The sequence below is a fragment of the Lynx canadensis genome, chromosome D3 (genome assembly GCF_007474595.2).
Source record: "Lynx canadensis isolate LIC74 chromosome D3, mLynCan4.pri.v2, whole genome shotgun sequence".
NCBI lineage: Eukaryota > Metazoa > Chordata > Mammalia > Carnivora > Felidae > Lynx > Lynx canadensis.
Genome location: NC_044314.2, coordinates 12,251,293 through 12,828,008, shown reverse-complemented (window position 1 = coordinate 12,828,008; position 576,716 = coordinate 12,251,293). Strand labels below are relative to the sequence as shown.

The 576,716-nt window shown below is 38.4% G+C and overlaps 1 pseudogene; it reads right to left on the bottom strand.

Annotated features, from left to right (window-relative positions):
* Positions 1-314,326: 314,326 nt before the first annotated feature.
* On the bottom strand, positions 314,327-318,210 carry LOC115527992 (annotated as a pseudogene).
* Positions 318,211-576,716: the final 258,506 nt, after the last annotated feature.

The window sequence follows — 576,716 nt, the reverse complement described above, 5'->3', positions numbered from 1 at the left end:
GTGGGTTAGATTTGGCCCCTTGGCTATAGTTTGTGACTCCTGGTCTAGAGCATGAGGCTCTTTACAGAGAAGCAGGCCTGGAGGGAGAACAGAATTTTCTGGAAGGTGAGACACTGTCGAGAAGGATACCATCACCTGGGGGATGGGGCATGAAGGATAAATCCCTGATTTGTTTAGAGAAAATAAAAGTGCATGAGAGAAAGCATATATTTTAAAGGAAAGATGTGCTGGTTATAGTCATTTGCATATTAACATTACATTCTGTTTCCCCAGTTGTCATATATAGGCTAGAGTTAACAAAAACTAAATAAAATGAAACATTATATTTATTAAAAAAAATCTTTTTAGTGTTTATTTTTGAGAGAGAGAGAGATAGTGAGAGTGGGAAGGGACAGAGAGAGAGGGAGACACAAGGTCTGAAGCAGGCTCCAGGCTCTGAGCTGTCAGCACAGAGCCCGATGTGGGGCTCGAACTCACGAACCACGAGATCATGACCTGAGCTGAAGTCAGACACTTAACCAACTGAGCCGCCCAGGCACCCCTGTATTTATTCATTTTTTAAAGTTTATTTATTTATTTATTTATTTACTTATTTATTTAGAGACAGAGATACAGAGAGAACAAGCAGGGCAGGGGCAGAGAGAGAAGGAGAGAGAGAATCCCAAGCAGCCTCTGCACTGAAAGAGCAGAGCCTGACCCAGAGCCTGAACCCATTAACCATGATATCGTGACCTGAGTTGGATGCTTAACTGACTGAGCCGCCCAGGCACCACTGGAACATTATAGTTAAAAATAAAAAATGAAGTCAATCCTGCCATTCTCAACAACATGGATGAACCTGGAGGACATTATGCTGAGTGAAATAAGTCAGTCATGGAAGGACAAATACTGCCTGATTCCACTTATGTGAGGTATCTAAAATAGTCAAACTCGTAGACGCAGGTAACACAATAGTGGTTGCCGGGGGGCAGGGGGAAATGGGGAGTTGTTCAACTGGTATAAAGTTTCAGTTACGCAAGATGATTAGTTCTAGAAATGTGCTGCACAACACAGTGCCTACAGTTAACGACACAGCATGGTGTACTTCAAAGTTTGTTAAGGGGCTGAATCTCATGGTGTGTTCTTACCACAAAAAATAACAACTAAAAACCAAAGAGGCACAAAGAAGCTTTGAGAGGGGTTGGCTTTGTTTATTACCTTGGTTGTGGTGACATTATCATAGGTATTTGCATATCTCCATCCTCATCAAACTGTATGTATTAAATAATTGCATTTATTTGTATGTCAATTATACCTCAATAAAACTGTTAACAGATTTTAAAATAAAATTATGGCTTCAGATTTTAAATCAGGTACCTATACCTGTTTTGTCCTGTATAAGTTTCGAGGAGTAAAAAAAAAAAAGAGCAAAGTGAATAAAAATGGAGAATACATAAAAAATTAGAGAAACATAAAAATATTGCCTAAAGCATAGTTTGGGTTTTGAAATGTAATGTCCAGAAGAGAAAGTACCAAGTAGTTACTAAAGTTATCTGTTATTAGGTCGAGGAAGTACAGAGCAAAGGCTGTCCCTATGGTTTAGACTTAAATATTATAAAATTGAACAGGTTTTTAAAAAGTTTCCTATCAAGGAGGAAGGAGTCAACCTGGCTGAGAAGTAAGAGGACCTGAAGTTCCCTCGTCCTCAAATCCAGCAGTATTGACGCCAGAAGACTTGGAATTCCAGGAATCCAGGCTCCAGACAGAAACATCTCCAGAGGCTCACAGGGACAGCTTGTCTAGCCGTAGGTGTGTGATTGCGAATTGGGAGAGATAAAGTGAGCAGCATAGGCATGGAGGGGAGGGATCCCCTTCTGTGGTGAGACAAAAGGAAGAGAAAGGCTGTGGAGTGTAGGACTGAATCTGGACAAGAGAAAAAACAAGGAAAAAGGAACGGAAAAAAATGGAGAAAGAACTAATTTCTAACTGCGGGGCTTTCTCTGAACTGGGACCGGGTGTCCTGTTTGCAGGGTCCAGCCCGGGGCTCAGTAGCGAGCTCAGAGGTGCAGTTGGAGAGGGCAATCCCCTCTCTTGAGTGTGAGGGAAGAAGTTATATAGCTGCTCCAAGGACAAAAGACCCTACAGGTATCAGCCAGCCAGAGGCCCTTGTTGGCTGATTGGAGGAGTGGCACTACCCTGGAACTGGGGCACATGGAGTGGGATCTTTTAAGTCATCAGTTTTTGAATCCCAGCTGAGCACCTGGGAGGCATGAGAGACTGTGGAGTGGAATAGACTAGCCTGTTAGTACCCGCATGGCACTGTGAGGATGGCCTGAACAGAGTGGTTTGGGACACCTGGTCTGGGGAGGAAAGACTGGGGTGTCACCGTTTTTCTTCCCATCATCAACAAGGTGGGGCTTCAGGGAATGGACAATGGGCCCACAATGGAGACAGGACCTGTCTACACCAAACCATGCCCCTCTGCACCTGGTAACTGCCTATCTAACAGAGCAAGGTTGACACTGACCGAACCAGACAGCCTCTCCTCCAGACCAGCACAGCCACCGGTTCCAAAGCACTATCAATATAAGTCCAGATAATAGTTATAAGATTATTAAAACAATAGTCATAAGATGAATAGCTGGGCTTGAAAAAACCATAGAAGACAGCAGAGAATCTGTTGCTGCAGAGATCAAGGAAGTAAGAAATAGTCACGACAAATTAATGTTGTAAATGAGGTGCAAAATAAACTAGATACAGTGGCAGCAAGGATGGAGGAAGCAGAGGGGAGAATAAGTGAAATGGAAGATAAAATTATGGAAAATGATGAGGCCGAGAAAAAGAGAGATAAGAAAATACTAGACCATGAGGGGAGAATTAGAGAACTAAGTGATTCAATAAAACGTAATAATATCTGTATCATAGAAGTTCCAGAAGAAGAAGAGAGAGAAAGAGGCAGAAGGTTTACTTGAACAAATTATAGCTGAGAACTTCCCTAATTTGGGGAAGGAAGCAGACATCCAAATCCAGGTGGCACAGAGAACTCCCTTCAGATTTAACAAGAATAGGTCTTCTCCACAGCATATTATAGTGAAACTGGTAAAATACAAAGATAAAGAGAGAATTCTGAAAGCAGCTAGGAACAAATGGGCCTTAATCTACAAGGGTAGACACATAAGGGTAGTAGCAGACCTGTCCACTGAAACTTGGCAGGCCAGAAGGGAGTGACAGGAAATATTCAATGTGCTGATTAGGAAAAATATGCAGCCAAGAATCCTTTATCCAGCAAAGCTGTCATTCAGAATAGAAGGAAAGATAAAGGCTTTCCCAGACAAACAAAAACTGAAGGAGCTCATGCCCACTAAACCAGCCCTGAAAGAGATCCTAAGGGAGACTCTGTGAGTGGAACACTGAAAAGACTACAAAGGACCAGAGACATCACAACAATCATGACACCCACAGATAACACAATGACACCAAATCCATATCCTTCAATAATAACTCTGAATGTAAATGGACTAAATGCTCCAATCAAAAGACATAGGGTATCTGAATGGATAAAAAACAAGGTCCATCTATATCTAATCTACAAGAGACTCATTTTAGACATGAAGACTCCTTCAGATTGAAAGTGAGGGAATGGAGAACCATCTATCATGCTACTGGAAGTCCAAAGAAAGCTGGAGTAGCCATACTTATATCAGACAAACTATATTTTAAACTAAAAGTTGTAACAAGAGAAGAAGAAGGGCATTATATCATAATTATGGGGTCTATCCTTCAAGAAGAGCTAACAATTATAAATGTTTATGCCCCCAACATGAAACACCCAAATATATAAATCAATTAATCACAAACATAAGCAATGTTATTGGTAAGAATACGGCACTTGCAGGAGACTTTAATACTCCACTTACAACAATGGACAGATCATCTAGGCAGAAAAATCAATAAAGAAACAATGGCCTTGAATGATACACTGGACCAGGTGTACTTAACAGATATATTCAGAACTTTTCATCCAAAAGCAGCAGAATACACATCCTTCTTGAGTGCACATTCTCTGAGATAGATCACATACTGGGTTACAAAACAGCCCTCAATAAATATAAAAGAATTAAGATCATACCATGAATATTTTCAGATCACAATGTTATGAAACTTGAAATCAACCACAAGAAAGATTTGGGAAAGCCTCCAAATGCATGGAGGTTAAAGAATATCCTACTAAAGAGTGAATGGATCAACCAAGCAATTATAGAAGAAATTTAAAAATATATGGAAGCAAATGAAAATGAAACATGACATTCCAAACCCTTTGGGATGCAGAAAAAGCAGTCCTAAGGGGAAAATACATTACAATCCAGGCCTATCTCAAGAAATAAGAAAAATTCTAAATACAAAACCTAACTGCACACCCGAAGAACTAGAAGAAGAACATCATAGAAGTCCCAAAGCCAGCAGAAGAGAAATGATAAAGATTAGAGCAGAAATAAACAATATAGAATCAAAACAACACCAACACCAACAAAAAACAAACAGGAAAACAGGTCAATGAATCTAAAAGCTGTTTTTTTAAAAGAGTAAACAAAACTGATACCCGCTCCCCCCAGCCAGACTTCTCAAAAAGAAAAGAGAGAGAACACAAGTAGATAAAAATCAAGAATGAGAGAGGAGAGATTACAACAAACACCAGAGAAATACAAACAATTTTTAGAGAATACTATGAAAAATTATATGCCAACAACCCGCACAACCTGGAAGAAATGTTCAAATTCCTAGACACCCACACGCTACCAAAACTCAAACGGGAAGAGATAGAAATATTTGAACAGACCCATAGCCAGTGAAGAAATTGGATCAGTTATCCAAAAATCTCCCAACAAATAAGAGTCCTGGGTCAGATGGCTTCCCAGTGGAATTCTATCAGGCATTTAAAGCAGAATTAATACCCATCCTTCTCAAGCTGTTCCAAAAAAAATAGAAATGGAAGGAGAGCATCCATACTTATGTTATGAAGCCAGCATTACCCTGACTCCCAAACCAGAGACCCCACTAAAAAGGAGAATTACAAGCCAACACCCCGATGAACACGGATGCAAAAATTCTCAAGAAGATACTAGCAAATCTAATTCAACAGTATATTGAAATAATTATTCACCATGATCAAGTGGGATTCATTCCTGGGCTGCAGGTATGGTTCAATATTCACAAATCAATCAATGTGATGCATCACATTAATAGAAGAAAGGATAAGAACCATATGATCTTGTCAATAGATGGAGAAAAAGCATTTGACAAAAGACAGCATCCTTTCTTAATAAAAACACTCAAGAAAGTCAGAATAGAAGGAACATACCTTAGCATCATAAAAGCCATATATGAAAAACCCACAGCTAATATCGTCCTCAATGGGGAAAAACTGAGAGCTTTCCCCCTGAGATCAGGAGCATGGCAGGGATGTCCACTCTCACCACTGTTGTTTAACATAGTGCTGGAAGTTCTAGCATCAGCAATCAGGCAACAAAATGAAATAAAAGGCATCAAAATTGGCATAGAAGAAGTCAAACTTTCACTTTTCACAGATGACATGATGGTCTACGTGGAAAACCCAAAGGCCTCCACCAAAAAGCTGCTAGAACCGATTCATTAATTCAGCAAATTCGCAGGATACAAAATCAATGTACAGAAATTGGTTGCATTTCTATACACCGATAATGAAGCAACAGAAAGAGAAATCAAGAAATTGATCCCATTTACAATTGCACCAAGAACCATAAAATACCTAGAAATAAACCTAACCAAAGATGTAAAAGATCTGTATGCTGAAAACTATAGAAAGCTTATGAAGGAAATTGAAGAAGACACAAAGAAATTGAAAAACATTCCGTGCTCATAGATTGGAAGAACACATATTGGTAAAATGTCAATATTACCCAAAGCAATTGACACATTCAATGCAATCCCAATCAAAATTGCACCGGCATTCTTCTCAAACCTAGAACAAACAATCCTAAAATTTGTATGGAACCACTAAAGACCCTGACTAGCCAAAGTAATGTTGAAAAAGAAACGAAAGTGGGAGGCATCACAATCCCAGACTTTAGCCTCTACCACAAAGCTGTAATCATCAAGACAGCAAGGTATTGGCACAAAAACAGACACATAGACCAATGGAATAGAATAGAGAATCCAGAATTAGACCCACAGATGTATGGCCAACTAATCTTTGACAAAGCAGGAAAGAGTATCCAATGGAAAAAGACAGTCTCCTTAGCAAATGGTGCTGTGAGAACTGGACAGCGACATGCAGACGAATAAAACTGTACCACTTTCTTACACCATACACAAAAATAACCTCAAAATGGATTAAAGTCCTAAATGTGAGGCAGGAAACCATCAAAACCCTAGAGGAGAAACCAGGCAACAACCTCTTTGACCTTAGCCGCAGCAACTTCTTGCTCAACACAGCTCTGAAGGCAAGGGAAATAAAAGCAAAAATGAACTATTGGGACCTCATCAACATAAAAAGCTTCTGCACAGTGAAGGAAACAATCAGCAAAACTAAAAGGCAACCATCAGGATGGGAGAAGATATTTGCAAATGACATATTGGATAAAATGTTAGTATCCAAAATCTATAAAGAACTTACCCAACTCCACACCTGAAAAACAAATAATTCAGTGAAGAAATGGGCAGAAGGCATGAATAGACTGTTTTCCAAAGAAGACATCCAGATGGCCAACTGACACATGAAAAGATGCTCAACGACACTCATCATCAGGGAAATACAAATCAAAGCCACACTGATATACCACCTCACACTAGTCAGAGTGGCTAAAATTAACAACTCAGGGAACAACAGACGTTGGCGAGGATGTGGAGAAAAGGAAACCCTCTTGCGCTGTTGGTGGAAATGCAAACTGGTGCAGCCGTTCTGGAAAACAGTGTGGAGGTTCCTCAAAAAATTAAAAATAGATCTACCCTATGACCCAGCAATAATAGCACTGCTAGGAATTGACCCAAGGGATACAGTAGTGCTGATGCATAGGGGCACTTGTACCCCAATGTTTATAGCAGCACTTTCAACAATAGCCAAATTATGGAAAGGGCCTAAATGTCCATCAACTGATGAATGGATAAAGAAGATGTGGTTTATATATACAACGGAGTACTACTTGGTAATGAGAAAGAATGAAATCCTGCCATTTGCAACAATGTGGATGGAACCGGAGGGTGTCAAATAAGTGAAAAAATTGAGTCAGAGAGAGATAGATATCATATGTTTTCACTCATATGTGGATCTTGAGAAACTTAACAGAAGACCATGGGGGAAGGGAAGGAGAAAAAAATAGTTTCAAAAAGAGAGGGAGGCAAGCCCGAAGAAACTCTTAAATACAGAGAACAAAATGAGGGTTGATGGGGGTGGAGGAGAGGGGAAAATGGGTGTTGGGCATTGAGGAGGGTGCTGGTTGGAATGAGCACTGAGTGTTGTATGTAAGTGATGAATCATGGGAATCTACCCCCAAAACCAAGAGCACACTGTATGTTAGCTAACTTGACAGATTGTATTTTGAAAAAAGTGTTTCTGTTGAAAGAGTGTGGACTGTCTTTTATTTAGAAGACTTCAGTCAGTGTATGAGTCTTAATTTCTTCATTCCATGCCTGGTGACCCTTGGGTCAGTCACTTAAGTGGAGATAATGATAATATCTACCTCAGGGGAGTTGTGAAGAGCCCGAGACCTTATTTAAATCAAGATGGTTTGTAGATGGTAAAAAAACAAACTCCTAAAATATGAGTTGTTAAAATATGATCACTCTTTTGGGTGTACTGGCACTGGCATCTTCGGAAGAGTTCTATTCTATTCTAAGATTCGTTTATTTTTCAGAAGTGCATTTTTTTTAAACACTTGAGTATGATACTCACGCACATGAAACAATGTGCTGAGCATTATCTGTATACTTAAAATGGGAATATTCTCACTCCATGATTAATGTTAGGGTGAGAAGCTAGCTCAAAATATTTATGGCATGTTTAAGGCTGATTAATCTTATGATCTCACAAACCTGATTTGTTTCACAGTTTCTAGGCTAAAATAGGATGTATGTTATTGAGCTATAAAGGTCTTGGAATGAAATTTTCTCATAGCTTCATATTTGTATATGAACAAGCATAAGAAATGGCAGTTTTCTGGCTGAGCTGCAGCTCAGACTTTGCTGTCTGTGAGCACAGGAGGGTGCGGAGTTGGGGTGTGTATGTGTGTGTAGGGGGACGGGTGGTTCAACATTTTCCCCAACAATTTGGGGCTTTAGTTCTGTAATTGGCAGGAGAGAAGGTAGTTTGCTTTGGTATCGAGGCTATGTTGGGGGAAGGATAGATGGATTCAGTCCAGTTGGGACCATGGCGTCTCCTTCCAGTCTGGCCCTTGGGTTCAGGCTGATCATGGGAGTGAGGGTCCAAGGCTGTTGGAATTGTATTTGCCAGAGGATTGTGAGCCTCCTGCACAATCAAGTGACACAGTGATACAAAGTTGAGGAGACTGTTATTCTCATCACTTCCGAATGGAGCCCTACTGTTTGAGGAATCTCTGGATACCAGCAAGTGTAAGCTAGAACATTGATCACAGGGAGCCCTGCGTACCACTACTAAAAGCCTATCCCGGACTGGCTCTGATGGGAGAAGCATAAGTAACAGCGCCTAGTGAAAGAAAGATCGCGTGGTATACTTAATCCCCACCCCTCACCCCTTGTATACAATGAGAAAAACCTATGCTAGTGTCAGAGACATGGAAAGCAACATAGTGTTCGAAAGCAGGAGAAGGAATGAGTGCAATGCGATGGATACGCGCTACGGAATATCGCAAAGTAGGTGGAGGTAAGTGACGACATGTGCATACTGCAATATGGATGGATTTTAAAACTATAGTGTCAAATAGGACAAAATCAGAAACGGAATAAAATCCATAGTTATCATTTCCAGAAATAAAAACATTACATATTTTTTAAAGGATCAAACACACCCACAGAAATATACCAAGCAAAATGAGCATCATGAGAAGGGGAAGGAAGTAGGAATTGAAACGGTGAGAACTGGCCTCGCTATAAAAACTTCTGGAAAAACTGGAGGGAAAAGAATGTATCTGGCCTTGGATTAGGTGGCTATAATAGAGCTATGTCCTTTTTTTAAAAAATGATCTACTTGTTTCTTTATCTGTATGGTTCCCTCTATTTGCTTACCAAATCTGGATACATTTTAAAAGGTAGCAAAAGGAAGATCAGTAGGATAAGAATATTAATAAGTACCTATTGATGTTTAATTTGGCAGCTTGGATTCCATGATACAGTAATTAGAAGATGACTCAGTACCTGAGAAATATCGATGGCATATATACACACATATATATTTAAGATATTAATTAAGGTATTAAGAAGATGGAGGTAAGGTCCCTGATGAGCTGAATTTAAGATAGGAAGATTATCCTGGACTCACTGGGAGAATCCAATATAATCACAAAGGAAGATGGAGACAGAGTTCAGAATCAGAGGCAGATGTATCTATAGAAGAATGGTCATGGAGGAACAATGATGGCAGCTTTTGAAGATGGAAAATGGGAGGGGAGAGGAGGGCTCATGAGCCAAGGAATTCAGGCAGCCTCTAGAAACTGGAAAAGGTACAGAAATGAACTCTCCTCTACAGCCTCCAGGAAAGAATATGGTCCTGCTGAAATCTGGATTTCTGCCCAGGCAGAACATATCAAATATCTAATTTATTGAACTGTAAGACAATAAAAGTGCGTTACTCTAAGCCACTAAATCTCAGGCAATTTATTGCAGCAACAACAGAAAATTAATGTACTTTCTGTGTGTTTGTTGCTATATAGGCATAATCATATGCTTGTACAATGATATGCCCTCAATTCTGCTTGTACCTGCTGAGAATACCATTTCTCTTTTTGTAGGGTCCACTTGCTTCTAAAAGCCATTAATTTTTGAACTCAAAAGGTAGGTTTCAGACTAAACTATTTGAAAAATATAGAGTACTTATTAGTCATTCCAAAATGAGGAAAAAAAGTCAATGGAAAATATTAATATTTCATGGAAAGAACAAACCTCAGGCTATTCTTGATAATTAGGGAGAAAAGTTTTAAAAGAGAATTAACTTTTTATTTTAAGTTAATATTACAAAGTTTTAGTCAGCACTGAATTAATTTTGTCCGAAATTATACACCAACCAAAATCAATGATGTTTTTGATCTTGGTTAAGAAAGTTTGGGAATTGGTATTATTAGACAAATTTGTCAATAATAGCAGAGATTGGTTATAAAGAAAGCTATTTTTTTAACACAGAATGTCCAAAGATGATAATGTGAATTTCCCAAGAAATGGCTCCCATTATGATTTTTTCTCTAATTTAACATTTTTTAAATTTAATTGGACTGTGTATGTGTGTGAACATATAATGAAACCTTATGTCCAGTGACTGTGGCTGTAGGAAGCATCTTAAGTGACCGGTATCCCTTCAAGGTTGAATACTGAGAGACTGTTCAACAAAATGACGCAGATGTGAGGGGTCTGGACTGCCCACATTGTGCCTGGTAATCATCCTGAAGAGAAGTGCCATGACGTTAATGGTGCGCATCAATGAACACGCCTGAACAGACCCAACAGGCGAGGCTTCAGTGGCAAAGATTTGGGTTTACCCTTCTTAAGTTGCTCTTTAAATAGCCATGCATGGACACACAGCTAGAAAACATTAAGATGGCTAAATCTTTCGAGAGACTCAAAAATAGAATGTCCTATTTGAGCAGAGTCATGCTTTAACACATGCTCTGGGATGGGGGGAGAGAGCAATAGAAGTGCAAAGAATTTCTTTGGTGGTCTTGGGCCTATTTTGAGGAGAGGCTTCAGGATGTGTGTGTTTATTGTATCGAACCACTACTAAATTAATGATTAGTGAACCTCCTGTTGAAACCTAAAGGAGATACTTTTAGTCCAGCTTCACATATTAGCAGGCCCATTTGTATGTTTTTCAGATGTTTTTAAAGGTAATTATTTTATTACACTGTTTCCCCCAGTTTTTTCTTCTTCGGAAAGTACACATACCACTTGCATAATGGAAGGCTGTGTGGTGAGTAAAGGAACTTACTTGGGGTTCAATAATTTTGAATATTGCTCAACACCACATGCAAATTCTTTGGAATATTACAATGGTTTACATGAGACCTAGGGATTCAGCATCATTCAGTCCCTTCATAAGGTGAAAACTCATGGATACCTTCGAGCTAACTGGGTACCCTATAAAGGATTATACTTGATGGGTACGGTGGTATTATATGGCAATAGAAGAATTCTAGCCGTTGAACCGTTATGTTTCTACAGCGGTGTTAAAGGTGAATAAAGGCTATTGAATGAGTTTATGTGAGTTGAAGCATTGAGGAAATTTACATGTATTTGCATATATGTATCATTTTCCTCCAAGTAACTCCACAGAGCCCTGTTCTGTTTGCTGTTTTTAACGCTGCAAGAAATTGGACTTGGAATTTACTGATTTGTGCAAATGATGTACAAATATGTAACCTCATCTTTTGTAACAAATCTCATTCTTGTTTTCAACCTCTATTCTTGCTGAACATGTTTGACCTTGTCCATTGAAGGAGTCATGGTTTCTCTTCATTTTGAAATTTAGTCACTTGGAATTCATTACTCAGAACTTTAGGTGTTATCCCCTGTTTCCACTCTTCCCACACTGCATCTGAATGCAAAAGGAAATATATGTAATGAGATGATATGGAGGAAGGATGACCACGATGTGGGGGAGGCTGCATAAGCACCCAGAGCTGTTATCATTCCTAGTTGGTTTTATCACCTCTGTCAAGGCCCAGCTCTCTTGTACTAGTTCCCCTGCATCCATCTCAGGTTCGTGCACTTGGGCTCCACTGTCAGCTGCCTCCACTTGGCTGACAAAGTACCGCCATGTTGAATGCTGCACTGTGCCTCCTGGGAGGCAAGGGATCTTCCAGGAGACAAGCTTCCTACCTAGGATCTGCATCCACCCCTAAATGATCCCTGGGGACCTCTACTAAGATTCAATTTAGAGAGGAGAGCAGAGCTCAGCTTGTGCCTCCCTTTTATGCTCTAGCGCCAAAACCTACAGTGGCCAGAAGGCATTTCTTCCATTGAGGTGAAAACTTGCCTTATCTCTTCCTTATCTGATGTTCTCTTGTCTTTTCACTAGGACGAACCGTAGACTCATGCTCAGATTTGTAAGCTTTGCTCTTAATATGAAAAAGGTTTTTTTTGTTGTTGTTGGTTTTTTTGGGTTTTTTTTTCTTTTGGCTCTTTATATAATCTTCCCACATGCCATCAACCAAGCCAGGCTTTCAACTCAACTGTCTTATAAAGGAACATAAGGATGTTTAGGGAGGACCCCAAAGCCAAGCCAGGTTCTCTTTGTTCTAGGCTGTCTCCAAAGAGGTGGGGAGCCAAGGTGGGGAGGTCCAAATTTATGCTCCTTCTAAAGAGTTGGAGGGAAAAATTCCTCATCCATCTGGGCATATTCTACTTCTTAGAGTCGGACTTGAGGTTTTTCACATAGAGAGACCACACTGTGGCTGTTGGTTCGTGTGTTTTATTTTCTTTACTTTCAATAATGTAGCAAAGAAGAGGGAGAGTGATTTTGCAGCTACCTTGTGAAGGGCAGATGGGTTTCTCTATGGCTGTAATTCTCCACACCAAGATCTCAGCTAGTTTCAGGATTCCCGGGGACTGGCTTGAACACAGGGCAGGTTGATGATGCTTGTAGTGTGCCATAATGTAGGCATCCCTGGGAGAAGCTCAGTCCTACAGAAAGGACATCGAGGGAGAAGCTGCTGGCAGGTTGATGGAGGCGGAGGGCATAGGGGTCAGAGCTGTGTCATTCCCAGAGCAAACTCACAAGTAGAGTGGGCAGGCTTTGGATGGTTGTTTGCTGAGGGGTGGGAATGTTTGAGAACAGGAAGCTACTTCAGCTTATAAAATAAATTAGTCATATTCGCTGTCATGGCCACTGGAAGGAGGGATCCATGGGTCAAGGACCTTGTAAAATGTTTCCACCATCTCTTGGGAAGTGGAGGAAATGAATTTCTCACGAGTGGAGGGGAGGAGTACTAAAGACACCACCTGTAAATAAAGGAGCACCACGCTCGCCCTTTACAGCAGGGAGCGTTTAACCGGCGGGCTTTGAACCTGCAGGGAACCCATCCGTGGCAACCAGGGATAAGTTCAGCCCAGACCTTGCGTGCAGACTTGGGTGCATGCACCGTTGTGCGTTTTTGTCTCGAGAGATTCTAGCACTTCCGGCAGATTCTCAACAGAGTCCCTGACTCCAAAACATCAGGGTCACACGTTAAAGGAAATGTTACACAAACAAGTAATGTATAACTTTTTACATTAAAATCTTTTCCCTTCTCCAGAAAGCCCAGTGAAAGTAAGCGATGCCACCGATCATGGGGTTCGTTTTCCATTTTCATGAATTACTTTTGTGATAATGCTCACGCAAAAAAATGTCCAGTTAAAAGAGAACAACGAAAACAACACCAAAAGGGAACACAAGCCTGCCTTTGGCCTCCTGTGAACACTCTCCGAGGATCCTTGAGATAAATAATTCAAGAATTAAGAATACCTTTAAGTTCATTGGGATTTCTTATAAGGATCCAGCTTTGGAAAATCCATCTGTGAGCTGAGAAGCATGTGTTAGGATGAGCAGTAGCATATGATAAATACCTTACTGTAAAGGGCAAGTTTCTGGGAGGAATTAACGATTCGTCCTCAGGAGGCCTTTATTTACCATAAAAACCCGAGTGCCTTTTGCTGTTATCAGGCTGAGAATTACAGGGAAATTGATTCTCCACACGGACTTTCCCGATGGTCCCAATAAACCATCAGGCCCTCCTGGCCTTACCTTCCTTGTTGCAGTAGCTGCTCTGCTGTGGTCAGCACCGTCCTCTCGGAAGCAATTAGTGGTAATAAGTAGGAGCTCACACAATTGATGGTGTAATTCGTCTGGACAGTGTGCAAGCAGCAGTTATGAAATGCTTCACAAAGCAGAGTGCTTGTACGTGGCCCCTCCCTCCCATCAATTTTCCAGGTAGCAGAGCCTAATGAAGGCACAAGGCAAGTGGTACGGGGACCGTAGGAACTCAGATGCAGAGCTTTCTGTCCTGGTCAAAAGGTCCAGACTTTGCTTAGTATGAGTGTTCTGAATTCCTCCTTCCACCTCCCTGATTGATGCTTCTCCTCGATTAACCCGGAAGGTTTTGATAAAAAGGGGGCTTGAGGGGTGGTGGGGAGAGCATACACGATCTTTTCTTACATCTCTCTTTCTATAACAGTGTTATTGATCTCTAACATTTCTGTTTTGCTTCTTAGAATTTCCACCTCTCTTCTTACAGCCCATCTCTTTCTGAACGTTGTCTAGTTTTTCTTTAAAAAAAAATTTTTTTTTTAACGTTTATTTATTATTGAGCGACAGAGAGACACAGAGCATGAGCAGGGGAGGGGCAGAGAGAGAGGGAGACACAGAATCCGAAGCCAGCTCCAGGCTCCGAGCTGTCAGCACAGAGCCCGACGCGGGGCTCAAACTCACAAACTGCGAGATCATGACCTGAGCCAAAGTTGGTCGCTTAACCAACTGAGCCACAACGCAGTTGCTTTAAATTTCTCATCCGATAATTTCATATCTGAGACAGGTTCTGATGCTCGTTCAGTCCCTTCAAACCGTGTTTTTGTCTGTTAGTGTGACTTGTAATTTTTTTTGTTGAATGCCAGACATGATGCACTGGGTGAAAGGAACACTAGTGTGTAAGACTTTAGCAATGTGATGAGGCATCGAGGAGTGGATGTGTTTGTTCTCTGGCCCTATGATTAGGGCTCAGTCTTTCGGTGAGCCTGTGCCTCTGGGTTGTGAAGGTCATGAGTTCTCTCTCTCTTCTCCCTTCTCCTTACATGGGACAGACAGACTTGGGGAAGGGGGCTAGAATTGGTTATTTTCCTTCCCCCATGTCATTTAGGCTTTGCTAATACCCCAATAGTTGAGAATCTGGTAAAAGAGTGTCTCCTGAGGACAGGCCTTGTTAAGAAGAACGAAATACTCTGGCACATTTCAAAATTGTTACTTTTCCCCTTCTCTTTCCAGAAGCAAGAGGGGAGTTTTCTTTGATCTTTATTGTGGAAATCTGGCTGAGCTTCTGGAGCAAGTATGCCCTGTGACGCTCTGGAGTTTTCCTCTCTCAGACAAGTCCACCCAGAACCTCCAGCAATTTGTCAGCTGCCGTTTAGACTTGGTTCTTACAGAGGTTTCTGCTCCAGTGAGTTGTGATTCTCTTATCGGCCTGACTCTCCAGTTTTGGAGTCTGTAGCTTTCCCTGTGACTTCTCTTCTTTTACACATCTGAGACTTGCTGATTTTTCAGTTGGGCTTTCTTACCCATCGTTACAACGGAGCGGGAACTTCCAAGCTCCTTGCATGCTTGACTGAAAACCTGAGGTCTATCTCTGTCTTCCGAGGGAAAAGTTTTAACACATTCATTACATTTTATAAAATGATTTTGGAAATCTTCTCTGCTATAAAATGATGCACTTCAGATGCAATTCAGTAATAACTAACCTCATGGTTTAATTATTCAGTGTATGCGGACGGTTCTTAAGGTTACGTCTCTGACTCTGCTTTGTCTATTATGCTTTAGATTTCCTTGCCTGTATTCAGGCTAGATTTATATATTTGAATAAGCACACGTCCAAAACCACAGCCAGTGTCCCCTTGCTGCGATCCTGGGATTGTTACTTGCCACCTGCATTTCCAGCAATATCTATGGTCTCAATTCGCAGCACATTTACCCAGTTCAGCTCTGGCCTCATGGACCTTGACCAGAAACATTGCATTGGTTTCTTACCACCTCCCTTCCTCCCTGCCTTCATTTCTCTTATTCTGTGCCCTTTGTATCCCACATTTAGGTAATGCCAGCCAGCTTGTGGTTTTCTGTACATATCAAACTGTGCTTTGAGAACATGTCTAGGGTTATTCTCTTCTATCTGCTTGTAATGCTTTCTCCATATTTCTTCCTTGTGCAGCGTATTTTCTCTTCTATGAAGCCTTTTTACATGTCTGGGGAGAGACAGTCCTGGTGTGAACTCCATGGTGCATGCAAATCATCTGTTTAAACGCCCATCTTTCTTTGTAGGCTAAACCTTTCAAGAGTAAGGACTATGTCTTATTCATCTTTATAGTGTCAATGCCAACCAAGCACATGTTAAATGTTCACTAAACGTCACTTGAACAAAGAGAGGGAGAGAGACCGGAAGTAGACTCTATTAAGTACAAGATACTTTGTCGGTGTTTTGCATGAGTGAGAAGAAAAGAGGACATTTAAATAATAGGGAGTGAATTGTGTCTTATTTTCCTTTCATGTTTGAGAAGGTATTGGTTTTCCTGTTGCTAAAGGGATGCAATTAATCTATTGACTCTGCTGTACCGTTGGGCAGGGGGGAAGGAATGGAGTAAGTATGTGTTGGTCAGATCACTCTGCGGTACTAGTAAAGAATACTACCACTATCAGAAAATCTATCAGATTTTTCTCTTCTGATCAGCCCTTCCTACCTTTCCTCCCATCTGCCTTCCCATCCTTTCCTCCTCATGGTTGGAGTGCATCTAAGATTTCTTGCTCTGCTCTATCTCATAGGCTGAGGGGAGCAGAAAGAATTCCTCCAGCTTTCCGATTTCCATTTCCCAACATCTCCCCATGTTGCATAGGATAGGAACAGTGTAAGACTGAATAAAAAATAAGGTACGAAGTTCTTCCGAGTATTGTTAGAAGTTATCGTTGATTAGAATTTGAGAACATTACTTGTAAAAGATTGTCTATGGAGAAAAGGCCCAGAATATGAATTCATAAATAAATAAAATGAATAATCCCATTTCCCATGAGAGACAGATAAAAAATTGATTTTTCTTCTTAAAATAAGTTAGATTGCAAGGAAGGAGAATAGGACCAATTATGAATTTAAATGATGCCCAAATATTGTAATTATAACTACATTTCTTATAAAGAGTGAAATATTTCTTTAGTATTACAGATTGAATTTAATTTCAAACCTCTGTAAGGGTAATTTACTAAGTAGAAGGTGCCATTTTAAATGGAATTTCTTCTGTGCATAGATTTTTTTTTTCCCTCTTTGGGTTCTCAAATCACACCAGCTGATTCCGGATTGAACTTCAAAAAAGTTTCTCTAAATGCATACACGTTTTAAAAACCATGTGGTAAAAATATTTTTTGGAAGATTGAGCCAGCAAAGTAGATATTGTCACTTACCAAATGTTGGCTTTATTAACTGTAAGATTCTCAAATGTGAGAAAACATTTATAAACCAGCTCAGACTTAAAATCACCAACTCTTAACATCCAGTGTGGATGGGGCTAGCTGTCTTCCAGAATGTATAGTTCTTAGCATGTTTACCCTCCATAAGTGTTCAAAAATACGTTTTGAAAGAACTGAATCCTATTTAAATAGTATGAAGTGAAATAATCAGCAAAGTGTTGGTGCCTGCACGTTACCTTAAAGAACAAATCGTCCATAATCTATCTTCCTCCGGAGCCATTTTCCTATCTGGAAGTTTGAAGAAAGTGTTCTGTACTTCATTTTGCCAGAAGTTTGCATATGAGTAATTACATCTGTCAAAATATGTGCCTATTATTTCTGTAAGAAAACCTTATCTTTCTGGGATTGACAGCAAAGATACTCCAGCATGGATGAAACTGAACATGATCCCCTGTGAACTTCCTCACACCTAGACTGCCTCCTGAACCGCTCTCAAATATCCAAGATTGGCGCGCAGAGAAGTATTTTCTAAATTTAAGGGAATTCTGGGGGCGCCTGGGTGGCTTAGTAGGTTGAGTATCTGACTCTTGATATTGGCTCAGGTCATGATGTCGCGGTCATGATTTCTCTGTCATGGGATCGAGCCCCAGTGCTCTGCGCTGAGCGTAGAGCCTGCTTGGGATTCTCTCCCTCTCTCTCTGCCCCTCTCCCCTCCTTGGACACTTGCACTCTCTCTCTCTCAAAGTGGATAAGTAAACATTTAAAAATAATGTTAAATTTAAGGGAATGCTGAGGTAGTGCCCTTGTACCCCGGGATATTTTCAAAATTCCTTCTTTTGGAGAGTCTTGGGGAAGCAGGGATGCTATAGCTAAAGGTCATATTTTAAATACTCATTCGAAAGTAGTCTGTACTTACTGAAGGAACATTGGGGATGGGAGCTTTGAGAAAGTTGTGGGGAAGCAGGATGGTATGGGGTATTAACAATTCTTACTTGTAACCTTAATAAATCATAGGTCTCTTTTTAGTGGCTAATTCTATGTGAACCATGTTGAGCCAAGTTGGAGAAATTTACAAGGAAATTCTGTTTTTGTGTCTGCTCTGAGTTTTTGTTACTATCAGATTATGACCTTATAGGCAAAGAGACATTCATGAAAGGTGTCTTGAAATTTCCACGAATTACCTTGTGACTTTGGATTTGTTACTCGTTATTTTATTAAATCCTCCCTAAACACTTTGAGTTATATTTGATTGGTTTCCAGTAAAGGGGGAAAGTGAGCCTAAGAATGAACATGTGAAATCAAGCTCAGTGGCTAAATGGGGGCTCAGCCTCCTACCTAGAACACTTAGTGCTCCCCATAGGCAGTGCATGCCCTGTGTTTATGACCTCTTCCAACTCCTTTGCATTCTGTGAAAACTTCTGTCCTCAGAGCCCTGGTTCTGCTGATTGGTAGCCACTAACCTTATTACTGAATCCATGCTAGTATACTAGTGAGTGCTAATCAGGTCACCTGCTATTTTTCTGATGATATAACTGTACTTTAATAGAGATATTCTTCAGATAACTTATTAATATGAAAGAATGGGTCTGATGTTGACATTAGAGTCAACACCTGGTCAATAGGTGGGTTAACAGGTGGGGCAGATATATTTGAGACATGGGTATGTTAGTGTCCTTCAAATTGAAGTATACAGCAGGCAATTCAAGAGAGTTGGCTTTAATAAACAGTCTTTGCCCTTTTGCATGGATATTATCTAGAAGATATATGTGTGACCATATATATGTGAACACTAGTCTCTTCTAGTATAATATTAATTTTGTTCCTATTCACAGGAATTTATGTTCTTACTAGTTGTGCTGTGTATTTGGACACCTAATCAAAATGACCCCATGCAATTCACACAGTGCTCCTGTTCTGTGGCCTCACTACTTTCTAATAGCCTTCCCTGGCTGCTTGGTGGCCACTTATGGTGCTTGGTGACCCAGAACAAGTCATCTCAATTGTCTCATTTGTAGGCTAAAATGGCGGCACTCAATGGTCTTTAAGGTTCCTTTCAGTTCTAACAATCAGTGTTTCGGTGTTTCTCCCATGCTAACTGGCTTGTAATCAACCCACAAACTTCCTGCATTTCTGGGCTGCACAATGTGATGAGCAATCTTTGTGTACAGAATCGAGGTGGAGAAAATCTGATCCCAGGAACTAGAAGCTCTTGGTCGCAGTGACCACAGCTCATCTCTCACCTTGATAAGCCATTCTTTGGCTGTCTGGGAATTCATTCCTCGAAAGAGATTTGCTGTGGCCCTACTTCCTTAGACTTTGGAAGAAATAAAGTTCTCCTACCTCACTGCCAATCTTCCTTTCATGGTAGCACCAGAATTCTTGATTTCATTGACTCATCTGTGAGGGACCTTCCCATCTCCCAATACTCAATCGCTTCGGGGTCTGATGGATGAAGAATCAAGGTCATGTGCCTTTTGCTCTCCCAAAGATAATAAATGTAGCTCACTGTGTCCACATGCCAGGGATATAGATGCCAGCAGAACAGAGGGGGAAGCGGAACATTACAGTACAGAGAGTTCACTCACTCTTTTTCATGATAATGTGTTTTTGACTGCCTGCGGTGATCTTACCTTCTCTTTCATTGGATTCTCTTCTCTCCCCCAACTCCCTATCCTATATTTTAAACTGCTATATATTCGTATAAATCCTTGATATTTCTTTTTTGAGTTTAGTGCACTGAACATTTCTACTCATGCATAAAAGATGCACTGAAAATTCCCATCACGGCTGCATAAGTGTTTATTTATTTTTTACTTTTTGAGAATCAGGCTCTGAGGTAGTGCCTTCAAGAGACAAGCATTTATAGTTTTGCTATATGATTTGGTTCAGTTCTTTTCTTCCATCTTGTTTGTTTATCAGGAGTAAAGGGGGAATTTAAGATATTACAGAAAAAGAGTTTCCCTTGGTGGTTAATTTTAGGTATTTGTGAATAGATGGAGTATATGGGATTTTAAAAAGAAATAAAGCTAGGGGAAATAAAATGTATTATATATAGATCAGATGTGATATGAAAACTCATTGCAAAGTTAATCTGAATAATGTTGAATCACTAATTTTAAATTCAATTCAATCTAGATATGAAACAGGTAATTTAATCATAAAATTTCTATATTTTGATTTGGGATTCTGGTATAATCCTTAGAGTAAAAGTGGATCATTTTTAATTATTTTGGTAAATTGCCTGGATCATATATAAATGAGGCACATAAAAGAAACACTTTTGTATCAGTTTAGAGCTTTACAAGCAATTTTTTTCCTCTATAGCTCATATGTTCTGACTTCAAAAGATAAGGTGAAGAAATGAAGGTGTTTTATATTAGCATGCTGAATTTTAAAATGTCTTTTGTTCAGAATATAAGCAACTCAAAAACTATGTATTTATTTCTTTTCTTTTCTTTCTGTTTTTTTTCCCCCATTAAGTAGGCTCTGTGCCCAGCATGGAGCCCAACGCAGGGCTTGAACTCATGACTCTGAGATCAAGACCTAAGCTTGAGATCAAAAGTCAGATGCTTAACCGACTGAGCCACCCAGGCACCCCTTTGTTTCTTTATAATGAATAATACTTTTTGAGTTACTCTTAAAGTGGGCAGTATTGCCTCCTTATGGCCTCCTCTGAAGGATACACTTAAGGACCAGACTGGAAATTTCCCTTACAGAATTTTTTATGGATGAGAACCAAAATCCTATTGTTTCCAATTACAACTATGAAAATACATATGGGCTGTATATGCACACCTAGTAATCAGATGAGCATAGAAGTGCAGTGCTGGGATTTCATGAAAGGTGATGGGAAATGCCCACTGAAACCTTGGGCTGATGCTGACTGGCTCATGTGTAGTTTGTCTGGATGAAACACCTCCTCTAGAGTTGACTTAAGATAGTTCGGCCAGGTAGTTCACATCTATAACCCCAGAGTCTGCCAACAGCTAGGTCACGTAAGATCTCATTGCCAGAAGAATGCAATCTCCCTATTCTATCCCAAAATTGTCTCAAAAGGAAATGTTTTTCCGTAGGACACTGGTCTATAAGAATTAATATCCTAGTCTGCCAAGAATGACAAACTATGGCCATATTCTTTCCCTCCTTCCCTCTTCACTTATTAGAAAGGCAATGTTCTAGCTATATTATTACAGAGAGAATAAAATGCTTGAGATAGTACAAAAATTCTGTTTGACATCTGAAGATTATCTAGATTAACTGAAAATCGTCCAAATTAGCTGCATTACTTTTTAGAAATCTTTGTTATAAATATTTAAAAATACCTATATTGCCTTTTAAATTGGACCAAGGTACTATATGTAATGATGTTTACATTTATGTCCCACACTGATATTTCTTTTTTTTCCACATTGACATTTCTGATGCATTTTTTGCATGTGAGTATGGAAAAAAAATCAAGAATTGTCTTTGGCAGAAGCATGGTGAACCTTAGATTAGACTTCCAATGGCTTGGAAGAAACACCATCATAGAGTTAACATCATTCTGTCTATATAAATCTAATATTGATCAGACATGCTATATTTTCTAGACACTGACAGCTTATAACAAAGCAATTCCATCAATTAATTTACCCGTAATCACATGGACACTGACAGCAAGGATTTCCAATAATCTACAGATGTGGATTGAATGTCACTATATATCCTACTGGGGGAAAATATACATGAGCTGAAAGAGTCTTTCAGGCAAATGATGATTCTCTGTCTGATGGAAGGATTTGTATGATCAACGCTGTATTTTCTGTAGTGAAGTGTTACTCTCAATGTGTCTTCCATAGCTTGAGACACACTTTAGCTCATTCTTTCCCCATACTTTGGAAAAGAAGCAGCTACAATAGCGGTTAATCATGATCGAGCCATAGCCTTAAAAAAAGAAAAGAAAAGAAAAAGAAAAGGCCTCTCCTGATACAATTTGCCCACAAAGCTTTCAAAGGAGGCAGCCGGGAGTTGCCTGGAGTGAAAGAGATCAGAATTTGATGCAATGTAGATGTAATAATTCTCTATTTCAGCATACCTATCCACCAGGTTAATATAGCTATCATTTGTCACAAAAGGCTTTTGGGCAACTAAATGCAGGGTTCTCCCTTAAGCTAGAAACTTACTTGGCTAGAAGGAAAATTGCTGGGGAGGATGAAGAATAACTAATCTCCAGTCTTCAGAAATGTGCTCACCCTATATTCTCTTGCATTAAAATAGAAGAAAAGACAGTACTGACTCTTCAGGTGATCTACCCTGTCCTTGGGGTTTGGAATCCTATTAGAGAAGCCTTTATGGTTTTGTGTAACTGCAACCTTTTTTTTTTGCAAGCTCTCCAGAGATTTCCTCCTGACCACTGCTCCCCTTCATCTGTATTCCCCACAGCACAATCCATAAATGATTTTTTCGATGGTCCTTAAATCTCTCAGTCCTCATTGGTAAAGCATCGATGAAAGTATTTTTGAAGAATTAATGGGATACTGTATTCCTGGGAGAAAATAACCTAGTCAATTAAAATGGTAAAATTGAAAACTTGTTAAAGAGGTCTGGTATGCTCTTCTGAATTAAGAGCCGAACTTGGCAATGTTACAGCACGTCTCAACATCTGTGTGTAATTTCTTGCCCCTCTTCCTCTTTCCTCTACTGGAATGTAAAAGTTCCACTAGGCAAGGAATGGTTTTGTCCTTTTCATTCCTGTATCCCCAGATTGCACAGAGGATTAGTTTACACTTACATATTTGTTAATGTAATTGGAATAACAAGTAAACCCAAGAAATGGACATGTAGGGAAAATTCTCTAAGAGTATGGATGTACAATTCTCTCCTTAATGTTTAGGATTCTTGGAATTTGACCAACCAAATGTGAAGTAGGGAAAACTCTGTGCTCAAATTAGGGGTCACTTCCTTCCCTGAGCCAGGCCTAATTGTAAGTTATTTTTAAATAGGCAATCATGAAGAAATTGCAGCAGAACACAAGATTTGAAGGAAAGTCAAAGGTTATTTTACTGCCACCTTCATCGCCACTTAGGGCAATATTGCAAAATGTGCACAGTGCCCTATGGGAGCCTCAGTCTTCTGTTTATATAGTGTCAAGCCTTTACCTTATGAAATGAAAGTTGTTGGGAATCCTTACCTCACCTCATTTATCCTTTTGGAGGATGGATATGGGACATTAAAAAAAATTAGACATGTATTTCGAATTTCAACCCACTTACTCTGGAGTCTTTGGGTTGAAAAGATTGGCTTGAGGACATCAAATCATAACCTTCTCACTTGACTTCTGCTAAGTGTATAGGCCCTTCCTTGTTAACTGTAACATTAAACTACAAGTTCAGGCAAATATTTTGATCAGATTTTTTTGAGAGGAACTTCCCAAACATTAGATGTTCAGTTTGACGTAATGATGTAAAATTTGTTATTTTGCAGAGTTTCACACACATTGCCATGTGACTTACTTGGGAACACCAGTTATTTTCATTTGTTTCCCCAAAAGAAAGGGAGAAATAATCAAATATATGGTAGAGAGAGGGTACTTCATGTCTATAAAAACTCCACGCTGTCCTGGAATACCACATCGGTGTCACAAAAAGGATGCCTTTCCATCTCTGACATTTGGTGAAATTGCTGCTGGGAAAGTCATTGCTGGGGATCCACTGACAGTGGCTCTATGGTTCCCACTGAAATGAGAGCAGTGTGCCTCTAGTTGGTGGTGTGGTTCCTGAAAACCCCCGTGACACTGTGATTTGAAGGAGTGAGGGCAGGCAGAGAGAGGGTGAGAAATGGGTACAGGGCCTGCCATCATGTCAGGCAATGTGCCAGGCTTGGGGCACAACAGAGTAGAGTAAGGCCAACTATGGCTGAGAGGCAACCACAGACCAGTGAGAAGGGAAAGACCTACATATTAGTTGATTTTTATATAAAGCAGTGATTTTCCAGCTTTGGAAACTCATGCTCCTTTTGAAAACTCCACTCTCCTCAATTCAACTCAGCTTTCGTAACACAAACCTCTCACAACATAGCACCCCTGGGTTTCTAGTACAGAACGTGAGGGGCATGTGATCTCGCTCCTGCTGGAGAACCACACGTTGATATTAACTGGCGATTGCAATACAGTTGGCACACACTCTAACTGACGCATGAGCAGAGGGCTGTGGGGATGCCCAGGAGCGACACTGGCTACCGTGACAGAGATCACATTTGAACACTGCTGGGTTCGTTCCTCAACACTAAGCTCTGTTCTGTTTGAGCTGGAGAAACAAGGTTGAATAAATCAAAACGTACCAAGGAGTGGGCATGGCCGTACCCACTACCGAGCAAAGTACTATGATACAAGCTAAAATGAGGTAACCCCTACGCTGTAAGCTTCATGACCATAACCCCAACCGTACCCCCACTGGGTGGTCAGCTTCAGGAGGGCAGCACCCTCGTCTGCTTTTGCTGAGTTTTGCAGCCCGGCCCCTAGCACAGTGCCAGGTACTCTGTAAACACTTAATATTTGCTGAATGCATGAATAGATGAAGGTCCCATGGAAATGCATAAAGAACCACTGGGTTATGCTGAAGTGGCTTTATTTCTGGTCAAAGTCAGTATCAACCTACAATAAAAAATACAGGATTCACTTAAGATTTTTGTTTTACTCTGTAGGGAAGAATATTCCTGATTTCCCTCTGGTATGCTCTTCTTGCAGCTTAAAACATTACGTTCATGACCAATGGAAAAAAATAAATACAGTAAAACCTTGGATTGTGACTAACTTGTTCTGTGAGTATTCCACAAGACGAGCAAACATTTCTCATAAATTTTAACTTGAGAAACAAGCGATGTCTTGCAACACAAGTAGTACATGATGCCGAATGTCACATGATCACAACTGAGCCAATGGCTCTTGAAATTTACTTTGATATACAAGCGCTTTGGATTACAGGCATGTTTCCAGAAAGAAATATGCTCACAAACCAAGGTTTTACTGAATACCGAAATAATATGAGCGTTGTGTAAGAGATAATCAGAATTTTCTCTGTGAAGTTATTTAGCTGTGATTTGTTCTTCTAAAGAAATTTTATACTTAACATGTGATTGGTGGCTAGATGTAAATTCAAATCATTTTACATTCCCAAAATGTTTTCAGTTTATCCCCTTAGTAATAATGAGAGTTCAATGGCTGTGTAAGCCTAATCACTCAATTCAGACTATTCCTTTGGGGGAACTCTAATTAGATTTTAATAAGAATGGTGAATTAAATGTGATATTAAGAGACCCTTTATATTGTATATTAATATATGTCAAGATAATAAGGCACGTTTTAGGTATTTCAAATATAGATAACAATAGAGAGGGGATGTAGTTTCACTGGGCTGTTACCAATATTGATAAATTTCTATTTACTGGTGTGAAATACATTTTTTTCATTGCTTACACACTTCATAATTATCAGCAGATGTGCCTTAATAAGAATGGATTATTTCAACCAAAGTGAATAATTCATTAAGTTATAAATGAAATGCGTATTTGGCAAGCCAAAGTGAAAGCATTAACTCATCTGGGTTCCCCCTCCCCCAGCTGCTTACAAATTGCCTCAACATTCAAATCTATAAACCACTTAGCACCCGACAACTCCTGCTGAGGCAACGCTTTACCCGTGCCAAGTTAAGAGTAATAGATTGTTCAGCGACACAGGAAAATGCATCAGAGTTAAGGAAAGAAGGATGGCCTTAGTGGCCTTAGAAAAACACTCCCTCTTCCCCTGCTTTGGTCTGTAGCCTTTGATACAGAATACTGTAAAGTCTTCCTCTTCTGCCCCAGGGAAGGGCCCGGCCCGCCTTGAGGAATTATGTCTGCGCTCTACCAGGGTTATTGAGTTAGAAAATTAACGAAGGATGGAGAAATATTTGAGAATAAGAGCACCTCCTTCTTCGAGGTAAAATAATTCTGGTACTTCTTTGATATTGCAGTAGCTTTGGCTTCATTTTTGATTCATGACACTTTAAATTTTAAACCTGGGCTTTGCAAATCTGATGTTTTGTGGGATGTTGCAAGCGATACTTTGGATTTTGAACGAAACTGTGTATTTCTTTCAGCCAGTTTTATACTTGGATTAGGATGGGACGTTTCTAGATTGGGTAGACATTCTTATTAATTCTGCTTAAAATGTACCAACTCCTGTCTGGCATGAAATGAGAAAGTGATACTGCAAGTAAATAATTACATTAATCATATACATTTCAACACGGGGTACACCATGTTCTAGCAGAGATAACGAAGCTGATTTAATGGTCAGTGAAGTTGGCGTGAACCAAGTAGAAGCTGACTAATGAGTTGGTGTGGGCTATAAAGGTAGCCTCCGTGTTAGAATGTAACCTTAGCTCTCTGAGTCCGTGTCCATATCTGTGTCTGTAAAGAATATTGAACACAGCGAGCTTGCTTTTCATTCACGTTCAAATGCTTAAAAATTCACGAGTGGATAACGAGAGGAGTGCAGTAAACGATGGGAACACAATGGCCCACTGGTGTCCATCTTTATCCGATGAAGCAGGGGAGTGCCTATAATTGGGCTATCGCTCATTCCTTTCCCATCATCTATCTCTTTCGAATGTGTTTTGCCTGTTACGATCCAGGAAGTTATTAGTTATTCTTGCTTTGGCGTTGTGTGGGAAGCAATTGCACTTAACACACGTTTCAGCTGCTTCCGTGAAAAATAGAAACACGAAGAAATGAACAGACCCAACCTGTTCTGTGTCTCTCACCATGATAACCATGTCCATGTTTATAAGTTATTTCTGTGCCTTTTTTTTTTAACGTTTATTCATTTTTTGAGAGACAGAGACAGAGTGTGAGTGGGGGAGGGGCAGAGAGAGAGAGAGGGAGACGGAAACACAGAGACGAAGCAGGCTCCAGGCTCCTAGCTGTCAGCACAGAGCCCGACGCGGGGCTCGAACTCACGAACCCTGAGATCGTGCCGAAGTCAGACGCTTGACCGACTGAGCCACTCAGGCGCCCCTCTGTGGCTTTTTAAAAAATGTTGCAATTGCAACTATTATGTCATTTAATGTAAGGCCTCTCTGGTCTATCACAGGCAATGCAATATCTTGGTTAATCAAATAGCAGGGGTGACCTCAAATCGGTAATTCTCTTTAATATCTCATTGTTGAGTGTTCTTCTAGCAGTGCTATCATGTCTTTGACTATTACAGACTCCTCAGGGCTCTCCTGCTCCCAGTCCCGAGTCCTTCCCCATCTAGCATCCTCAGAACAGTGACTTTTAAATGCAAGTCAGGTCACATCAGGCCTCTGCTCAGAACCCTCCAGTTATTTTCATTGTACACAAAAGTCTATACATTTCTTGGGATGCCTGGGTGGCTCAGTTGGCTGGGCGACCAACTTCAGCTCTGGTCACGATCTCATGGTTCATGGGTTCGAGCCCCGTGTCGGGCTCCGTGCTGACAGCTCAGAGCCTGGAGCTTGTTTCAGATTCTGTGTCTCCCTCTCTCTCTGCCCTTTCCCTGCTTGTGCTCTCTCTCTGTCTCTCTGTCTCTCTCTCAAAAATAAACATTTAAAAAATTGTTAAAAAAAACCCCATACATTTCTTTCCAAAGACTCCATAGCGCTTTTAAGCCCAGCTCCTAAGCTTTCCCACTACTGTGTTTCAGACTCTGCCCTCCACTCATTCCTGCAGCCACAGGGTCTCTGAATATTGCTTCAACGTGCTGGTCTCTTCATCGTTCCTCATTTGTGTGACGTGACAACACTGCTTTCTTTCTAGTAGCTTCTTTCACATGAACGCAGAGTTACCCTCACCGCAAAATCCACCAGGTTATAGGGAGAGGTTACTTCTTTTAACTTTAAGGAACATATCAGGCCGTTCCAAAAGTGTCATTTTGTCATAAAACCATTGGGAGTTTTATGTCTTTGGGCATTCAAAACTTTATAATAGGGACATTATTTGAATTCTTAAATTCTTTGCCGTTTATATCGTCTCCTCTATGGCTACCTCCAAAAGGCTTGGGATTAGCTTTTGGAAATGAAGTCCATTAAAATTTCTGAAACGTACTAAATTAAGAACCTTGGTCTTGTCTTTAATCAGCAGCTCTACGTTTGTCAGCATGGAACTGTGGTCTCCTACCTCTTTGTCTGTTTCTCTCTTTATATCTATCTATCTATCATCTATCAATCATCTCTATTATCTATCATCTATCATCATCATCTACTATCTACTTTTAGTATCAAATAAATAACAATAATTGTCAAGTTTTCAGAACACCAAGTACACATTTAGGAGAAAACAATCTTTTGGACTGTGTCCCCACCAGTAAACTTGAATAAGCCACTGTGTATGCTTTCGTTTTCCACACTGATCTGAAGGAAGCTGATGTTTGCCAGAACCCAATCTCTTAGGAAGATCAGGCAATTCATTTGATAGCATCTGTGAAATGTTCTGAGCACCTCAGCACAGGATGTTCTACAAACACGATGTATTATTATAATCATCGTCTCTATCTCTCCTGAACCTAGTGGAGTATACTATCTGCCATCCATCTCACACTGATGTTGTAGGGATTAATGAGATAATATCTATAAGGTACTTAAAGCTCCTTGGAATCAGGGGGTTATGTAAGTACAAGGGAATCTGATTATTATTAACCCAATACATTATGTTGCCACCTCACTGTCCCTTTTCATCAAGAGTAGATGTAAATGATTTATCAAATTCACACTGAGAGAAACAGCAATATAACATCAAGTTGCTTTGGAAACTGGAGTGTGTGTGTGTGTGTGTGTGTATTTGAAATGTCATTTGAATCCAATCTCTTAGGCAAACACATTTCCATTCTGAACTATTTTGGTTACACTTAACATAAAGAGATGTGATTAGAAGTTTCAGATCTTGTTTTATGAAGCTAAATGTTTTGAGTCATATACTCCATTAGGAAGAAAAAGTAATAAAGTGAGATATAAAGTCATTTTAGTAGCCTTGTGACAAGGCTAGATTTAACTATTTTCAGTCAAGATTTTACTAAATCTACAGACATGTGAGCCTTAAAAGCCTGGATTGACGTTTCATAAACCTTATAAATATTTCCCTCTTCCCTTCAATGATATTTTCTTTTTTCAAGGAATTTAGTATTCTGCAAATTAAAAACTGAGTTTTGAATCAGAGACAGGGTGTGGGGGTACTAGCATCAATCAGAAACAAATCAAATTACGTATAATGCAGCACCTTTGGTGCTGTATTTTGAGAACCATGTAGAAAGGGTTTTGTGTAACAGACAGGAGAACTCCCTCACATGCTAGGGCAACCAGTGCACTTTGCTATCAACCTCTGTCTCTGTCTCTCTCTTTTGAGCCCTCTGTTCTTTTCTCCATCCGTCCCTCTTCATATTTCGGTCCATCCATCTATCCATCTATTTATTCTTCTCTTTTTCATCTCTCTATTGTGTGTCACAGTTAATAAGTTAAGCCGTGTGTGTATCTTCAGTCAAGATCTACATCTGAGTCCCCGACACTGCCAGTTCTATGCCTTGTCCCGGGTGTTTTAAGGGCATTGCGAACTGAACAAGTCTGAAACGTAAGCCTCCTCACCACTTGCCCCAGACTGCCCTGACTCGACCCCGCTCTCCCCTAAGGTCCTACTTATCAGTAAATGCGCTCCAGAGTTCCCAACAGAGACCTAGGAGATGCCTGCCCCCAACCCCGTCATCCCCGATTTTCAACCATGAACTATGTACAGTTACAGGTGTTCTGTTTCCCTCTACCAATCTTATCAATTACCATTGCGCAGAATTAAATGACTTCTCTTTAGTTCTCTGACTTGTAAATCGAAAGCTTCACTGTTCTACTTGTTTACTTTTCCTCCTCTGTAGGGAGCCATCAAAGCCTTCGAATCAGGTGATCGTTAATCCAAGAGGCCTCCAGGGTGTCCACAATGGATTTGGGATATATTTAATGGTTATAATCTTCTCCCTGGTTCACCACCGCCAAGTAATTAAGTGTACACGTAAATTATTTTTTTCCAGGCAGAGTTTGTTATGTGTGTTGTAACATGAAAAATTAAAGTCTTTGGCTAAATATCTTCTACGGTAATTAACATTTTGATAGTAAGTTACCCTTTTCTGCTTTCTTAAACTACTCTGAACATGACAACGTAATATTTTCTTGAGGAGTCAGAACTGACATTTTGGGACACCTGAGTGGCACAGCCAGTTAAGTGTCTTCCTTCCACTCAGGTCAAGATCTCGTGGTCCGTGAGTTTGAGCCCAGTGTGTTGGGCTCTGTGCTGACAGCTCAGAGCCTGGAGCCTACTTCAGGTTCTGTCTGTCTGTCGGTCTCTCTCTCTGTGCCGCTCCCCCGCTCTCTCTCTTTCTCTCTCTCAAAAAAGAATACACATTACAATTTTTTTAAATAAAAAAATTTAAAAAAAGATTGGACGTTTTGGACATCAGCTATTTTATTGCTGTGTAAAATATGCTGATGCCTTCTACTGAAGGTGTGTAGGTCCTGTTGTCTGTTCCCTAAGTGGCCTGAGGCACCTGTACTGTTAAGGTTGGGGCTTCTCTTACTGTCACGTGCAGATTTGCTTCAGTCAGTGTGTCTGTGTAAAATTACATGCTCCTCAAGGCAAGGGGTGGACCTGTAAAGTTTTATTCACACAGCTCTTAGCACAGAGCTTACACAAAGAGTTGCAGATTTCTTTCGATGGTGAAATGGTTTTAAGAAGTGAAGTTCATTTGTAATTTCATTTTTCGAGCAACAGGGAAATGCTAATAAAGTTAATACGAGTTAATAATTTCATATTAGCCTTTCCTTGTATGTGGATGGGTCTTTGGGGGCATGTTTTAATCCGCAGTACACACTGGAGCCAACGGAATAATGCTCTCCCGGATAGTTGCACCGACTGTGAATAGTTTGAATAATCCTCTGCTGCTGCTGAGACAGCCCGTTTTACGGGAGGCTTAAATGTATTTGGGTGCTGACACCCCTCCCCCTCCCCCCTGTCACCCTTGTCTATGCTGTCTGTCACACTGGTCATGGAGAAATGGTTGGGTGTCAAAGAGCCCCATTCACACCGGGCCGCCATACGTTTTGGTCCAGGGGAAAACAGGAGAAAAGAAACGTTTGTCGTGTCTGGACACGGGATGTCTTTCCGGGTATCACAGCCTTTCCGCCCATCGTTTCCCTTGATTTCCCTGAAGGAAAGTGTGCCCGTGTGCGTCTGGGATGGCTTCGTATCACCAGTGGGGATCTAACATACCCTTCCTTCTTCCTCATGGCCTTCCGCATCAAGCGGCACGTGAATTGGAGGTGGTGGGAATGGTCGGGAATGGTCCCGCCCCAAACTTCACGAGGGTGAATTTCTTCAAGATGCAGTGACTCCAAATGCATCAGAGGGGTGCTGTGGCATGCAACTCCATATTTCCTGAGGCATAAACAGCCCTTACAGAAAGGGCAGCAGGTTCTCTGAGAAGATATTAGCATGGAAATCAAATTTCCCCAACCAACGCCACCGACCACCCAGTATAGACCCTGCCAGCTCACAGTGCGTTGCTCACCCAGAGATCCAACCCCAAAGCTTCCATAGGCCAAGACTGACAGAGCCACGAGCCAACACACCGCAGTCCACGTGAGCAGTAGGGGCAAGTTTTGACAGACTGAAGAAAAGTGCAAGGCACATTGTGTCAAGCTCTTTTCACTCCTGCCATCCTTTCCCTTCTTCCTTATTCCCACCAAACCCATTTTATCTTCTTACTTTCCATTTTTAAAATATGGTTATGACAGCAGTGGTTTCAAGCAGAAATAACAGGGATTTGAGCAAAGAAAACTGACAAAGAGTACCCTGGGACAAGTTTGCCTGAAATATAAATTGTTTTTATGGGCACACACCAGTTTTCTTGCCGGTCTCGAGCTGTCACTTTGGGTTATTTTCACTGTAGTCACTGAGGAGGTTAGCTGAAAAGCAAACAGCTGAGAATGAATGAAGCAGAGAATGAGTGTGGCAGGAGAGTCCCTGGAAGGCCCAGCCCCGCATGCTGGGAGGTATTTCCCTAGATCCCTGCACACACACGCACACACACACACACACACACACAGCACACTTGCTCAAAATTCTCATTTTCTTTCCTTGATTATAGAAAATGAGGATACAAAGACAGAAAGTCTCCATGAGTTCTCAGCTGTGAGCCAGGAGAAATCAAAATAGTTTTCTCTCTAGTTTTCAAGTCTGAGTTAAAAGAGCTGGATGAATGGATGATTTCCAGTTCTTCACCTGCATGTCACCAACTCTCCCCTTCCCTGCTGGCTCTCTCTACCTATTGGTCATCATCAGCGTGCCTTACCTGTGACCGCAGGGCCAACCTACTGCGGTGGTGCTAAACCTCCTCCATTCACCAAGGAGCAGATGGAGAATAAAGGCCCACGGAACTGAAAAACTGGAATCCTTTCTTTCTACCCCCCGAGATTCATGTGCATCACCTAGAGGCTAAGCTTATTGAGAGATGATCGCATACTAATAAGCTTTATGAATGGTGGCTCTTCCTCTGTGTGTGTATGTGTGTGTGTGTGTTTGGGCTTGTGTGTTCAGAAAACTGAGCAGAGTATTGAATCTATACTTTCCAAAGTACTTTTGAAAACATCTCAAGCGGGGTGCCAGTTAAGCGTCTGACTTCGGCTCAGGTCATGATCTCAGGGTTCATGGGTTCGAGCCCCACATTGGGCTCTGTGCTGACAGCTCGGAGCCTGGAGCCTGCTTCGGATTCTGTGTCTCCCTCTCTCTCTGCCCCTCCTCTGTTTGTGCTCTGTCTTCTCTCTGTCTCTCAAAAATGAGTAAACATTAAAAAATAATAAAAGAAAATTCTTTTAAAAAAGTCAAAGAAAATATCTTAAACCTAAGCTTTGCTTAACACACCAGTGGCTTCTAATACCAGGGCTTAGTGAACATTTTTTATCCCCTTGTGTATTCTTCATGCTAACTCAGGGTCTGAACTGGAGTGCCTTCTTAATATTTATGGACACTCACAATGTGATAAGGACCAAACGGGGCTGATAGGAATAAATATTCAAGGATGGTTTCATTCTGTTTAATTCCTAGGAAGCAGCAGTAGAATCTGTGCCTCTCTGGTTCGGAACTGACCTCATGCAGGTATTATTCCATAAAAACAGTCGACCTAGTTTTCCAGAGAAACAGAACCAATAGGGTGTGTGTGTGTGTGTGTGTGTGTGTTTATCTGTTTGTTTGTTTTAGGGAATTGGCTCATGCAATTATGGACAGGACATTGGCAAGTCCAAATCTGTAGGGTAGGCTGGTAGGCTGAAGACCCAGAAAGGAGGCCATGTCGTAATTCAAGTTTGAGTCTTCTGCAGAATTCCCTCTTGCTTGTGGGAAAGTCAGTCTTTTGTGCTAGTCAGGCCTTCGACTGTTTCAACTGCCAATATGGAGGGCAGTCTGCTTTGCTCAAGGTCCACCAGTTGAAACATTAATCTCACCCAAACACAGACTCATGGACACATCCATAACAGCTGACCCCATGGCAGAGCCAAGGTGACACTTTAAGATTAACCATCCCGCTTACTCGGACCAAAGGCTGATAGGATGGTGATGGGATCCACCAAAGTCAGGTATCCCTCTTTCCTTTTAAATTCATATTTAGACTGTGTAACCACACCTGGGGCAAGACATGGTGAATATTCATCCCCTCATAAAGCTCTCTCGTGCCCTTCTCCAGTCAATCTCTCCCACCCCAAACCTCACCACTTTCTGACTTCCATCTTTATGAACTAGTTTTGTTGATTCATGAACTTCATAGAAATAGAATTGTTTAGCATTTACTTGTCTCTACTTCCTTTCACTTGACATGCTTTTGGATTTATCCATGGGGTTGTCATAACTTAGATCTTTCAATAACAACAAAAAATCAGAATATGGGGATTTCTTTGTCCTGGTGTCCGTGAGTTCCACTTTTGTTTCTTACTCTGTTTCTGGTACAATACGCTGATTCTTTTCACTCTCTACACTATTCTATGCCCCCACATCCTTTTGTGTTCTACTCTTTATTTCTTTACTGCTAATTGCAGAAGAGGCTTCCATTTCACGGTCTGCAAGTGCTTCATATCAAGGGCGGAGCTTTCACCCTTGTTGCGTGAACTTGAAATGCTAAAGCTTCCCCTCTGTTCCCCCTACCAGCTTTTAATGTCCTCTTTCTTTGTGCCCCCTTGCCCTGAGGTCTCTCTGTTGTACAGAACAAGAGCAGGTAGTATTATAGGGGTCACCACTGCGTTCACCTGGGGGAAATGGCTTCCAGGTTGAGTGCTACCTAAAAAGCATCTCTACTCCTGCTCAGATGTCATTTTTAAAACTTATCCTCACTCAACGCACTAAAATCCAACATCCTTCCCATCAGTTTTGACCTTTGATGTTGCTGTCAGGCCCATTCTAGGGGGTAACACATGCTCGGATGGCTCTGCAATCTTTTGGATAAGCTACAGCTTTGCTGGAGTAGCAGTGCCGTAACTACGTGTCTTTGGTGCGTGATCTGGCACTTTGCCATTCGTGTCAAGGTTGATCAGATTTTGGGTTCACACCCACATGCCTCTGTGCAGAAATACAATTGTGCACTGACTCTGAAAAGTCACACTGACTGGCGTTCCCCGGGGAACGCCCTGATCTGCCTTATGAGTATCATGTAAACCTGTTCTCAGGCCTTTGGAATCATCCTGAATTCCAGCACCATGCACTAAAGAAGGGTGCCTTAAGGCCCATGAGCTCATATCTCATTGTGTATCACTGCTCTGGTGTCCAGTCAAGTAGCAAAATCTAAAGTAATGCCTGCAGAGGGCTCAGAATGATAGTCAAGGCTCATGTTTATTCAGATGCTCAGGGCCTGCCCTGGCAATGTTATCTGGTATTTTCTCGACTTTATGAGTATTTCCATATACGCTCTTGTTTATGCTATCGGAAGTTACCCTGGGCTGAACTGTCAAAACCAATTCAGCAGAAAGACCGGTATTATATCTTTAGCATCAAGAAGGAACAATTTTTTAAGCTTGAAAGATAAAGAATTTAACGTGCTAAGAGAAAGCACAGGTGATGACGTTGGCGGCACAAACTCGTGTAAACACAGCCTTCCGATCCCACCTCTTGGAATAAACTGACAGTACACATGTATTGTATACATCGTAACATGTTCAAAAGCCTTTCAAGAAATACAGAGTGTGATTCCCCAACTGTGGCAAATTCTTCTCTCTAAATACAGTCTCTGATTTTTTTTTTTTTTTGGTCTTTCCTTCCTTCCCTCTCTTCTTCCCTCCCTCTCTCCTCTTCCCTTTCTCTCTGGCTCTCACATCCTCTCTCCTCCTTCTCTGTAAGTATTTGGGTGGACCTGGTGTATACCAAGTATCCTTCTAGCCCTTGGCAACAATTGTAGCAAATCAGATCAAGACCCAGCCCTCATGCAACCTGGTTTTTTCCCTCCTCCTCCTCCGCCTCCTCCGCCTTCTCTCCTTCTGATCGTGTTCGTGCCACACCATTGGGTGAACCCTCGCACTAAAGTGGTGGCACTCAATTTCAGCTGGCTACCCCAGGAAACCCTTGTCAAAGAAATGGTGCTGCTTCCACAGGCCTCTCTGCTGAAAGTGCGGAACGAAAGGGGTATGCAGGTCCCTTGTTTCCGACTGCATTTATTAGTGACAAGGCTTGATGCAAGCTGTTCTGCCCCTCCGCCAGGTCCCCCATCTGTCATCAAGACCCTTGCTAGCCGTTGATTAGACTTCTTGGATGTCAGTGATTGTGCCGCTCATGCAACAGTGATGCCTCAGGCCGGTGGTAGCAATCACTGTTTCCAAGCATGTCGGCTTAGAAGAGTAATCACGTTGGCAGTTCTGAGACACCAAAGATGCCTGGCTCGCTTTCAGATATCTTTTATGGCTTCTGATTATTTTATATCCTCATCTGCTTCCTAGAGATCACGAAACCCTAATTCAACCTCACTGCATTTTAGTTACTCTGAACTGTAGACCTTTCAGTACCGGGCCTTCCTGCACCGTGAATACCCGGCTGTTGAACTCAACTCCTTTGTCACCAGGCAGATGGGAGGATTGTTAAGGGCTGGAGGGAGGTACTGGGAAAATACTGAAGGATACTGAGGGGTGAGTAGTCCATCCACGTCAGCTAATTGGCATTTATTGGCTTTTATTGGCTAGCATTAGGCTTTTCCCCTCCCACAGAGGCTGGGAGACAGGGGTGCTATTTTTCTTGATGATTACCTTTCAAAGCAATGCCTCCCAGGTCCTTGAGAAAGAAATTCCTGGGTTGCAAAATTGGCAACACGCCATAAGATTTATCAGCATTTTAAAGGAACAGAAAAAATGTTTGCAGTTACAAGTTTTCTAAAGTAACTGTTTTTTTAAATTACTTTTGATTTTTTATTAAAAATTTGTTAATGTTTATTTTATTTTTGAGAGAGAGAGAGACAGAGTTTGAGCAGGGTAGGCGCAGAGAGAAAGGGAGACACAGAATCTGAAGCAGGCTCCAGGCTCTGAGCTGTCAGCACAGAGCCTGACGTGGGAGTTGAACTCATGAGCCATGAGGTCAAGACCCGAGCCCAAGTCGGTCACTTAACCAACTAAGCCACCCAGGCGCCCCAATTTTAATTTCTTTAAAGTTTAATGATTTTGAGAGAGAGAGACAGAGACAGTGGGCAGGGGAGAGACAGAGAGACAGGGAGAGAAGGAATCCCAAGCAGGCTCTGCACGGTCAGCACAAAGCCTGACACGGGGCTCGAACCCACGAAGATCAGGACCTGAGCTGAAATCAAGAGACAGATGCTTAACCAACTGAGCCACCCAGGTGCCCCTCTAAAGTAAATGATCTAAGAGAAGGAAGGTCAGGGGCCTAGAGTCAGGATGAAGCCTGTCTCGAGTTTCCACAAGCTGAAAGGAACATTAAGGCCATCTTGGTAAAGCCCATTCACCCACTTTGAGCTTTTGGTGTCCTTCACCAAATACTTGTTGTTTTTCTGAGGAAGGAATACAACTGTCATCTCTCCTGTCCCTAGGAGTGGTCAGAGTCTCTCTGCTCACCACCCTCTGCTTTCTTGCTCAGCGTACTTTCCATCTCCCTGGGGACTCTCTTCACAGTCTTCCAGGCCCCTCTCAAATGGTGCCTGTATTTATGAACTCATACCTCACTCTCCTCCTAAAAGAGTGGAAAGAGGCTCAATCTCATTACCTCTAGCCTTTATAGTCTGAATTTAGCTTCTGGGTTCCTGGAGGACAAAGACTGTGTCATGATCGAATTCTGATTTATACACATCAATGGGCCAGTAAGCATTGCTTTGCCCCTAGCAAAGAAGAGCTCATTCGGTGACTCAGGGACTAAGGCAGTTGACACTGAAAATCAAAGAAAAAGTGGAGTTCGTGCCTGTCTAAACAATAGAAGGCAGAGGAGTCTGCTTCCTGGCATTCTTTGAAGTCGGAATATTCTCTGTGTACATATGTTAAATGTCAAGCATAATTCACTCAAAATTGCAGCTCCAAAGAAAGTCGGAAAGCAAGCATGGGTATCTGCAGGAAGCAGTGAGGGAGGCAGCCTGCAACAGTGAGGAAACACTGGATGATTTGAAGCACAAGGAAAGCAAAAGTGTCAAATGTGTAAACAAAGACAAGGGAAGTTCAAATCAACATAAAGCAAACTGAGAAGAATGTGTAAAGAACCTGATACAAAAGGATCTCAAATGGTGAGGGAATAAAGCCTGTGTAGATACAAAGCTCAGTCAACTTTGCAGGACCCCGTGTGTCCTGTGACCCTCCTTACAGAGGAAGCGAGAAGTCTGCATCACTTTGCAGGGCTGAGGGACAGTCACTTGCCTAATTGTGAGGATAAAAGAAGGAAACATAATTGACAGAAGCTCATGAAGAACACCTCCTACTCAAAGATTTACGGAGTACTCAGGAGAGGAGAGCAGAAAACAATTGCTCACAGCAGTAAACCCTGTTGACCTTATTTAGCAGGAGCCCTGAGTCCCCAGGTAGGAGTTCAATGGCTGGGTTAACAGGAGGAAAAACACGTTGATTTATGCTTTGCAAAATTTGGTGCTTTGCAAAAATAGAGAGAACAGCTGTTGACCTCTTGTGTTCATCATTTGGGCTGCTTTAACAAAACACCGTAGGGTATATACCATGGCTCAAACAATAGATGTTTATTTAGATTGCAATAATGTAATATTAGAACCAGAGAAGTCTGATATCAGGCAGCCAGCATGGTTTCATGGTTTCTTGGTAGCGGTTCCCTTCCTTACTTGCACATGGCCACCATCTTGCTCACATAGTGAAGAGAAAGAAATCATCTCTTTAGTGTCTCTTCTCACAAGAACACTGATCCCATTCACAATGGCTCCACCTTCAGGACCTGATTAGTTCCCAAAGGTCCCACCTTCAAATATCATCATGCTGGGGATTAGGGCTTCTGCATATAAACTTGGGGGGGCACCCAAATTTTCAGTCCATAGCATCTCTTAAAGTAAAGACAATGAGCTATTCTCTCAAAGTACACATTAGGTACACATTTTGTGTGCAGGGCCAAGAAGAGACATTATCTTACTATCAGTAATAAGTAATAATAGAAAGAGTTGCTCTTTAATGGAGGCTTCATTCTTGTCCACCACTGGGGTTGCTCAGTTCAGCTCATCACATCTGCTCAGACATGAATCACCACGGATACTAGATGACCCAAACCTTCAAGGGCGTCATGTGATTAGATCCTCATGCAACTGTCTCATTTCATCAAAGACGGAACAGGGGCCAGAAAGGGTAAGAGACTCTCCTAGGTCAGTTAGTAAGTAACTGCAGTGGCTCAGAACTTTTGATGCTGACTCCCAATGCTTTGTTTTTGTTAAGTCCCCAGTGAAGTTTGGGATCTGTCACCAGATCCCTCTATATTTACCTCTAATGACTTTATTTGTAGCAGTCAAAGATTTAGTAAATTCCTCACCGTACCCTCTCTATGGAACATTTTTATTTTTTTCTGAATATGGGCTTCACTATGTTGAAAACTCTTTTGACCTGCAGTAGTGTTCTTCTCAGAGATCCCTGCTAGTTTCTTGACTGGTTAGTCACTTGATAGTCTATTTTGACTATGACCATTTATTTAGCTCTATCCGTTTAAGACTTCAGACTTCAAGATCTCATCCTATCCCTGAGGAGGCCACCCTTGCAATTCCAGCTACAAGCTGTTGGAAGGTAGTGATGTGGAATTCTCTGCTTTCCCACAGTCCTCTGGTTGCAAGGAGGAGGCAAAAGAGAGAAAGCATTTATTTGTGCCTTCATAGAGTGAGTTGTGCGTTCTAGGTTGGTACAATTGCTCGACCTTTTTGTGATCACCACCCACATCATGACTGATGAGGTTGTCTTGCCCTCTCTCTCACAGAGGTTACCTTTCTAACACGGAAAGCCATGTCACAGGCTTTTGTTCCTGAAGGCTCTATCGGGAGCCACTGTCAAGGTAGTAAAGCCCTACCGCCTGTTTTAGGTGGCCTTAGCCTAAGATGAACACTTCCTTAGCAGTGGTTTATTCAACTGTCTAATTCCTCAAATACCTTTCTTCACTCTCTGAAGCTTCCAGTTTGGGGCACGGATTCCGCTGGTTCCCTGGCTCACAATTTTCAGGCAAGAGAAAAATCACTCCTGTGGAATGGTTTGGGCACCTCCCCTCTTGCAGAAAGGGGGTAACATCCTTATCTTGAGCTCCACAAATTCCATTCACACAGAAGACAGTCTCTTCTCATTATCCTAAGATGTTTTTCTATTTTTCTTGTATTGCCCAGAGGTGGGAGTGCAGGCAGATACATCAGCAAGACTGTAGTGCCTCTTTTGCTAAAAGCGCACTTTTCAGAATCTGTTGTGGCGAATTTGGAATATAGAATATTTAGCAACCACACCTTTTATTTATTTTTTTTTCAACATTTATTTATTTTTGGGACAGAGAGAGACAGAGCATGAATGGGGGAGGGGCAGAGAGAGAGGGAGACACAGAATCAGAAACAGGCTCCAGGCTCTGAGCCATCAGCCCAGAGCCTGACACGGGGCTCGAACTCACGGACTGCGAGATCGTGACCTGGCTGAAGTCGGACGCTTAACCGACTGCGCCACCCAGGCACCCCCCACACCTTTTATTTTTAACTGTGGTGTTCTGTTGACAATTATTGGAAATGCATTACATATATAAATTATGTATATCATATATATATCATTATGATATATATCATATATATTTATATGCATATATAAATTATATATCATATATATAAATTATATATATTTATATAAATTATATAAATTATACAAATTATCATATATATTTATATGCATATATAAATTATATATATAACATATATATAAATTATGTATATCATATATATCATACGATATATCATATATATTTATATGCATATATAAATTATATATATAACATATATATAAATTACGTATATCATATATATAGCATATGATATATATATGATATACATAATTTATATATATGTTATGCATTTCCAATAATGCATATATGATATATATAAATATAATATATTGCTCCTACCTATATTAACTTGCTATATTCACAAAATTTAGCTTTTTCTACTTTGATGACAGTCTATGTTTTCATGATTATAACTCTGATAGGTGTCAGGGCTAGAGCGTAATAATTTTGTATTGATAGAAGCATCATCGCTGTAAACACATAACTTACTTTTAGTTTTTGCCAGCTTAAAACATTATTTTCTGCACACACCGTGATGTATTTTTGACAACCTGGATGAATTTCAAAGTGAACTTGGAGGACTATAGATGGGAACATTTCATGTTTTTCTGCATGCGATTGATTGACTGCTCCTAAAAATAGAATGCCAGGGAGAGAAAATGTCAGAAGTCATCTAGACTAGTCCCCTGCTTCCAAGGACTTAAATTTAGACCAGTTACAGCCTAAATTAAACTTGTTCTTCTTATTTTTGTCCCTGTATAATGGAGACCCCACAACCTGCTTTGGTGCCAGTTCACTCAAACACTTCTTCTAATACCTAATGCAAATCCCCCCTTCTGTGATGTGCGCTCATGTTTTGTAGTCTTATCCTACAGCTTGTGTTGCTGTGACTTTCTGACTCTTCTCCTACATTTAGGTTCAGTGGTGGATAAAGGTAATCATCTGAATTCCCCTCAGACCTAATATCATGCCCAGAAGCCTCAGGCAAAATGGATCTTTTCCAGTCAGCTCCTCAACCCTATGGAAAGTAAGGGAGAATGACAGAGGGCTGATAGGGGCTGACAGCTCCCTGCTCCCTCCAGACCCACAGAAGAAAAAGAAAGAAACTGAGGGTGTCAGGAACCTATGAAGCTGGCCCGCTGGCAGCCAAGGCCATCGTTTCCCACCCTACGTTGTGCAGAAAATGGTGTTGGGTGTACAGCCTGGAACTTCACCAGCACCATACTGCCCAGCCCCCTTCAGATGCTACAGTGATATTCCCTGAGCATCTTTTCCCAAAGGTGAGAAAGGAGATATGCAGTTGTGGGCAGCCGATTCACAAGCCTTTTTCACTCTCAGTAAGTATGGGCTGTGCATGCCTAATGTGCAACTGAAGGGGGCAAATGAAAAGTCCAGAGCACAACAGTCCTGGGGCCAACTGGGCCTTGCAGTGAAGAGGCAGGCTGGAGGTGTAAGGAGGGTGTATGAGCAGAATTTGTAAAATAGGGGCTCAAAGAGGAACATCTTTGATATGGGATCATGAATGAGATGAACTTATAAACTTGTGTACCTAATTTTTTGGTAGCTTTACCTAGTTTGGGTAATTTTTAAAAGGGTCATTGATGCTCTTATGTTGAGTTAATAGGAAGTTTTAGCATATTTTTAATACCTTAATACAATAACCTACACTCTCCTTGGCAAGCTAGAAAACATTTATGTCAGCCTAACACGGAAAGTGATTGTATTTGTTTTTCAAATATTCACGTTTCCTCTCTCTCTCCTTTCTTTCCTCCCTCCCTCCCTTCCTTCCTTCTTCCTTCCCTCCTTCCTTTGCTTTCCTTCCTTTCCTTCCTCTTTCTTTCTTTCTTTCTTTCTTTCTTTCTTTCTTTCTTTCTTTTTCTCCTTCCTTTCTCCATCCCCCATGCACATGTGGCTTTCATCCAGCCAACATTATTACCTTGATAGAAAGGAATCTGTGTGTTAAGAATGAATGGGAATTTCTTCAGCATTTAATAGTTCAGAATCATGTATGTCTAACAAAAGAACTAATCTGTATTACTCTCCCCAAAGTTGTAACTTTGTCCCCAAAGTAGTTCCTTTTTTTGTTTTAAAGGTAAAGGAAGCTGGAGTAAGGAACCTTTAGTGTGTTAAATTTTTATTATTTCCAAATGAGGCAAAATTACAACTCTTACTTCTACTGCACTGGGGAGAATTTAAGACCCTCTATACCTACATTTTTTTTTTTTTAATTTTTTTTTCAACGTTTATTTATTTTTGGGACAGAGAGAGACAGAGCATGAATGGGGGAGGGGCAGAGAGAGAGGGAGACACAGAATCGGAAACAGGCTCCAGGCTCTGAGCCATCAGCCCAGAGCCTGACGCAGGGCTCGAACTCCCGGACCGCGAGATCGTGACCTGGCTGAAGTCGGACGCTTAACCGACTGCGACACCCAGGCGCCCCAATATACCTACATTTTTAAAAGGTTAGGAGGAACTATACACAGCTGACATTTCAGTGTATGATCAAAGTGTTCCTCAATCTTAAATATATACTTTAAATGTGTCAGATACACCATCACCTGCTCACTGTAGCATATAAACTTCCCCACATACCACCTGACATTACCTGACCAAGTGATTTTGTTGCTCAGTGTGCCCTACTTTCTGCTTGTCAAGCCATCCATTTAGCATCATGTCTGCTAAGGAGGATCTATTTCATACCGGTAACAGATTGTGTCTCTGCTTCGCTTTCAAATGCCCCTATTGTCTTTAGATATTTTAAGTGATTGTCATCACCCTTTCTTTGGTGGCCAAAAAGGACAGCAGGAATTCAAAATTTGCAACGTTTTGTGTCATATTGTGCCTGATTTGATTCTGTATTTGCAAATTCTGAGAAGTCACTGGGATGTTCAAATCACTAGCATTGTGTTTTCGTTCCAAAGTTAAGTTGTCAAAATCAACAAGGAGTTTCTGGAAGACAAGACAGAATGCTATAAGGAAAAATATCTCAAAGTCGTGTTGCTTTAAAAAAAATCTACTTAGCTCTGCCCCTTTTCGGTAAATGCACTAATCCCTCTGGATTTCAGGTCGCACAAGATGGGTTAAGTTTGCCTGAGACCCGGATGCACAGCAAGTCGACAATCATTCGGAGCATCCTTTTATGCATGGACTTTCTTCCTTTGGTGAAATGATGTTTTTTCAAAACAAAAAAAAAGGTTGTGGTGAGAAAAATTCATGCTCAACTGTCTAGGGTATTGCTTCCTTTTCAGGGTGGAGTTATTTTGCTTAAATTGCACATGCATTGTTGAACATCGTTTCAAAGGCTTCTATTCTACTTCATTGTAAACCAAATGATACCCTTCTTTACAGGTGACAGATGAGCCACACCACTGAGGAAGTACCATTAAAGAAAGCACACTGTTCGTTGGAAAGAGTCACTGAGGGACTGAGTGGAAAATCAAGAACCCTAGAGAGGAATGTCAAAACAACTCAGTGCCCATGTGTCACGTGCAGGCACTACTGAGCTGTGAAAAGCCTAGCTTCTCTTTGCCTTCTTTCTTCCCCCTCATGTGGAAGCCCACTGTTCAATTAGAAAGATGTTCAGTTTAATAAAATGGATATTCAGTTCAACACACATTCGCTATAGAGCCACCATGTAAAAGCGTGGCCATGATCACTACGAGGAAAACTGAAAATTTACTTTCAGTTACTAAACTGAAAGTTTACTAATATCTGTAGATATTATCTATAGAGCTTAATATCTAGGCTGTTCATTCTATTTTACATGTGCATGTGCAAACATGTGCTCATGAGATATACCCACAACCATATAAATATACTAAAGCATTTGTCCTAGTTTGGGCTATTCTATCCGAAAACCACAGGCTGGATGGGTTATATGGATCAGAAACTTATTTCTCTCTGTTCTGAAGGCTGAGGGTTTGAGTGGAGGATGACAGCATGGTCGGGTTCTGGTGACAGCCCTCTTCCAGGTTGTGGGCAGCCACTCTTTCATTGTAGAGAAAGAAGAGAGGAGCAGAGAGGAGACATCTCTCTGGGGTCTCTAGTATCAGGGTCCCAATTCCATTTATGAAGAGTCCATCTTCATGACCTAATAACCTCTCAAGGGCCCTACCTCTGAACACCAATGCAATGGGTGGTAAGGGTTTCAACACATAAATTCGGGGAGAACAAACATGCAGCCCATGACGGTGTAAATCAGATTTTAAAAAGGAAAAGAGCACATTCGTTTCAGCTTGGAAAGAGATCCTAGGCTCATCCTGATTCCTGTTCACTGTTTTTAGCAGGGAGCCCACTCCTAACTCTTCCCTTGTTTCTGTTCTCTTGATTCTACCTTCTGAGGGATACAGAGCCAGTATGATAGCTTTTCGTTCCATGTGTTCTGTGTCATGAAGGGCAGCAAGCCAACCCCTAAGGTTGTCAGCCCCTGAACAGAAACAGAAGAGGGAATTCTAGGGGCGCCTGGGTGGCTCAGTGGGTTAAGTGTCCGACTTCAGCTCAGGTCATGATCTCGCGGTGAGTTCACGGGGCACGTGCCCAGTGTCACCCCTTCGACATAAAGAGGGTGTCTTAGTATTTGGATGTATTATGCAGGATCTGGTAAAAATAAATCAGGTAGTTTGGGAGCCCGGTGCAGAGGCATTGCAGACAGGGATGAAAAATCCTAGCCAGAATATGTATCAATCCTAGTAAGAGTACATCAGCATTCCCTCCAAGCTGAAAGGGGCTGTTGCAATCAACTTGCTACCAAGGTACTGATTGGTCTCCTCCAGAGATGAGACCATATTGAGGACTCAAGAGGTTATCTCAGCTGACAGGTCCAATATTCTTCGTCACCGGAAATTTTGGAGAGTGACAGTTCATCTTGATTGAGTCTTGTTTTTACTCCATCCCTGTCTCAATGACTGCTTCGTCCCTGGGCCTTTGCATAGGCCCTGGAGTGGTGGGGACAGAAACTGTCTGATCTCACTGGATGGGTAATTTTGTGTGTCTGGTGTACTATGTTCATCTGTGGCAAATGCTCTAGCAGACATTGATAGGACACATGAAGACCCATGTTCTTGGTGTCCAATAATTCCATAGGTCCATCCAAGGGCCTCTTGCTCAGACGTCCTTGACTTTGCTCTTAGGATATTACACCTTCAACGCCTGTCGCCTTCCAAGACATTTGCTTTTGGCCAGGAATTTGCATATATCTCGGCCTCAGAGCATATCTTCCTTACCCAAGGCTGATGACTAGGAGAATTCCTCAAAGCTGTAACTTTCTGGACACTTTCCCCACCCTCATGATTTCTGGGGCTTCCTAGAGAGGACTTGTACTTTCTCAACTGTCCTTTTTCAGTCCACACAAATATTTGAAGCTGACCCATTCATGAAAAAGGATCAGATTATTTTTTTCTTCTATTCTATTGACAAACTCCAGGGTAGGGAATCTACCCCACTCTCCCCACCTCACCTATTAGGCCATAAAGGAAAGCTGAAGAAGTGATGTCAGTTCAAGAGGTAGGTGAGGGGTGCCTGGGTGGCTCAATCGGTTAAGCATCTGACTTCAGCCCAGGTCATGATCTCATGGTCCGTGACTTCAAGCCCTGTGTTGGGCTCTGTGCTGACAGCTCAGAGCCTGCCTGCTTCGAATTCTGTGTCTCCCTCTCTCTCTACCCCTCCTCCACTCTCTCTCTCTCTCTCTCAAAAATAAACAAACATTAAAAAAGAGGTAGGCAACATAGGATCTGGGACACTAGTTTAATATTTTGGTGCTCTGTGGACCAGCTTGGCCTGAAAGCAGAATTGTCTATTATCTATGACATACTGGTGCACCTGCTCCACCTTGTGACTCAGTGGATGTGACATTTCCTACTCCTGATAAGCCTCTCCCCTTGGATGGTCACTTGATGTGCCACATTCCCACCTCAGTCTATTAGAGCCCGGCAATGTGCTAAAGAGAAGCTTTGTGAATGGCGAAGTCTTGTCTGCCGGAGAAGGCATGGTCTTGCTGGGACTCAGATCTCTCAGGAAGATGCTGCTGGGCTAGTGCTGGTATCTCTGAGGTTGGTTTCTAGAGGATAATCTGGGGGATAATCTGTAAAGAAGCCAACTGTGCCTCCAGGACAGATCTTTGCTATGGTGATGCTGTTAAAACAGTGAGCAGTATGGAAGGAGTGTGTCTCTTTCTTCTCCGGCCTTCTGGCTCCCTTCCTGTCTCATACAGGGCACCACAGGCAAATGAGAAATGGGTTTTACAGAGTCCCAACACCAGCATCAAGAGCGAAGTTCAGAAGGGAGAGTTGAGAATGACAGGCAGTAGCTTAACAACCTACACATCTGATAAAATCGTAAACAAAAGATAAGGCCAAATAAATCCAAGTCTTTCCAATTCTCATGAACCTGAGATTCAAACCCCTTGGTGCTTTATCAACTGGATTTGTATAAATGCTTCCCGGCTTCAGAATAGGTGAGTGCCCCAATTGTTTAACTGGTTCGTTCGTTCATTCATTCATTCATTCATTCATTTTCTGTCATTCATTCATTCATTCATTCTCTGTCATTCATTCATTCATTCATTCATTCATTCTAAACCAGGTATTACACATCTGCTATATGCCGCATTCTGTGGCTGCTGCATTGTCCTTAAGAATCTTGGGGGCAACTGGGTGGCTCAGTCAGTCAAGTGTCTGACTCTTGATTTCAGCTCAGGTCATGATCTCATGGCTTGTGAGTTCAAGCTCCAAGTCTGCACTGCACTGTCAGACAAAAAAAAAAAAAAAAAAAAAAGGACACACATACTCCCTGCAGTCAAACCAGACCAGCCTGAGGTAGAAGGAGATTGGGCAAAGAAAACAATTATGTGCACCAAGAAGAAAGTTTCAATAAGAATGTTCAGCAATTTCAAGGGCTGACGAGAGCCATAAATAGATGAATCAAATGAGTAGAACCATAATCTTTAAAATTAAATGTTTGCTTCCAGTTAGAGAGGACAATTTGCTATTATCAAGGTTATAAGACATTTTGGATGCATTCTTAGTTGATAGTTTCTCAGAGAAGAAAGAAAATAACTTTTTTAAAAAACAAATATAGTCTGCATCAGAAATAAGAATGCTATGTGAAGAAGAAATCAGAGACATTCTAATGGGGAACATTCTACGTTCAACAGGCTGCTTATCACTGAAGAAAAAAATGTCAGATAGCATGTAAATACAGTGGAAAAGCAAATGCCTCCAGTTAACTATTAATTGCATCATTCTGGGACTCTGACGAAGCATTACTGTGCCTATACAATGTTTTGTTTCCTGTGCTTTGTTTGACTTACTGTTAATTTTTGATATATTTTTTAATTATCTTAATTAAAACATCTTTTATTCACCCCCAGGATCAAGACAGAGTGTAATTTGTAAAAAAAAAAACAAACACAAACACTTAAGCCTGTGTACCATCCTGGGGACCGAGGTCATGGGGAGAAGCAGGATGGTTTCTACTGATGTGGAAAGAGTGGCCCGGAGGAGGCTGGAGGGGGTGATTCGGAGTGAAGCCAGAGCCCCCAGGAAAGCCTCTTGCTGAACAAGGCCCTGGAGAGTGGCTTTTATTGTAGATGGCAGCCACACTCTGTGGCTTCTCCATCATTGACTGCTCCTTGGGGCCTCTGTGCAGTGACCAATCCTTGCTACAATACCTCCTCCAGGACAGGTGAGGCGCCCTCCCGGACAGTAACGCCTTCACTTAGCAGACGTGAAACAGGTGTCCAGAGAAGCCATTCTCAGACTGGATCTTCATCACTGCGGCTACTTTTCACTGCTTATTTTTATGTAATTGGTCATTTATGTCCTAAAATGATACAGACCATTCTGAAGCTGAATTGTAACCTACAGTAAGCAGAAGAAGGCAATGATAGTTATGATGCTTTATCTTAAGAAGGGGTTTACTGTAAAGTTTTCTTATTTCCTTAGGTTGATCTAAACACCAGGCGTTTCCTTCAGTGCACTGCATTATTTTTTTAATGCTGCCAAAAGAAATGTCAAGTTCAACATCACACGGTAGTGAATTCTTTGCTTATAGTGATAGCTTATAATAGGAACCATGTACCAAAGTATAATATCTTTGATGTTGACATGCATTTTAATAGCAGTAGATAATTGTTTTAAGGCCATTAAGGAATGAATATGGGGGAAAGCCAATTTTCTTGGTAGTAGTTTTAGAGATAGGCAGTTTTTAAAGTGGATTTCATAACAAAGGATGTTTGTAACTCTAACTTCAATCATAACATCTAAGTGTAGAAAAACCTGGAGGACAAAATAGATACAAGCCAAATCTTTCAAGAATCACTCGCTCTGTTCTTCAATGCGTACCACAATTGTGCAACTTGAAGGCTGGAATTTTAGACAGCACTCCAAGGAGTGTTAAGCCTGTCCCCATATTGTGACCATGTTAGTTAATTTTACTGAGAAAGCACTGCTCCCTGAAATCCAGACCCAGCCTCCCCTCCAGCAGCACTCGAGGACTCTGAGGTCAGAGATCTAAGTCAAGTTGCCTGAGGATCAAGGCCCTTGTTTATATCAGCCCAAGTCACCTCCAGAACTTCCACAAATTCTGGAGGAGCTACTTTGTGAGGATCATTTCTGTCACTGCATCCTGAGACCGCATCCACGATCTGTGCCCAGGAGTGACGCTCAGCTTCACCACTGTTTGCATACACGTGCAAGGGCTCACATTCTCCCCAGGATTAGTGATGTCACAAGGGATTACGCCATGTACTTTCTCCTCTTTTCTCTCTTCCATTCCCATCTTCACCCCCTTCTCTGTCTTTGTGTGTCTTTCCAAAGGATTAAAAAAAAAAAAAAAAGAAATTCCCATTTTACACAAGATCAGCTGAGTCCTTCTCCAAAGACCCGGTTCATCTCAGTGGCTCTGTCCAGGGCTTCCCTCCACTGAGGTTTTTCTCACAGCAGACGTCTCTACCTGTTGTGGAGAAAGCACAGCTTTCTCCATGTCTTTATATCTCAAAAGAATCTACAAATAACGATTTCTTTAGTCCTCATAGTACCACCTTCAATGGTCAGAAGCAGTGGGAGTCTTGATATTTGAGAGGAGAAATACTGGCCCAGAGAGGGGAGACTCATACTTCCTGCCCATAAGGAAAGAGGAGAGCCAAGGATATTAAATCACTGTCCATTTTTTCCCCCAGTTACATCTGGGAATGTTTAAACAACATGTTAATGACCTCGGTGAAGAAACCTCTCATTTTTATCATAGACAGATCTGGACACACTCGTTCCCGTTAAACCAGGTCTTCCACTGACTGAAGAGAAAACGCCATCATCTCGGCAGATATAGATCTGAGGACTTCACACTGAGTGCAAGTATTAAGCTCCTTTTCTCTGAAACACCCCAGCAGCTACTGGGTGGGGAGGGGAGGAAACATGGTGCTCTCAGCCACTCCTTCACTAGCAACACATTGTGGGCCAGGATCAACACAAAGGGATCTCAGGGGGGCAGTGCAGTTGTGCTTCTGATGCTAAGTAGTTTTTCATGATGTTGTCATTTAATTTATATTCTGGACTCTGCTCCTGGTCACTAGAGATCTAACTCCAGATGGAGTCCTTCTTTTCCACTCCGCCAAAATACAGGACTTCTTGCCATTCACTCTGCTATCTATGGATAAAGACTGTGGTTATGTCTACGTATTATACGTGTAAATGGCTAAGTGTTTTCGTACTCTGTACTAACCTGGAGCAGAGCTTTCCATATAATCAGGATTTCTAGTACCTAAATTATCCATTGCTAAATTACCTAGAAAATCTCCAAATGAGGCATTCACATCTTCACTCTATTCTTGCAAAAAAACAAACTGTCCACCAACAAATGATACTGTATCTTCTGACTCCTCAGATTGCTAGCTGGGAGAATCTCAGATCAAACCTTTCAGTCACCTTATGAAAATAATTTATAAAAAAAAAATATATATATATATACACACACACATATATATAATATATACTAAATTATATTATACTATAATATACTATATATTATATACAGTATGTATAATATAGATAGTATATATATATATGCATCTCCAAGAAAAATTTGGTTGAAATAATTTCTTTCAAAATATTTGCAAAGTATGACCAATATAAACTATCACTGTAGAAAATGCTAGTGAAATGGGCTAGGACAGTATTATACAACCTAGTAAGTTCATCATTCAGAACCACGGTTAACCCCTCGTTGAGTAGCCACATTACTCATCTTTAACAAAACTACTGTACAACAGAAATTTTGTGAATTCAGACTATTTTTCCTGGCCCTTGAATTGTAAATAGTTTTTAATTTTGGTAAAATTATCTATTTGTATTTGTTTGTAAAACAAACAACTCATAGAAAAAGACTCATTGCACTGTAAACATTAAGATATTTGGTATAAGGAAGTTTAGGGCCACTGTATTACAGTCCAACAAAAATTTGTTGAAAGCTCATTTTGTGATAAGCACTGGGGAATTGGGAATAATAAAGCAAAGTTCTGATAAACTAATGAATAGACAGACTTTGTAATCATTTATATGACGTGTTGTAACAAAGCCATGTTATAATGACAGCTGGCATTTCATGGGCACTTATGATGTCTTAGGCATTGTTTCTAAATTCTTCACCTGTTTTTTGTAGCTAATTTAAGCCCCAGGAGGATCTAATGAGGTATATCTTATTATTATCCCCATTTTATAGATAAAGAAACTGAGGGGCCAAAATTATCCACAATCACATAGCTAGCAAGTGGCAGAAATGGCACTTGAACCCAAAGAGTTGTAAGTAACATCATGCTCTGTAGAAACAATGGGCAATGATTGATTCTGACCAGTAGCATGGGAAGTGGGGGGAGAATTCACAAGTAAGGAGTATTAGATCTATGCTTTGAAGAATGAGTACAATCTTATCCAATGATAAAGGGAGAAGAACATTCTCAGGTTATGTAGACTAGCATCAGCAAAAACACGATGTGTAGAAATGCTCGATGTATTCGAGGGATGGTGTAGATCTCAAAAGTTTCGTGGTTGGAGATAGAAGAAAGGGGGAAACTTGGGCCATTTCAAAAGTTTTTTTCCCCCCAGGCCTACAATGGCATGATTTTCAAAGCCTTTGGATCCTTTCAAGTCTAAGGCATTGAATTTTTTTTGCATTTTCATCATAAATATTCCTGTTTAGTAGCATCAAATCATATGCAACATACACAACTTTCCCGAATGTTGCCATTCCGTGATGTGAAATGAATGAGTGCACGTGTGTAAATAGATACAGTTAGGTGGTGTACATGATCAGTTTTGCTAAATAAAGTATTATTTTTCTCTAGATGCATATGAGTAAGTTGAAAATACTAGCTTAGATAATGAGCAAACAGGCTAATGTACAATGAGATAATTTTCATCCTGGGTAAGCCCAGCTTCTTCACTTCATTAGTTTTTAATTAAACCTCTGTCTGATTAAGTTCTCCGTCTCTTTTCCACAACCTTTGCTTGTAAGATTTCCTTCGTTTGGTCCTTTAGCAGACTCCAGGCAGGGTGAAAAGCAATATTGTCTAATTACTGTCTGGAGCCTTCCTCATGCACATCATTTATTATTTTCGCTTAGAATGTAAACGTAAGATATGAATGTAAAAAATTATCAGAAAAGCAATTCAGTAGGAGAAGAATAGAATGTATGAAATATATAGAACATATAGAAACTGTGATGGGCCAGGACCCAGCAGAAAGCATGGACCTTTCCAGGGTACCCCGTTCTTCAACACATGCCCTGACAATGGATGAGAAGCTTTCCTGGGCTTCTGAACCTGATTCTGGGGTTTCTTAAGTTCAACCAAAGGGATGTCTCAGTTTCCTCCACCAACGACAGCAGAAGATGGTGACGACTGATCAGTCCTACAGCCAGGGGCTCCATGGGGCCCCTGCCCTGCGCTGGGCATATGGGGGCCCTCACTGGCTTACTCCCTGCTGCACCCCCTTGTAGGACAAGGGACATGCTCTCCAGAACCTACTCCCTTCTCCCCGTTTAGATTGTGTTCCAGACCTCTGAATTCTGGCCCCAAAGTTCCCAAGCTGCCTTTCATAACCTCTTCTCTGCTTGTCCTTCAGAAGGTGGATTCAGCTGCTGTTTGCCCACCCCCTGGCCAGAGAGGTAGCATGCGGGCAGTGGTCGTGTTTGTGTGTGTGTGTGTGTGTGTGTGTGTGTGTGTGTAAGGAACACGCACCGTGTGGTCCCTACCTGGTGCAAGCCCAAGCTGGCCATGAGAAGAGAAAACAGAAGATCCGCTGGTCTGAGGCTTTTGTCTGCACCCTCGTCCCAGCCTTGGCAACTGTTAGAGGTGGGTTATTACCAAGCACCCAAAGCTTGGGTCACCCAGTGGCTCAACTGGTTAAGGGTTCAACTCTTGATTTCAGCTCAGGTCATGATCCCGCAATTCAGGAGTTCAAGCTCCGTCTTGGGCTCTGCACTGACAGGATGGAGTCAGTTTGGGATTCTTGCTCTCCTTCTGTGTCTGCCCCTCCCCCATTCATGCTGTATCTCTCTCTCTCTTTCTCTCTCTAAATAATAATAAATAAATAAATAACTTAAAACAAGAAATGGTACCCAAAGCTTGATCACAACACCTGTCCGTGGGGCACAGCCCCCTCCCCCATACTTCCTCTAGAAGTTGAATTTAACCTTTCATTCACTCACTGTCTTCCTTCATTTCTTATTTATGGAGCAAATTTATTCAGCGGCACTATGAGCTTCTGCAGTCTGGAATGGAGGGACAATGCCCAGAAATACAGGAGCAACGCCGGGAAGATGTGGGCTCCTGGAGACCAGGGAAAGATGGATTTTCCGAAGAAGGAAATAGCCGGCGGGGACATTGTCACAGAGTCTCATGATGTGAAGACTGAAGGGTGCTCTCAGGGGCTGTGTGGGACGAGGGCCAATGGGTCTTTCCCGAGAGGGTTCCAGTGAAACAAATGGCAGAAGGAGAAATGAAGTCAGAGGCTGCTGAAAACTGAGCAGGGAAGGAGGCTTTGCAAATGGTAGGTAAAGGTTACTTCGAGGATTGTTTTCTGAGAAGGGTTATGGGACGATAGTGCAGTGATGGTGGGGGTGGATGTGGGATTAAGGCAGACAGGTTTCCAAATGGGAGAGATCCATGTTCCAAAGAAACCGAGATCCTAGGCCCAACGATGCGCGGCATACAGCCCTTGCCTTTGTATGGGGCTCAAGCCTTGTACAACACGTTTTATTTCAGCAACACAATGTCTGGCTTCAGGTTTAGCAGCAGGGCCATTTTTAGACAGCTAATCAATACGACCACACCACCCCCCCCACCTTCTGATTATGTAACTATCCACAGGGCTATTCCAAGAACAACTGGGTTGAGCTCCGCTCTCCCCACATTTAGCTTGGTGGCGTTCTATTCCCTAAGGAGACTTCTCTTGCTCCCTAAATTTTAATTTATTAACTGTTTCACCTGAAAGCAATCACCCTTGCAGTCAATTCCCCAAATAAAACATCTGCCTTTTCAATTCAGACAGCTATACATGAAGAAATACACCAGGGGAGCAGAATTATGTTCTCTTTTAGAAAGTAGAGATGTTTACAAAGACATGCCTCTGACACCAGCTGCCTGGTCTGCATGGCGAATGAGCCGGCGTTGGCGCAGGAGAGGAGGCGAGTGCATTAGCGGCTGTTCCTCCGGCTCACCTGTGCAGATGGGGGGCCGCTCTTGGCCATGACCCTCCCTCCTGTATTAATTGACCTTTTACAGAGGCTACTTGAGACCTGCAAGCTCTGAGGTCCTTCGTTCTCACAGAGCTCTGTTTTCCTGCAACATCTATTTGCATGACATTTGTGCCTTTACTATGCTTTCAAATCATGCATCTCCTGAGGCCTTAAGATGCCATTCTGCCAGTCTGTTAAGAAGGCTGCAGAAGGGGGTGATAGTCATGCTAACTTTTCCTCAAGCCTTGTTCTAAGTACAGAAGTCTGGGGGCCAATGTGGCTGAACATCTTACACCAGGTGATACTTTTATCCTTCGTAAGAGGTGTGCATGAGGCTGACACTGAGGAAAATATACTCTTTATACACAGCCTTTAGCTCTTCTTTTTTCCTCGGTATTTGAGCCCTTTGGAGGTTTGGATTTTAGCCATTGCTTGCAAGCAAAGCTGGCGGAGACCCTGGGTAACGGAAACAACAGAGTTCCATGGGTTTTGTCTGTTTCCAAACGGGGCCGTCTATAATTACTAGCCCTGTTTTCACAGGAGAAAGTGCAGACCCGGGTCCCGGGGCTCCCAGGAACTGCTTTCTGTCTGCCACATGTGTACCTGTACTTCTCTCACCAGACACGTGAGCAGGGGACAGACAAGCCTCTGAAGTGGTGTCTCTTTTTTTTTTTTTTTGTAAAAGAAAAAAAAAAAAGATTATTGTAGTGATTCACCACCCAAATAGCCTACGCAATAATCGACAAGGCAAAGAAAGAATGGAAAATTTTGGGGAGCAGAGGTGTCTCAGGGAATGTTGGGCAGGAGAGACTAGAGAAAACCATCTGTGCCAAAAAGGGTCTAGATGAGGCCCACCTATCTGAAGCTTCACATTATGTCATCATGCCTTGTAAAATCATCACAGGACTCGGCAAGGTACAAATCCACAGGTTCACAGGACTCTTTGCAGGGAATAAAGGCACTGGTTTCGAAGCAAAACTCTACCTGACCCATTGCGGAGGGAAACCAGAAAAGCATGCTGTCATCTTATATAACAGAAGCAACATGGGGTTTATGTGGTAGGTGAAACAAAGGAGCTAGTTCTAGGTGTGATAGGAAAAAAAGAGGGGGAGGAGGGGAAACACACGACTTTGGCTGTTGGTTCAGTCGGTAACTGCTTAACAACAGGTGCGGTTGAAAAACATCACCACCTCCCAGGGTAGACATGTTTTACAGCTGTAAGTCATCCGAAGTTTCACAGTTTCCCTACGTGTGTTCTACTTTAATAATTTCTTAAAGTTTCATAACATTTCAAATGTATCCAAAGATGTGTCTTAGGGGCGCCTGGGGGCTCAGTTGGTTAAGCATCTGACTCTGGGATTTGGCTCAGGTCATGATCCTGTGGTTTCGTGAGTTCAATCTCCGCATCAGGCTCTGCACTGGCAGCGAGAAGCTTGCTTGGGATTCTCTCTCCCTCTCTCTGCTCCTGCCCCACTCATGCTCTCTCTGTCTCTCTCAAAATATATAAATAAACTTTAAAAAAAATTAAAAAAAAAACCCATGTTTCTTAAAGAGTTATTTTTCAGATAGGAAAGAGAAGTGCCATAGTCAACAAATCTGAAACAAAGGGACTTACCTCCTTCCAATGAATTCGGAAAGCTCAACTGAGAGGTTCTATAACTTCTGATAAATGACAGAACACCCTCAGACTTCATCTCGCTTGTTATCTTTGCCTCAAATTGATTAGTCAGAGAATAGGCAATTTGTTTAGTGCCGTGGGTCATAGATACTCTACCTGCCTCGGCTTTCTCATCAGCGCAGGGAAGGCAATTTACAAAGCATTACCTGAATAAATCAAGTATTTTGGACCCAAGTGACTCCTTCATCATTTCTGTGCTAGACTGAATATTTGCGTCCCCTAATTTCTTATGTTGAAACCTCATCGCCAATGTGATGGCACGTGGAGGTGGGGCCGTTGGGAGGTGATCAGGTCATGGAGGTAGAGCCCCATGAATGAGATTAGTGCTCTCATCAAAGGGACCCCAGAGAGTTCTCTCATTCCTTCCATCGTGTGAGGGCACAGTGAGGACACCTGTCTATGAACCAGGAAGTGGGCTCTCATCAAACACTGAGTCTGCAGGCACTCAGGGATTTTTCAGCTTCCAGAACTGTGAGAAATAAATTTCTTTTGTTTATAAGCTGCCTGGTCTATGGTAATTTTTTTATAGCAGCCTGAACTAAGACGGCTTTCCTTTAATTAAAGATAATTTTCTTTTCAAAGGAGACTTATGCTTCCGATTTCATATTTTCTGTCTCAGAGAGGTGGCTTGCACTATTTATATTCCCGAATAAACCAATGATGGCTTATGTTGTGTCCCCTCCAGAGCCCAGGGGCTGCTTCTTTGGGCGACAGTCTGGAATGCAGCCCTAGACCCTTGTCTTTCACTATCACTTCACATTAAGAAATGGGCATTGAGAGGTGCCTGGGTGGCTCAGTCTGTTAAGCGTCCGACTTTGGCTCAGGTCATGATCTCATGGTTCATGAGTTTGAGCCCCATGTTGGGCTCTGTGCTGACGGCTCAGAGCCTGGAGCCTGCTTTCGATTCTGTGTTTCCCTCTCTCTCTGCCCTTCCCCCACTTGCACTCTCTCTCTCTCTCTCTCTCTCAAAAATAAACATGAAAAAAAAGAAGAAATGGTACCCTGAGATAGCCATTCATGGGAGAAGGAATTGGTTTACCTCTGTGAAGGAACGTTGGGGTACAAACTCAAGGCAAGTTACAGGTAGAGAATATAGGAATTTTGGAGTAACTTTCTTGAGAAATCTGTTACTTTTCTACTTCCAATTTTATTTTTCCTCCAAACAAGTCAGATTCCTTCTGTGCTAGTCCCATCCGCACTGAATCCATAGCATTAAGGGAAAAGTGCACGTTTAATCTTGACCTCTACTAGATTCCAAGTTCCGTGAAGGCAGAGGATGATTTTGTTCTTGTTTATTTTGTTATTCTCAGATAATATATCCAGCACATTTTAAAGTGCTCAATAAATCACTTGCTGAATTAGGGCACCTGGGTGGCTCAGTTGGTTAAGCGTCTGACTCTTGACGTAGACTCAGGTCATGATCTCACAGTTCATGAGTTCAAGCCGTATATCGGGCTCCGCACTAATGGCACAGAACCTGCCTGAGATTCTGTCTCCCTCTGCCCCTCCCCTGCTTGCTCGTTGTCCCTCAAATCAAATAAAAATAATCTGAAAAAAATAATTTGCTGAATCTCAATGAAGCAAGCACTTTTTTTCTTAGAATATTGGACCTTGGACATTAAAAAAAAAAAAAAAACTACTCGTTCATCTGTTTTAAGCTCTGTGTATGCTAATTCCAACATCTCTATCCTGTCTGGTTTGTTTCTATTGACTGTTCCTCCCTCCCCAATTTATGGATCATATCGTTTTGCTTCCTTGCTTGTTTGTGATTTTTGATTGTGTGTTCGACTCTGGAGCCTAGGCTGGATTTTGTTCTCTTCTTCTAAATAATGTTGAGTTTTGTTCTGTCAGACAATTAATTTCCTGCAGATCAGCTCAATTCTTTCAGGGCTTGTTGTTGAAGCTCTAAAATGAATCTAGGAGAGGCTGATCATCAGTTTATGTGGTGGTGTTCCTTTATGCCTGCCTCACTTCTTGGTCAAATTATTTCACTACTACGACCTTTGGTTTCTTTATCTCAAAATGGGGTTAATAATGTAGTAGACAGAATAATGCATCTCCTAAAGATGTCCACAACCAAATCCCCTGAACCTGTGAATATGTTACTATGATAGGGTTGAATTAAAAATCTTGACATGGGGAGATTATCCTGGGTTATCTGAGTGGGCCCCATTGTAACACGAGGCCCTTTAAAAGGAAAGGGAGGGGCGCCTGGGTGGCTCAGTCGGTTAACATCCGACTTTGGCTCAGGTCACGATCTCATGGTTCGTGGGTTCAAGCCCCGTGTCGGGCTCTGTGCTGACAGCTCAGAGCCTGGAGCCCGCTTCGGATTCTGTGTCTCCCTCTGTCTCTCTGCTCTGTCCCTCTCGTGCTCTGTTTCTCTCTGTCTCTCAAAAATAAACATTAAATTTTTTTTTTAAAGGGAAAGGGAAGGAAATGTGTTGAGGGAGGCATAGGTCCATAAGGATGCAAGGGAACAGGCCACGAGTCAAGGAATGCGGGTGACCTCTAGGAACCAGAAAAGGCTTCTCCCAAAGCCTGCAGAACAGAGGGTAGCCCTGTTAACATTGTGATTTCAGGAGTCCTGACCTCCATGGATCTGGGATAATAAATTTGTATTGTTTTAAGCCACTGAAGTTGTGATGAAGCCACTGAGCTTGTGACAATTTGTTGCAGCAGCAATAGGAAAGAAATACAAATGCAGAAAAGGTTAGAGATGGTGCATGTTACGCATTGGTGGATGATTGTGCTTCTGAGCCCGGGGGTAGAGCGCCATGGCCTGAAAGCTTTGGCCGTATTTACAAAAGTAATAAAGGCATGGATATATACATAGCATTTTATCGTTTCCAAAGCTACTCAGTGAACACTATTGAATTTCAACCTCAGAAGGGAATCAGCGTAAGCCAGAAATATAAGTAAGTATAGAGCTTAAAATTGTAGACATAACTAAAAAATCCCCAATTTTACACATGAAGGAACCACGGTTTCTGGAGATTTTGACCTCCTTCCACAGTTGCAAGAGGAATAAGAATGAAATCTGAAATTGCATGTCTGGATTCTGAATTCAGGATCTTCTACTCACTTCTATGCTTCCGCTGTTCCTGTTTGTGATGAAAGCCTGGTCGGTAGCTTCCTTTTCGTTTGCACCTCTTCTTTTTTGGGGAAGGTAAAATTCAAAGACAAAGGCCACAGCCTCTGTCTCCCTTTCTTCTCTCTATCCCAACCCTAAGTCCTAACAAAAGTTCTCTTAGTGGGTTTTTTTTTTTTTAATTTTTTCTTCCAGGTTTCTTTTTCCCCCCTTGGAAACCTTTCTAACACTTAAACAGTAACCTTCCTTCTTTAATGCTATTCCTTCATGATTAAGTATGGCAGAGTGGCAGAATACAAAATAGCCAGTCTGGCTTCTGTTCTGTTGCTTCCTTGCTACATTTGTGGAACAATTCATTCAACCTTACTCAGCGTCAGCCTCCCCCTCTGAAAGTCCAATGGCATTAGCTATGTTACTCTGAAATGTTATTTTCAGAATAACAGCTTCAAATGGTCAGAAAGCTTTTAAAACATTCTGCTTCCATTTAAATGCATGTTTCAAACCAGGCTTCCAAATGTCCAGTGATTCAAAAACACCTTTAGGTAATATCCTCAAAGTAAATTCCAGCCACTGATTGACAGAAATGAACTCCTAGGGTGTTGAAATATACATCTACTCTTTATTGCCACATCCACTCAAGCCCTTCACAATGTGGAGTCAAATCTGTTAGAATAGCCCTTTGGACATGTTTGTCTTGTTGGATTCAGGATGTATTCATTTCTGGCTGCCAAGGGTGTACTTTGCTTCCCTTTAGGGTGCTGAGTTTGAACTGACATCTGTTACAGATACTGCCTGACTAACGAAGCCTTTTTATTTTCTTAAAGCATGATGTGACCCAGAGAAGCTCGCGGATGAAAAAAAAAGGAAGAGAAATAAAATAAGAAAGACCAAGATTTCGCACCCAAATACATTTTTAAAGGGATGCCTGATGCATATTTTTCATTATAGTTTGAGAACGTGAAGCCCAGACCCAACGTCCTGTTCACCCTGACGTCAGGATTTCTGCAGGGGCCGCCTCCCGTCGCCCCGCTGGGATCCTTGACTGTGACTTACCTGCTCTGTCCACTGTTAACAGGGAAGATCAGAGGCTTGAGATCTTTTATGAGTTTCCCCTGAGGGAGAGCGTGGCTAGTTATGCAGAGTAAATTAAACAGCCTGAGATATACAAAAAGGCTATCACCGTTGTGATGAGTCCATTTAGGGTGGCAAATCTGATTTCAGAAGCAGCGCAGTGTTGTGAAGTCAGAGGTTAATCTTCCCCTGAGTAACACTCCCTTCACGTGAACACCAAGGTGAGTAATGATTGGCTGAGGTGGTAAGGAGCAACAGGAAAACAGCTTCTCTCTAAGGCCTCACCTCTGGACTCTATTTTTTAGACTCATTTCAAATATTTAGGGTCCAGGTAGACCACTTCATCCCAGATAGAAAAGACTAGTGAATGTCTGGAGACAAAAAAGGTGATCGCGATAGTTGTCATGGACTGTGGCCCACACTAGTCTATTCTTTTTAATTGTATCACACGTGTTCACGTGTCATCCCCAGAAATGACATCTTGAGGTGATGGAGAAACCCTTGTTGTAAAGATGAGGAAACTGAGGGCTAGAAGTGTTAAGGAACTTGGCTGAAATTTCCAAGACAATCAATGGGAGGGTCTTAAAAGTATTTGAACTCTGAATCTTCTGCCATACTTGCTGCAAAATAATATCATCACCATAAAACGCTTGAAAAAAAACTTTTTATGGACCTCTGCAAGATCACTCGATAGAAAGCGCAATATAATATCAACTTTATCCTTTTATAGTCAATGCGTTTTCCTTACCGACATACCACAGGTCAGGTGGAACTGAAAAATATGTCAAGATATAATGGTATCATCCAGGCATTAGCGTAGTATTTCTTTTATATCCAAGTTGATTTCTAAGGTGTCCGTTTAAATCCCTGAAGGTGCGGACTCAGCCTGGTTTGCATTGTGTTGCTGACTTAATAATAAGTGAACGGGACAGTCACAGGTTCTAACCACACCGTAGGAGTGATGATTCACTTGGCCATCTATAAATGCTTAACACACAGCATTTAACTTTTCAAGGAAACACCGCATTGGAATAAATGCTACTTTGACGGAGCAAATAACAGAATCCAGATTGGCAGATGAGGCAGTGTTTGTATGTCTCATCTAAGGGATTCTCTCTCAGCAACCTGGGCTCCCTGGCACGCACTGGAGGAGAGAACAGACTCGACTGGTCACCCAACTAGCCTTCGCTTTGGAAACTCAAGGAGGCAAAGAATGAGGACCAATGCAGCGAATGTCACCGGGAGGCTTTTCAGAGGTCCAACACTAAGACGGCACGGGCCCTGGGAAGCAACTATGAGAGCAAACTGAAATCCCAGGCAGCAGCCACAGGATGGGGTAACGGTACAGATTTGGGCAAGCGTGCAGATTCTGGAAAAGTAAAAGGAAGGGGAAGGAAGCTTTGGTCACATGACAAAGAATCATCTGTCTATGTGAAATTTCATTCATCCATACATATAGACAGTAATTGCTCTCGGCACCCCCACTTTGAATGCAGAGAACCCAAAGCACAAGGTTATGGAGGTGCTGGACAGAGTGGGAGAATAAAATATTGCCTCTAGCCTCACTTTGCTAGAGGAGGCTAACATGCAAAGGGGCGACTGTAGCGTGACTTTATTGCTATTATTAACGGAGGGGGAAACAGTGATGCTCACGTCCAGAACAGCAACAATGTACTCTGATTGCTGAGTTCAAACGGTTGGATTAACAAAATCACCTTTGACCTGGATTTTGAGGAAGAACGTTATTTTGATTGACACAAGAGAAACAGAGACAAGAAAATAAAGATCATTCCAGAGAGAAAGTGGGACATGGGAAAACATGAGAGTGATGACAAGAAACAGAGTGTTTATCCCTTCTGAGAATCTTATTGAAAAAATAGAAACACTCCCCGCCCCCAATGCGCATATATATGCCCACCCAAAGTATACTGCATCATTTTAGGGGCATTATTGTCTTTTCTTAAACTAGATTTACCATTTCTGTCAAGATGACACTTTGCAGGATGAATCAGCCCTTCAGATGCTAGCACTGACTACCATCTGAGGTGGGCACGGTTAGTTTGCTCCTGAAGCCCACGCCAATGCATTTATGTTGACCGCACGGCAGCTTTAGATGGAGAGAGCACCTCCTAGACAGAAATCATTTTTCAAATTCAGTGTAATATTTCTTCCCATGAGGGAATTTTATGTCTTTTTTTTGTTTTGTTTTTTGTTTCTTTAATTCCTCTCTGTTCACTTTGGGGATAACTGTTTGCAATTGTAATATGTGCAAACCCAACGTCTGCCTCCAAGTGAGCTCCTGTGTTCACTAGTCAATGAAGCAATGAAGCATTTGAAATGCGAGAACATTTCTCAAAACGTTGTTGCTTGTTAATAATTCTTCATGCTCGGAATGTCGCATCTCTTGCACCGTGAGCCTATTAATCTTGAAAATAACACAAGTTACAACGGTTCTCATTATGCGCCGTGAAGGAATACAATAGAAAAGTGGAGTGAGAAGGGAATTCAGTCAACGGTCTCTTGTTGGAATCCTTCAGGCAAATATTTCGGGGAGTGGATCTCACTCAAGGAATGAAGGATTTTATTAAAATAATATTTTATTTATTGGATTAAAAACTTAGACTGCCAGTCTCTGGAAGAAAGCTTATTCTGAAAAATCAATAAGATAAAGTATTAATCTAGTAGAAAAATGAAGTTGGCCCATCACCACACGAGAAGATATTCATCGTCGCCAGTAATTGAAAATAGTTTAAAAAAACCCACAAAAAAACAAAAAAAGGAAATGCCCTTTTCTTTACCTAAATTCCAAGCCTGAAAAATGAAGGGCAATAATACCTAGCACTTTGTTAGGGAGGGTAAAACAAAGAGTACAAGTTGGTATAAGTTTTCTGGAGGGCAATTTGGTATATTATGCCAAAATGTAAAGAAAAAGAAATCATGTATCGGTTTAGCAACTCCTCTTTCTAAAATTTATCTCCAGGAAGTATTATATATTTGTAAATACAGTTGTACAGAAATGGTCACTGTGAAAATGTGAAACCTATTGAAAAATTGAAAACTAACTAAATTTCCTAAAACAGGATTGATCTACGTATGTTACATGGGTCTGTGTAGAAGCTGCCATCCTTAAATATGATATATTGACATATTTGTATATCACATATTCATATACATGTAGTATTGTCATAGAAAGAAGCTTATAACATTCAGTGGGAAAATTGTCAATTGAAGAATATTTGTGACCAAAATTATGAGTATGAGCTGTTAAAAATTATATTTATATATATTTTACAGAGAAAGGTTTGGGAGGCATATGCAACAGAAACCCAACAGTTGTTACCTCTGGATAGTAGGATTTTAAGTAACTTGTTTCTATTTGCTTATCTGCTTTTTCTCAGCTTTTTCAATTAACACGTGTTATTGCTATAATACAAAATATGGACATATATAGCATGACAACAAAAAGAAAAGCGGAGCTCATTTAATGTTTTATTGCATAACCTGGATATAGATGCAATTTTAAGTGTGAATGTTTTTAAGCTCGTTTTTCTTCATCCTTCACTCAACATTCACTCCCCCTCCCTCTGCCCCTGTGTGTAAGGGAAACACTCTACTAGATGAAGTAAACTAGATGAGCAGATGTGGATGAAAAGTCCATGAAAAATTCCATGTGCAGAAGCTATGGACCAAATCTACAATGGCATATTGGCCAATTCAAGACTCAATTAACAGAAAATTTGCAATCTGGTCAAAATAAATGTTCAAATAAAATGGTAATATGCCTTATACTGCCTCATAACAAAAAATGAAATTTCATAAAAGAGATGAATAGAAGGAATTATTTTAAAATTTCAACTTTTCCTCCGACTCTCAGTGGGGCCCGAGAATAATTGTAATGATAGCACACAGGTGTAATTTCATACATAAATCAAATCATGGGGCTCCTGGGTGGCTCAGTCAGTTAGGCGTCTAACTTCAGCTCAGGTCGTGATCTCACAGTCTGTGCGTTCAAGCCCTGCATCAGGCTCTGTGCTGACAGCTCAGAGCTTGGAACCTGTTTCAGATTCTGTGTCTCCCTCTCTCTCTGCCCCTCCTCCTCTCACACTCCATCTCTCTCTCTCTCTCAAAAATAAATAAACATTAAAAAAATGAAAAATAAATAAATCAAATCATGCCCCACCCGTGTCACAGAAGGAAGCAGTGCCTCTGTGGCCCTGGGTCTAGCGAACTAATGGCAATCAGGCTTCAGTCCCTTCACTGTGTCATTCACCAGGCATGTATGAAATGCCTCTGAGCGGTAACAGTACAGTTTTAGACCCTGGAGGAGGATTAACATCATGGTCATGGTCATTGTCATCATGGAGTTTGGAAACTGGAACTAAGACTTATTCGTGGAACGGTTAAGTAGCAATGAAGAGGTGTATGTTCTTACACATCTAGACCACTCATGCAGTGACTTAGCTAATAGCTAGGGAAGCACATGGAAGAGGTTTTTCTGATGTTACTGCGTTTTAGGATGTAGAACAGAGGGGAGAAAGGCCAGTCCAAAAAGAACGAACGTGGTCATGTGAAAAGTGTGACATTTCCTGTTTAAAGTATTTCTTAGTTTAGTTTTGCGGGAATGCATGTGTGCAAAGCTCCAAATTTAATGTCGGCAAAGCTTACTCTTCTCTCGGACTTTGGAATTGAAAGGTAGAAAACTGGCATGCAGGGATAAAAGGGAATGTAAACAGTTGACTTTAAGATGGAGTATTTACTCTTGTCATGTTTTATTTATTCATTAAACACATTATCAATGACTGCCATGTCCCAGGAAGTACTCAGTGCACTGGCACTACATGGGAAACAGAACAGACACAGTTTTCCCCTCCTGTAAAATCATTAAGAATACAGTTATGATATAACTTTTATGACGAATTGATCTTTCACTCTGTATACATACAAAGGCAGCTTATTAGTACCCACATCCATTAAAATGAGGTTAAAAAATAATGAAAAATAGGGGCACCTGGGTGGCTCAGTCTGTTAAGCGTCCAACTCTTGATTTCCGCTCAGGTCACGATCTCACGGTTCAGGAGTTCGAGCACCGTAGAGGGCTCTGCGCTGACAATGTGGAGACTGCTTGGGATTCTTTCTCTCTCTCACTCTCTCTCTATCCCTACCCTGTTCGCACTCTCTCTCTCAAAATACACAAACTTAAAAGAAACAATTAGAACTACAATCTACATTGTAATGTCTCTCGAGTGAGTCCATGATAGAAACAATAAATATTAATGTAGATTTTTAAGATTTATATAGATTCTTCACAGGAATCTTTCCATTAGTCAGATACAGTGGGGTGACTGGTTTCAACTTTTTCTTAATGGACCCAAAGTAAGAAATATGTTTTATATCAAGTCTTGGTATACACAGACAAACAGGAAACAAAAGTTTCCCAAGGAAAGTAAAATAAATAAAGAAGTGAAATTACCAAGTGTGTAGAAAAGATGAACTATGTAATAGATGGTATTGGGACAACTGTGTGGTACATATAGAAAAGAATAAATCTGTCCTTCCTTCACACTATACATAGAAATCAACCGTAATAATATTAGAGAGCTAATTGAAAAATGAAAAATTTGACGTTCTAATTTAGAGGAAAATATATGAGCTAACCTTGAGCTGTGAAAGATGTCTTACACAATATAGGAAGACACACACCCTAAGGCAGAGAATAAATAGTTAAAGTGAAAGTGAGCAAACCTCCATCTATCAAATGGTCAAATGGAAAAAGAAAGCCAAACGTTTTCATTTCATATAAGTGGCAAGAGCTAAAAAGCCTACTGTGTTAAGAGTTCTTCAAATTAAACAACAACAACAGCAACACATTCAATGAGGAAATGACGAAGGAATATGAGCAGGAGATTAACATAAAAAAAATTCTCAACATCCGATAAATACCTTAAAAAGATGCTCCCCGGGGCGCCTGGGTGGCTCAGTCGGTTAAGCGCCCGACTTCGGCTCAGGTCACGATCTCAGTTCATGAGTTCAAGCCCCACGTTGAGCTCTGTGCTGACAGCTCAGAGCCTGGAGCCTGCTTTGGATTCTGTCGCCCTGTCTCTCTCTCTGCTCCATCCCCGCTCACACTCTGTCTCTTTCTCTCAAAAATGAATAAAAACATTAAAAAATTAAAAAAAAAATAAAATAAAAAGATGCTCCCCTTCACTACTGGCCAAACGCAGTGAAATGCCATTTCACAACCGTCAGGCTGATAAAGTGAATTTCATAGTCCAGATATTGGTTAGAATGTGGCATCTGTGAGTTCTCATATACTGTTGCTGGACATGGAAATCATACAATCCATTTGGGGAACAATTTGGCAAAATATAATGCTAGAGGTGGTCTTGCATATATGTTTAAGTAGACCTATAAAAAAATGCTTTTTTGTACCATCGCAAAAGCAAACTGTGAGAAAAAAATCTAAATGTCTATCAACAGAAGAATGAATAATTAAATTATGGCATACTGAGCAAAGGAACACTAAGCAGAAGTTACAATCAACGAACTAAAGACACTTGCCTCATTGTAGGTAAATCTCACAAAATAATCCTGGGTGATCAAAGCAGATTACGTAAGAATCGTAAAGAGTAAGATGTGCATATTTCAAATATGCCCTGTTGTACTGTATTTACATGAGTAGGAACTTTTTTTTAATTTTTAATTTTTAATTTTTTAATTTTTATTTTTTAATTTTTTTTAAGTTTATTTATTTTTGAGACAGAGAGAGACACAGCATGAACGGGGGAGGGTCAGAGAGAGAGGGAGACACAGAATCGGAAGCAGGCTCCAGGCTCTGAGCCATCAGCCCAGAGACCGACGCAGGGCTCAAACTCACGGACCGCGAGATCGTGACCTGAGCTGAAGTCGGACGCTTAACCGACTGAGCCACCCAGGTGCCCCGGAACTTTTTTTTTTAAATAAATGCATGATAATGATAAGCCCAAATTCAGGCCAGAAGTCGCTGCTTGTGTTGGGGGACCTCAAAACCGCCCTTGGACTTGATGACTTCACAGAATGACTCAGATCACAGAAACGTTTTTATACTCACGGTTATGGTTTATTACACAGAGGAAGGGGACAGATTAAAATCAGCAAAGGGGCAAGCTGCGTGGGGAGAAGTCTAGGAGAATCCAGGTGCAAGCTTCACCATGTCTTCTCCTAGGGGGACCACACATATGGAGCAATGCCCAACAGAAAAGTTCACCTGAGTCTTGTCAGGTGCCTGAGACTCTAGCCCTCGGCTGCTCAGACTGAAGCCCCCAGAGCAAAAACAGGCCCTACTGATCAAACTGGTGCCACTCGATGAAAGATCTCAGCAACATAAAGGCTCTCTTATCAGGTAGACTCTTCCAAGGGCTCCGAGCTCATCTCCCGGGAGTTAGCCGAGGGCCAATCCCGAAGACGGGCTTTCCTTGAGAATGTGCAGATTTGGAGCAACCCCACTTCCGTGGGTTGACCCCTTCTCGTACACTTCTGGGGAGGTAGGCTGCGGCCAAGATCCGCAAAAAGTACACAAGGAGCTTCAAGGTGAAATGTAATTCATTTCTTAAGCTGAGGGTAGGTGTGTTTATGGGTGTCAATTATATCATTCTCTAGATATTTTTATACTTAAAATTTTTTTTTAATGTTTATTTATTTGTGAGAGAGAGAGACACAGAATGTGAGTAGGGGAGGGGCAGAGAGACAGAATCCAAAGCAGACTCCAGGCTTGGAGCTGTCAGCACAGAGCCTGACGTGGGGCCCAAACTCATGAACTCGTGAGATCATGACCTGAGCTGAAGTCGGATGCTTAACTGACTGAGCCACCCAGGCGCTTCTAGACATTTTTATGCTTAACTGCATAAAATTACAAAAAGAAAGTCAACGTACTAGGAGAGTATCACTTTATCTAAGTTTGTCTAAAAGTAGTTAAGATAAATGCTTTCAGAATCATAAATTATAATAGAGTTTTTACAAAAGATAAAGTCATAAAATATGTTTGGTTTTGGGCTGGGAGTCGTCCACCCTATCAAAGACTACATCGTATTAATGAAAATAATGTCAGAACTTTTCTCTCGATGTGCATGCTTTTTCATTTTGTTTTCTTTTTCTTTTTTTTTTTTTTTTCAACGTTTATTTATTTTTGGGACAGAGAGAGACAGAGCATGAACGAGGGAGAGGCAGAGAGAGAGGGAGACACAGAATCGGAAACAGGCTCCAGGCTCTGAGCCATCAGCCCAGAGCCTGACGCGGGCTCGAACTCACGGACCGCGAGATCATGACCTGGCTGAAGTCGGACGCTTAACCAACTGCGCCACCCAGGCGCCCCTTCATTTTGTTTTCAAGATAGGGAAAAAAATCACAACACTATTTTCAATATCTAGGTGGCAATCTTTGTCAGGTTCTCCCGATTTTATACAAATCCAAATTATGACATATTTTCCAAATATATCATAATGATTTTTGCCCTTGTCTTTTGTGTACTACTGCTTTGATTGTCTTCCTTCGATGGTCCTCCTTTACTCCACACTACGACTCCTGCTTCGCCGTTAAGACTCCGCATGGCCATGGCCGTCTCTGTGAGCAGTTCCATTACCACTACTCCACCAGGAACTGCGAGTGTCCACTGAGTGCTTCACAAGCACTGAACACTTCAATCCTCACAACACCCAGTGAGGCACATGGTGTCATTTCCATTTCATCAGTGAAGGAAACTTAGCCAAGGTCGCACAATTCCTAACTGGAGTGTGGGGACTGGGACCAGGCTGTTTGATGCAAACTCAGCCTGTGTAGCCAGGAAGCTCTGCTGTGGTCCATGGCCTCCCTCTTCTCCAGCATTTTTATGCTTCTGAGCCTTGTATACAACTTTATTGTTGCATTTGTCACATTATGGAATGGTTTGTGGCTGTCTCCCTTACCCAGAGATATGTTCCTTGAGGTCTTATGGAATCCTTACACCCCAGTGAAGTGCCTCATATACAGTAGGCATTAAAGACATTTATTTAACCCATGAGTTATAAGATTATAGATTTTACTATTTCATTGGGATATATAATTAAGTCTCTAAAGAAACCAGCGTGTATAGGAAATTTTAGTATAGAAATGCCAGGGAAGGGCAGGGGATAAACTTTTAAATACCTTCATCTTATCTGTATTTTAATGAGAACACCAAATGATTCAGTCAAAATGTATACGCTACTCTATTTGGGCAGTCACCAGACAATTTTCATGGAAACATATTAGTTCAACTTGGAAGTGGCTGCTATAAATTAAAAATCCAGAATTAGGTTTTTATTACATTTTGCTTAACCTAATGAATAAATATTCAATAATATTTTGATTACAATCATCTATAAAACACATTAAAGACTCACATGCACATACTTATTTCTGTTTATTTTATAAATGCATACATACAAACTTCTTTCTTCCTTTTCTTTCTTTCTTTCTTTCTTTCTTTCTTTCTTTCTTTCTTTCTTTCTCTCCTTTCTTTTCCATTTGTAAAGCCATTTTCACATTCTCTAAGAAAATGTCTACTATAGATCACTGGAGAAAGAAAACATGACTTTTACCTAGTTAGTTCCTGTTTTAAATTATTGAGTTGTACTGAATCAAAGAGGAAGATGTATCTGGGATACTGTCCAAGGCAGACCTATTCACCATTTAACTTATCACCTTTTTAGGGGTTGCCAAAAGGATGCTGGCTTTGGACAAAATAGCCTTCTTCCTTATTTCTTACACTCAATCTCTACAAAAAATTATTGCCTCAATTCTCCCTTGTTTTTCTTTCATTTTAAATATTTTACCTGCTTATATTCTTCAGTTTGACTTCTATGGCAAAGAAAATGACCCTTTCTTACATTAAATCTTGGCGTTGGCACTGTAAGTTAACAAATGCATTTCCAAGCACATCAAGAGGGCTACATGAATCACAACAATAAACATTTGAGCCTGAACCACTGACTCTTCTTTTTCTTGTTTTTAGATTCAGCACTGTTATGGAAAATAAAAACCCAAGCCTTGGTATCAAAATTAGTGTTAGAAGGAATTCAGTGTAAGAAATGTGCCCTTGTGAGTAGGTACACGGGGTTAGTCCAGTACTGTTCCAAACGGAAATCTTGCTTTGCATTCTGGCAAACACAAAAAAGCCCCACAAAGGAGGCAGACATCATCTTCTATCATCCCACCCTAAATGAAAGAAAGAAAGCAAGCTGAAAATTGGTAGAAGAGTTGATTTCACTACATGTTTATGTTAATAGGGTATTTGACTTTTGAATGCTTCATAAACCTTGTTATGCTCTGTGCTATTTGAGGGAGTAAAACAGCTGGAATACTGCCAGAAGCCTTAATTGGAATCAGCTTAGCAGGGGCTGACAAGGTTTCCTAGTGTTTAGTTTCAAACTTATTATAAAAATGCAAAATTATGTGCCATTTATTTTCTATTCCTCTTTGGTTTATGCCTGTAAAGGTAAGACTTAGCTGCATTAGGAAATAAACTCATTTTTCCCTTGTCTGCCCCTGGCTAGTGCTCTAAATCCAGCAACGCGGATATTGTCTTTTCTAATTAGCTATGGTCTCACTTCTGATGCAACAGAGAATGTCACAGAGATCCTTTCCCCATGCATTTTGATTATTGGCTAAATGATCACTCAACTGGCCAACCCATGGTCGAGTTACTGAGCTGTGTGGTCAATCTGTCAACAATGTGGTGAGCAAGGCCACGGAAATATGGTCAAAAGTGGCTCTGGGGGGCTCTTACGTTTCTCCTACCAAAGGGTCACATTTGCTGTTGGTCAAATATCATAAGCAGGCTTTCAGTTTTATCTTCAGCCATGAGAAATAAATGAGTTTTACGCTTTCTGCCAAATTTTAGGGTATTAAATGCTTTTTATTTTGTTTTCAAGTTGGGCTTTTCAGCTTCAAGTGGCTCTAGTGTTTCAACCTGTCTATATTTCTTATTATACTGTTGCCTGGCATTGAAAAAAAGAATTCAGTCCTTAAAAAAATTAAGTGCTTACTATATGCCTGGCAATGTGTTGGGGGCTAATGACACCAACATATGTATAAAACGTAATTCCTGTTTTGAGATGATTAATCTGGGATGAAACCACAATGTGAACAAATAATTTAGAATTAATGATGACTAAATTCTGATTCAAAATGCTGTCTGGTTAGCTGACCCAGAGGTGACCTGCCCCAGCTTTTTACTAAAATATCTGTGAGGGCAGATGAAGGGACTAAAAACTCAACCTAGGTGTTTTCTGGTTCCACACTGGAAGTCACAACTCCATTCTAACAACAAATTAAAAGCCAAAAAGACTAAAAAGTCAGCAACTACTTTTATTTTTTATTTTTATTTTTTAATTTTTTTAACGTTTATTTATTTTTGAGACAGAGAGAGAGAGACAGAGCATGAATGGGGGAGGGTCAGAGAGAGACAGAGGGAGGCACAGAATCTGAAACAGGCTCCAGGCTCTGAGCGGTCAGCACAGAGCCCAATGCGGGGCTCGAACTCACGAACCACGAGATCATGACCTGAGCCGAAGTCGGATGCTCAACCAACTGAGCCACCCAGGCGCCCCCAGCAACTACTTTTAGATCCATAAAAGGGAGGGGCAGACTCAGGGCAATCCACTGCCCCTAAGATTGGAGAGACAAAAAGGTGACTATGGGGGGTGGGTCATGGCTTACCTGGAACAGAGACTCACAAGCAGAAGCCACCTTGGAGACCAGCGCTTGGGTAGGAAAACCTGAACAGTACTTGGTGAATTGCTAGAGGCTCCGCGTAGATACCTCTGAGAGGTAGAAACTCCAGGGGGACCCCGTCACAGGTGGGCCCCCCCAATACTGTGAGATTTACCTTCAGGAACTCAACCGGGTTCCCACAGTAAATATTCGGGAAAAATCTTCTGCTTCCAGCAGAGGAAGGGTAAAAGGGATTTTGAAATACAGCAGAGCACTCTGTTCTTCTTAACAAGACCCGCCTGCGGGGAAGACTGGTTAGCCAGAGCCTAGCCTGCTGGGGTGTTATTAGAGCCTGACTGATCTGGGGAAGGGAAGTGCCCAGCTCTGGCTCACTCTCACCAGCCTGTCCCTGCCTAAGGGAAAAACACTGCAGTTCACAGTCCAGAGGCACAGGCTCCCTAGAAGACCTTTCATACTACCAGGGAACTCTTACCCTCCCCCACACCTCACTACCACATTACTAAAGGACTATTTAAAGCAGTTCCCTTGACCCAGCACATCGTCTCCGGTTATCCAGAAAAAAAAAAATCGCAAGGCTATGAAGGCAAATAGGAAAATGAGAAGGAACAAAGCAAACATCAGAACCAGAGGTGATACCGATGATGGGATTTATCAGACTCAGAACTTAAAACAGCTGATTGATAGGCCAAGGGCAATAATGGGTAAAGTAGACGGTGCCTACGAACGGAGGGGCAAGGTAAAGAAAGAGAAAAGAATCTTAAGAAAGAAGCAAAGAGAAATGCTGGAGATAAGTAACAGTGTGACAGAAATGAAGTACACCTCTTATGAGGAGAGTGGGCATAGCTTGATCACATTCTAGTCAGGTTTTTGCACACCAACCCACAACACAAGGGAACATGGCTTCTGCGTTGCTAAGTCCAATGAACTTTTCTTGGCTTTCATTTTTTAAAGTTTATTTTTTGAGAGAGAGAGAGAGAGAGAGAGAGAGAGAGAGCATGCACATGACTGGGGGAGGGGCAGAGAGAGAGGGAGAGACAGAATCCCAAGAAGGCTCTGCATCCTTTTTTTTTTTCTGGCTCCTACAACTTTTTCCTCTCTCCTACTGTTGGTATGCCCCACTGGCCTTTCTCTCCACTATCTACAGTTATTATCCCTAACTTGATCCAGTTTTGTGGCTCAGGATACCATCTATGTTATGATATGGCTCCAAAGTCTACACTCCAACCAAATATCTCACTGCACTCCAGTCTCCTCGATCCAATTTAGGTCGATGGTGGAAGGGATGACATGGGACATTGCATTCCACATAGTTGTGCAAAGACACAGGCTGATGGAAGTTCCACCGTCTGCAAATGAGGCAGCCAGAGGGTCACGGGCCACAGCTTATGTTTCATCCCAGAAGTGACATGCATCATAGGAATAATCATATGGCCTCACATAACTGCAAGAGGTTTGGGAATATCTATAGGAGAATCCATGATTATTTGGTGAGTATATGATATATGCCACATCAGAGAATAGGCGATACTCTGTTTAGAAGAAAGTGTATGTGTATATATATATATATATATATATAAATAATATCCATGTATATCTCTCCATGTAATATCTGTATATTTATAGATATCATATATGGGTAATAAAATTATATTTTAATTTCTGATTTGTCTTTTTCTGAATTTTCCATTTTTCATAATGAACATTTACTGCCTTTGCAATAATGAAAATGTTAATTTTGATTCTATAACTAAAAGCAAATGTTGGGGTCAGAGTGTGACAGTTCTCTGTGTAACATCAGGCCTTAATGAAAGGGACAAGGAAAAGGAGGGCATGGGGATTGAAAGATAACAGACACAGGAGTGGAGGAGATTTACCAGGGAGGGAAATATGGAAGACATTTGTGAAGAAAATTATGAGATAAAGGAACTAATTTGCAGAAGAATGTCTAAGTTGCCTGGGGAGGAAACCGGGAGGCAGATTTGGGGCTGTTGCAACAGCTCAGCCAGGGGTGGCTTGGCTCCTGGGAGAGGTGGACAACGGTAAATGTGAAGCAGTTCATAGGAATGAAGAAACAGAGATAAAGAGAAAATGGTGGCCATACAAATGGGGCTGCAGAGATGGACAGAGAATATATTTTTTGTGCAGAAGGTAAAGTGTACTGAGCTGTTATCCTAAGGAAATAAGCCTATGAAGGAAGCTGTCTGGGATGGAATCTCAGCATCGTTAAGGAACGAATACAGGCATCACCCATGTTGCTAGCCCAGGAAATAAAACGTGCAATCCTATAAAGTGCTGTATACTTAAAGGAAAAGCTACATAAGGGATATGGAAGACCGACTGGTTTCAGGATGGTGCTATCTGGATATGACAGAGGGTGATGTAAATGCCATTTGAATTTATACGGCAGATTTGAAACGGGTTTGTTACTTGGTGGCAGGAGGAGTGGCTCTCTCCATCACACCCAAAGTAGAAGCTGTGTGCTGATATTGGCAGTCTGAAGTGGAAGTGAAGGCCATGTCTCGATGCAAAGAAGATGGATCCCGTTGTCCAATTCAGGGCAAAGTTTGCTCGATTCTAAAATTGGCCTCAATTGACTCTTGAATAAATCTATTCACATTACTTGCATTTATGAATATCTGAGTATTGTTTTCATAATCCAAGAGACCTTGAGCAATTACTAAGTGGGGGGGGGCACACAATGATCAAGAACAAGGCCTTTGCATTTGGCAATTTCAGGACAATTGGTCACTGTCTCCAGAAGAGTCTCAAAGGATTAATTCAATGGAAGCCACTGAGATGGGCTGGCTGAGGCATAATAAGAGGAGAGGATATAGAAAAAACTAATGTGCTCTTTTAAGAGGCTTACCTTCAAAGGGATTAAGGGAGATCTGTTCATTACAGGAATGGGCCAGTGTGTGTACTGTATACATACACAGAAAGAGTTAAAAGGCTTCCATACCAGGGATGTATTTCTTACCTGTCCTCCAAATATTTTTTTAATTGAACAATTGCTCCTATTGGCCCTTGTAGACTTTTTTGATGTAGAAAATATAGATTTGTCTTTAATCGGCAGAAGCTAACCTAAGGTGACAAGGGTCTTGGAAACTAAAGGAAGACCAAGCAAGCTGCTGGTGGGACAATAATTGGTTCTCTTTAGACTTATATCCATTCTTTAAGTATTTTTCAACATGTCATTTATAAAGAGATCTAACACAGTCGCAGGGGGTGAGGAGGATCTGGAAAAGGGGTCTACTGGTAACAGAACTTTATTTCATAACGAGTTTGTTTCTGGCCTGCCATTTTGCACTTGGGCCAAGAGAGGCAGAGCTGCAGCTAACCCCACATACCTTCTTTTCTAACTCTCAAAGGTTATAACTTGAGCATGTGTCTCGAGGATGCCACCTGCACCCCAAGTGCCTACCAAAACATTCCTTCCAACAACAGGGTCATGTCCCTTAGAGACTTCCTGGCAAATACATTTTCTCCATCTCATTACACTACCCGTGAATTGTAGTTCCCCCTATCAATTAGCCTTCTGGATATCTGACCAGCTCCTGCCCTGCCCGACACCGCACCCCCAATGCAGTTTGGCTTATAATCTCCAGCCTTATGATTAACTCTTTGTTAAGCACACACTCCTTTATTCACGTCTCCCTGTTATCGCACCCTCTGGTTTCCTATTTTGTAGGAAGTTCTAAGATGAGACGATAAACTGACTGAGCGTGAAGCAAGGTTAGGCAGTCGTAAAATGCAAGATCTACTGATTTCAGCCACTTTGCTTACAGTACTTACAACCGGGCTATAGATGAATGATTAAGCTACACCACCAGTACATGGAAAAACTCTATGGCAAACAGGAGGAATAATTCAACTGTCAAACACCAATAATAAGCAGGGGGAGAGACACCTCCAAATTATTCTCACCATGAAAATCAAGGGAAGGAAACAAAACTGAGGATCCAAAAAGGATAAACATCCAAAAAAGGATGTGGAAATTATTTTCCTTCTCCTCTGAAAAACTATATTGTTGTTTTTGCCCTTTTAAAGAGTACAAGCTAAAGGCCTCCTTACTAAGACCTTTGCCTGACATTGCCATTAAAGAAATGGATTATAAAAGAGCAGAAAACGCCAGCCCTGGAGGTTCTGTGAAAATACTGGTCATGGGGAATAGGAATTGGAAAGCAAAGACCGTTCGTGCTGGATTTATCTTCTCTGGTGCAAAGGCTTTTTGCTTCCTCTCCCCCTCAAGCCCATGGGTGGAAGCAATGAAATTCACTGACATAACTGGGCCAGTTGCTTTTTATTTCAAGTATGCTGTGAGGAATACTTGAAAGCAATCATCTGTGCTCAGTAATTGGCTGATAAAGCTCAATATCCTCAGCAATTACAGTCACTGTTCATTCAGGAAATCCTCCATACATCATTTGAAAGCAGGGCAAAATTGTAAATTATTCTAACACCAACCTGTGTAACACTAGTGGAACATACTGTTATAGTGTGGGGAACAGATTTAGATGCCAAATGGAAATTCTAGTCAGAGAAAACACAGGTCACTGCAGTTTCAAGGGGAACTGAGAAGGACAGGGGCCTGGAGTCAGATGTGGTGAACCTGGGTTATTCCCAAAGCCACGTTGCCTGCAGGAAAAGTCACCCAAGGATGGGATTTTGAGGGCCACGATGAGATTTACAAAAAGAACAAACCACAATAGATACCCTACCTGAGATTAAGACTCCAGAAGTGGTGAACTGGATAGGCCTGTAAAGAACAGGACTGGGGGCGGTGGGGAACAGAGAATTTCTAGAGAGTGACACGAAGAAAACACTAAGTCATTAGGGGCCTTCTAAGAAGGGGCAACTGAGCGTGTGGGTACAGAGCACAAGAACGAGAAGCACAGACACATATAGTGCAGAATATTTAGAGCTGGGTCGCGTCAAGTTAAACTCTGATTTTTCAATTTACAAGTCAAGTGTCTAAGGCATGAGAAGCTAAGTGGCTTGTCCAAGGTAATAGCACTAGCGGATGGCAGAGCTGAGATGAAGGCTTAGGTCTCTTGACTTGAAATTCAGTCATCTTTTCAGTATGAGGTGTGGCCTTCCTTCTCATTGTTTTCCCTATGTATTAGTTCATATTATTATTTGGTGACTATTAATCTGGTTTATGGTCACCAGACCTGTTTTATAGATCTACATTTTAGTAGGTTCCTCGTCCACCTCATTTCTAGGACTATGTAGTCAGTTAGATAGTCCACCAAAGATCCCTGCTTGTTAAAATATCACAAAAATGATTTTGTCCCTGCTGTACCATCTTGTCTTTGGATAGCACCGCCATTTGCTCTCTGCCATCCAGGGAGTTGATCTCACCAGTGAAATTACTCTGAGTCTAACCCCCACCATCATACATAGTCTTCAGAGGGTAGACACATGGAGCTTTGTGGAGATGCTTATGTTTCCTCATTGCATTATATATTTCTCAATGCATTAATAAAGGGAATGTTCTTTGGGCCCTTTAAGAATTGTGTGTGTGTGTGTGTGTGTGTGTGTGTGTGTGTGTGTGTAGAGATGATTTGGCATGATCTATCCACTCCTTTATTTTTATCTCCCTAAAGCTTTGGGCTTCCTCCTCTATCTACATTATACCAAAGAGATCTGGCATCTCAACCTCATTAAATTTAACCCACTGTTAAGTCCAAGTTTTGGTCAACCAACCAAAAGAAGTTTTACAACCAGCCATACAGACCAACAGCTTAAATCCAGAGCCTCTAGCAAGTGCTCACATATCAATAAATTTGATGAATAAATATTCTGTCCTCCTAGGTCTAATTCCCTTAGAATCCATTCCCACACATATTTCCTGGGTTTATGCCAATAATAACTAATAAAATAAATAAATGGTAGTAGTTAACGAAAGTTTGCAATTCTCTTGGTGCGTAAACTATATCTCCCCATGTTAGTCTTTGAGTTTCTCACCCCGAAGCATATGGATATCTGATCCTAGCTGTGAGTCTGTGGGAAAACAGGGTGATTGTGGTGAGTCTTGAGAAGAGGAAGCATCCACTGGAAGACAACAGATCTGAGACGGGTTGTAATGTTGTCTTCAAGTAAGAGGATGCTGGTGTTTGTAAGACTCAGGAGGGCAGGATTCTTTCACTGCCAAGGGATGAACAAACCAAAGGTTCCATATTCTCAGCTTACTTTCAGTCCATATGTCAATTTTCAGAGTATAAGGTCATTGTGAGGATTGAGTAGGTGTGTTTTTTATGTGTGTATATATCTTCCCCACCAGATTAAGCTTTTTGAGTGCTAGGGTTATATATAATTCAGCTGTGAATCAGTGTCTGGCAGATAGAAGACACTAAATAAATGTTAATTGAATAATGACACTGAAGAGGTCTATTGACTTCTAAGTGCTTTGGCAAATATCCACTGTTTATTATTGTGGAAATGTATAAATTCCTCTTTTACACAGTCTGCTATGGCTCTCACTAATCTTTCTTTCTCTCTATCTCCTTGCCTCTCTCTTTTTCTTTCTTACATGGGTCACTGATCTGCAGTGTGGTACGGAGACATTTATAGTCTACTCTATGACTAGAAGGAAATAACTTTCAGAATGAGTGTCAATTTGGGGAAAAAGATGTCCCCAAATGGGAAGATGTAACTGACTATTTTCTGTTTTGGAGCATGAGGCCATCCACTGACTTCGGCAAAACAAGCCTTGCTCCTTGGGTGCTCCTGTTTGCTACAGTGCCTCAGGCCCATGGCCAGCCAGAATGGATGATGGCTATATCTGAATTCCTTTTGGAGTTCAAAGGCCTCCTTTTCACAATCCCACTAGAAATCTCCATTAGTAGCACGTATTGCATACTCCAGGAATTTAATTTTGTTGAGCTCCTCTAAGCCTTCTGTGAGATGTCTGTGAGGAGAACCTGGGGGCCGAGTGCCCTTGGTAGGTCGGGTAAAGTCCCACTGACAGGGCGTTCTGGAATCTGTCAAACAGGGAAGAAACTTAGCAAATGAATTCTGAGACACTCTTCATGAAGGAGTCCTGGAAGGAAATCACTCAGGTCAAATATAAGAAATAAGGCAAGAATGAGAAAAAGAAACGAATGCCAAACCCAGACACCATTCCCAATCCCATTCTGTCTTGCTCATCTGTCAGTATGAAACTGGGGACATCTCCCTGGATCAGGAGGGGTCTTGAGATGGTTTCTGCTGAAGAAATGTAAATGGATCTTTTAGGGAAGTTTCTAGAAAATATTTATTTTCTACCCGACCAAAAGGAGAATTCTCTGATCTTTGACTCTCTGGCCAACCTCTTTCCCCATCCCTTTCTCCATTTCCTGTCTTCAGATGTGGTCATGGTGCTTGGAGCTACAGTAGCCATTGTTGGGTCATGAGGTAACAAGTTCAAGGGAAAAACGAAATACTAAAGATGACAAACAGGAGGATGTGAAGAATCTAGACCATTAACTTCAGTAACAGTAGCTTAATTCTGACAATCATTTATCTACACCTAAATAAAGTCCTTTTTTTTTTTTTAATCTAAAAACAGATCAGTCAGTATGGTCACAACATGCTCTACCTGCAGGATCTTAGCAAAACATTCAACTTCCCTGGACCTCAGCTTCTTGAACTATAAAATGGAAATAATGCCTTTTCACAAATATAAATCAAGTAATACATGCAGGCAAAAAATATTAGATGAATATAAATGATCTTCCCATGTACTCCAATGTACTTCATTGGATAATTCAATGTACTCCACATAAACATACAGATTTGGGAACATAAGATTTTTTTTTAAATGAGAAAATGACATTCACATTTAGAAAGAAGGAACTCATGAGACATTAATTATATCCATTCTTTTCAAAGATTCACTTTGGAAGCTTTAGTAAATTATTTAACCTCTCCGACCCCTGCTTCCTCATGGGTCAGATGAGAAATGTAATCCTTTTCCTACCTGAGTAATGGGGTTGTTCTAAAGATTGAAGATGGTAAAATACTTGAAAACATAAAGGAAAATACTGTGATATGTAAATGTATAATGTTAATATATCATTAATATAATATGCATTTATATATGAGACTAGAATGTCCCCCCTTACCCCTAACATGTTATTCAAATACCGAATAACCAACAACTTGTCCATTCAAATGATTAATTAACAACTTGTCCCTTCAAAAGAAACTGTTTACTAGGGATTTATTTTTATTTATGTATTTTCAAATTATTCTCCGGCAGATGAGGGGGTCTGATTATTTTAAATTTCATGATATTCTATCATTTAATTTTTTAAAGAATTATTGTTTATTATTGTGTTTATTAAAAAGTAATAATGATATCTATTATTTTAAAATTACTACCTAGTGGCACAGACAGTCCTTAGGAAAATGTGAAAGAATATATGAATACAAAAAACTAGGGAGATACTTAACAGAATAAAACATAACAGCAATTTTTTTATTTATTCACTTATTTATTTACTTATTTAGTTATAGACAGTGCAAGTGGGAGAGGGGCAGAGAGAAGGAGAGACAGAATCCCAAGCAGGCTCCACACCATAGGTGTGGAACCCGACACGGGGCTCGAACTCACGAACCGCTGGATCATGACCTGAGCCAAGATCGAGAATTGGATGCTTACCTGACTGCACCGGGCGCCCCTTGCAAATTTGAAAAAAAAAAAAGAAATTAGATTTATTTGTCTTGAAAAAATATATATTTTATAGATGTATTAAGAATTGCCTAAAGTGTTATTTTATGTTGGGAAGTTATTAGTTATCTCTATTTTCCTGAGGCTAGAAGAAGTGGAGATATATGGATGCATACATGACAAATGGAGACATACACAGATAGATATGTATTTCTTCATACATTGCTATATATAGATCGAAGCATTCTGGTCTTTATAAGTAAGATTCTGTTGCTGAAGTATGAAGAGATTGTTAGGGTGTCAATTACATAATTAGATTTCCAAATGTTTGGTTGGTTTGGAAGTTCAGGTAACCTTCTCAAGTTTGCTTGACCATTAGAGCATTATTGCAGGTACACTATTTGCACAACGTGAGTAAAAATCCTGGATGATGTTACATCCATGTACAAGGGGCTGTAATCCTTTAACATAATTAGTGCTATTTTCGGTATGGGCTGACAACGTTCTAAAGAGAACTGAAGTTCCATCTCTCTCTCATCTTCCCCCAAGCACTGTCCTTTCCAGATAGAGATGTCTTTCCAGATTTAGCGCTGCCCTTTCTTCTAACAGAGCTGACAGCCGTTGCTCTGACCATAATGTTATTTTTAAACCTTCCTTTGCTTACTGTTACAAGTTTTGATAAGGTCTTGACCACTAGGACAATTACTGGATGCTGCCACCTGTCTGTATTCTTATCAGACTGTTTCTAGTAAAGTTTCTACTTTTCTTATTACCTTCCTGCCTGCCTTGCACTCAGGAAGCTCTGTCATTGTTAGAGCAAGAACTTAGGTTAGGTAGAAAACCGTATCCTCTCCAAAATCAAATCAAATTCAATCCCTAAAATATGATTATTACCACTGTTATAAGGACCACCAGAAAATGACTAAACCTTACAAATTAGAATTCAAACTTTCCATTCGATACCAGTTAGCTCATGGTACTGGCCTGTTGTCTACCTTTGGGGAAAAAACAAACAGGGAAAAGCATCTGACCCCATGTGATCCAGGTCATTAGGTCAGAACGCTATCATTCATTCTTCTTAAAAGTCTTGTTAGTTTGGATGACTGTACTCAGCTCCCCTCTCTGGTTTTCCATTCCGATTCCATTCCATCCCCTAAATAGACCAATTCAGGGCCCGAACACAGGCGCAGTTAGAAGTTATCGAGCACTCTTAAAACTCCCGCAGAAAGTGTCCTTCCTTAGTTCTGACCTTTGAGCCTCCCCCGAAAAGGGCAGGTAGAGCTCAAGTAGTGAGAATAACTTGCTGTTCTGTTTGAAGCCCTACTTTCTTTCAACTGGGAAATGGTGCTTTGGAACTCAATTCTTGTACATTTTCCAACCTCTCATACTTTTATTTATCCTACGGATGCACTTCAGTCACAAGATCTCTTGACTGAAAACAGAAGAAGCTGATGAACTGGGAGGAGTATTGCAGACCAAATGCCGATGTACATTTTTAGAGTCTGGCCTGTTTAAAAGTCTATTGCTCTCACTGCCGGTGCGGGGGATTATCCGGGGCAACTCCCATAAATGCTAAGGGGAATTATGCATGTATAGCCCATCAATGTTAATGGGCAAATAAACCTTACAGTTTGTTAAGTAATGTAAAATCTATTAGAGAAGGGTGAATTGGCTAATGTGTGTGTTAGGTTCTGCATTTACCTGAATCAAACCTCTTAATGGACTACTTATTTTATGCTTTGTGCCAATGAATAATTAAATCTCAGTGTACGCACCCTTAAGCAAAGCAAATGACTTATTAGTGGTGTTTGGGAATTGGCATCAAATATTCTGTCCAACCTCACAAGTTTCTCTGTGGTCATCTTCCAAACAATCTCAAACAGGAATGATAGAATCCTCTTCATTAATGGAACTGAGAAGTAAACTTGGAAAAAAGCCAAGTTTAGATGTGCAATATTAATTTTACAACTGAAGACAGTTTGTATAAGAAGCAACAATGAGGCCACATATTAGTGATTATTGCTGCTAATTTTGTGGTTTATGGAGCTTAGTTTTAATTTTTATATCCTATCCGATGAAGCATATTAGATATTCATATAAGTTACTTTGCATGAGACTTATTACAAGGCAGACATAATTTCCTTAGGAATAAACTACTTGGGTCCACGAAGAAAATTATGTTCGAGATTTCTAAACTCTAAGGAAAAAAAATCTTTTTTCTCATCTCCATCAGTGGCAACAGGAGGCAAATTTCTATAACGCACGTGCGAGTTAATTTCCCATTTCAGTGCTATTGTGACACAATTATACTATCCCTAGTTGGAATAGCACTGGCCATTTTTCCATGTCAAGTTGTAAAAGAATATAACATTATTGAGACAACTTTCCTGTGAGGTAATTAGCTTCTGACTAAAACGTGGTGCTATCATCTTTAACACACGCTTTCTTACGAGCCCTGGATATTAATAGCTGAGATTAAAACTGATTCCTTATAAAAGGAATTTGTTCCAGAGTTGATATAATTTTCTCATAAAGTGGGAGAGTATCTTCAACAAGTCATACAGAAAACAAATGTATCCTTTCTTTCTGTTTGGTGAATGAATATTGGTTTAGCACTGCTTCTATTAGCCAAAAGGTCCCTAAAGAGAGGAGTGTGATTCTTGGCTTCTTCCTTCTTCTCCTAAAACTCACCCGGGAATCGTAAACAGAATAAGAAGCTGAAACAAAGATTCCATGTTCTATGAACCTGGGAGACATCTGTAACCCCAACTCACAGCATGTGAGGGCAGAGAATTGATGATGATGAAACAGTAAATGACCGAGGGAGATGTAGGAAGGCAAACCTAAATGTCTACAGAGGGAGATACTGATGGGCAGCAAGTCGATTTACCCTACAGAATGCCAAAAGGCCTCTGGAATCAGAGGTGCCGGACCCCACAGCATGCAGGGGAAGACAGAGTATAATCAAGGGAATTGTTTCAATGTTGGTCTAAGAGCCTTTGGTTCCCTGGAATCCCCCTCCCACTGCCTCCTCCGTACACCTCAGTAAATGTTCTTTTTGAATTATAGGAGTCTTGGAAAGACAATAGAGAAAACAGGGGAAATGAAAACTTTAAACACACAATACAAACAAATTCCTTGGAACTGATGGATATTCATTTTCTGGTAGGAAGTTCTCTCTAAATGCCAATAAAATCAATGAAAATAGAAATGCACCAATGTTCATCATGAAATTTAAGACTGTGGAGAGAAACAATGATCCTCAAAAACCAATAACAGTAAAAGCAAACACACAAAGAAGCAAATAAAACCTTTGCACTACAAAAGCACTGTAAGCCCGGTCAAAAGGTAATGGACAAACTGGAAAACACTATTTGCAGTTCATACCACAAAGAACTAATATTCTTAATATGTAAAGAACTCTTAGAAGTCAAAAAGAGAAAGCTCAACTATATAATACAAAAATGATCAGTGTCTAAATAGATGACAGAAAAGGGAAATGAAAATATTATTTAAAATATGAAAAAAGGCTCAACTTCACTCATAATGAGAGATGCAAATTAATATTAAAATGAGATAATTTTTTTAATCTAGGAGGTGAGCAAATAGAAAAACTTGACAACTCAGCTTGGATAAACTGTGGAGGAAAAAGTCCTCTTATATAACTTTGATTGGCATATAGTCAGTGCAACCTTCATAGAGGGACAACTGTATCAAAATTACATATGAATATACATGGTGACCCAGTACTCATTGCTTCAATGGCAATTTATACTTGCATACTGGTTCAAATTTGGAACCATAAAAGATGACCAAAAAATTATAATGTAAGGTATGACTAAACAAATACATTATTTCCAACAGGTGGAATACTATACAGCCACAAAAAGAACGTGTACTGATACAGAAAGATCTTCAAGATAAGATTATTCACTGAATAATGCAAGACACAGATACCTGTGCAGTGTGTTCTCTTTTGTATTAAAAAAGGAGAGAAAAGATAAAATTATTGCATTTACATAAAGAAACTACAAAAATATATAAAGAGCTATTAAAAGTGACTAGCTTTCTGAGTCAGTGGGAGTTTTGTTGTTTGTAAGTGTTTTTCTATCCTTTGATCATTTAAATTATTTGAAAGTACTTTTGGAATACGGTAAAACAAAATTTAAAAGTTAGGGTTTTATTTTGTGTTTGCAGCATTTAGTTTTTACCTGATTACAAAAGCAACCCATTTGTTCAACATTTTTTAAAATTATAAATAACTCTATGCTGCCTATCACCTGCCTCTGACAACCACCAGTCTGTTCTCTGTATCTGTGAGCTTTTTTGGGGAGTGGGGATTCCATCTATAAAAGAGATCAAGAGTATTTGTCTGTCTCTGTCTGACTTATTTCACTTAGCATAACGCTCTTGGGGTCCACTCATGTTGTTGCAAATGACAAGATTTAATTCTTTTTCATGGCCAAATAATATTCCAAATTTTATTTTATATATATACACACACACATGGATCATATTTTTTATCAAATTTTATCCAATTTTATTTATATATATATAAATTTTATTATCAAATTTTATCAAATTTTATTTATGTGTATATATATATATATATATATACACACACATATACATGTATCATATTTTTTTATCCAATCATCCACCAATGGACTTTCAGGTTGTTTTCATATCTTGGCTATTATAAGTAATGTTGCAATGAACATAGGGGTCCATATATCTTTTTGAGTTAGGGTTTTCATTTTCTTCAGATAAATATTCAAGATTGGAATTACTGGATCATTGCCAATAGATCTATGTTTAATATTTTGAGAAACCTCCATACTGTTTTCCAGAGTGGCTACGCCAATTTGCATTCCCACCAACAGTGCACAAGGGTTCCCTTTTCTCCACATCCTTGCCAACACTTGTTATTTCTGGTCTTCTTGATAATAGCCATTCTGACAGAGGTGAGATGAATATGTCATCGTGGTTTTGATTTGCATTTCTCTGATGGTTAGGGATACTGAGCATCTTTTCACGTACCTGTTGTCCATCTGAATGTCTTCTTTCGAAAAGCGTCTATTTAATAGATCTTTTGCCTATTTTTTTAGTTTTTAAAAAAAATTGTTTTGTTTTTGCTACCGAGTTGCATGAGATCTTTATATAGTTTGGATACTAGTCCCTTGTGCGAGATATGATTTGCAAATATTTTCTCCTATTCACCTGGCTGCCATTTCATTTTGTTAATGGTTTCTCTTGCTGTGCAGAGGCTGTGTAGTATGATACAGTCCCATTTATTTATTTTTGCTTTTGTTGTGTTTTTGCTTTTGGTGTCAAATTCAAAAAATCATCACTATGACCTATGCCAAGGATCTTCCCTTCCGTGTTTTCTTCTAGGGGCTTTGTGGTTTCAGGTCTAACATTCAAGTCTGTAATTCATTTTGAGTTAAATTTTGTGTGTGGTATAGAATCGTGTTCGAATTTCATTTATTTGCATGTGGCTGTCCAGTTTTTCCAATAGCATTTATTGAAGAGACCACCCTTTCCCCATTGCATCTTCTTGGCTCCTTTGTCATAAATTAATTGATTATATATGTGTGGGCTCTCTACACTATTTTATTTCTGGGGTATCTATGTTGATTTATTGATCTATATAGATTTTTTATGCCAATACCATAGTGTTTTAATATAGCTTTGTAGGGGCGCCTGGGTGGCGCAGTCGGTTAAGCGTCCGACTTCAGCCAGGTCACGATCTCGCGGTCCGTGAGTTCGAGCCCCGCATCAGGCTCTGGGCTGATGGCTCACAGCCTGGACCCTGTTTCCGATTCTGTGTCTCCCTCTCTCTCTGCCCCTCCCCCGTTCATGCTCTGTCTCTCTCTGTCCCAAAAATAAATAAAAACGTTGAAAAAAAATTAAAAAAAAATATAGCTTTGTAATACAGCTTGACTAAGTGAGAGTCATACCTGTAGCTTTATTCATTTTTCTCAAGATTGGCTATTCAGGTTGTTTTATGGTTCCATACAAATTTTAGGATTATTTGTTCTATTTCTTTGAAAAAAGAGCATTGGAGTTTTGATAGGGATTGTACTGAATCTGTAAATTGCTTTGGACATTTTAAGTTGACATTTTAACATCAGAGAATCTTCCAATTCATGAACATGGAGCATCTTTCCATTTATCGGTGTCTTCTAAAATTTCTTTCATTAATGTCAAAAGTTTGTGTTTATTCTCAGGGTATAGTTATTCGGACCTGATCTACTTTTGGCATCTATTCAAATGTACTGATACGTATACAGACCTTTTACTTTGAGGAAAAAGTAGGGATTGGATTGGGGGAATTGGCATGACATCTGTAGGTTGTCACTTCCATTGGCTGGGGTTGAGTTTGATGGAGACAGGGTTGGAAAAATACAATGCTTTTAATAAACCAAACAGCTCATGCTCTTACAGGAGAGTCCAATCAGCCTCCCTATTAAAATATGCCTCCAGGGGCACCGGGTGGCTTAGTCAGTTAAAGCGTCCGACTTCGGCTCAGGTCATGATCTCGCGGTTCGTGAGTTCGAGCCCCGTTGTCGGGCTCTGTGATGACAGCTTGGAGCCTGGAGCCTGCTTCGAATTCTATATCTCCCTCTCTCTCTGCCCCTCCCCCGCTCATGCTCTGTCTCACTCTGTCTCTCAGAAATGAATAAACGTTAAAAAACATTAAAAAATTATGCCTCCAGCTGGGAATCACTACATTTTCTTTGTAGCTAATAATCGAAACTTTTTCTAGCTTTACTCCCTCTGGCACATCTGAAGAAAATGATAGGTAATTCATGTTAATTCCCAAATACAAAATCAAACTGTAATACTGAATATGATTTTCAACGTGCACACACACCTCTCCTCCCAACCACCCCAATTCTGAAATGACCTGTCCTCCATGTGTGAATAGTCCACTCTCCCTCTCCCTCTACCTCAGCTTGAGAATAACTGAGTCAGGCAAAAACCAAAAGAATCCTGTCCATAGTTCACTTTAGGATACTTTGGACCCGAGAATTACAAGTAGGGCATCTTCATTTCAACAGTTGTGTAGTGTTTTCACTCCAGCATGGCACGGGGATCACTCTGGCAACTTGAGGACCATCTGATGGCCTTGAGAGCGCAAACAATTGGCGCCCTTGCAATGCACGAGGGTGTTCTGAGCATGGCCACCATCCGCAGTGGGGATGGTGGGCTTCCTCACTGGGGAGGATCACTTCTGAGGGGAGGAACTTCACAAGTCAGCACTAGAGCATGGAGAGGGATGCTGACAACACTGTCACAAGAGGGACTAGCTGCTGAGAAAGCACATGAGACACCACTTATATTCACACGGGATGAGGAAGTTGATTTCTGCGAGCAGGTGACTCCGCATAAACAGATAATTGCAGAGAAAATGTAAATTAATGTAATCCTCCCCATTCCTCATTTGCATGTTCAAATTGGTGATATTGAAGACAGTATGTGTGTACAAGAATGGCAAAAGTAGAGAAAACATGAATGACCCACGCTAGAGAATTGGTTAAGTACATTATGTATCCACGATGTAACTTATGCAGCCTCAAGTGTGTTCTGTTGGGATTCTTTTATTATGTAGAATATTCTTTTTTAAAAAAATTTTTAATGTTTATTTATTTTTGAGAGATAGAGAGAGAGAGTGCACGAGCAGGGGAGGGGCAGACAGAGAGAGAGGGAGAGACAGAATATGAAGCAGGCTCCAGGCTCTGAGCTGTCAGCACAGAGCTCAACACGGGGCTCGAACTCACAAACTGTGAGATCATGAAATGAGCCAAAGTCAGATGCTTAATCAACTGAACCACCCAGGTGCCCCTATAGAATATTCTTAATATAAATCTCTGTCATTTATGGTTCTCTGGTTACAGCAACACCAGTAACAATACAAAAAAATAGAATAAAGATTCTGAAAAAACTTAAGGAAAAAAGGAAATTTATTGGTAACATACAGAGAAGCTTACATAATTCAAGGAAATCCCTAAAGGGGAGCAGAAAGCAGGGAGGCTGAGGGGATCTCAAGAGGAGAAACCAGTGAACTTCTTTTTAGGCTGTTACTGTCAGAAGAGATCACTCAACCCCTTTAAATCCTCATTTGTTCCAGGAAGAAGTCTTTCTTTCCTTAATTTGCATCCTAGTCCAACTCTTAGCTAGAGAATCCTAGATCTAGAAGATCTGAGCAGGATCTTCTAAAGCCTCACACAAGAGGAAGGATAGAAGAGTAGATTCTCAAAAGAAAATTGGGGTATTGATCACAGAAGGAAGTGTGTTCATGCATGTTTATCAGTTTTCCTGGCTAAAATCCCATTTCTGTTGTGGCTTAGCTATGTGACCTTGGCAATGTATTAGCCAGAGAAACTGTGTGTGTGTGTGTGTGTGTGTGTGTGTGTATGGTGTATAAAGGGACCAGCTCCAGAAATTATGGGGATCTAACATCTGCAGTGGGCTAACAGACTGAACACCCAGGAAGGAGCCAATGTTGCTGTTCAAATCACAAGGCCATTTGCTGGCAGAATTCCTCCTTGCTTAGGAGAGGTCAGTCTATTGTTTTACCAATTGGATGATAAGGCCCATACATATTATTCAGGGCAATCTGCTTTATTCAAAGTTCACCAGTTTAAATGTTAATCACATCCAAAAGCACCCTCACAGAAACATACGGGATGATGTTTCACCACGCATCTGGGCACCATGACTCAGCCAGGTTGACACATAAAATTAACAATTGCAGGCAAATTACTTAAACCCTTCACGTCTTCCCTCTCTCACCTGTAAAATTGTGATCATAATAGCACTAATCTCACAAGGCTGTTAGCACTACCGAATGAAATATTAAATATAGAACCCTTGGAATAGGGACTTGATAGCTCAATAAACGTTTGGAGTTTTGAGTAGCTATTGCAATGAAGAGTACCTTCTGCAATCAGAAAATAGATGCCTTTGGGGCAGTGTTGGGACTTTCTTCAATGCTCATGGCTCCTCAAATTTAGGTAGACAACCCAGCTGGCAGTGATCTGCACCAAGAGAAACTTGGGAACAAATGGTACACTACCAAAAATAGGCACATTTAATAAAAGCCTATGGAAGTCATGAAAATCGTCTCTCTCGCTGCAATATTTCAAGTTCCTCCTCTGGCATAAGCTGTAAGCAGTCCAAGAGCCAAGCAGTTTCCTGACAACAGGAGGACTTAGGGCAGGTGTCAGAAGCACCACTGCAAACTTTGTCCCTAATTCAAATACTTTTGTATTCACGAGAACCTTCTTTACGAACTATCGGCATTAAATTTTTTTTAAGTTTATTTATTTGAGAGAGAGAGAGAGAGAGAGAGAGAGAGAGAGGAAGGGGGGGGTCAGAGAGAGAGAGAGAGGGAGGCAGAGAATCAATCCCAAGCAGACCCCACATTGTCAGCATGGAGTCCAATGCAGGGCTCCAACTCATGAACAGTGAGGTCATGACCTGAACTGAAACCAAGAGTTGGAGGCTTAACCCACAAAGCCTCCCAGGTGCCCCAGCTATTGGCATTTTTGAAGGATGCCATTTACCCAAGGCTACTGATCTAAATACCTGTTGCATTAAGGAATGGTTCCTTACAACCAATATTAATAGAACAAACAAAGGCTATGATTACATAGATCCTACAATCAAATTGGGTAATAAAGGTAAAACATTCTAAAATGTTAGGCTATTCCTGAGTGGTTTTCCTTACTCAATAGGGACAGGCAAATGGGGGGATGCATGTAATATTGCTCATACTTGGACAGTCAAGGTGGGTGAATAGTCAACAGGGAAGTTTCCATGTCAGGTTCCATCTATGAAATCAGTAGCTCGAGAATACATTTCTCAATTGAAACTGATTATTACCCTCTCTCAAGCTTTCCCCAAATTTATTTTTAAAATGAAGCCTCTGGTTTCAGGTCTTTCTACTCTTTCTTCTCTGGAGGAACAGTTGACTGTACTTGCCTTCCTGGCCTTTCTCACTCTTTCTCACTCCTTTTCTCTGCTCTAAGCTTTCCAGTCAGACGTTCACAACCCTGCACCATTGAAACCACTCTTTTCAAGGTCAGAAATCATACTCAGCTTTTGAGCAGCATTTTTTTTAACACATCTCCCATTTGAAATGTTTGCCTCCCAGTACTGTGATATACTCCCTTTATCTCCCTGGATGCTCTTTCTGCATCATATTTTTTGGCTCTATCTCACCCAATGGTCCATGATGGGGAACCTGGACTCAGCCTCTACCCTTCTTCTGCCCTGCTGCACGCTCTTTCCAATCTCATCTAGTCTCATGGCTGTTGGATTCAAACTCTACACTACTGAGTCTCAAATTTTATCTCGTTCTCCTCCTTTTCTCTGAAGCTTGAACCATACGGCTAAGCACCCATGGACGTCTCCACTGGGTGTCCTTGTGAGCCTGACAGCAGAGATGGCATGAGGCCAATCATGCTGCAATGGTTCTGTATTGATCTCCCTCCTTCTCTTTGTTCCCCTAAATCCATTTCCACACTGCAGCCAGATCATCCTCGAGTGAGTTGGTCTCCCCTTCTTAAACATTTCTGGGCCATCCCATTGCAATCAATACAGATTCCAAACTCTTTCCTGTGATATCAGTGACCTGGCCCCAATGTCCTCTTTGAGCCCATCTCCATCCACATCCACTTGCCGCACATACAGCAAACTGACCCTCCATCTGATTCACAGATGCACTAAACTCATCAAAAAGACAACTGCGTTCCTTGTACTACTCACAACGCTTCTCACACCAGATGTGGGAGTTTTCTATGCCAAGCAATCTGCCACAAACTACCTGGAGTGTGTGCAGACCTCATAGGTTAAGGCTCAGTACCATAAGGCTGTCCCCAGTTCAGATTCCAATAGCAAGTCAAGCTCTCCTGGACTTCTGACTGATGGGCTGTTAATCAGGAGTTCCCACAATGCCTTCTTCAAGATGGATAATTTGCTAAAATGTCTCACTGAACTCAGGAAAACACTTTACTATTACTGGTTTATTATAAAGGATACAACTCAGGAACGGCCAAATGGAAAAGATGCGTAGGGCAATGCATGTGGGAAGGGGCACAGAGCTCCCACAGCCTCTCTGGGTACGGCACCCTCTCAGCACCATGATGGGTCACCAACCTGGAAGTTCTCTGAGCCCTTTCGCTTTGGGTTTTTATGGAGATTGCGTGATGTAGGCATAACTGGTGAATTCATTGGCCACTAGTGATTGAATTCAATTTATAGTCCCTAAATCCCCTCCCTGGAGCTCAGGGCTGAAAGTTGCAACCCTGTTATCATACAGTTGGTTCCTCTGGCAACCAGATGCCATCCTCAAGCAGTCACATCTGTAACATAAATTCAAGTATGGTCAAAAGGGAATTATTCTGAAGAATAACAGATGCCCCTCTGACCCCATCACTGAAGAAATTCTAAGGCTTTTAAGAGCTCTGTGTCAGGAATTGGGGACAAAGATCAGGTATAGATTTATTACTATATCACAATTCCACACTCTCTTTCCTCTTCCCCTGTAAAGTCCCTGGGACTCTGAATTTGTTCCTTCTTTTGGAAACTCTCCCCTCTGGTTGTTGTGTGCCTGACTGGTCAGAAACGCCAGCCCTGGAAAACCCATCAAACCAGTCAAGTCCCCTCTTGGATACTGCTCTCCTTTATTTATTCAAAACATTATATTATTATATATAATATGTTATTATATTATATATTATTATATATAATATGTTATTATATTATATGTTATTACCACGGACAAAATACAAGCTCTACGAGATCACAGAATGTATCAGTTTCCTCGTGCCGGAGTAACAAAGCATCACAAACCGAGGGGCTTAAAACAACAGAAATTCATTCTTTCCTAGTTAGGGAGATTAGAAGTCTGAAATCAAGCTGTCAACAAGGCCATGTTCTCTCTGAGGGCTCCAGGGAAGAATCCTTCCTTGTCCCTCCCACTTCTGCTGGTGGCTGGTGAGCCTTGCAACTAGCTTCCCTACTCTGGTTTCTGCTTGTCTTCCCACAACCACCTTCCCTCTCTCTCCTTAGAAGCACACCAGTCATTGGATTTATGTCTCACCCCAATCCAGTCTGACCTCATCTCAACTTGACTACAGCTACAAAGACTCTACTTCCAAACAAGGTCCCATTCACAGGTTCTCAGGGTTAAGATCTAGACATATTTTTGGGAAAGACGTAATTCAACCCACGCACTGCTGTGTGTTAAGCACTATGTCAGGTGCCTAGACCCTAAGAATTGCTCAATAAATATTGCTGACTGGCAGACCGATGGGCTGTCTAGAATACTTTCTCTCAATCTGTCCACCTATGTGAGTGCTTGTGTATAACCAGTAGAGCTTGAGGAAATTCAGAGATCTTAACTATGTGTAGTTGAGATGCTCTGAATGCATAAATCTACACCAAGCAACGTGGCTTAAAACACTCTACATTGTTTCCAGTGGCTGTTACTCTTAGTTTTGGTCATGGACCCTTCTCTGCTGGGTTATTTTTCTTCCTGCTACTCCACATTTTTCCTGCTCTTTAGGCCCCCAGTTTAGATTCTGTCTGGATCTCAATGATACACAGCTAGATTCCTGATTAAAACAAACACCAAGCTAAATTACTGTTAATGAAGTCACTTCCCTTATCATCCCGAATCTTGCTTGTTTTCCTCATTTCTGCTCTAAGACTCTCTTTTCTTCCACTATTTTACACAGGTGTCATTTCAAATTGTGTCCTCTGCTTTATTGGTTTTCTTCTTAGTGTTTTCCCCCCTCAGTCTTCTCAGCATTACCTAGGCTCTAGTTGCAGCTTGTTTTGCTGATGCAGACACACAGATTCCTACTCCCCTGCACCCTCTCAGGAATTCAGAGTGCACGCTTGGATGTTAAATTGACCCATCAGCTTGGATTGCAGCATTTAAAAAGTATCTTAGTGGATATTGGGGAAAAAATCTAAACGAAAAAGCATTACCATGTTGACAGTTTGTATTTTAAAAGTGAGATCGTGGTTGATTTCAACACTTTCTTTCACAATTCATTTAAAACATTTGGTTCTCCAAGGACATTCTTATAGTAATTACAGGTCTACCATCTGGTTGCACCTGCATAACGTCTGGCCTCTGAGCAGCCACATCAACGTACCTGCTTTGACCACGTTACATCAATGATGACAACTTACGAGAACTACCCCTGTCCCGTCCAGTGTGTTAGGTGACTTGATGGTGTTTAATGTGATCTGTCAATACTCTGATGTTGCACTATTATCCCCATTTAGCAGAATATGGAAGGAAATTTTGAAACATTATGTAATTTTAACAAATGTCACACATCTAGGAAATGGTGGAGCCAGGATGTGGACCAAGCTCTGTCAGTCCCCAAAGTCCATTTATTTCCACCTGCTATCCCCTCTTTGTTCAGAAGTAAGCTTTAAGGAAGTGCGGTATTTACAGTGACTCTAAATAATGTGCATATATGTGTCCAGTGAATATTGAACAGATGGATGTAATTGTATTCACTCTGCTATAAAGAGATGATAAATGTCCTGAAGTCACCAGATCACTCCTCATTCCTCTGTTCCATAGTTCATCGATGCTTTCTGCCACAAGGGGTTCGAACCTGTCATTTTGCCTTGTCTTCTGGTCTTCTGTATGTGAACTTCCAGGCTGAGCCAAACTGCAGTCTCCACTGCTCCCATGGTCACTTCACACACTGCCCCTTCGCTACTCCGCTGCCCCTTACTAAATGCTCCTGCCCCAAGACTTAGCAAATTCCTAATTTTGTGTCACTCTGACAAGAATTAGGACTTTAAAGCTCTGCTTTTTAACTTACCTGAGCCTCCACGGATACCTCCTCTCACATCTCTGAAATCCCGCCACATTTTCTGTGTGATCTGCCTATCTGGGACTTAAAAAGTGGCTTTTCATTTTGATATTCATTCCTTTTAAAATATAGGAGGATGTTACTCTTAATAATAGTGGGAATGTCATTAATTTGTTGGTATCTCAGGGGCCTAACACTTAAAGGATGCTAAATAAGAATTTAGGACCTTGGACAGCGGTGAGCATGTGTAGCAGGAGGAGCAGGCCAGCAAAGCTGTCCTTCCTTCCTTCCTTCCTTCCTTCCTTCCTTCCTTCCTTCCTTCCTTCCTCTTTCTCTCTCCTTCTTCTCTTCTTTCTTCTTTCTTCTTTCTTTCTTTCTTTCTTTCTTTCTTCTTTCTTTTTCTTTCTTTCTTTCTTTCCTCTTTCTTTTTCTTTCTCTTCTCCCTTCTTCCTTCCTTCTCTCTCCTTTTTCTTTTCTTCCTTCCTTCTTCCCTCCTCCCTCCCCTCCTCTTTTCTTCTTTCTTTCTTTTTTCTTCTTTCTTTCCTTCCTTCCTTTTCTTTCTGTCCTTCTTTATTTCCTTCTTCCCTCAGCCCAGACAGACTATCCCATCTTTGTGTCTTCAATGTCCCAGCATGTTGCCTAGAAAATAGCAAGTGGTCAATAATCTTCATTGAATTTAACTCCATTAAGGATACTTTTGTGCAAAAGGTGAATTTCCAGAGCTGTCTGAATAATACAAAATATTTGATAGACTCCTAGAGAAAGAAAGACATTCTGAGCACATTACTCCTTTCTAGTGTGTTTTAAAGAGGAATGAAAAGGGCGGGCAGAGGGTGGGAGAACAAGGTAGAAGTAAGTGCCTGGATGCAAAACCAAGTAACATAAATTTTAAATTGCCATTTGGAGAATTATGGAAACTCCCCTTTTCTGCAATAATTCAGTCACATCATTTAAATTTTGCCTTTAGAACAATTTTGCTGGATGCTTAAATTTATGTTTTCATCTTAAGGGAATTTCAGGTGGAAATATTGTATCTGATGAACTAAGGGATAAAATACAAGAATACATCTCTAAGAGAATGTATTGTTTTATTCACATAAGTAGAAATCACAGTTCTTTAGATAGCATATATCTTACAATATAAGAATGCAGAAAAAAAATCACACGAGGTTTTTAGTTTTATACCTATTTCTTTAAAACAAAAACCAGCCTGATAATTGCTCTGCTAGGTTATGTAGTAAAGGAGAAAAGCAATTATTTTCAAAGGGCATTTGTTTTTCAAAGAAGTCACCAGGAAACAAACACTAGTACAGGTATAATTTTATCGGGATTGGAAATATAGTCAGAATATAGCTGCTCAAATGCAGGTTAAGGAAGTTTGAATAGGAATAGCAAGCAAAAACAAGATCAGGCAAAAACATTAAAAATTATTTGCCTGGAACATCAAATTTGGAAAATAAATACATGAACACTGTACATTATACCAGAATTACAGGATGTTAGGATTGTGAAGGACCCCAGAGAGAAGGACCCAGACGCATTTGTGAAAACAACTTGCCAGGGTCAAAACCAGCCCCCATTCTGCCAAAAAACAAAACAAACAAACAAACAAACAAACAAAAAAAACCCAAAACAAACCAACCAACCAAACAAAACCAAACGAAAGGAGCTCAGAATATTTGTAGTTGGAGTTCAAAACCACAGATTTAAGTTTTTGTAATGCCTAAAAATGAATGCAGAAAGATGATAATCTACTTGCTTTATGGTTTTCTTCCCTCTCCTCTGCAAAATAAGCAGATTAAGCCAAACTATCTCTATGATAGTGTGAACTTCTTGATGTCAGAGGCTGCATAATATCTCTTTCTCCACCTTCAGTCCCTGACATAAGGTTCAAGGCACATCAAGGCTAGGTGATCACTGATCTAGTAATCACTGACTGCTTGCCATGCTAATTACCTTGAAGACCTGGTACATATATCAGCAAACTATTACTGTGATGGGTTAGATTGGGTCTCCCAAAAAGATATGCTTAAGTTCTAACCCTCAGTACTTCAGAATATGAGTTTATTTGAAAATAGAGTTGGTGCAGCTATAATTAGCTAAGATGAGGTCCCACTGGAGTAAAGTGGGCCCTCAATTCTATATGTCTAGTGTCTTTATAAGAAGAGAGCCGCAGAAGGAAGATGGCCCCGTGAAAACAGACACATGGGGAGAATGCTATGCAGAAATGGAGACAAAGATTAATGATGCGTCTATAAGCCAAGGAATGTCTTGGGCCTCTGAAGCTAAGAGAGGTAAGAAAGGATTCTCCTCTATAGGCTTTGGAGGCAGCATAGCCTTACTGACCTCTTGATTTCAGATTTCCAGCCTTCAAAACCACGAGAGACAAATCTCTGTTGTTTTAAGCTCCCTAATTTGTAGTACTTTTTACAGCAGCCTTAGGAGACTAACACACAAACTTAATCCTCACTACAACCTACATGGAGTAGGGGACTCTCATTTTATCATCTAACTGATAAGGAAGCTGAGTCCCCAAGGCAAAAGGTAGCATGCTCAGGGTCACAGCAGTAAAGCCACAGTGGCAGGTCATAGGCAGTCTGGCTCCAGAACCCATGAATGTTAAAAAATGTTTGCTGGCTAAGTGAATTAGTGCCTGGATGTGTAGTATTGTTCTATAGTGCATGGGCCAAATCATTTCTTCTCAATATATTGTGCTAAATCATATTTGACATAAAACAATGGGGGTGCCTGGGTGGCTTAGTTGGTTAAGCATCTGACTTTCATTCAGGTCATAATCTCCTGGTTCCTAGGTCCAAGCCCCACATAGGGCTCTGTGCTGACAGTTCAGAGCCTGGATCCTGCCTTAGATTCTATGTTTCCCTCTCTCTCTACCCCTCCCCCACTCATACTCTCTCTCTCTCTCTCTCTCTCTCTCTCTCAAAAATAAATAAAAACATTTTAACAAAAGAAACAAAATTAAAAATAAATAAATAAAACAAAACCTTTTTCAATGGGTTTTATGACCAGGGTGCCCTGCCCTCCACTTCCTACCAATTAATTGCTAATCAGATGATTAGTTCTCCTTCAATTCTTCAACGTTTATTTATTTTTGGGACAGAGAGAGACAGAGCATGAACAGGGGAGGGGCAGAGAGAGAGGGAGACACAGAATCGGACGCAGGCTCCAGGCTCTGAGCCATCAGCCCAGAGCCCGATGCGGGGCTCGAACTCACGGACCGCGAGATCGTGACCTGGCTGAAGTCGGACGCCCAACCGACTGCGCCACCCAGGCGCCCCAGTTCTCCTTCAATTCTAATAGGATGTCTTGAATCTAATTATTTTTCAAACCTTTATATGTGGAAACCAAGAAAATGGTAATTCCAGAGCTTTGAGAAGCTGTGCACCTCTAAAAGAAGCGATTTCTTTTTTTTCCCCCAAAATACCCAACTTGTTGCAATTGAGTGGCTAAGTTTCCTTTTTGAAAACAGGGGCGCCTGGGTGGCTCAGTTGGTTGAACGTTTGACTCTTGATTTTGGCTCAGGTGATGATCTATCTGGCTGTTTGCGAGTTCCAGCCCTGCACTGGGCTCAGTGCTGACAGTGTAGAGCCTGCTTAGGATTCTCTCTCTCCTTCTCTCTCTCTGTTCCTCCGCTACCCCTGCTATCGCTGTCTCTCTCAAAATAAATAAACTTACAAAAAAAAAAAGGAAAGAAAAGAATAAATATGTCAGTGAGTGTTAGCAGATCTCTATCTTTGGTCAAAGTGTTTGTTCGTGAGCATCCCGGTTTAGGAAACCGTGACAACTTTACCAGGAATCCTTAAGACCTGCCTCAGACTCTAAATCAGAATTTGCCAGTATTTTTGAAATTACAGGGCTTTTTCTGTCCTAGCACTCCCCGTAGACCCAGGGAAATGGTCGGCGTTGTGGGAGAACCACTTTCCAAGTGGTGACCTCAGGTTAAGGCGGAAGGGAAGAAAGCAGCAATGAAATAACTCCTACAGGTAGAGTGGCCCCCTGTCTTTCCCCGGGTGGCGGAGAGATATTCTGATGAGCTGGCCTAGGGTTCCACGAGCTGGGAGCAAGACCAGGACGACTTCTGGTGTCCTTTTAAAACGTCAAGTGACTAGCTATTGCAGTAGCAGTTAGTCTCTATTGCTCATATCCAAACATTTTAAAACCTACCTACTGTTGAGGCCATAGGAGTCTTAAGCCTTCAAATGAATAATTTTTCCCTGCGCAGAGGAAAGGCCTCTTAGAGAAAGGTTGAAAGAGAAAGTTAAGCTCCATTTTACAAAGGTCAAGCCACTTAAATCTTTGTCATGTGCAGATGGGTTCTGGACGTCACTTTCGGGGGCCTAGCGGGGATGATGTCTTCCGGGGAGAGTGAAGTCATGGGTTTTATGCAAGGGGAAGCTGGTCTGCTCCTCCCTGGGGGCATGAAGACTGCTGACAATGGCTTATGTGTAAATACAGACAGTGAGGTCAGCAGATGGGGTTTATTAGAGAAAGTATCGGCTGAAGCAGAGATCAACACCGTTCTGCAGATATTCAATGACAATGCTATTATTCCACACGGTGTGGCAGCGTCGTTTTAAAATGTGGTGGCTAGCTGGGGACCTTTGGCAACTCTATTGACTTCACTGGGGCCTCTTTTTCTCATCATATGTGAAGAAGTGGTACTTTTCGATTCCTGACCTCTTTGATTGTGTGAAACTGTCACAGAATTGAAGGCCACACCACAGAGAGGGAGAAGCTACTAGAGCCAACAGAACCGTCATGAAATTTCAACTCACTGGTGAACTGAGCGATGTTGAAAACGTTATTGAAACTCTGACCTCTGCTGTCCTCAGTGTTAACAGAAAGATATTTATATTGACCTGTGGATCTGTACAAAAATTAACAGAAATAAATAATGAGCATAAAGCAATCAACTTCTACCTGTTGATAAATGGTAACATTTATTACATTTCCCTTCGTCTGACTAATCATTTCCTTTAGACCCAAGGAAATGATCCACATTGCAGAAGAACTGGTTTCTGACTTATGGCAGAAAATTTTAGATTTTTTGAAGCATAGTTTTGACCAGCTTCTAGTATAATGCCTTCTGACTCCTAATTTCCAAAAACAAGTGGCTGTTGAATGAATCCCCATGTAAGGGAATGAATGAATGAATGAATGAATGCTAACTGTGCACAATGCCCTTCAGACACCCAGCTCTGTCTGTGGCTGATCATTCACACAACCTTCCCAGTAGCCACCGTGCTCTAATAACATGAATATTCAGTAACTGAATTATTCAATAAAATATCTTGCAAAAAATTAAGTTGTTCTTTCAACAAGGAACATTTTATATTCAGATATTTGACTAACATATTCCATCTAATGTATTCCTCATAAGAAGCCTATAATATAAAATATTATTATCCCATTATACAGCTGAGCCAAGTGAGACTTAGGGTAATTGAGAACTTTTTTCTTTTTTTTTTTTTTTTTAATTTTTTTTTCAACGTTTTTTATTTATTTTTGGGACAGAGAGAGACAGAGCATGAACGGGGGAGGGGCAGAGAGAGAGGGAGACACAGAATCGGAAACAGGCTCCAGGCTCCGAGCCGTCAGCCCAGAGCCTGACGCGGGGCTCGAACTCACGGAGCGCGAGATCGTGACCTGGCTGAAGTCGGACGCTTAACCGACTGCGCCACCCAGGCGCCCCGAGAACTTTTTTCTAAAGCCATTCAGATAAGAGCCAGGAAAACCAGGATTTAAACCTTGAGATGCCTGAAGACTCCAAAGCTACTAGTATTGATCACTAAATTATATCACCTAAAGTTGAATCTCAAGGTGCTCACATACTAGTATGAGAATAAAGACATGTACACACATAACTTTACATAAGAAGAAAAACAACCTAAGGACCATGAGAGTGCGGAGGACAGATAGTTCCACCAGGTACCGCGTGGATTGTTTTATATATTTGCTGATCTTTGGGCTTGCCTGGAGGGACAGGCAGATTTTTGTCAGGGGAAAAAGAGAAGAGGAGAGGATTTGGGGCAAATGAGATGTAAGAAATGACATGAATAATGTTGTGTGTTCACAAAATATCCACTAACTGGTTTTAGTTGGAGCACAGGGTATGATATGGGGGTAGCTGTTGAGAGGCTGGAGAGGGAAATTTTTGAGTCTTAAATACCAGTTCAAGGAGTTTCAATTTAATTGGAAATATACGAAAGCCACTGGGGGTATTCGATCCGGTGAGTGATGTGCTCAGAACTTGCTCAAGAGGACTGCTCTGTCTAGGATGCAAAGGACGGAAGGAGACAATGGCAATGAGGGGCCAAGTTAAGGAGCAGTTTCAGTAATTCTAATGAGAGAAAAGAGAAAATAAAACAAAATGTTTGTTACGCACCTGTTAGGGAAAGGAACTGCATTAGACATTTTACTCACATCTCATTTTGAGTTCTAATAATAACCTAATGAGGTTATATTGCCTCAGTGTTATGGATGAAGGCACTGAATCTCGGGGATGGAGTGGTCAGGTGGTCAAGAACAAAGGCAGTGTTAGAATCTTTGGCTCTGTGACTCTAAAGTCCATTTGGTTAAGTAAGACTCTTGGTGGCCAGGAAGGACTGGGCCTCAGTGGAGCATTTGGGACCTGTGGAACCAATGCTTGGAGACTACAAGGTTGTTTGCGCCTCTCTCTACACACTGGAGTCATTTCCACCCATAAAGATCCACTTTCTCAGATACCTACAACACCCAAATTCTACATCTTACTTTGTGTCCCACTAGATACATACTTGCCAGATAACATCGCTCCAAAAATCTTGTGGGGGAAAAAATAATTACCCAACTTAGGTGAACTATTCATCTCTAAACCAAGGAACTCGAGGCAAAAGAGCATGGTCTGATAGGAGCAGAAGAGCATGGTCTGATAGGAGCAGGCTCACCTCCATGGTTGGAGGGCATGGTCACACCGAATTAATATGGAATCCGCCTCAATAAATATGTGGATGGAAAGAAAACCTGTTTCTATTTTTAAAAACAAAAAAAAAAGAGTGGATACCAGATCATCTCATTGGTAACCACCGTATGCATTGTCTTTCCATTAAGAAATCGTTTAGGACTGAACTCTGATGGCTTGAATCATAGGAGTACCAGTGAATCGAAATGAAGAAGGCTGATGCTGTGGTAACAGTCTGTATCACTGACCTACCAGAAACATCTCTTAAGGCCCTGTCTTTATAAGAGGGCTTGTCCAGATAAGCCCTACTGATGCTAAAATGGGTATCCTCACTTTCTTTATATGTCATAATGTCATCTTATATAAGCAACAGATCTAAAACCAGCAAATTTTTTTAATATGATGATGACTGACTATCCATAAGAAAATAATGGCGACACTGCATCTTTTCTATTCCAGATAAGAATTCTTCCAGATGCTTTCACGGAAAGCAATATACTCTTCTCTTCTGTTCCCAAGTAGAGTAGTTCTCTTTATCCATGAGGGATATGTTCCAAGACCCCCAATGGATGCCCGACACTGCAGATAGCAACAAACCTGACATTGTTTTTTCCCCTATACTTATAAATTAAGCACAGTAAGAAATTAACAAAAATAATAAAATAGAACAATTATAATGATATACTATAATAAAAGTTATGTGAATATGGCCTCTCTTTGAAATATCTTATTGTGCTGTACTCACCCTTCTTCATGTGATGATGTGAGATAATAAAATGTTGTGTGATGAGCTGAAGAGAGGTGAATGACATAGGCATGGTGACATAGTGATAGGCTGCTACTGACCTTCTGACCATAAGTCAGGAGGGTCATCTCCTTTACAACCATGGTTAACTGCAGGTAGCTGAGATTATGGAAAATAAAACCATGGAGGGGATGGGGGGTGGGGGGGCTACTGGATATGTTATTCTTTGAGGAGAAGTTTATAAGGGATGGTAAAATCAAAATACCAAAACCTATTTATCAGGATAAAATGTGTTACCCAGGCAACCTAGGAATACATTCAAGATCCATTTTGTGGGGAAGTTAAAACATTTAATTTTCAGAGTATTTAAAGATGGTTCCGTCCTATCTAGTGAGACCTTCATAATTATCTAATATGTTTACTGAGTTTTACAGTGTTGTATTTTCACATATATCATCCTTTCTCAGATTCACAGCAACTTTTTAAAAAAAGTTTATGTATTTTCAGAGAGAGAGAGAGAGAGAGAGCAAGCAGGGGAAGGGCAGAGAGAAAGGGAGACAGAATCCCAAGCAGACTCCTTACTGTCAGTGCACAGCCCCAACGTGGGGCTCAAACTCACGAACCATGAGATCATGACCTGAGCTCAAGTCAAGAGTTGGTCGCTCAACTGACCGAGCCACCCGAATGCCCCTCGCAGCAACATTTTGATGCAGCTAGAGAGGACATTGCTGTTCTCATCTTGGAGATGATGAAACTGAGGATCAGATGAACTGATTTTCCGACTCTCAGAGAGCATCAAGCTTGATGCTTGCAAAAATCAGAACTCCTTTTCACAATTAGGAAAGAAAGGAATGTGTTAAAGGATACTTAGTACTTCATGGAATCTCTGAAGGGGATAAAGACCCAGTCTTGATGGCTAGGTAGCCAAAACATTACCCAAATTACACCACAGAACCTCTCCAGTGACAATGATGGCACGGTCATTACTTCAGGACATAAACAGCACCTCTCATGCCCGTGACATGGATCGGACCCCTGCGGGCCTCATCAGTGTTGGGATGCTGAGTACCTTCAACATCATCTGCACCAGAATAGATTTCTGGGTTTGCAATGCACTGAATGTTCATGTTACTCTCAAATTCATATGCTGAAGATCAAATCCCTAAGGTGGTGGTATTAGGAGGTGGGGCTTTTGGGAGGTGGCTAGATCAAGACAGTGGAGCCCCCATGGATGAGATTGGTGTCCTATAAACAGACTCCAGAGAGGTCCCTCACCTTTTAAGCCACATGAGGATACAGTGAGAAGATAGACTGCATCTATGAACCAGAGAGTGGGCTCTCACAGGGCACTAATTGTTGGCACCCTGGCCTTGGACTTCCAGAACTGTGAGAAATAAATTTCTTTTGTTTACAAGCCACCTAGTTGATGGCATTCTGTGAGAGCAGCCTGAATAGATTAAGACAGTGCCTCACCTACTTCTGCAAATCAGACCCCCTCTGAATCAGTGTCCTATATGGATGTTTGAATAATAGAAACCAGTCACTCTGCTCCTAGGGTGACCAACTGTCCCAGTTTGCTCAGGACTGTACTAATTCTAGGACTGAAAGCTTTGCATTCTGGGAAGCTCCTTAGTTCACGGCAAACTGAGATGATTGGCTTCCTTACTGTACCTTAGCTACCAGGGAGGCTGAGAAAGCAAGTTTACTACCCCTACAGCAAATAATTCCTTAAAATATATCAGGAGTACTCAATCTTAGCAGGCCACCAAGAAACAATAAAAAATGCCATTATCCAGCTATGATGAAATCCTAATTCTAAATTACTAATAGGAGCTTAAGGTATTAGAAAAAATCATTATATATTTAGTGGGCATCTATCTTCGCTCTGGTCAATATAGATACTATCCACCTAATCTCATTGATCGGTTCATGGAAGGTCACAAGTCTCAAGCCAGGGTGATCAGTCTGTGTTCTCCGTGATTGGACTGGTTACACAGAGCGGGCTATCTGGGTCTCTCTCTTTGCCTCCAACAAGGAGGAGAGCAGGAACTTCTTAACATGGGAACTGAACGAACTCATTCTACGGAGAGGAACAGAGTCAAGGGCCGAGAGAAAGCAAGTGATTGAGACAAGAGAGCAGGAGAGAGAGGGAGAGCAGAGAATGTTCTGTGAGTCCCTGAGAGCACTTTACCTCCTGGCATATCATGCCGAGAGCTCTACTAAAGTCTCTTTTTGTTTAAATCCATGTGGCTTCACTTTAGGATTTTTATCCTTCTAAGGTTTAATGCTTATACAGGGGGTAAGGCTAGTTGCAGACACAGGTTGCCTAAATGTGTGGCTTTGGGAAAATAATTAGAATTACTATAGTTCTGGTTGTCTAAGAGGCAGGTTCACAGCACACAAAATTATCACTTGCTTTAAAATGTGCATGTGTGTGGGTTTATTACTCCTAGTTTAATTTATTCCTAATTAAATTGTCTTATCACCAGCCTGTTACATATTCCATTTTCTAAACACCTACATTTGTTTGCTTCTCTGTTTCTCATAAACTACCAGGTTCTATTCTTAATTGCCTGCATCATGTATTCCGGCACTTGCATTAGTATTTTCTGAACAGGGATAACTTCTTTTTTCTTTCAGTTTTATTTATTTAAGTAATCTCTGCAACCCACGTGGGGCTCGAACTCAGGACCACGAGATCAAGAGTTGCACGCTCTTCTGACTAAGCCAGCCAGGCGCTCCTGAACAGGGATAACTTCTATGATTAACGTTTGTTTCTTACCTTGGGTCCAAAATGCCACTGATCTAATTAATGTCTCTTTCTCTGTTCAAATCTCCAAGCCTCTGTCGTTGGGGTCTTTCTTTTTTTGGACTTGCATGTAAGATAAAAGAAATATGCTTTTCCTGAGCTGACATAGTGCTTGGATCTTAAGCAATGGGAAGTGAAAACAAGAAAATACGGTAAATTGTGTTAAACAAACACCTGTGACCTCTATATTGCTTGATTAGTCTAGAAGTCTTACAGTAGGATTTCTACGCATAATCTGCAGGGTACATAAAGCACTGGCAGATAGTCAAGCGTGGATTTTGTGAGGAATAACAATCCTGTTCAAGGATCTAGTCCAGGACATGAAGCTTATCACCACTGTTCAGTTGCAAATGCTCTGAACCCCAAATGACCAACAGTGAGCCAATGGTGAGCTAAGGTGTTCCTCCTGGTCCATCAGTCCAGCATCGAGGCAAATCCCTTTCCTAACCTCGGTCTCAAGCCCTCTAAATGTTGGCTACTCTTGATTCAAGCCACTGATTATCAGACAAAAAGAGGAGGAGTCAGGTGATGAGGAACTCAAGACTTGGTTGTCTCCCCTGGAAAGCAAAGGGGTCCTCTTCTCAGCTTGTGCACTATTCCTACGATTTGCAGATAGAGTTTAAGGTCACTACATAGCTGTCATGACTGTAAAGCACTTACAGTATATTAAAACCCCAGGATTAGCAGCACACTTTTCCGTTTTAGGAGGCTTATGTGAACACGAATTTGAGAAATAATATATTATGTCAGTGCTCTAACCAACAATCCTTTTTATTTTGTAAAAAATACATTTGAATCTTTAGAGTGGTTTCAGGGTGATAGCAAAATTGAGCAGAAGGTATAGAGATTTCCCATATATCCTGTTCCCCCACATACGCATAGCCTGCTCCATTACCTCCACTGACCACCTGAGAAGTACATCTCTTACATTTGATGAACCTGCATTGATGCATCATTATCACCCAGTGTCTACAGTTTACATTAGTGTTCACTCTCAGTGTTTTATGTCCTATGGGTTGGACAAATGTATAATGACACATATCCATCATGATAGTATCATACAGAGTAGTTTCACTGCCCTAAAATCCTTCTGTGCTTCACGTATTCATCCCCTCCCTTCCTCTTAACTCTTGGCAACACTGATCTTTTTATTATTTCCATAGTTTTACCCTTTTCAGAATGGCATAGAATTGGGATCATGCAGAGGGTAGCCTTTTCAAATTGGCTTCTTTCACTTAGCGATATGCATTTAAGTGCCTTTCATGGCTGGGGAGCTCATTCCTTTTTAGCGCTAAATAATATTCCATTGCCTGGATGTACCACAGTCTTTCCATTTACCAACTGAGGACATCTTGGTTGTTTCCAAGTATTGGCAGTTATGAATAAAGCTGCTATAAATGTCTGCGTTCAGGTTTCTGTGTGGACATAAGTATCAACTCTTTTGGGTAAATACCAAGGAGCATAATATCTGGATTGTATGGTAAGAATATGTTTAGCTTTGTTAGATGCCACCAGACTGTTTTTCAAAGTGGCTGTGCCATTTTGCATTTCCACTAGCAATGAATGATTTATATATTTTTTATATTTAATTTGTATATCCCACTGGGTCTTTGTTAAGTCCAAAAACTTGATATCTTATCTTGTTTCCATCCAATATGAACTGAAAATCAAACCTATCTATGTTTCATGTCTTCTTATCACTGCCAAATTGCTTTAAAGAAAAACCTGTATGTGCTTTCTGCCTCCCCACTTATTAGCTTGAAAATTACACTGTTATCTGGAAATTTCTTTCTCTTCCAAAGAAAAATAAATAAAGCAATAATATTGAAGGTACCAATTATAATGGATAATTCGTTCTCACTTTTTAAACATTTCCCTCCTACATTGGACATTATTGGGTACCCTCTTGTGGAAAGTCCTTTTATTTTTGCCTTGAGGACATTGTTTTCCAGATTCCCCTTTGTAACTGTTGATCTCCACCCTTCTTCCAACCTGTAAAACATAATTCCCTAGCAATAGCTTTTTCCTTTGTTTTCATTCCTTTCTTCATTTTCAACATTATTTATGTTACCATAGGTGTCAGTTATTGCAAATCTATGAACTCTGAAATATTGATTTCCAGACTTGAGCATCCACTAAACTCCAGTTTTACTTCTCCAAGGAAACACTCAAAGAACCCCCGGATATAAGGCTTGGTGTTCAATAGTGGACTGACACTCCCCCCGCTCCCCTTAAATCACTCCTACTATGAGTCTTTTATTTCTATCTAGGCCACCACCATTGCTGCCTCCACCCACGTTAACCCTCTATGCATTTGGGCACAAAACTTCAATACTTCAAAAACTTTTTTCTCTTTGATCCCACACACTGAATAAGTTGCCAAGTTATGTCAGATATGCTGCCAGATACTTTTTTTTTACTCTCCTCCTGTTTAAAGCTTCTAGTTAGTTTTTTCTCACCTGGAGTTCTGCAAACACCCTCCCATTTAGTGATTTGCAAGTGTGAATTTTGGCAGAAATGTGGGGTGGGGGACAGAGCACGTCCTGTAGGAAGTCCTGTCAAGATATTGGCTGGCAAAGGAGATGTTCGCAGTGTGCAGACAAGATGCTTTACGAGACGTGGACGTGAACGTGCATCATGTGGTGTTCTCCTTCTTCTGTGTCTAGGAATTCATACACCCAAAGGGGACACAAAATATGATGCACACATGGATGAGGAAAATTTTAGACCTTCTATTTTCTTTTTGTAAGACTTTATTTTTTTAAATGCTTTTATTATTTATTTCTGAGAGAGAGAGAGAGAGACTGCATGAACGGGGGAGAGGTAGAGAGAGAGGGAGACACAGAGTCCAAAGCAGGCTCCAGGCTCCGAGCTGTCAGCATAGAACCCGGTGCAGGGTCGAACTCACTGACCCTGAGGTCATGACCTGAGCCAAAGTCAGACACTTAACCGACTGGATCACCCAAGTGCCCCGGATCTTCTATTTTCTATTTACTCTTACTCTGTTTTCAAAACCAAAATAGAAAAAGAAGACAGGCATTACTAGTACATAATGTATGTCACTACATTGGCCCTCTCCTTTCCTATATGGGGGAGCTCACCTGCTACCTGGCTTAAACAAATGGAGGGAGTTCCTCTGTAGGGGTGCAGTCGGTGCCCTCACTCCTTTTGGACGACGAATGCCTTGTGTCTCAGTTAGGTATATGCTGATAATAGATTTACAGATTATTTTATCTAGCTTTAGCAAAAGAAGCCCTCACAAAAGAAAATGCTTAAAAATGCCAGGAGAATTACAACCACAAGTGAGTAATTAAGTACAAACAAACCAAGAAACAATGGTAGAACCAATGCTTCTCCTATTCTTTGTATAAGCTCTTTGTCACTCACACTGCAATGTAACATAATGATAATCTAAACAGACAAGAAAGAGGCCTCAAACTTTCTAACTTAACAAAGAGATTATTTGGTATTTGGCTATAGTTCCACTTCAGTTGGGGATGAAGCCTGCCTAAATGTTTATTGTGCTTTGAGGTATTAGCTAAAGATAACACGTAGCAGTCATGATTAGTAAGATACAAAACAACCAGGCCTAAACAACACGTTTAATTATATAAATGTGTGTGTGTGTGTCGTAGTGAAAGCAAAAGGGTTCATTATGCCATCAAAAATGTTGTAAATACATATTTAAAATACTGTTCAACTTTCTTAATTTTTATATTTGAAAAATGGTACAGTATATATTAAATAAATTTAATAAAAATAGACTTTACACTTTCTACTGAAAGTATGCATGAAGAAAATGTCTGGAGACAAATGTCCTTCAGCAACCAAGACAGAAAAACTTGCCCCCTATAAGCAAATTCATCATTCAGATTAGTATACATGATTAAAGTTTGTATTATGTTTTATTTTGAATGAAGTATTTTTTTCTTAAGCCATATCTTTTGCTTGCTCTTTGGTCAAAACAAACAAATTATTTTAAAAATTCTAATAAAAGAAAAATAGGGGGACTGACAGTTCACAGCCTGGAGCATGCTTCAGATTCTGTGTCTCCCTCTCTCTCTGTCCCTCCCCTGCTCATGCTCTGCCCCTCTCTCTCAAAACTAGATAATAAAACATTTTAAAAAATTAAAAAAAGAAAAATAGGGGGGCACCTGGGTGGCTCAGTCAGTTAAGCATCCAACTCTTGGTTTGGGCTCAGGACACCATCTCACAATTCATGGGTTCAAGCCCCACATTGGGCTCTGAGCTGATGCGTGGAGCCTGCTTGGGATTCTCTCTCTCTCTCTCTCTCTCTCTCTCTGCTCCTTCCCTGCTCTCTCTCTCTCTCTCTCAAAATAAATAAATAAAGCCAAAACAAAAAAGAAATAGGAAAATATTCTCCTTCCCAAACTAGGGCCTGGGATAAAAAACTGAGAAACATTTAGGAAACAGTATTCTCAATGATTTTTTTTTGTCCGTACTCTTCCTCCTTTATTTTCTTTTCTGTGTATTTGCATGTGATTGGGTTTTGTGAAATTTAAAACATATATAAGTAACCAAGAGTTTTAGCATTACAGAAAATGCAATACACACACACACACACACACACACACACAATCAAAGAAGCTAAGTAAAAACTCTGAATTCTCAATTTGAATTGAAACTATCAGTATGAACTCATGATAGATTTTCTCTTTTAAAAATATTTGTTTTCCAACTTGACCCACTGAAAAGGCCCAGAAACAGTGACAAATCCATGAACAGACTATTTCTCCAAAGAAGACATCCACATGGCCAACAGATACATGAAAAGATGCTCAACATCACTGATTATCAGGGAAATGTTAGTCAAGCCTATAATGAGATGTCATCTCACACCTGTCAGAATGGCTAAAGTCAACAACACAAAAAGCAAATGCTGATGAATTTGTGGAGAAAAAGGAACCCTGGTGCACTATTGGTGGGAATGTAAATTGGTGCAGCCACTATGGAAAATAGTATGAAGATTCCTCAAAAAGTTAAAAATAGAACCACCCTACTATCCAGCAATTGCACTACTGGGTATGCACCAAAAAAAAATATACAAAGACACTAATTCGAAGGGATACATGCACCTCTATGTTTATAGCAGCATATTTGCAATAACCAAAATTTTAGAAGCAGCCCAAGTGTCCACTGATGGATGAATGGATAAAGAAGATTTTATATATATATATATTTATATTGGAACATTATCCAGCCATAAAAAAGAATGAAATCTTGCCATTTGCCACAACATGGATGGAGCTAAAGAGTATAATGCTAAGTGAAATAAGTCAGAGAAAGACAAATATCATATGGTTTCACTCGTGTGTGGAATTTAAGAAACAAAAGAGCAAAAGAAAAAAGAGACAGAAACCAGGAAACAGACTCTTAACTAGAGAGAACAAACAGATGATTGCCAGAGGGGAGATGGGGGATGGGTGGAATAGGAGAAAAGCAAAAAGGAACAGTGACAAGTCCAGAAGCAGTGAGCATCCCTATTACTTAGACGGTAGTCTCTATATTCTCTGGGAAAGTTACAGATTTTAGACATCATGAAGGAAAAGGGTCAGATGAGCCTAGAACATCTTGTTGTGCCACGAAGTAAGAAAGTTATCAAAGACAAAATCAAAATGATTCCACTGTCAGTGAATTAAAACATCAACAATGTTACTATCACACACTCAAATAGGATAGATGACATGTCAAAATAACCCCTTTGGCAACCTACGGAGGATCCTAGAACACCAACTTATTATTTTGAAAACTGGTAAATAAAGGGAAGTGCTCAAGAAATAATTTGACCTTACCGTATGTACTGTGTGTCAGAGTAGTGTAAAGCCATTGATGGAAAAGTTGCTTTTTTTTTTTTTAATAGAAAGGCCAGCTCTTGGAATATTACTGGAAAAGTGGAATCTAGAAATGATCAACAAGCTACAAATCCAATGGAGATTTTTATAATGCATAAAGCAAGCTGACAACTCCTAAATCAATTGATTGATCTTAACGAATGACAGTCAGACACTATGCACCTCTTGATGTGGTTCAATAGAAAATATATACCACCACCTGTGGAATGTTCTTTCTGAAACAAACAAGCTAACCTTAAACAACATCAGTCAAATGCAATCAGTAAAATCTAGAATGTTAGAAACTCTGAAGGACAAATATCCCACTTTCTTCAACAAACAAATTTCCAGAAAAAAAAAGAGCAGAAACCACAGATTAAAAACTTGAGAGCCCTATCAATCAAATGCATTCTGGCATGATCAAACAAACTCCAAGCAAACACAAAACCAAACAAAATTATGGGATATTTGGGGAGTTTTGACCCCAATTTGATAATACTAAGAAATAATTGTTATTTTTTTGTGTTTTTTTAAAAAAAATTTTTTTACCGTTTATTTATTTTTGAGACAGAGAGAGACAGAGCATGAACAGGGGAGGGGCAGAGAGAGAGGGAGACACAGAATCAGAGACAGGCTCCAGGCTCTGAGCCATCAGCCCAGAGCCCGACGCGGGGCTCGAACTCATGTACCGAGAGATCATGACCTGAGCCGAAGTCGGACGCTTAACCGACCGAGCCACCCAGGCCCCCTTTTTTGTGTTTTATAATAGTAATGTTGACAGTTCAAAAGTCTTAACCTTCTAGATATACACACCGAAGCATTCCTGGAATAAAAGCAAAGAGTGAGATTTGCCTCAGAATAATCTAGGATGGAAGAGAATGAGTGGAACTTCAGGAGAACCAAGGTTTACTATGCATTGATTATTGTTGAAACTTGGTAATGGCCTTATGGGGGTTTATTCATCTATTCTGTCTATTTTTAATGTTTAGAATTTTCTGTAATTACAGAACTCAGGCATCTGAGCAGGTAGGAATAATAATTGAATGATCAGCTGTCTACATATCACATAACAACTGAGTTTACAAATATCAGTGAAGATCTCATGGTGTGCAATCATATACGTAAGGTTTAGGATTCTTAGTTCTGTTTCTTATTGTCTCCTTCTATTGGTAGATAGATTTTCTTGGTTAGTCTGCTTCTTCACTGAAAGATTAGACTTTAGCTCTTCAGGCTTTCCATACAAGTGTGTAAGTCACCAGCCTGCAAGGGTTGCAAGGCCTCATCCTGGCCTCTGAACACCCTTGAGGGGTAAATGGATGCTGATTCAATTTTATCTATTTTTAGACCCTGTAGATTTCCCTTACTTTCTTGCAAGCTGGATATTTGAGAGAAAACTTGTTATATTTCATTCAACATGTTTAGATATTTTGCAAAAGAAAAGTTTGCAGATAATCTAGTATGCAATATTTCTAGAAACAGAAAGCAGTTTCATATTTCATACAGCTTCCAGATGAATCTGCTTGGAACACAGGCCCATATGAAGTTATGTCTTTATTAACCATCAACTTGTTTCTAATTTGCTATCAAATAAAAGCCTAAAAAATAATTTAGCCTCACTTTCACATTCTTCCAGGATATAATTTCCACATTTGTCAAAGATTTTATTTTCCACCCATTTTTGCAAATTTTGTTCATTTCTCACAAGTGCTATTTTTCCATGCTTAGGCTCATCCTTCCACTTGGGGTGTCTCTCTCTTCATCTCTGCGTGCTCTGATCTCACTTCCTTCAAAGGTTATCACCTCTCCTGCAAAACTATCTCCAAATCTTCCAGATGATAAAATATTTTGCTCTTCAGAACTTTCTCCTCAGGAATTTATCTCTTTTTTTTTTTATGGCAGCAGATTTTTATCTGCATTTTATCTAATCTTATATTTCTTATTGCCTAACCTTCTCAGTGTTAGGACTTATAATTCATCTTGGCTTTCCCTACGTTACAGACAATGATTTTCATGTAACAAAACCTAATAATTTTGAGGGTATGAATAAATATGTTACAAAAAAGAATGTCTATTACTTTAACAGTTGTATCTTTGCAAACCAAAAGATACCTGTGAACTGAGATCACCTGTGTTAATGTAATGTAGATGAGACTGTAGAACATCTAGATAAATATAATTTTGTTGTTTGCTTCAGGAATATTTTCCTGGGACAGAGGAGACCATGAACCAGTAAATATTTTCAGTGTTTGCTTCAGGAAATGCTTACAGATCAATTTTTTGGAGACAATGTTATTCACTGGGGCAAATGGTTTCCTTGGTCTTGTGTCCACCAATACTAAATTATATCAGAAATTGTGGCCACTCCCAATTAATTTCCTGTGTTGAAAGATCTGCCTTAAAATAACCTGAGACCAGAACCCAAGGTTCAGTAACTATCCCACTTCTGAATCCTCTCTTCTGAGACAGTCCTAAGAGGACTGATGGTGTTTTCCTCACTCCTCAATTAAGGCTGTCTGGTGATATTTGGGGAGTTAGTTCCACATATTCTATAAACGTTTCAATCTATGTTATATGTTATTGCAAAATCAAATAACAACATACACTAAATTTCTCACAATCCAGGATGACATTTTTAAGTTGACATTCATGACGCTGATCTCAGTGCTTGGAAAATAGCAAAAAAAAAAAAATGTTTTTTTGAAAACATACTTTCAATATGATAACACTGAATATAGGATTGCCATTTGCAAAAAGAAAATCTTTCACACAAATTTCAGCTTTTTTGTACTGATGGAAAGCACCAATCTTTTTCCTTCCTCACTTCACTCGTTGGAGAACAGTTGATCTGATGGTTGTTTCTAGTTCACAGAATTTCTGTTAAGTTAGAGTATTTATTTTTGTCCATTTCAAGTCTATTTGCATTGGAAATCTGATTGAAGCAATCTTGTAATTTTAAACTTCTTATGAAATATAAAACAATGACCACTCTACTCAAGTTACAAAAGCAACAAAGCAAGGGCATCACATCTATTAGCTTGTGATGCTTGGTATTCTCTAGGTATGAAAAGGTTTTTGTAAATTCGTAAAGCACTCTCTGAATGTAGTTTTCCTAATTCAGAATGGAGCATGGTGACTGATGCTTGGGAGGAATGCAATAATGTTTATTGACAGAATGACATCTTTTCGTCTATAATTACAGGGCTTTAGAAATGCCTCTGAGTAATTTGGCATCAGCTTATATTTTCACTGTAGTAAAATTCTAATACCAGATCCTTCCTCAAGAACAGATGGTGTCATAAGTCAAGGAAAGAGAGGAAAGGGATGTGGGATATATGTGACCCCATTTGTGGAAAAGGGGACACTGGGCTGGCAGGACTCCCATAGACTGTGGTGTACCCCTTTTAGTCTATGTGAATGGTGCCCCAAGGTTGGTCAGTGACTCATGTCACAGAAGCTAACTCTTGCATTTCAGGAATGGGCTGGTGACTGCCCTGTCACTGTGGAGTGAGTAGCCAAGAAATCTCATTCCAAGCCTGGGTCTGCTCCAACATTTGCAGGGTTCTGGGGTAACTATGGATGAGCAAATCTACTCACTGCACTCGTTCCTACCTGGCATGTATGACCCTAGAGTGCAGAGTCCTAAGTGGCTGAACTCTGGGTTCACTGTACTGAAGAGGCCAATGGAAAAAAAAAAAAAAGGCCATCCACACAGATTCTGGTCAGGGACGTGAGGCAACAGAGAGACAACAGTCCACAAGGGAACTACAGCCAGAGCAGAGTAACTGTGAAAGAGAGAAAGATCTGGTTTACATGTTAATGACTTCAATTATGAAAAACAAAAAAGAGAAATAGAAAGTGTTGTTTATTGTAATATTTTTTTTTCTCCCAAACGGAACATTTTTTTTTCTGGATATCTCTTATCCTTATTTCTTAAGCTCTTTGTAAAGAGATAATTATATGTGCAATCTTAGCTATGTATGAATGTGCAAAGAGATTACACACACACACACACACACACACCCTCAACACCATCTTGCAGCACAATATTGTTGCATACCATCACACCATAGAGATGATGGGGAGGCAGGTGAAATAGCTTCAATTCTTTGCATAAGAAGAATAAAGGGAGTGCCTAAGGAAAATATTTCTTTTTTGGCTTGAAGAGGGAAACAGACTGCTAAAAGTACGTCTTCATATTAGCAGATTAATGTGCCGCAAGGTGTGGGTGGTGCAGGTGGGTGGAAGTCTCAGCAAAGGAGTTGGTTCCCTTGGGCTCTCCAGAGAACGTCACCAAACTCCTCACTGCTTATTTGTAGAGGCAGGAGGAGGAGTCCTTTACCAGCAGAAATATTCATCTCCTCTAAAACTAAGGGGGCATCATCTTGTTGCATCTGAGGGACGAATTCCTTATCATACAGGTGACGAGCTCTGGGAGGGCCCAGCTACCTCTCACTGACAGAGTTAAACAGAATAGAATACCATAGAAATACGAAACTGTTTGAGACATACTTTATTTTCCCCTACAATGTTTCCTCTTGCTTTCCATTCCTGCTGAACATAATCACAACTATCCTTGGATTATAATTAATTTGGAGAGACCTTCAGCAGAACATGGTAATCTGCAAAAATTTCCATGCTCTAGGGTGCATAGGACTTTATGTGAGTGCAGTTGAAAGCAGTGAGCATTAATTATCTGAACATTCTTTGCTGTATCTCATAGCTTAAATGGACTTTCAAAGTCAAATTAACCTACTGGGCCTTTTTGTTTTCTTCACTCCCTCAGAAAGCCACCGAGTGTTATACAAAACAGCACGTGGCTGAGAAAAAGGGAAGCACAGAGTTCCCGATGCAAGCAGTGATCCGAAGAAGGGGGGTCATTCTGGACACACGGGGTGAGCGAGTGAGATGGCAGGAGGCATAAAGAATGTTTCATTTTGATCTTTTAGGAGACTGGTTTTTCACGTTCCATGGGAAGAATCAGAAAGAAAAGAAAAGAAAGAAAATCATGAAAGAATCATGAACTTCGAAGGTCTCATCACAATAATTAATACTTGTGGGATCTATCACGCATTGGACAAAGTTCTTATAATAAGCCTTTCAGTCCTTTGGGGAGAGAGTTAGAGCTGCTCTTATGCTCATTTGACAGATGAAGAAACAGAGGTGCAAACAGCCTAAATATCTCTTCCAACATCACACAGCTACTGAGTAACAGAATCAGGATATGGATCCCGGAATCTGGCTCCAAGGGCTGGGCTCTTCTCTACACACCGCGCTGCTCAAATTTTGGCAACCGGGAGAGGGGGTTCCTGATCTGTTCTAGTTGGGTGAACCCTCACCTTCAAGAGCACCTGTGATCTGAATGATGCCAATCGCTGGCCCTGAGTTAGTACATGGAATTTTCACATGACTTGAATAAACGCTCATCTACTAACTACCCGCGCATCTACGTGTTCCTGTCAGCCTCCTGTACTCAGATGAAGACCCACACAGGGTGGCTCCATTTTCCTCCCCTCTGTTCCCCCTGCCGGGTGAGGACTCTGTAAATACCTGCTGAGTGAAAGAAGGGCATGGATCCCCCTTGCTGATGGTTTGACGTCCTCAGTGAAGGGTTTCGTATCCTAAATGTCTTAAAGAAGAACCTAATTTTGGAGCTATGCTATAACCAGACTCTTCTGAAGTTTCTTATTGAAAGGGACCTCTGCCTCCAGGTCGTGTTTGGCAGAGAGGATACAAAGAGGAAAAGCCTGAAGACGAAAAGCCCAGCTCCACATTTGACTGACATTCCTGCTAAAAATGCTAATAAGCCGGTGTGGTGACTCCACTGCTTCAGTTCCCGAATTGGTTTGAAAAGGAGTGGACTGACCCTTGTAAATGAGTTTAACTTGCCTTTTCACATGGATAGAAACTGTCAGTTTTCTGTCATCGAAGCTGCCCCGAGTAGCTCTTCCTGTTCTCTGTCGGGTGACACAGTTGTTGTGTTTTTTTTCTGATTTCATGCAACCTCAGGAAGGACCTTTCCCTTTCCTTAGAAGGACGCCACTGTGATAGACATCAAACCAGGCTCCTTCTTCCCCTCTTTGCCTTTAGCTCACTGCCAAGGTCCTTGTCTTCTCCTTGTGTTGTTTAAAATGTCTTTAATTTCCTCAAGAAATGGGAAAGCTGAGCCTGTTTCCCGTCTACATTTGTCACTGTTCAGAGTGTGACCATACTCAGAGTTCTCAGGACAGGTCATCTGGATTGGGGGGGACAATAACATACTCGTATCTGTTGGAAGTCAGGACACCTCTATGAAGGCAAGCCATCAGCTGAAGTGGGTTACGACTCCAAGGTTGTGGACTGACAGAAAGGGGGAGGGGTGCTTCTGTCTTCTGCCGTCCCTTCCCTTGTCCCAGCCTGCAGCCACGTGACAGACAGTTTCTTCTCCCTGAGGCTCAGGCTGACACAGCATATGGTGAAAGCATTTTCTTTTAAGGCTGCTATAAGAAAGGGCTGATTTCCTCAGTCTTTCTTTGTCCCCCCTCCCCACTTTTAAGAGGAATATTATCTGATTACTAACAAAGGGCTCCTTTCTTTAATGCATCCTACAAGTCTCACATGTAGAGAGATCATACAATTTCAGGCAAGAAAAAGAGAATTGATGTTTTCAAGCACAAGGGCCAATAATTACTGTAATTTTCTATTCCTTGGATCTGTGATTGCCAATATCTTCAGATGGCTTCAAATGTCATTTTACGGCTTCAGATATGGCTTCACTGATGCTTTTGAACAGTCCAGTAAGTATTGAAAATTTGTCTTTGAATGGATGGCAGTGTCGTAGTCTTACTCAAATAGGAGAAAACAAGAACTCTTTTACCCTGGCTTAATGGCAAGCGATGAATATTCCAGGCAAACAGATGTGGTTCTGGGGAAATGTGCTCCTATCCACTGTGAATCAAGTGCAAACAGCGCTGGTCCCTTGGAGGGACTCCTGCATAAAGGTACAAAGGCAATTATACAATGTGGGTATGTATCCTCTTTACAAACTTAGTGAAAAATGAGAGAAGGCATCGCTGTTAAGGAAAATGCTAGAGAAAAGCAAAGCGACTCCACATGCTATATGCTGCCCTCAATCTCTTCAAGAACTTCTCTGTGACCTCCAATGGAGATTGAGGGCACCTGCAGGTTTACAATTCGGAAACCCACTTCTTTGGTTGACCTTATCCCATTCACCGGCCAATCAAGCTCCCCAAATGGTTTCCTCTTGAGCTTCTCTGGTTGGTTGGCCTGGTTAGTAGAGTGAAGAAACACTTGCCTTCTCTACTTTCACTCGTGGAGGGTGCAGCTCTAAGCCTATATAAATGCAGTGCAATTATTTTATGATCAGATGTTGCCTGACCTTGGCAATGACTTTTCCATATAATACTGTTAAATGACAGTGACAATTTTGATGCTAATGCTGACATTTTGTGTGTGTGCGAATTATTTGGGGGATCGGGATTGGAACTGCTATCATTTTTATGATTAGTCTCCATTTCTTTATTTTTTTCTCTACATCTTTCACTTTAAATATTTAGAGTCCCCTGAATCCAAAGCAACTCAATCTTTCCCTACTGATGTATGGAGTTTTTTATTTTAACCCCAGACTTGTGATTTCATGGCAAAATGATTTCTTGCTAGTAAATGCTAACAATTTTCTAGTTTGGAAATGCTTAGCAATCGTATTTTGATTTTTTCCCCCTGTTTTTCCTCCCCTTCCCACCTGTGACAGTTCTTTTTGTTATTTAGGTGCATTTACATGATACCAGAATCTTTATTTATTAAGAGTTCACCTGCTCCCGCTGCTTATTCTCTACCCTGAAGTTCTAATCCTCTGTTTGTGACAACATAATCATTTCCACAGCAACCAATTGTGAAGTTGCAAAGCAAGGATTAGACTTCAGGTGGGGAATAAGCAACCAGGGGCTGATGAACTCTGAAGAAATAAAAAGAGTGCCATTTATATGCAAATCTTAAAGGTGGTGAAGGGGAGTTGAGAGGCAAAGGGCAGAAAGGAATGAATAATAAAGAAATAGCATTGTTTTAAATAGACTTGAAAAGACGATTTTTTTTTCCTCCTGGGAATTGAGTGGGCCTTCTGCTGCAGCTACCTTTTGATTTGCTTTGCTTTGTTTTATTTATATAGGCATTAATTTTCAGCGTCAGAGGACCGGACTTGCAGCCCCAAATATGGCTGTTAAAAGAAGGATGTGTCTGACACAGAATCTGCTTAGCAAATGTTCCTGTTTTTAAAGTAACCTCCAAGAAGAGTTTTCTAACCTTTGTCCTGAATGCGGGGACAGAGCACTATAGTAAGCATCTGGGCCTCCCTGTTTCAACGTAGGGTAGCAAGACATAAATGGAACCATGAGATTTATCCACAGAGATGGCAAGGAAAGACTAGCATGGATTTAGAGGCCTCTGGCAATTTCAGAAGCGAAAGAGGGGAGGAGAATATCACTGTGATTCTCTGGTCACTTTAAGATCTCTTCACTTGTTACCATTTTCTTTCTTTTTTTTAATAAGCAAAACTAATTTACCATCTTTATTCCCAGGTTTTTCTGAATCCAGAACGCAGACCTATTACTGATTTCTCATGTTTGCAGAACGTTAGAACGGCAAAAAGAAACATGCCAATAATTTAATCCAGGAGTTGTGTCAAAGAAAAATTGCACTGGACAGTTACACAGGCAAGGCAGACTTTATTCAAGAGACTGTGAGCTCAACTGGTTTAAAAGAAAAGGTGGGAGGGCTTCTTGGTGCTGGGTGAGCTAGTGGAAATGTACTGGAGGACAGTGGGGTGGAGTGAGTCAATGGATTACACTATCTGTGTTTCCTAATTGGCATTTATTGAAGTTAGATTTCTACCTTACCAGACCCTGGGAGACAGGGGTAATGTCTCCTTCAATAATTACATTTCAAAGGGATGACTCCAGCTCCTTGAGAAAGACATCCCTGGGTTGCAAAGCTGGGTAAAAAAGCTGGGAGAAGACCTGTCTACACTTTACTTTTTACTTTTTTTAATGTTTATTTCTTTCTTTTGAGACAGAGAGAGAGAGAGAGAGAGAGAGCACAAGCGGGAGCGGGACAGAGAGAGAGGGAGAGAGAGAATCTCAAGCAGGCTCCACACTGTCAGTGCAGAGCCTGAAGTCGGGCTCGATCCCATGAACCCTGAGATGATGATCTGAGCCAAAACCAAGAGTTGGACGTTTAACCAACTGAGCCACCTAGGTGGGTCGGGACAGGTCCGATCTCTCTATACTTTAAAAAGGCAGAGCAAAAATACACAATTATGTTTTCTTAAGTAAATGCTCTAAGAAAAGGGAGGTCAAGCCTTAGAGTCAGGAGGAAGCCTGTTTTAAGTTAAATCAAGCTAACTGACCAAGTTCTAGGCTCCTTATAGGGACCCAGGGTGCAGGAACACATTATATGGTGTGCCAGCTGGAGAGGCCCTCCCCTCCCTCTTCCATCAGAGCAGAGAATTTCCAATTTAATCTGTTTTGCATATAGGATTTCCAGGTGAACTTTATTTTAAAAAGAGTATTCTGGGGCTCTTCCATGGCTCAGTTGGTTAAGTGGCCAACTTTGGCTCTGGTCACGATGTCACGGTTTGTGTGGTTTCTGTGGTTCTTGAGTTCGAGCCCCTCATCAGGCTCTCTGCTGTCAGCACAGAGCTTGCTTCCAATCCTCTGTCCCCCGTCTCCCTGACTCTCTCCTGCTCACACTCTCTGTTTCTCAAAACTAAATAAACACAAAGAAAAAAAAAAGAGTTTCCTCACCAAAGGAAGTTAGTAAGCTACCAATCAGGTGCACTTTCTGTTTTGCGGGTGGATAAGCTAAAGCTGAGAAAAATAGAGTGAGGACAATATTGGACTTTATTTGACAGCTGTGATCCTGGAAAACAATGAAGATTTGTGTCCAGGAATCCCTTGGTGTTCAGGAGCTGGCTTAATGCAAGAAACCACCCTTAAACCTATGATTTAGATAAGACCCATGGATGCCACCTTGGTTCCTCTATGACAAGGTCAAACACAAACCCTCCAGATCCTTACTTTTTGCCTCCCAAATGATTGGCAGAAATGTTTTGTCCCCACGACCAAATTGAACAAAATGCTTGTTAAGCAAACATTGATTGAGCTTCTCTCCTTCCCCAGGTCCCTGAACTTTACCCACTCTGAGCCTGAGCTGCTTACAGACCCTCCTTAAAGGTCCATCCAGGAATAGGCCGACCTCAGGGTAAAACACTTCCTATCTGTTGGCTGACTGTCCTGCACATCACACTTTCCCACACTGGTTGTTTCTGGCCTTGTTTACTTCTTATAAAAGGAAAGCTCTTTTCTGCCTGATCTTACAGACACTTGCAGATCTCCGGGTCAGAGCATTCTCCCCCTGGCAACAGGCCCCCCACCCAGAGTAATCCTCTAGGGTAATAGCTCCCTCCCCCTGCCATGTCTTTTATTTGACAGAGGCATGACAAGTTCAAATAGATTGTTAGGAGATTTCTTCTTGAGTCAGCTTTAGTAGTTTCTGACTCCTTAGGAATTTGTCCTTTCCTGTAGTTTATATCTAATTTGTTGGTGTACAATTGTGCAAAGGATTACCTTGTAATCCTTTTAATTTCTGTAAGGTCACTAGTAATGTTTCAGGTATCATTTTGGATGTTAGTAATTTGAGCCTTTTCTCTCAATCTTTCTACCAGTCTAGCTCAAGTTTTGTCAAATTTGCTAATCTTCTCAAAGTTTTGGCTTTTGGATTTGTTGCTTTTTCTCTATTGTTTTTCCATTCTCTATTTCATTAATTTCAACTATAATCTTCATTATTTACTTCCCTCTGCTTATTTTTATTTTTTGTACTTAGCTTGCTCTTCTTATTCTTGTTTCTTAGGGTAGAAGGTTAGGTTATTGATTTGAGAGCTTTCTTCTTTAAATTGGTATTTATAGCTACAAATTTCTCTTTAAGCATGGCTTTCCCCAAATTCTGTAAGTTTTGGTATGTTGTGTTACTATTTTCATGCATCTTAAAGTAGTTTCTAATTTACCTTGTGATTTCTCTCTTTGCTCTTTTAGTTATGTAAGAATCTGTCATTCAATTTCTACATACTCGGTATTTTCCTGAATTTCCTTTCATTGTTGATTACTAAGTTTATTCTAAGGTGGTCAGAGAATACGCCTTGTATAATTTCTATCATTTGAACTGCACTGGGGATTGTTTTATTGCCCTAATATGTGGTCTTTCCTGGAGAATGTTTCAGGTCTACTTGAGAGGAATGTGTCCTCAGCTGGAGTGTTTTGTAGGTGTCTGTGAGTCTAGTTGGCGTGATGAAGTTTTGGGGTGATGGTGGCGGGGGTCGGAGCTGACGGCCAAGAAAGAATTCTTGAAGATGTCTTTGTTGCAAGAAAGTGACTTTATTAAAGCACAAGGACAGGACACATGGGCAGGAAGAGCTGCACTGGGGTTGTGATGGGTAACTGATTATATACCCTCAGGTCGGAAGGAGGTTAAGAATAGAGTAAGTCTAAGGAATTTTGGAAGCAAGGTTTTCAGGACCTTGAGAGGTTAGGTGCTGTTAGGAAAATGCCATTTATTACCATTTAGTAAAACCTCAGTCATGAGACCCTTAAGATGTATATCAAGGGTCCATAAACTTGGAGTATGATTGCCAGCATGTATCTTGGGGGATGAGATAAAGAAAATCTCCAAAGGAATTTTTATATGTTAAAGTAGACTGACAGGATCCTGGCAGGGATTGGGGGGGGGGGGGGGGGCAGGATAATGTGAAGCCAAGATTCTCTTTTGCCCCTCACAAAGTGTCATCATTGAGGCAGCTGAGCTCCTAGAGGGAGGTTACTCTGCCTGTTTCAAGGACTGGTCAAAGGGCTGTAGGCAGTAAGGGAATTTTTCATTTGTTTTAGTTTCCCACATCACCATGGCAAGCACTGAAACCCCTTTCCATCTTGATGAGGGTGATATTAGGGTTCCAGGAAATGGAGTCTATAGGTTTCTGGAGATGAGGCTATGGATAAGCTTGCCTTTTTCTTGGAGTTTACTAAGTTATCCATAAACTGAAGAAGGCCCGTGTCCTGAATGACTGTGATCTGTCAACCATCTGCTTTCTTTCCTTTCCCCTGTTCTTGGGCAGCCAGGAGTGTCTGAGGAATATCACACACATCCCGTCTGGGGTGGGGGGTGGTGCTGTTAGCCTGTACTTTGCCCTAGGCTTGCTCCACGCTCCCTCATCAGGCAGCTGGAATTTTTCAGGCCTTCTGTGTACTTGTGGATGTGTGGGTGCGGGAATGGACCACTGACAGTAAATGCCAGAGAAGGCAGCAATGTGAAGTGAGAATATGGAGACAGGTTGGTGCAATAATCTCTTTCCTTTTCTGTGGATAGCAGTTGAATGATTTTTGACAAAGCAGCCCGTCAGAGTCATTATTTTCCTTATTTCCATGTCTGCGGATGAAGAGACATCAGCATATTAAGATATTAAGATACCTGAGGAGCCCTTATGAAATTCTCAAACTGATGCTGATTCCCTTATTTGAAAGTATTACCAAACTAAGGTAAATCAGAAGACACCTCTGCTATTTTCTAGCTTTATGATCCTGGGAACTGTACTTGAACTTTCTGAACCCAATCTTCCTCATTTGTAAGATAAACGATAATTTAGATGGTGCTTTAGATTCCTTTCCGTGGAGACTACATGACAAAATGTACTCAAAACCTTTGACATATGGCAGGTAAATACATTTTTTTTCTCTTTTTACACATTCATTAGTCAGCAAAGAGGGAACTATTATTTTAATACTATTTTTTAATGCTCTCATATCAATTCTTTCTTACTCAACCTGTTTATCAACGAGAAAGCACGGCGGTGAAATTTAGTGTTGCCACGAATCTGAGGTTTAATGTCCTTGGTTTCAGAATCCTGACTTGAAAACATACTGATAGCATGAAACAATGGGCTAAATCTCGTAAAAAGAAATTTAACAAAGATACAGATCAGATATTGGACTTGGGCTAACTGCAATTACACATGTATGTGGTGGGGATGCTAGCTCACCAGAAGTTTCTGTGAAAAAAGATTATAGCACTTCAGATGTTCCTACAATCTTAGAAGGAATCTACTAGGAGGAGGGTTGATTAAAAAAAAAGGAAGCCACTTGGGCATCATAAACAGAATAAAAGCATCCAGCAGGGGGGTAGCTGCCCAACTGTGTACACGCTCTCAGACCACATTCACATTTAAAATTTTTTTTTTTCAACGTTTATTTATTTTTGGGACAGAGAGAGACAGAGCATGAACGGGGGAGGGGCAGAGAGAGAGGGAGACACAGAATCGGAAACAGGCTCCAGGCTCCGAGCCATCAGCCCAGAGCCTGACGCGGGGCTCGAACTCACGGACCGCGAGATCGTGACCTGGCTGAAGTCGGACGCCCAACCGACTGCGCCACCCAGGCGCCCCCACATTCACATTTTAAAAGGGGAGTTGAAAGAATGAATTATATTCGGAAAGGAATTGAATCTCGTGGCAGTAACAGTTTTGGAACCATCTCATGAAAAATATTTGAAGGACCTCTACACTCAAAGGACAAGAACTTGGTCAAGAGAGCAAGTTTCACGGTGTTACATTTTTCTCATGAAAATGATTTACATGTGTATGTGATTTCACTCGTATGTGGAATCTAAAACAAATAAACAAACAAATGAATAGACAAACAGAAAGCAGAATCAGACCTGTAAATTCAGAGAACAAAGTGATGACAGCCAGAGGGAAGGGAGGGGGGTGAACAACATGAGGGATGGGGAAAGACATATACAGGTTTCCTGTTATCCAATGTGTAAGTCACAGTAATAAAGAGCACAGCATAGGGAATCTAGTCAGTGACACTGTAATAGTGTCGTATGGTGACAGATGGTAGCTATCTTTGTGGTGAGCATAGCAGAACACATAGAAATGTTGAATCACTATGTTTTACACCCAAAACTAATGTAATATTGTGTACTCAATACTATACTCAAGTAAAAAAAAAAAAAAAAAAAAAAAAAAAGGAAAGGAAAAGGATTTGCATGTGAAAAAGGGAAAGTTAATTTTGCATCCTTCAGTACCTGGACATATACTCTAACTAATAATTATAGACACACAGATTTCAGCACAAATATGAGAGATAACTTTCTCGTAATTAGATATGGTAGATGACGGAGGTTTCCTTGAGGGTTAGTGAATCTTTCATAACCAGGAAAGGCCGGATGCCCACTTGTCTGCCTGTGTTAAGATACACCCCCTTTATGGGGTGTGACATGTGGCAGGGGAGAAGGGTAGGACAGTAAGGAGATGGTCTCTATGATCCCTTTCTAATGGGTCATATATGGTGGGGCTGCTAGTTATCTATCAAAATCCCTTTTCCTTAAAGTAAGAGTCTTGGCTGAGCATATGGTCTTACACAAAAGACTACATTCCCGAAACAACTCGCATGTTAGGAAAAGATAGGATAAAATAGGCAGAGAGGGAAAGGTTAGGACCTGAGCTTCCTGGGTGGAGAAAAACACGTATTTTGGAACAATGCTGGGAGTGTCTGACCACAGCAAACCCCCTCGGGCATAAGGTTCCTCTTAAGAACGTAACAGATGCCACCTATTCCCCCTGAGGTTTCCCTCAGGAATTTGACAAAAGAGCTGACTAAACATAAGTAGACCACAAAATGTACGACCCCTAAGGAACAGTATGGCCACAGACCACCCCTCATACAACGGAAAGGACCCAATCAGGAACGGACAACCCAGCACCTAGAGCTGTCAAGCCAATGAGGGTAGAACCTGAGAAGGAACAGCGTGGGGGGTGGGGATGGGGGGCAACCAGAACCTTATACAAGAAACAAAGGCCCCTGCCTACAGTTACGGGCGTTCACTTTCGAATGTCCCCTCTCTGTAAAGAGAGCTCTCCTACTCTTCTTACTTTCTGATCCTACACTCTAATACGCTGCTCATTTTGTGTCCGCATCTTCATTCTTGGAAATGGTCACATCACGAACCCCAGGTTTTGAGGTAAAAAAAAATCCTGGAACATTTCGAGACATTTCTTGACAATGGCATGAGATTACAACTAACCTATGCTACTTCAGGGTTCTGCCCTTAAGCCACCAAATGTGCTTCCTTCCCTTCTCTCAGCGTGAGACAGAATGTAATGGGCACAGCCCTGACCAAGCCAAGGAACACCTGGCCCTCAGGGACGCCCAGAGACTCAGGATGGGGGAGGGAGGAGTCTTTGAGACAGAAAAAAAAAAAAAAAAGATTGCAAAATGACAAATACAGAATTAGATTAGAAGTACTGAATTAGCGCGAGAAGCCACAAATTAAAATAACAACAAATCTGAGTATGACAAACGTCATTAAGCCAGCACTATATTTTTCTTATCTTTCCACCTGAAACTCACGAAACTTTGTTTTCTATCTATCTTTGCAGCCGAGTTCGGTTTGTGGCTTCCTAAGACATTGCTCTTCTAGTATCACTTTCTAAAGAGAGAACAGAAATATAGTTAGGTACTTTTTCTAGAATAGTTTATTTTTTAATTTTAGTTTTTAATGGTTTGAAAAGCTATTTTCGTTTCACAACTCCTTATTGGTGTTATCACGTAAAATTTTAAGATTGGTACTGATGAAGTTTTGAGGTGATGGTGGGGTGGTCCGGAGCCGATGACCAAGAAAGAATTCTTGAAGACGTTTTTGTTGCAAGAAGGTGATTTTATTAAAGCAGGGGGACAGGACCCGTGGGCAGGAAAAGCTGCGCTGGGGTTGTGATGGGTAGCTGATTATATATCCTCAGGTTGGGTGGGGGTTAGGGCTAGAATAAGTCTCTAAGGTATTTTGGAAGCAAGGTTTCCAGGACCTTGAGAAGTTAGGTTTTGTTAGGAAAATGCCATTTATTACCGTTTAGTACAACCTGAGTCATGAGACCCTTCAGATGTGTATCAAGGGTCCATAAGCTTGGAGTATGATTGCAAGCACATATCTTGGGGGGGGGGAGGGGGCTGAGATAAAGGAAGTTTCCAAAGGAATTTTTATATGTTAAAGTAGACTGACAGGATCCTGGGGGGTCAGGTAATGTGAGGCCAAGATTCCCTTTTGCCCCTAACAAAGTGTCATCATTGAGGCAGCTGAGCTCCTAGAGGGAGGTTACTCTGCCTGTTTCAAGGACTGGTCAAAGGGCTGTAGGCAGTAAGGGAATTTAATTTTTCATTTGCCCTAGTTTCCCACATCGCCATGGCGAGCACTTAAACCCCCTTCCTTTGTTCTTGGGTGGCCAGGAGTGTCTGGGGAATATGACACATGTCCCACCTGGGGGAGGTAGGGCGGGGGGGGGGGGGGTTGCTGTCAGCCTGTACTTTGCCCTCAGCTTGCCCCACACTCCCTGATCGCTATCACATTTAGGGAGACAGGTATCATGTTTCTTCCATGTATAAGCTGTATGAATTCAGGCAGGCAGTCCAAGTTTTCTCATTCAGGGATGGAATTTAAATCCTGGTTGAAACAACGAACCTCAGACACATCCCCACTGTGGGGCTCTTACGAGTTCCGTTGTGGCTGCCTGTACCTTATATGATGTCAGAAGTGCCTGCACAGGTAACTGTATTTGGGGAAGTTCTTCCTACACTCCAGAGCAGCTAGCAATCACGTAACTATGTGCCAAAGTAGCCACAAAACTTATAAAAATGCTGCATAAGTGGAAAAGGTCCAGAACTCAACATTCCCTTAGTAGATTCCAAAAATTCCTGTGGCTTTTATGAGTTTACCAAGAGGCAGGGAAGTGTGACAGAAAGGAGGGGATGACTTTTGCAAAGCTTACCCAAATTACCTGTGAATCTGTCACTCAGGCTCGCCCTAGTGGGCCACGTTCATTCGTTAATTGGAAATCTACTCCTACCTTTATCCCCTGACTAAAGTGATCCACACATTCTGATCTTGACTGTCCCAGTATTGTCCATTTCTGAATAAATTTAAAGCATTTAATACTTTGTCCTACTTCCCCAACCCCCTGCCATTTATAGATTCTTGCCTTTGCTCCCTCACTGAGGCACATCTCCTAAATATGAAGGTAGAATAACTTAACTCTTGGCTTCAAACTATAACTAACTGTGAATGTAGACAAGTTACCAATAATTTTTTAAGGGCAAGAACTTTTTCTTAAAGCAGCTGGCACACAGTAGGCAGTCAGTACATGAGACAAATACGTAGCGAGCACCTACTAATATTCTTTGCGGTGGGAAATGCAGCACAAAACAAGATAGTGGCCTTATCCTCATATAATTTGCATTACAGTGGAGGAGACAGAAAATAGTTAAGATGATTTAATATGTGCTAAAATAATTACTACATTTTGAATAATTATAGTTATAAGCATTACAAAGGAAAAGCAAACAGGGAAAAGTGGTGGAGACTGAAGGAAGAAGACAGACCGGAAGGTTGGTTTATTGAAACAAACTCAACTCTGGGTCTTAGGGGTTCAGTTATATAATGGAATGTTCAGCCTCCTGAACCCAAAGGTCCTTTCTTGCTATATCACTTTCTGATTCCATGATGTGGTGGGGGAAAGAGAGTTTGTACTTTTGAGAGCTTTTCATTCATTTTTAATCACTGCATTCAGCCAAAAGGGTGTTATATGACCTTGGAAATATTCTTAATTTTCATGAGTTGGAAGGAAGGCGAAGACAATGCTAGCAAATACAGGTTGGTGATTTTATTCTAATCGTCTTCTCTCTGCCCCTGTCTACTTCTCTTAAAACAATAAATAGCAGACACAGTGAAGAGGAACAGGAAAAATAGGACAAAATGTACTATTTTTGTTGCCACTCCCAATAGTGGCAATTTTCCCAAGGGCAAGACAACAGCAGAAGAGCCTCAGAGTGGAATTAGTATTCAGAGCGTATCAAGACATCCTAAAAATCGATATTTAAAAAGACCTATAGCAAAATGGACAAAAGATATGAAAGGAAATTTGAATAAACTAATAGGAAGGCTGAATATCATTAATAATCAGAGAATTGGTAATTGCAAATATAATGAGCTGTCAGATCATAAACATAAAATTGAAAAAAAAACCCAGAAAAACTGGACTATCAGGCTTGTGGTTGAGGAAGCAGAGAAATCAAAGACTGTCGAGACTGGGAGAAATTCACACAACTTCTCTCAAGAATTCCCTAGTTCTTGGAAACTGTAGTTGTGCATAATGTATGGTAGAAATTTCCTTTCTAGGAATAATAATATAACCCAGAGAGAACCTCACATGCCGCACCCATGGAGACGTGAACAAAAAGTTCACTGTGGTGTTGTTAGTATAACAGAAATCTGAAGTTACTGAATCCCCAGTAACACAAGAATGGGCATACGGATTCTGGTGTTTTCATACCATAAAATACCAAATAGCCCTTAAAATAAGCTATGTGGGTAAGTCTAAACGTACATAATGCTAAGAATTTAAAAGCCCTCAAGTTAAAATCATACCTTTAGAATTATACAATTTACATATAAAACATACAAATAATTTTATATATATATCTGTGGTATATATATCTGTGTGTGTATTTATATATGCATGTGTGTGTGTGTGCATATATATATACATATACATATGTGTGTGTATGTGTGTGTGTATATATATATATATATATATATATATATATATATCCGTATTGCACACACAGGAAACATGGAAGCTAAAACACTCACCAAATTCAGGAACCAGATCATAGGAGGTGAAGGGAAAAGAACGGGATCTGGTAAATGCACACAAAGGGCCGCGTCTATATCCAACATGGCTTTTTCCTTGAAGAACAAAAGAAAATATGGGACAATGGTAAGATTGGATAAAGCTGGACTGTATGCATTGGGTACTTCTCTTATTTGTGTATATATTTTCCGTACGCTTGAAATGTCTCACAGTGAAAAAGAAAAGGAGAGAAGAATACCTTTCTCTTTATCTGGTGCCCACTGGGCTGGGAGAGTCTTTCTGAGATGTCAGCGGAACATTTGGAGAGTGGCGTGAGGTACGCCCAGTTCAGAGCAAGAACATTTCATGGTTGGGAGTAGAGCCACATACTTATCTCTCCTTGAAATGTATCATTATTTTGTGGTAAAGCAACTGGAAGGCTTTTTTTTTTTCTTAATCCTACAAAATTCTTCTGGATTCCATGCACAGCTAACCTAGTTGAAGGTAAAACATCTTTAGGCTAAAGACTGGATCCAAGGGCAAGGAAGGAATTGGAGATTACACTTCTAAGAAATTCAGTAATGAAATGAAGTCAAGGGAGTAATAGCCTGAGTCGGCAACAAGAACATTTTGCTTTGAGAGAAGACTTGATATTATTTGTAGGCAAAAATAACATTAATTACAAGAAAAGCTCCATCTGTCAGAAGCATATTCATTAATGGATTAACAAGAAAATTGCCTGGAAAATTTTCTTGCCAATAAAAATTTAAATTAGAATATTTACAGAGGAATAAGTGAGAACATTTGTTATCTTTGAAGGAGACTGAGAGACATCTATAAGAAAAATAAGTAATTTGGTCACCCTACTTTTCATTCTAATAAATATTGAATTATATAAGTAAATTCCAGTAAAAATAACATAAATCCAAACCTAACATTGTCATTGAAATTAATTTGAAGCAAATATCTGCTTGGACAGCTGGCATATAACAGAATAAACATTTACTTCAAAGTGTCACAAACACATTGGGTTTTATTTAGTTAACTCCTTGATGAGTGATTCAGAAATAAAGGTCCCTTGTGTAAGCCAGCATGGAAATGCTATGACACCACAGAGGCTGCTGAGGGCACTCTGGGCAGTAGTTAAGGAAATAAAGGCAATTGCAGATGACAAGATGCAGATATAAAACTCAGTCCACGTTTTTACTGAAATTAGATCTCTTAGAAGAAAATAGTATTTTTGCTTTTATTATTTTAGCGTCCTACTGAAGATGCGTATGTGTAATCATAGGTCAAGGATAACCACGTGAATGTCATGGCAGTGGCTTCCACATAATAATGTGCAAATGGCTGGAGAAGGAAATGGTCAGGGTGACCATTGGGCTTTTTCCTACCCAAACAATGACATATCACTGATATATTTTGTTAAAATTTTAATTAGTAAAGTATTTTTCTAAATGGGTATATTACTTTTGCACGATATATACAACTACTGGAACCCCTCCTAAGCTTGGTGGGTCAAGGAAGCAATCTTTATCTTATACTCAATAAGTGTCAGGAAAAGAGCAATTTGCTTTATAGGTCGTGTCATATTGATGCTTTATGACAATTATATATGATGGATATTACTTTCCCGATTTAAAAGTTGGAAACGGAGCACCTGGTTAGCTCAGTCGGTTAAGCATCCAACTCGACTTCAGCTCAGGTCATGATCTCCTGGTTTGTGGGTTTGGGCCCTGCACCAGGCTCTCCATAGACAGTGTGGAGCCGGCTTGGGATTCTTGCCCATCCCCGCTCTCCCTCCCTCCCCCCCCCCCCCCCCCCCGGCCTACCGCCCCTACCCTGCTCATGCTCTCTCTCTTAAAATAAATAAATAAACTTAAAACAATGAATAAAAGTTGAAAAAAAATGTAGTGATTCTCCGTATGTCTTTAACATCACACAAGTGGTAAATGATGGAGCTGAGTACAAGTCAAGACCGTGCACATGGTCCATGCTCTTTTCTCTTTCAGTTTTTGTTTTTGTTTTGTACAATGTTAGAAAGCAGGTATCTTTTTCTTTTTAACCTTTGGCCATAACTGATAATTGCAGAATGTAGTTTTTGAATTGTCATTACTTAGTTTTTTTTTTTAATTTTTTTTTTCAACTTTTTTTTTTATTTATTTTTGGGACAGAGAGAGACAGAGCATGAATGGGGGAGGGGCAGAGAGAGAGGGAGACACAGAATCAGAAATAGGCTCCAGGCTCCGAGCCATCAGCCCAGAGCCTGACGCGGGGCTCGAACTCACGGACCGCGAGATCGTGACCTGGCTGAAGTCGGACGCCTAACCGACTGCGCCACCCAGGCGCCCCTGTCATTACTTAGTTTTAACAAAACGCTATTGTTTACTTTTTATAGAGACCATTGGCCATACTCTTAGCCAAAAATGGGTTTTACTTTATTTAACTGTGGTGGCATCCAGAGTAGGCACTCAACCTAGCAGAGAAGGCTTCTCGAGGAAGTAATTTAGGAGAGGTTGAAGAACAAGTTTGAGTTAGCTGGGTGAAAGAAGGAAAAACTAGCAAGATTTTCTAGGCACAAAAAGTGGTGTGAGCAAAGACGAGGGCCACGAGACAGCATGTCGCACAGTAGGAAGTAAAGATAACTGATACGATAAATGATTAGTAAAGTATGAAACATGGAAGAAAGTAATTTCAATTTTCTGGTTTCTTCTGTCCTTGTAATGATCATGAGGGGAAAAAAAAAAAAGAAAAAAAAGGAGTTGAAATGGTTCCATGGGTAACAGGGGGAAAACAATATAATCTAGTCTAATGCAATATATAATTTAATAATAACTCCCCCTTCTCCTTTCTCTAAGGGATGTCCTAATGCTGTCCACCTGCATTGGCTCTTAGCCTTCTTCTGGCTCTCAGCCTTATTATCTACAGGGGCAACCAGTGGGTTGAGAACCGTTGGAAGGAGAAACAAAGATCCAGAAAGACTTGACAGAGGAGCAAAGTGGGTGGGTGCTTTGGGGAGAATGACAGGAGGGATTTAAAAGTGAGAAGAGTTTTGGAGAATCACAACCATCCATTTGAGGAGGAAGTAATGGGGTTGGTGTTTTTTAATCACATCTTACTGTACAATATTCATGTTCCCCCTGACCACCCACTGATTACCATTTTTCTGTAAGATTGTAGAAAAGCCATTCAGGGTTTTTCTCCTGGCCTGTTTTTGTTACCAGGAATAAAACTCTTTCACGTATTTCCACATATATATTTTTATATGTATTTTAAACTATCAGGAGTGGTTGTTTACAAATAGATTTCCGATGTTTTTCCCAAGGAATCCCATGATTCTCTATTATTATGACGATGTCCATTAGAAAGTCAAGTTCTTTATCAGGAGTGGTTAAAAAAAAGCTGCCAATAATTTGAACAAATATTTCTGGTTTGCTTTATCTTCAAAGCTGATGGCAAGGAATGCATCTAAGTAGTCAAACTACTTTGTACATTAAAACCTGAAAGAGAAGGGAAGACACTCCCCTGCCTATAGATACAAATACCAATCCGAGCATTTGAGCTCCATTCTGCTTCAATGAACTGAAAATTGCAGATACTATGTCGAATTGCATGCAAAGCTTTGAATCATTTTCTCAACATCAATACATCTTCAAAGAGACTGGCATGGGAAAAAGCAGACATGAGAAAGTCATTGAATTTCAATCAGCGACTCGTTACACAAATTTCAAACGTGGCGGCAATCACCTCTAAGTTTTCTTGGAACTGAACTTTATCAGAGAAATACAAATGATTATAAACAGTCTTGAGCCATCTTACGGCCTTGAAAGAAACCCACCTCCTGCCGGAGGTGTTCACATTTAGTTAGGACTGCTACTCCATCTGTGGGCTTTCGAAGGGAAGTATCCCTCTTTGTCTACTTTGCACCTTAGTATTTTACAGAGAAGGCGTGACTCATCAGCTACACACATTTTTATTTATTTTTATTTTTTTAACGTTTAATTATTTATTTTTGAGAGAGAGAGGGAGAGAGAGAGAGAGGGAGGGAGAGAATCCCAAAAAGACTCTGCACCATCAGCACACAGCCTGATGCAGGGCTCAAACTCATAAACCCTGAGATCGTGACCTTGGCCAATATCAAGAGTCGGACGCTTAACCAACTGAGCCCCACAGGAGCCCCATTAAACGCATTTTTAAGCACATTCCGATGACATTCCTGCGAAATCCAGTAACTACCTTTATTCAAACCATTTGCTCACACTGTTTTTACAGATTCTGAAAGGAATTACTAAAAAAGTTGTGGAATCTGAGCTGGAAACGGATAGCATTAGTTTCAGGTTAAGAACCTATACTTCCATGACCATATGCAAAATTTTGTTCCTAAATTTTGAGAGCAACTGCATGACTTTGAAATAACCTCTGGCAGAATAATCACGTGGAAGTGGAAAATAGAGAGAAAAGGATGGGTGCCATGCGCTTTAAGTGTCACACGGAGGCAGAGGCTACCTGGGATTGCTTACACCTCTTAGCCTGTTGTTTGTTCTTGACAAAAAGCCCCAGACTTAATGCAGCTAAACATTGACTTGTAGAATTTTCTCAAGTGGAGATACAAGTAACTTGTCTGCGATGGAACAGATCAGCCCAACGGTTTATGATCCTGTGGGACATGGACCAGTTTTGAATCCAATCTGGGAATCTTACCATCCCATACAAACCCCAGCTTCTCAAATGTTGTCTGAATCAGACATAACATTGCACTGGTTTCCTATTAATTAATGAAGTTAAGTAAAATCTCCTGCGTGTGATCATTTTGCATTTGTGTAAGACACAGGATTTTCCCCTTTTTAAAAACTATGCTTTCACTCTCTCTAGAACAATCAGGATCAATGATAAAGATAAGATAAAGATAATGACCCCAATATGATTGTCTACAGAAAGGGTGATTTAAGATTGGGTGGAAATCAAGGGGGAACAAAAGGCTCACTTCCTGAACAGGTGGGATATTAATTATGGAAGCAAGAGAATTCTATCTGAACTGAACTTTACCACTAATGAAATTTTTAAGTTTCCATCAGTCATTTAATGATTCCAAAATGTCCCATTTCTTTAAAAAGGGGGGTATCTAATACATGTAGCTCTGCAATTCAAGGAAATGGGGAGAATGAAATCACCTTGGTCATAATAGAGCCATATGCAGGGCAGGATTAAGCAAAACGGAAGTGGGATTGAGTGAGCCATACTTAAAATGCTAAAACATAAAGGAGCCGCATTATGTTTCGAAGCTACTGCCAGTTTGTGGGGTGCTTCTTTAAGAGTCTAAAGATGCGGGGCGCCTGGGTGGCTCAGTCGGTTAAGTGGCCGACTTCGGCTCAGGTCATGATCTCGTGGCCCGTGAGTTCGAGCCCCGCGTCGGGCTCTGTGCTGACAGCTCAGAGTCTGGAGCCTGCTTCGGATTCTGTGTCTCCCTCTCTCTCTGACCCTCCCCTGTTCATGCTCTGTCTCTCTCTGTCTCAAAAATAAATAAAAACATTAAAAAAAAAATTAAAAAAAAAAGTCTAAAGATGCAAAAATGAAACTCAAAAGAACACACAGTAAAAACAACTTGTGAGGACTACCTCTAATTTTTAAAGAAATGTATTTAACTTTCAAACAAGAAACCTTTTCCAAAAAATAATTTGGCCATTTTTTTTCTTTTTTAAAAATGTTTATTTTTAAGAGAGAGACAGAGCATGAGCAGGAGACGGGCAGAGAGAGAGGGAGACACAGAATCCAAAGCAGGCTCCAGGCTCTGAGCTGTCAACACAGAGCCTGATGTGGGGCGCGAACTCACGGACTGCTAGATCGTGACCTGAGCCGAAGTTGGACACTTAACTGACTGAGCCATCCAGACACCCGCAAAAATAATTTGGCTTTTTAATAAAAATTTTATATTTCACCAATAAGTCTAAGAAGAGGCTTTTGTAGAGGACAGAAAATTAAGTTTATCCCCTATATGTTTTTGGTAAGAGGCCAAATATCTCATTATTTATGGGCACTATGTGATTATATTTTTTTACATATGATAATAGGCACACTGAGGAATGTAGGCGGCCGACTCAGCAATGCGAAAGTAGGTTTCAGTGGAGAATGTGAGTCCCTGTGAAGCGTGGGTAGTGTGAGGCACATGTGATTGATGGATCTTTTTTTTAAAACACTAAGGATAGTTGAGGTGCCTGGGTGGCTCGGTGAGTTAACGTCTGACTCTTGATCTCAGCTCAGGTCATGCTCTCACAGTTCGTGAGTTTGCGCCCCACTGTCAGTGTAGAGCCTGCTTGGGATTCCCTCTCTCTCTCTCTCTCTCTCTCTCTCTCCCCCACTTGCATATTCTCTCTCTCTCTCTCTCAGAATAAATAAATAAACTTAAAAAAACCACTAATAACACTAAAACAGTAAAAACATATAAATAAAATTAAAAAGTACAGTGGTCATTTGTATATTCTTATATATACTAATATCCTCATACATTTGTGTAAAGAAAGTTATGTTTTAAGAAAGATGTTCATTCTATACTTGAGTGTCTGAAGTGGCCTCCATACATGAAAAACCATCTGGCTGTGTGCAGTGTCCTTTACCTCTACATTGAACACGTGACATGATGGCCTGCTGACGTTAATGTTATAATGGAGAACAACAAATATTTTGCAAACAGGTAGACTTTTCCTGTGGCGGCACTTTTTTTTTTTTTAATTTTTTTTTTCAACGTTTATTTATTTTTGGGACAGAGAGAGACAGAGCATGAACGGGGGAGGGGCAGAGAGAGAGGGAGACACAGAATCGGAAACAGGCTCCAGGCTCTGAGCCATCAGCCCAGAGCCCGACGCGGGGCTCGAACTCACGGACCGCGAGATCATGACCTGGCTGAAGTCGGATGCTTAACCGACTGCGCCACCCAGGCGCCCCACTAGCTTTTGATCTAGTTGTGGCAGACTTAGAATCCAGGAGACTTTGGGGAAATGATGACTTAAAAAAAAAAAGATGTCATCTGTTGAATAAAACAATTACACTAAATGGTCACTATGGTACATTCTAGTTCTCAAACTTTACATCTTATGACCATGGTTTAAACAGCTCCATGATGCATTGTACATAGTAGCTATTAAGTACATGTTTAGTGAATAATGAATGGATATTGAACAGAAATTCTTCCTTGAGAAGACCAACATTTTGCATGCCCACTCTGAATGCATGGTGAATTTTGATCCTTCAAAATTATGCAATAATGTACTGATGTTCCAAAACGAGCCAATGTACTTCAATGTATGAAAAATACTTTCAGAAAATTCTTACTAATAATCGGGAAACTTAATTTTTTTGGTAAGATTAAGAAAAGATAAAGCCCAAAACACTGGTGTTTTCTTCTCCCTCCAATTTACTGTATGCTGGAACAGGAGTTATTATCAGTCAAGATAAGCCCTGATTCTGCCACTTCCCAGTAAAACTACTGAACTTCTTTGAAGCTCTGTTGCTTCCTGTATGATGCAGACAAAACAAAACCTACTTCTGATTAATTACACTTGGGTGACTATAAAGAAGGATCTGGCATATACCAGGATATAAGGGGTGCTTAATACGTTACAAGTTCCGTGAGAATTAAGGCAAGCATTCTCGTAACATCGAAGAGAGCAGCAAATGGAGACTGTGGGTGGTTTTGAGATTTGGGTGGTTTTGAGATTTTCAAAAGAAATGTTAGGATATAAAACCCCAAAGATGATTGGATCATATGCTTCCCGACTCTGAGAACTTCCATGCTTGATTTTCCACCATGTGTCCAGAGGTTACTGTTGGATATACACTTGCATTTTTAACCTTTATTTGTTCAAATGTGTCAGGACATCACGAGAGGGATTTTGACTATCAAATCGAAGTGAAAGTTCAATATTTTTATTATTATAATTGCACTTTATTCTGGATAGTGCAAAACATCCTTATAAAAATAGAATAATCACATATTTGTTTGTACTCATAAAAAGCAAGGTCAAAGCAGAATATTAAGTACTTTGAGTCAAATATTAACAATATATCAAAAACTGTAATAAAAAAGAATAAAGCAGCAAATAATGTAGAAACTTTTTTCATAGGTATAACTTCTATGTTAAACTAAAGCGGATGGCATAGATTTTAGATGTTCAATAAAAAGTAAGCATATGTGTAAATATTTTAAAGCTTATGAACTTTGAAAATCAAGAAGGAACTTAGGTTTCATCTGAAAAATAAATAATACACATATCAAAAAGAAACAAAGTGGAAAACATACACAAATGGCCCAAGGCACTTTGTCTAACAGTAAAACTTTATTTTTAGAAATATAAAAATACATCATTTTTTCCTTCTGGTTTCCTGAACTTTTTATGCATACTTTGTTATAAGTCACAAAGTTACCCTAAACATAATAAAGATGATGATGATGACAGTAATAATGGTAATAACCCTAGATGAAAATCAGAGTCTATACTGCAAGATTTTATACAGATGCATCTCCAATGTATTTCACTGGGGAGGTAGATACAAGTTTATATCGCCTGTATGCTAACCCAGAAGAGCAATAAGCTGGCTGAAGTGGGGAGGCAAATCTGCCTTCAACATCACAAATAAAACAGGGACAGAAGGGGGTCTCAGAGCCATTTAAAGGACTCCATGCACTTTGGAAACCGTTCTTTGAGGACTGTGGTATTTTGTCTCCCGAATACCGTGAAGCCATTTTTTAAATACTGATGATTTCAAAAATGTTTTAGCAACAAAACATTTAAAAAATTTGTTATTTCAGGGAGTAGCGACAGAAAGATTTTTCTTAAAAGTGTCCATAAATGGTTGGAACCCATTGCCAATTAGGGGTAAAGAGAATGCCAGCACTTTACTGTGTCTACTGACATGGCTGACATAGGGATGGGTTTGCAAGGGATTGATTTCTATCACTTTGCAGAGACCGTATGCTAAAACTGTGTGAAATCTGTCACATGGACACAGTGTGGAGGGTAAAAATAATGTTACAAGCCAAGGAGTATTAAGAGCCAGTAGATGCAGGTTCAAATCACCCCGACTGTGTACTTCCCATGTAACCTTCAATAGGGTTTAGCTTACCTGAAAAGGCAACACATCACAGGGTCTCCTGAAGTGCCTTTGCTGCTCTGCTCTGCTCCGCTCTGTGATTCTACCTTTTTACTTCAATGTGCCTAGGCTGAAGGACTAGAAATTTCCTACTTTTTAAGACAGGGAAAAATCTGCTGTACATTTTCCCTTGTTTTGTTCCTGAGTTACCTTTAGTATCTTTTCCTCTGTTTTGTCCTTGAGTTATCTTTAGTATCTGGGAACAGCCAAGTTTAATGTGTTTCATGTGTGGAAGGTAGACTTCCTTACCACCTTTTTAGTTCCCAGAGAATTTCTAAGGACCTAGATCCTGGAAGAGAGAAACTCATGTGGAAAGCTCCTTGGCACCTCGTGGGCATTCTTACTTCCAATGTGAGTTTATGATAGGCCAGTCTGAAATCTACAAACAGAGAAGCTGAAATAAGCTTTACAGATGGATTCTACCAAGAAAACTGAGGCTGCCATTAGAAAGCAAAAGATACTCAAGGGGCACCTGGGTGGCTCAGTTGGTTGAGTGACTGACTTCGGCTCAGGTCACGATCTCATGGTTTGTGAATTCGAGCCCCACGTTGGGCTCTGTGTGGACAGCTCAGAGCCTGGAGCCTACTTTAGATTCTGTGTCTCCCGCTTTCCCTGCCCTTGCCTGCTCGTGCTCTGTCTTCTCTCCTCTCTCTCTCAAAAATAAATGTTAAAAAAGACTAAAAAAAAATCAAAAGATAGTCAAGAGGCAAACTGGATCGTCCGTAAGTTAGATGGAAACCAGCTCTTCTTCAGTCTTGTAAAGAACATGCAGTGTGAGAGCTCTGACTTATAGATGATTGGGTTTGTAAACAAAATGTAAGATTTTTGTCCTTCTAGATATAAAGTTATTAATTACACAGGTGTAAATCACTGGTAAGTGTTTTCCTTAAACTATGTAAACATGAGACTTTTGAAAAAAATTGGAAGTGACAAAGATAACTCTAAGTTCCTTATATAATGAGACCAAAGAATCTCTGAGCTAGAAGAGAAGTTGTAAGTCAAAGCATTCGGCGGTAGAAGCTGACAAGTTTTCAAGCTTGTTCGTGTTACGATATTCATCTTATTTCAAAATATTCTTCCAGACTTTTGCCTAATACCAACCTTCCTTAGCAAGATAGGTTTCCTGCTCCTGGGCCCCAAATCTTCATGACCCAGTATGATGTTTCCTTGGCTGTTTGTTTAAGAGACTTGAAGAAGAGATAGTTGACATGTTCTATAGAAGAAACCTTTCTAAGTCTGAAGACTATATGAAGACACTGTGCCTTGATGCATTCTTTACACCCAAATGCACACATTTCCCCACTACCTAGATAGTTCTTAAAGAAAGAAATCATGCAGAAAAAATGATGACTTTTGAGAATCAGATGGAATTTTTTGGTTATCAGCTGTTGTAAATGGAGCAAAGGGTGAGAGAAAAATAATAGCTTTGCAGGTTGACTCATATAAAAATGCAACTATTGCTTATCATAGAGAAATATTAGAAAATCAAAGCCATGTGTTGTCTGGGAAATGTAGGAGGGATTGAATCATATCATCCAAATATATTAAAGTTAAGTGAAATTGACTGAAGGCTCAGCATACCTTATTGATTAAGAATTGAGCTCTGATGTTGGGCTGTTTGGGTTTAAATCTTGGCTCCACTAATTACTAATTGTGATAACTTTGGCAAAATAATACAAATTTTAAGCTTCAGTTTCCTTCTGTGTATAATGGAGATGATAATATTTACCTAATAAATGAGATAATGTGTGTAAATTGCTTAATGCAATGCTTGGTATATCATAAAAGCTCAATAAATATTTACATAGTCAAGAACATCCTAAGTGCATTACCTCAGGTAGTTCTCAAAATAGTACATTGAAGTAGGTGTTACTGTCATCCTCCCCACATTGTCTGTGAGAAAACTGGACCAGAGAGAGGTTAAGAATTTGCTCAAGGTCACAGAAATAGCACTCAGAAGGGTAAAGATTCCAAGCCAGAATTCTCTACATACTTTTAACTATAATATAATGCTAAAAGCTACCATGATAAAAGTCACAGACACAAATGCCTGCACGGGCCAGTAGGATAAGCCTTCATATGAGCTGTGAGTTGACATGTCAGAATGAAAAAGACCTTTTCTGAATAGCAAACAGGTTGCAGGGCTGGGCCTTCTTGCTAATAAAAGTCTTTATATTGAGGTGATTACATAATTATGTTTCATGAGACTGGTTTTCATTGCCAGACACCATCTGGCAGCAATGTGAGAATCGGGTTTGTTGCTATGAATTACCTTTTACATAGAAGGCTACTGATACTTATCAAAGATTCTGACCACCCAATTGGGTTAGGTCAGTTTCAGACCGTGGCAAAGTCAAATAAAGTATCTGTAGAATTTGGAGTTGCCTATGATCACTTGAGATTAAAACAAAAGGAAATAGAGGCTAGATGTTTCCTTGGATAGATAAATAAGATAAATGGTTACCAGTGGTAACAATAGTAAAAAAGATTAAGAAAGATACGGAATTAAGGAATGTGTGTACGTAACCTCTCCTTGATCTCTTCTTATCAGAACACAGTGATACTAAATTAAATTATTGGGATAGATTTGACTGGGCTGAAATAGAAAGAGATTCATGGTCTCCCATTGTATCCTTCATTATTCTTTTTTTTTTTTTTTTTTTTAATTTTTTTTTTTTAACGTTTATTTATTTTTGGGACAGAGAGAGACAGAGCATGAACGGGGGAGGGGCAGAGAGAGAGGGAGACACAGAATCGGAAAGAGGCTCCAGGCTCTGAGCCATCAGCCCAGAGCCCGACGCGGGGCTCGAACTCACGGACCGCGAGATCGTGACCTGGCTGAAGTCGGACGCTTAACCGACTGCGCCACCCAGGCGCCCCATCCTTCATTATTCTTGATGAATTGAAATGATATCGTTTTTGTAAAGTTCAGTTCTCAATCCGTTGCTTTATAGCCAGGAGAAAAATGTGCAAAAATGCCTGCCCTGGTGAATCTTCTATTCTAGAGGCATTGAAGGCAGAAAATAGGCACAAAGACACATAATATGTTACATAATGTCAAGTGCTACAGAGAAAACACAGTAGGGAAGGTGGTAGGAAGAAGCACTGGGGAGGAGTAGATGCACATAGTTTTCAATAGGCCAGAGAAGACACACCTGCTCCACTGATATTTGAGTAAAGATCTCAAGGTGGCAAGAGAACAAGTCTTGTGAATGAGAGGGTCCCACGCAGAGGAAATGGCCCATGTGAAATGAAGGCACTGAGGGAGAATATACAGTGAAAAAAGTCCAGTGTAGGTGGATGGAGTGGAATGAATGAGGGCAAGGCAACAGGAGATTAGGTTGGAATGGGGTACCAAACTGTGTGGGACTTTGTAGACTTTTTTAATGCCTTTGGGTTTTATTTTGCACGAAGAAGGAACCTACTGGAGTATTTTGAACAGAAAAGTGAGATAATTCAGCTCATATTTAACAAGATCATTCCTGTGGTTGGTTTGAGAATAGGGGAGAAAGGGAAGAAGCGGGAAGACCAGTTTAGGAGACTACATTAATTCACATGGGAAATCATGGTAGCACAGACCAAGGTAGTAGTGACGTAGGACGTGAGAAGTGGTTGGACTCTAGCTACACGGAGAAGACGGAGTTGTCAGGATTGGTTGACGACAAAATGTGGTCTGTGCGAGAAAGGAATAAAAGACGAATCCAAAGGTTTTTATGCTTGAGCATCTGGAAGGTTGGAATTGCTGTGAATGTAAATGGGGACGAGACCTTAGGAGAAGCATAAGTGGGGGATAGATAAGGAGCTTAGTTTCACATATTAAGTTTGATGTGACGATTACACCTATAAATGGATGCACCAAGTAGACAACTGAGTATACATATCTGGAAATCAGGAGAGGTCTGGGCTAAAAAGATGTATTTTGATCACCAGCACTTAGATGACATTTAAGACATTTAAGATGTCAGGAAACTGTGTGTGATCATCATAAATGTAAGTTGGAAAAGGAAGAGACCCCAAAACTGAGCCTTGGACCACTCCCAAAGTAAAAGACCAAGAGAGGTAAGGAGAAAAACCAGGGAGGGGTAGAGTGGAAGGTTATGTTTCCAGGAAGAAGGCATTAGAAATTCTACACTGGTGGCTCATGTCTTTTCTCTTTACCTTTAAAAGTGAGGGTGCTCAATTAAAAACATCTTTTGGACACTGAGATTATTACAGGAAATACTTTGAATATTTGTAACACAAGCCTTTTTGTTGGGTAAGCTGGATGGGAGAAGGGGTTCCATATTTATAAAAATGTATTTGTGGGAGCATGACCACCCGAAGAACTAAAATATTGGTCTTCTTAGATCCGGTTAGTTTTTTATGGAAGGTAGATTTCTATAATATTTTTGTGAGGTCAGCTGTAGAGTTCTCTATGCCCTCAGTCAGAGAGCCCTGGAAATTACAGTTTGCTGAACACCTGGGATGTGGAGCTGACAGCTATCAAGAAGTGACAAGAAGCTCTCCAATATTAAGTGTTTTTTCACACATACCACCTGAGGGCTGAACGCATGCTTCTCTATTGATGAAAATGCATTTGTTTCAAATCAAATGCTGCTGTTTCTAAAATGTTCATTACTAGCTATTTTAAGGAAAGAATTTCAACATTTTGCTCAAAAATGGGATAGAAACCAGGAAAGGTCAAGTGAGAGACTTTCTTATTACTATGTACTTATTTTTTTTTTTTGTTATTTTATTAGGAAAATGTTCAAGTACACAGAAAACTTGAAAGAATTTTACAGTGCACAGCTTTATATCCACCACCTGGATTTTGCCAATAAATTTTTACTATAATTATTTTATCACATATTTATACACCCTTGTCTCCATATATATTTTTTTAAATGTTTGTTTGTTTGTTTATAGCACACGAACTGGGGGAGGGCAGAGAGAGAGAGGGAGAGAGAGAATTCCAAGCAAGCTCTGCACTATCAGAGTGGATCCTCATGCGGGGCTCATGAACCGGGACATCACGACCTGACCTGAAAGAATCACAGGTTTAACCAACTGAGCCACTCAGGCACCCTTCCATCCTTTTTCTTTTTGATGCATTTCAAAGTAAGTTGCCAATATTAGTTTCTTGCTAAACACTTTACCATGTATACCACTAACTACAGTTGGATTTTTTACGACATTATGCAACGAAATCTCAAATGCGCATTGACTGAATTTTGCAGCCCAAACCCTACCAAGATGCAGACATTACGGTCATCTCTGAAAGTTCCCCTGTGCTCTTTTCCATTCGTTCTCCACCCCACCTCAAAGCCACTGCAGTTCTGATATTTTCCATCGCAAGTTAGTTTAAGTTGTTTTAGAATTTTGTATAAATGGAATGCACTATCTTCTCATTTGTGTAAAGTTCCTTTCCTGAAACATGTCGCAAAATATCTTATTTGAAGACAGAGGAGCTTTCAAAAGAAAGAAAAATGATTACTATAGACCCAGTCAAATGAATAGTTACATGCATGGCAGTGGAATGATACAGATTCTTTTGTCTGTGTTTTCAGAGTAACATTCATGCGTGTGTGTGTGTGTGTGTGTGTGTGTGTGTGTGTGTGCGTGTGTGTGTTTGTGGGTAAAATCATCTTGGAACCCAAATATGGATTCTGCATAAGAGAAGCAGGTGAGCAAGAGAGAGCTGATATTCACAGACCGCCTAATGTGCAACCAGAATTTTGATGTATATTCTCTCACTTAAATCTCATACTCCGCGTGAGGTATTACCTCCATGTTACAGATGAGCCATGTACCCCCTGCCACAAGCTGCTGTCTCCCAGACCGTCCTCCTACCCTGCAGGTGGTGGGATAATCAGGGCTCCTCGACAGGGAGCTGCCATTCCCAGCCAGCCTCCTTTTGCCTTCTTCTCCTTGCTGTTTTCCAGTTACTTCGTTTTCTTGAGTTTTGCTTCAGATTATGTGACAAGTAGTCAATCTGTTAAACTGTCATGACTTAATGTCCTGTGAATGTTAATGTCCTAATACACACTTCCCCATGCAACATAATACATTTATTTTGCAACAAGTCCTCTGGAGACAGGGTATCTTTGTCTAAAGGAGAAACTCTACAGTGAGAATTTCAGAAAGGGCTCCTTCATTTGGATGGATTGAGAATATATTTCAAGAGGCAGGTCTTTGTACATCTCTAATGTGTATATTCACGAACCTTACAACAGTTTCCAGACTGTTGCTTGTCCTTTCTATACACATGATTTTTCCATCTCTCTCTCTGGGAACTCAGGTATTACAGACCTGGATGGAGACTGTAACTGAGAATTCCAGAACCTTCAGACCCATTTGGGTTGCCTGAAGGAGGGATACTTATTATCTACATGAATGATATATCTGGGAATCTGGCTTCTTCATTCCTTGACCTCCTTACTTGCAGTAAATCATTTTTCTACTCTGCCTCCCTCTGCTGTGGTCACATCCTTGTTCATCACGATAAATTCATTACTAGAATTCTAGACTTTGATTTCAAGAATCCCACTCTGACCACCACCTTCTACCCATACAGCTCGAATTTACTCATTCCAAAAGACGATTGGTTTATTGCTCTTCAACATGTTTTTATAGTCGTGTGTTACCCCTGTGGCCATGGTCCATACTTCTAATCACTCCTCAACCTCTCTCCTGTAATTGTCTGGACGAAGCTCAATCCTGGTAAAAATGCAGCTACCAACTCCTTTCCTACCACCTTATCTCCAGCACCCAGAAAATGTTCTGGCAGTGTCTAGGGGCTCTGCAAATATTTGATCATGGAAGAATGATGGGTGGTTGATGGGTGGGATTATGCAGTTATATAAGGTTTATCTTGAATCTTTCATTTCCTCCAGGATGTCCACAGTTACTGGGGATAATATAAGAGAGATTTCATAGTACCAGTTAGCACCCTCTGGCTCTGGTGTTCTGTGTAGCTTTTCAACTGTGGCTGTAGTCTGCAAGTGCTCCTGCCAATGGCTCCGAAGTGAAATGTACTGGAAGCTTTCAGAGACTCCTCCCTTGGCAGCTATCGCAGCCCAGGGGGATCCTCTCAGCAGTTTCTCTCACTTCTATTGGCAGCAACTTCCTGGAATATCTTGGGCTGATAATGGCGACTGTTCCAAGAAATTCCTACTTGAAACGTATGGTGTTTCTGGTGTCCATCCAGGATTATGTCCCTCCTCATAAAGCGTGTGGCTACTTTCAGTCCGCACAGTTCAGTGTTCCTTGAGGGAAGCTCTGGCTCTTCCAAAAGGAAGTGATTTGTTTTCAACATTTTGCCTTTCAAGAAAATTCTTTAAGTTCCCCAAAGCGTTATAGGGGAAGCAAAGAGTGTTACAGCACAACACACAGCCACATTCCAATCTCCATCTCTGTCCAGTGTGGGTGGAGGGGACCTCTCACGCTCTCCGTGGGAGCTCTCTACAGACCATATTATGGGGAGCCCACTCCTCCCTCCTGTCTAAACTCACATCAAGAGAAGCTCCCATTGCGTTTCCCTGTCTCTGCCTGCAGAGCTCAGGAACTTGAGTTTCAGCAATCATCCTGGATATATCACTCCTCTTCCTGCAATCTCCTCCCCACAAAGTAAAAAATGAAAACGGTATACCTGTTAGCTCCGTATTAGTTAAAGATATGTATACAATACAGTCAAAATTACCCATCACAGGCAACAAGTTTGAACAGCACTTCCTCCTTTAGACTAGGGCAGTTTCACAAATTTGCTGATTAAAGGATCACCAACAATTCGGGGCACCTGGGTGGCTCAGTCGGTTCATTTGAGCCCCACATTGGGCTCTGCGTTGACAGTGCCGAGCCTGCTTTGGATCCTCTGTCTTCCTCTCTCTCTGCCCCTCCCAGCTCGCTCGCTCTCTCAAAAATAAACATTAAAAAAAAAGAATCACCTAGGATACTTGTTAAAAATGTTAACAAGCTTAAACTCAACACATAAGTTCGTGCTGATCCCCTGGAGGTTATGTTAGGTTATTTTTGAGCAGGAGGGGGACTGGGGTTAGCTGCCCAAAGGATGATCACAGATGATTCAAATGAGACAAGTTTGAGAAGTTCTGGATCAGAAAATAGGAAGGCTGTCATTTTGATCACTCATTTCTCATCCCCCCCCCCCCCCCACCACCGACTGTAGACTAGAAAAGCTCTCCCTTTTTTCTTCCTTCATTTTTCAGTTTTGGGATATTGAATGGGTTGAAAAATATGAAAAGTGAATGAACATAGGGCAAAAAAGAGATAGTCAAATGGTTAAAATATTTCTGAAACTCAGCGTCAAACTATAGAAATGTGAACTCATTTTTTAGTCCATTTGCGCTGCTGTAACAAAAAGGCTGTAGATTGGGTGGCTTATAAACAGCATTTATTTCTCATGGTTCTGGGAAGTCCAACAACAAGGCTCTAGCAGATTTGGTATCTGGTGAGAACCTGCTTCCTGGTGCCTAAATGGCTGCCTTTGCTGTGTGTCCTTACATGGCGAAGGGGCAGGGGAGCTCTGTGGGGACCTTTTATAAAAGAATCAATCCCATTCACAGTGGTTCCACTCTTATGACCCAATCACCTCCCAAAGGCCCCACCTCCTAATGTCATTACATTGGGCACTGGGATTTCCAAAAGTGAATTCTGGGGGAACACAAATGAGACCATAGCCCTCTTTACTTTGTTTCTTCATTAGATATATGAACACTTGCATAAATGATCTCAAACCTTGTGAATGAAAAACAGAGAAGTGCAAGTCGTCCTAGAATAGGATCAACACTTACTACCAGCATGCACAGTCACTGAGGGAATGTGAGAGAGAACTCTTAAACTATAAAGGAAAGAACGCAAAGCCTCCATAGACTCTCCTTTCTGCTAGTCTAAGTGCTGACTGATCATTTAAACAGATACCAAAACTGGACTTCAAGTTATGGTTGGGTCTTGCCCAACAGAGATTTCAGAGGGTACTAGAACTTGGATCATATCAAAGTGGGAAAGGGTGAAAACCATTCGGGGCCTATGAGGTTAGCGCAAGCCTTGCAAAGAGCCTGCTCTTCCTTTGGACTGGCGCTAATGAGTGGTGAAGAGAACAGTAACACGCGGTGGAGAATCAGCAAGGGTCTGGACAAGACCCAATCTCTGCTGGCTCCTAGACTTTTTCATTTTCTTCACTCACCAATTCCTACTTAGAAACAGGTCGTCCATCAGAGGGACAGTAACATGCCAGGTCGCGATTGTTACATGTGAACGGGTTTGGTTCTGTTGTAGGTGTTTTCTAATGTGTGATAGGGGTTAAGTAATCTATGTATGCATACGTTCAATGGATATTGATAGAACAGGTGTGTATCATGTGTGTACATATATACACACATATTCACACATTGTAGATACTATCAAAACGATAATTGTTTCAGTGTGTTGTTTTCAAAGAGCTTTCTTTATATATAATTTTATTTATTTAACCCTCGTAAGACCCTTCTGACTTAGGAATTATGATTATGTTCATTTTCAGAAGTGGAGGCTGAGGCTCAGAGATGCCAAGCGGTCTGTCCAAAGACAGCACCATCCAGTAAGTGACTGTATTGGTAATATGCTGCTTATTTTTTATTATCTAGCATTGTCTTCAGGTCAGTCACCAAGAAACTTTGAGCAGGAATAAGGTTTCCTACCACTTGTTACAGTTTTGAGCCTGTTTTCTTTTACAGGAAACCCTACATGTTCCTGGTAACTTTGTCTTCATTCGTTTCTAATTTTTACAAGAAAAGGTGTGAATATATACATACTGAAAGTGGGGGTACAATTATTGTAAGTAGTATTTTCATTTTAATTGGAGACAATGTCTTAGCAAAAAGGAGAGTATGTGTGTGTTTGTGCATGTTTAGATGGATGGAGGGACACACAGAACCTTGCATGTACATTTGAATCCACTAGTTCCATTTGTAGGACCAGCTTTGAGGCGATACGTTGGTTTCACTTTTGAAAAACAAGGATAAGTACAAGTTCTAAGTCAGATAGAAATAAGGAATGTTATTTAAAAACAATGAAGTCTGCTTTATATAAGACAGCACAGAAACCAGCAACAATATGGTAAAATTCTCCATTTCACACATACATTGGGAGGTGTCAGTGTTTTCAGACCACAATTTAAGGGCATGTGTGATTAACAAAGAATGTATAATCTTTACTTTGCTTAGCAAAGGGAGTTACATAACTGGGGTTATTATTAGCTTTCTGCACATGAACAAGTAAATTGAAAGATTAAATTATGTAAACTAATTTAGATTCTTCTCTTAACCCTTATACATATTTAAGGATGTCAGTGTTTACTGATTAATAAATTAGATAGAAGTTAGTTTAAATCAAGCAAATTGCTCACATATTCATTTAATTTTAAATCCTTAACTACCTCCCTATTTTTAAGGCAGCTATTTAAAGAAAAAGTTATAGAATAAATAAAATGAGGATTAGAAGAATAGACAAAGAAAAAAGGGGATAGTATATAGAGAAAATTCCTTGAAATCCATATTTTATTTATATATATTTGATGTTTGCTATATATATTATATATACTTATATGTACATGGGTATATGTTTGACATATATACATATATATATATATATATATTTGATGTTTGCTAGTTCTGATTTTCCTAAAAAAATAATTTTTAAGAAATTATTTAATTCTATTGCTTTTATATTTCCGTTACCAACTAAAATATCCCATTAGGTTGACTTAATTCAATCTCAATTTAGTATTACAAGGTTGGCTTCTCAATAAAAGATGGCACACATGAAACACCATCAAAGACACATTCTTGCTTTTGTGGGCCCTTGGCACTTCACAGATATGGGCACCTTCCTTCAAAAAAATATTTAAAATTATATTTTATGACTCTTATTTTAAAGACAAATGTGTTAAAATTATATATTAAAACATTTTCATTGACCTAAAGGTTTGCTTTTTTTATTCTGGAAAAAGGGAGGCCTCTTAATATAAGAAGATACATAAATATCACCAGGACACATCATGAACTTCCCAGGTTCTTTCTATAATTTAAAAATAAAAATATTACTGGGACGCCTGGGTGGCTCAGTCAGTTACGTGTCCAACTTGGTTTCAGGTCATGATCTCGTGGTCCGTGAGTTCGAGCCCCGCATCAGGCTCTGTTCTGACAGCTCAGAGCCTGGAGCCTGCTTCCCATTCTGTGTCTCCCTCTTTCTCTGCCCTCCCCTGTTTGTGCTCTGTCTCTCTGTCTCTCTCAAAAATAAATAAACATTAAAAAAAATTAAAAAATATATATTATTACATTGTTATTAAGACAATTATGTTAAAATATACATTTAAAATTTTCATAGATCTAAAAGTTCTTTCAGTTTCTTCTGATTTTCAAAGAAATTAGGTCATTTTGTAGATCTCTAAAAGTATCATGGACCCTTGGCTATTGGTTCTGAGCCTGATGGGTAAGTTGGCTTTGAGCACTCTAACTCTTAAAACTGCATACAATATGATTTCTTCTCGGTCTCTCAAACATTCACTGTTCTTTCGCTAACCTGTTTTTTGTGCCTTTAAAGCCTGCTCCATTCTTTGTAGGTGGCAAATCCCTACTCAACCATGGATACTCGCTTCAAATTTTATCTCCGTCTTAAAGTTTTTCCTGCTTGCATCCCCGGGTGAAATTAGTTACACTGATCTTCCCTTGGCACTTTGTATATAACTTTATAGAATTAAAGAGAAAACCTGGAAACCTTATCATTGTAAATACCTTACACTAACACATTTATTTTTTGATAAGCTCGTGGCTATGTATCTACATTAAGGATAGGTTTCCTCATTGAGCATAGAGTCCTGTACCAAATTGAACGTGCCTGTATCTCCTTAGCATGTAGAACAATGCCTGAAAAGTACCAGGAATCTGCTAACATATTTTTTTCACAGCACACTGTTTTCTTATCTCCCTTTCTAGCCAAATGGTCCCTTATGAATTGAGCCTATCTTGTTCATTTGTTTCTCTATTCCCTCTGCACTAAGCCCATTTCTCGGTATAAAGAAATGCTAAATAAAGGTTTGGAAATTCATGTGAAATGAATCATTGACTCTTTTTTCTTTTTGTAGGCATTTCCAGGAGCCTGCCATGTTTAATGTGTTCACACAAAGAAAGTAATCGGCAAGTCACAGACCCTTTTACTTAAGCTGATAAATGGTTATTCTTTGTGGTAAGTACAAATGAAACTCAAATTAATGCTTCTTCCTGTTTATGGACATTAGCCCAACTTGATCTTTATATATCCTAGACTTACTGAAGCTGTTATTGAAGCCCTCACTCTCAATGGTGCCCTCAGGGTCAGTACTGGGATTTCTTATTCATTAATATTAATTCTTTCACTAGCAGACACTGAGTGTCCTAGCAATTTATGGCATTGGGGAACTAATACAGTAGATAAAGAGAAAAGTGATCCCCAAAGACTCCAAATTAGACAACTGATAGAGATAATAAATAGAGTTGCCAAAGGGAACAAGGTGCAACCTAAAGGTCTTTGGGGGGGGGGATATTTACATAAATTGTGAAACGTTCATATAATGGGCTATTAAACAGTCATTACAATTTTTGCTTCAAATGAAATGCTAATGGTTTAAGTTTTTGCTTGTTTAACATATGTTATATTTACAGGAAAAATGCCAACATAGACATGTAAACATAGAACATAAAGAGTACCCTAATTCCAACCATTCTTTTTCCTTGTTTGTATGGATAATATCTAAGAGACAGACCGACAGCGTAAGAACAGAGGGTCAGACAAAACGTATTTACCGGTCTTCGATAAAATTAGATTATTTCATACACATTTTGTGGTATTCCATGTTTTGTGGAATTCACATTTTTCGGTTGTGTGATCATTTGAGCCCCTTCCTTGAGCTTTCCTCAGAATAACTTGATCTCCAGGTTTTGTTCTCAGGTCACGGTGGTCCGTTTTGACCCTTTTTCTTGAGATTATTATTATTATGCTAAATGCCTTTCAGCCATGCATACAACTGAGTTCTTGGGAAAATGGCTCTCTAGTCTTCACGCTATGCCCAGACATCCATGGATATTGGGATGCCCCGTAAGATTACTTTATGACTCATTTTAACATTCTATTATGATTTATTGTTTATGTGTCTTTCTGTTTTGCTGCTGTATAAGGTCCTTGAAGGCAGGGAATCATTTCTGCATCTATCCCAGTGTCTATATCATGCTTTGCACAAAGAGCTGAATAAGACATTTTCTGAATGAATACAACTGGGCCATTTTTTAACAGAACTTTTTCTCCCTAATGCCATCGTCAGTGAAAGGGCTGACTTCATTACTGGAAGAGCTGGATCAAGCACAAATAAAGCACACAACAAGTGTGGGTAGGTAGCAGATTCTGGAACTCTATCAAAATGTTTCAGGATGTTTATTCAAATCTGCCATTTTCTCCACGCACACACAGGCACGCTTAGAGCTGATATGCCCTGGGAGAACTGGCATTCATCACGGTTTCTAAGCCATTACTCTTCCTATGGACCCTGGCTGATGCCTCCTTCAAAAAATGTGAAAGGCCTGCTAATTTCTTCCATTGAAAGAGCAATAGAGGCACAAAAGTTGAAACCTGAAAGGCCATTCAACAGAACATATGGGAAAGGGTGGTGCCCCCAAATCAAAAAAATAAAAACGAATTCACCAATCTTCAATGTTCTATTAACAATCCTTAATAAAGATGGATGTTGGGCTTCCACTGAAATTTAAAAATTTATCATTTGTGTCTTTTAAATTATTAAAATCTTTATACATTTTCCTTCCTTTTTCAAAATATTACTCCTAAAAAATAATGGCAATATGGTTTATGGCAAAATTTTTTTTAAGTTTATTTATTTATTTTGAGAGAGAGTGAGCACATGAGCAAGGAGCAGGGAATGGGCCGCACGAGAGAGAGACAGAGTAAGAGAGAGAAAGAATTCCCAAGCAGGCTCCATGTCTGTGCAGATGTCAGCACAGAGCCTGAAGCAGGGTTTGATTCCACGAACTGTAAGATCATGACCTGAGCCGAAATCAAAAATCGAATGCTTAACTGACTGAGCCACCCAGGAGTCCCTATGGCAAATACTTTTTATATCATGATTGAATCTTCCAAAGACACTGAGGAACTGAGAAGGTCCTAGAGGCCAGAAGTTCAAAATCAAGGTGTTGTCGAGGCCATGCTCCTTCCGAAGCCTGTCATATGGACGGATCCTTTCTTCCACCAGCTGTGGCTCCCAGCAGTGCTTGCCAGTCCTTGGCTTGGAGACTCATCACCCCAACTCCAGGTGGAGGATGGGGGTCTCCATTTTCACATGGCCTTCTTCCTTCTGTGTGTCTTCTTTCCTTGTAAGGACACTAGTCATTGGATTCAGGGTTTACTGTAATCCAGTATGATCTCATCTGTATCTTTAGCTAATTATATCTGCCAGGACTTTATTTCCAAATAAGGTTGCATTCTGATGTTCGGGTTAGATATGAATTAAAAAAAAATTTTTCAATGTTTATTTATTTCTGAGAGACAAAGAGAGAGAGAACATGAGTCGGGGAGGGGCAGATAGAGAAGGAGACACAGAATCTGAAGCAGGCTCTGGGCTCTGAGCTGTCAGCACGGAGCCCGATGTGAGGTTTGAACCCACGAACATTGAGATCATGACCTAAGCTGAAGTTGGACACTTAACTGACTGAGCCACCCAGGGGCTCCTAGATACGAATTTTTGGGAGACCCCATTGATGCTAGCTTAGGGTACTATGGCCAGAACTGTGATCTAGAATCCAGCCACAGCACTAGGCAAACAAGCATTTCAATAAACCCAGAGCCCACATCATTACTGGTTGCAAACATGTCCCTAGTAGCCCAAAGGGCTTCTTGGTGAGAAAGCCACTTTTCCTTTACAACACAGTACTGCTATCTGCAGGAAAGTGTATAAATCCAGGATGACCAGACCCAAGAATGGCTTCCCTGGAGGTGAGTAGTCGACATTCTTTGCAACCACAGGCAGCATCTGTAGCCTCAAGATATTCAGTTACTTCTCAGGACCCCTCCCTGGGAATCCATGGCAACATTTAGGTAGTGAAAATGTGCAGAAGCCTGAAATTCACGCAAAGGGGTACAGAACATCCATATGGGAAGGGAGCTGCAGACCACATGACCATGTTTATACACATCAACTGTTTAAGACATGAAGTGAAACACTTGAGGTATGTTTTTTTTTTTTCTGAGAAATGAACCTTTTATCTGAACAATTCCAAGAAAGTTCAAAGCAATCACGTTTCGTAACTAATTTACATGGACAATTTAGACAGAGGTAGGGGGTATCCGAATTGTTGAGGAAATAGCCTTATTTCTCTTTTTAGCCTTTGTGACCAGGAACTTTTTTACCTCTTTGATCCTGGAAGTCCCTCCATTTCTGTGTGTGTGGGGTTTTTTTTTTTTTTTTTTTTTTAATCCAACTGCTCCAGGAAGACTGAGAGAGGCTCAGGAAGCAGGTGGTTTGGAGGTAAAAATGTTACATGTTTTGTTTGTTCTAATTATTTGCTTGCAGCATATGGAGAGAGAGAGAGTCAATTAGGCAGCTAGGATACCGACCACCAAGATCTTTATAGATTCAGACTTGTACTTGCATCCTGATGGGACACAAACAGGAAGCTATTTGTTTACGGGATCCTAACACTTTAACTGCCACCAAATCTAGCCCCTTCCAGAATGAAAGGCAAGAGCTATTTAATTGCCCTCAGCATCTCTAAACAACAATTAAGAACAGGAAGTGAAAAGCACGGAGTCCAATTCCAACTGCAAAGGCAATAATTAATGAGAAGTAAGAGGCATTGCCTATTGTAGTTTCTCTTGGTTCTGATGACGGTCGTCAGTTGGATTTTCCCTGTGAGTTTCGTAATTTATTCCAACATACAGCTCTGACACACTAAATGAGTGATATAAGCCTTGTTTGTAAAATTGTATGCAGCAGAAAATACTACGGAATGATTGGTTTGGGGAAAAAACTCGTAATTATTGGATGAGCAATGGGATACTGGCTGAGAATTTGGGGGGACTCTTCATCACTGATACTGAAGTGTTGGATTGCATCGGAAGGTTGTACTTGGATTTGCACGTTAGACTGCACGGCTGTGTCCAAGGGTGTATTAGCACTGTCCACCATGGGCACTTATATATGAATCCAGACTGTCAGGTCCAAGCAGAGACCAAGATGTTTTGGTCTGGCTGTGATAACCTGTTTGCTTGTGTAGACTTGGCCAGGGATCTGCTACCAGAAAATTTATCTATAGTAGCCAGTACCAACACCATTAAAGTTACTGCAAGCATACATTAAACACTTGCCTTCCTGGGGTGCCTGGGTGGCTCAGTTGGTTGAGCGTCCAACTCTTGATTTTGGCTCAGGTCATGATCTCATGGCTCCTTCATGGGATCTAACCCTGTGTGGGGCTCCGTGCTGACAGCATGGAGCCTGCTTGGGATTCTCTCTCTCTCTCTCTCTGTCTCTCTCTCTCCCTTTCTCTCTCTTTCTGCCCCTCCCCTAGTTGTGCTCTCTCTTTCTCTCTCTCAAAATAAATAAATATACACGAAAACAAATTGAAAAAAAATTGCCATCCATCTCATGTAACTAGGGGTATGAGTCTACTTTGTGGATTAGCTAGGGAATTTTTCAAAATCACAAACAACTTCAGGCACCTGGGTGGCTCAGTTGGTTGAGCGTCTGACTTCCACTCAGGTCATGATCTCAGGGTTTGTGAATTCGAGCCCCAAATTGGGCTCTCTGCCGTCAGCGTGGAGCCCGCTTCTGATCCTCTGTTCCCCTCTCTCTGTCCCTCCCCGGCTTGCACCCTCTCTTTCTCAAAAATATATAAACATTAAAAAAAAGTCACAAACAACTTCCTGCCACTTACTAGGCTTCTGTGCTATGGACCCAGCTACCACTCAGGGCATGCTTAGGAGATACAAACCAATATGGATTTTAACCCAAGGTGTTAGGGACAATTGGATGATAAATGCTTTTTGAATGTATGTATACATTGGTGTTGTAGTTGACACAGATGTTGTAGGGGTGCCTGGGTGGCTCAGTCGGTTAAGCTCTGACTTCAGCTCAGGTCATGATCTCACGGCTTGTGGGTTCGAACCCCATGTCGGGCTCTGTGCTGACAGTTCAGAGCCTGGAGCCTGCTTTGGATTCTGTATCTCCCTCTCTCTCTGCCTCTCTTGGGCTCCTAGCTTCCAGTGCCCCTGCTTGAGGTTTTGCTATGGTGTCAGAGCCTGCTCTGCCTGTGCGTCTAGGAAGCCAACACGCTAGGAGATGGATTTCTCGCTCCACCCCAGCAGCTCCTAATCCTTGACACAAGGAGCTGGGAGACTGAACCTGGCAATCCTGCCCCTGGGGACAACTCTGGGGGCATGTCCTCACCAGTTTTCTGAGCTCTCTGGTGGGATTAAGCCTCAGTTGCCCCCAGTGGCAACTTAGTTGATGATACACACTTTGTTACCCCTTTTCCTTCTCCTTTTCCAGAAATTCTTGGAATTATCTTCTAAATACAAGACTCACCCTTGAATGCCGTCTCAGGCTGTGCTCTGGAGCGCCCCGATCTATGACAGCGGTCACCTTCCACTTTCTATTTCCTGGCCATAGTCAGAAAGCCCGGTGAGCATGTGTGGCTGTTGTGTTTGGGAGCCTGCTGTGTGCTCCAACCGTGTTCAGAGCTGTGCACACAGTTATGTGCTGTATGCATGAGTGCACGCAGTCGATCCTTGAACATCATGGCTTTGAATTGCACGGGTCCACGTGGATATGGATTTTTTTTTTTTTTTTTTTTTTTCAGTACAGTATTATAAATGTATATTCTCCTCCTTATGATTTTCTTAACATTTTTTCTCTGGCTGACTTTATTGTGCGAATACAGTATACAAAACGTGTGAATCGGCTGCTGATGTTATCGGTAAGGCTTCCAACCAACAGCAGGCTATTAAGTTTTGGGGGAGTCAAAAGTCATACGTGGATTTTTTTACTGTGCGTGGGGTCAGCGTCCCCAACCCCCATGTTGTTCCAGGATTGACGGGCTACCTAGTGCTTCTGATTCTCATAGTCCTCCGCAATGGAACTCGGTGAGCAAATCAAGTTCTCAACTCAAATCCTAACCCCATCTCCTGGCATTTCACCCTCCCGGGTTAAATATTTATATGAGGAGCATTCTGAGACACAACTGACAACTCAAAGGCACCACTTCGCAGGACTTCCTCCTCTGTCATCAAAGTCTGTGCCTGAGCAGAATTGGGGCTGCTGGCTTGAGGCTCACTAGGGGCCCCAAGTCATTCGCTAAAGAGGCAGTTAGGAATCAGAGAGCGCAGGAAACCTCAGGCAAGGCTGCTTCATTAGTGCCTCTGCTGATTAATCAGGACCTGGCTGCCACTTTGTTAATTGCCTCGAGGTGGAGTTGGAGGCAATCAGCCCCGTGGAAACTGCTTGATTGCTTCTCAAAGTGGCAGTTCGCCTTTGGACACTGTTCTTGTTCCTGTCAGATCTGTATTGTGACCTTCAGAAAGGACAATGACCCTGCCTCCGAATGTGAGTCTCCGAGCAGGCTATCCGGAGCCTGCTGTACAAAGACGGTTACACGTGAAGAACCAGCCGCAAAATCCCCAAATGCAATTATATTTTGGTTTCATAAATGCAGCTCAATTATTGCATTTGTCTTCCCTTTGTATTTAGCTTGGAACAGGCACTCCCACTAAATGTGCCAAACGCTTTGTTTTTGTCTCCATTTTTAGAGTGTACATCAGGAAAATGAAGTACTCTCTCCCTCCCTCCCACAGTAAACAGCCACATAACTGTAATAAGAAGCTTTCTGAATAATTTATAATTTGCAAACAAAAATTCATCTGATTATGCTGAAATGACAGACACCCTGCATAACAATGTGTATTATCAAAGAGGGCTTTTTTCTTTTTTCCATTCTGGTTACTGATTATTTACACAAACTGAAGAGAAATAACTATGTACACTATTACCTTTAAATTATTTTTTTAATCTACCTTTTAATCTTTCAAGACTATGCAGGAACAATATAATTATTCTCTGCCAATCACTGAAGATGCTGCATTCAAAAGCATTTTCCTATGTGGATGAACAAAACAGACGTTCGTGATAATATGCAGTTCAATGCTGCTTTTTCCTAGGTAATGGGAGTTTCAGGGTTATATATCATCAGCGACTCATGACTATTTTATGCTCAATTTTCCTTTGTTACTGGAAAAAAGCATATAATACGTACATTTTGCTCCACAGTCACTCCACCCCTTCTTGTCTCCTCTTGGCTTGGTGTCATATGTGACAATGATGGAACTCTTATTTGTTTCAAGGCAAAAGTCTTTGATTAAAATTGATGGTTTGGCTGGAGCCACTTTGGGAACTAATCAGAAGACATAGGAAGCAGAGGGAGTAATACCCCTCTCCAGTAATGCTGGAGGAAAATGGTCCAATCTGGAAGGATGTTCAAAGTTTGGCTTAAAATCATGAGAGTACTGATGAAGGTCCTGTGGGGTCCTCCACTTATGTTTAAATGACAAAAACGCGTATTTTGTGATTGCTCTGGAGTCTATAGCTGGGCCATAACCTATTGTTCTCTTCTGTTTTCAGAAGACTGATTATTTTTCTGAAGTGAATTAATTTGTTTCCTCAGTTTATCCAGAATTGCAACCTGCTTTTCCCCATATGACTATTCCCTCATTTCATCTCATGTTGGTTTTGGTATATTTCACCAGAATTTTTTAAAACTTGATTACTGGGTTGAATAAATGTGTATAGCACGGATTCATGTGTCCCAGACCACTGTACCAAATGCCAAGAGGGTTCAAGAGTGTTTCAAAATGTACAATATTGTATCTCTGCCTTCTAGAACTTGAGCATTCACTGGGAAGCAACCCCAAATTACTTTCCACAGATTTTTCACAGATCCCTACCATTTGCGAAGAGAGAACTTACCTCAGTATCATCAGTTGGATATTTTTGCGTAGAGATGGGAGTTCGAGCGGCGGCTGCATGGCTCATCAGGTCGAAACCCACGAAAACTATGGGGACCTGACCACAGAGATCTGCATGGTTTATAATCATCTATAACCAGACTTTTTAGGGGGAATCTGGCAAAACCTTTGGAATCAAATAACGATCTAGAAATAATTGGTGGACCCAGAGATTCTGAGGTCTTTGTCGTGTGCCTTCGTTGGATATCCACCCGAGTCACACCAGAGGTTCACTGGAAAAGCTGCCTCCACACTGGCACCCACTTCTGCTTTCTCCTCATTTCAAGTCAATTATACGTTTGGTTAGAGAAGAAGCATGGCCTGGCTGCAGGGTCACTACCCCTTCCTTACGACCCAGCAGCGTGCTGGAAAGGGAGGACGTTGGTATTTACCAGTGCTTCCAGTGTGCTGGGTCTGGGATGAAATAATCAGCTTTCTGGTAGTACTGTGAGTAGAACTGGGGTCTTGTTTGATTGACAGCACTTGGAGACTCCCATTATTTCATCATCAGGGACCTGCACTCTTGGCCTGGAACCATTTTGCACCAACATTGTCTTTAGAAATTCCATTAGGCTGACATTTCTCTGTATATATTTTCACTAATATTTTACTTGGAAAGCAGCCACTAGCTCTTTTTAAACTCCTTAACAGTTGTCAGATGACAGAACTTTTCATTCCATAATAACCTGGGGTGGATTTAAATCGTGCCATATTTCCTACCTTCCAATTCGTCCCATCTCCCCCCGGATTGCACATTTCTTGATGGTTAGGAGTAGGCAGACAGCCCAGTAAGAACTCTCTGAATGACAATGTCAAGAAAGAAGACACTTCTACCTTTAGCAATGGCTAGTGAATCTCCTTTAGTTTGAGGAATTTGATTTCATAATAAGGAAAGAACTCTCCTGCATTGGTGAAAATGGTTTAAATACCAAATTGGTACATTATATTTGTCTGGGGTTTCAATTTCTATGGAAAGGAATATTTTTCCAGCCCGACCTTATGGAATGAAACATATGAAGAGATTCTGAATTATCCCAGGTATAAGGAAAATACGAAAGCAGCTCAGACTCGGGGCCAGCAGACTGTTCCTTGCCCCTGTGTCAGGCTTGCTGGGGCATCTGTGAATCAGTCCCCAACAGGAGTCGAGGTCTGATCTCAATTCACTACAACAGGTGCTCCTTGAGAGAAAGATGTGTTTGTGATTTTGATCCCCATATTATGATTTAGTTGCATTTTTGGTATGAACATAATTGTCCTTATGGAGTCTAACAGTAAACAGGATGGGACTGAGCCAGGTACTGTTATAGTAGTAAGAGCTTTAGAGGATGAGGGAGCATAACACAAACTGACACCCTGCAAACACTGTGTCGCCCCCCACTGCCCCCACCAGGTGGGATATATGTGACATTCTCAGGCACTCTTGGCTGGCCAAGAACAAAGGAAAGGGGAAAACAAATGGTCAACTGATAGAGACCACAGTCATGCAAGATAAGAGTCTCCATCAGTTTACATATATCTTACTAAATTACAAGCAGAGGATGATCTTATCAATAACCTAATTTCCAGAAACCTATAGACTCAGTTTCCTGGAGCCCCAACATCACCCTCACCTCCACAGCGATGTGGGGCACAAGGGCAAGGAGGATATGGCAGGTAAAATTAAATTTCCTTATAACCTGCAGCCCATTGACAAATACTTGAAGCAAATACAGAGTACAACATTTCTCCAGGAACCCCCTAGTGTCTTAACGTTAATGCCTTACTAGAGGGAAAACAACCTTAGCTTAATAACAGCAAGGCCCCAGGCATCTTTTGAGTCCTCCTTAGCATATGAAGGTCTTTCTGGAGCCCTCCCTTTTGCCTTTACCCCCCCAACTCCACAGTATATAACCAGACACTCTTCACAACCCAGTGCCACTCTTTCTGCCTGTGGGTCTCGTCCCTGTGCTTTCATACAATCATGTTTTTTGCACTAAAGACATCTCAAGAATTCTTCCTTGGCCCTCTGCTCTGGACACCCACCACTCCAAAGCCCCATAATGGGGATGGACATTTTATTTCCCACATTGAGTCCTAAATATAAAACTCTGTTTTTGGTTATCTCAGCACGACTCCATATACATGAGTTTACCAATCAAATGTTTCTTTGATGACTTTTATTCAAAATTAGAGTAGGATCTAATGAGGATTCAGGTCTTGTGCTTTCATTAATTTTTAAGATGCTCATCTCTACTGACCAACAACAAAAAATAGTGACAAGTCCAACAGTGCCAGAGTTAAGCAGGAATCCACATTTTCTAACATTTCTCTTTTTTTATAGTTTATTTGTATTTAATTTGAAATATAATGGAACAGAAAAACACTTATTCTGTGGGGGTGGTGGTGAATGGGAAAGGAAAATATTTTTATAGTGATGAAAATGGAAATCTACACATTATTTCCCCATTTAGGTTTCTCTTCTCATATTTAAAGCTCATGAATCTTTGCTCCCACAAAAAAAGGGGAAGAAAAGCATAGTTACAGCCCTTGGTCACATAAAGGGGTTGAAGATGATGGGGTCTTGGGGTGATGGGGGTTTGGAGCCGACGGCCAAGACATAATTCTTGAAGATGTCTTTGGTGCAAAAAGGTGATTTTATTAAAGCAGGGGGACAGGACCCGTGGGCAGAAAGAACTGCAATGGGGTTGTGAAGAGTGACTGGTTATATACTATGGAGTTGGGGAGGTAAAAGCAAGAGGAAGTTTCTTAAAGGGATTTTCCATATGCTAAAGACTCACAGATTACTGGAGCCCTAGCTATTGTCAAGGTTGTTTTTCCTTCAAGCAAAGCATTAACATTAAGACAGTAGGGGGTTTCTGGACATTAGGCTGTTGATAAGATTGTCTTTTTCTTGTAATTGTACTAAGATATTGGTAAATTGATGGCAACTCTGTCAGTTTAAGCATTTGCTTCCCATCCTTTTCTTTGTTCTTGGGCAGTCAGGAGTGCCTGGGGAAGGTCACACATATCCCTCCTTTCAGGGGCGGGTATGCTAGCTTGGGCTTTGCCCTCAGCTTGCCTTAGGTTCCCTCATCAAAGGTATGTATGATGACAGGTCCCACACAGAAAAGAAGCCTGGAAGAGGTAGGAGACTGGGAGGAACCAAGCATCTTTGGCCCTTAGCAAAGGACCTGCCTTAGGGTAGAAATGGAGCATTGTTTCTTTCCCTACACAGAGAAGAAAATAGCCTTTTGGGTCAGAAGAGCTATCTTCTTCCTTGTGGAGGTTAATGAAGATCTCTTTCTTCAATAATTTAATCTTTGTTTTTTTCTGGCAAGGGCAAAGTTCTTTCTGATCAAAGGAGTCTTCTTTGATAGTGTCTTTTGCTATTTCAAAGCATAAATGAATTGGGACAGAATTCTGTGGTTGACTTTTTCCCATTTTCTTCAGACCGTGGTAGTAATGGATTGGAGAACAGAAAGGAGAAAACTAAGGTGAGAGCAAGTAGAGTCATATTTATTAAATAATGATAGCAGTATTTAATATGCTATGGACTGAGATTTATAATATACAAAAGCATCATACGCAGTATTATACTTCCCAGAACAACATTACAAAATATTATTGCCCTTATTTTGCAGGTGAATAATACTAAGCCCCAGAAAAATTTAGGAAAATTATCAAAGGAACACACCCTGAAAGAGTCAGCCGGGATCTGAAGTGGTCTGTTGCACCCCAAAGTCAATATTATTTCCTTGGTGTGTTGCTACTTCATTGGTTTGTCTTGGCTGCACAGGGCAACATCTCTACCCACTGAGTGGCACCAGGGTCTTGCTCTCACAAGGTGCCACCCAGACCTACATCTATTCGGTGTAAGTTTCCAAGGGAGTGGCTCTCCAACTGGGCCATGACCCACTGAGAGAAGAGTAAGAACAAAGAGGACGATGTAACGACAGGCACCAGAAAAGAAGAATCGAGTACAGGGAAGTTTGCCACAATGTCAGTTATAGATTTTCTATGATACATCCTGGACTAAACTCACTCTTAACTGGCCACTTCATTGTCATCAAAGGATCATAAGGATTGTTCTGCCACACTCCAACCTCTTTTTTCATGCATCACCTACTGCTACTTAATAGAATATAATAATTGCATTATTGACCCTCTTTCCTCAGAGGCATGTGTCTGGGATTTTCTTGAGTTCTGGTCCTTTCCTCCAATAACATTTGTAATAGTGCCCTGGAAAGTAAGGAAGGTAAGGACATTAGTGTTGTGGGTCAAGAAAGAGAAAAGCTCAGGTGGGCTTCCTAGAGAAAGGACTAAAGTCTCATTCACCTACGTGCCTATTCAGACTCACCAATTCAGTATTTCTGTGGTTCAGAATGAGATCTTTGCAGGTGACTTAAGGAGTTTCCTTGATTTCTTAAAGCCAGAGCACTAAAAGTGAGAAGGAGGCTGGGAAAGGGGTGCAGAAGACTATGATTAGGGATAGTATCTTCTATGCATTGGTTAACAATGCAAATCTTTGGGCTGGGGAATGGGAACAAACATTTGATAAATTGTTTAGAAATGCTTGCAGAAGAGAAAGGAAGGAAGGGGATTCCAAAGCAAGGCTGCTGAAAGGATGTTCTTTCCATCTTAATCATTGGTACATCACCAAGGGATCACGATTCCAAGAACAGAATTCTCTTGGTGCACTCCCTACTGTTGTCAACATTGGGCCCCATGAACTAATCCAAAGAAACATCCAGTCTAAGTACAGAATGAACCTGTTACATAAATATAGCCCTAGATGAGCTTCCAACCTCATCATTCCAACCTGATGGAGCCTTGCCACAAAGAAATTCTAAGATAGTCACTAATGTGGATATAAAGTCTGGCATAGATTCAATGATTGGGCATCAATTTATTTACAGATGTATACATATGCTGGTAAATTTATATGTAGAGAGATAATGCACAATTCACCAATATATATTCACATCCCCACTGTCAATCTGTCCTTGAACAAAAAGTTTCCTAAGCTCTATTTCTGAAAATATAATCATATTTAATTTAACATCCCATTCAAGGCAAATAAACCATTTTAAATTACACTATCCTAAATAAGTGTTTTTGTTTTGTTTTGTTTTGTTTTTGAGAGAGAGAGAGCGAGAGAGCACAAACAGGTTCCCTGCTGTCAACACAGAAGCTGATGTAGGGCTCGAGCTAATGAAATGTGAGATCATGACCTGAGCCAAAATCAAGAGTCGGATGCTTAATCAATGAGCCACCCAGGCACCCCAATCCTAAATAAGTTTTTTTTTAAATGTTTATTTTGAGAGAGAGAGAGACAGAGAGAGAGCATGAACAAGGGAGGGGCAGAGAGAGAGGGAGACACAGAATCTGAAGCAGTCTCCAGGTTCTGAGCTATCATCACACAACCTGACATGGGGCTCGAACTCACGAACCGTGAGATGATGACTGGAGCCGAAGTTGGATGCTTAACCGACCGAGCCATCCAGGCGCTCCCTAAACAAGTTTTAATGTCATTTTATTTGGGGGTTGGAAATTCAAATTCTAATATCCAACATGAGGACTGAGTTTCAGAATACAGCAGGGAATGGTGTAAGGAATTTAATTATTTGATTTCAGATGTAAAAAGCATATTATTACAGGGATCATGGGAAAAGGATCTGTTTCACTTACAGCTATTAAAGAACAACTTGCAAAAGAACCACAAAAACAAGGAAAAGAGCTGTCCTCCAAAGATTTACCCTGCCCTATTCTCCCAATAGTATGTGGGTCCTGAAGAACCCCAATTGCTAAAACCAGAGGAATGATGGCAAAGAGAGGCAAGCACTTGATTTAGAAATATGTGTATTAAGAAGTAGAGAATAGGGCAGTTGTAAAGGCAGTATCATTTAAGGGAGCTGACTGGGAGGACTGGAACACCAGGGAGCCAGAAGCCAGGTGGGGATGGAGGGAGATGCTGATTTACACCCTAGGCTCTCTTATTGATTAGGTTTCAGATATGAAGACACATTTTCTTTCTTGGAGAAACTGTATTCTCTCCATTAAAAATATGGACTATTCTCTCTATAACTATACACTGATAGTTTAAGGTGGCCCATTTTATTCTGACTTGACTTTAGAACCTTTGTGTTACACAAGAGAGTGAAAGTAATTCCAAGACAAGTTGGAAGCGATCTTGAATTTAGGCAGATAAATTGAGTACAAAACTCTGATGCCTTTTAATAGGAAATTAATATTCAATAATATGTGTACTGTTCTAGTACAAAAGAAAGAAAAAAAATACTAAATCTTAGGTATAACTTGGTTGGGGTCATCTCTGCCTCCCAGGGCCCTACATTTCAAAGGAAAAAGGAAGATACACTTCTACAAAAAAAAGTGTTAAACTATCAAAATATTTGAAATTAACTATGCAGAAGGTTCCATTGTGTTGAATTGCAAATATGATGTTTATAACATCATTTTATGTGTACTTACACAAAATGTTTTGTAGAAAATAAAACAAAACCTATGGAGAGAACTGACACTGTTACAATCATGCACACCACCCTGTAGTTTCTACTGAGCTCCCTGTCTGGACAAGAAGTTCATTGCTTTGTTAATTTGCAAAAAATAAAGAAATGAATTTATTATAAGGACACACTAATGTGCAATTAAATCCATTTTCTTGCCTGACTCTCACATAGATACTTGTATCCACGAAAAAAATGGCTCTAACTCACGACCAACTATCTGGTCACCCATGACTTCTGTCACCTGTTCACTATAATAATGATGAAACTATTTATTAGCTGTATGCACAAATGAAATATGCTGGAAAATATGACTTTTCTCCTGAAGAATTTGCCAGTAAGTTGTATTTCAAATAGTTTTCAGCTGTGTAATTATTTGAGACATTTTCATGTGTTTTTTTGGCTTTGTCTTTCAGTGTTTACTCTGAAACATAAAAGTGGGGTTCTCTTTCCCCTGGAGGGGATTTTTACTGCTAGAAATATCCTTGGAATCTTTTCCTCTTTTTTTTTTTTTTTTTGTGTGTGTGTGATTTGGTTGAAATTTCCTGTGCTTCTCTGTCACTATTGTGACCTTTATTACAGTTTGTTGAAGGAAAGAAAAAGAAAGAAAGAAGGAAAGGAAGAAAGAAAGAAAGAAAGAAAGAAAGAAAGAAAGAAAGAAAGAAAGAAAGAAAGGTTTTAGGTATCAGATTTTTCACCAAGCTTTGAGTAACCAGGCGCCTACGCATCTGAATGCTAAATAACAGCTGAGATTTTGAGAATGTGAATATTTGTTGATTACAATTTATGTGCTCAAAATTATACTAGAGTAATCCAGGGCCTGTGTGTGTGACTTCAAAGATATTTATATTTATTAGGTAGAACAAAAGAACCTACAGCAACTAGAAGGCAGTTAAATTCAACCCCACTATACTGCTTTTAGTAGCTATGAGTAACCCAGAAAGAAAGACCAGTAGGGATGGAAATTTGGTGTCATGGAGAAGAGTCTATTTTCCTATTTAATAAGAAGACAGCCGAACCCTTATTATTTATTATTTAGTAAGTACTAGGAAAGTTTTACATACATATCTTTATGTAAGTGATACTGTATTATAATTGGAATTGGTCAGCATTCCCACTGGACTGTGACCTTCCTCAGGCAGAGACTGGGTCTTACTTTTATTCTGAGGAGCTGGTTTGGTGATAGTTACATAGTAGGTATATGAATATTTGCTGAATAAAGATCATAAAATTCATTTTTGTTAGGTTGAAGTCAGTAATCACATGCTTCAAAACAATAGTCAGTGTACAATAATGTTATTTGGGTTATTTCTTTCAATTAAACTTTTCATGGTAGTTGTGGAAGACTTTAATTTCCAAAGACGGCCTCAACAAACTCCCATCCCACACACTTTCTGTCATGTGATCTTGCCACTCCCTCATCACCTGGTTGGGTTGATTTCTCCCCGCATTGGAACCTGGGCAGGCCCTGCATCCACCTTTACCAAGAGACTATGGCACATTATAACTGAAACATAGGGTGGAGAGACAGGCCAAGGGACAGGTGTTAGATGTGTGAATGAATATGCACCTTCAAATGGATCCTCTGGTTCTCCTTGCCCTGCACAGATCTGAGACCAACCACTCAGCTGAGTCCTTAAATTCCTGACCCCTAAATCACTTTTTAAATGAAATGACTGCTTTAAAAAACTGTTGATTTATTTATTTTGAGAGAGAGAAACAGAGCATGCGAGTGGAGGATGGGCAGAGAGAGAAGGAGAGACAGCACCCAAGCAGGCTCTGGGCTGTCAGCACAGAGCCTGACATGGGACTCAATCTCACCTGCTGTGAGATCATCACTTGAGTGGAAATCAAAACTCAGATGCCCAACCGACTGAGCCACCCAGGCACCCCTAAAATAGTTGTCTTAAGACACTAAATTATACTATACAGTTTGGGATGCAGCAAGAGATGACCAGAACATGAGGGGAGAGGTTAGAAAACGCCAAACACATTAATCAACAACAATCTCGATCTTACAGAAGCATCACCAGGCTTATTTGCAAGAGAGTTGGTTTCCTATAGCTGTTTGTTATTAAAAAAAGGTTGAACATTTTCTCAGGGCGATCATTAATTTGCCTGGCATCCTGAAGAATGATCTGCTGAATGCTATTTCTAGGAATCAAGACATAGTAGCAGTGATCTTTCATTCAAAATCTGAATAACTTAATAACATCATACATATTTGTCTTGTGGATCATATCTATCCCCTCTCTCTTCTTTGATTTATTTGAGATCTTGATGGTCAGGGTCATCCCAAAGGGATTAGCTGTCCTATTTTAGATGTTGTATGATCATCCTTCAAGATACAAACTACATAATGCCTTATGTTTTTCAAAGCACATTAAGATATATTTGTCATTTAACACAACACCATTTTAAATACTAGGTATCATTTTACCAAAGAGATATGAGCGGAGCACTAACTTACTCCAGGGAAATTCCTAGGCTACACTGTGAAGCTAGAAACAACCACAACACAGCAGTGTCCTTGAGAAACCCATCATTTACTATTTCCACTTAATAGGTGAAGAGTAGTGAAGTTTAGAGAGGAGAAAAAACTCAAATTCTGGTCTTTGAATTCCAAATTGTATGTTCCTTTACCGTTAGCACAATACTTTCTAATAACCATTCAGATTTGGGTGTTAGTGTTCACAAAGTGTTTCACACATGCCATTTCAATTAATCCTCGCGATAACCTTATCAGATAGATGGTAATTTCCCTCTCTGAGAAAGATGAGGTAATTGGAGTGAAGTGTTTTTCCTAAGATTTGAAAAATAATAAGGAATACAGCTGATACTCGAAATTAAGCCTCTTGACTGAAAAACTTACTGCTATTTCTGTATGTCACAGATGGCTTCCTAGAGCAAGTAAAAAGTGGCAGTTAAAATCTAGATTTAGAGTCTAGAGTAACATTGCTCTACACTAGGTTCAGGTCTTGAACAGAGTGTGCCCGAAGGTCAGACAACCTCCTCGCTTTCTCACTTTGGGCATGTTACTTCTCTGTGCCTTAGTTCTCACGTTTATCATGAATTTACCTCCGGAGGTGATTATAAGGATTTAATGAGGTAATGTACGTAAATCTCCTAAAATATTTGAGTGAACACAGAAATAATTTAATAAATGTCAGTTATTATTATTTCAGGGCTATTAGACCCAGGTGGACAGATACTGTGGAGACTCATCCATTTCACCAGGGGCTCTCTCTGATCACCTGACTATGAAAGCCATCGCTAATTGAGAATGGTTGGGACACTGGAAACTAATCGCCCCATCTCAGTTCCACTCAGAGGCCTGCTGGGAAGGTACGTACAGAGTCGAGGCTGCCTGGGTAGAAGAGAGACAGTGGAAAAGAGGCAATTAGAAGGAAAAAAGATGTACCAGGAAGGCAGCAGTGGAAGGAGGGGCCGGGAAGTTTTGAATTATAGAGAGTAACCAGAGCAACGTCGTGGATTGTTACTACCTTTTCTCTGTGTACGCAGATCCCTGGGAGGCCTCTTCTTCTTTTTAATGTTTATTTATTTTGAGAGAAAGAGAGAGTGCACGCAGGGGAGGGGCAGAGAGAGAAGGGGACAGAGGATCTGAAGCAGGCTCTGTGCTCACACAAGAGAGCCCAATGTGGGGCTTGAACCCAGGAACTGTGAGATCATGACCTGAGCTGACGTTGGTTGCTTAACTGACTGAGCCACCCAGGTGGCTCCAGACCTGTGGGATCAGGACCCTACCCTTATGACTTCAGTTAACCTTAATTACCTCCTTACAGATCCTACGCCCAAGCATAGGCACCGTGAGGGTTAGGACTTCAATCTATGCATTTTGGGGGGACACAATTCAGCCCATTACAGGGCATAAAGAATCCATTTATAGTCTGTTTCATGACTGTAGCTAGGACTTTTTTTTTAGGATTGACTCTTTAATGAAGGCATTGCTCTGATGTATGACTGTAGCAGAAATTGGAGAGGGAGATGGACAGATAGAACCAAGGACCTCTCAACATTTGTTGCTACTCCTGGGCCCAGCAGGGACCATATCTTCACATTCTTGCCTTTTATAATCACTCACCCTATGTGAGGTAATTAATCAAAGAGCCACAGACTAGAAGTTGTTTTTATCAACAGATCTCCAGTTTTGGACTGGGAAATGTTTCCTTCTTCACGGTCACTCTCACATAGCACGGGTGCCACACGTGATAAGGTAGATTTGACACAAGTGCATGTCTGGGCGGGTCTGTCGATTAAGTGTCCAGCTTTGGCTCAAGTCATGATCTCACCGTTCATGAGTCGGAGTCCCGAGTTGGGTTCTGCTCTGACAGTGCGGAACCTGCTTGGGATTCTCTCTCTCCCTCTCTCTCTGCCCCTCCCTCCCCTTGCACACACGTGGATCCTTTCTCAAAATAAACAAGAAACAAACTTAAAAAAAAAAAGAAAGGCTAAGACTGTGAACGATCTTCAAGCTGTTTTTAGGTAGGCGTAAGTATCACTTCTACCTGGCAATACAGATTTCCCCCACTATCTTGAAGTAGAGTGTTCCTGTGAAACCGTTCATAAGCCAAAGTGGCGTAAAGCAAAGAAGCAATGACCATTAATTGATACGGAAAAATTGTGAGGCATTCCCAGAACCCCCCAAAATTACCAATCTTAGGCTTTGCTTATTCCTTAGGACACCTCTTGTTAGCGCATGCACAAAATAAATCAAATAAAGCACAGATGCTCACAGACACAGTTCAAAGCTCTAGCAGCTTGATGCTTAGATGCTGAGTTCAGTTCCCGGGGAAGGAGGTTGGCTGTGCCACTCTCACTGCTGGGGTGCACGCTGCCTCTGCAATGGCCCGCTTCAAAACAAATGCTGAACGCTATTTTTGCTTTTCACCTTTTTGTTCATAAAGTGAAAACCTTCTTGGAGCTCTTTGGCTTAGCAAAAAAGGTACTGATATAGGTCCTTCATCAAAGCAAAGTCGCATAATGCAAACTTCTGAAAAGCGGGGGATACCTGTACTGTGAGATCCCCTATCGTGAATTATATTTCTCATTCAGTTGAGACATACATTAATGTACCATCACCTACTGGAGCTTATTGAAATCCCTATGCCTTCTAGATGAATCTGAATCCCACAGGCAGGGTAAATGCAGGTCCTGCAATTGCAATTCAGGGTGTCTTCTGTCCTTGGACAAGCTCATATCAGAAATACTGGGCTGCAGCGTTCTGGTTTTCTGCTCCTGCTCTATGTGCATGATGTGGGACGCATGCTAAATGTCACCAACAACTTGTAACCCAAGGATCTAGAAGTAGTCATGAACAACTCGCCTGTTACTTCATGTTTTCTAATGCACACTGACTCCTAAAAGGATTGTCATACCGTACCCAGACTGCTTGCCCCTATGCACAATCTTCGAGAAAATTACAAGGGAAAGCTCTCCTGCATTTGTTCTGAAATTGAAACACAGGTGTGAACGTATGAGGGTATTCTCCTTCAAAGACAGGTTAGAGTAACTTTTTGTTTGTTTGCCTGTTTGGTACTGTCTGGTCACTAAATTGGATGACTGAAGTACAGTATCTACTCATTATACACAGGCACCTACTCTACTCCAGTAGAATCTGAGACATTTTTCAATTGGGAATTTCCGAGTGAGAAATTGTTTCTTAATCTAATTTTAGCACATCCACTGAATAAATACCTGGGCCCATCTTTGGAAAAACGTAGGCCGTTTAAAAATATGTACAGGTAAATGAGGAAGGCAGAGGAAATAAGGCACTTCTAGGAATAGATAGGAATCTAAAGGCTAGGCAACAATTTGCATTGAACAGCATAGAACAATTTTTTATTGCAGGCATGCTTCATTTTTGGAGTGTCCACCTTAAACACTCCAGCGATTTCAGATACTGATCTAACACTTCCAATTGCTCATTTTGGGAGAGAAAAGAAAGAGGTCATCTTTATAAAAACAGTAACAACAATAACCTGCACATTTAACTCAATTTATTTTAACACATTTTAACACGTGTTTATTGAGCACCTTCTATCTTCTAGGAATTCTGCTGAGGACAGGAAATATGGAGACTGACGAGACAGAACAATGCACCTGACTGCATGAAGTTTACAGTAGAGTGGGGGGTACAGAGCACAAGTCATTCTGGTGTGATGAATGTTAAATGGCAGTGATGTTTAAGCAGCTATGAGAACACGGAACAGAGGAACTGAACCTATTCCAGGGGTTAAGAAAGCATTCTAATTCCATCCTTGGGATGCTCCCTCCAGGATTCTGGATTGACATGCTGCCCCACCTGAGATAGTTCAGGCCCAATGGAGAGTACGTGGAGGGGAGCCCTCGCAGCGCCTTATCCGAGGGGAGACTGACTCAGGAACAGCACTGACTGTCCATGCTAGTGCCAAGAGCCCCACGTGTTTCCTGAGGCTCTCCTGGTTACCAGAAATAGCTGTTAATGGCCCCTGCCCGGCTGGCTGTCCTCTTCCTATCTCTTAAAAACTCCAGACTGGCAATTTCTTCTCATATTTTTAGTACGAAACATGGGGAGAGAAGGGGCCTGATTGCCTTAGATGATTTTCATGTCAGGCAATACTACTGTTGCTTGTTAGCCCATGAGCCTCCATATTGGGATGGGATGCCCATTTCTGACCCAATTACTGGAGTAAGAAGAAAAAACTTTGCAGTATTTTCCAAAATGCGGTTGTCAAATTCCAAAGGAGAAACCTGAGAATGGCAGCCGTGAAGAGAATGATCTTTGTCATGACAGCAGAAGTACAGAGCTACTCTCTCCTTACTCTACTTCATACCCCTTCATTGTACTCATCCCTCCGTGATATCATATTACGTACTTATTCGTTTTGGTCTGTCTCCTTCCTTGGAATTAACTTCTAGGAGGTCAGGGAATTAATTTTGTTCACTGCCATGCTTCTAGGACCAAAACAGCTCCCTCAAGTCAACTGCCAATAAACATTTGTTAAAGGATGCATAAACAATTAGAAGACTCAGGTGGTGTGCATTGTTTTCTCCAATATGCAAAGGTTCCCAACATTCCCCATAAGATCTAATCCCTAGGATTTAAATTTGCAGATTTAATAGTAACTGGTCCTTTCTTTCCCCAAAGTTTCACTGTATTTAGATGTGTTATGATTATTATTAAGGAACTTTTTGAGAGCTATGAAGAGTGCTTTTCACAGACGAAATGAATTCAAGGAAGAATCTGAGGTTTTAAGACATAAAATAACTTCTTAGAAATTCTGCTTCATGGGCTCGGGCTAAAGCCAGCATATTCTCTTGGCTCTATTACAACACTGAAGAGACTTCTGAGGTGGATTAAACTTTCCCCACACTGGAATCATTTCTGGATCACTCTACAGGGTGAAATTCTTAGTAAGGACATTTCAAAGAAAAACACGTATTTTCTTATGTGGCTCACCATTCTTCCACCTTTCTCTTCTGGAAGAAATTGTGCATAGCTATGGTAAACCCTAATGTGAAGGATGTATTCAGTTTCATTCCAAATATGTGGTTATCTCTATCTACCTTATTTTCATCCTTCTTATAGAAAAGAATGGCTCTAAAATTTCGGTCAGTTACTCCTACTTGAAAACACTGAACTTCATTTCCTAAATGTCCTCCCCCTCCTTCCCTTTAAGGCAACAGCTTGCAAACAATTCACCTGTTAGAGGATGCCTCTTTGAATCTTCCCACTAGTGCACTTAAGGGAGCTAAGCATCCTGACAGTTTTCCCCAGAGCTAAATGAGTAGCTTTGCTATAGAACAATGCAAGGCGTTTTCACAAAGGCTGTGGTTTTGTGACTTTGCATAGTTGGAATCACCTGGAGAATTTGCCAGCAATCTGTGTTTGACTAGGCTTGACCTCCAGCAGATTGCTAGGCTTGACCTCCAGCACATAAACATCAAGGGGTACAGGGGGGCGCCTGGGTGTCTCAATTGGTTAAGTGTGCAACCTCAGCTCAGGTCATGATCTCATGGTTCGAGTCCCATGTCAGAGTCTCTGCTGTCAGCACAGAGCTCCCTTGGGATCCTGTCCCTTCACTCCCCCCCACCCCCCGCCGCCCCCTTTTTGCCTCTCCCCCACTCACTCTCTCTTTCCTTAAATAAATAAGTAAATAACACTTAAAAAACATCTTAAAAAACATCTAGGGGTACGGGGCCTGCAACCAGTTCCCAGGTAATGCTAAGGCTTATGATTGAAGGCCACACTTTGAGAATCACCGCCCCAGGCTACCTTGAAGGCCAAATTTGCATTGTAATTTTTACACTTGGCAATTAATTCTCTTTTAATTTTCCTGTGAATTTTCAGGTTTCCTCATAAAAATCTCAAAGAGTGCTTTTGTCAACTCAGGATCTAGGAGAGTGAGTGAAGTCTGACCAAAGGAGGAGTGCCTTTTCCTGCTCTGATAACCTTAGCTTTGATTCTGAATTGTAAGCCTACTCCTTTTATAAATGAAGGCAATTTTTCATACAACTGTTGACTATCCTAAACTCTGAAAAGAGTGGCCTGAAAATCTAAAGAATGCTACTTTTCCCCATTGTGTCTATTTTATGAGGTGGAGAATAGTCGGAAAATCTAGAATTTCAACAGCACATCAAAGGAACTCCTAATTAGTTTTGATTGCTCTGGGAATGTGGGAAGTCACCCACCACGACATCCTACTTGTGAGGGACTAAGGAAGGAAGGGGTTTGGGGGCCATTGTAGGACATCCCAGATCTTTCAAGCTCACTTGGGTATGCTAATGCATCGAGTCACAAAGAAGTGGATTGCAAAGTGGGTCAGATTTCCACCTCTCTAACTGGGATGTCCTCCTGGTGTGTGACGCTTGTGAAGGAGCGTGTATAAGTGCGGACATAATCAGCCTTTTGTGTGAGCTCCCTCTGAGCTTATAGGAGAAGGAATTTAGGCCAGGCCTACCTTGGGGGAAATCAAGGATCCAAAAGAATAACCCTGATTCCAGGTATGTGACTTAAATGCATTCCCCTTTTGAGGCAAGAGTGAAAGGTGGTAGAAGGTGAAATCCTGTTCAGTGGAATTTGAAGTATAGAGGAACCTTTTGCAATGCCAGTGAAAGACAGAGAAGTAGCACTATTGGATTGTATGTAAGTGAGTGACAGCAGAGATCAGAGCCTTCATTTCGTTAGGGTAAGTCGCATTCAAGCAAGTTAGACGCTTCTGTAGTAAAACTTTAGACCTAGAGAATATCATTTAATCAAGTGCATAATTTAATCAAGCACATAACCATCAGCAAACTAAATGATTCATGAGGAGGGTGAGGTAGGGAAGCAGGGCTTCAAGTTAATGTAGTTTCTAACCCGCTTATCTAGATTCTGTGTAGCAAATCATCAATCAATTAATCAGTCAATTCAGTGGTTACCTGTCCCTATGGCAGAGACTCTGGACTTTTATTTACTAATTGCAGCACCTACACTTGGTCATTTCCTACTGTAAAGACATTGGACATCCTGGATTCATTTTGAGGCAAAAGCAATCATTTTGAACAGCCTCGTTTTTAAAGTAAAAATGTGTTCACATTACAAAACCACTGTAGCAAAGCATTTCTATTAAAATAGCCCTGCTGCTTATACTTAATGCTTTCTGGCCTGCTGTGTGGCTCAGAGGGGCTGTGAGAAGCACATGAAGGCATTAGAGTAATCATTAAAGATCAAGGGCTTTCCAATTATCAAGTCACACTTTGTAGACAATAGGCTGAGATAAATGAAGCACGGCCTGGCAGTTTCATATTCTGAATCAAAGATTTTCAGAAGAACAAGGAACCGATGCCAGCCCCTTATGAAAGACACAGGCATTTATCAATACGTTTGAGAAAGCTGGTCGCCAAAACTCTCCAGCAACTCCCTAAGTGTTTCCAAGCCTTTAACAGTTAATAGAAAATGTTTATATGAAATTCCTCCCTCTGATAAAGAACCCAGGGGTGCATTTGCAAGACCATTTCCCACATTCCCATCCCAAAGCTATTATTCCAAAATAAGGTACATTACACCGCCCATCAATGGGAATCCAATAAAGCTTCAATTAACTAGGATTGTGTTTCTTCTGTGCTTAATTTTAGTAAAGAGGAAATTCACAAGAAAATAAGCTGAAAGAAAGGATTTTCTTTTTTCAAAAGACTATCAAGGTATGTCCCGAGGTCAAATAGCCACAGACCAATCTTCTTTATTCTTTATAACTACAACACTATACTGCAATTCTGGAGACACAGAACGATCCCCCCAAGGCAGTACAAGATGCTCACTCATCATAGAAAGATTCAATTATATTTGCAGGACAGCATCTTCTAAGGCAGAAAAGAAGACTAGCGTATTTTAGGAAGATTTCCAACAACAGAAGAAATAGAAAGGAGACATGGCTGGGTAGTCTCATTATAGTAAAGTGGTGATCATAGTTCATTGCAAAGAACCGCAAAGCTCTCAGTAAGTGTTTCTTTAATCGTATGATATTTAAACAAAAGACTGGTTAGCATCAGTGAATCATCTTCAAGATTGCTCCCAGCTCTGACTTTCATCCTTGGTGGAGTCAAACCTAACTGCAGAAGACCCGATCACTCCCCCTATACGGATGGGAGTGGTTTGTTTCAAGGTCTCAGGAAGCATTTTAAATGTTTAGTTAGGTTTCAGGTTCTTCTGTGTCAACCAGGCTTCAGGCAATGATTAAAACAAATTCTCACCCTTGCCAAATTACTCATATCCAACCAACATTCACTGCATAATTACGATGAGTGAGTGCCAAGAACATTCATATATATTAATTTAATCCTTACAAAAAATCATGTAAGAAAATCATCAGCATTTCTAAGTGAGAAAAATGAGCCTTTGAGAGGTAAATAATCTGCTCTATCACTTAAAAAATATATCACTAAAAGAGGATTGTAAACAGGTTTAAAATTTTTTTTTTTAAGCTGACCACAATGGTGGTGTTTTTGTCTTTATGCCACTAACACAAATACAGTGCAGTGGAATTTGGGAATAAAGCTCCTTCCCTCAACCAGACTACCCTCCTGTGGATCCCTCTAGGCCATTTCTCACTCCTCAAGGTTCAGAGCTTCTCTCGCTCCCAGCCCAGAGAGTCAGTGCTGAATAGCTCTTCCTGTCTTACATCCATCATATATTGAGGTTTTCTATGGGTCTTACTTCTATGGGCACTTCAGCGGCAAAATAGCCCTTGAATACCTGTTAAGGAGAATCAAGCCTTTGTTCATTCCTCCCTGATGGAGTGCTCGGTGCTTATCAGCTCTTTTTAGGAACATCCTTGGGAAGGAAATTTGAGCTTCCTTACTTGAGCAGACCCTTATGCTCCCTGGTCCAGGGTCCATTCTTATGAGCAATCCAAGACTATTGAGAATCTCTTGTAAGCTGGACTAATTCTGGAAGATGGTGATACAGAAATGAATAAGACGTTGTTGTTAACTTCCATGAACTCATATGGAACATAAACTAATAACCAATCACTACAACCTCTTAAGTGCTTTAATAAAGAAGGCGTGTGTGGAATGCTGTAAGGAGGCACATTATGACATGATTAGTCCTGATAAAGGGAATTTTAGAGAGGGCTTCAGAGAAAAGGTTATAGCTGATTCAAGCCTTGAAGGATTAGTCACTTTTGCCGAGCAGAAAACAAGGAACAAAGCTGTGTGGGAAGATGAAATAATATCAACTTTGGGAGACCTGAAGGACTGACTAGGGTGTTGTCCCATGGACTGATTTGAAGGATTGATAATTTCCCTTTATTTGGACCATAGTCCAAGTCGTTAAGAACCTTAACTAGGGGCATCTGTATGGCTCAGTTGGTTAGGCAAACAACTTCGGCTCAGGTCATGATCTCATGGTTTGTGAGTTTGAGTCCTGCGTCAGGCCCTGTACTGTCAATTGCTTGGGATTCTCTCTCTCTCTCTCTCTCTCTCTCTGTCCCTCCCCCCACTCACACTCTGTCTCTCAAAACAAATAAGTAAACTTAAAAAATAAAAAAAGAAACTTAACTAAAAACTCCAAAATCTTCTCATGGAGTCTCTCCTGTACTTTTGACTCCAGGGAACCTGTAAAAACAGTGTCATTGGAACAGCCAGACATTCTATATCTTTGTGTAGTCAGTGGCCACAGGCTACAGCTTGTCGACTTGTTTATATGCAGCACGACACACAGTGCCTATCACAGGGCAGCGTCAAATGAACTAAATGGATTAAAATAATTAATATGTAAATAAAGCTAAATTGTAATAATCATCTTAGGAAAAACCCCCAGTTTTTTTTTCATTTCATGTACATTTCAGTTGATCACAGTTAAATTCTGGTTCATTTCTGAGTCTACTGATCAATGTACTGATAATTTAAAAACAATCCTGTATAGTTTGTATGTAATATATCCTTTGTATTTCTCATTAGAACTTACCTTCCAAATATTCTAGTCTGTTAAAAGCACAACTCAACCCTGTAATTCATCTTCCTCTTTGCATCAGAGTGCTCTAGCTTTATTTGCCAAATGTGGTCACATCAAAGGAACATTTTTTTACCCTAGACATGTAACTACCAGAATTTTACTTCATTAGGAACAAATGAGAAAATATTGCTTATTTAAAGTAGTTGGCTTATTTAAATGTCTCGGGATCTATTGTTGTCAGGGTTCTTATGAATGGGAGTTTCTCCAGAATAATATTTCCCACTTTTATTAGCATTGCCTTCCAGATAAGTGTTATAGGATTTTGTCTGTCTAGTGTATTCAGAGAATGAACTGTCACACATAAATAAAATTTCCAGAGAGCTAAAACATGACTTCCAGAAACTGAACCTTCTTATTTTCAACCACTGCATATTTAACAAAGAAATGATAGCAACCACAAAAACTTTCAAAACTCTGTCATGCACTCTTGACTTTTAGAGTTTTGGTCATAATTGTGCTTTTTCTTGGCAACTCAGAATTATCGTTATGAATGTGAGTTATTGTTCAGTCCTATAATATAGCAGTTATCGTCCATGAAGATGTTTCCTCAAACATTAAAAGGCTTCAGGCGAAATGTCTCCCGCTAATGATTTTCCTGTTTCTTCTATCCCTTTCTATGATTACTTGTAATTTGCCAGTTTTTATCAGCTAAGTTCAATTCTTTTCAGTTAAAACCAAAGCAACAGAAGTTTAGTAAATACTTAATATATTTCATTTGCTGCGTTGGCGACTTGAGGGTTCCAAGAGAAATAAAGACCTGTATGCCACTGTCCTCTGTAAACCTTGGGAAAAAATTAGCAGACAGAACATCTTATATTGTGAGTAACTGAAAATCCTCGTCTCAGGTAACCTTCAATTTGTCTTATGAGCAGAATTTGTAGGCTCTATAATACTTTTTTTTTCACATGCAGGCTTCCCCGCCCCCCTACTTTATCTACATTCAAAATGTGACCTTTAGGTAAGTCAAGTGTTACTCTTTTAACTTACTCTTCTAATGGGGTTATTTTTTCAGTGCCTGTGTGGAGCTTAATGTCCTGGCTCTCTCCATCTAGGTTTTCCTGGAGGGAGGGGCAAAGGAGGGCCCAGGCCTTCCCCAGCCTGTGATACTGGGAGCTGATGGCCTCTTCTCTGAGTCTCTGCTATCATCCCAACAACTGCCATGTTGGGAAAGAGGTGGAAGAAAATAATAAGAGTAATAAAACAAATGATGACAATAATAACAGTGGAATCAATGATGGGTGATACTTGTAACAGAATATGTCATAATTTGGGGCACACGGGTGGCTCAGTCGGTTAAGCATCCGACTTCAGCTCAGGTCATGATCTCACGGAGCCCTGCATCGGGCTCTGTGCTGACAGCTCAGAGCCTGAAGCCTGCTACGGATTCTGTGTCTCCCTCTTTCTCTTCCCCCCCCCCCCGCACCCCCGTCTCGAAAATAAATAAACATAAAAAAGTAGTATGTCATAATTTTATGTTAAACTATGAGATATTTTAGTTTCTTGTATGTGTGTTTCTTCTTCCATTATTTGGCCTCATTGAGAGCTCCTTCTACCCTTTCAGATAGGGAGAAATAATCCAAGTCAACTGAGTGATTTCAATGGGGATATCTTGGATGAGATTACTTTCTGGAAGTCCCCTTGCTAAATTGTGACAGCTGTGCTAGATCAGAACAGGTGGCATGCTGCATGTAGGCATAGAGGGCCTGGGACAGCACTGCTCACCATCATGAGCTTCTTGGTTTCTGCAGAACAGAAAGACACAAAAATATCCTATGTTCTCTAGATCTTTTACCCTCCTACTCCAGCCAAGAAACCCACGCAAGAGAAACAAAGAACATAGATAGATGAGAATTTTGGTGCCTGTGTGTTTTTTTAGGCTGTTTCTCTAGAGAGGGGAAAGGAACAAGGGGGCCCCATGGTGGAGACCGTGAGCTGGGCAGCACAAACATACACGGAACAAGTTGCAGTATGTAGCTGACTTTGAGAGAACCAGCCATACCAGGGTGAGCCAGTGAGTGTTGACCGGGTCAGTGCTGGTGCTGGCAGTGGTGGTAGGGGGTGGTGTAGACAGACCATTATACTTCCCAAGGGCAATAATAGCAACTTGCTTCCTCTAAAAGAACAGACCACAAGGCAGAGAATTTGGGATATCAGCAGTAGAGGCAAATGCTGTCAGATGCTCAGGACCAGGCGGGAAGATTATCTCTGTGGAGGTATGGTATTCAGACCAGAAAACCCAACTCTAGGCTACAATGCTAAGTCAGATTTCTTCTAACCCACCAATTTGGAAATGAGCAGTGTGAACAAGAAGAGATGTGGACAAGAGGCAGGAATGTTGGCACAACTGGACTGAAATCCATGCTCGAGCGGATTTAAATCCAGTAGTGGTAAAATGAACATGTAGTCAAGTTTAAGTTGTTGGTGCTGTTGCTTTTATAGGGCTAATGTCAGAACACAGGTCTGAATGCTAGGTTGAGCTGATACAGGAAAATAAGGAAACTGTACATTTGCACACCTGTATACAGACAGGAGTGTGCAATCTCCTTTTGTCTTCGTTGGTTAACAGGAATGACTGGCCCTTGCTTTTGTTTTGCTCACCTCAGCCTGCCCATAGTGTGGTGATTGGGGGCAGTTTTATGCCTGTGTTCATCAACATTGAGGGCGACTGCCAAAATCAATCCGGTAGCATCTTCAGGCATCATCAGTAGAATTCATTTTTTTTAGCAAAAATACATTGGGCAAAACTGTTTAATTGTGTAATTTATTACAGCATGACAGTTAATGATACATGAGCACTATACAGATGGTGTCTCACCTGCTAAACAGGCGTAGATTATGATACATTTTCAAGGGTACTCAGGCGCAGTTATATTTTGCCATACATTACTAGTATTTTCTGAAATGGGTAATGGGTTCTTGCCAGATTTCCAACAACTTGATGTTGTTGAAAAAACTGCTGATGGTCCATTTTGATATTGTACTATCCTCTTAAATATTTTCCTTTTTACATTTATTAAGCAGAATGTTTTCATTCTTTAAAAAAAAGCATCTGATGTTATTTTTTCTTTTGACTTTCATTTAGCAGAATGTTTTCATTTTATTTTCTTATTCACTGTCCATATCAACTACTCTAACTCTTCTTTTGTCTTAAAAGACAAAATATGAAAGGTGTGATCTTCGTGGAAATTGGTTTTTCTTTACAGATGGCAGGAAGATTTTCCTGCTGCATTTGTTGTTGAGGGGATTGAAAATCTAACTAATTTGCATGTAGTTTTTTGTTTTGCTTTGTTTTTTACATTACTGATACCTTTCTAAAATAACAGATTTATTGAGTTATAATTCGCATACCATAAAATCCATCCTTTCAAAATGTACACAGTTCAGTGGTTTTTGGTTATGCTCGCAGAGTTGCGCAGTCATCAATGATATTGAAGTTCATGAAATACTTAATATTGAATAATATTTAAAGAAACTCTATACTCAATTAGCAGTCACTCTCCATTCCCTTCTTCTCCTGGTCCCTGGAAATATTTAATTTTCATTTTATCTCTTGAGACTTACTTATTTTCAGCATTTCCCATCAGTGGAATCACATATGTGGTCTTTTGTAAAAAGCTTCTTTTACAAGTATGTTTTCAAGGTTCATCTGTGTTGTGGCCTGTATCAATATTTCATTTCTTGAATTGTCAGAAGGAAGCTTGCAGTATGCTATTATATGGATATATTACATTTTGTTACCCATTCATCAGTTGATGGGCATTTGCATTGCTTCCACCTTTTGGCTAGTATGAATATTGTTGCTATGAACATTTGTGTACCAGTTTTGTTTGAATACATTTGAAGTATTCTGATTATATACCTAGAACAGAATTGCTGGGTCCTGTGATAACTTTCTTATGACCCAAACAAACTGTTGTTCACAATGGCTGTACCATTTTATATTTTTGCTTGTAATGTAATAACAGTTCTGATTTCTCCACATCCTCACCAACACTCGTTTTTGTTGTTGTTGTTGTTGTTTGTTTTGTTTTGTTTTGAATTATTAGCATTGTAGTGGATGTGAGGTGGTATCCCATTGTGGTTTTGATTTGTATTTTTCTAATGACTAATGATGTTGAGCAACTTCTCATGTGCTTGTTGGCCATTTGTGTATCTTTTTTTTGAGAAATGTCTATTCAAGTCATTTGCCCATTTCTTAATTGGGTTGTTTGTACTTTTTATTACTGATTTGCAAAAATTATTTATGCATTATGGATACAAGACTCTATCAAACACATGATTTGCAGATATTTTCTACCATTCTGTGGGTTGTCTTTTCACTTTGTTGACAGTGTCCTTTAATGCACAAAAGCTGTTCATTTTGATGAAGTCCATTGTATTGGTTTTTTTCTTTGTTGTTTGTGCTTTTGGTGTCATATCTAAGAATCTGTTGTCTATCCAAGCTCACAAGGTTTATAACGATATTTTCTTCTTAGAGTTTATAGACTTAGTGCTAACATTAAGGTTTCGATCCATTTTGACTTAATTATTACATTAGCATATTGTATAGAGTGTAAGGTAAGACTCCAACTCCACTGTTTTGAATATGCTATCCAGCTGTCCCAGCACCATTGCTTGAAAAGACTACTTTCTTCCATTGATATTTCTTGGCATCTATAGTGAAAATCACACTTGACTGTAAGTGTGAAGGTTTATTTTAGATTCTCAATTTTATTCCATTGATCAGTATGTCTATCCGTATGTCCATATCACACAGTCTTGATTACTACTTTTTAAAACAGGAGAAAAAGAGAGTTACAAATAAAAATGAATTTATTCTTTCCCTTATATTTACCTATGTAGGCTTTTTTTTAAACTGGTACTCTTTATTTGTTTGTGGATTCATTTTACTCTCTTGTTTTCTTTTATTTCAGCAGAATTACTCCTGCTAGTATTTTTTTCGTAGGCCAGGACTGCTAGTGACTGATTCTGTCAGTTTTTATTTATCTGGGAATATCTTATTTTCTTCTTTCTTTTTGAAAAAAATCTTCCAGATACAGAATTATTTAATGATGATATTTTCCTTTCAGTACCTTAAATACATCATCATATGGTTTCTAATGAGAAGTCAGCTCTTAAAGATCTTTGTTATATGTGGCCATGGGGTGCCCAGATATTGGCTAAACATTTATTTCTGGGTGTGTCTATAAGGATATTTCTTTTTTTTTTCAACGTTTTTTTTTTTTTATTTATTTTTGGGACAGAGAGAGACAGAGCATGAACGGGGGAGGGGCAGAGAGAGGGAGACACAGAATCGGAAACAGGCTCCAGGCTCCGAGCCATCAGCCCAGAGCCCGACGCGGGGCTCGAACTCGCGGACCGCGAGATCGTGACCTGGCTGAAGTCGGACGCTTAACCGACTGCGCCACCCAGGCGCCCCTATAAGGATATTTCTGAATGAGATTAGCATTTGAATGACTGAGTAAGGAGACTGCCCTCCCCAGTGTAGTGGGTACTATCCAAGTCCTTGAGAGGTTAAAGAGAACAAAAAGGTGAATGAAAGGAGAACTCACTCTCTCTGCTCAGTTAAGCTGGAGCATTGGTCTCCTGTGTCAGCCTGACTTGTACCTTTGGTGTTTCTGGTCTCCAACCTTCAGATGTGGACTGTGACTAATGCCACTGGTTCCTCAGGTCCTCAGATCTTTGGCTTGGGGCTGGGACTATACCAGCTTTCCTGGGTCTCCAGCTTGCAGATGGCAGACTGTGGGAGTTCTCAGCACTGATAACCGTATAAGCCAGTTCCTCATAATAAATCTATTTTGCATATAAATCTTGTATACCTATGTCTGTATATTAGAGAGAATCCTAATATAGATGGTAGTATCAAGAGTTACTCTAGAGGAAGATAATTTTCTTTTCAGTAGACTTTAGTTTTTAGGGTAGTTTTAGGTTCATGGCAAAATTGAGAATAGGTACAGAGACTTCATATATATACCCTGTCCCCACATCTGCAATAGCTTCCCCCATTATCAAATCTCCCACCAGAGGGGTACATTTGTTACAACTGATGAACCTCCACTGAAGCATCATTACCATTATTACCCTACGTCCGTAGCTTACGTTAGGTACACTCTTGGTGCTGTACATTCTATGGGCCAGACAAATTCAAAATGACATGTATACAGCATAATATTACCATATGGAGTAGTCTGACCTCCCTAAAAATCATCTGTGCTCTGACTATTCATCCCTCCTTCTCTCTGGAAACCACTGAATTTTCTAATGTCTCCACTGAATTGCCTTTTCCAGAATGTCATATAGTTGGAATCACATAGTATACAGCCTTTTCAGATTGGCTTCTTTCACTTAATAATATGCATCTAAGTTTTTTTCCATGTCATTTCATGGCTTGATAGTTCACTTCCTTTTAGCACTGAATAATATTCCATATTCTGGCTGTACTGTAATTTATCTCTCCATTCACCTACAGGTGACACTTGGGTGTTACCAAGTTTTGGATTATGAATAAAGCTGCTATCAACAGCCACATGCAAGTTTTTGTGTGGACATACATTTTCAACTCCCTTTGAAAAATACCAGGGAGCCTGAATGCTGGATCATCTGGGTAAGAGTTTGTTTAGTTTTGTGAGAAACCACCAAACTCTCTTGCAAAGTGGCTGTACCATGTTTTTATGTCCACTAGGAATGAATTAGGATTCCTACTGCTCCATATGCTCACCAGCATTTGTTGTCAGTGTTCTGCATTTTGGTCATTCTACAAGGTGTGTAGTTGTATCTCGTTGTTTTAGGTTGTATTTATTTCCCTGATGACATAGGATGTGGAGCACCTTTTTTCATATGTTGCAAATCTCCTTTGGGGAAGTGTCTGTTAAGGTCTTCAGCACATTTGTTAATTGGGTTGTTCACTTTTCTGTTGTTAAGTTTTATGAGGTCTTTGTATATTTTGGCTAATAGTTATTTATCAGATAGGTTTTTGCAATTTTTTTCTCCTTGTGTTTTTTAAATTCTATTGATAATGTCTTTTGCAGAGAAGGAATTTTAAATTTTAATAAGGTCCAGCTTATTAATTCTTTCTTTCATGGACCATGCCTTTGATTCTATTTCTAAAAAATCATCACCAAACCCAAGATCATTGTAGGGGATTTATAGTTTTGTATCTTACATTTAAGTCTTTGATCCATTTTGAGGTAATGTTTGTGAAGGGTGTAAGGTCAGTGTCTAGGTTCCTTTTTTTTTAATGTGGATATCCAGTTTCACCAAAAGAGTCATTTGTTGAAAAGACTAAATTTTCTCTATTGTATTGTCTTTGTTCCTTTGCCAAACATGAAGTTGACTATGTTTACATGCACTTATTTCTGGGCTTTCATTTTTTTTTTTTGTTTTAAGTGAGAGAGAGAAAGAGCATGCATGTGAGCGCATAAGTTGGGGAGGGACAGAGACAGAGAGAGAGAAAGAGAGGATCTCAAGCAGGCTCAGAGACTGATGGGGGCTTGAACTCATGGACCGTGAGATCATGACCTGAGCTGAAATCACAAGTCAGATACTCAACTGACTGAGCCATGCAAGCTGGACTTTCTATTTTATTCCATTGATCTACTTGTCTATTCCTTCACTAATATCACACAGTCTTGATTACTGCAGCCTCATTCTTGAAGTTGGGTAGTGCCAGTCTGCCAACTTTGTTCTCCTTCAATACTGTGGTGATTATTCTGGGTCTTTTGCCTCTCCACATGAATTTTACAATCAGTTTGCCAATATCCACAAAATAACTTGCTGTGATTTTGATCGGTTTTATATTGGATGTATGAACTAAATTGAAAAAATGAACATCTTGAGAATATTAAGTCTTCCTACTAATGAATATGGAATATCTCCCCATTTATTTACTTCTTGACTTTCTTTCATCTGAGTTTTATAGTTTTCATTATGTAGATCTTATACATATTTTCAATTTATACCTAATTATTTTAATTTTTTAGGTGCTACTGTAAAAGATACTGTATTTTTAATGTCAAATTCCACTTGTTCATCATTGGAATATAGGAAAGTGATTGACTCTTGTATATTAACTTTGTATCCTGATTCCTTGCTCTAATTGCATATTGGTTCCAGAAGATTTTCACTGTTGATTCTTTTGGATTTTTATATAGATAATCATGTTGCCTATGAATAAAGCCAGGTTCATTTCTTCTTTCCCAACCTATATACTTTTAATTTCATTTTCTTGTTTTACTTTGTCAGGATTTCCAGTCCAATGCTGAAAACCAGTAGCGAGAGGGGATATCCTTGCCTTTTACCTGGTCTTAGTGGTTAAGCTTCAGGTTTCTCACTATTAAGTATGATGTTAACTCTAAGGGTTTTGTTTTGTTTTTTTTAATCCAGTTGAGGAAGTTCCCCCTCTAGTCTTAGTGTGTACTGATATTTTTTATTGATAATAGGTGTTGGATACTGTTGAATGCTTTTTGGCATTTATTGATATGTGCATGTGATTTTTCTTTTTTAGTCTGCTGATATGATGGATAACATTATTTGATTTTGAATGTATAAAGCAGTCTTGCATAGCTGAGATAAATTCCACTTGGTTGTTGTGTATAATTCTTTTTATACCTTGTTGGATTCAATTTGCTAATATTTGGCTGAGGATTTTTGCATCTATATTCATGAGAGATATTGGGTCTATATCTTTTCTTGTAATGTCTTTGTCTAGCTTTGGTATTGGGGTAATGGTGGCCTCACAGAATGAATCAAAAGTAGTACCTCTGTTTCTTTCTTCTGAAAGTGATTGTAGATTATTGGTATGCTTTTTTTCCCCTTAAATATTTAGTAGTACTCACAAATGAACCCACCTGATACTAGTCTTTTCTGTTTTTGAATATTTTTAATTATTGATTCAATTCTTTACTAGCTACAGGCTTATTCATATCGCCTATTTCCTTCTGAGAGTTTGACAAATCGTGTCTCTCAAGGGATTGGTGTATTGCATACTAGTTATCAAATTTGTGATCATAGAGTTTTCCATAGTATTTATTAACCTTTTAATCCATGGGATCTGTAGCAATGTCTCCCTTTTCATTTCTAATGTTAGTAATTTAGAGAGAGTGTCTTCTCTCTTTTTTTCTTAGCTTAGAGGCTTATCAATTTTATTGATCTTTTCAGAGAACCAGCTTTTGCTTTTGTTGATTTTCTCTATTGATTTCCTGTTTTCAATTTCATTTATTATTTCTTTTTTTCCCCAGTTGGATTTAATTTGCTCTTCTTTTCTCTAGTTTTACAATGTGGAAGCTTAGATTATTGATTTTAGATCTTTCTTCCTTTCTAATATATGCATTCAATGCTATAAATTTCCCTCTAAGCACTATTTTCACTGCATCATACAAGATATGTAGATCATATGTAATTGAATATAATTTTGCTGTTATTATTTTGAACAAACTGCTATATGTTAGACCTTTTAGGAGTAAGACAATTAAACATTTTTATTTACTTTCACTTATTTGTTTCCTGTTTTTCCTTTCTTTATGTAGATCTCAGTTTCTGACCAATATCATTTTCCTTCTCTCTAAATAAGTTCTTTTAACATGTGTTGCAAGGTAGGTCTACTGGCAACAATTTCCTTAATTTTTATTTGCTGAGAAAATTTTCATTTCTCTTTCTCTTTTGAAGAATAATTTTGCAAGATATGGAATTCTGGGTTGGTGTTTATTCTCTTAATACTTTAAGTATTTCACTTTATTCTCTTCTTGCTTCCATGATTTCTGAAGAAAAGATGGATATAATTCTTATCTTTGTTCCTCTACAGGTATGACATTTTTTTCCTCTGGCTTCTTTCAATATTTTTTCTCCACCTTTCATTTTCTATAGCTTGAAAATTATATGCTTACATGTAGGTTTTTGTCACTTATCTGTTTGGTGCTCATTGAATTTCCTGATTTTTGGATTGGTGTCTGACATTAGTTTGGGGGGATTCTCAGTCATAATTTCAAATATTTATTCTGTTCCTTTCTCTCTCATATTCTCATTAAAGTCCTTGGGTATTCTGTTCCTTTTTGTTTTTCCATCTTTGCTCTTTGCTTTTCTGTTTTTGAGACTTCTCTTGGGATATCCTCAAGCCTAGAGATTTTTTTCCTCAGCTGTGTCCAGTTTATTATTAAGCCCAACAAAGGCATTCTTCAAATTTGCAGTAGTGTTTTTGATCTCCAGCACATCCTATCTGTACTTTCTTAGAAATTCCATCTTTTTGCTCACATCTTTTCTTACATGCTGTCTACTTTATCCATTAAAATCCTTAGCATATTAATCATAGTTATTTTAAATTCCTGGTCTGATAGTTTCAATATCTGCTATATCAAAGTCTGGTTCTAATGCTTGCTCTGACTCTTTAAAATATGTTTTTTGCCTTTTAGAATGTCTCATATTTTTTCTTGACAGTCAGAGATTATATCTTGTGCAAGTGGAACTACTGTAAATAGGTCTTTAGTAACGGGGGGGGGGGTACGATGTATGGTAGGCGTGGCATTCTATAGTTCTATGACTGGGTCTTCACCTTTTGGCAAGTCTGTGCCTCGGGTCTGTGAACTTCACATGTGCTTCTCAGTACCGCACCTATTTAGTGGAACAGGATGGTCAGAGTGGGCTGCAGTTGTGTTATTTCCCTTCTCTCAGGAAGGAGTCATGCAAGTAGAATATATAAACTTAAGAAAAAAGGGCCAAGTACTGAAACCAATGACATAACAGCATTTATAGGTAAAATAACTCACAAAAATGAAAAATAACTCACAAAAATGACTATATAGAACTGTTATGGGAATGGGGATATATTTTGATGAGAGACAGACAATACTAGACATTCGAAGGAGGAGGAATATTGGGGTTAAACAGGCATGGACTTGCATCTTTGTTCTCCAGCCTACCAGTTTGTGCCTTGGGAAAATTATTTAAGCTTTCTATTTCTTGATATCTGGATCCATCATGGGATGACCATGACCACTATGGTGTTTTAAAGATCAATGTGACAAAAATCTCAGAGCAGTGTTTAGCTATAGTTGACATCAAACAAATGTTATTATCACTACGGAAGTGAAGAAAGAATATATAATTTGTGGGTAGCCCAATACAAGATACTTCAAAATATACAACAGAAATTACATGACCTGATGTTTGCTCAGAAAAGAGAAGACTTTTTGTTTAGTAGAGAATATGTCAGTGGACACATATTTCTTTATATTGAGAGAAGAACAATTTACCTGACTTAATTTTTAGAAGGAAAAAAAAAGGTCTAAAAATAAAACAAAATATGTTAGGAAACAGACCCAAAATCTTGAATAGGGACGAGGCTCAAATCTAGGTACAAGATGCAATCCACAGCCATCATTTAATAACTGGAGTTCTTAATTCTCTACTTTTCCTAGATTATCTCTTTTTATTTTTAAGTTTTTTTAAAGTTTATTTATTTATTTGGAAGAGAGAGGGAGACAGAGAGAGAGAGAGAGCAAGCACATGCAGGGAGGGGGGGAGAGAGAGAGAGAGAGAGAGAGAGAGAGAGAGAGAGAGACTCCCAAGCAGGCTCCATTCTGTCAGAGTAGAGTCTGATGCAGGGCTTGAACTCATGAACCGTGAGATCATTACCTGAGCCCAAACCAAGAGTCAGATGCTTAACTGACTGAGCCACCCAGGTGCCCCTATATTGTCTCTTTCTGTGGGTGATCTCATCTTGTGTTGCCTTCCAATACCATCACATACTTGTAACACTCAAATGTATATATCTGACTCCATATTTCTTCTAAGCTCCAGAATCCAGCTAGTCTATTTTGAAATTTGAATTCTCAGTGATACCTCAAGCTCAACATGAATGCTCCACCATTTATTCAAGTGCAGAAACTAGAATACCAAGGGTCTAGATGATTCCTGTTTATCAGTCTTTACAGGTAAACAATCCTTTACCAGGAGCTCTAACTTTTTTTATCAATTTCTCATCTCCACCAGGTCTCAATTATCATTAATTGGACTCTGGTAGCATTTGTTGGTACATCCTGAATCTATTCTTGCCTATTCTGCTCTTGTCCCTGTTCATTCTATTCATTCTTGACACAGCATTAGTGCATGAATATGCCTCTGCTCTCCTACTTCTCTGATGCTATTTTTGAATGTCTTTCTATGGTTTTCAGGATAAAGATCAAAGGCTATAACATGTCTTATAGGGCTCTTAATGATATGACCCCTGCCTTTCTCTGTAACTTTACTATCATATCCCACGAATCATGGTGCTTGACATGTAACAGACGTGCACCAAATATGCTAAGTGAATAAAGAAGTCAATATCCTCAGTAAGGTTTATTTTCAAAACTGGACCACATATATATATAGGGAAGGGGAAATAAGCCATAACATCCTGGAAAATTTTTTTGTGGAAAAGAAGAAATAGATTTTCCATTTTTTCTCATCAAGTCACTTTCCTGCCACTTAAAGAACTCATGATGACGGCAGTGAAATCACCTTGATCAGACTTCTGTCTATTTCTTGAACTTACCCTAAAACAACTGGATGAAATCTATTTCAAAGGCTCTGCTGTTTCTTTGTCTTCTGATACTTGAAAACCTGAATTCACTTTTCTGTAGAGATTTTGATTTGGAGAAAATACATAAATGGGCCTGAGGTAAAAGTAAGAAAAAGAAAAGCAAGCTTTGGGACAAGGCAATACTAGGACTTTTCTGAAAATTAATATAAATGTACTGTTTTTTTGAGTATAGAAATTATTTTGGTGTTAAGATATATCCATCTTAGCGAGTGAGGCCTGGAAATTGGTGTTTGGTGCATTAAAGCTGATAGGGAGAGGGGAGATGAAAAAGTTAATGTTATTCAGAGAGATTGGATATAGGAAAGATAAAAAAAAAGACTCCAAGGGTAAGAGGAAAGTCATCACAAAGGGACTTTCTGAGGCACTAGATGAACAATGAATTTTGGGAACAGTGATGGCTGATATCCTATCCTATCGTGATGTTGCATTTGATTCTCTTTTGTTACTTCTTCCTTCCTCTCCGTCACCCCTTCAGTCTCAGTCTTCAGTAAGACTGATTTTCAACCATTAAAAATTAGAGTAAGCCTTATCTTTCTCTGCCTAAAATAGGCATGAGACCAAGATCACAGTCTGGAGCAAGACAGGACATGAGACCGTAGGAGGAGCTCGTGTGACAGACCCAGAGGTTACCGAGCTGAAGATTGATGACCAGATAATATGATATGATATGATATGATATGATATAATATAATATAATATAATATAATATAATATAATATAGAATATCCACTACTTCCAAACACCCAGATTCAAAGAAAGATTAGAGAGGGGAGGGTGGGTGATGGGTATTGAGGAGGGCACCTTTTGGGATGAGCACTGGGTGTTGTATGGAAACCAATTTGACAATAAACTTCATATATTGAAAAAAAAAACAAAGGAATATTAGAGAAAAGAATAAGTTTCTAGAAGTAAATGTGGAATGGGTTTTGAAGTTATTTTGTTTGGAAATTAAAGCTAAAAGTGAACCCTGAAACTCATTCCTGGTGCCACAATGGTTTTTCTTGAAGAATGTCCTAAAAAATAAAGACTATTATACAACACTTTTTGACAACACTTATAAGTCACAGGGAACAGAGCAATGTCTCAAGGTTGTCATACCAAATACAGGAAACAAAGACAAGTGGCTGCTCATTCTTAAGTGCTGTCGTGGTGCCCACAGCAGGCTGCCAGCCAGCATGCCACTCTGGTATCTGTCCTCTTGGGACTGTCTTCGTGTTTGTAAGAGAACTCACTCTTGCCAAAGTTCTAGCACAAAATTTCAGAAGCAGCTGTGGTCTGGCCTGGCAGCTCTGATCTGTGCAGTGTTTTTTGTTTTTTTTTTTTTCCCTAACCATCCCAAGCTCATGGCATTTTTTAGGATGACCCACCAAGAGAGTGACTGATGGTCAGTCACTTTTGTAATGGAGGCTGGTCCCCTGTGCACCAGGTTACCACCATTAACATTTCTCAACCCTCCGTGGGATAGATTACTGACGCTTTTTGTGAGCTTTCTGACCTTGTCTCAAGCTTTACAACCCATGGTGATGAATTTATAGAGTGATGGTGACTATGTATGAATCGTGTAACAGAGATAAATGGGCATTAGATGTTGACGAAGCAGAGAAAAAAATATTGTTCTCGACACCTTTTGTTAGCAAACGCATGATTCACTATAACTCTTCTTTAGTGACTTATCTATAAATCTTCTTTTCTCACTTAATAAAATGCCCCCCGTTGCTCCTTCTAAGCCGACACCATGTTTTTGTAATACATTATTAAAGCCATGTCAGGCTCAAGATGCAGCATGCTTGGGGCTTCATAGCAGTATTCGTTTACTTTCCACTTCTACAAAATCCTCAAAGTGTTTCCAGGACATATTAATTCCCTTCTGCATCATTCCCGTCTGGTTGTTGGTAAGCAACCAGATCTACCTAAAGCTTTGGAAGTGGATGTGTTTCTTTCACAAAGTTCTCATATATTTCCAATAAGGTTTGAGAAAAAAAAAAAAAACAACTATAAAACGTGGACTGTAAGACTTGGGAAAGTGGGGAGCTGTTTTTCTCAAAATGAAGTTCAGGAGAACCGTTTATACAGGGTCCAGGACCTAGAAAAATGTTGAATGTTTCCATTACTCTGTAGCTCTTTTGCTAGCTGGCTTTAAAGAGCCATATTCTCTTTTTGTATGCCCTCCAAAAGGTATGCTATTGTTTCTAACTGTTTTTGTCTTTTTTCTCAGACCAAGGCAGGAGAGTTTGTTGACAGAAATAATTTCCAGTGAATTTGCCTGCTACTCGTGGACTCTCTTGGCTACAGTCAAGAACATCATGGTACTCACTTTTCTTTAGGCTCATTGCCTAACTGTGTGCCTGCTGTCGAGGGTCTGTGATGGCTTCCAGACCTTATAGGTTGAAATTCAGGACCAATTTAATCAAATATGATAGGCCACAGGATTAAGACTTTATTGAACATTGCACAGTAGGTCAGGTCATATATATATGGTCATATATATATATATATATATATATATATATATATATATATAAAGATTCCCAAGAGTTTTTTATATGAAGCTCATCTGGAACCAGTGAGCAAGGCCATGAGAGATGCTTAGTTTTGTTTCTGGGGGGTGTGGAGAAATAACAATGTGAGGGAGGGTGGCAAAAACTCTTCCTTAAAATAAAACCGAGATTCGGGCAATTTGGCCTATGTTATGTTAAGATGATTAGTAGAAAACAAGACTGAAAAGAGAGTCTGAAGGCGGATAAAGTTAACCTGAAGGCCTACTAACCATCGTGATTTTTTTCTATAAGCAGGAGAAACTTTACGTGTTTTTACACGAGGTAGGTGACTTCATCAGAGCTGTTCCTCAGGAGGAGGTGAAGTGGCCATAACGGATTGATTAGGGACACATTAGTTCAAAAGAAGGGCTATCAACTAGGAGACTTTAGAAGTTCAGGCAAGTGGTAACAGGGACCTGACCCCAGGAAATAAGGATTTCATTAGATAATAGGAGGCAGAAACATGAGACCTTCTGGTAAACTGGACAGAATAATTCTAGGTAACTTCAAAAGTGCCATGCAGGAAATAATGAAGAAAACGAAACAGTTCTGTCATGCAATATAAACATGTCACTCGCTCAAGGCCTGGTATCCTAATATTACATGACAGTGTCCTCTGGGTTATTTTTCCATTACAACGAGTTGCAGGAGCTGATAAGCCTGTGACTAATTTAAAGTGTAATTGTTGTCCGTCTTCCTGCAACATAGTTTGTATTTCGTTTCCTTTAAGCAAACAGCGTAAAGAATTACAGTCAAGTTCAACACTAGGAGCTTGGTTCCCAGAAACAGAAGAGGGCTTGAGAAAGGTCTCTGGCTCTAAAGCAACCATGACCCTCAAATTCTCATTCGCCATTGACGGTGGCATGGTGGGTGAGACCTTGTTCCTAGATTGAGTGAGGCTTTCTGATGCTGATACCGGTGAAGGAGACGAAGCTAAGCAAAGAAGACACGTGTCACTGAAGGGGATTGATGGGTTAATAGATCATGAAAAATTCATTTGGAGGAGAGATATCATAAACCAAAGAATGTTAGCACTGGAAGGGATTACAGAGATCACCTAGTTAAGTGTAAGAATTTAAAAATTTTTTTTTTTCAACGTTTATTTATTTTTGAGACAGAGAGAGACAGAGCATGAACGGGGGAGGGGCAGAGAGAGAGGGAGACACAGAATCGGAAACAGGCTCCAGGCTCTGAGCCATCAGCCCAGAGCCCGATGCGGGGCTCGAACTCACGGACCGCGAGATCGTGACCTGGCTGAAGTCGGACGCTTAACCGACTGCGCCACCCAGGCGCCCCAAGTGTAAGAATTTTAGAGTCGGGCTAAATTGGTTATGAATCCCCAGCTCCCCAGTGTACTAGATACATGGCCTTTTATTTTTCTAGTTACCATTTCTCTGGGACAGGAGACCTAAGTCATTTCACAGAGTTACTGCAAGGATTAAATATGTTAGTAAACGGAAAGTTCTTGGCCCAGTACATGGTACACACTTAACACCAGACACGTGTTGTTAGAAATAAAATCCGATGTGGGCTTGGGTTTCCTGAATGTGGACGGGGGTTCCTACCACGGGGCCATACCATCCCCTCTTATAATCCCACTTGAAACTAACGCTTCCAGAAAAGCTCCCCCAATTATGTTGGCATTGCTTTATATCTCGGATTGCTTCCGTCATTACTAAGAAGCTATTAAAGTCAACTCTACACAACCAATCATTTAAAACAATATATTGAGTGCCTACTCAACAAAAGGAACATGGTTTTAATGATAAATGACATGCCATCATGAAAAAATTATTACCTGTTGCCCCACAAAATATTAATCATCATTATTATTATTATTTTTTTTTTAAAAGCACAGTTTATTTTTTTTTTAATTTTTTTTTTTCAACGTTTATTTATTTTTGGGACAGAGAGAGACAGAGCATGAACGGGGGAGGGGCAGAGAGAGAGGGAGACACAGAATCGGAAACAGGCTCCAGGCTCTGAGCCATCAGCCCAGAGCCCGACGCGGGGCTCGAACTCCCGGACCGCGAGATCGTGACCTGGCTGAAGTCGGACGCTTAACCGACTGCGCCACCCAGGCGCGCCAATCATCATTATTATTTTTAACCCGAATTAAGAGTCACTGTTCTGTAATGAAGTGCTCTGGGATTTGACGCATGGATAGAAATCAGCCCCTTCCTCGAGGGCGCTAGTCATTGCTTTTAGATTCAGTTGCAATTTGAAAAGACACATTCTGCCTATTTAGAATAGACCTACAGAAGCATGAAGTTTATTCCAGTATCTGATATTATTATCTTATTAAACACAAGTATCCATAATACGTGGTTGGGAAAAGACAATGTCAAAGCAAGTTAAGAATTATGTGGGGAGAGGAAGGAAAGAAAGAAAAAGCAGAGTAGCCAGATTCTGGGTATCGATCATTGCCTTTGATTCTTAGGACAGTTCTAGAGGATGGGTTTATTCACATTTTATTGAGGAGGAAACCAAGCCTCAGATACGAACTTGCCAGTCTCACAAATAGTACATGGTGAGCCATAATTTCAACTCACAGTTACTCGATTCCAAAACTGTTGTTCTCTGTTTCTTTCACAGATCTTTTTGTAGTGAGATAAAAGATGGTTACAGAAAACAGCACATAAGAAATTCAACGCTTGAGTGGATTGTTAGAAGGTGAACACATTTGTAGCCACCATCCAGGTCAGGAGATGGAAGTTTGGCACCTGCTCCGGAAACCACCCTCCTCTCCAAAAGTAAGCACTGCCCTGCCTTTTAGGTTAATCACTTCCTTACATTTGTTGAGGCTTTCCCAGACAAATGGGTGTCTCTATACTATACTTGAGATGTTCATACCCTTTTAGGTTTTGCATATATTTGACGTATGGAATCCTCGTTCTTTTCCTTACAACTTACCTGCCGAGTAAACTAGACCGTTTCATCTGTAGCGTTTAAAGCTGTCTGGAGTTGCACCCTCATGGTGTCATGCCACACCATTGTTCTGTGCGTTGTTAACTGACGTCTGGATCCAGAGGTGTAAGCAGACTCAGGTTTGATCCCTCGGGCAAGAATTTAGAGGGAGTGAGTGTTTTCACCAAAGGGCACATGATATCTGGGTTTTGCTCTTGTTTCATCTTAACATTAATTCATTGGAAGTTGCAAATGGTTAAGTTGCTGGCATTTCTTTTTCACTTATTTGCTGAAATAATTTTGAAAGAAGAAGCTGACTCACCTAGGATTTGGTTACTCAGTAGCGTAGTGCATAAAAAAGGGAGGAATAAATGCTGACTCTTCCCTCTTAATTACCCTGTTTTTAAATACATGCAGTATGTTTTGATGCACTGTAATTCTCATTCCTGTTGAAGCTCAAATTTCTCAATCTTTGGCCCTAGTCTTTTTGATATAACGCTAGATGTTTTTGATAACCTCCTGGGTCTCTGGCATGACAAGATGCTCCAGACTTTTCTTGTCTGTTTTCTCCTAAATACCGGGAATCATCCATTTATATAAGCAACCTTATTTCTTTGAATGGAAAATGGTATTTCACTATCAGAATCTGGGCCTAGAGATGCTAATTGCTACCAGTTGATAATTGTTTCTGACTTTTTAATGTACAGAGATAGAATACAATTAAAGGAGCTTGTGATTTAGTAATGGTATTTCAATTTTGTCTACATAACACCTGTATTTGTTTTTAACACTTACTCATTTTTGAGAGACAAGAGAGAGACAGAATGTGAGCAGCAGGGGAGGGGCAGAGAGAAAGGGAGACACAGAATCCGAAGCGGGCTCCAGGCTCTGAGCTGTCAGCATAGAGCCCGACGCAGGACTCAAACTCATGAATCGCGAGATCATGACCTGAGCCGAAGTCGGACACTTAACCGACTGAGCCACCCACACGCCCCACGTTTGTATTTTTTGACACCAAGAATCATAATTTGTCAGGGCATAAGAGATAACAGAATTATAATGTGATACAAATACTCGCTTTTTCGCACATTCTATATAAACAAGGTTTGGCGTAATAATCCTATGTCACCATTGCCATGACTACTCAAAAGAGTTATGCATTTTTCATTTGATATCTCATTTCTTCTCCCCCATCATAACTGAGTGGTTATATTGTATCTGTACTATCTGATACTCTAGCCACTATAATGTATGGTCCTTCATTTTTGATTCCCAATTTGTCCTACTTCTACAAGTAATTCTATAGACTACTAGTACTTATGTTCAGGTTTCTTTTGTGATTTTTGACTGTCTGAAGCTTGCTCTCTAATATATATTCCCTACAAAATGCTCTCAGGGAAAAATCCTTCTTGAATTATTGTGTATTATATGTTCCTTTTACAATTAGAGGTCAGTAATTCTTGACATAAAAGTAGTGGTTCACATTTTCCTTTCTTATTTTAATTATTTTACCCAAGTTTTTTCTGAAATAAAATTGCTATAAAAGAGTCTAATGAGGACACAATGATCTAACCCTTACATATCATTGATCTTTTTGTGTAGGTTACAAAAGGATTTTTCCTTTTATTTTTAAATTTCAGGAAGCTTTCTTGAATTATTATCGTGTTTGTTGTTGTTGTTTTGTTTTGCTTTCCAGAGACTTCCATCATCAGTAGGTTAGGTCTTCTTTGCCTGTATTCAGTACACATTGATGTAGACCCATGCTATTCCCTTTCTTTTTAATTTAAAAATTTTTCTTCCGGGGTGCCTGGGTGGCTCAGTCGGTTGAGCGTCCGACTTCGGCTCAGGTCACGATCTCACGGTCCGTGAGTTCGAGCCCCGCATCGGGCTCTGGGCTGATGGCTCAGAGCCTGGAGCCTGCTTCAGATTCTGTGTCTCCCTCTCTCTCTGCCCCTCCCCCATTCATGCTCTGTCTCTCTCTGTCTCAAAAATAAATAAACGTTAAAAAAAAATATAAAAATTTTTCTTCCTTTTTAAAATGTTTATTTATTTATTTTTAGAGAGAAAGAGAAAGCATGAGTGGTGGAGAGGTGAAGAGAGGATCCCAAGAAGGCTCCATGCTGTCAGCACAGAGGCTGACATGGGGCTTGAACTCACAAAACGTGAGATCATGACCTGAGCCAAAATCAAGAGTCAGTTGCTTAACCAACTGGGCCACTCAGGCACCACCCCCCCAAAAATATTCTTCCTCTTTTATCCTCTTTTCATCTTAGAAAATTTTATGATGTGTTTTTCACTCTTGTATTCCTTCTAGTTTAGTCTTCAATTCTAATATTTTTTTCCTAATTTCTAGTTATTATTTCTAACTCTGATATGTGTTTTTCTTCCATATCATGTATTATTTTCTTAAATATTTAAAGCTAATTTTAAATTACTACATTATAATTTTGCTCTGTTATTGAATATATCTCCTTGGTATATTTTTATTATCGATAAGAAGGTAACTGCCCCTTGTTCTCTATTTCCTTATGGTAACTTTGTGTGGGATTTTACCCTAATTCCTCACTCCCTCCCTCCCTCTTTCCTTCCCTCCCTCTTTTCTTTCTTTCTTTCCCTCTCTCTCTCTCTCTCTCTCTCTCTCTCTTTCTCTCTCTCTCATGAGCCTCGTTGTCCTTAACATTTAGTAGGAGGCTGGATTCAAAGTTCAGGTAACATTTCCAATTTCACAGGTACCCTCTTCTGTTGTTTTTAGATAGTGTTTAAAAATACGCACTTTTTTCTTCTTCTAATGTTTCCAGGTCCAGCCCAACTTTAGTTTTGACCTTTCTTTTTCTTTACCTTTCTTTTCCTTATTCTGCTTCAGTGATGAACCAACTTGTAGCAGTTTCTTGTCCCTGTCCTGGAGGTAACCCCTGACAAGATAATTTCAGGAGTATACACGGTCCGATGACTCCAGCCCCTCTAAACTTCACTCTGGTGTTCTCAGTCACCCGCCACTGGAGAAGGTAAATCCTCTCCCATTTTGACTGCCATTCTCAGGTTGGCCTTCCTTCTTTTTCCAGCAATATTCAATGGCAATTCATGGATTTCTCTATTTTCTGGTCTATATAGTATTTTGCCATTTCTCTTTCCCCTAATTCAGATGTTGCTAACATCCCGGGAATTGATGGCTTCTCCCAGTCACTCATATTTTGTGGTTCTTCTGTGTATCTTTGCACCTACTTCTGTTTAAATGTTGGCTATAGATAGAGGTGTAATTTTACTACCTATGCAGGGGCTAGGAAGATGCAGAATCTATATTTTTACTGCTGCCACTATATTTCTAGAATTCAATTTTCTAAAGCCTATGCATTTATAATAAACATGCTACTTTCTCATAGGGATATATTAAAGATCTAAAGAATAACTCAGAACTGAATTAGGATATGGGGAATTTATTTAGTATATGACATTCATTTCTGAGTAAGTTCCTTTTTTTTTAAAGAAGTTTTATTTATTTATTTTGAGAGAGAGAGACAGCATGACTGAGAAGCAGGGGGTGGAGACGGGGAGAGAGAGAATCCTAAGCAGGCTCTGCATCATCACCACGAGCCTGATGTGGGGCTCAAACTCACTAACTGTGAGATCATGACCTCAGCTGAAATCGGGAACTGAACACTTAACTGACTGAGCCACCCAGGCATCCCTCTGAGTAAGTTCTAATCAGATTCTAGGTACACCCTGCTGTTTCCTGTTGTAAACTGAGGCCCCAGATGATCTGCATCACTTTTTACTAGATAACATACAAATGTGTTCAATTGGGGCAGTGCCATATAATGAAAAGAGTGTGGATTTTGAAACCAAAGAGATTGAAGTTCAAATCCTTATTCTATCACTTAATGGCTGTGAAGATGTGGGCAAGGTGTTTATGCTTTAACACCATTAATTTCCTTATTTGTGAAAGGTACATAACTGTATCTGTCTGTTAGTATATAGCACATTTTGAGTGAATTTTAGCTTCCTTTTCCAAATCCTAGAACCTCCAACATTGTGATGATCAAAACTTTTAGGACCCAATTCGATGCAACTTAAACAGGTATGCTACTCAGATGTGTAACAAATGTATACTTTTTCCTAAAGAATTATTTGTTTTTCTATAAACTAAAGTTATTTTTCCCTTTTCCCCTGGTATCAGTTTTGACTTGCCCCAACCTACTCAATTTAGGGAAATATGGGAAAGCAAGAAAAGTAATTCAGAATTAGAAAAACTATTATATAGATTTAACCACAATTTACAGAACTGTCTCTCCCTACAGGACAGGACAAACCCAAAGGAAGGATTTCCTTCCTTCCTTCCTTCCTTCCTTCCTTCCTTCCTTCCTTCCTTCCTTCCTCCCTCCCTCCCTCCCTCCCTCCCTTCCTTCCTTTTTTTTTCTCCTTCCTCATGCAGATTGTCACATAATGAATTACAAGCAGAATTCAGCTTCCCTGAACCACTAGAAGTGGGGGCAGAAGGTGTTCAGAAGATGGGCAACAATGATTAAAAATCTTTGTCAAATGCTAACTTTGAACATGCTGTGGTTTGATTTTTTTAATGTAACTATGAGCAGAAAATAGCATTTTCTCACTCCATGAAGTCACACCTCTCTTTGTCAATGGAATAGTTGATAAATCAGTGAAAACAAAATTAAATGTAAATTGAGCTTTCCATCTGGCCACTGTGACACCCTCTAATTCAAGCCAAACAACCTGTCTTTGAGGAAGTCTTTTCTGAAACACACTGGATTGACAACATTTTAAAGGTTCGGTTCAGGAGAGTATTTTAGGATATCCGAGAAAAAGAAAATCCTGAAGAGGACAAAAGAAGACTATATAAAAAAAAGAAAATCTAAGTATTTACCCTTACTCTGAGACAGAAGGTGTGTTTGTGTTTAAAGAATTGAATAATTCCATTGTCAGCTACCCAAGTATGGTTTGGCAGTGTGCTTATTTTCTCTAGGTTCAGACTCTTCCTTTTCCCCTTCCTTCCTTCTTGTTACTATTTCATTGATTTCAAAGAGCCCAAGAAAGAAGGGAGGGGGGAGGAGGAGAAGAAGAAAGTGACCAGTGACAAATTCAGGAACTGAGAGAGAAATGGTCAAGAGATTCAACTTTGGAGTCTGTCATACCAGGATACTAAGTCCAGCTGGGCCATTTATTAGCTGAACAATCCTGGGCAAGTTTCTTAATTTCCATGGGCTTCAGAAATAGATGTCATAAACCATGTAAATCATATGGGTTATAGTAAGCACTCGTTAAAAGTTAGTTATTTTTTATCAACAGATGGTTTGAGGACTAGGTTAGAATATTTTCTACTTTGGTAATATATTTTAAGTTATTCCATTCTTTTCTGTGGTGACCCGTCGACACAAAACGAATTCATTTTATATCACACTTAATGGTGTATCTGATGATACAGAATTGAATGAAATTATGATAGCTACTTCTCTTCATAGTTGGATGTAACACGTATGGAACACACATATTGTGTTCAGAGGAGAGTCATTTCAATTTCTTCTCTTAGATATGACTAATGGTTCCTGGAGGGAAGACAAAATATGCAACCTTTCATGAGTGAAGGAGGGAGTCCCCACTGATTACTGTCATTGAGAGTCTCCAATGACAGTAATCATTTTTATGGACAGTTCTAGGGAAGAGATGGACTGACATGCATCAGGTGTTCTTTTCTAGGATGAAAGAAAGCAAAACTGGCACAGAGACAGTCTTTAAAATCAGAGGTGGAGATGGGGTTGAGATGTTATTTATTAGAAATGAATGCATGTAATAGAAAGAGGAAGGAAGGAAGACTGGCGAGAAGAAAGTGAACTTCTGTGCCAGCCTGACAAAGTCTCCACCAGCCCAGCAGGCGTGCTGGACCAAAACTTCCCCTTTGTATCATCTGTAATGGTCCTACCTTTTTACTTGGACTTTGCTCCAAATGTGGGCTGCCACGGGAAGGTGTGATGTTGAGCAAGATGGCTCTCTGCATTTCGGGCAGGTCCTGAAGGATGTGATGCTGAAGGCGGGCTGTTGACGCCACGCCCATAGCTGGCCACAAGCCCTTTCTCAGAAGGAGGTCTGTCATTGCATCTCCAAGTTGGCCAGAGACTTTCCAGCAGTGCTACCTGCAATTTGAGAAATTTGAGAATTGTAAATCCTGACCTAGTGGACCTGGTTGAATGGACCCTAAGCATTATTATCATAATAATTAATGTCTTTGGAAAGGAAAGGATACAGGGAGCCTTAAGGAAAATCTCACAAAGGAAGAAGGGAGAGTCTGGGCTGAGGGAAGAAGATGAATACAAGGACCTAGAAACTTTATTTCTGCTGGAGGAGAGCTATTTCTGGTTATGTCGGACAGCACACCGAGTCTCTAAACACAATAAATTGTCAACTTTTGGTTGTGATATTATTATTGTTTTGAATTTAATTTACTTTATGCATCATATTTTTTAAAAAAATGCATTTTAGTGTTAGCTTGTCCTAATATTGAAAGAAATAGAAGTGTTTTATACTTATTTATGTATTTACTTATTTATATCTAAGTTAACATGTAGTGTGATAATGGTTTCAGGAGTAGAATTTAGTGATTCATCACTTACATATAATACCCAGTGCTCATCCCAACAAGTATCCTTAATGCCCATCACCCATTTAGCCCATCCCCTCACCCGACAGGGTTGCTAGAAGTATTTTAAAGTCGTCATTGCCACATACTCACACTAAAATAGTCATATTCACTCTCTCCCTGTCTACAAACGCCTATTGCAAAAGTGCAAATTCTTCCAAGCATTGTATAAAAATACAAAGTGTAGTGTCCCCTGTTTAGTGCTGTACCTTATTTACTAAATATATATATATATATATACACACACACACACACACACACACACATATATATGTTTAAAATATATAAAATAAAAAATCTGTATATTTAGTTTTTTTAATGTTTACTTATTCTTGAGAGAGAGACACACAGCGGGGTGGGGAGAGGCAGAGAGAGAGGGAGACACAGGATCCGAAGCAGGCTCCATGCTCTGAGCTGTCACAGGGCTTGAACTCACGAACCACGAGATCAAGACCTGAACCAGAGGTGTAGGCTTAACTGACTGAGCCACCCGGGCACCCAATAACACTGATAGGTGTTAATTACAGCAAAATAAATGAAATGTATTGTCCCACTTGAGGAGAAATGACTGAGTATGTAATGAGTGAACTAAAGAAGATACAACTTTAGACAACAATGTAGCGCACCATGGTGCATTTGGAGGACCTGGACCAGTGCCCTGGAGTGGGCGAGTATCTCTGGGAAAGGACCAGGTTTCAGTTGCGATGCTATTTGGCTAGAAGTAGCAAACGCAGAGTAGGTAATTCAGCCAACCCTTTCTATTCCTGTAATTGGAAAAAAAGAATGGGCCTCCTTTGGATGACGCAAATCCCTAAGGGTTTTTGGACAATTAAAAGGTCTGGATATGCAGGGAGGTAGGTATCGGGGGAGAAAACATACCTTTTGCCAGTAACGGAGGTGAGTAGTCAAGAATCCATTTGCAAATTAAAAAGAGATTACATCCATATTTATATGAGGTTGTGAAGCAGATCATGTTAGTTCCATATATAAGAGAGGAAGCTTCCTCTTCCTTCAGAGAAGATAGTTGTGTTTTTTTCCTTTTTTAATATTTAAAGATTTTATTTTTTCCCAGCAGTTTTAGGTTCACAGTAAAATTGAGAGGAAGATACAGAAATTTCTCATATCCCATGTATAGCCTCCCGTACCAGGGGGACACATTTGCTACAATTGCTGAACCTACATTGACACATCATCATCACCCAAAGTCCATAGTTTACATAACAGTTCACTCTTGACGTTGAATAGTCTGTGAGACTGGACGAATGTATAATGCCATGTGACCGCCATTAAAAAGGCATCCAGAGTATTTCCACTGTGTTAACAATCCTCTGTGCTCTGCCTAATCCTTCCTCCTCCACCTCTCTAATTCCTGGCAACCTTTTTACTGTCTCCATAGTTTCGCCTTTTCCGAAGTATTATATAGTTGGAACTGTACAGTACCTACCTTTTCATTTCTGGTTTCTTTCGCTTAGTAATATGCATTTATTGTTCTTCCACACCTTTCTGTGCCTTGATAGCTCATTTCCTTGTAGTGCTGAATAACATTCCACTGCCTGGATGTACCAGAGTTTATTTACCCATTCACCTATGAAGAGTATCTTGAGTGCTTCCAAGTTTTGGCGATTATGAGTAAAGCTACTATAAACATCTGTGTGCAGGTTTTTGTATGGACATAGGTTTTCAGCTCTTTTGAATTCAGCTCTTTTGAATGAATACCAAGGAGTATAACTCATAGATCATATGCTAAGAGTAGGAGCTTCGTTTTATAAGAAGTTCCCAAACTATCTTCTAAAATGGATGTACCATTTTGCATTCCCACCAACAATGAATGAGAGTTCCTATTTCCCACAACCTAGCCAGCATTTGGTGGTGTCAGTGTTTTGGATTTTACTCATTCTAAATAGGTGTTTAATGATATCTTGTTGTTGTTTTAATTTGCACGTTTCTGATGACATATGACAGGGAACTTCTGGTTTCCTTTCGACTACTTTAAATAGGTACTGTATTGGTTAAGTATCTTCATCATTCCAGAACATTTTCTAAGCTTAAAAAAAAAAAAAAAGGAATTGAACAAGAGCTCATGAATTTTTAAAATTTTCTAAGACTCCTAAATAAATTCTGCCAATGATATCCATATATGATTTTAGCCTCTTGTGTGGAGAGAAAATTAACATTTTATATTTCTATAAAAATTAATTTCCTGGAACATTAAGACACAGTGTTTATAAGGAAGACTGTCTTTTCATACAATGTTTATAAAGAAGACTGTCCTTTCAATCTGTTTTTATTTTAAATTTTTTGCTGTCATGAGAACAAAATATAGCAAGAGTTAAATAATGTTGAGATCCAAACCAACAACAAAATAGGACATCAAACGAAGCTCACAGGCATCAGTTGTGGAAATTAGGCAGATCAGTTTCTAAATCTAGACAATCTTTACATGTTTCTAAAAGAATACTGAAAAAAAAAACCACGGGATTTATGGTTACCATCTCCTATTCAACAAAGCATACTGGAGTATTTTCAAGCTCAACATTGCACTATTTTTCTCTTAAAAGTTCTAGCAGCACCTTTAGCATCAAATTCCCCTTATTCTATCCCCTTCACAAGTGATTAGTGTTTTCCTGAATTCCTCAAATTCCTTATGACCTTTACCCCATATTTCAGTGTCATTCCTTTTCCAAATGTGACTAGGATATTCTCTTCTAGCACATTTTGATGGACAAGGTAATCCATTTTGTTGTCTAACCTCTATATCAAAGTGACAGAAGATTCAGTGGTTTAACAGCTGGAGAAATTTTCATTACATGAATGAGATTTAGATAACACTTCCATTAACAGAACTTAAGATCAATGTCCCTAAACATACCATTCCCAAATCAAGACTTTATTGTGTGTTTTAACACTTCAGAGCCACAAAGCTTTTCTTACTCAAGCTGCCTGTAACACAATTTGGAGTGAAACATATTTAAGTAAATGTTCAGATAATTTATTGGAAACCCCCAGCAAGTAGCAGAAGATGCCTTCACCACCCAAAAAAGTTAAAGTACAGTAAAACCAAATAAAGAAACAAAATGATATAAAACAAAATGCTGATCTTTCAAAGGGCCTGTATGTAGCTATCCCGGTTCTCACATGGTACTCGCAGAATCCACTGTTGGGTTGGGAACGTGGAAAGGACAATGGAAAAACTCAACTATTTACTCTATCTTCCCACCCACCATTCTTTTAAATAGAGAAAGTAAGCCAGGCCTATGGCGCCATTTAAAGTTCTATTTTATGGCATAGCTCTTCAAAAATACATTTACTGAATAAAAGGAACTCCTCTGATTTGGCCATTGATATTTCTGAAAATAGGCTATAAATTAGTAGTAGTCCTTAAACAAATCTTACCCTTTTGTACTTATCTAGACTCTGGCATACAATATAGGGACATCTTGTGCACTCATGGAATTGTTAAAATAAAATGCAATGCTTCTGTACTAAGTAAAAAACACAATTTTCACTTTGGTGATATAGTGATATTATTTCCTGATTTGAGTGTCTCAATTTTCTTTCTAGAATTTAGGATACACTTTAATTTTTGTTTAAAGTAATTGCTTGAGTATTCTATGTGCCAAGGTAATTTTTGATCTCGTGGATTCATTAAAAAAATTTTTTTTAATGTTCATTTTTGAGAGAGACAGAGCGTGAGGTGGGAAGGGACAGAGAGAGAGGAAAACACAGAATCTGAAGTAGGTTCCAGGCCCCAGGCTGTTCAGCACAGAGCCCGATGCGGGGACTCAAAGTCACAGACTGTGAGATCATGATCTGAGTCGAAGTCGGATGCCCAACCTACTGAGCCATCCAGGCACCCCTTGCGGATTCATTTTTTAAAATTGTTATAAAACAAAAATGAAGTAACTGGCTGTTACTTTAAACTCAATCTCAAGGAGCATTAAAACCAATGCTTGCTAATATAGAAAGACTATCTAGGGGTATCCAATTGAAGATGTTCCCATGAAATCTAGGGAGTACTTTCCTGACATCCAGGGAAAACAACATTTTTTTCAATTTCCAACATCCTCCTGTCTTCAGCATAAAGAACTCTGTAGTGGTGACAGATGGACTTGGAGATGGGTAAGATAAGGGACTGGAATGGAGGGTGAATGACATTGGCAACCCTTAAAATACAGTGAAAAAAAACCAGGGATTTGTATAGCCAGAGTACCTCACGGGTTCCAAAAAGAGAAGCAGAGGGAGGTGTTAGAACAACACGTTCTCATGTGTTCTGATAAGGGGGGTTAACTTCTGGGGGTGTTAGGGAAAACGACGTATCCCTAATTTTAGGGGCTTGATTCTCCAAAGAGGCAATATAATCTTCATGACACAAACATGGACTATAAGCCTCAGGGAAAGTCACATGGAAAGAAGACAGTTATGCACCCCTACACTCCTACTATATCATACCCAAACCTGCATGTCAGTTGTACTGTCTGGTCAAGTGTATATTCTCACACATGGAGGCTGATGGTGGGTGGAGAGAAACTGATCTCTCTTCTACTATTCATGTGGTAAGTCCCTGCTATTTCCCTGACAAATATATGAAACTATTTCTTTAGCAAGCCCCTGTCAGCACTCTGGTACGCTTTCCTAGGTAGGATAATTAAACCATTGTTGATCTACCTGATGGAACAATTAGTACAGTAAAATCAAACCCAATAATCGAGATCTGCCTATCATTTCATTACTTTTTTAAGTGGGATAGTTTAGCCAGATGATTTTGACTATAACTGATCCTGGGGCACATATTTCCTGTTTTATTGTTGGATCCAGACAAAAATATTGAATCGTGGCTATTTAATCTATTTTCCTTGTATTGTGGAGGTTCATTTGACAGTAATTTTAGTTTTCGTCTTCCCTTACCTTGAAAAATGAATCTTCAGACAGTGATTACACATAGAAGCGAACCTGATCTATTTCTCATCCATGCCATGGAAAATTCACCCGAAAAACACTGAGTCTGTAAGACTTCTCATTTTATCAATTATCTAAGACATTAAACTCATACCAAATACGTATTTTAATTCTGATGAATGGGTTTGAAAGATCTCTGTTCATGTAAATGAAACCAACAAGGGGGCTCAATTCTTCATGTTACTCATACCATATACGTGCAGTGATTCTGTGGTCCCAGCTTTCATATTTGGCTGAGATCTAAGACTTTACCTGTTTCCTGCATCTCTTTATTATGAGCTGAAAATAGCAACCTAAGTTTAGGCCAGTAATAGCAATAATTCAGGTACCTGACTGTAACTCTGAAAACTGTATTTAAAAAAAAAAAAGAAAGAAAGAAAACTAGGTGGAGAATGGTTTCTAATTTGCCTTGGTAATAGGCAAACAGACTGATGAAGTTTCTTTCCTAACTCTCCTTATAAATGGCAAAACTCAATCCCATTACCAGTGATATAAGTCTCTGAGCAGGCAACAGTCTACCAGGAGCTAATTTTTCTACATTAAAAAAAAAAAGCAAAAAAATAAGGGGAAAGCATATGTTTTTGAGTTTTTGGCATAGAGAGGTGATGCTGGAAAGCTCTGGTTTTCAGACATTTTCCAAGCGACTTCTGTGCTGTTCCCAATCTGCATGTTTCCACCATGTGTATCTCCCTGGTGTGAAACTGATTAGTAGCAGCGTGAATCTGTCACCAAGAGTTACAGTGACTGGGATTTAGGGAAACTTCAGCCTATTTTTGTTGATGCTCTACTGTACTACACACTCCTTCAAATATGACCTGGCTCTGGAAATGATGTGCTGTGATGTGTCAAGGTCTTCAGGGACAGAGATTTCTTTTTGAGGAAAAATAAAAACAATTTCCACCCCCTAGTTGTTCTCAAACAAAGAACGAACAGGTCAGGGAGATTAAAATGTCTCTCAATATGATAGTAAATATCTATAGAGCTGTATCTGTGGAAGATAACAGAAAACGTGAGCAAATTACCCAGCAAAGCCTAAATGGTCACAGCTATGTCTTTATTTACATATTACTCTTTTCAAAGTATGTAGTGCTTCAGATTCCTTAAACTAAGGAAGCTTTAAGTGTTTTTTCTTTCTTATATTACTACTTATTTGTAAAAATATATGTCAGTGCTCTGTGCTAAGGAGACGAGTTAGCTAGATTGCACTGACATTAACATCTAGTGTTGAAACGTAGTAGATTGTTACAGTCTGTCAGTGTCTTCTTGCAACCAAACAAAAATATCTAAATATTTGAATTCAATTTTCTAGCAAATGTGCATCAAATCCATTTGATTTGGTTAAATAAAATCACTGGATATCTTTTTTTAAACACATACATTTAAATTCACTTAAATTTCAATACATACGGTTGTTTGCCTAAATCAACGCATTCGCTTTGCTTTATTATTGGGATTTTCATTTCTAAAAAAAGGGAAGGGGCTGTATTTCTTGCCAAACAAACACTTTCTTTAGTTCCTGAAAATGCTTGTATAAAAACTCACTACTCTGCCATTCTTTTTTTGCTATTTTGCCATTGCAGGGGTATGGCGCTATGGTTGATTTCAGCCAGTGGTTCAAAGAAGAGAGCAGATCCTTTTGATTTGGAAAGGCCACAGATACTGAAATGCCATAGTTTGTTTTGAGAAGAAATATTTTCATCTTATTTGAAATGAAAAATTAAATGAAAAATTACACAACAGTTGTAATTCATACCTGTTGTATACCGGTGACTTTGTGCTTATTGGAATCCAATTGAGTCAGAGGCTGGAGTATGAGTGCCATCAACTTTTAAGAACTCCTTAACAGGGATTGAGAACCACTGACCTCGCTCAGATGTTACTTTCTTCTTTCTGTGCCTTCTTTTTTGCATACTCCCTCAACCTCCAAGCAGACACAACATTAGTCACTTTTCTATTGTAATACCATTTTTCAGGCAGATCTTTTCTGTGGACTTATCATATTCCACACTGCGTTAGTATTGTTTGGCGGCATGTTGTATTTTCCTCACCAGATGGTAAGACCATTCAGGTTCACAGACAGTGTTTAAATCTGCCATGACATGTTGGCAAATATGAAGACTTAGGCAGACAAAGGAATCCTCGTGCATATTAAAATTTAAGAAAATCTAAATATGTGTTTCTAAAAACCTAGATGATTTCGAGTGACCAAACCCCAAAATGTATGTGTGAACTATGAAGGAAGCGAAGGTGAGGCTAAGGATCCACTTCATGTCGTATAGCAATAAATATAACCCACTGGCAAACTTTGTGGAGACCGTGTGGATGTCAGATCAAGAGAAGAGAACGCCAGGATTTTGTAGGCCTTATCTTTGCTCACTCATGTCAGTTTTGTCTTAAAGATTATGGCCCCGGGATCATGTAATATTCAGTGTACAGGATCAACAGGGTGCCATTTGGATATCCACAAGAATGTAGGACAAGTGATTGCTGCCTGATTCCCTGATTCTTACCTTCATAGAAAGTGGGGGGTCGGCATGGAGTCAAGCTAAGGAAGGAAAAGCAATGAACAGGAGCAAAGATCAAGTGACAGAGAAATTCAATGTGCTCACAAGTGAAACTCCACAAACACTACTTAGCACCCCATCTTGAAGTCCCTTTTAAAACAAACAAAAATATGATCCCAACTTCTACTGCCTCTAATTCAGAGAAAAAGAGTTATGACTCTAATGTTGTGAGTGTGTTTGTGATTGCTCCCTGGTTCTTGGTGAGGAGAGGGAGATCGCCTGGGATCGCTCTCCACATTGGTCATCCTCTCTGGTCACTTCCCCTATGGTGGGAATGGCTGCCCCCAGATCAGACATGGAGATTCCCAGTGAAGCCACATTGGAAGTGGGCCTGAGAGGGAGTGACTTGGATGGAAATGTCAAGTGTTGCAGGATCAGATCTGCTTAGAAAATATGACACAAAGTGTTGCTGAGTCATTTCCAGCAAATCACATTTCTCTTTATCTGGCTGTTCAGTGAGATGCTCCCTTGTTTTTTGTTGTTGTTTTTTTTTTTTTTTTTTTTTTTCAAGTGTCTCTTTCCCTCACACTTGGGTTTCCAGCTATGAAACTCTGTGCCTGTAGCAGAGAACAATACTAATATTGCTGATGTCACATTGGCCTCTAAATCTTATGTGCTTTGGGGTGAAAAGGGAGCATAGAGCTCATAAAATCCTCACCTTCATTAGGAAAAAAAGGTATGTGATGTAGCACCTCTCTTCCTTGCCCTGGTTACATTCCATAGCCTACTGATAATGATATTTTAATACAGGAGCATTTGTGAGCATGGCTTTTTTTTTTTTCCCTGCCCTCAATGCCTGGTTGTCATTTACTATTTATGTGTAGTCTTGGGGATATAGAGGGTAGTAATTCAAATGCAACAAATCCATCAAAATGAGTTAAAATAACTTAATGCTTTAACCAGAATTCTGGAGGAAGAGAATGGTACAAAATGACCACAGACTATTGTACCTGGTTTTATTAAGAAATACAGAATAAGAACATTAGCAGAAGTGGTTTTATGTTAGGCAAAATTTTCTCCAATTTACCATTTAGGCTACAGAGTGATATATTTCATGAAGGTGAAAATCCTTTAAATGTAATTCTAAGCCCTTTTATTCTTGTATTTAGTTTTTTAAAAAAGAATCATATATGTTAAGAACAAAAGTGGGTTTTTATAATAAGGCAAACATGAATGTTTAATTAATTTATGGGCCTCGGACATGGGTAATAATTTACTGTAATTATATGGCTTTTGGTTTCCTGAATCCTGTCTCTCTTCCAACATTTCAGTAAAAAGCAGAATTAACCATAAGGGAAAAATATGGTTTCCTGCATTTCCATAGCTAATCTCTTCTATTATCCAAAACCTAGCTTTTATGGCCCAGAGCAATAATTTTTATCTACCAAGGAAGCTTTAACTATGGATTACTATTGAATTTTTTACCTTTTGCTCAACTTCTATAGGCTCAGAAAAGTTTAAAACATCAGGGATAATATTCCTCTATTCTACTTTTAGAGTTTCTGTATATTATGATTATATTTCAGACAGTTATAGTCCCATGAGCTGACTACAATTATCAATTAAATTTTCCATCTTTTCAGATTAAAATTTGATAAATTCTTTTCCACCTTTTCACTTTACCAATAATTTGGAGCTCACATTTGAAATTTTTCCATTTCTATGGCTTCTTTTTTCTTCCCTACCTTGCAATTGTCTAGAAGTCCAACCGTGTCGGGGATGTTCCAAAGTGTATTGAATGGATGCCTGAGCAGCCTTTTCCTTTTCCTTTTAATTTGATAAAATTGGATTTGCTGGGTGATTTCATGGGGAGAGACTGTGTGTTTTCTCTGCTCTTTTGCTCACTCCCCTTCTCTCCCTTTAGCATCTTTAGTAGCCAAATTTTGAAGCTCAAGATGTTCAATTAGCTTCAGAAAATATCCAGAATGGTGCATGGTCTCTATAATTAGTACGTTTCTTCGTTTCCTTTTGTACCCCAGTTAGTTTTGCCTCTGTGTCTTTTCTTCAGCTGTTAAGTGCTTAATGGTTAGAGAATTAAGGCTATGGTGTTGAGGAATTCTAGATAAAGAAACAAAAAATGGCTCTTCTTTTTGTTTTTTCAAATAACACATCCTTTCCACTTTTTTTTTTTCTCAAATCATTTTTCTAAGGCCTATGATAAAGGAGCAAACCACAGATTACGAGGTGTATCTTTATGGCATATTTGTGCCCTGGAGGATACAGAAAGCTGTTCTCTGAGGACGATGCGGTATCTCGGGTTCTCCTACTGTTGTGCTTGTTCCTCTGGCCAGGCACACACATCTGGCTGGGGCAGATGACGAGTCCCACAGCTTTCGCTAGCTACTGTTCACCTGCCACTGGAGACGAAAGATGACCTTGGAAGAAGAGGATGCTATACCTTGAAAGAGGCCATCTAAATAGCACAACGAACAAGGCCATTACTCCCATCATGACCCTTTTCGATGTTGCTTTCAGCTTCCCATCCTCCATGACTGTTCTCCCTGTTTCCATTCCCTTCGGCATCTAAATACCACTCCTCTGCTTCAAATCCATTAATGAGCTCCCTTATTACACCCCATGCTTTGCCTCACATGTGGAGGTTGGGTTCATTTTCTATTTATATTTTCTGACCACTCTTACCATTCCTTAATGCCTCTGATACCACTTTGACTTTGAGACACACACACACACACACACACACACACACACACACACAGACACACACATTTTCATTTACTTACACTCTAGAAGTACAGATGTGAACTGGCTTTGTTCACATAATTTCCCATTTTCCCTTTTCATTTGCTTTTTCACTATGAATATCATGAGTTTAAGAAAGATGGGTTTATTTATTTATTTTTAATTTAAAATGCAGAATTTCATATATTGGATTCAGAAAAATCAAAGTTTTTAAAGCAGATTAAATTGTGTCTTAAGGGCAAAACTTCCATGTCTCTAAATGGAGTGCAGGGCTATTACTAATATTTATCAGAATTTCTCCTATGTGGCCAGATCACAAAAATGTTTGTCTTGCCCTCTTTTCATGATCCTCTCCTCTGCACTTAGGATTCCAGACTATTCCATGGACAGTGGCTCAGATCTCCGACTTGCCCAGATTTTGGTATCTTGTCACCATGGTATAGAACCCTAGCCACCCCTTGGCTCTGTTCTGACATCATCAATTCTGTTCTGGTATCTTGTGTGTACTTTTCCAGCATTTGTACCCTTGACATTTTCTTGGATTGTACTCTGAATCCTTTATGAATAGGTTTAACTGCCCAAAGAGAAAGACAAAAATAATAGTAGGGGTTTATTTTCATAAATGAAGTATAGGAATAGGCAATCCAGGCTTGGCATGGAAGTTTTACAGAGTTGTTAGAGACGTGGCTCCTTTTAGTTTCTGCTCTGTTGTCCTCAGCATACCCTCATGTTTGCTGCAAGTTCCAAGATGGCTGCTTCAACACTATTCATCATGTTGGCATTCCAGGAAGCAGATAAGACATACTAGGGGAGGTAAAGGGTACTTCTGTCACCTAAGTCAGTTCTTTTTGAGCAAAATGCATGAAGTTCTGTCACACATCCACGTACCTATTCTTGTCTAGAAGGGAAATCTACTGGCTAGATGTATTATGGTTACATTCCTAGGTGACAGTTCCATGATAGCCCTGCTCCCTACGGGCTGAGCAGTCTTCATGAAGGTCTTATGATGCATATGACAGACTCTACCCATGTGCTAGCAGCTCTTATTTGAAGACTGCTGTGTGAAGTCAGCTCTGTTGCTGACATATGTTGGAAAGCACCAGATATATTCAAGCAAACCCCCTCTCAAAGCCCTCCCTTGGTGGTAAGGTATCCATCCCTGCCCTTAAAGATTATTAGTCCTCCAACAAATTCCAGCCTGACCTTCCAGAATTCTGTTCTCAGTCTTAGAGTACTAATGTCCATATGAAAGTTTACTTGTGTGGAGACATCCCTGACCTTTCTAACTGTTTCCTTTCAGGAGGATATTTAATTTAACACCCGCTTTATGTTCCCTTGGCACAGGCATCAAAACATAATGGTGGGTCATTATGAAGGGCATGTTATAAATAGTAGCAAAAATACCAAATGTTGTCAATAATTTTTTTCAAAAAATTCAATGAAGTAAAATCAAATTTAAAGTATGGCTCCTGGGGAGGGCTGCCAGTTCCGGTCAAGGCAGAATAAGAAGCACCAGATTAATCTTACTACTTGAAACAACTAATAAGCAGGATAAGATATATGAATCAATGAAACTCAAGAAACTGGATGTCAGGCAAAAAAGGACAGAGACCTTGAAAAAAAACCCAAAAAAGATGAGTTAAGCCCTCTGATTGCCCTAGTTTCCTCCCTAAGAAGTTTCTAGACTGCAGTGTAGGGAGGGGCATCCAATCAGTGTCTCTTTACAACTAGACCAAAAACCTCATAATTCAAGGGATATTAGGTAAAATTCTGAGGAGTGTCTGGCCTCAGTATTAGGTAATTTGACATGGGACCAATACTGTTTGGATGCCCACCTCCCACATCTTAAAAGCAAGACCTGAAAGGATCAAATTCTTTCCAGGTAAATTAACCATCACAAAACAAAGTACAGGAAAATTGGGAATGAAAAAACTATTTAGCTCTTCAACAAAGTAAAATATACAAAATCTGGCATCCAATTACAAATTACCAGGCATGCAAAGAGGCAGAAAATACTATCTATAATGAAGAGAAAAACCATCAATCAAAACCGACACAGAAATGACCCATGACAAAATCAGTGGACAAAAACATTTAAGCAGTAATTATGAATCTATTCCATGTTCTCAAGAAGCTAGAGGAAAGGTTGGACACATTAACAAGGGATGTGTGCAATTTTTAAAAGATCCAAATAGGATTTCTAGAGAAGAAAACTGCGATATCAAAGATGAAAACCTTCTAATGGCATAACAGTGGATATTCAGAGTATCAGAAGAAAAAAACAAATGAACTTTAACAGATAGAAGCAGACACTATCTAAAATTAAAATACATAGAGAAAAAATATGAAAAACAATGAATAAAGCATCACTGAACACAGAGACACTTTAAGAGGCCAAATATATGTGCAGTTGGACTCTCCAAAGTGGGAGAGAAAGGAGTAAGTCTCAATAAGCAATAAGCAATGTCTGAAAAATTTCCAAATATGATTAAAATTATAAACCCACAGATCAATGCTCATTATAATCACGTTATTTAAAACTGGTGAAAAAGAGAAAATCTTAAAAAAAATTTTTTAATATTTATTTATTTTTGAGAGAGAGAGAGATAGAGCACAACCAGGGTAGGGGCAGAGAGAGAGAGAGGGAGACACAGAATCTGAAGCAGGATCCAGGCTCTGAGTTGTCAGCACAAAGCCTGACAAGGGGCTCAAACCCACAAACTGTGAGATCATGACCTGAGCCAAAGTTGACACCAAATGAGCCGCCAGGTGCCCCAACTGTGGAAAAAGTGAAAATCTTAAAAGCACCTGAGGAGCAAAGAGGGTACATTCAATACAGGGGAACAGAAACAGGGATGGCAACAGATTTCTTACTGGAAACAGTGCGAGTGGGAAGAGAGTGTAGCAACATCTTTGGGTAATGAAAGTGGAAAACAAACAAACAAAAAACTGTTAATACAGATTTACTGACCAGTGAAAATGTTCTGAATAACGAAGGTGCAACAAAACCTTTTCCGACACCCAAGAGCTGAAAGATTTTATCACACCATAAGAGTTTTAAAAGAAAATCCTTCAAACAAAAGTGAAATGGCACAAGATGAAAGCCTGGCTTTCACAAATGAGTGGAGACTAACAAGACAGTAACTGCGTGGATAAGTATTAAAACATTTTCTATAAAACTTTTAAAAACTAGTTCTATTAAATTTTTATTCATCATATGTAAAAAGAAAATGTAGGACTATAAGAGCATGAAGGCCAGGAGAAGAGAAATAAAACTATGTTGTTCTGTACTCTATCACACTAAACTATACTACACCATTCACAAAGTAGTGTAATATCACTGGGAGGTAGGCTGTAACAACTTAGAGACATGTATTATAAGCCCCAAAGTAACCATTAAAATAACACAACAAAGGATTATTGTGATAAGTGAACATCACCACCACCACCACCACCAAAAACAACGACAAAGAAATGTTAAAGAAGTATGCTATTAAATAAAAGAAAGACAAAAAAGAGTGAAAAGGGAATAAGGAACCTATAGAATGAGGAAATAGTGAGATACTAGAGAGAGTAGACGTCAATTCAGCGATACCAATAATTATATGAAAAATAAAGTGTTTAAATACCTCAATCAAGTTGCAGAATTTGTCAGATTGCATCAAAAAGCAAGACCTAACTACATGTTGCTGCCAAGAAACCCACTTTAACCATACAGGCACAAACAGTGTAAATGGTTTTTAATGTTTATTTATTTTTGAGAGAGAGAGAGAGAGAGGGAGAGGTCATCCAAAGCAGGCTCCAGGCTCCCAGCTGTCAGCACAGAGCCTGACATGGGGCTCCAACCCCACGAACTGCAAACTCATGACCTAAGCTGAAGTCAGATGCTTAACCAACTGAGCCACCCAGGCGCCCTGAGGTACAAATAGTTTAAAAGGAAAAAGACAGAAAAACAAGCAAACAAACAAAAAACTACTAAACAAAATATATGCTAAACAAAAGAAAACTGGAGTGGCTAGTTTGATAGTAGATAAAGTAGATGTCAGAGCAAAGGATATTACAAATGATAAAGAGAGTCATTTAATAATGATATAAAGGTCAGTTCGTCAAAAGAAAGTAACAATCCCAACCACTTATGAATGTGATAACAGAGCTTCAAAAATAATGAAGCCCAAACTGACAAGTGCCAGAAGAAAGAGACAAATCTCAATTAGAGCAAAAGATTTAATCTGACTTTTCTCCCAAAGCTATAGAATAAGAAGACTTCAGTAAGTGTATGAAGGACTTAAACACTACTATCAACCAACTTATCAAATCAATACTTACAGACTATTCCACCAACCACAACAATACACATTTTCAAATGTACACTAAGGGGCATAAAACAAATCTTGAGTAATTTGAAGGGACTCAGTCATGCCAAGTAAGATGCCTGATCTCAATGCAATTAAATTAAAAAACCAGTAATAGAAAAAAATATTTGTAACGTATCCCAACATTTGAGAACTAAATAACATACTTATAAATGACCCATTGGCCAAAGAAGAAATCCACAGAGGAGTTAAGAATTTATTTGAAACGGATGAAAATGGAAACCTAACATCTGAACACTTACTGAAGCAGCTAAAACAGTATTTAATGCAAATTTGTAGCATTAAACACATGCATTAGAAAAAAAGAGAGGTTTTACACCAATGAACTGAGATTCTATCTTAGGGGTGGTTTAGTTGGTTAAGCGTCCAACTCTTGATTTCAGCTCAGGTCATGATCCCAGGGTCATCAGATCCAGCCCTGCTTTGGGCTCCATGTTGGGTATGGAGGCTGCTTGGGATTCTCTCTTCCTCTGCCCCTCTACTTCTCCCCTGCTTGCATGCTCTCTCTCCCTCTAATACAAATATATATATTTGTATTTGTATATATATATTATATATATTTGTATTTGTATATATATATATACACAAATATATATATATATATTTGTATTTGTATATATATTATATATATATACACATATATATACACATATATATATTTGTATTTGTATATATATATTATATATATACATATATATATACACAAATATATATAATATATATATCACAAATATATATATATATCACAAATATAATATATATATATCACAAATGAAAGATCAAGTGACAGCCAAAGAAGCAGAAGAAAGGAAATAAAAAAGGATCAGGGTGGAACAATGAAACAGAAAACAGAAGAACGATAGAGGAAAGTCAATGAAACAAAAGCTAGTTCTCTCAGAAGCTCGATAAAATTAATAAGCCTCTAATTAGAGTGACCAGGAAAAATGGGATGGAATAAACTACTGATACAACAATAGGAATAATCTGGAAACAATTAACCTGAGTGAAAGAAGCCAGACCTGAGAGTGCAGACTGTGTGATTCCGTTTATAAAATTTTAGAATATGCAAAATAAGATGTAGTTAGAAAAGCATGGATTGGGGGATATGAGTCAGTGGTGGGGCTGCTTACAATGAGCCAAGAAAAATTTTGGGGGGTGACGGATGCTGTTATCTTGATTGCTATTTAGGAGTACACACATGCTGTGCACTGAGGGCCAATTACACCTCCGTGATCCTGTTCCTATGAAATGTGTGGCTCAAACTCCCTTGAACCCTGATCCACCTCCCTCTCTATGAGGGAGACACACAGACGGCCATAGCTGGATGTCAGGAAACCACGGACAAGCCTGTGTAGCTGCTGCCACCATTCAGTCCCCAGGGTGGCATCTCCCCGCACACAGGTGAACCTTAGGACCACCTGTAGGCTCTGCTTATGGTCACTGATGTCAGGAAGGCGCTTACATTTCCCATTCATCTGAAAGCCCTTTTCACCACCGTGAAAACGTACCAATCAGCTTTGTCTCATCTTCTCTCATTTCCATTGACATGTTTCCACCAACTCCCCTTCCGGATGGTCATTTCACCTTGTCCCACTTTGTCTTAGTTATAGAGGGGAATTTATTGTTAGTAGCGGGTCTTTTATCTGCTGGTTTCCTTGACACCATTTTCTTCTACTTCTCTTTGCTCCCTTTCTTGCCTTAAATCTCTCCTTCCCTTTTTTCCATGCAAAACCCCTATGTAGCCTATTCTTTATCTTAAATTGGCTACGGCTTCTAGTTTTATTGCTAGGCCCTCCTTCAGCTTTCCTCAGAAATAATATTTGGAAACATGGACTTTTCATTCCCAGTGTGTGTTCTTGTCTGTATTTTTTCACATCAGTGCTCTCACCTAAATCTATGCCAATAAATGATCCTTTTTTTTATTTTACACTCTGTTGAAAAATGTCATCTCTGCTTAAAAAATATACTTCTAATCACGTAAATGCTCTATACATACCTACTTGTGAAATGGAGAAGAGTATGCTCTAACCAGGTGTCTCTGTTTTTGGACAGATGGTCTATTTTAGAATCTCTGTGACACAGTCATTTGATATTTAAATTATAAGTGACATCATACCAAGCATCCTCTATATTTGTTCATGTATAGAATTGCAATTTGTCATTGGGCATCTCCAACCTCTTATTAAACATATTTATATGTTACATTTATTATTGTTTTGAGTTGTTCTTATAAGTTTAGCTAGCAGCTCCTGTTTTCCCAGATAATCTTTCAAAAATGAATCATAAACAGACTGATTCTTACAGCTTGAATTATATTGTGTTAGGAAACAGAACTGGTAAGAGAGAAAGATTTGTTTTCAGGGATTGGCTCATGTGAATATGAAGGCTGAGAGGTCCCATGATCTGTCATCTGCAAGATGGAGGCCCAAATAAACCTCCAGTATAGTTCAAAGGCCTGAGAGCTGGAGGGCTGATAGTATAGATTCCAGTCTGAGTCTGAAGGCTTGAGGACCAGGAAAGGAACAAGCAGAAAAAGACAGATGTCCCACACTGACAGTCAGACAGCACATTTCATCTGCCTCCATCTTTTTGTTCTATGCTGGCGTCAACAGGTTGGGTGAGGCCCACCAACACTGGGGAGGACAATCCCCTCTACCCAGTCTGCCTATTCAAATGCTAGTTTCTTTCAGAAACACTCCAACAGACATACAGAAATACCGTTTAACTAATTATCTAGTTATCTTGGGATTCAGTCCAGCTGACTCATCAAATTAACTATCTCACATGTCATTCATTTATGATTTGTGCATGAGTCACCACAAAAATGAATTGCCTCCATGAGTTATTGCCACAAATTTTACCACTAATATTTTCAAAAAGGAAGTCCAACATGAATATTTGCTGCCTTAGCCTTTAAGTTGATCCTAGTGATACATCAGTTTTGACTGCTCTTAAGTCTGTTTGCTATCTTCTTTCCTCCCGTGTTATTTGTTTTCACTTCTTTAAAATCACAGGTCATTAACAGAGCCAGTTACACAAAACATAAATCTTGAATATTTCTTTAGACCACAGGTCATCTTTGAACAAATATTTTGACAGATCTTTAGACACTTATTTCCGTCCTTGTGACTAGGGATATTTTCCGTTATGTTTAAGAATGGTGATATCTGCAGATACTATTTTTCTTGAAGTTCAGATACTATGGTCACATAGTATCTCTTTGGAAATGAGAAAGTTAATATTTATCTCTGAAAAAAATAAAAACAGTTTCAGGAAGAAGAGATTTACTCTAAATTGCAATGGCAACTCCAAGTCAGGTAAATTTGAAAATGTCTGAAAGAAAAAAATGCAAGAAGAGATAGTGTCTAGCCACTATATGTTAAAAAGAGACTGCAGACTTGGAAACCAATTAAAATTCACAGTGTCTAAGTGCATAAAATATCACCAAGATTCATCAGACGCTCACTGGGTTGCCTCAGTAGAAAAGGAATGTGGTGGTTCATTCGGTCTCTGCATGGATGGTAAGGTTCTTCTGGAAGAGCAGAGCTACAGTTATCAATAACCCCAGGCAGCAATATTTTTGGTCTTTGATAATAAAGAAACACTGCTCTATTGAAGATTCAGGGAGGGGCAGATGTACAAATACGACAGCAGAACATTTAATTTGCCATCATCTCTTCTAGTATAGAAATCTCCAAGCTGTGGGTGATGCTAACATGTTGTTGAGACTAGTCTCCTTTCTGCTTCTTGTGTGAATTTGAGTAAGTCTTTTAAAATTAATTCTCCTATTTACAAAACGGTGGGTGTGTGTCTTTAAATCAGATTATAGGAAAACTCTATAGAGTGAAAACGATTTGAACTCTTGGTACAAATGGAGAAGTTCAAGAGGGCTTTAGCAGCTTAGCTTAAACTTTCTATCCTTTGGAACTTTCCTCAGAGAACACATTCATTTATTAAAAAACAAAAACAAAAATAAAAAACACTCACTGAATCGCCGACGACGTGCCTGGCACTGAGGACACTGAGTAATGAAAGACATTACTTTCTTGATGGATTTCACTTGTTCTTTCCTTGTTGTCCTTGCTGTAGGACGTGGACATGCAGATATGAAGACCCGGAACTGTCTTCCTCATTTCTGGCATCCTATTTTCTAGCATGGTACAATGCACTGAACATGTTTATGAAGTACTATTAAATGAACAAGAGTGAGAGCAATGGAGCATCCCCATTTTCTCTACTTGTCTTGACTCCTAAAGGCTTTGAATCAACGTGGGTTTCTTTTTGCCCTTAACTACTTCTACTCTTCCATTTTCTGTTTGGCTCCTTGAACACAGGCATATGTATGTTGTAGGGGTGTCTGTTGCTTTAAGAAGTGGGAACAAAGATCCCCTCCCCCCATACTTGTTGTGTAGCCCCTTAACTCTCAGTGACTCTTATTTCCCTAGCTACCAATAGCAATTTGGTCTTTCCATGGTTTTTAATATATTTTTTCCATCTCCTTGGGGCACTATGAGAATTACCATCTTTTATGCTGGGTTCTGTAAAAGACACCTTCAAGGTTCAAGGAGGAAAGATACTGTACATAATACAGGTAATCTTGTAATAATGCATCACAGGCATATTGCAAGGAATGCTTGAATGCTATCTATAAAATATCGTGAGTGCCTCAGAAGACAGACACAACTGCAATTTTCTTGTGTGTAACTAAGCTTCTGGTTCATAAACAAAGAACGCATATCTCCTTCTATATGTCCTTTTTTATTTGCAAGTAGTTTGTCTTTTGTCTTAAAAAATATATGAAATAAGGATGAAAATAGAAAAACTTCTATTTAAATGATAGTTAAATAAATTTCGTTGTCAGCTGTATACAGAAAGTGCACCCATGCGCTTTAATCTCCTTTCTGTTCCTGGATTACTGCAGACCTTCAGGACAGGGACCGATCTTTATGAACTTGAAGAACCTTTGGTGTTAAGCCAAAGATGGAGACAGTGAACTTTAGGTCCCTTCCCATATTTTTTGATTCCGATTCCCACCGGTTCTGCTTGGAAGCAGAAACAATGCATTTTTTTTTTCATCTCTTTACACCTAGCCATAAGCATAACATCAAGCAAATGGTAGACCCTCAATAAACATTTGTTGAATGAATGTCTTACAAAATATAATTGGTAATAGACACTTAGGTAACACTATTCGGATCCAGAAATTCCAACACTTAACATTAGAGACGGCACTTATCTTCTCAAAAGACCGAGAAGTTGACATCATTAAGAGATTCTCTTGGAAAAGTAATAAAAAACTGTCAGACTATGTCATATGGACCAGCTCCGAACAGATGCTGTGCTAAGGATCTGGGAAGAGCCCCATGCATTACATTCTAAAGTTAACTGTGTGAAATTGTATGTTATTTCTGGCTGTCAAGTGGAAATGGGTTTGCATGGTTGGTCCTGCTGCTGTGTTTGGGTGAGCCCAAATGGAAGGTTTTGGAGTCCTCAGTAGGCAGAAAGTTGAAGGCTATGCAAGCTTGCTAAACCCCATTCGGCAGTGAGTTAGACAAGAATAGCATTTAAAAATCTTCTACAAATGTTGCTGCCACCTTGGAGGCTGATAGAAGCATACATCATTATGTGCTGAGATCCTTAGAGAAGACAATGTCTGCAATTCATTACACCTCAATTTAGGGCCTAGAGTACGAAATATGTTTTAGTCTTCTGAGTACAAAATAGAAGTAAGAAAGACAAAACAAGAATAAGCAAGAGGGTGGGCACATCTCACAGTTGACAGTCTGTGTGCTACTATACTTTTTTTCTAAATTTTATTTATCTCTAAAGGTGTCTAAAAAAAATTACCACTAAACATTGCAACTGGAAGAAAGATTTATCTTGAGAATATTTATAAGATTCCAAAAGGACTTTGTTTTCAGGAAATCTAAAATAGACTACTCAAAACATAGGGCAAAACACTGATGACAAAATATTTAGGATAAGATAAAGAATAATATCTGCTTGAAAAACTTTCTTTTCTTTTTTTTTTTTTTATTTTTAAGGAAGGATAAGTTTAGTTATCCCTGGGGAAAGACTGACTTAGAATTACCTAGGGAAGTATGTTCTGTAGGCTATATTCCCGGATTCCACTGTGGAAAATTCTAAATCAGAAAATCTGGATTTTGTTTGCTTTTTAATAGAAATTTTCCAATATAAACAGCTGCTATGCCCATGGAATGTTTGCTAATACCCTGTGAGAAACTTCTCAGGTGTAGAAAAACCATACTTGGCTTAAATACTACACGCAGCGTGACCCATGCCTACTCGGGTCTGGATCATTGCCTTGGTTAGAGGTGTGAATAAATAGAATGTATGCTGGTCACAGACAATTTGTGTGCCTTCAATGCAGCTTATTATTTCTGGTCCATTTCATAAATCCTGGCCTCTGTTATAACTAATTTCTCTCTCTTTCTCTCATATCCTCCAATTGTGAAGACAGATTATTCTGAATATTTTTTATTTTAAAAATAGCCACGTCATGTGATAATTTTAGAGTAAATCTTACTACAGTCTGAGATTACTTTTTCCTCTGTTAGCATGTAAATACCTTAATTTGTTTATTAAGTAAGAATGATCTAAAACAAAAAAAAAATTAGGAATCATAAACATATGCATTCCATGACTGCCAAGTATTTTAACACAGTGATATAAGCTTTATGGATAAATGGTTCTGATTAATAAGGGAAGATGTATCAAAATGTCAGTTTTTGATGCGGGGTAAATGAGAGCAGGCTAGGTGACATTCAATGACTCTGGCTGATCTTTAATATTGCAAGAGAAAGGTGACTTCAGCCACTGGTTTGTCTTTAACACATTTCCGAAGAGTTCCTGTAGATCAGTGGAGGCTACAGTATAATATAGCTGCATAAAACCTACGCAAGCGCCAAGAAGCTAAAGAGAATCATTTGTTTTCCTAATAGCTCCCTTTCAGCAGTCCATGGCCTTACCAAGAAATGCCCTGTTAGCAAAGCTGTCATTCCACGATGATTTCTGGATGAGAGAACGATGATAGAGCACAGACCTCGGCATTTGTTGCAGAATAGCATTTTTCCTTTATTTTTGAAAGAATTCATAATTTGTATTCCATTTTCTGTTGGCTATCATGGACTGAGGTTTGATTCAAGGTAAAAACTCATCCGAGTAGGGAATTATACACTGGAGAAATATTTACAAGATGCACTGTAATCTTTCCAGCTAGAGTACATTAGATTTTCTTCTCATATCCAGGCACTTGAAATTGATACACTGAATATTTTCTTTTCCCCAGGTCACCGTATAAGAATAATATCATTTAGTTTACAAATTATACCTTGGGAGTCAAACTTTATGTGGTATAAAACTAAAGACGGGTTGATACTGTTTTGGCAATTTATACACCAAACATCTTCAATACCCTTGGGCCTGCAGGAATAATGAGGAGGGTAGGGTTAAATAGCAGTCCTCTGCTTGAAATTCTTCCATGGCTTCCCATCATCTTGGATTTAGTTCAAATCCTCACCATGTCCTACAAGGCCTTACTGGATTCCAGCCTAAACTCTCTCTCAGACTTCATCTTGTATCAGCCTTCCTTTCTGTTACTTTCCGGGTATACTTGCCTTCTTAATGTCCTTCACACACATCAACCTCGTTCCTCCCTTGTGGATTTGCTCTCCCTTTTTTTCCTGCTGAAATATTCCGGGCATAAAGTATTTACTTGGTTTGGATCTTTTTATTAGGTAGCAATCAGCTTAAACATCTTCTCCTTTAAGAGGCTGTATGACCACCCACTCCAAAGTAATTTCCAATAAGATGCCCTTATCTAGCTTTTTCAAAAACTAAAAAGTATAACTAATTTTACACTTGTTTATTGCTTCTTGTCTCCTTACTAGAATGTAAGCTCCATGAGATCAGCTTTCCTTCTATGTCACTGCTGTACCTAAGGCAATACCTGGTGACAACTGCCACTTACTCTTCCTTGAATGAAGCAACAAATGAATAAATTACGTGGAATTTCAACCTAAGGACAAAATCAAGCAAATAAAAGCCAGTTCTAATTCTCTTTCTCTGCTCCCTCTCTTTCTCTTAATGCACTCATGCTGTAAGTTCACATTTAAATTTCATGAAAGGCAATATCAGAGGGTAGTTTCAATTTTCTTCACACCCAAACTTAAGATGGAGAGGCAGAATGTATTCTGTTGTTGCTGTCATTGTTGTTTTCCTATCTCCACAGAGCCAACATTCAGGGACTTGGGTCTATTTGCAGCAAGGATTGATTAAGTTTCTGAAGGTTTGGCATTTAACTGGAGCTTCCACGTTGGTTCTATAAATCTCTGGACTTAGAGAAGTCTTTCAAATTTCTCACGGACACTTCTGGACTATTGCGATGTCAAAGAGATGAAATAAATAGAAGTTATCCAAGGATCCTGATGCAACGTGGTGCCAAAGGGAGTTGATGCCGTTATGTTTTTATTATTTTTTTCTGGTTTCTTTGAGATCCAAACTTTTTCAAATTCTTCCAATTTATACGGTTGCTCTAACTGATAACCCATGGCAACTTGACCCTGTCATAAATAGTTCATTAGGGGGGAAGTAAAAGCAATAAAAATAATCCAAGATGGGTTGTTGTTTCAATATAATATTTATGGTTAGGAGATTTATTCTGCTTTGGAGGAAACTGGGTAATTTGTGTATAGTTAAAACACAGATACACACACACACACACACACACACACACACACACACAGCCTAAGCACATCGGTCTCATCTAACAAACTTTCCTATATCTGTCACAGTCACTTGTGATTAACCCTTAACAGCCTTCTTAAACTTTTACCTATAATTGCCTTCTCTGTAAGTAATGTCTGACTCTGGCTCATAAATTCCATACAACGTCAGTATTTCATGTAGGCATACATGGAAAAAAGAGTTGTGGTTCTGCATGCAGCAAGAAAGTTTCACCAGTATGAGATGATGCATAACGACTGAGGATTGTAGGACACAGGAACTCAGGACATAATTTTCCTGGGAGTAATGAAATATCTGAGATGTAGCTGTGGACCATGCTGAGAGGTTGATGCTATGTTGAAATGCATACTATTTGTTTAAAACTTAGGGACAGATAGTACAGAGCTGGGATTTGAGTGAAATAGGTTATAACCAAAGCTCTGATATTCCAGGACCTTGAAAAAAATTACTTAATTCCTACTTAATTACCTCTTAAATGTAATATGAGGTACTGGACCCAAAATGTTGCTGAGAATATTTTCTTAATCCAAGATTTCTATTATGGTTGCAACTACCTGCATTGGATGTATTTTTACATATGTTTCAGAATTTGCTGTATACTGGGACTTTTGGTAGAAGGAGAGATTTATATATGAAAACATATTTAAAGGCTTATCTCCATTAACATGGTGGATCAAATAGTCTTAAAAAAGTTTGAATAGAAATTCCAACAAATGCTAGATAAACTATTTAATAAATAAGTAGCTAAATAAAACTCCTTCCAAATTGGCTGAATAGAATGGTTGAGTTTGGGGAAAAGTGAGGAAATTTTCTATGGCAGAATATAATGCAAGAACACAAAGCTAGAGAATTAAATAGGAGCAGAAGTTGTTTGCCAGTCAAATAATTACAAGCGGAGAACTTAGGTTGACCTGTACTGACAGAGTCCTGAGACACCTAGCAGAGACAATTCAAAGGATCTTTAAGAAGAAAAACAAGCTCAACATAGCCCTCAAAATATCTTTACAAACGAAGTTCCAGTAAACATATTCACTATTTAAAAAAATCTCAAAATACAAGAAAAATAAGGTTTATAATTTAGAAACATCAGTAGCCACAATCACCAGGACAAAAACAGCAAATGTGGATGTTGGAATTACCAGCCATGGAACATAGACTATGAAATAAGTCAATGTATACTTACAGAATGAAAGCATGGGGTAAATAATGTAAGAGGAAGAGACTGGGTAATTTTTTTTAAAAAAAGCACTAGGCAGATCTGAAACAAGTAAATCAACAAATATGACATCTAGGATAAAACAAAACTTACTGGACAAGTTAAATAATTCATCAGGAATAGCTGAACAGAATATTAGTGAATTAGAAGAATATGGCTTTTTGTAGCAACGTGGATGGAACTGGAGAGTGTTATGCTGAGTGAAATCAGTCAGGCAGAGAAAGACAGATACCACATGTTTTCACTCTTATGTGGATCCCGAGGAACTTAACAGAAGACTATGGGGGAGGGGAAGGGAAAAAAAAGTTACAGAGAGGGAAGGAGGCAAACCATAAGAGACTCTCAAATACTGAGAACAAACTGAGGGTTGATGCGGGGCAGGGGAGAGGGGAAAGTGGGTGATGGGCATTGAGGAGGGCACCTGTTGGAATGAGCACTGGGTGTTGTATGGAAACCAATTTGACAATAAATTACATATATAGAAAAGAAGATATTTAAAAATAACAGAAGAAGAAGTGCATGTAGAGAAATAAATAGAACATATACAAGGGAGGAGAAGACATGGAGGGCTGAATGAAAACACCTGATATGCATCTAGTCAGAGATCTATGAAGGGAAGATGGAAAGCATTAGAGATAAAAATATTTGGAAAGTTGCTGATCAGTGATACCTGGCCTCAACTTCATGATTTACGATGAATTCCAAATAGCATAAATAAAGAGGTATCTTCACCTAGGTATTTCAGATGCATACTCAAGAATAAGAAAATATCTTAATATTAGTCGGAAAGAAAATATCAATTTCTTGCACAGTAATGGCAGTTAGATGGTTATCTCACTTCTAAACAGCAACAGTGGAAGTTAGAAGATAGCATAAAGATGTCTTCCCGGTGCTGAGACAAAATAACTATTCATCTAAAATTACATACTACCTGAAACTTTGCTTCCATTTGTGAGGTAGATGAATACATTTTAAATAAGCCGAGAAATAAACAAGTTTACCCCTAGGGACTCTTGCTAATGCTATTTCTAAATGACGTGTTTCAGGAATATGATCCACAGTGTGTAATATTAGATGACAGATGGATAATTTTTAAAAATCCTATAATCATATTGGTGAATTAGCTAGTGGTATAAAATAGTAACTATGTCTAATATGTGAGGTTTTAAATAACAAGATTGAATTAAAATACAAGATGATAAAGCAATCCAAAATGATATAAATTGGATTTTAATTGTTTTTAGATCTTGATATTTTCCTGATGGAGGGTGAAATTGATTAACAATAGCACTGATATTTCAAATGTGTGTTAATACTAAACAGAATGCATGGTGCTTCATATCCACGAAAGAACAGAAATCTAGAGAGTACCTACTAAATTATTGGAGAGAAAAAAAGAGATTGAGAAAAAAATTAAGCTATTATAAGGAGGTAAAAAATAAAACAAAAAATAGAAAAAAATGTGGGAAGCATGAAATAAGATAGTAGGAATAAATCCAAACATGTAAGTAATCACAATAAATGTAAAAACACTAAACATTCTAGTTGAAAGATGAAGTTTTACTGACTGTATTAAAACACCATCCTGTTTATTAAAGATTAGTTATTGGCTGTTAATACATTGCAGCCATTTATAAAATAGGATACAAAAATATCTGGAAGTACAAAAACAGAAAAATATCTACTGGCTAAATATTCCCCAAGAAAATGTTACTGTAAGGAAATTAATATAAGACCAAAGAAACGAAATAGTGAAAATTATCCCTATGGACCAAGACAGTTACCTTATGAAGTTGAATTCACTATGCAGATACAATAATCCCAACCTGAATCAATAGTGACATTGCTTCATAATACAGAAAGCAGAAATAGAAGAATTACAAGTAAAAATGTTTAAATTCATATCATAAGGGAAGATTTTAAAACTTTCTCTTTGTAATTCAATAGGCTGAGGTACAAAAAAAATCAGTAAGTACAAGTACGTAAAACATTTGACTCAGCATTATTCACAGAGCTAGAACAAACAATTCTAAAATTTGTATGGAACCAGAGAAGACCCCGAATAGCCAAAGTAATGTTGAAAAAGAAAACCAAACCTGGAGGCATCATCACAATTCCAGACTTCAGGCTATATTAAAAGCTGTAATCATCAACTCAGTATGGTACTGGCACAAAAACAGACACATATATATCAATGGAAAAGAACAGAGAACCCAGAAATGGAGCCACAAATGTATGGCCAACTAATCCTCAACAAAGTAAGAAAGAATATCTAATGGAAAAAAGTCTCTTCAGCAGATAGTGTTGGGAAAATTGGACAGTCACATGCAGAAGAATGAAGCCAGACCAGTTTCTTACACCACACACAAAAATAAATTCGAAATGCATGAAAGACCTAAATGTAAGACAGGAAACTATCAAAATCCCAGAGGTGAAAACAGGCAACAACTTCTTTGATCTTGGCCGCAGCAACTTCTTATTGGACATGTCTCTGGAGGCAAGGGAAATAAAAGCAAAAATGAACTATTCGGACTTCATCAAGACAAAAAGCTTCTGCACAGTGAAGAAAACAATCCACAGAACTAAAAGTTAACTGATGGAATGGGAGAAGATATTTACAAGTGACATATCAGATAAAGAGTTAGCATCCAAAATCTATGAAGAACATAGCAAACTCAACACCCAAAAATAAATAATCCAGTGAAGAAATGGGCAAAGGCATGATGTCCAAGAAGACATCCAGATGGCCAACAGACACATGAAAAGATGCTCCACATCACTCATCCTCAGGGAAATACAAATCAAAATCACAATGAGATTTAACATTAACAACTAAAATTAACTAAAATTAACTAAAATTAACAACTCAGGAAACAACAGATATTGGTGAGAATGCAGAGAAAGGGGAACACTTTTCACTTCTGGTGGGAATGCAAGCTGGTGCAGCCATTCTGGAAAACAGTATGGATGTTCCTCAAAAAATTAAACACAGAACTGCCCTACGACCCAGAAACTGCACTACTAGGTATTTATCCAAAGGATACCAAAATGCTGATTTGAAGGGCCACCTGCACCCCAATGTTTATAGCAGCACTATGCAAAATAGCCAAATCATGGAAACAGTGCAAATATCCATTGACTGATGAATGGATAAAGAAGATGTGGTGTGTGTGTGTGTGTGTGTGTGTGTGTGTGTGTGTGTGTGTAATGAAATACTACTTGGTAATGAAAAAGAATGAAATCTTGCCATTTGCATCAACGTAGATAGAACTAGAGTGCATTATGTTAAGTGAAATAAGTCAGAGAAAGACAAATATCGTATGATTTCATTCATATGTGGAATTTAAGAAACAAAACATGAACACAAGGGAAGGTAAGGAAAAATAAGACAAAAAGAGAGAGGAGGAAACCATAAGAGATTAAATACAGAGAACAAACTGAGGGTTGCTAGATGGGGGGAATGGGCTAAATGGGTGATGGGCATTAAGGAGGGCACTTGGTGGGCTGAGCACTGGGTGTTATTTGTAACTGACAAATCACTGAATTCTACTCCTGCAACCATTATTACACTACATGTTAACTAACCTGGATTTAAATAAAATTTAAAAAAAAAGAAATAAAATAAAAATAAATAAAATGATTTAAAAAATGTGATTCAACAGACATATATAGAAACTAAACTTAACAACTAGAGAAGGGTTGAGTATTTGTGAAAATTGATCATTTTGGGGCTATACATCACATCCTGACAAATTTTAAATATTTAGTCTAATACATACTATGTTCTTCAAGTAAAATGCAGTTAAGCTGGAAATTAGTACAGGAAAAAAAATGTATCTACTCACTAGAAAAGTTACAACAAAACATATACACTTCCAAATTACTCGTGGTTCAGAGAAGAAACCATAATAGGAAATGAATACTCACGTGTTTCAACAAAATTTTGACCTGCAGTTAAAGAATGTAGAGAGGGTTTAGTTTAGGATGCCGATAGGAGAAAAGAAAGTAGGTCAAAATGAAGATACGTGTCCAAGGTAAGAGTCAGAGAGTAAATGATCAAATTCATCCAAATGGAATTAAATATTAAGGTAACAAATTAGTAAAGTTATATAAAAGTTGGCTGTTTGAAGCAATATTGATATAATTGACAAAGCACTGGTAAGATTTTTTTAAGTAAAAAATTGAAAGACTCAAATAGAAAATATGGAAATAAAAATAGGAACACATAAATGCAGATATACTAGAGTAAGCAAACAATAAGAAACAAAATATTTACAACAGTTAAGTGTGAAAATTTGGACAACATAGACATTTTAAGAAAAGCAAAAATGCTTTACTATGTTTTACTTAAAGTGCTTCTGAAATTTTCCATAGGAATGAAGTACTTTACTTAGGATCACTCCACTCAAAGTTCCTTCTTCTGAAAAACTGAGGTCTTTATTTACTATCTCCTTGTTCACCCTCAACGGGGATGCAGGAAGTGGTCAGGAGCATCACTCTATGTCATTTGTTTTGGGTGACTCACCAAACGACCCTTTTGCCAGACATCGATGTGACATCACGGGGACTGAATTATTGTTACAAAATCAACTTCTGGGAGTTAGGAAATCTATGAAAATGTAAACATCCAATGAAAGTGTCCTCGGCATGCAGATTTTCTGTTAATGATGGACTGTAAACTAGTGAAGAACTAACTAAAAAGGAGCCCAAAGTGGCAGAAGAAATCTGTGAGAGGTAAACACGCATGTGCAGTGCAAAGTGAAACCTGGGAAGAAGAAGGGCTGAGATAAAGAAGAGACGAACACAAGGTGCCTCAGCCAGCATGTGAGCACATCTGGTGCCTCACAGTTTTAGGGGGAGAGGGAAAAGAAAGTGAGACAGAGACACAAACAGAGAGAGTAGCAGAGAAAGACAGGTGCCTTCCAAGTTTCATCTAGGGACAGATATGCTGCATGTTTTACTAGAAGAAGAATCAGACTAGAAAGTCAAAAGATCTGAATGTCTCCTACTCACCATGGGATCTGCATAAAACATTTGGCCTCTCCATAAAATAAAGATGTTGTTTGTATAGGATTCCCTAGGATCCCTTCCTGTTCTAACATTCTGCTTTTGTGCATGGTTAAAGTCACTTGCCCAGCCATACAGAAAAATTCTGATTTCCAGTTGTCTGTCTTCTAACACAATGGCTGCTCACTTCCAGGTATCTGTATCTATCATTTCATTGTTTTGGAAGTTACACAATCTTCTCTCCATAAACTAGGGAGCTAAGGAATGTCAACTCATCATTATTTCCAGCGCTATGCTGCCTTTTTGAGTTATTAGTTAGCATTTCTGTATTATCATAAGTACTTTAAAGTCAACAATTAATCCTCAAAACAGCTCTTCCAGGGGGGCCCTCAAAAGATTTTACAAATACTAATGAAATTCATTGCATGTCTCCTTAGGAAAGTATGCAAATGATCTCCCTGTTGCATGACTATGATTCTATATCAAGTTTCAATTTCATAAATAGAGAACAGTCAGCAGCACATGTACTAATTAAGCTTCTGTTCCTTAGGTTTATTGTGATGTGTAATTGTTTATTAACCCCAATAAGATGCTTTGCCAGGATAAGAACTGTTGACTTTATAAAATTTGTTGACAGAGGCTTAGACCTGGATGAGAAAAGGAAGAGCAGAACTAGAATTGACAGGTACTTGTGAAATACAAGCACAGGATTGCTCCCTTTTAGGCACTAATGGAAGGAACACATTAAGTAAAATTCAGTATAACAAAGGAGCTGATGGTATAACAAAGTTAGCTGAAACTCCATCTTTTACATGAATAGATGTTACCTGAACACAGACCCTAGCAATCATTTGCGTATTAGCTCATTTCCTACAGAGGCTTGTAAACATACTAACACCACACTGTTTTTGTAGGCCGCCTACTAGGACATTGCAAAATTACAAAACATTTCTCATTAAAGATATTTTCTGTGAATGGATATTTATTTATTTAGATTAAAATACTTTTTTTTTTTAGTGTTTATTTATTTGTGAGAGAGAGAAAGACAGGTCACAAGCAGGGAGGGGCAGAGAGAGACACTGAATCCGAAGCAGGCTCCAGGCCCTGAGATGTCAGCACAGAAGCCCCACGCGGGGTCCAAACTCACGAACTGCCAAGATCATGACCTGAGCCGAAGGCAGATGCTTGACTGAGCCACCCAGGTGCCCCTTATTTGGATTTTTTAAAGTGATCTCTACACCCAATGTGGGACCCAAACTTGCAACCCTGAGATCAAGAGTCACACGCTCTACCCATTGAGTCAACCAGGTGCCCCTCTGGGAATGGGCTTTTAAAATCTGATTTTACTCTGTCCCTCACACATACATTGTTCTCTGAGAGGACCCTGTAGAGCTGGAGAAATCGTTGGAGAGTGTGCTGTGAAGAAGCCATGGGGCAGAAAACAAAAAGAACAAAGACAAATTGCATCCACTTCTCAGTTTTTTCCCTCCTGCTCTGTTAACATTGCTGTGGTCTAGACTAGGACACTTAGTTGGGGGTGGCCTTCACCTTGAATCTGTTTCTTAGCCTGTGTTATTGAAGAAAGTAAGAGTAGCTCTCCCATAGGATGTCTTTGTCCATTTGGGCTCCCATAACAATACCAGAGGCTGAGTGGCTGATAAACAAATTTACTTCTTGCAGTTCTAGAGAGTCCAAGATCTAGGTACCCGTAGGTTCAGTGTCTGATGAGAGCCCCTCCCTCACAGAAGGTCTTATTACTGTCACTTCACATGGGGAAAGGTCTGGGGAGCTCTGTGAGGTCTCTCTTATAAGGGCACAAATTGCATTCATGAAGCCTCCACCTTCTTGACCTAATTACTCCCAAAGGCCTCACCTCCAAATACCATCACATTTCGGATTAGGTCTCAACATACGATTTTTAGGGGGACAGTAGCGTTCAGTCTATAGCACTAGGTTAGTGTGAGCATCCGAGATAATGCGTAGGAAAGTACATTGTCAGATTGTAAGGTGCTACCTACAAAGTGTTTGTTAAACCTTGTTGAAATGACCACATCTCAAAAAACTGGGATTAGCGTTTACTGGAAATTCAGATATTGCTGAATTTGAACTTTAATAGTCAAATTGTTAAGGAAATTTTGAGTAATTAAAATGATTTTGACATTTGCTACATTTTATGACCATATCTGAGTGTGCATGTGTGCGCGCGCACACACACACACACACACACACACACCCCTAAGTCTCGCTAATATACTGCCAGACTGTCCATGATATACTACAGGTGAAGTGGACTATTGATAGATGTTGGCTGTCATGGAGGTAAGACAGAAGAGAAGAAAGGTTTCTCAGATGGGCCAGCTGACACTGGCTGTCGTGTGGCCTAGCTGACTCAGAGTGCTGTGTATCAGCGTGCTCCTGGCTGTGTAACATCATGTTAAATTTCAGCCAACGCTGCATCCCTAACCCTGGTGCTCACCGAGAAGCCAGCATTCTGCTTCCCATTCTGAGAGCAGGTCATAGTGTGCAGGTAAAGGAAACCAGTCTGACTCAGAGCTAAGTGCGCCTTTATACAGTCCCTTAATTGGTGACATTTTGGACCACAAAATTACCTCTCCTCACCCCACACCAGGCTAACTGGCTAGCACTGAGATCACAGACAGGGTAAAATTCTTACAAAAAAGAGATATTTGTAAGAACAGATTGTGCTTCTTATCTTGGGGCCTTCAGATAATGAAATCTCTCTTTTACCTACTTTAATTCATCTCCTTTAGCAGACAGGTTTCTTTCCCCCCTCCCAAATGAGTTCACATAGAAACACATCATCAAGATTAGGATTAAATTCAAGTCAAAACAGAAATGATTAAGAGCAAAAGATAATTTCAAAAGTCTGCCAACAAATTAAGTATAGAATTCTGTGCAAGTAGGGTGTCTAACATCCTAAATATCATAGAAAACACACAATGTGTCGTAGAAGTAACTTTGGACAGAGCAAGCCTAGCTTCTTCAGAGATGTAATATAAGTCATATATTTCAATAGATGTCTGCAAGATTGTGTAACTATGTCCACAGAACTGTCTGTGACTCAAATTTAAAGAAAAGGACCCATGTTCATATGAATCTGCAGGTACTTCGAGATTTCATTCTGGGTAGTGAAAGTTCCTTTATGTCTTATATTGTCAACAAAAGTTCTTGTGGTTTATTATATATCATAGCAGAAAGGCATCTTTTTCCAGATTGTTTTGTGTTCAAATAGCAATATTTCTCGCCCTCTAGGAATGACATGTTGTTTGGATTACTGAGCTCCAGAGAAGCCTCTGGACTTGGATAGAAGATTGAGATTTAGTAGGCAATATATTTGCCAGCCTTTTTGAAAATTGGAATGTCATTTTTGAACTTTATCAGAGAGCCTGTTGGATCCTTGAGGTGGACATCATAAAATTAATGAGCATATGGTTACGCATTGTGAGTTTGCCTTCTACTAAACTAGAAGGCGAGTGAGCCAAATTAAGAAAACACCACTGATCACATATTTTTGTTTTGCTTAATGATATTATTTACATAGGTAATCATAAATAATTAACCTGACGATTCACATTCAATTAAAATCCCCCCCCACACACACACACAAACACATGGCTCTAGTGTTTTTGTCCAAGAATGAAAAATACAAGTACACATACAGAGTTTGATGTGCTCCTATGACTACAGAAATGCTTATGCATGTTAAATATGAAACTACCTTGATTAAAGTTATTAGTGGCTCTAGGCAATGAAAAGGAAGCTGGCTTTGTTTTTTTATACTGCAGGTCTTATATTTTACTGTGTGTATCCATCTCTGTGAGCACACAGCATTTGAATCTGTTGTATACAGACGCTGGCTCAGAGTGCTGTGTTAACAAGATCATTGATCTATTTTCATGCGGAGCAATTAGCTTCATTCCGCTCAAAGGCCACAGATTGCACCTAAGATCATGATCACTTATCTTGCAAATGTTTGTCATGTGTCACAGGAAGAATCTGGAGACAGAAGGAGGCTGGGTCAGTACTATTTGCCAGAGGAAAAATAACTCAAAGACATGCCTGCTGGTAGAAGGTCAGAGGACTTAACAGCGTGCGGCCCAGAGGAATTTTAGAGATTGTCCCTTCCAGCCCTCTCAGAGACATCATCTTTGAGTGTGAAGGATAGCCTGTAATGGGTAGCACACAAATGCAGAGGCAATCCTATGATACTTACATAATAAATCTAGTATCTGTAAGTCTAATGCACTACTCTCCACGCAGATACGAACGCTTGTTGGAAGGTGACAGCCTCAAGTTAGCCTAACTGTAGGAAAATTGGGGATGCATCTCAAGTGTCCTATTTTAGAGGGAGCATTAAAACTTAAATATATTGCTCTATTTGTGATTTGATGGGTCTGTGAGAGTAATATAAATCTATTTCTTGTAAAGCCACAAAACACATAATCTGTGTGATTATTATGAATCATAATAGCAGCATAATATAAATCTTTTCCAATATCAGTGTTAAAATATAGATTCATAAAGTATTTGCAGCTTCATATTTTCAGGGAAGAGATCATTAGTAGCAAGTAGAGTAATAAAACAAAACATCGTTTCAAAAATACGTACATATTAAATACCGCAAAATCTTACGATTTTATTTTTTCCAAGTAGGCATCTCTGTAGCTTGAACAATTTTATATCACTTCTCTCATTTTCCCTGATAGCTATGGTAGTATCTATAGTAGAATTAAATAAAAATCAGAAGATTTAGTTACACTGAAGTGTTGTGGAGGGCAAGGCCTACTCCAGGCCAAGTAGAGCTATCTTTTACCTATTTCAAATGCCCTTATTTAACAACATGATGTGTTGTGTACGTAATAGGCATAGTATTGTACAAGGTGCTGAAAATCAAAAGTAAATTTGGTTAGTTCATGACCTCTAGTTATAAGGAAAATCTGTACATCTCACCCAATCTTTGAAAGTAATAAGAAGAGAGTAAAAGGCTTTAAGACATAGTCCCTGTAGTGTGAATGGCGCCTTAGACAGATATGCATGTGGAAAGAAGACAGACACCAAGGAGAAGGTTATGTGAAGACAGAGACGACAGAGACTGGAGTTAGACAGCTAAAAGCCAAGAAGCATCTGGAACCCTCAGAGGTTGGAAGAAGCAAAGGATTTCTCTCTAGACCCTGCAGAAGAGGTGCAGGTCTGCTGACACTTTGACGGAAAACTTCCGGCTTCCTTGTTTTAAGCCATCAGGGGTGGGGTATTTGTCATGACATACCTAAAACACGGAATAAAACCTGTCTCACGTTCTCATTTTAATTAATTGAGATTTAATTTAATTGAGTTTTTTTGGATACTGAAAGCCTTTAAGGTTTAAAGGCAATGGACCTTCTACTTATAGAATTTTAGAGTTTACACTGGTTCTATTTATGGTCCTCAGACGTGGAGGTACCTGATGTTTTCACCTGTTTGTATCATCTTCTCTGTTGATTTGTTGTATTACGATGACTATCTCCTCTAGGGCCCTAATCATGCAGATCCTAACAGTAATGGTAATGATAAATGTATTGTTACTTAGGGAACTCCTCGTACATACTACATATTATTCTTAAACCTCACAATAACCTTATGATGTAATAGCTATTATCTCGTGGGGACTACTCTATGCTGCCTTGAATTTGCTTTTTTTGCAAAAAAAAATCCCCATGTGTAATTTCATCTTTTTCCTTTGCACTTGCTGACTCTTTTCTAAAAACTGCTCAAATCTTTCTTTTCTTAAAACAAAACAAACACCAACACCCCAGCCCTGAAAACTCCCCCTAGTTATCATCACCCTACATCAACACTTTTTCAAAAGTACCGGGCATCTAGTGTCTCCACAAAGAACCGACTGCCTATCAATGGCGAATCAGAAGAAACTGCTGACCATTGGCTGCTTCTGATGAACAAAATGGCAATCTTATCCGGTCCAGTTTGGTGTCCTTCAACCCACAAGACTCAGCCTTCTGCCTCTGGCACTCGGAATCTACCCTTGAAAGACGCACAAGTAACATCCTAACTATTACCTGCAATGGTTTCCTTTCAATTCTCTTTATATAAATAGGGGTTAAAATTAACAGTAACAGGTAACATTGGTCAGTGCTTTCTATGCAGTCAGCACAGGGTTAAGCATTTTAGCCCTTCGAGAAGAGATAAGTGCTCTTCCCCAATTAAAAGAAGATGGATGGAAATCTTGGAGAGGTGGCATAAGTTGCCCTCCTACCCAGCAAAATTGGGGTGCAAAGTCAGGTTCACTTCACTATGAAACCCTTGATGCCTATGGCAGAAATCTTCCTAGCCTCTGACACAATTGAGCACTCTCTTCCTGAACATTCTTTGTCTCCTGACATCTATGGGAACCCCCATCTCTGGTCTCCTTTCCCTGTGGTCACTATTCACTTTCTCTTTCTGACTCTTATTTCTCTGCCTTAACTTTTAAGTGTCACTTTCCCCCCAAGATTTCGTCCTTGGCCCTCTTCTCATGTCACTTTGTGTCTTCTCACCTTTTTTTACTTTATGCACTTGTCCTATGGATCCAATTATCACTCAGAAGGTGATGACTTTCAAATCTCAACCTCCAATTCCCCCCTGAGATTCAGATGTAATTCACTGATGGCCCCTGTCCCTGCACCTTGCTCCTCAACTCATATACACATCTATTCATGCCCTAAACTCCTCTACAACTTTATCTCATTATTTCCTCTCTTGACTGAAATACTCTCACTGAAAAGTCCTGCAAGCTGAGATTAATTCACAGAATTGTTTGAGTTTCTCCCCCATCTGTCACTTTTCCTCTATTTCATCAAAAACAATAATCATGAAGTGGGCTAACTGCTGGCTCTGTAATAATGCTCAACTCTACCCCCCCCCCCCCCCGTCCTCAGTTCACCTGCTGTTGTTTGGGTCCCAGCTGCTGCTTTAGGGACTTCTGTAGCAGTCCTTTGGTCTTCCTACCGCTGTTGTGCCAGGCTCGGTGACCTCCTCTGACGCAGGTGGCCCTCCACGGAGAGCTCCCCTGGGAAGGCTGTAGGTGGGCCATCCGCACCTAGTCCCAGGCAGCTAGTTCTGCTGTGTTCTGTGGCTCCCACAAAATAGTCGGTGTTAGGCAATATTTGTTGATCAAATACATCAACCCACATTTTCCTTGCCAGGTTACAGAGCTCTTCAAATAGTGTAAAACATTTGTGTCATTATCCTGATATTTGGGGAGGTGGGCACATAAACAATCTGCTTTACAGCTAAGGAGATAAAGGCTCGGGATGTCTGAGGGGCTTGCCTGGTCACACAGTGAGTTGCAGAAATGGGATTAAACCCACATTTTCCTGATCTGTAGTCAGGTTCTCTCCTTCACTCCACCTGTGTTGAGAGAAACTGCATGTATCTGTGCTCTGCACTCCTAGAAGCAGCCCATTCTCCAACTTCAGTCGGGGTCTATTAACGAAGGCCACTTCACAGCGCCGCTGGTATTTTGAAATTTTTTTTTTTTAATTTGGCATCACCTCTGAGGATTTAGCTCTTCCCACTACTCCTATCAAGTCCCTAAAGCCCTCAGGCATTCTGCAACCAGAGTCTCCCTTCCCGCGAGTTTGATGGCTGTGATGAACTAGAACATAAGTTTAGTTGCTAGAAATATCCTAGAGTATTTAGGCTTGTTTGCCCATATTTACATTTACTGGTAGATGGTGGGACTGTATACCCATTTGCCATGACTGAAGAACTTTGTAAATATTATTTATAATAATATTAAACATTTAGTAAATCTAATGGAAAATGCAGAAAGCAAAAATACATTACAGTGTACACCTTTCTGAATATAAGATTGAGTAAGAAGTAATTTATCTTAATAGAAAGGCATCATAGGCTTTGGGATAGGACAGGATCGTGATTCTGTCCATTAAAGATCGCATGACTTTGTGCACTTAAGTCTCTATGCCTTCCTTCCTTTATCATTAGAAGTAATCTTTTGGTGAAAAAGATTGGTGAAATGCTTTTGGTGAAAAATAACTTATTTTATCATTAGAACTATCTTACAGGACTGTGGTAAGGACAAATAAAATAATCAATTTAAAGCATCTAGCTTAGTTCCTGGCATATGCAAGATGTAACTATTACCATGTTCACAGGAGAGTAAAAAGAATGTGAAAAGTTCAGAAACTATGATGATCTAAAATAACAGAAATAAAGATATTGAAAAATATGGTTAAACCTCAGAGATAACTTTCTAATCAGTAAAGTCATCAGACACAAGAAATGCTTTCTGTAACAGAATGGGCAGCCAGTAGCTAGAAGGGTTCAAGTAGAGGCTGTGTTATGTTTGTGGGGAGGGAAAAGCTGTAAATAAACATCTTTTGATGATGTGGAAAAATTAGCAAGATGACCTTTGAAGTCCCCTTAGAATCTAATATTATTTGATCGTAAAATTGAGATCCTCATTACCTGGTGTAGCATTTAAGTCTATTGGTCGTTGACATCATTCTGTGATTGAATTTCACAGCCTCTTAGAGTCAAACAAAGAGCAGGTTTGACCAGGGGCTGGTAGAGGGCTCACTGAAGCTGGGAGAAGGACCCAGAAGAGTAACCAGAATGAAGGGCACAGTCCTTCGTTCCTTGGAGGAGTGGGTTAGAGTTGCTGGAAAGTGACTTTGCCTGTTTTAACTTGGTTTGGATGAGCCTTTGCTTTGCCCTGGTTGTATTTAAGTATCTAATTAGCAATGGTCTTTGAGAAATCTCAGCTTTTAAAATATAATTGGCAGGCAAACATTGTCCATGGGTCTGTTTCCCATCTCCCGGCAGCCAGGTATATGTAGATGTAGATGTAGATGTAGATGTAGATGTAGATGTAGATGTAGATGTATATATATAAATTTATTCTGCTGCTGAAAGAGAATTTGCTGCTTTAGCAGTTTGACACCATAAAATTTGAGAATGTTCTGGAATCCCTGGAATCTGTTATTTAGATTTAAAGGATGCAAGAGGAACAGGAGGCTGAGTTTTCTCATATCAAAGGTCAGTTCCCTTTGTGTTGATTCTAAAATAAGACTTATTTGTGGAGCCCTGACTAAATCTGGTTCAGTGAAAGCCACCCAAGTCCACCAGGATGCCAAGAAAGACTCTTATTTGAGATCTGCGCACCTAGAATCCATCTCGTGGGAAGCAGGCTGTGGACCAGGTGACGTGATTTGAGAACCCCCTGACCGCTCTAAACACACACATGTCAAGAATGCCTTTTATTGTCATTTCCTCTTAAGTCTTGCACATTAGAATTTTTCTCTGTCTGTAATACATTTTATGCAAATTTAAAATATATATAAAAACCAAGGAGAAAGTGTGTGGTTATTAGGCATTCACACATATAATGTAAACTTACCAATTCAAATTGCATTCTTTCTCAACTAGCTTGACCCATGGATGGACATAAAGGGCAATTTCTTTCTTTGGAAGTAGTAAGAAGTCGGGGGAAAGGAAGATTTGTGCAATAGGAGGAAAGTATTGGTTCATCACATGGCCAAGGAAGGAAGGACCAGAAATGGCAGATATTGGGAGATACAACTCTTCCCTTTGCCAGGCTTCTCTCTTATTCTATTCCCTCACTCCATACAGCCAGGCTAATAACAATCACTTCCATACTTTTAAATTTCCCAACAGTTTCCAAACTGGAATCAGGGAATTCTGGAATCAGAGTATCTGTATCGAATTTGCTAGCAACAAAAATCTATAGACAGTTAGTCATAGTTAGTTACATTGGGGCACCTGGCTGGCTCAGTCAGTATAGCTTGAGATCAGTGTTGTGAGTTATGGCCCCACATTGGGTATAGAGATTGCTTACAAATAGAAACTTAAAAAAAATTTAAAAAATATATTTCATTTTTAATTGTAGTGAAATATATATAAATAAAATTATAACATTCACTCTCTTAACCTCTTTTAAGTGTCCAGTTCTGTCGTGTTAAGTACATTCACGCTGTTGTGTAACCGATACCTACAATTTTTTTGCATCTTCAATATGAATCCTCTATATGCATTAAACAATAACACCCCATTTTCCACCCTCCCCTCCAGCCCCCGGCCACCACCGTTCTACTTTCTGTCTCTATGAATTTGTCTACTCTAGGCACCTTATACAAGTGGAATCACATGTTATTTGTTCTTTTGTGTCTGGCTTATTTCACTTAGCATAATGTCCTCAAGACTCATTCACATTATGGCAAGTGTCAGAATCTGTTTCTTTTTTAAGACTCAGTAATATTTCATTATGTCTATATATCAGGTTTGGTTTATCCATTCTTTTGTTGATGAACATTTGGGTTAGCTTTCACCTTTTGCTATTGTGAATAATGCTTCCGTGAACATGGGTCTGCAAACATCTCTTTAAGACTGACTTTCAATTCTTTTGGGTGTATACGCAGAAGGGGAATTGCTGGAGAAAGTTCTGTCTTGTCACATCTAAAATGAGGGTGGGAGACACGTTGTGTTTCCAGAAGGAAGCAAACTGGAGGGAGAATGCACTATAATTCAGGACAGCCTATATTATGCACTATAATTCAGGACGCTCAAGGTGGCATGAAAAATCCTGTTGTGCTTGTGCATAACAGGAACTTACTAAAAACACCACTGGCAGGCAGTCTCTGCAAGATGTCTCATTTAATGCAATCCCCACAGCAGCCCTAAGAGTGTATTATAGTCTCATGAGAGAGAGCATAGAGTGTGTGTGTGTGTGTGTGTGCGCGCGCGCGCGCGCGTGTGTGTGTGTGTGTGTGTTTGGGGGGATTGATTAACAGTATCTTGAGTTATATTGCCTGGATTTCTAACTCAGACTGGCTACTTACCCATCTGCATGACCTTAGGAAAATTACTTAACTTCTGTGTCTCAGTTCTCTCACGGGGATAATTGTTTTGAGTTGTATTCAGCTAATGCATGTAAAGATTTTAGAACAGTGCCTGTACTAAGCAATCAATATTCATTATAATTATAAACCTCCTTCTTTCCTTTTCTCTCTCCCTCCCTCCTTCTCACCCTTCCTTCCTTTTCATTTCCAACACAAATAAAGAACCTGAAGTTTACATAACTGACAGAACCAGGATTTGAATCAAGCTGTTTAGGACTCCAGTGAAAAAGCTCTTTCCAGAATTCCATTGCTCCTTCTCCTTGTTAATAAATTGCGAATCTCACTTTGAAATCAGATTATCGTGTGTGCACTTAGTTAACATTTGATTTAGTAAATGTTTATCGAGTATCTACTGTGCGTAAAACAAATACTATGCTAAGTATAGAGGATGCTGTTGTAGCATAAGGAAGACAAGCTAATATATTAAATAAGAGGATGTAGAAAGGAAAAGCAAATCAAATAAGAATGAGCTTTGGAAACAGGAGACTGAAGACAACAGAGCACCCTATTACACGGGGTGGGGGTTGAGAAATGGAGGTCTTCCACAGTTCTTAGAGCTTGCTTTTCCTCCCATCACGAAAACACATCTGTTGGTCTGGTTTCTATCCCTACTGCCTCCCCCCTGGATTCAACAGCACTTCAGTGTTTGGAAGAAAATAATTTGCACAATCATTGCTACTGTTGCTCAGAGCTGTTGTCTCATGGTGAGAGGTGATAAGTGGAGAACAATGAGAAGGAAAACAGCTCCTTACTGAACTCTGGTCCTTCCCTTAACCCTTCCAAGGCATAACAGGGTGTAATTAACCAGCTAGCACTTACCCCGCTAACTCCAGTGTCCCACTGCCCACCGCTAAGCCCGCTTTATTTGTATTTTCTTTACTAAGCAACAAGCTTCCCAGCTTGAGATGTCTGTGTGATATGTAAATGATGCCCTGGATTGTTTTATATTCTGCTCAGCACCGGGAGAGCACTTTCACAACTGTCATCTCTGCCGAAAGATATCAAACATCAGATGTCAAGGAAGATTCTCAATTTAGTTCAGAAAAGCCGGGTGTTTGCTTCCCTGCTCTCCTGATTTACATCAGTTTGTTTCATACTTCGTTGATGATGTAAAGGCGGGTGCTGTTATCTTCACCTTGCAGAACCCGAGGTTAATTAGTCTCGTAGGACAGAGGCATTTGGAAACGTTCCAGTGTGGCTGGAGCAGTAGTTGCTCAGGTACACAGAACACAACCTGAGCAAAGGTGTGCAAAGAGGGCTTGGTGGGGACACGCCTGGGAAGAGGGGGGTGGTTAGGGCTTCATCTTCTAGAGGGGAGCTCTGCTCTTAGCACTCTTTAAATGCTAAGTTGTGATGAACCACACCCCCATCAGGGGTGGGGGGGGGCCTAGAAATCCCCTCTACCTGTGATTCCCGGTTGCCTCAGGCTGGTTCCCCTGCCCCAGGCCCCAAGCATGCCTGGCTGCCCTTTGTCACTATGGCCTGCGCCCTCCCGGAAGATGGACTTGGGGGAGGGGGGTCCTCCAAACTGGATCTACAGCAGGAAGGCTTGAAACCCCTTTAGTGTCAGAGATGGCGTTGGGCAACGCAGTAACTGCAGGGTCAGTTTTACCACCATTTTATAGGTTTAGGCGAATCTCTGCAGCCAGATACCAAATTCAGGAGGAGAGAGGCTGGGCTATGTTGTCCCTTTCTCAGAGTGAATCCCTGGTGAATGAAGCCCGGGCAGTTGCAACTTCTACTTTCTGTCGGCATGCTTGCCTTTGCCACTGCACCCATCACTGAGGACTTGTGTAAGCGTAACTGTGAGGGGCACCAAAACAATCCAGGTTCTTCGGACACTTCCTGAGAAGTTTCTCTGAGGCAGGTGGGACAGGCCCTTCTCGCAATGCAAACATCATACGGATAATGCAGGTGTGGTAGGTTGTCACTGCTGGGTGACAGCCTACCAGGGATGAGAATCTAAATCTCCTAGAATTAGTAGTGGTGGCCTTCTCTGGTGATGCAGAGTCTTGGGTGGAGAAGAGAAAACGTGAGGCCGTGCCACCAAGGAGACAAGATGAGTGTGTTTCTCTCCCCCAGAAGGGTGTCTGATAGCTGAAAGGTTAACACGCATTCCAGGCGTGGAATCCTACGTGTTGTTTACTTGTAATTGTGGGAGGGCATGTGGTGAAATCTTCACTCAGTTGTTTGTAATTCCAGAAGATGGCTTGGAAATAGTGTGACCATGGCTTTCATCATGGCAACTGTTTCCAGGGGTGGCCTTGTACATGGATGAGATCTCAGGGCAAATATGCTCCCCCACTTACCCCCAACAAATAGGATGGATAGTTTTTATCTATACTGTGTGATTACAAGACGCCAGGCACATGGGTGCCTAATAATTAGATACACTTTCCCTTTTGACTCTCAGAAGATCCTTGTAATAAAAATTGGCAGGACTGATATCATTTGTTTAAACCCACACCATTCAAAAACTCTGGCAATAGAGCAATTCTTTGTTTTTAAGTTTGTTTATTTTTGAGAGAGAAAGAGAGTGCATGTGCATGCACAAGTGGGGGAGGGGCAGAGAAAGACAGAGAGAGAGGGAGACACAGAATATGAAGCAGACGGCACGCTCTGAGTTGTCAGCGCAGAGCCCGACGCGCAGGGCCTGAACCCACAAACCGTGAGATCATGACCTGAGCTGAAGTTGAACGCTCAACCGACTGAGCCCCCAGGCACCCTGGCAATTGAACATTTCTTGCCCATATGTTCTCTATGTTCTTCACAACTGAACATGATGGTTCCAGAAGCACTGCTGAGGTAGGTTAGCAAGGGAAACGTAACTTATTTTCCTTCTGGAGGGCCAAAAGTTAAGACTTAGATTTGTGCGTGGGGTGTCTTAGGTGGAATGCTTTAAAGTCAGGAGCAAATGGTAAGTGGGAGCACAGTTTAACTCAACTTTAATATAGGTAGACAAGCTATAGAATTCATTATGGCTGCTGCGGCACATACAGCAATGCAACCCTTATCGTCCACCGAGAACAGATGTGTATAGTGGCTGTAGTTGCTTTCCGAAGGCCTGATGCTATTTGAGATTTTAGCCCCAGATTCAAAATTAATACGAAGTCACTTGATAGAAAAAACTACTGCATTGTGGTCTGTGGCACTCGCAGCCAGACTCTCCTGGTTGTTGTTTCCAATAACTCAGCAGCAATGCCTGCTCTGAGACTGTGCGTCCAGGAATCGTGAGTTACTTCATCTCTGTCTTCTTTTCCCTGCTGGTGTCCAGTGGGGTCCTCTGTCTGGACAGTTGAGGCTGGCTGCACTGAGAACAGCTATTGGACTCACAACATTGCTGGCCTGGGGTTGGTCATCAGGAGTTGCTACTCAGGGTTAGTGCCATTTGCAGGCAACACCAGGAAATCAAAACGTCATGGTGCTTCCTTATGGGGGTTTAACTAAATCACAGAGACATTTTTTTTTTTTCCTGTAGATATGCTTCAGTTGAGCATGCCCATTCAAAATTATAAAGACCAAAATTAGATTGGTAATTTTATCAGGCTTCTGGCCAATGACCAACACTTTCTTTGATAGCAATACTTCTGTTATTGCAGCCAGGTCCCATATTTGCCTTAAAAATAACTATACCAGGGACACCTGGGTGGCTCATTTGGTTAATCGTCTGACTCTTGATTTCGGCTCAGGTCATGATCTCACGATCTCACGGTTCATGAATTCAAGCTCCATGTTGGGCTCTATCCTGACAACATGGAGCCTATTTGGGATTCTCTCTCTCTCTCTCTCTCTCTCTCTCTGCTCCTCCTCTGCTCACACACATGCTCTCACTCTCTCTCTCTCTCAAAAGTACATAAATAAACATTAAAAAAATACTGTCCCACATTACCAATTCATGTCAGCCTGGGGTTCCTTATGACTCATAGGTCTCATAGGTATATCTGTAATTTTACTTTATACCTGGAAATCTCTGAGATAGCTATTCTTTGTTTGACAAACACTTTAACAGGTCTTTTGGCTATGCCTAATCTGGATGGAAAGGTTGAGATAAAGTTTACAAAATAAGAGCATACCATTTTGCAGGGAATATTTTTATCTTTTCAATATTATTAAATATACACACTCATAGAAAAATACATAAAATATAAATATAATCTATAGATAGATTGAGGAATAGAACATTATCCTATTGTAGCCCAGAATTATCCTTTATTTATTTTATATAACAATATCCTTTCATCTGAGAGGATACCTATACCAACATAGGAATATATCAGTATTTTTCACTCTGTTGAGAATAAATGTTTGGGCAGTGTTCACTTTTTTGTTTTCTTGCTTTTATTCATAATATAGATACAAGCATACTAGTATATATGTCCTCATACATATGTGAATACATTTCTCTGTGATGTATATGTTGGATGGGACACTGTGGAGTCACAGGATAAGTCTGTCTACTTTTGGTAGATAGTGCCAAATTTTGCTTCCAAAGTGGACATACCAATTTATACCCTTAAGCATAGAGTAAGGGGCTCTAGTTACTCCGTACCCTTGTCTTGGTGTTATCAGAATTCCAATTTTTTCCCTTAAGTATGCACTTAACTCTAAAATAATAATATATAAAGTCTTAATAATGAAATAGATAAAATATAGGGTATACAGCTAAATTTGAATTTCCACTAGAAAATAATAATTATGTAGAATAAACATGTCCCAAATGTTACATGGGACATACATATATTAAATATTATTTATTGTTCATCTGAAATTCAAATTTAATAGAGCATCCTACTTAGCAAATTTTCATTTGCTAATATAGGAAGCTTCGATGTCATTTTTATATTATGGTAGAAATTTGTATTTCCTTAATTTCTATGAAGGTCGAGAGCCTTTTCAAATATTTTTTGGCTCTTTAGATTTATTATCTGTGAAATCTTTCTAGAAGAGTTATTTTCCCATTTTCCTTTCTTTTTCCAGTTTTCTATCATACGTATTCTGTAAGACTCCTACAATAATACACATCCCATATATGTGTGTGCACGTGTGTGTGTGCACCCATGTATGTATTAGTCTTATGTTTGTTATATGTATTTTGTGTGTCCACATATCCTCTCCCAGTCTTTGGCTTATTTTTTCACCTTCTTGTTGTCATTAGTTAAACAATTTATTCACTTTAATGCTGCTGTATTTTATTAACCTTTTCCACTACAATTAATACTTTTTATGCCTTTAATGTACCCTAAGGTCATACGTTCTCTTACATAATTTTATAAAAGCTTTATGTGCACATCATCTACCTGCAGTTGATTTTTCTGTGTGCTGTGAGCTAACAGTTCAGTCTTCTTCTTCTTTTTTTTTAATGGGTAAACAATTACCCCTGCACTATATATTGAAAAAATATATTTATTTTCTCACTACAGTTCTTACAATGTTGAGACTTTCAGATTTCCACTGGAACACGGAGAAAGAGGAAAGCACGGACACAGAAGAAGGGGATTTGGAAAATGCCGGTAGTATAGTGGCAAGTTGCTACTGGAGAAGCCAGAGTGGTAGCCCAGTGTTCACTAATGGGTCACTTCTTGTTATTTCCATAATTTGTCACCAAAGCCATTAGAAAACTGTCAAGCTTCATGGTATCCACTTCTCAGAACAAGGAAGAGAGGACTCATCCCATTTCTTAGAAAAAAGGTATCAGAAGGAGCTGGAGAAACAGCTTATGCCAGGAAGGCCAGGGGTGATGAGAGGCAGCAGGTGTTTAGAGCAAGCAATGATGGAGGAAAGCAAGGCTCTGCCCAAGTCACCTTCATGAATTCCCAGAAACTTCCCAAAAGTTTGGAACTGAATTTATTATTGTCAACCTGGAATATGGCTTGAATAACTGTATTTGAGTGTTAAGGGAAGAGGACAAAGCCAGATAATTGGGTCACAAAAATGAGAGCCAACGTGACCGGGATGGGCTGCTGGCTGCTCACTGGCTTTCTCTTAAGATTATGGGGCCACGGGGCACCTGGGTGACTCAATGGGTCAAGCATCCAGCTCCTGGTTTTGGCTCAGTTCATGATCTTGTGGTTTGGTGAGTTTGGGCCCCAAGTCTCTCTCAAAAAAATAAACTTAAAAAAATAATAATAAATTATAAAAGATTATGGGGCCATGAATTGTAAGGAAAGAGAAGAAATATTTATGGCAGGTTTTGAAAAACTCAAATGCCTACAGAGGCCAGCAGGTAACATAGATGAGTAAACTGAATCGGGTTAAGAAAGGCAACAGTGGAATCTTGGTGATGAATGGCTGCTGGCTGTAGCCTCAGTGGGAGGGAGGTGGTGGTTAGTGCTGAGGACTGTGGCTGTCTGGAGCACAGATGTCCCCTTATACAGGGACAGCTTATGCTTTTCTCAGGTGGTGGTCCCTCATAGGAATGGAAGTCTGATGTGGCTCGTAATGCAGACTTTTCAAGAAGAACCAAGAATCTAGGCTTTTATGTGAACCATCTAAATTATTAGTTGGTAACTGGTTCAATTATTTATTTTTTAAAATATTTTTTAATGTTTATTTTTAAGAGAGAGAGAGAGAGAGAGAGTGAGCGAGTGAGGGGCAGAGAGAGAGGGAGACACAGAATCTGAAGCAGGCTCCAGGCTCTGAGCTGTCGGCCCAGAACCCAATGTGGGGCTCAAACCCACAAACCATGAGACCATGACCTGAGCTGAAGTCGGCCCCTTAACCAATCGAGCCACCCAGACGCCCCAACTGGTTCAATTATTTTTTTAAAAAAGGTAAGAGAAAAGAGAGGAGAGAAGCAAAGCAAAGCAAAGCAAGGAAAAGAAAACACCCTTTTGGTCAAAGAATCCCTTGTATAGCTGGACTCCACGTCCAGAGCTCTGATTTGAGTACTCGGGTCCACAGCAAAGCACACTTCTTAATCACACCAGCCCAGGTAAGGTTGAGTGAGAACTGCTAGGAAGCAAGAAAGGGCAAGATGTGACAGGGGGTTGGGAGGAGAATGGAGGGCCACTGAAACCGAACACTGTTCCTCCACAATTTTGCTTTAAACTTGTGGTTTCGATCTAGCCTGGATGGCTACAGGATATTGTAGAAATAAACTAAATAGGCCAAGAAAGTAAATGTCTAACCACCTATAGTTCCACTTAATTAAATGCTCAAGGAGAAAACAAATACTGACCTGAAAGCAGGGTTAGTGATCACTCACTGGATATGAACACCTCCATAGAATTCCCTTTATTGGAGAATGTGTCCGTCAATAAACAGAATGCTTTTCTAGCAAGAGTTCAACATGGTATCAGGTCTGTTGTCCATTATCAATGAAATCATTTCTCCATAAAAGGTATCCAGGGATACCTTTTGGCTTAATTTGTCAACTTGTATCATATTTTTCTCTCCCGCTCTGGTGGCCCTCACATCAAGCAGGAAATTTGAATTGGATCAGCCAAGCACTTTATCAGTAGGAAGAAAACTCTTTCATTAGAGGCCAAAATTCACTCTGCACAGAAACACATATGCACACACTCATGCTTACACACAGATTCCTCCCAGCCAGGCTGCTTATGCAGTTAAAGGTAATGTGTATCAAGCATTAATTACAAAATTGTTGTGCTCTTCTGAGTGATGAACAATTATCAGGCAAGCAGCACAAATATCATCATGCCACAAGGCTGCCCTTCCTACCATGAGCTTTAACAATTTATCTTCAGGCCTTCAGTTGTCTATTAATTATGCACGCGTGTCTATACATTCGCCGCATGCCTGAATGATTAGGTATGTGCCATATCACGAAGGTTATGAAAGTGAGGACATGAAATTCAAAGACATCGTGCTTTCCTTAGAGCTATTCCGTTGCCCACACGCACCTATATTTGTGAAGACAGTATTGCGGCAAGAGGCATGGGCTCCAGACGGAGTAGTCATACTGATCAAGAACGAGTAACTTTACTTTGAAGTGTTTTTATCATGGGGTATAAGGAACATAAATCAGAAGATGATAATTCAGAATCTGAAATGAATCAGTCTGCCGGAAAGAAAACATAAAATTAGAAAGAAAAACTTTATGATTCTTTGAACCTACATTTTTTTTTTTTTTTTTTTTTTTTTTTTACTATCACATGCTTTGGTTAGTTTCAGTTGTCAGTTTCAGCTGTTAGAGCCAGTGACATTCTGACAGCCTGAAAAAAACTTTGGTGAGAGTATAGATAGATATTCGAAGTCCTTCTCCACTGCTGAGGAATCTGAACCTGCGGTTTCAACCCTAAACAGATAGATCTTCCCCCCTTCTACCTAACTTTCAAGGCTGTTTCCTAATGAACTATTAATAACTAAGTAATATATCTGGCATAACGGGATGAAGTGACTTAAAGGATAGAAGTGACTATTATTTTTGTATCTAGGAAATAATATACCATAGCAGAAATGGACACATACTACTTATTAAAAAATGAGAATATTTGAATTTTTAAACACTTCTTGGCTATTTGTCATGTGACCCGAAAGCTTGTACATAGTTCCTGATTTTCAGGGGTGTGCTGCAACAGGTTTTACATGCGCGAGACATCTTTGTAGGTAGGTACAAGCCGGTGAAGCTCAAGTCTCTTTCATAGATATACCTCATCAACAGCTTTCAAGCTTTAGCAGGGAATCATGTGGGAGGCGTGTTAAACTGTAACAGAATCTTGGTGCCCCGCCTGGACAGTTTCTGATTCCCTAGTTCTGGGTGGAGCCAGGAATTTACTTTTTTTTTTTTTTTTAAACACGGTCCCTGTTGCTGCTAAGGCTGGTCCAGAGATCACACTTGGGAGAATCACTGCTGTAAACATAAGCTCCATCTTATCAGTAGTAAAATCTCTGTTGTTTATGTCAGCACCATAGCTGGTGCTCAACAAGCAAGTAATAAGTGAAGAGCACTGCAGAAAGCCATCAAAATGCCCGTACATTTTTATTACAAAGAAATGTTAATAGACCACCTTAGAGTAGAAAATCATCCATATCTGGGGGGACAAAACCACATTCCAATGGGCTCAGATGCTTCCATTTGAGCAAAATGTTGGTTCTGCTTTGTTAACAAAATTCATCGAGGCTAGATTTTTTTTTATTATTTCATTTTCAGCATTTTTACCAATTTTGCCACCTTTGATTTTTGGTGTGCATTTAACGTACATTTCAGAGAATCTATATTTCCTATTCCATCTGGGGGAGGCACATTCAGATTCGTTGCGGAAACAACTAATGCCAGCATTCTTACTGTTGTCTTTCTTCTTTTCTGACCGTTAGAATCACTTACCCCTATTGCAAGTGTCCCAAGCCACCAACAAACCACTTATTTGAGGTAGCATGCAGAATACAAGGAACTGCACATCCCTAGAGTAAATTTCATCTGTGATTGGCAGAAGCTGCTGTTCAACAATCTGGGCCAGGCATCAGGTGAAGTCTTTTACACGTATGACTTCATTTATCACTTACAATGACCTTTTAACTAAAACTGTTATTTTGAAGTTGCTTTATGTATAATAAGAAAGGTTGCCGTCCAGTCATTTATGGACACAGGGGAAAACAGACATAGAATGGGGTGCATGGGTTGAGGGGGCAAGCCAAACATGTATATACATTAGAAAAAAAAAAAACTAGTAAAAATCAGTGAGTTAAGTTGGATTTAGAATCTGTATCTTCTTCCTAAAACAGTATTTTCCCCCTCGATCACTTGATCTGATATGTTCAGAGATGTGGTTTGTCCTCATCCCCTACGAATGAAAGTCATACTCTTCATATTTAAGTTGGGTAATTCCGTAAACATCCTAGGGGAGGTAGAGAAATGAGATGGGGACAAAGTCAAGGTCTGTCCTTACCCATTCCACCTTAGGCTGAAGTACAGCAGAGGTTGGGGCTCTCCGAGCCGGAAATGAAACCGGCACATCGATGCAAGACATGCTTTGTAGGCAAATTACTGCATATACTTGGTTCCGCCTTTCCTCCCCGACTTCGCCTGTCTTTGGCCATGTCGTGTTGTTGCTCAGGCTATGACCAGCCTCTGGCTTAACCAAGCGGGCGAGAAGAATTTAAAAAAAGAACTTCCTGGCAGCTTTATGTGAGGAAGGGTTGATGTTTTTTTCTAGCAATGGGACGTGTGCTAAGCAAAATACTAAAGATGACCCCTGAGATCGCCAGCCCTACTTATTCAACCAGATGCTAATCTAGGCACCATCATGAAGGGACTTTGCAGGTGGCATGAAGTTTTGTTTTAGAATAAACACTTTGTGTATGTTTGTACGTTTATATTTAGTTTTGAGTAAACCTGCTTTAGACGGGTAGGTTCGAAATGGGCAGATTCATGTGAGCCTGAAAAGTAGCGAACTGACTAGCTGGAGGGAGATGAAAAGACTGTTAGAGACATACGGCAGAAGGGAAGAGAGCCACAGGCCAAAGAACGCGGTGGTTCCACACAAAGAGTGGCAGCCAACCACCGCCCAGAGAATACACGGTAACCTCAGTCCTATAACTGCTAGGAACTGGATTGGGTCAATAGCTCGAATGAGTTTGAATGCAGAATCTCCACGGAACCTCTCAATAAGAACCCAACCAGCTGGCAACTTGATTTTGACCTTGCGAACCTGGAAGTAGAGAAACTGGCTGAGCCAACAGGAACCTCTGATCAATAGAAATATGAGATAACACATGAGTTGCCTCGTGTTTCCAGGTGTGTAATGACTGGTGCCTGTAGGACACCACAGCTAAGATGACAGGAGTAAGTGTGACCGAGGACTGTGTCAGGCCCGTATTTTCCCCCAGCTCACATACATTCTGCACACCCCTCATGTTTTAGCAGTCAGGACAGGGGGAGAATCACATCTGGTACATCTCTGTATCTTTGATATCTGGTTCAGCCTTTGGCACCTGGTACTGATATGACAGATTTGTCTAATACATATTAAGATGGCATTTAATTTTTGCCACCTGATATATATTAACCCTTAATGTTACTAAACATAAATTAACGATCTAAATTTCACAGCATCCCCTTTGTGGTAGGTGTCATTACCACCCTCGTATCACATACGAGGGAACTGAGGCATGGACAGTTAATCACGTGCTCAGTTCATGCAGCTAGTAAGGGGCAGAAGCAAGGTTTGAATCCAGGAAGGCTAGCTGCACAATGCATGGTCAAACCCCTAGAGGTCTGCTCCTATTTGCTAAGTGAATACACAGACACTTATGAGCATCAGATATTTCGTAAGGGGCACTGTTGGAATTTCCCCCACCATTTTGCAGAGCTACTCATCAGTTGCCAGCAATGCAATGGGTGCAAAATAGAGCTCAAGGATCTACTACAAATGTTAAGCAAACATTGTATGCTGTCACTGGGAAGCCATGTCTTGGAAATGTTAACTTCTGAATTATTTTAACTCTCTCCAAAATGCTCCAAAGCCATCTTTTCCTATTCTCCCCTTGGTCTCTCCCAAGTATTTAGGGTTTCAGCACTACCGCTTGGCACAAGAGGGAGTTTGGAAACCTGCACTTATTTTCTAGTGCACTGATGATAGGGGTATGATGCATTCAGTGAGGGAAATGAATCAACTCACAGACACTTGGAAAATTGGTGTTGCTTGCAACTGGGTAATACATTTGAGGTATATTTTCTTGTCCCAAAGTGTTTTTCTTTCTGCCATCAGGACAGCTTCTCTGTTATCACTTCCTAGGGGGAACTATTTTTAAGGGCAGAAAACAAAAGCAAAAAAAAAAAAAAGTTTCCTGGGAAGAATGCTATGTGTTATTCAAAGTCGTTATAGAATATCAGTAAGAATTTAAGACAGAGCAAAGAAGATAAGCCTATTTTCTTTTTATTTATTTTTACCTGAGTATTTATAGGGCATTTTTCTTTATACTTTTGATTTAAAAAAAATGTCAAGCCTGGGTCAGGAGAAGGTATTGGTTTCTACTAATTTTGTCTCAAATATGATTTCCACTCTTACTCTACTTAGTTGGTCCTTTTTCAAATTGAGGAAATTTGCAGTTATGGCTTTGAGTATTGCTTTATCCAATTCTTCTTTTTTTTTTTTTTTTTAACATTTATTCATCTTTGAGAGGCAGAGAGACAGAGTGTGAGCAGGGGAGGGGCAGAGAGAGAGGGAGACACAATCTGAAGCGGGCTCCAGGCTCTGAGCTGTCAGCACAGAGCCCGACGTGGGGCTCGAACTCACGAGCTGTGTGATCATGACCTGAGCTGAAGTCGGATGCCCAACCGACTGAGCCAGCCAGGAGCCCCATACTTCATCCAATTATTCCATTTTAGGAAGAATTCTTCTAAACATGAGTTTCAACCTGTTTTCTTTATTACTCTTATTTGAAGGGATTTTTAGATTTTACTAATTAATCTATATTAGCCTTTGTGTAGTGTCTGAGATACTTGTGGTGAATTAAACTGAATTGGTGATTTCTTTTTAATCCATCGGTAGTAGAATCCCTAATCTGTATCTCCAGGTCTGTCTGCTTGACGTTTACAAAACAGACTTCATGGTTTCTCTTATTTCCCAACATTCCTTTTCCTCTTCTGTTCACTTGTTTCCTCAAAAATAAAATTTATCCTTGATTCCTGTCTTTCTTTCATATCCCACATCAAACCCTCACCAGATCATTGTTTTATTAGAAAAACATGCCCCAGAGGCACCCAGGTGGCTCAGCTGGTTACACGTCCAACTTTGGCTCAGGTCATGATCTCACGGTTTGTGAGTTCAAGCCCTGCATCAGGCTCCACGTGCTGACAGTGTGGAGCCTGCTTGGGATTCTCTCCCTCTCTCCCTCTCTCTCTGCCCTCCTCCCCCCTCGAAATAAATAAAACTTACAAAAGAAAAGGAAAAAAAAAAGAAAAAAACATGTCCCAGAATCCACTCACTTTTCCTGTCTTGACCAAAGGTGCTTCCTGCTACAGGACCCACACCGTGAAAGGGGAGGAAAATTGCAAGAAGAATTGCAGAAACTTCTGGATTGACATCACCGTGTTGCCCAAACTGTCCCCGGGACCTGGAGGCCGAACCTAAGGGAGGTGGGCTCCACTGTTTCCTTCCTCACAGACCGGAAGTGAGGAGGCTGCCTGCTTGCCTGTCCTACCTCCTCCATCCCTTTTCTTTGTTCCATTCTCCCTTCTTTCCTCTCTCCTACCTTCCCATTTTCTCTCCTCACTCTTAATTTATTCCATCTTTAGGTTATCTTTCAGCTTATTTCTCGCATTTTTATAAAATAATATCTAAATCACATAATTTTACATTTTTCTGCCTATTTAGATCCAACGTTCAGGAGTCTAACTCCGTCATCCTGTGCATGGTCCAAGAAGACTACATTTTGTAGTAAAACTTCTTCTTTTACATTTATTGCTTCCAAAAATATTTTCCCTAAACTTCGGTACAATAAGTGAAGAAGGACCCCTCAGTGAGAAGTAGACTGTCAAACACAGACTCCCCAGCTGACATTTTCTTTTCCTTTTCTTGGGGTAGGATATGACACAGGTATGAAAAGTAACCATTGCCAAAGTGAACTAATGAGTATATTAATATTTATAAGGCAATCATTAAAGCATTAACTCTAATTTGAATGATAATGCTGTAGGCAGACTGGCCACTATACTCATTTCCATGCTCAGACCTGATCCCTGGGAAAAACATTGCCCGAACCAACTCCCTCTTCAACTGAACATGATGAACAAAGAACTTTGCTAATCACTGCTGGAGCATGATCTTGAATTGATTGCACTGTGGGAAGACAGTCTTGCTTTTATATATTGCCATTGTTTGCTTAGTACCCATGACATTGAGAGAGAGAGAGAAAGAGGGAGGGGGGGGGAGGAAGAGAGAGAGAAAAAGAGAGAGAAGGAAGGAGGGAGAATTACACACTACACTTTCACTGTAACATGCTTATTGGAGAGCCTCGTCTTAGAAAATGTTTCAAATAATGAAAAAAAGTGAGGCTTTGATGACATAAAGCAATTCATTTTAGAAATACATGACAGAAGTGTTAAAATAACTTGAAGTGTTATTTAATTATTGGTTCACTTAAGTTATGTATTACAATAATAGTGGTTGAATGTAGTATCGTTATTTTAAATTACTAGTGGTATAAACACATTTTTATGGGCCCGTAAAAAAGTAAATTCCTTGCACCAGGGGTTATTAAAACTACTACTATCCTGTACTTCTTATATATTTTTGAACTGCATTGGAAAACAATTGCAATTGTGTATATTTACTCAAAGTAATATTTCCAATTTTTGTGGTATTTGATTATGAACTCTTCCTTGGCCAGTTATTTTGATAAGGATTCTGTGCATCGGAGATCCAAGTTTACCGCCTTCTGCAGATATTACTCACCGTTAAAATCAAGGTGGTGATTTCTCACTTGCTGTTGTGAAAATTAAATGCTCACAAATACATAAAGTGTCTAACAGTGCCTTGGACATAAAGTTTACCAACAAATCTTGCCCATCACCATCGTCATTATTGCTACAACTGTATGTAGTAGAATGTTCTTTATTACTATTTACTTCCTGCCTCTACTTTTCACTTTTCTTGATTCTGGCTGCATCCACATTCCAGTCAAAGCCACTTTAAAGCAGAGATCTTCTATTCCATATCTTACCTGGTACCTAGGACCGTGCTGAGCACACTGAAGGTGTTCAATGCAATTCAGTGCATCAGACATTCATATTAGATTTGACCGCTGTGTGTTTAAAACAAAACCCAAGTTTCATATGGGAGCCCCAGTTCCCTTCTGTTTTGCCAGTATGATCTGTGGATGAAACTAGGCACAGTCAGAAGCATGGATGAAAGCCACTTTGGTTGTGACCTTTCTAACATCTTTTATCCCACTTCCAACTTAACCTTTCTCTCTCCCGGACTATCTCACGGCCCAGTGCTCTGTTACTGACCCTTTCTTTTCTCTGTTCCTCTTCCCAGGCTGTAATAAATTTCTGGAAATGTGCTGATATTCATACTTTCTAAATTAAATTGAGCTTTACTCTACCTCAGCAATTGGAATAATAACAAAATGGCAGAAAAGAGTTTCTACACATCATCCTTTCCCTTCAGGGCTTAGGGAATTATGAACTATAACAGAAATACAGATAGCCACAAGAATATTAACTTAGGCAGTGTGAATGTTGTGCAGTGCGGGCGTTACAATAATGGTGATAATAATGTCTTAATTATTGGTAATTTGCCAGGCATTTTGAGATATATAAAGCATATTATCTAGTTCATTTTCATAAGAACACCTTGTAAGATGGATATTATTATTCAGTTCAGAAAGCTTAAATCACTTGCCCAAAGTCATATGACTAATTAGGAGGTAGAGTTGGGATTCACAGCACAAGTCATTTTAATTTCAAAGTTCAATTTCCTCATACTCTGTTGTGTTGCACGTCTATTTTGGGTTGTTATTTATTTTAATATTTTTACATTTATGTCTTTAATTTTAGGATTTCAATTGTACTTCCAATCACATACTTGACTGATTATAACATTTTATTATTTTATTTTATTTTATTTTATTTTATTTTATTTTATTTTATTTTATTTTATTTTAAGACTTTATATTTTTAGGGGTGCCTGGGTGGCTCAGTCAGTTACACATCCGACTCTTGATTTTGGCTTCGGTCACGATCTCGATGTTCATGAATTCAAGCCCCACGTTGGGCCCTGCGCTGTTAGCACTGTTAGCTGTTAGGGCAGGGCCTGTTTGGGATTCTCTCTCTCTCTCTCTCTCTCTGCCCCTCCCCTGCTTGCGCACACACACTCTTACTCTCTCAAAATAAATAAACTTTAAAAAAAAAAAGACTATATTTTTAGGACAGTTTAAGTTGAGGAGAAGGTACAGAGATTTCCCAAATACCTCCCACCCCATACATGCACAACCTGCCCCACCGTCAACCTCCCCCACCAGAATGGTATATCTGTCATACCTGATGAACCTACGGTGACACAAGGTCCATGGTTTATACTAACTTTGCTTTATTTGGAAATTCAGAAGATTCAATTGTGATGTTCTTCCTCCTTGTCTATCTATCCATCTATCATCATTTAACTCTAATTTCTTTTATGTTGTCTTCGAAAAATGAACACCCCTCTTCGTTTCTAAAACTAACTCTTCTGTTTGCACTTTTGTCTATATCTGGCCTCACCAACTTTGTTCTCTAAAAATAAAGGCCATTCTAGTTTCACTCATGAATGTACACCTCCTCTATACTAATGGATGACGCATCTGACTCTTCTACCCTGACCAGAAGAGTGTGAGTGCTGTCCTGGATTTTAACCTAGGTTTGATTGTTCTTTCAAAATTCAACTGTGTGTGAAAAATCCTCAGTCCACATCTTAGTCTCCAAACTCCATTTCATACGTTTTGGAAGGCACCTCCAGGCACTGTCTCCAATTCCACATACGCTAAATTTCTCCCCTTTCCTTCATCAGGTAATGCCACTCTTCCCAGTAGCTTCTGTGCCATCTTGCCCTTTCTTTCTTCCTCAGATGCACTATTCGATCTGCCACCAAACCCAGATAATTTTGCCTTTAGAGTGTCTGTATCTCTTCCTCCCAATTTCCATGATTATTTACCTAACTCAGGACCTTGGCATAATTTGGAAAAAATCCTCTTACCAACCTTCCAACTGATCTCTCTCTCCCCTTCATCCCATGCCACAGATATGATTTACTTCTGCTGATCTCTAGCTCTCACTTCTTGTTCCCATTTCATCCCTTGACTTTCTCTTGATCTCCCATCTTCCTTACTCTTTCTACATTACATTTTCCTTGGAAAATATCTGGCCCTTTTAAGCTCAAGTTTTTCTTTTCTGCGTGATGCTCATCTTTTTTCTACATCTGTTGAAACTGTCTGCCATTCTTCAATATTTATGTCAAATATTGCCTCAGTAAATTATTTACTGATCTGCCAAGCAGAATTCAAATTTCTCTCCACCATGATTCCGCAGTAATTTGCACACAGACTCCAACATTAGAGCAATGTTTTGTTACCATTTGATTTGCAAACTTAGAATGTAAGTCTAACAATAATGAAAGTCTTCTCATTTTCTATCCTAAGATAAACACAGGTTAAATAGTAAACTCAATAATTGCTGGTAATGTAAAGTACTGACCCTGGGAATCAATCATCTTACACATAATATTTTACTGTAAGGAACACCTCCATAGTGACATTTACTCATGGCTTTTTCTCACTCACTTCCTCCTCTGGTGCACGCATAGGAGAAATCACAGGCTTTAAGTGCATTTCGATTCTACCTGTATAATTTAAAGCTAGTGATATTGGGCCAAATTATTCACCTCCCTGGAGTGATGATTTCTTCACCCAATAGTGGGAAATTTGGTTGTTCCAAGGATTAATGAGATGACATATGGGACCTGGTTTAAAGGACCCAACATGTATGTCATGCTTTGGAGTCATACCTTTCCTCCTTTTCTGCCTCCCCCATTGTTTCAAAATCCAGTTCCATGTCACCATTAAATATGGAAGCTTTCCTAACTTCCTCCCAGTCAGAGGTTCTGATTTCCAGTCTTTATATTCTAGTGTTTTATGTTTGAAAATTTGATTCTCATCCCTAGAAGGCATATTCCATGAATTACTCTTAAATTTTCATAGTGACTTGACTAGCACTTCATACATACCAGTAATCAATAACATTTTCATGATTGATCAGCATGATTAGAAGATGAAATCATGTACTGGCTTCCTCTGGGCAGAGCAGAAACGACTACAGTGCACAAAGCTTGAGTCCCCATTTTCCTTGCAACATCTACACCACCCTAACCCCCAAAGTTCATGCTTCGATACTGGAGCTCAGTTTAGAGAAACAGAGAAGGAAGAAATAGACTTAGGAACATTACATTTATTTAAAAATTGTACCCAACTAACAACAGGTATTGAGCACTTATTTCTAGAAAATGAATTGAACACAGATTTTTCTGTTTAATTATTTTTAGCAAGATACTTGTTTCATTCTGAAACATTTATATCACTCCTACATTCAAACAGAAAATCAGGCTTGTACATATCAAGTATACTTAGTAAAAATAAGTGACTAAACACTCAGTAAGAATAGTGATAAGCAATTTTTGTTTATCTACTTACTCTGGTTGAAGAAATAAACTTCTAGTTATAAGAGGAATATGTTCTGGGGATCTGTATACAACATGGTAGCTATACTTAATAATACTGTACTTTATACTTGAAATCTGCTAAGAGAGTAGACCTTAACTCTTAAGGGAGGTGTCGATTAACCTTACTGTGGTCATCATTTTGCAAAATACACGTTTATTAAATCATCACATTGCACACTTTGAACTTACTGTTATATGTCAATTATATCTCAATAAAACTGGGGAAAAATTAAAGATTAAACACAAATAAGAAAAAAAAGTAATTACATCTAAGAAAAATACCAGAGTAAGTTTGTATTAAAAAATGTGATAATGCTGAAGTCTGAAGGTAAAGCTAAAATAATGGATTAGACTATAGTGGACCACTGTGATTTCTGAGTTCACTAGAAGACAAATTCCCAAGCGTTATCTTTCATGATGATAGCTATAGTTTATTAAGTGCTCAGCAGGTATTTTAATTCATTCCTCATTTCAGCCTAATAAAAACCTAATAAAAATCCTATGAGGGGGGCATGGTCATTATCTTCCTTTTTTATGGAAAAGGCATAGTCAGTCTAAATAACTTGCCCAAGGTCACAGAGGTATTGAGTAATGATGCAGGACCTTGAACTCAGGCTGACCTCCAAGGCCATGTGTAGAGCAACATTCTGCTCTTCTCACTCTGACTCAAATTTGAGTTCAGCTGAGGCGCTTAGTAACATTCTGACCGTCCTCCTCACCCTACTTTTATGTAATAAGAGGTAACTTGAAAACAAAAAAACCCCAGATGTTAGTAAGTGCCAAATGTCTAAACGGGCTCCATCATCAAAGTGAAGCCAACTAGATTTTCACAGGATGAATCTTGAAACAACGCTGGAGATGACGGCTGAGCTCTCAGTTTATTCCATCATCTGATTCATAATGCAGCAGAAATGTCGCCACAGACCGCTGGGGCTGAACGGGCCACGGATATCATAGAGTCCAGCCCCTTAATTTTATAGAAGAGGAAATTGAGGCTCACAAAGGTTAAATGACTTGCCTAAATGACTTCCAATGAACAACAGCACGAGAAATTACGATTGCAAACATGTAGTATTTCAGGTTTATGATGGGTTTTTGTGGGCCTGCTTGGGAATATAGCTATTGTTTATATCATTGCTTTTGCAGGAAAGTATGTGGTAAGAAGTTCAAAATAACCTACTACAATCTCATGCACTAAGGGAATGGAATAAGAATTGAGGAGTTGAGGCAGGACTGGAAGGTATGCAAAAAAGAAACAGGGAGGTTCAGGAATCCATGTTTATAATAAATGACTAATGTGCCATAGCTAGTGTTATCTGTCACATTGTTTTTTTCAAAGACTGAATGAAAAAAAAAATTTCTTTTAATGGCCTGAGGGCTGCCTGGGTGGCTCAGTTGGTTGAGTGGCTGAATCCTGATTTCGGCTCAGGTTATGATCTCAGTCGTGAGATCAAGCCCCACATGGGGCTCTGCACTGACGGTGTGGAGCCTGCTTGGGATTCTCTCCCCCCCCCTCTCTGTACCTCCCCTGCTCTCTCTCTCTCTTTTTCTCAAAATAAATAAATAAACTTAAAAAAAATGGCCTGAACTTGACACAGTTCTTCAGAAAACAACAGACCATAGCAAAATATACATTTTTCAGAGATGGAGTTCCTGTGAACATTCTAGACTTCTTGCAACAAGAGAAAGTGTAAACCCAAATTAATTTTATATTCATATTCAAATTTAATTTATAGTGATTGCTTACCATGTACAAAGCATGTGTGTATTTGGATGTACATTATACTACATACTCCAGTTTTGGTCTATGAGTTTTCACATATTACCTTATGAACTGAAAACAGTATTTATAATTTCATATACATTTTCCCTTAAACAAGCTTACTTTTAGCTAAGGAACAAAGGGAATTAATTGTTCAAGCACTTGCCACTGTTAGCACTTACAGCATTAATGGGAGGAAGGAGGGAACCACAGAAGAACAAAACCACCAGAGCACATCCAGGAGTGCGCATTGATGTGAGTGCTCACGGTCCAAAAAAGGATGTGAATGGCCCAAAAGAGACTTCGCCCTGACCTCTTCTCCTGCAAAGCCTTAAGCCGGAAATGCTCTGTTACTGCCTTTGCAGGATTGGTAATGGCTCCTTCGCCTGGCCTCCCCTGCTGCAGGTAATGGCTCACCCGTGCAATTACCTTCTTTTGTCTTCTCAGAGTTCAAGATAAATGATTTCCACCTCTTTGCAGGGGGCATTTGAAGCCGGAGTTATTTTTAGGGAGAAATAAATTTTTTTCATGTAAGATGCAGAAGTTGTTGCTCCTCAGGCAGCTGAGAGAAAATGAAAGGCACTTCAAGTCTTTTTAAAAGGCAGATTCTGATGTTTAGCTTGAGATCAAAGAGGAACTCAAGAAAGGAGGGGAAATAGCGGGGAGACCAGAAAGTATAGCACTGTAGCCTTTGAAGGCAATGCCATTACATTTCTGATCTTTGAACTCGGCAACTTATTTCACAAAGAAGAGTTGAATCCCTTGCAATTGTGACGCTAATAACCAGGTAGGTGGAACGGTATGTACCAAGGTTCAAAACAAGAAAGAAGGTTACATTTTTTTTTTAAGTTTATTTATTTTGAGAGAGACAGAGAGAGAGAGAGAGAGAGAGAGAGAGAGAGATCCACGTAGGGGCAGAGAGAGAGAACCCCAAGCAGGCTCCATGATGACAGCAGAGAGCCCAATGAGGGACTCAAACTCACAAACCATGAGATCATGACCCAAGCTGAAGTTGGACACTTAACCAACTGAGCCTTCCAGGTGCTCCAAGAAGTCTATATTCTTGAACATGATTCATGCAGGCACACTTTTGTTTACACCTATAAACACACTGAAATTGATTTAAAAAACCCCTTTGTATTGATGACAGTAAGAAATCATGACTTCTGGTGGGGGGCGGGTCTTTTGCCGTTCTTTCCATCCTCACCATGTCTTTTTGGTAGAGAATTGAATTCAGCACTTGACTCTGGACTCCACAGACCTGGATTTGACTTCCAGTACTTAGCTGTGAAAGCTTGGGCAACTTATTTAGCTGCTCTGTCCTCAAAATTTACTTATTGTTTTAAAAAAAAAATGGTTAATAGGATTAGGGCTGGTTTTGAAAGGTTGTTGTTAGGATTAAATGAGATAAGTGCCTGTCATATTGTAAGTTCTCAATAAATATTAGGTAGCATTATTCATTGCATTCTGCGGCAAGATGATTTTCTTTTTGAATGACTTCATTTTTCAATAGTGTTACAGGCAAAGCTGTTCAACACTTATTTCATTACCCAAACATACTCAGCTGAATGTACAATTTAAAGTATAATTCCACACTACATTACTCATAAGTGGTGGTTTACATCTAACAGAGATCCTAGTTACTATGAGTGTTGCACCACAGATGCCTCTTGTTACTGAGAGGAAATTGATTCCTCCCCTGTCTGTTCTTCTCTAATTTGAAGTGGGGGGAAAAATAAAACAGGGACGTTTTGGCACAGAGGCAGGTTACTTGTGGGCTCTTCCTTACCATCCATCAGTCAGTGAGATCACTGTAGTTTCTGAGCACCTGGTATTGATCTCAATTACATCCCAATTGTTTCCTAAATTTATCCTACCTGAAGTGACAGAGACTGGAAATCCATCACATTTTATTGCCTCGACAATGGCGACACCCACAAGATACAATTTCAAAGCAATGTGCATGATGTCAGGTATTTCATAGTGCAATTTTATTCCACAGGAAAAGACAAGATGGTGAGAACAGCACATGTTTTAATCCCTCCCATCTCCATTTTCACCTTTGCTCGGTTGATATGTATTTATCTTTATTAACGTATATGTTAATGTATGGTTTTTATTTTATATGTTCTCTCTAAGTGGCTCCGCCAACACAATAGATACTGATGAGATTCTTAAAAATTATGGTAAATATTTAAAGAAAAAGGAAGGATGTGGGACTCTGATATTAACGAAGCATTAAGAAGAAAGAATGATACTTTCATTGTGTTTTTAAGTATTTGAACCACTTTTGATTGAAGCCTATAATTTTGGGGTGATGGTATGATTTATCCAATTTGTGTGTAATCTGTTAAACACGTACACTAGGATGTTGATTTGCATACAAGTTTATTTTTTATTTTTACTTTTTTTAATGTTCCTTGATTTTTGAGAGTGAGAAAGAGTACAAGCAGGGGAGGGGCAGAGAGAGAGAGAGGGAGACACAGAATCCAAAGCAGGATTCATGCTCTGGGCTGTCAGCACAGAGGCCAATGTGGGGCTCGAACTCACAAAATGAGAGATCATGACTTGAGCCGAAGTTGGACACTTAACCGACTGAGCCACCCAGGTGCCCCTGATTTGGATACAAGTTTAAACTTGATATGTCATTATAGTATAGTGCTTTTAAAAGTCTCAAAATATATAAATTCAAATAATGTTGTCTACAAAATAATCTTCTTAGACATTATATGATAAATTTTGATCCATCCTTTCTAAGTTTTATACTAAAGTTTTTATGAGCCACATTAAAATTATTATTTTCAAGCAAATATTAATTTGACTAAATTTTGTTCTATTCATTTAGATTCTCTGTAGCTTACATTTGACGTTGGTTATGTTCATAAATCACATTCAATCTCCGAGGATGAAGATTTTTCTACCATTGTAGATACACAAAATAACGGGCTGTAGAGTCGGAAAGCAATTCCAAGAGAGGCAGTCCAGTAATTTTTGGTCAATGGTGACAGCGAAATAACAGAATCGCTTCTGAAGGTGACTACCGTGGTAAAGGGGGGAAAAAGTCACTTGAGCATGTACATTTGGGATGAGTTGTTAAAAATATCAGTGTCCGTGCTCCTAGACCTTTCTAGCTCCCTTTAAAGCATAATAATCCGTTTTTAAAATGGGACAGACCTCTGCGTTCTAACAAAAAGTAAAATTATTATTGTCCAGGCACTAAGTTACTACTGAAAATGGTACTTCCACTAATAGTCCCAGATATAAACAAACAAAAAAAATTCTTTTAAAATTTTTAGTGCCAAGCAGACAAACTGTGTGCCGAATGTCATAATATCAAGGACACTATCTTAAGCACTATTTCAGGGAAGGAGAGACATTAATTCTTTGGGAAGAGCAACTTTGATTTTCCAGACTTCCTTCCTCCCACCTTAAACCCTAGCTTGCACCCTGTACAAACCTCTTTTTTATCACTTATCTCAAACTATTTAAATTATTTGTTTAGATTCCTGCCTCTTGCACTTGACCGGGGGTCTTTCCGAACACAGATGATATTGTGGTACGGGCAGGATCTTACATGATGCCAAACCCACAGTAAACCCTTCATAACTATTTGATAAATGAATGAATCAATGGTTCACTGAAAGCGAGCTATTGGAGCTAATTTATTTTTACTTTCAAAGAGAGGAATGTGATAAAAATGTATCACAGAGAATATGGAAAACAGAATTCTAGTATTTTCTTTGTTGTCAACCCCTAGTCACTAAGTTCTTTGAAATGAAATGATCCACATGTATGATAACAAGTGGCCTGTCCTTGAGGTGAAGTAATTTGCCCTAGAGCTCACAGGAAGTTTGGGAGGGAAAGTGAAATAATATATATAAACACCCAGCTTATATATATTATTCTCATACCAGTTTTGACGTGGTAAGCGCTTGGGAGTCAGCACTCTTATCCTTAAAATGAGTACAAGTTAAATAAAATGAAAACCAATGACTTCTCTTATTCTTTCAGAGAACTGAGTTCTTATGGCAAGACACCACCTCCCCATTTGCAGAACGACTTAAGACCCGCCTACCCGGACCAGGAGCTGCTAAGAGCCTTAAACTGGTGGGAAAACTTAAATGGTAATTTCGACAAATTTCTGGGAGGCGAGTGTGGACTAACTTCAAGTGAGAAACCTCAAGTGAGGAGCTGGAGTTTGGGGCGCTCACCAGTTTCATGGGTTTACCTCTAGGAACTAACTCCACTAGCTTCTAATGAAGATCCCAGTAACATCCCCTCCTTGACTTGGTACAGGAGTGGAAAAGAAACCAGTGTAAAATATACCCCAAGTGCTCTCTAACACCAAAGGCCTACTTTCTGGGGGAAAAGTCTTTCCAAAGCCTTATCTCAGCCAGGAAGGACATAGTTCCCACTCTGGACCTGCCGATCTTTCCTGCCTCACAGGAGAAACGCTTGTGGGAGTCACAAGTCTGAGATATAGGCCTACTGAAAACCTGCAATTTAATCCGAAAATAATAGAAATCCCCCTTCCTCTCACACAAACAGGTCAAGCAAACAGGGTTTAAGTCTGATTAAGTGCATCACAGCAAGACACAGACCGTCTCTGAGGAGAAGTGCTTAGGGAAACCCAAAGTCAAGAGGAGAGAAAGAAAACTAAACTACAGGAATTTAAACTTCTGACACTCACAGCTACAGCCAAGGTCCAACAGGGCCTAATTCCTAGTCAGACTGACACAGACCCTTACCCTAAAGGTCTGTTTACCTCAGTTCTTATTACTCAGTATAAAATGACCAGCTTTCAACAACAACAACAACAACAACATTACAAACAATGCCAGAAGGAGAGAAAAAAAGATACGCTCCCAAGAGATAAAATAAATCTCAGAACCAGACATAGATATTGGACTAATCAGAAAATTTAAAGTAACTATGCTTCGTATGTTAAGGGCTGCACTGGCAAAAGTATGTAACAAGAAGAAATGTGTAATATAAGCAGAGAAATGGAAACCCTAAGAACCAAAAAGAAATGCTACAAATAAAACCAGAATGCCTTGAGTGGGTGCACCTTAGACTCAGTATGACCAAGGAAAGAACCAGTAAATGTAAAAATATATAAATATCAAGGCTCCACGTGGATTACAAAGATAAAAAAAAAAAAGTGAAAAAACAGAATAGGATATCCAAAAACTGTGGGGAAATTTCAAATGGGGTAACTACATTAAGTTAAAATGACAGAAGGGTGAGAAACAATAGAAGAGAGAAGAAAAAAGTATTTACAGTAATAAGTTGAGACTCTTCGGAAATTAATGGCAGACACGAAGCAACAGATTCAGGAAGCTTAGAGAACACCAAGGAAACTAATACAAACAACCGAGGAATCACATTCAAACTCTAGAAAACAAAGACAAAGAGAATATATCGAAGGACAGCAGAGGGGGGAAGAAACACCTTCCTTAGAGTGGGACAAGTCGAAACCGTACAGAGGACTTCCCATCAGAAACCATACAAGCAAACAAACAAACAACACAAAACAAAATGAAAAACCACACAAAACACACACACACACACACACACACACACACACACAAACACTAAAACTGGAACCAAAAACCATGGAGTGAAATATTAACACACAGCAACATATAATTATATATAGTGAGATTATCTGTCCAAAGTTAGAGAGAAATAAAGACTTGTCAGGAAAACAAAATCTGAGGGAATTCATCGCCAGCTGACTTGTCTTACAAGAAGTGTTAGAAGAAATTTTCAGGGAGAAGGGAAATGAAAGAGGAAGAAACTCAGATATATAAAAGAAAATGTCAAAGAAGATATAAATGAAAGTAAATAAAAATAGACATTTTACTTTTCATTTTTAATTGATATAAGGAATTACCATTTGAATTAATAATAGTAATATATTGGGTGATAAAAGCATATGGATAAGTGAAATAAATAAGTGAAATAAATATACTGTAAGAAATAGGAGGGAACAATCAAGAATACTTTATTAGAGGGTATCTGCATTACTCTAGAAGTAGTATAGCATTATTTGAAAGTAGAGATATGTTAGCTAATGTATATTGGAAATTCTAAAGTGGCAGTTAAAACACTTTTAAGTGATATGCCAAAAGAGTAGTTAAAAACAGATTCACTCATGGGGCCCCTGGGCGGCTCAGTGGATTAAGCATCCAACTTCAGCTCAGGTCATAATCTCACGGTCCGTGAGTTCGAGCCCCACGTTGGGCTCTGTGTTGACAGCTCAGAGCCTGGAGCCTGCTTGGGATTCTGTGTCTCCCTCTCTCTCTCTGCCCTTTCCCCTGCTCATGCTCTGTCTCTGTCTCAAAAATAAATGAAAAAAAAAATTAAAAAAAATTAAAAAAAAACAGATACACTCAGAAGTAACAATAGTAAATATATTTTATCACCTATCTGAGCATCCTTTAGCCTGGTCAAGTTGACACATATAATTAATCATCAAAATGCACAAATTCTGGAGGCCTGGACACTGGGAATGGAGACCGGAGGACCCCTGAAACTAAACAATAACAAGAGAAAGTTAAGATTAAGTCCGTCTCTTCTAGGAGTTGAACTGGTAGTTCTTGATCTGTTGTCCTCACATCTCTATAAAGACCATGAATGAACACTGTGGAGACCACATGAGTACAGTACTTTACAAATGTATGTATTTTTCTCAATGTATAGAGGTGGCTGAAATTAATTCAATATACACTTATTTAGGAGTGTTACTGAATTTGCACTATCACCACATATTTTTTTTTTCAACGTTTATTTATTTGTGGGACAGAGAGAGACAGAGCATGAACGGGGGAGGGGCAGAGAGAGAGGGAGACACAGAATAGGAAACAGGCTCCAGGCTCCGAGCCATCAGCCCAGAGCCTGATGCGGGGCTCGAACTCACGGACCGCGAGATCGTGACTTGGCTGAAGTCGGACGCTCAACCGACTGCGCCACCCAGGCGCCCCTATCACCACATATTTTTTAAAAAACTTTTAAACGTTTATTATTGAGAGACAGAGAGAGACAGAGCATGAGCATGGGAGAGGCAGAGAGAGGAGAAGACACAGAATCTGAAGCAGGCTCCAGAATCTGAGCTGTCAGTACAGAGCTGGATGTGGGGCTCAAACCCACGAACTACGAGATCATGACCTGAGCTGAAGTCAGACGCTTAACCGACTGAGCCACCCAGGAGCCCCTCATCACATATTTTTTTAAATCAATGTGAATTAAAACTGTGATTACTAACATGTTGGAGACCCATAAAAGTTTAGCCATTCTCAAAAATCCTAGATCTAGAGCATAAAGCATAGAATGAGAAATATACAAATGTCATGGATGAAGTCAACAGACTCATCCCATCAATATACTCATACCAACATGTGTGATAACAAATAAAGGAGTAGGATATATTGTTTTATTGTGCACTGAGTTTTGAAATTAATTTTCATTGTGCAACCATTTCTCCAATAACAATAAAATTATTTGAAGTGTTTGGGTTGAAAACCTTTTCTGGATGCCCACACTTTGGCTTACTAGCCTTACATAATCAGGTGAACCCCTAGTCCCCAACAGTTAGATGGGATAATATCACTTTCCTTACATTGATTGAGTTATTTTTTTTTTAGATTTTTAAAAAATTGTATACATATTAGGGGTTGTATAGATATTAGGGGTGTGACATGCCTGCAAAACAGGCATTCAGATGAATTTTTTACTCAATTGTTTTAAGCGATTTACTTCTTATCCTTCTGTTATAAACATGTTAAATATAACTTTAGGATGTATGTTATAACAAAATATAAAACCAATACGAGTTAGCTGAAAATCACAATTTACATGAGAAGAGAGATGATAAAGAACAAAGAAGATGGGAAGAGCCTGAATTGGGTTAGGCATCATCTGCAATCTCAATTTTCATTCTCCAGGTCTCTAAGGTTGATGCTACTCTCAGTGGCAAAGGATTTTCTTTTTTCTTTATGGCTTGGGACAAGCCAGGCATAAACTATAAGGATTGCTTACTTGGAATCTAGGGGCTAATAAAATTGAATTATGCCCAGGTGCTTAATAAAAGCTTCTATTCTATTCCTCAACAATTCCTTATTAAGTACCTACTATGTATCAAGCTCTGGAGACGTAGCAGCAGACTAAATGGGTAAATATTTGCCTACACAGAGTTTACCTTTTACCAGAAGAAGGGACACAATAAACACATAAGCTAACAAGTACACAATCAAATGATTCCATAAGGGAATATTAAGCGGGATAATAAAGTAGAAAATAATGGTGTAGTGGAGGAGACAGTTTTTTAAATAGGATAGTCAGAAAGGCATTTGCTAGGTGTTCTCCACCTGAAAGGAGAGACCAGAAGGAAGTGAGAGAAGTGGCCATGCCCAGGGGAAGTAATTCAGGTAACCAGAACAGCAAGTTCAGAGGCCCTTGGTAAATTCCACTTGTGCCTGAAGAATAGCACCAAGGCCAGTGAGGCCCGAGTGGAGTGAGCACCAGGGAGATTTTCCTAAAGCGAGACAGATGGAGTTTCCAGGAAAACGATCTTTTGCACGCATCTTTTAAATCATAATAGGCATTTGTTCCTATTGAGGTAGGAAGCTGCGGGGGATGTGAGCAAAGGAGACATCATCTGACTCTTAATTCTGGCTGCTGCGTGGAGAATAGACTGTGGGGAGGAGGACCAGCAACCGTATAAAAAGGGAAACTCATTAGGAAGTTACTGCAATTTGGGCGGGAGGTAATTGGTCTACAGTGTCAGCACTGGACGAAGCGGAAAGTGGTTCTGAAGATGGGGATGGCAGTGCTTGCAGACGGATAAGAGGTGGGACATAAAAAAAAAAAAAAAATAAGAGTCAAGAATGACTCAAGGATTTTGCATATGTACCGATGTGCATTTGAATATATATGAGTTTTTATACATACCAGTAAATCTGCACATTTAATCTAATACAGCAGTGATAAATGCATGGAAGACTGCCCATCATGGAAGATCGTAGATCACTTCCCTCTGGGAAGTGGGGACACATCTGCAGCGTCCCCCACTGCAGCCCCGCGTCTTAGAACATTGCCCAGGATATAGTGGGTGTTACAGAAATTGGTTAAAAAAAAACTAATGGAAATCGGTGATAGGAGAAGAATATTCTTAATGTCTGGGTGGGATAGCACAAACACCCTTCAAATTAAAAGGGGTAGATGTGAAGTTTGCAAGCAATCTGTGAAAAATAATTTACTAAGGAGTAGCCCCTCAAATCTCTGCATAATTACCATACGTTTATCAAGGTAGCGGAACAGTGTGGCTTGCTCGCTGTTTTCAACCGCTAGTGACTTTAACAAATGTGATACCAGAACACACTGTATGTGCGAAATACGCATGAATTAATTTCAGTTTACAATTTTGGCTTTGGGGTCTTTGCTTTCTTCAGAGGGCTCAAACTAGGATAATTAACATTAACTTTTCACCAACAGAGACTTCAGTTTTATAGCATTCTGACCCTAGCCTTCAAATCCCACTGTAAGTTCCAACGGCCTCTTTAATGAATGATGACCTTTGGGGCTGTCACCTGTCTATCTACCCATCTTCTTTCACTCCATTTATCTGGCTTTCTGTTTGCCTTTTCTATTTGTTTTCACTCTGCTTAACACATATGTCTACACATCTAGGATTCTTTTACAATTTCTTCTTGTTCTCCAAATTTTTATTCAGTCTTCTTAATATGTACTTTTACCTACATTAAGTTGTCAAACCCTTACTTAGGCTGATTGTTAGAACCCGCTGAGATCATGCTGCAAATAACTTAAGATGGAGATAGATGGAATATATACATGTTAACTTTTCTTTCTCCCTTAATGCATGCATGATTGCTTTTATATTTATGTGTCATATGAGATTGAGTTATTTTTTTTTTAGATTTTTAAAAACAATTTTAATTTATTTTTGAGACAGAGAGAGACAGAGCATGAGCAGGGGAGGGGCAGAGAGAGGGGGAGACACAGAATCTGAAGCGGGCTCCAGGCTCTGAGCTGCCAGCACAGAGCCCGACGCGGGGCTTGAACTCACGGAGCATGAGATCATGACCTGAGCTGAAGTTGGATGCTCAACTGACTGAGCCGTCCAGGCGCCCCGAGATGGAGTTATTAATTCCAAGAATGTAAAGACAAAGATTCATTCTGTCCATTATAGCACAGGGTTGTGGAGACATGATGACCATGAATATGAGCTGGGCAGACTTCTGACTGTGGTGAGTGTAAGTGACAGACAGCTGCAGCATTAGTAGGTTCAGGGGTGGCTTTCTTTTACAGACCAGGGCCCACAGTGGGAGAGGCAGTCACGGAGCTGGGTTTGATGCCCCCTCCCACCAAGTAAATGAGAGCAGGTGGAAGCACTTAACAACCGGAAGCCAGGAGGCCATAGTTGCCTGGCAAAACAGGAGGGTAGCCCAGGAGTTTGATCTGCATGGAGTTGTGGAGATACTTACTAGATCATGGTATCCTCAGGGATAAAACAGACAGGCAAGGAATCGTGGAGAGTGCTGCTTAACATTTATAAAACACACACACACACACACACACACACACACACACACACAAATATAAAGAGTGGAACAGCAAACTGGTGAGCCTGGTTACCCCAATTTAAAAAATTAAAACTCATCCTTCTTCATCCCCAGACCCAAATCAATATGCAGGTCCAGAATCCATGGCCAGAAGAGGTAACTGAGTCTCTAGGAGGAAGAGCTTCCAACACCATAGTAAGTGAGGATTCTCGTAATTTTGCTACAAATGCCCTACAACCATTTACTCAGTACACAGAAGGTAATAACAGAATATTTGGGAGCATTTTGTTGACTACTGCTTATAAGATTTGGGACCTTGAGTATCATCCTGTATCCCCTTTTATTAAAGTTGGGTCCCATGAGTACACAGCTAACGTCCACTGACAGTTGGGCCCAGTATGTCTACCCATAAGTGGTCCTTTCTCCAATCTCTGACGGCAAAACTGGAATTGATATACTTGGAGTTTGGTGAAGCTGCCATATTGGTTCTTTATCCTGTCAGATAAGCGTTATTTGAATGGTAAAGCCAAGTGGAGCATAATCCCCTCACCTCCAACTCCCACCCAGCCAAGACAGTGAATTTAAAAAAAAAAAGAAAAGAAAAGAAAAGAAAAGAAAAGAAAAAAACAAAACTATACTGTACTCATGGAGGACAGCCACCACAAACACACAAATAACGCAGGGGTCTTAATTCCTATTATATCTTCATTTAACTTGCCACTCTGGTCTACAGAGAAACTGAATGAATCCTAGAGAATAACTGTAGGCTACTGCAGACTTAAACAAGCAGAGGCCTGATCAAGCTGCTTTGCCAGATGTATTATCATTTCTAGAGAAGATTAATGAGGCCTCAGATATGGTTCGTGGCCACTGATTTGGTGAACGTCCAAAGGTATCTGGTCTCACAGAATGCTAAAATGGCCTTATAATGGCTCAGCTGAAACACTAACTCAAAAGCAACAGTTTGATAGAATGGGTGTCAAGCTTCAGGATGCAGTTTATATATCAAGTGCAGTATTTCAACATGGCACAATGTTCTCAATAGGATCCCCTGGAACCATGAGGTAGAAGCAGGAGTAGCCAGCTAACCAGCACTCTACATTACCCTCCAAGGCATTTTGTGCTTTCTGTTCCCACAACTTGGAATTCCGCAGGATTGAGGGTCCTGGCCTCCAAAAAGGTACACTCCTACCATGATTGTCTTGTTGGTCTGCCACAACAAGACAATGGGGACTGGGTGGCTTAAACAACAGAAATATATTTTCTCACCGTTCTGAAGGGTATTAGTTTAAGACCCAAGTGTCATCAGGATTGGCTTCTGTTGGAAACTCTCTTTTGGGCTTATAGACAGCTGCCTCCTTGTAGCCTCACATGGTCTCTTCTTCATGTGTATTGGGGGAGACATGGCTATCTCTCTGGTGTTTCTTTCTCTTCTTAAAAACACATCAGTCCAGGGCGCCTGGGTGGCTCAGTCGGTTAAGCGTCCGACTTCAGCTCAGGTCACGATCTCGCGGTCCGTGAGTTCGAGCCCCGCGTCGGGCTCTGGGCTGATGGCTCAGAGCCTGGAGCCTGCTTCCGATTCTGTGTCTCCCTCTCTCTCTGCCCCTCCCCCGTTCATGCTCTGTCTCTCTTTGTCTCAAAAATAAATAAACGTTAAAAAAAAAAATTAAAAAAAAAAAAACACATCAGTCCTATTAGATCAGGGTCCTACCTTAAGACCTCATTTAATCTTAATTACTTCCTTAAAGTCCCTATCTCCAAATAAAGTCACACTGGAGGTGAAAGCTTCAACCTATAAATTTAGGGGGAGCACATTTCCATCCCATAACACCTTCTATAGGAAACATTAAAGTTCCAACAGAACTACAAGGTAAGGTTGTTCCCAGGGGACTTTAGACTCACTGTATCCAGACATCCACAGGCAATAAGTCACCCAACTGATGGAAGTAATGCACCCCAATCAAGAAAAAGAGGAAAGGGGTTCCTGGGTGGCTCAGTCGGTTGGGCATCCAACTTAGGCTCAGGTCATGATCTCACAGCTGGTGAGTTCAAGCCCCACATCGGGCTCTGTGCTGACAGCTCAGAGCCTAAAGCCTGCTTTGGATTCTGTGTCTCCCTCTCTTTCTACCATCCTCTGCTCATGCTCTGTCTCTCTCTGTCTCAAAAATAAATAAACATTAAAAAAAAAAAAAAAAACAAAAAGAGGACTTTAAAAAAATTTTTTAATGTTTATTCATTTTTGAGAGAGAGAGATTCATTTTTGAGAGAGAGAGAGAGAGAGAGAGAGAGAGAGAGAGAGAGAAAGAGAGAGCACACATGCACACACATGAGTGGGGGAGGGGCAGAGAGAGAGACACACACACATAATCTGAAACAGGCTCCAGGCTCTGAGCTGTCAGCATAGAGCCTGATGTGGGGCTCAAGCCCACGAACCGTGAGATCATGACCTGAGCTGAAGTCGGACGCTTAACCAATCGAGCCACCCAGGCGTCCCAAAAAGAGGAAAGACTTTTAATCAGTGTTAGAGTTTAGAATACAAGTTAAACCCAGGTGATTGACTTGGTCCTGTAAGTATGCCTTTGCTCCATGATGACTGCAAATAGATACCAGATGAAAAAAGTGCATGCTTATGAGCACCCTCACTTCAGATGCAAAATATCAGATGTTACACCTGTGTGCAAAACATAGAATCCTCACATATACAAGAATGTGCATTGCAGCATTACTTTTGGTGGTAAGGACTTGGAAGCAACTTGGGATTACATCCTTGCTAAAAGAAGAGATAGGAAAAATGTGTTAGATACACACCATGGAGCAATGTACAACACCTAGAAGCAGCAGAGGACTCTCTGAACCTAAAGTAATACAGATAGACCTTAAAAATATAGTGTTCATTGAAAAAAATGTAAAGAAACTATTAACATATTCAATATAGTAGTAATAATTTAATGGTAAATAGTAATAGTAAAAGCTAAAGACATTTGCCCACCAAAAAAACAATGCACATTTTGGAAGAACACGTACAAATACACACACACACACACACACACACACACACAAGACATTAGTATGATGGCCTGTCGTTTGTGAGGTTGGGAGGGAATCAAGTGTGTGTTTACGGATAAAAGGAAGAAAAAAAGAAGGTAGAGACAGGAATACTGAAACAATATTCACGCCTACCAACTACATTCCAGCCATCACATCTTTATGTACCCAGCACTCCTCTCTACTCCAATAAATGTTACTTCTAAAGCATCCTTTATTCCAACACTTGCAACATTTAAGTTCATGGTGGATTGAGCTGCCTGGCAGTCCTAGACAACTCAACACATTTTCCAGATGAACAACCGGATTTAGGCAATGACTCTCTACATCCTGCTTCACCAACTGCTTATCACACACTTTGCACTGTGTTACTACAGACTGTTGACCTGTCACTTGGCTTTGGTTTTGTGCTCACAACTCTTTCATTTCCTCAGTCTTTCCCAGTAACTTTTCCCATTTTGTCTAGTTGTACATACTTTGTACATAGGGCCAAAAGAAGGGCCATTTTTCTAAGACCTTTCTGATAGTTTCCACCAGTCACTTGTTACCATGCAGTTTATATGATAAAAAGGGAGTTAAGCTAGAAGTGTTTATAAGAAAAGTATCATATTAAAAGAAAGTAATGTATTTCTATTCTGCAAATAATATCACATAAGCATTGCCTCCAAATTATGAATTTCACCAGGATACGTACATCCTAGCTTCCACTGGAAATACCCCATAGGAACCAGGGATTTTGTACAAGGGTTCCATCATCAGGGTATGAGAAGATTTTGTCACCAAGTATGACCTGGGGACACCATTTAAACATTGGCCAGTTAAAAAACAATATAGGACCTCTGTGAGACTTCATCCTTAAGGATAAGCCTTCAATACTCAATTGTTTACATTGCCCTGCTTAACTACATTGCATTCTTCTTCTTTTTTTTTCTTTTTTTTTTTTTTTGCATGAACATAAGAATTCTCATTCTGCTCTGAATCAAAGGTTTTCAGTTGATGCGTTTAATAATAAAGGGCGCTCAAGGAATCACATAACTTTTGGACCAGGTTAGTAGGAGACATGGAGAGAGTCCAAGCAAAGAAAACAAAGGCTGCATTCCTAGGAAAAAGAAAACAGGAAAAAAAAATGATAATCTGACAGGAACTACTGCCTCAACATTAAATATGTTGATCAGTAGGAGAGTCAAAAGTTCTTTTCCCTGAGCTCAAGCAAATTTTCAGTTAGGTGAATTTTGCTGTGCTCTATGTTTTCAAACTAAAACAAAAAGTTAATTTGGACTTGGTGAGATACAAATTCAGGGTTATGTGAAAATCTCAAAGGAGTTGACCCCTTTTCTCCTGAGATTATTATTTTTTTAAACTGGGTTTTTACTGATCTGCTGAAGTTGCCCATTTTTTACAGGGTCCTTATGATATTCAGTTCACAATGAAATTAATTCAATAGTTAGAAAATAATAACCAGACATTTTTCCTCATCTTCATTTAAAATGGCTTCACAGCAGACAGAACAGCATGGGGCAATGAACAATGGATTAGCCATCAGGGACTTTTTGTTCTGAATTCAACTTTGCCTTAAATTAACAGTATGTGAACTTGGGTAAGCTCCAGCTCCCTGAGCCTCAGTTTCTACATCTATTGGCCCAGTTTCTACATCTATTGCGGTTCTTAACCTGAGGCCCACAGATTCCACGTTGCCTGCCTGCGGATAGACCTTGGAGGTGGGGAGGAGAATGTGGTCTCAGACAGAAAACTGTGACTCCTGGATTTTAATGAACTTCCAACTGAAATCGAGCATTTCTTTCAGTACTGAGTATAGACAATAAACCAAAGAGGTATTAGCAATACCTGTGAATTTATCAACAACATTTAAGATGGTGTAGATCTTTCAAAACATCATTTAAGTTCATCCCTATTTCAAAAGTTCCATGGTTATCAGACCTCCTGGTATACCTTGTCACGAATGCATTAGTGAAAATAAATTATAACTTATCTCAATATATTTTTAATAATTCCAGATATTTTACATTATGCATTTATAAACATGCTTCTGTAAAGATGTCCGTAAACTTCATACTGCAAAAAGAGGTCCACGGTACAGGAAGTAGGAAATCCCTAGACTAGCTGGTAACCACAGTCCCCTTGACCTCTGTATCTCATGGCATTTAGTCCCATAAAAGAATAGCTTTTTTCTCCAAAGACTAAGGGAAAAACAACTAGAAATACGACTACAACTAGAGATTTCTTATGTGACTTCCTCAACATCAGGTGACTAATTCTTTCCCTAATCCAGTCTTCTTTTCTGCTCTGACTTTTTACCAATAGAGTATATTCAAGAATTGGCAGTTAAATAAAAATCAGATTGCAGGCATTATGTGAGTGGTTCAGTTAAGGACAAATCTACATCCAAAACTAATCTTTCCTGTAAACATTTAATCAAAGAGACTCTCTCAGCTAGGCGTCCTTCTGTTTTTTCCCACCACACCAGTCACTGGAAGAACAGAGATAGTGGTAGTACCTTTGTGCCTACCACACCGGAATCTGGAAAACTCTTCCCTTGACCTCAGAAAGTAAAAGATAAGATCTGGTGCCATGCTGCACCTTAACAAAGAGGTTGTTTTTGTCCTGATGGTTAATTTAACGTCATTTTTTTATTAAAAACATTTTTTTTTAAGTTTATTTATTTTGAGAGAGAGAGAGAGAGAGAGAGACAGAGCAGGTGAGTGGGGGAGGGGCAGAGAGACAGAAAATCCCAAGCAGGCTCTGCACTGTCAGTGTGCAGAGCCTGACATAGGGCTTGACCCCACAAATGAGATCATGACCTGAACCGAAGTCAAGAGCTGGACACTCAACTGAATGAGCCACCCAAGGCACCCGTGATGCTTAATTTCAAACCACAGTGACAATGCCTACTGGTAATATAGCCAAACAGCAACCGTAAGCATTCTCATATTGAGTACTGGCTCTGTGCCTGGAACAGTTCCATGCACTTTGTGTCTATTGGCTCATGAAATCCTTACAATGAACCTGAGGTGAGTACAATGCTGAACCTTACTTTGCTACTAAAGAAAACTGAGCCAGAGAGACTCTAGATGAATTATTCAAATTCACAACAGAGTAAGCAGCAAAGCTGGAGGTTGAACTCAGGTCTTCTGCTCTGGGCCTGTGATTCTAACATACCTTGCCCACCCCTCACCAACCTGACTGGCGACTGCTGTTCCCCTGGAGTGAAGACAAAATGGTGGGAAGAGTGGAAACGCACTTCCTCAAATGTCTCCATTTTATTGAATTGCTTCTGCCATTGTTTTTGGTGGGAATGGGTAAAGTGTGGGTTGAGGGTTTCGCACTTCAACATGAATAGAAAGATGACCCACGTGAATCCCAGACCTGAATATAAAACACAAATGTACAGGGGCTCCTGGGTGGCTCAATCGGTTGAGGGTCAGACTTATGATTTTGGCTCTAGTCATGATCCCAGGTTTGTGGGATCGAGCCCCAAATCTGGTTCCACGCTGAGCGTGGAGCCTGCTTGAGATCCTCCCTCCCCCCCCCTCATAAATAAATAAATAAATAAATAAATAAATAAATAAAACCACACTGAAATGTATAAAATTCCTAGAGAAGACACAGCAAAGAACCTAGAGGACCTTGGGTATGGTGATTCCCCTTTAGATCCAACACTAAAGAGACACAATCCATAAAAGAAATAGTTGACAAGCTGGACTTCATTAAAACAAATACTGCTGCTCTGCAAAAATCAATGTCATGAGAATTAGCAGTCAAGCCAACAGACTGGGAGAAAATAATTGCAAAAGACATCTGATAAAGGCCTGTTATCCAAAACATACAAAGAACGCCAAAACTCAACAATAAGAAATCAAACAATCCAATTAAAAAATGGGTCAAAGGCCTTAACAAATATGTCCCCAAAGAAGACATACAGATAGCAAGTAAACACATCAACAGATGCTCCACATCATATATTATCAGGGAAATGCAAATTAAAACAACAATTACATATCAGTACAAACTTATTAGAATGGCCCAAATCCAGAACATTGGCAACCTCAAATGTTATCAAGGATATGGAGCCACAAGAATTCTCATTCATTGCTGGTGGGAATGCGGAATGGTACAGCCATTCTGGAAGGCAGTGTGGCAGTTTCTTACAAATTAAACATACTCTTACCAAATGATCCAGGGGTTGTGCTCCTTGGTAGGAATTTATCTAAAGGAGTTGAAAACCTATGCCCACACAAAAACCTGCACAGAGATGTTTACAGAAGCTTTATTCACAATTGCCAAACCTTGGAAGCAACCAAGATTTCCTTCAGTAGGTGAATTAATAAACAATGGTATGCCCAGATACTGGAATATTGTTCAGTGTTAAAAAGGAACTGAGTCACAGAATAGAGGAAACTTGCATGCATATTACTAAGTAAAAGAAGCCAATGTGAAATGGCTACTTATTGCACGATTTCAACTATACAACATTCTAGAAAAGGCAACATTAAGGAGAGAGTAAAAAGATCAGTGACTTGTGGATGTGTGTGTGGGGAGAGGAGAACAGAGGATTTTTAGGGCAGGGAAAATATTCTGTATGATGCTACAATCATGGATACATGCCTTTATATATTTGTCCAAGCCCACAGAATGTGCAATATTAAGAGTAAACCCTAAGTCAAACTATGGACTTTTGGGGATAATGTGTCAATGTAGGTTCATTCCTGTCTAAAAAAAAAAAAAAAAAAAAGCCAGGGGCGCCTGGGCGGCAGAGTCAGTTAACTGTCCAACTCTTGAACTTGGCTCAGGTCATGATCGCACAGTTCGTGATTTCTAGCCCTGTGTCGGGAGATGGGCTGACATTGTGGAGCTTGCTTGGGATTCTGTCTCTTCTTCTCTCTGCCCCTCCCCTGCTTGTGCGTGCTCTCTCTCTCTCTCTCTCTCTCTGTATATAAATAAATAAATAAACTTAAAAAATTTTTAAATCTTTCAAAAGGCACTCTACTGGTGAGTGATGTTGATAATGGGGGAGGCTATGCATTTGTGGAAGCAGGGAGTTGATGGGAAATCTCTGTACCTTCCTCTTTCAATTTTGTTGTAAACTGAAATCTGCTCAAAACAACAGTCTTAAAAAAATAAAACAGCCAAAGATGATAACCCTCCCTTCTCACCCCACACAATTAATAAAGAATTCTCTACAGCAAGATACGCAAGGAATTCTATTACTGAGTAGTTTCAGCACACAGCAGATGTCTGAAATCATTATGATATTTTAGACAATGGTATTTATTTTTCCAATATTGGCATTATCTATATTAGTAGTTAAAAAAATAAGTATAGAGTTGTCGTTAAATACAGATGAATAAGGAACAGAAAACTGAAGACTAATCTCTAGTTATGCATTATCTCTGAGCCTCAGTATCTTTATTTATTAAAGTGGTATACTGATGCTACTTCAGGGCAATTTTACAATGATGAAGACAATTAAAACATATTTAGTGATTAGCAGAGTGTCTGGATGTCAAAGAAACTGTGATGTTAGCACAATTGTCATTATTAGATTCCATAATAATCCTAGGGAAAGAATTAGTTGGGAGTTTTTAATTTTTAAGCTTTTACTTTTGCCTTTCCTTTTTTGATGATACAAGAAGCACTCTATTCTAAGTCACTGCTGCTTATTTACACTAGCCAACGAACCAAGAAATGGACTTTGCCACATCAACCCAATCTATGGAATCCTAACTTAACCCACAGTGGGAATGGATACTATAATTTTTAGTGAAATGGTGCTATGTCCTGAGGAAAGCGGAAGACAAAATATCCAATATCTAAGGAGGACAGTTAGAATAGTAACATACATTTTTGTAATATGACTTGTCTGGTAGAAAGATGGATGGTCAATTGTCAGTTCTTTTCCTAACACCTAAGCCTGTTCCTTCTTCAGCCCGAATCCATCATCAGTGAATAGTCTCATCATTTTCAACTAATGGGGTAAGAATGGAAAGGAACATATTTTCAAGGTTTTCTAACTGTTAAGATACAAATGCTGAGATCACAGGGATTAAAATGGCTACATTTGCAGGAATGGTTTATCTGATGGATTAAACAGACCGGGAGATGTCGGTCTAGAAAACGAAGCTACTGATTCAGAGGAGGCTCCTGGCAATCTGCCTTCGCTCTGTTTTGCTCTGAGTTACTAATGCTTTCTGCTTACTCTCTACTCTCTGCTGACTATCTGAGAAAAGCCTAGCCTTTCCTCTAAACCCAGAGCACAGTTCTGACCTTCAAAGTTGAAAACACTTTTTAAAAAGCAGCAAATAACAACACAGAACAACCTACTTTCTCATTTGGACCAGTTAAAGTGGCTTTAAAATTCTATAATCATTTTCACCACAACCAAAGCAGATTTCTAAAACAGATATAAATTAAACAACATATTTAGGAGTAATAAGACCTAGAGACTTCAGTGGTTGTCAGACTTCTGGAAAACAAAATTTTATGTATGAAAGGTGGAATATTACTTAGGAGTAAGAAAAAAAGAAGCACATGCCCCCTCCCCCCAAATATTATTTCACATATTTAATGATCGATGTAGATATATTGTCCTGTCCACCATAAATGTAATTTTGAATAACTCCATCTGAATATTTCAAAACAGATTTCATTCTGAAAAAACAAAAGCAAAAACAAAAACAAACAAAACCCCCAAACCTAAAGCATCTGACGAAGAGACTCGTGAGTGGCTTTCATGCCGAGCATGCCGTGGGGCCGAGCGTGTGCTCAAAAGTGGGTGGCTCCATGTTTGTTGCAGACAGATTGTTACCATGTGACTCTGAGGGCGTTTACATCAGGGTCACCATTTCTGATGTAGATTGGTAATTGCCCAGCATGCTGTCTTGAATTCTGTCCCAAGCTGTTTATATTCCTTTTGACTAATTCCATCTAATGTTTTCATATCTTCAATTGCATTAACAGTGAAAAATCAGTTAGAATGCCAAATTATACTTTGAGTCATTAAATTGATTAATATCTTCATTATTTCCTAACAATTATTAAGACTAAATCCATAAATTAGGGATTAGAACATGTTTTTGTGCCCCAAATGGAAGGTTCACGGTTGATCTCATCCTCAGATAAGTTTTGTAGGTTATGGTGATTCTATATGAGGTCAGCTCGCTTTACTCATTCATTCAACTCTTCAGTAAACAAACATGTGTTAATGTGTTCTGTGAACCAGACTCTGGAGCTTGGAGGCAAGAAAAAGCAATAGGCATGATCTCTCTTTTCTCAAGGAACTTTGAATATTCTGGGGAAATGCCCAAGCAAAACAGCAAGTAGAATTCAGTGTGACAAGTTCTATAGAGAGATACATACGCACGACACTGGAACAAAGCATTTGATCTGATACAGTGTTCATCAGTCACTGACTATCTTGTAATCTTTGGTCAAAACTAAAGGTGCTTGATATGTTTTCAATAGTGTAACTGGAGTGTTTTATCACTGCAGCTTTAGAAAGGACATGTGAATTTCTTCTACTTATAAGGACTTCCTCATCGCATCCTCTCCATCCCTCTGTTTCTTCACTTGGTCAACTCCAGACCCCCAAATTGTCTGGACAAATGTTTGCTCTTTTGTGTTCACTCTTTTGTCCGGACAAATGTTCGCTCTCCATTGTCTTCTGTTTCAATGTACAAACACCCCTCATAACAATTACCTTAGGGTAGTGGTTCTCATAAAGTAGCCTTAGACCACCTGCAGTGTCAGGATCATGTGAGGACTTGCTAGAAATTTAAATCATTGGACCCTCCCTAGGTTTACGGAATTAGAATCTCTGGGGGTTGGGCTCAGAGTCTGTGGTTTTATAGATCCTAAGGTGATTCCTATGTAAATTAGAATTTGAAAAATACTGAATTTCAAGTTTGTGTGTGTGTCTTCCCATTAAATCGTAAGGTACTTGAAAATTCAAAGACTTGATGTCTTCCACCTGGAAAAATGTAGCACTAAACACAACGCCTACCACCTGATAGGTGATAAATGAATAATTTGGGGAACATAAATTATTAAAAAAACAATAGGGTGGCTTCATTTTTTTTACAATAAGTATTCTATTTCTCCAGGGTCCTCATCTGACATGTATATGTCCCAAAGAGATTTTGTTCGGTGGAAAAGAAATATAACCTATCGGCAAACATGAACAACTAATGGGGTATGAGGCATCGTGTTTGCTGGATAGCTCCAGTCAATGAGGAATCGAACCCTGGTTCTGTTCCTATTTACTAAGGGAAAATTAAATAACCTCTTGAGTCTTTTCTTTTTCCTATCTGTAAAACATTGGCGATAACAAATAAATCACAGGATATCCATGAACATACAGCAAATGCATATAAATAAACCTGGTATTAAATATTAGATAGTGCAGAGTACGGGTTACTCTGGGTAGCCTGGATTCTCTATTGGAGAAGTGAATCTCTCTCTCTCTTTTTTTTTTTCTATTTTCAGTTTTTTTGCCCAGGATTTCATGAGACATAAACCAGCTGCTTTGAAGGGAGAAACCAGGTAGGATACATTTCTGAGACAAGACAGTATAGTTGGCCTTACATACAAGGGATCAGAATGGAGATCTGGGAAAACAGAATGAGGGAATGTAATAGATCTGCACCTTCCAGAATTACAGAAAATGTGCCTGAATGTGTTGAGATCAATGAAAAGTACAAAATGCTGTTTGGTGTAAGACCCTGAATCCTGCACACTCAGAAAGATGGGTGCCCACATTTGTTTAAAGGGAGGGCAAGATTTGCGGGCGGGTGTGTGTGTGAGATTTGCGTTTCTACTTCTCTCTTTTAAAGTGGGTCAGTAGGAAAACCACCTTTCTATCAATTGAAGAATTAGTGTAAAAGTTGCAATAAAATAAAAGCTGCAAAAGCTTGTCATTATTGAGCATATACTGTATGTTTGGTACTGTATTAATTATTCTAGCTATCTCGCATCAGGACTGCCTGCCTTTGCGGGGCTCCAGGCAAAATGAAAGTGAGAGCCACTTTGTTCAACAAGTAAGGAAAGTCACCATTAAAAGTACTAAAATTAAAAAAAAAATTCTCTTTCTTTCAATGTCCTCTCGACTCATCGTGGTGCTTTGTCTCCTAATTTGCTATTTAATGGAAAACTAGTCCTCATTTCTCAAACTAAGTGCTTGCTGTTCCCAAAGATGCAAGAATAACTTTTACACCTCTCCCCTCCTACACTTTTTCATTCGCTTTGCAGAAATGAAGTTTTAAAATACAAAAAAATTGTAAAAAGAGTAAATAAATAAAATAAAACAAATAACTAGTGAAGGGAAATTAAGCTTTTAAGTAATTACTGTGAATTTTGCCACTGGTCTTCATACTGTGCAACACCAGTTTTAGCGCAATTACGAACATTTGGCTTGTATGTGCCATCGCTGAAATACACAACTTGTATTTGGTAGTTTGTAGACGCATATGTCCTTTGCTCATATCCTAACAGTAGAAACGTGGCACAACATAAAACTCAACTGTTTTATTTCACTTGTTAATAGGTGTGGATTTTACCGACACTTCGTATTTGGCTTACTGATGACTAACAAAATACTGAAAGGAATGAGAATTCCATGTTGCCCTGTCTTTCCCTCTTAAGAGAGGGATCGTTGATTTCATTGTGAGACTAGTAGGAAAGGCTGTGACAGAGTTCTTCGTTTTCTTGAGTATTTTAAAGCACGTTAACTTCTTTGCGTTCTAATTAAGCTCTGATTCTAACAGAAAGAGTAGTTTTGGGGGGTTGTTCATCGCTCAAACTCACTCGGTGTGGATGTAACACACTTGCCTTGTACTCACTCTGAGTCTTACTAGACTCCTATGCATCCACCAGAATTCTGTGTTCACAGGGCCTTGAAAATGCTGTATGTGAACGGGGTGGCAAGGAACAGCACACACGTATGGCGTGTTTCTTCTGCTCACATGTATGCTCCATCACCCCACTGGCTTCAGTTACAAAACACAAGTTCAGAAATAAAATGTACAAGAATTTCAATATGACAACAACAGAACATTAACCTAACTTTGGGGCCCTTCTGAGAATAGTGCCCTGAGCACCTGCTCAGGTCCCATGTCAATGAAGCCATCCTTGGCTCGTGCTATCACGAGGTCGTTTAACTACGCCAGCCTACAAGGTAAGCACAACCACTGTTCCCACTTCATAGATTGGGACACTGAGGCTCAGTTGGTAAGTCATGGAGTGGGCATTCAATTTCAGACAGCTTAGCCCCACAGCCCACGTTTGTAACCATTATTTGCCATATTAGGTGGCATATTTTTGAGCATTTACTATGTTCCGTACCGGGTATCATTCCAAGGACTTTATGGGCATTAGCTCGTTAAATCTTCACAACAATCCTGTTAGATGTTAGGCTTCTCCCCAGTTTACAAGTCCATAACCTTAAGTTCACAGAGCACAGATGAAGTGTCAAAAGTTATCCAGCTTGTAAGCAGTGGAACTAGATTCAAATCCATGCAGTCAGACCCAAATCCCTTTCTTACCAGCAAGCTAATACTGCTTCTATGAGACTGGTGGATACAGAGGCATTCAATAAAATTATTATTGTATTCAGTAAAACAGATATCCAGTAAAATTACTTTTTTCCTACTCATTAAATTTATCTGCAGAAAATATATACTTTTTTATATAAACTTGCTAAGTAAAAGAAAAGTTATGATGGAGAAACGGCAGGGCATATCTTATGTATAAGATACTGCCAAAGGATGGCTGGATCATTGAAGTGTATCTGTCATTAGCTCTTGGCTAGAGCTGTAGAGTAGTTCATGAGTCCTGGTAGAAAAATAGCAAGCACAAGCTTCCACTTTTTTATTTTGTACAGAACAAGTCCTGCTTCTGCACTTACTCGAAGCCCTATCTTCTTAAGTGATACATCACATTATAGAGCCAGAAGTCTTAGTCTGCTTGCATTGCTGCAAGAAATTACCATAGACTAACAGAAATCTATTTCTACAATTCTGGAGGCTAGGAAGTCCAAGATCAGGGTGCCATCATACTCAGGTTCTGGTGAAGTCCCTCTCCCTGGTTTGCACATGTCTGACTTCTTGTTTCCTCACCTAGCAACATGGCGGAGTGGGGAGAAGAGAGATAGGGAAAGACAGCAGTTTCTTTTCTTGTAAGTAAGACAATAATTCCAATATTCGGGTTTCGCCCACATGTCTTAGTTACCTCCCCAAAGGCCCTATGCCCAAATCCTTTCACACTGGGGATGAGAATTTCACTATATGAATTTGGGAGGGGGACATAAACATTCAGTTAAGAGCAGAGTTATTTTAAAAGAAAAAACTATGCAACTTGATTTTCTCCCTCGTATGGCCTTTAAGACCAGAGTTCTTCTTTAAGAAAAAAACTATGCAACTCGATTTTCTCCTAGTATGGCCTGGCAAGTTCCATCATACACTGGGGTCTGTTAAAAATCTCTTTGTACACAGCCATTCTGAGAGGGGCTACCAGTAAATTACAGTTTTCACTTACAAACACTAATAAACATCATTGTATCTAACTGCAGACATCCAGTAATTTTCTTCAGCAGTATTGTGTTAGATAGCCAACCTGGAACCAATCAATTGTATTATTCTAAGTTGTATTTATATGAATTGACATCCACTGCAAGCCTACAAGTGTTATATTTTTCCATCTGTCTTTGCTTGTTAAACTACATAGCTGAAGTCTGAATTTTGATAACCTAAATACATATATTTAAAATGACAGTAATTTCATTTGGGAGGTTAAATCTTAATATTCCAGGAATCTTAGTATTTTTATGATTTAAACATGTCTTTACAAAATGGTAATTGGGAATGAATATATTGGCTCTTATTTTTGCTGATGAGCTCAATTCTGTGCTACCTAGATACAAAGATCTGATTTGCTTTACATTACAGATGAGGTGGGTTGCACAATTAAGTTAAAATAAAAGGGTGTTGGGGCGCCTGGGTGGCTCAGTCGGTTAAGTGTCCGACTTCGGCTCAGGTCATGATCTCGTGGTCTGTGAGTTCAAGCCCTGCATCAGGCTCTGTGCTGACATCTCAGAGCCTGGAGGCTGTTTCAGATTCTGTGTCTCCCTCTCTCTGACCCTCCCCCATTCATACTCTGTCTCTGTCTCAAAAATAAATAAATGTTAAAAAAAGTTTTAAAAAATGTCTTAAAATAAAAGGATGTACAATCAGTGTTTTGGTAGATGTATAAAAAAAATCAACTCACTGGCTAATATAAGTACAGTGATTATGGAATTAGTATTTATCTTTAAGAAAGATTCTTTCATAATGCTATGGTTTGACTGTGTTCTTCAATTCATGTGGAAATCCCAATCCCCAGAGAGGATGGTTTTAGGAGGTGGTTAAGTCACAAATGGGATTAGTGCCTTATGAAAACAGGTCCACTGATCACTAGCCCCTCTCACCATGTGAACATGCTGTGAGAAGGCCCGAGGTGCTGGTAATGAGCCAAGGAGAGGCCTTTACTAGAGCCTTTACCACAGGGCGCCTCGGTCTTGGAATTTCCAGTTTCCAGAACTGTGAGAAATAAATTACTACTGTATACAATATCTGTGGTTGCCCAGTCTGTGATATTTGGTTATAGTAACCCAAATGGATTGAGACATATGCAAAATTAGCTCAACTTCTATCCATTAATTTTTAACAGTAAGACAATTAATGTGATGAATGTTCAATGTGTGGCTGCTTTGATTCCTATTTTCTTCTATCTGTTCCTTACCTGCCTTGGAAACAAAGAATCAGGCTGACGTAACTGTAAAATGTCAGCTTTCCTTTCTACTTTGTAACTAATGATCACAAATTTAGCTTTATTAAGATATTATTTAAGTTTACTGTTTTACTTAATAAAAGACACTATTTTAATTTAAACATCTCATGACCTCAAATTTACCATAGTGGAAAGAACATAAAACTAATCTTTTTTTTTTTTTAATTCTCATCTTTCCAAATTACCAATATCTGTAGTTTCTAACTGCAGCATCTTATTGAGCTACCCTTTATGGTCTATGTGTGTATATCTGTGTATACACAGAAAGATAATCTTACCCTGTTTTTTGTATTTCTAATTGACAACAGGGTGAGTCTGTGAAGTTTTCTCCATTCTTCCGAAGCCCTCATGAGAGCAAAAAGAATAGTGTAGTGGTATGGAAGAGACCAGTGCAGAAGAGATTTTGACTTACCTTTAAAGTATAGAAAGTGGATACGTGCCAAAGGATAAGAGAAAATAGAGGCTACAACTCAGAATAAATAGAAAGAGTGAGAAGCACCTCTCAGAGACTCTAAGACCAGAGTCAACTGATTCCCAAGGGCAGAAGAACCAGACATCAAAGAGGAGCGACAATTGAAATAGTCTTTATAGAACAACTGTGTTGGTTGGCTTTCCACACCTTGTTACCTCTAGATTACCCCCCACCTTGATCCCTATATACATTAACTCATAGCACTGTAAAAAAAAAAAAAAAAATACTACTGGGGGAGACTGATTTCTAAATACTATTCCGCTCCATACACAAGTAGGGCTCTTTGGTGATATGGTTGATTCCAGTGACAGGAAGGAGAATAACAACAAGCTGTTCTGGAAAGAAAGTGCTCAAAAGAAAACAAATAGACATGAAGGTATTTCCAAAGACATAGACACCAGCCAACATGAAGAACTTCTTACTGACCAAATTTGTGGAAAAAAACCAATAATAACGTATCATAACTCCCTTAATGAAAGAAAATCCCATAATTCCAGACTGATAACAGAACAAAGAATCAAGTAAGCAAGCAAACAAACCAATAAATGGATGCAAGAGACATGACGGATTTATTTTTTTTTTTATTTTTATTTAAAAAAAAATTTTTTTTTTCAATATTTATTTTTGGGACAGAGAGAGACAAAGCATGAACGGGGGAGGGGCAGAGAGAGAGGGAGACACAGAATCGGAAACAGGCTCCAGGCTCTGAGCCATCAGCCCAGAGCCCGACGCGGGGCTCGAACTCACGGACCGCAAGATTGTGACCTGGCTGAAGTCGGACGCTTAACCGACTGCGCCACCCAGGCGCCCCGAGACATGACAGATTTAGACACCTGCCATTTTATAACCAGTATGGAAAGAATTACTTCAGGCAAAAAGTCATCAATGGATGCTAAAATTATTGAATATAATTTTATGAGGAACAAAATATTTCTATATTCCACAGTGTCTCTCAAATACTATTTAATACTTGCAAGTCAAAGACAATTTCTGGACAAAATTTCGTCCAAAGGATTGAAGGTAACGTCCTCAATAATGGAACTAAGTCCTGCCTCTGATGTGATGCACTAAGAACGAAATGATGCCACCTATATGTATTTCTACGGATTATGCATGAACTGAATGTCCTCATGAGGGTACACCAGACAAATTCAACGTGAGAGACATTCTAAAGAACATCTGCCATATAGTCTTCAAAACTGGTAACAAAAGGCAAAGAAAGGTAAAGGGACTCATCCAAATTAAAAGAGAGTTAGATCTTGAAATAGGCAGACGGCAGGATATCTTCTTAGACATTATTGGAAAAATTGTCAAAAATATTAAAAAAATAGTATGTCAATGTTAAATTTCCTAAATTTAACTATTTTATAGCAAGAATGTTTCTTTCTAGAAAATAAAATGGGATAGTGAATTATTTAGGAGGTAAAAGGGCAAAATATCTGCCACCTACTCTTAATGGTATTAAATATGTATATATTTATGATTTATTATATATATTTATCATATATAGAAAACATATTAAGATTTCTTATTTATAATTTAGTATATATACTCATATATATGTGAATGAGAGCATGAGAGCAAGAAAGAGAAAGCAATTGTGTCAAATTTGCTTAACTGATGAACTGGGGTAAAAGATATCTGGTGATTTTTAAAAATATTTTTGAAAATATGTATTTCTTTTGACAGAAAGAGAAAAAGAGAGAGAGAGTAAGGAAGGGGCAGAGAGAGAGGAGGGGGACAGAGAATACCAAGCAGGCTCCACCCTATCAGCACAAAGCCCTACTCTGGGCTGGATCCCATGAACCAGGAGAGCATGACCTGAGCCAAAATCAAGTTGCAGGCTGAAATGACTGAGCCATCCAGGTTCCCCTGGTGATTTCTTCTGTAGTATTCTTGCAACTCTTCCATACATTTCCTTAAAAGTCTGAAAACATCAGATGAAGGAATTACATTAAACATAACCAAAAAAAGGGGGGGGGGGAAGGGAAGGTGGCATTGGATCAGATGTACTAAATTATCTTCTGTGGCATCAGCATTTCCGATTGATAACCTGCACAGAGAGGTATAATCGGTAACTAGTGGAATAACTCCACACAGAAGCCTCTGAGAAATGATACTATAAGCGAGGAAGTTTGGAGCAGGAATTGCGGCTTTTCTTTTTAAGTTCCTTTGTACTTGTACTGTATTTTGTTCAGTAGTATTTTTAAAAACTTGTTTTAATATCATGTACTCATAAAATATTTTATGACTAATAGCTATGTTTTGCAAAACAAAAGAATTTAGTGAAGAGTGGCATTATTCTACATTTTGCAAATGGCTCCTTGTGTTTTGTTTTTGTTTCAAGTTTTTATTTAAATTCCAGTTAGTTAACATATAGTATACTATTAGTTTGGTTAGTAGTATTAAAATACGTGGATGTAGTATTTGAATAAAAACAAAAGAGCCCTAAATTCCTCCTACTGGCACTGGTGGCACTGGTAATATAAGGTGACATCTTATCCACATATTTGGATTTTGAATATTTTGATATATACTTTAAGGATCATTTTCTTTTCTCTTCATTCAGTTTCCAAATGTTGAGAAGTGAATAATTTAGTTCTAAGGTCCGTAATTATTGAGAAGAGTTATAGAATAATCTCTGATATTCAAATCAGTAATTTGGATGTCTTGATATTTCCTTAAGTTATATAATGGATGTTATATAACTTATTTTAAGTTATATATTATATATTTATATATTTTATATATATATTTATATATACTATATATTTTTATATACTAATTATACATTATATTATATATTAAGTTATATTACATAACTAAAGTTATATAATGGAAAATTTGGAAATCTTTGGGGATTTGTAATGAGTAGGTAATATCTTGGTATCAGAAGAGTACCATTGAGGCATTTCTTATTTTTCCACATAAAGTTAATTACTGTAGCAATAATAAAGAATTACATTTCTTCATCCCTGCCTATAAAATGTTCTGCTTTCATGCAGACAAGAGCGACCTGAGTGCTCTTCTATTTTACAATAATGTGTAGCGGATGGAACAGGGATCTCTCCGCAATCTCCTCAGCCTCCCATCACTGAGAAGGGGGTGATACATTTTAATGCCAAGACAAGTCGGTCCCATCAGAAAATTAGTCGGGGGGGGGGGGGGGGAATTCAAATGGTCCATTTGATGTCGTTGGGTCTTAGTGCTTTGGAGATCTTGTTGATCAGTCAGAGATAATCCTGGGCAGAACTGTGAAGTCAGCAAGATTCATTCTTCTACCTTGTCATTATTCTTTTCCCTCCTTTTTAAAACGTCTTCCCCAAGCAAAGCTTCTTGCTCTCTCTCTGTCTCCCTCTTCGTTCGTCTGAGTCACCTGCCACTGCTCAACCCTATTATTCTTTTTGTGTGTTTGTTCAATACAACCACCATTTATTTGCTCGCAATTCTGCAATTTGGGCTGGAGTCAGTTGGGTGGTACTTCTGTTGGATTTGTCTGGAGTCACTCCTGTGACTACAGGCATCAGGGGCCTTGCTAGCAGGATGGTAGAAGGTGGTCTCACTCATTTGTTGGTTAGCTGGGGCTCTTGGCTGGGGAACTCAGTTTTCCTCCATGTGGCCCCACAGACAGCACAGACTGAATTGCTACCGTGGGTGGTAGGAATCCCCCAGCGGGTAAGCTATAATAACAAAGCATTTATCAACCCTCGTATTTCCTAACTTCCCACTGGCCAAAGAAAGTCACATACTCAGCCCAGAGTTAGTATGCAAGGGACTGCACAATGTGGAAGGCATGGTCACCCAGGGACATCAATTTCACAATCTTCCATGCTGCCCAGTACAAATAGAACAACAGCCTGCATTTCACATTTGTGCTGTGGTTTCCATATACTTTTGACATCTCATGTAAGTTCCTGACTATTGAAACAGACAGACAAACAAGTCCTTGAAAGTCGAATGTTGAGAAGATGTATGTATCCATGCCCGCCCCTCCTGCAGTACAAATGCGTCACCAGTTATTCTCAATAGCTTTATCTTACAAAAACATCTCCCTCCCTGCTTATTCCTACCTCTGTCGCCTCATGCTTTGATTTACATAACAAATGTTTTACCAGTGAGGCCCTGGAGATCTGTCTCTAAACAAGAAAGGCGGAGTTCTGCCTTCAGGAAGAGAGTGCCTGGGGTAAAGATCTTGCACCCAACAATGAATCCGAAGGTGATGTTTCCTAGGAAAGGGTAAATACAAGGAAGAGAGCCAGCGCAGGGGTATCTGCTTGGAGCACGAGCGGGAGTCGGCCCAGCCCTAGAAGAGTTAGGGTGGCCGGTACAAAGAAAACTATGTAGTAAGGGAAAAAGGAGGGCCCAGGTGTGCCTGTGATACACATGGGAAGCATAGTTGAAGATGCTGCAGAGAGGGAAGCAGGAGCAAAGCTGTGGACAGCCTTGAGGACCCTGTGAAGGGACTGACGTTTATTCTGACAGAAGAGCCCTCTGCCTCTGAGCTCTCCTGCCCTTCTTCCAGCCAGAGCTCTTTGTCTCAGCTTCGTTTCTTCTCCGACCCCCCTCCAAATGTTTCAAGACTGTGCTTACATCTCATCCGCTTCCTTCCAATGCAGTTCTGCAGGTTTTTTTTAATATAAATTATATATTCTTCACTGTCCCCTCCACTGCCCCCCGCCATCCCTGCTGCCAGGAGACAAAAAAAAAAAAACAAAAAAACTGAAAAGCAAGAAAACAGGAAGCAGTTGCATTTGTTACTCATGGATGCGAAGGGAGAGAGACAGATGGAATGACAGAGGACAGGAAGCCCAAGAAAAGTCTTGATTCAAGGTTATGTACTTGTTCACAGCACAGACCTACAGCCTGGAGGGGTCCTGGTTTTGGGTTATTTTAACTGTGTGCGCACAGTGTGAGGAACATGTGGGAGGAGCACGGGCTCAACTCTAGACACTGCTAAGGAAAATGATCCATCATGAACTTTGATTAGAGGTAATAAGGACATACTTAACAAATGTGTACAAACTTCCTCAAACTGTATAAAAATGATCATTAGCAGGCATGCATGCAAATGCTTCTACAATCTTAATTTTTGGCATGATAAAAGTATAAAACATGGAAATAGGTCATCTTTTTGGGCGTAAATTAGTAAAATCTACACCCAAGTGAAGAGTTGAGTTGATGACAGAAATAAATAATGATATTGTGAACATGTGATTGAACTAAAATATCAACCAAGTACTACAGACAATTTGGGTTTCATCCCAAGGATTTATGATTGAAGTCTGTTATAACAAAAAATATCTCAGGGGCACCTGGGTGCCTCAGTCAGTTAAGCATATGACTCTTGGCTTCAGCTCAGGTCATGATATCGCGGTTCGTGAGTTCGAGCCCCACATTAGGCTCTGTGCTGACAGTGTGAGCTTGGTTGGGATTCTCTCTCCCTCCCTCTCTCTCTGCCCCTCCCCCCCTCGCACTATGTCTCTGTCTCTGTCAAAATAAATGAATAAACTTAAAAAAAAAAACTCATTGTATATCTGACAGAAAGACTATTGAAAGAGGAAGCTGCCTAGGATAGCAAAGGGGCCAAGAGAGAGAATGTGTCAATATACATACATAATACCTAACAAAAAAAACCCACCTAATTTGGTAAATATGAGTATTTTGGTTCCCAAAGCGGGGTTGGTTATTGTTTAAAATGGAGGTGGCTCAGTCGATTAAGCATGCGACTCTTGATTTAGGCTCAGGTCATGATCTCACAGTTTGTGGGTTCAAGCCCTGCATTGGGCTCTACGTTGACAGAACGGAGCCTGGTTCTCTCTCTCCCCCCTCTCTTCCCCTCCCCTGGTTCTCTCTCACTCTCTAAATAAATAGAAATATTAAAGAAAATTAAAACGGGTGAAATACTGCTTGTTCTTTCTCTTTCTCTCAGCTATTGAAAGACTATTTGTATTGAAAGTCTGATTTGCGGGGTGCCTGGGTGGCTCAGTCGGTTAAGTGTCCGACTTCGGCTCAGGTCACGATCTCGCGGTTTGTGAGTTCGAGCCCCGCATCAGGCTCTGTGCTGACAGCTTGGAGCCTGCTTCTGATTCTGTGTCTCCCTCTCTCTGACCCTCCCCTGTTCATGCTCTGTGTCTCCCTGTCTCAAAAATAAATAAAACATTAAAAAAAAAAAAAAGAAAGTCTGATTTGCTGAAGTTATTATGAGTGTTTATATATTGCTTCTTAATGTTTATTTTCTGGTCTGAATTTCAAAAATTAAGAGGACCCATTAGTTCTGAAGTAATCTTCAGATATTTAAAGTGTCCTCTATGGCGATAATAAACCAAAATCCATTTTAACATAAAAGCACTGAATAAATAGTTTAAAACTAGTTCAGCAATGGTTACTTGGATGCTACTATTCTTTAACTTGGAATTAATTTTTAACATAAACGCTGTTGGCCTCAACAGCGTTCCCTTCCCTGCTATTTTAGGTGGGTTCATAAGACAACATTTTAATGTTTCAAAAGCATAAAATAAGTGGTAAGATGCTATCTTGTAATAGTTTAAGGAGTCACAAATTTTTTTTCTTAATGGTACACAGTCGTATAAGAATGTGCCTTAAGGCTGATGACATCATAGATTCGATGAAATCTGACATAATAAAATATACTTCTGCCTAAAATAACTCCTAAGGAGATATGCATACAAAGGGAAAATATGACAAAATTTGATATATACGTATATGCATGTGCTCATATAAGGAAACAGTAACTTCTTATTTTGAAAAATTACAGCGTCACATTCATTTATCACTAAGTAAATAGTTTATTATTAAAAAAAATAAGAACCACATGAAAAATCTTGGATTGGTCTTATTTTAGACATCAAGTATTCGGATATGCTACATTCAAAAAAATCCTTTTGTCGTCAAATTGTTTTTGATACATATTAGAAGAGAATCTTATCTGGAGAAAAATAAATCTTGTAACTGCCATTTTATGTAAACTGTTAAATATTTTATTCTGTTTTGTATCTGCTGGCAACAGATATGAATTATATTAACACAAGGAGATTTTAATAAATCTTTCTATCATTAGGTTAAGCCCCACAAAACTCTGAAAGAAAACATCTCCACGTTTTTCATGTTTTTTATGACCTCTGTGGTGCGATCAGACGCCTGTTTCTAAGCAGCAGTGTTAAACAGAATAAGAGAAATTATTATTGACACATAATGTAATTACCAATAATGTATTGGGTTCAAATGAAGAGGAGAGTTTTAATCTTCACATGAAGCGATTGATGTGTTTAGCTCCCATTTGTGTTAATGGCAAGTATTGCCATGAATCTCAGTGTCAGCAGAAGACAAATACACGCTCAAGAATCCTCATCAGAAATTCAAGCTGTTTGATTCAGCAGAAAGAAGAACAGAGCTCCCCGAGAAAAATCTATTTGTTAAACGAAAAGAGATTTCTACTCCATAGAGCATAACCAAAGACTTCCTGCCCTTCTAAACGTGCCCAGTGTACTGCTTTCTCCTAAAGAGGATCCTTTTAGGCTTCCTGTTATATGAAGTAAAACTCCCCTCTGAAAAAATAAATCATTTGAGCAGCATTGTTGCCAAATATGTGCTTTTTGAAGGGTTCCACAAAAATGGAATCTTCTGTGTATAAAACTGGAGATAGGAATGGAGAATTAGCTCTAGATCCAAGAAAACAGTCTTTTTCCCTCTATGTTTGTTTTCTGCTGGAAATGAAAGAATAATTATTTTTCTAATATTGATATAAGGACATGAGGGCACGGGCACTAGAATAAAAGTATAGCTTTCCAGATGTCCTCCTTGGTGTAATTTTTATGAAATCAAAATTTCACTCAAACCATCTTCTATCCTAAGAGCAATAAAACCTCAATAAGTTTATTTTTTTAATTATTTATTTATTTTTATTTATTTTTGAGACAGAGAGAGACAGAGCATGAACGGGGGAGGGTCACAGAGAGAGGGAGACACAGAATCTGAAACAGGCTCCAGGCTCTGAGCTGTCAGCACAGAGCCCGACGCGGGGCTCAAACTCACGGACTGTGAGATCATGACCTGAGCTGAAGTCGGACACTCAACCGACCGAGCCACCCAGGCGTGCCTCAGTAAGTTTATTTTTAAAAAAAAATTTGTTTATTTTTGAGAGAGAGAGAGAGAGAGAGAGAGAGAGAGAGAGAGAGAGAGAGAGAGAGAGAGAGAACAAGCAGGGGAGGGGCAGAGAGAGAGGAAGACAGAATCCAAAACAGTCTCTAGGCTCTGAGCTGTTGGCACAGAACCCAATGTGGGGCTCAAACTCACAAACTGAGAGATCAAGACCTGAGCTGAAGTCAGATGCTCAACTGACTGAGCCACCCAGGCGCCCCAATAAGTTTCTTAAGTGACACCCAAACTGCCTTAATGACTAATTCAAGCAAATATTTAAAATAAAAGAGCTTGGGGCGCCTGGGTGGCTCAGTTGGTTGGGCGTCCGACTTTGGCTCAGGTCATGATCTCACAGTCCCTGGGTTCGAGCCCCGTGTCGGGCTCTGTGCTGACAGCTCAGAGCCTGGAGCCTGTTTCAGATTCTGTGTCTCCCTCTTTCTCTGACCCTCCCCTGTTCATGCTCTCTCTCTCTCTCTGTCTCAAAAACAAATAAACGTTAAAAAAATTTTAAATAAAAGAGCTTGATTCATTTTAATTATTTATTACAGTTTAAATGATCTTCAAAATAAAAACAACACCAAAAAAATAAAAAAATAAAAAAGTCCACAAAAACAACCCTTCCTGCTTTGAGATCCTTCAGGGAAACATTTATGAATACATTAAAATTATGTGTAATGAGCAGGCTATTTCCTGCTATTTCCCTGTGAGTAAAACAATGCTTCTAAAGTATCCCCAAAGATTGGCGAAATAAATTGTGGCATATTTAAACAACAAAATACTGAAGAGCGTGTTATAAAAGAATATGTAAATATCTTGGGAAAACATTTATGCTCTTTATTAAAGACAACAGGAGTACAAATTAACATGTAAAATGGGGTTTTAAATGTGTAGCATCAAGGAGACTAGTTTAGATAATTATCTCTAACTTTGGAAAAATAGGGGAGGAATTTGAAATACACGAAACTATTAAAAGAGCCTATGGTGGATGGCGGATGGATTATTGGTGACTTCTGTTTTTGTCTGTGTGGCTTTCCATGTAGTATAAACCTCATACACTCAATATGGGCTGCTACTGTAATAACCAAGAGAATGCCTTAAAACAATCTAATGCAGGTGAAATATGTCTTTACGGTACATATTTACATATGTAATACAGTTTATTAGTATAATTTTGTCAGATAAAGTACAAAAATGAATTTTATACATAGTCATCCCCATCTAAATGATCACATTTCTTATTTTATTTTTTTCATTTTTTAATGATTATTTTTGAGAGAGAGAGAGAGAGAGAGAGAGAGCATGCCCATGAATGAATGGGGGAAGGACAGAGAGAAGGAGACAGAGGATCTGAAACAAGCTCTACGTTGAAGCAGAGAGCCTGATGTGGGGCTTGAACTCACAGAACTGAGAGATCACGACCTGAGCCAAAGTCAGACACTTAACCACCTGAGCCACCCAGGCACCCCTAAATGATCACATTCCAACTAACCAACCTCAATGTTGCAGTATTTTTGCTTCCCTTTTTAATGAAAAATTTCCCAGGAAATGTCAGATAATGTAATTATCTTATATAACACTAGATACACGAATCCCTAAATATTTTGAGAGAAGTAGAAATATAACACTTCAAACTATAGCAAACAGTCAGTATGGCTCACTTGTTTATTAAGCAGTGTGAATGGAAGGACAGAGAATTAACTGATTTCCTCCAAGATTAGATAGTGAATTTTATTTGCAAGCATATCTTGTTTTCCTTCCATTTGAGAGATGTTTCAAGCTGATTAGTGAAAGTATAATATCGATATAACAACTTCTGTTGCAAAGTTTCCTGAATCCTATTTCTAAAGACTTAAGCTATACATCTTTATTAACTTGGCCGGTCTGTTCTGAGAGCATGATATTAGAGTCTACATAAAGATATAATAATTAGAAAATACTTTCTGACCTTGAGCTGGCCAGAAAATTTCCTTATTTAAAATAGTGGATGTTCTATGTCCGCAATAATTTGTTAAACATTTCTTTGGAAGACATGGGGAAGCAAAGCTGTCAAAGTACACTTGCCGTGCCCACCAGTCAGGGGCACATCTTCTCACCTAAGGAAAAAGAAAGATTGAGACTTGAGAGGGTAAAGTTATATCTCAATGTAATTACAAGGGTATCAAGAAGAAACGTGGGAGCATAAACTTTTTACTCTAATGGCTCTAATAATGCTATCTGAACAACATGTAACTGAAATCAGTAATTTTTCCAAAGAAACAACTGTGATTCTGGGTCATGTGAAGGTGTGATGGGAAGAAAAACTTTATACAAAGCCGAGTTCATTAATCACGATGCCAGGACAAGGGCAGAGCTGTGCAGGAAACTTCATAACACTGGGGAGCAACTTATCTAAAAGACCTTCAGATGAATTTTGGTATAATGTGAAAAACACTGGACCAAAATTGGGAGATGGAATCTTTCAGCTACTAATTAGCTAGGTAGATCTGCAATGTCTTTGGATCTCATTGTTTTCTTACCTGTGAAATAGGGTTTAGAAATACTATTTTCTGGGGGCCTGGGTGGCTCAGTTGGGTAAGTGTCCAACTCTTGCATTCCACTCAGGTCATGATCCTAGGACACTGAGATTGAGCCCCACATTGGGCTCCGAGCTGACAGCACCAGGAGCATGCTTGGGATTCTCTCTCTCCCTCTCTCTCTGCCCCTCCCCTGTACAGGCCCATGTTCTCTCTCTCTCTCAATAAAAATTAAAAAATAATAAGAATATAAAAAAGAAATACTATTTGCCACTCAAAAATAATGTCACTGTGTGAAATAATTATTGCCCTTTGTTTTCCTCCACATAACTGGGATGCATTTATGCTCGTATTGATAACTCTATTAGGGATATATTTTAGATTTTTCTTCTCTTAAAGACCCATTGTGACATGTAATGTAAGGTAAAACTGATTTTCAGTTCAATACAAAAGTATAATATAAAACTGTTTTCTATTCTTAGTGCTGAGGGATAGGGGGAGACCATGCAGTGAAACAGGGAATTGCCCGTAAGATAGATACGGTGTCATATCACTTCCTGAAAACAATTATTCTTTAGTGTCACAAAAGGCCAGGAAATTATTGAACAATTAAAATAGGAGGAGGGCACAGTTATAATATTCATGGAAATGGGGGTAATATTTTTAATAAAAGAAATTATTAAAAAAAAAGAAAATACCCATTAATTTTATCAAAACCACCATGAGTTCTATTCATTTCAGGTCAGGTACTGGTTGCCTTTTATAAACCACATGCCATGCTAGGCTTTGGAAACACAATGGTGATTTTAAAGTCAAATAAAGAGGAAGACATCAAGTTACACAAAGTGCATTGAGTTTGTGTATTTATCCTTTCTCTCCATCAAAGCACCTCTAAAATGGGCAAAGAAAATGTGACTGAAGGCAAGGACGGATGACACATTTGACACGTTTTACAAGTAGACGTCAGATCTAGGAGATGTAACTGACTACATACAGAAAACACACCAGAAGTGCCTGCACAGGGCACACTAGTGAGAAAGTTCCAGATTGAGGACCCTGGGCATAGTGGAAGTCAGGGATGAACTCCAAGGATAAAAACAGGAAGATTCAGATAAAGTCCACCCAACAGCAAGCCAAACTTCTATAAGCCCTGAACCTGCTGAAATCCAGGGATAAATACTATGCACATGTACACTTATACCACAGGGAGTGAAAGTATTACCCTTGACTCCCCAAAAGAAGGCTTCCTGTCCTGTGAACACACTTCTGATTACCTACTGGTGAAGTGAACAGCCTACAAGGCTGATCCCCATTCTGAGTTTCAATCAGCTTTCTAGGAGTCTTGTTGTTACATATGCAATACACAGTAAAAAATCATCAGGCTTTTGAAGAACCTTCTATAATAAAGGAGAGAAGGGAGACCAAAGAAACAAAAAACCAAGCAAGGTTTGTGGGGGGAAAAAAGATAGTTCAGGAAACAGACCAAAATCTTTAAAAATATTTAATTAGCAACTTCAGATACATAAAGATATTATATCCCTGAGATCAGAGTAAAAAGGAATAATGAGAGAACAAAGAGGAATATTAGAAATTTTAAAGGATGAAACATTAAAAAAAGAATTCAAGAAGCTCAAAATATTGGAAAGACAGAACTCAGGGAAGTGTTTGGGAGTAATATTTAACAGAGATAAATCCTCAACTACAAGAAAAGAAATTCAGGAGATACTATCTCAAATTTGGAAACAAAGAAATGTCAGCATATGCACATTATTTAGAACAAGCAAAAGAGTTGAACACCTGACTCTTGGTGTCAGACGTGAGGATTAGGAAGGATGGAGAAGGAAACTACTATTTTTTTATATGAAACATTTATTATTTAAAAAATATACTTGCGGGGCGCCTGGGTGGCGCAGTCGGTTAAGCGTCCGACTTCAGCCAGGTCACGATCTCGCGGTCCATGAGTTCGAGCCCCGCGTCAGGCTCTGGGCTGATGGCTCAGAGCCTGGAGCCTGTTTCCGATTCTGTGTCTCCCTCTCTCTCTGCCCCTCCCCCGTTCATGCTCTGTCTCTCTCTGTCCCAAAAATAAAATAAAAAACGTTGAAAAAAAAATATACTTGCAATATTTAACAAAAGTGAACTTCCAAGAAAATAAGCAAACTTTTAAAACATGGGTTAGTATGTTCAGCATAAATTGATGATTCAAGAATTGCAGAAGTTACATTGGGAAAAAAAAAAAAAGAACAGAAGAGCATTCTAAGAAGGTAGAAATTTCTGTAGTGGTAGAAGAGAAATTTTGAAAAAGAGTGACAGTACAATTTATGTTTTAGTTCCTATACTCCTGTTACGATAGAAGCAGACATTCCTTTGACCTGTGCCAACATTTCACTCTGATGGCATTCTCCACCCAAATTTTAACATTGAAGTCTCCAACAAATAAAATGGCATACCCGTTCAGATGTCTTCTAGCTTCTGCACTTTTACAGCCAACTGTCCACTGGACATCTTTGCTCGGATGTCGCCAAGGTACTTCAGAATCATCATGTCCCAAACTGAACTCAGGATATTCACCTCTGACCACACCTTCCTCAAACATCTCTCAAGCAGCTCCAACCACACAGCAGAGCCAGCTGGAAACTTGGGGACCCTTTTTGTCAACTCATTCTCCCTTTCTCCCCATAACCTGTCACCACTGCAAGTTGATTTTCTCTTTACATATCTCCTTAATGGATTTATCTTCTCTATGAATGTTAACCTGACCTTATTCCAAGCATGGCCAAATACAAAAACTAAGTATTTTATTTAATGTAAAAACACTGAATAGAACAAGGGTAACGGAGAAGGAGGCTGATTAGTTCATCTAGAAGACAGAGGAAAGTGTACAGGCCTTGGACTCACCATTGAGAAGACACCAAATGTTCTACTAAGTCTGAAGCAATTATGTGTTTTGGAAGCATTTCTTACATATAGTCTTCAAATTGTTTGCAGGACCTTCTCCAATGTGTTTCCTCAACTATCATTTCCTGTTATTGAAATGTTTATAATTTACTGAAAATTACTGTAACAAAACAAGGGGTCATATAATCAGATATGTAGTGATGATGATAGTGATGACAGAAAATAGAATACCAATTTCTGAAACATTAAAATATATGTATTTAGCTCATGACTCTAGAAAGAAATTAGCTCTCAGAAGTAAATCTTGGCATTCCCCAAATTCTTTAAGGGGGGAGACTCTGCAATAGAGAAACTCAATAGAGAAAGGTTTCCAACATAGTCCAATCAGTATACTCTCAACAAGTTCTACTTGCCTGAAATTAAAATATGGCAGCACAGAAGAACAAAAGTTCTTGGTAAGCTTGTCACTTTCACCATCTTCTCTTGAGTGCAAACTACTCAAGAACCGAAAAGCAGAATTCATACTAGTAGCAGGATGAAAAGACAGCTCAAAGGAGGGGGGAAAAATCAATGGGAAAAAAATCAATGTGAAAGTTGTAAAAGCTATACCAATTAGCTCTCTAATATATGGCCTTTTGAAGTGCCAAAGAGCATTTTTAAGTGCTACTTTTTATTTTTATTTGAATAGACTCACTGCTAATGGTACGGAAGCAATCATGTGAAACCGAAAAGACTAAACCCTAAAAAGAGCCTTCAGGAGCTGAAGGAGTATTTATAGACTGTACCATGGGTCCTTAATATTCACACCCAGTTTTTCCTGCTTCCTGTGAACTACCTTTCAATATAGGTTGACATATGATTCTCAGAATGTGTTTTAATCTCTTGAATAGGGCAAAAGAACAAAATAGATGCCATAATTTGTAACTTTTCCTGATATGTTGGAATATATTCATATTCTCTTAGTCAAACATCACCATTAAGGTGTTTAAATTCTCAAAAAGAGTACTTTGGGTACATAGAAATAATAAGAATGGATACTAAATGATTATTATTTAATACTATTGTGTTCTCTGATTTCTTTTTTTTTTTTTTTAATTTTTTTTTTCAACGTTTATTTATTTTTGGGACAGAGAGAGACAGAGCATGAACGGGGGAGGGGCAGAAAGAGAGGGAGACACAGAATCAGAAACAGGCTCCAGGCTCTGAGCCATCAGCCCAGAGCCTGACGCGGGGCTCGAACTCACGGACCGCGAGATCGTGACCTGGCTGAAGTCGGACGCTTAACCGACCGCGCCACCCAGGCGCCCCAATTGTGTTCTCTGATTTCTGAGGAAGACTATAATGAAAATATCGACGGAGACAGCCTTCCTTATTCAGTGTAAGCCATTTATTTCCTCAATTAAACCCTTACAAAGATGAGAAAGATGAAAAAATAAAAAAAATTATCCTTGGGATAATAAATCATGCTCAGTTTTTAAGTAATAATAGCATTTATTTATATGGCTCTTATCATAACCCAGCACTGTTCTAAATGTTTGTTACCTTATCAGTTCTGCTAATTCTCACAACTACCCTACGATACAAGAGTATCGTTACTATTCCCACTTATAGATGAGAAAACAGAGTCACAGGGAGAGCAAATAATTTGCCCAGAGTCACATGGCAAGTGATAGAGTGGTGTTTCCTCTCAGGCTGTTTGGTGCTGTGCTTTTAAACACTCAGTTGCTTTTCAGCAAAACATCCTTTGGTTGCTAAAAGTTGTAGGACTTATTTAGGGTAAGCATTAAAGCGGTATGCTAACAGCAACTTGGTTCAAAAGTCTTTGGATTCTAGATCACTAAACTGGAAATAATAGAAATGATCAAAATCCAGAAACCCTCTTTGCACTATTTATACCTGAATCACAAAAGGGACAGGCAGAGAGCAGGCATTAAGTAACCATCTGTTGAAGAATTAATTACATAGAAAAGCCCTGCTAGTCTCTTGCAAATACAACAAGGATTTCTTATTCCTCCCCAACTCTCTTCCACTGTGTCTGAAACCGAGTAGTAGTACAGCTTCCCTAGAAAGAATATACTTATAGATACAGATTTTATAAAGACCTAGAGAAGACTGTTAGCTAACAGCCATGGTTACAGATGGTAGTCTTGTCTTTTATGTTCCTTAAAAGGGAATATTTGCTCTTTGTTTTAATCAACTCTTTTTAGTGTTAAGAAGGAAGATATCTTTTTCTTATTTATCAAAGACTTTTTTAATTAAAGGATGATTAATTGTATCAAATGATCTCTTGGTATCTATTGAAATAAATAATTTGACTCTAAATTCATCCTTGTTACAATCATCACCATCATCACGTATTTCTGAATGTTAAATAATCTTTGCATTCTTAATAAACTCTCCTGTGTAAGGCTATCTTCGTCTGATGGATTCCATTTGCTAATATTTTATTTAGGATATCTGCATCTATGGTAATATCTTTCTTTGCTCGATAACAATATGAATGGCACCAGAATAATTTTTCTTTGAGGACAGAATTTTATCTAAGACAACCCTTGATTAGTGTGTTTTGGGAGTAGTTGTTTGATCGTCAGTCACAGTTATGGCTCTATTTCATTTTCTTAATGTCTTTGAAAAATAGTAGTAATTCATATTTTCATAGAAATTTTTCTATTTTTTCCTGCATTTTGAAATAAACTGTGTTTTACAGCAGTGTTCCTTTCATTAAAAAAAGGAATCCTCCTATTCCTTGAATATAATGTTTTTTTTTGTTGTTTTTTTAACTTTACTTTGGCATTTCCTCTCATGTATTTCCGTTTTTTAGACTTGCTAGGGTTTTGGATATCTTAATGACAATTTGAGAGCACCAGCTCCTGCTTCATTTATTAATGAAATTTCTTTTTCCTTTTTAATTTCTGCCCATCATTATCCATATCTTCTGCTTTTCTTTTTATTTAATTTTCTTAATTCTTACATTAAATCAATTATTTAGCTTCATAAAAAGTTTCAATAATAGAAGCTTTTAAAGATTTAAACTTTCCTTTGAGGACAGCTGGATATCACAACTTCTGACATATTATATTACATTTCACATTTTCTTAGCCTATGGTTTATTTAGACGTACTAATTTTTAAAAGAGTATATTAATTTTGGGGTTCCTGGGTTGCTCAGTCAGTTAGCTGAGTGTCAGAGTTTTAATCTTGGCCCAGGTCATGATCTCATGTTTCTTGAGTTTGAGCCCCCCATTTGGCTCCATGCTGACAGTGCACAGCCTGCTTGCCACTTTCTCTCATTCCGTCTCTCTCTGCCCCTCTCTCTCTCTCTCAAAATAAAAATAAATTAACTTTAAAAATTTTTTTAAAAAGAACATATTAATTTTCTCAAGTGTTTAGATTTTAGAAATTATTCTTTTGTTTTTAAGTTCTATTGTTGAGTCATGGTTAGAGAATGTGGCCTTTTAAATGTGTTAGAGAAGGAGTTCAAGTCATACTCTGCATATGTATCTATATGTGCAGATGTATATAGTGCATCGTCATAGATTTTTATAGATATCCCACAATTTCTTTTTATGGTAAAGTGGTTGAATGTGTGTGTGTATGCACATACACATGAAATACCTTGATGAAATTATCTAGACACTTTATACCAATTAACACTTTTTGCATCTCAGAGTACCTTAGGTGGGGAGTACTCTTCTGTAGAAGATACATAAAATGTATTCATAAAATATTACCTATCAATTCAAGGAGTTCCTGGCCCCCCTAAAAGAAAATCACGGATTCCTTTACATCCACTGGCCATTATTGGTAACCTCTGCTTTGTAACTTATTTATACTATATCTGCTTAAGCAGTAAAATCCAGAAAAAATATATTAAAGTTTCCTATTATAATACTGAGTTATCAGACTCTTTTTGTACTTCCAGCGACTTGGGCTTATATGCACAGATACCACATTTGGCACTGCATAAAAATGTAAGACTAGTTTATTGTGCCTTCTGTGGCACTAGCATCTGATATCAATACACGTTCCCCCTTTCGTTCCATTTAGAATTATATTCATTTATTTGTGCTAATTTTATGTTGCTCATTTTCTCTAATTTAATGAATCTGAACAGTGTTTTACTTGATTTTGTTGCAAATTTTATGTATAATCATAGAGCATGCAAATTTACCTTCTCATTTCTAACATGTAAGTCTTTGATTTCCATATTTTTATCTCATTGCATTGAACTATGTTTATATAATATTAAATAGTGATGATAAAACTAGGTATCCCTTTAATTGTTGTGATTTTAATGGATTTACCTTATACTAGAAGTTTAATGGTAACTGTCACTTTGAAATAGGTATTCTTTATTCTGCTTAAGTTATTATTATACACTTGGAGTAGTTAATTAGCTTCTCCTATCAATTTTTATTTATCTTATTCTCTCTCTCTCTTTTTAATTCTTAACTCTGATTGAGTGTATTATGTAGTTTGACTTTTTGATTTATAGACATAGGAGCTCTTAGCTTTCTCTTCCTTGGCCTCCTCTCCTCAAATATCCAACCACCACTGCTACCAAATAGAAATAAAGCAAATTCAATGCACTTCCATTATCAGCAGTTTCTGCTTCCCTTAATTCTCCATGAATCATGGTACATCGATATATTACTCAGAAACAACACTGCAGTTGACATTATTGATATCACATACGAATGAGGGAGTGATTCGACTGAGAGCATGGGGTTATGTTTGATAACCCACAAAATTCTTCCTGATGCAGCACATGAGGAAACAATAGTCTCTGGATATTTCCCAAAGATGTTGAACAGTTTTCCCTGGCTAGCAAAACAGCCTTTTGTTTACTATGCTCTTAATAAACTCTTCTGTATGAAAGGCACATCTAGTTGGGGGAATGCGCAAGCAGATAATGAAATCTCCAGGTGTTTGAGTTTGAAGGCTGTTCTTCATGTTATTGCTTGTTTAGAATGTAGTAGTCTTATGTTTTAAATTTTCATGATAAAATTATCATCTAGAAGACCTAATTTTAAGAAAAACTAATTTCTTCACGCAGTGAGGTTGTCCTTACGTTATTTTAGCAATCTGGAACGTGACCAGTGTCACTTTTAAGATTACCGTTTACATCCTTTCCAGATAAAGGAATAACACCCACTATGGCATTTGCCGTAAAAGGGTAATTACTAGGGGCGCCTGGGTGGCGCAGTCGGTTAAGCGTCCGACTTCAGCCAGGTCACGATCTCGCGGTCTGTGAGTTCGAGCCCCACGTCAGGCTCTGGGCTGATGGCTCAGAGCCTGGAACCTGTTTCCGATTCTGTGTCTCCCTCTCTCTCTGCCCCTCCCCCGTTCATGCTCTGTCTCTCTCTGTCAAAAATAAATAAACATTGAAAAAAAAAAAGGGTAATTACTAGATTATAAGCTTTTTGATGGTAAAGACTCAAGGAGTATAATTGTTTTTCATGATAATGCTTTTCATTTGGTAGAAAATCCATTTATGATTACTGACTTATTTCTCCTCCTTTTGCTTAATACCAGTGTATTAGAGGCAATAAACTTTTTTTTTTTTTTTCAACGTTTATTTATTTTTGGGACAGAGAGAGACAGAGCATGAACGGGGGAGGGGCAGAGAGAGAGGGAGACACAGAATCGGAAACAGGCTCCAGGCTCCGAGCCATCAGCCTAGAGCCCGACGCGGGGCTCGAACTCACGGACCGCGAGATCGTGACCTGGCTGAAGTCGGACGCTTAACCGACTGCACCACCCAGGCGCCCCGAGGCAATAAACTTTTTAACTACTGTTTGGATTATCTGTTGGTGTCCTAGAATATTTTGGTGCCCTTACACAGGTCAGAAATAAAATATGAAGGAGTAGTGCCTTGCAAACTGAAATGTTTACAGAGTTAATGTTGAGTTCATTGTTATTTAGTTACTTGAAAGTATATGGTATATAATAACACTTTTTTTTAATGACTAGTGATTTTGTCTTAGAGAACAAAATATCCTGAAAAGAGTCCTGCCCCCACCACCCCCCCACTCCATTGATTCCTTCTGAGATGGAAAGCCAAGGTTGCTTACAGAATAGGCAACAGAGCAGCCAACCCACTGAGCAGTGAGGGTTTTAAAAGCAGGATGCAAACAGGAATTTGAGCTGTATTACTCCAAAATGTATAAGCTATGGGAAAGAATCAATGAGAATTTGGGGTTTTATTTAAAACATTTTCCAGCTTAGATTGTAATGGACTCTGAACATGTGCTGTAATAACTTGTCCTGCTGTTTTACAAAGTGTTTGAGCATTGATATTATGGGTAAAAGTAATTTTTATAGGGATATCACAACATGTGAAGACACTCTATCCAACTATGTATACTAGGTTCAAGTTTTAAGATTTAACATTTGACGACAATATTTCCAAATATTTTTCAATTGTCTGTCATCCTCATAAACTCTGTCCCCTTTCATATTTTTCAGGTTTCTCATAATATGTAAAGGAGGAAAGCAGGAAGTTCATTTATTTTTAATTTTTTTTAAGTTAGCTCCACGTCCAATATGGGGCTCGAACTCAGGACCCTGAGATCAAGAGTAACATGTTCTACCAAATGAGCCAGCCAGGTGCCCCCAGAGATAAAGTTTAAATTCAGACCTGTTTCATACTAGGCCTGTGATTCTCAAAAGCTTCATGCTATACAGAGAAGCAACCACTGTATTCCATTTATTAATCTGAACTTTTTTTTTCCTCCAGAAATTTCTGTTTTTACTAGAGTGTTTTTTTTTAAACTGGGATTGATAAAAAAATTTTTTCCTCTCATTTCTTTTGCCACTGTCTGGACTCTGATGAACACAGGAGTTATACACCAGTGTCAGAAAGGAGTGTAAATAACACAGAGTTCTGAGTGCCTGCCAGTCAACTCGCAAGAAGCAAATCTCCATTTGGCCATATTCCAGGTTATCTCTGGTGATTGTTTCCTCCATCCAATAGGAGTAGTTGGTGAAGAATGAACCAGTTGGGCCCATTCTCTCTTGGTGAGAGAATGATCAAAATTAAACTCTTTATCAATACCATTTTTGCAGAAAAGTTAATCCTTATCATTATTATAACTATAATGCATTGAGGCCTACTGGATGCCAACACTTTATAACACTCATAAAGATACATTCAGAAGTGGGTATTTTAATTTTTTTTTCAACGTTTATTTATTTTGGGGACAGAGAGAGACAGAGCATGAACGGGGGAGGGGCAGAGAGAGAGAGGGAGACACAGAATCAGAAACAGGCTCCAGGCTCTGAGCCATCAGCCCAGAGCCCGACGCGGGGCTCGAACTCACGGACTGCGAGATCGTGACCTGGCTGAAGTCGGACGCTTAACCGACTGCGCCACCCAGGCGCCTCCAGAAGTGGGTATTTTAACCCCCCAGTTTACAGATGAGGGACCTGAAGCTCAGACAGGCCAAATCGCTCTGCCATCATTCATCACTAGTTCCTGTTTTGACATGAACTCAAATCCAGATCTATTGTCACAAGGCACACACTTCTCACTTTACCCTGTTGCCTATCAACCAAATAAAGAAAATGAAGGCATCAGGCATCAGGCATCAGGAGAGGAAGCTAAGACTTCAGGTGGCCATCAAGTCATACAAATACTTTCAATCACACTCACTCTGTCTCATCTGTATAATCTCATTTAATTCACTGATTCTACAAAAGCTGAGGCCAAGACTATACGGAGGGAGAATGCAGAAAGACAAAGAGGAAAGGGCCTGCTTTGTACAGAATCACTAAGGGAGAGAAAGGTCACATTGCCAGCTGGTGCTATGCTGTCTGTCATCAGGTTTTATAATATGGTGTAAACACTGGGGTCTGTGACACTGAACACGGAGGGAATAGCTTATTACCTCCCAAAATAGCACAAATGCCAAGCAACTTTAACTGGCTTAGCCTCAGGAAATCTCTCCATTCTCCAAGAAGGTAAGGTCACATTAAATGATTTAGAAACGTAAGGCTTGAGCATATCAAGACGCTAAACCTCGGTGCATTATTTTGATGATGGCTGAGTGAGGACCTGCCTTGTTCTTGAGTTCAGATTTTCTAAAGAGGCCTAATACTAAATCAGTTGCTGAATTATGAAAAAATAAACATAACATCTTACTAAAGGAACACTGAGCTATATGTGTATTAGTGAGAAACCTACTTGGCATATTCCTCTTGAATTTAAAATAAAGAAGCTGTCTCCTGGGCAAAGGTTGTCATTCTGCAGGGAAGACTTGAAATGAAATTATAAATCCACAAACAGAGATTTTATTAGAGTGGAAAACCTGATGGAATCATAACCACAGAAGCAGAATGTGGCAAAGGCGAAGACGAACACCAGCTCTAGGAGATTCTTAAACAATTAGGACAACGGAGGGAAGAAAACAGAAATTAAGGATAATTTAATATTTATTCATATTGATTTCTCACATTAAAATGATATTTTCCTTTTGTAAAATTAATTTTGATAATTCTCGAGAACTTGTTTATTTAAAAAAAATCAAAAGAAAAAAAAAACTCTGAAGAAAGTTTCTGACCTGGGAAAACTTTTCTATCTAAAATAATGGCTGTGTTTTAGGAAAGAGGAAAATAGCTCCCAAACTCGGACTTCAAAAATCTGTGACATTTTCTTTATAAAAAGGAAGGAGAGGTTGGGTTGTTTATGCGGTATCCATTTCCTCACTTCTTTAAAAAAAATAATAATGTTTTATTACTTATTTTTGAGAGAGAGAGAGAGAGAGAGAGAGAGAGAGAGAGAAAGGGAGGGAGGGAGGGAGGGAATGGGGGAGGGGCAGAGAGAGAGGGAGACAGAATCCAAAGCAGGCTCCAGGCTCTGAGCTGTCAGCATAGAGTCCTGTGTGGGGCTTGAACTCACAACTTGTGAGATCACGACCTAAGCTTAAGTCAGTTGCCGAACCTACTAAGTCACCCAGGCGCCCCTCCATTTCCTCACTTCTATTACCCATATGCCTCCGATCTAACCTGATTGTGATTTATCTGGCAAGGCAATGATTTTCAATCTGCAGCAGTGGGATCCTATGTTTGAATAAAGCTGTATATAGAGACCTGATGTATAAATCAAGTGTGAAGTCAGCCAGTATAGGTGAAGACTAGAATTTGACAGCAAGGGAACAATGCTCCCTTCTGATGGCTGCCCCTCCACACCCAGTAGTCCCTGAGTTTTCTCCAAAAAAACCCATGAGAATAATGCCCCCAAACATTTTTTTGTTTGTTTGTTTAAAAACCTTTATTAATTTTTGATCAGGGAAAGGACAATCAATCTCAACGTCAACTTGTCACCTAATCATAAATTTGAACTTAACAGGATTCACTGCCCTAGACACTGCACCGACAGACTTTGACAACATAACTTAAAATGAAAATCTCCCTTGTTCCCTAAGGTTGCCTGTTGAAAGAATAAGCAGTCCCTTGCAATAACCAACATTGGTACTTGGCCTAGGTTTAAGGTCAAACAGCAAAACAAGAGCAAAACAAGGCCAAGTGCATTATGACTTGATAGCTAGCAAGTACAAACATCATTAAACAAAGAAAGTTGCAGGCACCAAATAAAACAAAAGGCAGGTTCAGCAGCATAAAAAATTTACATTTCCTGGAAGGTGAGGTCAACTACTCTGCACAAGAACCCGTATGCCAATCCTAAAGGCTAATGTAGAACCACAGAAACAAAACAAAAAAACCTTAAATCCAAGGACACTGAATATAAAATTTAAAGCTTAAATTTACCCAGGAAATTCTTCAAAATCTACAGTTAAAACTGCTTTTTGATTCACCAGGAAAATCTGTTGTAATAACTCGGGTCACCTTAGATTTGCATCGACATACATAAAATTTAAAGTATACTTTTCCCCACTACTCCTTCCTATGTCTGAATATGGGATGTTTAACTACGCAGCTCAAGCACTAATGCATTAAAAATGATGAAACCTACTAGCATGACTTTTTCTAAGAGCTCACACCACATTAACAGTTAACACCCAATATAGCTTCCTAAAAAACGCCCCACAAGAAAACATTTGGTTCAGTTTGGTGCTTGCTGCGACAATACCAGTAGAATACAACCGACTTCCTCAAGTCCCTACTTCAAGTATCTGCATCTCACTTTTGCTCAAATTTTAACCACTTCATACCTCTCTGCCAAAATCCTTGTAGCAATTTCTGATACTCTTAAACTGTGGCTCCAACACACTGTTTAACACTGCCTTTTCCCTGGGTATATCTGGATGTTTTAATCAAGAAAACAAGTAATGTCATGGTATTACGATTAGCCAAAGCTCTTTCTAACAGACCAGATTCTGATTGAGTGTATCATAACCAATGGCTTTCCAGAGACAGGAACAAAGCACAATTGCTTCTATTTATGAAAAGGAACTACCAACATGCTTTGTGCTAAAAAGGCACACTTCTTCACAATATAATCCAGAAGATTCACGGTCGGCTAGAAAGCTTCCACTAATGACAACACTATGACAAGGTATCCAAATGCACAGAGAAACATTAAAGGTGTGGTGGAAACCTCAGTTAGCGGGGAAATGAAGCCTCAGAATATAGAATACATCTAAGAAAAATGGGGAACAGGGGGACACTGTAGCTGGCTATTCAAAAAAGGACCACTGTTTCTCCCTATGGACCAATATTCCCTACAAAATAAACTGTGCCTTAATTATTGTTTATTTTCAGTTACACTTTTACAGAGCTTTTTAGTACCTGATGCAGAAAAACAATCACATAAGGAAGCATTTATTTGAGGTTTAACATGAAATCACACAAATAAAATTTGTATAAACACAACTCCACACTGAGTCATAATACAGAGAGCAAAAGACAGAGTAAAAACAAAGAAAACTAACTGGCGGCTATATACAGTTGGACACAGTTGTGTCTTGTACGCTAGGAAGTCTTTTACAAAATAATCACCTTAGATCAACAGAAGGCTGATCTTCAATGCCGTCCGTCCTGCAAGATGGGTTTAGCAGTCTCCTCCTGTTTTCTCCAAAGTCCTCCTTTAGTATGGCTTGCCACCCCCTCGAGAAGCCTTGCCTTCAGTGCTCTGTTGGCCACTGTAGTCTGCATATCTGTGTCCATACCCATAGTCTCCCTAGTTATACCCGGTATAATCACAGCCACAGCCACCACAGTTTTGACCACCACCAAAGGCACTATCGTAATTTCCATATCCTTGATCATCACAGTTATTAAATCCCTGGTTCCAGTTTTGGCCCTGACCTTGCCCATGACCCCTCGTACCACCTTGTCCACCAGCCACTGTACCTCTTCCTCCTTTTTGTTGTTGCTGTTGCTGCCTATAGACCTCGTTGGGTTGTGCAACTTGGATTTCACACTTCCCAGAACCAATTTGATGATATCTGCTTTCTAACAATTTCTTTCCTGGCTCTTCATCGGTATATGTGATAAAGCAAAGTCCTTTTTCATTTGGTTTTGTCTCCACGGGAAGTGCAATATTTTCAATATCTACAAAGGCTCCAAAATGTTCTTCAGTTTGTTCTTCAGAAGTACCTTGGCTCAATCCACCCACAAACACCTTTTTGGGAGGTTCTTTCCCTTTTAAAGCTCTGGCCCTTTTGGGGGTCTATCAATTTGCCATCCAGTTTGTGTTCTTTCAGTTCCCAAACCGTATCAACACTAGCAGCGTCTCTGAAAAGCACAAATCCAAATCCTCTCGAGCTTCCAGTCACTGGATCTGTTTTTATTGTACAGTCTACAATTTCCCCAAATCGAGACAAATATTGTCAGGTCTTTCTTGCTTGTATCCCAGCTCAAGCCTCCAATAAACATTTTGCCGTCATCCTGCGGATTCTTGCTCGCGGTTGATCTCGGATCCCTCTGCGAATCCCTCTATGCTGCTGTACTCGTTCATGTCCTGCATGGTGGTGGAGCTGTGGGCTGCGGGGGGCAGGGTGGGGGGTTCCTGGCGCGCAGTCTGGGTCACGGCAACAGCTGTGGCAGAGCATTGTATGGAGCTGGATTTCAAATGGTGGCGGAAGAGCCCCCCCCCCCCCAAATATATTCTTAACAGGATTTGACTAGTTCAGATTCTATTCCACTCTATTCTCTGTGGATAAATGCTTATTCATGTTTCTAAACTCCTGACACACGTTACTCTTGGGAAATGATAACAAATAATCACAATAATAGGCAAGAAGTCATTTTTTTTTCTAGTACAGGATTAACTGACAGTTTTAAAGTTTTTTTTGGTAAAAATATAAGCATAACAGGTAGGTGTTAGTATTATGTACAAATACTGTATTAAGATGTTATATTTCAGTACTATATCAGTGGGGGTTCTCCAGAGAAACAAAAATCAATGTGTGTGTGTGTGTGTGTGTGTGTGTGTGTGTGTGTGTGTGTGTGTTAAGAGATTAATTTTAAGGAATCGACTTGTGCTTGTTGGGGCTGGCAAGTCTGAAATCTGTAGGGCAGGTCTGCAGGCTGGAGGGCTTGAGGTTTTAGTCTTGGGGCAGAATTTCTTCTTCTTCTTTGGTAAATTTCAGGTTTTGCCCTTAAAGCATTCTACTGATTGGATGAAGTCTACCTGTATCATTGAAGGCAAACCTCTTTACTTGAAGTCAAATTATTGTAGGTTTTAACAACATCTACAAAATATCTTTATAGCAACACCTAGATTAGCTTTGATTAAATAATTGGGTACCGTAGCCAACACATAAAACTAATCATCAAAAATAAAATGGAAAATAATTTTTACTTGATATATATACACAAAATAACTGCTAAATAAAATAACCTAGTAATTAAAAAATACAATATGTTTATTAAAAAACTTTTTTCAAGTTTTTTTAAGTTTAAGAGAGAGACAATGCATGAGTGGGGTAGGGGCAGAGAGGGAGATGCAGAATCCAAAGCAGGCTCCAGACTCTGAGCTGTCAGCACAGAGCGCCATGCGGGACAGGAACTCACAAGCTGTGAGATCATGACCTGAGCCGCGAAGTCTGATGCTTAACCAACTGAGCCACCCAGGCACCCCCCAAATACAACACACTTAATATTTAAAAGTTACCATGCTTAATTTGAAGTTTTAAAATAATATGTGTGTGTGTGTGTGTGTGTGTATACACATACATATAGGTGCCCTTCTCTGATAGTTGATTTTTGTTCTATGACAAATATTACAGATGAAGAAAATTTTCTTTCATTTTAGGATTTTGTTGGTTGAACTGTTATGGTGAGCCCAAAAGAATCTTCTAATTGGTGTTAGGGTACTTTTGGCACCATATAAGCTCACCCCACTTTTTAAGAATGAGAATGTTTGTGTGCTTGTTCTCATTTGGTTTTACCATTAAAATCAATATTACTTCTGCTTAGATTTTATATCAATTTCTGTGTTCGGATCAGAGTATTATACAACATTCACATCTTCTATGTGAGATTCCGCTGTTAAAGTATTTACAAAGGACTTTAGCTTTTAGTGAATAGTCCAATGCTTACAAACTCTGGAAAACATTATTGGATTAATTTTCAAATGATGTGATATTTGGATATTTTAGAAAGGCTAAGAACATATATTGAATTTATAAGTTTAAAGACTTCTGTTGCTTCCAATACGGATTATTTTCTTAGAATGCATCTCATAGAACTTGTATACATATGTACTTATTAATATTTATTTGCAAAAATGTCTCGCGGTTTGCAACAAGGCCATAGAACACACTTATAACATGGCAACAGCCACCGATAATACTAATTGAGAAGCTTGTGACCACTTCTCTGTGTTCCTATTCTGGTTCCCAGTTATGTCAGTATTAACCTTCAGCTTCCTACATCTGTAGGTCCGTCCATCTCTTACTTTTGACATAGGTGGATTCTTCTGAAACTAGGAACCTGTTGATTGCTAAGCTTTCATTCTGACAAGAAAATTAAAATATATTTTCTCTTTTACCTGATTTGTCAACTTTAAAAAATACACAATTTTTTCCTTTCACTTAATTTTTGTTTTGACACCTCTTATAAAAAAAATCTTGAGCCAATTTTGAAATTCCCCCACCCCTTTCTCTGGGATAAGGAGATTAGCATTTGCTAAAATAAATAATAGACATATTTCTTATAATAACAAAATAATACTGATTGCTCCCTCCTGTCCCTGTATTGTTGTCATTCATTTCACTTCTACTTCTACTAAGGAAATCTACATCTACATCTGTATACACATAACACATATATATAAGCATACATAATCAAATACTTTGCCATTATCATTTTGAACAATCCATTATGTTAGATCAGTTAAGAATAAGAAAAATAGAAGAAAACAAGGTGATCAAAGCGCACAAACTTCCAGTTGTGAGAGATACAAGTTCTGAGAATGTAGCGTATAGCATGGTGACTATTCAAAAAGAATAAGAAAAACAAAAGCTTTCATTTCACCTTCACCTATTTCCTCTTTGATGCTTTTCCTTTCATTATACAGCTCCGAGTTCCCAACCTATTTTATTTTCCTTCTCACTAAAGAACTTCTTTTAACATTTCATGCAAGCAGGTCTACTGGCAACAGATGTTGGTTCACAAATTCCGTAGTTGCTTGGGTGAAACTTAAAATTGGCCTTGTACACGGAGGGCAGGGGGTAACCAAGGAAAGAGGCAGCCATCCAGATCCGTGGGCAGAAGGTTTAATGCACAAGGGGACTTACTTATGAGGCTTGTCTAGGTGGCCACAAGACCACTGGATCTCTGCACCTACTCGCCATAATCTCAAACATTTATAGAGAGACCTTAACAGGGCTCCATCATGTATACAGCTCAGATGGCCTCAACAACACTTGCTCACTCAAGGCGGCATCTTTGGAGGTGGCCGGCTCTGGGAACAGGAGGCAGGGTGCATGTTTCAAAGATGGAGAGGGTGGAGGAGCCTCCCATGGCCCGGGGCCAACTTGCCGGTCAACCTGTGACCATGTCTTCTTGATGACCTCCCAGACACTCCAACCCTCAAGACCGACTGGATGTTAAAATTTTTCATGCCTCCCTCTTCTGCGATGGGCCTGGCGTGGTCAGCAAGGGGCTTCACTAGTATGGAGGTGGCTCATTTGGCAGCTATCTGGCTACATTTGAAAGCAGATGCCATGGAAATAATTCAGGTTCGTTAAAAAAAAAAAAAGGCACAGATTAAGATAATGATTCCCAAAACAAGTAACTTTTTTCCCACCAAGAGCCCACTGATTTACTGAGTCCTCCAGGCTGAGGATTATTCAGAGTTCATTTGCATCCTCCTGCGATTTAGTAAAGAGGATACATTAGCAGACTCATCAGGTATGAACACACAACAGTCTGTTTCTATAATGACACAGGTACCTCCTTGCGAGGCAATAATAATGTCTAAGGCGGTTCTATTTTGGAGAACAGCTTTTCCAATTAGAGACCTTTCAGTGTTCACTAAAGACAGCCATTGGCAGCTATCATTTAGGGCTTGTTAGTGAAGGTAGTAAGGGCTTCTATGCCCTCAGGCTGATGGAGGGGACAAAAACTGTAGCCAAATGATCTTACCAGTAGAAACAGAATGTGCCCTCTTTCTTGAGGAGAGTGAGGTTACAAATTTTTGTTACCGTGGGAGGATTCTCCTCTGTGCCCAGGGAGAACAAGGGTGCAAGTGCCCCAACCACCCAAGTGGAAGCCATGGCCACGGACTGGGCCACACAACCACTGGGTCCCATTCAGGGCTACCCAGGGAATACCTGAAGGGGAGTAATGGGTCAGTGCCAAACCACTGGCTCTCCTTTAATGTGACAGAATGACTGGATGGTTCCATTCATATCCATCCCGTATTCCTGGCACAACTGGGTTGGTTCTGTTTAGAGTGATATTTCTCTTTCCAGCATAGGGGTACCCTGACGCTCAAATGTCCTTTACCTGGTGTGAGCTACATGAACTTATTTCAATCTGAGTGCTCTGATGGTGGTATTTTAAGCACCTTCCTGGTCATCAGTTTGATGGGCTGCCCATGTAGTTTGACAGAAAAAGAATACCCTTGTCGGGTGTTATCAACAGTGTGAGCCACAAGCCAGTTTTCTGGATCAGTACTGGTGATATCAGATGAATGAAGAGTACTAGTCCTAGCTTGTTTTCCTCAATGTACTGTTCTAGGCTTTCCAGTCCCCTCCCTGGTGATACCCCCCATGGCAACCTGATAAGCTAGAGAGGGGCAGCTGCCAACATACCCAACTGTTGGTCAAGCCCACTTGGTCACTGTCCTTCTATAAGAGTTATAGCTGTGGCCGGGGTGCCTGGATGGTTCAGTTGATTAAGTATCCAACTTCTGATTTTGGCTCAGATCATGATCTCACAGTTCATGAGTTCGATCCCCACACTGGGCTCTGCACTGACAGTGCGGAGACTGCTTGGGATTCTCTGTCTCCCTCTGTCTCTGCCTCTCTTTCTCAAAAATAAACACTAAAAAAAAAATAATTATAGCTGTGGCCTGATCCTTAGATGTTAATGTGGCTGCAGCTTTAGAAACTTCCCCTGGCTGTGCATCTATACATGTTGGCTGGGGAGGCAGCACCACCAGGCATGAGGAGCTATGGTGGGGGCGGGATATGCCAGATCAGGACACCTGCATTCTCCCATCATGCAATGGTGTGCGTTCCACCCCAGGTACCATGTACTTCCACACGTCCAGCCTGCAGCAGGACAATGGGATCCCAGGGGAAACTGAGTAGCTCCCCCTCACCCAGGAGTACGAAGTAACTCACCCATCCCGATGGGAACATCCCACAGCAAATTCCAGTAGATGACATCTTTCCCAGGCGCGATTATGCCTGGTGTTCTCAGCAGCACAGCACATTGATTTGTGGTCAGAGTCCGGCCAACTTCTATCTTCTGTGACTTTTGTACCTTTAACGTGTTGGGTGTCTCTGCAGGGCTCCCAGTCTGGCATAAGGGGCAACAGGATCTACCAGCTGATCATTCAAATGTATCAAAGGCTGGGCAGTACTTTAGTCCACTTGACCAAGGTGGTTTACCTGTTAGTAATTTAACCTGCTGCTTTAATACTTCATTTTTCCTTTCTAAAAGCCCTGCTGGTTGTGGTTTATAGGGGAGACAGAATGTCCATTCAATGTCAGGTTTTTTTCCCAGTCTTGTACATCATGACCTTTGAAATGTAACCACCCCCCCCATCACTATCTTTTCAACAAAGGTATCTGTTCATGGTACTCAGTTTCTCTAATCCCCTGATGGTGGCAGACTGGTTTGCACAGTGACAGGGGAAAGCTTGGGTTAGACCAGACACAATGTCCACATCAACCAAGGCATACTTAGAACCCTCATTTGAAGGGAGGGGGGCAATATAATCAACTTGCCAATCTATCACCAAATAGAAACACCAGTGGATGGCCCCAGACACCTTTGGCAGATGCTTTGCATATTGTTTAGAACACAGAATACATGCTGTTCCTGCATTAACCAAGCACCGTATTTCAAGGGTAATCTGGTGTCCTGGGCAACACCCACCTGGGCACCAAAATGGCCACTTTTCCTAGGCACCCAATCTGCTGTATCTCCTGAAGGGTGCGGGCTCATACCTGAGCTTGGGCATTAACTTCTTGATGGCCAGGGGAGTTTGGTCTGTTTCACTGTCCATCACCACAATATCCTTCTCTGCACTCTTCCGCACTTTCTCAGGAATTCCAACCCTTGGCATCATAATTAGGCTTTGTCATAGCCCTTGGACCTTACTCCCTTTAGCTTGCACCCTCCTAGCTTTGCCAAAGAGTATGCTAGGGTCTCCAGCTGCTTCTCCTGCTCTCCCTGCTTGTCTGCTAGCCCTGAAGGCATCAGAGTAGTGGACGCCACACTTCCTCTCTAACCTCAGCTCTTCTTCCAACTTTCTAACTCAAGCTTCAGCCTATCTGATTCTGGGGCAACAGCTGGCCCTGTGTTCGCCCCTGTCTTACGCACTAAGAAGAGCTGCCGGTTTTTCCGTCTGTTCATGTTTTACTCGCTGTTAGGATGGAGTGACAACTTTCAAGCTTTTCACTTGTGGCTTCTTCCCTCTTTTTTGTTAGTGTACTAGTTATCTGTTTGTATGTAACAAAAGTGGCCAAAGTGCCACATAACAAAATGCCACTTTGCCCCAAACAACAAATTAGGAATTTGGGAGTAGCTTAATCCATTGGTTCTGTCTCAAGGTCTTTCACAAGGGTTGCAGTTTAAATGTGAGTCAAGGGGGCGCCTGGGTGGCTCAGTCAGTTAAGCGTCCAACTTCGGCTCAGGTCTCCATCTCATGGTTTGTGGGTTCGAGCTCCGTGTCAGGCTCTGTGCTGACAGCTCGGAGCCTGCAGCCTGCTTCAGATTCTGTGTCTCCGTCTCTCTTTGCCCCTCCCCCGCTTGTGCTCAGTCTCTCTCTCTCAAAAATAAACGTTAAAACAATAATAATAATAAATAAATCAAATGTGAGTCAAGGCTGGAATCATTCTAATCTTGCTTGGCGAAAAGTCCACTTCAAGCTTGCTCATGTGATTCTTGTCACCAGATTCTTGTAACCAGAGAGTTATGGGAGCAGGATGCCATGATAGGTAATGATTCTGGGAAAGGTGGATGCAAGGCAGACCAGGCTAGAGAAGTGTCGTAGGCCTTGCTGAGAAGCTTGGAGTCCTCCAGCGGAGAACACTTGGAGGTTATTAAGCCATGGAGGGTTGGGATGCACTTAGTAAAAACTGTTCATAGAAATGGAATGTTAATATCTTCAGAGCTTGATAGTGTGAGATCGAAACGTGTTAAAGAGCAGGTATAGCAAAAAGACCCTTTGGTCAGGATTTACGTCAGGAGATACAGGAGGCTCAGTGGAATTCACCCGTCCATCTCTCTGCAGATCTCAGGAAGCTCTGAGCCTTGGCCGGTTTTGTGACATTCTCTGGTCAGAATCACCTTCTGAGCTAGCTTCAGAAATGAGAGAATGTGTCCCTGGACTGGGCTCTGCCATATACCAAGCGTACCAGCCATTGTGCCCTTTGCTTTGGATGTTTTCTGGAGCTCAGGCAATAGGAAAGCTAATATGTATCAGACACTTATCAGTGCCTATGCCTGCTAGAACTGCTTTACGTGAAATAATGCCTTCAATCCTCCTAAGAGCCCTTTAATAAGTCGTTATTATTACTCAAATTTTACAGATAAAATAACTGACATGCACAGTGGTTAAGTGATTCATGGTTACACAGATAATAAAGGCCGGTGTTGAAATTCAAGCCCAAGCAGTTAAAACTACAGACTTGATCCTAACGGTCTCATTGATGCCACTTGCATAAGTTGCATAAATACTCAAGCCTGGAATTGTGCTTACAAACTTAAATCTCTACTGTAGACAGCTCAAGGAAAGTAAGCATAAACAATCTAATCTAGAAGTTAAGATAAACCATGGTGTATTTTTTACTGCTTCTAAAGAACATTTTTCCTTGGATTCCACTGAGGCCAATAGGTTAAGACGTGGACTGTCAAAGTCACGTGTAAAGGCGGAGCATCATTGGTAAACATTTTAGTGTAATTCTTTTCAACATGTTAAGCATCCTGCTTTCTTTCCACCTTCAGAATCACTGAACCCCTGAATGTCTGCCATTTCCGACTTTCAGGAAGATTATTTGCCTCCTTCTCTTCAACGTGAAACCATATAAAACATCTGATTAGTCCATTACTTATTGAGACATAATGTGTATGTCAAAGAAAATTGATTTTACTGCTACATGGGTATGGCTTAAAAGCAGAATTGACCAATATAACTGACACAGACAATCAGGTTTCTTTTCTGTTATGCATATTTTCTAGGTAAACTGCCTGTGAAAATATTAATCCAAATGTAAGCTTGTGTTTAATCTTTTCAAAATTGGAAATTACATTATTCATTTTATATACATATCTTCAATTTGTTAGTTTCTAAATCTGTAGTTATAATCATGGCTATTTCTGACCTACATCCATTTCTACTTAACAAGGGCCTTTGGTGTTAATTTTGATAATTCTCAGCTTGTTGTATGAAGAACAAAGTTTGTCTCTAATTAGATTTGTGTACAGTATACATCATAAAAAAAGAAAAACTAAATTCTGTTCTTTGCGTTCACTAAATTAGGTGTAAGAACTCCTTTAAGCATATTATCTTGCGTCTAAACCAGTTTTAATAAGTTTGGAAGATTAAGGGCATAACTTCTCGAACGAAGTTGGAAAAAATCATATCCTTTTTTAGAATGTGATACAGTGTTCTTCATCGATGACAGGTATGTCACAAGTTACAGTTTTCCACACTGTTTATTTTTAAATCAGAGGATTATACACTTTGCCAATCTGCTCTAATTTCACTAAATTGCCTTTTAACCAGACTCTACAGACTACAATGAAGAAAGGCCTCTAAGATCACCTAAGCACACACGATGAGCCGCCATGTTTTCCAATTCCTGCCTGTACTCACCGTGAAAGCGTCTCAGTAAATGATGCTTTCGGTGGCACTAACGGACCTTACTGTTAACGGTGACTTCTGCAGCTACAACACAGAGGCTCTGGGAATACCTTACATACTATAGGAATGACCCCTGCACCACCCCTGACAAGCGCTCATCCAGTCTTGCTTCCCTACTCAGAGCCTCTGTTCCTGTGTTTCTCTCTGTTTAGAGTAACTGTGACCTTAGACCTCTGCATGGGTAGAGCCTCAACTTTAATTGTGCTCGTAAAGTACTTCCTCAGAAACTTTCTCTGATAAATGAAAGAATGAAGGGAAATTCCAGCAGCTCCCGTGACAATGGCATATTATGCTATGGGTTGGGCATTCCTGTTGGGAGCTCTAACTGTTGAAACATCTGTATTAATTTGCTAAGGCTGTTGTGGCAAATTTCACAGACGGAGTGGCTTAAACAAAAGAAATTTATTTTCTCCTAATTTTAGAGTTTAAAACTCTGAGACCAAGGTGTTGGCAGGTCTGAGTTCTCCTAAGGCATCTCTGCTTGACTCACAGATGGCTGGCTTCCCACTGTGTCCTCACATGGTCTTTCCTCTGTGCACACACATCCCTGGTGTCTCTGTGTGTGTCCACATTTCCTCTCCTTACAAGGACACCAGTCAGATTGGATTACTGCCCACCCTAGGGGCCTCATTTTAACAATCACCTCTTTAAAGGCCCTATCTCCAAATATAATCACATCTTGATGCAGGTTAAGCCATCAACAAATGAATACAGAGGGAACACAAATTCAACTCATGATGCCATTCTTTGCCCAAAGGATTCTTTCTGCTTTCTGTATACCCTCTTCTATGTCAATACTTGTCTTTGCAGCATTATCTCATGCCCTTCATACATGGCATTTAACTAAACTTATTTGAAGATGCCTGCTAATTTACTGTAGCAGATGCGAAAATGTGCCTCTCAGATTTCCTACTGCAGTAACCACTATTGACAAAAGGCCTCGCTAGGATGCCCTGGATCCTTTGCTGCACCTGCACCAAGGTGACACTCCAGTTGGCTGCTCAGACAATGACTCAGTGCAGCAAGGACACTAAGGCAGGTTCTTTCCTCTGAGACACAGTGCTCCTCTGGCTGGAGACTTCAGCTTGAGGACCCCCATCAGTCTCAGGAAACTGTCTTCAAACTGCACTGTAACCTAAGGCCTTTCTTTCTAGTCTTCCCCATCACAGGGGTGAGAGGTGCACCAGGCTGATGGCTTCCCATCTTCCTTTGCGCCCCTCCTCATTTTCTCTCGCAGGTATTTCTCCCAATAATCTCTTGCACATCTAATCTTCTAGACATCTTCTTGGAGGGCCTGGATAAATTGCTTCCACATGTGCAGATGATAGAGGTCGTCTCTTTTCTGAGAATTGACTTAAATCGAGAAAATGAATTTAAGAGTGGACATTCTAGCAGGCAAGGGAGAATAGATATATTTTAGAGAGCTGAAATGTCATTGAAATAATTCCAGATTTATAACAAGTACAATGTGAATTTAGTTATAGTGTTTTTCAGACTTATAAATAAATCAGTAAGTATTCAAAACGTTTTTAAATGTTTATTTTTTAGAGACAGAGGTGGGGGAGGGGCAGAGAGAGAGGGAGACACAGAATCTGAAGCAGGTTCCAGGCTCTGAGCTGTCAGCACAGAGCCTGACACAGGGTTCGAACCCGTGAACTGCAAGATCATGACGTGAGCCAAAGTCAGTAGCCTACCCGACTGAGCCACCCAGTCACCCCAGAATCAGTAGGTATTTTGAAATAAAAATTTGTTACACAAATTTTTATTCTGAACACAAAGATATTTTATTCCTCTTTATACTTACACAAAATATATTCTTTTCTGCCCAAAATATCAACAACAAATCAACAGGGGTCTGGAGGGATAAGACTACACATTCAGAATAAAACCTTCCCATTTGAGCCTCCATAACTCTATCCCCAAACCCATCCCGTCACACAGCCTCCCTACCACTGCTTCCTCTGAGACCAGCTAGAACTAATCTCATTAAGCCCATTACCTGTTTGTGTCAATCACCAAAGGGAGTCCCAGACTTCCGGATTTCCCCTCACTGCACACATTTTAATTACTATATATCTTTGCATATCTGTAATATGTCTCCTTCTTCCATCTTCCCTAACTCCTAAAACCTCTCCAGTGAGCCCTCTGGAGTTTATGGTCCATCATAAATAAAACTCCCTGCTCTCTTCTCTACAAATTACCTTCCACTCACCCTCAATTAAACTTCAATCTCCCTGAAGGACGTGGCTTCCTCTACAGGTATTCAGGGGGCAGCTGTTTTGTCTCCCTGAGCCTTCACCCCACTGGGCCTGAATCTGGGTAAGTGTTCTCTTTCTCCTCACTGCCAACTGCAGGCTGCAGTACCTCTATGGCACTAAAACTCTGTAACATTGATTATGAGGCCATTTGCTTTGACCACATGTCTCCCGTCCCTAAGTCGGCTCCAACCACAATGGCCTCCTTATTTTTCCTCAGAATCACTGGAAAACTCCATTCTCAGGATCATAGTACTTCTTATTCCCTTCCTTATAACATGCTCTCAAATATTTGTCTAAGTTGGCCTGTTTCCTCTTCTTAAGATTTTTTGATCCAATGTCAAAGAAAGATACCTCGTCTACAATATTTACAATAGCAAACCACCTTCTATGGCATTACTTCTCATCCAATTGCTTGTATTTTCTCCATGGTGCTTGCTTTTGTTTATAAAACAAGTTAAGTTCTCCATCAAGTACTTAAACTTCAAAATCACTTGGGGTGCTGGGGTGGCTCAGTTGGTTGGGTGTGTGACTTCAGCTCAGGTAATGATCCTGCGGTTTGTGAGTTCGGGACCTTGCGTGGGGCTCTGTGCTGACAGCTGGGAGCCTGGAGCCTGCTTCAGATTCTGTGTCTCCCTCTCTCCCTCTGCCCTTCCCTGCTCACACTCTGTCTCTCTCTCTCTCTCACTCTCTCTCAAAAATAAACATTAAAAACATATTTTTAAAAAAGTTTATAAACTTCAAAATCACAGATTATGTTCTTTACTGTTGTATAACCAGAGTCTGCTATATAATAGGTACTCAGTAGACATTTATTGAATGAATATGATGAATTGATTTTACTGAAATTATAGTATTTTTCCCATCCAAAGAAGGATAAATTAAATATTCTTTTAAGAAAAATAGCATTGCTTTCTTAGTCAACATCTTCCTCCTGTTTTTTCTTTCTGTTACATGTCTGATGTTCTGCTAAGAATTCACATGTGAATAAACCCCAAATCCTTACTTTGAAGAATTCTCTTTCCAGCTATAAGACAGAAATATAGACAGATTATGATGACAGCAAGGATAAATATTTATGTATACTTAGGTTTTAATTTTCTGTGGCAACTATGTACAGGATAGGCTTGAGGGGGACAAAAGCAGAGACTGGGAAAGCAATTAGAAATGTACACAATTAGCCAAATGAGAGACAACAGTATCCTCCATTAAACTTCTTATTTGGAATGGGAAGGAACAAACACATAGAAAATATTTAATAGACAAAATTAGGGAAAAAATAATTTTAATTATATTTAAAAAGCAAGAAAATACAAAAGACTACATGATAAAGAGATATTAGAGAAGTCAGTTGAGAAAGACGAGAAATTAACATTTCATCTGATGAATGTTGATGTCTATGTGAGACACTTAGAAGAATATATCCTGGACTGGGTTTCAATATAAAGTTTCTTAGAAAGTCTGGGATGAGAAAATAAATTTGGGAGCTCTCAATATGTCTGCAGTAGTTTAAGACTTAAAAATAAATGAGATGACCCAGGATAATATATGAAATCAAAACACAAGGAACAAAGAATAACACAGAGAACAAAAACTTGAACACTTGTAGAATCGAGAGAATAAAATGTCAGAGAGACCACTCCCCCAAAGAGTATAGTGCATCGTATTGTATAAGGCAAACCAAGAGATTAGACAGTGTCAAGAATGAAAAAATGCAAGTAGGCAGAATTCCCAAAAGCAGAAGAGCAGTTCAGTGAAGTCACAAATGACAATTTCATTGTATTCAAAATCAGGAGACCACCAATGACTACCAAAGCAGTTTCAGCTTGTTGGATGTAGAAGCAGACAGCATGTTGGGCCCTGGAGCACTGAATGTGCCCTAAAGCTGTAGAGGGCATGGCCACAAAGCTTTCATTAACTGCAGATGAGAGTGAGCCACAGATGGAGAAGTAGCTGGCTGGGAGATGCTAAGGGGGGGGGGAGGGCTTAGGTATATTTAGAAGCTAAGGGGGAGAAGTAGACAGAAGAATGTTGAAGATGCAACGGAGAGAGCAATTGATAGCAAGTGAAATGCTCTGGACGCAATATTCAGAGGTGAGATAAAAAGCTGAATTAAAGGGGCCAAGAGAGACCAGGTCTTAGATGTGGATGTAGACTGGCTTCTAGGACAGGGACTGTGTAGTTGATGTAAATTGACATTGGTAGTCTCTCTCTCTCTCTCTCTCTCTCTCTCTCTCTCTCTTTTAATTTAATAAAGGAGGTGCGTTTTCTGCTGATAATTGTAGGCAAAGGGTTTGAGTATTAAGTGAGACATTTGTGGAAGCTCGGAACATTGCTAGAAGGGAATGGAAGAGAATGATAGTCTAAACAAGTCATCAGAATGAAGACACAAACCTCTTGGGGAAACCACCTGCATGGTTGTGTAATATCCACCAATAATCCTTAGTCATGCACAACTGAAGATGATATGGCAGGCACTGACATTGCTCCTAACTTAGATTTTTACTAGGAAAGTGCAGTAAAATGAACTAATTGAGAGGCTGCAGGGCAAAGAGGTAGAACTGATGTTCTACCCCATGTTCTAGGTGGGACTGGGAGGGAAGAGAGGCCAGCAGGAGTTGACAGGAAAGGAACAAAGGGATCAAGAATCTTTAAATTTCTTGCAACCAAAGTGTTGAAATGGTGTATATGAAATCATGGGAGATTTGGGAGGATGGGAATATAAGATTAGAGAGAGGATTCTTGGAATAGAATCTCTCAGGTATATTTTTCCCAGATGATTTTACATTCAAGAAATTGAGAAGAAAAAGGGAAAATTTTATGAGTCTTAAGAATGTCCATGAGTTTGAGAATAGGTAGGGTTTTGAAATCAAAAGAAAATATAGAAATATCATAGTTTAATGTCTAGATAAGGGATCTGAGAGAGAATTTGTTTGAGGGCACACAGCTACTCAGTGGAAGAATCTGGATCAGAGCAAGATCCTTCTGATGGATAGAATAGATTTTTTTATTTGTTTATTTTAATATTGTCTATTGTGATCTAATACTGGGGAGTATGTCAATATCTTCTGGTTCTTCCCTGGAATTCAGGAATCAAGTGCTTGAGGTAAGTAGTGGGTTCTTTGTGAATAACATGCCTTAAGGAAAAATAGGAAATGATAAGAAACAAAAATTTGCTTTTCTTTTGCTCGTAACTTCATTCTACATTTTTCATTAATAAAAATTCTCTCTCTCTCTGTTTGCAGAAAACTTTATAGAGGAGAAAAGTTGTAGGTTGATTAGAGATTTAGATGGAATTTATTATTGTCTTTTATTGCTTTCAAATACAAGTCCAAAAGGAAATCTAATAAGTGTATTATTAAAAAAGGAAAATAACTTACATTTGCATATTGAATCGTGTGTACTTTTGGATTATCGCTGCAAATATTTCCCCCATATTTCCTATGTTGACTTAAAGCTATTCCAGACATTCAGAGTTGGGGTGCTGATATGCTGATTACTTATCTCCTATAAAAAAGAAAAGTCTACTTTGGAGGCAGTGTTTACAAGTGGTGCTGTGCACCAATTTGCACACATTATTAGCACTTTGGCAACAGGTGCCTTGTCTCTGTGAAGAACATAGAACAGGTGCCACAACTCGCTGAGCTGACTCCCACAGTGGATTTTTAGTTAGCTTTCAAAAGACAAATAGAATTGCCTTCTCATCTCTTAAAGCAGGTAATTCATAAGCACACGCCAAATGACTGTGACTAATTCAATAAAATCAATTGTCATAAGGAGAAGTTCAGCACACTTTGACTCCTTGGTAGGGAGGGAGGTACTCTTTTATAGTAATCCTATGAATAATGTAATGTAATCTACTGCATCACTAATGCATTTTGGCTGATACGGTTAAACTCTAATCCCATTAGACAACTATTATATATCAATTAGCTAAGTAGCTTTAAGCCCTAGTGTTTGAAAATACAACAGATGATAAACTTAAATCATGAAATTAATGGTAATACTTGCATTAAAAATTTTAAAGAAATATATTTATTTATTAGGTATTCAAGGCATATGAATTAAAAAAGTATTTGAGGTGGGTGATGCTCAGCTTGACATAAGACTTGGAATTTGGGAAGTCGAGGTCGAGGGAGCATGGGGATATGAATGAGAGAAGTATGTCTGGGGAATAATAGCTAATTTTAAATTAATGGAATACAAGATGTGTGTGAAGCGGTGATGGAGGCAAAGCTAAGGCAATACAGGAGGTAGGCAAGGGCATGGTCCTGAAGCACTGGTTGTGGTTGATTCGGTACAGAGTCTGGGTAGAAGTCAGAGTCTGGATACAGAGTCTGTACCTTCTGGATAGAAGGCACAGAGGCATGGAAATTAGAAATATCATTATGCATAAAGGTTGAAGTAAAACTTGTAATTCACCAATAATATTCTCTATAAATATCATGGAAACCATAGTGGAAGTATTACCTTGTATAATCTGGTTCAGTTAGTGTCATTCTCCAACAAATGAAAATTCACAGATTTATCTCAAGGGCTATGCTTCTTGAAATGAAATCGTATGGCTTACTCTCAGTTCTTGACCTATTTGATTCTTTTTTCCAGTGTTTTAGACTATTAAATATTCTCATCACAGAAGACCTTTCTGATTGGCCTATGTAACAATATATTATCTAATCATTTCTTCAATGCCTTCTTCAAGCCTGGGCTTCTAGATGAATCTAATATTCCTCCTGCCCCTCCAGTAAATAAATCTGTTGACTCTCTGATAACCTCATTCTGGGCTACCATGACTTCCCCTGTCATAGCACATACTTCTCTTCACAGGGACAGCCACTTCCTTTTCTCTGTACTTGTCAAAATCTACTCACTCGGGTCAAGCTGAAAGAACATGCTACTCTTTACTCGATCTAATTAGCCAGGAAGAATCAGTCCTTCCCCTTGCTTCTACAGATATGTAGAACTCTTCATACCAGGACTAGTATGGTTACTTTCTTTCTTAAATTACCTATCTGCCACTCAAACCTCCTACACAAGACGTTAGGTTATTGGGAGGTCAGGCGCTGGCAACTGCCGTGTCCCCAAAGACATCGTTCTCGTGCAAGCGCCAGTCTCTGCATCCCTTCTTCCCACACACCTAGGATCGTGAATCTCCACTAGATACGCAGTCTAACCCCAGTGTTCAGGACTAGTTCTGAACAAGCCAACTTTCAGGCGTAATGCACGTAAGTCATACTGCAGCACCGATACATTCTGTTTTATACTAAAACGTGAAACTCTCTACCAGCTACTCTTAACTTGGCTACTCAGCTGATGCTTCCTCTATTCCTTTACCCTTGACTATCCTGTTAGTGTTCATGGCAAGGGATAATACCTTCAGGTCCTTTAGTCTCCAGCCAGGTCACCGACTGTTCAAGTTAGTAGAGAGTAGGTGTTCAATAAATGTCTTTTGGATGAATAAATGAACGCAGTATGTGAAGGAATCAGTGAATGAATGATAAAGACTAGGTAGACACATGCACTGATTGTCATCGTCCTGCTAATAAGTATGCTCAAAGCATAGGCTCTTCAGGTATAAAATTTTTCCCACCATGGAGTTTTCTTCCTGATCACAGAGATGTATTTTTTTAGGAAAGACCTGCCAGCAAGACTTCTTCTACAGATAAACTATCCGGTACTCAATAATGCCACTAATTACGAGTATAAGCATGGCAATATAAACCTTTTAAAGCGTATGGGAGCCTTGAGATTATTTACAATTTATCCTTTACACAAAAGAGGCTCCTGAGAATAAAAACGGTCAAGCTACTTGCCTAAGTTTCAAGGAAAACTACAGTAGAATTGAGACAAAAGTCATGGTTTCCTAACTTATTATCCAGTGTGCCTTTCATTATAAGTACATTTCCTTTATGGCATCAGGGATGAAGTCATTGAATATCACTTAATTTTTATATTTCCTGAATAGTGATTAAATTTTCAGTGTGTTATTACTGTGTCACAAAATTACCAAGAATCTTTATAAAGATGTATTGTCTAAACGGTGATTTTTTTTTTTTTTTTTTTTTTTTACATCACTCTTTTCTGGACACTAACGGAGCTTAATATGACATTTTTGCAATAAACTTTCTGGTCCTCCCAACAGCTTCTAAAAAAAAGGCAGTAAATGTAGAGTTAAAATTTCAAAGTAAATACTCTCTCGATTCCCAAGGCAACAACTTAAAAAAGGAAAACAACAGAGGCTATCGGAGGAGCCACTAAGAGGCCTGCTTTGTGGCCCTGGCCGAACTCTGCACTTCCTCAAGTCTCTGGAGGAAGGACAGCCATTTGTGTTAGTGCCGTTGGGGTGAGACAGTCCCTGAGAGTAAGTTAGGGGACTGCTTTGGATGTTGCACTTTGCTCTTTCCAGCCCCTACAAGACTTCTTAGCACACTTGAAGAAGCAATAACAGAAGGAATCAATTCAACTTTTGTGCTTGTGGAGCAGAGCCAGAGATAATGCTTGGGTAAAAACATTTCGGCTTCACATCGCTAGGATTTATTATTGCACTCAACGCCGCTGGGTTGGCTTGGTGGAGCTGTCCTAGCAAAGTACCACAGACCAGGTGGCTTAAACGGCAGTTTGTTTCTTCAGACAAGGGTACTGGATTGGCTCTGCTGGCGGCAGCAAAGATCCGGGGAATGTCGGACCTCAGAGTGCTCAGCCTCATGCCTACCCACAGCTATCCACTCCAAGGCTTGCACAACCATCCCTTCCTCCCAGTGCCCTGGCCTTCTCAGAGGAAGGGAGTCAGGGCAATGGTGGCCAAGCAGACTGCAGGGCTGTTAAAACGTAACAGACTTGATTCGATGGGTTTGTGGTGTTGGCCAAAGACTGGACCTAAAAATGGCCCCTCTTCCTAATCTCTGCATCCCAACAATCCCAGGACCCGGAGAATTCCCTTGTCTGTTCCCCAGAAGTCATCCGTTTTCCCACTTCAGGATGAGTGGCAGTTCTTTTTCAGGAGAGAACTTTGTTACACCCTCCATCCGGGAAAATCCATTTTCCTTTAAAAAGCTGACACAATCCTATGAGAATCCTTTACTGGGAATCAAAGTCAAGCGCAGTTGGCGGAGCTATGTGACCTGAGCACTCCTGGACAAAATCACAGAGGAAGGCGACAACCGTAGAACAATGCCTGTGTGTGGAGAGTTTACCTCAGAAACCACAGAACTTGGGTGAAAAACTGTGTACACAGAAAAATCCATCTTGCTGTTAACATCTGAGAGTAAAATCATATATACAATGTTCATGCAATGGGACAAAATTACTCTGATTTTCAATCAGAACACCCCCAATCTGGGTAAAACGGATGAGTCGACCTACCAGTCACTCTGGGAACGCAGGGCAATGGCAGGATTTGTGCTTGGATTGTTCTTTCAGTATATTTGACCAAATGGCATTAATGTGATTTGAACTCTGGAATTCCAGCCAGAGCCTAAAAAAAGTCTTTTGCTCGGTTCCCCTGCTACCTGAAATCACCCAGTTGAAAATGCCTCCAGTTCTAATCCATTAAAGTTAACAACTTTCAGAGCCATTAGAGATAACAACTTCTTCTGTCACAGTTTCTCCTAGTAACCCCCCTGTGAAGAATTTATGCAAAAAGTGGATCCGAGGAAAATAAGCAAATTCAAATCTTGTGACACACGACAGGAGAGATGAGGGCAAAGTGCAAGGTCCAGGCTTGTGTGCACGTGCTGCTCCAACAGGAGTCTGACCGTGTCTTCTTTACTTCAGGACGAAATCCGCACCTGGGAGTGGCAAGCCAGGCTTTAAGATGTGCACCCTTCTTCCTCTGGTGCCCACAATCAACTGCAAGATGGACAGAGAGCCCAACATGGGGGAGTCTGCAGTCCTTTGCTGGAAACTCATTCCTTCAGAGGGGTAAAGTCCCCTGGCCCCCCAACCTGGCCCTCCTCTCGGGGGCTCTTCAGAGGCTCTCCAGGGTGGGGCTGTCTCTCCCTGGAATTTGCTTGCTCCAGGGCTTGATCTTACTATTTTTTATTCCTTTCCATTCTTAAGTGGTCAGAGGATACAGCTTCTGCCTCAGAGAACATACCCTCTCTCATCTACCACATCCCCTGCTTTCTGGTCCTTGACCCAATTTTACATCTTTCAACAAGACACCAAAACCCACAGTATCGTGAAAAAGATGGCCTTCCTTAGGCTCTCCTTTAAATCTGCAAACATTCAGCATGTTTTCCTTTATATTGTCATAGAATTTTTTTTAGCAATTCAATAGGAAAATGGCATTTTTAGAGTAAAGGAGCACCTGTTTTTATTTCAAGTTCAGAAACAATAGAAACTATTGGACTACAGAAGCAGAATAGTTCATAGACACTGAAGCCAGGCTGCCTGAGAATCTATGACTTAATGGCCCTGTGCTTTGGACAGATCGCTGATAGGTCTGTGCCCAAGTGTCGCTGTCCCTAGGAAGAGGATGGGGACATTACCTACCTCACAGGTAGCAGGTGTGAAGCTCTGAGGCTGACACAAAGTTAAGAATTTCCTATTTCTATTCTGATGCTTTACATTTTAATTAATCCAGCGACTCCAAGCAAAACTGTGTTCATGTTGGCGAGACTCAAGAAAGAATCCTTGCGTCTAAGTTGGCTCGTCGAGTAGCTACCGATTTGTTAGTTCCAGAAGCAGATCACCTAACAATTATATTCATAGCCTATCTGAGAGAATCTTAGAGTCACTCTGGAATGGTGAAAAACAGACTAAGGGAATAACAGTGGCAAACGGAAGAGAACTGAATGTTTGAGAATTACGAGGGCCAGTCAGAAAAAAGGCACTGGTATTTTTGAGTATCCGAACAGGAACCGAAGCAGAAGCCAACAAGGGAACAAAGCCATGCCTCTCTGAGTTCTAACATGGGAGCTTTTGGTGCTGGATCATGGAACAGCGCCTAGTAGGTCACTGGAGATGTCACTCTCACCTTTTTCCCTCCGGACACACACGCAGACTACACTTCTAATATGAGTACCTGCATGAGTAATTTTGCGTAACATTCATTTTAAAATTTTAGTGTGAAATAATTTCGGCTTACTGGAGGGTTGCAATTTTTATAATATTCTCTTAATCTGAGAATCTTCTGGTACCACAGTGCAATGAATGAAACCAGGAAATCAGTAATGCAGTGCCATTCGCTAATCAACAGAGCTGAGTTAATTTTGCCAGTCTTCCCACATTCAGTATAGCAACCTCCAGAAAACCAGCTTATTTTTGTTTACAAATTTTGGCTCTAGGGAGAAGAATCCCGAGTCCTCTGACTTGGTGGTTCCATTTTGTCTTTTAGAACTCTAACGCTGTGCTATCCAACCTGAAAAAGGGGGCTTCCTCCATCCAGCCCACTTTTGTCTCTCTTAGAACCAAGTGTTTTAGGGGCGCCTGGGTGGCGCAGTCGGTTAAGGGTCCGACTTCAGCCAGGTCACGATCTCGCGGTCCGTGAGTTCGAGCCCCGCGTCAGGCTCTGGGCTGATGGCTCAGAGCCTGGAGCCTGTTTCCGATTCTGTGTCTCCCTCTCTCTCTGCCCCTCCCCTGTTCATGCTCTGTCTCTCTCTGTCCCAAAAATAAATAAACGTTAAAAAAAAAAAAAAATTTAGAACCAAGTGTTTTGAAGACAGGCCCTTCAAAACATGCACATTTTTCAGTGCCTTCCCTTTGTCTATATTTGATATCACTTGGTTTTGTGTTTTCAGACTTGAAGTGGATTTCATATTTCTGGCAGTGATTTTAGATCATCCCTTGACCCCATCATTATTTTCCCTCTTCTCTCTTCCCATAATTTTTTTTTTTCTCCATTTGTCTTTGTTCATGGCACAGCCTGGCAGTGAAGTAGGGATGGGGTATGAGCAAGAGACAGCATGCGTCAGAATTAGGGATTTTTCTTTCTTTATGTACAGTTATTTAAAACATGGGTATTTTCTACCTTAAGTTAGGTTAAGGGCCCGGTTTTGTGTCGATGAACTCTTCCTTTCTTATTGTCCTGTAGTATTTCTCAGTTACCCAGGAAATCTCAGTATCTTTTTAAATAGATCATAAAGACACAGGTGGTAATATAGGCCCTGTGATCTAGTCTCCTATCATCTGGCAATATTTGCCTCCCGGAGGTGCTACGTGATGTGGACTTACGGAAAGAAGATTCTGCTAAAAATAAGGCTTACAAAAAATCCTATCACATTCTCAAAAATCTCATATCCCTCATACCACACAGAACCTTATTAAATTGTTTCATCATGTAGATTCAGTAATTTCAGGACGATATTAACAACATGTGGGCAAACATAGTGTCATGGGTGAAAGTTAATTGCTAATGAAACAAAGTTTAACTTTGTTTTTGTGAAATTATGGGGAAAGGAAAAGAATCTTATTCATTGTCAGAACTGCAAAGATGTGATCATTTTAACTAGCAAAATCTTCTTTAAAATTTTTCACTACTTACTAGCTAAACAAACTTCCATTGGAGCATTCCTTAAAACAGAGGATGCCTAGTTTTACACACTGAATGTTCGTGTTCCCCCAAAATGCCTATGTTGAAATCTTAATCTGCAGTTGATGGTACTAGCAGGTGGGGCCTTTGGAAAGTGGTCAGTCCTGAAGGGGGAGCCCTCATGAGTGAGATCAGTGTCCTTATAAAGGAGACCCCAGAGAGCTCTCTTTCCTCTTCCTCCATGAGAGGATACAGGAGAAGTCAGCAGCCTGCAGTGCAGAGGAAGGCCTCACAAACCCCTATTCTCAGACTTCCAGCCTCCGGAAGAATGAGGAACAAATTTCTGTTGTTCATAAGCCACCCAGTCTATGGTAATTTGTTATAGTGCCCTGCGCTAAGACACCTGGCTTGCTACAAATAGTAAACTAGAGTTAAAAGTCAAAGTTCCAAGGTCTTTGTTCATATATACCACGTATCTATAATTTTCTGTCAGATAATTTTTAATGTTAGCCTCAGAGACCAACAAGATTTATGACCTCACGTTTTTTGTGCATAGTTCCAGCAGTGGGTTAGGGGAACTCACTCGTAAGTGGACCGTATACATCCTTTAACTGTGGTTGATTTTAATCATCAGCTCAATTGGTGGTATGGCTTATCTGTACTTTAGCACCATTAATTTTCAAATCATGTCTATTGCACCATAAGGATGATAAAAGCTTAAAGAACTTGAAGTCATACTGAACATGACTTCAGGGTCATAAACATGTCATGTTGACAACTCTACAGTCTGTCAAGCATTCTGATGCCAGCAAAGATCTTAAATCCTTCATCACCAACTATTTAAGTTGACACAGGATGGAAAGGATCCCAAGATCTTAAGTGAAGCCCACTATTAAACATCTTGATCTTAACCACTTTATAGATCCCGTTTTTGTTCACAGCATTAACAATTTTGTCTTTTCAAATAAAAGCTTCTCCCATTTATGTGCTCCATGAGACGTTAACTCTCTCCTTTTAAACCCCTGGAAAGAGGTTCTCAATAAGTCATCGCGCCTCTTTCAAGTTATATCAATATTTAAAGAAGCAAATTTCTTTTAGCTCTTTAGGCTGGAAATGGCATTATATCAATTGTTGGCCTATGAGCCATCCCCTTATATATTTAGGGAGTTTTGATGTAAGAAGGAAATGAAGGTTCAGAATTTCAAAAGTTCTCTTTATGATTTAGCGTATATCCTCCAGATCCTTGATTCTCAGTGTTTCACACAATAACATTTTCGGTGGTTTGTTTTAGTCTACTCATCATCGTGGGTTCCTTCTTAATCTTGGATTCACATCCTCAGTTTTATTTTTCTGATCTTCTGCCCTATTCTCTTGTTTCTTGTTATTGCTTTGCCAGAATCCATATCCTTGTTTTAAGATGAAGTTTTAACCAAGAGTTCCATATGGCCTAGAAAACAGGACTGACTCTTTTAATTTATTCATTTATTGTGACCTTATTAATCAAACATGATGTGACATCCACCGTGATAGAAACTGAGGGTGCAGTCATAATCTCTGTTCTGAAGAGATTCAGTCTAGAGGAGTAGATAAAAGAACTAGAATACACTATGGAGAGTGGTAAGATTGAGGTGTTGACAAGGTGGGGTGCCACCACAGAGAAGCACAGCAAAAAGAGAAGACCCTACTTTAGCTGAGGGTGGAGTCGGGGGGATTCAGAAAGCTTTACAAAGGAGGTGGCATTTCATCTGAGTCATGCAAAATTAATAGGAGTTTACAAAGCTCTTTCTCCCTATCTACCAACTCTTATTTTCAACAACAAACATCCTTGATTTTAAAACATCATTTTTTATCCTTTATGTCTTTCCCCTATTACCACCCTATTTCACTTTTTTTCTCATCAAGACTCACCTTCTTGAAAGAATAGTTTATATCTGCTCTATTTTCTTAACAACTGAGCACTCATCCATCACAGCTCTCCAGATTGTGCTCCAGCCACTGCGCAAAAACTATCCGTCAATTCTCATAGATGACATCCTAATTGCCAAATTCAATACCGACGCTTCTTCCCTATCTTATTTGACCTTTCTGTATCATTTGGCACAAGCTACCACTTCCTTCGTGAAACTCTGTCATCTATTCACTTTCTTGCTATCACTTTTCCCTCATTTTCTTCATTTCTGGATGGTCACGTAAAAGTTTTCCTTAGGTAATTTCTCTTCCACCTTGTACTATGGAAAGAATCCTAGAGGATACAGAGCTGTAGGGTTCCCTTCATTAATTTGATACTTTATTTAATAACAGCTAAGTATTTGGTCCATAACTATCTAGAGCTGAGGGCCAGACCTGCATTTCTCTAGTGTACATGGCCCATCTGCAAAGACACCCTTATTTCGACATCAGGTGATCCATTTGCCAGTGTCTGTGAGGGGTGTCCTCTATGGATTCTAAGGATAAAGAGGTCTATGTACGTGACTAGTTAACAAATTATATACCATTATCAAATGGGGTTATATTTGCTTTGCTTTTTCTGTTAATATTCCTGGCTGCCTTACGTGTTTGGCAGAGATAATTTTGGCTTATATTTATACTCGCTTTTATTAAATCCATTGGCTTTATAGCTCTTTCCTATTTGCAATATTTCCAGCAGCAACAGACTCAATTCCTATACAATCTTCGGTCATGTATTATTCACTCCCTCTTTGTCATTAAGAATAATGCTGAATTGGAAAAGGATGATGATCCATCCTAATAGTACCTCATTAAACACTCCTCCCCAACTGTATGGTGAGCTATTTATTCAGTTCCCGTGACCAGCATCCTCTTACCTACATTTCATCAATACTAACTTTAACCAGGCTGTCATTATTTACCAATTGCCCAAATTTCTTTCCTTCATTTTTCTCTTTAAAAAATAGAGCCATATAAAACCCATTATCAGTGGCTCATTGATTTTTATGTCCCTCCCTATTTGTTAGCAGGCCTTTATTTTCTCTGCCCCCCCTTTTTTTTTTTTTCTTTCAACATTTAAAAACTCTAGTTGCCAGCTCGGTCTGTGTTTCCCTCTGTCAGTCCTCCTCACTGGAAGTTTCCTTGTTTCAGATTCTGTTAATTTCTTAACAGATTTTTGTTTGTTCATTTATCTTCTATCGTAAGTTCCACGGTAGACATTAAACTGTTGGAACGTAAGGGAAATGCAATGTGCATGCTTTTTAAGTGAGTGTTTATAAATTATGTCTTTTTGAGGTGATAATCACAAACGTTTTTCATGAGATTATCCCCCCCATGTAACAACATGACAATTCTTATTTTCGGAAATATTAGTGAACTCCTGTGACGTAAAAGGGGTTGGAGGAGCTGAGAATCTTCAGCTCGAGGAGCCACATTTTAAGAACTCTGCTTTTGCTTTTCATCTTGCTGCTGCAGCAAAGACTGGTAGCCATTGATAATTACGTACCTGAGTGGTGGAGAAAAGGTTCTCTGCAAACCGACTCCACCTGCTGAGTTTCAAATCGTGTGCCACTTTCATACTGTGTATTTAAAGATTTTAACTCTAGTATCTTTCAGTTTTCATGCGCTTAGGAATTTATAATACAAGGGGCACTACTACATGCATTAAATAAAACAATAATTACAGGGAATTACATGGAAGGATGTTCTAGAAGTTATCTGAATTCTCCAAAAAAATATTGCTTGCCTCTAACTTTGTACAGAAAAGAATTAATTAAGCCTTTCTTATAACAAACACATCGATATGAAAGGGGGGGAACCAAATCTTATAGCTCTATAAAAATTATATTCAGAAATTTTGATTTTCAGTTAAATGACAGTGTTCTTACATTTGATTTGTATCTCCTAAATCAGAGATACTTTTGATTTCTTTTTCTCTCTATACTCTTAATTGTTATATAGGCCTTATTTGTTGTAATACTACCTGCTTTTTCTGTATTAACAAGCTGAAAATAATTGTGGGCTAATGTTATTAACTGCTCCCCCCCTCCCCCATCTTTGAGCATTCTCTTTATGGTTCACAATATTTGCTGATTCCATTTATTTTGTTACTCTTCCATGGCATGTGAGAACTTCTCATCTTATAGACAGCCCCATTAAGGAAGGTTTCCCTAAGAAGAAAATGTGATATATACAGGAAAATTTAGAAAATTAAGTCATATCCAGCCTTAATAAAATTACTCCCACACACTTCATCCCCACAACCTCCAATTTTGACTTTCTTTTTTTTTTTTTTTTCCATTTTGGGAATAGATTTCTTCTGCAACTACCTTTCAACATTTTTGATTCTTATCACCTTCAAAACCGAATGAGGAATAACCAATGCTGAAATGTTTATCCCACAGCAATAACTAGAAAACAGAATGAAATATACTAAATAATTGTTTTCAGATACTGAATGACAGAACTAAACTGTGACTCTGGGTGGAAGGAAACAAAAGGAGTCCCTGTGGCCCTGGCTTTCACTGTGAATCTGCTTTCTGGACTCTAGTACAGGGAGAACAAACTCAAGTAGATCACAGAAATATTGCTGCCTTGAAGAGGCAGAGATCAGACACTGGGGAGACTAAAGTGTCAGGTAAGTATAGGGCACAGTGGCACAGAGAATGGAATTCTGCATGTAGAAAAGGAGATTAAATATTTATTGGGATCATCTAGAATATTTGATGAATACTAAGCTGTGCAAACACTGGTTCTAGAAGAAGCTATTCGACTTGGCCCTATTCTAGAAGCAAGCTTGTTCTAGGAGAACTGGCATGGAGCAATTATCAGGAAGCCTTAAGATAAATCATTCTCAGATCTGGAAAGGGCTTAGAGACATTCAAGTGCCAAGAAAGCAATAGTGGAGAGACTTAGTAAAACACTGGCATTAAGTAGAGAGACCAGAGTGGTCACGCTTTGCTGGAAAGGATAAAGCACGCCCTGAAATAAAAGAATACTGCATATAAGTTCTGGAAAGATCTAAAATGAGTAAGTCTATCAACAAATACACTCAACTGCCTGAAAAAAAGATGACACTATTCTACCTTTTTAAATAAGAATGCAAAACTTAGAGTCTTGATAATGTAATTACCATGATGTCCAACATCCTATAAAAACTGCTGGATATATGATGAAACAGTTAAATCTTGACACAATTTAGAGAAAAATTATAAATAGAAATAGATTCAAGACTGACATAGTGGAATTGAAGACAGACACAACTTTAAAACAGTATAAAAGACCATTGAACACCAAGATATTGACATAGAAACCATCCAAACTGACAGGGAGCAAAAAGGCTGAAATACATAAACAGCAGTTCTGAGACACGTGTGATCGTATCAAAGGAGACAGAATTTGAATCTCAGCAAGTACGCAGGTATGCGGAAATAAAATTGAATAAATAAGGGTAATATGTTTTGAAATTTGATGAAAAACTAACTTTCAGATCTAAGATATTCAATAAGGCACATGCATAATGTCAATGTTACATTGCAAAAAGAGCATGGAAGATAGAATATATATTGTACAGTCATTCTTGGAAAATCCCATCTGTAAGCACAAAGTCAACGCACAAAAAATCAAGTGTACTTCTGTACACCAGCAATGAAGATTTGGAAAACGGATGATTTAAAAAAAAACACCTATAATAACTTAAAAATAACACGAAATGATTTGATGGAAGATAAAACTATATACGTGGAAGACCTGTACAGTAAAAACTACACACAGGCACCTACCTGGGTGGCTCAGCTGGTTGAGTGTCTGACTTTGGCTCAAGTCATGATCTCACCGCTTGTTAGTATGAGCCCCACACTGGGCTCACTGCTGTTGGCCTGTCAGCAGAGCCTGCTTCGGATCCTTTGTCCTCCTCTCTCTGGCCCTCCCCCCAAAATAAATAAATATTAAAAAAAAACACAAAAAACTACACAATACTGTTGAGATAAATAAGAGGACCTATCTAAATGGAGAGACATACACCTTACTCTTGGATTGAAAGTGTCAATGTTCTTAAAATGACAGTTTTCTCCAAATAGATTAACTGACTCAAGGGCATTGCATTCAAAATGCTAGCAGGGTGGGGCACCTGGGTGGCTCAGTCAGTTAAGTGCAGCTTTGGCTTAGGTCATGATCTCGCAGGTTTGTGAGTTCGAGCCCCGCGTGGGGCTCTGTGCTGACAGCTCAGAGCCTGGAGCCTGCTTTGGATTCTGTGTCTCCCTCTCTCTCTGCTCCTTCCCCACTCGTGCTCTCTCTGTCTCTCAAAAATAAATAAACATTAAAAAAATCAAAATGCTAGCAGGCTTTTATATTTATTTATTTATTGTAGAGGAAGGGAGTAGAAAATGACAAGTTGTTTCTAAAATGTATTCAGCAATACAAAATATCTCTAATAGTCAAAAGCAGGCTACAGAAATAAAAGTCGTCCACTACAAGAATTAATGGAGGAATGGTCAGCATTGGTCTATTAATATATTTAATTTATATTTTCGGAAGCTTGAAGAATATGTTAATAATACTTTCTACATGCTTACAGATTATTGTTTAATTTCTACTACTGGAGAATGTTTTATACATTCATAATTCCCTTTATTTTTTGAGTGTAAATATCTGCAACAAACATTTGTATGCAGATAGGCGATATGTAAGTGGGAATATAAACTCTTCATACTCCCAGTTTGCCCATTTTAGGTATTACAGATGGTGCTGTACATAAAGCTATTTACTTTATGCCTAACAAATATGAAATAAATATTTTTGTTTTAATAAAAAACAAATTGCACGTAGGCAAATGATTCCTTTATTTCCTGTAAAAATTAAGGTCTCAGGACCAAATATTATTTACGAAGAATCATAAGCTAAGGTACTACCACTTTACAATTGGATACTGGTTTAGGAATCTCTTCTTCTGGCTTACTTCTGATTCATAAGAGATACCTGCGTGCACAGTGTTACCTGCTTGAGGGAGACAGAAACTTAAATACTCATCTAAAATGTAACAAGGTAACGAGCAGGATGTTTTCTAAAATGTTTCTAGGAAATTATGGATACCTGATGAACAATGATACACAGACATTACTTCCTAGCCTCCAAACCAGTAGACTAGCAATATAAATCCCCTCCTACCACCTGCCCACCTACCCTTGACCAAATAAAACTGTTTTATTTCTATTTGAATTTCTAAAACCATTTTGGGTCTGTGAGTCTCTTCTGTATCTGACGTATATGATTTAACGTTTTCCCCAGCAGTTTTTTCCTTGGCTTGGAAACAAAATGAATTAATCATTTGGGATGCCCTGCTGTAAAAATCTGTATTTATTCTTGATGATTAGCAGTAGTGAAAATATCCCGGCTTCAAGTCTTCTTTGAACTGATATCTAATAATTAGGTAGAGTCTCTGAATTAGCTCAGACATATCCTTTACTGTGATGATATACTATATTGTTTCATATGCTTAAACATATTTTAGAGTCTATCAACCTTTAAAACTTTTATGTATTATTTTATTGCATGTTCAAAATTGGCATTCTTAGATATTAGCTTTTGAATTTTTCATTTGTGAGTTTAACTTTAACTACAATCATTCACAATTACATATATTTCCGTTGAATTTATTAAATATTTAGAATTGAAAAGATGAAACATTTGAAAAGTATCTTCTTTTAAAGTAGGGCTTTCAGAAACCATTCCATTAACGTATTATATAAACGACACTAGCAAATAAAGCCAGGATATAGGAACAGTAATTTGCCTTCCTTTGGGTATTTTATGTTGGGATGGAACAGAATCAGTGCTCTGCCAGATTTCATTAGAGGGGATCAAACAGTGTTTATTAGACAGTATTCTACATTTTGTGAGATTATTTTGCTAATGTTGTGAAGTTTATTAGCATCATGTTTAAGAACTAAGTAAAAGCAGAGTAGCTGTTTGGGGATATCAAATTGTACCCTAAGTTTTCTCTTCCCCTAATAGTGTTCAATAATCAATAAGGTTGTACCAGGTTTAATCTGATCTAATGACTCTAAGAGGACGTGGGTCAGGCAACCACCAAATAATAGTAACATAAGTAGATGGCATATCTATTATAAAACATATTTTTAAGTTAATCTAATAAATATTTGATGAATACTTATGTACCGGGAATTTATGAAGTATCATACATATTTTTAACAATTTTTATTATTAATATGTAAATTATAATTTAAATTACATATAATTTTCAAAAAAGATTAAAAGTACATAAAATACTTTAGTATCCTTTCTTTTCCTGTGTGTTTTAAAGCCACTCTCCACCTGAAGGAACCTGTCGTAAAAATTTGGTATATAAATTTCATATATATAAAAAAAAAAAAAAAATTTGGTATATATCCTTCCAAACTCTTTTTATGTGATTTTACTATCACACAAACAATATTTGCATTTGTTTACATTTACACTGTAAGGTTTTATATACACATGTGTATATGTGTGTATGCAGGTTTTATACACACATATGTATATAAATGAAATCATTAAAAAATTATGTTTTATTTTGTTGAGTTTTCCTGAGAGTTGTTTTTTTTCCCCTACTTAAAACATGCCCTTAATAAATAAAGTATTTCCATGTCTGTACACAGAGTTTATCAGTATTTTTAACTTCTTATTTTTAACATCTCCATTATAACCCTCAGTGTGAGTATATCACAATGTTCCTGATTTTTCACTATCAGGTATGATGCTGAGATGTATGTACTCATGATTTGGTTACTGTAATTCTCTCTTCACTGATTCCTGGGGTTTGACCAATGTGGTTGGCTAGACGCACAAATTCTTCTGGAGGAAATCTCTCAGAGAACACTACACGTTTCCCACAAACAGAGTGTGAGTACTGCAAATCCACATGCGATCAAGCAAGCAAGTGCTAAAAACCTCATTCACTAGAACGCAGCTCACAGGGAGTACTGCTTTCTCTGGTTTTAATTTACCAGGGAATTTGACCTGGACCCTCATTTAAGTTAGTTTCTGCACTAGGTCTCCTCTATATTTTAGATGTGGCTTTAATGTTGTCCTTAGTACACTATTTCCTCTTCTTTTCTGTTCTTTCACTTAAGCTATTGCACTGTTGAGGGTGAGCCCTATGTCTCATTTATCATAGTTTCTCAAACACTTAGTACAGTGCCTGTGTGCAGTGATCCTCATGGAGTGTTGCTGAATGAATATATATTACATATAACATATCAGTGGTTTAATTTACTTCTGTGAAAGGTAAAGCAATACAACTTGAACGTCATGCAAAGCCAAAATAATTGGGTTCATCAACATCTGAGCCATCTTATTACCCATTTAGAAAGTTGGTTTCAACCTGAATCTAATTCATTGCTTTACTTTTTTGCAAGAAAATAAAAGGCTACCTCTGTGTGTGTGTGTGTGTGTGTGTGTGTGTGAAACAAGTTGTCTTATAAATTTTTTTTTTTTCCAACGTTTTTATTCATTTTTGGGACAGAGAGAGACAGAGCATGAACGGGGGAGGAGCAGAGAGAGAGGGAGACACAGAATCGGAAACAGGCTCCAGGCTCTGAGCCATCAGCCCAGAGCCTGACGCAGGGCTCGAACTCCCGGACCACGAGATCGTGACCTGGCTGAAGTCGGACGCTTAACCGACTGCGCCACCCAGGCGCCCCACAAGTTGTCTTATAAACAGAAAGAAGGAGCCATTTTGTAGTTGTTGGATGTTAAGTGGATTTAGATGCTTAGATACCGCTGCTCTAGTAAGAGTCTGACATTGATTTCAAACTTCAGCTCCACTCTCTCTAAGCTATCACCTTCGCTTCTCTGAGGCTCCTCTTTAAAAGGAATATAAATGTGCTTTCCTAGTATATGAGTATCGTGTGGATTAAATGAGATATAGCCTGAGTCATATGTCAAGTACCACACTCTCTGATAACAAAAGAATGCAATATAAATACTAGTAATCCATTAATAGCAGCATATGGAGTAATGAATAACAAAGATTAGTAAAGATAAGAATAAGCATAATAACACTTATTGAGCATTTACTATGTGCCAGGAATTGTTTTCAGTTGTTTACATATATGAACTCACTCTGTCTTTATTGCAATACTTCAAGATTGGACATTGTCATATCCCTATTGTATAGATGAGAGAACTAGGGCTCAGAGGTAAATAAATGGACTGAGACTATGTGGCTGAATAGAGAAACCTGGCTTCAAATTAAAGAATCAGCTGCTGGTGATGCTGGAGATGATCAAGAAATAATGATTGCTACCTCTATGTGAGTACTTCCTACTATTGTCCTTCAAGTTTAAAGGCTAGTGACTTGGAATGATTCTAGTTTTAAAAATAAATGTAATGGGGCGCCTGGGTGGTGCAGTCGGTTAAGCGGCCGACTTTGGCTCAGGTCATGATCTCGCGGTCCGTGAGTTCGACCCCACGTCGGGCTCTGTGCTGACTGCTCAGAGCCTGGAGCCTGTTTCAGATTCTGTGTCTCCCTCTCTCTCTGCCCCTCCCCTGTTTATGCTCTGTCTCTCCCTGTCTCAAAAATAAATAAAACGTTAAAAAAAAAATAAATGTAACAATGAGTGCATAATTCTCAGAAGGTACAAAGTTACTGATCATCTATTAGCTTCTATTAGTTATATTTTCATCTTGCTGTCAGATTAAGCTATGTGGTCATGAAACACATTTACTTGAGTAAATGTTCATAAAATGACATTTATCCTGATTATGATTTTATGTAAATGTATTAATTGAATATATAAGACCATGTCTGTAACCTACATCCCTATATTAAAGTAGTAAGACTTCCTTCCATTAAATATCCAATTTTTCCTTGTCTTGTCCCTTACGTTTGTTATCTGGATATTGATAAAAATAAAAACAGTGAATTTCTACTTATGGTATCATACATTTGGTTAATTATTCCTCAAACTGTTTAAAATTTTTTTAATGTTTATTTATTTTTGAGAGAAAGAAAGACAGAGTGCAAGTGGAGAGGGGCAGAGAGAGGAGGAGACACAGAATCTGAAACAAGCTCCAGGCTCTGAGCTGTCAGCACAGAGCCCGACACAGGGCTTGAACCCACAGACCGCAAGATCACGACCTGAGCCGAAGTCGGATGCTTAACCGACTGAGGCACCCAGGTGCCCCTCCTCACACTATTTAATATGGTGTCAGGTTAGCTCTAAACTTTCAAAAATTAAGGAGAAAAATAGGAACAGGATTATATAATTAGTATTTTTCCTTTATATGTCTTGGTCTGATAAAAAATTCATATTTCATAGATGGATATGGAAGAACATGGTAAGAAATGCATTCTTGTATTTAAGTATCAAGTTTTAATCCTGAAAGGAATATAACCACTTAATTGTCTCCTTAAAAATATTCGAAGTTAGATCAAGCTGATGATTATGTTAGAGAAATTAGATAAATCCTGTTCCAACCCTACCCACAGTGTTCCTGAGGTTGTTTGTAGTTATAGCAGTGAACATAGAGTTAATACTAACATGGTTATTTTTATTCTCTGCTGGGAAATTCAACATTATTCTTGTTGCATATGGGGTATTCAGTAGATGGCTTTATGGAGGGATTACAGTATCCAGTTTTCTCTTTGTAAGTAAGCACAGGGAAAGATGATTGGCATTCTCATGGAATTAAATTCTATTTGGGAAGATACAGTTTATACCTATGATGGCTTGGAAAACATTTAAAGCAACATATAATGTATGGACATATTTGAAGAAAAAGCAGATGTTCTATGTATGAGGAACACAAATTTAAAGATGTGGTTTGAACTGCAGAGAGGGAATAAAGGGTAGACGCTTGTGGAATAGTTTCTTCCAAGCCATGCTTTGAAAGAGTTGCTGTTATAATCAGAAGTTGTTTATTCTTATTCTTATTCTTATTCTTATTCTTATTCTTATTCTTATTATTTTATTTGGAGGGGGGAGAAGGAGAGAGGAGGAGGGAAGACGGGGTGTGTGTGTGTGTGTGGGAGAGAGAGAGAGAGAGAGAGAGAGAGAGAGAGAGAGAGAGAGAGAGAATCTCAAGCAGGATCCACACTCATGTAGGGCTCAATCTCATGACCTGGCATCATGACCTGAGCCGAAATCAAGCATCAGATGCTTAACTGACTGAGCCACTCAGGCGCCCCTATAATCAGATGTTTAAAAAAAGATCATTTAATATCCATTCTCCACAAATCTACCATGTCTTTTGATGTAAGAAAGCTGCCTTGCCTACTCCCATACAGGAAAAATAAAATCAAAGCCGATAAAGAAAAAAGATTCCCCGAACTTTCTCTTAACATTCCTACAAACTTAAATGTATGCACAATGATTCCAACTCTTCAGAGTTGGTCTAAGCCGCAGAGACCCTCACTGCCAAGATCTCCACTTTACCAGGATACCAAACCCAGGGGCTGATCATATTAGGACTGTATAGACCTTGGACGATTTGAAGGGCCATTCTGGGTCCAGAATTCCCTATAGGATCCGCCAAAGTTGTCATTAAACCTGCCATAAACCCTTCCTCCCTCCCTTCCTCCCTCCCTCCCTCCCTCCCTTCCTTCCTTCCTTCCTTCCTTCCTTCCTTCCTTCCTTCCTTCCTTCCTTCCTTCCTTTCTCTTTCTTTCCAATAATGGTTCCTTCCCCTCTTTGCCAAAGCTGCAGATCCTATAAGCTCCCCTTAATAAGAACTCTGCACACAACATTTAACTTTGTCAGCCATGCCTTTTGAAACAGTCTATCCCCTTGTTTTTGAAGTCAATACATTCCCTTGATTTTCTTCAGTCTCATTTTCCTTCACTTATTAAATGTTGCTTTATCTTAGGATTTGTCCTAGATCCTCATCTACACATGATCTCCCTAGACATTTTCACGGTTTCAATTACCATCCACATGCTCATAAACCACAAAACCACACCTTCAAGCCAACCTTTTTTCTCCTGAAATCAACATCTACTAATGGGACTCCATATTGGCTTTATAACTGGAATGCCCACAGTGGTCTACAACTCTCATTTATACCTTCACCATTCAGTGATTCACTGGATTACTAAGTCTTATTGAATGTACCTCAAGAACACTTTTGTATTCTAACATCAGGGGTCAGCAAACTTTCCCCGTCAAGGGTCAGAAAGTAACTATGTAGGTTTTGTGAGTCATATTTTCAACAGCAACTGTTGCAACTACTCCATTCTGCCACTGGTGCATGAAAGCACTCACAGACAAAATGAAAATGGTTATGCATGTATCTCAATAAAATTTTATTTTCTAAAGAAACAAGACAGACAGGGTGAAGGTCAGACTTCCTTTGTTTGCCAGTGCCTGAGCTAAATCACTATTCTTCCCAAAACTTTTTCCTAACTTCTACTTTCTTTAGATCTCAACTGAGATATTACCTCCCTCTACAATCTCTACCTCTGTTCCTTTGTATGTGTTTCCCAATACTTTGTTTTTCAGTTATGTATATAATTTTCTGTTACCCATTAGCTTACAAACTCAACAAGGGTAGCAACTACACCTATCTTAATAATCTCTGTATCCCTCGAATTTGTACAGTGCTTGGCACAAGGTGGGCACTAACAAGTATACTTGGATGAATGAAAGCAGACACACAAGTACGGATTTGGGAATAATCTATATGTAGTTAGGGGGAACCAGAATTGCTTAAAGGCAAAACAGGCTATGGATATGGGCAGTAATTTGATGTGAGATATGATTATACTTTCCTAGAATATGCATAGAATCCGTAAATTATCTTGAAAACCTTCTAAGGTTGGAAACAGCCTTAGGAATTATATATTGCAGCTGCAAACTGGACTCAAGTTTTATCTTGCTTCCACATGATTCAAAGGTATAACACACTGCTATCAATATAGCACACCTAATGAATTTTCAGGGTCTGGTGGAGGAGTTTTGGTATCAAGGACATTGGTCCCAGGTCCCGACTACCTGCCTAATTTGGACTCCATCTAATCGTCCTTTCTCAGCATATTTTCTCAAAGCCAAATGCCTCATTTCAATTACTTTCACAGGCCTTTTTTTGTTTTTGTTTTTGGCCCTGCCTGTGAATCATTTCAGCTGCTATTATTTCTGCCTTAACCAGCCCTCCCTCTGTTCTTCATTCGGCTTCTTCCTTCTCGACCTTCAAGTTTTAGAGAGGATTCTTCTGGTTGACTGACTGTGCTATACAGAACATCCCACCCCTGTAGGCCCCTTTCGCTGTATCCGATTCCCTTCCTTTTTAGAACCAATCACCAGCTACTGGAAATTGGTAGTCCTGCTGGAAATGCATTGTGCCCTTGATTCTCTGTGGAGAGAAGATAATGATGGTACTTTCCACACAGGTTTATGTGAGAGTCAAATAAATGAAAGTCTTGAACTTTTTCTGGCAAGTAACTCAATATAAGTTGACTATGTACAATAATGATCGATTTAAACACTAATTCTATGTTATTAATGGTGATTGTATTACTTACTGATTGATAAATATTAACTATTGTTTATTACTTATCTCCCTCACTAGACTATATAGAAAAAGGCCATATATATATGATTTTGTTCTAACTTACATACATACATGGTTATTAATGGTGATTGTATTACTTACTGATTGGTAAATATTAACTATTGTTTATTACTTATCTCCCTCACTAGACTATACAGAAAAGGGCCATATATATATGATTTTGTTCTAACTTACGTACCCAGTGCCCACGGCTGTGACTGGCACTGAAGTGACTGTTGAATGAGACAGTGCCAGTAGCCTTCTCTCCACTGCCTGCGGTGAAAGTCCTTGAGCTGACCAGTGTCCTGGGCTAGACTGGGAAGCCGAGGCCTACACAGGGATGTATCTTGCTCAGGTCATCTGATCAGCAGGTACGAAGTAGGGAAGTGAGCTTCAGAAATTTACCTTGCCCAGGCCTGCCCGTATCAGGTTTTATTTCACCAACTGCTAAATATTTACAAGGTTTCGAATGCCATCCACGCCTTTCTATTTCTTTGCCGTTTTCCACTGGCAAAGCAGTTGTGCACAGAAAATTTTCATTTCATGTCCTGGCTCGCTCCAAAATGTGGCCCTATGTTCCAGTTTAAAAGTAGAAAGTGGCATTAGATAAGCAAGTTATTTGCTTCTATCAGAGGTTGGTTGTCACTAGTTTCCTCTGGTGCACATGAAATTTCACAAATAGAAACTTGCGTACTTACGATAAAATTACAAGTAAGTAGAAACCGATGGCAGCCAGTCAGGGAAAGTGGGGGACTGTACCGTTCACATAAAGTGAATAAAGGCATTTCTAGTACTAGAGGATGAATATTCCAAACCACATAGCTTACATCTGAATGATAAATATAAACTTAAAACATCGTACTGATGCTGAAACAGGTACTTAATGCCTGAGAAAATTGTTGTAGAAAACTATTGCATAGATACCAGAGGAAAAGCGGCTTATCTATTTTGGAAAATAAGACTGTTCTATTTACTTTCAAGTATACTGGTAAACAAACATTCAAGGTTACAACTTACAATGTATTTTTACGGTAACAATATTTCCCATTAAGCACAACACAATAAATCTTTTTAAGGCTTTTTTGGATGTATTTTTCTGAGCCGTATTTAGCCTTGAACAAGGCATTCTGATGAAAAAAATTTCCTAGAAACCAATGTTGAAAAACAAGAACTTATGAAATCCCATTTTATCTACAAAGAGACAGCAATGAAATGAAAAAAAAAAAACAACTTATTACAACAAATGAAAAATTGTAACTCCTTTGCTACTAAAAATTCCTTTTATTGTATTAACACACCGTCAGAACACATAAACCTATTTTGTATAGCAATCAATTCTAAAACAATTACAAAGCTCGCAACACAGCTCTGGAAAAGATCTTCTGAGTTGTTCTGGCTGAAAAATTCTCTGAAAACAATAGAACTGTAATTTTGAAGGAACGGGCCTAAAAATTGTTCTTCCTTGAGAAACATATTAAAAAAAAATATATATATATACACACACACACACACATATATATATATATATATATATATGTTTTAAAGCAAACTAGACAACACTGATACACATAAAAATAGAAATCACCTTTAATGTTTGGTATCCAGGGGTCACTTTTGTGTGCGTTTGTTATTTTTTTCCTGCCTTTTTTTTTTCCATCCCAAATTCCCTACTAACTCTAATGGTAATACTATCTTGAGCAAGTTTGGGAGTGTTTCCCCCTCTTCCCCCACACAGAGCTAGGAGAATATTATCCTCATAGAGAAACTCTTTTGACCATATGGTGCCAAGAAGTAGAGTAGCAATAACTGAAAGAAAGGAGGGACAACCCCTTCAGTTTCTCGTTCTACACATAATTTGTCATGTGTAAAAAAGTTACCATGAGCATGTCTGGAAGAGCACAGAGGTAAGTGCATGAGGTTAAATTGCATATCTAGACAAAGCAAGGGTTAGGACTAGAAGTGGGTTCCCTTTGTAGGACCAGAAGCCCTGTTGGGAGGCATCAGCAGCACTAAAGGAAAAACAGAAAAGAGCAGAAGAAATGAGCTACCTATTAGAGTGGAGGACAGCACTCAGTCCAGATGACCCTCCCTAGGGTGACCCAGGAGCTCTCCTGGGAATTCAGATTAATCCTGGGGAGAAGAGGAGGTGAAGAAACTTGAAATGACTGAATACCAGTGACAAAGGGACTGAGACTGCATTTGGAGTGGATGGAAGTGGGGCTCAGTTTCCAGGAATCAGAAACTTATCTTTTTCGGAAACAGCGAACAGAGGGGTTTTGAGGCAATTTTGGCATACTTCTGGATAGAGACCTCATCGCGTAAGCAAGATGCATATTTTAACCTGTTACACATATATTCTTTAACATAACGTAGTGGTTTTTTAAATATTTATTTATTTTTGGGAGTGGGGGAGCGGGGGAGGGGTGGGGAGAGAGAGGGAGAGGATCCTAAGCAGGCTCCAAGCTGTCAGTGCAGAACCTGATGTAGGGCTTGACCCCACGAACTGTGGGGATCATGACCTGAGCCACTTAATGGACTGAGCCAGCCAGGTGCCCCATAACTTACTGTTTTCAAATGTCAACATACTTAATTTTTAAAAATTTTCAATATTTATTCATTTATTTTAGTAATCTCTACCCCCAACGTGGGGCTAGAACCCACTACCCTGAGATGGAGAGTGGAATGCTCTATCAACTAAGCCAGCCAGGCACCCCTTAAATGCCAATATATTTTAAACATTTTTCCAGAGTAGTAAATATCCCTCTACCAAATAATTTAATGTCCATATAAGTTTCCATTGTATGAGTTTATTATAATATATTTAACAAATTCCTCATTCTTGGTTATGCCTTGTTTCTTACTTCTTTGTGCAGGTGTACATAAATTATTTTCATCTTTTCCCTCAGATTTAAAGTCTAACTCTGTAATTACTAGATCACATGATAGGCACCTTCTCGCTTTTATATATCACATACTCCTCTAGAAATATTGTTACCAACACACATGGCTGAACAGTATCCATAATGGATCTTTCCACTGGATCCGGAGGGTGGAAAGTATTTGGAAATTTGACAAACATTTAATATTATCTCAGGTTTTTAAAGTCACTTTATTTCGGGGCGCCTGGGTGGCTCAGTCGGTGGAGTGTCCTACTTCGGCTCAGGTCACGATCTCACTGTCCGTGAGTTCAAGCCCCGCGTCGGGCTCTGTGCTGACCGCTCAGAGCCTGGAGCCTGGTTCAGATTCTGTGTCTCCCTCTCTCTCTGACTCTCCTCCGTTCATGCTCTGTCTCTTTCTGTCTCAAAAATAAATAAACGTTTAAAAAAAAAAAAATAAATAAATAAAGTCACTTTATTTCAAGTAGGTTCAATGCCCAGCGTGGAGCCCAGTGCAGTCTTGAGATGAAGATCTGAGCTGAGATCAAGAGTCAGACACTTAACCAACTGAGCGGGTACCCTTAAAATCACTTTTATTACAAGTGGATTTAAATGTTTGTCTTTAGGTAATTGGCTATTTATTTTTCATGTACTTATTTTTCAAATGATATATATTTAACCTGATTGTTTCTATATAAAATATTAATACTGATTCTGCTTATAATGTGCTAAAGTATTTCCAGTTGATCTTAATTAACTTTTTGGAATAATCTTAGCTTCCCGTAACATTGTAAACAGCTTTATAAGTTTATTTATTTTCAGAGAGACAGACACAGCACTAGCGGGGAACGGGCAAAGAGACAGGGAGAGGGAGAGAGGGAGAGAGGGAAAGAGGGGTAGAGGGAGAGAGGGAGAGAGAGACAGAGAGAGAGAGAGACAGAGAGAGAGAGAGAGAGAGAGAGAGAGAGAGAAAATCTCAAGCAGGCTCCCTGCTGTGAACACAGAGCCCTACAACACAAGGTTCAAAATCAAAAAACTGTGAGATCATGACCTAAGTGGAAACGAAGAGTCCAACACTTAACTGACTGAACCACCCAGGCACCCCTCCTATAACATCAGGTAACATAGTAAACAGTGTTCCTGTATACCCTCTACCTAATTTTCCCTGATGTTAACATCTTACATAACCATGGTACATTTGAAACAAACTACGAATTACACAGCGGTACAATATACTAACTAAGCTATAGGCTTCATTTAGACATCACCAGTTTTCCCACCAATGTCCTTTTTCTGTTTCAAAGTCTAATCCTGGACACCCCATTTCCACGTTATCCTGACTGTTTAGTCTCCCTCGGCCTGTGATAATTTCTCTGTCTTCTTGTTTTACACGACTGAAACTTTTGAAGACTCCCAGTCAGGTATTTTGTAGAATGGTCTTCAATTTGTGCCTGCCTGATGTTTTCTCATGATTACACTGTGATTATCATGGGTATGGGGGATGAATACCACAAAGGTGAGGTGTACTTCTGTAATGTTTAGTTTGACATCTCAACCTGGCCGGGCTATATTTCCAAGGCTTTTAATCAAACACTAATTTAGATGTTGTTGTGAAAACATCTTATAGACATGATTAACATCTACAATCCGTTGACATTGACAAGATTATGCTAAAAAATGTGGGTGGGTGTCATTCCAACCATTTGACAGCTTTAAGAGCAAAAACAGATTTCCTGGAAAAGAGGGAATTCTGCCTTAAGGCTGCAGAATCAAATTAGTTTCCAGCCTGAACTTCTGTTGCCCTACAAATTTTAGATTGCCAGTGCATCACCTGAGCCAATTCCTTTAAATAAAACTATATTTCTATATCACCATATCTATCTACTATCTACTATCCATCTACCTACCTTCCAACCCACCTATCTGCTACTATTACTATTTTATGGAGAATAATGATTGATCTATCTTCTTATTGCATGATAGCACGAGATAAATATTATGAACATGACTTTTGACAGAAGAGGTTTGCCTTGGTTTAGTTGATATCTGCCAGGTTCCTTTTCCATGAAGTTTCTGTTTTTCTTTTATGACCCTTTACATTTTGCAAATGAGCTGTTAATTCCAATGGAGAGCCAAGCAGATTGGAATTAAGTTCTACCTCCTGTAATGGTGACTGGTGACTGTCTACATGTATTATTTGGAATTTTTCACTAAGGAAGACTTATTCCTTCTCCCTCATTTATTCATTTAACATTTTATTTATATCAATATGGATGAATATATTTATTTTGTATTTTGGTTTGTAATAGATTATTATCATTTATTTTATTGCTCAAAGTTTTCCAGGTGTGGCCACTGAGAATTCTTTAAATTGGATTCTGTGCCCTTTTTACATATATCCAGCTTTACTTTGCTTTCTTTGAACTTCCTTTCTGGCCCTTCAAGATCTCCCAAGTTGTCTTGTCATATTTTCTGAGCCGCGAGCTGGCATCATTTTTCCAAAGGATCTTGGTTATACTTACTAGAGAACTGTAGTTGGAAACCAAGAGCTGAGTTCTCAGTGTGCACGTTGCTACTGAGGTGTCAGTGTTTGTTAGGACCTATCAGTGGACACAGCTAAGAAATATATTTGTCTACACAAAGCTATGCATATGCACACATCTGAAGGGTCTCTAGTGTTAATGCAGTGCCATAGGACATTGTAGACCTCCTCTCTTGCTTATTTTTAACTTTTTTATTTGACAGTGAGAAAACTGGGTACCATTAACTATAATTTATTTACTTGCTTATTTAGCTGTAGAATACATGTAAAGCAGCTTCAGAATTACTACCCCATACTCCTGTGGGAAATCAATTTAATAACTAGAGTGCAATCTTTATATACAGTTCTGTTTTTGTTTGTAGTCTTAACAATACTCAGTGAAAACATTATTTCCAAAGCTACTCAGGTCAGTACCTTTTTACCTTTACTCTCTTCAATGAAGTCATACTGTATATTTGTAATACATTTGGATTTATATGTCACCTTCTGTACTCCACATCAGGATGTCTCAACATTATGGTTGATATTTCCAATTATGCATACAGTGAAGTTTACTCTCTATGGGTTTTGACAAATGCCAACACGGTACCTAACACTACAGTTTCATACAGAACAGTTCCACAACCCTAAAAATTCTCCTGTATAGCTCCTTTATCATTAACCAATTCCCTTTTCACCAACCCCTCTGATGGTTTAGAAAAAATTGTTAATTTGCAGTTTCTTCTACTAAGGGTCGGGACGATGCTCTTTGTAATTCGCGGATCATTAAACTGACTCTAGAAGTCTGGAACTGTTGATAATCAGGCTTTAAGGCAATTTGATAGGAAAGTATATTATTTTCAACAGATCGTACTTGGTCAAATGGATACCACATACTTTTTAAAATTGACCATTAATGCATACCATACTCACATATTCACTTAAAATGTATTATAGATATAAATGTTTAATCAGAAATCATAAAATTCTTAGAATAAAATCATCAAAAACTTGGGATAGGCAATGTTTTTTCAGAGAGAACACAGATAATGCAAGCCATAATACATAGCTTTAGATCCAGGTTGATAATCACATATCTATAGATCTATAAATCGTCTGTGCAAATGAAATATTTTGCTTTCTGAAAGACACTATTATGAAAATAAGGTAAGGATTAGATTGGGAGAAAAGTCTTACAGGACATGTATCAGACAAAGAAGCTGTATATAGAATATATAAAGATCTCTTTCAATTCAATATGAAGACCACAGACCATGGTTTTAAAACACTGATAAAACCTCAAACACTTTACAAAATACGTAAATGTCCAATAAACACATGAAAAATGCACCGTATTAATACTTATGAGAGAAACTGAAAATTAAAATCTCAATGACATAGCACCAAAAACCAATTTTTAAGTTACTAAAATTAATTTGAACAACTCTTACTATGATTTTTGTTCTCAAGGATGCGGACCTATTTGAACTCTCATCTGCTACTGGTAGAACTATACAACCATGTTGGAAAATACTTGGCAGTTTCTTACAAAGTTAAGCATACACATATTGTGATTTTTTTCTGGCAGTTACCCAAGAGAAATTAAAAAAAAATATATACACGTATGTGTATGTCAAAGTTATACCACCTTTATTTCCAATAGTCCCGAAATGGAAACCAAGTATCATCAGGTGAACTGATAAACTGTGGTACACTTAAGACCAAATACAAAAAGGCAGGTAGGGCTCTGTGTGTGTGTGTGTGTGTGTGTGTGTGTGTGTGTGTGTGTGCGCGCGCGTGCGCGCGCGTCTGTGAAACCATTGATAAATAGGGATGCATTCCAAAATGATTATTCTGACTGAAAGAAGCCAGGGGGAAAAAAAAGGATCTCCTACATGATTCCATTTCCAGATAATTCCTGGAAATGCAAACTAATCTGTAGTGACAGAAAGCCTATCAGTGACTGCCTGGGGATATATCAGTGGAAGTGATACAAAAGAATACAAAGGAATTTCTGAAGGCGACAAAAATGTTTGCTGTCTTGAATGTGGTGATGGTTTGATATAGTACGCACACACATTCTGACAAATTTTTTATGCTTCAAATGCACCGTATTAAAACTGTTTTTAAAAACACAGCAAGGCGTGCAGCAGGCTGGTACTGAGGGGTGTGGAGGGGGGATGGGGGGCTCTAAGCTCCCAGCATTCCTTTCGTGCTGCCACCAAGATGGCGGCGCCCACATCAAAGCGCTCCTCTAGGGCAGGCCGCAGGTTGCTACGCTAGGCCTGTTAGAAGCCTTGTCCCTAAGACTGCACGACGCTCAGGGGTTGCTGGCGGCGCATCAAAGTTCAAGGAGCTCTTACCTGCGAGGGGAATGCAGACAGAGCTCCCGGAGCTCCGACACCACGCAGGGCAGGCAGCTTTCCTCAGAGGCTGCAACACCGCGGCCGACTCACTTTGGAGGGAGCATCTGCTGGCGCTGCTCGGCCGGTACCGCTTCCAGACAGCCTGCCTCAAAACGACGGCTCTGGCGGGAGGCGCCACGATGCTCCTCCGACGGGAGCTGCAGGCCAGGGAGCGCGAGATGCGATTCGCGTCAACCCTGAAAACTCTGGTGGCGGGTAATCACCAGCCGCTCTTCACCGACGGGAGGGCCTGGGGCAGCTTCGAGGTGCCGGACAACCCCGCCCGAGACCGGAAGCAGAACCCGGCGGGCTTCCTGGCGGCGGTGGACGGCCGCCTTCGCGTGGGCGTGCTGCCGAGCGCGCTCTGCGTTCACCCTGGCTCAGGAGCCCCGGGCAGGGTTTGGCTTAGCTCTTGGGCGCGGGGCCCCTGGCCCATGCTTCCGACTACCCGATTTGGATGTCACGTCCCGCAAGGTGGATCCGATTAGCTGGGCGACCTCGTGTCCGCATGCAAGTTCACCCACGAGGTGGCTGGAGGGACATGGTTGAAATCTGGGTTCCACTGATCACAACGGGAGCGGATCCGGTGACGTGTGCTGGCATTGCTGTTTGGCTAACCAGACCTAAGACGTTTCCGTCTGAATTCTGTCAGTTCTTTGCCAGGCCACAAGATGAGACGGTAGCGAGGTCCTGCCCCTGCCCGAGGCTGACCACGTAATGCAGCTGCAGGTCAAAGGGGCGGCGAGGCGAGGCTCTCCAGAAACGACCTGCTGAAGCATCAAAACTTGTTGGTGGACAAGAAGGGCTGGATTCTGCTAAGAGGTGTACAGAGGCCCGTCGCCCTGAGCATAGGTGCGCAGGAGCTCCTGTCTGATCAGGAGTTAAAATGCCCGTGTAAAGATGTATTTTCTGAGTTAGCTCTTGACCTTGCACCGGCATCCTGAATACAGACCGCAAAGCAAATGCCGTGCTAGGGTGTTGGATGATAGCAGGCGGAGTCAGCATTCATCACGGACAAGCAGCAAATCCTCAGCACGTGTATTTGTTGGACGATGCATTCTTAGGAATGACTGCCACTAATTAAGCCAGGAAAAAAGGAATTGCTACCCTATGCAATGGCTTCGGTTGTGATGAAAAATCCTTCTGGTTGTTCAAACCAAGTCGTCCATCATTCGTTCTTACGAGACGCGACAGGTTGGCTCCAGAGCTTCCACGTGTGCTCCCGCGCATCAGAAAAACGGAATGGAGCGTAGGCTGGGCCTTCGGTGTGAGTAATTTCATTATTTATATAGATTGGTTAATAAGTAAAATGTTTGTGTAATGGTGGGATATTTCATTTCCGGAGCTGCAGACGTTAAGGACTACCGTAGGAAACCGTGATTTCCTGGGTTAATCTCTTTTAGAGACAGTGCCTCATGAAAAAACTAAATGCTGTCTTGTGTATCCCACGTTTCTTGCTCTCCTTTTTGGAGAGGAGGAAGAACAGTGAAAAAGAGGCAGCGTAAGGAATAGTGGGTACGTTTATACCAAGTACGGTAGGTACATAGCCCACTGATCTGAGTAGTGTCCTACTGTTCCAAAATCAGTGGCACCTCTAGTATCCACATTAGCAGTGTGAAATCTGGTATTGGCAACTTGTCAATCTTTGATTTTTGTGTTGTGGAGGAAGAGAAGATAGTTCTTAAAAAGCGGAAAAGTATTAGATAAAGCCAAGTTGGCATTAGAAATTACAGTAGACGACGTTTCTTTGCAAAGAAAACAACAGGTCAATACTTGACTTTTCAAAAAGTTGCTAATCCAGTTTTCCAGTCCCTTGCCCATGTTCTCGTATAATTAAGTGTATTACAGTCTTAAAAGAAGGTACCGAATGGAAATTACTGAACTGCAAAATCCATCTGAGATTTCAGCAGCAGCTTGGATACGACAGGTTAAAGAAATCCAAGAACTTGAAGGCGAATAGATTGGTTATTGAAATTAAAGCGTATAGAGAAAACCAGAAAAGACAGTAGTTTCAGCTGTGGGACAGTATGAAGCCAGGTGACGCATACGGAATTGGACTAGTATTAGAACTAATATGTTTCCTGCCTAGAGTGTTTTACCAGCACATTGAACTTCTCCCTCACTATGCAGCTTCAGTGTTTAACTACCCCCAATGATTTTCTGACCTCCTCTCTCCCGTAGACAGCAGTGCCTACTCATTCCTTTGCATTTCTTAATTTTACAGTATTGTACTTTTATCTCTGTACATTTAATACCTCGTTGAATGCTTTATTTACACTTGTTTTTCTTTGCCACTGTTCACCTAACTGGGACAAGGACAGGGTCTTTTTTTTTTTTTAATGCTTATTTATTTATTTTGAGAGAGAGCACAAGAGTGTGTGCGTGCTTGTGAGCGGGACAGGGTGGGGGGCGGGGGGGGGAGAGGGGGAGAGAGACACCCAAACAGGCTCTGCACTGTCAGTGTGGAGCCCCACATCAGGTTCCATCTCAGGAACTGTGGGATCAGGACCTGAATGCATCAAGTGAGAGGAAGAATATTAAAAAAAAAAAAAAAAAATTCAAAAAGATAAAAGAAGAAAAATCCCTAAAACTCGTTACTGTAAAACCTAAATGGATATGGGAAACTACTCTGTGAAGGAGAAACAGGGAAAATTATTATGGTTGACAAATAATTGATAAATAAATAATTCCTATTCCTTTAAAATTGATCTAGGGTACCATGGAAAACAGACCACACATTTTGAGCTGATAGAGAGTATGGCTTGCGAATCAAAACAAATGAGCTGCTTAGTGTTTGTGTCTAAAACACGTCTTTCATTGGCACTCATTTCCTTTTTCCTGTCTGATAAAAGAAGTTAAATTGGTTAGCGTAAGTCTTTCGTTTATTCTGTTAACCGTAATCTATTTGGAGGTGGAAGCGTTTCTTCTCATTGTAGAATAATTTAAAAGCAATTGTCTCCGGCATGCAACAAGGTAGCTGTGTCACCCTGATTCCTTGGTGACCCGCAAAGGATGTAGTAGTTCTCTTCAGAGGGGTCTTCACAGGGACATGCAAGTCTTGTGAATGTGCAACGATCTGAGAATTTCCTTTTTCAGAGAGAGATATAGTTTAATAATTTTTTTTAACATTTATTTGTTATTGAGAGACAGAGAGAGACAGAGCATGAGCAGGGGAGGGGCAGAGAGAAGGGGAGACACAGAATCAGAAGCAGGCTCCAGGCTCCAAGCTGTCTGCACGGAGCCCGATGCAAGGCTTGAACTCACAAACCCTGAGATCGTGACCTGAGCTGACATCGGATGCTTAACCAACAGAGCCACCCAGGCGCCCCTAGAGAGGGATATGGTTTAAATGACTTTTTTCATCTCAGAGAATTTCCATATCATCTGCTTATAAAAAGTTTCACTACCAATATGAGCCTGGATTTTTTTGTCAGCTCCCATCTGTTTATTTTGAGTATTGCTTCCTGGGTCCGGTAAATCCCCACCTCACACTTTGACCGTACGTGAGTATCATGCATGCCCTACACAGTCAGAACGAGGGGGGACATAAAATGGCCCATTGTAGGAATGCTAAGTATCAGCTCGAGGGGACTACATGCCATTTTATGTCTTTCCATGTCTCGGACTGTAGGATGCCCAGGAATCAGCAGAATCTCAATGAAGCGACAGGCAGTGCCATCAAATAATAATGCTGATGGAACCATCAAATATTTAGAGAGTACTACTATCTAACATATAGTGGCTAGAATCTTTATATTTTTTTTTTCAAATTTTAGCAAAATGTATGCGTGTAACACTTTTTTTCTCAGCATGATGTGTGTGGCACTCGTGCTTACTCTCCAGAGTTTCCATGGAGACTTGGCACTATGGGTTGTTTTTGCTTTGTTCCTGTACTTACATTTTTCCTTTTAGCAATTTTAGTTCTCCTGGTGGACCAATTTGTTAATGATCTTCAAAAGTGTAATCCGTGGATTTGGAGAGATTGTCTCCTTTCTTGCCGTTATCTATTTGTCCAAGTAGTTTGAATACATCAGTCACCTTATTGTTTACGTGAACATTGTATGAAAGGGTATCATTTATTAAATATTAAAGAGTTCGGGGTAGTTATTTACACCATGTTGCTTAGAATTGTGAAGCCTAAAAGCTGGCATGATTTGTCTAATCCTCTAATTTTATGTCTTAGGGAGCTGAGAGCTAGAGAATTGAAATGATGTATGTTAGATCATACGCCAGTGTGCAGAAGTCCTGGGAGTAGCTAATTCCCTTGTCGGGTCTCTCCTGCCATGTCAGTTACATTTGGTTTGTCCCTGTAGCCTTTTGGATTGGGGAAGACGAGGTCTCCGTTCACCCATTCACAGAGTTGTTCAAATGAAATAGAAAGCTTCTTGGCCGTGGGTGAGCCCGGGCGTCTCTGTCGCTGAGAAATTTGCTTTTGCAAACTGTGAATCACTCTGCAGCAGCTGCTTGCGGGGGGGAACACCTGGCCCTGTGTCGGCACTTTGGCACCTTCTCACCACCTCCGGTGGTAGTTCGAGTTGCAGCAACAGCTTCTGATTTTTAGAGGACACCAAGGTTCTACACAGTAACTTACTTTTCTCTTGGAGAGAAGTCCCTTTTTGGAATCCCTGTGCTTTAACAACATGTAAGCACCCATTTTTATGTTCTCTTTTGTCAAGTTGTGACTGGACTCTAAAACGATACTTACTCTTTCCTGTGGTAAGCGCATGACTGAGGGGAAGACGCACATGATTCATTTTTATCTCACACTGCAAGTATATATAGCCAACAGGCAACTATTACAACCACACAACTGTGAGTTCCCAAACAACCTCACTATGACATATGCTATTTTGCTGTTGGACGCTGTGTGTTACCATCCTGATCACTGGTACTGCGAAAGACAAACGCATTACGTAGAATATAGACCAGATAGAGTACAAAGATTCTGCCTCCTGGGAACTTGAATTTTAATGAATGTTATTATTTTAACTGAAAGCCTATTATGCCAGAAGGTATTCCAACTCACTGTGAAATAAGTTGATGAGAATGTTATTTTTCATAACAAATTGAGGCAAATTGAACAGGCAGAGGGACCGAGCAAATGTCATAAGAAGGTATAGTGTATCTCATTCAGAGTTAAGTGTATGGGTTTCTTTCATGTATCCTTAAAGCAGAGATTAATAAAATGTTATCATTTCTCCAAATGAGACGACAAATGTAAAATTTTCCTTTATTCATCATTTCTTACTCTAAACCTATCCATACTCGTTGTTATTTTCAATAGCAGGGTGGTAGATACTCAGTAAAGCACCTCATCTATATGTTTAGAGGATTTTGAAGCCAGGTTGGGGTTTGAATATGTTATACTTGATGATACTTGTTCAAAGAATGAATGAGTTTCCCAGTCCTGTCTTGCCAGTCACCTCTCTTCTAATGAAATCCTCAAGGTAACTGTTAGAAGGGCCAAGAGTCAGTGAGAATCAGCGTGTCATTTTATCGTCAGCTCGGTAGATACAAAATTCTAGTGAGCAGCTTGAGGCATATGCTTTAGGTGGGAGGCCTGCATGGGCCATTATTTCCCTTAAGGTTTAAATCTCAATTTTGAGAAAGTACAGTCCTCTGGTTGCCTGCATTATCTTGGAACCTGAAGGAATAGCCTGCACACTTAAGTGTTCAGATGGAGAAACATAGAGCCAAAATGTCTTAGGCTTGGGCCAGTTTATGTCAACATTTCCTATGTGAGAATACAGGAAAGAGAACAGGGCTTTTTATGTTAAGGCCTTCTTGGGTTTTCTCATCATATAAAAGGTAGAGAGTAGGTGGTCGTATCTTGGAAGGAGGCCAGTAAATTCAGGTGGTTTCTACACATGGGTGTATATGCCCTCAAATAACATTCTACATCCTGAACAAAATAGATTCATGCTTTACTCATTTTGAGAAAATGGAGGAAAGGGGTGCGGAGTGGTAGAGGTAGGAGAGACCTCTTTCTGGAGTGGAGGGCTTCCCCTTTCCTCCTGCAGAAACAAATTCTGACTACCAGTTTAGACTGCTATTCAAGGAAGTACTTTCTTATTCCTTCTTTAGAATAGAAGTATGGTCATGTCTTATATTTTGAATAGTGTACTTGCTCATTAATTGGAGATAGCTTCTGTAGGTTTTTCAATTGCATAAATACTTGAGTGTTTGTGTTCTTAATGAATCCTCTGAGAACTAACAGTTTTCTATTCTCTTTTTTTGCAATTTACTTGCATTTCTTTCAATTCTCTATTACTGCCCTATACCACTAACAAACTTAAATATCCGGAAGAAGCCAAAATAGAAGAATTAAAGTCAATGGTACAAACTCATGAGAAATAGAACTCTCTTGTACTTATAGAAGAGCCTCTCATCTTTACACACATTGTCTTATCTCAATTTTCTTTTTAAAAAAAATTTTTTTTTCAACGTTTATTTATTTTTGGGACAGAGAGAGACAGAGCATGAACGGGGGAGGGGCAGAGAGAGAGGGAGACACAGAATCGGAAACAGGCTCCAGGCTCCGAGCCATCAGCCCAGAGCCCGACGTGGGGCTCGAACTCACGGACCGCGAGATCGTGACCTGGCTGAAGTCGGACGCTCCACCGACTGTGCCACCCAGGCGCCCCGATTATCTCAGTTTTCAAACAAGTCTAACAATCAAGATTATACAAGATCTCAGATTGTAGGCAATTAGAAAGAACAAATTAGGAAAGGGAGACTTATGTGTTGCTCATTGAGAATAGCAATGAATAGCTTACTAGCCAGAAGATAAACCTATAAAAAGGCAATCTAAAAATCTTATAAAGCATAGGCTCCAAGTCAGTTCCTATAGGAATGAACCAAATTATAGGACAATTGACCCCACGTTATTAGGGAGAGTTTGCTACTTTCATTATTGTCTGTTTGTTTTACAGATTTCTTAACCTATGTATAAACTATATAAAAATCTGAAATATAAATAATTATTTCATTTTATCCCTGCCTTATTACATACAAAAGGTAAATCACCTGTATATAGAACCATATACAAACATTAACAAATAAAAATCATTACTGTATTACAGGTGTTTATTTTATGATGTAAGGTTTAGTTATTTGTAACAAGTGTGGATAATTCATTTTATCATCCTGGACATACGAGAAGTTGCATATGAGAATAGAAAAGGGAGCTTCAGAAGAATAATAGTTAAAACCGGGGCCTAAAGACTAACGAGCCTGTGTTCAAATCCTTGCTTTGATATTTGACTCTCATGCATTCCAGTTTCTTCCCCTAATGGCATCATTGTAGTGATTTAATGCTTATTCCCATCATTTAGACTTATTTATTATCATTAAGTGATAATCAGTAGAGGCTATTTGGGCTGCCTATTGAGTAATCTAGAATAGAGGAATAATAGATAATGGGTATAGCTTATTCAGTTTATCTCTAATTTATCTCTAACTCAGTAACATAGGCCTTGAGAATTAAGTACTTAGAACCATTCTCCTAAAAATAAACTTATTTATTTGTGTGAATAAATGTGAATAAATGCAGGGCATAGAGAAGAAACTGTCCTTTAGTGTCTGCAACACTAGCACCCATAGGCAGGCATCATAGTATCATGGCCGCAACACCATCCTTCAGGATGGAGGTGGCTTAAGATACATGCCAACTGCATGAATCCTCTTGAAAAAGTGGCTTGAAAAATACTCATTTCCCAAATTTCATCACTAGTCACTACTCAGGGAAGAGTCAGGTTGAACTACAAAGCATCATGCAAGCAGAGAGTATATGCACCCGGGCAACCCCGTATCATGACCAAATCCTTTTCTCTTGGTGCTTTTCCACCCAAGGCTGTGACGTCACATGTGACGTCTCTGAGGCTGAGTCACTGGAAACCAAAGCACTTTTCTGTTTAACTACTTTGCTTAATGGAAGGGTACTAGCAATACCAGGAATTACATTATTGCTATCAGCTGATTCTCACTAGTGTCAATGCTCATTTTTTGTTTTTGTATTTTTAACTCAGAGTTCTTGCCTTCCATAAACACTGTGGCACTTGTTCCATTTTTCATATATATTGAAGTGTGAAAATGGCAGAATTTTCCAAATTTACCAAACTTTAAATGTAAATATTAGACCCTTTCTGTTTGAATATTAATTGCATACTACTCTCCTGGATTTTGCTACATTATCAAGATGGACTGTAAAATTCACAACAGGTACAATTGGACCCACCATGTGGTCTTGCTTTTCACCTTAAAGACCCAGTTTTGCTTTTTGTTTTTTGTTTTAATGGAATCGTTGGTTCAGAGAATTTCAGTCACATGTTAATGTATTGCCTTAAAATCCTGGGTATGTTTACAGAACATTTAACACCCCCAAATAACTGTCAGTGTGTGTGTTTAACTTTTCATCAAACACTGTTGTCAAAGTGACAATTTTTCATCTGCAGAGTTAAGGTGTTCCATTGTTAAACAAACACCTATATCTCAATAGTGGGAGGAGAGCTGGTAAATTCAGTCATGCTGTGTACTGGTTGCTGAATATCAAAGTAAAAAAGCTAATTAAGTCACCGAAGGATACATGTGTGAAAGCAAGAGAAAACAGGCTGTAGGAGAAACGTGTTGCAAATTTCAGAAAAATTGCGGCTTCACAGGAGTGCCAAAGTGCACATTAAGATAAGTGCCGTTAAAATATTAAGCATAAATTTGCACTGGCACTGCATTTGAGATTGAAAACTTGTGCTTCTTAAATCTATCGGGACACAACAGTGAAGGAAGGGCATGTGTGAACTTCAGGAACAAGAGAGTCTCAGTGTTAACTCCTTTCACTAAGGACTTAATCTTTACCCATCTGAAATCCAGAGATAATGCTTGTTAACATTTTGGTTAACACAGTTCTCTTTCAGTACTTTTCTGCATATGTCATTTATATTTTAAAATTTGACATTTTTAGAAATATGTAAATACATCACAATATTTACTATATATTATATTGTTTTTAACAAATTGTTAAAATATTTTCAAAATTCTTGAAAACTGTAATTCTACTACAGTTGGATATTTAATTTGTTTCCACTGCTTTGCTATTATAAACACGAGCACCTCTGTGCACACATTTATGTATTCAGTATTTCTAGAATTATAATTAATGGGTCAAATAATATTAATATTTCTAGTTTTTTAGCACATATTGAACTTTTTCTCTGGATAGCTTATATCTATGTTTCTGCTGGACAGAAATGCTTTACCACACACTTACCTTCACTGGATTTTACTAACATTTTTCTTAGATTTGTAGAAAAGTCTTTAGATTTGCTTTCTAAATTAAGCCAACATATACAAGACATCATTCTGGCATAAAATAATGTGGGACAATGTCAGATTGGTGGATTCTTGTATAGATTAGTGTCCTACCACCAGCAAAGAAGGGTGGAAAATCATGGTCCTTCTAGACACATGCCAAAACAGGACTGACTATCAACGAATATCTATCCAAGAATAAAAGGAGAGTCACAAATTCCCCTTCCTCCTTACTCATGAGATGAGAAAGACTTTTAACGGAAATACTTTGTTACATCATTAAGTAGCTACAGCTGATAAGGTTTCAAATGACTTATGACTTTCTTGTGTCATTCAGATCATAATGTTATATCATTGAAAAGAGTCAACCTTTGGTCTAAACTAATCAGTACTTGTAGTGAAGAAAAGCTTCCACTTTCTGAATATTATGTTAAGACTTCTGGATGAATCAACATTAGATAAACAGGTAATTTGGAGCACTGTGCTTTTTAATTTTTGCTTTATGTGTTTTGTGTGGGTTTTTTTTTTGGTTTGTTTTTTGTTTTTTGTTTTTTTTTTTTAATACAGGAAGCCTGGCATTTTTACCCATAGCATGTTAATCTTGCCACATGTAACCATGTGACTCCAACTTTTGTTTGCTATCATTTCAGACAGGAACAATCCTATCCAAAAACAACTTTAAAATATGAATTCGTAGGTCCAGTGTGCTGAAGCTGAGTTAAATGAATCTAATAATGCTGTTCGAAATGATGAAAATTGATTATGAAGTATTACAGCAAAAAAGTCTCATTTGACATAGGAGTGTCTTATAGCAAAATCATAATATATTAAGGACAAAAGAGTAAAGTCAAAGAAAGAATCATAGTAAAACCCAAGGAAAACTTCATGAATTAACCTAACCTCTGGGTTTAGGGCGGCCATGAGCCAAGAGCCCTGATGGCAGCACCCACACGTGTACTTAGACCTCAGTGCCATGCATCCTTACGGAATGTTATTATAGCTGTGAGCAAGTGTAAAAATAACATCCAGAAACACATGTTGTGGACTGAGGGCAGGCTTTGGGATATAAGAGGCCTTGTATGGCTCCTGGGAGGCAGTCAAGCTTGAGTGCTAGTATAACCTTCTCCATTCATTGTCCTGGGCCAAGAAACAAACCAAGTTTACTTAAGTGGCCTTATTTTATTTTGGAAACAAAAATGAGGAATTAATTAGCTCCATGGGGGGATACTGTGCAATCATTCTCCTTGAAAACTTGTCCTTCTCTGTAGACTTATGCCTTATTCATCTATTTTTGTTTATTTGCTTTTCAATATTTGTTGCTTTGAAATATTGTATACTTAGGGTGCACAAAATAAAAATATAAAGCTAACTGGTTTATAGCAAAACAAACACCAGGGTAACCATCATCAAGGTAAAAAACAGATGAAACAGTCATGACACCCTCGAAACCTCCAGTGTTCCATTCCAGACAGTTATGCTTCTCTCTACAGAGAATGTACACTCTGTCCTGATTTTATGTATTTATTTCCATGATATTTTTCAAAATAGACTTTATTTTCTCGGGTAGTTTTAGGTTCATAGTAAAATTGAGCTGAGGTACAGAGATTTCCCTTATATTCCTGACCCCACTTCTGCATAGCCTCTGGTATCAACAGCTGCCACCAAAGTGATACCTTTGTTACAACTGAGGAACCTACATTGACACATCATTATTACCAGAAGTCCAGAGCTTATATCAGGGTTGGCTCTTGGTGTTTTATACCCAGTGGGTTTGGAAAATGTACGATGACCTGTACTCACGCTTATAGTTTCATGCAGAATCGTTTCATTGACCTAGGAATCCTCTGTGTTCCACATATTCATCCCTCCCCCACCCTCCTAAATTCTGGCAATCACTGATCTTTTTACTATACCCACACTTTTGTTTTTCTTTTTTACCTCTTTCAGAAAGTCATATAGTTGGAATCATACAATATGTAACCTTTTCACATTGGCTTCTTTCACTTAGTGATGCATGCAGTGGAGTTCCTTCCTGTGCTTTCATGGCTTGAGAGCTCATTTTAGTGTATAACATTCCATTGTCTGGTTATACAGACAATGTTTATGTGTCTGTGTTTAGTTTATGTGTCCATTCACCTATTGAAGTACTTCTTGGCTTCTTCCAGGATGTAGAAATTATGAATAAAGTTGCTGTAAACATTAGTATGCAGGTTTTTATGTAGATACAAGTTTTCAATTCCTTTCACCGAGGGGCAGGCTTGCTGGATCATATAGGCAGTGTATTTAGTTTTATAAGATGCTGCTAAATTTTCCTCCAAAGTGTCTGTACCATCTTGCGTCTCCACAGACAATAAATGAGATTCCCTGTTGCTATACATCCTTGCCGGCATTTGTTGTTGCTTATTTTCAGTGTTCTGGATTTTGGCCATTCTAGTAGGTGTGTACTGATGTCTCATTGTATTAATTTACAATTCATTAGTGATATGATGTGGACCAGTTCTTCATATGCTTATTTTCCATCTGCATATCTTCTTTGGTGAGGTGTCTATGAAGGCTTTTGATCCATTTTCTTAATCAAGTTGTCTATTTTCCCATTTTTTCCCCTATTTTTTGAGTTTTAAGAGTTCTTATACATTAGAAGTTCTTATCTACTTAAGAGTTCTGAAAAAAAAAAGTTCTGATAATCATCCTTTATGAGATTTTTTGCAAGTATTTTCTCTCAGTCTATGGTTATAATTTCATTTCTTGACAGTATCTTTTACAAAACAGAAATGTTTAATAAAGTCAATTAGTTTAATTGATAAAGTCAATTGATTTAGTAAAGTCAAGCTTATCAATTATTTCTTTCATGGATTCTGCCTTTGGTGTTTCTCTAAAAGGGCATTGCTATACCCAAGAATATTTGGATTTCGTCCTATGTTATCTTCTCAGAGTTCTGTAGTTTTGCATTTTACATTTATGTTTGTGATCCGTTTTGAATTATCTTTTGTGAAGGGTGTGAAGGCTGTGTCTAGATTCATATTTTTGCATATGAATGTCCAGTTCTAGCACCATTTGCTTAAAAGACTGTCTTTGCTCCAGTATATTGCCTTTGCTCCTTTTTCAAAGACCAAAGGAATTTTATTTATGTGGGGCTATTTCTGGAGTCTATATTTGCTTCCATCAATGTGTTTGTCTATTCTTTCATCAATATCAAACTGTCTTGATTATTGTAGCTTCATAGTAAATCTTCTCTTAGGTAGGGCCAGTTCTACAACTTTTTTCTTCTCCTTCAATATTTTGTTGGTATTCTGGGTCTTTTGCTTCTTCATATAAACTTTAGAATCAGTTTGTTAATATCCATAACATCACTTGTGGTTTTGACTGGGATTGCATTAAATCAAAAGATCAAGTTATGGAGAACTAACACCTTGACAATATTGAGAGTCCTTATCCTAGAATATGGGTTATTTTTTCCATTTGTTTAGTTCTTTGATTTTGTTCATCAGAGTTTTGTAGTTTTCCTCATGTGGATCTTGTACATATTTTGTTAGATTTATAGCTAAGTATTCTATTTTTGGGGTGCTAATGTAAATGGTATTATGTTTTTAATTTCAAATTCCACTTGTAAATAGGAATTGGATTGATTTTTATATTTTAGCCTTATATCCTGAACCTTGCTATAATTGCTTATATTGGTTCCAGTAGTTATGTTGATTCTTCTGAATTCTGTGCATAAACAATCATATTATCTGCAAACAAAGATTGTTTTATTTCTTCCTTTGTAATCAGTTTCTAATTTTTTTCTTTCCTTTTGTTGTTGTAATAGCTAGGTCTTCTAGTACGGTTTTAGAAAGGAATGGTTTGAGGGGACATCTTTGCTTTGTTTGATCTTAGTGAGAAAGCTTCTAGTTTCTGACCATTAAGTATGATGTTAGCTGTTAGTTTTGTAGCTGTTCTTTATTGATTTGAGGAAGTTCCCCTCCCATTTCTTGTTTATTAAGAGGTTTTTGTTTGTTTATTTGTATGTTTTTTAATCATGAATGGGTGTTGGATTTTTGTCAAATGCCTTTTCTGCATCTATTGATATGACTAGGTGATTTTTCTTTTTTAGCCTGTTGTGATAGACTACATTAATTGATTTTCAGATGTTAACCTGTCTTGCATACCTGGATAAATCCCAATTGGTATGGTGTATAACTCATGCTTTTTATTGTTGTAGTCAATTTTATAATATTTTGTTGAGAATTTTTACATCTATGTTCATGGAAAATATTGATCTGTAGCTTTCTTTTATTGAAATGTCTTTGTTTTAGAGTAGTGCTGGCTTAATAGAATGGATTAAGAAATGTTCCCTCTGCTTCTGTCTTCTGAAAGAAACTACAGAGCATTGATATGATTTATTTCTTAAATGTTTGGTAGAATTAACCAGTGAGCCCGTCTGGATTTGGTGTTTTCTTTTTTGGAAGGTTGTTAATTATTGTATTAATTTCTTTGATAGGTATAGGCCTACTCATATTGTCTCTTTCTTATGTGAGTTTTAGCAGGTTTTGTCTTTTAAGGAATTGGCCCATTTCATCTAGATTATCAAATTTGTGGCCACAGAATTGTTCATAGTATTCCCTGACTATCTTTTTAACATCCTTGGGATTTGTATTTATCTCTTCTTCATTTCTGATATTTAGTAGTTTGTGTCTTCTCTCTTTTTTTTCATAGCCTGACATTAGACTTGTCATTATTATTCACACTATCAAAGAAACAACTTTGGTTTTATTGATTTCTCTATTGGCCTTGTGTTCCATTTCATTGATTTCTGCTACAATTCTTATTTTTCTCTCTCTGCTTATTTTGAAATCAATTTTATCTTTCTCTCTCTACTTTTTTTTGAGTGTCCTAAGGTGGAAGCTTAGATTATTGATTTTTTTCTAATATATTTATTCAATGGTACAAATTTCCCTTTAAGCACTGCCTTCAGTATATCCCACAAATTTTATCAAGTTGTTTTATTCATTTTCATTTAGTTCAGAATAAATTTTAATTTCTCTTGAGATTTCTTTTTGCCCCATGTGTTATTTATAAGTGTGTCGTTTAGTTTCCCAAGTGTTTTTGAATTTTAAGCTATATTTCTGTTATTGATTTCTAGTTTAATTCCAACTGGAAACAGACATTTTATGATTTCTATCTTTTTCGACTCGTTAAGGTGTGTTTTATGGCCCAGTAAGTGGTCCATCTTGGCGAATGTTCCACAGTATGAATACCGGTTGCATTCCCATGAGCATTGTATGAGAGTGTTGATCCATATCCTTACCAACTGTGGGTTTTAGTTTAACTTATTCTGGTATGTGCTTAAAGGAATGTTACTGTGGCCTTAATTTGTATGTCTGTCTTAGGTTGAATTTCTTTTTGAAAACAGAGCCTAAGGGACACCTGGGTGGCTCATTTGGCTGGATGTCCAACTCTTGATTTCAGCTACAGTCATGATCTCCAAGTTTGTGAGTTTGAGCCCTGTGTCAGGCTCTGTGCTGACAGTGTGGAGCCTGGTTGGGATTCTCTCTCTCTGCCTTTCCTCCACTTGTTCTCTCTCTCTCTCTCTTTCTCTAAATAAATAAATAAATAAATAAACTTAAGAAAGAAAGAAAGAAAGAAAGAAAGAAAGAAAGAAGAAAGAAAGAAAGCAGAGCCTAAGAAAAGAATTTATAGGTAGCATGACATCCAAGGAAGCAGGAAACAAGGACCTTGGGGTCTGACTGAAAAACGAAAACCCAATATAAACGTGTGTCATAGAGGTCACCACTGTGGTCAGTTAGGGCATGTTCCTGTCTAGGGCCTAATGAAGAGTGCACAGAAAACCATTCAGAATCCTCTGCCCAAGGATCAACTAGGAGGATAATTTTTTATTGACTAGTCCTCCTTTGGTGGACGGTTAGCCAAGCCTCCCTACACTTCCACACTTGCCCAGTAGGCTTTTACTGGTGTTCTTAACATTGGAGAAGCCCCGAAGCAGACAGAAATACATGACACACTCCTAAGGCAAGATGCTGTCTGAGCAAGACTGAAAGACATGACTGCACTTAGAGATGAAACAGGAGATATAGGGAGGTGCACAGTGGCTTCTCATGCAAGTTCAGTGATAACTAATGGAGTAAAGCACATTTTGTGTTTATTGACCATTTGGACTTGTCTTTTGTAAAGTGATACTTGGAACTTTTTGAACATCGTTTTATGCTATCATTTCTGTGTATTTTACTTTTCATTTGTAGGAATGTTTTATATAATGCAGTTACAGTTACTTTTATGACTTACATGTGCTGCAAATATCTTGTCCTTTCTCCTTGCCTTTCTACTTTCTTAACCATGGGTTTGCCAAACAGGAGATCCTATTTATTTATTTATTTATCTATTTATGTATGTATGTATTTATTTTTTAACGTTTATTTATTTTTGAGACAGAGAGAGACAGAGCATGAACGGGGGAGGGTCAGAGAGAGAGGGAGACACAAAATCTGAAACAGGCTCCAGGCTCCAGGCTCTGAGCGGTCAGCACAGAGCCCGACGTGGGGCTCGAACTCATGGACCGTGAGATCATGACCTGAGCCGAAGTCTGATGCTTAACCAACTGAGCCACCCAGGCGCCCCCAGGAGATTCTATTTAAATGTAGTCTAAGTTTTCAAGCTTTGTGTTTGTAATTAGTTTTTTTCATGCCTCACTTAAGAAATCTTTTGCTATACAAATTTATGGAGATATTTTATATTATTAATAGAAGACTTTTTCTTATCTTTCATGGTGAGCTCTACAATCCATGTGTATTGATTTTTATATATGATACATGAAATCATATGTTAATGCATATAGCACACACATATATACGTAATACATACATGTTTTGTGCCCAGCCTCCCCTTTCTCCTTCTATAAGGATCTCTCAATACATCCCACCCCCGTATAAATGGTAATTTTGGAATTAGTGAATCCCTAATTAGTGGAATTAATGGAATTCCTACAAGATCCAGCTTTCCTGCCAAAATTGTTTGGATCAGTTATTGAGGCTTGTTCTAAATTACCGGTTCTTTCTTCGGCAGTGGATGCTCCAAAGTGAAGAGATTGGGATCTACCTCTGTGTTTAAGAAACAATGAGGAGAGACTAGAGACATTGAGAAAAGGGGTGGAGGTGGGGAGGGAAAATGCTGAAAACTTTCTAGTCCTTAGTTTATCGTATTTTCAAGGGAACCATTCTGACTTTCTTCAGATTTAATTCCTCAATTTGTAAATTAGTGAGTCTTCCTTTTTGCCCAAACTGGAATTAGATGTCTCTCACGAAAGCAAAAATTTCTGTTTGTCTATGTATCTCTGTATACTAGATTTCTAGGGTACTAGGGGTATACATTGCTTGTAACACATACATATTTTAAATTTCTATTTTAAAGCCTATTGTATTCCAAAATGGGTTTAAAATAATCTAGTTTCAATCAATTATGTAAGATTAACTTTTTTCCTTATACAGTTTTCAGCACACACATTACTAGCTTTTTCTTTTTTACTTTTGCTAAGTCTATTGGTCACCCTAATGTCCCTGATTGTAGGAACATTAGTCATTGGATTAATAAAGGGGAGGAAGGAACAGATGAGTCTCGGGGAAAAAGAGAAACAAGTGCCTAGAATTCAAGAACTACAAGATTAGGGAAGGTGTTTTGTTTTGTTTTGTTTCCCTGGAATTGTTTTAATTTTCTTCTCTAACTTCACCCCTGGGGTTTGACAATCTTGGGCCTAAAAATAAATGGAGAAGAAGTGGCTGGAGATTGACCATCACGAATGTGTTAGTGTTCAGTGTCCCTGGCAGCATAACTAGACAAGCATAAGAGCCATTATGTTTCTTTATGTTCCCAACACACGGCTGCTTTTTAGAAGTAATACTTAAGAAATTTTGAAATTGAGTGATTCTTATGATCTCAAATAGATATTTTATTGTATTTATTTTATTTTTTTCTCAAATAGATATTTAAAAATAAATAGCTCTCTTCTTCTTCTGGCGTATCTCCTCTATGCTCAAAGCTATAATTTGAGGAGGACCTGAAATATGATTTACATGTTTAATTTTAATAAATGAATAGAGTGTAGAGGAATGAGTTGGCCTCATGATAGCTTTTAATAACAAAAACATCTTCAACAATAGCAAGCATTAACTGAGTGCCTGCATATTTAAATGGACATTACATTTGATAATTATATTACCTTCTACAATAACAATAGGAAGTACTACTAATGTATTCTTCTTTTACAAAATACTTTTTTTTTTTTTTTAAAGAATTCTAGACAAATTCCATGGAGCTAGGTATTAACTTTTTCACCTGTCCCACTGATGGCTTCCATGACTTAACCTAACATTATTACAGGAAATGCCAAGGAACTTGTACTGTCGTTTGAATGTGGAAGAAAGACCATGTAAGCTCCTGTATGAGGTATGAGGGTGCCAACCCTGTTGTGACCCTGACAATGTCATAGGATGTATGAAACCTAAAAACAAAATATTTTAGGGTTATGGAAGGGTATGGGCAAGTGTCTTAGTCAATGCAGAAGAGAGACATCTGATAAATGAAAGAAAAATTATTTCTCACTGTGATATGCAATTGGTTTATTCGAGGACCATAGGTTTTGTAATTGTGCTTTGGCACAAGTTGGATTTCTCTGATGCTTCCTACATTGATTCATCTTTAAAATCAAGATGGTAATATATTGATTTAACTTAATGGAGGAAAACACAAAAATATATACATATAATTTAGTCATTGATAAATACAAGGCAATGTAGAACTAACAAAATAATGTTCAGTAGTTAATTAGAAGATGTTTCCTGATTTGGTATTCTGGAGCTATGGATAATTAACAATTTCTGACAAGCACATCATCTGAACAAAGGATTCAGTGGCTGTTAATTGAATTATGTCTATGTGTTTGTTACTTCCTTTTGTTTGCTTGCATCAGTTTGAGTTCATGATAATAGATACATTAAAACTGCTTACCACCCCTATGTCTGCTGGTTAAAGGATTAATTAAGTCAGGTTGAATGCAATTCAATTAATGCTCTTTTTTATCTGGCTGCTGTTTGTTTGCTTCTAGACATTTTTGCTAGTGTCTGTAATGAAATCAGATACCAGCCATAGGTTTGAGGTATGGTGATAGCAGTCTGAATGCCTGGGCCCAGCAAGTTTATTTCTGTCGATTAATGATATCTCACTGAGGCATACACTTAGGGATATGGCAGAAAATGAGTAATACAAGATTCAAACCAAAAAAAAAAAAAAAAAAAACAAAAAACCCAGAGAAACCAAAAAATCAAAACCCAAAAACCAAACCAAACACACACACCCAAAATGATGCAGCTGGCAACTTCCTACAAACAGTTGGAAGCTTGTGATGGTTATAGTAGGGTTATATCCCAATAAATCCATGTTAAGTTGAAAATAACATAACTTGAGGGGCGCCTGGGTGGCTCAGTTGATTGAGCACCAACTCGGTTTTGGCTCAGGTCTTGACCTCACGGTTTGTGGGATCAAGGACAGGACAGGCTCTGTGCTGACAGCATGGGGCCTGCTTGGGGCTGTCTCTCTTCCTTTCTCTCTCTGCCTCTCCCCCACTTGTGTGTGCGCCCTCTCTCTCTCTCTTTCTCTCTCTCAAAATAAACTTAAAAAAATAAAATAACATAACTTGAAAATGCATTTAATAATCTAACCTGCTGAACATCATAGCTTGGCCTGGCCTACTTTAATCATGCTCAGAACACTTACATCATCCTGCAGTTGGGCAAAATCATTTAACACAATGCCTATTTTATCATAAAGTGTTGAATACCTCATATAATTAGTTGAATACTTTACTGAAAGCAAAAAACAGAATGGCGTATGGGCACCGATGGCTGTCAGGTTGTTGACCCTCTTGATCCCTGGCTGACTGGGGGCTGAGGCTTCCTGCTCCAACCCAGCATCATGAGAGTGGATTTCACCACATATCCCTGGCCTGGGAAAAGACCAAAATTAAAAATTCAAAGTACAGTTTTTACTGAATGTGTCACCATTGTACAGTAAGAATCGTTAGGTCGGGGACCATCTGTATTCCATATGTGGCTAGGCTTTGTATTGGAAATCTGAGAGAGGGAACACAATTTTGAGAGTTTGTCTTTGACATCTGAATTTTCAGAATGGTTTGTTATGGGTTGGGAGGGGTTCTACACGGTTTTATAGGCTCTCCAAAATTCTGGAATCAGGTGTTGGTGTGTGTGGGGGGGTGGGGTGGGGGCAATTTCACAGCTTTTTATCATTTATCAAGAATGAAACCATTACTATATACATTTGAAATATTGAATCAGTGTCAGTAGAGGAAAGAAAACCCAGTAATGACTCGGTCTTTTTACTTCTTTAGAATGAATCTTTGGGTAGGCACCATAAATTGTTTCACAGCATAATTCATTGGGGCTCTTGAGCTTTAGTTTGTATTATATATTCATAGCTTTTTGTGGCAGCCATAGGCCATGAGTCTTAGGCCTGACATGATGAGTCTACAGGGAGAAGGCTGCAGTTTGTGTTACAGATGCCCTTAAGAGAGTTCCCAGCTGTGTACTCTGTTTTTAAAATGGATGCAAAATTAAACTTACCATAATGACTTCTGTTGAAGTCAGTGAGAATTAGTCTTCAGCTATCCAGGTGCTACAAGATAAAATGACTTATTTAAGCACTCATAAGAGATTTCTGCAGTTGAGAATTGAGGAAATGAACACATGAGTTTATGTCTACTGCATCTTTTTTAATCCTTGAAATGAATATATAAACTTCTGAAAAAGAAACCCCTATCTGAAGCCGCACTAAATGAAGGGAATGAATGCTTTCCCCAGATTCTTAAATTCTGAAAGGAAGTCTTCCAAAGAGGTCAGTTGAGAAAGATAGATTTAGAGAAATCTAACTTAGGTTGCATCTTTATCCAAAAGGTCTGTTGTTAGGTTTGGAGAAAGACAAGTCTATTGTTCCACCCTGGGTAGGATTGACTACAGAGATGGGTTCAAAGGGCTCTCTGTTGGAGGGCATGCCTCTGGATCAGGGTTGAGAATGGCATTATTCTTGCCAAATGCTTGGTCTTGATATACTAAGCACTCTTCCAACATTAACATTAGTTAGAGTGGTGATAGAAACAATCCGAGGGAGTATTCTGGAGAATTTGAGTGAAATAAGGAAGAGGAAAGCAAAATCCCTGTCTAGAGTTAACCTGATCTTCACTTCAGAATCCTGGAAAGTACTCCAAGAATTGTGGAAACATCAGCTCGTGAACATTGAAGAACCATGCTCAGTGCAAGTGTTTTTACAATCCCAAACCTAAGGTGCCATGTTGCTCTTAATTTGTCTGAGACTGTGAAGCTGCTGTGGCACCCTATCTTCTAAGCACAGAAGTAAAATTTCTCTATTTGTAAGCCCACACAGCTTTTCTCCTGGGCTGCAGTTGCGTTGGGCTTCTTTACCAATACCAGAATTTAGTGGGCACAGGTGGACATCTCTGGAGCTAGGACTCAGAGCAACCTTTCTAAATGCTGACTCTCCAAGATTCTGCAAAACATGGAAGAAACCTAGGAAACTAGAGCAGTGCTAAAATTCAAATTAAGAGTAGGGTTCCTGATTTCATCGCAGGGTTCTGGCTAGGAATTCCTAGCTTGAGCATAAACTATGTAGCTGTGTCCGTTTCCTGGGGGGACATATCTGGAACCTGTAAGAACTGATGGTATTTGGGGCTCAGCAAAGGCTGTTTTTGTGAGAAGCCAGTCAGAATGAACTTGCCTCAGTCTGTATTTATTTGCCTTTCCAGATGTCCTTGACTCTAGATGCCACTTTATTCTTGGTTACTTGCCCTGCTTCCTGGATGAGAGGCTCAGAAATGCCTTGGGCCATTGTGGGGTCATGAAGTTTCACCGACCATTGTTACCTCATCTCTTATCATGATCTGGGACTCAGACTTCCTGGTGTCAATGTCAAGATTTTAGAAACCACAGCAGTTCCTGCTTCCAAATCGCAGTGTGATAGGACACACAGAACCTCTGAATAGCTCAGGTTATGTCCCAGAGAGTCTGATAAATACAGTCTCCACTGGGATTCTATCTCTTGGGAAAATTTGGACTGATGTAAGAGAAGTTTTATAAAAGAACTGAGAGATAAAGTTTCTCACTTTTCCTTTCTACTTATGAATTATTCTAAGATACAGCAGTTTTACATAGTCCCCCTAAAGCTATCTTGAAAAACTGAGAAAGCAGTTATATTTTTCTGAGATATTGTGGCCAGTCTGACTATGTACAGCATTATATTTATGCATTCTTTCTTTTTATCCCCTACTTTCCTCTCCCCCTCATTCTTGTTTCTTTCAATAAAGCATTACCATGTGAATTTAGCCTCAAGTTGTATTTTTTAGGAAATTTGGTCTAAAATAGAACTTAACCACAGAAAGCGATAATCAGATGGACAAGATTAACCTAGTCATTAGATCTTAGATTAAAGGGAAAGAAAAATATGATTACAGAATGGCATCATTTGCTTGCCAATTTTGATTCTACTGTGCCCATGTCTGCCTTCCATGAGAAAAAGAATTGAATGGTGGGGCGAGGGTCTGGATAAAAAATGAACCCAAAAAACCTCTTATTCCCTTAAAAAACTGTGGGACTGGAGCACAAACAACTCTATTTTTGAAGTAATTCTTCTGAAAGATTGAAAAAGAGGGAATTTTCTGATTCTGGGCAGTCATGATCTCATGGGTTTGTGAGTTCGAGCCCTGCGTCAGGCTCTATGCTGACATTGTGGAACCTGCTTGGGATTCTCTCTGTCCCTCTTTCTCTGCCCTGCCTCACTCTCTTGTGTGCTCGCTCTCTCTCTCTCTTGAAATAAATATATAAGCTTAAAAAAAAAAAATACTTGAGCCATGAATGAAAGCAATGAAGTAGGCCTTTTTACCCCTACATCAATCAAGCATTGAATGGGGGCTACTTGGAGGGGAATTACAGCTTCAAGCAAAGCTGTTTCCTTTGGCTAAGGGAAAATTCTGGGGAGGAGTTGGGCTCTGGGCACCCACCTAACATTCCTAGAAGCTCAGTGAACAAGTGTTTCAGCCCCGAAGCTGAGTATCTGTGTGGTTTACTGCAGTGCCCACCACAGATATGTTAGTACGTGCCTGATTATGATTTAGACTAAAGACCCTAGAGGGAAAAAATGGCTTCAGCAGTTCTAGGTCTCAACCACATCACAGAATCAGTAGTGATCAGTAAGATTTGGAAGTACTTGTGAGAAGGAGGTAAAAGGTCTCACCTTCTAAATTTTGGAAACAAGTGTTATGTAGTAAAATTGGTTGGGGTTATTTGCCTCGCTGGAAGCAGCAGGCTTTGGTAGAGTATGGGCGCCTGCCAGTAGATGGTGGACGATAGCAATGGGTTTCCCTGGAGGGGAAAGAAGAAATACATGGCAAATGCTAATCAGTATTTAATATTCTTTATTTACAAGAGTTCATGTTGCAGCCTTAAAACATGTCTAGGTTTTGTTGTTGTTGTTGTTGTTGGTGGTGGTGGTGGTGGTGGTGTGTGTGTGTGTTTATTTGAAACCTTAACTGAGACTTATACTTTCCTGGGTGTTAGTTTTTGTTTCACATCAGCCCACATGTGCGTCCATTCAAGAGGGTCCTGTTCCCATGTTTCCTTTTTGTTTCTGACCTTTGAAATGATGCACAGTGACTTGACCTTCACCCACATCCTGCTACTCATCTGTTTTCCATTTTTAAGAGGACTTAAATAATTCCTTTCAAAGGGTCCTCAAACCCAAAACCTAGGGCATCACTTTTTATAAATCTATGCTTAAGGACAGTAAGTAGCAGTTATTTATGTTACTTAAACAGATCAGTCTTACTTGTTTCAGTAATAAATTTAATTACATTCTAGGTAGTATACTTATAAATATTTTCTAATGAAGGTACTCCAAATTGAGAAAATGTGAGTTTTTGCCATAAAAGAGTATATGCTTCCCTGAAAAAAAAAAATCACACACTCTGTAATAAGCAAGTCAAATGGGAAAACTAAGGTTGAACCGGACCACTAAAAATCTATGCAACGTCATATTCAGACTGTTATTGAAACGATTATTGATTCATCCACAGATAGCCTGAAGAATAGACAGGCACCTCAGTGTGCTGAATGCTGCTTCTGGAGCATTAAAATGTGTTAAGAAATAGTGTCAAGATGATAGCTTTTGAGCTCAGAGAGAATACAGATGGACATAGATCTCCAAGCCCAGGAGCAAGTGTCAGTTGCCAGAGGTGACAGCAACGTGTGCTTCTGTGTAGATGGAGCCTCTGTGCAGTAAAGTGCTCCTGTCTGTAGAGCAGCCACACTAAGAATCTTTTTCCTGAAAAAGTTTGAAATTCTGCACAAGCTGTTCTAGCTTCAAATGGCATATGGACCAGCCCAACACTCAGACTGACAAAATTATCCTATTCAGCAATCACATAAGAGCTAATTCATGTAAGAGAAATATTCTGGATAGACTATAACTCCAAATAGAACACATTGAATTGTTACTGCTTATGAGCCTCAGTGACATTGGCCATGAGCTTACAACTTTGTAAGGCAGATTCTGCCTGTGCCAACTTTACTTACAGGCACAACAGAGAACACCATGTTTTGAACTTAAGTAGATGCTTAAATTTTGATAGGATTTTTTTTTTTTATAGTTCAAACAGAAACTAGTATCTCATATTTGCATGCTCACTAATGTTTTCCATTTATATTAACCCATGTACTAGGGTAGGTTTATTATTATATTTTTACATACATGGGTATCAAATCTCAGGGAATTTCATGACTAAAACAAGCAGTAAGCATTAAAGTGGGGAATAAAAACTCCTGCATAATAATACCTTCTACTCCATGTTGCCTTTCATGAAGTAATTCAGGTTATTTGAGGCTTATATGTAGTTAAATAAAAGGGGATAAGATACTATCTGGGAAGTAATTTACAGATGATACGCTATACTTGAAACATTAAAAGTAGATAAAGTGACTACATAAAACTGATGTGAAACTGAAAAGAATAAATGTGGGAAAATCACTACATTTAACATAAGCTTCTTTATATAACCTGAGTTGTTCTTTAAATACCTGCTTCCCAAAGTGATTCTTTATCACTTGTCTTCTTAACCTATTTTAAATATTTGAGACAGACTGGAAATTTATGAATTTATAAAAGCATTTATATACAATGAAACTATCATCCTTAAGCACACACACACACACACATAGACACCAACACCATATATAACAGTAAAACACTGTAACATGTATCACCTAATGAAACAATTTGCTTGAAATGCAGGATGGTATTATGGAGACTTTAAGTGATTTAGGCATGACAGCACACGTAGCCTGCCTGCAGGTCTCATGATTTGGGAACTGATTATCATTTACTTTAAGTGTAAACTCAATAATATTCATTATCGTGAGTGTTATTATGATATTTTACTGTAGTTATATATAATATATATAGAAGTTATTTAATTTTTATAATTTTATATAAAATTTATTTTATATATTTTAATTATATATAAATCGTGGACCCTTACCACAATTTGTAATAGTGAATGTAGTTTAAATACCCATCTTTCAAATGAAATAATGTAAATTTAGATAAAGAACTAGAGTTGAATAGCTACCTTTCCAATATATAGAAAATATTTTGGGGCACCTGGGTGGCTCAGTAAGTTGGGCGTCCGACTTCGGCTCAGGTCATGATCTCCCGTGTCAGGCTCTGGGCTGACAGCTCAGTGCCTGGAGCCTGCTTCAGATTCTGTGTCTCCCTCTCTCTCTCTGCCCCTCCCTTGCTCACACTCCGTCTCTCTCTCTCTCTCTCTCTCTCTCTCTCTCAAAAATAAATAAACATTAAAACAATTTTTTTAATAAAAAATATTTTTAGTTCTTGTTCATTCTGTAACCATTGTACAAACATATGTATAAAAGATTTGGTTGCAGTCTTCCAAAATACCATAGAGGAGGGCTAACATCATCCTGATACTAAAGCCAGAAAAGATACCAAAACACCAACATTCTCTTGATACCTAAACTAAAACTACCATAAAAGGAAACTACAGGCCAATATCCTTGATGGATATAGATGCAAAATATTTCAATAAAATACTAGCAAATCAATTACAGCATTATCAAGTGGGATTTATTCCTGGAATGTAAATATGGTCCAACACATGCAAGTTAATCTGTATGAGACATCACATTAATAGAATGAAAGAAAAGAATCATACAATTAGCTTAACAGACACGGAAAAAGGATTTGACAAAATTCGACATTTATTCGTGATAATGATAAAACTCTTAACAAATTAGGGATAAAAGTAACATATCTCAACATAATAAAGGTCATATATGACAGACCCCCAGCTAACATCATACTCAGTGATGAAATGTTGAAAGATTGTCTTCTAAGATTTGGAACATGAGAAGGTTCCACTCTTACCACTCTTTTTCGACCTAGTGCAGGAAGTCCTAGCCAGACCAATCAGCCAAGGAAACCAAATACAAAGTATTCAAATTGGAAAGGAAGAGTAAAATTATCTTTATTGGAAGATAACATGATTCTATATTTTAAAAATTCTAAAGACTCAACCAAAAAACTGTTAGATCCAATCAGCAAATTCTGTAAAGAATTTAGAATACAAAATTAACATACAAAAATCAGTAGTGTTTGTCTACACTAACAATGAATTTTCTGAAAAAGAAGTAAATAGATGCCATTTACAATGGTATCAAAAACAATTAGATACCTAGGAATAAATTTAAGGAGGTGAAAGATATCTCCTCTGAAAATTACAAGACACTGATGAAAGAAATCAAAGAAGACATGAATAAATGGAAAAATACCCTGTGTTCACAGATTGGAAGAATTAAAATTGTTAAAAATCAATACTACCTAAAACCATCTGTAGATTCAGTGCAGTCCTAATCAAGACGCCAATGACAGTTTTACAGAAGTAGAAAAAAGCACTCCTAAATTTGTGTGGAACCCAAAGACCCCAAATAACCAAAGAACTTCTGAGAAAGAATAACAAGGCAAGAGACATCATACTTCCTGATTTCAAGCTATATTATAAAATTATAGTAATCAAAATAGTGTAGTTACTGGTATAAAAACAGAAAAGTAGACCAATGGAGCAGAATTGAGAGCCCAGAAATAAAACTAAGCATATATAGTATATTCAACAAGGGAGCCAAAAATACTCAATGGTGAAAAGACTGTCTTTTCAATCAATGGTATAGGGATAATTGGATATTCACATACAAAAGAATGAAACTGAATATACTACTCACAAAAATTAACTCAAAATGAATTAAAGATTTAAACGTAAGACCCGAAACTATGAAAGTCCTAGAAGAAAACATAGGAATAAAGCTATTTGACTTGGGTTTTGACAGTGATTTTTTGGATACGATACCAAAGCATAAGCAACAAATTCAAGCAAGTGGGACTACAAGTTGTATAAGCTTCTGCACAACAAAAGAAACTATCAACAAAGTGAAAAGGCAGCCTATGGAATGAGCAAAGATATTTGCAAACCATATCTGATAAAGGGTTAATATTCAAAATATGTAAGAACTCATACATTACTATTTTGTATACCTGAAATTAATGTAACATTGTGGGTCAAGTATAGAAAAACAAACTCCTACAACTCAATAGCAAAAAATATCAATCAATGAATCAATTCAATTAAAAGTGGGAAAAGGACCTGAACAGACATCTTCTAAAGAAGATATATGAAAAGCCAACAAAGACATGAAAAGAAAGATATATGAAAGAAAGATGTATGAAAGGCCAACAAAGACATCACTAGTCCCTAGGGATGTGCAAATTACAACTAAATTATGACACCACCTAATGCCCGTTAGATGACCATCAAAAGAAAAGAGATAAACGTTCATATGGTTGTGGAGAAAAGGGAACCCTTATACACTGTTGGTGGGATTGTGAATTGTCGTAGCCACTATGGATACCAGTATGGAGTTCTCCCATATATAGAACTACCAGTAATTCCACTTCTAGGAATATGTATAAACGTAATGAAACCACTAACTCAAGAAGATACCTGAATCTCCATGTTCATAGCACCATTATTTACAATAACCAAGTCATGGAAACAACCTAAGTGTCCAGTGATGGCTGAATGGATAAAGAAGTTGTTGTGTATATATACAATGAGATATTATTCAGCCATAAAAAAAAAAAAAAAACTAGGAAATCCTACCATTTTGTTGACAACATGGATGGACCTTGAAGGCATGGTGCTAAGTCAAATAAGTCAGACAGAGAAAGATAAATACTGTATGATCTCACTTATATGTGAAATGTCAAAAATAACATAGCAAAAGAGATCAGACTTGTGGTTACTAGAGGCAGAGAGTGCAGGGAGGGACATTGGGGAAGGTGGTCAAAAGGTACAGGCTTCCAGTTATAAGATAAATACTAAGGGCGTAATGTACAACAAACTGACATGCAAACACTGCTATATAATATGTAGGAAAGTGGTTAAGAGAGAAAATCCTTTGAGTTCTTATCACCAAGAGAAAATGTTTTTTTCCCCTTTTTTTCTTTTATTTTTATTTTCTCTATATGAGAAAAAAGATGTTAACTGAACCTGTTCTGGTAATTATTTCACAGTATATAGAAATCAAACCATCATTCTATATACCTTAAACTTATAGAGTAATATACGTCAATTATTTCTCAATAAAACTAGAAAAAAAGATTTGATTACATATTCAGGTGGAAATCATTCATACACAATTTAGAGAAGAACATTCATAGCTGACAATGTAATTTTAATTGATATGTTATGTTAATATTAAAGACAGGGTAGGACCAAATACTTGGGTAAGAGAGTGAATCAATTGTCAAGCATGAAACATTTTGTGGGACAAAATATAATAAAATGTCTTTTTTTTTAGAATCAGAATTATAGGAAATATAATCACAACAACCTCAATATATTTTCCTTCATTATCCAAATAAAGTTAAAAGTCCTATCCTTTCTGAAATGTAATAACTATTTTGAAACTGCACATTTCTAGTAGCTATATATGAAGTAGATTTTTATAGACTTAGTGAAGACAATAATATCAATTTTATTGGTAAATATACAGATTTTCAGAAAAATAATCTGAATTTGATTTGTTTCATTTATTCTGTTATTAATGTTTCATTTAAGACTACTTATGTTGGGGCGCCTGGGTGGCTCAGTTGGTTAGGCATCCAACTTCAGCTCAGGTCATGATCTTGCGGTCTGTGAGTTCTAGCCTTGCGTCAGGCTCTGTGCTAACAGCTCAGAGTCTGGAGCCTGCTTCGGATTCTGTGTCTCCCTCTCTTTGCCCCTCCCCCACTCACTTCTCTCTCTCTCTCTCTCTCTCTCTCTCTCTCTCTCTCTCAAAAATAAATAAACGTTAAAAAAAAAGACTAATGATGTATGTGAGTAGCATTAATATCATTTCATGTCTATGTTGTTTGTTACTGATTATGTTAGCTAATATTTGTGTTTGGAAGGATAAATGGTGAAGACAATTCTTAATGTAAACTAAAAGTGAAATGAATTAGGCTTTCAAAATTATTGACATCATAGCTCTCTTGTTTCCCAAAATCAATATAATTAGAAAACAGATTTTAGGAGGGTGTACTTACTGTATGAAATAATCGTCATAAAAAGTGCTGTTTTTAATACCAAAGGCAGGCTTTCAAAGTCTAAAACCAGAACATTCACATAAGAACTGGATTTCTTACGTTTTTAAAAATTCTAACGTGTCTGGAAGTGGAGAGAAAAATGGTTAAACAATTAAAGGAGGAAAATGCAAGTTTTCAGACCTTTGAAAAATGTGAATTTATCATCATCATAATACTTTCAGTGATTGTTCTTAGGTAAAAACACTACATTCTCAGGATTATTTTGATTCTTACAGTCCAGGATGAATTAAACATTGGGATGAAAAATACTCATATGCACATGTCATAAATTTGAAAAGATTTTGAATTTAACTTCTCTACTTACACTTTGTTGTAAGTACAACAAGCTGACATCTTAGATATTACAGTGTCATTTAACTCCTAGAAGTTAATAATATAGGAATTATTGAGATATATAACCACAGAGTTATTGGGAAATATGAAGACTTACTTAGCTAAATCATTGTTTTTATAGGTGTTTTGTTGGTCAAACAGATTGCTTATTGTAACGTGTAAAATTTAAATTTGTGATGACTGATTTTCATCTTTGATAAATTTAGTAATAAATGATTCTGTTCAAATACAGCCAAGACAAAATATATATATAGCTAGAGGCATAGAAACATAAATTTTGCACACACTAATAGCCATACTTAATAACTCCAAAACAATCAGGAAAATGACATTAAAAATCCTTGTTCTCTTTATCAGAGTTTGAGTTGTGAACATTTGCTTCTAAATGAAAAATATATCTACACTCAAAAATTAATGTTAACATCCATAACTTTTCACAAATCTATGATAATGGATATTTCATGGAAATTTAATTATGTTGGCTAGTTTATTGATAAAGGCAAAATTGAATAGATTAGATGCACTGTTCATTTTTTATTAAAATTTCTTAAGAAATAATGAAAGATTGATTATTTATACCTGTAATTCCACCAAAGGAAAATGATAACCCTGGATTCTGTCACAGTGAAGTATTTGTAAGCTATTGATCTGTAGTGGTTAAAGGTCCCACTAGAGAGAAGATATGAGCTAAAATTTTTAGTACCTGAAATGAAACATTGACACTAGATCTGTAAAGTTGCAGACACCAGCCTCTGTCCAAATCCAGATATACTGCTGGCCATTTTGTTTCCCAAAGCAGTGGATGAATCAGAGAATGTAGAGTTGGACAACCTGGTAAATTGTGGTGTGGGACTTTTTTAGCTGAGTATATGATGACTGACTGGTGGTGCTCTGTAGGTTTAAAATCTACTATGGTCTAGAAAGAAATCTGCACTCGTGTTTGTGGCAGAGATCAAGCCAAGGTTTCATTCCAACTACATCCCATTTTACTTGGCAGATGATATCAATAGCTTCCGTGCTGTTGAAACAGTATGATTTCAATAGTGGCTTATGAATTTTGAAGGGGCACAAACATTCAGTCCATAATGGTTTCCATCAGATGTTCACTCTAACTGTCGAGCTGATTTCACAGTGCTTATTCTAGAGTACCCATATTTTGGTAGGATTTAGAAATGTCTGTTTTTGAGGCAATAAACAATTTTAGCCATTTGGGCATAACAGTGTTCTTTCTGAGAGTCTTAGACATAGTGGAAATGGGAAGGGGTTGGCACCATTGGCAAGATGAAGAATTGGTGTGTAGCTCATCTAGGGGAAAATCATGCTTGTCTTGTGTTTTGGGGACTATATTGAAAAAATATATATTTTTGCTGAATTAATCTTTCATTAACCCTTTCAATACCAAATATTGGTGACGGGTAAATAAGAAAAATACTAAAGACAGCTAAGTAAACTAACTTCTTGTACATAAAAATGTTAGTACAGGAGAGGAAAGTGGGAGGAAAGTGTTCTTTCAGGATGTATGTTAAGAACATGAAGAGATGATTTGGAAGAATCTGTTGAGGGTGTAAGAATACATATGTGTGCACACAGAAATGGAAGTGGAGAGAGAAAAAAAAGAGGAGAGAAGATGAAGAAAAGTTCCAGCCAGTGGGTTATTAAGGAATTCCATTCCCCACTGTCAGTCTTTAAAAGACTTCAGCAGAGATTTAAGTCTGTATACAAGTTGTCCCACTAATTATATAACTCTGTTAGTCCTCAAGGTGCTTCTTCAGCTTTATTCAGGTTTTTATTTTGTGTGTTCTCACCTCCAAGTTTGGACCTCTACTCAGATGTTCATTTGCACCTGAAATTTAGTGGATTAATTCTGAGCCTAGGAGCACATTGTTGCCATTGTCATCCAGGTGTTGACTGCCATGCCAAGAAATTGAGGCTATTCAGACATGAAATGTATTTTTAGACTAATAATATAAAAAAAAAAGAGAGGAAAATAGAAGTCCCTGAGATACAAATGATAATTTTTCAAACATCCTGTTTTTATCAGAAAATGCTATATAGAGAGTTAAAATATGTCTTATGTGAGTTTATGAAAATGGAGGAAACTTAAATAGGAAAATCACAAACTAGACCTAAGTTTATACCTGAGTTTTCAAAAGCACCAATTTCTTAATGCATTTGCATCCATTTTGGAGTGATGGGGAAAGTGAATGTAGATAGCTCTTTAAGGGAGTTTTATTAAAAAGGGAGACAGTTAAACACTGGAATGGCGGACAGGGAAGAGCCAAAAGGGATCTGTTTCTTTGAGGAGAGAGATGAAAACATTTTATATACGCTTATGAGAATGACACAGTAGAGAACATAAACATCAGGGTGTGGAGGAGAGTAGAGTGTGTTACTGGTTATTGAGTTAGCAAGAGGGAAGCATCTAGGGCACACATAGGGATTTTATCTTACATGGAAAATGGACACTTCATCAATAGAAACAGGAGTGAAGACAAATCATGAGTACAGCTGCAGGTGAACAATGTAGTAGGAGTTTATGGAAGTCTTTTGATTATTCAATTTTACAGAAAAATAGCAAGTATGCCATCATATAAATATGAGCTTGTGGAGGGGGGATGGGTATTTGAGGAACAAAAAGAAAGAAAAACATGAAATATTTATTTAGGAGAGTGGGAGAAGAAACGGACCAGGAGATGACATAGTCATTGGCCATTAAAATTCAACCTTCTAGTTTTAAAAGATACCAGCCAAAATAGATTTGTGTTTTTCTCTAGCCATGTTTAGCTAAACAGGTGCTTGTATGTAATAACAGCAAAGGTAAAAATACTAGGGTTATGGATTTGTGAAAGAATGGTCTTTTACAAAAGTTCAACAAAGCCAGTGAAGAGCAAAAAAGACAGAAATATATACAAGGGACTGATTTTAATGTTTTTCCATAGAATTTATTCTGCATGAGATGGGAAAATAAACATCAGGTGTGTAAAGTTCAAAGGCAAAGCAAGCTGACTCTATAAGTTTTTGGTCTAGGTGAAGTTGAAGAATTATTAGAGTTGGAATATATGATGAAATGAACTAGAAAGTTAACAGGAGATGGTCTGAATTTAGGATGTTTTAAATTGATTTTACAGAGTTTAGACTTACTGGTAATGAAATGACAAGTTCTAGTGCAGGGTCTCAACCTCAGTACTGTCAACATTTCAGACTAGATAATGTGTGTGTGTGTGTGTGTGTGTGTGTGTGTGTAGGCTACCCTGTGCAATGTAGGATATTTAACAGGATGCTCACTAAACTCTACTCAGGAGCTACCCTCCATTCCTGACCCAGTTGTGAGGACCAACAATGTATTCAGACATGGCCAAATATTTCCTAAAGAAGCAAATTGTCTCCAGATTGAAAACCCCTGCTCTGGAATATGACCATGGGAATGAGTGGCAGAGGTGAAGTAAAGGACAAGATCACCAAAAATGTAGAAGCAAGAGCGTTGAGATAATTATCTACATGTGTATGAAATAATCAAGAATTAAGAGAAAAGTAGTGTTGAAGAAAGCTACAATGAAAAGTAGCTACAATTATATATGAGTGAGTGGGGAATGATGATCCATGAGGGTGTTGATAAGAGGTTCAATTGGGAGGTTTCAGGAATTATGACAGGGCAAAGGAGGGAGTGGATTATGAGCCAGGTTTGTCTGAGGAGTCTAAAACTTCTTGCGGAGAGCTGTGTACGCTGAATGAAGAAGGATAACCCTGTGGAGCTGGGAAGTCAGTAGTTGCAAGGCTATGAATGTTATGAGTATATAGGGATGGGTCAAGTTGAGAGGGCTCAGGACACATTATGGATCCTGAACACGGACTCTCAGATACCTAGGAGGTGAGAGGAACCTTATTTGCAGATATTGGGACTCCCTCTTGACTCATCTCTGTGAAGAGTATAAGCCTGTAGAAGTATGGTCTTACCTCAAGAGAACTGGGGTCGCTTTTGACTCAAGCAAGAAGGTAGATTCCTTCTTGAGTCCTCTCCATAGACAGTAGAAAGGAGAAAGAGGCTAGATCTTACTCTGAGTGCTATTTGTTTTGATTTCTATACTGGAGGTAAGAGGGACTAGGAAGACTGGATCTTACTCCAAAGTTTCCCACTCATTGGGAGAAGTGATTTTGAGTTGGCCCTTATCAATGCAGGAATTAGAGTTAGACCAGCTCCCTTGGGGCAGACAAGAAACAGAAAAGTGGGATTTGTGTGGACTGTGAATGATTAAGGGGGAGGAATCTATATAAATGTTGGAGAGAGTCACAAGCACTTGATTAAGAAATAGTATCTAATGGACAGAAGGAAGGAAATTAAATTGTCTTTGCAAGTCTCACCCTCCAAAGTAGGAAGAATTGCCGTTAATGAGTAAATTAGGAAAATAGTTAAAGAAGCATGAAGTTTAAATTAATCTACCTAATGAAGAGAGAATGGGTACTAATAAGGTTAGGCAAACATTTTTGGTCTAAGGCAGCTGCTGAGTATATGAGATGTGTGTACGTGTGTGTTTATATACGTGTGTATGTAGGTGTTTATGTGTGTGTGTGTGCATACATATACACCTACATATGTTTATAGAGAGAATTCAATAAATAGATCATAGATACATCAGATATACATTCAGAGTGGATTTCAGAGTGGATGTCATACACATACACATGTGCGCGCGCGCGCACACACACACACACACACACACACAGCCGTATATTACATATTTGGAAAGAGAAAGAATGGAGAAACAATTCCAAGAAGTTTGACTTTCTTTATAAAAGGATGAACTTAATATATTTTGGGGTCAACTTTACTAAAAATTGAATTGTTTAATTGCCTTTTAAATATTTTCAGTATTGGATAGTCTTTTCCAGTAATTTCAGTATGTCTGTGACTCCATACCCGGCCTGTACCAAGAGGTTACAATTGCTTACATACTTAGGGGTATTTAGGACTCAGTAAAACTTTGGGATTAGAAAAATGTGAGGTTGAGTGACTGCCTTACTGTGATTTAATATTTTCTTTTATTTGTTTAAGTCCCACACTTTTGGGGACATGTATTCAGCAGTGTATCTAAGGAGTCATTCCCAAGTTAATTCAAATCGCAACCCATGTAAACCAAAGTGAGCTCTGCTGGCATTTTTTCATAACCAATGTGTTTATTATCATTTGACCCTTTTTAAAAAACAACTCATGGAAATTTAGAAGCGTGCTGTGGAATTTGGTAAATGCACACCGAGGTTACATCATGTTTGAAGAGATATTGTAATATTTAATGACACTATACAGACTGATACTGTCCAAGATTTCAATATGAAACCTGTATATTTTTAGTTAATACATGAAAGTGGATATCTTTGTTCGGATTTTAGCCTCATGTTCCAAAAATTTGGTTTCTCACGAGTGTGTTAACTGTGTCAAAGATCAAGGTATTTATTATATTAATAACGTTTTCACTATCAGTAGCTAAACACTCTATCAATACAAACAAAAAAAGAAAATCACTAATTAGCATATCATATTTAAAACTAGGTTATATTCTGGAGTATATAGATATCCGCCTCTAAGAAATTATTCTTCTCACATCTCCACCTCATTTACCTTTTCTTTCCAATTTGTGGTTTATCAAAATGCTAGGACTATATACCACCCCCTTGTGCTTGTAGATACGTTTCCAGTGAATATGCTTTTTACTTACACCAAGGTAAATCCTAGTATCTCTCTTTCTTCCTCTTACTATCTGGTTTTTTAAATTATTACACTGTTTTCCAATTATGATGGTTATCAGATTGCTGCTTCTGATTTTTTTAAATGTGTTTTCTTTGAATGACAAGACAGGGGCCTGAATAGTCAGATTTACCCTGTCTGTATCTTCAGCGATCAAAAATCGAGAGGAAGAACACACCTGCACGTGTGTATTACGTTCACCAACTTGAGCTGCGGGCACTGTCGTCTCCACCCAGGGCAGGACTTTCTCCTACATGTCTGTCCCTTTCACTCTTTTCATTTGTAGCTGGGAGCTCTTGAGTATATTTTGCTGGATGGTGGTTCCCCAACTACACGAGACTATGAGATCCTAAGCTGTTTTTTAAAATTCTAAGATTTAGAAAGATCCTCCTTTTATTAGATGACAGACAACAACATCAAAAAGCTTTTAACAGAAAATCTTGTAAGTGCAATTATCTTGCAGTTTCTTCAAGGACACAACGATCTCCAGGAAACGTAGTGCTTTTTCAGAGTCTCTGTAGCATCACCCTGGAGAGATCCGTATTATTCACTTTTTTGGGTGAAGGTAACATAGCTGCTTAAGGAAATGAAAGGATTCATTAGAGGAGGCATCTCTGAATTCTTTAAAAGCTTAGCTCAAATTTTGTCTATTAATTGTTTTGTTCATGGCCTTAATAGAATGAAACTTGGTGTGAGAATGGGTATAACTGGGAAAGGTGCTGGTAAGAGAACAGTCTCAGCTGGAAGAGTCAGTCCTCAAAGTGACTTGAGGGAAGGTCAGCATTAGTGGGGTGGGGAAGTTGTGAGTGAAAGGAGGGATATACACTGCGGAAAGAAAAGAGGGATAATTGAAAGGGAATGGAGCAAGGCTGAAGTCAAAACTCTTCACAAATTTAGACTCTTACCGATAAAGAATACAGATTAAATATACTTGTGTGGGTGGAGTTGGTTCCTCTGACTGACAGTGCTTGGGGGCATCCGGGGGCCACCGCGGAGTCACCAAAACATACTCCACCATCAGTTTGTCTCACATTCTGCTTACGTAGCACATGCCAGAACTCAGGGCCACTCTGCTGTGTGCCCTTGGGGAGAAGAACATAGGAAGATTATTCATTTTTTCCTCTCCCTTAAAAGAAAATAAAATGAATTAGAGAAATAGACCAGTTAAATGAACAGATATTTAACTTGAGGTACTGTTGGTTTCACCCTGAATGGATTTTTTCTGTGTGTTATTTTCCTGTCCTCTACTCCCAAAACACAATGTCATACTTGAAGCAGAGAGATTTTCCTTCAGCACGATGAGCTCTCGTCTGCACATCTTCTGAGTCTCAATGCAGGGCATGTTACCAGGTGCATCGCAGGCAGCCTCGCACCGTTTACAGGGGCTTGTTTGTCAAAGTTCACAGCTTAGCAACATTTACTGCTACTCTAACTTTCTCTGCAGTGTTATGGTTGCAATTATTTGGTGTTATTCTGGGAGTTAATTGCCAGGAAACAAAATTAAGGGAGCATGTCTGATCCTTTCCCTCCTCTGAGACTACTGAAAAAAAGAATTGAAAAGAGGTGAACCTTAATATCAATCCAGCATGGGCCATTTCTCTTGTCATTGGTCTCGTTGAAGGAGCTCACTTCAGGAGAGTCACAAAGAGGTCAGAAGATTTTAAACTGCCGACTTAGATCTGCATTACAACTTCCCAAGACTTTTCAACAATTTGGTGTGGATATGCTGAAAACCTAGCTCATTTCTCCATCAAGAGGTTGCAGAATAAAATTCTGGTCTTCATTGTGCTAATAGAGCAGCTCTTGGAGAAAGATTTAAATGAAGCATTCTAGTCGCGATTATCTTGAAAGGCCATTATATATTAAATTATTAGAAAAAGATTTAAATCATTTGAGATAACTGAATGACATCATTGATAAAATGCAATCAAATGGTGACTGGGGCTGAAGAATGTGTGGAATATATGTTTGGATCGTTAAGCCTTAAAGAGGATCACCTCAAAGAGGACATTAAATTCAGAGGGGTTTGTGTCATCACTAGTATATCCATCATCGTGGGGTTACTCAGAGTTTACTGAGAAACAGGAAAAGTGCCACCTCAGCCCATTTTCCTCTTAAGAGGGAGAATGGTTTCCTTATTGCAGCCATCCCTTAATAATGCTCGGATCTGCTTTGTGTTGACCCTTACACCTCACTGTCAACGACAGAGGGTGCCTCTCGGCTCTCAGCAGCGCCAGGGTGCTCTTGCCCACGCTCAGCGTCTTCTGCCCTCAGCTTCCTATCTGTCTTGGCCTGAGCTTCTCGTAATAACCGGATGTTCATTTCACATTCAGATAATTAGAGAGGAAACTATTTGTCTTAATTGCTGAGCCTCCAACAGATGTTTTGTTAATAGTGGTAAGACATCCTCATCTAAACTATTGCGTTAAGATGGGGAAACACTGCCTGGTGCTAGCATTTGAATTGTTATAACTTTGAAAATGTTCACATTCTACTTTGAAGGGCAAATACACTTAAAATTAAGGCATCATTATATAATTTAGTAACATCCCATGAGCACACAATTGATTTGTACTTGCTTTGCACATTAATAGGATTTGTGCACACGTCAAACCATACTATAGAGATAATTCTGGTAAGGTTATGATGTAAAAATATTGGCTTTTGTGGGGAACAGAAATTTTTAAACTTTTTGGCTAGTAAAGATTTTTTGTCAGACTATAATGTAAATTTTAGATAATATAATGTTTTCATGAATTCACTAGTTTTTATGAGCCAAATATTTAGGAACATGCAAAGTTTGTTTTGTTTGTTTGCTTTTAGCTAAACAATGCAACTTCTATGTATGGTCCTCCTCTCAAAAAACTTTTTAAGTTATTTTCCTTCTTGAAACCACTTAATAATTATGATCATGTGAAAGGCACAGATTTATCACATTCCTGATCAAGGGGGTAAATTTCATTTCCAAATACTGGAAATTGTCTCTCCTTCAACTGGACAAAGACACAAGCCTAGCAATGTGAGACTTTGGAATTAGGCTGGAGCATTTTAAATGACCTTTTTTTTTTTTTTTCAAACCATCACCTTTAAGTTGAGGCTGTTAAGATATATAAAGTTTGTTACCTCCAAGAATTTATCCATAAATAATCCTCATTGTATTTTATTTTGGCCTTGGCTTAGTCACATACTGAGTAATATTAAGAATGATGTGCCAAATTATATTGTTCATCTTGTTTCAAGGAATGAATCTAATAACAGACCGTGATCACCTTTACTTAGCAAAGCAGGGAGAAAGAGGCCAAAGGCAAGATATGTATATCTATACATCTATACATCTATACATCTATATATCTATATCTGTATCTATATATCTATATCTATATCTATATCTATATCTATGTCTATATTGCTAGCCTTGGCATTCAGTAGATCAGTATTCCAGTTTGGGCCTTAGGTTATGATCTGATGTGACATAACAGGTCATTTAATTTCTCTAAGATTAATTTCCCTGATCTGTAAAATGTCAGTAATGTAAGATTTAGTGAGAAGACTTAAGAAATTAATTTATGAACATGATTTGCAAGCTCTAAATTATTATACAGGTATTATTATTATTTCTTCTCAAGCTAGTATTCATAGTTACTGCCAACTGGAATATCAAGTCTGACCTATGGTTTTCCCAATTACAACCTACATGGCTTCTAACTTAATTGGTCAATTTCTAAGAGTAGATTGCTAATTTTTGGTGTGCTCTTGTGTTATCATAATAAGATACCAAATATCTCAGTATGATAATCATGCTTTTTCAATGTAGACTTGCCTAGAATAAGAATTCTCTATGTAGGACTAAGACAAATTAGCCAGATCATGTGGTGCAGTATACATCAATAACACAGTTATGTGGTTAGAAAATTACAGATTCTTTTTGAATCACTTGCAATTTACATGTACACACACTTATTTTTTTAATTATTTAAAATTTTGTTAAGCAATAGTAGACATACAAGAAGATACAAATGCACGTTTGTATAAATACTGACTACTGTGTAATTTTCCTTGGCTAAAAGTATATTAACATGAGATTGAAGGATTTCCAGGAGAGGTGGTGGCAGCTCTCATGTAAGTTTAAGGAGGATTACATCAAATTATGGCCAAAGTCTACTTTAGAACAAATTACTAGAACATAGGAGGACGTAAAATAACCGTAAGAAGAATCCACAAGGAAGATGTAATAATTCTAAATAAGTAGGCAACAATAAATAACACAGCCTAAAAATATAGGAAGAGAAAAATCGTAGAGAACTCAGAAATAGACCAACACAGATATGTCTAACTGATTTTTGATAAAGGTGCAAAAGCAATTCATTGTAAGAAGGATAGTCTTTTCAATAAATGGTGCTCAAGTAGTTATAAAATAAAATTTAAATTTTATTTAGGTTAAGAAATAGGAGACAACCTTCAGAATCTAAGGCTATATAAAGAGCTCTTAGATTTGAACATCAAAAACATGATCCAAAAAAGAAAAAAAAAGGATAACTTGAACCTCATAAAATTTTAAAATTTTTCTCTCAAAAAGACCCAGTGAAGAGGATGAAAATACAAGTGCAGTGGGAGAAATTTTTTTAAAAAATTTTAAAGTTTATGCTGGTATTTATTTTGAGAGAGAGAGAGAGCAGAAGGAGGGGCAGAGATAGAGGAGAGAATCCTGGGCTGACAGCATGGAACCTAGTGGGAGGCTCCATCTCATGAACCATGAGATCATGACCTGAGCTGAAATCAAGAGTCAGACACTTAACTGACTGATCAACCCAGGCACCCCAGGAAATATTTGAATACCATATATCTTATAAACATCTCAAAACTCAAGAGGAAAAAAAAATAAGTACTTCATTTAGAAAAGGGACAAAAATCATGAACAGACATGTCACATAAGAGGATATACAGATGACAAATAAGGACGGGGAAAGATGTTTAACATCCTAAGCCATTAGGGACATGCAAACTAAAACCAAAAAAGTATATCCTTACAAAAATACGAGAATGGCTAAGGTGAAAATAGCAACAATGCCAAATGTTTACAAAGATGCAGAGATAACTGTTGATGTTTAGGTGAATGGAAAGTCCATTGCTGCATGGATTTTGTGATAAATGTGCACCATTATCATAATGTGTTTTGTTATGCCTGACATAGACACAGAGTGGTTTCATGAGCTGCAGTTGTGTGACTTGCATCGGTTGATTGGACCAACCTGGAACACCATAAACTCTGAGTGTCAGCTGTGGTTAGACATTGCTGATAATAGAGTCCAAAGTATGATGTGGTAAATGTGCTGAGATCAGACAAGATCAGTACCCCATTCAGTGTAGCCTCCCTCAGTATGAGACAAAGGGGTCAACCGTTTCTAGAAGTCAAGGGTCCAGCGTGGAGCAGTATCTCTGGATCATAATCAGTCCATGATGGAGGACTGTTGCTGTGCTCAGGGAGAAATGCTAGTATTTTGTGTGATGCAGGCTGAAACAGCAGCTTGAGTTCAGTTGGTTTCATCAGATAAAGGGCATTGAACTTGGGCATTTGCATGAAGAATCCAGATGGTTTGATCAGTAGCTGTGATTAGGTTGTGCAGTTCATGGCCCCAACGAGTAGAGTATTAATCTGCCAGTCTGTAGTTTTCCAAGTGGCAGACCAAACACTAGGCTGTTGGCAAGCCCTCAAGTTTCAGTGAAATTACAGCAAGTTTCATCAAGGTGAGTATTGGCCAGAGTTATCAAAATGCTGTGAGTTCTGTCCACTGGGGAGAGTGATCACACCATTTCCTATTCTTCACTACCAGCGTTGAGGTTGAACAGATGCAGAAGTCCAGTGGATGCTGATAGTTTTCACCTTAGCTAAACCATCCATGGACCAGGCCAAGACATTTTGGGGAACCTGTATGAATCAAGAGCCCCATGGACATAGCAGCTTTCTATATGACAGCGGTACAGAGGATTGGAATGTTCCCAAAGTGATTGTTGCACTTCTCACGTAAAGTGGAGATCTGGGGGCCAGTGCCTGGCCAGTTGCATTGTTGACTATAACATTTCTATTTGAAAAGCTAGGCTTGTTGGGTCCTTCCTACCGTGTTGGTTGTTAAGTCCAAATTAACCAAAGTTAGGTGTTCGGTTTCGACAAGAACCTAATGGCAGGCTAATAACCACTTTTCAAAAGGAGTAATTCCTGGCAGTCATGTCATGGAGGGGATTAGGCTGATGCCCAGGGTTTGCCTCTACATTGAGGGTGCCTCCCTTTGACAAATGCCCAGTTGACAAAGTCATCAGTCATAGAGACTCATGGCTCAAAGAGGTCATTAGTACTGTGGAGACATAAAGATAGAGACTGTGCTATAGTTTCTTGGATCACTTCCAATGCAGACTGTTGTTTTGGGTCCACAAAAAACATGCCGATTTGTGCAGTGTTCAATATGAAAGACCGAGAAGAGTGTCAGTGTTAAGCCACATACTGTCTCTGGTACCCAGAGTTCAAGATGACACCGGGCCTCCTTTGTGGTGGTGGAGGGGGGCGGCTAAAGAGGCAAGTTTTTCCTTGACTGCCAGTGGGATCAAATGTTTTGAATCCATTCACTTAGTCCCAAGACATTTAAATTGTCAGGCAGGCCTGAAGTTTTCCAAGGTTTATTAGTGCTCTTGCATCTGGGATTGTGATACTGTCTCAGTCACGGCTGTTGAGACTGATGATTCTGATTGGTAATGAACAAGATCTGTGTATAGTGAAAGCTTTGAACATAGGCTTTGAACATCAGAGGGTAGAGACATTCATGCTAAATGCTGACCAACCGTCAATTGCAAATGAAAGGGGGATTTAGGGAAACGATTTACATGTTGCGTTTTTCCAGGCTTTTCCTGATCTGGAGAGTCTCCTCTGGCACTTAATGTGCTGTGAAAATGTATGTATATTACAATTCTTATTCTGCTTTTAGATGGAGAAAGAACATTGCATTTAATTGACCCAAAGCATCCCACCACAAAGTCACGTTAGCTTCTTTTCCCCACCATGCTCAAACCCTATTAGTTAAATCTGGGTGCCTTTTTCTTCCATTGTCTGGAGAGGATTGTAATGTGGGCACATGCATCTATCAAAGCCATAACATTTTGATTCTCTCTCCTTCACCAAATCCTCCAGGATACTTACAGGTGTATGGTCTTTGGTCCCTCTTGGAGTAATGGAGATATTACCTTTTCCTCTAATCATCTTTATTCTCCTTAAAAAATTGAGATCATGGTGGAGGGCATGGGAGGGATTGGTGATATGTAGAACGTGGCACCGCCCCATTAAATAAGGCTTCCCATTTTGTTTTGAGCAGCATGGTGACAGCTCACGGCTCAACTAGACAAACTTCTAGTGGGCTTGCCTAGTACTTTGTATTGGACAGTAAGAGCTTCCTAGCTGACAGCATCTCTTTTTGACTTAGAAGCTCTTGTCTCCACATTTATAGCCCGCATTTATAGATTTGGATGGGGTCACAGGGTTTTGTGTCTTCTGGCTAAGTTGAGCTTGGATCACATGGAGTGACTTTCTTTGAGGAGTCCACCCTAATCCAAAGCATCTGCTGCCCTGTTATGAAGATGCCAATGCTTAAGTTCTCTCTGTAGGTGAGAGAAAATTTCAAAGATGTTAAACATAATTTAAATAATTCATCTAGACTTTTTGTGTCAGTTTCTATTCTATAATAGGTCGCCTTTATCAGTATTGAAAACTGAATCTGGAAAAGTAAGAGCCTCTGAATATTAATCAGTACCTCATCTAGGGTTTCCAACAGGAGTTTATCTACCTCAGGGAAATCTTCTAGGTAGGGACAAAGCTTCCTTACAGCAAGATCCACTGCAAAAAGCTCTGAGACTGTTTATTGCTTTGTCTGAATGGATGTAAGATTGCTATGAGAGATATCATAGACACAGGACAACCAAGCTGTTTCCATTCCATTCCATTCCATTCCATTCCATTCCATTCCATTCCATTCCATTCCATTCCTTTCCTTTCCATTCCATTCCATTCCATTCCATTCCATTCCATTCCATTCCATTCCTTTCCATTCCTTTCCATTCCATTCCATTCCATTCCATTCCATTCCATTCTATTCCATTCCATTCCGGTTTCCAAATATTATGTACCTTGCCTCCTCATTTCATTAGTGACCCAGACAAAATTCTGATGATTCTCTTGGTCTCTGCTTATAGTTGTCACAGATTTTTTTTCCATTTTATGCTTGGTGTGGAAGCATATCTCTGTAACTATTGTCCAAAAGGAAGAAGAACCTTCTGCCCATCTAGGACACCTCTTAGGATTAGTAGTGCCAACTGCTGAGGAGACAACAGGTTTTCTTTGACTTCCAGAGGGTTTAAGTACTTTGCATCAATTCACATAGTCTCAGGAAATTCAAATTGGATAGCAGGTGTCTGAATTCTGTCTGGGTTTATTAGCCCACAGCGCAGATTGGCAAGGAAGTCCTCTACTCTGAAGAGTGTTAACCATAGTTTGGACAGCCCTCTGGTACTCTGCCTGTAACCATCTCCCTAGCTCCTCATTTAACTGGCAATAAAGTAGAGAACGTTTTATTTACCATGAGACTACACAATTCTGTTAAAATGTTTGCTTCCCTCAGCATTCTCATTCATTGGTCCACTAGACCCTCATATTTCCTTCTGCAAAAAGCCATGTCTCTTAATATCCCATCTTCATCACTAAATCTGTCGTAATGGAAAGGCTTGTGATTTCATTCTTTCAAGCACACAGTATTCTCTAGTTTCACGAATACTGATGGAAGACACAAAACCCAGGTCAGAGAAGAATGACTGCCTATTACTCACAGCCATAGTAGTAGTGAGAGTATCGGCATGTTTGTGCCAGTTCCTCGAGCCTCGGTTCCCATGGCAAATAAGACAAGGATTGGAGGATGCTTGCACAAAATTGCATTACAGGAGGACCCTGAGGCTCAGGATTTCGGATCTTTTGTAAATAGCCTAAGTATGGTCACGCTTAGCTCTGGAAGGAGAGAGTATCTTTTGTTATACTAGAGTATAGGAATATCTACCCTTTTCTATGAAAGGGTGTACTAACTTGGTTTCCAAAGGCTGTTTGTAATATAAATAACTTTGTAAAGATAGTCTGGAACAAAGAGCAGCCAGTGCCTGGCTTGGAGGACTGGCAGCAAGGCAGAAGACCCATAAAGAATTGCCTTCTGACATTGAACAATTCAATTAAAAACTAATTCAAGTGAATTTGGTAAGCGAAATGATGCTTCTGGCAGAGGTAATCACCAAAACAGATTTTAAGCCCTCCTTTTAACAGAATGTATGTTTGATCACCTTACATTGTCTCCTACCAGTTTCTAGGCTTCAGCAGTAGCTGAAATCCTTTCTGGTTCCATAGACACATTTTGTCTCCAGATTAATTGGCCTCCACTTGGATTCCTCAGCTCTTGCAGAAGGGTGTTTGGGAGCCTGGAGGTTTCAGAATTTGAGTTCAAATGGCGCTAGTATTGGGGGGATCTTTTAAATGGTAAAATATCAAATTGTAGAAATTTACACAGCAAAGGCATGCTTTATATGCTCACTAATAACACGTCAGAAGTCAAGGAAATGGGATTCTTGGTTTATATGCAAATGATAGTAGAAAAAGGACACTTCTTCTTTTAAGACACCGTCTAGCCCTTATTATGGCATATACATAAAGTAAGTATTCTAACTGGCTAATCAGATTGTATTCCCTGTGAAAATCTGTTCCACTGAAATGATGATACATGACAGGAAATGTCTCTTTAAGATGTATATGCTTAATATGACTCAAAGCTTTAAATCCTCAGTTTGAGAGAGAACAGTATAGTGAGGCCTCATGCCCCATTTCCTCTTTCATTAATTTTTGCTAAGGGGAGCTTCTGACATGAAGGAGAGAAGTCCTAGGGCTGTGCACAATGCTATGCCCATATTGTAATACAAAGCTGCCAGATGCTTCCCCTCCAAAGGAAGGGATGAAGGTCAATGGTAAGAAGGCTTGTTGTGAAGCATTTTTACTGACTACATTATATCTGCCATGTCAGCAGTACCCGGACTCACCTCTGAGGTTCAGCAGAGGAACGATAAAGGAAAGGGGAATTTCAGGTGGTAATTTAGTGCAAAAGAACAGCACTTGGGGAATGATGGTGGTGCTGAGAACTCTTTGTGCCCTTAGGAAAGGTCATTGCATGAGGAGTATCTGTCTCTCTCTCTCTCTCTCTCTCTCTCTCTCTCTCTCTCTCGGATATGCTTCTAGAAGGAACAAAAAGTGTGTTTTAAATGCAAGATACATTTTCTCCTGTTTATCATTCTCCTTGACACCTATGAATATCCTGTTTTCTCTCCAGCTAATTCAGGAAACTTGTTTCCTTCATGTTAAAGAAATATAGAGAATGCATGTATGTATGTGTGTTTGTGTGTGCATGTATGAACATGTGTGTTTGTATGGATGAATTTGTGTGTATAATTGTGGTTAGACATCTTGGGAGTCCTTGGGACTTTGATTTATCAGTGTTTTCTGTTTATAGTGATTGGAATTATGTTACTTGTCTTATAATTCTTCTTTTTGCCTTGTGGACTCTGGAGTCTTCTTTGACCTTCACTGTCCTGCTCTCTGTGGTTTTATGGCCTGGATTTTGCTGAGATTGAGAAACTGACATTAATTATGAAGGAGAGGATGTGCTCAGAGCTAGAGTACCAATTAAAGTGAGTTTAGTAAGATTAAATAATGCTCGAGGTAGAGAAACATTTACTTAATTAATATACACCAATAGTGCACATATTATATACAATCTTTGTTGGCTAAGTTCTTTCAAATCTGGCTTTCTGCATGTTTGTGTGACTGCAAATGGCATAATAAGGCTATAATCTTTATTGGCATAAATGCTCACTGCCACTTCATGTGTATAACATAACCACCAAACTATGGAAGGCCACACGTGCACAGGGCTCTGAACCAAGATTGGGCCCAGGAATTGAGCCAAGGGATTATGAAGAAGGAGAAAAGAGTAAAACAAAATCCAGAGATGGAAGTTAGACAAAAGCATGCTTCGAAAATAGATCTTAGATTGCCAAGCTGAGTTCTCAGTACACAAAGAGAAGTGGGGACTAAGTGTGGGCATCAGGCTGGGTTCAAGCTTGAGCTTTATCAAAAAGGAAAGCAGGCACGCCTGGGTGGCTCAGTTGGTTAAGCATCAGTCTTCAGCTTGGGTCGTGATGCTCAGGTCATGATCTCACAGTTCATCAGACTCTGCGGTCAGCACAGAGCCCGGTTTGGATCCTCTGTCTCCTGCTCTCCCTGCCCCTCCCCCTTTGTTTTGTTAGCGTTAAGGACTGATTTACTTTTCAGGGTAAGGAGTCCATGCAAATGAAGGAATTCTCTGAGTATTACTTGAATAAAAAAGAATCAGGGTTTTCAAAGCGTTACAAAGAAGGTATCACAGTTTTATGCTATTTAAGTTTTGAAAACTGGAACTCATAATAAAGCAGAGTTCACAGCTGGTTAAATCCTACCATTTATGGGTAAAAACATATTTTCAGTTAAGATCTGGCATACCAGCATGTTACCCAATGTTCTTGATCGTTTATAATTTTCAACTACTAGAACCAGTTATGAAGAAACATAACACCTTTTTTTTTTGTTTTGTTTGCACTCATGCAGCTATAAATGAAGAAACAATTAGAAAGAATCACAAGAAAAACTAAAAAAAAACAGGAAGTGTATTTGGACCATGTGGAGTTTGGGTTTTCTAGTAGCAGATGCTGAGATGGGGGTTTGGAATGTTAGTCAGGGATCAATTCCTTTGAAAGGAAGAGAGGAAAGCAAGATTTGTAAAGAAACTTCCATAAGAATAGTGTGACTTTATAAGACGATGACGTGGCTCTCTGCATCTAAGACATACTCTCAAGTTGCTGTCTGTTGACCAGATAACCCACAGCTGGGTAGGAAGTCCTAAACTACTAATTGTAAGCTACAACCCAATAAAAACATGCAAAAAGATACTTCACAAATGAAAATACAAGAATGTCCTGTAATGACAATTATATTCATCATTATAAGAGAGAATATAGTATTTTCCTAGTTCATTATTCACTGGGAAAATGTAAATTAAAACCACACACACACAAATCACTACACAGCTACCTAGATGACTAATATTGCAACTATTGACATTTTCTGAGGGTTGGAGAAGATGTGGCTCAAAAAGAATGCTCATATATGGCTAATGAGATTTATAATGGTACAATAACTTTGGGAAAAGTTTGACAGCTACATAAAAGGTTAAAAAACAAAACCACCATGTATTCCAACAATTCCATTTTTTAATACCCAAGAGAAATAAAAATACATAGCCACACATGCATGTGTATGAATGTTTATAGTAGCTTTGTTCATAATTGCCTAATATTGCAAATTTGCAAACATCCCCAACACTCGTCAAGAGATGAATGGTATGTAAATCACCAATAATAGAAGCAAAAACTGATGCATGTAGTCTCAAAAACATGATACTTAGCCAAGCAAAAGAATGTATATTGTGTGATTCCATTTTTACAAAACTCCAAAAAAAGATCGAATCTATAGTGACAGATCTGATCAATGCTTTCCAGTAGCTAAGGATTAAAAAAGAGATTGACTTCTGAGCAAAAGGAAATCTTCTATTTCATAATTTTGTTAATATAAACATTTATTAAAGGGGCGCCTGGGTGGCTCAGTCGGTTAAGCATCCGACTTCAGCTCCAGTCATGATCTCCTGCTTTGTGAGTTCAAGCCCCACATTGGGTTCTGCACTGACAGTATGGAGCCTGCTTGTGATTCTCTGTCTCTGTGTCTCTCTGCCCCTCCCCCATTCTCTCTCTCTCTCAAAATAATAAACTTTAAAAAAACATTGACTACAATTTATCAAACTGTATACCTAAAATAAGTATTTTAATGTAAATTATACTTCAATAAAATTATTTAAAATAATCTTATCTGACATTTTTAACATCTTTGTTGAGATATCATTCACATATGCTATAATATCCATATTTTGAAATGTGCAATTCATTGGTTTTTAAGTATATTATAGAGTTGCACAACCATACGAACAATCTAGGTGTAGAATATTTTTGTCATCTTAAATGCAACTTTGCACCCAGTAGTAGTCTTTTCTGTTACCTCCTTTTTATTTTCTCCGTATATAGAATAAAATACACATCAATACGATGTGCTTCATATTTACATTATTTTATAAGCATTTACTTATGCCACTAAAATTATTAGTAAATTTAAAGACTGTAATATTAGTTTATAAAGGTGTCATAATTTATTGAAACATTTTCTCATTATAGGACATGTAGATTATTTTGTTGAAGCACTTTGAGAAAAACAAACTATAAGATATAGAACATAACAGTAGCATTTTGTTTGTCTAAATGAAAACAGTTACATTATTTTCACCCTGTTATTAATCTAGAAAAATCCCAAAGATCGATAATGAATAATAATGAGTAAATATGCACACAGATTGAGAAGTGTTCAGCTTTTAAACCAATACTTTTAGCATTAAATTTGTGATTAGCAGGGCATCGGGGTGGCTCAGTCAGTTGTGTTGGGCTTTTGGCTCAGGTCATGGTCTCATGGTTTGTGAGTTTGAGCCCTGTGTGGGGCTCACTGCTGTCAGGGAAGAGCCAGCTTCAGATCCTCTGTCCCCTTCTCTCTCTGCCCCATCCCCCTCTCTCACATGCTCTCTCTATCTCTTTCACAAAAATAAACATTAAAAAAAATTGTATCAGCAAGACTTGGGTGGACTGGATCTTAGGGAGAACTATTTAAGTTTAGAGGTCAAAGAAAACTGAATTTTTTGAATCATTAGTTTAAAGATTATTTTGGAGTAGGAAAAAAATTATAGCAAAACAGTCAGTAGAAGTTATGTCATTTGCCTTCCAAAGAATTAATGCATTTCTTCAACATATTTCACAGTAGGAAGAGATGAGAGTTGTAAAACACCAAAACACAAAGCAAGATTTCTCCCCTTCTTTCCTTGTCTGGCCCACATAGTTTCAAGAGGAATACGAGTTGAACTTGGGGGAGGGGTATCATCTACAGGACCTCATCCTGATCACACAGAAGGAAAATTCTAAGATGCTGGGCTTTTGTCTCTACATGCTGTTGATCTTGTCTCCAATAACATGCTTTTCTGCTTGAATGATCTCAGTTTACTAGATTTTTTCACATGAACCTTTTGGGTGGTCAAGGAACTGTGTACCTGTGGCTACTGGCACAACACTGTTTCACTGACAGTGTGAACCGTAGTGAATAATTGGTGTTCACTTAGGAGACGTGGGTAAAAAAAAATGACATCTGTAACCGAAAGGCTGAAAGCCTGGGAAACTCTTTTCACTTAAAAGTCTGGAGAGCCAGTCTGTAAGAAAAGAAATGAATTATTTTCAACTAAATTCAAGACAAAGCTTAGCATTGCTATTCCATTTGTCGAGAGAAGTTGGATTTGTCTTTTAAGGTACACAGGTCACCTATCTATTCTAGAATGTCCCACTAAAGGGATAAACATTCTCTGATGTTAATATTGTTTGAGATGTCAATGGTATCAACCTTTTACTTTATGTGTTAGGTTTCTTTGCAATTTTAATGTGCTTTGTTGTTGTTGTTGTTGTTGTTGTTGTTGTTGTTGTTTTTAAAAGTAGGGAAGTAGAGAATTTAATCTACATAAGGAACTCTTGTTTGGTGATTCCTGTTCATCTCCTTCAAAAATTAACATTTCTATCCACAGGACCATTCCAATCTTGTTTCTGTTACGGGGTATGAATATAAAAAGAAACACATGTTTAAGAACATATATGTAAAAGGCCTTTGACAAAATCCAGCACCCTTTCTTAATAAAAACCCTTGAGAAAGTCGGGATAGAAGGAACATACTTAAAGATCATAAAAGCCATTTATGAAAAGCCCACAGCTAACATCATCCTCAACGGGGAAAAACTGAGAGCTTTTTCCCTGAGATCAGGAACACGACAGGGATGCCCACTCTCACCGCTGTTGTTTAACATAGTGCTGGAAGTTCTAGCATCAGCAATCAGACAACAAAAGGAAATCAAAGGCATCAAAATTGGCAAAGATGAAGTCAAGCTTTCGCTTTTTGCAGATGACATGATATTATACATGGAAAATCTGATAGACTCCACCAAAAGTCTGCTAGAACTGATACATGAATTCAGCAAAGTTGCAGGATACAAAATCAATGTACAGAAATCAATTGCATTCTTATACACTAACAATGAAGCAACAGAAAGACAAATAAAGAAACTGATCCCATTCACAATTGCACCAAGAAGCATAAAATACCTAGGAATAAATCTAACCAAAGATGTAAAGGATCTGTATGCTGAAAACTATAGAAAGCTTATGAAGGTAATTGAAGAAGATTTAAAGAAATGGAAAGACATTCCCTGCTCATGGATTGGAAGAATAAATATTGTCAAAATGTCAATACTACCCAAAGCTATCTACACATTCAATGCAATCCCAATCAAAATTGCACCAGCATTCTTCTCGAAGCTAGAACAAGCAATTCTGAAATTCATATGGAACCACAAAAGGCCCCGAATAGCCAAAGTAATTTTGAAGAAGAAGACCAAAGCAGGAGGCATCACAATCCCAGATGTTAGCCTCTACTACCAAGCTGTCATCATCAAGACAGCATGGTATTGGCACAAAAACAGACACATAGACCAATGGAATAGAATAGAAACCCCAGAACTAGACCCACAAACGTATGGCCAACTCATCTTTGACAAAGCAGGAAAGAACATCCAATGGAAAAAAGACAGCCTCTTTAACAAATGGTGCTGGGAGAACTGGACAGCAACATGCAGAAGGTTGAAACTAGACCACTTTCTCACACCATTCACAAAAATAAACTCAAAATGGATAAAGGACCTGAATGTGAGGCAGGAAACCATCAAAACCTTAGAGGAGAAAGCAGGAAAAGACCTCTCTGACCTCAGCCGTAGCAATCTCTTACTCGACACATCCCCAAAGGCAAGGGAATTAAAAGCAAAAGTGAATTACTGGGACCTTATGAAGATAAAAAGCTTCTGCACAGCAAAGGAAACAACCAACAAAACTAAAAGGCAACCAACGGAATGGGAAAAGATATTTGCAAATGACATATCAGACAAAGGGCTAGTATCCAAAATCTATAAAGAGCTCACCAAACTCCACACCCGAAAAACAAATAACCCAGTGAAGAAATGGGCAGAAAACATGAATAGACACTTCGCTAAAGAAGACATCCGGATGGCCAACAGGCACATGAAAAGATGTTCAACGTCACTCCTTATCAGGGAAATACAAATCAAAACCACACTCAGGTATCACCTCACGCCAGTCAGAGTGGCCAAAATGAACAAATCAGGAGACTATAGATGCTGGAGAGGATGTGGAGAAACGGGAACCCTCTTGCACTGTTGGTGGGAATGCAAATTGGTGCAGCCGCTCTGGAAAGCAGTGTGGAGGTTCCTCAGAAAATTAAAAATAGACCTACCCTATGACCCAGCAATAGCACTGCTAGGAATTTATCCAAGGGATACAGGAATACTGATGCATAGGGGCACTTGTACCCCAATGTTCATAGCAGCACTCTCAACAATAGCCAAATTATGGAAAGAGCCTAAATGTCCGTCAACTGATGAATGGATAAAGAAATTGTGGTTTATATACACAATGGAATACTACGTGGCAATGAGAAAAAAATGAAATATGGCTTTTTGTAGCAACGTGGATGGAACTGGAGAGTGTGATGCTAAGTGAAATAAGCCATACAGAGAAAGACAGATACCATATGGTTTCACTCTTATGTGGATCCTGAGAAACTTAACAGGAACCCATGGGGGAGGGGAAGGAAAAAAAAAAAAAAAGAGGTTAGAGTGGGAGAGAGCCAAAGCATAAGAGACTGTTAAAAACTGAGAACAAACTGAGGGTTGATGGGGGGTGGGAGGGAGGAGAGGAGAGGGGTGATGGGTATTGAGGAGGGCACCTTTTGGGATGAGCACTGGGTGTTGTATGGAAACCAATTTGACAATAAATTTCATATATTAAAAAAAAAAAAAAAAAGAACATATATGTAGAGTCAGTCCCTAGAGAGTACTGTTTCTGTATTAGCTGGTTTTATTCCTGGTCCAGGTTCCAGGCACATTTATAAATACTGAACACAAATAAGGCTTTGCTAAAATATTTCTCTATGCTGTTAATTCATTCTGAAATTTGTTTATAAAATTTAATAATTTGATCCTTTTCCAGATCTCTAGGATCCTATGGGGGAAAATAATAGAAATGCCTGTTTGAAAAAGGATTAGTAAAACCCAAGGTATGGATTTTACCTTTAACAATAAGATCAATTTGGAGATTTGTTGATATATAGTCAGAAAAAAATATCCTCACCCCCTTTGAAAGAAGTCTCTGAAACTTGCACAGTTCACACAGAATGGTTTTCATTAATGAGTTATTAGTAGTATTTTGTTTTCTTTGAGAAAACTCTGAATGCTGAGTGCATGAAATAAATAACTTTATTATCTTGAATTCAGGTAGAGCTGGTGATAAATGTCTTGCTTTAGAATTTTTTTAAGGTTTATTTATTTATTTGGAGATAGAGAAAGTGGGGGTCGGGTAGGGGCAGAGAGGGAGGGATAGAGAGAATCCCAAGCTGGCTGCGCACTGTCAGTGCAGAGCCCAACATGGGGCTTGAACCCATGAACCATGAGATCATGACCTGAGCCGAAGTCAGGTGCTTAACCGACCAAGCCACCCAGGGACCCCAGTTTTAGAACTTTTTTCAACTTTAAATGTTGTCATCACTGAAGCTAAAATAGTGGTGCTGTTAGGGGCCTCCTAGATGTAACGACCACAGATTTAAAGATTCCAGGGATTCTCTTTTAGTGGAGTCATTTGTCTTTGATCTCTGATGCCTTTTTTCTGTACTTTCCTCAGATTACATCATATGCTCTTTCTGAGGACTTCTGAGATTTCGGTGCACATCAGCTGTGACAATTATCATACTTAAGTAAAATGTATATTTACATTGGATTTGGGGAGGGGTTCATATTGAAACTCAGTAGATTTAGACTGGGCACTGGTCCTCTGATCTGCATCTTAAAGAAGCAACCCTCTTAGTACTGACACAGTGGTTAAAGAGCACTTTTCAGAGGCAAATTTTTGGCTTATGTTGGGTCTTCCCAATTAGACTGTCAGGTTCTTGAGAGTTCTGTATGAAGAACTTGGTGCACTGCCCATGGTTGGCATTTGTCGTAGACTCTGGGTCTGGAGTTCTTTCTTGTCCAGTAAGAGAGTGGGATGCAGGATTAAAATGCGAGTGAGGCTAATGTCTGGAAGGAGACAAGAGCTCCAAGTAAGGGTCGTTGCTCCATTTTTCTTAGGATCAGAAGGCTTACAAGGGTGATGGACGTGCACAAAGAGACAATGAAACCATGAACATTAACTCGTGGACATGGGGAAAAGGGGGTTTTGAAGGTATGCGGTGTTAGGGGTTTGGGTCAATACAAAACACAACCCTGGTGCTGGGCAGAGGGTTGTTTACAGCAGATGTGAGGCACCACCTCTTTACCTAAACTGGTCTCAGGGACAAGAAAGACAGAGCATGCTACCTCAGGGTCAACAAGGCACCTTTATTTTGCTAATTAGTTCCCCTCTGGACAACTTTGCCCTGCTGTGGTCCAAAGTCCTATTTACCTATTTACCTATTTTGGTCCTTCCTTCCTGTGAAAGCAGTTTTCTGCTATTGTACTAAGTTGGGGGGGCATTTATTCCCTGAATACCTAATCTTGTTTACCTCATCTTGGATGTTTTCATCCTGAGATTTCCTATTCCTATACCTTTGTCCTATACTGGGGGCCTTTGCCCCATACCTAATCTCATTTACCTAATCTTGTTTACCCAAACTTGGGTGTGTACATCCTACAGCTTTCTAATTCTTTATGCCTGGTTAACCCATTGGTGCAAGCTCAGGGAATTTCTAAACTTATTCCCCACAGGCATTGAGAATACATTTCCTAAATCAATTACTGTCAGATCCAACTTTACCAGTGGCTTCACTTGGTGTCTATTCATGCACTGTGGATTCTTCTTAGTTGAATAGCTTTCCTTCCTCCCTCCCTCTCTCTTTTTTTCTTTCTTTCTTTCTTTCTTTCTCTTCCTTTCTTTTTTTCTTTCTTTTCTTTCCTTTTCTTTCTTTTCTCTCCTTTTCTTTCTTTTCTTTCTTTCTTTCTTTCTTTCTTTCTTTCTTTCTTTCTTCTTTCTTTCTTTTCTTTATTTTCCCTATTTCTATATTTATTTTTTTCCTATCTCTATCAAGATATTTAGTTTTCTTTCTTCTTTATTTTATTTTTCCTATCTCTATCAAGAGATTTTCTCAAGGCCTAGATATTCTTGAGGGAGTTTCCTACACCATGAACTCATTATACCTGGACTAATGTTTTAAGTGATAATCTATTTCACAGATTTCCAGTTTCAAACAAGATTCTTAGAAATGCTTATTTTTAATTGGTTATCAGTTGCTGTCTGGATTTAATTGTTGCTTTGATTGGAAAACACAGCATGTACTTTTGTCTAGCTCTTGTTCAGAATTGCATTATTGTTTTGGTGGGTAAAGTGGTAAAAATAACCCCTTGCTGGCTTTCTCTGGGATATTTTTAGTTGGTGTTAATTGAGATGTGGGGCCAAGGCCGTAGACATGCAGAAATAAACAAAATGCAGTGTAACAAAATTTCAAAAAATGTACATAATGTACATATATTAAAGAGGGATGGATTGGCATTAAAAACTTTAAAAGAACTTAAAATTAGTGATTCCAGCTGTAAATTTTTGTTCTATTCTTTTTTAGAACTAAATTTTGAGAGTTAGAAGTATGTGTTTCACCTGAAAAGTTGAAATTTTCTTCAAGTCTTCTGTGAACAAGTGTTACTTTCCAGCACTTTCCTATTGAAATGAGCTAAAATACTGAGCCAATGCTATGTCTTTGTGGATATAGTAGGATAACTTTTGAAAATGCTGAAACTGTAGAGAAATAGCAACTTATTCCATAGCCAGTTTCTATATCGTTATTGTAAATTTACCATTCAGGAGTCACTCTGTCTTCTCTGTCACCTTCAAGTTCAGAGCAGTTACTTAGGGAGATGGTTTCTGTCTTGATGGACAAGATGCAAAATACTGTTACATCTATTGAAAATTAATGGGAGGGCAAAGGTAAATTGAATACCCTAGAGATGTGATTAATTTGTTCATTTAGAAGTTCACAGATTAGCTCTGCAGGCTCAGGTGTTGAATGCAGGTTTTCAAGAGTAAGAATGAGTTATGATACACTAGATGCAAGTTACAATAAATATGGACAATGGCATATCATGATAAAGTTAAAAGGCATAGCATACGAGCTGTATTCTGAAAATACAGCAATACAATTAATTTAGTAGATTTAATTTTTCCTGTATCCTAAGAAAAGGCAGAATCCAATAGAATATTATTTTTAACCTATAAAGAAAAAATACAACAGCGAAACTTAATTCAAATTTCTCTTAGCCCGTGTGACATGCCTAGCTAAAAGTAACAGGAAGCACATTCTCAAAACACTTTTAAGAAAGAAGATAGATGCTTATTTGTACTACAGATTGTAGCTATTATCCTTGAATTCTTGCAAAACTTCACAAAACATTATTTTGAGGTCTGTAAATCTTGATGTTATTTGTTGTTAAAATTAGATAAATTGAGAAATGGTCATCACTGGAAGTTCAATCATTTAGAACCCTGGAAGCAAGACAGTTTTGTGAGGAATGTTCTAAAATAGCCAAACAATATGATAAGTAAATCAATAGCGTTTAAATCAGTCATTATTCAGATTTGAATGAACATGTAAAATGTAAAAAAGTTAACGCCTTGTCTCAGAAGTTTAAATGACTTGCCATTGTTTTTAAGATGATGTCCAAAACTTTTGACAAGGTTTTCAAGAAATTTTGTCAACTTGTACAAAATGTTCATAGTTCCTTATTTTTTTATAGCCCCACTAAAACTAGAAACAGCCCAAATGTCAACAGGTGAAAGAATAAACAAATTATAATTAAGAAGCCATATAGATGTGTCCAAAAATAATTATTTTAAGCAAAAAATAAAAGAATCCAGAAAAAAAGAGTGTGCACTGAATGATTCCAAACATGTAAAACTCTATCATGTCAGCGAGCAGATCAGTGGCTGCCCTGAGACAGTTTGGTGTGACCTTTGGGGAGGGGTGGGAGGAAGGAAATACAAAAGGACACGAAAAATCCTTTCTGCATGATGGATATGTTCATTAACATAATCGAGGTATAGCTTATAGGGTATACACATTGATGAAACCTATCAAATTATATATTTCAATATATCCCATTTATGGTATGTCAGTTACACCTCAACAAATTGTTACAGCAAAAATTTACTCTTTATCAGATGCCCTATTAGGGAATTTTGTGTATAATCTTTAATTATTATGAATATTACTATGCGCTAATATTGCTATGCGCTAGCATATTCATTTTCAAAGTAAAGAAATAAAGCTCATACAGATTATATGAACTACAGGTTACACAACAAACAAGTTGTGAATTTGGAATCAAGCTCATGCTTTCTGGCTTCAAGCCAAAATTCTACCATGTCGTTTTCTGTTTCCCAGTTGGAGCACCAAACTTTCCCATGCAGGTCATTCCCGCATCTTTTGATTCTTCCCAGCTCAGTTCTGAGGTATCACAGCAGACACAGGCCATTGCCATTGTGCTTGGTCCCAATTCCTGATCCGCAAAATTTGTGAGCCTAACTACGTGTTGTCTTACACTGCTGGTCTTATGAAGGTTTGCTCTGAAGACTGAATACTTACACATCTAAAAGATAATGACTTTCATGCTAGGTTGGTCTCTCCTGGATTACAATTTCCTGAACACTAGGATAAATTTCAAGGCATCAATGCTTGGTTGGGATAAGAAATAGGCTTTATAGGAGAGAGGACACATTAACAAGGGGAAGTCTCTAATGGAAGGGACAAGTCTCTTAATTTTCCATCCTCCCAGTGGCACGTGCCTGGACTGGTGTGCTCTGTGGGACAAAGGGTGTATGGTTATATTCCTGTGGACTTGCTCCTCTACTATTCTATTGTGTTAGTAGTAACAGAGAACCACAAATAAGTGGGTTAAACAACACAAACTTATTATTATTTTTTTTTATAGTTCTGGAGGCTAGGAGTCCAAGATCGAGGTGTTGTTAGAGTTGGTTCCTTCTGAGAGCTATGAGACAGACTCAGTTCCAGACCTCTCTCCTTGACTTGTAGATGGCTGTCTCCTCCCTGTGTCTTCGTATCATCTTCCCTTTGTATGTTTCCATGTTCAAATTCCCTGTTCTTCTAAGGATTCTGATCATATTGGATTAGAGCCTAGCTTAAACACATTTTAATTCTCTCTGCCAAGTCCCTATCTCCATACATGATCATACATGATCATAGTCAGATTCTAGGGCACTGGGGGGTTCAGACTTCAACATGTAAATTTGACAGGGAGGACACAATTCAGCCTGTGACATCTATCTTTTCTTCCTTCCTTCTTTCATTTGTTTTTGTTTTTGTTTTTAATAGTGCAAGTATTGCAAAATATCCTTTGTTGCAAGACAGTCTACGTTTGAGGGACTTTTTTTTTTTTCAATGAAGTTTTACGGAATGTCAGATGTCAAACAACTGGGGACGCTGGGATTAATGGAGTGTTATATTCCTACCCGCTAAAAGTATAAAGCCCTTTTCCATGGGAAGCTGTATCATACTCACACCATTGGAGAGTACTGACTGTACTCACACCAAACTCAAAAGAAAAGCCATGACTGCCAATGAGCCAAATTAAAGCTTCCCAAAATCTAGTGTTAAATCAGATTGGAAGTGTTTAGGACACACGTGGATGTCCTTATACTTTGGAGAGGTTGAGGGCTGGGTCCCGGATATGGATTCCCTTTGGCCCTAATCAGATCGGAGCAACTCTAACACCTTTGGACTCAAGCAGACAGAGCTCTGCCCCATAAGCCACAAACAGCAAGGACAAACTTACTGTAGAACATAGGGATCTTTTTCTCACTTAATCTATTCCTAACCCCTACTCTCATTACTGACACTGTTCAGGCTCTAGGTTGTCCTCTATCCTTAGAAAAGGTGACTTAGGGGCATCTGGGTGACTCAGTTGGTTAAGCATCTGACTTCGGCTCAGGTCATGATCTTGCAGTTCATGAGTTTGAGCCCTGCTTCAGGCTCTGTGCTGGCAGCTCAGAGCCTGGAGCCTGCTTCGGATTCTGTGTCTCCTTCTCTCTGCCCCTCCCTGGCTCATGCTCTGTGTCTCTCTCTCAAAACGAAATAAACATTAAAAGAAAAAAAAAAAAAGGCGACTTAGTAGGACTATCATGAAGGTCTATGGCATGCACAACTGCCAACCGTAGAAAACATCTTTTGAAGGAAACACTGATTCAAAGCAAGGGAGGAGTTCGTATGGTGATGTATTTAGGTCAGAAGAAAGAAAAATTTAACTTCTCAAATCATCTCTCTTTGATAGTGGGATACAATAGATTTGTCTGTAATCTGGGACTGTTTTCAAGTCCAATTACTTGCTTCTTTTTGTGCTCTAATTTGTTTTGGAGGCACAGATGATTAGGGAAGAATTCATATTAATTAAACAATTGAATGTGGCTGCCAATGCTGTTTGGAAACCCAGAACATTACATGTTACTCTTGTGCAGTCCAGGCATGATGTGATGAAAACATGTTACTGATTATTTACCTTGGCAACTAAATGGATATTAAATACTGGAGTTGCTTTTAATGAAGATGGTTTCATTTTAATGGAAATATTTAATATAATTTAATTACATTTAAAAGAATGGATAACATTTCAGCCACTTAAAATTTTTTATTAGATTTTGATTTATGTTAATGTAATTTGTGTTTTGTCATTTGATTTCAATAGATGATTTAAGAAAATATTTTGGGGTGCCTGGGTGGCTCAGTGGGTTAAGCGTCTGACTCTTGATTTTGATCTCCTGGTTCATGAGATCCAGCCCCAGGTCGGGCTCCAGGCTGACTGCATGGATCCAACTTGGGATTCTCTCTCTCCCTCTCCCTCTGCCCCCCCCCCCCCCACTCATGGTGTCTCTCTCTGTCTCTCTCTCTCTCAAAATAAATAAACATAAAAAGGAAAATATTTTGAAGATATAAAATGATTATTCAATTTTTAAATAGTATTATTTATAGTTTTCTAAATAATAAATACTTTTATATTTGCATATTGTTACATTCTAATTTTTTTAATGTTTATTTATTTTTGAGACAGAGAGAGAGCATGCATGCAGGGGAGGGGCATAGAGGGTGACAGAGAATCCCAAGCAGGCTCTGTACTGTCAGCCCAGAGCCTGATGAGGGGCTTGAACTCATGATGACCTGAGCTGCAATCAAGAGTCGGGCGCTTAACCCACCGAGCTACCCAGGCACCCCTACATTCTAATTTTTGATCCTTTCGATCAGGGCTAGCAAACTTCTCCTTTGTAAAGAGAGTAGCTATTAGAGACTTGTGGGCCATGCCTTCTTCAGTCCCAACTATTCAATTCTGCTGTCTTAGTAGGAAAATAGCCACAGTTGATACATATATAAGTAGGCTTCTCTGGTTCCAATAAAACTTAACTATGGACACTGAAATTTGAATATCACATAATTCTCATGTATCATGAAATATTCTTCTTCTAATTCTTTTCAATCATTTAAAATGAAAAAAAAAAAGGTTAGGTTTGGCTGTGTAAAAAACAAGTGTCGTGGGTCAGAGTTAATTGAACCCTTTCCTAGATCATTATTCTAGTATAGAACAGATCATTATTCTCAGTATAATACAAATTATGTGAAAACTCTGATTATAACAGGAAAAAGAGTGATTTTGTAGATTGAAATCAATAAAAACAAAGTTCATGAAATAAATGTATAGTTGCTTATGAATTATCTGTGTTTACTTTATTACTCATCCAAACAGCCCATCAACATAACCTAGAAATGTACAGAATAGATGCATTTGACTTTGATATTTTTCCCAATTTTCCTCAAACAGAAAACATAGCTGTATACATTTTGTCCATATGAATGCATATTTGTCAAGGTAGAAAGATAGAACATATTTTATTTAACAATTTGTTGCTTACTTTATAATTTTTAAAGCTAACAGGCTTTTGAATAAAATATGTTCTGGATATTTTCTCTCCTTAAGTGCAGTTTTACTGTGTTCCCTGTTTCCCTGTTTGCCCTGACCTAGTGATTCTCTTTCTGGCGTTTCTTTCTTGGCCAGCCCTGGCTTTTGGATCAGGCTGTCAAATTCTTTGTACCTCTGTAGCTTCTCTGATAGATTTCTCAAGACTGTGTTCCAGAGGCAGACTTATTTTTTGCCTTGGTAGCAGTCCATCGTGAAGGGTGGGGGGGGATGAGTGATGGGAAGAGGGTATTGTCCTGTAAAAGTCCCAGTTAAAACATAGAAGGAGAGAGAGAGAGAGAGACAGAGACAGAGAGGGGCAGAGATGGGGAGTGGGGTAGAAAAAGAGGGGGGGGAGATGGAGAGGGAGAGAGAGAGAGAGAAAGGGGGGGAGGGGGCAGAGAGAGAGAGAGAGAGAAAGATGGAGAGACAGCATGGGTGCATGCACCTGAACACAATCTCCCAGATCTCTCCGATCTTTGATGATTTAAATAAAGGCTTTTCTTTCACTCCCATTTGCCCCCTGCTGGTCAGCAGTGTGGATCTGCTCTGTACGGACATCCAGGGACCCAGGCTCAAAGAGCAGTAGTCACAACCATCATAGATCCTAAGAGAAATCCCTACAGGTTCTTGCATTGACAGTTAAATATATTGGCCTTATAAAGCACTCCCATATAGCTAAAACTCATTGGACAGGAGGAGCCACATGGCTCCTGCATTTACCAGGGGCTAGGAAGATGGAGAGACAAGAAAATTTTGAAAACAGCAATAATAACTACACAGATATAAACAAACTTTTACATGTCTAACATGTCTTCCTTTCAGGATGCCTTAGTCTCCAGGGAGCCTCAACCTTGACTAGGTACAAACACGTCATGTCTTTACCATTCGTGGTTAGGGTGCCTCGCTGGTCCCTGGGAAATGTGTCGCGTGACACAGGTCAACCAGGACTGTGCGATTTAAGAAGTTTAAGATATTTGAAGCATGTTGTTTTGTTCTTTTTATCTTCTTTTTTGGGAGGAGGGAATGAATGGCATTAGCCATAAACATGGGTTTTTAAATTATGCTTGGTCTTTAGTTTGATTAAGATTACTTATAAGTATTTCAATTTTTATGTTATGTAATTGAAAATGGTAACAAAATGCATTTCTGGCTCTACTGAGGGCAGTGAAATTCCATCTGAGTATTTGCAGTATATCTTCTGATGTCTTAATTTAAACATTATGATTTGCAAAGATTTTTAGTGTACATGTCACCCCAGCTAATATGGTGTAGCTTTAAAGGATGCAATTTGGGATTGATAATGCTTAACATAATATATTTTTTGTTCATTTATATTTATTAATTTATTTCTGCTAGTGACACCCAAATGAACAAAACAGAGGGCTTTTTTAAAATTTGTTTATTGGGGGGTTGTTTGTTTGTTTGTTGTAGTAGGCATTGATTCCCTTGAGAGTATTTGATAGCATTATCATAGCTAAACATGGCAGCCAAAAGGTGTTTTTGATAAAATAAAAAATGAGCAACAACATCAAAAAACCCCGGCTTATCACTTCACTTTTTTTTGCAAGAAGGTGAGGAATACAAAGGTCGTAGTAAAGCGACAGGGGGTATTGATAAAGGTTGCTCATATCTACTACTAACGTTACCCAGCATCCGCTGTAGGTTTAGGGACTGATGAAACCCCCTACATTCCTGACCTCAGTCAACCTTCACAGCAGCTCGTGAAGTAGACAGCTACTGTCTCCACTTCACGAATGAGGAAACGGAGGCCAGCGAGGTATGTAGTTATCTATGGTCACAGACTACAAGAGTAGACTCAGACCCACATTGCCAGACCCCTGAGCTTTGGCTTTTCTATCCTGTTGGGTTTTCTATACTGTTATTCCCAATCTCGGTATTCCTAGTGACATTTTACCGGGAAATCTATTCCCTCCCTACCTGAAACCACAGAGTGAAACAAACAAGCCCTACAAAGTGCCCATCAGTAGATTCTGATGGGGCAATTGCAAGACTAGCATCATTGGGGTCTCTGGGCCCGGATTACAGGCACTCAAGGTGGTCACTAGCTAGACGGCTAGTCCAGTCACAGTGGCCAGCACATCGCACGGGAAGGATGCGGCTGCTGAGATACTGATATTGTGTTCCCGGCACAAAATGGGCCTTCAGATGACCGAGGGTATTGTCTCCACCTAGTGCTTCTCATTACCATAGAATGCAGTCAAGGTATCGTGGAGGCCTGGAAGACACAAAATTTGTTTTCAGACAGCGAGGTGGCTAAAGGAAACATTAAGTCTTGTACATTTGTGGAGATGACACATAGGATATAAGCAGCAGTTAAAATGACACTGTAACGTATATCCAGGGGACAAGAAGTCCCTGCCATAGCTGGAGCAGCAGACAGACGGGGCCCAGAGCCTCTCCTGCATTTCAGAAGGGCTCAGGGAACCTGCCTGGCGGGACCCACCGACTCAGATGCCAAGAGGACCAGAGCAACACTGACATCTTGAATGGCCACACCACACACGCCTACCGAAGTACCGACCCCAGAGATATCAGATGTATAGTTCGACAAACCAGACCCTGTTATTCAGTCTTTGGTGAATCAGAAAATAATCTGCTGCTAAGCCACGTCACAGCTACTGTCACTGGCCTGAGTTTGTGCCCTCTTTGTTCGTAGTATCTCCATCTCACACCAGGTAAGCATCCTAGGGGACCTGCTCACACAATGGTGGTAGTGGTGGGCTTCTCTCAGCAAACACAGCAATTTGCCAAGCTTCAACAACAGACGTTTGCATTGAGATATTTGGGTTAAGCCGTGATGGGAGAAAAATAAAAGCCCTCTTTAGTTCTTGATGAGAAGCTTTCTCTTCTGAAAACTGACGGTGGGAGGGTAGTTAGGAAGAGAAGGACAGATATGGATTCTCTACGAAGTGGTGCTTATTTTACCGGGAAGAGCAGTTTTTTTTTTTTTTTTTTCTTCTCTCACAAGATATGACACATAAGAATGTGGACTTTTCTAGAGATCATCTTATAAAATGCCTAAGTGACATTTTTCTTATTCTGTGAATGTTTACTTCTGTGCAGAAATAGCCACGGAAAATTCCTGTCACAGAACATCTATTCTCTGAGGTGCTCAAGTGGGGAAGGCGGTGAAGACCAGGTTGGATTATTCAAGAATGAAGATTCAATTTGCCCCTTTTACTTACACCTTTTCTTGCCTTTTGTCCATTTCAGTACTCATTAACACCTACATTAAAGGATAGGAAGGCAAAAGAAGATAAAAGAAAATTCTTCACTTTTAGGTGTTATTAATCTTTAAGGTTATTAATCTTTCACTAATGACAACTCTGATCAAAACGATGTTGAACCTTCCCCTTTGTTGGTAGGCTGATTTTCTTCTCTTTTTGTCAGGTATATTTCTGTCCAACAATCCCTTCCAGTGGTTACTGCATCACAAAATTAAAGTTATTTTACAGCTTCATATATCTAATATTATTTATTTCTTAATATGCACCTCACACAGATCATTTATGATCTGTGATTATTTATGCTGATTTTTGTCATTATATTATTTTTATGTATGTTCCAGTTGGTGACTATTTTAGATATCTCTATTTTTTTTTAAAAAGTTCTTTTTGGATTATATGCTTTGAAATTCTTTTAATAATTACTAGAAATAATAACACCACCAGTTATTTGACACTGAAACAAAAAGCGAGCTAATTATTCAATAGAAAAATATCGTGAGCCACAAATAGGTCTTTTTTTTTAATCTTAGAAGTATCTGGACCTGTAAGGAAGTGGTTCTTTTGGCTGATAGGGGCTGCCTTTCATAGATGCTTCTGCCCCTCACCCATTTTCCCTTCTAAAATGTCCTATCCTCGCTCTTCTAATTAAGTAACGTGTGGTAGGAGCGGAACAAAATATGTTGCCGGTGATGATTTGGCAAAATAATTAATAATTATAATGAATAGTTTTACTGCCAATGCCAAACACTATGTTACTTGCAATGAATGCTTTATTTAGTCCTTATGAGTGATATATGGGATTGGTATCATTATTGTTTGCATTTTATAGATGAGACAACTGAAGGTTAGGGAAGGCAATTAATCAAACTTGTGAGTGGTGGCATCAGAATTTAAACCCAGGCAATGAGATTGCCGAGCACATGCTCTTAGTCGCTGTGCCAAAGAGCTTCAAAGGTATATTGAAGACAGCCGAGGCAGTCTGTGTGGAAGTTGTTACCCCAAGGATTGGAGTGAGGTTAAGGTACCTAACTTGAATAAGACTGAACACTTTTGTAATACACACTATAGCTGTCAGCATAGAGTCTAGGAACAGGAACGACTCTAACAATATTGAAGCAGATGATTCTCTGATTCTGCATGACTGGAGGAAGTAAAGTCTTCTTTGGTCTAAATGATCCTAGAGTGGAAAGTGACTTTCTGTAGGTTACCAGATACTCATGGCCCTTCTACAGAGAATATCTTCATTCCAATCACCTGTTCACCAAGCCCCTTTTCATATGCAAGTTGGTTTCCAAACTGGATATGCCTCAAAATAGAGAGCGACTATGCAGATAGCTACTTTTGGATGGAAATAAATTGACACACTGGCTCACAGATGATCCTGTTGTATTTTTTATTGTGCTGATCACCCCAAAGGAGTGTGTCAAATCAAGTTTCTGGATCTGAGCAGAGGAGTTTATGTTCTGATTGATGCCTGGTGACTTAGTTACAGTCCTCATTTGGAAAACCTCGATCACATAGGGGACTCTGTCTCCTGGCTTTTGATGTCCCTGCAGGCTCTGGGTACGGTAGAAAATGTTTTTAATATTATTTTTAAAAATCAGCAATAACAAAAAATTCGCACTTGGAATGCACGATTTGGCTTTAGGTACTTGTTCCAGTGTTGTGTGAGGCTCCAGGGATCATCCAGTGTGTCCCCAAGTTTGCTTTCTACCTTCATATTTCAATTTAAGCCTCTTATCAGAATACCCTTTGCCAAATCTTTTGAACACACTTAGTCTTTTCCATAAAAGAAACTGGCTACCAGATGATATTTTGGCCTAAGGCAGTGGTTCTTGAACTTGGCTACACATTAAAGTAATTCCAGGGAGCTTTTAACAATACTGATGCCCAGGTCCCATCTCACACCAATTCAATCGGTATCTCTGGGGATAGAACCTAGTGTTTTTAAAACCCCTGAGTAATTCGAATAAACAGCCACATGTGAGCAATACTGACCTTGAGCAGATAGTAAGTACTATGGTTGGTTATTACTTTCCATTCTTACAAAGTAAAAATGCCTGGGGCGCCTGGGTGGCGCAGTCGGTTAAGCGTCCGACTTCAGCCAGGTCACGATCTCGCGGTCCGGGGGTTCGAGCCCCGCGTCAGGCTCTGGGCTGACGGCCCAGAGCCTGGAGCCTGTTTCCGATTCTGTGTCTCCCTCTCTCTCTGCCCCTCCCCCGTTCATGCTCTGTCTCTCTCTGTCCCAAAAATAAATAAAAACGTTGAAAAAAAAAACAAAGTAAAAATGCCAAACTGAACTTTATTATGTATTATTTACTCTTACAAAGAGGTTGAAATGTGAAATAAACATAATAAAAATAGAGCTTTAGTCAGATTTTCTAATCCTCATGTTTTTGTTTATGTGCTTTGCTGTTTATGTATTATATTCATTTGCAAATTTGGTTTTGGAAAACAAATCTGAATGGAGCTATAGTAAAGTAAGGGACCTATTTAGCCTTTCATGGCTCTGGCATAGTTGTTCTTTGTAATTCTGAAAAAGCCTAAGAGTGCCACTCAGTACAGTACCCTAATGCTAATTTGTGACTGCATTTTCATAACAATTTAGTGAAATGATAAAGTGGTCCATGCATGCAAGTTTATATATGTATGTTACTGTTCTTTATTACTTTAATGCATTTTCTGCATTTTTGATATATTTTTTATAGAATAATCAAGGCAGCCACTTTACAAAACTCTAGGTAATAACGTTTACATCACGGCCTTAGTGAATGGGTACCTTTTAGAGTGTTATGCAGAGGAGACTCCCTAAACGATGTGAGAACAAGAAATAACTATTTTGGTTTTGTTTGTGTTTTGTTCGGGTTTAAGATCTTTCTTGAAAAAAAAATGTTAATGCACCGTTTTGTAGGTCTCCTTCTCCTGATCAATTTAACGCGCGCGCGCACGCACATACACATACACACACACACACACACACACACACACACACACACACACACACAGGCAGTCTTCCAGGACTGTCAGTTAGGAAGTCCAAGAAACTCAATGATTACCTCCAGTTCTCCTCCCACACTGTCTTACTCTGATTCTGAGAGCTCAGCTCTGAAATATCTCCCGTCAGGGTCCACAGGAACTCTCCATCAGCTCAGCCATGGACTTTCGCATTCCCATCTTTCCTCCTTCTTTGCCAGACTCGATAGCGTCACCAACTCCGTCCTTCGTGTGCCCTGCACTGCTCTTTCCTGACTGTCCTCTGGAAATACTGTCCCCATAAGGTGCTCCTCTTCTCTTCTTGCTCTGGATGCTAATGGTCATTGGCATACCCCTCTTTCATGGAAGTTTTATCCATCTAGTTGGGTGTAGAAAATCGCTATGTAGAAGACCTAAAATCTCCTTTCTTAGCCCCAGTCTTTCTCCAAAACTTCATACCTGCATTTCCAACTGCTTCCTGAAACCAGTATCCACAGAGCTTGCCTGTCCTTTCTGCACCGCACACACGTCTGAGAATCATTTACCGAGTTGAGCATAAAGCACGTCCTATCCACTGACCAATGTGTGTTCTCATGTGTGGATGTTGCATGAACCCAGCCCTATCCCAGGGGCCTGCAGTGTGCTGACCTCTCTGTTTCATTTCTCTTATGTGAAACTGGGGTTGATTGGCAAAAGGAACATCGAATGAATAATTCTTATCTTGGACCTTCTAATGTGATTTTAGAGCACTCATGATTATTTCCCCGCTTTGAATTCATTCTTGTATTATCTTTTCTACCCTATGTAGGCATCTCTCATTTGTCTTCATAAACCAGTGGGTGCAGGGCAATCCTCGTGTTAGTTTAGCTGCTTCTCAAACTTCCTTTTGTGGCAATATAATTGATTGAGCCTCATATGAAAAGACACACACTCCCAAATTTCTTGGAAGTATTTTATTTCCTTTCTTGAAAAGTGCTCACAGAATTGCCTTCTTTACTGGCAGGCATCTTCCCAGGAGATGCCTCTCATTATGACTGGACTAAGTTGGACCTGTGAGGTTTCAGTCGGCATTTCCAAAACTATTGCCTTTCTGCCAGACTGTCCACTGCCCTCTTACGCCTCTTTAATTTGCTAAAGTGTTAGCAATTAGCACTGATTTGCTTAACAAGGTGCCAAGCCAGCCACATCAGCCTTTATATAAAAAGAGGAACCCAAATGTTGGAAGATCTTTATCTTTCAACTTTTTCATCTTTTGCCAAAATTTGCCACAGGGATTTCTGACCAGCATCTTAAATTTAAATTGCATGTGAAATTACATAAGTAATCAGATAACCAGATAACAAATAGGAATTGCACGTGCATCAGAAATGAATAATTAATCTGGAAAATTTAAGAGTTATGCCATACCAGTGTTGCTCAAGTATTTAAAAGAACAAAAGATAATAATTTTATGGCTCTGCAAGGAATACATAGCAATGTGCTTTTTATTCTGAAATAATTAAATAACTTCTGTCAATCCCCTTAGGCACGTGGTTACTGACTTCCTAATTATGAATATATTTCCCCCTGGCTGATAGCCAAACTACCTCATGATAGCCTTCTCCTTTATTTAATATTTAGCGAGCCTCAGTTATGTACAAAGCACTACACTTGGAGGAAATTCTCTGGGGTTGCCCCGTTTTCTGGCCAATCCTTTTGCTTCATTTGTAGACCTTCACAGACACATGGTCTTTAAATTAACTGGTCTATTCAGGGGCCTTTGAGACTCTTTATATTGAAGAAAGACTATTTTCTGTTTATTAATTGATGGTTTGGAGAGGAAGAAAAGGCTATCTTATATTAGCAGTGAGGGAGCTCAGCTGTTAACCAGTCATGCCTCAGGTGTTTACTAGACATTAGCACTAATGGCCTGGTGGACAATATTATTTTAATGATTTCATAAACAGTGTTAATAGGGAATTAATTACCAAATAAAACAAGAAAATAAAAGAAATATTTCCTGCCTTTCAGTGGATTTGCGCTTTAGTCTTTATTGTGGGGGGGGGGGGGTCATTGAACAATGGGCTCATTGTTTTTAAACTCAACACACACAGAAATCTCTCTTCTGCTTTGTTTTACTGATATAAAAAGATTAGCTTAGAAAGATTAAGTATTAGAGAAATACAGTAATTAAAAATACGATTGTGTTCTAAGAGAATACTGAAGAAAGATAAAATTGGCAAAATTCACAAATACAGTAATGGTAATATAGAATTACAGAAATTTATCAAATAACTTTATCAAATAACTGGATCACTGGATTAGACTATGGTCACCACCTTTCCTACCTACTAAATGCGCACTTCCATGGCTCAGCCCAGACGCATAGTTACCCTGCCCCAATTACAGAAGGTCTTGTGTTTTGGATGGCAAAGGCTCATAATTGGGTGGGAAAGGGTAAAAAAAATAATTTCCCTGTTATGCAGTTTATTTTTATAATAAGCCTTAATTCACAAATATAATCTCAAAATCATTGATATCAAGCTCTTATGAAAAGCCAGTGAAAGAAGAAATACTTGTTAAGAATCTTGAAGGCTGTACAAGGCAGACAGACCACTGATCTTGATCCTCTAACTCATAGCCAGAGATTAAGCTGCACTTCAGCTCCTGAGTTGGTCACAGAGTTGCCCTCGCTGGATTATGTTTTAATGTTATTCCCGGAGCTCTTGTGGGAAAACACTGCATCTAGATGACTGTAGAAAAATCACAAGTACACCTGCTATTAAAGTGTATGGGCTGTTCCTCTATGTCCTTCCTTGTCATCTGTATGAAGTCAGGAATGTCTCAGAGGAAGTGCTAAGAGAACTCGTGCTTCTAAGGGGAATGAGGCGCTGGTTTTCGGTCTCCTGTCTGGGGAGAGACTTTGTAAGTAATCATTTTTCCTTTCACTCTGGGTGATGCAAGATCAGGGTAAAAAACTTGAAACTGCAATCTGGCTATTACATTTGACCTTTCCATCCTGTTTATAGTCTTCCATTCCATGTTTTGATTTTTCTTTCTCTGCTATATTATTATTTTCTTGAAAGCATTTGAATAGCATGATCTGTGAAGGAGGTGATGTACACATCTCTGTTTTTCTGAGGAGGATTTTAGGCGTGTGTTGGTGAAGTGACTTATCCAAGATTCCACGGTTAAGCTAAGACTTAAAGATGGTTATTTGTGTTAAGCTAAGACTTAAAGATGGCACATGGGTGGCTCAGCTGATTAATCGTCTGACTCTTGATTTCGGCTCAGGTCATGACCTCATGATTGGTGAGTTCAAGCCCCGAATGGGGCTCCATGCTGACAGGGTGGAGCCTGCTTGGGATTCTCTGTCTCCCTCTATCTCTGCACCTCCACTGCTTACTTTCTCTCTCTCTCTCTCTCTCTCTCTCTCAAAATAAATAAATAAACATTAAAAAAGGATGGTTATTTGTATACAAAGTCCTGTTCCCTTCCCATGAAATCATATGAAGCCAGGGGTTCTCAGTGGGAAGGGGGAGAGGGGGCATGATCTTGCTGTCCTTGAGACATTTGGCCATGTTTGAAAATAATTTCAGTTGTCGCCACCTAGGGGAGGATTGATACTGGCATGATGGGTAAAAGCCAGGGATGTAACCAAAAGATCTACAACCTACAGGTCAAATCTCTCCCCTCTAGCCCGTAACTATATAGAAATATCCAGCCTAAAATGTCCATGGTGCTGAGGTTGACACACTGTGCATTGAGTTTCACTCTCTTTAATAGTATTATTAAAATAACTTTTGTTAAGTGGCCATACCTTCTTTCTCTTTTTGTAAGTTTTCTTTTAACACCTTTATCTATATCTTATTAATACTTTTCAATGTATTTTTTTTATTTAAAAAAAATGTTTAATGTTTATTTATTTTTGAGAGAGAGAGAGAGAGAGAGAGAGAGAGAGAGAGAGAGAGAGAGAAAGAGCACGAGCCAGGGAGGGGCACAGAAAGAGGGAGACACAACCCAAAGCAAGCTCCAGGCTCTGAGCCGTCAGCACAGAGCCTGACACAGGGCTTGAACCCAAGAACTGTGAGATCACAATCTGAGCCGAGGCCAGACCCTCAACCATCTGAGCCACCCAGGCGATCCTCAGTGTACTAAAACTTTTATTACTTACTTTAACTGTGTTTTTCACTTTTCATTTTCTTTAATTCCACTTTTATTATTTCGGTGTTAATTTTGTTCCTTAACTCTCTAGGTATATATTTACTTCATGGTGTACTTTATACATTAAACAAGAAAATAAATTTATAATGGAGGGATATAAAGTATTTTGGCTCCTGAAATTGAGAACACAGTCTTTGGTGGCAGGAATAGCACAAGGCCCTCCTGGTTTAAGAATTCACTAGACTAGGAGACTACTTCTCTAGTGCAGGGCTCCCTGATTACGATCTTCTGATTAAGTTCATTTTTTTCAGTGTTTCATCTCCAAAAGAATTACTTTTGCCTTATTCTCTCATAAGGGACATATTATTGACAATGACTTCCAATCTCACAGATCAATGCATGATGCTTTTTAAAAGATCCGTCAGTGAACAGGTGGGTTGAACCAAAGCAAGAGTAGAAGTGGGGAGAGAGGACACGATTGTGGCAGCCTGGGTGGGAGACCACGGTGGTTTGCAAAGATAGCAGTAGGAGCCAAATTGTGGAATTCGTTTGACTGAACTTGGCAATGGATTATTATAGTAGCAAAGGAGAGAAAAATATCAGCAGTGACTTCCAGATATCCAAGTGAAGTGACTGGTTACATAGTGATGCCACTTACTGACAATGGTAAAGACCAGAAAGAGATTTACCCGAGAAGATGAAGTGGTCAGTTTGCAATGGGTTTTATTATGTTTGTTTGCCTTTCACCTTTCTATTTCTTTTTTTCCTGTATTTTTTTTTCTTTTTCTTTTTCACCTTTTAGATGTCAGAGTGGATATTTCAGATAGGAAGTTAAGGAAGTATGAGTCTGAAGCTCACAGAAGGCAACTGGACTACAGTTTAAGTTTGGAGTTTTTGATAAATAGATTTCACTCTAGCCAGGGAATGGATAAGACTACCTGGAAGAAAGTTTCCAAAAGGATGCTGACAGCTCAGAATGGCACCTTCAGGAATTCTCATAGAGATCAAACTTAGGTTGGAAAGGAGTAAAGGGATTAGGAAGATAGTCAAAGTCATTATCACTGAAACCAGTAGCAAAAAGTGAGTGATTAAATATAACTCTAGTCCTGCAAACAAAGCATCAAACTCTGTCTTGGTTGATCAAATTGTTTTCTAGATTTTTAAATAATATTCATTTTACTGGTAAAACATTTGTTGTAAGTATAAAAATGAAAGTATACAGCTGGATTTGGGAATAAAAGGGAAAAATCAATTGCTGCTTAAATAATAATCTGGTAAAATATATTAGTGGAAATTTACAACTAAAAGGGAATTATAAGAAGATGTTAATCATAGATTATCACACTATTCACATTTTTTGGTGAATGGAAAGGTTATACATTGAAAACTACAGATCTATGTTATATATGTGTATGTGCATTACTTAAAATATACATGGAGTTAAACCCACACCTTCTGTTATCTGGGATTTTTAATCCATGGTAGCTCTTTGATATCAAACTACCCATTCTATATCAATCCTGGCTGATGGCTTTGATGTGTGTGTGTGTGTGTGTGTGTGTGTGTGTGTGTGTGTTTTGAAATATACATGATTTGACTGGAGCTGTACTTCAAAGAGAAATAGGTTTTTTAATGGAAAAAAGCTTTTCTCCCTGTTTAGAGGTAAGTACATGAAAGTCCTAGACTAGTATAGATTAAAAACAACAACAACAACAACAACAACAACAACAACAACAACAACAAACCACCTCTCAGAGCACCAGAAGATCAGATAGAGGGGTAAACTACATAAGATTCAGAGTTCTAAATCCTAGTCAGCATCCAAGAGAATGACATTCCTTTACCCACATTATTTGAAAAAAATTCAATTTTGGTTTGAGAAGAAAGTAGTAAGGCAGGGTTTTTCCTGAGCTTGCTATATTGCATTATGGTTTCTGATTATCCTGAGAAGATTGGAGAACAGAAGCTCAAGCATTTGGAAGGCTGTGCAGTTTGACACTCACGTGGGCTTGAGACCCAGGTGAAATAAGGGTGGGCGATGAGAACAAACTAAGATTTTAGGAAACGTTGATCAGTGTCCCACCCATTTTCCCAAGTCATACAGTGGTCAGTTCTAAGCTTTGAATGCTTTTGTTCGATTTTCACTTATAAGGATTATTATCTGAGTCCCTCAGTGAAAACCCAGAATACCCAAACGATATTATTTCCTGGTCATTAGAGCAAAGTAAAGCATCTTACTGTTTAGGCAAACAGCACTCAAGCATAGAGTATAAAGAATCGATTTTGCTTCTCAAACAAAAACTATATGAATTTTTTTTTAACTAACATTTTGGAAGAGAATCAAATAGTATATATTTTTTCCTGTGAGGCAGGCAGAATGATCAGATAAATTATTAATTCATTTAATTACCTTAATATATTCTTCTATATCATGAATTTTTCCATATATTTTTAAAAATTTCTCTCATGTGCAGAGTTGATATAGTTTAAAATATAGTCATAAAATCCCCCAATTCAGTCTCAGGGAGGTTTAATAAGTGTACTTTGGTTTTTACTGAAAAGCGTAATAGCTATATCATTGGAAGAATATCTACACCTTAGAAACGAAAACTGTCCTTACAGAACATGGAATCTGCAGGTCTAGTCCAGCAACTATATTTGACATATAGGGCAAAGCCATGTGAATAAAACTTTCCAATAGACCTAAATTGCCCCTGCCTGTTTCATTACTCAGGCCCAGAAAACAATTGCAAAAAGGAGAATATAGTTATGGTGAAGATTATATGGAAAATGGATGGATGGATCTCATCCTAGTAATAATAGTATGGGTAGTTTATGTTGGTTATCTTTACTTTAGTTCCCAGTTGCTGTTTTCCTCCATAGAGAGACCCAAGTAAGGATGGCTATCTTCCTTTTATATTACCCACTACAGAAACTAGAAAAACTCACCTTGCTAGCAGCACCAAGGAGATCAAATCATTGAAGCGTTGTGATAGTATTTAGTCAAGCCTCCAAATTCATTATCTAGATCACGCATGCCTCAGATTTTCCATTTAATGCCAGTGTGGACCTTGACTCTAGATCCCTGAGATCACCTGACAGGTCAAAATGCTCCTGTCTCTGTACACTTGTATGTTCATTTTCTTTTTTTTAAAATTTTTTTTTTTCAACGTTTATTTATTTTTGGGACAGAGAGAGACAGAGCATGAACGGGGGAGGGGCAGAGAGAGAGGGAGACACAGAATCGGAAACAGGCTCCAGGCTCCGAGCCATCAGCCCAGAGCCCGACGCGGGGCTCGAACTCACAGACCTCGAGATCGTGACCTGGCTGAAGTCGGACGCTTAACCGACTGCGCCACCCAGGCGCCCCTGTATGTTCATTTTCAAGTGCAGGCAGCAGAGAAAAGCAACCACACCAAATATCACCTACACCGTTTCTTCTAGTACAGCTATGGCTTTAAAGACATTTAAGTATTTTCGGGCGCCTGGGTGGCTTGGTCGGTTAAGCGTCCGACTTCAGCTCAGGTCATGATCTCACGGTCCGTGAGTTCCAGCCCCGCGTCGGGCTCTGTGCTGACAGCTCAGAGCCTGCAGCCTGTTTCGGATTCTGTGTCTCCCTCTCTCTCTCTGCCCCTCCCCTGTTCATGCTCTGTCTCTCTCTGTCTCAAAAATAAATAAATGTTAAAAAAAATTAAAAAAAAAAAGACATTTAAGTATTTTCAAAAAAAAAATCATTCTCAGGATTTTCTAGATACTTTGGAAAAATACTCAGAATATTTTGGAGCAAATTAAAATGCTTTATTTGGATATATATACATATACACTTTAATTGGAATAGCTTCAAATTCAATGAAGCGTTCATTTAAATCTTAGAACTAAAAGAGTGAAAGGCAATAAAAAGTTAAGTGAAAATCAACTTCATTCTGTGATCAAAACTCTATTTTTTTTTCTCTAAAAGAACAATTAGGAACTGGTTCTCTGGAAGCAAAAGCACTGAATGAAAGGACATAACTGTCCATTGCTTTTGAAGAACAGAGTGCAAATATGCTTGGGGCCCTGCCATCCTCCCACTTGAATATAAAATTAGTTATGCCAAACAAATGTCTGACTTTCTCCTGTGATGATTTCTTCATGGGGAAATGGCCTGACAGCATAGATGTTTAAAATGGGCTCTCCCTCTTGACTGTTTTATTTATGATGCAATAGAGGATACCTGTTTAAATTTAATGCCTCCAGAATCAAAACAACAAAGGCAGATCTGTACAAAGTCTACAGACGCCAAAGACACTAAGTTAACGAGATATTATTTTACCACTCCTTAAGAAATGTGAACTATACTGACACCAGGCACAAGAGTGAAAAGTAAAAGAACATTGAAACAAAAATGTACCAAACTGAATTCACCTCTTCCCCAGCCCCAGAGATAATAACTACAAAATCACATTACTTACAAACATCTGGCCCTGAAATACTTCCCGGGCACCTGGAGTAGTAAAGATCTGGTGTCGGGTTTTTGTCTTCAGTCAATTCATTAAGCTGCAAGGGGCCTAGAATATTAGATCACATTAGTCTCATAAAATTGCCACCGATGTTAAACAATAAGTATGTTTGGATAGGGAAGTGCCTTTCTTTTTTTCTGCTGGAAAACAAAGCGTTTTTCTTTTAGAGTATGTCTTTGTTCTTTAGGATAGCCAAGAAATGGGTTCTCTTTATCACGCTATGTTGTAAGTAGGATTTACAAATAGAATAAAATGAAATGCTTTACTTTTTAGTAATAAATTTGCTGATGTGAGTTAGAGAGAAGTGAAGAGGACTGAAACTTCTATTTAGCCCAGACAGAGGTAATACTTTCGTGAGAGTATAGATTAAGATTCTTGTTTAAGAGAATGAACTATAACAACCTGTTCTATTCTTGGCCTCAGAGATATTGCCTCATTATATGTGGAAAGTATGTGAAAGTAAAAAGAGAGAGAGAGAGAGAGAGAGAAATGTTTTTTGTTTTTTGTTTTTTAACTTATGGTACCATATCTTGCTCACACAGTCAATGTCTTTAGAATCCTCATGGCATAAGTGGAAAGCCTGACGTTATCAGTATAATGCTTGGTTTGACATCAGTGATTTGAATATGAGAATGTATTCTCCAACTCTGTGGATATGAGGATGTGATTTGACTATTTGGAAGTAAATGATTAAGCAGTAGTCCTGTAATTCATTATCTGTTATCTGGCCAGTTCTTAAGGCAAATGATTCCTGGAGGTTAACAGTTGACACTCAGGATTAAACTAAGTAGTTTCATTGATTGCTTCAGCCGTACCTGATATGAATTAGACGATACAGGAAGTGCAATCGGCCAGAGAGGTGTTGTATGCTGTTGTAGGCCCACCTGCACACTGATTTTCAGTCCAAGTCTCTCGCTCTCTTTTTTTTAATGTTTATTTATTTTTGAGAAGAGAGAAAGGGCATGAGCGGGGGAGGGGAGAGAAAGAGGGAGACACAGAACCTGAAACAGTCTCCAGGCTCTGAGCTGTCAGCACAGCCCGATGCAGGGCTCGAACTCACAGACCGAGGCATCATGACCTGAGCCGAAGTCAGATGCTTAACGGACTGAGCCACCCAGGCGCCTCCCCCCCGCCTTTTTTTTACGGTAGTCCAAATTTCTAAATCGTACCAGGACACTTGACATTCTCAGGTAACAGGATCCAATGTACATTTACTGTTTTGCCACCAGCCTATTCCCCTAATCCATTGAAATGGGACTGGAACTTATAAGCAACTTAGTGAAATATATGATGCTTTCATGAGAATTGCCTTCTCAGAGGAAGAAGGGCAAATGAGTTAAAAAACATACTCACCCATATGACAAGGAGAATCTGACTGGTAAATCCAGTTAAAACCAAAGCTAAGCCCAGTCTTTGAAATCTCTGAGAAATATGTGGGTTGCTGCATCTGGGAGCATTCCTCCAAAGGTGAAAAATAGGTAGCTACATCATAGATCCTCCCCACAACAGGCTGCTCAGAGATTAGAAGTTCATTTTCCTCATCTACAAACCTTTACTCTTTGCCAAAAGTCTTGCTATGTTATCAGACAAATGAACTCTATATAACTAGACAATAAAGAACACTCTTGAATGAAGAAGCCCTTACTTATGGAAATTCCTGTGTGAATTTAGAGGAAGAATAAAGTGGGTCATGTAGTTGTACACAGATTCTGCATAGCTGGGGAAGAAGGGCTCAGGAGAAAAGAAATGCTAGGGCAGATGCCTGAGTCAGATCCCCAGGGCCAGTTCCTTGATTTCTTGAAATGAGCAGGCTTATGGGTGCTCAGCCGTGCACTAATGAGCAGAGTCTTAGCACATTTTTGTTGTAGCCAACGAAATGACTGAATTGGTAAGAAATTGCATTCAACAACAGGGGAAGAAATCACTCAGAAATGGCTGTAAGTAAAACTACCCAAAGACTACCCTCTGAACTTTGCTGTCAGAGACCCCCAGAAGCTACAAATGAGTATTAACTAGGATTATGCTCTTAGATTCATTTATCCTGTAACAGAAGCAACTTTGAAGAAAGCTATGAGGAGTTTGGAACAGTGGATTCTCTCATTCCACCAATTTGGACATAATACTTCTGATCTAACTCGGCACTTTACTGCTACTAACATGCAGAATGGGCACAGATCACTGCACAGACATGTGTCATCCTTCGTCTGCCCTTCAGGCAAAGTGGGCCATCAAAACACTCATTAGTCCAAACCTGGTAAAGAGATTTTAAAGATTGGCCTAGTTAGTTTTATATTTTTTGTGTAACGTGTGTCCTTTGATTATGGGAGGACAGTGCTACTAGGAGCAGGAGATGGCAGGGTATTGAGAATGCAAATGAATAGCTGTATATCTCTACCAACTAACAAGATTTTCCTTTTATTTTTTTCTGACCTATGCTCTCAGGACATAGAGTAAAATATTTTCTCGTGTAAACACAATTCCGTATACAATACTATTCCATTTGATGGTGAACTTTGCTTACGGTGCTTTGGATTAGGTCATAACTTCACTCCACCTCTAAAGGCCAGATCAGTGTTGTGACCATCATTCCTTCCATGAGTCTTGTTAGTCTTCACCTGTCAGATTATGTGGTACCTGTCTGGAGTGTGGGCTAAGAAGGAACATTAGCAAAATTGCCAAACAATACACCTGAGCTAAACAGTACAGCTGAGTGGGTAACCCCAGTCATGGGTGGGAAGAGTGTGGGTCAAAACAGGTAATAAATAAAAATAAAAATAAAAATATTGTTGGGGACAGGCACCTGGGAGGTTCAGTTGGTTGGGTGTCCACCTCTTGATTTCTGCTCAGGTCATGATCTCAGGGTGGTGTGATTGAGCCCCACATCGGTCTCCATGCTCAGCACAGCTCTGCTGGAGATTCTCTCTCTCCTTCCTCACTCTAAATAAATAAATACATAAGTAAGTAAGTAAGTAAGTAAATAAAAGCTTTAAAAAAGTAGTGTTGGGGATATAGCAAACAGAAAGGACCTTCATACTATTTCCATAAGTCGCATCATACTATTTCCACAAGAGCTCCTTCAAGCAGGGGAATGATGCGCTTGCTTAAATCTGGTGCTGACAAGTTGACAGTGTTGAGAGAAACCTCCAGAGCTGTTTTCTATGGACAGTGGAGATTGGACTCTTATGCTTTCCAGGCTCCAAATAAATGCTCCATCTGAATAATTTGGAAAAAATGGCACAGCACCCATTAATGATCCAATTTATAAGAAACTGACGACCTAACTGAATGTAATACCTAAAAATGAGGGACAATTAGAATCCAGGTGATTTCTAAAGAACAACAGAAGTCAGATATCCATGAATTAATACCTTCATAGACCTGAAAAAAGCTATTTTATTTTTTATTGAGGTGTAATTAACACACAACATTATATTAGTCTCAGGTATACACATACTGATTTGATATTTATACATATTGTAAAATGGTCACCGCAATAAGTCTAGTTAACATAAATCAACTTATGTAGTTATAGAATTTTTTTCTTGTGATGAGAACTTTTAAGATCTACTCTTTTAGCAACTTTCAAATATGTAGTACAGTATTATTAACTATGGTCACCATACTGCACATTAGATTCCATGACTTATTTATTTTATAACTAGAGTTTTGTACATTTTGATTCTTTCGCTTATCCGCCACCACTGTTTTTCATTGTGGCTGCACCAGTTTACATTCCCACTAGCAGTGCATAACCTTGCCACCGCTTGTTATTTCATGTCTTTTTGATTAATGGCCATTCTAACAGGCATGAGATGGTATCTCATTGTAGTTTTGAATTGCATATCCCTGATGATTAGTGATATTGAGCATTTTTTCATGTTCCTGTTGGCCGTCTGTATGTCTTCTTTGGAAAAATGTCTATTCAGATTCCCTGCTCATTTTTAAATTTGTGTTTGTTTTTGCTATTGAATTATATGAGTTCTTTATGTATTTTAGATAGCAACCCTTTATCAGATACATGATTTACAAATGTCTTTGGTTCAGTAGGTTCCCTTTTCATTTTGTTGATGGTTACCTTCACTGTGCAGAAGCTAATTTTAATTATATTATTTAATTAAATAATTATTTTATTAATTTTATTTTTATTTTATTTAATAAAATTTAATTTTATTATTATTTAATAAAATTATAATTATTTAAATTATAAATGAAAAAAACCCACGTGTTTTAAAAGAACAAAAGTTACATGTAGGCAGTTTCAGATAAAAGCAGGGAGATATTTCTACCAACTAATCTGTAATAAATGGACTTTGAAAGTATGTCCTTCAGGAAGAAAGAAAATGATCTCAGGTCTGAGATGGAATAATGAACAATGAAATTGGCAAATGTGTGGATAAATCTAGCCTAACATTGACTGTATATCATAAAAAATAATAGGACTGTCTAATTTGGAGGGCAAAGACATTTTAAAACTATAAACATACATAATCATGATATGTAATTTGGAAAAGATTCATCACATTTTATTATCCCAAGTTTTCTGGTGTTTAGAAGAGTATATTTATGAATAATGTTGCATTGATTATACAAGTTAAAATTTATTTTTAATAAATTTATTTATTATTGAGAGACAGAGAGACATAGAGCATGAGCAGGGGAGGGTCAGTGGGAGGGGGAGACACAGAATCTGAAGCAGGCTCCAGGCTCTAAGCTGTCAGCAGAGAGCCCAGTGTGGGGCTCGAACTCATAGACCGTGGGATCATGACCTGAGCCGAAGTTGGATGCTTAACTGACTGGGACACCCAGGTGCCCCATACAACTTCAAATTTAAAGATAACTTTTATTTTTATTTTTTATTTTTTTTTTAATTTTTTTTCAACGTTTTTTTTTATTTATTTTTGGGACAGAGAGAGACAGAGCATGAACAGGGGAGGGGCAGAGAGAGAGGGAGACACAGAATCGGAAACAGGCTCCAGGCTCTGAGCCATCAGCCCAGAGCCTGACGCGGGGCTCGAACTCACGGACCGCGAGATCATGACCTGGCTGAAGTCGGACGCTTAGCCGACTGCGCCACCCAGGCGCCCCTAAAGATAACTTTTAAAACAATCAAAGTAGAGATTATAAATTGCAAAAGAATACAGTAAAAATTGTGAAATGAAAAGAGCGAAGGTAGAAAAAACACCAAAATTGTTATAATGGTTATCTCTGGATGGTATGCTTAGGAATGAATGATTTTATACATTTTATCATTTCGATGTATGGTTCAAATTTTCTACACAGAATGTATTCCTTATATAGTAAAAAAATAATATAAATTTATTAAAATAGTTGCTGAGGACTTGAATGTTCTGGGTAGTGAGTGAACTTTGCTCCAAGGACTTAAGATTTGAAGTCAATATCTTAGTCATATTTCTGTATCACAAAGAAGCTACCTAATTTCAAATATGATTAAAACTGATCAAATATGTGAATTGATATTTTTAAAAGGGTGTGTGTTTTAAAATGAGAAGTCTTTCATTTCATGTAAAAATTGAATCCTGTAGAAAAGAAGGCTTTCTAAATAGTCTTAGAAATAGAATGGATATTCATTCAAAATTTTAATTCTAGTGTCTTTAGTTTATATATAATATCAGTCTTCTATTTCTTTTTTATGGACTAAAAGGCAAGTAACAACTGTTTCTGTTTTTTATTTGTTTGGACTCTAAAGTACAAAAAACAACTGTTTCTGTTTTTATTTGTTTGGACTCTAGAGTGAATTAAGATATTATTTATGGAATGGAATCTGATTAGTTTCTAATTTTTCCAACTGTATTTCTAACTATATTTCAAGCTCTTATGTCCTCAAATCTTTTGCTTAGAAAAGAAAATCTGTCCATATTTGATGACAAGCATCTGCTTTACCTGTTGCAATGTGGATTTTTCCTAAAAGAAAACAGTTTGATAACTTCATTTCTGTGTCCTTAGAGCATTTCTTCGTACTCTCCTGCTTATTGATTTCTCTTGTTACCTGTGGTATTTGCTGTGATCAGAAAACTCCAGTGACAGAGAGCAACATTGTTTTTACAACATTGCTCTAAGGGGTTTTCTGGCTTTATTACTGATGAAACTCCTTTCATATTAATGAGAGGGAAATAACACCAATGAAACAGTGCAGAAATTGATGGGATACTCTGTTGTAGTCTATCCACATCACATTTCAAAATGAAGATTTTATATTTTGACATTGGATGTTACTTTATCATTGGAGTGAGTATACCATGGGTCTAAGTCATATACATTTTCTAAATACTATGTATTCTATGTGATCTTACCTATACTAATCACTGGAATTATTTTTTAATGTTTATTTATTCTTGTGAGGGAGAGAGACAGAACATGAGCAGGGGAGGGGCAGAGAGAGAGAGGCAGACACAGAATCTGAAGTAAGCTCCAGGCTCTGAGCTGTCAGCACAGAGCCCGATGTGGGGCTTGAGCTCACGAGCTGTGAGATCATGACCTGAGCCGAAGTCAGACACTTAACTGACTGAGCCACCCAGGTACCCCTGGGTTTTTTTTTTTTTTAAAGATAATAACTTCTGGGTACCTGGGTGGCTCAGTTGGTTGGGCATCTGAGTTTGGCTTGGGTCATGATCTCGTGGCTTGTGGGTTTGTGCCCTGCATTGGGCTCTTGTACAGAGCCCACTTCGGATCCTCTCTCTCTCTGCCCCTCCCCCACTGAGGTGTAGTCGCTCTCTCTCTCTCTCTCTCTCTCTCTCTCTATCCATGTCTCTCTCCTTAAAGAAAAAAAAAAAAAAAAAGAAGATGCATGGGGCACATAGTGGCTCAGTGGGATGAGTGTCCAAGTCCTGATTTCAGCTCAGGACATGATCGCATGGTTGGTGCAGTTGAGCCCACATCAGGCTCTGCACTGACAACGCAGAGCCTGCTTGGGATTCTCTCTCTCCCTCTCTCTCTCTGCACCTCCATGGCTTGTGCGCTCTCTAAATAAACAAACAAACAAACATTGAAAAACAAATAAAAGATAGTAACTTCAAAAGGACACAACTCTGTCTAGTAGGGTGACAGAAATGTACATCAATAAATTACAGTATGAGGATTACTCTAAAAAATATGTCCTATAAATACTATAATAAAGATATTTATCATTTATCATTTACTCATGATATATTAATGGTAAGTAAACAAACCAGTCAGGTGTGCCATGGGATTTATAGAAAAATGATTTTCTAATATGCCACTTCTTTGCCCTCTTAATTCAAGACTTCACTCCCTTTAAGACATGGCACCAGACATATCACTCCCTGGAAGCTTCCCTGACCTTCGAGGGTGGCCAATAGACCTCTCACAGAGCTCCCGTTGCACTCTCAGTACATCCAAAACTTAGAACACATGCATTATACTAAAATCATTTGCCATTACGCACCACTGTGAGTAGATCATTGTTTACTAAGGGCATGGGCCTCACCCTTCAGCTGTGTACCCCAGCATAAAGCCTGGGATAGTGTAGGCATTCAACAAACATTTTAAAATAAGTTGATAGAGGCGCCTGGGTGGCTCAGTCGATTAAGCATCCGACTTCAGCTCAGGTCATGATCTCACGGTTCATGAGTTCCAGTCCCGCGTTGGGCTCTGTGCTGCCAGCGCAGAGCCTGGAGCCTGCTTCCGATTCTGTGTCTCCATCTCTCTCTGCCCCTCCCCCACTCGTGCTTTGTCTCTTTTCCTCTCTCAAAGATAAATAAACATTAAAAAAAAATTAAAGGAATAAGTTGGTAAAATGCCTGAAATGATCTTGAGGGATATGTTTGAGCTCACTAAGCAGACAAGAAGAAAAGCTTGGAAGACTTTTTTCCACATGGAGATTATGAAGGTGGTATGAAAAAGCATGATGTTTAGCCAGGTGAGTAATTCTTTATGACTGAAACATTGACTGTGGGTTTACTGAAGGAGAATAAAGCCAGGTGGTGAAGGGCTTTGATACTTCAAAAAGTTTGAATTTCACCCTGTATTTTTACTGGGGAGCCATTGAAGGAATTAAAGCAAGATGTGATCTATTCCTAAAGATTTCAACTAACAATGAGATAAAGTGGATTTTTTTAAGAGCATTTTTTCCATGACCTTCGCCAACCTACAGTCTAAACTTTTCTTCTATTTCAGCTACACTTGGAGTCTTGAAGATCTTAAAGAATTATATTTATAATATTCCATTAATTTTGCAGGGTGACGTTATGTAATATAGGATATCACTATATCCATTTATTTCTTGTATTATTCCTGATAAGTATGTTTATTTTCCATGAAATAATTTATGTTGCTTTAGAAACTAGAAGTCTTTGGGACATCTAAAATTGTCTTAATCGGGGTGCCTGAGTGTTTTAGTCGGTTAAGCATCTGACTTCAGCTCTGGTCATGATCTCATGTTTCATGAGTTCAAGCCCTGTATGGGGCTGTCTGCTGTCAGCATGGAGCCTGCTTCGGATCCTCTGTCCTCCTCTCTCTCTGCCCTTCTCTTGCTCTGTCTCTCTCTCAAAAATAAAATAAAGATTAAAAGATACAAAATAAAATTATCTTAGTTTTGCTCACTTAGTACATTAAATACGTACCTCATGGAAATGGTCTAGGGATGTGTTAATACACTGATTTAGCGAAATAGTCTAGATGATTACGAGTATGACTATCCATATGTACCTTTTTTGTTTTGTTTTCTCAGAAGCAGCAGCAGTTAGTAGTAGTGATGGTGGTGGCAGTAGTAGGAGTAAATAGTTCATAAAATGAGATGTGTACGAATTCAGCCCTTATTTTATAAAACTGAGCACAGAACACCTCGCTTTCAGTAGGAAACATAATAACTTCTAAATGAGTGTTTATAATGCTTTTATCCTCAGTGACAAATTGAAACTAATTAGGTAAGATTAGAATAATATTGATGCTTGCATAAGAAATAAAGAAAAACAACTCATGGCTAATTTTCATTGGCATTATTTACTACATGTGAAAATAAAACAGATTTGGCATGAGAAAAAGATATCTGGCAGTACCCTAGTGTTTTTAGTGAATTTGGAATGGCTTACCATGATGAATATTTAGAAAATTGACAATATAGCATGCACTCAGAAGGAAGTGCCTCCAATTTCTGACACAATTGGCCACCCCACAATGAATTAGATGATATTGGGAATAGAACTAAGAAATGTATAGGGTGAGATATGCTTCAAAGGTAATGATAATTTAAAGATGTAAAAATAAAGATAAATTATCTGAAAAAGATGGCTTTGAATGATTTGGGTGTAACTCTGCATTAAGAAACAAACATTTCCTCCTGCCATTTTACTAGCTATGTGATTTTAAGGTAAAATATATAGATGTAATATATGGAACAAAAGAAGCACAAAAATGTATAAGTAGGAATAAAACTATACAAGTATAAAATTTCTATATCTTATTGGAATTTAGTATATATTTTATGTAGACTCTGTAAATTAAGTTAAATATAGTAAGCCATAGAGTATCACTAAGACAATAACAAAAAATAGGGTAAAAAAATCAAGGGAATCACACTAGAAATAATCAATTATTACAAAAAAAAAAAGTAGTAAAGGAGTACGAGAGGCACAAAAAGTCATGAAAAAAAAAGTTAACAAGATATGAGATGTCACACCTAGTCCCAACTATACCAATAATAGCATTAAAAGTAAATGGGTTAAACACCCAAACAAAAGGCAGAGATTGTCAGACTGAATAGAAACTAAATTTCAACTATATGATCTCACAGGGAATACAATTTAGAGTCAAAAATAAAAAATAGTTTGAAAGTAAATGGATGGAGAAAATGAATTATTCATTTAGAGTTATAAGATTTTAAAACATATGTGTGTCTTACAGCAGAGTCCCAAAATACATGAATCAAAAAATGAAATAATTAGGGAGAAAGGTTCAATTCAAGAATGATTGTTGGAGATTTAAATACCCCACTTTCAGTAATGGGCAGAACAACTAGGCAGGACAACAAGAAAATGTAAGACGCAAGCAACACTATACAGAAAATAGATCTAACAGACATCTATAGAACATTCCATACAACACCAGCAGAATACACACGATTCTCAAGCGACTATGGAACATTTTTCAGTATGGACGGTGTGCTAGGCCATTAAAAAAAGAAGACTCTCAATAAATTTCAAAAAGATTGAAATTATACAAATTGTGTCCTCTGATTACAATGGAATGAAATTAGACAATTGGGAAATTCACAAGTATGTGGAAATTAAAGAAGACAAAACTAACCAATGGGTTAGCAAATAATCACAAAGAAAATCAGAAAACACTTAGAAATAAATAGAAATGAAGGTAGAGCATACCCAAATGTATACAATACAGTAAGAGCAGTGCTCACAAGGAAATTTTTATCTTTGGTTTTGGTTACAAAGATGATCGTTTGCAATATTCATTGTTTTGTGTAACTTACTGAATATAAGTTCTATTTTACAATTAAAAAGCTAAAGAAAATCTTCAGAAAATAGAAAAACTTTTTCTAGAAAGAATTGAAGTAATAAGACACTATAATATTCAATTATGAATAATATTAAACTATTATAAAAATGTAAATACCAAGTATTGTTTTAGTTCAACCAGGACATATTATGTTGTAATTGAAATGGTTATTAGATATTCAGCTGAGGATATCAAATAGACTATTGGATATACAGGAGAAAGTTCATGGCTAGAGGTATAGATTTGTGAATTATTAATGGAAAAATGTTATTTAAAGTCATGGAACTGAATGAGTAAGGTAGGAGATAATGTTAGAGAGATGCTCTAATGATACTCTACCACACGAAGATGAAAGAACAAGAAGATGCCAAAAGAAAATGAGTAGCATCAGCCAATGAGGTTAGAACAATCTCTTGAGTGAATGGTATGACAGGTGAGAAAGGTGTTTTATTTATTTATTTATTTATTTATTTTTAATTTTAAAAAAATATTTACTTAAATTCAAGTTAGTTAACATACAATGTAGTATTGGTTTCAGGAGTAGAACCCAGTGATTCATCACTTACATATAACACCCAGTACTCATCTCAACAAGTGCCCTCCTTATAATGCCCATCACCCATTTAGCCCACCCCCCCCATCCACCTCCCCACCATGGCTATTGTTGGCTACTGTTGATAGCACTGCTATAAACATATATATATATATATATATATATATATATATATATATATATATATATAGGTTGTGCTCCCTTTGAATCAGCACTCCTGTATCCTTTGGATCAATACCTAGTATTTCAATTGATGGATCATAGGGTAGTTCTATTTTGAATTTTTTAAGGAACCTCCATACTGTTTTCCAGAGTGGCTGCACCAGTGTGCATTCTCACCAACAATGAAAAAGATGTTTTAAAAAAGAGATGTGATGTACAATGTCAGATGCCCCTGCCAGTTGAAGTCAGAAGAGAGCAGAACATTTCCAACGAGACTTGGCATGATGGAAATTATTGGATTGTACAGAACCATGATAGGTGCATGACTAGATTTGGGAGTGGGAAGCAGAAATATTACAGTAGGTAGTTTCAGTATTCTCAGTGAATTGAAAGCAGGTTTATCAGCTTTATCTAATGTATTAGCATGGATGGGTGAACAATGTTATTGAAGGGTTTGGGAAGAAGTGTATATAGTTAAGTGCTTTATTGCAGTAGAAATTGTACTATTAAAGATTGCACTAGGAGAAACTGGAGTAGACCTAGGGTTTGTGTGAAGTGCTGAGGGACCATATTCTTTTATAAAACTAAATAAAGGGACAGAGAAATAGGGACAGTACAAAGAAGGGCCAAAGGAATCTAGTGTGGACCCATGAGCCTCTAAGGAGCTTATGTTTTTGAGAGGAGAGAGTATGATTCCAGAGGTGATTCCAGAAGCAGCTAAGTGGATCGATCAGAGAAGACTTCTCTGGAGGAGGATGAGAGAAAAAGCGTAGCATCCTTCAGAAATACCTACATTTCAAGGAAGAACAAAAAAAAAAAAAAAGAATATTCGGAGCGGATTTTAAGAATTTCAAGAATGAGTTGATGACATATATTTCAGAGGGCTCTCTGGAAGCATTCAGGGAGTTCCTAGAGGTAGGAGACCAACTTTGAAGGTGTACAAATCCATATAAAGATAGCAGTTTGGTTCATACTGGTTGATCCAGGATCCTTGAACTTCTGTGGCCAGAGGAAAACCAGAATGTAAGGGATAATTTAATTTATGCTGAGAGTGTTTCAGAGCAAAGTGAGTAATCCGTTCCGATCACAGTTTTCTTTTCCAGATTTGTGTCTGATGTGATATTTAGTGTTGATGCTGCTGAGAGTTGGAACAGTTGGAGGAGGGAAGAATGGAAACCTGGAGGGCTACTTCCTATAAGCAGAGAACACTGTTGTTACGAGGTGAGGGGCATTGATTGGTCGTCACCCAAAGAATATCACAGGCATTACTTGGTGAATTTGACAGCTTTATTAGTACCTAGAAAGGAGACCATAGCACCTAGAAAGTGATCATTTTCATTCAGCTCCCTAAGGTAGAATGACAACGTTGATTTTTAATATAGAATGATGCCAATAACTATCACATAGAAGAGAATACTCACACCAGCCAGATCCACATTTGGGGACAAATGTAAGCCTCAGTAGCCTGGAGTCAGAACAAAGGCAGGTGATTTAAGTGTTCATGGCACCAGAGTAAGCCTCTACCCCACAAATGGAGAAATGACCATGCCAGAGACTCTGGATTGTCAGACTCTGTGGCTAAAGTCTTCCTTTGTTCAGAGTTTACATGGTGCCATCTATATTGATCTTTTGACTATCATTTTTGATAGTTTTCTAACTGACCACTCCCATTCTGATTGAAACATCTTTTAATGTGTGATATATCCAAACATGGTACAGCCAGGCTTTGAAATCATTCTCTCATTTTGCCATGAAATTGAAAGTCTATACTTTTAGTTCATCATGTGTTAGCTTTACTGTTGATAAGTAAATGTACTGTCGTCAGTTTTGTTCTGGTGATTCAGTGCATTTAAATGACACCTCACTGTTGCTCTAGATGCTAACAACGTGATACTTGCCTAGATCTAACTTATTTGTGAGCCCACAGCATGTAACATGGACCTGATTAAGATGTTCAAATGACTCTGAAGGGCTTGTTAGAGTACTGGGAGTCTTTAATACTATTTCTGTCCTTGATCTTTGGCACATAACATATAGCTCGTTGCTTCTTACTGCTCAGTGAAGGATTTTGAAAACTCTCCAACCAGCCTAAATTGAAACTTAAAGGACTATTTTCAGAATATTTTGTAACATATATGTGTATCTACCTATACCTTATTCATATATTCAAATCCACAACCACATTAAGCATTATATCTGTACGCATATCTATATTCATATAACTGAAATTTATTTTTCATTCTAAACTTCAGAATTCCAAAACAATGACAGTATATATTCCTACTAATCAGCAATTTCTTTTCTTTCTTTCTTTTTTTTTTTCTTGTTTAAAATCAGGGCTTGGGATATTCAGTGGAAATCCTTTTTTTCTCAGGACTTCACTTTGTCATTGGCTTTTATTTCATCTGTCTGTGATGCAAAGATTATACAGTGGCATGTTTAATTTGAACTTTTTTCCTGGATGGACCCACCTTCACTGCTTTTAAATATAGCTAGTTATTGCCTGTCTTAAGAGGGACTTATCTTAGATCAGATTTGCCAGATGATTTGGAACAAGGTTTGATGTGCAAGTGAGTTATTAAGAAGGTATTCAGAGTACAAACTAATAAGAAGGTGAGGAAGCAACACAAAGGAGGGATGGAGGCCAAGCATGGGATGTGACTTCAGGCAAAGTCCCATAGCTGGTAGCCCTGGCCTAATTCCTCAAGGAAACTCAAGAGTGTAGCCAATGCCTCTGAGTTGCCCTTTCCAGAGGCCATGGCTCAGGTCTTTCTTGCTCTTGCACCTGCCCATACTGGTTAAGGAATACCAGTATTCCTAGGTCCTCTTGCTCTCCAACCATGAGCAATGTGGATTGCTTACCCCTAACAGAGTCTTCTGTAGTCATTTCAGGTTCAGGAAGTTGGAAGCAAAAGCACACAGAAGATGGGGAAAGCTCACAACGGAACGAGGCGTGATATCGAAGGAAAACTGGGCAGAGTGCTTAGGGTGTCCACTGAAATTTTCCTTGAACCTCTTGCATCAGAGATCATTCATTTTGTAATCCGTGACCTATTTAGTGACTGTTTGCTATGTGTCTGGCATTACACTGAATGCTGAGGACGCAGAGATGGTTATGAACAAGTTTCTGTCACTGAACAATTTATAATCCGGTGGGGACAGGAGAAGAGAAAAAAAAGTGCAGAATGACAAGCAAGGCCATAACAGGTTTTCGTGCAAGAGTTCTAGAAGCACAAATGAGGATGCGAGTTGACCATGGGGAAGAGTCTTAGGGAAGATTGCTCTGAGAAGTTCTCCTTGATCTGGAGTGTGAAGTATCAACAGGATTATTCTAGTAGTTGTATTATCTTTCTCCTTCCTCTACTGCCCCAATTTTTCCAATACTTTAAAAATTTAAAGTTCTACAATCTGGCTTCCTAGAGCACAGTTCTCCCCAAACCCACCGCTCATAGGTTAATTAATAAAGGACTCAATGACCTATGCTTAGCTGTTGTTTTTTTTTTTTAAACACCATTTCCTCTGTAGCATTTTTTTTTTTTTTTAAGCACTCCAGTCATCACGAAACTCTCCTGTTTAGTTTGCTGGCTCTGCCGTGCCCTGGCTTTCTTTGTGCCTACCTAACCTGTCTTTGCCCAGATTATTTATCCTCCTCTCTTTACTTCTGTGTGTCATTTACTAAGGTTTAACCTCCTGCCCTCTGCTCTGCTTTCTGGTGTCTGTTTGTTTGCTTTTCCCCTCCAGCAGTCTTTCCTATGTCGCTGCTTCAGGAATCTTCATAAGGGTCAGTTCTTTTTTTTTTTTTTTTTTTTTTTTTTCTTTTTTTTTTTTTTTTTTTCTTTTTTTTTTTTCCTTAACCCCATTCTTTCTCTGAAATCTCGGTTTAGTTCTACACGCCAACGTTAAAGAAAGACATGGTGAAAGGATTGGAGGCACATCAAATGATGTTTAACCTAGAGAAGAGAGTTCAATGGGACATGAAAAGTGCCTTCAATTATTTGAAGGGCCATTTTGTGAAAAAAGGATTAAATTTATTTTGTGTTTCCACAGGGAAGAGCTAGCACCTAAGCCTAGAATTTTAAGGAGGCACATTTTTGGGACTGGTACAAGAAGGACATTTATAAAAATTGAATTGGCAAAAAAACCACGAATTGATAGGAAAATAGGGAATTTTCCTGTCATTAAAGGAATGTCAAACCCACGTTGAATGACAATTTGTTAGGGATGATGTTTAAAGAGATTGATGTATCAGATGAGGATAGTTTTAGAGGGTTTAAAGGCCATTGTAACTCAGAGATAATATTGTGCTATGATCCCTTTGGATTTTCCATTGTTCTTTCAAGCCAAGCATATCTCAGACATAAGTCATCATGTTCCTTTTTAAGCTGGCTTTCCGGATGACTTCCCATCTGCCAATAGAACTATCTTTCCACAGATCATCACGCGTGCTTGAAGCTTCAGCACTATCTCTGGCTCATTTTTCTTTTTTGTTTCCCATATCTGACCAGTCTTCCAGTCCAGTCAATTGTCCCTTGGTAAAACTTGCTTCGGTTATGCTTTACTCTTCCCATGATAACCGTTGCTGTTGAGAATCTTACCCAGAACTCTGGCATGGGTAAAGTGAATTTTAGCTTCGCATTTTTTTTTTCCTCCAAAATTTCTCTCTGTCTCCACAGTCTATTGTGTAGAACATGCCAGATTAAAAACTTCACTTTTATATAATAAGAGGGATATAAGTAATGATACAAATACAATTAAATTCCTCTTAGCTAATGTTAGACCATACCAAAGTATCATCTCATCAATTTCCCTTTTAACCAGTGTACCCTCATGTTAACTGCATAAACATTCCATTGACCAACATTTGATTATTCCCTAAGACAAGCTGGCCTTTCTATTAAGATTTGCAAAAATCCTTCATCTTAAATACATTTTTAAAATTCTTTTATCTGTATTTTACTTTTAACTCTTCTTGTACTTTATCTCTTTGCAAAAAACAAAACAAAACAAAACAAAACAAAACAAAAAAACCCACAACTTTCTTTTCTAGTCCTTCCAGGAAAATAGCTCTTACTTTTGAATACCCTATATGTGTAATTCATTTGGCACTTAACAATAGATTACAATGTAACAATAGATTACTCTATTTTTGTGTAACTGTTGAGTTATATGCTTAATATATGCTAGAAAAATAAGTAACTTATTGAGAGTAAAACTTTTTTTTTTGAGAGCAAAACTCTTTTGCTAAACATAGTACCCAATTTCAAAACCATTTGTGTGTGTGTGTGTGTGTGTGTGTGTGTGTGTGTATTTATCTTTGTTACAACTGCAGATTTGGCAGACTGTTCACATAGTTTTAATTAATATTAAGCTAATCAGTCACCAGCTTCCCAATCTCTGTGCTGTTTGGAACTGTGTGGATATACCCTGAATTAAATCTGGGAATCAGAGAACTGGGGAGGGTTGAGTATACTATTTAAGTGTCATAATTATATGTTGTATATTGTCCTGATGGGGTATTTGTATGGAATAAGTATTTTGGTAGTCCAATATATTTTAATAACGGAAGGACATAGATGATATACAACCTCAAAAATACGTACTTCTGTGTAGGACAACTCAGAATAGTAGACTGAATGGATGAAATTTACTATTGATAAATACACTGCAAACACCATTTAATTGCCATCAGTAAGAAATGGAAGTTGCTTTTAAAAATTTGCATGCTGGCATTGCTTCCCCCAAATTTAATAGGCTTATTTCCGATTTTCATGAGGTTAAACTGTTCAATCTTATTTACTGAAACATTCTGACTTGCATTAGTGCTTTGTGGCTCCACATTTATATTAAAAAGTCAAACATAAATTAAATGAAAAAAATCATAATATATGATTCTGTCTCCTACTTTCCTATTTGCTACCATATAGTTATTTTTTGACCCTATGAACAACAATAACAAAAATCTTACTGCTACAGGAGGAAAAGACATCGTTTTAGTCTCTGTTTTGTCATGTTTTGTCTTATTTTAATAATGGAATGCTCCTGTCATGATGGATTAAGCACATTCTCTAGCTGAAGGTCGTTGGGATGACCCTTACATGATTGGCATGGAAAGCACACAGGTTGGTGTCTTCAAAGAGGCTCACCAGCTAGGTCTCACTTGGCTCTGGCGAAGCATCACTAGCTGTGTTCTGGAAACACACTCTTTTGAAATCCTGGGCAATTTCCCCTACCATGTGCTGCCATCTGATGTTAAGGGTGGCACTGCAGCACCAGGTTCTAAGGTGAAATGGCTTCACTGCCCAGCGGAGAGGGTCACCCTTGCAAGTGGCTGTTGTATCTAGTTGCTTCCTGGCTGCTTTACCCTCTTGTCAGTGATAGATTTCTTCACAGTTCTTTACTTACTACTTCCTTTTCTTTGCGTTGCAAATCAGCTAGCAAGGTACTTAAGAGTCTAGGGAGCAAGAACAATACAAGGAGTGAAGGAAAAGCCCGGGAGTGTGGTGCTGCATGCAAATGGGCATCCTGCCCGCATCAGGCATCCCTGTCTCAGCCTGCTTGGAAATGAACCGGGCCCAAAAGAATTAACAAAGTCAATGTTCATAGTACTTATTGTAACTCTTCTTTCTACCCTAGTTTTAAAATTTTGATTAAGCAAGTATTCTTTGAAAAGATGAGCACGTGGAAATGAAAGAACTCAGAAGATACTGTTTTCATGAAGCCATGCTGAGTTGTGTGTTCACTGCTTCAGATTCTCCACCTTTCAATAGGTTTGATGAGGGGCCATGTTTGGTCCATCCTGTGTTAAACGTAGTATGCATTTATTTGAAGAGGAAATTTAATACATGCTTCAAGCAGATTGGTAGTTTGCTTGTCCTATGTTTAGAGAAATCATCAGCCTAATCCTCAATTTTTGTAATAGTTTAAATCAGAGAAAATTCTTTTGTTAAAGGTAAGTTATAGGTCACATAGATACATAGAAAAAGGATGCTTGTTTACTGCAATTGGATTGCGGTATTAAAGCTGACTTAACAGTGTGTTCTTCAGCTTTCTAGAATGTCCTGTGAATAATTCATAGTATCCAATATACCTTTTTTTTAATTCGGTATCACCAGGACATTTGCTTTATGGACTGAATATGAAAGTGGTTTCTTCTTATCTGAAGAATGAATTAACTATGACTGGGAAATGAGCTTTTAAGTTAACTTTATGCTTTATTTTCCCCTTTATCATCCAAAAGGTGAGGAAATGACAAAGGATTACTTTTTTTTTTCCTTTTGGTCACCCTTTTTTTAATCAGAAAAATAGAAATATATATTCTATGGGTGATGGATATATTGTGGAATATAAGAATTCCTTTTCCTAACTAATTTTTACTTGTCTTTGGTTTTACCTTCCTTTTAGCAATTTTACCCTCCAGAAAAACCCATGTCTTCGATCCAGGGTATTTTAATTTCTTTATTTTCCCTGTGATTCTTAAATGCCCACAGTGTCCAAAGGGTTCCCCAAGGACATGTAGTTGAAAAGCTCCTTTTCTTTTCTTCACAGACATTCTTTTTGCAAGTGTGAAGAAAAGGAGCCTTAGGGGTTTTTCTTCTCCCTATATGAAAATACTCAAAGTTCTTCATTTGATTGTATAATTGTGAAGATGATTAACTTCACACTAACAGCAGAACTTTAATCCCAGCACATGAATAGTACACTTTGATGTTATTTATGACTATAAAACACCACCCATTCATTTAAATATCATAGGAAAATCAATCGACTCAGGGGAGCATGTGGGTTTCCTTCTTGGCCTGATTATAATAGGTATGATATGAATTTAATGAGTTTAAAGCATTAAACATATTTTCTTTATGTAGAGATTTATTCTTTTGTTCTCATGATACAAGTAGATTTTATAAAGCATTTCCTTATGAAATATTTTCACCCATTAACTTTTTCCTTAGGAAAACTTTATTTTAGTGTTTTTATATATGTATGAAAATCCTTGGAAAACACTTTAATGATCAAACAAATAATATTACAGTCAATGTTCTCTGAAAAATTACTTTTTTTTCAACAGTTTAAGTTCTAATACTTTCTATGGGTAAGCTAAGTGGGTCATTATAAGGTAACTATCTTATTTTTTAAGGATAAAGGGAAGAAAAGGTTACACTGGACAGTAGTGCTTGGCCCAGTAAATATTAGAAGAGGTCTACTTGAAAAAAAATTCTCATGTAAATGAAAAATTTGATATCTTCTGCCAATAATTTTAAAAAGGATATGGAGAAAAATTCAGAATGCTGTTCTTTTCATTGCTGAAGTAATATCTTATTGGTTCAGTCTATCAAGAGTAAATAGAATTAGGTATAATCATCAAAGTAAAACACAAGTAAAAGTGACAATGACATATACATCCCAAGAATTAATGGTGCAGAGAATGGAGTATGCATATAGGAATTAATTGACATTTGGAACCTGACTTTCTGTTCGTTCTATAAGAATTTAGTGTCCTGGGGTGCCTGCGTGGCACAGTTGATTAAGTGTCCAACTTTGGCTCAGGTCATGATCTCATGGTTCATGAGTTCAAGCCAACCCCTTTGGGCTCTGTGCCAACAGCTCAGAGCCTGGAACCTGCTTCAGATTCTGTCGCCATCTCTCTCTGCCCCTCTTCTGCTCATGCTCTGTCTCTTTCTCAAAAATAAATAAGCATTAAAGATTTTTAAATAAGAAAAAAGAATTGCATGTCCTTGCAGAGACTCAATTTGACATGAAAATTAGAAATGATGAATAGAGGTATCTGTGAATGTGTGTGTATAAAGAATGGTCTTTTCCAATATGCTGTAAGGTATTTCTTCAAATCATAACTGATTTGCAAGATTTTTTTAAATAAGCTTCATTTTCTAGAGCAGTTTTGGAGTCACAGCAAAATAGAGTGGTAAGTACGGAGTTCCCATATACTGCCTGCTCCCATATCTGTGTAATCTCCGTCACTACAATATCTCCTCCACTGAAACATGAATGGCTCTATTCCAATATACATTTAAGAGCTTAAGAGCTTTCATCTGTCAACCCTGAATATGGAGGCTGTTTGGGTGAAACAAAGAATGGGTTATATAATCTTCTAGAGCAGTGATGCTTCTAGTTTGTGTTGTTCATTGATAACATTTCCTTTTAAATATAGTTTTTAACATTTTATTTATTTTTGAGAGACAGAGAGAGACAGAGCATGAGTCGGGGAGAGGCAGAGAGGGTGGGAGACATAGAATCTGAAGCAAGCTCCAGGCTTTGAGCTGTCTGCACAGAGCCTGATGCGGGGCTTGAACTTATAAACCGTGAGATCATGACCTGAGCCAAAGTTGGAAGCTCAACTGACTGAGCCACCCAGGCTCCGATAACATTTGCTTTAAAGAGACTCATTGGTAATATTTAAACCAAATCAAAAACCAGTTTTCTCTATTGTAAACTATTTTCTATATGAGTTTTATTTTCAGACAGTAAAATATGTTTTGATTTCTTTGGTGTGGTGAAAATACAAAACTCTGTTAGTATAGCTGTATTTTATTTCTAGCTTATCAAGGCCATATTAGTCCACGGGCTGTGGACCGGCTTATCACCTCTCACCACCAGTGGGGATTCTCTGCATGCTTCCAGATGTAAACAACATATGCAGGGCAACAGAAGATGTTCCACAAAATAAAAACACTAACAGTAGAGAAATATGGGCATTAAATCAAATGGATATTATATCAAAGACTGAAGTTTTTGGTTTATTATAAACAGAGCTCAGTATCTTATGCTATCTGTTTTGTAAAAACTATGTAAGCACTATAATACCTGGTTATTTAAATTTTCATTCTTGTTGGGGAGTTAATTTGAGAACTCAAATTTATTTATGTTTTAAAGCGAGAGAGTATTTAAGAAAATATTCACCCTTGGGGTACCAGGGTGGCTCAGTTGGTTAAGAGTCTGACTTGATTACGGCTCAGGTCATTATCTCAGCTCAAGCCCCACATTGGGCTCTGCACTGACAGTGCAGAGCTTGCTTGGAATTCTCTCTCTCTCTCTCTCTCTCTCTCTCTCTCTCTGCCCTTCCCATGTTCATGCACATACTCTCTCACTCTCAAAAATAAATTTAAAAATATAAAACTTAAAAAAAAGAAAATGTTCACCCTTAAGCTAATTGAAAATTAAGTCATAAATTACTGTGAATTTACTCATTGGATTTGTGAATTCTGAAATTAATTAAAGGCCTTTATGTTTTGCATTCACTTTGTACTAAAGACAAGGTTTCTTATCAGTTCATCATTTATTTAAAAATGTGTTTTTATTAATATGTCAGATACTGTGCGAGGCACATGGACATAGTATTTACAGTGGATCAGAAAAACAAATTCTGTTCTAATGGAACTTACATCCAGGGGCTGAAAGGAAGCAGCAAATAAATGTATAAACAAAACAACAAGATAATGTTAGAAAGTGATGAATGTGCTGAGGAAAATATTACAGAGTGATGTAATTGAGGGGAGCAGGGAAGACCCCAAGCTTTTTGACGTGGGGTGAATTTCATGGTGTGACCACAAGGGAGGATCCTGGGATAAGAGAGCTCTAGGCAGACCCAGCAACAACAGCACAAACCCTCTGGTGAGAACAAAGCTGTACTCTTTGAGGGTCAGCAGAGTGGTCATTGAGCAGAAGACTGTGGTAGGATACAGACTCTGGGAGATTGTCAGGGTCCAGGACTGTAGACCTTCTTCCAAACACAATGAGAAGACAGTGTAAAATTTCAATTAGGGAAGAGAAATGATCTGAGTTATATTTTTAAGTGGCCATGCTGGCTCCTGTAGGTTTAATAGATTATAAGGGGGGGCGGGGAGGGGGATCTTAAAAAGTAGAAGCAGAAATGCTAATTAGAAGGGAACTTTAACAGTCCTAAGGGGGGGTGGTGGTGCCTCGAACCTGTCTTGCAGCAGTAGAGATGGAGGGAAGTGTATGAGATGCAGTTTGGAAATAGGCTTGAAAGAACTCGGTGATGGTTTGGGTTTGAGAAAGAGTAATGAACAAAGAGGAATCAAGAACAGCACCCAAAATTTGAAAACTGAGAGAATCCTGGTTCTGTTTGGTGAGCTGTCTGTAAATGGCTCTTGGAAGAACAGGTTTGGGTTTAGAAATTGCTAGTTCTGTTATAGACATGATAAATTGCATCTATGTGGAGATTTTAAGTTGGAAGTTGGAAAAATGAGTCTGGATTTCAGTGCACAGGACATAATATTACAGTTTGGGATTAAACATTTTTGGATATATTTTCATAAATCTCTCTTTTTTAAAGTTCTAACATTATTTTCCTAGTTTAGTATCAGAATATTATGGCCTTTGAAATAAAATGACTTAAATCAAAGTCTTCAACAACAAAGAAGTCATTGGAATTTATCCATATGTCATAAATTCATTGTTAATGTGTTATTAGAGCAAGGCAGCCAAGAATACATTCACTGATGAAACACAGACATTTCCTAAAGTAAATAAATAGTTGAAAGGAAATAAAAAATATATAAGGGCAAGAAATTCTTTTGATCCTATTTAGATGGATCTTTTTTAAACTGGCACAGGGATTATTAAAGAGCACCTCAGGTTTACAAGAGAGATAAAATGTAGGTCCTACACATTGTCTAGAAAGCTTTTAAATTTGGGTGTTATCGATTCATTGCTCCTACCGTGGCCAAGCCTGCATTAAGAGAGATGTTTTGTTCCAACTGCATTCACATCCTTAGAATCTTGTCAATTTTTAAAGCTTTGAAGAGTTCAGTTTATAATGTATGGGTTTAGGTTTCAAAGCCAGAGGGAAATATAAAAGTATATTTATTACAGATTCAATTTCACTGAAAGAGCCTCCCACCCCCCCCAAAAAAAAACAATTAAAAAATAAACAGAAAACAACCAAACAAACAGATTTAAACTTCTTTGAATATATATTGTTTCCAGTTTAGAAATCATAATCCTTAAAGGGCAGTGACCCAGTTCTATCAAAGGCTACCCAAGTGTTACTATCAAACAAGTGAGGATGCTCAGATGTTATTTTGATTTTCATTTTCAGGTCATAGAAAATTCCAATCCTCTGGAAATAGTAAGTCTTACCTTCATGACTTGCTTAGAATGCATTTGGCTTTCTTCCCACTCTATGGAAATGTGCCTTCTTCTAGGCTCTAGAAGAAGCCAGGTGCAGAAAAGCTAACTGAGTTTTGCCACCCTCAACTTGAGCCTGTACGGAGGCGTCATAGATTTTCAGGTTATTGGAAATCGATGCTAATAGGAATTCTTTTCAAAGCAGCAGAAATACAACCTGGAGTAGCCTTGCAGACACAGCTAGATTTAAGTTTATCAGACCCCCACTGAACTAAATATTGTCTGCAGAGATAGATTTTTGATCATGCTCATATTTCAAGGGAAGATTCCTACTCCTTGAATTTGTATCATATTTCTAAGAGTCTGAAAACCTAGAGAACTAATCATTCCTGGTTGATGGGACACAGAAAGCAATAAGATTTGCTTTGCAGCAACATTCAATTGATGTTTTCTGAATCAGTGATGCTCAAATAACAATGCCTGTTCAAAAGATTACATGTGCATATTTGAAAGCATAGTTGACCTGGATTTCTACTATCACAGATAGTAGAAATCCTCAAAATCTTTACTGGAAACACGTATGGTCATGCACACATGCGTGCATGTACAGATACTTCAGCAGCTGAGGCTTGCCCAGTGGACATTATGCAGTTCCAAATTCGATAGCCCCCAAAGAAGCTGAATTAATTTTGAAGTCCAAGAATATTAGAGGAAAGAAAACCCAAAAAATGTCTTCCCAACTTTCAAACAGCGTTTTGAAAATTAAAGATACATCAGTCCGTGGCTCATATTACAGACCCTAACACCTTTACTGTTTTACTTCTGGAATAATTTTCTGTGGTACAGCCTCACTTCCTGCTTCTAGCGCTATGTATCATTTCTAAACATGCAAATTCTTTGGCTTCCAACAAGGGAGTCCTGCAGAAAGTGAATCCTGATTAAATTGAAAGGCATACTAGAGTCGTATAGTAACTATGAATTATAAAAAATGTAGCTGTTTATGCTTCATTTTTCTATGAGTAAGAGTAAAAATGCATAATAATTCTTAGGATTGTTCAAGTACTGTTTAAGGCATGTATTTATGTTTCAGAATTACACTAAAAGCCATAAATGGGCAGAGAAGTCACCAGAATGTCTTCAAATACAACTTAATTGTGAACATGCCTGTAGAAAAAAAACAATTTCTATCGGCAAGACATAAAATGTTTTTATTACCACACATTTATGTTTCCAGCTTTTTACATCCTAAAGTCCGCTACAAATGATTTTCTTAAAATTTAATTTTATACACAGTGCTTACTTTTAAAAAAGGTAAGCCCGGTATTAGCCTATGACATTTCAGTGTTGATATAATGCATTCTATCAATGGGTACTGTTCTTCCTAAAGGTGGTTCCTCGAAGCATATGGAGGTGATAGGCACTTGCTGCTTATGTTTTACAACCTTTAGTTCTGAGATGACAACACACTATCAGATTATAGGTTCCTGTCCATTGATTATGTCTATCCAAGAATATAATGGAAACCTGTGTCTTTATTTGTGTAATTGTTTTCCATGTCAGGGACCACATACCCAAGTGGCAAACTGACACCTGGAATTTCCTGCTCCAACTTTTTAGTCTGGAGAAATAAATGTGACTATACCAAAAATCTATTAACCAACAAAGGTAAAAAAAAATTGTGAAAATCATTTTAGTACTTGCCCTGCTTCATCTGATATAGGTATGTACTTTCTTTCTGTAGCTCTTTGTACTCTAACTTCTTCCCTAGTAACTTGGGTTGCTAGATGTCTGAATTCACAAGATAAAAACCTGTGTTTTTTCTGGGTTCTTATATTCATTCTGGGTTCTTATAGTCCTTTTTTCTGGATTCTTATATTCATTCACAGATTTTTATTAAGAAGGGTCTGTGCCAGATCCTGAAACTTTCATGGTGATCAAAAGCAGATACTATGTCTGATTTCTTGGAGCTTACCATCTGGTAGATAAAGCAAATATCAATCAATTGATTACTGAAATAAATATGAAGCTGAAAGGGCACTAGAAAAGCACAGTGCTATGAGAGGGTATGATAGAATAAATGGGGATCATCCAAGGCCAGGAAAGGCTCCCCTGGGAAAGTGATGATTTGAACCATTTCATGTTCAATGAAAATAGAATACAGCAAGGAAAACATCATGCCCTGTATATTGTTTTTTTTTCTTTTTAAAAATATTTATGTTAGAATAGTTTTATATTGATAGGAAAGCTGCAAAGATAGTACAGAGAATGCTCAAATACTCCACATCTATTTTCTCTGTTGTTAAGATATTAACATCAGTGTGGTACATTTCTCACAACTAATAAACCAATATTGTTGGACTTTTAGAATGTTACCAATTTTTTGTGTGTGAAATGAAACTAAAAGTATTTTTAATTTGCATTTCCCTGCTTAGTAATAAAATCAAGTGTTTTTTTTTTCTTTTGTGTTTGACCATTTCTTTTCTCATATTTGTAAAACACTTGCTCGTTTTTGGTGTAGATTGACTTTATTCACATTGATTTATAGGGTTCTTTATATAATCTGAACTCAGTCTTCTCACTCATTGTGTTTCACATATCATTTCCTAGTTTGGGGCTTGTCTTTATACACGTATTATACCATTTGTCTTTACTTTTAATAAACAGAAATTCTTCAATGTATCAAACATCTTTTTTATGCTTTCTATTCTTTGTATAATGCTTTGAAAAATCATCCCAACCCCATGATGCTAAAGGTCTTCTGTCTACTTTCCTCTAAGTCTTTTTTTTCTTTGTATTTATCTAATCTAGATAAGATAAATTCTATCTTGTTCCATCTAGAACTGATTTTTGTTAATGATACGAAGTAGAGAATTTTTAAAATTTGTTTCTGAATAGGTAATGGATTGTTCCAGCATTATTAAATGGTCCTTGATTTACTCACCGTTCTTTGGTATCAGTTCTTTATAATTACACTTCCAAGTTTATTTAGGTCTATTTCATGGCTTACTATGCTGTTCTCTGGTCCTTTCTCTTTATCTCTGCCAAGATCAGACAGACTTTTTATCAATTCAGCTTTATAATAATCCTAAAAATCAAGAAGAGGTCATATTTCTGGTTCTTCTACATTAAAAGTAGAAGTGTTTTCAGTATTCTCAGAACTTAGCTTCCTGATATCTGTTTCATTACCAGCTTGATCAGTTCACCAAAACATCCTTTTAACTGGGGTTGCATTGATTTTTTTTTTTTTACTTTATTTATTTATTTATTTATTTATTTATTTATTTATTTAAGAGAGAGAACACGTGCATGAAAGCAAGTGGGCGAGGTTCAGAGGGAGAGAGAGAGTATCTTTTTTTAAAAATGTTTACTTATTTTGAGAGAGAGGGAGAGTGAGAAGGGGAGGGACATAGAGAGGGAGAGAGAGAACCCCAAGCAGGCCCCACGCTGTCAGCACAGAGCCCGATGATGTGGGGCTCCATCTCAAGAACTGTGAGATCATGACCTCAGCCAAAATCAAGAGTCTTGTGCTTAACCCACTGAGCCACCCAGGTACCCCTGCATTGATTTTTTTAAAATCAATCTGGGGAGATGTAATGTCCTCAATGTATTGAATCTATTTATAAAGCAAATATAATAAAATATATAATATATAATGTCATATAATATAATATAATATAATATAATATAATATAATATAATATAATGTATTTAGGTGGGCTTCTTTAATATATTTTAAAGTAATTTTATAGTGTTTACATAAAAGTCTTGATAACTTTCAGGAGACTCACTCCTGATACTTTGTATTATGTACTAATATGGTTCTTGGTATGTATTTTTAATAACATTTTCTAACTGTGGGTGGTATATAAAATGTAATTAAATTTTCATATTGATATTTTATTTAGCAACAAAGCTAAAACTTTGTTTGTAATTAAATAATTTATCTTAGGGATTATTTTTTATGTAAGTAATCATATCAGCTATGAATAGTGTTAGTATTTTCCTTCCTTTCCAAATTGTGTGCCTTGTCTCTGATTTATATGTCTTATTTAAATTGCCAGGATGTCTAGTACAGTACTGAATGAAAATGACATTAGCTGTCATCCCAATCTTGTTCCTGATTTTACAGTAATATGTTATTTTAATATTATTAATATTTTTTAAAGAATATAACTCTGCCAAAGTATTGATGACTACAGTTTGTTTCATGTTTGATTTCTACATTAGATCAAGAAATGTTCTTTGGTGTAGTCAGTGTTGTGATTCAAATGGTAAGATATGTCCACATTAATTGTGTTTGTTTTGTGAATATTTTTAAATGTACTATTATTAGGGCTAAAATGAATACTAATATATGCATAAAAATTATAATTCCACACATATTTGTTGAGTTCAGTATTTAATTTAAATCGAACATATGAAGAGTCTATGGTACATACATTGATATGAAACTTTTCCTCTTTGTAGATGCTATACCTTTAAGTAACACGTGAAAATAATTATTTTCTTCAGTATGTATTTTGTTATCCTGCATATGCGTGTGTGTTGTGGATAATAGAACAGAAAGGAAAATTAATCTGGGAGTGGTTTCTAAAGAACATTAACATAGAGGCTGAGTATCTGGTTTACATTATTTCTCTTTGAAAGAGAGAATGAAAATAGGGATACTATGTAAACTAATCTTTTAACCTTCCTTCTTCTGACTTTTATCCTTGCATCCTACTTGTTTAAAAGTGGTATTCTTTTGAATAAAGAATGGAAATTGAATTTGGAAGAGAATGTTGACATACAAGTAACTGCTGTTGGCAGGAGCTCAAAGTGAAACCAGTAAAAGAGCTTTAAAAGGCAACAGCCTATCCTGTGTCAGATTTTACTTGTATGGTAAGACAGTTCGCAAGTTGAAGGCAGAGCGATCATGGAGTTGACGATAGTATTTATTCTCCTTTCTCTCTGCTTTATGTAAAGGAAGTAATCTTACATATGTGGATATAGGGGTGTGTGTGTGTGTGTGTGTGTGTGCGTATACTGCTATTTGTGTCTCTAGCTTCCCAGATTCTGCTGCATCACTTTCCAGTTATGTCCAGAAACGATAGTGATATTAAAATAATACTATTATGAAAATATCTCCTGGCCATGGCCTACTCATTCTGATATGAATTAAAATGATGTTTAAGACGGCTGACTGTGCAAAGTGCACGGAATAGCCAAGAATAGGCAAAAAAGATGTTTTTTTTAAATCAGCTATTTTGTTAAGTTGTAGAATAAGGAATTACATGTATTTAAACAAATTTTGCAATAAGCGGCTGGTGTTTGTGTATGGCTGACCCTTCAAATTCTATCCCATCCTTTCAAGATAAAACAAGATGGGAAAACCAAAAAAGAGGTTGCTTTAGTTTTCCAAAAATCTATTATTTGAGATGATTTTACTACATCTACTCTGAAGAAGCATAATGAGGAAAATTTTTTGTTGTTGATCCATTATATTCCAATAAACTGGGGCTAAAAATATCACAGCATTCACCTGAAATTCAGGTTTATTTTTAGGATGAGTCGATTGCATTATGACTATGGGTAAAAATAAAATAAATCATTTGCAAATATCTTGTACCATTCAGTAGATTGCCTTTTTGTTTTGTTGATGGTTTCCTTCACTGTGCAAAAATTTTTATTTTGATGTAGTCCCAGTAGTTTACTTTTGCTTTTGTTTCCCTTGCCTCAGAAGACATATGTAGAAAAATGTTGCTGTGGCTGATGTCAGAGAAATTACCACTTGGTTTTCTAGGATTTTTATGGATTCAGGTCTCACAGATAGGTCTTTGATCCATTTGGAATTTATTTTTGTATATAATATAAGAAAGGTCCAGTTTCATTCTCTTACTGTAGCTGTCCAGTTTTCCCGGCACCATTTATTAAAGAGACTGTTTTTCCCCCATTGTATGTTCTTACCTCCTTTATCATAGATTAACTGACTATATAAGCATGGGTTTCTTTCTGGGCTCTCTATACTGTCCCATGATCGATGAGTCTGTTTTTTTTAATAGTACCATACTGTTTTGCTTGCTACAGCTTTGTAGTATACATTGAAATCTGGGATTGTGATATCTCCAGCTTTGCTTTTCTTTTTCAAGATTGCTTTGGCCGTTTGAGGTCTTTTGTGATATATCTGGTAAGTGGTTAATATCCAAAATGTATAAAGAACTTACACAACTCAACAGAAAAAAAAATCTGATTTAAAATAGGCAGAGGACCTGAATAGACATTTTTTCAAAGACATCCAGATGGCCAAGAAACACATGAAAAGGTGCTCAACATTACTCATCATCTGGGATTTCAAATCAAAACAACAATGAGCTATCACTTACACTTGTCAGAGTGAGTAAAATCAAAAAGACAAGAAATTACAAGTGTTGGTGAGGATGTGGAGAAAAAGGGGCCCTTGTATACTGTTGGTGGGCATGTACATTGGTGTAGCCTCTGTGGAAAACACTATGGAGTTTCCTCAAGAAAATAAATGATAGATGCGTAGCTATGTTAATTGAAACATTATTTATAATAACAAGATATGGAAGCATTGAAAGTGTCCATTGATAGATGGATAAAAAAGATGTGGTACACACACACACACACACACACACACACACACACACACACCCCACACACAGTGGAATATTATAAGGCCATAAAAAATTTAAAGCATGTCATTCACAACAACATGGGTGGACCTGGAGGGTATTATGCTAAGTGAAATAAGTGAGCCTGAGAAAGATGAATACCGTATGAATTCACTCATAGGTGGAATCTAAAAGAACAAATGAATAAAAAAGCAAAAAGCAGAATCAGATCTATACATACAGAGAACAAACTGATGGTTGCCAGTGGGCAGAGAGGTGCAGGGGTATGAGCAAAATGGGTGAAGGGGACCGGGAGATAGGGTGTTCCAATTATGGAATGAAAAAATCATGGGAATAAAAGGCACAGCATAAGGAATATAGTCAATGATATTGTAATAGCATTGTATGGTGACAGGTTGTAGCTACACTTGTGGTGACACAGCACAATGTATAAACTTGTCAAATCATTATGTGGTACATCTGAAACTAATGTAACATTTCGTGTCAACTATACTCAAATAAAAAACTTAAAAAATAAAGTAAATCAACAATTAAAGTATTTTGAATTTAGAATGCAATGATTTTAGGGGTGCCCGGGTGGCTCAGTAGGCTAAGCATCTGACTTTGGCTCAGGTGTGATCTCACGGTTCATGAATTTGAGCCCCACTTCGGGCTCTGCACTCTCAGCACAGACCCTGCTTCGGATCCTCTGTCTCCCTCTCTGTCTCTCTCTGCTCCTCTGCTGCTCTCTCTCTGTCTCTCTCAAAAATAGATAAACATTAAAAAAAGAATTCAATGATTTTAATAAAACATTTTATGTTCTTCTCTGTGTTTGAGACATCCTTCTTTTAGGAGTTTTAAAATCCTCCTCATTCTCATGACCCAACTTTTCTCCCATTGCCTACAAGAACACCACAATCTGCTAATAATGATCTTACTTTCTTTAAAATACAATGGCTTCAGTGTGGTATGTTTTTTTTTTCCCATTTGTGAATATTAATTTCTTTGATCCTCAGTTTCCTATCTTTTTGAAAAAACTTAATAGACATTTTTAGAGCAATTTGGGTTTACAGAAGTTGAAAGTACAGAGAATTTTCATTTACCCCTCCTCCGTCCCACATTTCCCCCTATTAGTAATATTTTACATTTGCCACAATTGATGAACCAATCAATATCAATTGTTATTATTAACTAAAGTTTATGGTTTACTCTTTGTTTTATAGTTCTATAGTGTAGGCATTATGCATTTGATATATGCATTATGTTTTGTATCTACTATTATAGTATCATACAGAATTGTTTCACTGCCCTAAAAATATTCTCTGCTCTACCTGTTCCTTTCTCCTCCTTCTCCCTGGTAATCACTATTACGCTGTCTGTTTATGTGAGTTTGGCTTTTTTACATTCCGCATATAAGTAGGATCATGCAGTATTTGTCTTTCTGTGTCTGGCATATTTCACTTAGCATAATGTACCCCAGCTCTCTCTGTGTGTTTGCAAATGGCAGAATTTCCTTCTTTTTTTTAAGGTTGAATAATATTATACTTGTGTGTGTGGGGGGGGGGTTGTGTGTGTGTTTTCCTTTATTCATTCATCCATCAATGGACACTTTGAACACTTAGGTTGTTTCAATATCTTTGGTACTGTGAATAATGCTGCAATGAATATGTGAATGCATGTATCTCTTTGAGATAGTGATTTTACTTCTTATAAATATATACATAAAGTAGGATTTCTGGAGAATATGGTAGTGATATTTTTAATTTTTTGGAGGAAATTTCATAATGTTTTTCATAATGGATGTATCAAACCCCATTGGCAATGTACAAGAGTTCCCTTTTCTCCTCAGCTTCATCAACCCTTGATATCTTTTGATACTTTTATAATAACCATCCTAAGATATGTGAAGTGATGATATCTGATTGTGGTTATAATTTGGATTTCCCTGATGATGAATGATATTGAGCATCTTTTCCTATACCTGTTGAACATTTATATGCACTCTTGGGAAAAAAAATGTCCACTCAAGTCCTTTGCTTATTTTTTCAGTTGGCTTATTTGTTCTTTTGCTATTGAGTTTTATGAATTCCTTTAATATTTTGAATATTAACCTCTTATAATTTGCAAATATTTTCCCCATTTCTTTAGTTACCTTTTTATTTTGTTGATTATTACCTTTATTGTGCAGAAAGTTTTTAGTTTGATGTAGTCCCACTTACTTATTTTTGCTTTTGTTGTCCGAGCCTTTATCATCATTCTAAATTATTATTATCAAGAGCAATGTCAACAAGCTTTATTCTCAACACTCAACATTTTCTATTTTACTTTCAGGTCTTAAGTTTATGTCTTTAATCCATTTTGAGTTGATTTTTGTTGATTTATGAAGTAAGATAATGGTGTAATTTCATTCTTTTGTGTGTGGATTTCCAGTTTTCCCATTAACATTTATTGAAAAGATTATCCCTTCCCTACTATATATTTCTGGCATCTTTGTTGAAGATTAGTTGACCACATTTACATGGGTTTATTTTTTGGCTCTCTATTCCATTCCATTGGTCTATGTGATCATTTTTATGCTAATATTGTACTGTTTTGATAATTCTAGATTTGTAACATAATTTGAAATCAGGATGTGTGATATCTCTGACTGTGTTCTTCTTGCTCAAGATTTCTTCAGCTATTCAGAGTATTTCTGGATTCCATATGAATTTTAGGATTGTTCTTTCTGTATCTATGGAAAATTTGAAGAGGAGGTAACACTTCAAACTCATTTTATCAGGCCAATGTTACCCTTATATCAAAGCCAGACAAGGATACTACAAGAAAAGAAATTTACAGGCCCAGTATTCCTGATGAACATAGATTCAAAAATCCTCAATGAAATACTAGCAAAATAAATTCAATAGCACATTAAGAGGATTATGCACCATGATCAAATGGCATTTACGTAGGTGTCTAAGGATGGTTCAACATATGAAAATCAGTGTAAAACACCACGTTCAAAAAATGAAAGATAACCATCATATGACCATCTCAACAGAGGCATAAAAAGCATCTGACAAAATTCAACATCCTTTTTATGACCAAAAACTTTCAACAAATTGAGTATAAAAGGAATATACTTCAACATAAAAAGACAATATGTGACAAGCCCACAGTTAACGTACTCAATAGTAAAAAGTTGAAAGTGACAAAATAAGACAAAAGTGCGCACTATGGCCGCTTTATTCAACATAGTACTGGAAATTCTGGCCAAAACAATTAGGCAAGAAAAATAAATAAAATCCATGCAAATTGGGAAGGAAAAAAGTAGAATTGTCTTTGCAGATGTCATGATCTTATATATAGAAAACCTTAAAGACCACACACACACACACACACACACACACACATAAACACAAACACACAAACACACATTTAAAACTAATAAATAAATTTAACAATGTTACAGGATCCATAATCAACATACAAAAATCAGTTCTGTAGGTACACTGAAAAGGAACTATCCAAAAAAGAAACTAAGAAAATAATCCCAATTTATAGTAGCATACAAAAGCATAAGCTATTTACAAATCAATTTAACCAAGGAGGTGAAAGATATGTACCCTGAAAACTATAAAACAGTGATGAGAGAAATTGAAGATACAAATAAATATAGAAAACTATGTTCATAGGTTGGAAGAATTAATATGGTAAAATTTTCCATGGTAATCAAAGCAATGTACACAATCAGTACAGCTCCTATCAATATTCAGTGCTGTTTTTTCACAGAATGTGTTTATCTTTAAAAGAAACAGACAAACTATTTTCCGTGGTGGCGGTACCAATTTTTGCCTTCTCAACAGTAATGAATGATACTTCCTGTTGCTCTGCTTCCTCACCAGCATTTGTTGTTTCACTATGTTGGGTTATAGTCATTTTAATAACTATGTAGTAATAACACATTGTTTTAATTTGCAACTTCCTAATAACATATGATGGAATATGTTCTTACATTCATTTGCGACCTATGTATCTTCTGTGGTGAAGTGTCTGTTCCGATTTCTTGCTCATTTTTAAATTGGATTGTTTTCCTATTGTTGAGTTTTAAAAGTTCTCTGTGTATTTTGAATATCAGTTTTTTATCATATATGTGTTTTGCAACAACTTTCTCCCAATCATGGCCTGTATTTTTATTCTAACAGTATGTTTTGCAAAGGAGAATTTTTTTTTGTTTTCATTTTGTCAAACTTGCCTTTTTTTCCCCCTGTATCATGTTTTGTTTGTTTGTTTTTTGTTTTTTTTAAAATTTTTTTTTTTTCAACGTTTATTTATTTTTGGGACAGAGAGAGACAGAGCATGAACGGGGGAGGGGCAGAGAGAGAGGGAGACACAGAATCGGAAACAGGCTCCAGGCTCCGAGCCATCAGCCCAGAGCCTGACGCGGGGCTCGAACTCACGGACTGCGAGATCGTGACCTGGCTGAAGTCGGACGCTTAACCGACTGCGCCACCCAGGCGCCCCATGTTTTTTGTTTTTTTTAATATAATTTATTGTCAAATTGGTTTCCATACAACACCCAGTGCTCATCCCAACAAGTGCCCTCCTCCCTGCCATTCACCCACTTTCCCCTCTGCTCCACCTCCCATCTACCCTTAGTTTGTTCTCAGTCCTTAAGACTCTCTTATGGTTTGCCTCCCTCCCTGTCTGTAACTTTTTTTTCCCCTTCCCCTCCCCCATGGTCTTCTGTTAAGTTTCTCAAGATCCGCATATGAATACTGTATCATGTTTTTTGTATTATATCTAATAAGCCATTACCAAAATCAAAGTCACCTACATTTTTTTCTATGTTATCTTTTAGGGATCTTACAGATTTGTGTTTACATTTAGATCTGTGATCCATAGTGAGTTAGTTTTTGTGATAAGTACAGTTTGTGTTCAGTTTTTTGTTTTTGTTTTTGTGTGTGTGTGTCCCATTTGTTCCAGCAATATTTTTTAAAAAGACAATTCTTTCTCCGTTAAAGAGCTTTCATTTTTTTCCCTCAAAGATAATGTGACATGATGTGTGTTTGCTTATTTTTGGGTCTTCTCTTCTGTTCCACTTACCTACTTTTCTATACTTCAACAATTTCACACTGTCTTGATTACTGTAACTTTGTGGTAAGCTGTGAAATTGGCTGATGTTTACTTCTGTTCAATGTTGTTATTTATTATAGGTCTTTAACCTTTCCATATAAATTTTAATCAAGTTGTCAGTAATAATTTGTTGGGATTTAATTTGAATATATAGATCAAGTTGGGAAGAAATGTTATCTTAACAATATTGAGTCTTGTATCAATCAACATAGAATATCTCTTCACTTATTTAGATTTTCTTTTATTTCTTTCGTCATGTTTTTATACTGTTTCTCATATAGATCTTGTATGTGTTTTGTTAGAATTATGCCTAAACATATTTGGTTTTGCTGCCAATATGAGTCTCATTATGTTTTTAAATTTTTATTTATTTTTTATTTTTTTTACTACTTATTTATTTATGTTGAGAGAGAGAGAGAGAGAGAGAGAGAGAACAAGTGGGGGGAGGGGCGGAGAGAGGGAGAGAGAGAATCCCAAGCAGGCTAATGCTGGACTCAATCCCACGAACAGTGAGATTGTGACTTGAGCCAAAATCAAGTCAGACACTTCACTGACTGAGTCACCCAGGCACCCTGTATTTTTAAATTTTTAATCCCAATTATTCATTGCTAATATATAAGGAGGAAATTGACTTTTGTATATTAACCTTATATACTACAACTTTGCTATAATTGTTTATTAGTTCTGGGAGATTGTTTGTTTGTTCCTCTTCCTTGATTCTTTGTGAGAGTTACTAATATTTTTATTGCCATTTACACTTTGAAGAGTAAAATCAGGAATTGAATAAATTTGATAGAACAAATGGATATTTATTATTTTGTCAAGCAATATTGACAGAACATCTATGTGCCAGATACTGTATTTGATTTTGAGGATACAGACATGAACAATATGAACACATATGTTACATTTCAGATTCACATATAAGATATTTAAAAATTACACTACAAAGTCTCTCCAGCAATTGGTGCTGGGAAAACTGGACAGCGACATGCAGAAAAATGAACCTGGACCACTTTCTTACACCATACACAAAAATAAGCTCAAAATGGTTGAAAAACCTAAATGTAAGACAGGCAGCCATTGAAATCCTCAGGAAGAAAGCAGGCAAAAACCTCTTTGACCTTGGCCACAGCAACTTCTTACTCAACATGTGTCCAGAGGTAAGGGGAACAAAAGCAAAAATGAACTATTGGGACCTGATCAAGATAAAAAGTTTCTGCACAGTGAAGGAAATAATCAGCCACACTAAAAGGCAACTGACAGAATGGGCGAAGATATTTGCAAGACATATCAGATAAAGGGTTAGTATCCAAAATCTATAAAGAACTTATCAAACTCAACACCCAAAAAACAAATAATCTAGTGAAGAAATGGGCAAAAGACATGAATAGACACTTCTCCAAAGACGACATCCAGATGGCCAACCGACACATGAGAAAATGCTCAACATCACTCATCAGGCAAATACAAATCAAAACCACAATGAGATACCACCTCACACCTGTCAGAATGGCTAACATTAACAACTCAGGCAACACCAGATGTTGGCAAGGATGCAGAGAAAGAGGATCTCTTTTGCACTGCTGGTGGGAATACAAACTGGTGCAGCCACTCTGGAAAAGAGTATGGAGGTGTCTCAAAAAACTAAAAATAGAACTACCCTACGACCAAGCAATTGCTATACTAGGTATTTATCCAAGGGATACAGGTTTGCTGTTTTGAAGGGGCACATGCACCCCAATGTTTATAGCAGCATTAACAACAATAGCCAAAGTATAGAAAGAGCTCAAATGTCCATCAATGGATGAACTGATAAAGAAGATGTGACATATATGTGTGTGTGTGTGTGTGTGTGTGTGTGTATTCACACAATGGAGTATTACTCAGCAATCAAAAAGAATGAAATCTTGCCATTTGCAACTAAGTGCTTGGAACTAGAGGGTATTATGCTAAGCGAAATTAGAGAAAGACAAAAATCATGTGACTTCACTCATATGAGGACTTTAAGATACAAAACAGATGAACATAAGGGAATGGAAGCAAAAATAATATAAAAACAGGAAGGGGGACAAAAACATAAGAGACTCTTAAATATGGAGAACAAACTGAGCGTTACTGGAGGGGTTGTTGGGGGGGGGATGGGCTAAATGGGTAAGGGACATTAAGGAATCTACTCCTGAAATCATTGTTGCACTATATGCTAACTAACTTGGATGTAAATTAAAAACATAAATGTTAAAAAAGGAGCAAAAGTGAAAAAAATAATTACACTGCAAAGAATTTTCTGAATTAAGTAGAAGGACTTATGGATGCAAGTAGTGTCTCAGCCCATTCAGGCGACTGTATCAACACACAAGAGACTAGTTACCTTATTTCTCACAGTTCTGGAGGCTGGCAGATTCTGTGTCTACTGAAGGCTTGCTTTCTGGTTCATTGGTGGTGCCTTCTTGTTGTGTCCTCACATGGTGTCGGGGGCATGGGTATCTGTGGGGTCTTTTTAATGAGATCATTAATCTCATTCATGAGGTGAGGGCTCCACCTTCAAGACCTAAACACCTCCCTAAGATTCCACCTCCTAATACTATCATCTTTAGGGGTTAGGATTCCAACATAAGAATTGTGGGGGTGGGTTGGGGGGTACAAACATTAAGACTGTAGCAAAGAGTAGGGTGACTAAGCCACAGAGGTACTTTGGTATACTGATGTCTGAACCGAGAAATGAAAGAGTAATTATAATTAGCCAGGCTAGTGTGGGGGAAGTATTTTGAGAATGGATTAAAGACTTTCCAAATAGTACAAAGACTAAGAGAAAACATATAGTTATGAAATAGAATGAAAGCTTCGGTAACCGGGCTTACTGCAGTAGCTCTAGAATTCAGAATTTGAAATGGAAAATAGAGGAGAAGGAAGAGACATAAGCAAACTTATGTGGATATAGATGTTAGATTTATAATTAGGTAATCATGTCAGATATAAGACAATAGGGAAAGTTGGGAACAGTGGAGAAGTAAATAAAATGTTTTGCCTGGTCAAATTGAATTATTACTTTTATTACTGTATTATCCAGAAAAACCCACAGTGTGCTCCATTAGCCCCCAGTTTATGATTATTTAATATAATCACAAGAGGCTTCTCAAAACATGCTAGAAGTTAGAACTAGAGATGTAAAGGAGAAGGTTTTTTATTTTCCCCTCTCTTCTTTTCTTCAAGTATAAGCATTCTGTCCATTATGGTTGTTATAACAACAACTATATTCTGTAAATTCCCCAATTGTATAGGTGTCCAATTTCCATTCATTTCTTACAAATTTAGTTGTAATATTTGTACATTTTGCAATATTGAGAATAAATTAACTTCACATCTCAGTCAACATTGAGCCATTGGGTTTTAACAAAGTACCATGGTGACCTTAAAGCTAATGTATTTTCTTCTATTTCTTTTTCTGCGTTAGAAATAATGTTTTTATGACAAAATACTTCAAAGCACTCTAATTCATGTTGCTTTTGAATTCACAGGTGTTTGTGCTATTTTTCATTGCTCAGCACACTTATTATAATCGTCCAGTTGTGGTCTAAATCATTTGGTATGCTAGGCCATTGAGCACGACTAGACTTGGGAAGAACACTTTGATACTAGGTATGACTCGAACTTTTACTCCAGGCCTTTACAAAATCATCCCAGAATGTCTGTTTAATCAGTGAGATAAATCATTTGGCCTGGCTTCTAAAAGCTTGAAACGTTATTAGGAAGAAAAATGGAGGGCATGAAATTCACAATATTGTCACCACCTGAAGGATACAAGTTAGAGATAAACATCACAATTTTAATAATAACATGTTTAATAATAACCTCCATTCTTTTCCCATAGAACAATATCCATCTTTCTACATTTTTAATTATACTTGGCTTTGAAAGACCTCATGGCACTTCTGAAGGGTTCTGCTTAGCACTTCTTAGGAACTGGGGGAATGATTTTATTTCCCCCCTCTATTTTATTCTACTGGGATTATAAAGACTTTATATATGAGTTTTATGACTGCCTCTCAAGCAGTGCTGACACTTCAGTTAATGGTCTAATTTACTAGATTGAAAACTGTAGTTTATAAAGGGCTATATTGTAAAAAATGCATGGTTGTAAGACTACGCGATACAATCACACACACCTGAAGGAAGATGGAGCTCTAATAAGAATGTGTGTGCGATGCAGACTAGAAACACTAATCCTCACAAGATGCACATAATTCTTTATTTCCCTCCAAGCAGAGATTTCGATTCACGTTTTGTAAGCCGTTTAAGGATGAGTGGCTTGTCCTAATTCTCTTCTCAGTCCTTGAAACACATAACATAGTGTTTCCCATATAGTGGGTATTCCATATAATAACTGCTAAATACATAAATGAGTTTTATATACATAGAATATTCTCCGCATACCAGGAAACTTAGAATAAATCAAAGAAATTATGGTGTTCCACTAGATTTATTTCTAAGAAAACAGGAAACATTTGAAAGAATGTAGGCTTAGTGCATTATCATGAAATGTAGAAGTGAAAAAAAAATTGGAATGTCAAATTATTGCAAGGATTTGGATGCAAGTCTAACGTAATTTTTGTTAATTACCTCCTTCAATACCACACAAAACACGCTTTTGTGTTTTATACACACGATGGCCAGTATTATTATCAAATATATCTTATTGTTAGGCAAAGTATGAAATAGAATCTTAAAATTATCTAGAGAATTTAGTACCTATACACTCTAAAGTCAAATAGAACAGGCAAGATTATACACTTTGGAGTTTTCATTAAGAGGAAGACATAGCACCCATTTGATTATTTCTCAGTCTCGCCTGCACTCACCAATGAAATTAAGCCACCACTCTGGCCTTTTCCTCAAGCCTTTTGAGAGAAATAACTGAATAAAAAGGGAAATTATTTTTCTAGATTCAAGTAAGTAATGTAAAAGATTATTCTGGTTCTCACACACTCTCAGGCACTTAATCGAGTATGCAGTGACATGAGATAATAGATATAAAATGCTTATTCCCACACTAATGCAAACAAATGTGCAATATATGTCTGAAAACATTATCGTTGTTAGTTTTAAGTGGACGTATCCTTTCGTGAAAATTAGAAGTCTTAATCATTCCAGTCGTAGAGCTTAAAAATTAGAGACAATGCATTGGAACACAGATCAACTTCCAACCTGTCTACAAAAAACATCACCAGACTTGCCTTTTGATTTGCTGGCAAGGGTTTTCTGATATACTGAGTATATCTGCATACTTATTACCTATAGAACATGGTCAGTATATTCACTTTTTTCCCCCTCTTTTTAATACAGAGGCTATTTTCTAGAATTTATTATGAATTTTAGATTGCCTAATAGAAGTAATTTTAGTTAGAATCTTACTTAGCATAGAGAGGACTAGTCCTACAATCCTCCCGACTTAAAGTATTTTACATTTGTATAGGTACTGACCAAGATATGTTGCTTTTTTCCTCATAATTTTAGCTTGAGATCTCATAGAGCTTATAATTTCAATTGGTACTTTCTAGGGGATATTTATATTTTCAATTAGTTTTAACTGAAGATAGACTATAAAACAAATTAATGACATCACCAGAACTATCTACAAATATCAAAGAATATTATTTCAGTATAAAAGGAACTACAGTTAACACTGGCTTGCATAAATGCAAGATTTAGCAGTCAATATGTGTGCATGTGAGGGTATCCTCACAGCACTAATTCCATGTGTGTCTGTGAGTAAAATCACTGCACGAAAACATTCATGTCAAAGACAGTGCTTTCCCTTCGTAGCTGAGATTTGTTAGTGCCATTTGGTTTGGGTTCCTATTTTACTTACCTAGATTATGATTTTGTTTTATTTTTTTGGAGGAAGGAATTGATACGAAAGTTTACACATACCCTGTTATGTGATTCTATCTTGTTCTAAATGTGCAGCTCTTCCACTCTCTCTAACCCTTATGTTTGAAATGCTTTGTTGAAAGCAGCATTTTTTCTCTTCTTGCCTAATAGGCTTGGGGATTAAAAGCATGCAATTCCAAGTAAAGGATAAGGAGAGAAATGAAGTATTTTTGAGCTTAAGGCTATCATTAACTGAGACACTGCCGAGATTGCAGCAGTTCAACAACACCATGTCAACCAATAATAATAATAATAATAAATATAAATATATAAATATTATATATATATATATATATATATATGTTCAAGTATTGTGAAAGAAGTCAGTCTTTAAAGGAAAGATGAGCAATGTCACAAAAAATCCTGAAAAATGATGTAACTATTCTGGTTGATAGTACAAATCATGAATAAATCATGTACTGCAAGAGAAGCATGAAAATACGTTGGTATCTAGGACATTGGATTCTGAATTCTTAGAGAAAAAAAAAAAGTACACATATTGTCCCTTGCATTTCCCACAGTAGTAAAAAGAACTAATTTGTTGAAATTGTTGACTTCTGTTGGACTGCAATAGGAGTGTTTTGTTGTCTTGATGGCTAGATTAGTTTATTTGTTCATGTTTTAGAAATGTATTCAGCATGCCTTTAATCAGCATCTTCCTTTTTATCCCAAAATGATTATCTAGCAACCTCAGAACACCTTCAGATGCCCACAGATCTGTTGTGTGATTTACTCAAACCAAGACTTACTCTCAATTAATTATTGAATATTCACTTTAATGCTGACATTTCTTTTTTTTAAGTGTTCATTTATTTTGAGAGAGAGCGAGAGCGAGCATGAGCAAGTGCGCATGTATGTTTGAGCGGGAAAGGGGCAGGGAGAGGAGGAGAGAGAGACTCCCAAGCAGGCTCCATGCCTGTCAGTGCAGAGCCCAACACAGGGCTCAAATTCATGGACTGTGAGATCATGACCTTAGCCTAAATCAAGAGTCAGAGGCTTAACCAACTGAGCCACCCAGGTGCCTCCTGGCATGCTTTACTTTCTAAATTATTACATAGCCAATTCTAAAGGATAGACTCAATTTTCTATGATCCGAAAGGTATGAACATAAACTTAGAAAGTTTAGAGAAAGAGTGTAGAAAATTCTTCTTGGGACTGTGATTTGCATCAATCCAAGAGTCAATACTTTACCTATCTAGTAAGGAGTAAGGTATAGGCAAGAGTCTAATAGAAAAGTGACATGAAAATGCTGGGTGACTTTCTAGATCCTACAATCAATAAATGTTAGAATTCCTTAATTTTGTTTGTAATTAGATTAATTCCTATTATTTCATAAATTTTGGTACTTGTTTATACACATATCTGTGTAAACAAATCCAACTTATGAATGAAATTCTCACACCATCGGTATAAACGTATTTCTGTTGATGTTACTCTCTTGTCTCCACTCTGACTTGAGGCTCTTCTGTGCTTTCCCTTGACCCTCTTTTTTAAACACACTATACAGCCACCAGTTGTCACTAGACTGTGTACATGGTGAATAAAATGAAAGGAAAGGCTATAATTGTTCCCATAACTGCTATAGCTCATTATAATAGAGCTGTGAAGATGGAGGTTTATTTGTTTTTGAAAATGTAGGTTTTTGACATAATAGATGAAAGCTGAATAAATGCCAGGGCTCGGTTTGAAGCCATGCCTTCTTTCGTTATTCCATATTCTGGCTTGGAAAACTTCAAAAATCAAGCCTCTACAACTTGTTCTTAAGCAGTCAATTCAGTGCTCTTAATTCACAGACAAGAAAAGAAGCTCGAGTGCCTTCTAGATTTGTAGATTCTTTAGATACTAACTTGGAGTCAGGTCAGTAGTCATTTTGTAGGAGAGCATGACAATATCAATTCACACTTTGGGGGTTGGACCTTCAGTTAATAAACGATCTAAAACAGAAAATCATTAGTAACATAATATTCTTCTGGAGGAAAACTTTCCCGTGTATACTTTGTGTTACTTCTTAGTTTAAAAGGCAGAATTAGAATTCATCTCTTTTTTAAAATAAAATACACATGTATTTTATATATAAAATATACATATATATTTAATATAAATAAATACATATACACCTACACATATGTATTTTAAACTTTAATTCCGGTATAGGTAACATACAGTGTTATATTAGCTTTGGGTGTCCTATATAGTGATTCCACAATTCTGTATATTACTCAGTACTCATCAAGATAAGTGTAATCTTTTTTTCTTATTAAAATAAAGTTTATTTATTTAGAAGGGGGGGGAGGTGGAGAGAGAATCTCAAGCAGGCTCCGTGCTGTCAGTGTAAAGCCTGACATGGGGCTCGAACTCTGGAACCATGAGATCATGACCTGAGCTGAAATCAAGTCAGATGCTTAACTGACTGAACCACCCAGGCACTCCAAGTTAAGTGTGCTCTGAATCCCACCCACCTCTCCTCTGGTAACCATCAGTTTCTTCTTTACAGTTAAGAGTCTGTTTCTGGCTATTTTCCCTTTTTTCTTTTGTTTGTTTTGTTTCTTAAATTCCACATATGAGTGACATCATATGCTATCTTCTTTCTCTGACTTATTTCACGTAGCATTATACCCTCTAGATCCATTCATATTACTGCAAATGGCCAGATTTCATTATTTTTATGGCTGAGTAATATTCCATCATCTCGATATACCACATCTTCTTTGTCTTTTCATCTGTCAATGGACACTTGAGCTTCTTACATAATTTGGCTAATGTAAATAACCTTCCATAAACATAGGGGTACACATTTCCTTTGAATTAGTGCTGTTGTATTTTTGAGTAAATACCCAGTAATGCAATTACTGGATCATCATATGATAATTCTATTTTTAATTTTTTGAAGAACTATTTTCCACAGTGGTTGCACCAGTTTGCATTTCCACCAACTGTGCATGAAGGTTCCACATGCTCAGCAACACTTGTTTCTTGTGTTTTTGATTTTAGCCATTCTGACAAATGTGAGGTGATATCTCATGGTAGTTTTAAGATCACTTCTAATGATGAGTGATGTTGAACACCTTTTCATGTGTTTGTTGGCCATCTGTATGTCTTCTTTGCAGAAATGTCTGCTCATGTCTTCTGCCCATTTTTTAAATTGGATTAAATGGGGATTTTTGGTGTTGAATTGTGTAAGTTCTTTATATATTTTGGATACTAACCCTTTATCAGATATGTTATTACAAATATCTTCTTGTATTCAGTAGGTTGTCTTTTAGTTTTATTGATTTCTTTTTCTTTTTCTTTTTTTTTTTTTTTTTTGCTGTGCAGAAGCTTTTTATTTTGATGTCCTCCCAATAGTTTATTTTGCTTTTGTTTTATCTTTATATGGCCTCCCTTCATGAAAGGATAATCACATAGAATAGAATAAAGTGTTAAACATAGCTTCCATTTTCGATGTGTAGAGAACATTTTTAGCAAGCTAGCATTATACTTAATTATGAAAGCCTGAGAGTTTGTTCCTTAAGATTAGGAACAAGATAAAGATGTCCATTATCTCCACTTTTATCAAACATACTAGAGATTTTGCTAAGACAATTACACAAATAAAAGCAGGTAAGATTATAGAACATAATATCAATATAAAACCAGTAATATTTTTATCCATTAAAAATGAAAAATCTCAAAATAGCAATAAAAAATGACAAATTTTGTTTCCAATGTAGGGAAATTGGAACTCCCATAAATTTCTGGTGGAGTTGGAAAATCATGTGGCCACTTTGGAAGTAGTGACAGTCCTTCAGAAGTTGAAACACAGAGTTACTGTGTGATTCAGCAATTCTACTCTTAGGTATTTATACCCAAGAGAGTTGAAACATTTGTCCAGACAAACACGCACTCATTCATTTGTGAATTTTTACAGCAGCATTATTTTTAATTACGAAAACCAAAACGAAACTGGAAACTCTTCAAAGAGGCACAGATGCATATGATGGGATTTTACTCATTCATAAAAAGGAATAGAGTTCTGATACATGCTACAACACGAGTAAGCCTTGGAAATTTTTATTCTACTGGAACGAAGCCAGACACAAAGGTACATATGATTTCGTTCCATTTATTTTATGTATCTAGATTAGGCAAATCATAGAGACAGAAAGTTAGTAGCTGCCGCCAGGCTTTGGGGGAAGGAGAATATAAAGTGACTAACTGTAATGTGTACAGGATATCTTTTTGGGTGAAGAATATGTCCTGGAATTAGATGATGGTTATGGATGCAAGGTTCTGTGAATATTCTAAAAATCACTGAATTGTACACTTTAAAATGTCAATTTTTAGGGGCGTCTGGGGGGCTCAGTCCGTTAAGCGTCCAACTTCAGCTCACACTATGATCTCACAGCTCGTTAGTTTGAGCCCCACGTCAGGCTCTGTGCTGACAGCTCAGAGTCTGGAGCCTGCTTCAGATTCTGTATTTCCTTCTCCCTCTCTGCCCCTCCTCCACTCTTTCTCTTTCTCTCTCTGAAATAAACATTAAAATGTCAGTTTTATTGTATTGAAATTATTGTCCAATAAAGCTATTAAAATGATAAGAATGAAATTATATCACCATTATACAGCTTAAGATATGTAACAGGAAGTACATGGTGTCACATATGAAGTATTCTTTTTTTTTTTTTAATTTTTTTTTCAACGTTTTTTTATTTATTTTTGGGACAGAGAGAGACAGAGCATGAACGGGGGAGGGGCAAAGAGAGAGGGAGACACAGAATCGGAAACAGGCTCCAGGCTCCGAGCCATCAGCCCAGAGCCCGACGCGGGGCTCGAACCCACGGACCGCGAGATCGTGACCTGGCTGAAGTCGGATGCCTAACCGACTGCGCCACCCAGGCGCCCCCCATATGAAGTATTCTTGACCAATTTGTTTTATCTGACTTTTAAGATTAATTTACTATAGTTTACATAAAATGTAGAGAACAGAGGAATAAGTTAAGGTACCTCACAAAGGAACCAACAAAAATTCAGAATATAGAAAACATTTCTACAGGCAACTGGTCTACTTTGTTGAAATAGTCATTGCCATGGTGGGTAACACCTAATGGGAAGTGTTGTAAAGTTCTAGGTTAAAGAACTAGAGACACAATAACCAAATTGCTATGCATGAACTTTTATTGATACCTGATTCAAAAACTAGCCTAAAAATATGTATTTTGGAGACAAGTAGGAGAATGTGAATATGAACTAGAAAACATATTGTATTAAAGAATTACTATTATTTTAATACTACAGTGCTTTGTGGTTCAGTAGGAGGATGAAGTATTGCATGCTGAAGTATTTGTGTCTGAAATAATGTGATATCTGTATTACTTTCAAATGGTTTAGCAAGATGGTGTGATTCATGGATTGATGGATAGATGTGGATGGATGGATGGATTGATGGATGGATGTAGAGAGAGCAATATGGAAACACACATATGATTGTTGAATCTAATAGTGGGTACTTGGATTATTGTATAATTCTTCCCAATTATCAGCATGCTTGAAAACTTTCAAATTTGTAAAGCAAATATCAAAGGAAAAAGAAAGATGCGTTAAATTGGCCTTGTTAGTAGCAAAGCACAAGGCAGGGATTTTTAAGCAAGAGATATATTAAGGAAGTGACCTCATGCAAAATCTATGAGAGAGTGAAGGAAGCAAGATAGAGATATGAAAATAAAAGTAAGGAAGGATTTGATTTCAGGTGAATTCTGTCCTCAACCTGATATTGCCAAGCACTCTGAAGTATAAATTGCAACAGTCATCCCTACCTTGAAGCAGAGGAACAGTGTATTTATGCCCTCTTACCAGTTATTGGCTGTAGGCTTCCTGTGTTGGGGAGGAGCATAATTCTCCAGGCTGATGAGTTCTCTTTGCCCAATGGTACTTCTCGAGGGAAATTTACAGGTGGAAGCTATCATGATGGCACCTGCAACAGTTTTTGGACGTATTATGCTTGTAGCCAAGGTATGCATTCCATAGTAAACAACCAAAAAATGGACAAGAATGTATAAAACAGAGTATTTCATACATTGAACAACAGGCAGTGGAGGACTTTGATTCTTGAGAGAAGGAAAACCAATAAAGTGATCACTATGTTTGCATGCCGTACTGTGTGGAGACACTTTCTAGACAGAAGCACAGAGATGGGGTTCTTATAGCTTAGTAGTCTGAATACAGAGATCAAGAATGGAGTGTTAGTACTGGTAGACATTGTTAATACAGATTGAACACGCATGTATTGAGAATCTCCTAAATGGAGTCCACGTGCTGCAAAAACACAAGAGTTTTTTTAAACACTCTTTAACCTACATTTTTAATGGTTTATTTATTTTTATTTTTTTTAACCTACATTTTAAAAACATTACTGGAATATTTGTATTCTCCTACTCATTAAGAGAAGAGGATTTTAACATCTGCCCACATCCAGATCTCATTGCTTACATAAACTATTGCTTTACATTCAGATGACTTTAATTAGTTTACTGCTTTTATGTTTTCCTTCTTTGTTTCTTTCATGTTCGTGTCCAGTCACAGAACATCCTTCCCATCCTCCCCAGCTCCATCTCAGAATCTTTTGATTAGAGGTTGTAAAGCAGCTTCTCCAGAGCTAAGAGGTAGGAGGTGGAAGAGTACAGAAAATAAAGACTCTTCATTTTAATTAAGTTAAATGGGTCTGACTTATTGCCTTTTTAGATCAAAGGTGCAGTATCAACTGAAAAGCCTTCAAGGAGTTTGAAGATGGTTTATACACTACACAAGTATATGGCAGGATTAGCGATAATAGAAGTACAATTCATGTACAGTAATGGGTCAACTTGAACAATACCAACATTATTATATATGGCAAAAATTATATATGGATTAATGTGATGGGAGCTTGAGAATACATCCCTATAGAAGACATAGAACCAGTCCTTTGCAATGACAAAAAAGCTGAAAATATGAATACACTGTGTGTGTGTGTGTGTGTGTGTGTGTGTGTGTGTGTGTGTGTGTAATGGCAAACTTGACTCTGTGAAAGTAGTTGATGAGAAACCGGGAAGCAATACTACAAAGCCTAAAGTGTCTCCCAGCTTCTGAGAAATATTTAATGATTCCATGGCAACATGAATTTAATTGAAGAGGAAACCTACCAATTTGAACATACAAATATTTTATTTCATAACTTCTGATTCATCATTGTATTATTTAGAAAACTACCTTTTGGTCATTAAACTGAAAAATGTATAGATTGATATTAATAAACTTAAAGGCTAATGATTTTAAAGTGTCTTACTTGTTTTCCCTATAAGAGATCATAGACTGAGAAAGACAAATACCATATGATTTCACTCATATGTGGAGCCTAAGAAACAAAACAAATGGATAACCACAAAAAAAAAAAAAAAAAGGCAGAATCATGCCTATAAATACAGAGGGCAAACTGGTGGTTTCCAGAGGAGATTGGGGGTGGGGAGGGGCAAAATGGGTGAAGGGGAGTGGGAAATACGGGCTTCCAGTTACGGAATGAATTCCAGGGATGAAAGGCACAGCATAGAAAATATAGTTGATTATATTGTAGTAGTGTGTTATGGTGACAGATGGTAGTTACACTTGTGGTGAGCATAGCATAACATAGAGAGATGTTGAATCACTCTTGTGTACCTGACACTAATATAATACTATGTGTCAACTATATTCAAGTGAATAAAAATTTTAAAATGAGACTATAAATAACAGTGAGTTAATAACATAAATTCTTATTCAAATTTCTTGATGAAACATTTCTTTTTACACTTTGAGGTTTTTTTTTTTTTTTTGGTAATCATTCTATTTGAGAAAATGTAATTTTTCAAACGAATCCCTCTTTTCATATGATATCACAGTATATCCAAATAAGACTGGCATTAAATGTTTGCTGGAACCCTCAAATCTCACATATAGATAAAACAGTGTTAATTCCCTATTTGCAGGGCATCATATAGTACACACAGATTGTGTAATTCATAGCCTGCATGAAGTATGTGACTGAGTAGACTATGGCATTTTCCAAGATGGGATTATTAGATCATCTAATAATAGTGCTTTTCAAAAACTGAGGGTCTCAGAGGTTAAATGACTTGCCTAAAACCACAATCGTTAGTAGTCAAGTCAGAGTTCAAATTTAGACCTTGGGATTGAAGGTCTTACCTGCTTCTGCTCTGTCACCCTTCTTCCCCAATTAGTTTGGCTGTAGCTGTCCCTAGAACTAATATAATTCTCATTAGATATTTTCCTCTCCCAGTCGTGAGGAATTAATCTGAGCTACTGGAATTGGCAGGGACAAATCTCTTGCCTTCCAAGATAAAGAAGAATAAGTTGATATTAAATTTCTGGGCCTGAAAGAAATGTAATAATATAATAGTAGTCAAGTTGAAAACAATGTTCCATTTAAACGATTGAATTTCACTAAGCTAGAAAGTTAAGAAATAATTGTTGCCAAGTACCAAATCCTACAACTTCCCTAAGAATCCTAAATATTTATATGTATATTTATTGTTCAACTGGAAACAATGTTCTTCATTGATAATGTACAAACTATTCAAGCCATTATCTTAGGTTAATTTTAAAGACACTACATATCATAAGTGGTGCACATCATATTGAAAACCTGGAAAATGATTATTTGCAAAATATTTAAAGACTTAGTGCATTTGTTGTGTATTAGGAAATACTGTATCTATCCCTGAATAAACTGCTTCTGTAAATATATTTTAACTTGTTTGCTTGTTTGTTTACAAGTTGAATAAAGTTACACGTGACACAAACATGTGAAAGAATTATTTTGACAGCTAAATCACCATGTTAAACACTTATAAAATCATATTAATCAAACTTGACTATTCAGGATGCTGTTAATTTCACAAAGGGTAGGTTTAGTTCACTGTCAACAAAGTTGGTTCATTCATGTCTGAATGAAAACATCATTTATGAGAAAGTATTATTATAGAAGATTCTAAGTTCTTTGTTACAGAACATAAACAGGGCTATTTCTTTCTCCATTTTAGAAAATACAATTATTTCCAGCCTTCCTTTTTGAAGAAGGTTCTTTTATATTGTGTTTATGTTACCAGTAGGGAAGATGCAGACACAGTTACCTTTGGAGTAGAGTGGAAAGGGTAAGAACTGATTCTAAGGGTTTTCTCTAGCCTCAGGGATTCTGAGGCTTTCAGCCTTGGTCCATTCACCTTGTGACTGAATTCAAGAAATTATGAGGAACATACCTGTATCAGATTCAAGATAAATGAGACGCTGGTTAAGGAATAAACACCTGACCAAGCATTGCCCCTGTTGGTCAGGATTGTTTATTAAGTACAAGCTCTGATGAGAGTGCTACCTGGAGAAGGGCTAAGTCTTGTACACTTCAGGGATTGTGTTAGGTGCCTATCATGCACACCTGTGCATGATTAATGTGCAGGCTATAAGACTAATTAGGTTTGAACGCTAAAGGGGCTCCTGAGCTCTGAGCTGTTGTGATGTTTGAAGATGTGCTATGGTGTTTTCTGTCCTCCATTCTGTCTTATAAGTAAATATATTGTTTGCTCAGTCCAGCCTGTTGTACCTTATCAGTGTGATCGTCAATCTGAATCCAGACCATGCAACTAATAAGGCAGAATTGGTATTTCAGGAGCACTGATTTTTTTCCCCATATTAGAATAATGACCTGAAATTTTCTCACCTTATTGAAAATTCTGTTCGTACTATGATTCCTTGTATGCTGTGGAACACCTCTGTAATTTGAAATGGACTAAAAAAGAAAGTATGTGGAATCTTATTCAATGTTTGTTTGTCACCCGTGCCCTTGGAAATAATAGTGGCTTTCAACATTTAATCCTTGCAATCAGCAGAAATATTTTTTCAGCTACATGACCGCATCCTACCCTATTCAGTGGATTATTACTCAATGGATTATGAGTGAGGGCAGCGAAGTGCTTTTCTAACAAGTTTTTCCTGTGATTCTTATGAAGAATCTCAAATGCATGAAGTTTCTTATTTTTAATTTTCTAGTTTACTCTTTTTATGTGGAACACCTTATAGATTTGGGGGGAAAAGAGAAAAACAAACCATCATGAGATGATCTCCAAGTACATTACTATTTCCCAAGAGGTATATCAGGATTCCTTAATGTAACATAAAAAATGGCTCTTATATATGTGAGTTCCTTATTTCTCCTTTGATGCTGGGGTGAGAGGTGGTTGCTAACAACCTGGTGTGTAAAGATAAATCATTGTTCAGATAATTGCATGTCCTAGAAATCTTCGTGACTTCAGAAAGAAATACCTAAGCTTCCTGTTTCATGGGAAATATGAAGGGCCATATTACCCTGCAAAATGGATGGGAAAGGGATCCCAATGATATGTTACATTTGCTGTCAAAAGAAGCAGCAGGTAAAATCCTCAGCGTAGCATAAGATACCTGGGCAGGGACCACAGCAAACAAAGCAGTGAGTGTAGAGATACCATCCCTGATAATCAGTAACAGTGCCCACCCCACTCTACAATTCCGCATCATGACTAAAAGTTTAAATCAGCTATGTTCAATCCAAATATTATTTAAAGCTGAGAGAAAATCTTTTTCTTAGGTTTTATGCATACAATGAGAAAAATAATTCAGAATGACTATGGCTGATGGATTCAGTGAAATAACAGATAATAAATTCACATTCAGTATTTTCGAAGTGAATTATGTGTGGTAGCCCTTGCCTTTCTTCTCTATAAGTGTGTCTGTTTGGTCATTTGTGTTCAGAATCTGTTTGCATGTTATCTGTCCATAGGTCTCTAGCTCTCTTTCTGAGCAAGAATGAGATTCAGAGTGGGGAGTGTTGTCGGGAGGCGAAGAACAATTAGTTGCCTGAAGCAAGAAGAAAATATCTAAATTCTTGGTGAAAAATAAAATGTATTCTGTTCCCAACTATAGAAAATAATTATGGGCTGCCTGGGTGGCTCAGTCAGTTAAACATCAACTCAGGTCATGGTCTCACGGTATGTGGATTGGAGCGCTGCATTAGGCTCTGTGCTCTCAGCTTGGGATCCTCTGTTTCTCTCTCTCTGCCCCCCCCCCCCAAAATAAATAATTTTTAAAAAGAAAATAATTATGTTAAAGTAACTCATTTTTGAAAAAGAATAACCTTTTTCTGCATACAATAATGTATTATTTTTTGTAAAATCTATTGAGTTACTAGAAAACCCTACAATTCCCCATTCCCAATTGGGAATCACTGGGGAGAAGATGAGGGGCCACTGCTTACTGTTGTTTGAAAAAACATACACACACACACACACACAACTCCGTATATATCTAACCCTCCAAGCCCCCCCGTGGAGGTAGGCATTACTATTCTTTATTTTATAAATGAGAAACCTAGGGTTCAGGTTACCTAGTAACTTGCTTATGGTTGCATAGCCAATTAGTGCTGGAACCGAGTTAAAAACAAAACAAAACAAAACAAACAGGTCTGCATGCCTCCACACCCATTCTTCAACATTATGATATGCTCATCCTAGAGACAGAAACAGTCTCGTTATTGACAGAGAAATTAAAAAAAAAAAAACAAGTACCAGGCAGACACAGAACCATATTATTGTTGGGGCGCCTAGGTCATTCAGCCGGTTAAGCATCCAACTCTTGATTTCAGCTCCGGTCACGATCTCACGGTTAGTGGGTTCAAGCCCGACATTGGGCTCTGTGCTGACAACATGGAGCCTGCTTGGGATTCTCTCTCTCTGCCTTTCCCTTGCTCACGTGCGCATCTGCCGTCTCTCTCTTTTTTCTCTCAAAATAAATAAATAAACATTAAAAAAAGAACCATATTATCATTTAGGTTCTCAAATGATTTCTTAAAATAAGATCACTTTACCTGAGATAACTTCAATGAGTTTCTCTTTTTTCACAAAGTACATAAAATAGTTAAGGTGCAAAAGTGGCAAAATATTTTTCCATCAATGCCTTGAAAATTTAAGGCATATGTAAACAATTTCAATGCAATACTGAACATAACGGAAATAAGTATTTCCGGGTGTAGGAAAGAGGAAAAATCTGAAAACTGCCTTTGGCTATCAAGGAATATTTGACAAAGGAAGTACCATTTCAGATGGGTATTTAAGGAAAGGTGGGAATTTGCTAGTTGTAGGAATTGGGGAGTCACTTCCTTACTTATGCAAGAACAGCGATATGCTCTATTGGTACAATTAAGTATAAAAATCGTGCATAATGTGGAGGACACATTCACTTTTACAAATCATTTAAATGGCCCTACATTTTTAGGGGCTTATGTAACTTTTGAACCATGAAATAGACTGATTAACAGTGTGCAAGAATTAATTTACATCTCTAAAGTGAGGGGGAGGTTATTTTTCATTTATCAGCTTCCTTCATCAAAATGAACCCTGGCCTTCTAGAGACCTCTTCATGGTTTTGTCCTCTCTCCTGCTGATCTATGTTGCCTGATACTGAATTTAAGAAGACTCAAGATAGATTAATTAAATTAGCTGAAGCCCTTTGCAAAACCACATTGGGGGCAATTTAATTTTTCCTGTTTAGCTGGTTGAGGAAAGAAATTCAGGCACAACTCTATAAAATACTGTTTTAATTAGATCCAAAGAGGAATGTAGCCTTGGTTTCTTACTCAAGTTCCCTAATTATGAAAATTAATTTTAAAAGCCATAGTAACTTTGTTTTATGAAAGTGAAAATGATTGTGAAATTATTTTACATTGTCCATAAGAAAAAATGTTATGAGTTAAATTTTGTGTTTTTTCATTACTTTTGATCAGTAACAGTGTCAAAGCAAAACCAAGTCATTTTCAGGAACTCCTCCAATTAAAAAAAATCAGAAATAAATTCACATCTCAAAGTGTTACTTTTCAAAGCAGGAAAGGGGAACCACCTTGTGGCTATGTAACCAAATGAATTGCTGAAGAAATGCATGAGGATATTCTTGACAAACACTATAGTCTGGTCTATCTTTTTTCTAATGTATATTTGTTCATAATTGAGTAACACAAATCAATAATAAACAAATGCAGTGCTAGATTTATAAACATCTCCCAAATCTCCTTATATATCTAGGTAAATTGCTCAGTGAAATAGGTGAATGACTTCTGTACTTCGGCAACTTGTACTTTCTTATTCCAGCAAATAACATAAATGTAGATCCATATGCCTGATAAGTTGCAAAACTAACCAGTTTTATGGTTTCTACATGTAAAATTGACTTAACCTTATAATCATGATGAATTTAGAATATCTTCACCATATCAGTGCCTTGGGATAGAATCAAAATATTGGCTTTAATACATCTGTATGTACTATAGCCAGCTTAATTATTCGAACAAAGTCAGTTACTCTTGCCATTGATTGAAACATCAAATATGCCCAATCAGCATATTATAAAACTAAAAATGGCACGTTCAAATAGATACAACTTTTAGGATTATTTGGTCTAAGGATATAAAAAAATGTCATTTGAACTTAGAGATTTCCTTGAATTTGTAGATTGCTTTGCGGTAATGTGGACATTCGGCAATATTATCCCATGAGCATGGGATATCTTTCCATTTATTTGTGGTTTTTTTTTCAATTTTTTTTAATAGTGTATTAGATCTTTTACCTCCTTTGGTTAAATTTATCCTTAGGCATTTTATTCTTTTTGATGATATTGTAAATGGGATTTTCTTCTTAATTTGTCTTTCTGATGTTCTTAGTGTGTAAAATCATAACTTACTTGTGTTTATTGATTTCGTATCCTACAACTTTACTTAGTTCATTTATTAGACCTAAGAATTTCTTTGGTGGAATATATAGAGTTTTTGATATGTAGAATATGTCCTCTGCAAATAGGGAATTTTACCTCTCTTCTTCCAATTTGGATGACTCTTATTTCTTTTTCTTGACTAATTGCTCTGGCCAAGACTTCCAGTACCAAGCAGAAGACAATGGGCATCTTTGTCTTGTTTGGGATCTCAGAGAAAAAAATTTCAGTTTTTTACTAGTCAGTGTGATGTTTGCTATGGGTTTGTCATATGTGGCCTTTGTAATGTTGAGGTGTATTTTCTCTAGGCCCACTTTGTTGAGTGTTTTTATCATAAATGGCTGTTAAATTTTGTCAAATGTTTTTTTGTGCATCTACTGAGATTATATGGTTTTTATCCTTCATTTTGTTAGTGTGGTGCAACATATTGATTGGTTTTTGGATGTTAAACCATCCTTGCATCCCTGAAATAAATCACACCTGGTCGTGATGTATGATCCTTTTAATGTATTAAATTTGGTTTGCTAATATTTTGCTGAGGACTTTTGCATCTATGTTTATCAGCCATATTAGCCTAAAAATTTCTTTTCTAGAGTCATTTTTATCTGGTTTTGATATCAAGATAATGTTGGACTCATAAAATGAGTTTGGAAGGTTTCCTTCCTCACTTTGAGAAGGATTGGTATTAATTCTGTGAGTGTTCGGTAGAATTCACCAGTGAAGCCAGTTTGTTCTGGATTTTTGTTTATTGAGAGCCTTTTGATTACTGATTCAATCTCTACACTAATAATCCATCTATTCAGGTTTTCTGTTTCTTCATAATTTAGTTTTGGAAGATTGCATGTGTCTAAGAAATTATCAATTTCTTCTATGTTGTTCATTTTGCTAGTATATAATTGTTCCTGTTATTTTTTTTTAATTTTTTTTAATGTTTATTTATTTTTGAGACACAGAGAGACAGAGCATCAATGGGGGAGGGTCAGAGAGAGAGGGAGACACAGAATCTGAAGCAGGCTCCAGGCTCTGTGCTGTCAGCACAGAGCCCAACACGGGGCTCAAACTCACGGACCGTGATATCATGACCTGAGCCGAAGTCGGACGCTTAACCGACTGAGCCACCCAGGCGCCCCTGTTATTTTCTTATAATCTTTTGTATTTCTATCAGTTGTTATTTATCTTTAATTTCTGATTTTATTTGAGTCTTCTCTCTGTCTTATTTATTATTATTACTATTTATTTAAAAAAAATTTTTTTTTTGGTGAGCCTGTTTGCCAAGTTTTTTTACCCTTTCAAAGAGACAGTTCTTAGTTTCATTGGTCTTTTCTATTTTTTTTTTATTTTAGCCTCTATTTCACTTCTTTATGCTTTGATCTTTATCATTTCCTTTCTTCTGCTTTATTAATCTCTTCCTATTAAGTATAAAGTTAGGATATTTATTTGAGATTTTTCTTGTGTGTTGAAGTAGATCTGTATCAGAGAATTCATTTTCAATTCATTAGATGCTAAACTTCATTAGTGAATGAAGAAATTGAAAGTGTCATATTAAAATAGAGATAGATGGTTAGATACATAAAAGCACTGAGCTGACCTTTATGATTATTAAGTATTATTTTGATGTTTATATTTGTCTCACTGTTGTGGAGTGAAACATCACCTCATGAACATTGTCTGAGGAGAGATCAGTAGTGCACCATAATGACAAAAATTTAAATTTCTATCTTACTTATTTATATCTTTTAAAAGGAGCAATGACTAAAAACATTTCTTAAAACTGGTTTTCTTAATCTTTCACTGTTCACATCTATAAAGTCTCTAGGACTGAATTTGTTATTTTAACTTTGTGGATTAAATTACCTTGACATGTCTCCAGTTTTCCATCTTGTGTTTGAAACAGCTTGCTATCAGATTATGTCCTTACCACCTATAGCTCAAGAGGCATAATCTTCATGAGGAGAGTTGACCTCAGTAAAAGTTGTGGAACTTAATTCAGGCAAGATGAGAATTAAGCTTTATAATTATGCATTAAATTCTAATATTTCCGACATAAAATAACTTACCCAGTATTCGTAATTATGATATTCTTATTGCTATTGGCTATATTACAAGAGACTATCTGATATTGAACTCCATGAAAGCAATCATAGCAATTGCTTTCCTGAAGTGTTTATATAGGTTAAAAATGATTTTTTTCTCATACAATAGAGTTGTGAAAAGCTCAGTCCAATTGCACTTTAAGTAATTTTCTCCTTGCCAAATAATTTTCTACTCATCTCAAAAAGTTAAACTTACCAGTTGTTTATACACACACACACACACACACACACACACACACACACTCGCACACACACTTTGCATAAGCCAAAAAGAATTAGGCAATTAACTAATAGTTTCTTAATAAATAAAAATGTTATAACTAAGCCTGGGAAAATAATTAAAATCAGAACCAACACAGAACTTTTTTTCTCATTCTAAGAAATCCCCCCTGAAAAGTAGGCATGTTCATTTATGTAAAAACATGTTGATATTATAACTACAGACAGTATTTTAAATAATAGTTTTTAGGTGTTTTGCCGGAAAATGACAATAATGCCATTGATCTAGTGGAAAGTATTTCACCTCATTTTCATAAATTCTTACTCATTTACTTGTTTAATGTAGTAATAATCTAATGATAGAAATATATCCAAATATAAATAATTTTTTACATTTACCTTTATAAAAGAATGATTATTTGTAAGCTTTTCATTTTGGAACTGGAATTTTGTGAATTAAGTTTACAAGAGGTAGAATCTTATTTTTTTCTGATTTATAATTGCATATAAGATAAATACATAAATTTGAAACAATAACAGAATTATTATAGAGGCATGGAACTTTTAAATTTTTTTTTTCAACGTTTTTTATTTATTTTTGGGACAGAGAGAGACAGAGCATGAACGGGGGAGGGGCAGAGAGAGAGGGAGACACAGAATCGGAAACAGGCTCCAGGCTCCGAGCCATCAGCCCAGAGCCTGACGCGGGGCTCGAACTCACGGACCGCGAGATCGTGACCTGGCTGAAGTCGGACGCTTAACCGACTGCGCCACCCAGGCGCCCCGGCATGGAACTTTTAGAATATCCTTAAGTGTAAGCTTATACCAACAATGCTTTAATGCCACTACTGTGTTTGAGGGCATTTGTGTTGCTTTAAAACCATTTATTTAATTTAATTTCACAAATACCTAGGGAAGTATGTATGATTTTACCTATTTTCCTTAAGTGGGTAAGATAGCAAATAGTGAGTGTGAACTGTTATATGCTCAACATTTATAATGAATTGATTTAAGATCATTTTGGACTTTGAGAAATGAAAAACAAAATAGCTACACTCTAATATATTACTTAACCACGTAAGTAGCATGCATTTTCAGTGCTAAAAATAAGGCCATGAAACATCAACACTACTATATTATTTATGCTTAAGTATTAATTGCTTGGGGATATAAAATGTCATTATTTATTTTTATACTAGCTAACTGAAGTGGAAAATGGAGATAATTCCCACAAGCAGAATTCACATTTGCTTCAATTATATGGATACTTCAGATGAAAATAATTAAATAAATTTTATGTTATAATTACTACACCCTTCAACTTTATATCTTGATACAACTTTCATATCCATTTCCAAGGTTAGGGGCATTTTGTTTGTTTATTTTTCTTAGCACAATATGTTGCATTTTATGAAGATATATGTTCTAAAATTAAGTCTGGAAATCTTAGTTATCAAAGGCACTGTAAGAAATGGGATAATAGTATCAAAGTTATTAGGAGAAGGTATAAACCATTGGTGACATACAAATAAGCATCTTAAAGATAGTCTTTTAAAAATGGACTCTTTCAAAGGTCATTGTTTAATGTATCTCATGCAACCAGATGGAATTTTGGAAGTAAACATCAACAGTTACTTGGCAGAACATGGGGTTTAAAGATTTCTTACACGAGGCAACAATGTTGCACAGCTTTACAAGGGCATAAATATAATTTAACACACAGTGATATAAACCTTAACTTGATTTGTGACTGCTGACAGTATCTAAACAGAAGAAATAAAGGCAACAAGGTTTCCCTAGTGGTTGGAATGCTTAATGTTAATAATACCTGGTGCATGTATTTTTTTTTTTTTTACCCGTATCATAGAGGTTTTCCTCCATTATTTCCAATATTCTCTGCATCACAATTCAAGGGCATTAATATTTGAGGCATATTTTTGCTAATCCTCTTTTTCCATAGTTGTGGCAGTATTTGGGATAAAGAATATATTTTCTCCCAAGTCATGGGAGACTAGTTTATGTTGATGTCCAAGTGTTCTTATATAAAATAATATAAATGGATTAGCATTGCTGTTTTTGTCTTATTTAGAACTTTAAAAATTGAGAGACTGTTTAACAACAAAATTGCCATAAATAACTGAATATATATATTTGACTATTAAGTATTCATTCAATAAGTATGTCTCAATTAATGGACCGCAGTGCACAATAAATGTTAGTATATCAATTAGGTCACCGAAGAGAATTGCATTATTAACATTCATTAACTTTGTAACAGATAACTTAATTGTACAAATAACCCAAAGCTATGTAATTAGGATGTGATTATATTCCCATTTCTTTATGACAAAATGAACTTAGAGTTCAAGCAACTGATGCAAGTAAAAAGGAGAATGTAAAATGAGGTTATAAATCAACTATTAAACACTTATCCTCCTTTGCTACTGACTAAGTATAAAGGGATGCTTTAATTCTCAGTGTTTTATAACAATTTCCTAGTAAATGACTTTGTGGAATTGAGCCCAATAATAGTCCCTCTTTTCTCATTACGGTCAAAATGTTCTTTCTTTTTTCATTATTTGGAAACGTTGGGACTGTTTCCCTGCTGCTGCAGTTATGTTTCTATTCGGAAGCTAAAATAAATAAAATTTAAGCATGAGTATGGATTACCTCCTTTTTTTCAACCTTCATTGTAAATCTTCATTTCCTGGGGGAGAGAGAAGTAATCATTTCTGAAGGACTAATTAGTCTTAATTCTTTCCTTGGACAAAGAGATGTTAAAGATGCCAGCATCTGATAAGGGCTGATGAAAGCTTAACCCCTGTTTCAGGAAAAGTACTGGTAGTCACCTGGTGCCCATACGCCTGTGCTTCGACATTCTGGGAAGGGACATCTGTATCAACAAAGCCAGTGTAGGGGCGCCTGGGTGGCGCAGTCGGTTAAGCGTCCGACTTCAGCCAGGTCACGATCTCGCGGTCCGGGAGTTCGAGCCCCGCGTCAGGCTCTGGGCTGATGGCTCAGAGCCTGGAGCCTGTTTCCGATTCTGTGTCTCCCTCTCTCTCTGCTCCTCCCCCGTTCATGCTCTGTCTCTCTCTGTCCCAAAAATAAATAAACGTTGAAAAAAAAAATTTATAAAAAAACAAAGCCAGTGTAGTGGAAACAGCAACAATTTGTTCTCTCTCTCTCTCTCTCTCTCTGTCTCTCTCCCTCTGTCTGTGTCGAGTGTGGCAAGGAATTTTTTCACTCCATAATATGCAGAACTTAGCATTTTGTATACTTCAATTTGAATGAAGAACCAGTTTGACAAATCAATTGAAGTAAGATAGATATATCTTAACCCAGAATTACTGAAAATAATACAATAAGAAGTCATGAGTTAAACTTCCTGACTCCTAAATCAGGGAGTGCTAAATTGGTGGTACAATCTAATTCCTAACAGATCAGTGTGTGTGTGTGTGTGTGTGTGTGTGCGCGCGAGCGCGTGCGTGGTTTCCTCCATCACTGGTCTTTTGTAGTCCACAAGTTTGCTAAGCATATGTGAATTTACCTCTTTTTCAGATACCTATTTGAGTATGTTTTAAATTTTAGATGTATGTGGAGAGTCAGTGTGCCTTTTATGCCTGCCTTCCACCAAAACCCCCCAGGTCTGCCTCACTAAGAAGAGGTGATATGCACCCAGATCTTCAATATGTCTGACCCCAGGCAACCATTCTTCATTTCTCTTTCTCTCTGAACATATTTTGCTGTGTGCGTTTGTTTCATTAATGTCATGCTTACTCACTTTTAACAAAGAGGTGGATGTTTGGAACGGCTCTCAAGAGATATGTGTTTTAACTCTCCCTAGTAGCTCCAGAGGCAGAAACTCCAAAGGTTTGAAGATGTAATTTTACCCCTAATGTCAAGGTGAATGGTTATTTAGAGTATTTTACTGTGGTAACAGATCTATTTTATTTAATTTTTTTTTTTAGTTTTTAACATTTTAAGTGAAAAATAATATATATATATCTACATATCTATATGTATAGATATAGATATAGATATAGATATAGATATAGATATAGATATACAGAGAAGCACAGATGCTATAAAACATCTTTAAATTAAATTTTTGAAAGTGGAACACACTAGTTTAATCAGACATAAATCAAGGATTGAAACATCAACATCTCACAAGTCCTTCCCATTTGCTACTGACTCAAGAATAGTCACGATTTGGACTTCTAACAGTATAGATTTTTTTTGCCCCTTTTTTTTCTTTTTATATGAATCATACCTTATTTTGTCAGTGGCTTCTTTTTATTCCATACTATATGAAGCTCATCTAAATTTTTGCATGTGGTTGTAATCTTTCATTCTTTTTGTTAAATAGTATGTCATTATGTGAATAAGCCATCATTTATAGCTACTATATTACTGATGAACATCTGGGTTACAGCCAGGGTCCAGGTATTGTGAATAGTACATTTTTTAAGTTAGTGTATACATTTCTCTTGGGTCCATGCCCAGGAGTAGAATTATGTCGCATTCTGTTTAGATATTTAGTTGTTTTTATAGAAATTATTTCACAGTATACAAAAAACGTGTGAGTAGTGTATGGAAATTCTTGCTAACTCAACATGTATGCCAAATACTTGGTATCTTCTGTCATTCTCATTTTAGCCATTCTAGTGTCCGGAGTGCTATAGCATTGTGGCTTTAATTTGGATTTCCCTTACAAGAAGTGAAGTTGAGCACATTTTCATGTCAGTGTTTCCCCAGATTTGAATAAATCAGTTCACCAAGTCAACGTGGAGGGCTTGTCCTGGCTACTTGATTTTGGAAAACGTATTTCTAAAGGTTTTTTGAAGCATTCAAAAGCTATTAAAATCCTAACCTGTTCAGTGGATTGCATCCATGTCTAAAGATTTTGGCAGGGTTTAGTCTATGCAGACATTTTATCTTTTTAGATAAAAGATTTACTATTAAAGCAATTCTTTGTTGCATTTTAGCCCTTTCAGGTAACATGAGCACATCAATGATAAGCACGGTCCACAGGTCCTACAGGTTACCTTTTGTGGGCCCAGGAGGGCTCTGTGACTGGGCAAACAGGTACTCTGATGGATGGTCACATGAAGTCTCCCATGGTATCTGAAAACTTACAGAAAAACGTATGGTGATACTGCTAGGGGCCTTAGAAAAAACAAATAAAAGCATTGCAGATTGAAAACAACACTTCAAAAGTTTCTTTCAGTAAAGAGAGTAACGAGTATTTCAATGTGAAGTATTACTTGACTCATTCTTTATTATGTCTAGTACTTTTCAATAAATAGAGTAACAGCATTACCTCAAGATCTATTGAATGTGGAATCAAAATGATAAAAGGCTATCAAATCTCTATTCGTTGATAATAAAAGTATAATGTGTCTTTTAAGTGGATGTTTTTTGTACTTGAATGGCAATTAAGGACTACCACTTGGCAGGTAAAAGACAGTGGGTCTGTTTATTTTCATGGGGTGCATAACTATTGCTTTCTGTTCTAAATTCCATAATGTTTGAATGTTTACAGAGAATGAAACATGTAAACACAAGACATGCTTTTTATTTTATTTACTAGAATTTATTTAAGTAAAATCTTAAGTTATTTGAAAGCTTCAGAATGGAGAAGTGGCTTGAGGAGTCCATTAATTTCATAGTGATGTATTGTTTCATCTGGGGTTTTTCTACTTCTAGTTTGTGTTTGTTGAGGACAACAACCCACCAGCCTTTCATTATACCAAGTCCTTGGACAAGGGAAACCATTGTATTTTTTCTTCTTCTATTTCTTATTTTTCAAACTACTTTATCCTACTTTCATGGTAAATAGAGACCAATTGTAGGTGATACAAAGTCTTTTACAGGTATTTTTTAAAATACCCTGTTCATTGTATTTCCATGTTATTATCCTGTTTTAGTTAATTTTTTGAAAAAACAATTTAATGTTTATTTAACTTTGAGAGAGAGAGAGCATGAGTGCGAGAGGGGCAGAGAGAGAGGGAGACACAGAATCTGAAGCAGGCTCCAGGCTCCGAGCTGTCAGCACAGAGCCCGACCCAGGGCTTGATCCCAGGAACCTCGAGATCATGACCTGATCTAAATGCTTCTAAATGGTTACACTGTGGTTTTGTTGATTTAGTTAGAACCATTGAGTTGGAGAGATGTGTCATAAGTATATTAATCCTACTTTAACACACACCTGGTGGTTTCTTTATTAGCAGTAGTTTGGGGATGCTGGGCTTTGTGGGGCATGCTCTTAAAAGGTATAAAAAGATCACTAACGTGAGCCCCATTGGGGAAGCTCATTAAGTCTAGAGTACTTTGGTTTTGCCTTCTGCTCCTCAATCTGAGTTTTGCCAGTTCTGCCAGAAGAATGACTTCTCTGGGAGCATTTCTTTCATTCAGGTTTGTTTGTTTGTTTGTTTGTTTGTTTGTTTCAGGAATATTCATTAGTAGAAAGATTCTTTTTAACTTACTTTCATTACTCAGAACCACCTGTCATTAAGGATAAGGGTGGAGAAAAACAGCACATTCACCTTGTCACCCCATCCCTCACTTGCTTACAAATAACTGAAACTCTTGATATACACCAAAAACTGGCTTTTGTGAAATTGTCATGTTGGTCCAGATAAGTCAGCAACATGTCTTTGGCTTGTAGAAAAAAAACTCTGAACACATGTTAGTGAACCCAGAAAAATTCAAGACTTACCTTGTTTCCTCAGCCTACTTCAGGAGAATCTTCTCTAGAGTCTGATCCAATCTCATCGATAATGATTCCTTCTCAATGTTAAGCTTCAACCAAATAAACTCTAAACTCTCCCACCATCTCTTGAATATCCTGTTTTTGTGCCCCCAAATGTTTGCTCCAATCTGATTTTGGCTTCAGTATCCTTCCCTCACCATCTCTATCTAAAATCTACGTCTCTTTCAACTTTAGACCAACTGACAAGTCTTCCCAGCTTCAAGGGCTATCCTGTTTTAATTCCTTCAGCCCATTTCCTCCCACCACATCATACTTTATATGTTCTCTTAGAAGATTTGATTATAAATTGTGACCACATGCACAGTCCTTCTATAAACTCCAACACTTAGCAGAGCTTTAAGCACATAGTGAACTTCAATAAATATGACAGCACATTGTTTCTTAAGACTTTTTTTTCTATATTATGACATCTCTGAAATGTGGATCATTACTTTGCAATCAATGGCATCTTGGAATCACAGTAGCTAAGAGATAGGTGCAAGCCAGTTGTCTTTGCTTGTGCATGCGAGAGTTTGTCCAAACCTGGTGGTATTTTATCACTTTAATACAGTTGTGTGCATTCTTGTCACTTTATGTGTTGATTTTGTTGCCATTTAAATCACCCAAAGATTACAAAATATTTTAGCACTGAAACAAAAATGTATTGTGCTCCTAGAAAGGGAAAGAAAGAGAGCAATGGGGCATCACATCGATAATAATGACATGAATAGTCTTCACGGGGAAAATGACAGCTGTCCCATATTGTTTTGCAAAGCCACGTCCAAATGGGTGTATGGTAACCAAGACAGGAAAATACCCACAGCAGATAATGTTTAACTATCAGTATTCATGTGGAATGACTGCCAGTCCCATGACGTGGAGTGCAAACTGATGCGGTTAAAAGTTGCAAAATTTCTTTGGAATAGAAAGAAAAATCAGTGTCACGAAAGGAGTGTGTAACTGATCCACGTGTTACACAAGATTATTGTTAACTTATGCCAGATTTGAATTCACGAGGTTTTTTTAATTTATTAATGATTCATGAAGTAATGACATACCTTATAAGTGATGGCTTATTAAAGTCACACTTGAAGTTTATTCTGAAAGATTGAGGAGATGAAGGGGTAAGTGATAAAATCTATTTTTGGTACTGTAATTCTGAAATAACATATATAATACCCTCACGAAGAAAACATACTGTCCTTTAGTGTTTTCAGTGACACACACATACACACTTACACATACATATATGTGCATACATGTATATGAAATACAGGTGTGGATATATTTTGTCTCTCCTTGATTATACTTTTGCTCTACAATATGAAATACAGATGAGCAATTTTTCTTTTTAATGTGAACATTTAGAGATCAGATATTCCTCCATGAAATATGTCTATTCTCATAGTTGCCTCATGCATAGAAAACATAATTACTTCCCAAATTCCCCCAATTCAAGGTGTTGTCCAAATACCTGGTCAGACAAAACACTGCTGGTAACGCTCACAATCACAAATAAATGCTCTGCATGAAGAGGTAAATGACATAAAATGGAAGTTCCAAGCACATTTATTTGACATTATTTACAGTAAAATATATTTGTTGAGGGGTGTGTCTGTGTTTAAATGGGCCACTTCAACAGTTGAAACAGATGCAGTTTTACTCTAAGCCTGCAGCCCCCCTGAGAGTTTCTTGATTGTATTTCATTTTACTTGTATTTTAGAGATTTAACATTCTCGGGTTTCTTTCCCCCATTGAGTGCTAATATTTATCTCTTTTCCCTCTGAATTTAGTATTATCTCCAGGTATGTGGGGAGGCGATGACTCACGTATCAGTTTATAGTTCCAACCCAGACCAAAATTCTTTGAAGATTATCATCCTTAAGATAACCTCTTGACAGTTCACTAAAATTTAGCTTAGTGAATGAGATAAATAAAACACTACAATGTGAGTAGTTACAGAAGACATATAGAGCTAAATATCTGAGCATTTGAAATGAGGAGAAATCTCAGGTAGGAGGGAGAGGAAGGAGAGAAGAGAAATCTCCAGTTCGTTTGGTGGGTGCCTTAAAGACATTTAAGAACAGAGGCATCTAATAAAGTGTTGATGTGCTTCTATAGAGCACCCCCCCTCCCCACCAAGTACTCTTCCCCTTCCCGTTTAAATCACACTTCATCTTCTCTGCTGCCTCAGTGATCCTCAGTAAATACAGTAGCAGAGAATTCTCTTGAAAGAAAACTGAAGGACTGTGTGTGTGTCTGGAAATGGAGAGATGGTCTAAGATGAGGGACTTTACATGCATGAAAACAGACAATCCATAAACTAACCTGATTCTGTAGAAAAAGAGCTCCAGAAGTCATGATGAGAATGTTAAGTCCGTCTGCAGAAATCTTAGGGTAGTAATTGAAACTTTTACTCGGTGTAGAATTCCAGTGGTTCAAGATGATGACGCCAATAGATTGGGGACAAGCTTATTCACATCTTAAAGACAAAGAAACTTCCAATGCTATCTTGGTTATAGTTGCATGAAAAGAACAGGAAATCTGGCTCAACTGGCCTAGCTAAACCCCTATTTGTCCTTGCCTCTATGCCAATCACCTTAGAAGAATGCTCCTGTAGAGATCCTATAGGCCAATTACACAAGATGACCACAATTCTGATGACTTCTCTTGATGGCTTGCAGTACAAGATTAATATTTGGATTATGATCAGTAATTGAAGACAGAATTAAAATTATACTTCTTTCTCTATTTCTGAAAATCTTGACTGAATATCTGTCTTGCTTTTAACTGATTTGGGTGGTGCCTAAGTATGCAGTTTTCACATTAATGATTAGATACACGTCAAAGCCAACCCCTCCCCGTTTTTAATCATAAATTCTCCTCTCTCTTTTCAATCCTGTCACTCTCTGCTTTGCTGAAAACTTCAAATATTTAAGGAATAAACTTTTAATTTTATGTCATAAATTTTCTATGATTTTGATTTTTAAGTATAGGGAAGAGAAACAACCTCTATTTGGTCCTAATTAAACATGTGTCAGTGTAAAGGCATTTTTAGGGTGCAGTGAAAAACATCCAATGAGATTGACATGTTAAAATGAATGGGTTCTCTCCGTGGAAGCAATTTATTCAGAATATCTTAATTGATTTAAGATTGACTGACAGGATGGAGAAGCATCTACTTGCTGGTGACTCTGAGGTTAATTTTAGCGTCCCACTATTCATGTAATCTCTTGCCATCACCATGTAATTTTGCCATAACTCTTGTGTTTGACTTCATATATGAAATTAGTGTCTTTGTTGGTCGTGAAGCACAGATGGTAAATTTTCCATTGTCCCCATAGTCCTTTGACTAATTTAGACTTAGTATGCAGTAACTTATTTTCTAGTTTTTGAAAAATTGAATTAATTGAGCAGTTGGCCTTTTTCAGAATTCAGTGCTATTTTAAGTAACCTCTTTCCGATTTTAATACCACATTCTTATTAAAAATTAAAGATGACCACTATTCATAGGAAACTATTAATATTATTTGGAATGAAATATAATGTCATAAGATTTCATTAAGGAGCCAATTTACATATTCCGGTTTCTTTTAAATACTACACAGTCAGACTCAAATGTGTTTGCATAGTTCTTTTTTCCCAAGGTAATGTCTGACTCCTGCCAAGTGACCATGAGTTAGTGTTTACTCTATACATACATGCTGGATTGTGGCTTCCTCTGCAGTCATCCCTGTAAGCATGTTGGGGTTCTGTATTCTTTCCTTTTTTCTGCTGTATGCAGGTTGGGATAATTATGGTTTGACCAAAGGGAAAATCACAAGAGAACTAACAATACACTGACTGCACCATGGAAATGGGCAATGTGTTGGTGCCTTCTATCAGACCAAACTTCAAAGCGTATAAAATGTTCCCCCCACCCCCCGCCTTTGGAAGACATACAGGTAATTACCTAAATTAGCAGCAATTGTAATATTTTAACAGCTCTGATGTATTTTCTTCATGATAACTAATCAGCATGTTGTTGCAATTTAAGTTAAAAAAGAAATAGTCATGAAACTCATGATTGGAAAGAGATAAGATATTATTAAGAATATATTAAAATGGGGGTGTAATTATATGCAGGTAATGTTATTGTGATGTGAATATGAGTAGAAAAATAAGTCGGGAAATTCAATACACAGTTTACAAAGAGAACACTAAGGGGCACCTGGGGGGTTCGAGTCGGTTGAGCATCTGACTCTTGATTTTGGCTCAGGTCGTGATCTCGTGGTTCCTGAGTTTGAGCCCCACATCCAGCTCTGTGCTGACAGTGCAGAGCCTACTTGGGATTCTCTCTCTCTCTCTCTCTCTCTCTGTCTCTCTCTCTCTGTCTCTCCCCTGCTTGTACTTCTCTCCCTGTCAAAATAAATAAATTTAAAGAAAAAATTAAAAAAATGAAAAGAGAAGTCTATGTTAACTGGTTGATTTACAAGGTGATAATGAACATGTCTGCATGGATACAGTGAGAGAAGAAAACAAGATATAAAAACATAATATACCTTGAAGTAGTACATTTCATGTCCCTGTGGGAATGTGAAAACTTGTCATCATTTTTAATAAAATTTAACAGAGAAGTTTTGTTTTAAATTCTCTTTAGCTTGCTTCCCTTAAATATTTCATTGGACACAGATAGCATATACACAAAATATAAGATAATAAGACCAATAGTATTAAAATCATTTTACTCTCATTTGTAATGTATTTTCAGTTTGCAGATTGGATATACAGAACCCACATATACATCAAAAAATTTTTTTTAATGTTTATTTATTTTGAGAGCCAGACAGAGTACAAGCAGGGCATGGGCAGAGAAAGCGGGAGACATAGAATCCGAAGCAGGCTCCAGGCTCCGAGCTGTCGACACAGAGCCTGATGCGGGGCTCAAACTCAGAAACCAAGAGATCATGACCTGAGCTGAAGTTGGACGCTTAACCAACTGACCACCGTGGCGGTCCCTAGAATCCACGTATATAAAATTGTTGGTCCCTGGCATAACATGTAAAAATATTTACAGTTTTATTTGCACATAGTAAGACTCTTCTAGAATAGGTTAATTTAACCCTTTCAATTGATTTTTAACTATATGACTATCCCTCTAATAACATATGAATAGATTAATTAATTCTTTTTAAGAAATTTAAGATATTTCAGTGTGCTTATTTCAATTTGGAAAATTTTAAATGTATAGCACTTTTACTTATTAATAAATCAATCTGATCAGTTTAATATTTCTTAACTAGCAGTATATATTTTAATGAAATAAATTATCCTTAAGATTTAGATTATATACAGAAAGATAAATTAGCAAATAGACATTTTCAGTCATATATATTAACAGAGAACTTTTCTATTGTTAGGAAAGACAAAATAAAAATGTTCTCATAAATTCAAACATATTAAAATGAGATTAACCAACGGAATGGGAAAAGATATTTGCAAATGACATATCGGACAAAGGGCTAGTATCCAAAATCTATAAAGAGCTCACCAAACTCCACACCCGAAAAACAAATAACCCAGTGAAGAAATGGGCAGAAAACATGAATAGACACTTTTCTAGAGAAGACATCTGGATGGCCAACAGGCACATGAAAAGATGTTCAACGTTGCTCCTCATCAGGGAAATACAAATCAAAACCACACTCAGATATCACCTCACGCCAGTCAGAGTGGCCAAAATGAACAAATCAGGAGACTATAGATGCTGGAGAGGATGTGGAGAAACGGGAACCCTCTTGCACTGTTGGTAGGAATGCAAATTGGTGCAGCCACTCTGGAAAACAGTGTGGAGGTTCCTCAAAAAATTAAAAATAGATCTACCCTATGACCCAGCAATAGCACTGCTAGGAATTTACCCAAGGGATACAGGAGTACTGATGCATAGGGGCACCTGTACCCCAATGTTTATAGCAGCACTCTCAACAATAGCCAAAATATGGAAAAGAGCCTAAATGTCCATCAACTGATGAATGGATAAAGAAATTGTGGTTTATATACACAATGGAGTACTATGTGGCAATGAGAAAGAATGAAATATGGCCCTTTGTAGCAACATGGATGGAACTGGAGAGTGTTATGCTAAGTGAAATAAGCCATACAGAGAAAGACAGATACCATATGGTTTCACTCTTATGTGGATCCTGAGAAACTTAACAGAAACCCATGGGGGAGGGGAAGGAAAAAAAAAAAAAAGAGGTTAGAGTGGAAGAGAGCCAAAGCATAAGAGACTCTTAAAAACTGAGAACAAACTGAGGGTTGATGGGGGGTGGGAGGGAGGGGAGGGTGGGGGATGGCTATTGAGGAGGGCACCTTTTGGGATGACACTGGGTGTTGTATGGAAACCAATTTGACAATAAACTTCATATATTGAAAAAAAAATAAAATGAGATTAAATTTTGTTTCTATAGCCCCGTCAGCATTACTATCACATAGACTTTAGCATTTTTTTAACGAGGTGAAAGACATATAAAATTTAACATTCTAATGCAAACAATTCAGTGACATTTAGTACGCTCACAATATTGTGCAACTATCAGCTCTCTCTGATTACAAAACATTTCATCTTTCCAAAAGAAAACGTTACACCTATTAAGTAATTGTTCCCATTCCTCCCTCCTCCCAGCCTCTGGCAAATACCAGTCTGCCAACTGTGGATTTACCAACTCTGAGTGTTTCATGGACAGTTCAGTTCTGCATAAAGTTAACATAGAATTACTATATGACCCCTGATTCCATTCCTAGGTATACTCTGTAAACAGGTACTTAAGCCAGCACTTAAACATGGTCATAGAAGTGCTATTCACAATAACTAAGAGATGAGAACAAGCTAAGTGTTCACCAAAGAATGAGTGCATAAACCAACTGTGGGATGTCCGTCCAATGGGATATTGATACATGCAACAATGTGGATTGTTCTTGAAGACATGCCAAGTGGAAAGAAGCTAGCCACAAAAGGTCACATCCTGTGTGTGTGTGTGTGTGTGTGTGTGTGTGTGTGTGTGTGTATACACGTATATATGTGTGTGTATATATGTATACACACACACACACTTAAAGAACACTTAACGTGAGATCTAACCTCTTAACAGATATTTTAGTGTACATAATACAGTACTGTTACCTATAGGCACAATGTTGTACTGCATAGTTCTAGAACTTAATCATATTGCATAACTGAAAGCTTAAACTATGATATCTATTGAAGTCAAAATCAGGTTTATGTGAATATCCACTAATTTTAATCATCCATGAGGTTGTAGTCTAACAAAAATAAAAACTGAAAAGGAAATGTCAAGTCTGTGTCAACTGCCTTCAGAATTAAAAATCAATTCTTATGATGAAACATAAATTTCATGCCAAGGAAAGAGAATAAGCAATGAATTTTTTTAACACTTACTGTATTTAATTAAAAATTATATTATCAACATCATAGGTTTTAAGAAATGTTTTTTAGACCCTGCTATGTATGCACTACTGATATATCATAGAATTAAAATAAAAATCTATATATCAGGGGCTCCTGGGTGGCTTAGTGGGTTAAACATCTAACTCTTGATTTCAGCTCAGGTCATGACCTTGGGGCAAGGGATTGAGCTCTGCTCAGGTTTCCTGCTGAGCATGGAGACTGCTTGAGATTCTCTCTGTCTCTCTCTGTCTGTCTGTCTCTCTTTCCTCCTCCCCACCCCCACCCCCACCACCGTTCATTACATAGGGAGAAAAAGGTAAAGGGAAGATTCTCAGGAAAACATAAAATGAAGGTATGTCAAAAATGTTATTCAACTCATTAGTTAATAAGGGAACCACTAAGATAGATGTTAAAATCAGTTCAAAATGCATTTGAGGAGCTAAATATTTATAGGCAATTATTAAATAAATGTTAACTTCACTGAGTTAGATACAACACTGGCTAATGTTCTGCAGAGTTGTAATAGTAAACTTTGGGATCATTTCTGGGGAAAAAGTATTTGCAATTTCACTAGACAGAATCTGTAAATTTATATCTCTCTTTACGGAATTATAAAATAGCCCAGTCAATAGCAAGAAATGCAGCCCAAAACAGCATCTAAAAGACCTCCAATAACGTCTTTTGTCTGTTTGCAAGTTTCTGATAACTTTTCTACAAACAGATTTTTTTTGTCTTTTTAATACTTCTGTTGTAAAATGCTTCAATTCATAATTTGAAGTATTTGCTATAAACAACAAAAAATAATTTTGAATAGACTCAACATAATTCTCAACAGTTGTTTTATTTTATAAAATTTTGTCTTGCTCATTTTTCAGAAAACAATATGCCTTTTGGGCATAAAACAAGAAAAATGTGTTTTATAGTACTGATCAAGAATCCTAAAATATAATGCACATTGATAGGACGGGTGTAAATAATGCCTTGTTTATTTGTATTTAGATGAAAAAATTTTTTCCTATGCTTTATTTTATTACATAAATTGGTTAATTACATTTCTTTTGCTTTCTGCTAATTACCTAAATATTAATAATTAGCTCATTTTTCTATTCGATATATGGGTTAGCTACATTTTTCCCATATTAATGTAATATGGCCTATATTCTGTTGAAACTCACTTAATATAAATGTGTATGCTTTCTTTGTCTAGAAATCATCTGTGTTCACTTAAAAAAATAGTTATATGTTAAGTTACTTTTTATCCTCAAATGAAATCCATTTTTACAGTATGTGAAAATTTTATTCTTCCAATTTCCATATGCTTTGTTACTTCAAAAAATACAATTATACAGGGATGAAGGGGAAGATTTAAATAAATGTGTGTATTAATGTTAATTAAGTCAAAGTCTTGACCTCACATTATCTTTGCATACTTAACTGAAGTTGCACGATATGTTCATTGACTTAAAAAAATATTTATGTAATGTGAACTATGTGCCCGGCCTCATTATAGGCGAAGATGTGGCAGTGAACCTAAGATACCAAAGCTCCTTAGAGTCTACATTCCTGAGTGTGTAGACATATCACAGATTAACAAACTAGTAATTATACAGTATGTCAGATGGTCCTAACTATAGAAAGGGGGCGGGGAAAGCAAGGGGAAGTATTAGAGAGTTCCAGGTAGATAATTATAATTTTAAATAGGGTATTTAGCGAAGGCCTCACTGAGGAGATGTTATATTGTGATTTATAATAGGAAATATATAGGTTGTCTTTGCTACTGTTTCTGGGATAGAGGTTCTAAAACCCCTTGAATTTTCTTAAGTGATGAGAGCCATGAAAACATCCTTTATTATGTTAATGAGGAATTCTGGAACTCTCTTTAGGATGGGGGCTGGTCAACAGTAGACCCAGCTATGTAATTAGGGTTTAGAATTTTCAGTTCCACTCCCATGGCCTCTGGGGAAGAGAGGAATTGAAGATTGAGTTCAGTCATCAATGGCCACTGGTTTAATCAGTCATGCTTATGTAATGAAGCCTCCATGAAATTCCATACGAAGAAGGCTTGGAATGTGGGTTGGTAACATGTGGAGATTCAGGGAAAGTGGCAAGGTCAGAAGGGCATGGAAAGTCCACACTCTTTCCCCATGTCTTGCCCTATGGATGCCTTTCATCTGGCTGTTCCTGAGTTCTATCTTTTATAATAAAACAATGATCTAGTAATGGTATAGTAAAACAATGAGTTCTGTGACCTGTTTTAGCAAGTTAAGGAGGGGGTTGTGGGAACCTCCTGTCTATAGTCATTTGGTTGCAAGCACAGGTGACAACTGGAGCTTATGTTTGGCCTCGGAGCTGGTGGTGGTGGGAGTCTCCTGTGAGACAACTTTTAACCTGTGGAACGTGACGCTATTCCCCATAGACAGTGTTAGAAATGAGTTGATTATAGGACACCCAGCAGGTGTCCAGAGAATTACTGGACTTGTAGGGGGACTAACCCCCAACACACACACGTTGGAATTGGGTGCTTACACTTCTTTAGGAGGCAACCTTTCATTCAGGAAAAAGACCTGAGAAAGAGACCTGAGAAAGAAAAGGAATGAGCTACAAGAATATGCAGGAAAAGTATACAGGAAAGAGCTAGTTCGAAAGCTATAGTTAGGAACAGGACTTGATGACTGATAAATGGATAAATCAAATTTTTGTTGATAAGCTTTCATATCTTTAAACTCAGGGCATAATCATTGAATTTTTGTTATTTATCATTTTTTGATATTTATTTTGTTATTGACAATAAGACAATTCAAGAAAAGGGATTTGGATCTCATCCTATAAAATACTTTACCCTTCTAGCCAGAAGCAATGCCGAACACAACCATAATAGATACCGAAGCAATGTCACACTCGACATGTTAAGCAATTCCTGGATATGACATTAATTCAGCTTTAGGAAAGCAAAGCCTAATTCTGAGTCATTTGTGCTGGTAATGAGTACTTTTCTCCATTCTGATAAATAACTCCAGGAAGACACCTAAGGATGGAGGGGACTCGTACACTTTCTATATGAAAAACATAATTTTCATGGTGTGATGGTTGTAGGTGTTGTATGAGTAACGTAGGATATGATATGTATGGAATACTTCATTTTTGACAACATAACCTTTAAAGCGCTCATTTAAATAAATTTTAAGCCAATGAATGGATGGTAGAAATTGGTATCCAATTCATCTTTGGTCCTATTATTATCTAGCACTGTTACTGTTGACCTGTTATGAAAATTCAGTTAACATTTTTGAATAAATGAAACATTTTTGAATAAGTGAAATTCAAATAGGAACCATGTCATATACTTCTTGTGAAGATATTGTTCTATCCAGTTGAATGATAAATATATAAAATAGCAATGATACACAATTAATCTGCATTAATGGCAAATACTAAGCAATAAAATCTGTTCATCTTTAAATGAAGTTATACTTTCATTCAGCCTTTCTTTGTCTGTGTGTCAGAGCACAAAATAACTTTGATATCTCCTCACCATTTTTAGTGACATTAAAAAGTACTAAATCTAATTTTTCATTTTCAGATGAGAGGTTTTTTTATTTTATTTTTTTTTATTTAAAAAAGCCACATGAGATAACTTGGGCTTATCTTCAGACTGATGTGTGAAGGAAATTAAAAAGCATAATGATTAGGGAAAACCAATGAGTTCTCTGGTACCACCGAATAGCCACCATGCCCTATCTTCTGCATCTAATAAATTACATAACGTTTTCTTTGTAAATCTCAATTTATTGGGAACTTCTATGAATTCTTACTAACTTTAATTGTATCTTTTAAATCAGTTACTAATTAATGCAACACCGTAAAATTTCTTTTTCACCAGGAACAAAACACTATATGGGAAGGTTATTTGTCTCTAGGAAAGAAAATAACGCCTGGTTGTAGACTGAAGTAATTATTTAATGATACTTTGGGAAAGCAAGTACTGGATAACCAAAAATGCAAGCCATTTCTCATTTTTCTTGACCTGACACTTATTGTGAAAAGCAGTCTGACCAAGGGAAACCTAACAATGACATTTCCATGGTGAAAAAGACTGATTAACTCTTGTGGTCCTGGTGTTAACCTCTCCTTTTTTATTAGATAGCTGTGGGATCCTTGGCACAATATTTAATCTCTCCCTCCTAATTTTCTTTTTTTTTTTTTAAATATGAAATTTATTGTCAAATTGGTTTTCATACAACACCCAGTGCTCATCCCAATAGGTGCCCTCCTCAGTACCCATCACCCACTTTCCCTTCCCTGCCACCCCCCATCAACCCTCAGTTTGTTCTCAGTTTTTAAGAGTCTCTTATGCTTTGGCTCTCTCCCACTCTAACCTCTTTTTTTTTTTCTTCCCCTCCCCCATGGACTTCTGTTAAGTTTCTCAGGATCCACATAAGAGTGAAACCATATGGTATCTGTCTTTCTCTGTATGGCTTATTTCACTTAGCATCACACTCTCCAGTTCCATCCACATTGCTACAAAAGGCCATATCTCTCCTAATTTTCAAGTTAGGAAAACCTCTCTCTCTGTGCTGTAGTAAAAACTGGAGCACTAATGCGACTTTCAGCTATAAAACTTTTACAAAACTTCCCCCCAAAAAATCAAAGTTCAGAGTGGTATAAACCCAATACAAACTTGTACTCTGTTTAGCTGCATCTGTTACCACACTAGATTTAATATTCAGAATCATGAATTTAAAACATTAAAATCCCCAATTAAAAACTGTATTGTATTTATTCTGTTAACCAACAGAGAACATATTTATAATATATATGCAGCTATAAAATAAACTTTTAAATAAACTCTAAGTAAAATCAGTAAATGCCTCTCATGCAAATTATTTTAATAATAAAGGGCTTACTGAATTATTAAAACACATCTCTAATTTTATAAATTTACCAATGTATTTAACTTTGCAGTGTTCTTTGTTTATTCCTAAGAAATGAAAATTTAGTTTTACTTCAGCCTGAATGACCTAAGTCATTCTTTCAGAATTTCTTTCAGAGAGACTTCATTGGCAATGAACCTGTTCAGATATTGCTTTACTCAATGTGTACTTATTTAATCTTTGCTTCAGTACTTTAGAGACATTCTTTTTTTCTTTTTTGTGGTTTCAATTTTTTTTGTGATGACCATGAACTGACACTCTCATTTTTAGACCTTTTTATATAATAGCCCCTGCCCCCTAGGTACTTTCCATATATTTATCTTTACTTTCACTTTTAGCACTTTTTTTATAATTTTTTTTTAATGTTTATTTATTTTTGAGACAGAGAGAGACAGAGCATGAACGGGGGAGGGGCAGAGAGAGAGGGAGACACAGAATCTGAAACAGGCCCCAGGCTCTGAGCCATCAGCCCAGAGCCTGACGCGGGGCTCGAACTTGCCGACCGCGAGATCGTGACCTGAGCTGAAGTCGGACGCTTAACCGACTGAGCCACCCAGGCGCCCCACTTTTAGCACTTTTTTAATAGGATGACCCGAGGTGTAGTTTTCTATTTATTTTTCCTACCATGGGTTTGTTAAACTTCTTGGAGCTGTATATTGTTGTTAAACAAATTTGAAATAATTTCAGCCAATATTCTTTCAAATATTTGTCTGTCTTTTTCTGCCTTTCTGCTAACCTTTCCTAACATATATATAAGTTAGACTACCCTTTTATACTCTGTTACGGATTGTAGAGGTTGTGTTTATTTGGTCTCTCCCCCCCCTTTTATTTATTTTTTATTCTTTAGACTTTCGGTTGAATAATTGCTTTGTATTTCATTGAACCTTTATTCTGTATTGATTAATCAATTATCTACTTGTTTTTACACAGTGTAGGTTTGATTACAGGTATCTTATTTTATTTGTTTCTATTTTTCATAACTTGCCCAAAATTCCCTCCTCTTCTATCATTATATCCATCATATCCTATAGTTTCTATAGCATAATTTTATGGTTATTTAAAAATCTTTGTCTTCTAACATACGAATCATCTGTGGTTGTGCATTTCTATTATTTTTTCATGTTTGATTATTTTTAATTGTATAATGGAGATTGTAGATGTTACTTTGCAAAGAACTTGATACTTCTGTCTTCCTCTTAGAAGAGTATTGATTTCTGTTGTAGAAGAGTTACCTTACTGACAGAAGACCTTGCTAATGTGAAAGCCTAGTTTCAGGCTTTGTTCACTGGCATATTTCATTGGGGGGAGGGCATTGTTTTTGCTTTTGTTTTTGTTTAATTTGCTAGTGCTGTGATATAATTGTTAATTCTGAGGCATGGCTCTTTGATGGTTTCAATAGAAATCCCAAGGTGTGTATCCAGTCCTTAAATCGCTTGGGCTTGAACTTCAAAACTGTGTCGCTCCTGGAACTGAGAAGCTGTTGAAATCTCTGTTCTGTTCTTCTAGACTTGTATTTATTACTTTACTCTGGACTCTTGGATTTCTGTCCTTCATATGTGCAGGTTAACAGTCAGCCAAAATTTTGAGTGAATTTTGTATGTAACAACTTTGGGCTTCCCTTCTGTGGCATCTTTTATTTGGGGATTTCTTGCCTAAATTTGCAGCCACTTTGCTTGGCCTGAATATTTATCTCTATTTTTAAATATAAGAATATTCTCTCTTTCTGCATGAACTGTATTGCATGAATTCACACAGGCCAGGGGACAATTAGAAAAAGAATTCTTAATCACTGTGAATTCCACTCTTTGAGGGCTTTCAGTTTCTATCTCTGTGCTGTCTAGTACTTTCAGGCAATTTTTTTTTTCCAGACAGAATTTGTCATTGTTACTGGCAAGACAATAGTCTGATACTAACTATTCAGTCATTACCAGGAGTAGGAATTTAATGTACACATTTGAAGGAAGGGGAAACATGATATATGTGTGAGCTTCTACAACCCCTATTGAATTGCTAGCAGTTTACTATCCTGTTGAGCAAAGTTTTCACATTTGATTGATTGATGGATTGTTTCAGAAGTCTGAGAACTGGGCAAAGAATTTTATTTTAATCATGTCTTTTCTAAATTTTGGAATGATGTATGTAGAAAAGACAAGATAATGATTTTCCCCTCATCCGATCACAATCTCATTTTCGCATAATGACTTAAGCATGTCTTATAAAAAGTCGTGAGGGAGTTATGCAAACATTTAGGGCTTTTGCAAATAAACTGTTGGGTGAATTTGTCTTGAAAGTGTAATTATTATAATGAAAAATATAATTGAAGATTTTAGTCATATCTTTGAAAGGAGAGAATCTTACTCAAAATGGATACTTATCTCTGATTTAAAAATCAGTTTTCATTTAAGTTTTTGTTAGCAGAGATTGGAAAAAATGTCACTTTATCTTTTACAACTACCCTTTCACAGTCTAGTATCAATGGCAAGTAGTTCAGTAGTTCTCAAAATGCAGTCTGATTGTGAAAGCTGCTTAAAAATGCAATATATGTAGAGTCTGGAAATTTGAATTTAAAAATTCTTAGGTGAATCTCATGTATAAAGTTTGAAGACAACTGCTTCAAAATAGATTATTTTCCAATATAGGCACAAAATTATGATTAATTTTCAAATGGTTTCCTTTCTCAAGGAGCTCCTAAAAAGTTTTCATATCGTATTAATAAAATGTTAGGAAACAGCCACACATAGAAAGCCTTATGAGGAGGAATTGACAACAGTTAGCTTATGTAATGCTAACAAAATTGCTTAAATATCAGAACAAAAAACAGCGTCAAACACAATAAATCACTTACACTACACCTCTTGCTTTTGTTAAGTGTTGTTACTCATGATTACAACACAAAAGGACCACAGTGGTCCTGACGTCAAGATTAACAAGATAGTCCACAATATTTTAATCACTTGCAAAAACAAATAATAATGAAAAACCAAAAAAAAAAAAAAACTCACATACACAATATAGTGCCAAACAATATAAATGTATTCACAGTAAACTTAAGACAACAAGGAGAACCTAGGTGTGGCACAGATAAAAAGAAGGGTAGCCAAGCTCCTAGGACTGGTGTGCCTGGCCATATTAGGGTGAAAAATGCTCCACAAGGTCTGTATTCTTTGTCAGCTTATCAGGAAGAGAGTAGACAGGGGTCTGATTGTTTGTAAGCTGTAGTGAGGAAAATAGAACATTTTCTTCTGGAATATGCCCTGGGGCTTTATCATCTTGGTCACTTTAGGCAGTACTCACTATTTGGACACAGATTCAATATGCCTACATGTGGAGGTTCAAATTCAGGAGAATAGACTTAACTATGATTGTTACTGTTGTTTTTTATCTTTTGTCAAAATCTGAATAATATTTGGTGGAAGACAGGAGTAGAGTTTTTAGTGAAATTAACAAGATATAATTTTTTAAGTTTATTTATTTATTTTGAGAGAAACAGAGACAGCTCCGGTGGGGGGAGGGGCAGAGAGAGGGAGAGAGAGAATCCCAAGCAGCCTCTGTGCTGTAAGTGCAGAGACCCCAACACATGGCTTGAACCCATGAACCTGTGAAATCATGACCAGAGCTAAAGTCAAGAGTGGGATGCTTAACTTACTGAGCCACCCAGGTGCCCCAAGATATAATCTTTATATAAAATTTTTGTTGCCTCTTCCTTCTTTGTTTAAAGATAACAAACAATGCTTGGGGAGCTAGGGCGTCTCAGTTGGTTAAACATCCAACTTTGGCTCAGGTCATGATCTCTCAGTTCAAGCCCCATATCATGCTCTGTGGTGACAACTCAGAGCCTGGAGTTGGCTTCAGATTCTTTGTCTTTCTCTCTCTGCCCCTCTCCCCCCTCATACTTTGCCTCTCTCTCTGTCTCAAAAATAAATAAACATTAAAAACTTTAAAGATAACAGTGCTTTATTATAGATTTGATAACTTCCCAATACATGCGAGTGAAACACGCAAGAGTGTGATACAAATGGGAATTCCTTGGGGTTTACCTTCATTGTTATGCCACCTGCTGTCATCCTCAAGGATTTGTGGGTTTCTCTTAGTGTCTGTTCTGTGGAGTGTACCTCTCCCCCTTGTTATTTAGAAGCAGGAAAAGAACAGTAGTGTAAAAATTGGTGAAGTCCATACACAATTTCTAGCTCAGTTAATAGTATTATACAAAAGCTAATTTCTTAATTTTAACAAATATACATGGTTATGTAAGATGTTAACATTAGGTGAGTTGGTACATGGAAACTGGCCATACTATCTTTGAAACTTTTCTAAAAACCTAAAATTATTTCAATAGAGGAAGGTTTAAAAATGCATCATGTGACACTAAAGAAAATTTAGTTGGGGGTCTTCTGATAATTTTCTTCAAAAAAAGTGGGAACAAATTTTCACAGTTGTCCTTCACTCCATTTTCCACCCTTTAGGGCCCTTGAAATCAGTGATTACCCCCGGTCCTATTGATGCTCATGGAATAGGCACAGGATAAATGCTTGCTGAATGAATCAGCCCTTTTGATGTATTTAAAGAACCTTTTATTATTGGGATTTGTATTGCCTTGAAAGGTGCACCTAAAATTTCCTTTTGATTCACTTAAGTTTGAATTGCCCCTGACCTGCCACATTGTATGCTTTTTGGTTCTCTTCATAAAAGACACCCAGGATGATTTAAAAAGATACATACTATACTCACCCCTCTCCCCTTCAGCTGTTGTAATGGATTCTTTGAACTCTGCTAGTTATCTGTCCCTATGTGGTTTTTATTTTATTATCTGGTCTTTAATAAGAAATGAAAAAAAAAAATAAGGCAGCCATTATTTAAGTTAGGATATATCAATACCGATCAAAATAGTGTAAATTGGGTCACTGAGTAGAGAAAATAAAAGAGCTTGTTGGGTATAGTACCTGATCTTGAAATTCCTTTTGAAATACTCCTTGGGTTTTCCCGGGTTTTCCCCACATTTCCCTGCATGGAGGCGAGTACTGTTTTGTGTGCTTGATTTGCATGTTTACTGTCCCCAAGTCCTCCTCTGGCTGGTGTTTCAGTCTAAACTTTCCTATGTGTTCTTGATCCACTCACTCACTTCCATGCTTTTTGCTGTCTTTATCCTTCAATTATTTTCTCTGGGCCCTGATCTTTAAAAGCAACTTGTCTTTCTTGGAGCGCCTGGGTGGCTCAGTCAGTTGGGTGTCCGACTTCGGCTCAGGTCATGATCTCACACTCCCTGAGTTCGAGCCCGGCGTCGGGCTCTGTGCTGACAGCTCAGAGCCTGGAGCCTGCTTCAGATTCTGTGTCTCCCTCTCTCTCTGTCCCTCCCCTGCTCATGCTCTGTCTCTCTCTGTCTCAAAAATAAATAAAAACATAAAAAAAAATTAGGAAAAAAAAAAAAGCAAGTTGTCTCTCTTAAGTATTTCATTCAGCCACTTAAAAGTCCTGACATCTCATGGATTCTGGAAAACACACACAATCCTGTGTTTCCACATCAAATTTTTAAAAAAATCTCAAAAGCAGGATATACTCATTATCTTGTATACTGTCGATTTTACAACTACTGATTCTTTAATTCTGCAGCATTTCTATCATCATTATTGCACTGAAGGTATTATTTAAAAGTCCCAATTACTTACTAGTAACCAAATTCCTTAGTCCTCATGCTCGTTGATATCTCTGGATACTTGGACATTATGGAAACCCAGCTTCCTGGAACCCCTTCACTGCTGACTTCTGAGACTCCCACATCTCCTGGAACTATTTTGACTTTAACTGCACTATAGATTTCCTCTGATTCTAGTCTTTGACTTTATTTTTACTCCTTACCTGTACAACTATGCCCATACAACTATGTACTTGGCCATACAACGGTGTACTTTGGCTTACCAATCACTTTACTAATCATACATAATAACTCTGAAACCTATCTCTGGCCTTGACATGGTTCCTGAGCAGCAATCTTACCTTGCTGAGCAAAGCTGCTATATATTTGTACCAGAACCTTACATAAAAATTGCAAACTCATGTTGTCCAAAATTAAATACATTTTCTTCACTCCAAGAACAGATCCTCTTCCATGTATCTGTCAATGTCAATGATGTAAAATACTTCTTTTCACAGTCTCAATCCTAACTTACCTTAAACAGGTGTTCTGTATTCCAGCTTTTTCAAATTTACCTATTTTTGCTGTCCTCCACATATCCACCTCTACTATTCTTTCCCAAGGACTCAGTGCCTCTTATAGATTCCAGTAGTCATTTTATTAGCAGATGCTTTCTTTGGTGGATTCATCTCACTGTAAGCATGTCATAAACCTAGAAGTATTTAGCCCCCAACCCCCTACCTTGTAACACTGGCTGCTCTTATGCTGATGGTGGTTTGGATTTGCCATGAGTTTCAACATCTCCCTTGAGATACACAGAATAGAAATTTGTTATTGCCTTCGGTTGAAAATGAAAGAAACATACAAGAAGCATAGAGTGTTCTGTAAGTGTGATGCCTCTGAACGTGCCCATTCAACTTCAGTCCTATCCCTAAATCATTTCAGCTTCTAGGCTCGTTTTTCTGCTGCTTTATGCATACTTCTTAATTTATCACCAAATGCAACCAGAGAAAACTTGACATGAATCATTGCCCATCACACCCTCAAGTTACTACATTGGCTCAGGCCACGCTGTTTGTGGAATAATTGAACAAAGTCTAAGGAATAAGCATATGGCATGGTGGGGATGAGAAGCCAAAGTCAGTATTGGAAGGAAGAACAGTTTGGGGTGTCAGATTTGACGAGAAAGCGTAAACCTACAGACGAAGAATCCAGAAAGGGAAGGGATTTGAACCAGCTTGAAAGCTAAGTGGATATCTCCATGAAATGAAAATATTGAAGAGTCTGGCCAACAACAACAGCAAAATCCTTGTGTAGGCATGTGGGACTAGAAGGTAAGTTGGCTGAAAGTTGAGCAGGACAAGAAAGGTAAAAGTTGGACCTGGGTTTTCATTTTTTTTGTGTGTGTTTTTAATTAATGCACTAGATTAGTATTGCATTTCTGAGGAGCTAAACTGAGACATTATCAGTGAACTAATAGGTCCAATTTTAGCCATCCAGGCCTTAAAACTCTGCCCTTAGATGCTAAAGTGGCATTAGTGTCTAGACTCTTTCTTATTTCAACAGAAATTATTTGATTTTCAAAGCCCCCTTTTAAAATCATTTCTGTAAGTTTTGACTTTCTATGTCTAGGGTTCTGATCAATAGCCCTAAAACTACAAATGCCATTTCACTGTGGTATAGGAATTTTTAACACGAATGTCATGGCTTTAGCAGCCCAGTGAACTCTGAAGTTGTATGCATTTCTGGATGTCTGTGCAAATGTACACATTTCTGGGTGTCTGCTAAAATATTTTAACAGATCCTTAAAGGCACAGGAGATCCGAAGAAGCTGCTGTCCCTGAGGTGTATCCATGTGAGCTGAGTGTTGGAAATCCTTTGTAAAATAAATCTGATCATGCAGTCATCTGTTTAATGAAATGTTGTGTTCCCCTTGGCTCTTAGAATGAAAACCAAATTTACGGTATGTGACCTATAATCCTTGAGTGGTAAGTCCATTTTGAAATCTCCGGACTGGGTTTGCATTGCTTTCCCCGTGGACCTGTGGCTTGAAACCATGACTGCATTTCAATCCCTTTAGCAAGCTGTGCTCCCTCTCATCTCAGGGTCCTGCACATTCTTTTTCTTTTCTGGAAGAACTGTCCCCATTATCATTCCGCAAGCTGCCTCCACCACCTTTTTCTCTCAGTTACATTCTCTCTCCCTCCTCATCTCAGCTCAAACATTGCTATCTTAGTCAGGTCTCTCCTGACTGTTCAGACAAAATCGGGTTCTACTTTTTCATGTGTTCATAGTGGCCTTCCGCTTTTATGCCATGACATGTATCACGCTTATAATTATAAATTTGGGTCATGATTTCATTTGTATCTATTTCTCCTCTTGTAAGCTCGGGAGGGCAGATGTTGATGGTTAATTTTCATCCTATTATTTGCATCACCTAGGACAGAATCTGGCATTTGGTACTTGGGCAGTAGAGTTGTTGAATGAAAACATGCTTTGATTTAATATTTCGGAGCTTCTAATTTGAATGTGTAGTTGTATTCACACACCCTACGGCATCCTCTACAGAATTTTAGTACATAGTAAATTGTAATTCAATAACCACCGACTGAATGACAAAACGTTTTCATAACAAAGAAATTCTGCTTTCCTTACGACAGTTACCCTCATATTATGTTCTTGTTTTTATTTCCCACATGTAAAACTGCTAAGTGATCTTATTTCTCGGTCAGTTGTTTAAAAAAGTATTTCCAAAAAGATGAACACTAACGATCATGTTTAAGGCTTTAGAAATTTCAGACATTTTTGCCTGTCTCCCTAAGGTGTTTGTGCACATGAAGTATGTGAAGAGCTTATCATTTGATTTTTCCTATCTCTTAGCCAATGTGAGTTGATGTGCACAGAGTATAATGAGACTCTATACCTTTCTGCACATTTGGAAGGATTATATGCATGTGCCTCATTGTATGTTAACTGAAATATGGAAGCCATAAATACTGAGAGAGAGCACTTAATTGTTTAAACCATCATCCTGGTACAGTGAGCCTTTCATAATTCTTAATAATATGGTTCTGATTATTTGTTGCTTGAGTGCCATATCATAATAACTTACATGATGTAGATGTCTTTACATATGGTCATGTGCCATTTTATGTAAGTGAGCTATAAACTGATAAGATTACACTGGAGTCAAATAATAAAAAGTGATACATAACCATAGAGAAATGAATGTTTTCTCAGTTATGCTTCTCCAACATTGGGGAGCATACTATTTGCAGTTGCTAGATGCCTTTGTGATAAGTCTGAGATTGTCTTGAATACTCATATAACCTTGTAGTGTTTGAACAATTATATTTTGTCTCATAGAAATGACTTTAAGAGTGGGTGTTGTTAAATAGACAATGCAATGTATGTTGAAAAGTTAGAGAAAGAATATAAAAAATTAAAGCCTACAAAAGAGGTTTTATCTGTATTTTAAAAAGTCGTTTTGTAATTTGACAAAGCTTATTGGCTAAACTCAGTATTCTAGGATCTACCGAGACAGAGAGGAAATGGAACTTTAGTGGCCACATTCACAGTAAGAGGGCTCTCACGATCATAGAATCTTGTTTTGATTTTTGTTTGATGAAAGCTGCCCATGAAGGTGTGTGGCTTTATTGAAGAGCTCCAATTATGCAGTCCCACTTAACTGAGCTAGGAATCGATCGCTGTGATCCCTGGACTTTCGAAAGTAAGCACACTTTCACTGACTGCCTCTCACCCAGCCTCCCGGTGACAATGGAGCTGAAACCCTACTTCCATGCAGGCCTTAATGATGGAAATTCATAGCAAAGGTATATATTTAGCTATAATAATTATAATATTATTATTAATGAGGTTCAGAGAAGAGTGAAACTGGCCTTGGGCAACGCAGTTTACATGGTCGAACGTGGGCTAGACCCTAGTCTCAGAATTAAAAAGGCCAGGCTTCTCATCGCAGCACAAGGAAATGAGATAATACCGAGATGGCCCTTCATGAAGCCAGCTGCCACAGCCTATGGGAAAACTATTTTTGAAACTACATGGTTTAAACTGTACTCGCCTATTTATTTATTTATTTATTTATTTATGTATTTAAATAAGCAGGGCCCAGAGCTATGCTATTATTGAAGTTGGGGTTTGGGGAATTTAGATAGAACAGAAGCCAGTAAATCTTCTTAGCTTTCTTCTCCTTCTTTCACTACCATGCTCTCTCTTACCATTCTGCACATACAAAAATGAATGAACCAAACTCATAAATCCCATAAAAGCTATCCTTAATCTGTCCCTCTTTTAGTGTGCTTATAAAAAAAGGCCAATAGCTTTCAGTGAAATATGATACGGGCTGATGCAGAGAGCTCTCCACAATTTTTAGGATTTGGCTGGGCAAAATCTGTCTTTTTTCCTCTCAGGAGCAGGAAATACATACAAGGAAGTAAATTCATCCAGTGCATAAACACTTTACAGAGTGCAAGTTTTTCTGGGAAATTGGCTGGTATTTCTGTTTCACCGATGTACTTTATATAGCAATTTTCTTTTTTTTTTTTTTCAACGTTTATTTATTTTTTTTGGGGGGGGACAGAGAGAGACAGAGCATGAACGGGGGAGGGGCAGAGAGAGAGGGAGACACAGAATTGGAAACAGGCTCCAGGCTCTGAGCCATCAGCCAGAGCCTGACGCGGGGCTCGAACTCACGGACCACCAGATCGTGACCTGGCCGAAATTGGACGCTCAACCGACTGCGCCACCCAGGCGCCCCTATATAGCAATTTTCAAGTGGTTATTTCCCCTCCTAATTTCCAGATTCATAAATAGAATAGTGCCTGTAGTTTTGATGCTGTAATTAAAAAATATTACACTATAAAACTTTTTAAAATTTTTGTTAAAAAGTGAAAACATTACTAAAATTTTTCTTGCCTGTTTTAAATTTATCACATTTAGAAAAATCGATTACAATTTATATTTTAAAAGGTACAATTACAACTAGAAGTTTAAACTCTTTAGCTCTGAGATCAAGAGTTGTTACAATTTATACTTCAACTTTCTAGGATTTTTCCCTGTGCTTTGGTATGTCCAAAGATACTTTTAAGAAGTATCTAAAATAATGAATGATATCTTACATCAAGTGTATTTATGCCATGATCTTATACTCATTAAGGACACAACAGTCTTTCTTATTGAACTGGAACTTGATCTTATCATTTGAAAACTACATTCTGGGCAGATACGACATAATTATAGACAGTAGTGGGGAATATGAAACTTATTGTTTTGTTATGCCCCAGTAAGTATTTAACCAGTGTCCTACTGAATAGCTATCCCATGAAAATCTAGAAAGCCAAAAGCAAACAAAAATAGCGTGAATACACAAATGGAAAATCACTCCAAAACGTGTTATACATTTGCACATGAGATTTTTCTCCCCCAGCCTCCATTTAGTAAAAAGTATTAGAGAAAGTGATGTAGTTCATGGGGTTAATCTGAAGGGGGTGGGTAATTGAGTGAAAAGATAGTCAAGCAGCTGATTTGATAAGGCCAGTATTAACCAAGTAATGCAAACTTAAAGAAAACAAATAGCAGGGGAATCCTTCATCTGAAGTGTATAATCTTAAGTCTACATAAGTATATATTGCAAAAAATATATGTTGTGTTTAGAATTCACAAAACTTGCGTGTGTGTGTGCGTGTGTGTGTGTGTGTGTGTGTGTGTGTATTTGAAGTGGAGTTTAGAGGATCTCAAAATTCAAGTCTAGTTGATAAAAATTATGTAAATCAACATTTAGCCATATTCAATCAATTTGCAATAAGCTTAGTAATTCTCCTAACTTTATAGGCATGATACTGACAGTAAACATATGTATCCCAATGCAAGACAGACAGAAAACACTACTCTTAATATTAAAAGCATTGTATTTGATATATAATTCCATTTCTAGCATGCCAGTAAGTTTCTGTGCTATAGATTTTGGAGTTTTAAAGTTCCTTCTAGGATGTGGACTGTCAATAAAACTTAAAAAAAAAAGAAAGAAAAAACTCCAAACTACTTAAACTACTCAGTGCTAACAATTAAAGTAAGTAAAGAGCAATCAATACTTGGAATTTCATTTCAACATCTTAGATATTTCAACTCTTTTAACAAATGGGACATTATATACGGAATCTTAATTGCTAGTTTGCTAATATTAATGTTAACTAGATGTATTTGAGTCATGTTAATTCTCAATAGAATATCATTCTCTGCAAAGTAATTCCAATGAGGAAAGGAAGTTTCATTTTTCAAATGTGGAGAGAAAACCTAAGTCCAGAAAAGAAATATCCAATTTGTTATATTTAAAATAATATATTATATTTAAAATAAAAGAATTGAATCAGCATCATTGATTCCATAAATTTCTGTTGAATGCCCGATCAATACAGATATAAATACATAACACATAGGTACATGTGGATTAATTTAAAGTAATTTTCAATGTATATTTAAGTTATTTTAAAAAACAATTGAGCAGTAGCCAGAATGAGGGAACATAATGCTGGTTCATTACATATTCCATGGTTACTGAAAGAAAAAAAAAACCTTTCTGGTTCTGAGGAGTATAAATGTTATTTGAACTAAGATCTACAAATAAACCATCTAATTCCTGTTTCGTTGACATATTGGGGCAAAAGTGTTTAAATGACAACTTGTAGTAATACTTCTATAATATCACAGTGATGGAAAATATATGTATATATTAGTAACAATAATTATTTAAACAGAATAAATACATGAATATTTGAAGAACACTAAGAGTGAAATCTTAGATTTCAGAACAGATTCCTTTAACATACACATCCATTTAGAAACTGTTTCTTAATTTGTTTTTCATTCTCTGAGTTTCTGCTTTAAATGTAGAATTAAATTTAGCAATATGTTATACTCTATGAATCAGTTTAACCAAATTTACCCTAAATAGCTTGTCTGCATTGTTTTGAAAATACAAAACACCAAGTTGAATAGCTATACCCTTTTCATCATGTAATATGTTCAGCTTCCTGATTTTGCTTTTGTTGTGGCCACGAACACAATGTTCTTCTTCCTTTTTTTTTTTTTTTTTTTTTGCTTCATTTTCGCTCACTTGTCTAACAAAGGAAATAATGTGGTGTTTGAGGATGTGTATCTATCCCTGTGGGTACGTTGTCTCCATAACTGTTTATATCTTCTTATTACTGTGTCAATTTTCGTAGACAGATTGTAAATTCCTGAAGCTAGGATTTTTGTTTTATTATTAAACAATTTTTCTAGTACCATTTATCATAACTTGCAATCCCTATCTATCCCTATTGAGTATATTAGGTACTCAATACATTCTGTTTCCAATATTTAAGTAGCGTCAGGGCCAGAAAATGTAGAAGACAACTTAAATTGAGAGCTCAAACCACTTTTTCAAAATTCTCTTTTGAAGCTTTAAGACCTTGTCAAATATACGACTTGACTATCTGTTTTTTCCCCTTGTGTTTCTGTTCATTGTGGTAGCAGTCAATAGGAGGCAAACGACCTGCATAATCTATAAGCTACACAATAGAGTTCTGTATTGCTCGGATTTATTTTAGCCAAGTTCTGAGTAACCCTTACCCACAGGAGGTATTTAGTAAAAGTTACTAAGATGGAATCACTGAGGGCTGGGCAGAATTTAAAGGCACTTGATAAGTAAGTCTTAAAGATTAATAACATCTCAAATCTAAAGGGATTCCCATTCTTTGCAATCTTCTTAAAATTAAAACGGTATGTAATTATATTTCAAAAGATTTATCAGACATTGTCTATAAAACAGAATTGGATAATTGTTCATGTAATATTTTGTTATTTTGTTGTGACAACAAATGGTGAAAACCATTTTCCTGCTTTATATTTAAGTTTAAAGAATTAAAGGTAGAAATTGTGCTTGTGTTTTTGTTTTTTTTTTAAGTAATTATGTTCAAGACAGGAACACATTTCTTCTTGTTATCACTTGTTACCACCCCTGTGGCCTGACCTAAAAATGAAAAGTTCCATAACTCCATTACATTAATTTAGAGAAAACCAGAATTAACTTATGAAAAGTGCAATACATGCTAAAGTAAGAATCACTGAGCAACTAATTACAAAATCAATGATATATCTTTTACCTAAAATTTTATACTTTGGAAGAGCAAGATGGATCTGTTGGTCTACGATGGCTTTCTGTATTTTTTGAGCCAATATTATGGTATAATTGGAGCACTTCACCTTGTTTCTAGATATTGAGAAATTTTGCTTCGAAAAATGTGTTGGGAAGAAAATGTCAACTATAAAATATATGGTAAATAAAATAACTTCTCTATTTCTTTTTTAAAATGTCTTATTTATTTTTGAGAGAGACAGCATGAGTGAGGGAGGGTCAGAGAGAAGGGGACAGAGGATCCCAAGCGGGGTCTGCGCTGACAGCAGGGAACCTGATATAGGGTACATCTCAGGAATTGTGAGATCATGACCTGAGCCGAAATCAAGAGTTGGATGCTTAAACGATTGAGCCATGCAGGCGCCCCTATAGTCCCTGTGTTTTTAAGGTAATTACACCCTGTGAGGTCAACAAAGATAGTGAGCTGTCAGACCTAAAAGGCATAAGTCTTGTCCCTCTGATACATACACAAGAGTAATACCAACATGATCTCCCTCCCTCTCTCAAAAAAAAAAAAAAAAACAAAACAAAACAACAATAACAACAACAACAAACGCTGTAAAAACCAGGGACAATAAGAAAAAGAAAAAAAAAACACATCCTCAATAACAATAAATTTGGGAAACAATGGCTTAAATAATGTTAGATGTCTTTAGCAAGACATTAAAAAAATAGGCTACTGTACTTGGGAATATTTGAAAAGTAGACATAATCTACAGTAGTAGACAGTACCTTTTAAACCTCTCTCTCTTTTTTTTTTTTTTTTTGCACCTGGCATTCCACAGAATACATTTTAAGAAATGCTATCTTAGTGAATTTTCCATGGTTCATGTTGGCACTCAATCTTGATGGTTAGGGATTGAATTTTGTCATTAAGCAGAAACTGGAACCATCTCTTAATAATAGATTTGAATTAACCAATCTCAAAAGACTGATCTATGAAATCAGAATGCCAACAATTTAATTAAGAAGGAGAAATTTAACCACAAGGGAGACCAAATAACAATCCTCTGAGTAGTGTTCTCTCCCCTCCATAGGCGCACAGCATGGGAAAATAAATTATAATTAGGAGACTAGTTGGTGAACGTGAAAACAAAACAAAGTAAGGTAGAAACATCTAGGTTTAAAATGTGTAAATGCTACTGCACTGAAATAACCTAAGCTTGCCATTTCCACTAAAAAAGATATGCTGATCATTAACACCTTGGACACTTTTAATTATATTGCCAAACTTTTATCAGCCATTAACCTTTCTCATTTATGGGTGATTATTCTCCTCCCTTTCAGTGGAGCATTCTTTGTGTAGCTATGTTAATCCATTTGATGAGATAGCATTCTAGTCTTGCAGACTTGGGAACTTATTCACTCATGTTGTCCCTTTAAGCTGATTTTGTGTACTTTGCTCCGATAAGTGAAGGCATAGTAACTTTGTTTTGGAATACACTGGATTAGTGGTACCAGAAAGTCTAATTATAATTTTCTAGGAAGAATATGAAGAGATGTAACTCAAGAGCCAGATGGAAATTAGAAATAAATATCTTGGAGTCTTCTATATACATATGGTTTGGGGAAAAATGAATGGGATTGTCTATAGAAAGAATATGATAGAAATGTACAAATAATAGAATATAGGCAAATACATCAGGAAAGAAGACCATGGAGTATTCAAAAGTGAAAGAAGAAGGAAAATTGAGAGACGGTCATGCAGCATGGTATATATTATATATCTATATCTATATCTATATCTATATAATCAATGTCTCTATATATATATGTATGTGCCTACATATATGTATAATCTCTCTATTTTGCATATATAATCTATATGTCTATCTTCACCCTACTTTCCTTCCTGCTTCTTTTATGTCTGGATTATTACAGAATATCACCTTAGGGCATCAGGTTGGACTAAGAAGACATCATGAGTTCAGTAGGGTGAGGAGATACTTCTTTCTGCTTGGTGATTAGAAGTAGGACTAAATCCAGAAAACCCTAATGACTTCTCAGTGTATAGTTCCTTTTACGTTCTTAAATACAGTTTCAGTAATCACTCATTAAACTGGATTTTTGTTGCTCTAGCAGAGGTTTCCTTTCCTCACATCAACATACTTTGGGGGAAATTGGTTGAAGAAATGAAGGGTAGAAATCTACCTAGAAGTCAAGGAGTCTTCTGAAAGATATGGGATCGATATTGCCCTTTTATATTTTTTTTTTAATTTTTTTTTCAACGTTTATTTATTTTCGGGACAGAGAGAGACAGAGCATGAACGGGGGAGGGGCAGAGAGAGAGAGAGACACAGAATCAGAAACAGGCTCCAGGCTCTGAGCCATCAGCCCAGAGCCTGACGCGGGGCTCGAACTCCCGGACCGCGAGATCGTGACCTGGCTGAAGTCGGACGCTTAACCGACTGCGCCACCCAGGCGCCCCGCCCTTTTATATTTTTAAGTGTATTTATTTTGAGAGAAAGAGAAATAGAGAGAGAGGGTGGGGGAGGGGCAGAGAGAGAGGGAGAGAGAGAATCCCAAGCAGGCTCTGTACCGTCAGCTCAGAGCCCAACATGGAGCTTGAACTCCCAAATGGTGAGATCATGAACTGAGCTGAAATCAAGAGTTGGCTGCTTAACTGACTGAGCCATCCAAGCACTTTATATATATTGCCCCTTTCTTTTGTGATCCAGTAGTATTGACAACTCTCTGGGAATTTGGCATATTCCTGATGGAGAACAGCTAGAGAAAAAACAATGTGATCTTGTGTTTTCAAAGGAATCACAGCCTAAAAGGACCTGGATCCAAATTTAATCTAAGGACAAAGAGGTTCATGAGGTCCCCACAGACCTGCTGCCCCATCAGAGTGCTTGAGCTTTGGGAACAATGGACAAGAAGTGTGGGTGATCTAAAGCTGTTCAAACTGGTCACGAAAGGATTATGAGAGGATGAGCATTAAGACTGTAGCATGATGAGCAGATACTCTACTTTCTGGTTGATGTTTGAAAGCAAGACCATATCCATGAGAAATCTTGGGGATGACAGCAGAACTGGGAGAGAGACACTCAACTATAAACAAATAAGAATTGAGCAATAACTTGGAGAAAGGAGAGAATTATGTTTATATCTTAGAAGAGATTCATATGTTACAATAGTCTATGTTATGAAAGCATTCTAACAAGGAAGGCATATTTAACTAAGACAATTTTTCTAGAATAGTCAGAAAAATGAGACCTGAGGAAAATATCCATCATTTGAGCATTTGAAAGTTAGTGGCGTATTAAAAGACTTATTTGAATGGTCGCAACAGAGTCCTAGATTGTCAGAGATTAAGCAATTAGGATTTTGGAAGAAAGAACTGCTAAGCAGAGACTACTCTTTAGGCGAGTTTTTGGTGTTAATGAGATACGTGTTTTTAAAAAATGATTATTGCCTTTTAAAACGCAGAATAGACAATGGGAACTAATAATGTGTTTTTTTTTCCCTAATAAATTCTACAATTAATTATTGAGCTTCTAGCATGCATTTAGCACTGTGCTATTTGCTAAATGGAAATCTTAAAAGAAAGAAGATGCATGAAAATGGTTGGTGAAACCAGTTCCTAAGAAAGCAAAATGGAATGGAATCAAGTCGGCATTCTAAGAATTTCTAGATAGGCATGAAGTCCACTTGAATTTAGAAATTGGAAACACTACAGTAAATGGAAATAATGTGGGCCTTAAAATCAGATTTATTTGAGTACTGCTTTGGTAGATCTTTATAATAGAGTAGGGATTTTCCAAGCCAAAGATGGATTCTCAGGACCAAGATAAAGGAAGAGTGGCATAAATTTCATCTAACTGATGTAAGAATAGTCCAATTTTTACTGTTCTAGTAGCTGTGAGAATTATGGAGCAAAATGCCTCTACTTAAAAAAAGTATCAGTCAATCATTAACTTTTAAAACTTATAAGAAAGTATTAAGTTTATATTCAAGAACTTATAAATAAAATTGTGAGTTTTGCATGCTATGGTAGGCCAGTGTGCATTGTCTTCATCTCATTATTGAATTACTAAACTATATAACTTTGTAATGTCATCATTACAAGATTGAAATGTACCCTAAGCATTTGTTCAACTGCCTTTTATAGATACAAAAAGTAAAGTCCTAAAACATGGACTAGTTTCTTCTACCGTATATTCAGTTTGAAAGAATTTGTGGCAAATTTAGATTTGTAATTCAGTGCCCAGAGTTCCAGACCACCCTGTTTTACTGAAGTGAACTACAAGGTTTTAATGTATGCAATTATTTTTCTTTAGTGTATAACAGTAAATTGTTATTTTCTACAATTTCTGGAGGAGTTCTAGATTATGTATAAAGGAGAATCATTATTTGTGTGGACTTCCTTGTTTATTTGTGGTGATTTTTATATTCTCATATCTGAAACATTTTTTTCAGAATGCATGATAACATGAAAAGCATGGTTATTTCTTTCTTAACCAGTTTTTTTTTTTTTAATTTTTTTTTCAACGTTTATTTATTTTTGGGACAGAGAGAGACAGAGCATGAACGGGGGAGGGGCAGAGAGAGAGGGAGACACAGAATCGGAAACAGGCTCCAGGCTCTGAGCCGTCAGCCCAGAGCCTGACGCGGGGCTCGAACTCACGGACCGCGAGATCGTGACCTGGCTGAAGTCGGACGCTTAACCGACTGCGCCACCCAGGCGCCCCTCTTAACCAGTTTTCATACGTTATTATAGTATCTCTTCAAAATTCTGGAACTACAGTTGAATCCTGTCAGACATAAATGAACAAGCTCAAGTGAATGCTTTAGTCTCCTTCAAGCATCGAATTAGATTATCCCTGTCTGCAACTTTTAGTTCAAATGGAAAAAAAACACATCTCCACAGGAGATGTGACCCTATTGTTAATAGTAGACACGTCTGATTCTGGCACAACTGTACAAACATTTCTCACATTATACTTAAAATATTGACTTTGTAAGATATATAGCAGTTTTTTAAGCTATACATTTTTGCCAACTTCCAATTAAACACCTATGAGAGGGAAGAGTCAATTTCAAGTCAGACAATCTTTTAGAATGGACAAGTCTACAGTTATGACCTTGATTGCCCAATAATTCAATGATGGAAGATGTAATTTCTCTGTGGCCATTTTATTTTTATGTTTCTTTTCTGTATAAATACAGAAAGAAAGAGGAATTTTCACCTGAAATGGTATCTGTGGTATGTACAGAAAGAATATCAAATAATTTAGGTAAACATTTCAGCGAAGACTTTAACCCATGCTGTCCATTTGTTTACAATTGGAGATGTGATTATTGCGTTGCTTTACCAGTTCAGAATGCATCACGAGCTTCTGACCATTTCGACATGCATACCTGTAGTGATAACTAGAGTGTTGTCCAGAACTGAATTTAAACTCAGAAAACGAAGAATTGTGAAACCCAATTTTTGAGTTCACATAGTTAGCCTTGTGCTTCCATTTTCATTGTATAAATATATATTTTCCCCATTGACTGGTTCTTTCTAGAGTTTGCATCAAATTTAAATCAGGCTACATTTAAATATCGCATTATGGCATCCCTTGAATAAGTGTACATACATTTTTTACTGATATACATATGTCATTTAATTTTAAGGAGCACGTGTGTGTGTGTGTGTGTGTGTGAGAGAGAGAGAGAGAGAGAGAGAGAGAGAGAGGGAGAGAAAGAAAATTTCATAGACGCTTACCTTACCCTGCATGAAATAGACTACCCCAGGTATAAAAATGAGTGTGATCCAACAATATTTATAGTAATATATGGCTATTTTTACCTACTTAAAAATATTTTTATGATGATATACTATAAATAAGGCCTGTGAAACAGGTTGACTTGGTGTTAAAGGACCAATAGGGACAAATTTTCTTTTGTTTGAATACTTACAGGAGGAATTAAAATTGAAGAATCATTGCACACCTACTGTGGTCCAATCCATTTAGGAGGTATTTCACATATATTATGCCACTTAATCTTCACAATTGTGTTAAGTCGGCTTTACTTCCACATTTTAAGGAGGCAAGTCTGAGAATGAGATAAGTAAACCAACTTGCTTTGAGACGTCAAAATGAGTGATGTGACCTACAATCCAAGCCCATGTCTGTTTGACTAATGGATCACTTCAATATATTTAAGGTGTTTTATATGCTGTCACTTGATGATTCAGTGCAGGGAGTCTATTTCCTTCTATTCTTTGTTTTTTGTAGTTTTACAGAGAAGCGGTTGCTTAGTTATTTCTGTAAACCTTGTAAAACTTCTTAAAACTTGAAACAAGATTAGGTATACTCTTTTTGCTTTGGTAGGCAAAATGATGAGGGACATAAGTTGGTTTTCATAATGAATGCTTTTGAATGGAAACAGAGAAAACCAAGAAGAACAAAGCAATTAGAAACAGTGAAAAAGTGTCAAGGCCAAGAGAAAAGTGAAAACAGCAATGTTTATTAGCTCGAGGTTCTGGCAGAGGCGTTGGGAGGCATGCAGCTGAATACTACGCTGCTTCATCTACATTGTTGCTTTTCTAAGAGGGATCTGCAAGACGGAACACTTTGTGCCTGCTGACATCCACTGTGCAAACCCCCTTGTTTTATTTTGGAAGAGACAGGTGTAGAGATCTGACTTTTGAGGCCAATGAAAGAAGAAAGATCCTATTAAAATCCTGCACACCGGTGCAAAACTCAAGGCTTTGTCAAAGTTTTCTTCCTCAAGAAACTATACAGTACTTCCACAGGGAAACAAAAAAATCTGGCAAGCATCACACACACACACACACACACACACACACACACACACACACACACACACAAAGCTGTCATTATCAAAAGACACTTTAATTTAAAGTATATGAATACATGTGCCATGAACTCCCAATAAAGGAAAGGTGTTAGGAAGTCACCTGAAAGCTGTTACTCTTTTCATACTTCTCACGTGGCTGTGAAATTTTCCTTGTTGATGACAGCTACTGCTCACCTGCCTAAAATTGGTCTTTAAAATGACTTTGTGCTTTAATGCAGACGAAAAAATCCTTCATTCTGGTGATCACTTCCAAAGCCCCAGAAACGGCGCCATCAATCACACGTAGCGCCTGATGGATGTGTCAGGCGATAAGCGGAGCAAGAGCTGTTTCAAGGCCACTGACTCGGAATCTGCAATCTGACTTGATTCCTTGAAAGCCTGTGGCTTTGGGGTAAACTAAGGGTCAGCGAGTGTCCTCTTCTGCACGGATCATTTGCAACACCAAAAAAAGCAAGTGAGGAAGATTGAATATTGATTTAGAAAGCACTTTTAGGTTATTAATGATACTAATAATTCCAATAATGAAAACATGAAATTTCATTTAATGAAAGCATTTGAACTTTATTTTTTTCCAAATACCTTTATCATGATACATTTGACAACTTGCATAAAATCAACAAAATCCCTGAAAAACATTGTCCAAATTTTCAGATACTCTAGTAGACTTTTATATATACTTGTAATAAAAATTATATTTATTTAAGGCGTAAGATATGATATGAGTATACATAGCGAAATGATTACTATACTCAAGTTATAACGTATCATCTCCTCACAAAGTTACCCTTTCTTTTTGTGATGAGTGCTTCTAAAGCCTATTCTTTAAGCATATTCCCTGTATCCAATCCAGTATTAACAATAGTCATCATGCCTGTACATTAGATCTTTAGACTTATCCATCCTACATAACCGTGTGTTGGTGCGCTTTGGCCAATATCTTCCTATTCCCTTCTCCCTGAGCCCTTGTTAACCACTGTTCTACTCTGCTTCTAGGCGTTTGACATTCTTTTTTCTTTAAATGCCAGGTATAAGTGAGATGATACAGTGTTTTACCTTTTTCTGTCTGGTTTATTTCACATAACATAATGTCCTCTGGGTTCATCCATACTATTTCAAATGGCAAGATTTCCTTCTTTCTCATGGCTGAATAATATTCTATTGTGTATAATATCATATTGTATGCCATACCTCTTCTTTATCTATTCATCTGCAGAAGGACAGCTGGGTTGTTTCCCTATCTTGGCTGTTGTGACTAATGCTACAAATGTACACAGTAGTGCCAATATTTCATAGAGGTTTTATTGTTGGTGAGTTTATTACAATTTCCAAGAAGGACATCGTATTCATTGATAAGTAGTTCGCTGAATTCTTTTTTTTAACTTTATTTATTTATTTATTTATTTATTTATTTATTTATTTATTTTTTGGCGGGGGGGGGGGGGAGGGTTGAGGACCAGAGGGAGAGAGGAAGAGAGAATTCCAAGCAGGCTGTGCACTATCAGTGCACAGAGCCCGATGTAGGGCTCTGTCTCATAAAGCCTGAGATCACTACCTGAGCCCAAGTCAAGAGTCAGCTGCTTACCGATTGAGCCACCCAGGCACCCCAGTAGTTCACTGAATTCTTTATTGTTTCTATGAACAGTGGTAGAAAGACGACACCTGTTTACATTGTCATAGACTTGGGTTTAGAGATAAATTAAGCCAAGAGTAAAGAATAAGCAAAATTCAAAATGAACAAAAGAAAAAGTGACAACAAAAAATATTTATGAAAGCAACATTTTGAGTTTGAAAAATCTAGGCCAATGGAAATACGAAAACTATTACTTAAATTAGCCATTTTAGTTTTCATTTTTTAATTTATGGACACCTTTGATATTTTGAATCACATTTTCTAATACACTAATAACTGTTTCTATTGCTTGACTTTTTCTGGCTTTAACTTAGCTTTCGCCACTTCATTAAAAAAATATTTATTTCATCACTGGTACGCATCAGACACTAAAAATTATATTTTCATTTCTGAGGCTGAATGACCAAATATTAGGTTTCTTGTTTATAAAATACTGCTATGGAGAGATCAGTCAGAATTTAATATTACAGACATATTTTGACAACAAAAGAATCCAGTCATTAAGACTGACAACCCCTGTTGTTACTAAATCCAGGTGAATCAATACGAAGTTTTACATCCAACTTAGAGAAAGAGCAATAGCCTTTAAATTAGTCCTCCACATGAAGAAGTAATTAGGTGCTCACTTCTGGAGAGGTCGAACCATCACCAATTGTACAAATGCCTGCTTCTGAAGCTGTACTCATCAACGTAGTAATGAGCTGTTGAAATAGCAATGCAGAGCAAATCTACAATGCAGGGAACTAATTGGCTCATGGATACTTTTAGCTATCCTGCTGTTACAGAGACAGACACTCTTGCGAAGGATGGACATTTTGAATTCTGTTACTGGAAACATGGTGCTCTGTCCAGGGATCTCACACTCATGGATTTCTGAAGTCTTGAATTCTAGATCTCCTTATGTTTTTCAGCATTTTAAACACAATGCCCCATGAGACTTTCTTAGCGTTATCCCCAGGTGTTTTTTTTTTTTTTTTCTTTTCTTTTCTAAATAAAGCAGGTCTTTTGGAGTTTCACGCTTATAGAAGACCTTGTCACAGAATGATCTCGTCTGTTTTGTCCTCTGCTGTGAAGTTAGCTAACAGAACCTACCTGGAGAGTTACCTCTCCACTGCATGGCCCCAGACCAGTCTAACAACCCTGACAAGCCATCCTATAAATATAGGTCATCTAGTAAGAGTTCAGAGAAAAAAGAACAATAACATTTCTGCATCATTCGTGGAGAATGATGAGAGAATTCGTGCGCATCGTGTGTTCACCTTAAAGTGCACACAGCTCTGATGGTGGCTAGATACAAAATTCTGCGTTATCATTGTTAGGACATGTGTTGATAACAAGTGACAGCAGTTTTGTTTCTGCATTCTGTCTTGAAGTACCTAATCTGGTCACATAGATGTAAATTCTATGGGATGGGTAGGTTTTAATAGTAATTTATTTCCTTGCGGTTGGGCATTTAGAAACCAGCCTGCTAAGGACTAGATCCTTGTATGCATGTCTTCTAGTCTATTTGACATTCCTATGTCCCTTCCTTTTGAATCTAGATGTCCTTGGTACCAGTTACCTCTGTTTAGGAATCATATCATTGCTCCCTATCATTTATCTCATACTCTTCCCCCCACACCGACTTCCTAGTTTTGAATCATTTTCTTTCCCTTATTAGTGTCTAGAATGATTTCACAAACATTTACTCACCAATACATTATGATATGCTCTGCGTGCTACAGGCTGAAAATCAGATCTATAGAGCACAGTCACAGTGCTTGGGAAGTGCATAGCTTTGTTTTCTAAATGCAAGAATGACATAAACCAGTGGTTATTCTCCAAGAGTTTCTAAATTTTCACATAGGGGGTCATTAATACACATTCTAGTTTAATGGATTAATGCCCTTCTGCACTGCCAAGAAGAATGACTTCCTGTACAAACGTTCTGATCTCCAGCTTAACCCTGATAACATGGTCTTCCTGGGCTTTGCAGATTTGATGCATTTGGCCATTGTCCAACGCCTAGATAGGTCATTATGGCTTGTGTATAATTGGAATATTTAATACAGCTAAAAGTGATTCAATAACAACATGATGTTACATGTCCCTATTAAACCTTGATGTAGCCTCATATTAACACGTTTCTTGTCATTTTTCCTTTGCATTCTATAGCAATAATCTGCCATGGTTTATTCTGCTTATTAATTATGCTAGTTGCTGATTTGATGAATGCTGAAATGGATTGAAGATTAGAATAAGGAGAAAATTAAATAATTGGAGAACCAACCACAAAAGATCCTTTTGAATTTCACTAATTAGCAAAACTCTATATGCTTTACAATCAATTATGTTTCACAACTCAAAGTCATGTTTGTCACAGTATTTTTAACACATAGGTCTTGGTTACAAGATAATAAAAAAAGTAAAATTAGAAATAATTTCTGTGTAGAATTCATATCTCTTGACTGTTTTCATCTCTAATCAGTTAAATTCTAATTTGTTGAGTTGCATGTTGTAGTGAAAACATTGTCACTTTAGATATTTCTCATTTCTTCTTTTCAATCATTTTACTCTCTATAGTTTTAACTTGTGTCTAAGTCTCTGAAACCAAGACCTTGTATTATTTAAAAATAGTTTTTATGAATCAGTGGGACTCTTCATTCATGAACTGACAATATGTAAGTTAGGTTCAAGTCAAAGAAAAAGAATCACAGTAGATGGGAAAGATAAAGGGGAAATAAATTAGCATATATTATGAAACTTGAGCATAAAGTATAATGTCAGTGCAGAGAGACCCAGATGATGGCATTCTCTTGCTTATTGCAGCTGAATACTGTTAATAATAATAGTGGTAGTAAATAATACTGATATTACCTACCTACTTCCCTATCTGCTTACCTACCTATGTGCCAACCCACATACAAGAAAAGCCTTGCAAACATTAGCATCAAATTTGTTTTCTCTGATAAGAACCACTTTCCTTCTTTGTGCTTTGGAGTATATCTTTAGATGGGTTGAATAATAACCAATGAAACAATAACAAAAACAATAATGGCAGCAAAGGTTTTGATTTATTGTTGTGGCAAAGAGGTCACTAATTACAAAATACATTATTTCTTTCCCTTACTATCAATAGTAAACTTAGATTCATTTATATTTCAGATGTAAAATAAGCAATATATCAGTGCAAGGGAGTCTTTTAAAGACAGATTTACATAACACTGGAGTAAAATTAACTTCTCCACAAAAGACCAAGGTTGAATTGACATGAAATGAATTAAAAACTCTGCTTCCTGGCTTTCTCCTGGCAGCAGTTTGCCAAAAATCTGCCTGGAAAAGTATTGTAATCTGCTTGGTTCCTAGAAAGGCTGTATAGCTAGGATGTAAATATGTTTATATTATGGAGTTTTAGCAAGAAACAAGTATAAGATGGTTAGGATCGCCCTTACTTTTTGCTTCTGGGCCGCAGAGGGAAAGCCCAGCTGTAATCACCTGCCTTAGTCTCCAGAGTCTAACTACAAACCTGTAAGGTCTGCAAGTCTGTCATCATTGATGAACTGAATTACCAGAGATGATCAAGGCATTTGTGAGTTTAAGATAGTAGAGATCGAAGCCATAGAGATTCCATTTTAATTTTGAAATCACATTTTCAGTAATTTCTGTAGCCCCTTTTAAAGACATTACATCTTAACTGAATTTACCTCTTTTATAGAAGAGTGTAGCAATTAGTTGGTTTCCCCCAAACTATCTCTTCAGTGACCACTTAAACTCTCATAACCAGCTAAATTAACAGAGTTATTGATAACATTTACACAGGACACAAAGTTCAGCTTTCTTCATGTTGTTTCATGAATGAAGTGCGGCCGTTTACGTTAGGTGAGACCTTCCATTCCATAACAGCATTGACTGGATATGCATCATCTTGAAAATTACATATACTTTTTTAAAGTTTATTTATTTTTGAGAAAGACAGAGAGAGAGAGAGAGAGAGAGAGAGAGAGAGAGCAAGTGGGGGAAGGGCAGAGAGAAGGAGAGAATGAGAATCCCAAGCAGGCTCCACACTGGCAGTGCAGATCACAATGCAGGGTTTGAACTCACAAACCGTGACATCATGCCCCAACCTGAAATCAAGAGTCGGACACCTAACTGACTGAGCCCCTCGTGTGCCCTAAAAATTACATATTACTGATGTCTACTTAGGATGATTCCAAACATGAAATAGAAAACAAAAAGACAGGTGGCAGATGCTATTATTTTCATTATATTTATTTTTATATTATTATATTGTATTATATTATTATATTTTATTATATTTGTTATATAGTTTTATTAACCTATGATTATGAATTAGAATAAGTGGAAAATAAATATTAGGATGATGGAACTGGAAAGAATCTGGCCTTTTATAATAGGTACGCATTTGGGTTCTTTCCTAGAGAGGCAGCTCTACTTTGTGATGTCTGGTATCTTGGTTGAGCTTAGTCATGGGAACACCTGGATTTTCCTAAAGTGAAGGCAGAGGGGGAAACTATTCTTTCACATAGAAATGAATATTGCACCAAAATTTTTCATGCATCAGTGAACACATCTCTCTCAGTAAAATATCAAATTCACTTTTTCCATTGCTTATGCTGTGACTCCTATATTTCAGTTCTACTAAGATATACTTCTGTGAGCGCTATGATTAATTCTGTTATGTTTATGAATGCCATTCTTCATTTAAAATATTCACTATGTTGGCAGGCAAGATGTTAAGTCAGAGTTTTCTTTGTTTCAGTGTTAGCACCCTTCCTGCAATTCCATTTTGCTTCCCTTAAAAGAAAAACATTAAGTCATATCTGATAGCTCTCATACTGGACCATGGTGCCTAATCCAGCATAGCAAGTGACATGTTCAGTTAAACCTGCTTAATCCTGCTTTTATCATATGACTCAAAGCAAACCTACTGAGTGAACTTAAGTAGGTTAGTATTACATAAGATCTCTCTTTACTTTCTAGCATCTGAATAGAGATGACTCATACAAAATATTTAGAGAACAGAATAGAGTCTGTCATATTAATAGACTACCCGTATACCACACCAAACAGAAATAGTTTTAAGCCTTTCCAAGGAGATTGGAAGCTGAATAGAGTTAGTGGTTCTATAGGCCAAGAAGATCAATTCTTTGATTTGACTGGTTTATATAGGAAGTCGCCTCTGGATCTTTGAACCTCTGTATCCTTTGTGAATGACTTATGGAGCTCAAGAAGGTTGACTGTGATAAGAGGAATGGGGAAGAAGAGTCCTCATGAATATGTGCTTTCTGTTTTCACTCTAGGAGTATCATGATATTTTGAAAAATCATTATTCATGGCAGAATTTATTTTGATGTAGTAGCAAGAGTAGCACACATATGTAAATAAATCCCACAGCTACTGCTATGACATTTAAGGAAACTTCTTACAGGCATTTTCAATAGTTAATATATGTAGATCAAAACTTAATATGTGCTGGGCAGCCTTCCAAGTATCTTACAAATATTAAACAGAGGATATGTGATAATTTCATAAGAATGGTCTACATTAGATAGTTCAAGCAGTATAATCATGACAATAATAATGAAGAGGATGACGGTGGTGATAGTAATTACAATAAAATACTTATTTCCAATAAAAACTATATTTGTTAAGTGTATTTGCTTAAACTTAATTACTTACATTTAATCTTAATGCAGTGAATCTCAACCCCTTTCCATAGTCTATTTGTGAGAAGTGAGTTCAGCCTTCATTCCAGGAATGATGTAAGGGAAATTTAACTCCACCTTCTAGAGGAAGGCACATTAAAGAACTGTGGATAGATCTTAAAACCATCACCATAATTAATACCTATAATTTTCAGCATTTATTATGTTTCGAGTACTCTACTAAATGCTTTGTCTGTAATTTATAATTTAATTTTCACAACAGGCATTTTGTCTTTTTTTTTTAGCCTCTCTAGTTTGTTCAAAATATTTTATCCCTAAAATTTATGAACCATCTCTTTTCCAGCAATTATCTCTACACACCACACATTTTACCCATACCTGACTGCAGGCACCTTCCTGTCTCTGATTCTGTGTCTAGTCCAAAGTCAATAAACTTGATCTACTCAGATTCATTATGCATCTTGATCCTAATCATGGAAAAAAATTAAAAGCCCTACAGCCCATCTGTAACAAAAGCAAAAGCAAAACCAATAAAGCATTGTCACCTGCCTGCCCTTTACCACCTTACGACAATACCTGCACTTTAGACTTCCCTGCCTTCTGTCCTTCTCCTCCTAATACCTGTTTATACTCACACTCTTTGCTCCCTTAATATCCTTATATATATTGCATCCTTATATACTCCCTTATATATACTGCACTCTGACTTCCATCTCCACGATGTCACAAATTGTCTCTTGTCTTGTATTTCTTATTTCCAAAGCAACAGATCAAGCCTCAGCATTTTATTTCAACTTCTAGGAGCATTTTGCAGCTTATCACTCTCTCCTGAAATGACATTTTCCCCCTTGGCTTACACAATGCTCCCTTCCTTACTTTCACATCTCTTCTGCCTGTCGCAGTGCCCAGTCTATTAAAATTGTTTTCCAAATGCTATTTCTTCATCCACTGGGAGGATCATATGGTTCTTATCTTTTCTTTCATTAATGTGGTGTATCACATTGATTGTTTTGCAAGTATTGAACCACTGTTACAGCCCAGGAATAAATCCTACTTGATCATGGCGAATAATTATTTTAATGTACTGTTGGATTCGATTTGCTAGTATGTTGAGAATTTTTGCATCCATGTTCGTTAGGGATACAGGTCTGTAATTTCCCTTTGTCTGGTTGTGGAATCAAGGTAATGCTAGCCTTGTAGAATGAGTTTGGAAGTTTTCCTTCCATTTCTATTTCTTTTTTTTGGAACAGTTTGAGAAGAATAAGTATTAACTCTTCTTTAAATATTTGGTAGAATTTGACAGAGAACAGCATCCACTCTTGATGAAAACCCTCAACAAAGTAGGGATAGAAGGAATATACTTCAACATCACATACATATGTGGAAGGTCATATATGAAAGACCCACCGCTCATATCATCCCCAATGGGGAAAAACTGAGAGTTTTTTCTCTACAGTCAGGAATAAGACAGGGATGTCCACTCTTACCATTACTATTTAACATAGTACCAGGAGTCTTAGTCTCAGCAGTCAGACAACAAAAAGAAATAAAAGGCATCCAGATAGGCAAGGAAGAATTCAAACTTCATTATTCACAGACGACATGACACTCTATGTAGAAAAATTGAAAGACTCCACCAAAAAATTTCTGGAACTGATACACAAATTCAGCAAAGTTGCAAGATACAAAGTCAATGTACAGAAATCTGTTGTATTTCTATGCAATAGTGAAGAATCAGAAAGAGAAATCAAGTAATTTATCCCATTTACAATTTCACAAAAACCGTAAGATAACTAGGAATAAACCTAACCAAAGAGGTAAAAGATTTGTATTCTGAAAGCTTATAAAAGAAATTGAAGATGACACAAAGAAATGAAAAAAACATTTCATGCTCATGGATAGGAAGAACAAATATTGTTAAAATGTCTACACTACCCAAAGCAATCTACACATTGAATGCAATCCCTATCAAAATACCACCAGCATTTTTCACAGAGCTAGAACAAACAATCCTAAAATTTGTATGGAACCACAAAAGACCCCAAATAGCCAAGGCAATCTTGAAAAAGAAAACCAAACCTGGAGGCATCACGATTCTGGACTTCAAGCTATATTACAAATCTATGGTCATCAAGACAGTAGGGTACTGGCACAAAAACAGACTATAGATCAATGGAAATGAATATAAAACCCAGAAATATACCCACAACTATATGGTCGACTAATCTTTGACAAAGTAGGAAAGAATATCCAATGGAAAAAAAGACAGTGTCTTCAACAAATGGTGTTGGGAAAACTGGACAGCAATATGCAGAAGATTGAAACTGGACCACGTTCTTACGTCATACACAAAAATAAATTCAAAATGGATGAAAAACCTAAATGTGAGACAGGAAACCATCAAAATCCTAGAAGAGAACACAGGTAGCAACCTCTTTGACTGCGGGCATAGCAACTTCTTACTAGACACATCTCCAGAGGCAAGGGAAACAAAAGCAAATGTGAATTACTGGGATTCACCAGTATAAAAATCTTCTTTTTTTTTTTTTTTTAAGTTAAAAATCTTCTGCCCAGCAAAGGAAACAATCAACAAACTAAAGGGAAATCTATGGAATGCAAAATATTTGCAAAAATATTTGCAAATGACATATCTGATAAAGGATTAGTATACAAACTCTATAAAGAATTTATCAAACTCAACACCACAAAGAAAATAATCCAGTCAAGAAATTGGCAGAAGACATGAAAAGACATTTTTCCAAAGAAGACATACCAAAGGTGGCTAACAGACACATGAAGGATGCTCAACATCAATTATCAACAGGGAAATACAAATAAAAATCAAATACAATCAAAACCTCACACCTGTCAGAAGGGCTGATATTAACAACTCATTAACAGACGTTGGCAAGGATGTGGAGAAACAGTTCTCACACTGTTGGTGGGAATACAAACTGGTTAAGCCACCCTGGAAAACAGTACGGAGAATCCTCGAATGTTAAAAACAGAACTACCCTATGATCCAGCAATTGTGTTACTAGATATTTGCCCAAAGGATACAGAAATACTGATTCAAAGGGGCACACGCACCCCTATGTTTATGGCAGCATTATCAACAATAGGAAAATTACAGAAAGAGCCCAAATGTCCATTGACTGATGAACGGATAAATAAGATAAATGGATAAATAAATAAATAAATAAATAAATAAATAAATAAATAAATAAGTGGTGTATACACACACACACACACACACACACACACACACACACACACAATGGAGTATTAATCAGCCAGCTAATGTCCATCCATTCGTAATGACATGGAGGGAGGTAGTAATAAGTCAGTCAGAGAAAGATGAATACCATATGAGCTCACTCATATGTGGAATTTAGGAAACAAAACAGATGAACAAAGGGGAAGAGGGAAAACAGAGAGAGGGGGGCAAACCATAAGAGACTCCTAACTATAGATAACAAACTGATGGTTTTTGGAAGGGAGTTGGACCAGGGAGGATGGGTTGAATAGGTGAAACGTACTAAAGAGGGTACTTACGATGAGCACTGGGTGTTATATGTCAGTGATGAATCACTAAACTCTACTCCTGACACTATACATTGACTAGTATTTAGGTAAAAACTTAAAACAAAATAATAATTTAAAAAATTAATAAAGTAAAATTTTCTTTAGTGACCACTTTTCTCCTTCTAAGCTCTAAAAATTAAGAGCTCCTTAGTAAACAATCTTGACTTGTCTAACAATCCATGCTTTCATTCACATCAAAATCACAAAATTAGCATGTCCCAAACCAAATCTGTGAATCTCCTCTCTTACTCTGTACCTCATCTTGGGTTCTTATCTCAATGAATGGCACCATCAGTCACTCATTTGCTCAGATTATAAGACTAAATGACATCCTTGACTTTTCTTCATTCTCTAGAATGCATTACACATTCTATCAGCTCAACCTTGAAAATGTATTCTGCACGGGACCACTTCTCACTTCTACCACTGCTACTATGCTAGTCGAATCCACAAATATATTCATAATAGACAAACACTTTTTACTAGGCAGTCTCCTAACTGATTTCCCTATTTCCACACTTAATCCAGTAGTCTGTTCCCCAAAGAGTGGCCGGTGTGATTCTGTAAAACTATAACATTTTTATACTGCTATTATTAAAGTTCTCTAAATTTTCTTTTAATCCAAAATAAAATTCAAATTCTTACCATGATCTGCAAGACCTATGAGACCTGATCTCGGGCTGCCTCTCCAAGTCTCTTTCTACATCTTATTTCTCTCTTGCTCTTATGTGAATGTGGTGAGTTCCTGCCCCATCTACAGCACTGGTGCCTCCTTTACCTATAGATAACACCCTTTGCATAAATATTATGACTTCCTCCTGTACTCCTTTTATTCTATTGTATTCTAGAATTATAACTTTAGAAGGGGCTTTCTTCACCACCCTATCTGAAATAGCACATGTCTATAATTCTATATCCCTTTGTTTTACTGAACTTTTCTTCATTACACTACCACTATGTGACATTATGTTATATATTTATAACATCATTATATTATATATCCTCTCTTTGTTACTGTTATGTATCTTTACAATGATGTGGACTCTATCATCGAAGTGGTTGTGTCTATTTTAATCTAGGCCACCTGCCCAGAGCCTAGGAAGGGCCTGGTGCACAGTGAAGAACACTGAGTGCGTATTTGTTGCATTCTTTGGTAAATAAAAGAAAATTTAAAGTGATGTAAACAATAAAATTAAGTATTATTATAAAAATAATAAATAAAATTAGTAAATGAGGTTAACTTTATTGTTAGATCCATGATTACCTACTACTCCTGCTTTAGTTGCTGGGTTTTCCCTTTCTTGCTTTGGTTGTATCCAATTTAGTTCCCATCCTCATTCTTACTATCCTGCCAGCATCTGAGGTCCTTGAGTGAGCAGGATTTGTCTTCCTCACAAGGTTCTTTTAGAGACAAAATTGGCTTCTGAACCTTGGTCTCCACTGGACTTATGAAGCACTGTTTTCTATTCAGGAAATAGGCTGTACTGTTATGTCTTAAGACTATTGTAATAATTAAATGAAACTGGTACATGAAAATACTTTATACACGAAAAAAGTCCTCAGACCTGTTATTTACATGTATTATTTATTGTTAGTATGTTTTATCATTTTCTACTAGCAGCCACAAGTAAATGTCTTTAGTGAGATAAATCTGCAGAGCAAAATGTAAATCTCTATGATTAATTATGTCCATTAAGTAAGATAATGTCAACAAAGCATCTTAGGTAGTGTTTGGGATACCTGATAGTTCCTTTCATACCATTTTCTGCTTCTGACTTGTCTCACTTTGTCATTTTCTTGAGAATTATTTTGCAACAGGAGCTAGAAATAACTCTTGATTTTTTTCTTCTTTGAAATATTGTATAGAATTGTTACTTGTGAATTTATTTATATTTTTAAACTCGCACTGCAAGTTTACCTGGCTCATCCATCTACATAAACTTAACTGTAGTGTTTTTGACCTCCTTCAAAAATGGATTTTCCCCTCAAAATGTTTTCCTTTTGCAAATTTTTAATTTCTTCCAGTAAAACTAATAATTAGGGGCGCCTGGGTGGCTCAGTCGGTTAAGCGTCCGACTTCGGCTCAGGTCACGATCTCGCGGTCCGTGAGTTCGAGCCCCGCTTCGGGCTCTGGGCTGATGGCTCGGAGCCTGGAGCCTGCTTCCGATTCTGTGTCTCCCTCTATCTCTGACCCTCCCCCGTTCATGCTCTGTCTCTCTCTGTCTCAAAAATAAATAAAAAAAATAAAAAAAAAACAAACAGTAATAAAACAAACAGTGTTCATAATCTCTACTACTATTTGCTGTGTATCTATAATGGTTTCCATTATAGAAACAGGCTTAGAATAAAAAATGCTACAGAATGTCTCATATCAAATTTTACACATTTATTTTACTACTTTAATAAGTCATGCCTACCACCAATGACACTAGTACTAAATCAAATACGAAGATTTTTTGGTGTGCTGTGATATTTTACTTTAACATTTCATAATGAAACATATTCTGTAATTTAAGTATATTTTTCATTACCACCAAAAGCAGATGTTTTTATTCTTTTAGCGCTATCTCAAGCATTGTTTGCAAATGTCATTTTAGATAAAGTTAGCAAACAATTCCTGTTCCATGAGAACACGTAGACCAAATAAAAAGGGCATATTCATAACTCAACTGCCATAAAAGCCCAATAAAGCCCAATAAAATAGATTAGATCAGAAGACGATACACAAAAAAAGTGTTTTGTTGCAAAGTCTAGAGACAAAGTTTCTTGTTCTGATTTTACTTTTAATTGGCAGTGTAATATTGGGAAGCTCATTTATTTTCACATATTTAAGTTTAGATATCCAATCTTAAGTCAAAAAATTTGGTTTTGAATCCCAGCTCTGGCACTTGTTATTATAGTTAACTTACTTTCTTTAGACTTTGTTTTTCATCTGTAAGATGGATGGGCAGGGTAACACCTACCTTTTCAAGATATGTGTGAATACAAAACATGACATATGCTAGCTTCATGCTTCATTTATATTTGCAAATTTAGTTCCCTAAAATTATTAACAGATGTGAAATGAGAGTTTTAATCAGAAGTTACATTTTTTTGATATTATATTTTGGATAAGTGACTTAGTGGTTAAAAATGACATTGTAAAAAAACAAGCAATGGCTATGATTATAGTGTTCATGTAAATCTCTTGCTGAAAAGTCAAAAGCGAGTGGAATTGAAAAATTTAAATGCATATATGTGATCTGCAATTAACTATTTGTGATTTAATTATAGCAAAACAGTGACTACATTAAATTAATGTTGAATTAAGTTAATATCTTGAATGGTTGTATTAAGCAAATTTGTTTTATTAAAACCAATTGGTTTATTAAACCAATTAATTTTATTAAATAATTTAAATAACTTCATTGGAATTATGATTTTAGGAATTATATGAATTAAATTAAAACATTTAATTGATTTTGTAGTTTCACTTATATTTATTTTTTTAAATACTTTGGTTTTGTAATGGCATAAGAACTGAAACCATGAATATCTAATGCCACTTTTCTGTATGAATATTTTAAGTAGCATTATCATTTTAAAAATTTCTATTCTGCAGTGAAGTTTTCTATCAATTTTTCTTGTTTTAAGAGAGTTCTTGAATATTATAACTCTATTACCAATTATCTGTAAACAGTTGTGCTTGTAGTTCATCTTTAGATATCGAAACTTCTAGCTCTTGAGTAGTAGTCTCTAGTTTCTGCCTATAGGAATTACTTGAAAAATATGCATGAATTTGTTTGTTTATTCTAAAAGCCAGCATCTATTATACATAACACTAGATATTGGAAACACAAAGGAAAGGACAGAATTTCCTGTCTCAAGTAGTTGCTTTCTAATTGGTGAAAGAGAAGAGGCTTTGAACTTACTGCAGGATGAAAGGACTAATAGTATTTTGCTTCTCTGCTTTAACTGGGAGTAATATCTGAAGCCTAATAAGATTGTATCTCTTCACCGTCAGTATGCACCTGTGCCATCACTTATTTCAATCCTTCTGATTTCAGGCAAACTAGACCTTCAGGATTCAAATATTGTAAAGAGTGTTTTGTGTTGTGTTGTTTAGTTTTTTAATTATCAGGTAGTATTGACTAGGGTAATGTTTTCCCTTTAATATTAACTCTCTGCGTTTATGGGTATATTTCTTCTAAATGATTGTCTGCAGGGGATAAAGGGCAGAGGAAGCAGGATAGCGGAGGTTTCTTTCATAAGAAGTGCATGTTCCAGATCATGTTGACCTCACTGTGTTGCCTACTTAGAGCTGTACTGGCATCGCCATGGTGTTCGTGCTACTTGGTATGTAGAACAAATAAACCAAACCCTCAGATGATTTTCCCCTTGGGTGGTAACGACTTTGGATTTCACAGTGATTCACAATTTTCCATGGTCACTTAGTACACCAATCCTTGCCAGACTTTATAGGGGCCAAGCTATCCTTTTAGGACTTTGAGATCTATTTTATGGAAAACAATCACATTTTATGGTCAAAAAGAATATGTGTGATCTGATTTTAGTGAAAATGAGAGTCATGAACAGTTGAAACCTGTCCTAACCGACCTCACTTTAACTAATTCAGTGGATCAACCTATCCACTCCTTTTCTTCTGCGGAGCATATGGAATGGTGCTCCCAGCAGGCTGTGTTCTCATGGCTCAGAGGCCACTCTCTAATGTGTTGGTGAACTTTGCACTCATCAGTCGAGCCCTATGTTTATTGAGAGTTAGTTACATTTGTTCTCAAACTGCTGTTCTCGTTATTGCAATTATATAACTTAATTAAATCTTACATGAACCAGATTAAAAAAAGAGAGAGAATAAATGTTTCTATAAAAAATACTGAGTCTTTTGGAATTCAAGTCATGGCACAGAATATAAAATCGTTAACCTAGTTTGCTCTACAACTATGAAAGCATATAAATGCATACACACAACACTGTAACGAACCCTGAATTGAAAACTGTAGATAATGAATTATGGGTGACTTATGCTGGAAAGATGAGTCAGAATCTCAATCAACATTAATATTACCAAGAAAAGTCCCCCCCAAACATAAAATGCTGCCATTTTGTTGAATAAATGCACAGATAAATGTTTTCAGTTAAAATATTTGAATCCCCTCTATTTTTTCATGATTCTCATCTTTAACTTAAGTTTAATAAATGATTTATTACTACTCTACGTATTTTGAATAATAGGTCATATTGTAAATAAGAGGGTGGAAATGGGATAAAGAGAAGAAAACAGCACTGCTCATTACAGCTAATCAAATGAAGCAATTCTTCTTAAAATAATGAAAACTACACAATTGGAAAAACAAATTTTTAGCCAATAATAACTCAACTGAATACATACTTAAAACAGAGTGGTATTTTGAGACTGCACTGTCCCCCCAGATTCCTGTACAAATAGGTATTTGGAGACCTGGAGCATGGAGCATTCTGGAATTTGAACCACAAGCATCACACTTTTGATAATGCCATCTGGATGCTTTTTTTTCTTATTTGGTTTATCAGTGTTTATGTTGTATACATAATACAAAATATATGTGCATATAAAATATATGCATATATGTGTATGTATTTTATGTGTACTTTCTTCATTCTAGCAGAGTGGAGGTTTTAGTCTGGCTATTTCTTATCGAACTCAGGTTTTAAGTGTAAAATAAATTTAATCAGAAGCCTATAATACACCCAAGAATGGATTATTTCAATAAAATTCAAGAATTCTTACAGAAATCTTGCAAAGTAAGCTCAATAAAATATCACTTTTTAAAAAATTATACTTTATAAAAATGCTACTCATTAAATGATAACACATCATATCAGGAAAAGGCAGGTCAATGAAGTTATTAGTAATGAGTTCAAAATAATATACAAATTCACAAAATATTAAAATCACTGCATTCTGAAAATATGTGTTTTCTAACCAAAATTAGGTCAATTCACTCTCCTGTAAGTCAGTTGATTGGAACATGACAAAAACAACAAATGTTTGTTGTTCAACAAACATTTATACAAAAACAAATACTTTTTATTTTCTTAGTCAGAATCAATGAAATAAAATACTTAAACGTAGTTTTTAATTTCTACCCATATGATTCAATATATACAATCAGATAATTATATCTTCTATTAATAATAAGTGATCTTTCTCGTCTAAATAATAGTGTTGAATTAGCATTACTTTTGTTAGTGTTATTTTCCTTTTTAACAAACCACAAGTATCTAAAAGGCAAAACGTGTAGGAGCTTACTGATTAGATAAATGTGCATTACTTTTCTTAACTTGTAATGTTATTTTCTGTATCTTGATAATGTTATCGAAATTTTAAAAGCTTCCACTTAGTGTTAGTTATATTTTGGAATACATGAAAACAATTTTTTAATGTTTATTTCTGAGAGAGAAAGAGACAGAATGCAAGCAAGAGGGGAGCAGAGAGAAAGGGGGACAGAGAATCTGAAGCAGGCGGCATCCAGGCCTGGATGGAGCTGTTAGCTCAGACCCTGACCTAGGGCTTAAACCCACGGACCGTGAGACCATGACCTGAGCCAAAGTTGGACGCTAACCTACTGAACCAGCCAGGCGCCCCACTGAATACATTTTAATGTATAGAATGTATGCTTAGAAATTTAGAAATCAGAAATGGACAATTGTATAAACATTTGCAAAGTGAACAGCCCATGTAACTAGCATTCAGGTCAAGGAAGACACCATTCCAATGATCCATAATGCCACCTACTATGTTAAAGTCACTACCCAGTGAGAGGTAGACACTATGTCTTAACTTCTAACACTAAAGATTAGGTGTGCCTATTTTTTAAATGTTTATAAATGGAATTATGCAATTTTTAATCATTGTGCCTGTATTTTCTTTACCATTTGAGATGGAGCTATGTTGCTGTGTTAATGCTAGATCATTAATTCCCTTTACTGTGTACTATGCTACTATCTACTATTGGGAGATATTTTGTTACTTCCAGCTTTTGTCTATATAAATGTTTAAAACATTTTAGTGCACACTTTTAGTGACATTTGCATGATGTACAAAGATAAATGGAGTGTTATAACTGGTATATCGATTTGCTCAATGTAAAATCATAATGTATTTGTCAGTAAAATTGACTCATTCATGTGTCTTTGTATTATCTACAATAATGTAAAGAATACGTTTCTTGTACATTAAGCTAAAAGTATTTTTATATTGGGTTAGGCAACAGTTCTTCAATATCATTGTTCTGATTAACATCACAATGTTATTAGCACGGAAAGAATATCTGAAGAAAATCAGAGCACATGCCATAACTTATTTACGCTAATTAGGGAAGTCTCAGATTTATCTCAGGCCCTTGACAGCTCACTTAGGGTGTTATATCTATGCCAAATGCTTCTCACCTTACATGAAATATTGATTAGAAAAGATGTTTTACCTTTATAGTAAGTGAATTAATGTGCTATTTCTGTGGACGTGCATTGTTCTATGGTATTTTTGAATGGTGGTATTTATTAAACAGCACAAATTCATCTATAACTGACCAGCATGGAAAATTATGCCTTCTTTGCTACATTACGAAGGCCAGAATTAAAGGCAGTGAACGAACACTGAATTATTTCCATTTTGTTTTCACTCCAGATGGAATTCAAGAAGTTAAGATTCATAATAAGCAATGTGCACTTGGCACAGGGGTGAGTATTGTGGGCATACCCAAGCAGGCATAGTAAAGAAACGGGACCCATGATAGTAATAGTGTCCACAGGCAAAAGTACAGTGCAACCACGCTTATGATGTGTAACTCTTGTATTTTTGGAGCATCTCCATTCATAGGAAGTACTGAGCTAATTAGAGGAGCCACGCTAAAAAGTATTTCTTATTTATAAAATCATTAGGCTTTCCATTATTGAATTAAGGTTTCCTTTTCCATTTCTCCCTATTAAGCTTATTAACATTTACAGTTTTGTCAAGGTTATAAAAGCTTATTATTCGGATCAGCTGAAATTGGTAACAAAAAAAAAAGAGGCTTAATTAGTCTTCTTTTAAAAAAATGTAAACTTGTTCAGGAAATCATCACTTGCTATAATGGAAAATAGTTATCAAGGGTGCACCTCTAGGGAATGGGAGGGGTAATTTCTTTATAGTTATAATGAAGTTAAACACAAACTAGTGAGAGAAATAATATTTTCTATACTAAGTAACATTTCATAATCAACTTGAAAAATAGCATTTTGTCACAGAAAGATATCTCTGTTATAAAATTCAAATTATACACCCTACCCTCACACACACACATTAAACTCATCACTTACCCTGAAGGCTGATTTCTGATAACTTCATCCAGCTGCTCACTTATTTATTAATTTTAAAAATAGGGGTGCCTGGGTGGCTCAGTGAATTAAGCATCTGACTCTTGATTTTGGCTCCAGTCATGATCTCATGGTTTGTGAGTTAGAGCTCTGCATCGAGCTCTGCACTCACAACGAGAAGCCTGTTTGGGATTCTCTCCCTCCTTCTCTCTCCCCCTCCCCTGCTTATACTCTCTCCCTCAAAATAAATAAACTTAAAAAAATACATAGAAAGATGGACTACTTACTGCATGAAAGTCACTCTATTATGTGCTAGGAGTGCAAAGAGGGGAAATACATATATCTCTTACTCTCAAGACTCCAAAATGTCATTCATAAAGCTAGTTCATAATCAGATAATTGTAGTTCAGTTTCTAATGATGCAGTCCAATAATAGGGTTATGGACAAAGGTTTCAGAATTCAAGAATATGACACATTAGAAAGTGTTTTCTAAAAGCAGTATCCGAAAGCCTAGTGTTAGAGGGATGGTAAAGAGATTAAAGGTGCAGGTTTTGGAGGGGGTTTTGTTTGCATTTTTTTTAGATTGAAGGATAGTTCCTTCACTACTTACCATTAGTTTTAGGTGTACAACATAGTGATTCAACAACTGCGTCATAATGCTGTGCTTGCCACAAGTGTAGTTACCGCCTGTCCCCATATACAACACCATTACAATAAAAGATAACAAGTTCTTTTGTTGTTGTTTGCTTTTTAATGTTTATTTTTGAGAGATAGAGAGACAGGGCCACGAGCAAGGGAGGGGCAGAGAGAGAGAGGGAGACACGGAATCCGAAGCGGGCTCCAGGCTCTGAGCGGTCAGCACAGAGCCCGACGCAGGGCTCGAACCCAAGAACTGTGAGATCAAGACCTGAGCCAAAGTCTGACGCTTAGCTGATTGAGCCCCACAGGCACTCCAGAAGTACAGGTTTTGATGTTAGATATGAATTCATAACCCGTTTCTACCATTTAGTCCCTATAATACTTTCTGCAGAATACTAAACCTCAGTTTCCTCTTCTGCAAAGGGTGATACCATCACATATCTGTAGCGAGGATTAAAATGAGAAGGCATATGAAGGACTTAGTTAAAAAAATAGTAACTACTTAAGACGGGCCAAGCACCCTTCTAAGCTTGTTACGTGGTTAATGTATATAATTCATTGAACATACCTAAAAATAGGAAGTATGATTAGTCCCCTGTTAAAAACCAAGAAATAGGGGGGCACCTGGGTGGCTCAGTTGGTTGAGCTTCTCACTTCAGCTCAGGTCACTATCTCATGGTTCCTAGGATCCAGCCCCATGTTGGGCTGTGTGCTGACGGCCCAGACCTGGAGCCTCCTCCAGATTCTGTGTCTCCTTCTCTTTCTGCCCCTACCCTCCTCACACTCTGTCTCTCTCTGTCTCTCTCAAAAATAAATAAATGGTAAAATGTTTTAAAAAATGAAGAAATAGTTGGGATGAGTACTGGCTGTTGTAGGGAAACCAATTTGACAATAAATTTCATATTTAAAAAAATGAAGAAATGGAGGTACTGAAGAAGATACTCAAATAGCAAATAAGCACATAAAAAGATATACCACATGATAGTCATCAGGGAAATGCAAATTAAAACAACAATGAAATATCTCAATGCACCTATTAAAATGGCCAAAATCTGGAACACTGACACTACCAGTGGCTGGCAAGGATGTGAAGCTACAGGAACTCTCATTCATTGCTGTTGAGGATACAAAATGGTGTAGCCACTTTGGAGGACCTGCACTTTCTTATAAAACTAAATATACTTTTACCATACGATCCTGCAATCATCCTCCTTGGTATTTACTTAAAGGGGTTGAAAAGTTGTATTCATACAAAAACCCACAAACAGATATTGATAGCAGCTCTATTCATAATTGTCACAACTTGGAAGCAAACAAGATGTCCTTTAGTACATAAATGGATAAACATAAACTATGGTACATCCAGACAATTAAATATTATTCAGTGCTAAAAAGAAATAAGCTATCAGGCCATGAAAATACAGGAAGGAAACTTAAATGCATGTTACTAAGTCAAAGAAACCAATTTGAAAAGGCTACACACTGAATGATTCCAAGTACTTTTGCAAAAGGCAAAACAAAACCAAAAACCTGTGGGGATAGCAAAAGATGCTTCTCAGCAGTTGGGATTTGGGAGGGGGATGAAAGGTGGGGCACAGAGGATTCTTAATGCAATGAATATACACGGCATGGTATAATAATGAGGGTACTTGTCATTATACTGGTTATCTGAACCCATAGGATGTCCACTACAAAGAGTGAACCCTAAGGTGAACTATGGATATTACCCTAAGGTTCGCCTAAGGTAAAAAATGGGCGATTATGATGTATCTTTGTAGGTTTATCAATTGTAAGAAATATACCACTCTGGTGGGGAATGATGATAATGGGGGAGGCCATTCATGTGTGAGGGCAGGGTAAATATGGGAAATCTTTTTATTTCACTCACAATTTGTATATAAAACTAAAGTTGCTCTAAAAAAATGTCTTCAAATTAAAACAAAAAGAACAAGGATGTTATCCATCTATGTTTTGCTATAAGAGATAGTCTGGCATTAAATTTAGGAATAGACACTATGAAAAGAATAGAGACTAAGGCAATTTATGTAACGTAGATTTGTGATTTGAACAAAAGAGAATATGAATCTAGAGCCTATTTTTTCATTGATTCTCTCCATTCACTCCATCTTTAGAACCTGTCACATGACAAGGTACATGTTACTGATGGTGACGACGACGACGATGATGATGGTGATGTTGATAGATGAGTAGGGATTAGCTAGATTAAGGAAATGAGGTGGAGACAGTGATAGTGAAGTGCTTTCCTAGCAGATAGGAAATAGCAGAGGCAGATAGGAGCAGAGGCGTTTATATAAAAATATAAATGTATATAAATTTATATAAAAGTGATATGTGTCTAAGGTTCCTGGAGTGTGGAAGGGTGGTAGGGGAGAGGTATAACCCACAAATTCACGTAGGCTGTTATGTAAAGTGTGAAGTTGAGATTTACTGTATGTCACAGGTGTTTTAAAGAAAGGAAATTACACGTGTAAGAAAGGAAATACACACGTGTGTCTGTGTGTATGTAATTTCCTTTCTTTAAAACGTGTGTGTCTGTGTGTGTGTGTATAGTCAGAATAACTTTTTTAAAGAGTTAAGTCTAGAAAATTGTAATCATCTACATTTGAGAAAAATAGTGAAAGTAAGGATTCCATTTAGGGGGCTGTTGAAGTATTTTAGGGAAAAAAAGAGAGATGAATGAACTAGGATTTAACTGGTGGGAAAATATCTGTTAAAAATTTTGGAGAGAAAAATCTTCATGTCTTGGTGGAGTAATGACACGAATGACTTTATAGAGGTGGCCTTTATATACTCTTTTATTGAAATCCTCCTTATCTGAAATTCGCATAAATAGACACTTGTAAATTCCTGGAATAAGGATGAGGATGATGATGATTTACTTAGAGCAGATTTTTTCCAGTTTCATGAATATTAACAATGTAATAACTACCAAAAACATTGAGGAGGGTAATGGTTAAAGACATTTTGAAAACATTAGCAAAAATAATCAAGTTTTTGTCCTGCAAATTTTCTTAGATTTTTCATATGCTAAAGCACATGAATCACTGTTTTTCAAGATTCTTTGATAGTATCTCTGATTGTGGTGGTGAATATATAGACTTTAGAGAATTTCATAGAAGATTCTTGGGAAAATGGCAAAATATTCATTAGAAATATAATATTCACTTTTATAGTTTACCCTCTATTCTTTTTTTATCTTATTAAGATACTCTTTTTTCTCAAGTTCCCTTAATTATTGATCTCTTCTTTTTCTTCATTTCCTATATCCAATGTCACCTTCTCAGAGAGAAGTATACTTGATCGTCCTATCTGAGGTAGCCTAAACTGCCTTTTCTCCAAGATGGTCCATATCATTTCACCTTATTTATTTCCTTCCTAATATTTCAATAGTTTTTCGGTTTGCTTATTTACTATATTTTTCCTCTACATAGAATATGACCATCCTAAGGGACTACGTCTCTCTGTCTTATCATGATATTTCTAACACTTCAAATGGCAATAATATAAAGGGAATTCATTAAATATGTGTTAAGTGTATTAAATAGTGAAAATACTTTTTTTAAAATTTTTTTTCAACGTTTATTTTTATTTTTGGGACAGAGAGAGACAGAGCATGAACGGGGGAGGGCCACAGAGAGAGGGAGACACAGAATCGGAAACAGGCTCCAGGCTCCGAGCCATCAGCCCAGAGCCTGACGCGGGGCTCGAACTCACAGACCGCGAGATCGTGACCTGGCTGAAGTCGGACGCTCAACCGACTGCGCCACCCAGGCGCCCCAATACTTTTAATTATAAAATACAAAATAACTACCAAACTGCACAAATGTATCTCAAACGCTTATCTTCTATGAAATTTTTGAATTCTCGGTTAATCTACAAATTCTTGACTTACTCATTAAATAAGACTCTAGGGAAATGAGAGTTTGTTCATTGCAGTATTTCCCCCAACATTCACTTTAATAAATTATGTTTCATGGTATTGTTAATTCTTGCATCAAAAAACATGCCACATTTTTATGATAGACTATGTTAGCAGATTCGCTTTTTTAAAAATTTTTTTTTCCTCAACGTTTTTATTTATTTTCGGGACAGAGAGAGACAGAGCATGAACGGGGGAGGGGCAGAGAGAGAGGGAGACACAGAATCGGAAACAGGCTCCAGGCTCCGAGCCATCAGCCCAGAGCCTGATGCGGGGCTCGAACACACGGACCGCGAGATCGTGACCTGGCTGAAGTCGGACGCTTAACCGACTGCGCCACCCAGGCGCCCCCAGATTCGCTTTTTTAAAATGATGGTTAATAAAGAGACATTTTTTTCCTAAGAGTGCTATTTGAACAGCAAAAACTGAATTTAAAATATCTTGTGATGATTGAACTAATCGATGGCAGAATTTATTCTTAACGGAACTGCGGGAACACATAGATATGCTGTGGTTTTCAGTACCCAAGGGCCCTAAAAATTCCTTGCAGTAAGTAAGAATACAAATCGACTTGATTTGTGTGAGATCCAAGGTACCCATGTTTCTCCTCCAAAGTTTTAAAAGGTCTTTGTGATTTGAAAAAGTTGACAAGCAGCATATTACAATGTGAAACATCCGTGAGTTTCCTGTTCCTCGTGCTCTCAGACCCTGATGCTCCACATCTACTTCTGGAAACATGCACTAACAGATGAAACTGCACCTGAGATGTCTCAGGTTGGTATTTCCTAGAGCTATCACACCAGAGCCTCTCTTGTCTCCAGGGCCTATACAGATGTTAATTTTTTTTTTAATTTTTTTTTAACGTTTACTTATTTATTTTTGAGACAGAGAGAGACAGAGTATGAAGAGGGGAGGGGCAGAGAGAGAGGGAGACACAGAATCTGAAACAGGCTCCAGGCTCTGAGCCGTCAGCCCAGAGCCTGACGCGGGGCTCGAACTCCCAGACCGCGAGATCGTGACCTGGCTGAAGTCAGACGCTTAACCGACTGCGCCACCCAGGCGCCCCAAGATGTTAATTTTTTTAAGAAAAACAAATTAGAAAAATATTATAAGTAAATTAAAATCACTGAAAAGGCTTAGCTCATCTTCTGGCCACAGTTAATTTTCTTTTTGAAAATGTGTTCTCTACTTTTAGTGAAAAACCAGGATGCTATTGTTGAAAAACGGATTAATACCCAGAGACCTGCATTCTGGTCAGGCACTGCTTTTATTCGGGTAAACTGAGAAAGTCATAGACAACACTCTATAAGTCACTGTTGTCTCAATATTTTCATCTATAATTTCGAAGAACAATGATTCCTTACCCACTATAGTCATCCGTGAGTCTAAAGAGTGTATGATGATGACTGATGTTCCTTCACTTGTAATAATGAAAATCCACTTGTATTTTCTTACAAGTTACCATAGTCAAGACATTTTGCTTCTCACTGTGATAGATAAACAAAAGCACTCAAATACTCATCCATGTCTTTATTGAGCCTTGTTACCTCCTGCTGTGTGTTAGTTAGGCTTTGTACTAAGTAGTCAAGCTGTGCAATAGGGTTTCAGGAAAGAAATAATCTCAAAACCTAATAGTAGAAGATACATGGATAAATTTTCTCCTCTCTCTTTTTCTCCCTTTTCCCCTCCCTCCTTCCTTCCCTCCCTCCCTCTTTTCCTTCTTCCTGTATCTCATTTATTCCTCTCCATCTACTTTTTCTAATATGGCTTCAGAACAGTATATATAAGTTTATGGTATTCAGAAGAATAAGAGTTATTTTATGTCTGGGATAACATAGGAATGGGAAAAGGCAGGTGCTCAAAGAAGAATCTATGGAAAATATGGCATTTTATCTGGATTTTATGAGGTAAATACACATTCGTTCTATTACTCTAACACTCCTGAAATGTTAATATACTGTATACATCCTCAAAAGAATAACTTCCCAAAGAAAGAAGAAATGATGGCTCAGTTGTTTGTAAAATTATTTCCCCCATACTTTGCATTAATATGGCAGAGTAGAGAGCAGAAAATTCTAAAGAGTTCAAAGTTGGGCATTACTGCTTGGCAGCTTGTTGTAGCTATGTGGAAAAGGGAAAAATACAAATTATTAATTGCTCACTGGAGATTATAATTTACTATGTTTTTATTTCATTTTTTTCTCACCTTGAGGGAAGAACACATTCCAGTTATAAGTGGAAAAGTAGACACCATCCGTTCTCATATTCACTCATTTGTTCAGACTTATTCTACATAAAAGGGAAAAATTGATGGCTTCCTCGGAAGCACAGTTCTGAATATGCATAAAAGGAAATTAGGGTTCCTCTTGCCCAGCAATCAGAACTTACACAGATTGTAAGGACAACTTGATTGTAGTGAAGAATCAATGGTCTGTAATTTGTGTACTGTGAAAGTGTGAAATAAATAAATTTCTGAGTTGCCATGAATGTATCTGTGTTAATGAGTTTGTAACAGCCCGAATGTATTTATGCATTCCAATTTTATGATTATCTCATTTTGATGTTGTTGCTTACCTAATGGTTTTGTATTACACATTAAATGTTTCGTTGTGGAACCCAAATATGCCATTCTATGAAGACTAAAACCGTAAACTGGTATGCTCTGGGCAAATTATCTTACTACCTTAATTATTAGCTTCCTGATGGAAATTTCATAAAGCATAATTTTATCTATTTCTGTAAATACTACACTTTTGTACACAGAGCACTTGGAAAGTTAAACTTATTACTTTACGATTTACCAGTGTTTCACTGAAAAGAAAGGGAGAAACAGGGAAGAGTAAAGTGGTTTGATGCAGTGAAAAGAGAGCTACTTGGGTTCAAATATTGACTCTGCCATTTTGGTTGTGTAATTTGGCAAGAAATTCTGGGAACTAACACCAGTGTGGATGGTAATTGCATAATCCTGGCCTGATCAGGCACACAAAACCTCTAGTTTCAGATATATAGCCAAGACTTTGCTGAACTGTCTGTAGGTAAGAGCTGCTATCCATGGTTGAGAAGTGCATATTTAAGAAGGCATCTTCCAAAGCATAAGAGACTCTTAAAAACTGAGAACAAACTGAGGGTTGATGGGGGGTGGGAGGGAGGTGAGGGTAGGTGATGGGCATTGAAGAGGGTATCTTTTGGGATGAGCTCTGGGTGTTGTATGGAAACCAATTTGAAAATAAATTTCATATATTAAAAAAAAGAAGGCATCTTCTACATTGTAGATATTATGTAATTGTTTATTTATCCTAAAATTTTCTGTTAGATGCCCTCAGGCTTTCTTGTTTAAACAAGACAAGAAATATATGGAAAGGAGAATGGCCCTCTGAAGATGCTCATGCCCTAGTTCCTGGAAACTGCAAATATGTTACATGGCAAAGGGACTTTGCAGATGCAACCAAAATTACAGACCTTAAGATAGAGAAATTTCTTGGATTATCCAGACGGTCACAGGCTAATCACAGGACCCCTTAAAAGCCGAGAACTTTCTCTGATTATAGTCAGAGAAATCTATTAAAAGAGACACACAAGGAAGATACAGCAGCAGAGTAAGATTCCAGAAGTGAGAAAGATTTGATGTGTTGTTGATGTCTTGGAAATGGACCTGTTCATATGTAAGGACCGGAGACACCCCTCGGTGATAAGGACTTTCCCAGCTGATAGCCATCATGCAAATATGGACCTCAGTCCTACAAGCATAAGAAACTCGATTTGGCAACAACTTGAATCAGCTTGGAAGTAGATTCTTTCCAGAGCTCCCAGAGAAGAGCTCTTCTGGCCAAGTCCTTGTTATCAGCCCTATTAAACATGGAACAGCGAAACCTGCCAAACCCCTCTGCACATGGACTTGTGAACAAGAATGTGAAATCATAAATTTACGTTGTTTTAAGCTGCGAAGTGTGTGGTAATTTTTTTTTTACAGCAGTAATGGGAGACTAACACAGTGATTTATGTTAATTTTCCAACACATGGAAATACAGTATCTTGAGCAATTAAGTGCAGCTTTTCTTTCCCCCCCCTAATTTGCACTATGGTACTGTATGGTCTAGCAGCCGCTGTGCTAAATGGAGAAAACTATCATTACTAGCTAAATCCTGAAATGGATCCCAAGAATCATCCATGCAATGGCTAATGGAATATATCTTTCTCATTTGCAAATATCTTGGTTTGCATCCTTTTTCAATTCAAATCTCAATAAATCCACTGGTGCTTGGCCAGAAACCACTCCTTGTCTTTGTACAAAGAATACAGTCTACTTTGCCTCATAATTGAGATGTCTGAGCATGCATAAAGTTTTGTAAGTGTAGGAAAAAGCCTAAATGACTATTTGAAACCTCCCATGGAATGGCAGAGCTATGTTTATAATAGCAGGGATAAGATTCTGGGGGGGATGAGTGCAAGCCTCCACTCCTATGTGTTCACTCATACCTCCTTAGCAGGCGATAACCCTTGTAAGGCCTAAGTAATAAAACAGAGGTGTGTCCGTGCTATTGTAAACTCTTCCATCTTGCTTTTTCATAAGCAGGGCTATGATACTATGTCTGAGATCTAGCACTAGAGGACACAAGGAGTGAGCACAGCATGATACATTGGCCTGCCAGCTCTGCCCATTGGACCAGAGGGAGGAAATCCTGATCACAAGGCAAGAAAAGAAATAACCAGGCAGATAGTCAGGGCCGTGTAAGGAACAGCGAGTAAGTAAAACATTAGGGACTGGTGGTCATGATTCAGAAAAATCAAGCCAAGACTCTGTCAGCTTGGAGGTACTGGGAAGAAGGTAGAGAAATGAAGCAAGGGGTCAGGGAATGAGCATGTTATAGGCTTAATTGTTGGTGAATATGAACTCCTGGCTTTCAACACATTTTTAATGTGCGGTTTGGTGACTGTATTATATCGTATTGGCCTGGAGGTGAGCTCTTAAACTGATAGGACGAACAATGTTGGAAGTAGAAGCAAGTTTGATGTGTCGAGGGAATAGAATGAGGGTGATTTAGTTGCAGGTGCAGATTGGGAACTGAGGTGGAGAGGAGAAGATGGGAGGGACTTTAAAGGTCTTAGACCCTTTCTATTCAGTGAAGACTGACTTTTTTTTTAGTGGTCCTGCTGGATGTGATGCCGGATGGATGGGGTGGCTGGGCATATCCAAATTTTAGTCAGTCAGAGGTTTATGTTTTAGAAAGGCCACCAAAGTGGTAATGAGAAGTGTTTTTCAAACTTTAATATTCCTTAGAATCAATATGGAATCTTGGTAAAATGAATATTTTCATTCAGTCGATCTGGAGTTGGTACCACGAGGTTGCCTTTCTAGCAAGCCACCAGGAGATAACCCTGTGCTGGTCCAGGGAGCACACGTTGAGTCACAAAGATAATATTCACTATATTGTGACAGAGTGATTGATGCTGGAAAAGGAAACAACTTAGTGCTCCGTAGTTGTCCAAGATTGAATGTCTGTGATAAACAAAACCAATGGGGAGGAGGCATGCAGAGGAGGGAACAGAGTCAAGGGCATATGTAGCAGGAGGATATTTGGCATACGGTGACCAGTCACCCTCAGCCCTTTAAGTAAGAGTAGAATACCTACTTACTGGAAGTCCCACCTAACCTCCTCACGTGGAGATATTTGCAGTATTTCAGATCGCTGCCTCACTTTTTCCACAATGAGCTCTTTTCTGCAGTGGTTCCTAAATGCAGATAAAAATCTCACTTAGACTCTACTATGTCTTTAATGCATCCTTTTAACACTTGCTACTGTTTTAACGAGGCCCGTCTCAGTTTTGGACTGTCTGTTGCCAGTAGAGGCTATAGTTAGAAATACTTGTCATGTGTGAATATTTGATACTGAGAAAGAATTCCGAAAACAAAATCTATAATGCTCACCACACATGCGTTAAATGAGTGGGTGTTAAGCAGCTTCTCTGTTTATGGTCTCGAGTGTGCAGATGTGACCGTGGCAGGCCCCAGAGGGTAGAAGGCTAGAGGCGGTCCCTGGCAGGGTGGGTCAGGGGCTGCAGTCTCAGATATGAATAATCTCCATTGTCTCCCGTGTCTTTGTTCTGGCAACACGTGCCGCTCCATCCCATGGTGCCCCTGTGGATTTTTTGTGTACATCCATCTCTACAACAACCATTCTCAGGTCTATATAGATGTAAGAAGAGGAGTCCTCAGGGTTCGGGATCACTAAACTAAAATTTCTGAAAAGCCATGTCAACCTTCTTTCAACAAAACAAATTAAAGGTGATTGCCAATTCCTAGACAGGGGAACAAAACTTCCTAGGTGTAGGAAAGGCTCATTCAATAACATTGATTTAAGAAACATGTACGTTTGGTCATTAGGTAATTGTGATTTATAAGGTTACCTAACTTTCAGACTAGCTCCAACAGTCATGCCAATCATAATTTGTACTTTAACGTCGTAAGATAAATCATGGAGATACTTATTCCAGACTCACTGAGTTTTTCTTCGATTTAATAAACTACCCAAAGTGGCATAATGTCTATCTTCATTTCACACCATTTACATTTGGATTATATGGAATTTGGGTGAGGCATTAAGGTTTGAGTCATTACCATTTCCTGCAGGTGCCGTGCATCCTTTCCAGACACATGTTTAATCTTTCAATGCATCTCATTTCCAGGCAGTCTTATTATTAGAAGGAAAGTGAGTCAGAAGAGACTTGAGGGTGATTTTAAATGCACTAAACTCAGAAGTAATTAAAACACCCCCCCCCAATTCTATCTCTATTTCTATCCGCATCCCTATCTGTATATCTCCTCTTTTTTCCCCTATCTGCCACCCAAGGAAGGGGCAAGGAATATGACTTCCAGCTAGGTAGTAAAGCACTAGGGTGTAAGGGTCCAATTGGTAAAAATCTCCTGTGACTTCTTCATATCTGTTTCTCCAGTAGCAAAATGGAGCTGGAAAAAGGAAGATTTATGCAATGATGAATGTACATTCACACACACAAACACCTAACACACATTAGGGAATGTTGCTATTGTTTGGAGAACTGGCAGGCTTTCTTTAGCTGGAACACTGTGGTGTTTGGAATAAGTGAAACTTAGCATTTCACTTTCAAACTTAAACTTTTTCCTTTGCCCTTCAGCTACTTTGCATATTAAGTCCTGGGATATATGAAAAACTGCATGCCACCTCTAAGTAGAATATAAGATGGCTATTAGAAACTCGGGTCTTAGTCCATTTAAGGATTTAACGATGTGTCAGAAACTGAAATTGACTTAAATTGGTGAGAAGGAATATATCAGGTAAAATCTGTGAATAGGTCAGATTCAGAATCAGCCAGAGCTTTAGTTTCCTCCTTCCTTATCTCTTCCAATCATGTTCATCTTGACTACACCCCCAACGTGGTCCCCCCGCTTTTTATCTGTGCCCTACTTTGCCACAAGGGTGCCTACCAAAGGGCCTCCTTGGCTGGTTGTTTTTCCTATTTTAAAGTTATTCAATCTCTTCTCATCTGCTGAAGAATACCATGTGCTTCCCTTGATTGATACATAATGAATGGATTGCTAGTGTCTCCACCAGCTATTACAAGTGTAATCCTCGGGAAAAGACTTGATTCTTTTTTTTTCCCCCACTGTGGAACAAGAGTGTAAGCAGGAAAGGGCAGAGGGAGGGGGACAGAAAGAATCTGAAGCAGGCTCCATGCTTGATCTTATGACCCTGAGAGCATGACCTGAGCCAAAATCAAGGGTAAGGTGCTTAACCAAATGAGCCACCCAGGCACCCCAAGGACTTGAATTCTTGATGCCTCATTTTGTGTTTGTGTGGTTTTTTGCCTGTGAAAAAGTAATTGCCAAGCTTGTCCCAATCCACATTTTTCTACCTAATCAACCAACGGTTCTATATATGGAACTGCTGGTGAGTTCACGTTTTTGTTTTGTTTTGTGTTTCCTTTTTTCTTTCTTTCTTTTTTTTTTCCTTTTTTGCGATACATTATGCAGTACATATTATATATATATAATAATGTTATATATGTAATTTTATGTAAATTATGTCTACTCAGCAAAAGCAATTGGAATGCCTAAAAATAATTAGTAGAGCCTTTAAAACATCTAAACCCAAATTATTTAGAAATACTAGTCAAGTGAAGATAATATCATTATATATACGTTTCTATGCATATGTAATGGAAAAAGAGAGATGGATGAGGATAGATTGTAGATACATACATATATGCATAAATGATTTTACTAATATTTAACAGGAATTATTCAATTTTCTATTAATTGAGCAGAAAGAAATAATAATGGAACAGTATAAACTGCTAAAATTATGATAAATATTTCTTCACAAAATAAAGATATTACTTTCTCTAAATTCTTCCAGACTAAAAAAGAAAGTTTACTAAACAGTCCAGACTTGCTATTTTTAAAATTAATATTTTCATTTTAGGTCTTGGGTACAAAAAAGGAGAAAGTTTCTCTCCCACACTTTCTCCTATTCGCCTACTCTCACTTTTCAATGTTGCTTCCCAATTACTATTTTTACATAGTCAAGGTTTATACTATTTACCTAGGTTTCTATAACAAGTACACTTAGGCATATTTCTGATGGTTATTTAGGAGAAGTTCTGTATCCAAATAGATAATTCAGGGGCGCCTGGGTGGCGCAGTCGGTTAAGCGTCCGACTTCAGCCAGGTCACGATCTCGCGGTCCGTGAGTTCGAGCCCCGCGTTGGGCTCTGGGCTGATGGCTTGGAGCCTGGAGCCTGTTTCTGATTCTGTGTCTCCCTCTCTCTCTGCCCCCCACCCCCGTTCATGCTCTGTTTCTCTCTGTCCCAAAAATAAATTAAAAACGTTGAAAAAAAAACCAAATAGATAATTCATTATTTGTCTATTTCTACTCACTGATTTTTTAAAAAAAATGTATTTAGTCCCATTTGGCTAGATTTTATTGTTAAGGAATTTTTTCAGAAAGATTCATACATCTTTCTTTCCTGTATGTTTTCTATGTAAAAGCATATTTATCCATTGTCAAAAGAGGACAATGAAAATGACCAATATTCCTATCACTTATTCACATTAAACTTCATATATGTGCACATGGTTAAAAAGCAGATAGTAGAGAAAGTTATAATCTAAAAAGTTAAGGCTTCTTTCCCCCACCCTAGTCATTCTCAAAGTTGACATCTGTTAAATACTTTTTCAGCTTTTCATGGGTTTTTTTTTTTTTTACATATATAGTGCTGTGTATTAACTGTGTGTATCTATCTCTTTTTGTTTTCACACACAAATCATTTTAAGTACAGAAAGATCATACTTCACAATGTTCTTCACCTTTGTTTTATAATTTAATAATAGTTCTCTGAAGACTTCCCTTATAACCATTAAAAAGTCATTTAGTTAAAGGCTTCGTGGTTATCTATCATGTGTTCATTGTATTATTTACTTAAAAATCATTTCTTATGGGTGGACATACTCTCATAAAACTGTGATGACTTTTCATTTGCTCTAAGATGATTCAGAATGGTGCTCAATACTTCAGTATGTCTCTTAACCTTCTGATAGATACTCTTGTCCATAAGATTGATTATTTCCAGAAGGTATGCCACACATAGACCTGCCAAATGCACATGTTTGAGAAGGAATCGCTGATATTTGTCAAGAGCTTTGCCTCAGGATTACTCTTGTTTGATTCTGGCCAGAACAATAATTCATCATCTGATAATCTTTTGTAAGGGTTATATTTTTCATGATATAGTGAAAATTTACAATGAATGCTTTCCTCAAAAATCTTAACATATGATGGCTTATGCGATTTATGGGAAAGACTCTTTAAGAGGAAACTATTTTAGTCCTTTTTTCCACTGAACCTTATTTGATAAGAGAAAAAAGAGAAATGATAAATATAGGTATGTACCTTGTAGTAGTTATTGAGCTAAATCCTTTATATATTTGTCTTCTTTAAATTATGTTTGTCTTATTTGTATTTTAATATAAACTATTATTTCAATATAATAAACGTTGACTATTTACTTGGATAGTTGGGCTTAAAAAATTCAAATGTTACCAGCTTTTAAAAATTAAGGAAATGAGCATCCCCTGTGAGACGTGTTTTATGTTGTCTCTTAAATTTGAACAGTAAATTGATTTTTTTTTTGAGTCTGTCAGCTTTACACTATTGTCTGAAAACAAAAGATGTTAAATGTCTCCACAAACTACAGATGTCCTCTAGCATTTGTAGACAGGCACCTCCCCACACACAGAGAGCTTGCTGACAGGAACTGGTGCAGGACAGGAAAGCACCGACACACTAGGATCACGCTCAGTCTCTGGTCCAGGACACCAGCTTAATTATGATTTCAGAATTTCTGTATTCACAAAGATAAGCTTTATTTTCCCACAGACCAAGAAGATAGGAAGGAAAACTACATGAAGCTGACTTCTCAATCATGATGTTTCTAAAGATAGAGGGATCTCTACCCCGACTGGTAGCTGCCATGCTTGAGAAAACAGTTCTACTGCCACGTAGCTTCCGCGAAAGAGTGAAATGAACATATTCTTAGGCAAGTGTTCCAGATTATCAGTATTGCCCATTAAATCTCCTCCAGAACTATAGAGAGTATGACATGTTCCCCTTAACATTTGGAGGCACAGCTGCATCTGTGTGCATTTTTGGCCTGAGGAGTTTTAAAGGCAGAAAACATACTGGAGTATTATGGACAAATAAGATGTCAAGAGGCTCCGGCACAGTGTGTGGTCATAGAAGTTAAGGAAATTCCTACATCACCCTTCCACTTTGCAGCTCCATCTGCTGTGGCAGGTGACACTGGTGGCCGTGGATCCCAGGGACGGAGTAGAGACAATTAGAGACAGTAGCAGTGGAAATGGACTCGGTTATCTTTATAAGTGTGGTATTGGAGGAGAGATAGGTACAGAGATCGATAGAACAGGACAAAAAAAAAACCTAGAAATAGACCCACACAAATACGTTACACTACATTTTCACAAAAGTATGTAAACAATTTATTATTTATTCCTAAATGGTGCTAGAGCAAGTGAACATCCATAGACAAAAAAATATAAACTTCAAACTGATCCTCATATTTTACACACAGGTTAACTCAAAATGTATCGTAAATTTAAGCTTAAAATATACAACTACAAAAATTTTAGGAAAAAGTCTTCAGAACCTAGGCCTTAATGAAGAGGTCTTAGGCTCGACAATTAAAGTGCAATTTATAAATGGAAAAATTGATAAATCAGACCTCATCAAAGTTAAAAATTCTGTTCTGCCAAAAACCTTGTTAAGAGCAGGAAAGCCAAACTACAGACTGGGAGAAAATGATTGCTAACCACATATCTTACAAAGGACTAGTATCTTTATATATAAAGCCTTATCAAAAGTCAGCAATTAAAAAAAATGACGGGGCGCCTGGGTGGCTCAGTTGGTTAAGCGTCTCACTTCAGCTCAGGTCATGGTCTCACAGTTCGTGAGTTCAAGCCCTGCATCAGGCTCTGTGCTGGCAGCTCAGAGCCTAGAGCTTGCTTCAGATTCTGTGTCTCCCTCTCTCTCTGCCACTCCCCAACTTGCACTCTGTCTGTTTCTGCCTCTTAAAAAATAAACATTAATTTTTTTAAATGATCAAGTAGAAAATGGACAAAAGGCTTAAAGAACATTTCAATGAAGAGGATATACAAATGGAGAATAAGTACATGAAAATACATTCACCATCATTACCTTTTAGGGAAATGCAAATTACAAAGGCAGCGAGGTCTCACTACATACCCATTTAAATAGCTAAAATGAATTTAAAAAAATAATAGTGACAACATTAAAGTTGTCAAGGGTTCAGAGTAGCTAGATCACTCACATGTTACCAAATGAAAAATAAAATGATGCAGCTGCTCAAAAATAGTTTGGTAGTGTTTTGTTTTGTTTCAAATAAAACTAAACATACAATTATCATACAACTCAGCAATTCCAGTACTGGGCATTTATCCCAGAGAAATGGAAACACACATTTACATGTACACGAATATTCATGACAACTTAATTCTTAATGGCAAATACTAAAAGCATCCTGATATCCTAATATCCCCAATGGTTGACTAGTAAAAAACAAAACAAAACAAGAAGAAAACAAACAAAAAATTGCTACATCCATACCAATGCTTATCCAACAATAAAAAGATACAAATAATTGAATCACACATCAACTTCCATGAATCTGAGAAATATGCTGAGTGATAAAAGCCAAATCAAAGGCTTAGGTGCCATCTGATTCCTTATATATGATTCCTTTGCATAGTGTTTTTTTTTTTAATTGAAAAATGATAGAGATTGAGAACAAATTAGTGTAGTGAATCACGATGGAGAAGTCAAAGTGGGGAGGAGATAGGAAGGATATGGTTATGTTTACAAAAGGGTAACATGAAAGTCTTTTTGGTGGTACACCATATCTACACCTCTGATAAAAATGCACGGAAATAAGCATAAACACACACACACACACACACACACACACACACACACACACAAGCACAGATGAGTTCAGGAGTACATGTAAAACAGGAAATCTGAGCAAGATGGCACAATTATGTCAATGCCTCTTTCCTGGTGGTTCTATCGTACCATACATTTTTAAGTGGTTACCACTGGGAAACAAGGTAAAGGGACACAAGATCTCTGCTTTATTTCTTACAACTACATGTTAACCTAAAACTATTTTAAAATAAGAAGTTTGATTGAAAAAAAGCATCTGGAAAGAAAGGAGCATTTGTCTACTGTATAAGAGCCATTAAACTAAAGCTATAGGTCGTTAGGGTAATACCTTCAGTATTCCATTAAAAAATAACTAACAGTCGAGAATTTTGTACCTTGAAAACTTATATTTCAAGAAAATGTGTGAAATAATTTTAAATATAAACAAATCCTTGGAGATTTTATCACACATTTCATAATCAAACTTTGCAAAAGAATGACTTTGCAAAGGAGCAAAATGACTTGTAAGAGGAAAGAAAATCAAAGATTCTGAAAAATACATGAGTAAACCAAACTAAACATTGACTCAACAAAGAACAACAAAAATGGTGTCTACTTTGTGGGTTTAGAATAAAAACTTTGGACCAAATATCATGTAAATTGGGAAAGTTAATCATTGTTGAGCATTCTATGGTGCTTGTATTAATGTGTTGAGAAGGATCAAACATACTAACTGTAGACTTTAAGTGTGAATATTAAAATAGCTGGAAAAAAAACATCTGAAGATAGAAAAAATATAACCTCAAAAATGTAAAGGAAAAAGAAAAACCAAAAGAAAGACTATGAATAATTATAAAGGAACAAAAGACTGCACAAATGATGCTCAAAAGATGTTAGTAGAAACAAATCTAAATATACTATAAACTTCTGAATAAATAAATACCCCATTGAAAACACAAAGTCTTAGGGCACCTGGGTGGCTCAGTCAGTTAAGCGCCCAACTTCAGCTCAGGACATGATCTCACCGTTTGTGAGTTCGAGCCCCGTATTGGGTTCTGTGCTGTCAGCTCGGAACCTGGAGCCTGCTTTGGATTCTGTGTCCTCCTCTCTCTGCCTCTCCCCAGCTGACTCTCTGTCTCTCTCTCTCTCTCTCTCTCTCTCTCTCTCTCTCTTTCTCAAAAATAAATAAACAAAAAAGAAAAGACAAAGTCTTGATGGCTTTAAATTTTTTTAATGTTTATTTATTTTTGAGAGAGACAGACAGACAGACAGGGTGTGAGCAGGAGAGGTACAGAGAGAGAAGGGGCACAGAGTCCGAAGCAGTCTCCAGGCTCTCAGCTGTCAGCACAGAGCCTGACGTGGGGCTCGAACTCATAGATCGTGAGATCATGACCTGAGCTGAAGTCAGACGCTCAACCGACTGAGCCACCCAGGCGCCCCCAAATCGCTTTTAATAAAAGAGTATTAAGTAGAATGAAATAAAAGGAAAATGAAACAAATAAGACTCAGGACTCAATATTGAAATGAGATTATGATAATAATTATAGGTAACTGAAAAATTTTGAAACCTGGCTAAGTTGCCAATGGGTGAAATTCACCTGGAAGAGAAAAGGTAATTATAAAGAGTACATTAAAGGAGAAACAGAATCCACCCCCCATATATTTCCAAGATGTGCAATGTCTCACTAAACCAAGTACACTCCTATTCTAGAATCTCCTGTACAAAGTTTCCCTCATTCCAGAATCCACAGACAGTCCTCCTCCAGGTTAAAGGCAGAGCCCACTGCTTCTTGCTTGTGAGAACCCACCGTTCCCTGGTGATAGCTCGATCAGAGCAGAGGCTGTGTTCTCTCCTCGATCCTATGCTGCCCTGTCTTCCATTCAGCTGTGAGTTCTGTAACAGCAGGCAGCCTATGCAAGTTTCTACAGCCGCACTGTAGAAACTTCATAAGTAATTATTAAATAGTTAAGTGGACAAGTAATGTATAAATAAAGGTTATAATGAAGCAATTGTAGCTTTTCAGATGATTCAGTAAAATATATTTAGTGAAGTGTTTTAAATTATATTTGAAAAAATATTTAAGCTAAGGTAATTTTTCCCACCCCTGCCTCTCTCTCTCTTTACAACTTTTCCCCAGAAAAGGAGCATTGATTAGACCTCAAAGATGACTTGTGGTTTTTTTGAGAGATGGCTAATTAATAGAAAAGGGGGTATACACATGCAGTTTATCTCCATAGTGCTTGCAATAATTTATTAAAGCATTTATGCTAGTGGAGGTCTCTTAATTTTCCACTGCAGGAGTTTCCAAATACCCATCTGTTGCTTAAGGCACAATAGTATGTCCCGATCTGCACTCGCTTTGACCCAACTGCATTCCTCTAAATATTTAAGTTATGAAGCTGTCAGTAGGCATTACAACTGCACGAAAAGACTAAAGATTTCACTCACTTTTACGTAAAGCAAGATTATGAAAAGAAAAATGAAGTGGGTTTTCCCAATACACTTTTGGCAGACTGGAAGCAACAAGCTTCATTTGCAGCTAATGAGTAAGTAGACGTAAAACTAAGCAAAGAAAGGATGCAAGCAACGGATACGGAGAGAGCACAGACGGAGCTAACAGGTGGCACAGACACAGCAGGGGCTGATGATGAATGGGATGCTGATGGTGGAAAAATACGACCAGACTCAGGAAGAGTCAGATGTATTTCGGCACAGGCTACTAAATTTTAAAGGACAGAATCAGGAACCCATCTGTGGCATTGCAGTTGATACAGGAAAGTTGCCAGCACTTGAAAACAATGCCATGCTTCTGTCAGATTGAACAAAGAATTCGGTATTAGCCACCCGGGATGGATAAATTATTTCTAAAATTTTATTGTGGAACTTGGATGGGAAATCTAGTTATTGCATAGGAATTCAAAAAAAAAGGTATTTGTACGCAGCTAAACAAATGAATATTTTGTATGGAGCAGAGTAGCAATGAAGTGCAGGATAGAGAAAGGGCGTGGAACCATGGCCGTCTTTCAGTTCATTGGGAGTAACCCTTGATGTGTCCCCCAGAATCTTGATGCAGTCATTTACACAATGAAATGCATCAATATGAAGATGTTTCAAAGTCACAGTGCAGGAAAAACACTAAGACCTCTTTCATATACCATGAAATCCTATTAAGAGGAAATTAAAAAAGAAAAAAAAATTCTTCTCTTGAAATAGTTCCTCCTACAAATGAATTTAAATAGAAGTATTTTAAGAATTTTAAATAGCAAAGTGTTTTTTTTTTAAGTTTATTTTTGAAAGAGAGAGAGAGAGAGAGAGAGAGAGAGCGTGAGCATGAGAAGGGGAGAGAGAGAGAGAGAGAGACACAGAATCTGAAGCAGGCTCCGGGCTCTGAGCTGTCAGCACAGAGCCTGACGCGGGGCTCAAACTCACAAACCGTGAGATCATGACCTGAGCCGAAGTCAGCCGTCCAACCGACTGAGCCACCCAGGTGCCCCAATAGCAAAGTGTTATTTAAGCTCTGAATTAAAAAGAAATCAGTTTTGGGGCGCCTGGGTGGCGCAGTCGGTTAAGCGTCCGACTTCCGCTCAGGTCACGATCTCGCGGTCCGTGAGTTCGAGCCCCGCGTCAGGCTCTGGGCTGATGGCTCGGAGCCTGGAGCCTGTTTCCGATTCTGTGTCTCCCTCTCTCTCTGCCCCTCCCCCGTTCATGCTCTGTCTCTCTCTGTCCCAAAAATAAAAAAAAAAAAATAAAAAAAAAAGTTGAAAAAAAAATAAAAAGAAATCAGTTTTAAGAATTTACCTTATTTCAAATCATTTGATTTTAGCATATACCCTACATAATATGTATCACTTTTGAAAACCTCTAAGAATTTGGTTAAAGGTTTTAAAGACAGTAATGAAAACACTGACTCACAACTCTTACATATTCGCCCCTCCTGTTATATGAGAGTTATGGAAACAATCTTATATTTGCAGATGCATTCTAAGTTCCTACATATCACTAAATAATGTGGACCTGGCCCACAATTAGCACAGTAGAGTCAAAAAATCTGTAGATGTGCTCTGTGTTCCCTCATGCTATAGCCAGAAAATGCCAGTCAGGACTCTGATTTATCTACCTGATGCAATATGTCGACTTCACACAGACTAACACCCACCTTGCATGTTGGCGTTGTGTATCAGCAGTTCAATATACAAATGTACATATGATGTGTGGATATAGAAAAAAGTTGTTTATTTGGGAAATTGATATGCAGTGCAGGAGTATCAAGGATAGAGCAAAGCAGAAAAAGAAAGTGGAGCATGAACTGTAATTCTAGGTTTTTATTTTAGAATTGTGATCTTTGGCAAATGGTGAAGATTTTATCATACTTTCTTTTTTTCTGCAATATGTCTTTGGGAAGTTCAAGGATCAGAGATTATGATCTCTGAACACAAATAAGAATATAGGTTTATGATAATTTTCAAGGTGAATCTAAAATTTTTTCATCTCTTTCTTTCATATGATGAAGCAAAAAGGCTTAATCCATTGGCCCGTTTAGTCACATGTGCTAATCATAATTGGAGTAAGTGGGCATGAGCCCAGTACTTAAATCTCAGATTTAAATCTTAGATTAAATCAAGACTGACCACTGGCAGGAAGAGGAGTTGTTGAATCTTGAAGTAAAACTAGAGATCAAAACTCAGCCATTCAAAAGTTATTTCCTGATGACTCCCCAGTATGACCGCGATAGTACTGGGCAAGAGAGGGGTGAAAAAATCATGTTTCCCGCTGTTGAAGCATTCTTCGATGGAAAAGAAAAATTATACTGACCTCTCCTCATCTGTAAGGGGCAGAACGTTATGATTTCAATTTGTAGTTGAGAGGTACACATGGGAGAGTGCTGTCCTCTGAAGGGAATCAGTCTACCACCGTACCACCCTGTAACACGCCCCATCTTCTCGTGTTAAAAATTTCAGTTGATAAGACACCACCTATCGGTAATGCTAACGATATACATCCACTTTGGAAAAACTTTTAGTGGAATTCCTATATTTAATTTAACACGTAAATAAATATCCCATGACATAGCTTTTCTATTCCAATTAAAATGGGTACCTATATTCCCTAAAATGAATGAATGAATGAATGCAGTAATATTCACTGTGGCTCTATTCATAACAACACCAAACTGGAAACAACTAAAATGTTCCACCTAGTTTCACATATACATTTTTTTCTGTATAGATTTTTCCTCATTCCTATTCTCTGAATTAAAATGCCTATTGAAATTCTGAAACAAATAAAAATTGGCATTTTAGGAGCACCTGGGTGGCTAAGTTGGTTAAGTGTCCGACTTCAACTCAGGTCATGATCTCTCAGTTTGTGAGTTCGAGCTCTGCCCCGTGTTAGGCTCTGTGCTGACAGCTCAGAGCCTGGAGCCTGCTTCAGATTCTGTCTCCCTCTCTCTCTGCTCCTCCCCTGCTGGTACTCTGTCTCTCTCTCTCTCTCTCAAAACAAATAAACATTTAAAAAAATAATTTAAGAAAACTTGACATTTTATTCTAAGTGATTTCAATCAATGGCTTTTATAGTTAATAATAGAATATGAAATGTAATTTCTAAATAAAATATGCAAACATTGGAGAAGTGTTTTGAATCTCTCAACTTGCTTTTGCATTTCGTGCATAAGTTAAACTCAGTGTAAAGAGTAATTGAACATGTGCTCGGAGAAGTAAGGTCACTCCAATGACAGTCAAAGGGGAACCAGGTAGTCAGGGAGGTAGACTGCCTTGGGAGGAAGTAGAGGCAAAGTCTGTAGTAGCAAAGGTGCCCAGGAACTTTCTCGTCACTCAGAAAGAACTTGCACCAAACTGGATACATGACAAGAAGTGGGTAAGAAACTGGGGGGCTCTGTTGACTCACCTCTCTGTATACCTGAGCACTAACCAGTTCCCTTAGCTGAAAATCGCCCTTGGATATGACAACACATGGCAGTTTCCACAAGATGGGTTATATAAAAATGTCAACTTGAACAGATATGACTATTTTTGAAATCTGCTTTCTCTTAGAAAATTATGCAGTATTTCTCCTCAATTCATTCTTACTCCAATATAATCATTTTCCTTCATATTACTCTAGCACAAGTCCAAATTGTCCATTGTCACTTTTCACGTGTAAATCTGAATTTTAGGCATAATTATTCTCTCCCTGCTTTGCATGATTTATGGGCCTCATTAAATGTATGTATGTATATATATGTGTGTGTGTGTGTGTGTGTGTGTGTTTGTGTGTGTGTGTGTATAATTTTTTTCCCCTATGTCAACAGTAAGTCAGTACATTCTTTCTCCAATTAAGTTTTCTTTTTCCCTTCAGGAGAGAACAAAAGTGTATGTTCAATTATACACAGAATGCCATGTCCAAATGAGTGTTAATATTTTTAATCTGAAAGTCCGGGGTCCAATTCCTTGTGCAAGGAACAGCAGATCTTGCCACTAGATAGAAGCACTATGAGGACATGATTTTTTTTTTTCTTTTGTTTACTGTTGGATCCCCAGCACCTAGGAAAGTTGCCAGTACACAGATGGCTCTCAATAATCTTTGCTTTTAGCAAGTTTGTGGATCAGAGGCTTATAATCATAAAAAACAACAACAAAAAAACGCCATGGGGTATGGGACACCAGGGTGGCTCAGTCGATTGAGCATCCAACTTCAGCTCAGGTCGTGATCTCACTGCTCAGTGAGTTCGAGCCCCACATCGGGCTCTGAGTTGACAGCTCAGACCCTGGAGCCTGCTTCAAATTCTGTCTCTGTCTCTCTCTGCCCCACCCCTGCTCACACACTGTCTGTCTGTCTGTCACTCTCTCTCAAATATGAATAAACATTAAAAAAATCTTTAAAAATGCCATGCAGTGAAACAGATTAAAGATCCTGTGAAGAGAATGGGAGTTTCTGAGATGTGGACTCACGGCCCCACAGGGGTAGGGATTTCATGCTGGGCCCCACCACTCTGCCCATGGGGGAATGGGGCACAGATGCTGTTAGGGGTAGACCCATTTTTTATACAAATTTAAATATTTTATTTATTTGTTTGTTTGTTTATTTATGAGAGAGAGAGGCAGAAAGAGGGGGAGAAGCAGAATCGCAAGTGGGCTCCAAGCCCAGCATAGAGCCCAGTGTGGGACTTAATCTCACGACCATGAGATCACGACCTGATCTGAAATCAAGAGCCTGGGCCACGCAGGAGCCCCGGGGGTGGACCCTGTCTGGGCCCAGATCGCCCATCGTTTTCGTCAAAGGGCAGAAAACGAGAGGAGTGTTCTCAGACCCCCGAGAAGGCACGGAGCAGCTGGAATGTTCCAGGGTGGCACACGAGTCATTCCTACTCTCCTCCACCGGCAGTGTGGAGTGGAAGCAACATTTGTGTGCCCCTGTGTGGTTCTGAGCCTCTCCCCTTTACTGCCAACTGGAGATTAAAACGATCTGAATTCTGGCATTTTACTCCAGCTGCCTGCGTGTGCCCTTTCCCACCACCATTGCCTTGCCCAAAAAACTACAAGCCCTCTTTCTTCATCAGTGCTTACATTTATAATTCCCACAGCACTTTAGTCTCACCTGAAGTCTATTCTAACACAAGATCCAGAACCCAGTGACGACACAGACGTAGGTTCTCAGTCTCCTTCTGCGGAAATATTTCTCCAAGAATTTCACATTTCCCTCTAAGCACCAGTGAATAGTGAAAAGAAAGGACAATTCAAATGGATCAATAGTCAGGAAGAGGCTGAGACAAATTGTGACGGAGGAAAGAAATGGAAGGGGTGAAGCTAGACCATTCCCTCTCTGATTAACTATGGTAAAACCCCAGAATCCCAGTATCTCAGTTACTTAAGACATTGCAGGCTTATTTCTCTTGTATATCCTAGTGCAATATAGAAGGGTATTAGGACAACACTAGACTCATAGAATGAGTTAGAAAGTATTTTATCCTCTTCTACTCTTTGGAAGAACTTAAGATTTATATTATATCTTACTTAAATTTTTGATAGAATTTACTGGTGAAGCCATCTGGTTCTGGATTTTTCTTTGTACAAAGACATTTAACAGTGTGTAAGTTTAAGGTGTGCAACATGATTTGATGTATGTAGATATTATGAAATGATCACCATACTAAGTTTAGTTAACATCTATCACCTTTCACAGTTTCAAATTTTGTTCCTTATGATGAGAACTTCTACTCTCTCAACAGCTTTCAAATATACAATACAATATTAAAAATACTACCTTTATTTTATTTTATTATTTTATTTTATTTTATTTTTATTTTTATTTTTGAGAGAGAGAGTGGGTGCATATGTATGTGTGAGCAGGGGAGGGGCAGAAGGAAAGGGAGAGGAAGAATCTCACTCAGGCTCCATGCCCGGCTTGGAGACCCATGCTGGGCTGGATTCCATGACTGTGAGATCATGACCTGAGCCTAAATCAAGAGTTGGACACACTGACTGAGCCACCCAGGTGACCCCCACATATTACATTTTAAATTAGTAGACTTTATAAAGCAGTTTTAGGTTTTCAAGTGGGGAGTATTTTGATTGCTAATTCAATCTCTTTACCTGATATAGGTATTTTCAGGTATTCTATTTATTTGATATCAGTTTCAGTAGTTTGTGTCTTACTGGAAATTTGTCAGTTTCATTAGTTTCATTTGTCAGTCAACATTGTTGACACACAGTTTCATACAATTTTAACTTTAATCCTTTTTTCCCCCCCAGAAGATTTGAATTAACAACACTTCTTTTATTTCTCAAACTATTTTAGTAATGAGTTATTTGCTTTATTTCATTAGTCTAGCTTAATTTCAGTTAATTTTTCATCTTTTCAAAAAATCAACTATTGTTTTCATCAATTTTCTTTATTTTCTATTTTTCTGTTATATATTTCTGCTCTAGTTTTTATTATTTCCTTCATTCTCCTTGCTTTGGGTTTAATTTGCTCTTTAATTTCTAGTTTCCTAAGGTATAAAGTTAGAATTTACTTCAAGATTTATCTGCATTTATATATTTATCTCTAAAAGTTTCCCTCTAACTGTTGCATTAGGTACATTTCAAAGGTTTTTGGTATGTTGTGTTTTTGTTTTGTCTGTGTCCATGTTTTCTAACTCTTTGTGATTTCTTCTTTGGCCCATTAATTATTTAATGGTGTGTTGTTTAATATCCACATATTTGTGAATTTCTCAAATTTCCTTCTGTAATTGATTTCTAATTTCACTCTATTATGATCAGAGAACATACTTTGATTTCAGTCTTTTTATATTTATTGAGGCTTATCTTATGGGTTAATATATAGTTGATCATGAACAGTGATTTTTTTGTGCACTGGGGAGAAATGTGTGTCCTGCTTTTCACTGGAGTATTGTGTGTATATCTATTATGTCTTGTTGGTCAATAGTGC